General features: G+C 34.0%; 64 protein-coding genes, 9 long non-coding RNA genes and 2 pseudogenes across 118 annotated transcripts; 36 read left to right on the top strand and 39 right to left on the bottom strand.

The window, feature by feature from the left end:
• Positions 1–37,799: 37,799 nt before the first annotated feature.
• LOC145725214 (uncharacterized) lies at positions 37,800–38,602 on the bottom strand. The gene is made up of 2 exons (XR_014177200.1): positions 38,186–38,602; positions 37,800–38,129 (listed from the first exon to the last, which is right to left on the bottom strand). It is a non-coding gene; the product is annotated as an uncharacterized LOC145725214 (long non-coding RNA).
• Positions 38,603–45,457: 6,855 nt separating this feature from the next.
• LOC145725109 (sialin-like) lies at positions 45,458–48,763 on the top strand. Of its 2 annotated transcripts, none has more exons than XM_081973717.1 (7): positions 45,458–45,761; positions 45,814–46,084; positions 46,136–46,311; positions 46,364–46,633; positions 46,684–46,983; positions 47,038–47,303; positions 48,451–48,763. In XM_081973717.1, exons 1-7 carry the CDS (start codon positions 45,530–45,532, stop codon positions 48,568–48,570), a joined length of 1,635 nt encoding a protein of 544 aa, XP_081829843.1. In that variant the 5' UTR covers positions 45,458–45,529; the 3' UTR covers positions 48,571–48,763. The 2 variants fall into 2 exon arrangements, with proteins under 2 accessions (XP_081829843.1, XP_081829842.1); XM_081973716.1 differs by having other exon boundaries at positions 46,133–46,311.
• Positions 48,764–50,655: 1,892 nt separating this feature from the next.
• Positions 50,656–55,750, top strand: LOC145724505 (sialin-like). Of its 7 annotated transcripts, none has more exons than XM_081972825.1 (7): positions 50,656–50,885; positions 50,984–51,227; positions 51,279–51,454; positions 51,507–51,776; positions 51,823–52,128; positions 52,181–52,392; positions 55,586–55,750. In XM_081972825.1, exons 1-7 carry the CDS (start codon positions 50,684–50,686, stop codon positions 55,694–55,696), a joined length of 1,521 nt encoding a protein of 506 aa, XP_081828951.1. In that variant the 5' UTR covers positions 50,656–50,683; the 3' UTR covers positions 55,697–55,750. The 7 variants fall into 7 exon arrangements, with proteins under 7 accessions (XP_081828951.1, XP_081828953.1, XP_081828950.1 ...); XM_081972827.1 differs by having other exon boundaries at positions 50,656–50,909; positions 51,101–51,227; XM_081972824.1 differs by having other exon boundaries at positions 50,656–50,909; positions 50,978–51,227.
• A 12,540-nt stretch (positions 55,751–68,290) lies between these two features.
• Positions 68,291–165,876, bottom strand: LOC145724243 (lachesin-like). 6 transcript variants are annotated; one of them, XM_081972406.1, is made up of 8 exons: positions 165,774–165,876; positions 124,657–124,965; positions 95,375–95,416; positions 93,864–94,063; positions 91,168–91,384; positions 83,462–83,573; positions 77,244–77,419; positions 68,291–68,488 (listed from the first exon to the last, which is right to left on the bottom strand). In XM_081972406.1, exons 2-8 carry the CDS (start codon positions 124,745–124,747, stop codon positions 68,382–68,384), a joined length of 945 nt encoding a protein of 314 aa, XP_081828532.1. In that variant the 5' UTR covers positions 124,748–124,965; positions 165,774–165,876; the 3' UTR covers positions 68,291–68,381. The 6 variants fall into 6 exon arrangements, with proteins under 6 accessions (XP_081828532.1, XP_081828531.1, XP_081828533.1 ...); XM_081972405.1 differs by lacking the exon at positions 165,774–165,876 and adding an exon at positions 134,298–134,607; XM_081972407.1 differs by lacking the exon at positions 165,774–165,876 and adding an exon at positions 125,032–125,141.
• LOC145724245 (uncharacterized) lies at positions 75,509–76,832 on the bottom strand. The gene is made up of 2 exons (XM_081972411.1): positions 76,454–76,832; positions 75,509–76,402 (listed from the first exon to the last, which is right to left on the bottom strand). The coding sequence occupies exons 1-2, from the start codon at positions 76,780–76,782 to the stop codon at positions 76,045–76,047; spliced, it is 687 nt and encodes a 228-aa protein (XP_081828537.1). The 5' UTR covers positions 76,783–76,832; the 3' UTR covers positions 75,509–76,044.
• On the top strand, positions 100,885–101,409 carry LOC145725095 (uncharacterized). Its single transcript, XR_014177167.1, has 3 exons — positions 100,885–101,023; positions 101,143–101,196; positions 101,254–101,409. It is a non-coding gene; the product is annotated as an uncharacterized LOC145725095 (long non-coding RNA).
• On the bottom strand, positions 126,488–127,536 carry LOC145725353 (uncharacterized). The gene is made up of 2 exons (XR_014177242.1): positions 127,421–127,536; positions 126,488–126,657 (listed from the first exon to the last, which is right to left on the bottom strand). It is a non-coding gene; the product is annotated as an uncharacterized LOC145725353 (long non-coding RNA).
• Positions 146,880–148,762, bottom strand: LOC145724122 (uncharacterized). The gene is made up of 2 exons (XR_014176942.1): positions 148,631–148,762; positions 146,880–147,037 (listed from the first exon to the last, which is right to left on the bottom strand). It is a non-coding gene; the product is annotated as an uncharacterized LOC145724122 (long non-coding RNA).
• Positions 165,877–167,645: 1,769 nt separating the features above from the next.
• LOC145724171 (high mobility group protein 20A-like) lies at positions 167,646–169,942 on the top strand. Of its 2 annotated transcripts, none has more exons than XM_081972300.1 (6): positions 167,646–167,951; positions 168,579–168,738; positions 168,796–168,913; positions 168,965–169,104; positions 169,161–169,357; positions 169,472–169,942. In XM_081972300.1, the coding sequence occupies exons 1-6, from the start codon at positions 167,768–167,770 to the stop codon at positions 169,612–169,614; spliced, it is 942 nt and encodes a 313-aa protein (XP_081828426.1). In that variant the 5' UTR covers positions 167,646–167,767; the 3' UTR covers positions 169,615–169,942. The 2 variants fall into 2 exon arrangements, with proteins under 2 accessions (XP_081828426.1, XP_081828428.1); XM_081972302.1 differs by having other exon boundaries at positions 167,647–167,951; positions 168,992–169,104.
• A 1,205-nt stretch (positions 169,943–171,147) lies between these two features.
• H (transcriptional corepressor hairless) lies at positions 171,148–180,579 on the bottom strand. The gene is made up of 8 exons (XM_081972280.1): positions 179,885–180,579; positions 177,400–177,546; positions 176,089–176,365; positions 175,886–176,035; positions 174,318–174,485; positions 174,057–174,255; positions 173,660–173,972; positions 171,148–172,589 (listed from the first exon to the last, which is right to left on the bottom strand). Exons 1-8 carry the CDS (start codon positions 180,051–180,053, stop codon positions 172,555–172,557), a joined length of 1,458 nt encoding a protein of 485 aa, XP_081828406.1. The 5' UTR covers positions 180,054–180,579; the 3' UTR covers positions 171,148–172,554.
• A 211-nt stretch (positions 180,580–180,790) lies between these two features.
• Positions 180,791–182,928, top strand: LOC145724172 (WD repeat domain-containing protein 83). The gene is made up of 5 exons (XM_081972303.1): positions 180,791–181,155; positions 181,702–181,875; positions 181,931–182,227; positions 182,298–182,406; positions 182,457–182,928. Exons 1-5 carry the CDS (start codon positions 181,089–181,091, stop codon positions 182,734–182,736), a joined length of 927 nt encoding a protein of 308 aa, XP_081828429.1. The 5' UTR covers positions 180,791–181,088; the 3' UTR covers positions 182,737–182,928.
• A 79-nt stretch (positions 182,929–183,007) lies between these two features.
• Positions 183,008–185,381, bottom strand: LOC145724176 (uncharacterized). Of its 2 annotated transcripts, none has more exons than XM_081972308.1 (5): positions 185,228–185,381; positions 184,757–184,859; positions 184,075–184,234; positions 183,744–184,018; positions 183,008–183,685 (listed from the first exon to the last, which is right to left on the bottom strand). In XM_081972308.1, exons 2-5 carry the CDS (start codon positions 184,825–184,827, stop codon positions 183,325–183,327), a joined length of 867 nt encoding a protein of 288 aa, XP_081828434.1. In that variant the 5' UTR covers positions 184,828–184,859; positions 185,228–185,381; the 3' UTR covers positions 183,008–183,324. The 2 variants fall into 2 exon arrangements, with proteins under 2 accessions (XP_081828434.1, XP_081828433.1); XM_081972307.1 differs by having other exon boundaries at positions 184,757–184,837.
• A 2,948-nt stretch (positions 185,382–188,329) lies between these two features.
• On the top strand, positions 188,330–196,820 carry JhI-21 (Juvenile hormone Inducible-21). The gene is made up of 9 exons (XM_081972279.1): positions 188,330–188,692; positions 191,826–192,054; positions 192,870–192,985; positions 193,275–193,400; positions 194,914–195,055; positions 195,729–195,852; positions 195,906–196,106; positions 196,160–196,421; positions 196,484–196,820. The coding sequence occupies exons 1-9, from the start codon at positions 188,566–188,568 to the stop codon at positions 196,624–196,626; spliced, it is 1,470 nt and encodes a 489-aa protein (XP_081828405.1). The 5' UTR covers positions 188,330–188,565; the 3' UTR covers positions 196,627–196,820.
• Positions 196,821–196,926: 106 nt separating this feature from the next.
• Positions 196,927–199,160, bottom strand: Ns2 (nucleostemin 2). Its single transcript, XM_081972278.1, has 3 exons — positions 199,002–199,160; positions 198,023–198,941; positions 196,927–197,953 (listed from the first exon to the last, which is right to left on the bottom strand). Exons 2-3 carry the CDS (start codon positions 198,939–198,941, stop codon positions 196,962–196,964), a joined length of 1,911 nt encoding a protein of 636 aa, XP_081828404.1. The 5' UTR covers positions 199,002–199,160; the 3' UTR covers positions 196,927–196,961.
• Positions 199,161–199,527: 367 nt separating this feature from the next.
• On the top strand, positions 199,528–201,072 carry RpS8 (ribosomal protein S8). 2 transcript variants are annotated; one of them, XM_081972324.1, is made up of 4 exons: positions 199,528–199,680; positions 200,019–200,401; positions 200,588–200,717; positions 200,928–201,069. In XM_081972324.1, the coding sequence occupies exons 1-4, from the start codon at positions 199,677–199,679 to the stop codon at positions 201,035–201,037; spliced, it is 627 nt and encodes a 208-aa protein (XP_081828450.1). In that variant the 5' UTR covers positions 199,528–199,676; the 3' UTR covers positions 201,038–201,069. The 2 variants fall into 2 exon arrangements, with proteins under 2 accessions (XP_081828450.1, XP_081828449.1); XM_081972323.1 differs by lacking the exon at positions 199,528–199,680 and adding an exon at positions 199,799–199,817 and having other exon boundaries at positions 200,928–201,072.
• Positions 201,073–201,766: 694 nt separating this feature from the next.
• Positions 201,767–204,515, bottom strand: LOC145724158 (protein phosphatase 1L). Of its 3 annotated transcripts, none has more exons than XM_081972283.1 (2): positions 204,362–204,515; positions 201,767–203,111 (listed from the first exon to the last, which is right to left on the bottom strand). In XM_081972283.1, exons 1-2 carry the CDS (start codon positions 204,384–204,386, stop codon positions 201,916–201,918), a joined length of 1,221 nt encoding a protein of 406 aa, XP_081828409.1. In that variant the 5' UTR covers positions 204,387–204,515; the 3' UTR covers positions 201,767–201,915. The 3 variants fall into 3 exon arrangements, with proteins under 3 accessions (XP_081828409.1, XP_081828408.1, XP_081828407.1); XM_081972282.1 differs by having other exon boundaries at positions 201,767–203,445; positions 204,362–204,385; XM_081972281.1 differs by lacking the exon at positions 204,362–204,515 and adding an exon at positions 203,512–203,794 and having other exon boundaries at positions 201,767–203,445.
• Positions 204,036–226,330, top strand: Ziz (dedicator of cytokinesis protein Ziz). Of its 3 annotated transcripts, none has more exons than XM_081972236.1 (18): positions 204,036–204,285; positions 206,862–206,978; positions 207,030–207,330; positions 207,387–207,553; positions 207,608–207,779; positions 207,836–208,559; positions 211,213–211,403; positions 211,547–211,800; positions 211,858–212,187; positions 214,167–214,733; positions 214,793–214,939; positions 214,993–215,644; positions 217,924–218,430; positions 218,487–218,753; positions 218,807–219,088; positions 219,146–219,354; positions 222,155–222,917; positions 225,000–226,330. In XM_081972236.1, exons 1-18 carry the CDS (start codon positions 204,187–204,189, stop codon positions 225,524–225,526), a joined length of 6,276 nt encoding a protein of 2,091 aa, XP_081828362.1. In that variant the 5' UTR covers positions 204,036–204,186; the 3' UTR covers positions 225,527–226,330. The 3 variants fall into 3 exon arrangements, with proteins under 3 accessions (XP_081828362.1, XP_081828363.1, XP_081828364.1); XM_081972237.1 differs by lacking the exon at positions 204,036–204,285 and adding an exon at positions 206,052–206,310; XM_081972238.1 differs by lacking the exon at positions 204,036–204,285 and adding an exon at positions 206,468–206,486.
• An 8,583-nt stretch (positions 226,331–234,913) lies between these two features.
• On the top strand, positions 234,914–243,267 carry slf (C-type lectin domain-containing protein slf). The gene is given in 6 exon segments (XM_081972318.1): positions 234,914–234,964; positions 234,966–234,983; positions 239,340–239,475; positions 241,430–241,609; positions 242,436–242,660; positions 242,952–243,267. Coding segments are annotated over 6 exon segments (753 nt in total). The 5' UTR covers positions 234,914–234,928; the 3' UTR covers positions 243,110–243,267.
• LOC145724200 (uncharacterized) lies at positions 237,604–239,344 on the bottom strand. Its single transcript, XR_014176950.1, has 2 exons — positions 238,201–239,344; positions 237,604–238,138 (listed from the first exon to the last, which is right to left on the bottom strand). It is a non-coding gene; the product is annotated as an uncharacterized LOC145724200 (long non-coding RNA).
• A 79-nt stretch (positions 243,268–243,346) lies between the features above and the next one.
• On the bottom strand, positions 243,347–245,452 carry CycY (cyclin Y). Its single transcript, XM_081972298.1, has 2 exons — positions 244,400–245,452; positions 243,347–244,339 (listed from the first exon to the last, which is right to left on the bottom strand). Exons 1-2 carry the CDS (start codon positions 245,025–245,027, stop codon positions 243,951–243,953), a joined length of 1,017 nt encoding a protein of 338 aa, XP_081828424.1. The 5' UTR covers positions 245,028–245,452; the 3' UTR covers positions 243,347–243,950.
• Positions 245,453–245,571: 119 nt separating this feature from the next.
• Asx (transcriptional regulator additional sex combs) lies at positions 245,572–256,216 on the bottom strand. Of its 4 annotated transcripts, none has more exons than XM_081972245.1 (7): positions 253,548–256,216; positions 252,235–252,374; positions 251,466–252,012; positions 249,262–249,540; positions 249,034–249,200; positions 248,425–248,969; positions 245,572–246,627 (listed from the first exon to the last, which is right to left on the bottom strand). In XM_081972245.1, the coding sequence occupies exons 1-7, from the start codon at positions 255,919–255,921 to the stop codon at positions 246,600–246,602; spliced, it is 4,080 nt and encodes a 1,359-aa protein (XP_081828371.1). In that variant the 5' UTR covers positions 255,922–256,216; the 3' UTR covers positions 245,572–246,599. The 4 variants fall into 4 exon arrangements, with proteins under 4 accessions (XP_081828371.1, XP_081828372.1, XP_081828373.1 ...); XM_081972246.1 differs by having other exon boundaries at positions 249,262–249,537; XM_081972247.1 differs by having other exon boundaries at positions 251,472–252,012.
• PIG-C (phosphatidylinositol glycan anchor biosynthesis class C) lies at positions 245,899–246,938 on the top strand. The gene is made up of 2 exons (XM_081972305.1): positions 245,899–246,214; positions 246,266–246,938. The coding sequence occupies exons 1-2, from the start codon at positions 245,899–245,901 to the stop codon at positions 246,853–246,855; spliced, it is 906 nt and encodes a 301-aa protein (XP_081828431.1). The 3' UTR covers positions 246,856–246,938.
• Positions 256,217–256,401: 185 nt separating the features above from the next.
• On the top strand, positions 256,402–257,562 carry LOC145724177 (endoribonuclease LACTB2). Of its 2 annotated transcripts, none has more exons than XM_081972311.1 (2): positions 256,402–256,578; positions 256,621–257,562. In XM_081972311.1, exon 2 carries the CDS (start codon positions 256,631–256,633, stop codon positions 257,471–257,473), a length of 843 nt encoding a protein of 280 aa, XP_081828437.1. In that variant the 5' UTR covers positions 256,402–256,578; positions 256,621–256,630; the 3' UTR covers positions 257,474–257,562. The 2 variants fall into 2 exon arrangements, with proteins under 2 accessions (XP_081828437.1, XP_081828436.1); XM_081972310.1 differs by having other exon boundaries at positions 256,403–256,578; positions 256,627–257,562.
• Positions 257,563–257,613: 51 nt separating this feature from the next.
• Nup107 (nuclear pore complex protein Nup107) lies at positions 257,614–262,722 on the bottom strand. The gene is made up of 11 exons (XM_081972262.1): positions 262,122–262,722; positions 261,932–262,063; positions 261,752–261,874; positions 261,561–261,702; positions 261,295–261,510; positions 259,358–259,563; positions 259,042–259,302; positions 258,739–258,985; positions 258,169–258,572; positions 257,886–258,117; positions 257,614–257,779 (listed from the first exon to the last, which is right to left on the bottom strand). Exons 1-11 carry the CDS (start codon positions 262,601–262,603, stop codon positions 257,672–257,674), a joined length of 2,553 nt encoding a protein of 850 aa, XP_081828388.1. The 5' UTR covers positions 262,604–262,722; the 3' UTR covers positions 257,614–257,671.
• Positions 262,723–262,828: 106 nt separating this feature from the next.
• On the top strand, positions 262,829–264,294 carry c12.1 (spliceosome-associated protein CWC15). The gene is made up of 3 exons (XM_081972320.1): positions 262,829–263,100; positions 263,156–263,424; positions 263,812–264,294. The coding sequence occupies exons 1-3, from the start codon at positions 262,970–262,972 to the stop codon at positions 264,069–264,071; spliced, it is 660 nt and encodes a 219-aa protein (XP_081828446.1). The 5' UTR covers positions 262,829–262,969; the 3' UTR covers positions 264,072–264,294.
• On the bottom strand, positions 264,124–276,610 carry sws (patatin like phospholipase domain containing sws). 6 transcript variants are annotated; one of them, XM_081972251.1, is made up of 27 exons: positions 276,174–276,610; positions 275,707–275,788; positions 275,444–275,652; positions 274,407–274,593; positions 274,213–274,355; positions 273,949–274,158; positions 273,787–273,801; positions 273,557–273,683; positions 273,284–273,438; positions 271,944–272,126; positions 271,686–271,891; positions 271,495–271,610; positions 269,937–270,076; positions 269,719–269,875; positions 269,502–269,663; positions 269,219–269,446; positions 268,984–269,168; positions 268,775–268,930; positions 268,466–268,585; positions 267,708–267,894; positions 266,650–266,766; positions 266,034–266,150; positions 265,655–265,866; positions 265,253–265,506; positions 264,830–264,932; positions 264,601–264,713; positions 264,124–264,436 (listed from the first exon to the last, which is right to left on the bottom strand). In XM_081972251.1, the coding sequence occupies exons 1-26, from the start codon at positions 276,279–276,281 to the stop codon at positions 264,618–264,620; spliced, it is 3,975 nt and encodes a 1,324-aa protein (XP_081828377.1). In that variant the 5' UTR covers positions 276,282–276,610; the 3' UTR covers positions 264,124–264,436; positions 264,601–264,617. The 6 variants fall into 6 exon arrangements, with proteins under 6 accessions (XP_081828377.1, XP_081828375.1, XP_081828379.1 ...); XM_081972249.1 differs by lacking the exon at positions 264,601–264,713; XM_081972253.1 differs by lacking the exons at positions 264,601–264,713; positions 266,650–266,766.
• Positions 276,611–277,154: 544 nt separating this feature from the next.
• Positions 277,155–285,572, bottom strand: gbb (TGF-beta family member glass bottom boat). Of its 2 annotated transcripts, none has more exons than XM_081972292.1 (8): positions 285,373–285,572; positions 284,916–285,103; positions 281,542–281,745; positions 279,391–279,574; positions 279,184–279,335; positions 278,089–278,262; positions 277,951–278,024; positions 277,155–277,763 (listed from the first exon to the last, which is right to left on the bottom strand). In XM_081972292.1, exons 2-8 carry the CDS (start codon positions 285,088–285,090, stop codon positions 277,503–277,505), a joined length of 1,224 nt encoding a protein of 407 aa, XP_081828418.1. In that variant the 5' UTR covers positions 285,091–285,103; positions 285,373–285,572; the 3' UTR covers positions 277,155–277,502. The 2 variants fall into 2 exon arrangements, with proteins under 2 accessions (XP_081828418.1, XP_081828417.1); XM_081972291.1 differs by having other exon boundaries at positions 285,385–285,572.
• An 819-nt stretch (positions 285,573–286,391) lies between these two features.
• eca (transmembrane p24 trafficking protein eclair) lies at positions 286,392–287,329 on the top strand. The gene is made up of 3 exons (XM_081972322.1): positions 286,392–286,657; positions 286,714–287,081; positions 287,135–287,329. Exons 1-3 carry the CDS (start codon positions 286,525–286,527, stop codon positions 287,282–287,284), a joined length of 651 nt encoding a protein of 216 aa, XP_081828448.1. The 5' UTR covers positions 286,392–286,524; the 3' UTR covers positions 287,285–287,329.
• A 275-nt stretch (positions 287,330–287,604) lies between these two features.
• CenB1A (Centaurin beta 1A) lies at positions 287,605–294,216 on the bottom strand. Of its 3 annotated transcripts, none has more exons than XM_081972264.1 (14): positions 293,843–294,216; positions 292,295–292,411; positions 292,060–292,233; positions 291,779–292,007; positions 291,631–291,726; positions 291,370–291,578; positions 291,201–291,317; positions 290,943–291,146; positions 289,726–289,832; positions 288,957–289,137; positions 288,511–288,893; positions 288,289–288,452; positions 287,971–288,191; positions 287,605–287,918 (listed from the first exon to the last, which is right to left on the bottom strand). In XM_081972264.1, the coding sequence occupies exons 1-14, from the start codon at positions 293,893–293,895 to the stop codon at positions 287,777–287,779; spliced, it is 2,397 nt and encodes a 798-aa protein (XP_081828390.1). In that variant the 5' UTR covers positions 293,896–294,216; the 3' UTR covers positions 287,605–287,776. The 3 variants fall into 3 exon arrangements, with proteins under 3 accessions (XP_081828390.1, XP_081828392.1, XP_081828391.1); XM_081972266.1 differs by having other exon boundaries at positions 294,074–294,114; XM_081972265.1 differs by lacking the exon at positions 293,843–294,216 and adding an exon at positions 292,783–292,901.
• Positions 294,217–294,681: 465 nt separating this feature from the next.
• Positions 294,682–299,024, top strand: Hel25E (ATP-dependent RNA helicase 25E). Its single transcript, XM_081972290.1, has 8 exons — positions 294,682–294,845; positions 295,117–295,334; positions 295,392–295,796; positions 296,931–297,049; positions 297,870–298,001; positions 298,209–298,355; positions 298,549–298,804; positions 298,870–299,024. Exons 2-8 carry the CDS (start codon positions 295,136–295,138, stop codon positions 298,881–298,883), a joined length of 1,272 nt encoding a protein of 423 aa, XP_081828416.1. The 5' UTR covers positions 294,682–294,845; positions 295,117–295,135; the 3' UTR covers positions 298,884–299,024.
• Positions 299,025–300,403: 1,379 nt separating this feature from the next.
• ND-13A (NADH dehydrogenase (ubiquinone) 13 kDa A subunit) lies at positions 300,404–301,281 on the bottom strand. The gene is made up of 3 exons (XM_081972330.1): positions 301,050–301,281; positions 300,810–300,986; positions 300,404–300,575 (listed from the first exon to the last, which is right to left on the bottom strand). Exons 1-3 carry the CDS (start codon positions 301,176–301,178, stop codon positions 300,507–300,509), a joined length of 375 nt encoding a protein of 124 aa, XP_081828456.1. The 5' UTR covers positions 301,179–301,281; the 3' UTR covers positions 300,404–300,506.
• Positions 301,282–301,333: 52 nt separating this feature from the next.
• Positions 301,334–304,805, top strand: l(2)34Fd (nucleolar protein 10 lethal (2) 34Fd). Its single transcript, XM_081972275.1, has 6 exons — positions 301,334–301,624; positions 301,681–301,941; positions 302,081–302,430; positions 303,218–303,446; positions 303,563–304,449; positions 304,531–304,805. Exons 1-6 carry the CDS (start codon positions 301,559–301,561, stop codon positions 304,739–304,741), a joined length of 2,004 nt encoding a protein of 667 aa, XP_081828401.1. The 5' UTR covers positions 301,334–301,558; the 3' UTR covers positions 304,742–304,805.
• A 147-nt stretch (positions 304,806–304,952) lies between these two features.
• ArgRS (arginine--tRNA ligase-like protein) lies at positions 304,953–309,343 on the top strand. 2 transcript variants are annotated; one of them, XM_081972271.1, is made up of 8 exons: positions 304,953–305,166; positions 305,588–305,737; positions 305,795–306,014; positions 306,191–306,487; positions 306,734–307,000; positions 307,052–307,195; positions 308,352–308,559; positions 308,640–309,343. In XM_081972271.1, the coding sequence occupies exons 1-8, from the start codon at positions 305,065–305,067 to the stop codon at positions 309,313–309,315; spliced, it is 2,064 nt and encodes a 687-aa protein (XP_081828397.1). In that variant the 5' UTR covers positions 304,953–305,064; the 3' UTR covers positions 309,316–309,343. The 2 variants fall into 2 exon arrangements, with proteins under 2 accessions (XP_081828397.1, XP_081828400.1); XM_081972274.1 differs by having other exon boundaries at positions 304,953–305,529.
• A 901-nt stretch (positions 309,344–310,244) lies between these two features.
• Positions 310,245–313,112, top strand: GrlHz (Gustatory receptor-like Holozoa). Its single transcript, XM_081972335.1, has 3 exons — positions 310,245–310,386; positions 310,440–310,564; positions 312,606–313,112. Exons 2-3 carry the CDS (start codon positions 310,547–310,549, stop codon positions 312,852–312,854), a joined length of 267 nt encoding a protein of 88 aa, XP_081828461.1. The 5' UTR covers positions 310,245–310,386; positions 310,440–310,546; the 3' UTR covers positions 312,855–313,112.
• LOC145724203 (uncharacterized) lies at positions 311,513–312,032 on the bottom strand. Its single transcript, XR_014176952.1, has 2 exons — positions 311,664–312,032; positions 311,513–311,626 (listed from the first exon to the last, which is right to left on the bottom strand). It is a non-coding gene; the product is annotated as an uncharacterized LOC145724203 (long non-coding RNA).
• Positions 313,113–313,117: 5 nt separating the features above from the next.
• On the bottom strand, positions 313,118–321,374 carry LOC145724143 (ATP-dependent DNA helicase RecQ-like). Of its 2 annotated transcripts, XM_081972258.1 has the most exons (4): positions 321,222–321,371; positions 320,840–320,913; positions 314,057–318,779; positions 313,118–313,463 (listed from the first exon to the last, which is right to left on the bottom strand). In XM_081972258.1, the coding sequence occupies exon 3, from the start codon at positions 318,736–318,738 to the stop codon at positions 315,712–315,714; it is 3,027 nt and encodes a 1,008-aa protein (XP_081828384.1). In that variant the 5' UTR covers positions 318,739–318,779; positions 320,840–320,913; positions 321,222–321,371; the 3' UTR covers positions 313,118–313,463; positions 314,057–315,711. The 2 variants fall into 2 exon arrangements, 1 of the variants encoding a protein (XP_081828384.1); XR_014176943.1 differs by lacking the exon at positions 314,057–318,779 and having other exon boundaries at positions 321,222–321,374.
• Positions 321,375–321,518: 144 nt separating this feature from the next.
• On the top strand, positions 321,519–323,464 carry BBS5 (Bardet-Biedl syndrome 5 protein). The gene is made up of 7 exons (XM_081972297.1): positions 321,519–322,080; positions 322,135–322,283; positions 322,341–322,390; positions 322,443–322,570; positions 322,632–322,869; positions 322,925–323,161; positions 323,216–323,464. Exons 1-7 carry the CDS (start codon positions 322,031–322,033, stop codon positions 323,387–323,389), a joined length of 1,026 nt encoding a protein of 341 aa, XP_081828423.1. The 5' UTR covers positions 321,519–322,030; the 3' UTR covers positions 323,390–323,464.
• Positions 323,465–323,862: 398 nt separating this feature from the next.
• Fkbp12 (peptidyl-prolyl cis-trans isomerase Fkbp12) lies at positions 323,863–325,532 on the top strand. Of its 2 annotated transcripts, XM_081972332.1 has the most exons (4): positions 323,863–324,016; positions 324,079–324,116; positions 324,763–324,923; positions 325,131–325,532. In XM_081972332.1, the coding sequence occupies exons 2-4, from the start codon at positions 324,080–324,082 to the stop codon at positions 325,257–325,259; spliced, it is 327 nt and encodes a 108-aa protein (XP_081828458.1). In that variant the 5' UTR covers positions 323,863–324,016; position 324,079; the 3' UTR covers positions 325,260–325,532. The 2 variants fall into 2 exon arrangements, with proteins under 2 accessions (XP_081828458.1, XP_081828459.1); XM_081972333.1 differs by having other exon boundaries at positions 323,940–324,116.
• Positions 325,533–325,875: 343 nt separating this feature from the next.
• Positions 325,876–335,452, bottom strand: Ythdf (YTH domain-containing family protein). The gene is made up of 12 exons (XM_081972277.1): positions 335,236–335,452; positions 335,093–335,117; positions 333,645–333,812; positions 333,463–333,585; positions 333,190–333,405; positions 332,925–333,118; positions 332,426–332,722; positions 329,669–329,857; positions 329,409–329,612; positions 328,915–329,043; positions 328,399–328,704; positions 325,876–327,873 (listed from the first exon to the last, which is right to left on the bottom strand). The coding sequence occupies exons 1-12, from the start codon at positions 335,257–335,259 to the stop codon at positions 327,820–327,822; spliced, it is 1,929 nt and encodes a 642-aa protein (XP_081828403.1). The 5' UTR covers positions 335,260–335,452; the 3' UTR covers positions 325,876–327,819.
• Positions 335,453–335,581: 129 nt separating this feature from the next.
• LOC145724191 (oligosaccharyltransferase complex subunit OSTC) lies at positions 335,582–336,334 on the top strand. Its single transcript, XM_081972328.1, has 3 exons — positions 335,582–335,830; positions 335,889–335,962; positions 336,015–336,334. Exons 1-3 carry the CDS (start codon positions 335,692–335,694, stop codon positions 336,249–336,251), a joined length of 450 nt encoding a protein of 149 aa, XP_081828454.1. The 5' UTR covers positions 335,582–335,691; the 3' UTR covers positions 336,252–336,334.
• On the bottom strand, positions 336,330–337,653 carry LOC145724189 (calcium and integrin-binding protein 1-like). Of its 2 annotated transcripts, XM_081972326.1 has the most exons (6): positions 337,481–337,653; positions 337,203–337,399; positions 337,112–337,146; positions 336,810–337,057; positions 336,561–336,759; positions 336,330–336,507 (listed from the first exon to the last, which is right to left on the bottom strand). In XM_081972326.1, the coding sequence occupies exons 2-6, from the start codon at positions 337,251–337,253 to the stop codon at positions 336,486–336,488; spliced, it is 555 nt and encodes a 184-aa protein (XP_081828452.1). In that variant the 5' UTR covers positions 337,254–337,399; positions 337,481–337,653; the 3' UTR covers positions 336,330–336,485. The 2 variants fall into 2 exon arrangements, with proteins under 2 accessions (XP_081828452.1, XP_081828451.1); XM_081972325.1 differs by lacking the exon at positions 337,481–337,653 and having other exon boundaries at positions 337,203–337,470.
• Positions 337,654–338,126: 473 nt separating this feature from the next.
• On the top strand, positions 338,127–345,066 carry stmA (Protein EFR3 homolog stmA). 3 transcript variants are annotated; one of them, XM_081972260.1, is made up of 15 exons: positions 338,127–338,272; positions 338,485–338,649; positions 338,887–339,242; positions 340,986–341,234; positions 341,292–341,440; positions 341,491–341,569; positions 341,622–341,757; positions 341,814–342,073; positions 342,177–342,349; positions 342,409–342,633; positions 343,625–343,871; positions 344,034–344,118; positions 344,174–344,283; positions 344,353–344,511; positions 344,564–345,066. In XM_081972260.1, the coding sequence occupies exons 1-15, from the start codon at positions 338,188–338,190 to the stop codon at positions 344,699–344,701; spliced, it is 2,616 nt and encodes an 871-aa protein (XP_081828386.1). In that variant the 5' UTR covers positions 338,127–338,187; the 3' UTR covers positions 344,702–345,066. The 3 variants fall into 3 exon arrangements, with proteins under 3 accessions (XP_081828386.1, XP_081828385.1, XP_081828387.1); XM_081972259.1 differs by having other exon boundaries at positions 338,129–338,272; positions 344,165–344,283; XM_081972261.1 differs by lacking the exon at positions 338,127–338,272 and having other exon boundaries at positions 338,590–338,731; positions 344,165–344,283.
• Positions 345,067–345,391: 325 nt separating this feature from the next.
• Positions 345,392–346,808, top strand: LOC145724170 (aldo-keto reductase family 1 member B1-like). The gene is made up of 6 exons (XM_081972299.1): positions 345,392–345,551; positions 345,619–345,818; positions 345,872–346,031; positions 346,087–346,334; positions 346,388–346,651; positions 346,708–346,808. The coding sequence occupies exons 1-6, from the start codon at positions 345,483–345,485 to the stop codon at positions 346,760–346,762; spliced, it is 996 nt and encodes a 331-aa protein (XP_081828425.1). The 5' UTR covers positions 345,392–345,482; the 3' UTR covers positions 346,763–346,808.
• A 360-nt stretch (positions 346,809–347,168) lies between these two features.
• RpL23 (ribosomal protein L23) lies at positions 347,169–348,284 on the bottom strand. The gene is made up of 3 exons (XM_081972329.1): positions 348,208–348,284; positions 347,943–348,026; positions 347,169–347,527 (listed from the first exon to the last, which is right to left on the bottom strand). Exons 1-3 carry the CDS (start codon positions 348,218–348,220, stop codon positions 347,202–347,204), a joined length of 423 nt encoding a protein of 140 aa, XP_081828455.1. The 5' UTR covers positions 348,221–348,284; the 3' UTR covers positions 347,169–347,201.
• Positions 348,285–350,415: 2,131 nt separating this feature from the next.
• Positions 350,416–358,931, top strand: Klp3A (kinesin-like protein 3A). Its single transcript, XM_081972257.1, is given in 15 exon segments — positions 350,416–350,829; positions 350,970–351,239; positions 351,968–352,357; positions 352,415–352,624; positions 354,508–355,078; positions 355,080–355,449; positions 355,628–355,994; positions 356,061–356,212; positions 356,525–356,666; positions 356,725–356,858; positions 356,998–357,099; positions 357,190–357,319; positions 357,373–357,536; positions 357,621–357,685; positions 357,870–358,931. Coding segments are annotated over 15 exon segments (3,372 nt in total). The 5' UTR covers positions 350,416–350,597; the 3' UTR covers positions 357,943–358,931.
• Positions 355,941–356,514, bottom strand: LOC145724201 (uncharacterized). Its single transcript, XR_014176951.1, has 2 exons — positions 356,159–356,514; positions 355,941–356,128 (listed from the first exon to the last, which is right to left on the bottom strand). It is a non-coding gene; the product is annotated as an uncharacterized LOC145724201 (long non-coding RNA).
• A 537-nt stretch (positions 358,932–359,468) lies between the features above and the next one.
• LOC145724150 (protein regulator of cytokinesis 1-like) lies at positions 359,469–369,846 on the bottom strand. Of its 3 annotated transcripts, XM_081972269.1 has the most exons (11): positions 369,690–369,846; positions 369,533–369,630; positions 367,878–368,032; positions 367,639–367,828; positions 367,309–367,582; positions 366,984–367,253; positions 364,689–365,168; positions 361,944–362,151; positions 361,314–361,522; positions 361,115–361,160; positions 359,707–359,931 (listed from the first exon to the last, which is right to left on the bottom strand). In XM_081972269.1, the coding sequence occupies exons 2-11, from the start codon at positions 369,616–369,618 to the stop codon at positions 359,915–359,917; spliced, it is 1,935 nt and encodes a 644-aa protein (XP_081828395.1). In that variant the 5' UTR covers positions 369,619–369,630; positions 369,690–369,846; the 3' UTR covers positions 359,707–359,914. The 3 variants fall into 3 exon arrangements, with proteins under 3 accessions (XP_081828394.1, XP_081828395.1, XP_081828396.1); XM_081972268.1 differs by lacking the exon at positions 361,115–361,160 and having other exon boundaries at positions 359,469–359,931; XM_081972270.1 differs by lacking the exons at positions 361,115–361,160; positions 361,314–361,522.
• Positions 369,847–370,185: 339 nt separating this feature from the next.
• Positions 370,186–371,942, top strand: PolI (DNA polymerase iota). Its single transcript, XM_081972288.1, has one exon. The coding sequence runs from the start codon at positions 370,298–370,300 to the stop codon at positions 371,723–371,725; it is 1,428 nt and encodes a 475-aa protein (XP_081828414.1). The 5' UTR covers positions 370,186–370,297; the 3' UTR covers positions 371,726–371,942.
• Positions 371,943–372,078: 136 nt separating this feature from the next.
• On the top strand, positions 372,079–373,816 carry LOC145724182 (transmembrane reductase CYB561D2-like). 2 transcript variants are annotated; one of them, XM_081972316.1, is made up of 4 exons: positions 372,079–372,602; positions 372,692–372,890; positions 373,137–373,400; positions 373,477–373,816. In XM_081972316.1, exons 1-4 carry the CDS (start codon positions 372,402–372,404, stop codon positions 373,578–373,580), a joined length of 768 nt encoding a protein of 255 aa, XP_081828442.1. In that variant the 5' UTR covers positions 372,079–372,401; the 3' UTR covers positions 373,581–373,816. The 2 variants fall into 2 exon arrangements, with proteins under 2 accessions (XP_081828442.1, XP_081828443.1); XM_081972317.1 differs by having other exon boundaries at positions 373,137–373,816.
• On the bottom strand, positions 373,632–458,020 carry LOC145724146 (thrombospondin type-1 domain-containing protein 4-like). The gene is made up of 14 exons (XM_081972263.1): positions 457,688–458,020; positions 428,635–428,728; positions 418,587–418,738; positions 413,662–413,752; positions 413,183–413,285; positions 412,956–413,119; positions 378,426–378,627; positions 378,204–378,373; positions 377,852–378,146; positions 375,793–376,181; positions 375,530–375,737; positions 375,198–375,470; positions 374,908–375,138; positions 373,632–374,632 (listed from the first exon to the last, which is right to left on the bottom strand). Exons 1-14 carry the CDS (start codon positions 457,711–457,713, stop codon positions 374,508–374,510), a joined length of 2,523 nt encoding a protein of 840 aa, XP_081828389.1. The 5' UTR covers positions 457,714–458,020; the 3' UTR covers positions 373,632–374,507.
• LOC145724198 (uncharacterized) lies at positions 376,233–377,627 on the top strand. 2 transcript variants are annotated; one of them, XR_014176948.1, is made up of 2 exons: positions 376,233–376,359; positions 377,144–377,627. It is a non-coding gene; the product is annotated as an uncharacterized LOC145724198 (long non-coding RNA). The 2 variants fall into 2 exon arrangements; XR_014176949.1 differs by lacking the exon at positions 376,233–376,359 and adding an exon at positions 376,486–376,962.
• Positions 390,630–393,134, top strand: LOC145724153 (E3 SUMO-protein ligase ZBED1-like). Its single transcript, XM_081972276.1, has 2 exons — positions 390,630–390,903; positions 390,968–393,134. Exons 1-2 carry the CDS (start codon positions 390,731–390,733, stop codon positions 392,757–392,759), a joined length of 1,965 nt encoding a protein of 654 aa, XP_081828402.1. The 5' UTR covers positions 390,630–390,730; the 3' UTR covers positions 392,760–393,134.
• Positions 421,768–422,765, top strand: LOC145724204 (uncharacterized). The gene is made up of 2 exons (XR_014176953.1): positions 421,768–421,898; positions 421,961–422,765. It is a non-coding gene; the product is annotated as an uncharacterized LOC145724204 (long non-coding RNA).
• LOC145724160 (gustatory and odorant receptor 22-like) lies at positions 423,320–435,216 on the top strand. 2 transcript variants are annotated; one of them, XM_081972286.1, is made up of 6 exons: positions 423,320–423,478; positions 431,567–432,059; positions 432,111–432,459; positions 432,585–432,798; positions 432,852–432,996; positions 435,020–435,216. In XM_081972286.1, the coding sequence occupies exons 1-6, from the start codon at positions 423,384–423,386 to the stop codon at positions 435,152–435,154; spliced, it is 1,431 nt and encodes a 476-aa protein (XP_081828412.1). In that variant the 5' UTR covers positions 423,320–423,383; the 3' UTR covers positions 435,155–435,216. The 2 variants fall into 2 exon arrangements, with proteins under 2 accessions (XP_081828412.1, XP_081828413.1); XM_081972287.1 differs by lacking the exon at positions 423,320–423,478 and adding an exon at positions 425,822–425,948.
• A 440-nt stretch (positions 458,021–458,460) lies between the features above and the next one.
• LOC145724644 (glutathione S-transferase C-terminal domain-containing protein homolog) lies at positions 458,461–459,283 on the bottom strand (the record flags this gene model as incomplete). The annotated part of the gene is given in 3 exon segments (XM_081972999.1): positions 458,461–458,679; positions 458,682–459,143; positions 459,146–459,283. Coding segments are annotated over 3 exon segments (750 nt in total), but the record flags the coding sequence as incomplete, so codon positions are not given.
• Positions 459,284–459,420: 137 nt separating this feature from the next.
• Positions 459,421–460,239, bottom strand: LOC145724181 (glutathione S-transferase C-terminal domain-containing protein homolog). The gene is given in 2 exon segments (XM_081972315.1): positions 459,421–459,810; positions 459,813–460,239. Coding segments are annotated over 2 exon segments (771 nt in total). The 3' UTR covers positions 459,421–459,466.
• JTBR (jumping translocation breakpoint protein JTBR) lies at positions 460,193–460,897 on the bottom strand. Its single transcript, XM_081972327.1, is given in 4 exon segments — positions 460,193–460,540; positions 460,542–460,650; positions 460,708–460,745; positions 460,747–460,897. Coding segments are annotated over 4 exon segments (462 nt in total). The 5' UTR covers positions 460,765–460,897; the 3' UTR covers positions 460,193–460,243.
• A 5,873-nt stretch (positions 460,898–466,770) lies between these two features.
• On the bottom strand, positions 466,771–467,778 carry LOC145724192 (uncharacterized; annotated as a pseudogene). The gene is made up of 4 exons (XR_014176947.1): positions 467,504–467,778; positions 467,259–467,445; positions 466,862–467,203; positions 466,771–466,809 (listed from the first exon to the last, which is right to left on the bottom strand). The product of XR_014176947.1 is annotated as an uncharacterized LOC145724192 (transcript).
• Positions 467,779–473,651: 5,873 nt separating this feature from the next.
• LOC145724178 (uncharacterized) lies at positions 473,652–474,813 on the top strand. Its single transcript, XM_081972312.1, is given in 6 exon segments — positions 473,652–473,880; positions 473,882–473,902; positions 473,955–474,141; positions 474,194–474,358; positions 474,361–474,522; positions 474,576–474,813. Coding segments are annotated over 6 exon segments (798 nt in total). The 5' UTR covers positions 473,652–473,796; the 3' UTR covers positions 474,755–474,813.
• A 222-nt stretch (positions 474,814–475,035) lies between these two features.
• Positions 475,036–476,623, bottom strand: LOC145724180 (brachyurin-like; annotated as a pseudogene). The gene is made up of 6 exons (XR_014176945.1): positions 476,473–476,623; positions 476,348–476,422; positions 476,080–476,177; positions 475,824–475,990; positions 475,482–475,763; positions 475,036–475,213 (listed from the first exon to the last, which is right to left on the bottom strand). The product of XR_014176945.1 is annotated as a brachyurin-like (transcript).
• Positions 476,624–476,766: 143 nt separating this feature from the next.
• On the bottom strand, positions 476,767–478,090 carry LOC145724175 (brachyurin-like). The gene is made up of 5 exons (XM_081972306.1): positions 477,931–478,090; positions 477,720–477,872; positions 477,563–477,660; positions 477,332–477,504; positions 476,767–477,270 (listed from the first exon to the last, which is right to left on the bottom strand). Exons 1-5 carry the CDS (start codon positions 477,997–477,999, stop codon positions 476,885–476,887), a joined length of 879 nt encoding a protein of 292 aa, XP_081828432.1. The 5' UTR covers positions 478,000–478,090; the 3' UTR covers positions 476,767–476,884.
• A 111-nt stretch (positions 478,091–478,201) lies between these two features.
• On the bottom strand, positions 478,202–481,262 carry LOC145725591 (transmembrane protease serine 9-like). The gene is made up of 13 exons (XM_081974389.1): positions 481,108–481,262; positions 480,914–481,054; positions 480,765–480,862; positions 480,540–480,712; positions 480,150–480,421; positions 479,977–480,096; positions 479,794–479,842; positions 479,683–479,708; positions 479,487–479,630; positions 479,337–479,437; positions 479,108–479,286; positions 478,784–479,055; positions 478,202–478,738 (listed from the first exon to the last, which is right to left on the bottom strand). Exons 1-13 carry the CDS (start codon positions 481,171–481,173, stop codon positions 478,229–478,231), a joined length of 2,151 nt encoding a protein of 716 aa, XP_081830515.1. The 5' UTR covers positions 481,174–481,262; the 3' UTR covers positions 478,202–478,228.
• A 282-nt stretch (positions 481,263–481,544) lies between these two features.
• On the top strand, positions 481,545–499,624 carry LOC145724138 (RNA helicase aquarius). Its single transcript, XM_081972244.1, has 19 exons — positions 481,545–481,754; positions 481,813–481,913; positions 482,747–482,900; positions 482,957–483,352; positions 483,411–483,569; positions 491,707–491,820; positions 493,358–493,573; positions 493,631–493,844; positions 494,264–494,312; positions 494,580–494,815; positions 494,873–495,010; positions 495,067–495,226; positions 495,282–495,617; positions 495,951–496,230; positions 496,328–497,082; positions 497,153–497,324; positions 498,036–498,404; positions 498,460–498,636; positions 499,248–499,624. Exons 1-19 carry the CDS (start codon positions 481,677–481,679, stop codon positions 499,566–499,568), a joined length of 4,425 nt encoding a protein of 1,474 aa, XP_081828370.1. The 5' UTR covers positions 481,545–481,676; the 3' UTR covers positions 499,569–499,624.
• mthl5 (G-protein coupled receptor Mth-like 5) lies at positions 485,173–487,594 on the bottom strand. The gene is made up of 6 exons (XM_081972284.1): positions 487,133–487,594; positions 486,867–487,083; positions 486,448–486,818; positions 486,086–486,267; positions 485,891–486,026; positions 485,173–485,838 (listed from the first exon to the last, which is right to left on the bottom strand). Exons 1-6 carry the CDS (start codon positions 487,348–487,350, stop codon positions 485,517–485,519), a joined length of 1,446 nt encoding a protein of 481 aa, XP_081828410.1. The 5' UTR covers positions 487,351–487,594; the 3' UTR covers positions 485,173–485,516.
• On the bottom strand, positions 487,886–490,330 carry LOC145724162 (putative G-protein coupled receptor Mth-like 10). Its single transcript, XM_081972289.1, has 6 exons — positions 489,780–490,330; positions 489,329–489,721; positions 489,109–489,278; positions 488,562–488,697; positions 488,398–488,508; positions 487,886–488,344 (listed from the first exon to the last, which is right to left on the bottom strand). Exons 1-6 carry the CDS (start codon positions 490,040–490,042, stop codon positions 488,104–488,106), a joined length of 1,314 nt encoding a protein of 437 aa, XP_081828415.1. The 5' UTR covers positions 490,043–490,330; the 3' UTR covers positions 487,886–488,103.
• LOC145724185 (splicing regulator SDE2) lies at positions 499,594–501,765 on the bottom strand. Its single transcript, XM_081972319.1, has 2 exons — positions 501,457–501,765; positions 499,594–500,285 (listed from the first exon to the last, which is right to left on the bottom strand). Exons 1-2 carry the CDS (start codon positions 501,556–501,558, stop codon positions 499,635–499,637), a joined length of 753 nt encoding a protein of 250 aa, XP_081828445.1. The 5' UTR covers positions 501,559–501,765; the 3' UTR covers positions 499,594–499,634.
• A 501-nt stretch (positions 501,766–502,266) lies between these two features.
• Positions 502,267–503,803, bottom strand: Tssk (Testis-specific serine/threonine kinase). Its single transcript, XM_081972296.1, has 2 exons — positions 503,318–503,803; positions 502,267–503,133 (listed from the first exon to the last, which is right to left on the bottom strand). The coding sequence occupies exons 1-2, from the start codon at positions 503,620–503,622 to the stop codon at positions 502,392–502,394; spliced, it is 1,047 nt and encodes a 348-aa protein (XP_081828422.1). The 5' UTR covers positions 503,623–503,803; the 3' UTR covers positions 502,267–502,391.
• A 48-nt stretch (positions 503,804–503,851) lies between these two features.
• Positions 503,852–504,443, top strand: LOC145724196 (uncharacterized). Its single transcript, XM_081972334.1, has 2 exons — positions 503,852–504,002; positions 504,085–504,443. Exon 2 carries the CDS (start codon positions 504,093–504,095, stop codon positions 504,408–504,410), a length of 318 nt encoding a protein of 105 aa, XP_081828460.1. The 5' UTR covers positions 503,852–504,002; positions 504,085–504,092; the 3' UTR covers positions 504,411–504,443.
• Positions 504,444–504,542: 99 nt separating this feature from the next.
• LOC145724173 (venom protease-like) lies at positions 504,543–505,924 on the bottom strand. Its single transcript, XM_081972304.1, has 5 exons — positions 505,763–505,924; positions 505,473–505,713; positions 505,230–505,417; positions 504,948–505,166; positions 504,543–504,891 (listed from the first exon to the last, which is right to left on the bottom strand). The coding sequence occupies exons 1-5, from the start codon at positions 505,845–505,847 to the stop codon at positions 504,701–504,703; spliced, it is 924 nt and encodes a 307-aa protein (XP_081828430.1). The 5' UTR covers positions 505,848–505,924; the 3' UTR covers positions 504,543–504,700.
• Positions 505,925–508,068: 2,144 nt separating this feature from the next.
• LOC145724165 (serine protease ea-like) lies at positions 508,069–513,732 on the top strand. Its single transcript, XM_081972294.1, has 7 exons — positions 508,069–508,384; positions 508,437–508,667; positions 511,267–511,401; positions 511,456–511,564; positions 511,623–511,825; positions 513,226–513,359; positions 513,415–513,732. Exons 1-7 carry the CDS (start codon positions 508,333–508,335, stop codon positions 513,700–513,702), a joined length of 1,152 nt encoding a protein of 383 aa, XP_081828420.1. The 5' UTR covers positions 508,069–508,332; the 3' UTR covers positions 513,703–513,732.
• LOC145724199 (odorant receptor 4-like) lies at positions 508,127–511,267 on the bottom strand. The gene is made up of 6 exons (XM_081972336.1): positions 510,579–511,267; positions 510,173–510,473; positions 509,205–509,304; positions 509,048–509,152; positions 508,835–508,990; positions 508,127–508,779 (listed from the first exon to the last, which is right to left on the bottom strand). The coding sequence occupies exons 1-6, from the start codon at positions 510,997–510,999 to the stop codon at positions 508,714–508,716; spliced, it is 1,149 nt and encodes a 382-aa protein (XP_081828462.1). The 5' UTR covers positions 511,000–511,267; the 3' UTR covers positions 508,127–508,713.
• A 3,111-nt stretch (positions 513,733–516,843) lies between the features above and the next one.
• Nox (NADPH oxidase) lies at positions 516,844–551,446 on the top strand. 2 transcript variants are annotated; one of them, XM_081972255.1, is made up of 18 exons: positions 516,844–517,384; positions 545,689–545,783; positions 546,499–546,610; positions 547,314–547,532; positions 547,591–547,741; positions 547,811–548,021; positions 548,078–548,307; positions 548,360–548,548; positions 548,604–548,797; positions 548,850–549,168; positions 549,220–549,573; positions 549,707–549,851; positions 549,903–550,123; positions 550,174–550,310; positions 550,360–550,443; positions 550,570–550,779; positions 550,836–551,039; positions 551,089–551,446. In XM_081972255.1, exons 1-18 carry the CDS (start codon positions 516,893–516,895, stop codon positions 551,284–551,286), a joined length of 3,765 nt encoding a protein of 1,254 aa, XP_081828381.1. In that variant the 5' UTR covers positions 516,844–516,892; the 3' UTR covers positions 551,287–551,446. The 2 variants fall into 2 exon arrangements, with proteins under 2 accessions (XP_081828381.1, XP_081828382.1); XM_081972256.1 differs by lacking the exon at positions 550,360–550,443 and having other exon boundaries at positions 516,845–517,384.
• Positions 551,447–551,599: 153 nt separating this feature from the next.
• IKKepsilon (I-kappaB kinase epsilon) lies at positions 551,600–555,134 on the bottom strand. Its single transcript, XM_081972267.1, has 3 exons — positions 554,693–555,134; positions 553,638–553,873; positions 551,600–553,576 (listed from the first exon to the last, which is right to left on the bottom strand). Exons 1-3 carry the CDS (start codon positions 554,881–554,883, stop codon positions 551,814–551,816), a joined length of 2,190 nt encoding a protein of 729 aa, XP_081828393.1. The 5' UTR covers positions 554,884–555,134; the 3' UTR covers positions 551,600–551,813.
• A 192-nt stretch (positions 555,135–555,326) lies between these two features.
• On the top strand, positions 555,327–556,535 carry MED8 (mediator complex subunit 8). The gene is made up of 3 exons (XM_081972313.1): positions 555,327–555,610; positions 555,667–555,912; positions 555,970–556,535. Exons 1-3 carry the CDS (start codon positions 555,434–555,436, stop codon positions 556,333–556,335), a joined length of 789 nt encoding a protein of 262 aa, XP_081828439.1. The 5' UTR covers positions 555,327–555,433; the 3' UTR covers positions 556,336–556,535.
• Positions 556,536–556,569: 34 nt separating this feature from the next.
• LOC145724166 (MYG1 protein) lies at positions 556,570–558,864 on the top strand. The gene is made up of 6 exons (XM_081972295.1): positions 556,570–556,698; positions 556,877–557,036; positions 557,092–557,237; positions 557,292–557,622; positions 557,686–557,930; positions 558,544–558,864. The coding sequence occupies exons 1-6, from the start codon at positions 556,625–556,627 to the stop codon at positions 558,719–558,721; spliced, it is 1,134 nt and encodes a 377-aa protein (XP_081828421.1). The 5' UTR covers positions 556,570–556,624; the 3' UTR covers positions 558,722–558,864.
• Positions 558,865–559,119: the final 255 nt, after the last annotated feature.

The raw sequence follows: 559,119 nt of genomic DNA, 5'->3' as shown, positions 1-559,119 counted from the left end.
TAAACCTTCCCAGAGTGGTTTTAAATTGTCAGAAGCCTCTAAAACCATTTTGAAAGTGTCAGAGCTCTCTAGATATTACAGCAAACCTTCTAGAAATTTGCCAGAAGCCTATACAAGCATCTTAAACCTTCCCAGAGTGGTTTTAAATTGTCAGAAGCCTCTAAGACCATTTTGAAAGTTCCAGAGATCTCTAGATACTACAGCAAACCTTCTAGAAATTTGCCAGAAGCCTATACAAGCATCTTAAACCTTCCCAGAGTGGTTTTAAATTGTCAGAAGCCTCTAAAACCATTTTGAAAGTGCCAGAGCTCTCTAGATACTACTGCAAACCTTCTAGAAATTTGCCAGAGGCCTCTACAAGCATTTTAAACCTTCCCAGAGTTGTCTTAAATTGTCAGAAGCCTCTAAGACCATTTTGAAAATGTCAGAGCTCTCTAGATACTACTGCAAACCTTCTAGAAATTTGCCAGAGGCTTTCCCAGAGTTGTTTTAAATTGTTAGAAGCTTCTAGAACCATTTTGAAAGTTCCAGAGACCTCTAAATGTTACTGACACTTTCCAAAATCTGCCAAAGTGCTCTGCAAGTATCTTAAACCTTCCCAGAGTTGTTTTAAATTGTCAGAAGCTTCTAAGATCATTTTGAAAGTGCCAGAGCTCTCTAGATACTACTGCAAACCTTCTAGAAATTTGCCAGAGGCTTTCCCAGAGTTGTTTTAAATTGTCAGAAGCTTCTAGAACCATTTTGAAAGTTCCAGAGATCTCTAAATGTTACTGACACTTTCCAAAATCCGCCAAAGTGCTCTGCAAGTATCTTAAACCTTCCCAGAGTTGTTTTAAATTGTCAGAAGCTTCTAAGATCATTTTGAAAGTGCCAGAGCTCTCTAGATACTACTGCAAACCTTCTAGAAATTTGCCAGAGGCTTTCCCAGAGTTGTTTTAAATTGTCAGAAGCTTCTAGAACCATTTTGAAAGTTCCAGAGATCTCTAAATGTTACTGACACTTTCCAAAATCTGCCAAAGTGCTCTGCAAGTATCTTAAATCTTCCCAGAGTTGTTTTAATTTGTCAGAAGCCCCTAAGACCATTTTGAAAGTGCCAGAGCTCTCTAGATACTACTGCAAACCATCTAGAAATTTGTCAGAGGCCTCTACAAGCATTTTAAACATTCCCAGAGATGTTTTAAATTGTCAGAAGCTTCTAAGACCATTTTGAAAGTGCCAGAGCTCTCTAGATACTACTGCAAACCTTCTAGAAATTTGCCAGAGGCCTTCCCAGAGTTGTTTTAAATTGGCAGAAGCTTCTAGAACCATTTTGAAAGTTCCAGAGACCTCTAAATGTTACTGACACTTTCCAAAATCTGCCAAAGTGCTCTGCAAGTATCTTAAACCTTCCCAGAGTTGTTTTAAATTGTCAGAAGCTTCTAAGACCATTTTGAAAGTGCCAGAGCTCTCTAGATACTACTGCAAATTTTCTAGAAATTTGCCAGAGGCCTCTATAAGCATTTTGCTTAAACATGTAGCTCCAAGCTTAAAAAAAAATGTTGTTACAATGTCGATGTTCTTGCTAAAGCGTTTTTTGTATCTCAGTGTTGTAACGTACTTTTACATTTAAAAGTAACCTCTATAGTACGCAATTTTGATTTAACACACTACTTAAATTTAATATTTTTCACGTTACAAAAACTTGGCAATATGTTGCAAAGTTAATATTCGTTAATAAACTATGAAAAACTCAAGTCAGAAAAACATCAAAGACAAACAATGTCAAGAACAACAAAGAAAAATAGAGAAATAAACTTTAAAACATTTCTTATCTATCCGGCAAATGTAATGAAAATCTGTAATTACAAAATATGCCAACAAATAAAAAGTGATTGTTAACAAACTAACAGTCTCAGCTTTATCTAAATATTTAATTACCAAACTGACTTAACAAAAGAATACCTTAATTAGTTTCCCTATAGCAAGCTTTTTAAATCAGGTTAATCTTGTTGCCAAACTCAATAAAAACTAAAAATGACAAAATTGTTTTGTAATTACATGAACCTTAATGAGCTAAAAGCAAAATTACAAAAAGGTTTTTTTTAAATCGTATTTAAACGAGATTTACTAAGTAGCCTTAGGGCATGAAAACCCCAGTGTCGGTAAAAGATTTCCTTTTGTTATTAACTTTATTGTTACCTTAAAAAGCTTTAAACTTTGTATTGTAAGCTGCGCCTTTTACTGCACATACACTCTGCTAATTAAAATTGTATCAGGCGGATTTAGGAAAAGCTTCTTTTTCGGAAAGGCTCGCATCAAATATTTCTCGTACCTTTTCTTTCCCGTGATTCTCTTTGATCTCGAAAGTGCGTGACTGGAAAGGAAATGGATGAAAAGTTCTCCAACTAGCTAGCCTCGGAATTACCACATTTATTACTCAGCCAGTTTAGATCCCATGCATGGTTACTTTCACGTTTCAAATTCGTATCATTAGTGTGCTAATGCAGTTTTATGACTTCTTTGTTTTAATTAAGTTTTTCACTTCATTATTAAAATAAGTTTAACTGATGATTATTTTCTAATGTATTAATTAACATTTAGAGATTATCAACTTCTTAGAGAAGTTCATGACATATTGCAACTTTTCTCTAATCTATTTACTTAAAAAACAGTAAATTGTGATTGTAAGCTAGCAGAACCCTAATAAACTTTCAGATGAATGACAAAATCAAACTATAACTTCAACAGATGAAAATATCTAGAAACATCAAAAATCGTTCGTATTTTTTCTGAATTTTACTGAATTACTCTTTTTGCAATAAATTCTTTGTTGTTTTGTGTCTACTTAGATATTGATTACACAACAGATAACTTGCTCTACAATAATACAATTAACGCCAACAAGGTCTTGCCATGAAATGTTATGTTTCTATTTCAACGAGGAATGGCAGCCGAACAGGCAGACTAAAACGTGTGCTACGATGAAATTTGAATAAATTTAAATACCGAACCCATTACCGGGGCCTAAAAATGACCCTTTCCTTCCCTGTACTGTAATTTTGAATGGTATAATCCTTGAGTCTATGGTCTCGATGTACGAACTTCTAAATAACTATTTGCATGGGAATTGTACGGTTTTCTCCACTTCCTCGATCTCCGACTCTCCAGCTCAAGAAAATGGAGTTTCGTTCTCTTTTTGCTTTCTTTTACAATCCGGAAAAACTCAAAGAATTGATTAGTTTGTTAATTTTGATTTAGCTTGTTGCTGGTTGGTGGAATTAATGCTTCAATCCATTTTAGTCTGAAATATTCATTCTTGCAATATCCATCTAACTCAGTTTTGCTTGTTGAATTTTCCTAACCAGTTATTAAATTCCTTACGTTGCTAAAACTACGGTTAATGCATGTCTTGGAGGAACTTTACGGAATACGCTTAATATTGAAACATTTCAGAGAGACTTAGTTAACTGACCAATTCGGCGGTTATTATCGAGTTTCCTAGCACAAAGAAAACCGTCTTAATTAAAATTAAGCGGTTACCACAACCAGAAATTGGAAAGGCGAAATGCAAACTACTGAATATGCAATCGGCCAGCTGTTTTAAGCGAAATCCATTTCCCATAATCCTCGGAGGTCGCCAAGAACTTTACGTTTAATGAACAAATAGCTCGACCCCGTTGCCCTAATAGTTCCTCCGACCTAACTGACCGCGCAGAACTTTACAAATTTGCCTTCACTGCCAAGCTTAAATGCTAAAACAAAGTAAATATGATTTGAATATTTGGAGAATGCAATTATAGTTGCATGGGTCGGACTGAGGTTAACTTGAATTGTTCAAATTAAAACAAGTAATGTTTCTTAAAGTACACAAAGAAAATAGAAAGTCCGGTTGGAAAAAACAAACGTACCTACATATATTTAATATTTTATTTTGTTGTATTAATTTTAAAATTATTGCTGTATTATTATAACCTTAAGTAAAATAATACTTTACTCTTATAAAATTTTAAATTAAAGCAGCAATTAGAGCAACACACCTAATGTAATATAACTTGCAATAAGCAGTATAACACAATTGGTCTGTCATTTCTAGAAACTACGTGAAATTTTCTTTAAAATGAGATGCAAGTCAATATTTTGACAGAAAATTCAAAATGGCGGCCTGCGATGCCATTTTGTTTGTCATTCCTAGGAACTACGTGAAATTTTCTTTAAAATGAGATGCGAGTCAATATTTTGACAGAAAATTCAAAATGGCGGCCTGGGTCGCCATTTTGTCTGTTATTTCTTGAAACTACGTGAAATTTCCTTTACAATGAGGTGCAAGTCAATATTTTGACAGGAAATTCAAAATGGCGGCCTGCGACTCCATTTTGTCTGTCATTTCTTGAAACTACGTGAAATTTCCTTCAGAATGAGGTACAAGTCAATATTTTGACAGGAAATTCAAAATGGCGGCCGGGGACGCCATTTTGTCTCATTTCTTGAAACTACGTGAAATTTCCTTTAAAATGAGGTGCAAGTCAATATTTTGACAGGAAATTCAAAATGCCGGCCTGCGACGCCATTCTGCCTGTCATTTCTAGAAACTACGTAAAATTTCCTTTAAAATGAAGTGCAAGTCAATATTTTCACGAAAATTCAAAATGGCGGCCTGCCACGCCATTTTGTCTCTCATTTCTTGAAACTACATGAAATCTCCTTCAGAATGAGGTGCAAGTCAATATTTAGACAGAAAATTCAAAATGGCGGCCTGGAACCGTCAAAAAATACAACTTTTTTATTAGTCAAGTTACAGTTGACGTCTCGGTGTCATTTTATGTTAAAATTTCCCGGAAAAGACGCTGGTGCAGTTGGTTTTTTGATATCTCAAAAACTAACAGAGTTAGACTAAAAATTTAACATTTCTGAAACGCCATGTTTTCTCAACCGTTTTCTGTTAAACTGAATAATATTGCCTGACAACTTCCAATTCCTTAAGGAAATCCTGTTCGGGGTTTGTCTAGAAATTCACGATAAATAATTCAGCAGTTCGAGACGATAGCAATTTCCAGCTAAGTTGAATCGAAAGCAAAAGCAATTACACCCACCGTTCTCCTAAATTTAGTGTTAAAAAAATGATACGTATATACTGTGGAAAACTTCGTTTACAAAGTTTTGTTGCTGATTTTGATAGGTTAGGTTGAAACAAATTTTTTCCCAATTTCTTACAAGCTGTTCCCAATGATTTAACTCACTGACGTCCCTTAATTAAGAAATTTAAGTAACTTATCTAATAGAGTTTACACAGCAAGTGTGAAGCAAATATGTGTAATAAGCTACTTATTTACGTTTTGCCAACATTTTTTGATACATATTAAGTAAGTAAGTAAGTATTTATTTAGCATAAATGCTACAAAAGATACATGTTATAAAAAGGTCACTTAACTATAAGAATAAACTAAAAGTTTTGAGTCTTATCTAAATGGGAACACTAATGTCTAAAACTAAACAAGCAATGTAAAAATAAAATAAAACACACACTCACAAATTAAAACTAAATAAAATGAACAAATCCTACAACCTATCTATAATAAATTTTTTTAAAAGCCTCCTGAACTGTGTCAAATTATCGCAGGTTTTAATAATCACAGGTAGTTTATTAAATTCTATTAAGCCCTTATACAGCACAGAGTTGAGCAACTGATTCGTGTTACATCTGTTTGTCAGTATAAAATCTGTACGATTTCTTGTACCATAATTGTGTACATCTTCAAAAACTGTTAACTTATCGCAGATATAGTCAGGTAAAAAACGTTTCTTTAATTTAAAAATAAACAAATAAACACTAAACATAATTTTTTGGTTGACAGACAGCATATTTAGGACACTCAACATAGACTTCACAGGAGTATAATGATTACATTTTAAAATCAGTCTCATTGCTCCGTTTTGGATTATTTCCAATTGATTTATTTTGTATTGGGGTAAATTGAACAGCAATGTTGAGCAGAACTGCAAATGTGGAACCGCAATTAACAGTTAAAATCAAGGAAGAGTTCTTAATAATTTAATATTAAACAATCAATAAACGCAACACAATATTAGCGTATTGTCGAATTATTAAATCAATCCCTCTCATTAGTTAACATCGAAGCGCACTTACCAAATATAAGTTATGACGGTTTTAATGCATTATGCATCAGTGTCAATCGAAAATTCCCGTTTCGCCTACCTTAAGGAATAGAACTTGTCGTTCGATATTAGTGCAAGCAAGACTCCTAAGGGAGCTGTGACCTACATTTAGACCAAAGTGTTCATTGGAGGTATGAAGATGGTTTCGAAGAAGTACTATTTGTATTTTATGGAAAAACCAAAATACATTTTTGCTAAGCTTCTCGGTAATAACAGACCTCGTCCTCAAATATAAAGAGATTGATGATCACCATCAAGTACCCGAGTTAAACTTAATTGGATAAGATATCAAGGGCAGTTACTATTCAAAGCTCGCAATGCACAAATTATGGCAGAGGAGAACATTGTGTGTTTATTACTCGCCCCACCTGTTTTCTGATTACAACCGTCTTAATACCCGACTGTCCGGGTTTCATTGAATTTTCCAGGTAATTAAATACTGAATGCGCCATTTTCCTTTACACCCTGAGACCGCTTTGACTCCGTCACGATTTGATTTACGTGAGGATTATATTAAAAACCATAAATCATCGAGGCAGTCGCACTCCTTCGGACGATCTATACATTTCCGCTCAAATCCGTTCTAAGCCTTAACTTACAGGGATGAGAATGAACTCTTCTCGTCGAGTATGCAAATTTTCCTGGTTTCAAAAGATACACTATTATCCCGGTTTTACAATTATAAATATCTCGGTGAAATTCACGCCTTAGGCTGAAAGGTGATTAATTAACGTTGTACGTTCTGTGAGGTTGGTGTTTTGGCAAAGTTTCTAGTTGAGATAAGAAGACTGAAGGAAGTTGGGTTATCATCATAGTGGTGGATTTTTAATGTAGTTAACCGCTCAATTATAGTTTGTAGTGAACTTCCTGCTGTCTAAAGTCAAAAAAACGTATAAAAAGAGTTGGGGTTAATTAAAAAAGTTTAAAGTTGCTTGAATCAATTAATTAATAAAGAACAAAAGTTAATCCACGTTATACTATTCATAATTTTTGTTCAAACTGTTCACCATTCAGTAAATTATACTAAGCAAAATGATCATAACGTCACAGTTGCATTGTTGCCAAAGTGTCCAAAAAACCAACTGCTTAAACATTTGAATGCCAAAACAAACAACCCTTTGACAAGGACTCTAAACATGCCAGAGGCCTCTAAAATGATGATAATATTGTTCGGTTCTGGAATTATTTTCAAATAAGTCAACACCAGAATCTTGTATTATTGCCACATGGCTTTAAAATCACTTACCAAATGCTAGAAGATTCTAGAAAGGTCTACAATACTAATTAGAATGTTACTAGAGACCTCTCAAAACAGGTAGTCTTACCAGATTCTTCTAGAATAGTCATAAAGCTTCAGACGGCTTAATAATGCCCAGAATTACTGTAAAAAAGCCCTTGAAAGCTTATAAAAACGACAATAACTTTTAATATTTCTTTGAAGATTAAAAATTTGAATATTGCCAGATGTCTTCAAAATTACCGTAGGAATGCCAAAGCAATCTTCCTAGAAACGTTTAATATTTTGCCAGATTTAACTACAAGTAGTAAAATTACCTCTCATCTAGAATGACTTCAAACACTATTTAGCTATACAAACCTGGCAACAGCGCTTATTTTTACCAACCTTAGGACCTTAAAATCAAATTATTTGTTTTATAAATAATCGTATTTTGCGTATTTTTCTTTCGGTTGAATGACTATGACGTTGCTGACTTTTGACCAATAGCTGCACTAACATATTTTTTTTATTATTAATTGGATATTCTTTCTTTCTTAAATGTTGGAACTAACATTATGTAGAAGGCTTTATCTCTAAAAAACATTTTAAGAACATTTTAAGCGTTAAACAAGACAAATCTTGTTTATGTTGATCTTTGATAATTTGTTTATAAAGATAAAGTAAAAATGTATAGATGAATCAAAATTTTGCCTGACAGCTGATAGTGTTTAAGAAAAGTCTTTTTTGAGAACTCAATAGAAAAGCATATAAAATGAAGACAAAATTGATTGAAAGAAATTCTTTATAATAACAGTCATAGAATAGCTATTTATGTAACCAGTTTCGAAAAGATCGATTTTGTGAACACGTGCAACACGTTTCGAAAATAAGACATTTTCGAAACGTGTTGCATACAAAATTTCTTCTAATTTTGACCAAAAAGCTGTGAAAACCATCTTTTAAAGTGATTTAACACAAATATGCACTTTCATAGCACCTTGTATAAACTGTGACAACGACATGTTATGATGGATGTCGCCCATATGTTTCTACGGAAATGCATAAAAACAGGGAGTGATGAAATAAACTTTTTCTAATTATGGCATATAAAGTGACACTTTTCAAAACTGATTAGAGTGACAAAACGTTTTACTTTATGTAACTAGTTACATAAAGTATCACTTTATGTAACTAGTTATGAAATGTTCATTTCATCACTCCCTGTTTTTATGCATTTCCGTAGAAACATATGGGCGACATCCATCATAACATGTCGTTGTCACTGTTTATACAAGGTGCTATGAAAGTGAATATTTGTGTTAAATCACTTTAAAAGATGGTTTTTACCGCTTTTTGGTCAAAATTAGAAAAAATGATGTATGCAACACGTTTCGAAAATGTCTTATTGTGTAACTCATTCAAATTGTAGGACCTCGCTGCGCTCGCCCTACAAACATTCATTCGTTACACAAAATCGATCTTTTCGTAACTGGTTACATAAAGTGATACTTTTCGTAACTAGTTACTAAAAGTAAAACGTTTTGTCACTCTAATCAGTTTTGAAAAGTGTCACTTTTTATGCCAAAATTAGAAAAAAGAATTTTTCTAACCAAAGTTGTAATATGAAAATATAAGTCAGTGTACAGATTTTGTCGCATCCATTTCTAACCACCCTGTATAATAAATAATAAACTGTATGTTGAGGTAATTCGCTGGTCTTTTTTTATTAAAAATCCAATAAACTCATATTTCAGTCTAAAAAATTTTGATTCAAATTTTTAAAAAGGAAGATTTCAGAATTCCATTAAAAAAGTCCAAAAACAACAACTTTTATTTGAATTAGAGATTAATTCACTAATATAGTTGATGTTAGCAGCTTTTTGCGTGCATAACTCTCCGCAGGGCAATTATGTAATGTACTGTTAATTAACGTAATTGATCATTTATTTGCTTTCAATACAAATAAAGCTCTGTTAATAAAATTCACTGATTAATTACAAACAGTTATTGATATAATTCAAGAATTTACGACTAGTAATTCGGTATTGAATGTCTATAATAATAATTATTAAACTAATGCTCGACAAATCAATAAGTTGTAAGTTCGAAAAGGGCTGACGTTTCAACTATTTGCCGCTCAAACCGATAGTTCTGGAACAATTTGTCTAATGGACTTGGTGGATTCAGCTCTTGACATTAACATATTAGTTCCCCAACGATTACGAGGTTCTGTTTTTATTACTTATGTTAACATGCCTCTAATTTGCTATAGTTGTTAACCCAAAATTTACTTGCACCAAAAAGACTAAATTAAGTCTAATTATAAAGGCAATAAACTAGCTGGAAACTGTCACATTCCAGGCCAAAGTTCTCAAGATTTGATGACAGATGTTCTCGCGGGACTGGTATAAGCCATCAATCTAATAAAGTTAATGGTATCTATACTGGGGGATAAAGCCGAAATGGCTTATTCATGCCTTTGGAATTTACAATAAAGCTAATAGCGAGCTGAGGACGTTCTTATGTAAAATTTAAACACTAATCTCGATGTTTTATCGGGAACAATGGCCTAGATATTCGGTGCTTTGATTGTTTAGTTAATGGAATATTTTTTATTTCTACTACTAGAGACTGGGACGAATTTTTTGTTGAGGAAAAAGTGGTAATTCAAAAATGAATACCCAAGCTGAGTAACAATTGTAATTGATATTCTGTCGATAGACAGACGAATTGCTAAAGCCTTTTAGTAGTAGAGCCCCAAGGTTATTCCATCAGCCTGATCCCTGGACGATCATTACCCTTTTCAATTAAGGAGCTTTACAAGAAATGGGATTTCATTTATCTTGCCAACGGTGACCGGACATCGGCTTCACCCAACCAGAAATATGAGAAATCTCCCTTCGAAGAAAGTGAATTTCTGCAAAAGTAAACGGGGAGAAAGAAACACATTAATTTAACCAACTTTTCGACGTTATGACTGCTACACAATCCAGTTAAGGCACTTTTACTAAGAATACACTTAGGAATAGTCAGAATTACGTACAGTTGAAATTTAATTAAAATTCAGGTGAAGCAGTCTCAAACCATGTAAATTTGCTGCCGATCTTATTAGAGTCACGTATAAACTTGGGAATTGAAAGTTTAATCCCTGTAAGTCAACATGTTGAACCAAGTTTGCTATCTCATTACGGCACACAAAACCAAATTGTATGAATGTGCCACGGAATTGGTTGCTTGACATCGATCATGGATCATTCAGTTTAATCCAAACCAGATTTGTCAAACTTTATTTTTATATAATGTTTTATAAATGTTTTAATATCTTTTTAGTGTAAAATAGCTATTTATGTAACCAGTTACACAATAAGACATTTTCGAAACGTGTTGCATACATAATTTTTTCTAATTTTGACCAAAAAGCGGTAAAAACCATCTTTTAAAGTGATTTAACACAAATATTCACTTTCATAGCACCTTGTATAAACAGTGACAACGACATGTTATGATGGATGTCGCCCATATGTTTCTACGGAAATGCATAAAAACAGGTTGTGATGAAATGAACTTTTCATAACTAGTTACATAAAGTGATGTTTTATGTAACTAGTTACATAAAGTAAAACGTTTTGTCACTCTAATCAGTTTTGAAAAGTGTCACTTTATATGCCAAAATTAGAAAAACATACTTTTTCAAAAGTTTTGGTTGTTTGCTGATAAAAATTCAATTTTTGACAACAACTCACTATATTCATCACAACGTTGCCATCTCTAAGAAAAAAATACAGTCTTTCTAAATAACTCTCAAAAATAATTGTGGAAATGCTACAAAAAGTCCTGTTGAACTTAGATAAATACTTATTTGGTCCAAATTTCATGGAAAAGTAACATTTTAGCAAAAGGGCACTATTTTTAATAAAATAGTTTGTCACGTCGGCTTTTTTTTTTTGAGTAAGAATTTGCAAATTTTCTGGCCAAAGTGTTTTCTTAATCATATTTAAGATCTCGCGATCTGTTAGTTTTGCAGGTTCCTCTGGATCAGTTCCTGGGAGGTGGACTGCCAGCTGTCCTTCCATCTCTTAGGTGGTCTTCCGGGTGCTCTTTTCCCTATTGGTTTCACTTCAAGTGCATGCGTGGTCTTCCCTCTTCCATTCTTTTCACCTGAGCGTACCAATATCTTTTTCTTTGTCTCCCCCATCTTACGATGTCTTGCACCCCACATTGTTCCCTAATGTCAGTGTTGTTAATTCGGTCAATTTTTGTTTTTCCCATTATAGTCCTGAGCGTTTTTACTCGAACTATTTTACTCAAAGCATTCTTTTCGTTTTTCTGGTTTCTTCTCTGGTTTTCCCGACATGGCAGACGCCTTGTTGATCTGACTTCTTAGGTCCTTCATTGGGTCGTGATAACTCGACAGATCCATACCTAGATATTGGAATTGTGAAACTTTCCCGGTGATTTTGTCCTGAACTACCAGCTTACATCTTACGGACTTACGGGATCTTTAGCAAAGGTTATGCTTTTCGTTTTTTCTATAGATATGCTCATGTTCATCGCTTGGCTCACCTGGCAGAATTTGTGTAGTTGTCTCTGTAGATCGTCCTCCGTCTCCGCGAAAATAGCTGCATCATCGGCATAGCATACCATGCTGATTCTTTTATTCTGTTCCGCTCGGTATCCCATAGTGATGATACTTCCTCCATAATTCTATCCATTAAAAGATTGAACAGAAATGGTATTCTTGAAACCAGGGAAGGAAATTATCAAGACCTGTAGAATGTGACAAGAACCCGCCATTGTCAACTTCTTCTATCACATTCTATCAACACTTCTCTTGAGAATTTCGTTCCCTATTATTGAAAGCAGGGAACGGAATTCTCAAGAGAAGTGTTGATAGAATGTGACAGAAGAAGCTGACAATGGCGGCTTCCTCTCACACTCTACGGGTCTTTCTCTTGATAATTCCCTTCCCTCGTTTCAAGAATACGCACCTTGGTCAAATCGATGAAGCAGACATATGCTGGTGTATTAAATTCGATTGATTTTTCTTTTAGTTGTTTAATAATGAATATGGCGTCGGTCGTGGATCTGTTTCGTCTGAAGCCTTGTTGTTCTTCTCTGTTTGTTGTATGTCTATTTATTTTAACCCCTAATGGTATTTCCAGAAGTGCAGTATTAACTAGTAACAATTTTAGTTAACTAAGCCAAACTATACAAGTTTTAACTGTTTTTTCACTGTAAAAGTTTTTTAAAAAAAAATTAGGTTAGGTTAGGTTAGATAACCTTTTTAACTTAATTTGGTTATTTCAGGAGTTACGTAAAGAAACCAGAACATTTAGTTGTAAAAACTCCATATTTTAGGTTTAAGTTTGTTTGTTAGAGGGCGCTAAAGTTACAAAATATTTTTGACAGTTTATCTGTGATCTCCAAAACTAGAAGTGCTATTTGCTGTGTACGACTTTCAAAAATATTTTGGTTTATTAACAAATTTCCACAAAACTCTTCGTAGCTGCACATTGAAATTAATTACTCCGAAACTCACATAATATTTGAAATCCTCCCATTTTCACTAGCGACCAAATGAAAATAGTTCATTACCCTGCCTGTTTTAACAGCAATCTGTTATCCACTGGAAATTCGTTAAATGCAAATAATTATAAATGTCGACTAGCGAAACAACGCAAAAACCGTTTGCGTTTCGCAATAGCAATAATCCAACCAAATTAACATAAACTGGTAAACGAACTTCGGGGCAATATTAACGGGTTTTGTTTTAATAAAATTCAAAATGAGGCTACAATAATAATGCTAGATTTTGAATTATTTTTATGCAACTTTATTCAAAGTGATATAATTACAGTGGAATACATTTTAATTTTGAAATTTATGGTGAGCACTTATTCTAAAGTACCTAGCCCATATTTTAATAAAATTTCGGTGGCTGTCGAGAGGAAGTTAATTAGAAAATTTCATTAAAACTCGTGGAAAGTTTAATCACACCAGCTGCAGTTAGAATTTCACTGATAATGACCAGAATATTTGGAAGTCAAGTCGAAACTATTAGAGATAATTTTCTTCTTAAATACTTACATCTTGTAACGTATTAATTGAATTTCTGATTTGATGAAAAATTTGTCATAAAAATGACATTTTGCCGGAATTGGGTAATCTGGTAGTTATGTAATTAGTCTTTGCATCTTCTAATACTAGCTTTAAAAAAAAAACAGAAAAACTTCAAACCACCTTATAGTAAACAATCAGTGGTCCAATCGTATCACGTTACAGAAACCGTTCTTATCTTTAGGTATATATCTCTATCTCACATTTATTATGACATGGCAACATGATGTGGGTCGCGAAAGACGTGAGAGACTTTGAAATAAGATTAGGATTCTGGCGTAAGGGCTTAAGGGATTTACGTAGCTCTAAAGGGAAAAAAATAATGCTTTGTCAAATGTCTGATGCTTTCCTTAAAAACGTGTGACAAAGGTTCGAAACGACGAAATATGGCTCGGATGCTTGTTTTTGCTAAAATTGTTTTCATTAATTGCTTTATATGGGTTGTAGTACTTGGGTAATGAGAGTTTTACTTCAGCAGGAAATTATTATTGTTGGTTTTATAAATATAGTGTATGATGTTAATTTCAGAGGCGAAATTTTAAAAAGTGTCATATCACACTATATGTAAAAGTAGTATTAAACAAATATTGATCAAAAAAAAAATAAATAAATGAACTCTTTCAACACATTTTCTCTTTAGTTTGTGCCTTGTAGAAAGGGCTAAAATTAAATTTAGTAAAATAGATGCGAAATTAAGAGGCTAAAGTAAAACTCAATTTCGTCAGGGTCTTACAGTTTTACGAGCCGGAAAAGCTTTCGTTACTTCCTAACTAACTCGTTCTTGATACTCCATGTATCCTGGAAGTTTTACAACGCAGAATAAGTAAAATAACTTGCAAAAGAGTTGGTACAACCAACGAAAAATTTATTACCGACGAGGATATGTTTTTAAAGTTTCTTTTTTGGTAGCCAACTTTTAGTTTATTAAGTAGTTTTTTTCTTGTAAAACAAAAAATAATACTTTAAAACATGGTAAAGCATTCATTTCTCTCTTTCAGAGTTTAACTCACAAAGATTGTCGTGTAGAAAAAAATAACCTAAATGCCTAAATGCACAACAGATTTGATATATCCCTTTAGGGATTCATGCAACATACCCGCCAGTAAAATTCCATTTCTTTAAAAAGCAAACAAAACTCGATTTATACTTTCCAGAGAACCTTTTAATTAAATAAGTTTTATTTGAGACAAAACTTTTTAATTAACTACGAACATAGAGCTAATTATTAAAATGATGAACTATTTTTTTGTTTGCGAAGGAATGCATTATTTTAATTAATAATATCATCGAGAAGTTAATTTAAGTAGATGGAAACAAAATGTTTGTAATTCTTATATGCGGATGATACAATATTGTACCGAGTGGCCAACTAAGAATGCGAGGTTTTGAAATTAAAAAACTATTATTCGTAGAGAATTGCGCCAAAAAAAATTATACCTAATAACTAGAGTCCGGATTTCTAGAAATTTAGCTTTTTGTAAATAATAAAAGCAACCAACTTTTGACATCTAATGTGAACGATTTATACAAAAACACGTCATTTGACATATTTTGTTCATGCTTTTTTTGCTTTTTTCTTCTTTTTGTGCTTATTTTAGTTTTTTGTGCTTATTTACTGCTATTTTTGTATGGTTTAACTAGTTTTTAACAAGTTTTCAAGTTTTTAAAAATAAACTAATAACTGCTTTGACAGAAAAACGCAGGAGTTTTGACGTAATCTTATTGGTTCTGTAACGTCGCACAGTAGGCCATTGGGCCAAGAGGTAATATTGACTTTTGCTGTATTGAAACGACAAAAACATGCTGCAAAATGTATAAGTATCAATTTACAAATTTAAACTGACCAAAAAATTTCCAAATGCTCCTAAAGTAGTCTAAAAAAATGTAAAAATATTCCAAAACTCTATAGAAGCTCTAAAATGCCTTACAAAAGCTTACAAAACAGACTAGAAGCTTCCAAAAGCTTTTAGAACACTAACAAATGCTTTTCAATTTATCTAAAAGCTCTCAAAATATTTCAAGACAGTCTAAAAGCTTCCGTATACTTCTAGAGCAGTAACAGCTTCAAACGTCTACAAGGCTTCAAATGCCTTAGAACCTTCAAGGATCTTGAAACTGTCCAAACACCTTACAAATGCTCCTAAATTAGTCTAAAAAGGTTTTAAAACACTGGAGAAACTCCAAAATGCTTCTCAAGCAGTCTAAAGCATTCCAAATAGTCTTCAACTAGTCTAGAAGCTCTCAAAAAGTTTCAAGGCAATCTAAAAGCTTCCGCATGCTTCAAGAGCAATTTAAAAGCTTCCAAAAGTTCAAAGTAAAATGTCTTAAAAGCAGTCCAGACTTCAATGCTCCGAAAGTAGTCTAAAAAGATTTCAAAACATTACAGAAACTCCAGAGCATTCGGAAGTCTTTTAAAACAGTCTAGAAGCTTCCAAAAAATCCTAGAACCGTGTAAGAGTTCCCAAATGCCTCTAAAGCCTTCCAGAACCTTCAATATGCTCTTTACCGTTCAAAACAGTTCAAAAACCTTCCAAATTATAATCTTCCGTATGCTTCTAAAGCAGTTTGAAAACTTTTAGAAGTTGAACTCAAAAATAGTAAAAAAAATTGATCATCTCTGAAAGAGTTTTGTGCTTTTTTAAAGCTTTTTTACAGATTTTTATGCATTTTTGGAGGAAAATGATTTTGCTTTTTAAGCGCTTTTTTTCACGATTTTAGTGCTTTTTAATCCGGATTCTACTAATAACACATAAAAAATTTTTGTAATGCCAGCGTTGCCACATCTATATGAAATCCGTAGCAACAACGGATTGTTGTTCGACATCCCTAGTAACGAATTTGCTCCATCAAAAATATTCATACAAATTCTGCTAATTAATAATTTGAACAGTCTAGACAAAGATGAAACATAACTTTATAAGTGACATGTGTCAATGTGTCAACTGTCACATCACCTAAATAATTTTCCTTCCTTCTTTCCTGAATCCCCTATATTTAGGTGACGTGACAGTTGACACATTGACAAATGTCACTTACAATATGACTATATAATCTTAATATATAAAATAATATTCTTGGCAAACATTATTTTTGATCAATTTACTTTTGAAACTACTACACATAACAAAATTAACTATACCATGTTGCCAAATCAACCAATTCCTAAAAACAAACTATACTCACAGTTATGCAACGTTGCCAAACTGATAGTTTACTAACTTTTAGTACCAAATTTTTGCCATGTTGTCAAATCGACCTTTTTCCAGAGACATACTGCTACTCACGTGTTTATTGCCGTGTTGCCAATTTGTCAACAAATTGATCATTCATAGTGTTTTAGTGTAAAGTTTAATAAACCTTTCTGCCACTTCCAAGTTTCTTGCTTAATCAGACATCTATGAAGTTAACAGTCAAAACTGACAAACTTCAAAAAAGTCCAAAATTCTTTCGTAATAGAATAGTGATGTAGTTATTAATACGTAAAATACAAATAAATTAATATTTGCCTAATAGAAAGCAAAATTATATTATTTTGTTCGCATATGAGTGCAGAAAGTTTGTCTTTTCCGCACTAGTGCGAAAAAAACTTTTTTCTGAGTCAGTGCAGTCAGTGATGTTATGAATTTATCATAGTTAATTAACTTGTCCGTGAAACTCATTCATCCTGGCAAATTTTAAAAAAATTTTTTTGAACATTCATTCTTCGAAATTTCTGAGTAACATTGTATATTACCTGTAACAACAAACTGGTTCTGTCACGTGTTTTTATGTTATGTCAATCCAAGTAAACATATCAATTACAAAACATCAGTTTGAATATTATTTGCTTCCAAATTATATTGCAGTCATTGGACTCATCAGATGAAGAACTTGCTGAATTCGTGGTATCAACCGGGTCAATCTCTAAAAGTTAGGATTTATTACTGTCAAAATCAACAGGACGCTACAACAATGTATTGTTTTCAAATTGGGGTAATGAAAACCAAAAAATAATCAAGTTCTGATAATTTAATATCTAACAACGTGAATTAGCTTCTTCAAAAACCGTTACAATACTAGCATTACACTATACATTCATTGTTGAATAAACTGAAAAATAATCCGCCGTCCTAAACAGGAGTAACAACACCAATTACATTTACGTTTTCCACATTTTCCAGCAATACACCCTGAAAAAAAAAACGGAAATAAATTAACTTTTAATTGACCGCTATAAATTGAACTCAACGCGCGTTTTGTAACTCTGAAGCCTCGACCGGTAGGCTAATGAGTAATTTATCCGAATTGTATTAGGAATAAAGATATATTGTTTCGTGGTTTTCCTTTGGGGGTTCGATTTAATTTGGTCGCACTGCTAAATTAATTTCGTTCCAAAAATACTGCGGGATTTGTTCGAACTGGCTCCCGGTTATTTTTCCAGGACTGTCGTTCCAAATTTAAACAAATAAAAATGAAGCAAACGCATATTTTCCCAGTTTTCTCTAACCTTTTTTGCTAGAGATTGGTAATTATACGTTCTTTGAAATATTCGTACAAACATACCGCAAACAACACTGTATTTAAAATAAACGGTTCTGTACAAATTTCAATTGTGGTTATGTCACACCTGTGGGGTAAATTGTTTCGATCCAAAACGCCATTTTGCCAAAGTGAGGTTACATTCCACGCTTCTACCATAATTGTTACCGTACCCGCTAAGAAGTCATCCATTTGGCCTCTAGTTCAGAAACTAAGTTAACTTTGACCGCACACTCGAACTTGATACCGCAAAATTTCCTTTCGCATGAACCCTGTCTTTCAATGAAAATTTACTGCTACAACCCCACGGAAACGTACAATTTGTACAGTAAATATTAATTGTTTTATGATTTTTGTACCCATCAAAACATCTGTGTACGTGACCGCACTCTTTGTGTAACGATTCTTTCCTGCAAATCGATTGTAAAGTCACTGAATAATTAATTAAAAATTACTCGATAGATCTCTTAAGAAGCGAACAAATTGGAAAAAAAACTTTCCCAATGAAAATTACTAACAAGGTCATTACGACACGAGCTTTCCGAAGCAGAAAAATACCATTTCTTCTTTCCCCCGAACTAATTAAAAGTACCGGCCTCGTTTAAACAATCAAAACCGAATTAACTGGAGGGAATTCCAGGGACAATTGCTCGAGTCACGTCTTCAGGCGTCTTTCCAGAAACTTTAGCGAAACGAATGCATAATTAAAAAACACGAAGCACTAAAAACAAGTGTCAGAGCAGAAGTGATTTTTATCTTGTTGTCATCTTTAATAGAATGACTAAAGTGCGCATTTACAACTAAAACATGACGGTAAGTCCACATGTGCAACATTTGCGTTAATAACAGAACTGTTCGTGGTTTGTAATTGGTCAATAATTTAAACTCTGCTTTTTTGACCAATCACATATAGTATAATTTTTATCTTCAAAATTAATAAGCTCGTTGAAAAATATACTGTTTTCTACGACTATCATTCTATGTGATTTTTAAATTGAAGAATCATATGAGTGGGAAAAAATACCAAACATATTTTTTGAGCTTTTGAACAGCTTATGTTAAATTATTACCAACGTGTTTTTGCAATTTTCAGTCAAAGCTACTAAGAAGAAAAGGATTTAAAAATACTATGACGCCAAATGTACTGTTTCCCCATTTGGAAACGTTGATTCATATTTTAACACCGTTTCAAGAAAGAAGATAATAAAATCTCGTTATGCTAAACCAATATTTATGTTTTTTTGGTCAATGTTACCAGGTCTACTGTTAAAACGGTATATCTACCGTTTTTGTGGTTTTTCTCCCGTTCTCCTGTTTTTTTTTTATATAATCTACATTTTTTAACACCATTGCCATTTTATGGATTGTGAAACATTTTATATACTGCGAATTGTCAAATCCACATGTTTTATTTTGCAGTGTTATTTCAAGTTTGACTACATTTTGTACTGTTTTTTTCAAGCAACAGAATAGGAAAATTAATGAGGTGCTTAAAACAATCATTTTCTTACTCCAAGAGAGTTTCTCCAGCGATTTTGTTTCTGACTTTGTTTTGGCAGTTCAAATTTTGACATCGCATTTCTCCCTGACTATACCAAATTTTGTAGTATTTTTTCATGCTACCGAGTAGGAAATTTAATGAGGATTCTAAAAATGTGCTTAAAACAGTAATTTTCTCACTTCAAGTGGGTTTTACAGGCGATTTTGTCCCTGACTATCTTTTCAAACTGTGTTTTGGCAGTTCAAATTTTGACACCATTTTCCGCCCTGACTGTACCACATTTTGTAGTGTTTTTTTAGGTTATTGAATAGGAAATTTAATGAAGATCCCAAAAATGTACTTAAATCAGTAGCTTTCTCACTTCAAGTGGGTTTTACAGGCGATTTTGTCCCTGACTATTTTTTCAAACTGTGTTTTGACAGTTCAAATTTTGGCACCACTTTTCGCCCTGACTGTACCACATTTTGTAGTGTTTTTTTAGGTTATTGAATAGGAAATTTAATGAAGATCCCAAAAATGTACTTAAATCGGTAGCTTTCTCACTCCAAGTGGGTTTTACAGGCGATTTTGTCCCTGACTATCCTTACAAACTGTGTTTTTCGCAGTTCAAACATTGACACCGCTTTTCTCCCTAACTGCATCGAATTTTGTAGTGTTTTTTCAGCCTATCGAGTAGGAAATTTAATGAGGATTTTAAAAATGTGCTTAAATCAGTAATTGTCTCACTCCAAGTGGGTTTTACACACGATTTTTTACCTGACTGTCTCTACAAACTGTGTTTTTGGCAGTTCAAACTTTCACACCACTTTTCTTCCTGACTATACCAAATTTTGTAGTGTTTTTTCAGGCTATCGAGTAGGAAATTTAATCAGAATCAATTAGACAACGTTGTCGAATTGTGATAATCGTTTGCTTTAGACTTATGGTCGATTTGACAACATGATTACAATTTGGTACTAAATTAGCAAAATGATCAATTTGGCAATGTTGCAGAACGGTGATTATTGTTCGTTTTAGGAAAATAGTCAATTTGGCAAAACACGACATTAAATTGATGCTAAATTAGCACAATAGTAGTTTTGACAACGTTGTCAAACTGTGATTATAGTTCGTTTTTCTAAAGTGGTTAACATGGTTACAATTTGGTAGTAAATGAGGAAAATGTTTAGTTTTGCAACGTTGGCAAACTGTGGTAATTGTTTGTTTTAGGATTATATGATATGGCAACAAGCAACAATTTTGTACTAATTGGCAAAATAGTCAGTTTTGAAACTTTGCCGAACTATGAATAACATTTGTGCTTGGTAAATTGTCGATCTGACAACATGACAACAATTTAGTACTAAATTAACAAAACTATCAGTTTGGCTAGGTTGCAAAATTGTAATAATCGTTCTCTATAAAATAATGATCGATTTGCAAAAATTTGGTACTAAAATAGCTAAACGGTTAGTTTGGCAACAATATAATTTTTTTTTTAGTTTGTTTTTTGAAAATGGTCTATTTAGCAACATGGTTAGAATTTGGTACTAAACTAGCAAACGAGACAGTTTGGCAACGTTGTCAAACTGTGATAATCGTAAGTATTAAAATTATGGTTGATTAGGCAACAACGTTGCCAAACTGTAATTACAGTTCATTTTTAGAAAATGGTTGATTTGGCAATATGAGAACAATTTCATACTAAATGAACATATTTGTCATGTTAACGAAAACTGATTATTTCTGAAATTCACTTCTACTAAATCAATTAAAGTAAAAGACCTGAAAAAAAAAATAACTGAACAGGAACCTTAAAAATGTACAGCAATATGACATGAACGAAATAAAACAGAACATCGGTAATACATTTAGACGATGTTCCAGGGCCGGAATAACTTTCGCAAAGTATTCCGTACGTTTTACCGGATTCGTAACAACTTTTTGCCCAATTTGGTCCAACTGTTACGTCTGTTCGGGCCGTTACGATTCCGACAAGGCCGAATATAAAGTCGGGCTTGATAAAAAATTCAACTAAAGGCATTTCCTTGACATACTTTACGATTGGATTAATAGCGGAATGATGCGGCATCAAAAATGAGTCCAGCCCCCTCTTAAAAGCTTTTTCTTATTACCAACTTAAGAGAAAAGTCGGGTCATTTCAAGTAGAGCAATCTATGAAATGCAACAAAGTGAATCCTACAAGATTTAATTAGCACTTGACCAAAAGACATGTAATAAAGTACGAGGTAAGATAAAGGAAAATATTCTGGAAGATTTATTTTGAAGTTCGCTGAAGTGTGAGAAAAGTTGGGTTAACTTTTCTCTTTTGTTTGTCTTTTTGCTCCGCACTACTTTGAGATAACATCGGGAAAGTTAAAGGATTTTTATTAGTTTTGTTCAGGAAGGAAAAGGAAAAGTAATGGAATACAAAACCGACGATATATCCAGCAGCTTAAGGAAGGACGTAGTTACGTTGCACTACTACAAAATCCTCAAACGATTTTCAATGTGCCACAAGTACATAATATATAATATTATGTATATAAGTGAATGTAATTCTGGAGTGTGTTCGTTGCTCAAAAACGTAAAACGCACTTTACTCACCTGCCTCTATCCATAATTCATGTTTTAAAAGCACGTTGTTCCATTGTTCGAATAAGTGCCTATAGTTGTTTCAATTTTTACGGTTACAGAGGCAACAAACGCACAATAGAATATTTTTACTTCATTTACTTTAAAAACATTGCAGGATAGAGTGGTTTAATAATAAAATCTCTATTGCATTATCTGAACAGTAACGTAACATTCTTAAATGTTTAAGGCAGAAAATCTTGATGTAAATTCTTTGTCCAGTGTCTGCACCGAACCAGTTGGAATATCAAATCGATTTAAACGATCTAAATAAGCCTTATATCTGTTTTTATCAAGAAGCTGAAAAGCAACGTTACACTTCCTTTATTAGTATTATTTTTGTGTAAATGGTGCACATTTTTCTGTTTTGCCAAAGTGTTGCAATCCAGAAAATCAGTCAGTCTAGTAGTTCTTGTTTCCCATTTCAAACTATTTTCTAGATGGTTTGATTTTCAGGTTTGAAGTTAGATTCAGATTGAGATTAGAGTCCCAGAACTGGAAGGAAAGTTATTGATCGATAGTTTTGTAGAATTGAGGTTAGAGTTTGATTTGGGTATGGCTACAATCTGTCCCTTTTTTCAAATTTTAGAAAACATTCTGTGCTCCAAACAGCAAATAAAAACATCCACAAGTTTTAGGTAGACAGTTTCGCTTAGATTTCTCACTACCTTCTTTGTGATCTGTCCTAGAATATCTCTTGATTTTAAGGTTATCAGGGAATATTCTAGGACAAAAGTCTGTTTTTTGGAAATCTTTTCTGGAGAAGACTTTTTTTTAAGCTCACCTCCTCTTAAGTAATCTTAATCTTAAAAACGACACCGAAAAGAACTAAGTAAAGAAGGGCATCAAAGACAAATCCAGACTGATTGTGGAGAAGAGTGATAACACAAAAGAACCAATAATGATACTTGCTGAAACAACAATTAATATCAAAGATAAGTAAATAAATTTTGTCATTCATAGAAGACCGGAGAAAACAAAAGAACATACAAAAGGGCATACAGAGGAAAGTTCTAGCGGCTAAAGTTTATTGCAGAAAACCACCAGGAACAAGGAGAATATCATGGCTTAAAAACTTAAGAACATGTGGCTTTACAAAAAGATTCTGAGAATCAATGACCAGCAGGGCAGTGATGAAGAGAATGATGGACTTGGAAGTAATGAACACCATCAAAAGAAGAAAACACTTCGGATATATTATGAGTAGAGTCCGGATTAAAAAGCACTAAAGTCGTGAAAAAAAGCGCTTAAAAAGCCAAATTATTTTCTTCAAAAAAGCATAAAAATCTGTAAAAAAGCACAAAACTCTTTCAGAGATGCAACATTTTTTTGAGTTTAACTTTGCTTTAGAAGCATACGGAAGATTTTAAACGGTTTTGAAAACTTTCAAAAGTTTTTTGAACTACTTGAAATCATTTGGAAAGTTTTTGGATTGTTTAAACAGCATATTGAAGGTTCTGGAATTCTTTAGAGGCATTTGGAATCTCTTAAATGGGTCACAACATTTTTTGGAAGCTTCTAAACTGCTTTAATATCTTCTGGCAGCTTCTAGACTAGTTCAAAAGCGTTTGGAATCTTTTAGACTGTTCTAAATGATTTTGAAAGCTTCTAGACTATTTTGAAAAACTTCCGACTGCTTTAGAAGCATTTTTGAGTTTCTGTAGTGTTTTGAAATCTTTTTAGACTACTTTAGGAGCATTGAAGGTTCTGGACTGCTTTTAAGACATGTGAATTTGAACTTTTGGAAGCTTTTAAACTGCTTTAGAAGCATACGGAAGCTTTTAGATTGCCTTGAAATTTTTTGAGAGCTTTTAGACTAGTTGAAGATTATTTGGAAGCCTTTAGAGTGTTCTAAAAGCTTTTGGAAGCTTCTAGACTGTTTTGGAAGGCTTTAGACTTATTCTGGAGTTTCTGTAGTGTTTTAAAACGTTTTTAGACTACTTTAGGAGCATTTCGAAGGTGTTTAGGCAGTTTAAAGAGCCTTGACGGTTCTGGACTGCCTTTAAGATATTTGAAACCTTGTAGACGGTTTTAGAGACTTTTGGAAGCTGTTAAACTGCTTTAGAAGCATACGGAAGCTTTTGAGAGTTTCTAGATAAATTGAAAAGCATTTGGAAGTTTTTAGACTGTTCTAAAAGCTTTTAGAAGCTTCTAGACTGCTTTGTAAGCTTTACAAGGCATTTTAGAGGTTCTATAGTGTTTTGGAATGTTTTTAAATTTTTTTACTTTACTTACTACTTCAGGAGTATTTGCAATTTTTTTGGTCAGTTTAAATTTGTAAATTGATACTTATACATTTTGCAACATGTTTTTGTTGTTCAGAAGCCTTCAATATAGCAATTTTTTGTCAAAGCAGTTATTAGTTCAGTTTATTTTTGAAAACATGAAGAGCTTGTTTTGTAAAAAACTAGTTAAACCATACAAAAATAGCAGTAAATAAGCACAAAAAACTAAAATAAGCACAAAATGAAGAAAAAAGCAAAAAAAGCATCAACAAAATCTGTCAAATGACGCGTTTTTCCATAAATCGTTCACATTAGATGTCAAAGGTTGGTTGCTTTTATTATTTACAAAAAGCAAAATTTCTAGAAATCCGGACTCTAATTATGAGGAACGGAAATATTACTTTTATTAAGTCCGTTCTCCAAGGAAAAGTTTATTGCAGAAAACCACCAAAAAAAGAAGAATGTCATGGCTTAAAAACTTAAGAACATTGGGCTTTACAAAAAGATTCTGAGAATATCATGGGTGGACAAAATGACCAAAAGGGCATTAATGAAGAGAATGAAGAACTTGGAAGTAATGAACACCATCAAAAGAAGAAAACACCTCCCCCTCTCTTGCTATCCACCTTGCCCTGGGCAACCAACTGTAAAAGTAAAAGGAGAAAACACTTTCAGTTGACAACGGGAGAAACAAGGAGAGGAAGAGGGGGGGAAAACTGACAGGTGTCTAAAAAGATTCCCTTTATCTTTGTCAGACACATTGGAAAACAATTACAGGAAGACAGTAAAGGCAATCCCTGAATATCAAGAACTGTCTCATTTTCTTCCAGCACTACTATCTTTATATTCCGAGGATAGGATACATTTTAATGGAAAATGTTGTGTACTTCCACATTTTACAATTTAATAACTGCATTATGTTAGAATTTGATGCACCGCCACTGGTTCAATTCAATATCATTCCAGCATCCTGCTTTAACAATTCCCGTAGATGAAAATAGGAATTTGAATATGAAACTCTCAAGTATTAAGTTCAAAACGGAGAGCATGTTAATTTAACGAGTTATCGCGAACAGAATATGTCGGCTTCTCTGGCTATTTGCGGAAAGTTCTTAGTTTAGAATAGACAATTAACGTTATGATCTTGGTAATATGCGAACAACGCTCTTGCAGATTAAAGATTCAACTCGATATTTAGAACGAATGTTGAGGCATTTAGCGTATTGTTTCGGTTATTATTCCACTCTTTCATTTGCATGGCAATGTTATCATTGACTGCCAGTGTAGGGGGCTTTAAAACTGAAACAACTGTTTCAGTGAGATACTGTTAAAGTTTATTACTGCAGCCGCTCTAGATCTCTTACGAAACAGATTTTCCCGTCTAGACAGTAACGAAAATTCTAACCAAACTATAAATGGCTTACACATGCCGCTAATTAGAATCCGCAAGGTGTTATTGTTCATTTCGGCCCAACAATTAGCAAAAAGCCGTCTCTATCAGATAAAACCACCATGATTTATAATGAAAGTTTAATTTACGAGCCGCAATTTGCGAAACCTTGATAACGACCTGTGAGCTTCTTTTCGGTTTACCTGTCTGGTATGATTTTAGATAAAGTCTATATAAATTGCTACTAAAACTATCCAGAAAAACGTTGTTGGGATAATTAATCAGAAGACTGGTACACTTAAAATAATCCCAAACGCGTGTGAGACGAATCTCTAATTCGAATAGAAAGCCAAGAATCACGAAGCTCATCGACCTGGTAATGAAGATACCCTCTTGATTTAATTAAATCTGGATTATCCGATTTTATCTCATTTATCTTTCTCGAATCGCAAAACTAAGCTGTCATTTGGGAGATTTTATGAGCTGGAACGACGCAGAAATTGGAATTAATCTTATATTATTTTTGAAGTGCATTGACTTCCAGTTTAAGGAATCGTTCGGGAAGTTAAACTCCCAGAATTCAATAATTCTCCAGTAGTTCTGATAAGTTTTATATTTAAAATTTTCGTTTTTCTATAGTGTGAAGCCATTATGAAAGTTGTATTAAAAATGGTTTGTTTCTGATTACTTACTTCTATAAGATTTTATTTCTTTAGTCTCTACCGTGCAATTAGTTACATTTTTATTTTTGTTTGTTCACCTTGAAAACTTTGTAGCATCTGCACTTATATCTGTCATTTTGACGTTTGGACACTTTCCACAGATCTTGCATGTGTATCGCCGTACTGTTTGGTCAAAAACAGTTGTCACGTAATAAACTTTGAAAGTTTTTGGGTGTTTTTTGTGTCTTTATGCAATTTTTTAAAATTGAGTTAGTAACACAATAGGAGTAATTTAAGACCCTCTCAAAGTTTGAGTTTACATATTTCACTATAGGTAAGTTTTCTACGAAGGCGTAGAAGGGCCACAGACGTTATTTTTCTTAAATTTTTACTTCAAACTCAGAAATTAACTAAATTCCGACTTCGAACTCGGAAATTAGTTAACTTCCGACTTCAAACTCGGAATTTAGTTGCAATGTTGTCAAACTGACAAATTCTACTATTTTGGTTCGAGGAGTGTTTTTGCAATGTTGACAAATTAACAAATTCTACTGATTAAGATCAAAGAGTGTTTGCAATGTTGCCAAACTAACTAATTTTACTAATTTGGTTTGAAGAGTATATGCAATGTTCTCAAACTGACAAATTCTACAATTTTGGTTTGAAGAGTGTTTCCAATCTGTCCAAACTGACAAGTTCAACTAATTTCTTTTAAGTGTGTTTTCTTGCAATGTTGTCAAATTAACAAACTCTCCTAATTTAGATCGAAGACTGTTTGCAATGTTGCCTAACTGACAAAACTTGGTAATTTGGTTGAAAAGTGTTCTTGCAATGTTATCAAACTAACAAATTCTACAATTTTGGTTCGAAGAGTGTTTCTAATGTAACCAAACTGACAGTTCCGACTAATTTCTTTGAAGTGTGTTTCCAATGTAGCCAAAGTTAACAAATTTTACTAATTTGCTTCGAAGAATGTTTGCAATGTTGCCAAACTGAAAAATTTTGTCCAGTTTGGTTTGAAGAGCCTTTGCAACGTAACAATATAAATTCTGAGTTCGAAGTCGGAATTTAACTAAATTCTGAGTTCGAAGTCGGGATTTAATCGAAATTTAACTTAATTCCGAGTTTGAAGTCGGAATTTAACTAAATGCATAACTTGTTTTGTTGTTTAAATTTTCATATGTTAGGCCCCCAGAGAGGTTTAATGTGGTTAAAAGCAACAAAAATGGAACTTTCTTAAAATTTGTTATAATCCTCTAGAGAAGCCAGAAATACTTCAAAATTACAATTGGGTTTGTCACGTGACCAAACCAAACCATGTCACATGATTTATACTCAACTACAACATCAGTAACAAAATATGTTTTTGTTTTAAAAGATAGATAGATAGAAAAGATTTTCTGCTTGGGTACGACACTATAATTGTCAAATACAAATTTTTCAACTATCAATATCTCGAGAAGAGTTGAATGTCGTTATAGGGTAGGTAAGGTAAACGAAAAATACTTCCTGTATATTATTACTGGAAAGTGTATATCTTTAGCAGTACTAGAAAAATCGAAATTTGCTTATACTTTCCGAGATTCCGATGGTGAAGGTTGAATTTGGTTCAATTTTGTTTAGTTTAGCTCTATAGGGTTTGAATACCCTATAGAGCAGAACTAAACAAAATTGAATTTGTACGTAATATGAGCACCAACTTTAACTTTTTTTTTTGAAGATATTTAAGGACAACCCAACCAACAGTCTGGATCGTGCTAATTTGCTTGGAATACACATTACGTCCTCGTAATCTTCATTTTAACTGAAAATTATGAAAATGAACTCAAAATTAAACCAGCGTCTTCCATTCTGCTTCAGTGATAAGTAATTTAAATTCAATTGAATTTTAAGAATTCTATCTTAAATTTCTGAAAAAGAGCCGTGTTATCTAATTGTATTAAAGCAAAATAACAATTTACAAAACAATTGTGTTGATCAATAATGTTTAACATATTAAAAAATAAAAAACGAATAAAATCCACTCTCACAAATACACATGTGTCGTGCTTTGTCACTGTTCGTCTTTTCCATATTTCAAGGAAAAAAGGAGCATGAATAAATATTCGAAAAAGGGAAATGTCTGTCATGTTTTAGGTAGAAGCGGGGAATAGAAATATTTGAACGTTGATAGAAAAAAAATTAAATTTCTTACAATGTCATTGAACTTAGTTCTTTGCATGCCTGAGCTGATTTCGTGACTTGGAGAATTCTAAGGAAACTATTGCGTTAGGAGCCTAATTAAAGTATTTCTTTTAATGAAACACACGATTTTCCTGGAAAATGCATATATTACTTGTAGCAAAGCGAAACAAAGAAACTCAAAATTTCTAAAAGGTACATGAAGGACAAATTTTGAAATGAAATTTTAACAAATTCTATCCCTCTTCTTGACTACCACAATCATAAATCAACAATATTTGATATCATTGGCGTAAGCCAGCAAAATAAAAGCGGACCATCTTGCACCCATAAATTTTATCTGCAAACTAAAAAAAAAAACTGGCGTGCCGAAAAATCGCATTCTAGCGCAATATGGAAGCGATGAATCTTTTTCAAAGTTTAAACCGCTCGTTAACCGACGGGCTCGACCATAAATATTCAAGAATAAATATGCTAGTTTCACACGACCAATTAAAAGTTAATTAGTTTTTGCTTTCCGAAATGTCGCCTATTGGAATTGGACAAACGGAATCAGATTACAAGTTTGAATTTGGATGGACAAATTGAAAAAGCTTTGTTCATTGAATATGGTCTGTAGTGTGTAGTGAGTTTAATTAAATTTAGGATAAACAAATACACGTTATTGGCATTGACCTATAAAGTTCTACAACAATAGATCATTACAGAATATGTGATTTTTGAAGCCACAAAGTTGAAGTTAAAAAAAAAACTATATTTAAGATTACTTTTTGTACAATTTCCATACAGAACTTTCCCTTTTTCAGAATTATGTTTTAACTGACACCTACTATGTATGACAATTAATTGTATTAGACTGTCTGCAACAATATCAATAATGTATTTGTTTCGTGTACTGTCCGTTTCCATTATGATGATCTATTACGTAAATTCAATACAAACATTATTGGTCTATTACTTACTAAACCAATAAGGAAGCATTCGTGTTTAACCTAAACAATCAAGCAGAACAATAATGTCCAAAATTGCCTATTTTCATTTATGAATTATTGTTTTCTCTAATATCACTTATCTTGCATAACAAATTGTTTAGTTGTACTTGAAAGTTTCTGTTGTATAAGTTATAGTCAAATGTGAATAAAATATGATCAATCATATGATATGATAATTCTCTAAAACTGTCTTAAACTTTCACAGAATTCTTTTAAATTGCTAGATTTTGAAAGTCCCATAAACCTCTAAATGCTATTGAGAACCTTCTAAAAAGTGTCGGAGGTCTTTACAACTGTCTAAAACTTTCCCAGAACTGTTTTAGATTGTCAAAGGCCTCCAGAACTATTTTGGATGTACCAAAGACCTCTAAATGGTACTGAAAATTTTCTGAAAAGTTCCAGAGCTCTCTACTATTGTCTTAAACTTTCCAGATCTGTTTTAAATTACCGGAGGCCTCTAGAACCGTTCTGAAAGTTTCATAGACCTCTAAATACTATTGAAGATCTTCTAAAAAGCTCCAAAGCCCTCTACACATGTCTTAAACCTTCCTAGAGCTGTTTTAAAATCCCAGAGGCCTTTAGGACCATTTTGAAAGTTCCACAGAGAGCTAAATGCTCTAAATGCTCTAAATGCTCTTAAGAAAGTGTCAAAGCTTTCTACAACTGTCTTAAACCTTCCCAGAGTTGTTTTAAGATGCCAGGGAGCTCTAGGACTATTTTCAGAGTTCCATAGACCTCTAAATGCTACTGAAAATCTTCTAAGAATGTTTGTTCCCAGAGATGTTTTAAATCATCAGAGGCTCCTAAAAACGACTTAAACGACGACCTAAAAAAAAATTGAAAATTTAGACAAAAATTTTTTTCAATTTTAGAAAGGTTCAAAGTGGTTATTTCACCTAATTTAAGGCCCTTTTGTATAAATATACCTTTTGCTATGCATTGGAACCCTTATAGAGCAAAATTAAAAATTTGCCAAAATTGCACTTTTGACAAAAATTTAATTTTTTGACTTTTTGAAAAATCGTAGCTCTTTTATTTAAATTCGCAGGAAATTCGTTCCTACGCCATTCGAAAAAGCATAAAAATTACTACAAAATGGATTAAAAATGGCCTCTGTAGCTCCTCATGTTACCGAGATATTGAATTTCAAAAAGTACCTAAAAAACCTCTCTAGTACCCCCCCATTCTTTAAATTTTTTTGAAAAGTGAAAAATTTTAATGTGCTTTTTTTGGGGTTATTTCACTTAATTTAAGGTTCTTTTGTATAAATATGCTCTTTGCTGTGCATTGGAACCCTTATAGAGCAAAATAAAAATTTGCCAAAATTGCACTTTTGACAAAAATTGAATTTTTTTACTTTTTGAAAAATCGTAGCTCTTTTATTTAAATTCGCAGGAAATTCGTTCCTACGCCATTCAAAAAAGCATAAAAAATACTACAAAATGGATTAAAAATGGCCTCTGTAGCTCGTCATGTTACCGAGATATTGAATTTCAAAAAGTACCTAAAAAACCTCTCTAGTACCCCCCCATTCTTTAAATTTTTTTGAAAAGTGAAAAATTTTAAAGTGCTTTTTTTGTGCTTCATTTACCTAATTTAAGGTTCTTTTGTATAAATATGCCCTTTGCTGTGCATTGGAACCCTTATAGAGCAAAATAAAATTTTGCCAAAAATGCACTTTTGACAAAAATTGAATTTTTTTACTTTTTGAAAAATCGTAGCTCTTTTATTTAAATTCGCAGGAAATTCGTTCCTACGCCATTCGAAAAAGCATAAAAATTACTACAAAATGGATTAAAAATGGCCTCTGTAGCTCCTCATGTTACCGAGATATTGAATTTCAAAAAGTACCTAAAAAACCTCTCTAGTACCCCCCCATTCTTTAAATTTTTTTGAAAAGTGAAAAATTTTAATGTGCTTTTTTTGGGGTTATTTCACTTAATTTAAGGTTCTTTTGTATAAATATGCTCTTTGCTGTGCATTGGAACCCTTATAGAGCAAAATAAAAATTTGCCAAAATTGCACTTTTGACAAAAATTGAATTTTTTTACTTTTTGAAAAATCGTAGCTCTTTTATTTAAATTTGCAGGAAATTCGTTCCTACGCCATTCAAAAAAGCATAAAAAATACTACAAAATGGATTAAAAATGGCCTCTGTAGCTCGTCATGTTACCGAGATATTGAATTTCAAAAAGTACCTAAAAAACCTCTCTAGTACCCCCCCATTCTTTCAATTTTTTTGAAAAGTGAAAAATTTTAAAGTGCTTTTTTTGTGCTTCATTTACCTAATTTAAGGTTCTTTTGTATAAATATGCCCTTTGCTGTGCATTGGAACCCTTATAGAGCAAAATAAAATTTTGCCAAAAATGCACTTTTGACAAAAATTGAATTTTTTTACTTTTTGAAAAATCGTAGCTCTTTTATTTAAATTCGCAGGAAATTCGTTCCTACGCCATTCAAAAAAGCATAAAAAATACTACAAAATGGATTAAAAATGGCCTCTGTAGCTCGTCATGTTACCGAGATATTGAATTTCAAAAAGTACCTAAAAAACCTCTCTAGTACCCCCCCATTCTTTAAATTTTTTTGAAAAGTGAAAAATTTTAAAGTGCTTTTTTTGGGCTTATTTTACCTAATTTAAGGTTCTTTTGTATAAATATGCCCTTTGCTGTGCATTGGAACCCTTATAGAGCAAAATAAAAATTTGCCAAAAATGCACTTTTGACAAAAATTGAATTTTTTTACTTTTTGAAAAATCGTACCTCTTTTATTTAAATTCGCAGGAAATTCGTTCCTACGCCATTCAAAAAAGCATAAAAAATACTACAAAATGGATTAAAATGGCCTCTGTAGCTCCTCATGTTACCGAGATATTGAATTTTAAAAAGTATCTAAAAAACCTCTCTAGTACCCCCCCATTCTTTAAATTTTTTTGAAAAGTGAAAAATTTTAAAGTGCTTTTTTTGGGTTTATTTCACCTAATTTAAGGTTCTTTTGTATAAATATGCCCTTTGCTGTGCATTGGAACCTTTATAGAGCAAAATAAAAATTTGCCAAAATTGCACTTTTGACAAAAATTGAAATTTTTTTCAATTTTTCAAAGGTTGTAATTTTTTTATTTGAACTCCAATCAATTTCGCTAAATCGCCATTAGAAAAAGGATAAAAAATGCTACAAAATGAGCTAAAACAAGTTTTTATTTTTTGAATTTTGTGACAGAAATCACGTGATACAAATAAAACTTTAAAGCAAAGCGCTATGTCACATTTGTCACAATACTCGCCATAACACTATAAAATTCAGCTTGCAAGAAATCTTGTCAAACATTCATAATCTTTAACAGTGAAAACGTAAATGACAGTAAGCAGGTGACAGAAGAATACTTTTTAAGTTTCTTATTATGAGGCAATGAAATCCAGTCCGTATTTAAAACTGCAAGAACAGAGTTTTAGAAACTTTTATACCTTTATAGTTCATGAGGCCGTTAATGCTCATAAATAGCCAGTTTAATTTCGTTTTGTTAAGTTGGACGCCCTAGGAGACAATTTCATTGCATTTTTTAGTTTGAAAGTGCACAACTTGGCGAACTTTGGATCTTAGAAGTATGTAGAAGGTATTTTTTTTAAATCATTGAGTTTGGTTTCAAAAATCGTCTATAAATTTCCTGCAAAGTTCATTACTTGTGTAACAGAATTTTATATATTTTCTTATAACAAACTACCTCTTTGATGTTAGATCTACAAGAGGATTTTTTTTTACCTATTCTAGTACTGGAAATCCTACCTTCAATTTTGTTTGGTAAAGCTCTGGAAGATTATATTTTATATTTCTGGAACATCTAGTACACTTTTAAATTTGAAACTCTTGGAAAAAGGTTTCCGATGAGCTTATTTATCCAACTAGATGTACCATTTATTTAAAATTTGACTAAAAATTACACAATTCAATTTTTGTCTCTGTTGTGTTTTTCTCTATGACTTGATACAAGGCTGCTAAATTCCTGTGTAAAGTGTTATGTATTAAAACAATAAGACTATTATAAGTATAATTATCTAGTGTAAATAGTGTAATTATACAAATTTGGACACTTTGTAAATAGTCAAAATATTGGTTGACAATTAATTTTCCCGACTATAATACCTAACGCAACAGTGTTTTCCTCTTTAAAGGCAGTAGTACTCCTTTACTAAACCGAAATAAATAACATCTTTTGTCTGTGGAAGTATAAAATCCGATTATTTCTTCCAGATGATGAGTCCAGATGTAATTTCCGAGTGGTTTTATGGCAAAGCCAGCCGCTATTACCCTCCACACCATATTTTTAGAGATAATTCCATAATGGTGAAACTCTTCAATAAAGTTACTTTACGTTTATGGAAGAAGCAGTTTTAATGCTAAACCAAAATAATCCTGGAATAGTATTATTATTAATCACACTGAAATCGGAAAGTTTTGATGAAATTTCGTCGCTGGAAACCTGAAGTTAAATCTTTTATTCCCACTAAAAATCTTAATCCAGAAATAAATGACCTCCAATTTAATGAGGATTACCGTATAAACTTCGGTGGGAATTGTACCAGGGCATCAATAATCGGCTTTAATGCTTATCGAGGCAAGGAATCATATTTGAAGAGGCCCTGTTGATTTAATGGCTTAATAATTCCAAAAAAAAATCTTTGTCGCAGTTTTTTTTTGCTTTGGCAAATATTAGACAATCTGCACTGGAAAGGTCGGTAAAAAGTAAACAAAGGGGCCAATTTCCGCACATTTTTTCGGTTCAGCAAGTCAGAGGGCGTGTTTGAAATAATAAGTTATGGGGAGACCGTATCATTAGAGGTTAATTGCATTCCATTAAAACAGAAGTTTTAATTTGAAAATTAACAAGAATCAATAAGAAAAGTGAAAAAACTAAAGTTAGAGGCCATTTGACACCTTCCATCTGACATTTAATTTACAGCTTTTTTAAAAGTTTAGTTGATTTAATCATATTTAGAACAATTTTAATGTATTATTAAGTATAATATAATTTTCATCTTTTTAAAGATACACGTAAATGGCAAATGATGGGGTGAACTGAGTAAAATTTTGTACACTAATTCCTTGTAATGCCCAGTAACAATACGATTTTCTGAATTACCACAACTGGAGAGTCTAAAAAACTTTTTTTATTCAAAAAAGACAAGCATACAAGGAAATTTGCATGCAACAATTTCATCCGAAGTAGATAACAACTGCTGCTTATTTTAAATGGGACACCCTGTATATTTTTGCATTTTTGGATTTTGAGTCAAATTCTAGACATAATATAATAATAATAAACAATCTTTATTTCATTACGAAATGGGCTATCGACCGAAATGGTCATATTTTGTGTAATATGTCCTATCTGTATTTGTTTCTGAGATATTTACCATTTTATGTGAAACTTGATATTTTCAGTCTCTAAAACAATTTTAAGATACACATATCAGAAAATTTTTCTTGCTTTTTGTATTTGTCTAGGTAAAACAAGGTTTGTTCTAATAATGGGTGCAGAAAGACGTCAAAATATATGATATAGTGGTCAAAAAATGGGCTCAAAAAACCAGTTCTAAAAAAGGACAAACACAACAATTTAAAATAGTGATTTTTTTGACTGGTGGCAGCTCAGACTGTACAGTAACCGTAAACAGAATATGAACTAAATCAGAGGTAAAACAGGACTGTAACAGCCCAAAATGTGCAACCTCGCAGGAAAGAATTTAAAAAACCCTGTCCGGGAACGGCAAATTGACCATAACTTCCATTCTAAACCACTTAGAATAGTGATTTTTTTGACTGCTGGAAGCTCAGACTGTACAGTACCCGTAAACAGAATATGAACTAAATCAGAAGTAAAACAGAGCCGTAATAGCCCAAAATGTGCAACCTCGCAGGAAAGAATTTAAAAAACCCGGTCCGGGAACGGCAAATTTACCAGAACTTTCATTCTAAACTACTTAGAATAGTGATTTTCTTGACTGGTGGTAGCTCAGAAAAGGAAATTTGACTAGGTTTACTCTAGTGGTAGTAGTTTTGTTAGAAAAACTGTTTATTACCTTCATTGAAAATTCGAAAAAAAGTTAAAATAAATCGTTTTTCTAACTTTCCGTTACTGTCGTAATTTTATAAGTATTTCAAGTTGCTGACAGAGATATTCCATGGATTTATTCCATACAGAAAAGTGATTAGAAAGTATTTCTCGACATTACAGCCTTAATTTTCATTACGTGGCTGAAACGTTCCGAATATGATTTCTCCCAGGTATTCGGTAATTTTTTGAACGCCTTTTCCGAGAGCCGTGAACGTGTTTCGAATTCTTCGGGCCACATCGACGCTAGACTTGGTCGTTTAACCGAAATTAAATACGACCGGCCCTGAAGTCTTAATTAAAAATATCGGATTCAGCGCCAGGAATCTAGGATTTACCTTCCACGATCTGATTTCGAGGTGCCCGCTTATTGAAAAATCCCGATTGCCGCATAATGGGGAATTTTAATCTTACTTTTCGTCTTTATTACATCACTATTTTCCTCCAATTCAGTTTTAATCGCGGTTTATTTAACCATTTACGAAAATTCTAGTCTATAATAAAAAATAAAAAAACTGTTTAATCTGAGCCACCTTGTATGAATTCATACATCAATATGTTAACATTTCCATATAATTTACTATACCAGGTGTCCAAGAGCACCCTGGACATAGGAGATTAACATGGGAAAATGGTTTTGAATTTTTTGCGCCTGTACGGTTCAATTAATGGAAAAACGCTTTAGATAAAAGTTGTATAGCACATTTTCGGCTATCAACTCGTAATTTTTTCAATACCGTAGATTTGACCATTAAGACAAAAAACGGATCTAAAATTCGGAAATTTTAACTCTCCCGCCAAGCGGTCGTTAAGGAAAGTTTATATCCGGCCGTGCTACCAACCTTTCAAAATCATAACAAATCGCTGGCAGTCATTCTGTAATCAAAACATTCAAAACACGTTTATTTAGTAATAATTTTGAGCTACTACCCACATACTGCGAAGAAAATACAAATAAATCGTGATAAAAACACTTTATCAGTAGCCACAGTCCAAAAATCTGGTAAGTTGCATTCATAACCTCATTCAATGTCTCTATTAAACTTATTTACTTTGTAGCAAAATTCTTAAAGAAAACACTGGTTTTGCTTGCAAATATTTAATGAGGATGACCGAATCACCTATCTCAAGCCTCTTCATAACACTACCAAACGATTTAAAGTGATGAAAACAGTGGACAATAAAGATCTTTGAAGATAAGTTTCCTACTGTACAGGGACAACAACAAAGGGGCCAAATACTTCCTTCAAAAGTGGTGTGATTTAGTTTCAAACCTCATGGACTATCATCAGCGAGGGTCTTCACCAGTGTTGCAACTAAAACTTAAAATGATTCAGTGTTGATATCTGACTTAAATCTCAAAATTTGATGTGCTTGTGAAATGTGAATAATCTTAAACTGGCTATAAAACCTCTGAGAAACCCCTTCTAAGAAGAGAATATGGACTTACACAGTCAAATTATCAGTCAGGTGACAAAAGTTTTTGTATATGGGTAGGTATTGTCGAAAAACCAACTTTTCAATTGAGCTATCTACATGAGCTGTTCTATTCTAGGTTTAGGTATTAACATTATAATTGTGTTCTTTTTTCCACACACTCAATTGTTCCAAATAAAACTTTGTACACTGAACATTTGTATTTATTATTTATTCACAGTTCAAGGTACAGTATACATTTTCTTCAAGTGAAAAACTTAGGTACAATAGGTGACAAAGAAAACTGGTCTTACCACATAAACAGTGATTGTTCCACAGATTGAGTGAGTGGGTGTACCTTTCACCATACAAGCTATGCTAAAAACAACTTTGTCTTACTAACCTAATGTTTGTTTGGATAATAGTGGAGTTCCAAATTAGCAAAGGTAGGTGAAATGTAGTGATTGAAAGTCTCTAAAGAGAAACAATTTGCTTCTAATTCAATACACCATGTCACAGGACATACCTTTACTAATCAAATGTGAACTCGAGTTACACATTACTTGCAAATAAACTATTTTTGATTAGTAGACATTTTACAAGTATCCTTGTAGGTGAATGATGTTCAAGTTAACTAATGGAGCTAATTAAATATCAGTACTTACCTTACCCTGTAGAGATGGGAAAAAACATTGACAATCAGTTATGAAAAATGCCTTTTTATTAACATCATACAATGTAAAACCACTTAAACACTATGGTGTGTTGATAACACTACAAAACAGAAGGATACAATAAAACTATCAGTCACATAGGTCACTAAATTGCACCACTTTTGAGGGAAGTATTTACTCTCTTTTGTGGTCCCTGTATAGTAAAGCAACTTATCTTCAAACATCTGCAGGCCTTCCTAGTCCATTGTTTTTATCACTTTAAATCGTTTGGTAGTGTTATAAAGAGGCTTGAGATAGGTGATTCGGTCATCTTCATTAAATATTTGCAAGCAAAACCAGTGTTTTCTTAAAGAATTTTACTACAAAGTAAATAAGTTTAGTAGAGACATTGAATGAGGTTATGAACGCAACTTACCAGATTTTTGGACTGTGGCTCCTGATAAAGTGTTTTTATCATGATTTATTTGTATTTTCTTCGCAGTATATGGGTAGTAACTCAAAATTATTACTAAATAAACTTGTTTTGAATGTTTTGATTACAGAATGACTGACAACGATTTGTTATGATTTTGAAAGGTTGGTAGCACGACCGGATATAAACTTTCCTTAACGACCGCTTGGCGGGAGATTTAAAATTTCCGAATTTCAGATCCATTTTTCGTCTTAATGGTCAAATCTACGGTATTGAAAAAATTACAAGTAGATAGCTGAAAATGTGCTCTACAACTTTTATCTAAAGCGTTTTTCCATTAAATGAACCGTACAGGCGCAAAAAAATCAAAACCGTTTTCCCATGTTAATCTCCTATGTCCAGGGTGCTCTTGGACACCTGGTATACAGAGTAATGTGATGGTATACAGGGTTAGCCAATAGCCATCCAAACCGTTCATTAGGATCAAATATTTATAGGAATTTGAAATTGAGATAAATTCGATTCCTGATATTTTAAAAAGGGATATACAAATTGGAATGATCATTAAGACACACTTTTATGTAAAAGCAAATGTTTTTCTTTAATTATCGTACAGTTTCCATTTTTAGTACAATTTTCAAGTGTGACTTGAATAAATAGTGTTTGTATTGCATCATCATTTATTTAATTTATTTTAACTGAAAATAAAAGTTTTATAATCCCTATACACCATATTTTTGTTAATTAGATCATCTTAACTTGCAGTTAAATTTGTAAGTTGTTAATTAATACCAACTTGAACATTTCTTGCTGTGCGGTTATGCACGGATTATAATTCTGAATTAGCAAACTTCTATTCATAAATAAATAAGTTTTAAAAACATTTCATTTCAACTAGACCCTACTTAAAAACGGAAAAACTTAGTCCAAGTACCCTCAAACCAGCGACCGTTCTCAATTTACCACTTTATATTCGCATTTCGAACGCGAACTCTTTAAATTCCTCAAAGCGCATCATAACGCAGTTAAAGGTACTTTTCAACAAAAGATCTCCGAGGAAACAAATTAAATTAGCATTTTAAAATTATTCCCAGTTTCAAAAACGATCTCCTAACTGAAATCCGTCTCAGTGCTACAAGTAGAAACATTTTGTTTTGGATTTAAAGTTTTCCAATTAAAAGTTCCGGCAATAGCCTTTCATAATTGGTTCCGGTAATGAAATAAACTGTTTTGAAGCAATAAAGCATTCATTGTGCTAGATGAATGGTTCGGATTTGAGGGATTACAGGGAACAACGGCCAGATGATAATAGTTTTGTGTCTTTTGTTGGACTTGCATTCATCGCAAACAAAAAATTTGTAGTTTGCTGTCTATATGAATTTTCTTAGGAAATATTGATGTAATACATTTGTCTGAGTTAGTAAGTAGTTTGAACCAATGCAAAACTATTTTATCGAGGGTATTAAGTACGAAATCAGGAAGAAGTAATTTGGTGTACACACTACCTACTTAGTACAGGTAATTCGAGGTATTATGAGGCATTTTTAAGGTATTTATAAGACATTTTATAGAATTTTGAGGCATTAACTTTATATTTCAAAGTATTTTGCAATATTTTCATTGGAATTTTGAGCGAAATAAAGGAAATTTTGAGATATTTTAAGAAATACATTGTAGTAGACCAAGCAGTAGACAATACTGTATCAATATTACTAAATTGTAATTAAATGTAATTATTATGATTAAATTAAATCTTTGTTACATAATATTAAAACAAAATTCATTACAAATTATCAGAATAATTTACCAATTTTTTAACATTTAAACTAATTTTTTAAGGTCACGTGACCGACGTTTTTGACAGGTGTCAACCGGACTTTACAGTGTTGCAAGCTCTAAAATTGCATAATCAAAGCCACGTGATGTGTCTCTTACAATTTCAGGTTTTCCAACTGTCTAAAATAGTCTAAATTTAATTTACCAAGTTTTTAAAGTTTAAACCACACTTTAACGGTCACGTGATTAATTTTGACAGATATCAACTGGCCTTTACAGCGGTGCCAGCTCAGAATTGCATTATCATCGTCACGTCACGTGTATTTTGCAACTTAAGTTTTTACAACTGTCCAAATTTTATTTATCAAATTTCCAAAGTTTATATTGCGTTTTGGAGGTCACGTGACTGTTTTTGACAATGTCAACTGGTCTTTACAATGTTGCAAGCTCAAAAATTGAATTATCAAAGTCACGTGACGTAGTTCTTTGTGACAATTTTATCAAGTACAAAAAATGTTTTTGTTTGTTAGAATTTGAAAAACATGTCACATGACCTTAGAAAATCAAGTTTAAGCTTTCGGCACAATGTCAAACACTTGGAAAAACCTTTACGTTGTCACCTAACCTAACCTAACATAAAAACTGTCACGTGACTTTTAAAAAAATGAATTTTAAGCTTTTGGATCTTCAAAATTTGGAAAAGAAATCAGGTAACCTGAGGAAGTAGTTTTGTCATTTGAAGGCATTCTGAGGCAGTTTATAGTTATTTACGTAACAGGAGGCCGCAATATTTTATCTACAACGATTATTTTAATGATTAATTGAAAAACAATAAAATAAAAAAAAATATAAAAAAAATAAAAATATTTCCAGCAACTTGTTAGGCATGTCAACATCTGGCATTAATTTATCCAATTGCAAAGAGTTTACCATTAATATTTATCCTAAAAATAATTGAGTTTTCATGTAATTGTATGTCATGTTTTTTAATTAAAAAAAATCTAACTAAAAGTTACTTTTAATATTAATATTAACAAGAAGCAAGATAGTGGAGGGAACAGAACTCCCGATGTACAAACAAATTGTTCACCGGTTATTAACGCACTAGTGCGGTAATAAAGGCCATTATGACACTGAAAATAGTGCGAAATTACGATATTATGTAACTGTTGTAGATAAAATAATTTAAAGGCATTTCGAGGTATTTCAAAGTAGTATGAGACATTTTAGACAGTTTTAAGGCATTTTGAGCAATAATAAAGCATTGTGAGGTAATTTAAAGGCATTTCAATGTATTTTGTATGCAAAAAGGCATTTTGGTGGGCAAAAATTATCGGCGGTCTACCCCTCGTATTTTATTTACGTCGACACTGTATTCGCTAGCCAAATCGCCGATTCTAAGCTAAAATATCGCCTAATACTGCGAAGTTATAAATTAAACCTAAATTCAGCTAGTTCGGCAAACTAAGTTAACGAAAACCGCATTCTCATGTTTGGGGTCGCGCAATTCAGGCATAAAGATCGCAGCTTGAGCATTAGGCGTTTGCTTCTCTACTTGGCTACATTTTGCGTTAATTTGTTTTCCATTTCGGTCTCGAATATTAGTCTCTATTAGGGACGCTCCGGGATGCTTCTCTGGATATGAGATTTAGTGGTAAAGAACCAAGTCTCATGCATTTCTCAAAAAGAACGCGTGTGCAAATTGTTTGGAGTTTGACACAGTTTTGAGAGAGCAACCAAACAAAAACACGAGACTGCATAACGCTCTTAAGACAACAGTTCGTCCTTGATAAGTGCGGTTAACTTAGTTAGTTTCCCAACTGGAATAATTTAGTCTGGTTTACGAGATCCGTGCGTTAAACTATAATTCAGCAGACATGCTACATTTTGGCAGACCTAATTTATGACGTTTAGAATTGTTCAACTGCACTTCAGATAATATTCAAGTTCTACCAGACTGTCAACGTGCATTTCCTCTTGTAGTTTACAAATTTCAAATTGTTTCTCAATATATTGTCTTTTGTTGAGGTCACAGTGTCTCGTAATCTAGCACAAAACAAAGCTTAATTGACGGTGATGGTGAATTAGAATCTCTAGACAACGGTTTAGCACTTTTTTTTAAATTTTCAGTTATTCCTAAAGCGAATCCAAACTCTTTGAATTTTTAAATTAAACAGCCAGTAAATTATTTTACATTTTTGTTTGCATCGGGCCTCAAATTGTTTGAGGAAGCAAAAGTTGCACTTATGGAAAATAAATTTAATTATTGAACTAATTTATGCATTGATTTTTGCCTATCTAACCAACTTGTTGATGCTGGTGAAGCTTTGAATATTTACTATCCAGGAAACGTGCACTCCAGTTAAAACTTGATTAGCGAAAATTACCTGAACCTTTGACATTCAGCGACGTTCCCCCGTATCAATAATTCATAAGACGGAGAGAATTAGGCGTTATCTAATAAGTGACATTTCACTGCCAAACTAACAATTCTACACGACTCGTCTACTGATATTATTTGCCAGGTGGATAATTAACCAAATAAACGAGCAGAAAAAAAGTAATAAATTTTTAAAAAGATTTAGACCAGAAATAGTACAGTAACAATTAGGATTACAGAATTTGTTAAAAGTCAAATGCAAAGTAAAATAAGTCGCATTTAATAAATTACGTTCGGTGAATGGCGTTGCTTAAGAACCAATAAAAGGCTGAAACAGTAAATACCAAAAAATGTTGCTGAATAATTAGCAATTTCTGTGGGCTGAACTGATATGAAATTACACACCAATCACAGCTAATACATGTAAAAAAACAGACATTTCTATGAGAAAGGAAGTGATAGAAACTTTCGTTGTGGTGCGATAGAGACATCATAATCACCCATGTGGTACACTATAAAAAATTTGGTAAAATTGTCTTTTCCAATTCATCCAAGTTAAAATACCCATTTCCTCCACAAACATGACGATCATAAATATCAATAACGTCCGAGCTAACAGGGTTTCTTACCAACTGCAATCCGAGCAGTTTTGCATTCCCCAAATTACAAATATAAATTCAACCTCAAGAAAGGGGTGGCACAATAAATTTCTAGCGGCACAAGTTTTAAAAGTTATCCGGGCATTATTCGTGTATTTCGGCGTTGTTGAAATTCCTCACATATGCAAAAGGCTGTTCAAGTTCCTCTCTGAGTGCTAGCGGCCATTTGTTTTGGTTTAGAAAGTCGCAGCAACCAGCAATACGGAAATTGCTTTTGAACGAATGTTTTGTTTTTATTGTCTCTGCTAGGATAAAAAGAACAATTCTTGATTTAGCAATGCTAGTAGTACATGATTTACAAAAGCAACTTAATGTTTGCTACTGTCGTAAAACTAATTACATTGTTGTATTATAGATTATTGTTTTCTAACATGTTTCTAACATTTTTTTAATAGATGATTAGGAAATATGAACAGAGTGTCTCAAATTTGATGGTTTTACGGGTTATTTCTAAAACTAGCAAAAATATGCGGCTGTCCTCATTTCTGAGCTACAGGATGATTTTGAAAATATGACAATTTGGAACCTTCCTCGTATTTTCTTTAATATTGCTCCGCAGAAAAACTACTAGTTTCCTATAGAAAAATTGGAAATCTAAATATTGAATGCGTTTTTTTCCTTAAGCACATCGTTATTGATATTGTCACGTTTAAATTGTAAAGCCCTTTTGGCTCAGTAGGTAAAACGAGACGTGCCTTTATTACTTTAATAAACGCCTTTACCGAGATATTTCAGAGGTAGAATGAAACCACTTGGTAGAAAAATATAATTTAATATCTAAAATAGCAATTAAAACTAAATATCAAAATGATCGGTTTCTCAGTTTAGTAAATCAGAATAAAATAATTTAAATATAATCCCCAAAAGTAACACCTTGAACAATAACTTTTACATGCACAAATTACTACAATAATAAAACCATACTTACATTTGTTAGACTATAAGGACAGTTTTCTGGAGGGGATGGCACTCGCGATTATTATAATTTAGAATAATTTACTATTTCATTAATTTACGAACCCGGTGCTACTTTATGTGGCACGAGACGGAGTCTTCTGACTGTCTTCTACCGTCTGCCTTACTACGCGCCAATATTCTTTGGCTGTGATTGCGATCTCAGATAGATGGGTCAAGCAAGACTACTGCTTTTTACCCTCCCATCGCTGTAGACCAAAAGGATAGGTCTGGAAGAGGAAGTCGCTACAAGTCCAGAAATTGTCTCTTTTCGGAAGTTCGCAGAGTTGCATCCTCTGTGCAGCGAAAAGGATGCCCCCGCTGACAGAGAGGCTCTTCTGGCGCTCCTCTTGTCCTCCATTTCTCCTTCTCTGCTTGACATGGGATACAGCTTTGCTGCCATGTCTTTTAACCTGACGTTGCCTTCTATCCTCATCTTTGGTCTTCTTTTGAAGACTATGGCCTGCGTTTTCTCCGCGTTTAGGTCGATCTTCCATTTGTTGCACCATATCTCCAATGCTGTGGCCTCCTCTTGCAGGTATCGGGTCAGGAGTCGGCCGCTCCTGCTCCGGGCATGATCGCAGTGTCATCTGCGTAGAGTGTTAAGCTGGTTAGTTGAGATCTAGACGGATCTGAAACAAAAATGTTATAGAGAAATGGCGACAGTACTGCACCATGCGGCCCTCCTGCTTCCATTTCCCTATAACTTGAATAGGTGCTGTCGATTTTGACTCGAAAGCGACAAGCTGAAAGAAAAGATCTAATTAGTTTTACCAGGCCGACTGAAAAGCCGGCATCCAGCATCTTCCTCTGTGCCAAGGCCTTAGAGACGTCTAGCAGCACGGCTTCTGCCGCTTCTTTCCTGTTGAACCTTTCCGTGATGTACTCGGTCATCCTCAGGACTTGGAGTTCCGTTGATAGTGTCTTCCGGACCTGCACGTCGTCCCCGACGAGCTATTTCGATTCCGGAAGAAGAACAGTTTTTTGCAACTCAGAAACACCAAAATGTCACCAGCGTCTTTCAAAAACTGTTCTGAGTCTTAAAAGTATTACAAGAGGTTCTCAAACGATTGCTGTAAGTCAGAAACACCAAAATGACATTAGGGGATTCTGATCTTTTAAAATGTCACCAGACTCTTGAAAACTGTTTTCAGTTGCTTAGATTCTCAAGGCTGAGAGAAAAATTGGTTAAGTTTGAAGGACACTAGTGACCAAACAGTTTAACCTTCCAACCACTGTTGTCATATCTTTAGAAACCCCATTTCATTGGCTATCTATTGACATTCACTGTCACTTTCATTCAGTGTTCACATGTGCAGTATTTGCGAAAGATGAAGATGGTTGAATTAGTGTTTAAATTTGCACGTGCTTCTTTTCGAATCTGTTTTTCATCACATTTTTATCTCAAAATTGTCACATTGGGCACATCGCCGAACAGCTGATTTCACTGTGTCGTAATATAACAATTGTCAAATTCGTGAATTCCGACATTTAGGTTCGACATTTAGGTTGACTATTTAACTGTCAAAGTTTTGAAGTTTTTTTGGTTCTAAATTATAACAAAAATGTCATGTAATCATGTTTCCAGTACGGTATTGGATTCTCATTCTCACAATTCTAGGAAACTCCACGCTAACATGCATTATGGGAGCCTTAAAATTTTGCATACCCATGATGGTGCATTCACCTAGTACTTACTGCAATTCCTACAAACCCTGGTGTGACTATTCTAAAGAAGAAAAGTTGTCAAATAGTGTTACTCCCATAGTTTTAAACGTTTCTTGCTCAAACATGTCGTTGGCCGATTTTGGTAATCTCAAACACTATTTCGAAAGATGTATCTTTAGAGTAACATTTTTTAGGACCACGATATAACTGGACAAACGCAGATACTGATTTGTTTTACAATTGCCAATTGGGTGGTAATCTGTTCTCTTCACTTCCTGGTGGTATACTGGCAGAGAATGTTGGTCCTTATTCCATGTTACTGTATACTACCTTGGTATGTGCAGTTCTAAATCTGTTAAGACTGTTTTTTGTCGCCATTGACTGGAGATTACTTGTTGCCATTGAGTTTTTCATTGGTGTTCATCTAGGAATTGCATTTGTTTCGTTACTAGTTTGGACTGCCAGGTATTGACTTATCCATTGTTTATTAGTTCTTATTGTTACTACTTCTAGCAGATGGGCTCCTCCAAATGAAAGAGGAGTGTTCGTGGTTTGCCAAGCTGGGAATCCTTTGATTGGATACTGCTTAAAAATGTTCATCAACCTATTAGCTCCTGCATTGGGTTGGAGAGGAATATTTTATATTTTGTCAGTGGTTTTGCTAGTGTTTTGGGTGGCTTTGTGGATGTTTGGTGAGGTTGAATAGTAATTAAAAGTACGTTATTTATTAAAAGACTTACTAAGGATGTGATAACCCTAACGAACACAAGAAAATTGCATCTTTGGAATTAACCTACATTAAGAATGCCCTAAAGGGCGAAATTACACCTACAAAATGCTTACCACCTTTAACAAGAATACTAATGAGTAAAGCTTTTTGGCTGGTAAATTGCCTGCATTTTGGTTTTATTGGAGGAATCAGATTTCTTACCAACTCAATGGAAGTATTTTCCAATCAATTTATTGGCATCCCTGGCATAAAGTTTACACACATTCAAGCCATATCTAGTACTGGTAAGTTCCTGACTTATTGCATTAGCACGTAAGCTAAATTACTTTTACAGGTTATATTTTAATGGCAGTGTTAATAGCACTGTTAACTGACTTTATTAGAAAAAGAACGTTGTTATGCAACGTTGCCGCCGTTCGCATTCTAGCCGTTTTATCACACTTAATACCAGGTTCATTACTACTTTTTATCGGAGTTGCGCAATGCAACAAATCCATGGTATTAGCTTTGTATTATATGGCCAGCACTGCTATTGGTGCTGGTTTAATCACGTGCTACAAAACTATTATCGACCTATCACCCAATTTTGCTGGAACTGTTTATGGACTAGTTCATCTATTCTCTTCAACTGCAAGTACCGATAACATGAACCTAATTTACGAACAAAGAACACAAAGTTTGATTTCAGTTATACTGGAACTGAATCTACTTGGCAACGTCGTGCAGCCTTCTATTAACCTGGCAGCTTGGACTGTACATTTTTTAATAGGTGGTGGCTGTATAATTGTTCCGGCCGTAGTTTTTATTTTTATGGGTGTGGCAAAAAAACAAAAATGGAATATAAAACCTTCAGATCGGATATTACATCAGCGTGAAGAAAGTAAAGATATAAGAACGATTACAGTGAAACAGAATAAAATGGTTGATGGCAAAAAAGTTTTAAAGAAAAAAAGTGTAAGTAATTTACAAAACTTTATCTAGTTTGTAGCCTTTTTTAGCTTTAGTGCTATACAGTTTTTTTATTTTTTTTTGTTTATATTCCTGACACACACGCTAAATGAAATTTAGAAATTTTGAATTTGCAACCTGTAAAAGCCACTTGACTCCTGTCAAAATTAGTCACATGACTTTTTAAAATGTTAGTTTAAAGGTTGAAATTAAATTTAGTTGCAAAAGTTATTTTTGATACTGTAAAGGCTGTCAAAAACATAAAAAAATCACGCGACAGTTTGTTAGTTATCCGGAATATCGTCGAAGGTAACTTTTCAGAAGAGCAAAATAAATTTGTCCTACAACATATTTGGAATAGCAAACGTGATTTTCAAAATGTAGTTGAAAAATTTAAGAAAATTTGGTAAATCAAATTTAGACAGTTGGGAAAGCTGAAAGCTGAAACCTAACCTAACCTAACCTAACCTAACCTAACCGAGTCATCACGTGACGTTGATAATGCAATATTGAGCTTGCAACACTGTAAAGGTGAATTGACATCTGGCACAATCAGTCACGTGACTTGAGAAAAATCTGTTTGAACCATGTAAATTTGCTAAATCAAAGTTGAACAGGTGTAAAAGATGAAATTGTAAAATACCGATTGACTGAGCTTACAACACTGTAAAGGCCAGCTGACATCTGTCAAAAACAGTCACGTTACTTTGAAAATGTAGATTTAACTTGATAAACTAAATTTAGACAGTTGTAAACACTGAAATTGTAAAGGAGTCACCCCGGGATATTGATAATGCAAATTTCAGCTTGCAGCATTGTAAAGGCCAGTTAACATCTGTCACAAACAGTCACGTGACTTTCAAAATGTATATAATATTAGTCTCAAATATTTCAGTTGTTTTAGTATTCATGAAAAGTAACTAAAAATAACCTCAATAAGTTAGATATTCAAATCAGATTTGATTGAGCAAATAAAATACAGGGCTAATTTTAGTAATCAAAACATGTGTCAAAAATGTTACAAAAAATTGACAATTTGGATATGGAACCCTGTACAAGGTAAACTCAAAACTGTGAATCTGGAAACAATTAAACAAATAGTCGTTTACATAATCATATAACACTGCTAATATTAAGTTTGGTTTGGTTTTAGGGTCGAACCGATATTTCAGCAAAAAAATGCAGAAAATTGTATAGAAAAACCACTAAAGAGAAACAGAAAAACCGACTGAATCTTGCCAAAACTAAGGCGAAACCAACCTTCCAAAAATGATTAAATACACGAACGAAAACTAGATACAACTAACATAAATGTATTTCCATTTGACCCAAACATATGGAAAGATTTTTGCACATTAATGGATTACTACTGATAATGTATCAATGCGATGAGGGTTACGAGTTTGCAAACTATTTAACTTTTAAATTTTTTGCTCTGGCTGGCTAATAAAATGTCCCACCCTTAACAGAGACGTTTTATTAACAATTTGTGCTTATCAAAAGTATAGAAGCAGAGAAAAAATATTAATTACGTGGGCCGAAAAAAACACCGGAGAACTGGGTCGCTTGTGTAGAAAGCAGCACTTCAAATAGCTATCCAGATTGTCTGGAAGTTAATGGCTTTCAGCGTATATTGCTTGAAATCAAGAGGCGATTCAGGTGTCCGTTTCCAATTACCTGAAGCATGTGACAAGCGTTTAATGAAGAGAAAGCCATCAGTCGAGTATTTATTGATATATTCTGCCAGTGGACTTTGTCAATATTGGTAAACGGTCAGGTTTGGTTGGACTATGCATTTTGATAAAATTTAAAACTGTAGATGTTGATCATAACTTACATTATTCGTGTTTAATTATGATCCAGCTGAAAGCAATCAGTCACTTTTTTACAGAAACGAATACGCTTTACATTCAACCTGAATAGCAATTTCGCTTATGACGAGAATGGCAATTGTAGCAAAAAAAAGTCCTGTAGCATCGAGTCGGGTGAGAGAGCGTTCTTTTATAAATTACGGTGCTCATGTTCAATGTTCTTTTGTGTACGAGAAACAAGTCGTATCTGTTCAGCCGATATAACTTTGAAGTTGCATCGCTATTACGTGAAAGTTTTATTGATGTATTGGAAGTTTTATGAGATGACGTCCGGTTTAAATCTTTTTAGTTATATACGCAGATAAAATGTGGAAATTTATCTTAACGTAACTAAACAAAATTTTGTTTATTCTAATTTTTCTTGAAACTTGTTTTTTATATATTTTTGTATTTGCCAATTGGAATAGTAACATCTTACTAGCAAATTGCCTCTATATCTGTCCAAAAATGTTCTAAATAATATTTTCTTTTGCTTTTGATACTTCTACATTCCTTAATCTAACTTAAACACTTTATTTATATCGCCTCTGTAAATTTTCTAATGATTAAAATTTCTCATTTTTCCTAATGAATGTAAGTAAATATATTTTTGGTGTTCCGTTCTATTTAAAAATATTAGGTTAATTGTTATCGTGTTTGAAATAAGTTGATCGAGTGTATCCTGTACAACCGGTTAGAACTTATGGAATATAATCTGAAAATAGGTATTCTTTAGTTATTTATTTGATATTTTATTTACTTCACCCCTATATCGCCTGCTATTACATACACGTGTATCAAAATCAATTATTTTCGTTCTATTACTTATGATGAGAAAAATTTATTAAGTCGTTCCAAAATTAGGTTAAATTGTTGACATATTAATAATACCAATTATGTTATATTATGTTATTCAATCCCTAAAATAATTAGTTTGGTGTTACTCAAAATCTTAAAAAAAGTTGAGTAACCATCAACAACTTTGTCTGATGATGAACTGATTTTTTTTGGATTTTGAGATAATTACAACAACAACTTGTAATTTGATTGTTTTTTAAATTAAACAATGAAAGTTATTACATAAAACACTAATATGTGCAACGTTGTCAAATTTTTTGAATTAAATATTTTTTTTTTTTATATTTATTTTGTTATTAATTAACGTTGTAAAACAAGTCAGTTGATAAACAGAAACTCAATACATTGACGTTTTGCAGTACATTATTGCATCTTTAGTCTGATAGTCATTTTAGTTTTTTCAGTTGACCACATTTACATCGCTTCAACAAGATTGTCAGTTTTTGTCGAGTTAGGTTTACAACTGTCAAATCAACATATTATTTTCATGCAAGAAATGTCCCTCTGATTGTTTCTATTTCATTCTAAAGATAATAAATAATATTGATCAAAATTGAAACAAAATATTTCTGGAGCACTCTGAATGTTTTACCGAACTCAATATGTTTTGGCACCAATTTTTGACGTTTTTGACAAAGCTGTCGAGCTGTCAGCTACTTTCAAAACTGGAAATAAAAAATGAAAAAATGTCGTGTCCCAGTACGAGCCTATATATGGATATTACTGTTTCTTTCACGTTACATATCGCAGCTTATAAGAGTAAACTACCGCTACACCAAGTATTATATGGTTTCCGAAGGTACTACAAGCCGATTGAGAGCCTCTTGTAAAACCACTGAAGCTGAAAGATCTAAAGTACCTCAGTCTACAGTACCATGGCGTAACATGACCATTTTCGATTATGGTAAATTTATATGTTATACTTTTCACGTAGTACTAATATTAATTAAGGTCCCCGATTTCCTTGGACAGTAAGAGAGATGGGGACCATTAACACTCTATTTCACTCAGGATTCATAGCATCTTGCATATCTGCAGGATTTCTTATATACTTTATAGGATCATACACTGTATTGCTGGCTTCAATTTTTATAGGATCGTTTCTTAACTTGTTGCGTGTCGCTATGGCTCATGTAGATTGGAAAGCTTTTGCTTGTGTGGAGTTTTTAATTGGATTCGATTTTGCCCTATCAGTACCAGCTTTGTTCACGTGGATGGCCAAGTAAATTATTGATCTAATGATAATTTATAAAAAAAGAAATTTAATTATTAGATGGGCTCCCAAGAACGAAAGAGGAATATTCGTGTGTGCTTTCATTGGAAATGAAATTGCTGAAGTGGTAATGGGCGCCAACAGGAAATATTTGATACCACTAATTGGATGGCAGAGCAATTACTTTTTTTGCAGTTCACAGGTTATTCCAGTGTTTGTTTTGCATTATTTTTTGGGTAAGCTAACATCTCCTTAACCTTAATTTAATAAACTTTGAGATTGCAACAGGTTCGTCAAGTCCAGAAACTCACCCTTTCATATCAACAGAAGAACTAGACTATATCAAAGGTTCTCAAGAAGGGGAGATTTCTTCTAAAAAAACACTACCACCTTACATGCATATATTGAAATCTGGAGCATTTTGGATTTTGGCTTTACTGAATATTGGGTTTGCATGCGCTCAAATGATGCATTTGGCAATTGTTCCTGAATACTGGTATGAATATGTTGGTCAACCGTACTCGAAATCGACCCAACTGGAATTTATCCCTTATTTGGGTAATAGCAGTTGTTAAAAAGAAAACAAAAAAACACTAAGATTTAGTTGCAGGTTTTAAATTAATGGCAATCATAGGTTGTATAGCTGTAGATAATATCCGCAAAAAACATATTTTACCAAGCACCACAATTGTGAAAATCTACTTGTTTTTTTCCCACTTTATCCCCGCTTGTATAATGCCTTGTTTGCTGTTAGTTGGCTGCGATGCTACCAAAGTGTTATGGATAGTATCAATAACAATGTCGTTCCTCGGTTTTGCCTACATTAGTACCACCATGACATTGATGGAAATTTCACCAAACTTTGTGGGGACTTTGTATGGTATTATTCAGGTTCCAGTTGCAGCAGCAAGTAATGTTTCCAATCATTAAAATTACATCTACCAAGACGTTTTACACTCCAGATCTAGCCCTACATAAATTCAATGAAAGGTTCTGGCATCAACGTATGACTGCAACCGTTTGGTCACCTTTCGTTGTGATTGGTTCTTTGGTGCTATTTTTGCCTGCAACGTTATATCTAAAATACGGAAAAGCGGAATGCCAATCGTGGAATAATAGAGCAGATAAGCCAAATAGAGACCTGAGCAGCACGAGTGCCAGTGTTTCTCATGGGGTAAGGTTTTTCTTAAAACCTATACAGGGTTGTCCAGTTTTAAGTGTCATTAATTCCACCAGTCGATAGTGTATCAAATCTGGTCATCTGTGAGGTTTACGAGTAAATTTGACACTAAAAATAGTAAAAAACGGATTTTTAGATTAATTTTTACTGGCGTTCAATTTTTTAGGCTATAGGTAGTGTAAAACTAATAATTCAAGGCTTGTAAGAGTTTAATAGTCTAAAAACTTGTTATTTACTACTAGAATAGTTTTAAAATTCGTTTTTTCAGACTACAATCTATTGTCGAGTATCTGAAACTGGATTTCAAGCATTAAAAACAGACCCGAAATCAAGACAAAGATGGTTGCGCATAAAACTCATTTTTTTCTACTAAAAATACTCTAAAAGTTAATTTTTAAGGCTGGAAATGACTTTAGTGAAACTAAAGAGAGTCGGAAAGTCTATTTTTCAAGACTAATATTGTAATGTAACATTTTTTACTTTTATTACTGAACAGAACTGAAACTAAACTAATACTATTATAAATAGTTTTAAACTCGATTTTTCAGTCTTAAAGCACAAAAAAAACAGTTCGAATTACTTAGAAATGTCAATTTAATAATGATAAAGCTCGAAATAGCTTTGTCCTACTCGGGTCCGGTAAAGTGCACTTTTCCGCACTCATTAGAGTGCGGGAAGGAGTACCTTTCCACACTAGTGCGGTAAAGGTACTTTTCCGCATTGCAAGATTAATCAAAAATTAATGAATAATAAACCTGCAAGTTTATACAGTGCGTTTTTTTTAACGCGCAACATAGGATTTTACGTGTTAAATTTTTAAGCCCATGTTAGACCATGTTATTTTGGAACTACAAGTATAAAACTTGACGGGTGTGTCTTTAGTACCCTGAAGCTTAAGTACGTCTACCAATTTGGACTAAAAAGTGATTTAAAACTGGAAAAAAATCATTTTTTTTCGAAAAGATTTTATCCTTTCATACTCCCTGTATGCATTGTTGTTTTTGATACTGGCAGGGCAGGTAGCAGGTAAAGTGACTTATTTTGACTGCATCACGACCCGACATCTTTTGAACGTCAAAAGGGCATTTTATGATTGTTTGGAATATACTGTTTGGCTTCAAACGGAGGTCAATTTGAACAATTCACTTATAAAAATACTTCTTTTGTTCTTAACTTTCTTGATATAAAGTTAATGATCACCCTGTTTTACTTTTTACGCCAAATTTTACCTGCTACCTGCCGTGCCAGTATCAAAAACAACAAAGAACAACAATGCATACAGGGAGTATGAAACGATAAAACCTTTTCGAAAAAAGATGATTTTTTGCAAGTTTTTTAACACTTTTTAGGCCGAATTGGTAAATTTACTTAAGCTTCAGGGTACGAAATAGCCACCCGTCAAGTTTTATACTTGTAGTTCCAAAATAACATGGTCTAACATGGGCTTAAAAATTTAACACGTGAAATCCTATGTTGCGAGTTAAAAAAAACGCACTGTATGTGTAGATCAAAAATACTCATTTTTACCAAAATTTGGTTTGGTTTTTTTTTACTATTTTTTTGCGGTAAAATACCACTTTCCGCACTTGATAAATAAATAATTATTTTAAGCTTATGAAAAATGAAGAAGATGGTTTTTTAAGTCTGCTATGTCAAAAATTTGATGAAGATAGACTTGAAACTCAATATTCCAAGCTGAAAGCAGTTTTAAAGCCCTAAAAATAGTTCTTTGTATATACAGTGTAACCCATTTAGAATGGAAACACCCCTATAAAATTTTAGGTTATTAACCGATTTCAATGATTTTTTTTTTAAATAATTAGGAATGAAATGTCTATTACGGGAGAAAATTTTAAATATTTATTTCAGTTTTCAGGTCATATTACGATACTTTTTCTTGATAGAAAATGGAGAATTTTTATTAGCGATTTTTTTATTGAAAAAATTACTACGCCACTGGATCTATAGTGCTTTCAAATAGCTGTGACGTTTTTTTTTTTTTTTTTTTTCATTTTTTTTTAGAAATTAATCAATTAATAATTAATAATAAACAAGTAAATAGTAACACCATTTCTATGGCAACAGTTGATGCAGGGTGTTCTTTTGTGACCGTTAGCTTAGAGGATTTTTGAATTTTAATTTGTCATAACTTTGTTATTAATGAATGGATTTTCATGAAATTTTGGTCACAGCTATTTGAAAGCACTATAGATCCAGTGGCGTAGTAATTTTTTCAATAAAAAAATCGCTAATAAAAATTCTCCATTTTCTATCAAGAAAAAGTATCGTAATATGACCTGAAAACTGAAATAAATATTTAAAATTTTCTCCCGTAATAGACATTTCATTCCTAATTATTTCAAAAAAAATCATTGAAATCGGTTAATATCCTAAAATTTTATAGGGGTGTTTCCATTCTAAATGGGTCACACTGTATATAATAGTAGACTTTAAGTCAATTTTTGTGAATCTAATGTTAATATCCTGTATTTATAATTATTTTCAAGGCTAAAATATTGAAATGTATTTTCAAAATTATGAAAATCTACTTCAAATGCAAGATTTAAGTTTCTGATGTCACTTTTCATCAGTTCAGAGTCACTTTTTGGTGTCCAAGTCAATTTTCAAGGTTTAAATGTGAATTCTAGAGAAGATTTGTAAACTATGACAACTGACTTGACTACAAAGACAGTTTTTAAGCCTCTCAAGTCAATTTTCAAAACTAAAGTCTTTCAATTTGTTTGGAAACTATGAAAACTGGCTACAAAGACATTTTTTAAGCTTTTCAGTTTTGGGTCTTAACGTATTAACTCAATTACCTCGTAAACGAAGTTTCAAATCAGAATTTTATAAGATATATTTTTCAAACAAGAGAAGTAAAAGAAACTCTAATTTTTTAAAAGTATCCAGTGACGTAGAAAATAAAACGAAAAAATAATAACCATCTTTTTGTATCTACGCCACTGGACAGTTTCGACAAACGTCACTAACTATAATTCATTCATTTTACTTAATCTGACAGTTATGACAAGAAACCGATTTTTTTAACTTTGAAGGAGAGTATTTTTCAAGAAAATTACATAATAAATGTCAACTTATTTTTTGATGAGCTATCAAATGGTGAATTATTGACATTTAAAACTGGACCATCCTGTAGTTTAAAAAGTTTAGGTTAATAATGTTGCAGAGATCTAAAGTGCAAAGTAGAACCTCGGTAATAAGCAATAAAAGTGTTAAATCTGTGAGCAGACATTTGGGCAAAATAGATTTGGAAGAAGTCGATCATTTATGGACTTAACACATTTTGTTTGGTTGTTCTAGTTTAAGTAATTTTAATAAACTATAATCTGGTGTGTGTGTCCTATTTTCTTGCTCCAGATGAAAAATAATAATCACAGTGAGTCTTGATTGTTCAAGTAGCTGGGTATATCAGCAAAATGGCACAATAACGTGCGGTTTATGATACAAAATGGCGCATACAGTTCGCATATTGCCCCGAAGAGCCAAGAGATATTAACTCTCGCTGGAACGGGCCTGGTCGTAATAGCATCAAGGCAAATAATAAGGATTTGTCTGAGTATTTGCGGGTGTTTATTAATCATCTTTGTTCCTCAGGGGGTTAGTTGCAGCGAGATTACCGTTAAGGTAGGAAATTTAATTATACTAAAAGTTTGATGCATCGGCGAACTGGCAATATCGATCCCGAATACTTTTATCAAACTTTTTCTTGTACTTTCAAATTAAAATTAAAACTTTCCGGAATAATAAATTCATCAATGGAAAAACAAAAAAGACAACTGGACAATAATTAATAAGTTATGCCTCACCCGACAGACCCGAACCTCACGATACCTGACGCCAAACACAACTTTGACAGAACACTACCAAGACATACATTAACTCTAGATATAAGTACTGTATTATTGAAATTGTACATACATATAGATAGCTTATAAATAGTGTATATTATTAATCTCTAAATGATGTTATTACTATGGGCAGAAAGGCCACTAGGGCCGATAGCCTTTTCTTTTGGAGAATAAAGATTGTATATATATATATATATATATAAATTCATCAAACAACAAACTGTAATAACGAATATTTTCGCGTATTACAAAATGTTACAAAACGTATGTAATTTATGTTGAAATAGCTATTAAAGTTTAATTGGTATTACACAGCATCAAAGACCTTTTGTTTGTGTCATAATTTGATATTCTAAAAAGTGCCACCAGCAGCAAATTATATCTAGTGTTGTTCAATATTACATATTCACAGTTTATAATTTTTGTCTTTATGATATAGAATGACTCGCCTAATATTGAATAATGGCGTTTTTGGTTGTTAAGTTATGATAACTAGTGTATTTGTATACTACTCTATCAAATTGTATTGAAATAGTAAGGCAATACATTATTTTTGCACTAACCATACCCATCGAAAACGCTAAATATGACAGCCACGTCATTTTTATCCTGACCCTTTTGATTTGTTTTTTACTATTTTTTTTTTGTTTGTCTCTTCTGTCAAAATCACGTGATACACGCACACACAATTACTCCATTTTGATCGTTTTTCAGTGAAGTGTCACGTGACTTTTTTTGATCAATACCCAATCATTTCCACGCGTTTTCTAGATCATGTTTGACTGACTGACGTTTTCAAGACACTTTTTGCCAAATGTACGTTTTTTAAAACTTTTCATACACTTTTTTATTCAATCCTAAATAGCTATCTTATTGGACAAATAATGTGTAGACTTTTATATGTCATTGGATAGCCAATGAAATGGGCTTTCCAACGATATAACTACTTTGATTGACAGGTTTAGTCGTTTTCGTCAGGGCGTCAAAGATGACCAATGTTTTTTTTTTCAATGTTTTGATGCATTATTTCACCAACGACTGGTTGGTTGATTTATTACACTAGATTATTGTGCAATGTTTCATTAAATCATAAATAACTCACTTATTTGGTCCACACTTTATAAACTTTTGCTTGTTATTAGAGAGTCAATGAAATGGGCTTTCTAAAGATATGACAACACTAGTTAAGTAGGTTAAACTGTTTGGCCGCTAGAGGGCTTCAGACCAATTTTTCGGTGAAATTTTAAAAGATCAGAATTTCTCTTTTAAGCGTTTGAAAACCTCTTATAATACTTTAAGGACTCAGACGACAGTTTGAAAGACACTGGTCACATTTTGGTGTTTAAAGAATGGTGCTACAGACAATTTTCCATCATAGCAAAAACTAATATTTTTGTAAAAACATTAAAATATTAGAAAAACTATTAGGTCTAGGTATATGATATTATTAACAAAAACAAATTTAAAATTTGATAGAGATTCGAAGAATGTGTTAAAAAAATAGGGGGTTCCGTTTAAAAAACTAATATTTTATCTGTTACGCCTTTATGAACCATCCTGTATATCCAAAAAATTTAATTTTATACCATGCATCTCAATATTCTCTTTTGTATTTCTCGAAACAAATGAGATAATGAAGAGCCAAAAAGGGCTTTCTTGTACCATTTTACCATAATACTCATACAATTAACTTTATTTACTTGAGTGAAAATGGAATAAAATGTCTGAACCGATAAGGAAATAAACTTAATTGGGTGTATCAAGATGGTATGGTCCGTAAATAATGCACCCTTTAACTGAAACCAACCACCCTTACTTAGCACATCTGTTAAACCGAATGTGGAATTCCTGGCAATCTACATATGAAGGCAAATTAATATTAATAGGATACGTACGTCCTTTGGGCACAATAAGTTAGAATTAAGGGGAGACTGTGGCGAAATTTGCATTTTTTAGATCGGATTACAAATGTGACACACGTCCGGAAAGAACTCGCCGCCCTAAAAGCTAATTTTGCATGCAAATATACTTTTCTACGGAACTGTTGTTGACACATCGAGTTAGTATATTAAAACACGGACCGCGGGATTTATTCCGATGCAATTTTCATTTTAAAGCGCTTAATCTGATAAAGAAAAAATATTTTATTATAATTGATCGAGTTCTGGTGGCTGATTCGGTTTCCACACGCGTAGTTGCATGTGAAAATTGAAAAACGCTTTGCGCTAATTCGTCGGTATCAAGTGGAATTTTATGTGAATAGTTGAATGGAAAATCCGGTGTATGTAGTAAAATACCGGCCAGGTAGGCACGTAAATTATTACGATTATAACCAGATTTTAAATTCATTTGGCCAGAGGTTTTCTATGAAAACCGCACGAAAATTAGTTATGAACTTTTTGCCAAACAAAAAATAAAAACTTTTTTTTGTTATTTTGTATTATAATACCCATCAAAAACGCTAAATATGACAGTCATTTTTACAAGTATAATTGCTTTATTCCCACCAGTTTTTTCAAGATTACTGTCCTGGCCTTTTTGATTTGTCTTTTACGATTTTTTTATTTTTCTGTTCTGTCAAAATCACGTGATACACGCACACGCAATTCCGCCATTTTAATCGTTTTTCAGTAAAGTGTCACGTGACTTTTTTTGATCAATACCCAACCATGATTATAACCAGATTTTAAATTCATTTGGCCAAACAAAAAATAAAAACTTACAAATTTTTTTTGTTATTTTGTATTATAATAATAGTGTAAAAATAATTTAAATTACAATCAAAATTTCGTGCATTTATTATTATGTATATTACTCTAGTATGTATAAAAGTAAACTTGTTAGAAGTAAGGTGTACTTGAACTTGTGTGTTAAATTTCATCCTCAAACACACACAAACAGCTCCAGTTTGTTACAGGTAAGTAATATTGAATACCTAAAATTTCAGCTACCTTAATCCCTCCTATTAAATCTTTAAGGACTTTTGCAAACTTTGCTTTTAAGGAAATCCTGTAAATTAACTAAACTTTTCGTGTTTGAAGGTAAAGCAAATGATCTCTTCTGGACACTTTTCCTGTTTTGTAATGCTGATGTCGACAAATAGAGACTGGAAGAAGTAAGCTAGGATTAGTACTGCCAGATGCACTAAAGCTGGATTTATGGCTTGACTTTTTGAATTTAACCAGCCAAAATGGTTTATATAACCAAGGTTAGTGTGTGTAATCACTTATTTATGAATTAAAACATACATTTTCTTCATAAACTTAGCTAGAGCAATTATTAGCAGATTTAAATTATTAGGACAGTGCTGTTTTTGAAAATTAATGTTGTGATTAGTCAATTTCTGGATATTTTGGCCAAAAATCAGAATTAGTATAATTATGTGAAAGCAAAGAAAAATCAAACTTTATCTAATATTTAAACTGCAACAATATTAATTATTTATGTAACTAAATAAAAACAGTTCAATTTTACGTAATAAACACATTTTCAGATGAATGTGAGTTTCATAAAATAGCAGTTTTAAATATGTGTTCCAACCATAATTATCTCAGATTTGTGTGTGGAAATAGTAAAATGGGTTAATAATTTAGAAATTTGATAGTATCACATTAAATCTATCCATCTATTAAATTTTCTGATTGTTTACTCATATTGCTACTTTTATAAGAAGATTAGACAAAATTATGCAAGGAAGAAGTTTGGAAACTTCCATTGTTTTGTTTTTTTGTAACTCTAACCGTTTACGAGATAATCAACATTTTTTTTTTTGAAAACTGTTTTTCTTCGACTATTTTTCTTTTTTTGGTAAATTGAATCAGAATTTTGAAAATTCCGTTTCTCTGCCATTTTAAAGATTTCAGCGAATGTAAAAAGCTCAAAATGTTAATCTTGAACTGCTCTTTTACCTCACGCTAACCACAAGACGATTAAACATAAACAGGGTAATCAAAAAATAAAATGAAATCAAAAAGTAGTAGTCCATATGCCCACAGTGGAGTAGTGAGTGTAAGTAATATTTGTGGAGATCGACTCTGAGTTTTGTTTTCGCTTAAAATGAAATCAGTTACATTTAGAAACGATCTGCCAGTTGTGACCACGTTTACCAGCTTCTAAATGGGTGTAAACCTAGTCCACTGAGTGCCAGAAAGTATTCTGAACTCTAATCGTTTCCTAGATATTTGACTTTTTTACTTTCTTTTGAATGTGGCATCAAAATTTTGAAAAGCTGTATCTCTGCCATTTTTGAGGTGGGTTTCAGCGACTGTAAATCCTCAAAAATTTTCTCTTGAGTTGCTCTTTCACTTCGTGCTAATCACAGCATGATTACAGGGTGTTTAAAAAACAAAAAGAAAAACAGTTACCATCGTTTTGCAGAAATCTGTTTGTTACCTGAAATGAAACTTTTTCTACTTCATTACATAAATAAATAGCGATTTTCTTATTTTTCTTAACCGAATTAGTAGTAATTACAAATTATTAAAATTAATAACAAACCTATAAAAAGTAGTTGCAAGTTCTAATAAATGAGAATGTTAGAAAATTCTTTGTAAAACTATTCAACTACATACAGAGTGATTCTAAAACAAAACTTTTAAGAATTTAGAATTTGCTTTGTTTTGGTAAATTATCCGATTAAACCGCCTTGTTTGTTTTAACCAAAATCAATTACTTTCCTCATTTCCTGCTTAATTAACTTCTTTATCCTGACTTAATATCAAAATTAAAAGTTTTTATTTCAATAAAGTTACCCTTGTTGATGCCTGTCAACGTTCCGGTAACTTTACTTAACTTTTCTTAAACTCCCCTCTTGCACAAAACGCAATTTGTCAACCCCAGAAATCTGATCGAACCCCGCCCGCCACAGACACACATTTAGCGCTTTATTGTGGAACTAATGGTTCAACAAATAGGGTGGTGTAACACAGAAAGACAGGGTTACACCCCCCCGGTGATCGTAAATTTAAATTATTACCGCAAAGAGAGGAGGATGCAACGCTAGTTGCCATTAACTTTTTTTTAGGGGCTGAAATCGGAGACTATGTAGTCGCGATCCACTTTATTTTTAATGCGAATCAACGGAACTGAATGAAGTATTGAAATCCTCTGCTGTACATATTTTAGTGTCATAATTGTTATGGCTTTGATAAAAACAAACATTGAAACAGTTATTTTCCTAAAAGGACAGAAAGTGCTACTTTTCCATTCCCAATTGTCGTTTGCAATTGTGTGGAAACAAACAGTTTCCGCACTGTGTTGAGTGTAGAAAAGTGCTAACTACGCATGGTAATAAGAAAAAATGTGGGCCACCACAACACGTTTACAGAATTTTGTTTAAAAAACACACGCATTAACATGTGTAGTAAGTACAAACGTCAACGATCTAAGCTTTTAACTACCAAAAAATGTTTTAGAAACCGGATTTTCAAACTTAGAAAAAAAGGTATCGAAATTAAAGAATATAATTTTGCGCCCTAAACTGTATTTTGCCAGTTCAGAAATAGTAAGTAAGTAATAAGAGGGATTTATTTAGCATAATAGCTACATATAAAAAAACAATATAAATAACTTAAGTAACAATAACAAAGAACATACAAAATAAAGACAGTTTACAACATTTTTAGACCTTTTAAAACATTTTTAGACATTTTGAACATTTTTGACCTGAACTTGATCCACAATATACCGGGTATAACATTTAACGTGAGACATCTCAATATCTCGAAAAATAAGCACTTTTCGAAAAAATGTTTAGTATCAAAGTTGAATTATTCCGCGGGGGAAATACATTAATGACAAAATTTGTGATCCTCTGCCCCTCCATGTGGGGGGAAGGGGGGTAACTTTGATTTTTTAAATGGCACCCCCAATTTTTTATTGCAGATTCAGATTCTGCCTCTAAAAACACGTGGAATACGCTCCGGTAAATCATTAAAGTCCAGCAATCCTCTATAAAATCATAACCATGCACACTGCTAAACGTCTTGGTCTTATCACATACATAGCCGGGTAAAAGTTTATTCCTAATTTTAAAAATAAAAATAAGAGAATTAAAAACTATTTTTTGTTTTACAGTTAAAAAATTTGTACAAGCCAACATGTTACTGACAGGAGCATATCTGTTACATCCAATAATAATTCGCATTCCTTTATTCTGAATTCGCTGGAATTCATCGATTATAAAATTTGGCATATTAAACAGTAAAGTGCTACAGAATTCCAGATGTGGAGCGGCTAAAGAGTTATATAATATACGTTTGGTGTACATAGACAAATGTTTTCCTACTCTAGCAATAAAGCCTATTTTTCTTTTTTTTTTTCTAAATGAAAGAGAAGAAAAAAAGTTGCTTAGCTTAGAGTACACTTTGCACTAAAATAGATTTCTACCAAAGATAATAAAAGAAGACAAATAATTTAAGGGAAAGAAGAAAGAAAAAGTGGCGCAAGTTACTAAAAAAAATTAGATAAGGTCTATTAACATTAAAATATTCAAAGGATCAAGTCTAAGCTATTATTTTTGTCTATTGTCCTCCGAACAAAATTCATTAAGACACCCAGAATCACATCAACAATCACAGAGTTAAATTTACGAAAATAACATAATCTTTTGTGATGCTAAAATCCTGACTCAAACTTTTCGCAACTTTTCCATTCTTCCCGATTCACAATTAAGGGCAGAATGGAATCCTTTTATTAAAACGGGAAAATTCCGAGGATATTATTAAACGCCTTTAAACCTCGTTGCCTAACAAGATTTGCGATTTTCAACCAGCTAATTTGGAGTAATTTAGCGAATACGGCAATTTCCGGCTATATTGACAATTATAGCCACCGTTTTATGGGGTAATTACAACCCTAATCGCGAATGAACGATGTAAATATGGTTGCTGAAGCTATTTAGGTAGGTTAATAAAAAAAAGTACGGGAATTATCGCGTGATTGGATATAATTGCAAATAAATCTAATGTAATATGCTGAAATAGCACCAGCAAACAGGAAACCGTAATTTTCCTGTAAATTAATTTAGTTCTATCTAAATCTTTTTGACCCCCTGAAGTGTTTCGAATAATATATTTTCTGTTGAGAAGGTTTTGTGAACAGGGTAAAATATATTTGGTATACTTTATGAATAACAGTAATATGTTTACGACAAGTGGGAAAAGTTACATGGCAATAATTTCCTTTCTAGCTTATATTAATTACTGTGTAGTAATTATGTAAGTAGTAAAAAATTAGAAAAATGTCATTATAGGTAAAGATTTTAAATCAAGTTTATACAGTGTAGTACTTCTTGTCTTAAACTGGCAAAATACCATTTTCAACAAATAATGACAAATGTTCAAAATAACAATTTTTGGTGCCAAAGTTGGATTTTCTAATTTTGGCGTTTTTTCTTGCTCTATTCTTCTTTGCTTTCAATTCTTGTCTTTTTTTTAATTTGGTGGTATTTTTCCAGTTCTTTTCTTCTAGCCAATTTAAATAAATTCTTCAACACTCTCCTTTAATATGGTAGAATACAATTTCTGATGTAAAATATATATTTTTGACCACTAAACTTGACTTCTTCTTTCTTTCCTTTTAATTCTCCTTCTTTCAATATGATGGATCACAATTTTTGTCGCAAAAGTCCGCTAATTTTGGTTCATTCATTCAATTCTTCTCTCTTTCCAATTCTTCTTCTTTAATGTGGTAGAAATTCTATTTTTCGACCGACAGTTGTATTGTCTACTTTTGGCAACGTTTTGTCTTCTTTATTTTTCTTTTTTTTTTCAAATCGGTAGCATTTTCTTCTTCATTTTATATTGCGTTTAAAGTCTTCTTGTTTTCCCCTGACAGAAATTTATCTTAAAAATTATATTAAAAGTTTGCAAAACCTGTTTCCAAATCCCTGACTAGTTTCCGACTCAGAAACAGTAAATGTCAAGTTTCATTGGTTGAATGCTCACGTGACTATGGCTTGTGGCCAATGGATGTATCTATTTCTCTGATTACTAGTTGGAGATTCCCTCTGCGAACAGACCTATTGTTTGTTCTTTACTGGCACACAGTGTGAGCGACAAAAATTGATTTTAAAAGAAAACAATTTAAAAAATAGAAATATTGATAAATCTGTAATACAAATGAGTAAGGTCTAATTTTGCTTGTCAGCATTATGCGCTTTTATGGGAAATCTCATTAGAGTAGTAATTTGTTTCAAGCGAATTTCGACCATAATGACATTGATTTTTGGAATTTTTGATATTCTAACTATAACTCGGTTATTTGACGAGTTATGTCAAAAAGTCAAAGAAGGTAAAAGATAGTCCAAACTGTGAGTTCCAAAAATATGGACATGACTCAATAACTTACACCGTTTGGTCGGTAGAGGGCGTCAAAGTTTAGCTTTGCTGAAGAAAATAGTGAGTCTGAATATAAAAATAAAAAAGTGACTTCTGTTGCAAACAAATTTAAAAATGTCTCATAAACTTTAACCAAATGCGAATTGCGAAACTACCGAAAAACCATCAAATTTCATGGAAATTGTCGGACTGAAACTTTGTTAATTTATACGTTCGCTTTTGACCTTCGTCAAAATGTCTGTATTTTCTTTCCACTGGGTCGAAAGTAGTGGGTTTGTCCCGCTATAAAATAAAATACAGCTGTTGCCGTTTTGGGTTCGACCCAACTTACCGTCCATGTTTTAAAATAATGATCACCTCGTTTGTAGTGATAAATAGTATCAGGTTTTTGCCTGTTCCAAACGATAATCTGTTTCATAATTTAGATTCCTAACGTGCGGTTGTGCTCTGCGTTTGCAAGTCGGAGGTTTTTTATTCACTCTGATGCAATTAATTTAAACTTTAACCGTGCTAGTCTTATGTTGACCTACTAAAAATGATTTACTAGGGTAAACTGTTGATTTTAGGGCTGTGTGAGTAAACCACATTTCTTTACTGGAACAGTCCAATCAATAATACAATTTTCTATGTGGTCAACTAAGTATATTAGTTTTTTTACAACTTTTTAATAATTTACTGGTTTTTAATTGATAATAACATCCACTACCTACCCATGAGTAATGAGTCATTACTCCCGGGTTTAGTCCACGCGAACGTTTACTTTTTCATTTGCCAAACTCAAAATATTTACCTTTTTGTGGTGATCTGGATAATCCCGTCTATTACATTACTACATCATCTCCATTTACTTTGATTTTTTGATACCAAACCGACCATTAGTAGGACAGCAGATGATCGTTGTGAATACTAAAACTCGTAGAAAAAGTATAGTATTCTACTCGCATGTAATTTACATTACATGCTCGTTGAATACCATACTACAAAAATTCACTTGTTTCTTACTTTACTCTTCCAGGTTTTCTACAATCATTGTGGTTGTTCAGGGATTTTCAATTTTCCGGTTAATATTTCATTCGGAAAAATACGGGAAGTCCACTTCTGCTTAGAAAGTGGGATTATTAAAATCGATGGGCCCATTATAAAAGCAATTTTCGATCGCAAACCGGGGTACGTAACAAGTTGATATAGCGAAAAGACAAACTAAATTCTCGAAAAGTGGCGAGTCGATGGCCGTTTTGCCGCTGCAAAGTTTCTATTAAAGTTTAACTTTGCCGTTGCGGAGTTCCGAAACTCATTCCGTTATTTTGCGCTCGGAATGTGCTTAATATTAATTGAGGAAACATGTCTGGATGAACGTTACAGCAACAATTGCTTAACTAACGGCAGTCGATCTGCTTTTAGGTAAACAAACAAACGAATAATGTTTATAAAGACTGTTCAGTCAGGGAAGAAGTGAAGAAGAAAAGAGGAAAAGTAAACTTAACCTAATAAAAAGACCAACAAAGTTGGAAGATTAGGAGATTTTTCCCAAAAAATCAAGATTTTTAATTATGCAATGCATTCTCACGTTAGAGCAAACCTCTTAACTGTCATAGAAACCAAGTTAAGAACTGTCAAACTATGGCACCTTATGGTGAAAGTTCAGCTCTGTTGAAGAAAACACTGATTACACTGATAGAACTCGGTTATTTGAAGATTAAATTAACAAAATGGCGGAGTCACGTGACCTTAATTTTTTTTGGATAATTGAACAAAATAGACAAGTCAAAAGTTCAAAAAATTTCAAAATTCCCTAATTCCAAAAAGTCACGTGACGTACAAAACAATTTGAAAAATAGAAATATTGATAATTCTGTAATACAAATGGGTAAGGTCTAATTTTGCTTGTCAGCATTATGCGTTTTTATGGGAAATCTCATTAGAGTAGTAATTTGTTTCAAGCGAATTTCGACCATAATGACATTGATTTTTGGAATTTTTGATATTATACTCCCACCTATACTTACACCAACCTATAACTTATACCTTTTGGTCGGTAGAGGGTGTCAAAGTTTAGCTTTGCTGAAGAAAGTTGTAAGTGCACTTTAGCTTTGACCCGAAATAACTCGGTTATTTGAAAAGTTATGTCAAAAAGTCAGGGAAGATTAAAGATAGTTCAGACTGTGAGGTTTCCAAAAATATGGCTTCATAAGTCAATAACTAATACCGTTTAGGGGCTAATACCGCTAGAGGGCGTCAAAGTTTCGTTTTGTTGAAGAAAACAGTGAGAGTGACACTTTCTCTTCAATCTTCAATAACTTGCTTATTTGAAAAGTTACGTCCAAAATCAGGGAAGATAAAAAATACTTGACTCCTCATATTTCTAGTAGAGTTACACTTTTGTGTTTTATTGGCCGCATTTGTTTTCACGCTCCAGAGCTTTTTTGACGTCACAATGACGTAATTTGTCAATTGGTCAAATTATGGTTTTGCCAAATAACGTCATCGTGACGTCAAAAACGCTCTGCTCGTTCTATTTCAAATATTTCAGTTATTTTGTAATTTTTTAAAAAAAAATGTTACAAACCTTGGTTTAAAGGGTTGAACTAACCTTAGATACACTCCGTTTCCTTGTTTTTGTTGTCAAACTCTGCAAAGTATGGTTAAGTTGATTTTAATTTCCAGTTTGTTACAGGCAAGTAATATTGAATACTTTCTAAAATTTCAGCTAACTTCAACGAATGTTTAATCGCTCCTTTTAAATTTTTAAGGACTTTCAGCTTTTGCAAACTTTGCTTTTAAGGAAATGCTGTAAATTAACTAAAGTTTTCGTGTTTGAAGGTAACGCAAATGATCTCTTCTGGACACTTTTCCTGTTTGGTAATGCTGATGTTGGCAAATAGAGACTGGAAGAGGTAAGCTAGGATTAGTACTGCCAGATTCACTAAAGCTGGATTTATCGCTTGAGTTTTTGAATTTAACCAGCCAAAATGGTTTATAGTGTTACAAAACTATAATCTGAAATTTTAGACTGTTTGAAAAACTAGGACTAGCATATGTGACGTCATCCTAATTTTAAATGTCAAATTTTGAATGTGAACAATGACAGGTGTGTTAATATGTTGTCTATTAAAACAAATTAAAAAAAAATTTTTAACTCAAACTTTTATTTATTGAAAGAGTGTGTGTGTTTAAATTAACCCATTGCGTAAACCATTTTCAACAAAAACTCTTACCATGATTTGATATATTTTATTAAAAAAAAAATCACTGAATAAAACTATTTTTAATTAAAGTACATTGTTGAAAACATAATACGACGATAACATAGTAAAATCGAGAAAAACATAAAATATTCGACCTGTTTCAGTAACGCAATAAAACAACAATAATTGCGGAGTTACTACCCATAAAACACTATATTTTACGCCGTAATGCACGAAAATGTAATATATGATATACGTTTGCTCTAACCTTTAATTTCCCGTTCCAATAACTGTATCACAGTAATAAATGATGCTAGAGGGAATTGTAAAGTTGCGGTTTTCAAAATCTAGGTGGACTTGTCACGTTATTGCGCTCCGTTCACTTTTTATTAATGTTTGTCAACTGGGAAATATTAAAGTATTTTAGAGAGAGTTTGGCACAGAGTAGCTATATAATTGTATGAAATTGGTAAATATCGAACCTAAAAAAAGTATCAGATTAGAACTTTATATATTATATTGCACTTTATTACGAGACATTTTTTTACAAATATTACAATTTACATTCAAACTGCTATATCAACAGTGTTTTATCTTAAAAATGTTGTCCATAAGCCCAAAAGGCAGTAAAACAAACTTTGCTGGTAGACTAATGGATTCTTTGTTCCGTTGTGCATCATGGCAGCAGGATTTTCTTCTGAAAGAAAAAAAAAGTATAAAACTAATATTTTTCCAACGAAACTAGACGACTCGGTCAATTTCCATGGAAATTGGAAAAATTAGGAAGGATTTCAGTATAAAAGACACGAAAGAAGAGTGCAGTTGTTATCATTGATGAAAAATTTTATGACTATTCGTCCAGAATATTGTTTAATTAGTATTAGTTACATATTAGTCTATATTATATTAAAGGGTTTTCTGGCGTTATTCTTAACAAGGAGAAAATCAACAAATGTCACATCTTGTGTATCAAAGTGATAACATAACTTTATTTTTCAGTCGAAATGGAGTTAGTTTAAAAAAGCAGTCTGATGCACCTTTTCAAAACCATTACTATTTTAAAGAATAATGATGTGGAGCACCATAATTTTGTTGAAAGTATAGGTACGTATGTATACGTACGTACTGTGTGTAAACTTTTCATAACTTCTATTTACCTAAATAACTACAGTAAAATGTAAAAAGCTCTGACTTTTGCAACTTTTTCTCTATTATATATCACTTTTTTCGTGTTAGTAATATAGTAAAGCATTTGGGTCATGTTATATACGCTGTCAAAGAATTTCCAACTGGTATATGCAACCTAGCAAACTAGTTTCAAACTGTTTTCTTTACAGCACGTCAGGGTTATAATCAAAATTCCCCTTGACATGTTTCCAAACTTGCCCACGTCGAACTTTACACTTTCAACGTATATGCATTTAAAATGGCTAGCATAAAAAGTGAGTGAAAAGCAATCTTTTCGTACTACCAAGAAAAGAACTATAGAAATATCGTTTTATTACCGCCAATCGAAGGGAGGTTGAATACGTACAAATTCACAAACAATAGCTATTCAAGTCGGTTCTTAATTCAGGAAAGTAATGAAAAGCAACGGCCGAAACCGTTAACGAGAAATACATTAAATCGAATGCATTTTCCCGCCTCGTTCAATTGAAAGCAATTCCTGGATGTTTACGGCCCTGTTTGCTTCGCAGGTTTTCTGTTGGTTCTTTACCGTCATCGTAAAGAAAGTCTGTCTGATCGGATATTTCAATTAGAAAATCGAACTGAATTACGTAGATTTTACCATATATTTTGTCACGTTTAGAGGATAAATGTCAGAAAGGATTTAGTTTCGTTATTTTAGAGGCAGTTCAGGATCATCATCAATTTCTATAGAAACCGTGAAAACAGACGTTACTATTGGTCAATTCCGTCATCTCTGTACAAATTATCCTAAGAATAAACTAGGTGAGAGAGATATAACATTACAAATAACTCCAAAAACTCTGTCAAAACCGTATTTCATTTTGCAATGAAACTTTGGGTTATTGTAAATAAAGGATAGTTTTATTAAACTGAGGGTGCGTAATGACTCATTGGTATACAGGGTCGTCAAAAAAAATCTTAAACTTATACAGTGCGTTTTTTTTAACGCGCAACATAGGATTTTACGTGTTAAATTTTTAAGCCCATGTTAGACCATGTTGTTTTGGAACTACAAGTGTAAAACTTGACGGGTGTGTGTTTAGTACCCTGAAGCTTAAGTAAGTTTACCAATTCGGTCTAAAAAGTGTTTACAAACTAATGAAAAATCATCTTTTTTCGAAAAGATTTTATTTTTCCATGCTCCCTGTATGCATGGTCGGTGCTTTGTTGTTTCTGATACTGGCAGGGCAGGTAGCAGGTTGAGTGACATATTTATTTATAACGTCAAAAGGGCATTTTATAATCGTGTGGGATACTGTTTGGCTTCAAACTGAGGTCACTTTGAACAATCATTTATAAAAATACTTCTTTTGTTCTTAACTTTCTTGATACAAAGTTAATATTAGCATTTTGATCACCCTGTTTTACTTTCTAGGCCAAATTTTACCTGCTACCTGCCGTGCCAGTATCAAAAACAACAAGCACCTACCATGCATACAGGGAGCATGGAAAGATAAAATCTTTTCGAAAAAAAATGATTTTTGGTTAGTTTGTAAACACTTTTTAGACCGATTTGGTAAACTTACTTAAGCTTCAGGGTACTAAACACACACCTGTCAAGTTTTACACTTGTAGTTCCAAAACAACATGATCTAACATGGGCTTAAAAATTTAACACGTAAAATCCTATGTTGCGCGTTAAAAAAAACGCACTGTATTGGAGACCTGCAGGGCATGTTAATAACACTATTTTTGAGTGTTTCAACAACTGCAAATATGCCGTAGCGGTTACGTTATTCAAACCAAGATTACTTAAATCTGTTCATTATTTACGGAGAATGTGATAAAGTTGTGAGTAGAACATGTGAGGTATTTGCCGCTCGTTATCCAGAAAAACCAAAGCCATCACCAAAAGCTGTCAAGCAAATAATTGGAAATTTTAAGAATACGGGATCTGTGAAGAGAAAAGCTATTAAAACAAAACCAATCCTTAATAATGCAAATGTAGAACTTGCAATTTCTGGGCTATTTTGTTGCAAATCCAACTTCGCCAATAAGACAAGTTTCCGTAGAATCAGGCAATCCAAAAGCTCAATTCAAAAACTGAAGAAACATAAATTTCACTCTTTTTCATTTAAATTAGTGCAACACTTAAAAGAGGTTGACTTTCCGAGGAGAGTGGTTTTTAGTGAGTTTTTGCTGACTAGTCACTATGGAGAAGAATTGTTTTTGAATAATATTATTTAGAGCGACGAGGCCAAATTCACTACAAATGGAGTGTTCAATAGACATAATTCACACTACTGGTGTGACATAAATCCACACGTAATTAGAGAGAGAAATTTTCAAGAAATCTGGAGTTTTATGAATAAAAAATGTTTATTCTCAAATAAAACGAAATGGGTTGGATTTAGGTATAGGCAAGTAAATTGAAACGTATAGTAATTTTTAATTCTCAAAATGATTCCGTCATAAAAAATGTGGGTTTCTATTTAAAAAACTTGAAATTTTTCATTTTTTTTAGTGGCAGGTTTATGATTTTTTTTTTGACCATCCTGTATACAAATGAGTCATTACGCACCCTCAGTTTAATAAAACGATCCTTTATTTGCAATAACCCAAAGTTTCATTGCAAAATGAAATACGGTTTTGACAAAGTACAAAAATATGTTAAGCGTTGCAACTGTCACTTTTTTGGAAAAACATCAAATATTTCGAAAACGGCTAGAGATAGGCATAGGGCATTGTACACAAAAGTTGGTCAGAATTTTGTGAGAAATCCAAATATGTAATAAAATATAGGATGTTCTATTTAAAATAAGAAAGTTGTGATCGACTTCCGGGATAAACGGAAGTGCGACCATCTTGAAAATAGTTTTAGTTAGATTGGGCATGCCCACATCAGTATCCTGCCAAATTTTCAAAACTCTCCTATTTATACTTTTTCCAATATCAATCTATGTCTTTCGTTGTGGGACACCCTGTATAATTCAGTAAAACTGAATTTTTGAACAACTCTGTACACACATAAAAATATTACAAAGTTTCTGAAATTCACATTTTATGTAACAAGACCTTCCGCAGTTTAATTCTCATTTTTCCCCCTTGCGTATCTAGGGGGCTGTAATTCAGCAGGAAATTCCACGAAGTCAAGAGCTCTGCGTCCTATTAATCTTTTAAATGTAAAATATTCATGTGAAAGTCATCAAAACTTTTTTTACAACGTTTTAAGCGAGAGATACGTTCGTACTTGTCGAATCCGCACGGATTATATTAAAAACTTTTCCATACAAAGCCGTAACTCACTTTGCGTTTATCGTACATTGCCGAATCTATGAAATACACCAATTTCTCTTCCGCTATGCGTCTTTTTTCCCTTCAAGTAAAAAGATTTGAAATTTCCATTTCCAGTGGAATTAAATCGAATTCGAATTGAATTGAGCTCATCTCGCTAAGCAGGTGATTCCGCTTCGTTCACTATTCGAATTTGCGACATTAACCTTATCCTAAAAGTTCAAAAGTTTGTCAGTACGAGAGCTTTTATCTTTGATTTGCCGTCCCCCACAAGAGACGCTGAAAGTTTTAACAAGATTTTTACGTTTTTTTTTTTCCTTGCTGTAAGCATCAAATTAGTACTCAACCCTTTTTAAGTAAATAAAATAAAGTAACCTTTTAAATGAAGAACTAAACTCCCATTCTCACCTTTTAACCCAGAAAAAACTTTTTTTAGGCCCTTCGGCGTATCTAAAGGTTCGTTAAAAGCTTCTCACGTTCCGATAAGAACGAGAGAGCAAATCAAGGTAAAAAGCATCGAAAATGGATAACCAGGTTTCACAACTATATTAAGTTTTCGATCGTGTTGACAAGAGTTAGTGTCCTAACGAGAACAGAATACGGACTCAAATAGGATTGAAGTTATTAAATCAGATTTATCGCAAGGAAAAAAGGGTTTCAAAAACTCTCTACAACTGCTTCAAATGGTGGTAAGGTAATTTTCAACACCCTGTATCTCTAAAATACTCTTGATTTAAAAAGGTTTCTTTCATTGTTAAAAAATTTCAGAATATTTAAACTGTCAAATGTTAAAGTATACAGGGTGTTCCGTAAAGAATGTGCCAAAAAACAAGGTTAGATTCTAGACGTTAAAATATTAGGATTCCATTATACTATTCCTATAATTATTGTAAATATCATCGTATGTACATGGAAAATATTAATTTTTTTGACATCCTGTATATCGAAGAGAACAATATTTTACTAAAGCATGTTTGGTGGAATCCTAATATTTTGACGTCTAGAATTTCACCTTGCTTTTTAGCGCATTCTTTACGGAACACCCTGTATAAAATGTCAAATTATTGTGTAAAAACTGAAAAAAGTTAATCGCCAACATTTCAAATGACAATAATGTCTAAAGTGGCTAAACACATACATTATCAAATAATCCAAACTGTCAGGTGTGAAGTGTCAAGCTGACCAAAATTTCAAATGTCAAAAGTGTCAAATTATTTGATTTGCTAAACTGACAAAAAATTTATATGAAATGTCAAATTATAAAAAATGTTGAATCTCAAAAAGCGGAAGTGCGAAAATAGGTAACTAACCTGTCAAAATATTTCCAAATTTATACTTATTTATTATTGTAAAATAAAAGATAAAAGAAATTGTGAAAAAAACATGATTTCCCACTGTTTAAATCTAATGATGACATTTTCCGGCTCACACTGTTGTTGACAGATTTCAACTTAACTTTACTATGTTGCCAGCTCCAAAGTTATATTGCCACGATCACGTGACGGTGCTTTTACAATTTCAACTTTTCCAAGTGTTTAAATATAATGTACAGACTTTAAAAGGTTAAAGTTGACTTTTTATGTCATTAAGGGATCGAACGTCACGATGACGTAATTTAACAGCTGGTCAATCTATTGTTTTGTTAAACTACGTCATCGTGATCAAATTTGAAGGTAAAAGATAGTTCAGACCAAAGGCTTTCTAACGGTATAATCAAAAAATGTCATTAATGTGGCGGTTTGCTCGCTAGAGGGCGTCAAAAAAAATTTTTTTTGGTTTGACCGTTTTTGAGATATTTAATAGAAACGAAAATGAAACTTTTCACTTTTTTGACAGTTTTTGGGACACCGATTTGAGACACTCTGTATACTCCTCATGTTAAACTATTTTGACACGACACCTTGAGGAACTCGCTTATTTGACAGTTGACGGCAAAAAGTCATTGAAGCAAAAATATAGTCCGGATTTTAGGCTTTCCAAAATGCACACTGGATTTAGGAGGTTATTTGGTAAAAATTTGCCCGCTTAAGTTAATCGGTTGCACCGTTTGGCCGCTAGAGGGCGTCAAAATCAGGCTTTACAGACCTTTTAAGTAACTTAACCACTTTGGCATTAACCTTTAATAACTCAGTTATTTTGACAGTTACAATCAAAGATCATTGAAGGTAAAAGATAGTCCAGATTGTAAGGTTTTCAACGGTATAATTAGAAAATGTCATTGGTTTGCTAGTTTGGCCGCTAGAAGGCGCCAAAGTTAAAAAACACAATGATTTTGAAATTTTTTTTTTGGTTTGACAGTTTTTGAGACATTTAACAGAAACAAAAATGAAACTACTCATTTTTTTACTGTTTTTGGGACACCCTATATTCACCCACTAATTTGACACACCCTGAACTATATACAATATGATTACTTAAGGTCCTTGCGGTCATGTTAAACTATTTTGACACCTCTCACTCTGACCTTGAATAACTCGCTTATTTGACAGTTGACGGCAAAAAGTCATTGAAACGAAAGGGATAGCCCGGATTGTAAGCTTTCCAAAAATATTCCCACCTAAGTTGATCGGTTGCACCGTTTGGCCGCTAGAGGGTGTCAAAGTTAAGCTTCACTAACCTATAAAGTGCTTTAACCATTTTGGCTTTAACCTTAAATACCTGGGTTATTTGACAGTTGACAGCAAAAAGTCGCTGAAGGTAAAAGATAGTTCAGGCCAAAGGCTTTCCAAGGGTAGAATCAAAAAATATCATTAATATGACAGCTTGACCGCTAGAGGGCGTTAAAGTAAAAAACTACTCAGTGATTTTGACCATTTTTTTTGGTTTGGCAGTTTTTGAGATATTTACCAGAAACGAAATAACTTTTCACTTTTTTTACAGTTTTTGGGACACCCACCAAATTAAAACAATATCAAAATATTAGTTTAGTGCAGCATACATAGCGTGGTGCTGCACCTAACTGTGTGGTTGATGGTACCGTTGATAACGCAAAATATTGTAGTGGTTTTCTTCTTTAAGTGTGTGAGAAGACATGGGCACTAATAAAGAATAAAGTAGAACGCGTAGGGCCTCAGAAACTCTGAAATCAGACGCTGCTATTGGGCAGTTTTGTAATTTCTATGGAAACTATCTTAAGAATAAATTTATCTGGAGGTGAAAGTAGCAGCCCTTATTCAGTTTTAAATGCCTGGACCAACATCACTAAACAATATGGTTTTAACCTGATTTTTGGCATACTGGACGTTCAGTTAAGTGTTTATGATTTAATGGGTGTATTAATAAACAAAACTAATTAACCATCAAAAACAGCAAAATTATAATTGAACTTTATTTTTCCGGATAATTTCTAGACGAAATATAGTTATTTACTGTCCAAGCATAATCCAACTTTCAACCATTGTAAAAATTCTTAACTGTCTTTTAAACAGCTGTTTGCCAAAAAATGATAACTATAGAGAAACACCATTACTACCGGGTTAAACTTGTATGGGTTTTTGAGTTTCCCTGCACACAAAACTTTTATAGTTAAAAGCGCGCTTTAACAGCTGACAATCCCGTTTGATGCAGCTCTCAGCACACACATAAATCATCCCCCTAAATGTAAATATACGATTTCTCGATTTCGTCTTATTTTCATGACACCTAACATACATATTTATGGCGGCCCTTGCACTCGAAAACGCGTTTATGACCTATCTGGGCAAAATTTATTATGCATTGATCGACAGCGAGAAAATACGTCGCGTACATAAAATTTGCAGCAAGTGAATCCAAAGGTGAAAACGGTTCTAAAGATTAATGACAGCGGGCTTTAATACGTTTTTTTCTTCAAGTTTTGCACATGCAATTTTTGTATGGATCCTGGTCGGCACCTTCCCACGTTATTGGATTTACTTTAGATGCTAACATTCTTGGGTGTGTTGGTGGCAGTGGAGAGTAAACCATTTCAGGTCCTAAATCGGTTTGGATTTTGTATGGACGAAGTCGTGGCCATTTTGAAAACAAATATGCTTCTGGTTTCATTTTGGTGTAGTCAGTTTTGACAGTTGACAAAACTGGTCGTCTAGGATCTAATACGTCACAGCCCCATTCTTCCTTCAAGTCATTAGTGAGGTTCAAGCGAGTTGATAAGTTTCCAAAACCATTCAGGTACTCGTCAGTTGGTTCGAATTTTAGCAGTCGAAACCTTTAAATTTCTGGGCATTAGCAAGGAAGACGAGATTTACCATTTAACTACCTCATTTTTCTGTCTAAAGTCCCTGGTATCCATTTAGGGAAATATTGAAAAGATAAATCGTAGATTGTGGAAAAATTATCGTAATAATTGGGAACCTCGTCAGAACCTTTCGATGGTGCCATATTGCCCAGCTCAGCTTTGGTCCGTATATCATCAGCTTCTTTTTTGGGGGCCAAAACTTTTTTTTTATTGTAGTCTTGTGCGTAAATTGTGATATGTCGGTAAGGATTTTTTTGGTATTTACCCACTCTCTGTTCCAACCAATTACCGATCAGAACTCCATTAGAATAATTTTGGGGTTCCCCGGATATTTCCCTTGATGATTTCATATTTTTCTACAAAAAGTTACTTACTTAAAGTGTCGTTGTCAATGCCAAAAAATGACAAACAACTCTCTGAAGCCGGATTCATACAACAGAAATATTTATATGATGTTATGCGTGTGTGCACATGTTTGTGAACATCCTGGACGTTTAATATGAACAGCAACACAAAAAAGCAATTTACCCCCCAACTGGAATATTCTTACGACATTTCCGATCGAACACTATAGAAAATCAGTCAACTAGTAAATAAGAGGAGGGATTTGCAGGAAAGATCCGAATTCCAAGTGCCATTTTTCCCTAAAACCGACGGCGGCGGGTAGATGGATTGTGGAGCAACTAAATTAGGGAACTTTAAGGATTTCGGGATTATGACGTTTCCTTGTTCTGATTGGTTTTTCTACCCCTGCTTCTCAAAACCGAATTATAGTCGGACAAACTTGTCCTCGGGGGATGAATATCCTTACCTTCGGTCGCATTAAGCACGTGAACGTTAACGTAGGCCGGAGTGGCTTTAGATGGACTACACGTGTAATTTCCATTGTAACTGGGATCAACATCGTCGATCCGAAGGACGCTGTTTGTTCGATCTGCCGTTACTGTCACACCAGGGTCATGGTTGATCATACGGTTTTCGTGGTACCTAAAAAGAAATACGAAAAAAAAATTAACATTCCAGAAGTTTTTACTTTATTCAACTATACTGTGTCACATACTGTAATAGTATACCAGTACAGAAATGAGGATTTTGTGTGAGGCGCAGCCGAACACGGGAAGTCATGCAAGAACGGAAAATCCATTTCTGGACGAGTAATGGACGATATTTTTTATTATACTTAGGTACCTGAAATCAACATAAACAAAAAATATCGCAAAAAATTATTAAGAAAATCGGGAATATTTATTTTTATTTTTAAAACAGTAAAAATGTAAATACATACAACTCAAATTAACAAAAAAAAAAACAAGTAGGTAATTCTAAGAAAATTAATTTTGGACAGAACCGTTATTATTAATAGTAATATTTGTTGTACAATTCGTATTATTGTTGAAGCTCAATCCCTTTTGCATTTCTTTTTGTTGAACTAAAGACTCTGCTAAAGATGTTGAAGCGGAGTGTTCGTGTGTGCTTTGGTTCTCTTGATTGACTGTTACAGATGTTGTAGTTTCCAAGTTACAAGGGCTAAACAACTTCCGTGATACTTCGATTTTTCTTTGTATGGACTCTTCTATATATCCTTCTGCTACATTGGAAGAAAGCCATCCTCCGTGTCTTTTCAAAGTGAGCAAATCACCGCCGTTTTCCACCAACATGGTTGCCGAAGAGCGCCTTAGCCCATGTTCGGTATATTCTTCGGAATTTTTAAGTTTTAGGTATTTTGCAACAAGTTTTGGAATACCACTGATAGTATGGCACCCAACATGTTGAGCGTAACATCTTTGGTTTCGGTATGCAACAAATAATCTTCTACTCTCCATATGTTTAGGGCGGAGATCTGCGTATTTACAGTAAATTGTACAGGGATCGAATTTGCAATTTTCATTGGTAATGGTAAAACTTCTTGACCTGTGAGTTTTTCCATCTCGTAAGAACACGACAAGGAAACGCCCATTATCTTCCACATCATCTAAACTCAAACGTATTAAATCATCTCTGCGGCATGCACCGAAGATGCCAAACACTAAAATTACTTTCGCTAGTAGATATTCTCCATCTGAAGCTTCACATAAAAATTTGGTTACTTGTTCTGCTGTAAGAATCTTGGATTTCTTTGGTATATATCATACAGCTTGTCGTTTCAAAAAAGCAATCGTTTTTGGATATTGCTGGTGAGTATTTTCTTTTATTGCCAAACAACTCTTTAACATAGAGAATCGACTCCATAAAGTGGAGGATTTCATAGTGTTGGCTTTTTCAGAAAAATATACTAAAAGAATATCGTCACTCACAATTTTGATTCGTTTCTGAGTCCGCCATTCGGTAAAACTGTTATATTCTTGTTCATATCTCAACCTGGATTTCACTGGTAATAAATCTGCACTCACTTCTGCCGCTCGTTGTAAGATTTTTTCGGGAATATCCCGATTTTCTTCACAATCTGAATTCATTTTTGCAAAATGTAATAAATACATAAATACTTAATTTTCACTGACAGAAAATAAAATTTGTCATTAATAAATAAATCGTTGCTATAGACACATTACTCGTTTTTTTTTTTTTTCTTCGGGTTGCCATAGGATATCTAGTATCATGGATATCTATGTTTATTATTAAGCGCACGGAAAGAGGGATCGGGAAAAAATTTCCGTGCGCTGTTCCGAAAATGTCATATTTACTGTATTTTATAAACAGTTGAAAATGTAGTATTTTCTGTTAAGTATAATAAAAAATAGTTTAACTGTATCAATAAGTGAATAACAAATTATGCTTATACTTATGTGCAGTATTTCCATAAATCACAGCACTGTTTATAGTTTGTGATTGGTTAAGAAAAAGTAGCAAGCTGAAAGCTGTCTTTTTTTCCTTAATCACAAACTACCCACTGTGCTGAGATTTACGCAAATGCTGCACCTGTAACCCTTGTTTTTTTGTTTGAATTAATGTTTGTAATGAAAACAACACTGTGTAATATGCATGGCAAACATAGTTACTCAGTTGTTTTCATTACATTTTCTGCTAGAATATTCTGATTTCGGCCCGCTCTGCAATGTTAAGGGCAGCTGTGTTCTTCGGATCTGTGTGATTAATTGCACGCCCGAAAACCAACAAATTCACGTATGTAAATTACCCAGAAAATATCATAAATTTGTTCCTTCTTGTTTGCTTTAAATGTACAGAGTGTCTCAAAATCGATGGTGTTACGGGGTATCTACAAAACTAGCAAAGATCGAGCAATGCGGTTTTTGCGAATTTGTGCTTGATTTTTGTGAATGGAACGATGGAGCAGTCGTACAGGGTGATTTTGAAAATATGACAATTTGGAACCCCCTTCGACTTCGTTTCCAAACCTTCCAGATCTTTGCAGAATCTTCTATAACTTGCTAAAACATTCTATAACCTTCTGCATCTATTTAAAACCTTCCAGACCTTTGATGAACCTTCTAGAACTAGTCAGAACGTTTTAGAGCTTTTAGCGAGGTTTCCAAACCGTCCAGACCTTTGATGAAACTTCTAGAACTAGTCAGAACTTTCTAGAGCCTTTGGGAAGGTTTCCACACCTTCCAGACCTTTGCAAAAGCTTCTACAACTTGCTAAAACATTCTAGAACCTTCTGCATCAATTTAAAAGCTTCCAGACCTTTGATGAAACTTCTAGAACTAGTCAGAACTTTCTAGAGCCTTTGGGAAGGTTTCCACACCTTCCAGACCTTTGCAAAAGCTTCTACAACTTGCTAAAACATTCTAGAACCTTCTGCATTAATTTAAAATCTTCCAGACCTTTGATAAAGCTTCTAGAACTAGTCAGGACGTTTTAGAGCCCTTGGCAACGTCTCCAAACCTTCCAAACCTTTGCAGAATCATCTACAACTTGCCAAAACATTCTAGACCCTTCTGTATCAATTTAAAAGCTTCCAGACCTTTGATGAAGCTTCTAGAACTAGTCAGAACTTTCTAGAGCCTTTGGGAAGGTTTCCAAACCTCCCAGACCTTTGCAAAAGCTTCTACAACTTGCTAAAACATTCTATATCCTTCTGCAACATTTCAAAACCTTCCAGATATTTGATGAGGCTTCTAGAACTAGTCAGAATGTTCTAGAACCTTTGGCAAGGTTTCCAAACTTTCCAGACCTTTGCAAAAATCTTCTACAACTTGCTAAAACATTGTAGAACCTTCTGCAGCAATTTAAAACCTTCCAGACCTTTGATAAAGCTTCTAGAACTAGTCAGAACGTTCTAGAGTCTTTGGCTAAGTTTCCCAACCTTCCAGATCTTTGCAGAAGCTTCTACAACTTGCTAAAACATTATAGAATCTTCTGTATCAATTTAAAAACCTTTCAGACCTTTGATGAAGCTTTTAGAACTAGTCAGAACGTTTTATAGCCTTTGGCAACGTTTGCAAACCTTCCAGACCTTTGCAGAAGCTTCTAGAACTTGTCAGAACATTCTATATCCTTCTGCGACATTTAAAAACCTTCCAGATTTTTTATGAGGCTTCTAGAACTAGTCAGAATGTTCTAGAGCAACTTGTCAACGTTCCCAAATCTTTCAGACCTTTCCAGACGTTTTCTAGAATTTTTAGAATATTATAGAAGCTTTGACTGACTTTGCAACTATGACAGTTATCACCTGCCTCCATTAAAAACACAGTAATAACATGACAATTGACGAATTTTGGTCCACTAGTTCCAGCACAACAAAACTCGAACATATAAAAAACAATATTTTGATCCTCCACCCAACTAAATTAATTATCTATTGGCATACCTAATAGATCAATCAAATACAGCTCACGCACACGTTATCTGCAATGCGTTAATGTACAATTTGTTACAGTATTGCACCCCACTGGAAAGTAATTTTTACAGCATGTTATACGATAATAGCTCGTGGAAATGATCGATCATTTTATTCCATTTTCGTTATTACGAAGGACAAGCGAAAATAGCATCTTTGGGGAATTTTTGGTTGGACAACCAAGAAGCCTGCAAATTATGGTTTTCTCGAAGTTATAATTAAGAAGTTACAGTTATATTTCTAACCAGCGGCTTAAAAGCTATTATACACTGTATAATAGTAGGCTAACGGTAAATGATGGACCGGTAATTTAAAGGTAATTTGGGTTTAGTTTACAGTGAGAAATGTTTCATCCTGATTTATAGCCACTTGGAAAAATGCACATTTCTCTTGATTACTATGCAATTATAAGTTAATTCGATGCAAATTGCTTTTAATTTGTTTTTAAGGCTAAGAAAGGTAGTATAAGTAAAAAGTTTCATGTGAATAATTAAGCCTTGCTCTTTTACACACACTGTCTATTATACATGAAGAAAGTTTTTTAAACAAATTTAATAATGAATGTAGTCTGTCATTATTTAGTGTTTTTTTTAATTTGTAAGAAAAAAAACGAAGACAAACAATTATGTTTTAACAGATACTCTGACTTAATCTAATACGGATATTTTTATGTTGCCTTTTTATTTAATTTGAAATATCTTGAAACAAATACTTTGTATAAAAAGTATGAAATACAAATAGTTTGATTTTAGATCTGTACAACCCTGTGCGGTAAAAATAATTATTTTGTTCTGTGGGCTACTTCTGACACCTATAATCTCATTTACATTATAAAACATCAAAAAAACATAAGTTTTTACAATGCTTTAACCAATCAATTTTTTAAAATGGTGATTAGGAAGCAACACTTAAAAATAGAAGACTTTTTTGTTATTTTGAGTCTCCTGTTTACGTGCAACATTTAAAACGATTGAGTGTTTAACCCCACTTTGTGTAGAATTAGAATATAAAATTATCTCATAATCTTTATGCATATGATACACACCGATTTTTGCCATGGGTCCATAAAGTTTAAACTTTTTTGTAGCCTAAATTAAAGCCTAGTATCAACGACTAAATAGATATTTTAGCATAGAAAATACTCGATAAGTATCATTAGATGTCTAATAATATTGATTCGCCACTTATATTCAAATTCGTAACACTAATTAGTAAACTGGAGTAAATGAGTAAACTTTTATTCAAAATACAGGCTGACTAATTGTCAATATAATAGGAAACATTGTTATGAAGGTAGGAAACAACTATAAAGGTACACTCTAAATTTGTTGTTACAACTAACAGTTTATATTATTGTATAAATTGAATTCACCATCAGACAGTTTAAGACCACAAAATGAGAGATGAAGAAAGAGAAGAATCTTCATTTTGTGTTGTGAATTTAAGATTTAAAATTTTAAAATTTAAATTAACTTGACTATCAAAATTAACCAACTAGGTAGCCTATACACTTGAATCTACTAACTATCCTAATTAGCATGTGTATACACTCATGTTGTCGTAACATCAAATACAGCTTGAGTACATTGCTGACACGCTGTTGTAATTTGATGTGATATTATTGATTTTCTGCTGTAGTGACTTTAAATTATAATAAAATACTCATTTTAAATCTAAAACCATTAAATCTTGTGAAATTGTATGTATTTACGTGTTATTAAGGTGTCGTGTTTAAGTGGTTATTTTACGGTGACCTAACCGCACTTTAATGGCTACTTCCATTCAATTTATACGGTTTCAGCCTGATTTATTCCGAAGGGAGTGCGTTAATGTTTGTGTACCTTTCATCACTTTGTAAGCAACTGGTAATTAAACGCCGGATTACTATATATATTTGTTTTTGCCTGATTATAAATGCTGATCAGCGGACTTTGGTTGTTCAACCAGTTACGGCGCATATATTAGCATTAGATTGTCTTTGATCCCTTGGTATCGATATTTATTCAGGATAACTTATTATCAGTTTTCAGGTTTACCCTTATATCTTATATGTACATTATTATAAATGGTGCAAATACGTTAGGCATAATTTGCACGAATATTTACGACTGTGTGTGTCTCAAAAATGTCTCTTTGGAGAATTTACCGTGTTATAAAAGCGCGAAGTGAGATTAACTTTTATCGGGAATCCCGTTTGCACAGAACGCGTATAAATATTAAAATTATCTTACCAGAAGACGTATGCAGGCGGTTCGGTGCTGTGACGCAGCTTGCACACTATACGGAGCCGTGATCCTGCTCGAATATGGAGGTCGGGAGCCCCAGAGATTTCCGCTACGGCTTCTGTAACAATGGAACATGACTTGAAGGTCGTTCGGGTTACCGGTTTATTCCTCTCTTATTTCAGAAATGTACGAGTAACTTGTATTGTGGCTTTGTAGTCTAACATTCAAATTAAATAGCTTGACCACCGTAAAATTCCCAGGTGTAAAAGCTCGAAGTATTGTTTTAATTTGTAAGTGGTTTTCTTTACTTATCCAGTGAATAACAGGCCAGGTGAGAATCTTAAAATCAACAAAAAACGCCCTAAGTTATTACTTTAGTTCTTCATTAAATACAGCGATTTAGGAAAAGAGTTTTGAAATTGTTTAAAGTTATATGGCAATTTGCATGTCATGTTTACTCTGAGTTTTGGTATTCTTTACATCATCTGTGCGTTCAAAGACCAAAAAGTGCATTATTTCAAAATGAGACACCCTGTATATTATTAAGTACAGGGTGATTGATTGAATTTTGACCACCCCCTTAACTTCCATAATTTTGATTTTAGCAAAAAACGTTAAATACAAAACTAGAAGATATTTAGGTCTACTTTATTTTTAGATAAACAGTTATTATACAGGGTGTCCCAAATTTGAGTAACAAACCAAACTTATGTTTTTTTAAATAGAATGACCAACTTTTTATCCTTATTTTTACTTGTTATTTTTGGGTAAATTAAAATGTACTCTTTAATAAATTCACGTTTGCCTTGGAAGCTGAAGGTTATTTTTGATCAGTATCTATTAGGAAAAGAAGTGTACAGGGTGAATGTTTATATTTTACTAAATCTCCAGAATCGTATGTGAAAACTTACCAATGTCATTTGAATTAAAACACCCTATATATTTTTAAATCAGTTGGTAAAACTTTTCATTATGTTCTCAATAATGTATAATATTTTGGTTAATACATTTTTGTATTAATTGCATTTAAAAATCGTCATTTGTTATGTGTCTAAGGGGTTATTACACCGTCTTACTTAGATTAGAACTGTGAATTTTGCCCTCGTTCTGTCACATTCAAAACCAAACTCAAATTTGGTTTAAAACACGATGATGCAAATTGGGGTAAATGGCAATTGTTATAAAAAAACACAAATTCTGGTGGTTCTCACACAGTAATGACGGTGATTATATTTGACTTTATATGGTAACATTATATTCAAATTAATCATAAATTAATTACAAATTTTAAATGCAAATAATATGAAAACCCAAGATTTTTTTTTTGATTTTGAAAGCAAAAGAAAATTAGTCTAGTGTTGTATAGGGCGTTCAATTTGAAATAATCATCAATACATGTGTCAAACAATTGACATATGTCATTTTTGCTTCAACTTAGCTAATATAAACAATACTGTTCGAACAAACTTAATGAATTTATCCATTGGTCACCCTGTATGTACATAAGGGAGTTTCGAAAACAACATAATGATGTCAGCATGCCTAATTTAACTAAAATATCATCAAGATTAAAACACTTACGGTTATACGGAATGTTGATTATAAATTATTTTAAATATAACATCTTATACTATTATATTTTCATCATCATGGATCATTCGTCAGTGATCCATTCAAATAGTTATATTACAGGCATATTAAAGCAGGTTTAACAACCAATGTTGAATATTGACAATGTATTAATTATTACTTAATTCTATTATTGTTATTAATCGCTTAGGGACCTATACGTATTTCAAATTTGCTATTTTTCTTTTACCATAAAAAAATCTTCAAATCAAATAAAATAAAAGTAATAGCACAACTTTAATATTATATGTATGTTTACGATAAAAGCTTCTCCGAACATGTTTGTGTAAATATGGCAAATTAACTCATCTGAAGGTTGAGCATAATCATTTTAGCTTTTCCGGAAGCTGCAACAATAACAGTACCCTGAAAAGATTAATTAAAATACAACCCGCTAAAAATAGCTGGAATTAATGGACTTATTTTATCATCTCGGCATTTACTAGTATAAACTGTAAAGTATGTCATAGGAGGTTGTACAATAAACGGTTTTCGAAATGTTCCCACTTTGGCAATTTCCTTAAGGAACCGGATCCTTTATGTAATATACTACAATTCACCGAACATTAGGTTACAATAAAGGAGGGATAACATAAGGCAAACCCTATAATATAGAGAAATTTTCAAGGAAGCCTAGATCTATAAATATTTCACGCACCCTCTACCGAACATATTTATTGTGTGGAAGTTTGCAGGTGGATAGCCGAAAAGGAAAGTTATTAAATTTTTAACCATTTCTTTGTGCACCTTATATAGTTTGCCAATTTTTTGGTTTTCTTCAAAAAACACGCACATGCATAATGTTTTTGTTAGCTGATTACCATCTTGTGGAATAAATTTAATTATGTAACATACTTGCAAATTTTTATCGCTATTTACAACCGTGCATTAGTAATTAGATTACATAATGTAACAACCCATTTCATTTTATGTTTTTCTTTGATGAAAAGTTAATTGAATACCTTCTTTTTAAAAAAAAAATTAGTATTTCTTTCACAATGATACGTGTGCAAGTTAGTTCTACAATATTTGCTGTATTAAGACACTTATCACCATCTCCTATAAATAATTGAGTGAATTTTGGAAGTACGACTGTAATTGTCAAGTGAGATAATCTCAAAAAACTAGAAATTTCATTCATATATGTTAGAACGAAAACAACAGAAAAAAAATCTGAATAAATTCAATGTTCCCCTACAATTATTATGCGGTCGGATTTTTCACGAACAATACAGCCCCAACTTCTATTGTTGTCGCGCTACATCACATAAATATGTATGAAGTTCTGTTATGTCTAACAACCGAGACTTCCAGGCGTTTATGAGTTTGCTATTACGGTTTTGCGCCATAAGGAAATCGTTTTTTCGCTGGAGCCGTAAGAAATTGTGGTTTGTTTTCGAAAATGTCCGAGACGCTAAAAGTGTGTAGGCGTAAGTGCATTTTTGAGATACAGAAAACAAATATTGTGTAAGTGAAACCTGCGATATGGAGAAGAATAAACATTAAAGCGCAACTCCACAACACGCTCCGCTTATGTACACGTGCTCGATATTATTTGCTATTCTAGTTGACATAGGGTTTACAATAATATGCATATGCATATATTCGAGAGACGTAAACATATCGCTGTTATCGCATGAGTGGAGAATATGACAAGATGTTGGTATAAAAAAGTGTCTGTCAATGATTCAGACACTATATTGTCATAAACCAAAAACATCTCTAACTATGGTTTTGTACGATGTCTTGAAATCAAACTTCACAGTAAAGCCAACTTTAGCAAAAATAAACTTTGCGAAACGTTGGCTTTACTGTGAAGTTTGATTTCAAGACATCGTTGATCCTTAACTATGTTTACTTTGTAACGTTTCCAATAGTAATCCCAAAGAATCCAAGTCAGCTAGTTTAATAAAAAGAGATGAATATACTTTTGGGTCACACGACAGCACATTAGAGCAGAAGAATAGTGGACTGAGTGGAGTAGATCATAATATGTTACTTTATAGCCTTTTCCATTGCCTCTTTTTTTATTGCTTCCAAAGTAAATAAACTTGAAGAAAATGAAAATCTTACATTATGAAAAGCACAAACAAAAATCTCTCTTCCACATGTTTTACTTTTCGAAATAGCCTACATTTCATATTTGATTGAGATTGACTAATCGGAATGAATCCGTTTGAGATATTATTTCATGAGCATGTAATGCATCACAAAGATGATATTTCATTCATTTTAAGTCATTAGTCTTCATCAAAAAATAACTAAAGTTTGTTATATAAACTGGGGTCCAAATTTGTTTCAACATCCTGTATATTAAGCAAAAACGATTTTGTCGACTTATTATTGCTTCTAAAGAAATAGTGAAAGTTGTAATTAACAGCAGAAAAACGCAGAATATTTGTTTTTCTAAAAAATCTTTACTTATCCAGTGAATAACAGGCCAGGTGAGAATCTTAAAATCAACAAAAACCTCCTAAGTAATTGCTTTAGTTCTTCATTAAATACAGCGATTTAGGAAAAGAGTTTTGAAATTGTTTAAAGTTATATGGCAATTTTGCATGTCATGTTTACTCTGAGTTTTTGGTATTCTTTACATCATCTGTGCGTTCAAAGACCAAAAAGTGCATTATTTCAAACGAGACACCCTGTATATTATTAATTACAGTTTCAGAGATATAAAGGGTGAAAGTTTCAACAAGACTACAGTGCAAGTTAAGAGTTTGAAAAATTGCATACATGGAAATTGGATTCAAAAATATCGTTAATAGACTAAAATCAAATTTACTTATCCTGGCAATATTTTATCAACAAATTCACTAAAAATAAGTTTGTTATATAAACTGGGGTCCAAATTTGTTTCAACATCCTGTATATTAAGCAAAAACGATTTTGTCGACTTATTATTGCTTCTAAAGAAATAGTGAAAGTTGTAATTAACAGCAGAAAAAACGCAGAATATTTGTTTTTCTAAAATTTCAGCGTTTTGCACATTTTTAACGAACTTTGTAGTTATGCTAGTTTCTGATTTTTTTTTGCATTAAGAATATAGATGATGTTAAAAACCTGCCAGCCAATAGTAATAAAAACCCTCAAAACGTCCTACAATATGTCGCAAAAATATCCTGGATGAAAACAAGTGGAAATATTCTAACTCGACAACTTGAACCGAAAAAAGTAGGGAAAACTCAACACCGGGGACGTTTCTTATTTTTCCAACTTATACGCGTTTCCAATCTTCGTTTTTTCGACTGCAACTTGTAATAGTATATATTTCCAATAAATATACAAATATGGAAATGTCACAATTAGGAAAAAAATAAGAAAAATAAAGAATTCAGGATAATAAGAGAGAACTGTTGCACATCACTGCTCTGGGCAAAGATAGGGGATCTGACATAGATACCATCGGTGATATAAATAAAACTGAAAAAATTCTGGAAATATGGACTTAAATACAGAATCTATAATCAAAGTAAAATTTGGGATGACGTAACAATGAACTAGAAAGGTTAAAGGTTTGAATGTAACATTTTCTTTACCAACTCATTTTAGGGTCAACCCATTTTATTTTCAATTTTGCCATACATGACCATGCAAATTTTATTTTTCATTTCTTCTAGACATGGTATTGAATTTAAGTTGAACCTTAATAAAGACTGAATTATAGCTGAAAGTTTGGTTTATAATAGTATATTACATACTAAGGTGGAAACTGTTTGATCTAACACCCGGGTGGAAAGTGAGTACTTTCCACCCGGGTGGAAAGTAAAAGCAGGTAATTTTTATCTTTCCCCCTGGTTTACACATAAGAAATAGCGTTATTACATACCTGGTTGAAAATAAAAACATTTTATCGAATTATAAATTAACCGAGACACACAGGTACAAATCAAATTTAACTTAAAATAGCTTGCTCTCTCAGTCAATTTTGCCACTCTGACCTTTTGAAATAACATTTTATTTTAGACGATTTAACAGGAAAAATCAAAGCAGTCAATTTAATCAACCGGAATGAATTTTCTGGTCAAAATTGTATTGTGGTTTATCAGAGTGTAAACCCGCACAGTGTTTATTCCATAACTCAATTAGTACTCCACAGTCGTTGTGGAATGATGTAATTTGAAAACTTAGTTCAGCTGTCGCCAGTTGCTGCAAATTGTTTTGGATTTAGTTTAGTATTTAGTAGGATATCCACACTCAGGCTTTTATTATTGCGGTCCAAGAAAGTATAGTAGTTTTCCTATTCAGTGTGCAAAGTTATGTTTTCCCACACGCGAAAGCAGTTAGAGGATAAGCTTCAAGTGCGGGAAAACTACTTTGCACACGTGTTAGGAACAATATTTTTTCTACGAATGAACTATCTATACATTTTGTTTTTAATTTTTATTGATATTAAAAACAACAACTTATAACTATTTATTGTTATTAACAACATTAATGTTAAATGTACAGTTGGTCGCGTTTTTTAAATTGATCGCAGATTGAGCAACTGAAGGTAAAATACTGGTACTTGGAACTGCTTCACTTTCTTTAGGATTGAAGGTCAGAATTTTGTTACTTAATCCTTTTTTATAACTTGTGGATTCATCAATGTATTCTTCAGCTACCGTAGTCGATTTCCAACCCCCCAAGCGTTTTATGTCAGTGATTCCTTCTCCAGAATCGGCCAGGAACGTTGCCGATGATCGACGATAACTGTGCCCTGTGTAGAGTTCTGGATTTGGCAACTTCAAAAAAATAGCTATTTCAGAAGGCATTTTTCCAAAACTGTTTACTCCAACACTTTGCGAAAAACATTTACCCTTTCTGTAAACTAGGAAAAAACGATTGTTTGACTTTTTTGAACGTAGGCCGGTGTATCTTCTGTACAGTTGCAGGTAGGTTCCCTTATGAACTTCTTCTGATATTATAAAGTTTCTTGCTGTATGATTTTTAGAATCCCTAATTTTAACAATTATGAGGTTTCCTTTGTCTTCAATATCTGTAGTGGTTAAATTGGCTAGCTCTTCCCTTCGACATGCACCAGCAAGTCCGAATATAGTGGCAACTTTAATTAACAGGTAAATTTCATCTGGTGCGGAGTTCATAAAACTGAATATTTCTTCTTTTGTAAAAATTTTCGCCTTTTTAGGTTTAAAACCAACATTCTGCTTTTTCAGAAATGCAGTGAGCTTATAAAATTCACCGATATCGATGTCTCTTTTATTTTTATTACATTTTGAGCATTGAATACTTTGACCACATTGTGTTAGGTTTGAATTCTTTGCTTAAAGTAACAAAATACGCTAAAAGTACCTCTTCCTTTAAGGTTTTTATTCCCTTTTGTTCGCACCATTGAGTAAACAACTCGTACTGTTTCTCGTATTTTTCTCGCGATTTGAGAGGCAGCAATTGCAAACTAGCCATGTTGGCGGCTTTTAGAACATCTTCCGGAAGTTCATCTTCAGTGATATCCATTATTAAAATAGTTTTTTTTAACTTAAATAAGTAAGAATAAACACTGTTGTAGACTTTAAATTGAATATAAATGCGTTGTTTGACAATGAGCTTTGGTTTCTAAGGAAACAAGCCTCATTTTCAAAGACAGAGACAAGGTGGTTTATTTACCTAAACTGTACGGAAGAATAATGTGAAAAAAGTCGTGTTTTTTATATGAAACCACTGAATATTATTACATTTTTGAATTCTACGCAAAATTCTAAGCAGATTTTATGTATAATAGTCTATATAAAACCACTGTTGCAAGGTATAATCAGCATTTTAAAAAGTGTGCGGGAAAAAAAAATTTCCCGCATAGTGTGCGGGAAAGTGCCACTTTGCACAGACTTTTACGTATGCAAAGTAGCTTATTTGCAAACATTCGTAGAAAAAATAATTATCAATTTACAAAATTATTTGTATGATAATTAAAAACTGGGTTTTATGTGGTACGTACTAGAAAAGCAAAAATAAGATAACGTTGGTTTCTTCAAATAAACAATGTTTTGAAAAACTTCATTTTCATCATAATAGAGTTGTTGGAACTAACTGAACGTATTTCCAATACAATGGAGTATTATGATAAAATGATCTATAAATCTTACCTATAACTTTCAATTCAATGAATATGCTGGTAGTCGGATGTAGAGAGACTAGACATTCATAAGTTCCTGCGTCCGAAATTTGGACATGTTTAATGACCAAATCCCAATTCTGGAGATGACGGCCGTGTTCCACCAAAAACCGGTCGTCTGCTATATAAGTGCTCACCCCTATCGTCAGTATTGTGGGCCCGACATCATTTTTCCTTATCCAGGAGACCTGAAACAATGTCGGAGTGTTAATGACAATGAATGAATAATGAGGTGCGGAATCTATTTGTCCGTTATTGACGGCGACAAGGTCCTGAACGTTGTCGTTTTTGTCCAGATATAACCTCCAAAAAGCCGTGGAGACTCCAATTTCACTGTCAACCGCTTAATCAGGAAAATGGAGTTTCCATGCTTTGTGTAACTAACTAACAAGATTCATATCGATCAAACAATCCCTGCTCAAGTTGTTATTAATTGAAACAACCATCCGATGGGAATTGGCAAATTGAAAACCAAATTAAAAAAAAATGTTGATACAACTTTAATTTTAATTTAAATCGTCTGTCAGAAGCATACAGAGCTTTCACGTTTTTGTTTCAGTTTTGCAATCAAACGGGAGTGGTTCAAAAACAAAGCCAAGTAGCTAACGATTAGAAAAGTCTCCGGGGCTATGTAAAACCACTCGAATAAATTCAGGAAAAATATATTTTTCCCCAAAGGTACGTCCCTTTTTAGCGAGACATTCGTTCAATCGTTTCCCCACATTTCGAAAACTCGGGAGGACCAAGAAACGTGGGAACGTGCCGGTGACAGTCGATTTCTATGCTAATTTGAGGAATAACATCAGAAGTCTTGGGCGATACCGCCTAATTTATTTATTGATGTCTCGGCCAGTTTGATATAGTTTGATGCTGATAAAATTATAAATAAATTGACGTTTATCGTAAACGAGTATTTAATTGGGTTGCTAGGAGGAGTGCAGAAGAGAGAAAGTTTAAAAGGAAAAATATATGGAAAAACAATAAAATAAAGGAAGAAATAAAGAAAAAGGGGGATGTGAAGACAGACAGAAAGGAAAAAAATATGTGAACATTGGAAAGAAAGAGAAAATATAACTTTTGTAGAATAAGGGCAAAGAAACCTTCTCCAACATTGAACGTCCCTGATGTATCATAAATGTAATGTTTATGGGATGTAATAAATAATATAATAAATATAAAATAAACAATTTCGCTATTAAATTTTTTGAAATTCTAAACAAAAACCGGCCTTAAGGTGTAATCTTCAACAACAAGAGAATTACTCCACAATTATTTTAATATGTACTATTATTTGATATTGTATTTGTAGCCAATATGATTTATTAAAAATAAACACAATAGTGGTCAAACTAATATTATATTTTTTAAAATTAATGATTGGCAACGTTCGTTGCGTGTATTTTGTTTCGGGTTTTGGTCCAATTAAAACAAAAATTCAGAGGGTTTCTGTATTAATGAAAAATTGATTAATCCGTTCACGTCCACGAATAAATATTAAAATCTCGCGGGGTATTTTCGACTTTTGTACGTGATCCAATATAATGGCGATACGTATTGTTTTATATTATTTTTTGGAATAAAATTTAACGATTTGTGATGTCAAAAGGTAATTCTTTTATGTATAAATTACAACGCAGTTTAAAAATTTGTTTAATAGTATATTACGTACTAGTGTTGTAAGAAGCATTGTACGCGTAGCGGCGATGACGATTTGTTCCTTTTCTGTTACATATAAACTGAGAGAAATGAAAATTTGATGTTATTTACCCGAACCAATAAGAATTTATCGTACTGGTTCAAAACTGGCGCAGGGCCGCATTTAGAAATAAGTCCACGTCCGTTTATTGACAATATGTCACCTGATCAACATATAACAAAAGAAAGCAAATGAATGGGGCCATCACGTGACGTAGACCGAATTAGGCTAAGTTGTACCGTTTGGCCGCTAGAGGACATCAAAGTTGATTTTTTTTTCGAATATTTTAAGAATAAGTTAAGAACTAATCTAAGACAGAAGTGAATTTTAATATGATCTCACAGTTAATATCGTCACTGCCACTTCTCCTGGAATAGAGAGTACTATACTTTACCCACGACCAAGTGTAATGTCCTGCTTTCGCAACTCACATAATTCAGAGTAAAAAGAAAACGAAAACCATTTCCACCAGGTTTACCTGACCACCGACCTTAAACTGTGCGTTTTTAAGCAACTGTGCGTAAACACGATCATTACTAACTGAAACGAATTGAAAACAGAAATACTTGCACAAAAAGTCTTACTATACAGTTGACATAACTTTCTTTCTTAATAACTCTATTCTGCAAACATTTAAGGAATCACTCATAAACTCTCAGAGTTAAGACCGTTTGTCTGAAAATGTCATAAAAGAAAAAAAGATCACGTGACAAGTAGTCGGGCAACGTGATCACTTACAAAGCGCGCATTTTAATCAGAAGGAAATGCACAAAGCTAGAAGTGCCGCTTTGTAATATGACTCCAATGTTGGAGGGGTTTTCGTCCTCTTTTAGTTTATTTTTCGGATAAAGTTTAATTGGACAGGGGCTTTGCAAAGACGACTTTTCAGGACTTTCAGGATCACACGCAACTTAACATTTTCTATCAGAGTTAAAAAAGTGCACTTTTCCTCATAAACAGAAAACGCTTACCACTACATTGTTTGATTTCCGCACTTCGCAAGGTAGTCGTGCTGTTCCACCAATTTGAGCTGTCACCCTGGTGGAGTTTTCTGTCAAAAATATGTTTAAGGCCCGACTGGCCTCATTGGCAATAGAATTCTCTGGAAGATGCTCTTTACTTCGGCTCCTGTAACTTCTAATTTTTCTTGATGTGGGGAAGAACGTGATTTCTGAAACAATATTCATAAATTGAGCTAAACAATGTATGACTAGACAAACAAAGTTTCTCGATACAAATGCATAATAATTACAAAAGCTAAAGCTTCGGCCACGTTTCGCGAAAGTTTTATTATTCAACATCGGAGCAGTTTTGATGTATCTCTGTACGTGCGTTAAAAACTATATAGAGGTTCTACTAATGGACTCGGTTTCCAGAAACTGGAGTTTTGTGGCGTAACGACCAGGACGCATTAAACATTAATAGCGGTTGTATTGTACACGATGTCCCAGGTCGAGGAATAGTGGCTGTAAAAATGGCGTTTCTATGTTTTGTAAAGCAGTTCCTGACTTATTATTGCCACTTGCCAACTGAGCTGGAATTCCATTAGGAGAAATGGACAAGATTGTTTGAATACAGTCAGTTGTAGCAGAAACTGTATCAAAAGTCGTTGTTATCCTTATTGCTTAAAATAATACACAATTATCTTACGAAAAGGTGGAAATAACACACCCTCCTTTTGGTATTCACACAACTTTATTAATATAAACTAGGTGTTGAGTGTCGGAAAAAGAAGATTACGCACGGTGCCAAAGTTCGAGCGCAAACTTCCTTTCGGCCCGTGGTACGTAAAACGTTTTCCGCACAAGTGATGTACTTTAAAGTAAAATTCAAATTATTTTTCTACGACTCATGTCACTTTTCCTCTCTAGGGAGTAAAAGTGACACTTTCTTGACAAATTAACGTAGTATTTAACGCTTTTGCTTCATAAATAACATAATATTGGTGGTAGATAAAATTAGATGCGCAACTCTGGAGTAAACTGTTTTTTGCACTCTCAAATTTTTCGCAAGAGCAAAAGTTGCACTTTCCTCCCTAATTGCACAAATAACCATTTTTTACAACCTATATAGAAAATGAAATTTTCTTCATTTGAGTAATAAAAATGAAAATTAGATGCGCAACTCTGGAGTAAACTGCTTTTTGTACTCTTAAACTTTGAATCCGCTTCGTCTCGGGCCTCAAATTGTTTGCGGGAGCAAAAATAGCACTTTTCTTCCTTGTTGCGCAAATAACTATTATTTTAAACTTTGAGGGATTAGGCAATGTGTGGGATAATATAATAGAAAGTTAAGTGTTCTAAATATTGTGTTCTATATTTTTTTAAAATAGCAAAGTCACTGTATCTGACCTTTAAATAATGAATGATGAATGATTGGCAAACCACATGTCTCTTAAATTATCCATCAATTGAACTCCCTCTAGAAAAATATAACAAGTTATTAATGAAATGAATAAAGTTCGAAATTAATCTGAAATTACCTTTTGGCAGAAAGTCGGCTGCAACAAAGATGGATGGAAAGCCTGTAAGAAATAAAAACTTATTACAAAAAAAATATATATTATGAACAATACTTTTTAAACCTACAGATTAAGAAATAAGGGGAATACAAGAGAAACCTACTTACCTATGCTCGTGTAAAGCGAACCTAAGGCTAAAACAGCCCAAAGGGCAAATACAATTTTAACGATGCCAGACATGGTTAACTGAAATGCAAACTGCAAACTGTGATGTGAACTATGCTCACACGGAATTTATAATCCGTATTCACAGTTAAAATTACTGTTGGTACCCTATAATTATTAATAAAAAACCTAATGTTAACAACAATCAGCACCATTTAGTACCAAAAAAAGGAAATATTAAGATTAACGTACCTAATTACACTTAACATTAATTATAATATTGATTTATATATATAAGAAAAAAGTTATCGTAAAATAACCACGTGGTAACACTTTTTCCAACTGATAATTATTGTACTTTCGTTATTTGAACCATTATTACAGAGGCATTATCGTACAATTTAATAATTAAAATTTAAATTTTTTACAGATTATGAAGTAAACATTTTCTTGTAAAAAGTAGTATACTATCATAAATAACAACGTCAAATGTCTTCTAAAATCTAATGGTGTCGTATATTGCTAATATACAGAGTGATTATTAAAATTGTACAAACTTGTAAGCGGTGAATCTGACCTATTTTAAGCAAAAAAGTTTGTATAAACCTATAGCTTCACAAACTCATCAGTTTTTGTCAGTTTTTTTGTATACTTATAGTTCGTACAGTTGTTGAGCTATTAGGCTTAAACTTGGAACACAATTAATTCCCTAGAGCCATTAAGTTAGGTTAGATCAGGAAATTGAAAAATGCATTTAATTACTGTAAAACTAATCCAAAAGGGTTATTTATACTTTATTTGAAAATAACTTAAAAACCATAAGTAATCAAAAGAAATGCAAAATACAGAAAGGAATGTAAAATTTATGGAAATTTTTCCAGAAAATTTTCGGTAATTTTTCGCAAAATTGGAAAATCTGAAAATTCAAAAATAAATCGTTTTTACATTTTTGTACTATTAACTGGAAGATATTCAGGCAGTGTAGATTAATTTCGAAAATAAAAAACTTTCACTTGAAATTTCTTGACAATTCTTGTTTTTAATTTTTCCAGGTCAAACAAACGGTGCATGCTGTCTCTAGTACCCCCCCATTCTTTCAATTTTTTTGAAAAGTGAAAAATTTTAAAGTGTTTTTTTTGTGCTTATTTCACTTAATTTAAGGTTTTTTTGTATAAATATGCCCTTTGCTGTGCATTAGAACCCTTATGGAGCAAAATAAAAATTTGCCAAAATTGCACTTTTGACAAAAATTGAATTTTTTGACTTTTTGAAAAATCGTAGCTCTTTTATTTAGATTCGCAGGAAATTCGTTCCTACGCCATTCGAAAAAGCATAAAAAATACTACAAAATGAGTTAAAAATGGCCTCTCTAGCTCCTCATGTTCCCGAGATATTGAATTTCAAAAAGTACCTAAAAAACCTCTCTAGTACCCCCCCCATTCTTTCAATTTTTTTGAAAAGTGAAAAATTTTAAAATCCTTTTTTTGTATTTATTTTAGTTAATTTAAGGTTTTTAGTTATAAATGTGCCCTTTACTGTGCATTGGAACCCTTATGGAGCAAAAAAAAAATTGAAAATTTTGACAAAAAATGGCATTTTTCGAATTTTTGAAAGGTTCAAAGTGGTTATTTCTCTTAATTTGAGGTCCTTTGGTATAAATATATCCTTTGCTGTGCATTAGAACACTTATGGAGCAAAATAAAAATTTGCCAAAATTGCACTTTTGACAAAAATTGAATTTTTTGACTTTTTGAAAAATCGTAGCTCTTTTATTTAGATTCGCAGGAAATTCGTTCCTACGCTATTCGGAAAAACATAAAAAATACTACAAAATGAGTTAAAAATAGCCTCTCTAGCTCCTCATGTTCCCGAGATTGTAAATTTCAAAAAGTACCTAAAAAACCTCTCTAGTACATATATAGTAGAAATGTCACGCTACCGAAAGATGAAAGCTTTTATACCGGGAATGTGTTGTCCAGAAGGGATAAATTTATAAATAATATTTTAAAAAAATTCATATTATTTTGAAAAGTGTTGAGGTTATTTATACAATACTTTTCAGGTAATTTTCTGGAAAAAATTTGGAAAACCTAAAAATTCAAAAATATGACAAATTTGACAGTTGTTTTCCCTATCAAGAAAAATTTTTATTTAAGCATGAAGTAATTTTCCGGTAAATTTCCAAAAATGGAAATTTTCCGACCCGAAAATTATCGCTTTTACATCTTTGATTGTAGATAAAATATTGTACATTACTCGGGTGGTATGACAAATTTATGGACTCCTGTACTCACTATAACTCGGTGTACGACCTCGTGGAAATATTTCCCACTCGTGACCATAAAAATGCTCATACCACACTAGTAATGCAAATAACTGTTATGTCACTGATATAGTACTGCTACACATTATCGATATAAACGAAAGGTCAATTTTTCTAGGTTATCGTCACATTGACGAGCGGGGCCCAGTCGGCTTTAGATCCGAAATCGTAAAAATAAAAACGAAATTGGAAGTTATACTGCCGGTTTTATAGTGTTTTCCATAAGGAGTAAGCTGGAAAAATTGAAGATGCCTCAAGAGCTCTGACCTGGATCCGGTAATGAAAACGCGACTGGCTTTATTTGTCCAAAAGGATAAAAATGTCGTAATAGAAAAAATTGCCCTTCGGGTGCAGGTGCATCGGTCAGCAACATAATACCATGTTATGACATATTGCAGGATAAAGTTATAGCCTGGATTCTTTTAGTAGAAAATTCCAATAATGGATTAATAAATGCCTGTGAAATTATGTAGGAAGTTTCTAATTAAAGTTACTTGATTCAAGTTTCCTTGTTGGAAAATTTCAAGAATTTCTCAATAGAAAAGTTACTCCTAAAGATGAATCGTAAGCAATTTTAATAATGTACATAATGCCTTAAAGGGAGTTACTTCAAGTAATTCGTTAAGAAGAAAGAAAAATACATGCCTAAAATAAAGACAAATCGGATAATTTAATTCAGCCCAATTTAGCTGTAGGTTTTAATGATTTTCCTTAATCAATTGCTTATTTAAAATAACTTGAGACAAAAATATTTTAACCTAATTTTTTTGCACCGTTTACGAAATTATTTCAGGATTCAGTCTCGCTCATCGGTTGTATCGACGTCAAGATTCCTTTAATCTTTTATGAAGCAGGAATGATATATACTCTTAAAATGATCGACGTCAGCCTACGATCTAACTTTCATATCCCGCCCCCGAGATGTCCTTATTCGATTAAGTGATAGATGCACCCCCAGAAAGAAATTTAATGCATCACCGGAAACCATACTTCTTACTTATCAGATCCAAGCTAATGGATAGGGGCGTTGAGGGGAAAAAGCTCCAATTTCAATAAGTTCGGTTATTTTTCTTTGTTTTTACCATTTAGTATACACAAACTATCTCAATCAAGATAAACTGTCTATCTCACTTACAAGAACGAACAAGTTCAATCATTTTTAGGCATGTTTATTTGAACTTTGAAGCTTTACGGCCATTTTGAATATTTTTAGACGGTTTAGATCATTATTCAAAGCTTTTAGAACAAGCTAAATAATTTTTAGACACGTTTATTTAAACTTTGAAACATCTCAGCTTGTTTAAACCATTTTAGTACATTCTAAATGCTTTAGAAACGTTTTCTAAAGCCTTAGGTTATTACATCAAAAATTATTTCTTGTATTTTTTTAAAAAACCGAAAGTTTTTTAAAATAATGCCATTTTATCAGAAACGACTGATTTTACATAAAGCATAGGAGAAGATTTTGGTAGTTTAGAAGTTTTCTGAAATTTTGTTTTTACTAGAGTTTTACTAGAGCGCATTATATTCTGAAATCAATCACAAGGTAATTGAGCCTAGTGTATCGATAAGTATGCAATGTAAAGCAAAGCGCAATAGTAATCGAATTAATCTGAGAATCAGTGGAATAAATTAAGTTCTTAAATTATGCATAAGCGTCTATAGCTAAGTATTAGATTTTACCTACGACCTCAGTGTAAATAGCTAATTACGCATAGTTTTCCGTTACGTAATGAATAGAGTCCGGATTTCTAGAAATTTTGCTTTTAGTAAATAATAAAAGCAACCAACCTTTGACATCTAATGTGAACGATTTATGCAAAAACGACTTATTTGACAGATTTTGTTGATGCTTTTTTTGCTTTTTTCTTCGTTTGGTGATTATTTTAGTTTTTTATGCTTATTTACTGCTATTTTTGTATCATTTAACTAGTTTTTGACATGTTGCAAAATGTATGTATCAATTTACAAATCTAAACTGACCACAAAATTTCCAAATGCTCCTGAAGTAGTCTAAAAAAATGTAAAAACATTCCAAAACACTATAGAACCTCTAAAATGCCTTCTAAAAGCTTCCAAATGTCCATTCCAATTTATCTAGAAGCTCCCAAAAGCTTCCGTTCTAAAGCAGTTTAACAGTTTCCAAGGTTTCAAATGCCTTAAAGGCAGTCCAGAACCTTTAAGGCTCTTTAAACTGTCGAAACATCTTCCAAATGCTCCTAAAGTACTCTAAAAAGGTTTTAAAACACTACAAAAACTCCAAAATGCTTCTCAAGCAGTCTAAAGCCTTTCAAAAGTTTCTAAAACCGTCTACAAGATTTTTAATTGCCTTAAAGGCAGTCCAGAACCTTCAAGGCTCTTTAAACTGTCCAAACACCTTCCAAATGCTCCTAAAGTAGTCTAAAAAGGTTTTAAAACAGTACAGAAACTCCAAAATGCTTCTCAAGCAGTCTAAAGCTTTTCAAAATAGTCTAGAAGGTTCCAAACGCTTTTAGAACACTCTAAAGGCTTTCAAATAATTTTAAACTAGTCTAGATGCTCTTAAAAAATGTCAAGGCAGTCTAAAAACTTCCATAAGTTTCTAGGGCAGTTTAAAAACTGTCTTAAAAGCAGACCAGACACTTCAATGCTCCTAAAGTAGTCTAAAAAGATTTCAAAACACTAAAAAAACTCCAAAGTACTTCTAAAGCATTCCAGACAAGATTTCAAAACAGTCTAAAATCTTCCGTGCTACAAGTATTTTTAAAAAAAAAATTGCATCTCTGAAAGAGTTTTGTGCTTTTTTTGATGAAAATGATTTTGCTTTTTAAGCTCCTTTTTTCACGTTTTTTGTGCTTTTTAATCCGGACTCTAGTAATGAACCTCTTTACTTTTTTTTCAAATGCATAAAACGTTTGAGTAATGGTAATACCTATGATTTTTTTGATGTTATCTACAATTTTAATTAAGCAGATAAACATAATTAAACTGATTGTTAAACATAACGAGCTCTACAAGCAAAAATTTTTCTAATTAGGTGTACTAATCATCCCTAATTAAATGTGAACAAGTATAAATTCCGCGTGCACATTTGTCATACCACAGTTTTCAGTTTGCATTTCAGTTAACCATGTCCAGCATCATTAAGGTTGTATTTGCCGTTTGGGCTGTTTTAGCCCTTGGTTCGCTTTTTTCCAACATGGGTAAGTTAGATTGCACATTTTAGATGGTAAAACTTCACCCAATTTTTGTTATTAGTACATCAGAATTTGAATTTGATTATTGTTTATGGTTGTGTAGTATCATTTTATTTTGTTACTAGGTTTTCCCTCCGCTTTTGTTGACGCTAGAATATTAATTGATCCACCGGCGCTTGGTAAATTCGACTCGGTTTATCAATCTTCTTTTATAAATAACTCATATTTTTTCATAGATCTGACAAATAGAATCATCGACCCCAAAATTATTGCTCTTCTAGCAAATGGTGGACGTGGACAGTAAATGGAAAACAACCCGACTACAGAATTAGTAATTAATTGGAACCTATTGCTATTTTAATTGGAATATAAGTAATTAAAATTCAAAACAATGGACTTTTTAATACAGGATATAACGTTCATAAATTATTTTCTGTAATATAGCAAATCAACGTTTAAGTTGCTCACTTTCTCATAACTGATTTTTAGTGTTTTTTGATTAGTTTAAAGCGTTTTTCAAAGTCGTACAATCTTTATGTAGCACAGCTGTGCAAGTTATCAAAAACAAGTATCAAAAAAACTAAGGAGAGATTATGCATCTAAAACTATGAGAAACAGTTCCTATAAACTTAATTGTCCCTTCTTTGAGATATGTTGGAAAAAAATTTCTGCAAATACATGCAAAATTCAAAGTAAAATTTTATAAAATATAGTCTATGAATAGTATTATTCCTGCATAGGTGACTCCATTATTGTGTTGCCTAAGTAATTGATTATTATTTCTAATTATAATGTGATTCTCCTTGAAGTATCACCAGCTTGGAATAACTGTGTCGTCGGCATAAAGGAAAGTAAGGGCGATGAGAAAAACCTTTATTCTAGTTTCTTCATAATATAATCTCTCTTTTATGTATGAGTTCTAAATGCTAAATTTCTTTTTAGTGACTTCGTAATTTTGCAGTTTACAACTTGCTATTAAACTCATGAGCATTATCTATTCTTTGAGTATCTTTCAACAAAACACAAACATCTGAAGCACAAAACGTCTTTACGATTAAGATATAGATAGAGCAAAAAAAAAGCAGTTTTATTGAAAAACCATATCTATAAAATGAGTATCAGTGCGTGCTTATGAATCGTATCTCAGAAGTCGTTTGTCCCAACGCATCTGGCCGATACGAGTTGTCCCGATTTTATGTCCCGAAAACGGCATAATCTCGAATACATAAAACCCTAAAAACTGTCTTTATCTGCGATGATGTTGAATGGGAGGACGTGATTCCAGATCGTCAATTTACAGAACGCAACGTGCTTTCTAGTGTCCATCACTGATATTGAAAATACATTTTTGAAGCAAAAAGTGGGTATTTTCCGCTCTTACTTTCGTGTACCTATACTGTTTCTCTAAACGGTTTTTTTGTGTTGCTGTCTGGATTAGTTAAGGGACGAAACAGATTAATAAACAAGCCTTTAAAAGGCAATTTATGCGTATAGAGGTCCGATAAAATCGAGGCGACCTCAGGCCCGTTTTGCATTTAAAGGGGTCCCCCTACTTTAAATCCAATACTCGACAAAGGGTAGCACGATATATCTTGTTTTTTTTCGTCCATGCAAGCTGATCCTTGTCTTTTCCTTTTTACCCATAAATTTATTATGTAGGGAACTTCGACGAACTTAAGTACGGACATGCTCGATTTTGGAAAATAAGGTCAAGATTGTGTAGTGTTAATAAAAAAATATTAGTTTCTTAACTAAATTACCGGTAAAGTAAATATTTTACTTGTATCAAATTTTGTAATGTTTTTTCAGGTTATTGGATAGTAAATTCCAAAAAAAGGATTCCAAAAATGTGCTCAAAACTGTCATTTCGTCACTCAAAGTGGGTTTTACAGGCGATTTTGTCTCTGACTGTTCTTTCAAACTGTGTTTCGGTCAGTTCAAACTTGGACACCGGTTTTTTAGATGACTGTACCAATTTTTCTAGTGTTTTTCAAGTTATTGGATGAGAAATTTAATGAAGATTCCAAAAATGTGCTTAAAACTGTCATTTTCTTACTCCAAATGAGTGTGACAAGCAATTTTGTCCCTGACTGCCAAACTGTGATCAAAAGTTGCAAAAATCAGGGTTTAGAAAAGTTTTTTGCAGTATTCGATACAAAACGAGTTTCTGAGACATGACAGCTATTTTCACAGTGGTCACGTGACTGACTAGCTAAATTGTCCACCAAAAACCACGTGCTATCTGTCACTAATGTTAAAACTGTCAAAATTTGCCTAGAATTTGCAAGAATTACATTTTAACACTGTTTTACAGGTTTCGAAACAAGACGTGTTTCTGAGATTTATGATAGTTATTTTGACAATTATCATTTTGTAAATGTGAATTACAAATTGTTTAAATAATAATCCATCAAAATGAATGAATAATGAATAATCCATCTTCAGGCTAATAATCATTTTGACAATCAGTCAATATAGAATTCACCAGACCAAAACTGCATTAACACTTGTAGCAATAAATTATTCAAAAAAAAACATTCAGAACTGCCATTTATTACTAGTAAAATTCCATTTGTATTCATGAGTGACGTGAGTTTAACATGTTTAATTCAAATTTATGGTAGAAGTTAATTAAATGTAGGGGAAGAGTGTAACGTTGATCGATAGAGTGTGGAATATTTTATGTAATGTACAAGACGAGAATAATTTGTTATTTTTGTCCAGTGCAAAAATATGCATTTTTATTATAAATTTCAGTTATTTTTTGCATATTTTTTCTATAATAACGGTTTGTAAGACATTTAAAACTCGAACAATGACAATAAATGATTGAAGGGTGTCTTAAAATGTGATAAGTGTATAATAGGACGCCGACTCTATATTTGTGGATAATTTTCCATTCAAGTTTTAAAGGGACGTCCTGTCCCGTCACTCCGATTGACTTTATATTAAATGGTTGCCAGAGATAATGGAATCGGTTTACAAAATTTCATTTTGATGGACGTTTCTGCGGCTTAGTACATTATGGAAAATTACGGAAATTGATTACGTTTTATTGCCGGTTTGCGTTTAGTTTCTAGAAGCTTTCACGAAGATTGCTAATAACGAGATAAGAAACTGCCGATGAAATAAAATTGACGTTTTAATTTTTTACCTAAATTAATGGTGGATTGAGGCAGTCGATTCAGTTCGGTAAATTTATAATTTCTTATTCAAAATTTAAAAAAAATTCTTTAAAAATCAGCTCAATTAACTAGTCAAATCGATTTTAAAATAAGTCTTGATTTTGTTTAGCCCAGACAACTAAAAAAACCTTAAAATTGAGGTAAATGAAAGGTAATTATAATATAAATAAAAATAAAAAAAGTAAGGTATTATTAATAAATTAAATCTAAAATTGTGTCTTATATTTTTTTTACAAAACACTCTAAAACGTGGTTAATAATTAACTTTCTAACACCTCGAAAAAATAGTTACAACAACACGTTAGTATTTTCATGTCCCATATCGATTTTGCCAGTATCTATAGCACATTTCACCAGCAAGTAGGTCGTTTAGTTCTAATTACTATTGAACACACATATTATTGACATGTTACATCTGTTGTCGGCTTACAAACTGACAATTTGAAGGTTACAATCACTCAAATTCAGCGTTCCAGCCGCTAGAGATATTAGCATATAGGGTAACGGTTTTCTAATAATTTTGTAATCGACAATCACGTACCAGTAATTATTTATAATAACAACGAGGACGATGCTATTAACTAAATAAATTGGTAATATGTTTGGGTTTGACTGGTCGTTAATTAATGATCAACCTTCAATTAACGCGAGTTGTACAAATAAAAAAAAAAACTCGTTTAATTATTACTGTGATATATTTTTAATGAAACTATCAAAGCGATGAAGGTTATGAATTTTCTAAATTTATTAGGTACATTAAATTTTACAGTTGGCGTACAAAAAAGTATAATTTCTAAATATTACCACTAATTTTAGTTGTGTGTTGCTGCTGAAAGCAGCTTTTGTATTTATCATCAATATACTTGTCCAAAGGCAATTTACGTTAAAAAAAAAACATAACCTAAACCAGTAAAATATCAGAATATCAGCCATAAAGACCAACTTTATCTGGTAGAACCCCACTTGAACTACTGCAAATAAATAAAATATATCTGTAAACACAAACGAGTCGCGTTTTAGCGATTGTCGAATCTCCTCTCTTGCGAACTTTGATCTCCATTTATATTGGAGCTCTTTTGCGAGAAAAATTGCAGCTTTACCAGGTTTTGCACGGTTCGTTTCATGCCGAGCTTTTATTTTGATGTTTATTTCTGCAAATAACACTTGTTTTTCTTTGTCTTGTGCAATTGAACGCCCCAATTTTGTATGGCACATGACAACCGCATTTTGTACTTTTTTAGGTTTGAGCCCTCGCTCACAAAAAACTTGAAATTACCACAATGTTTGTTGAACAAATAGTAGTTAGTGTTAGTTAGGTTTGCTTTTTCTAGCAAATTTTTATTGTAACCATTAGTATAACTAGAGATGGTCCAAGATAATTTTCTCCACTTAAAATTTTACGAAAAACTTTCTTAGTTTAGTTTTGATTGTTCTCAGATTTCTGAGTATTTCTTTTTAATCTCAGTAATTTACCGAAAATATTCTCTTACGCTTCTTTTTATAGTTCCACAATCAAAACATTCGAAACATGATGATTACAGACCGAGAAAATGTCATTTTTCCAGACTCTAAAACACCTTTTCCATGTGGAAAAGCTTAAAAATTACATTCAAATCAACGTTGCTAAGTCAAAACTCTTGATTCAGTCATTTTAGCAAGCCGAAAAGCTTGACCAACTGAAGTAACTATGACGTTTAATAACAGGCTTATTAATAAAATATTAGTCACGTGACGGCTGTCAAAATTGAAAAATGTCAAATAGTCGCGTCTCTGATAAATTACCCCGCACATTCTAATTTGTAATTTTGTGGAGGTAAGTATGGCAGATGTGTCGTTAAATGACAGTTTAAGATGTTAAATTTGACAATTATGACACTTTACAGCGTGGCTTACAGTTGTACCCCAATAGAATCCCAAATTTGACATTTGTAAAGTGACGTTTTAATATTCAGCGCTAAAATTCAATTGGAATACGCAGATTATCTGTATTTCTTTAATAAATTGCATTGCAAGTTGAATTTATAGCTCCATAGAGTTAAATTTTACAGTTGTGACATTAACAGACACTGGGATATGTTTTCTAACGTCACCTGACAGTTGTCAAAAGTCACGCAGCTTTGCCGCAAAATTTAAAAATAGTTTTACCACCCTGTACAGGGTGCTGTTTTTTCGATGGTTTTACGGGGTACAGAGAAAACGGTAATAGATAGAAAAAAAGTAGCATACGTGTTCTGATCTCTTTTTCTGAGCTGAGATGGCTGGCAAAGAGTGGGCTGCGCAAACTTCTTTTGTTTCAAAGATACGGGGGGTTTTTGAAAAATGGTCATTTTGGAACCTCCTCTGTATTTCATTGGCTGTTAAAGTTATCAAAAAAGGAAAAACGGTTTCCGGTAGAACTTTTGACGTAGAATCCAATGGCGTAGTCAGTCTTTTTCTATTACGTTTAGTTTCTGACATATGACACTAAGTTATATTTTTTTAAATGGAACACCCTATATATTTTTAGTTTATTTAATTCTGTTGATTTTTACTTTTTCAATGGTATATTAAAACATATAAGTTTGTAAACGTTAATCTTGGTAATTAAAAAAAAGCGTTTCCTTAACAAAAAAGTGCTAAATAATATGTATAAAAATACCCATAGTCGAAACAAAATTTGGCTATGTTCATATTAACATGTTACATGTCGTTTATAAACAGTTTTTTCAACTTCCACCTTAAAAATAGTAGAAAATAGAAATGGCCACTTTTCTTATTAAAGTGACGGTAGAACTGTTTGTAACTTAGATTTTTTAATAAGATTTATTAAAAACTTTTAATTTTCTGATGTGCTAGTTTATATGATTTCCGATTTTGTTTGGTATTTTAGATAGTAATACACCGTTGAAAAGGTAAAAATCAACAGAATTAAATGACGTATAAATATATAGGATGTTCCATTTAAAAAAATGTAACTTACTGTCATATGTCAGAAACTAAACGGAATAGAAAAAAACTGACTACGCCATTGGATTCTACCTGAAAACTTCTACCGGGAACCGTTCTTCCTTTTTTGATAACTTTAAGAGCAACTGAAATACTCAAGAGGTTCAAAAATTACCAATTTTCGAAAACCCACCGTATCTTTGAAACAAAAGAAGTTTGCGCCGCCCACTTTTCGCCAGTCTCAGCTCAGAAAAAGAGATCAGAACACGTATGCTACTTCTTTTCTATCTATTACCTATAGAAATATACAAAACAAAATATTGTTTTTCAACAGTATGTTTATATGTTCAGGTACAGATAAGGATAAATCAATACTACACACCTTTTTTTGTTGAACCTGAGTGAGTACTTTTTCTGATATACATACTCACTATGAAATATATTAGATGTATTCAAACCAGCAAGAGGGTGGTTTCATTTTGTGCGTTGTACGCTGTATGTCTTCTTTTAAACCCATATTCCAATAGGTTATGGGCCCAGTCGCGCTGGTGTAGTGAGTTAGTGTTGTGAAGTTGAAATGGAGAGTGAAAAGTTGACAAAGCGAAATATTAAACCATTTAATGGTGAAAAGTATGCTGTATGGAAATTTCGAGTGCGTGCCTTCCTAGCAGAAGAAAATGCATTAAATGTTCTCGACGATGAAGAACCTGATGTGCTTACCGAAAAATGGAAGAAATCGGAGCGTATTGCTAAAGGCATTATTATCGAACATTTAAGTGATCAAATGCTTAGTTTTGCGACTGAAAGTGAAACAGCAAAAGCAATAGTTCAAAAATTGGACTCTATCTATGACCGGAAAAGTTTAGCAACACAACTAGCAATGGAAAAGAAGCTACTAACTTTCAAGTATCGTGGAGATACCCCTTTAGCAAATCACTTCATGTTGTTTGATGAAATGATAGTTGAGCTACAAGCAGCTGGAGCTTCGCTAAATGAAATGAGTAAGATAGCGAGACTTTTGTTAACTCTACCAGCATCGTATGACTCAGTGGTCACCGCAATTCAAACAATGTCGGACGAAAACTTAAGCCTAGGTTTCGTTAAAATTCGCTTGCTGGATTATGAAGTAAAACTTAATAACGAACAAATGGATACCAGTGGAAAAGTGCTTCTATCAAGTACAGACTCTACAAAAAGAAATCAAAAACCTGGTGGTAGCAAAGGAAAATGGAAGAAGTTTAAATCAACCCATCAGCAGAAATTTTCAAGAGCCTTTAAAACTCAGTATCAGAGAAGAGGATATGATGGCCATTCAAAATCCATGAAATGTGATCATTGTGGCAGAAGAAACCACGAGAAGAAAAATTGCTATTACTACAAGAAAACGTTACAAGTACCGGATGAATGTCCTCAAAGGGTGGCTCAAAATACCCTATCGGCCGGAACTAGTGGCAGCTTTGTTTTTGGAGCTGCAACTACATTTTCTGAATTCAATAACAGAACTAATTCAAGGGAAGTTACATTTCTATTAGATTCCGGCGCAACGGATCACTTAGTCAATAGTTTAGACTACTTCTCCACTGTTGTAGATTTGCCGGTACCTCTCAAGATTTCAATTGCAAAGAAAAATGAGAGCATTAGTGCTTTGAAACGAGGATCAATTAACGTCATTACCAATCTGGGAGTTTCTGGCACACTGGAAAATGTTTTGTATGTACCTGATATTCCGTACAACTTACTATCTGTTCGACGAATTCAGGAAGCCGGGATGAGTATTCTGTTTAGTGAAAATGGACAAGTAACAGTAAGAAAGGATGGCGCTATTTTACTTACTGGTAAGTCAAAACAAAATCTAATAGTTGTCGATTTCATTATAAATAACATAAGCTGTAACCAAGTTATTAACGACAAAAATGAATTAGATGCAACTTACCAGTTATGGCATGCAAGAATGGGTCATATTGATAAATTAAAATTTCTTGAAATAAAAAGAAATAATTTATTCTTAAATATGGAACCAATTAAACATATTAACCCATCAGATAAACTTTGTGAAGCATGCATTTATGGTAAACAATTTCGATTGCCTTTTTCAAAAACACGAGATAGAAGTCATGTAACAAGACCTTTATTTATTGTTCATACTGATGTATGTGGCCCTATAACACCATCAACCATTGATGAAAAAAATTATTTTGTAACATTTATTGACGAGTTTACGCATTATACTGTTGTTTATTTACTTCAAACCAAAAGTGAAGTCTTTAACACCTTTCAAGATTTTTTGGCAAAGAGTGAAAATCACTTTAATTTAAAATTGGCATATTTATATTGTGACAATGGAAAAGAGTATCTGTCTAACGAGTTTAAATCATTTTGTGGGACAAAAGGCATTCAATACCACTTAACCGTACCATATACGCCTCAACAAAATGCGGTTGCTGAACGCATGAACCGAACCTTAACAGAGAAAGCCCGTGCTATGATACATGGAGCTGAATTAGGTAAGGAGTTATGGGGTGAAGCAGTTTTAACTGCTGCTTATTTACTGAATTTAACACCTACTAAGTCTCTTTCTTCAAATAAAACTCCTTTTGAACTTTGGCACAATAAAAAGCCAAAGCTAGACCATTTAAAAATTTTTGGGTCTACTGTCTATGTTCATGACAAGAACAGAAAGAATAAATTTGACAAGAAGTCATATAAAGGTGTTCTTGTAGGCTATACGCCTAGTGGCTATAAGGTACTAAATGTGGAAACGAACAACTTTGTTATAGTTCGTGACATTATTGTCGATGAAGTAAATTTCAAAACTTCAAGGCCTACCTCACAAAATGATTCTGATCTAAATGATTTAGTTGTCAAAAGACAGAAACAAAATCATATCAATGTCGATGAAAGCAATGATTTAATAGAAGTTGCTAATAAATTTGATGTCTCAAAATCAGATGACATAACTATTAGTACGAACTCTTTTCCGGACACACCCAATTTACGGAGAAGTGCACGACTCAAAGGCAAACCAATTGTCTCTTATAATGAAAATGACAGCATATTAAACAACTGTTATATAAGTGCTCAATCTGTAATTGGCGATGTACCACAATCCTATGCGGAAGTAAAAAACCGCGATGATAGAGATCAGTGGGAGAAAGCGATAAATGATGAATATAAATCGCTAATTGAAAATAATACTTGGACAATAATACCTCGTCCAAATGACAAAAATATTGTCAGTTGTAAGTGGGTGTTTGCAATAAAACGAAATGCTAATTCTGTACGATATAAGGCAAGGCTGGTAGCAAGAGGTTTTAGTCAACAGTATTATTTAGACTACTTTGAAACTTTTGCACCGGTTGCTAGAATTACAACATTTAGAATAATTGTGGCTTTTGCAAATCAGTATAACCTGTTAATACACCAAATGGACGTAAAAACCGCTTTTCTAAATGGCGAACTCCATGAAGAAATTTATATGATGATACCTGAAGGTGTTAAAGCAAAAGAAAACCATGTATGCAAATTAAATAAAGCGCTCTATGGACTAAAGCAAGCAGCCCGTTGTTTGGTTCCAACATTTTGACACTCTAATAAAAGAACTTGGTTTTGAAAGTTCATCTGTCGATAGATGTTTATATATTTTAGATAAAGGAAACATCTCTGAAAATATTTATCTATTGCTTTATGTTGACGATATCATAATTGTGACTTATAAAATTGATATTTTAAACAAATTTAAACATTACTTACAAAAGCAATTTTCAATGACTGACTTGGAAGAGATCAAAATGTTTTTAGGGATAAGAGTCAATAGAATAAACAACATAATTACCTTAGATCAAACTAACTATCTTGAAGGTGTTTTAAGTAAGTTTAATATGACTGAATGTAACCCAATAAATACACCTTTACCAACAAAGTTAGATTATGTAGCATTAAATAAAGATGAGTTTTATGATGCACCATGTAAAAATCTTATAGGTTGCTTGATGTATGCAATGCTGTGTACTCGTCCAGATTTATGTATGGCTGTAAATATTTTAAGTCGTTACCAAACGAAAAACAATAAAGAGCTGTGGCAAAATCTTAAACGAATATTAAGGTATATTAAAGGATCAATAAATTTAAAGCTAGTATATAAAAGAAATGATTTTAAAAATATTTTATATGGATATGTTGATGCTGATTGGGCAAATGATCAGTTAGATCGTAAAAGCACCACTGGCTATATCTTTAAACTGTTTGATCAAAATACAATATGCTGGAATACCAAGCGACAAAACTCAGTAGCAACTTCATCTACTGAAGCTGAGTATATGGCCCTTTATGAGGGAATTAAAGAAGCTTGTTGGTTGAAAAGTCTTTTAAACAGCATAAAGTTGGAAATTTTAAATCCAATAATTATCTTTGAAGATAATAATGGATGCATTGCTATCGCAAATAATCCAACAGATCACAAGAGATCAAAACATATTGATGTAAAATATCATTTCTCTAGGGATAAAATAGCCCAAAAGGAAATAATGCTTAAATATATCTCTACAGATAAACAACTAGCTGATCCATTTACAAAGCCACTTCCTGCAGTACAGTTTCAAAAGTTGAGAAATGAATTCAATTTAATATTATGAATTTAAGATAAACTTTGATATAACTGATTGATTTATGCTTGTTCACATTGTGATTATAGTTTTTGTTTTGTTTATTAAAGTTAAAAAAAATTATATTATTAATTAAGTTAAACAGTTGATTTGAATTGTTAAAACTGTATTATTATGATCTAATTGGGTTTTTCTGAGGTTTCCCCAATTCTTAGCAACAAATGTTGGATCATTGTATTTTTCCTCAGATTAAAAATTATAAAGCTGGTTTAACTATAGATAGTTAATTAGACTAGAATTTTTGTTTTGAGTGGGAGTATAGAAATATACAAAACAAAATATTGTTTTTCAACAGTATGTTTATATGTTCAGGTACAGATAAGGATAAATCAATACTACACACCTTTTTTTGTTGAACCTGAGTGAGTACTTTTTCTGATATACATACTCACTATGAAATATATTAGATGTATTCAAACCAGCAAGAGGGTGGTTTCATTTTGTGCGTTGTACGCTGTATGTCTTCTTTTAAACCCATATTCCAATATTACCGTTTTCTCTGTACCCCGTAAAACCATCGAAAATGCAGCACCCTGTACATGGTATTTATGGTTCTACGAAGCAAAATTTGACAGTTGTCACGTTAAGTAACGAAAGTATCAAAGCGTTTCTTAACTTAAGAACTGACAAATTTGGCTCCATGGAGCTATAAACTTTAAGTAATTTTACAATGGTGAACGGGTTTTGATAGTTAAGATGTCATGTGACGTTAGTAGTATATAAACGTGTTTATTAACGTCAGAACTGTCAAATTAAAAAAAAAATACTTACAGTGTGGTTATAGGGAAATAGTCCGAATTCCATTGCCTGAATTGTTACTTTTGATGTGCAATTATTAGCCTTAAAAATTTTCTATCTCTAAGAAAAACACACAAAATGAATACTTTCTAATTAATGGAACCCGAAATAAATCGGTACTTTTAGCGAGTTTGTAGGCAGAAGTTCCTGATATCCGGAAACTAGTTTAGGTATAATGTCTTGTCGTACATCTTATTTCCTGTCACTGACTTAAGCTTCCTGCCGTAATAATCTGGAGAAAATCCCGGCAAAGTGGAAAGAGAGAAGCGTCGTGGAAAATTTATCTAAAGCAAAAAGTAAACGGCGCGACATAAAGGGGATTTAGTGCAAGTTGGGAAAGACCACGATTTTTCATTGGACAAACAATGGTTAATCGAAATCGTTTTTAAGACTAAAAGGTCATTCACATCCCCAGTTGGTTTATCTCATGGCCTGTCTACTGGAAATAATTATTATAAGTGTGAATTTTTGAATCACTAAAACCCTCATAACCTACAGAAGCTTATTAAATAATAATTCTCAGAGTAACTTCATCATTGTTAACGTTAAAATTGACTAACTTCATTTTGTCTTGGCTTTGGTTGTTCCTTATCTTAAAGAAAGCAAAGTTGCTCTCCCTCGATTATAATTTCCGGTCGAATTATTGAGGTCGGCAAAATTGGAGGTGAAACATAGAGGAAAACCGTTTATCCCGTCGGCCTCGAGCCAGATTCGCACCTCGGGCTAATTTATCAATTAATAATCCAATTTTGGCTGCCGTCGCTGTTTTCAAAGCGTGCACAACCTAACAAAAGAAACGCACCGAGCGCAAAAATTAACCCCCTGACGCCGGTAAAATGTTTAGGAGGTCGGTAAATAGGGATGACTCGAATATAACCAAGTTTAACTTTCATTAACGGTGAACAATTCAGTAACCAGAAATTTACAATATAATAAACAAAAATGTGCTTGTAAATGAAGAAACTTTTATTATAGTTTCAGAGTAAAAGTTTAATCCAGGATTAAAAGAAATTCAAAGTTTTATATTTTTAGTTTAAACTCAAACTTTTAATCTCATGACAGTAAATTGCATATTGATTGATATTATGGCCAATCAAGGTCCAAATCTAGAACTACACAAAAAAAAGTCCAGCGGACTGACCGGTATGTTTTAGATTCAAATCTGTAACAAGGTTTAACGGTCAGTGCTTTTCAATTGTTTGGGCAATTAGCCAACTTAATCATTATAACAGATTCTTCCTCTTGTCTTTACTGACGCTGAGGAAACTTATTTTTTGATTGTTCTTTACAAAATATGTTTGGTTTTAACATCCCACACTAAGTCTTCTTTCTAAATTTTTGGACATTAAATAAGCTCAGTCAACAAACATATTCTTCCTCTCTTGTTTTGATGAGGATTTTAAAAATCTGCTTAAAAGTGTGATCTGGTTACCACCATGGTTTTACGGGGTATAGAGAAAACGGTAATAGATAGAAAAAGTAGCATACGTGTTCTGATCTCTTTTTCTGAGCTGAGATGACTGGCGAAAAGTGGGCGGCGCAAACTTCTTTTGTTTCAAAGATACGGGTTTTCGAAAATTGGTAATTTTTGAACCTCTTCTGTATTTCAGTTGCTCTTAAAGTTATCAAAAAAGGAAGAACGGTTTCCGGTAGAAGTTTTCATGTAGAATCCAATGGCGTAGTCAGTTTTTTTCTATTCCGTTTAGTTTCTGACATATGACAGTAAGTTACATTTTTTTAAATGGAACATCCTATATATTTTTACGTCATTTAATTCTGTTGATTTTTACCTTTTCAACGGTGTATTACAACATATAAGTTTGTAGAGGTTAATCCTGTTATTTTAAAAAAAGACCTTTGCTAAGCTAAAAAATGGCCAATATCTAAAATACCAAACAAAATCGGAAATCATATAAACTAACACATCAGAATATTAAATTTTTTTAATAAATCTTATTAAAATCTAAGTTACAAACAGTTCTACCGTCACTTTAAAAAGAAAAGTGGCTATTTCTATTTTCTACTATTTTTAAGGTAGAAGTTGAAAAAACTGTTTATAAACGACATGTAACATGTTAATATGAACATAGCCAAATTTTATTTCTACTGTGGGTATTTTTATAAATATTATTTAGCACTTTTTTGTTAAGGAAACGCCTTTTTTCTAATTACCAAGATTAACGTTTACAAACTTATATGTTTTAATACACCGTTGAAAAAGTAAAAATCAACAGAATTAAATTAACTAAAAATATATAGGGTGTTCCATTTAAAAAAATATAACTTAGTGTCATATGTCAGAAACTAAACGTAATAGAAAAAGACTACGCCATTGGATTCTACGTCAAAACTTCTACCGGAAACCGTTTTTCCTTTTTTGATAGCTTTAATAGAAAATGAAATACAGAGGAGGTTCCAAAATTACCAATTTTCGAAAACCCCCCGTATCTTTGAAACAAAAAAAGTTTGCGCCGCCCACTTTTCGCCAGTCATCTCAGCTCAGAAAAAGAGATCAGAACACGTATGCTACTTTTTTTCTATCTATTACCGTTTTCTCTGTACCCCGTAAAACCATCGAAAATGCAGCACCCTGTACAGACATTTTTGTCGCAGACTGTCCTTTAAACCGTCATTTTTATAGTTTCAATTTGGGCTTCCTCACGGATTGTACTGAATTTTGTAGTGTTTTTTTTTTGTTTTAGGATAAGAAATTTAATGAAGATTCCAAAAATGTGCTTAAAATCGTGATCCGGCTACTACAACTGAGTTTTACCGATGATTTTGTAGCGGACTGTTCTTTAAACCGTCATTTTTACAGTTCAAACTGACAGTATTCAGATCACTCATTTAAACACGTTCTTCTGCTCTTCTTTTTTGACGCGATTTTTTTTATTTTGGCGTTTCACATCGATCAGTAAATGCTCGATTGCACCGTTAGCCTAAACGTCGATTAAACCCTTACAGTTGGTTAGTGACATGCAAATGTCATAAGGCTAATCAGTGATTACATTATAAACGTTGTTTAGGCGAACGGTGCAAACGGCCATTAGTCTTTTTTTAAATTTGTTTGGCAATTCGCCAGCCCAATTATTTTGACACTCTTCTTTCCCTCTTCTTCTCTGATGCTGCTGGAATACACTTCCAAAAGGCGGAAAGGGTGAAAACCTAGGAGAAGACCACGTGGATGTGACAGTGACGGTTATAGTTTCCATGAGGAATGACTATATCTTTTGCGCGGATCGTGCCTTTAAGCGCTTTTTAGACCTTTTTGTAGCTATCTGGGGCTCTAGCCCGACTATCTGAGCCTTTTATGTTTCGAGCTGGCGAAATACCCTAGTTGGTGGAGCCAAAATATCAGAAACCAAACCAACCAAACATCATGTAAATACCACAAACACTCTTAACCTAACATTTGTTCTTCACAATGTATCAACCAATTACGAAATGTTACAAAAGAAAAGAGTGTCTGGCAAACTGTCCTAAAACCTATTAGACGCCCCTTCATAACCGCAAAAAGAAACGAGGCGAGAAACCAATAGTGATGATTCATAGCCGAAAACATAAGCGGCGCCGTCAAATATTGGACCCAAATGAAATGACTTTCTGTCTGGGACCATATGACATTCGCTCTCCCCCTCGAATTGTAACAAGTGGATTGCGGGTTGAGAGGGGGGGAGAGGGGTAGGTCCTGCAGGCGATTGTAACGCGATAGTGTCAAATTGCGGGCCCCCGGTGGCTTTTTCCGCCCTCATCCCCATCGAAATGAACGCTAAATAATGGCTAATAAATCATGGATGATTACGTATCGAATGAGACTTGGCCCTTTGTTAATGGCAAGCAATACATCAGCACAGAGCCATTCGAAGATTTTCGGATTTGCGCCAATTCGATTAGTTTTTAGGTATGGTATAAATTTGACTGTATCGTTTGATTCGAACAAAACAAGAACGAGGGTGATTAATGGAACAACTGAAATGAAACGAGTGAGTTAAAATTTCAATATAATGGAACATGGAACAGCGCAATCAACTAGACGATGGGTTATTTAGGGTAACCATTTTCTGTTGTTCGCAGCTCAAAGCTTTGATTTGCATTCTTTTTTAAAATTCAGTCCTTTCTGTTGATCATTTCCGTGTTTCGTTCAATATTCAAATTTTAATATACATTTTTCATTCAAGTCTCAAAAGAAGTTTTTAAAGCTCTGAGGAACATTTAAATCGCTTTCTAAAACTCGTTAGTTTAAGCTTAATGAGCACGTACTTCTTTGTCGCAGTTAACGAAAAGTGCTGAATAATGAAAGATAAACTAGACTCGAATTTCTTGGACATTGCCTTTGTTCTCTCTAAAGTCTGGAAAAATACACTAATTTCAAAGTTGAAAACCATGCACCTTTAAAGTTTTCAATTTGGTTTTTTTTATTGCTTTACGAAACGCTGTTCTGTCTGTGAAAAACAATTCTACAGGAAAATTGTCTTTGCATTATTTTTCTGATTGTTAAAAATTCTGGAATATTCAGGCAAGTCCAGAAACTGGTATTCAATGCCAAAAGTTCCAAAAGGTAAGCTATTCAATAAAGTAATGACACTCAAGATCACTACAAAATGTCAAGTTCCAGTTCGAAAAAAACTTAGAAAGTCAAAATGCAAGTTAATTACATTGTAAAATTCAAATTTTTGCCATTTTTTTATCTGCACAGCTTTCAAGGGCAGGTTTTTCCAACACGTAGAGCTTTGACAAGCTTTCCCTCAATAACTAAACGGTCAGATCAGATTTTACTGTCACCAAAAAAAAAAAATCTGTGTTGGAAAAAAATAAACCTCAAAAACAGATAACTAATTTGACAATTATCATGTGACTGCGCTAATTGCACACAAAAGATTGTCATGTGACAATTGTCAACTTTAAGTCTGAACACTGAACCTAATGGTGGGTTTGCAACATGAACGAGAACGTCAACGTTAATAAACTCTTTAACCTAACCTAACCTAATTTATTTGTCCTTTGTTGTCATAATCATTAAACGAATGACAGAGCCACGATGCCACGTTTACCCAAGCATTGTGCACAGTTGTCACATTCGTGTTAAACACTCGTACCTTTTAACAGTCATAGCACTTACTACCCGTCAAAATTACAAAAGTAATCACGTGACCATGGTAACCAAAAACATAGCAAGTCGCTCAAACTCTGCGTTGTCAAATTTGCTCATTGCCTAGCAACGTTGCAATTGAAAGTTTAGAGAAACTTCAATTAGACTAAGCGAAATCAAAAAACTTATTGATTATTAATTTACAAAAAATTGGATTATGGGTGCTGAACTAGTATTTGAAAGATCACGTAACCGTTTCTAAGATTAAAATATCATTCTTAAGGTCACGTGATTATTGTCAAGTTAAAAATATCATTTTTAAACGTCACGTGACTATTTTTAAGCTAAAACGTTGTCGTGTATGTTTACATGCCACGAGACCATTTTTAAAGTGACAATGGAATCGTGATGCTCACGTGACTGTTTTTGATGTTAAATGTACATTCTTAAGGTCACGTGATTATTGTCAAGTTAAAAATATCATTTTTAAACGTCACGTGACTATTTTTAAGCTAAAACGTTGTCGTGTATGTTTACATGTGTGTCAACGTGTTTTTAGCAATCAAATCCAAATATGGCCACGAGACCATTTTTAAAGTGACAATGGAATCGTGATGCTCACGTGACTGTTTTTGATGTTAAATGTACATTCTTGAGGTCACGTGATTATTGTCAAGTTAAAAATATCATTTTTAAGGTCACGTGACTATTTTTAAGCTAAAACGTTGTCGTGTATGTTTACATGTGTGTCAACGTGTTTTTAGCAATCAAATCCAAATATGGCCACGAGACCATTTTTAAAGTGACAATGGAATCGTGAGGGTCACGTGACTGTTTTTGATGTTAAATGTACACTCTTAAGGTCACGTGATTATTGTCAAGTTAAAAATATCATTTTTAAACGTCACGTGACTATTTTTAAACTAAAACGTTGTCGTGTATGTTTACATGTGTGTCAACGTGTTTTTGGCAATCAAATCCAAATATGGCCACGAGACCATTTTTAAAGTGACAATGGAATCGTGATGCTCACGTGACTGTTTTTGATGTTAAATGTACATTCTTGAGGTCACGCGATTATTGTCAAGTTAAAAATATCATTTTTAAACGTCACGTGACTATTTTTAAGCTAAAACGTTGTCGTGTATGTTTACATGTGTGTCAACGTGTTTTTAGCAACCAAATCCAAATATGGCCACGAGACCATTTTTAAAGTGACAATGGAATCGTGATGCTCACGTGACTGTTTTTGATGTTAAATGTACATTCTTAAGGTCACGTGACTATTTTTAAGATAAAAACGTTATCGTGCATGTTACAACGTGCTTTTAGCCATCAAACCCAAATTTCGAAGACCACGAGACCATTTTTAAAGTCACAAAGGAATCGTGAGGGCCACGTGACTGTTTTTAATGTTTAAATTACGTTCTTAAGGTCACGTGACTGTTTTAAATTCAAAATGGCATCTGCGGTTTCAATTATCACGGAACCAGCGACAAGTACTCTGTCAGTAATTTTGACGATTTGCGGGTGGTGCTCAGGTGGGTAAGATTGAGTAACTTTCTCAACTTTGTATTTATTGATCACCTCCATGAAAGTAAAAAATGATATTTTTTTAACAACTTTTTCACTGGTAATTAAAACAACAAATGTTTGTATAAAGTAGAGAGAAGAGATTACAAGTTAGACGTTGGTATAAAGAAATAAATGAAGTTTGACACTTCTTATTTCTTTTTTTGATGTCAGCTGTCACTGCTGTCAACTTGTACTTGTCATATTTGTGCTAGTTGTCCTCAAACTGTAACTATAGTAAGACAAAAGACACGTGGTATGTCTTCATTGGTACAAAACTGTGTACTATCTTGGGTAATATCGAATAATTTGCCTCCACTTATGGACAAAACTATTTTGCACGTAACAACCAAAAAACTCAGGTTAGGTTAGTTTTAGAAGTATGACCAAAGAAAACTGAATAAATTTGATTGATAAACTACCTCTCTATGAATAAAATTTACAATTTGAATATTTCTTTCTGTCCTCATTTGTTTTCACGATCCATGGAGCGAGCAGAGCAAATGTGACGTCACGATGACGTATTTTGGCAATATTACAATTTCACCAACTGTCATATTTCGTCATCGTGATGTCACAATCAGTCTTCTCACTGCAACTAGCAACGTCATTAACACCTGTTCTGTGATATAATTAAAAAAATTAGATTACAAACCGAGTACATCACAGCAGTTTTGTGCGGTACCAATCTGAAATCTTTTGCCCCCTACTGCGAAAAATTATACGAAAAATTGAGCGATGCATATAAACAATAATGAACTTCGACCACGGGTGTCATTAATTACAATGTAAATGACGGGTATAAAGTAAGCCATTAAAATTTTTACGGTTGCCCCCAGTCAAGTACCGATAATTGTGAAGTTTAAAATTTTCATTCTGGTCGAATATTGGCTTCTAAGTGACTTTTAAAACATATTTGCATATTCAAATGCGACTTCAGGCTCTCTTCACCACCTCGGTTTGCATTTTTCGCGATTAGAACTTGACGAGCTTGATGGCAATTATTCGGGACATTTAATTCGAAAGCAATTACTCAACGTTCATTTCTGCATAGTGGCTTTCCCTTAAAAATTATTTAAAAGGAATTTTCCCAGCAGAGATTTTACGGAAAATGGCTGGAAATAAATGACTTTTTTCTGCCAGTTTTGTCTTGAAACGTTCAGATTAACCTTTATTTGAAAATTTTTGTGTGTAATTTGTTTTACAGGAGTATTTCCTTAGCGTGAATTCAAGATGCTCTTGCATACCTGCTTTAATATATTACCTCGACTGAGAGAATTTACGTTATTCGCCAACATGGTAATAACCATAAGACAAAGGGTGTATTAAACAATGCGGTAGTTCGTGTGCTCACATAAATGGTGCAATTATTAATAATGCAACGTTCATGAAGTTGTTAAAACATTTAGGACAGTAAAACCAGTTTGAATAGTTTCCTAATTATTTAAGGGCGTCTGCCAAGTCCAAGCAATTTTCAAAGTGCAAAACTTTTTAATTCGCGAACTGTACAAATCTTGACGTCAGTTTTATTCCTCCAGTAAAAACAGCATATTAGAGGTAACGTTTTTAATATAAATTATTTCCAGAATTTATGTTTTCTCAGTCGACTCCCAACTTTGATGTATTTATTTGTCTGGTATTTATGTACTAAACCATACAGCTCCCAGTGAAAGGAACTCTGAAAAGGGCCTACGGAAAATCCCTATAGAAATGCGTATAAATTGAAAATGATGTAATAGCCTGACAGCGTTATTACGGGTTTGATTGAAATGCTGAGATTCTGTAAGTATTTCTCACAGAAAATTAGTGATTTTGGAGATGTCTTAAATTGCTATTGTGTACGGAATCCATTCATTTATTACGCAAATGAATTGAAAACCATTATTATAATCAGTTATTGTAATGGTAGAGAGATAAATGATGAAAAAATGTTCTTGTTATAAACTGTAATATTCGGGTAACACATCATTGAATTACGATCGTACGGTGACGAAAAAGTTCCTCTGTGGTACAACCTGTAAAACTAAAAAACGTTGGCAACGCTGTAAATTATATATTTTAATAGCTTTAAAAATAGCAACAAAATATTGACATACAAGTACGAAGGCGTAGAAGGGCCACAAACATTTTTTTTCTTCAAACTCGGAATTTAGATAAATTCCGACTTTGAACTCAGAATTTACATTGTCACATTGTAAAAGCTCTTCAAACCAAATTAGACAAAATTTTTCAGTTTGGCAACATTGCAAACATTCTTCGAAACAAATTAGTAAAATTTGTTAACTTTGGCTACATTGCAAACACACTTTAAAGAAATTAGTCGGAATTGTCAGTTTGGTTACATTAGAAACACTCTTCGAACCAAAATTGTAGAATTTGTTAGTTTGATAACATTGCAAGGACACTTTTGAACCAAATTACCAAATTTTGTCAGTTAGGCAACATTGCAAACAGTCTTCGATCTAAATTAGGAGAGTTTGTTAATTTGGCAACATTGCAAGCAAACACACTTCAAAGAAATTAGTTGAACTTGTCAGTTTGGACAGATTGGAAACACTCTTCAAACCAAAATTGTAGAATTTGTCAGTTTGAGAACATTGCATATACTCTTCAAACCAAATTAGTAAAATTAGTCAGTTTGGCAACATTGCAAACACTCTTTGATCTTAATTAGTAGAATTTGTTAATTTGTCAACATTGCAAAAACACTCTTCGAACCAAAATAGTAGAATTTGTCAGTTTGACAACATTACAACTAAATTCCGAGTTTGAAGTCAGAAGTTAACTAATTTCCGAGTTCGAAGTCGGAATTTAATTAATTTCCGAGTTTAAAGTCGAAATTTAGATAATTTCTGAGTTTGAGGTAAAAATTTAAGAAGAATAACGTCTGTGGCCCTTCTACGCATTCGTATACATGTCATCGTAAGAAAGGAGAACTATTGCAAATCAATGCTCTACTAGACAAAGCTGGAGAGAAACTTTATAAGTAACCCACTGACACATGTCACTTGACGTCATTCAATAGTTGGTCTCGTGACTACTCAACAGGAAATCTGATTAAATTCATGTGACCAACTGTCAAAAGACGCCTCCGTTTTGGCACACTGACACACATGTCACTTCACAAAGTTTATCTCTTACTTTGTCTAGAGCATTGATTGACAGTTTTCCGTTCCTGTCCAACTCATAAAGTACGTTCAGTGAAATTCGTACATTTTGATCCACTTTGACGTTTAAAGTATAGCGTAAGTCATTAAGGGCAAATATTTATAATAGTTTTGTTCGAAATATTATAGAGACTTTAGAGAATTGTCAACACAATGTAAATGTAAGATGGGATGGCCTACGTAAACAAACTAACCTCAAATTACTCTTCTAAGGTTAGGTTAGTGGGTTTTGACGCCATTTTTTTTTTTTTTCGTTTTAATTACTGAAAAAATGGCGGCAAAACCCACTATTGCTTAACAGACCATAGTTAATATCGTGTACTAGTACACATGAGTGAGAATGAATCACCATGTATAATCCTAGCGTTTTCTCTTGACAGAACATAAAACTTCCTATCCCTATACAATTTATTAATGTAATAAGTATATATTTCTTAGAAATAAAAATATGTATACTGAAATATGAATAGTATTAGTAACGTATAATTTTCTTAGTAAAGCGACCAATAATTTCCGGAACAAACTTATTCCCAAATGATTTATGTTATTAGAGCAACACTCACGTTGGTGTTATACACCTCAAATGGGACACATTACAATACCTCCCACACGCCATTCGCACTAAACCGCTTTCCAAGAAGAATGTTTGCCTTAAATTATTTTTTAGACAAGGGCGGTTACGTTAGTAAGTAGCAATCCCTACACAACACCCACATATTTGCAGGCAAGGGGGGGACGTAAAATTTCCACGGCGTGTTGTTCTTTGGCAGTCGAAAAACAGAGTGCTTTACGAAGCTATATTCATTAGCATGTAATTATTTAGGAGTGATGACGGTGATGGATTAATCCGTTCTTTGTTCATTAATAAACAAGAAACTTCGGATTTCGCAAGCACTAGGAATATCTCTCCTCGAATACCAATTAATTTTCGTTTTACGTATCGCTTTAATTAAGCATTGAGACTAAATATGAAAGTTTTATCGAAATGGTTAGTTACAGTACTATAATTTAATTTAAATTTAACAAGCGAAAAAAATTACTATACTCCAAAAATGTTTTCTTATTTTATTTTCTAGAATTATTTTTCAACATTTAGTTTGATGTTATTTCCGATCACTCAGTATATTATTAAATTATTAAATTCTGTGAATATCATCATCTTTTAAATGAGAGATAAAAAATAGTAAACATGACTTTGATAAAGCAGGGAAATGTAGAAATTTGGCAAAGGAATCGTAAAATGACAACATCGCAAATTTTGGTCATAAAGTGTAGATTGAAAATTGTAATTTAAACATGACAAAAATGTAAAAACCATGTGTTTCATTTTAGTTTAACCATAAATGGTATATAACTGTCAATTTCCTATAATAATAAATACATAGTAATAATAAACATAAAAAATACTTATTTACATAATTGTATACCATAACTTTAATTGACTTCAAAAAACCAATCTAGTTTTACTGACCAAATTTTTTTGAAATTTTATTTGCATATAAATAAACTTTATTCATAACAAACATTAGAGAGAGAAAATGTATCTGTGTTTTAAATGCAACATGACAAATTCTGGTAATGGAATAAGAAACTGAGTAAAAGTGAATATAGAAAGGTATAATTATACGAAGCTTAAATTTAATTTTTACAGTAACTTCTGTCAAAATTAAACATAAAATGCCAACATTGTGAATTATGATGTTACAACAATAGATGTTTTAAAACTTGACTTGGAGAAGCAGCTTTCAAATGGGCAACATTGCAAGTTTTGACCGAAAAACTAGCAAAATGTCTGAAAAGTGGTTTAAGTTACAATTTTTAAAGTAGAAATCTAGTTTTTAGACCCTTGAATTAAATGATTTATGTGTAAATCAAATCGGCATGTGTTTTCAATGATTTGGTGGAATTTTCCGAATAAAATTTCTGTTCGATAATATATGACTTGATAGTCTTTTAGTGTCTTAGTTCTACATCTAGATACTTTTTGACCAAAGTATTGAAAGTAACTAGTTTAATACTAGAACAATCTTTCAAACATTTAGCTACATTTCCTTATTGTCTTTTACAGCTTTACCTGTATAGTATATCCAGAAAAAAATTATAAATAAATCTAACAACTGGAACCAACAAAATTCGTTGAAAACCTTTTAGCACATACACTAACCCCATTATTGCCAGGTTTTTCTTCATATCGGATATCAAACTCTAATAACTAGTAGGAATTTGATTAATGAATGCTCACCTTTTGTTCGTTTCGTACTATTCGCCAACACACACCAGCTTAGCAAAAAAACGACAATCAATACAAACAATGTACTGGAACGTGTTTCCATGATTTCCAGTTCATTCACTATAAACGCTATTTAAGTTTTACCGTTTTCCACTAATTCATATTGTTGACGCATTTTTTGATTCACTCTAGTAACTCCGGTTATTGTTTGTCACACCCAATTCCAGGCGGAAGTAGTTATTTCCGGTAAATCCCAAGACCGGATTCTGGATAAGGAAACCTGGATGAATTTTCGTTATGACGATCCATTGTAGCGTCACTCTGTAAAAGAAAAATTTCGTTTGTATGGATTTTGCGTAAAAAGTTAGTAAAAAAACGTAAACAAACTTTTTTGTGAACAGTTAGGAAGTAATTTGAAATGTTCCATCCTCAGGGTTAGGTCATTAAGAATGGTTCAAACAAAAACAGGGTTTCACTTTAATTTGTTTTGCCTTTGCATCCCAAATCGTCCAAACTTCGGACCCCGAATAGGACTTTCTCCTCTAAATATAATCAAGAATGTTAATAACTCGGTGCGGTTTGTAGGCCATGTAATTGTGTTAGTTTAAAATATGCGTACAGGGTGGGCCAAATTAGAACAACTACTCGTTTTAAATAGAAGTAGGGAAAAATTAATGTCGATTTCTGAGATCTGTAACTGTTTGGTTCTGCTTGAAGAAATATTATTTTTGTTGTTTTTCCAAAATTTTGCAAAGGTCTTAAGATTTTCTAAAGTAGATTGATTTGTCGAAATTTCTCAATTTCGCTAAGACTTGGTCACGTGACTGATTAAAGCAATAGGCAACTACACTACAGAAAATTACATCTTTAATGTAGGAGGTGTGCTGCAAGACATTTTGGTCAATAACCTACAAACTGTCAAAGTTAGAAAAGTAAAACATGGTCACGTGACCGCTGAGACCAATAGGCAACTTTTACCAAGTTAGACATTTTTTCATTTCAAAAGTTACAGGTTTATGAGATATTGACAAAAAATTACATCTTACAGGGACATTTTAGTTTACAACTCACGAACAGTCAAAGTTAGAAAAGTAAAACTTGGTCACGTGCCTGGTTAAGCCAATAGGCAACTTTTTCCAAGTTGAACATTCAAACAGTTTTGAAAGTGATAGCTGTCAAATGTCCCTTAATAAGTCTTCCTCGCAAGCGGCTTTATGACGTCAAAATCCTGTTGACCTGACTTAAGTACGTAAATGTAAATAATTCATGCAGTAACCTCACAACAATTGACCTTAAAATATCCAGTTTTGTCCAGATTCTATACTTTTAAGACTAATTATCATACACCAAACAATTTGTCACTTTTTCACATTTTTAATCGATTTTTTTTGCGGTGTCTAGACAGAAAACAGACATTATTTGCTCCATAAGTTTATTAGCCTTTAAGAGCTTTTAATTTTCCCGCGGCACTTGTTTGTTTACGAAAAAAAAACAACCGAGATTCGGTCGTGTTTATTACTTACAGAAGGATCCTTTTTAGTTTATTTTGTTTTGCTACATTCTTGAAAGGTTAAGTAAACTCTTTTTAAAGGAAATTTAGACAATAAGACGTTATTAAATAAGCTTTTTAGCTTTTTTCGAGTAGTAACTGAAACATTGTTACAAGGCATTAAATTTATCTTCAGTTAGTTTTTTTTAACGATGTTTTGTGTGAAAAGTTGTATTATATTTCATAAACAATGTTTGTGCACTATTTTTACTCTTTCAAGTATAATACTCAAAAATTATCTCATTTCTATGTTTCTGGAGATGTTATCCGTTTTTACAGTTAATAAAACACAAATTTGTAGAAATAATTTGCATTGTTTTTGACACAAAACATTTCATATTTTATAACATATTTTTTTTGGTTTTTGGTTTATCGTCCTACAAGGGTACCAATTGTTTTGGGGTCGATTCTGGATGAAATTACTGAGTGAAGTGGTGACTTAGCGCCCACAACAGATGGAAAACCTATAAGTAAAAAAAATACTGCACACAAAAAATGGACGTAAAGATAAAAATATACATGTAAAATTACACTTTTCATAATTAAAGTTGTCTAGAAAAGAAAAATTAACTACATACAGAGTGTCTCTAACAGTTCTAATAAGTGGAAAAAAATACCAACTTATCTTTGGATATAATTTTTGGACAGAGATAAAAACGTGATTGATAGAAAGAGATATAATTTTAACTTGGCTCAAGAAAAAGATCAAGTCAGTAAAATGTTAATTTTGAAGTTTGAAAATGAATTTTCAATAAAAGCTACGTTTTTATCTCACCCTGTATATAGGTGAGGAATGTGCACTTTCAAACTTGTCGTATCTAATGGGACGTTTGAAAGCTAAAATAATATTAGAACATTATTGTGTCATTTACTGAGTTTCGTTGGTATTTCAGGACATTTCGCGGTTTTCGAAATTTTTGGTCCAGCAACTGGAGAAAATTTACTGTATTATGAGAATATCGAGGAAATTTTTAAAAGATTAGTCTTTAAAACCTTATTAAGAGCAAAATCAGTGACATCTGCTGATAGTTAATAAAACCTTTTTGTGCAAAACGTAAGATTCAGAAATGTGCTACTTATTCGTAAATTATTCGCTTTACAGAATCCTTGCTATAGTATCTTTAGGAGACACCCTGTAAAATAATTTTTTGTTATTTGAAGAACAACTGAACATGAACAAACTTATTGAAGAAAACAAATACAAAAGGAAAGTTGCACTATATTTACCCATGCTGGAGAAAAGCGAAGCAAAAGCGAAAACAGCCCAAATGGCAAAAACAATCTTAATGATGCTGGACATGGTTAATTGAAATGCAAATTGCAAACTGTAATGTGAGCATTGCTCATACGGAATTTATAGTCCGCATTTACTGTTAATTACAGATAATTATATGATTAGTGAACCTAAAAAATGTCAGTGTCCTGATAAAAATAGCTAAATACACGACAATTTCTATTATATCAAGTAACTTTTAATTATATTGATCTACAAGTAATAAGTAATTTTAGAATAATAAATAACATCATAAATGTGGAAATGTCAATCACGTGTCTAGTTTGAAAACACGGTTTCTAGTTGATAATTAAAGGCTGAAAAACTTGTTTTTTTAATATTCTGGCAACATTGTAAGCCTCATTATGTTTCCAATTCAGTCTATCGCTATTGTCACAATTGTCAAAATTTTACTAGAATTTACATTTTAACACAGTTTTCGAAACACGACGATTTTTTGAGATTTAACAGTTATTTTGACAATGGTCACTTCATGGTCTAGCTAAATAGTCTTCTGAAATCACGTGACAACTGTCAATAATGTCAAAATTATTGTCAAACAATGCTCAAAAGTTGCCAAAAACAGGATTTAGAGACGTTTTCTTGCAGTATTTGATATAAAACGTGTTTCTGAGAATTGTGACAGTTATTTTGACAATTATCAGGTGACGTCTAGCTAAGTAGTATTTTACAATCACGTGACAACTGCCACTAACGTCAAAACTGTCAAATCATGCTCAAAAGTTGCAAAAATCAGGATTTAGAAACGTTTTCTTGCAGTATTTGATATAAAACGTGTTTCTGAGAATTGTGACAGTTATTTTGACAATTATCAGGTGACGTCTAGCTAAAAAGTATTTTACAATCACGTGACAACTGTCACTAACGTCAAAACGGTCAAATCATGCTCAAAAGTTGGAAAAATCAGGATTTAGAAACGTTTACTTGCAGTATTTGATATAAAACGTGTTTCTGGGAATTATGCCAGTTATTTTAACAATTATCACGTGATGTCTAGCTAAATAGTGTTCTACAATCACGTGACAACTGCCACTTACGTCAAAACTGTTAAATCATGCTCAAAAGTTGCAAAAATCAGGATTTAGAAACGTTGCAAAATGTACAATCACGTGAAATCAGGGTTTAGAAATTTTTTTGTTGCAGTATTCGATATAAAAAGTGTTTTTGAGATTTATGATTTTTTGACAATGGTCACGTGACTGCCTAGCTAAATTATCTTTTAAAACCACGTGATATCTGTCAAAAACAATTATTAATGAAAAAATTAAAAAACTTTATTTTTGAAGTACGGTTTTTATAGCAAGAATCAATGATGAAATTTTTGACGACTATTGAGAGACACCCTGTATAATATAGTAAAATTAATGAATTTGTTTTCATCTACCGTTTTTTGACTGATTATTCTACCGCTATTAAATATTTTGAAATGACAACACTGCCTAGACTTGGTGTAACCTGACCACTTTCAAAGCGTTTGTTTTGCGATTCTTTTCCCAAAAAACAGCTTCATCCACCCTTTTTTGGGTAGAACTAAGTTAAATAAACAATCTGAGGATCTCTTATGATATGTAGTTTAGAAACAACTTTTTTAGTTAACATTTCTGGATTGACAGCAATCTACAAAAAGTGAATTGTGACTGAAACACTGTGCAAAATCCTGGATTATCTTAAGAAATAGATCTAATTACACTATAACCTAAAATTGATGCTTTTTAAAAGTTGAGTTTTAACATTATGGAGACAATTTCCATCTGAACTTAAGACGTTTCAGCCTGCTTATTGATATTGAGGTGGAATGAAGATAAACGAGCACCTGTCATGCTCCATTTCACTGAACGCGCACCATCATCGAATTTTCTCAGCATTAATTAAATCAAAATCATTATCAGGCCTACCGTGGCAAAAAATTATCCGTTTTCTCTTATTGACTTGAAAGGGGTTCGTTTTCCTGGCCGAACCTGCTTTTAAACAAATCTTCATCGATTATCGATCGGGCTCCCGCTTGTCTGTTCCCACTTTGATTTAGAGCCTCGATCCGGTAAGAATGCAGCAGAAAACTGTATAAAACGGGTCTGAAATTGTTAATCAGGAATACCTGGAATCCAGAGTGGAAACATTCGTCCCGCTTTATAAGGTAACTTTTCCCCCGGAAGTTATTTATTTTTCAAGTGCGGATCGAACGCAATTACGAATTTAGTACGTTTCGACTGATTCTTAAATTGATTCTTGTTATTAGATCGAATTTTAAACGGTAGACTGAATGCTAGGAACTTTGCTATACACTTTTAAAATAATTTCATTAAATCTTGTTGATCTCTTGAAAAGTCACTGAAATCTTACACAACAGCAGAAAACACATTTTTAATCTATAAGAGAGTAGTATAACTGATTAATTAATTAATTACAACGTAACAACATGATTTGATATTGTTTACTGTTTCATTAATTAACACTAATTAAATAATTTCTGAAGCTTCATATTACTTCATCATATACATCAACTGATTAAATAAGACTATTATCTCTAATTCTTATTAAAATATACAGTAACTTAATACCCCCGGGTTTTCGATAACGAAGATATAAATTCAGCGGTTAATCTGGATAGAAGTTTCGTTTTCGCACCAACGTTCCTGGAACAGAACTTTATTGATCCTGGATGGAGTTTAGGTTTCGTTTTCTCGTCTGATTTCAGATCGTTAATGTGAAGATTTCGCGATAAAGCATCTAAAAGAGTTCGGAGAATGGCTGGGTATTCAGTCTGATAGACGATTTTCATTTTGCAAAGAGTTTCATTAGCGGTTTTGATAGGAAATCATACCCAAACCTGGAATTTGTAGTAGAGCATTATTCATCAGTCAGAATTCAGAAAATAGTATATTATTCAACCAGCATGTAATGATAGTTATTACTCACAAAGTAAATCATTGAGTGAGTAATACTACTTTTACGACTGTGATAAGTATTCACAAAGAAAGAAACAACACCTGCTATGTTACAGAACTGTAAAACTGTCAAAATTCCACTCATAAAATCTTAAAATACTTTTAGTACTATTTATACTAACTTTATGGAGAGGATTTTGATAGTTTGCACATTTAAAAATAGACTTCAATTAAGTCAGAAACAGAAAACCAAATGTTGCAATTGTCAAAATTGCACTGATGAAGGAATAAAATGCATCCAATAAAAGTCAAACTTTTCATGTATGTTTTGTTGTTTTGTACCTCTATGGGATTGAATTTGCCAGTTTTCAGGTTTAGAACAGAACAAAAGACAGAGCTGTAACTGATAGCCAAGTGTCATCTGTCAAATAGTTTGTATCTGTAAGTAAAAATGATAACATTACAACTAAATTACAAGAACTTGTACGCTGGACCATTTTAGTCTCTAAAAATTTACTTCTATTCTTTATTAACTTTATTTCTTTTTACTATTTGTACACACGTAATTGCTTCTTTTTCTTTTCTAGTAAAAATTGTTTTGATTTTTTTATTTTACGTTTTTTTACTCTGAATCAATTGTGCGTCACAAGTGACGCAACTCTTTTCCTCAAAATCGATTTCAAACCAACATTTTTCTTTTAACTAGGAATAATAAAAAAATATAAAATATCGGAAAATAAAATGTAAAAAAGTGAATGCTTACTTTGTTATTATGCAGTGTATTATTTATTAATTATTGTTTATTCCTCTTTCTAAATATTATTAAATACTGAGCCCACATTCTGTAATTGTAGAAAGAAATTAATGGCAAATATCACAATATTATTTAAAAAACGTAATACTTTTTTACAAAAAAAAACCTGTTTTAAAATTGAGGTACACGTTTAGTTCTGTTAACAGTTAGTCAGGCTATTAACTCACTATGTAAAACTATATACAGGGGAAGCCAGTTTATACTAGCAGGACATTGGTCACTTACAGGGTGAGTGAGAACCTTATTGTTCTTATAAGCAGTCAACAGAGCGTTAAAAAATAGTTTTAAGCTGTCAACTGGAGCCTGACCATAAAAAAGCACCACCCTATACATTTTTCGATCATTTTAAGCTGCCGGAATCTGCAGCTTATCAAAGAGGGTCAAAATTTGATTAAACCATTTCAAAAACTGTAAGAGTAGGGTTGAAAGGGTTTGTAGTAAAAAAATCAAAACTCCCATATGATTATAAGAAACTTTCATCTTAAAATAGGGTGTTCTATTCTATTTGAAACAACCTGCAAAAAGTGTTAACACAAAATTCGTAATGTACCAAGTGAATATCTAAAGATGCAGAAGGAAAGACATAATATTTTAAGCGCTTTGACATTCTGGTTTAAAACTTGTTAACGAGTAAAGTCTCTAAGGCTTTCGAAAGGATTGAAAAGTTTAATTGGCAAGTCTCTCCGTCTCCATCTCCATCGTGTGAAGTTTTCACATAAGTAATTAATACTGCACCAGTCATTTCGAGATGGCATTCAACCGTATAATTTACTCTAAAATACACCCTATTTCTAAAGTAAGAATTAAGTTTGTTAAACTGAAAGAGATTGATAAAGTAGAGGGGCAAAAAAAATAAATTTGATTTTTTATTAGAAATGTATCCGGAACAGAAAATTTAAAAAATTCAATAGTAACTAGTACAAAAACATGATGTTTTGAAAAAAAAGATTATTATTTAAATTTGTCTCTTATTTCTACAGGGTGGTCCAGTTTTAAGTGCCAATAATTCACCATTTGATAGCCAATCAAAAAATAAGTTGACTTGCATTATGTCATTTTTCTGAAAAACGTTTCCTAAGGAAGATACAGACCTCCAAATTTCAATTTAAAAACTCGTTTTATAGTTTAAAACTGAACATTCAAGACTTGTGAAAGTCCAAATTTGTACTGAATAGTCTAAAAACTTTTTTACTACTAGGAATGGTCTTATGATTCGCTTTCTCAGACTGCCATCCTGGTTGAGTGTCTGAAACTGGCATTCAAGAACTAAAAAAAGTCCGGAAATCAAGACAAACATTGTATTGTGCATGAAACTCATTTTTTACTACTAAAAATAATATAAAAGTTGACTTTTAATGCTAGAACTGACTTTACTAGGACTAAAGAGAGTCCAAAAGTATATTTTCATGACTTTAATTGGTGTACAACTGAATTTTCGGGACTGGACAACAAGTCTAGAAGTAAATTAAATTTTCGGACTATTTTATTTCTAAAAATTAGTCCTCAAGACTATTATTGTAGCATTTGGTACCAAATTTTTTTACTTTTATTACTGAAGAAACTTGACTTTTTGAAATAGTCTTAAACTCGATTTTTCAGTCTTAAAAAGCACTAAAAACAGTCTGAATTTCTTAGAGGTGCTACAATTTATTGCACCTATGAGTGTAGAAGTCAATTTAATAGTGAAGAAGCTTGAAATAACATTTTCAAGAGTATGGTCAGTGGACAAACTGGCTTTTAGGCCTGATAAGTCAAAAACTTTGTAAAGATAGTCTTGAAACTCGATTTGAGGCACTGAAAACAGCCTTAAAACACTTAAAACAGTCTAGTTTAGTAAGAAATACCCGAATTTTTAGCACTGAGGTGTCTAGAAGCCGATATAATAGTGACAAAGCTTGGAATGCCATTTTAAGTCTATGAAGAATGTAAAAATTGTTTTTTAAGTTTGCTATGTCAATAACTTGGTAAAGATAGTCTTGAAACTCGATTTTCCCATCTGAAAGCAGTTTTGAAGCACTAAAAATAGTCCACAATTCGAAGAAAATGAAAAGCAAAGTAAAAAGCACGAAAAGTTAATTTTTAAGACGATTTTCATGAATCAATGTCAATGTCCTGCATCTAAGACTATTTTCAAGACTAAAATATTGAAACTTGTCTTCAAATTATGAAAACTTACTTCAAATGCAAATTTTAAGCTTCTGGTGTCACTTTTCATTAGTTCAGTCACACTTTGGGGTTCAAGTCAATTTTTAAGGTTTAAATGTATGAATTTGTAGTAACAGATTCTTGAAAAAGTACTTAGTTTTTATGTCTACAAGTCAATTTTCAGTATTAAAGTCTCTCGATTTGCATAAAAAGTCAATTTTCAAAACTAAAGTCTTTCAGTTTGTCTGGAAACTATGAAAACTGGCTACAATAATATTTTTTAAACTTCTTAAGTGAATTTTCTGTTTCCAAGACAATTTTTAAGTTGGGTTAGGTTAGCTTTGGGTCTTTGACCGTAATAACGTGTAATAAAGTGCTTGTTCCAAATTTGATCAATATTTCTCCAACGGTCTGAACGATTTTTTAAACAGAAATTTGGCTGTATTTTCCCTAGGAAGCACTTTTCAGGAAAATGACATAATGAATTTCAACTTATTTTTTAATTGGCTATGGATTGGTGAATTATTGACATTTAAAACTGGACCACCCTGTATAATATTATTAAAAGTTGTTTCATATTATGAGTATTAAAAGGAGTTTATCAAAACTTGATCAGTTACAGGACTGGTAGGTCAGAATTACTACTGACCAGAGACTTATGAAATCTCCCAATTACTTACTTGCAAGTGGCAATATTGCCGAAAATGTATTCTTGAAAGATTATCAGAACTTGTGATTTTGGTAGACAAAAATAAACCCTATAACACAATTTAAATTGATGCAGTAAAAAAATTAATTTGTCATTATTCTGCAACTTTTTGTCTCTATTAGCTAAAAAGTTCATTTCATTCAACTTAAGCTGGGCTTGAAGTTCGACAGTGCAAATGACGGTCAGACTAGTTATTCACTGAAACGTCATTAGTGGATAAGGTTGGACGACAATAAATAAATCAAGCGACATATTACCTTTTCAGGAAAACATTGAGTCAAAGTGGATTCCCAAATCCCTAAAGAGGCCGGCAAAAGAAATGGCAGCAAGGAAAAATATTGTCACGACAATAAGACCCCTCTAACTTACGCGGATCTCATAACTGTCGCGCTTAAGAAAACCGAACCCCCGAATAATCCGGAGGCCGCAAAACCGAAAAACTTCTCGCAACAACTCCACGAAAATTGCTTCCATACGAGACGGGAAAAATAAAATAAAGTTCGTGCCTGAACGCCACGACACCACCGCAATCAACTGACTACGACGGGCGTAAAACTACTAAACTTTCGCCATGACTTCAATGGCTATTTATAGGGTTTTATTCCCCCAATTTGCCGAATTAGGGGCCTGAAAGAAACTGATTAGGGACAAAAAGTTTCCTAATTTTATTTCCTACGTGGTTCCCCTATGACAGACGCGCGACAATGTAAAACACGATCTTTTCAAGTCGGTTGGAGCACAAGACACTTTTAGAGATCTTTTATTTGATGATGACAAATTATAGTTGATGTATTTTGCCTGTACGGCTAATTTGAATGTCGACACTATCAATTTTTTAAGTAATCAAATTTACAGCTTAAAATTTTGTGGGTAATTAACAAATATTCACGCATTTGAATGCAAAACAAAATCATAAACTGAAATCCATATGTCAAGCATAATTTTAATATTTAATTTGTTTCATTATGTTAAAACAACAAATAATAGTATGTTATTAACCTTTAAGACTTATGTCTCGTTGCTTCACTCCTCAGGAGTTAAACTAGCTGTCTAAACCGTGGATAATATAGCGTTTTTTTCACTATTTTCCACTATAACCATATTTTTTATGGTCCTTTTATTGAAAATTAAAAAATTTAGGATAACAACAAAACAAGCACATGAAGAGACAACCTAATTTCTAAATCTATCTCTGTCAAGTCAAGTATATTTCATATGTCATGTGTCTTAATAGACATTGACATTATTATTTACCTAGGGCAACAATGACCATTCTCAAGTTACTAATCGGTCAATAATGATATGTTTATCATGTTGGTAGTGGAAAAAAAAACTTTTTTACTGAAAGTCTAGTGCCAGGTACAATGATTCCACTTAAGTGTGGTTTAGAGTGTGACTTTTTTCACCTGGACTGTCACAGTCTTAATACTATACTGTCCACAAAATGGATGGGTTAATAATTATTTAACCTCAAAATTTTGTCTGAATTTCCCTGTTTTGTAGTTTGTTGATTAGTTGTTCCTTATTATCGGATGACATTTCTAAGTTTCTTACGTACTATACATCTTCTAAATATATTACAGTGTCTTCAGAATGAGTACACCACATTTTACAATTTTCCAGATAATTTTTTAAGTAAAGCCCCTTAAAAAACATCTTTTTTGCTCTCCTCAGATAATCTATAAGGATGACCAAAAAAAACCAAAAGAAAATGCTGTATTAAAATCACAGGACATTTACATTTTTTATGTTTTTTAACGTTTTCGAAACTCTTTTGTTCCTAAAATTTCATCACCCTGTAGCATGGATTTCACTAAGATTTTATGTTATCCAGCTGTAAATTATACTCCTAGTATTGTAGTGAATTACCTCAGATACCTGATGTTTTTTGAAAATTAGTGATTGCTGAGTGTGCACAATGTAGAATCGAGGATTGACAACTTTACAAGTTATTTCTGTTGAATCCTGAATATTTCTTAAGGCTGATTGAAATTCAATAGATGCAAGCTGTGCAAAAAGCAACAACAAAACCTTTACAAAAATAAAGTTAAAAAAATGTTACTCAACTGTTATTTTTCTTCTTATCAAACTATTTTCCAAGGGTCATTGTCGTCAAATAAATAGTCTTATCTCTTTAACTGATTAACTTCATTTTTCAATCAAAGTGATAATGCGCTGTTGTCACGATTTGATAATAATGTAAAGTCCAACCTGACATCCATAACCCACAAAAACATCCTGCGGTGATGTATAGGCTTGTTTTGCGTGACTCTCCGTATTTACATAGTGTTTATTAGCCCTTAGGTTAATCTTCCTAATCGCCCTCAAACCTACTTTAGCTCCATATTAATAGCGTGGAAATGCGATATCTCTATTTTATGTCTCTAATAATAGTAATAATAACAATTAAAATCTTTTTTAAAGAAATAACCGTTCTCACTAATTGTACAGATTATGAAGAGTAAAAATTTCAAAATTGTACTCTCTCTCCCAGAAACAGTGACGACATTTACTGTGGCGTCATATTGAATTTTGATATTTTTTGGTTCCGGATGTGTGTGGATAACTGAATAAATGTCGCCATTTTGATACGTAATAATTGTATTTGTAATATCAAAATTATAAATAAAATTTACAGAAAATAAAAACTAAGTAAATAAATTCAAGTTAGAGCTAGAAAAGTAAGAGAGAATTAATGAAAATCAATGCATCAGACAAAAATGAAGAAAAATGTCGTAATTGACATGCGTCACTTGATCACTATTGATATCTTTATCAATCAGAGTTTCTGATAAACTGGTCATGTGACCTACTCTCGTTTGTCGTGACAGCCTTTTAGACAAACTGGCACATGTCACGAGGTTTATCTCCATCTTTGTCGAGAGTATTGAGTTCCAATGGTTCTCTCTTCTGACAGTTCTAACCGTTCTGTTCCTACGTATAATTTTAAAACTTCTATAAGATAGTTTTTTTGAAATTTGAACTTACTAACTAACCTTGCCTAATCTGTATTAAAACTACATCAACTCTAACTTAATTATTTTCAACAGCTCATAGCCAAATTGACGTAATAGAATTACTCACCATTAGGTGCTCGTCAAGGCAATCGTTAATTCTGCAGGGCAACAAAGACAATCCATTGAAGCCCGTAAAGCGCATTTAAATGAATTCTATAAACGCCGTTGAAAAGGGTTTTTGTGTCTTTGATTGGCCTTTGTGCGGAGCATTACGCCTTTAAAAGGAGCTCGAATCCAGACGTTATTTAGTAGCTTGCACGTTGTTTCCAGTAACACAAAATTGCATTAAAGCTTGATGAATGAGTAATTAATACCGTTAGCAGAAGCGCGTTTTAAATTAATGTGGGAGATTCAATCTATAGACGACATCAAGAAAAGTGGCGGTCACGTCATGGATAGTCATGTTGGTCGAGTTTGAGTTTTTGTCCCTGACTGAAATTTTGTAGTGTTTTTTCCGGGTTTCGGATAGGAAATTCAATGGGGATTGCAAAAATGTGCTTAAAACAGTCATTTTCTTACTCCAAGTGAGTTTGACAGGCGACAAAATCGCCTAACCTAACCTAACCTGACTGTACTTTCAAACTGTGTTTCTGGCAGTTCACACTTTAACATCACTTTTCTTTATGGCTGTAGCAAATTTTGTATTGTTTTTTTAGGTTGTTGGATAGGAAATTTAATGAGGATTCCAAAAATGTACTTAAAACAGTCATTTTCTTACTCCAAGTGGGTTTTTCAGGCGATTTGGTTCCTGACTGTCCTTTCAGGCAGTTCAAATTTTGACGCCGCTTTTCTACCTGACTGTACTAAATTTCGTAGTGTTTTTTTAGGTTGTTGGATAGGAAATTTAATGAGGATTCCAAAAATGTGCTTAAAACTGTCATTCTCTCACTCCAAGTGGGGTTGACAAGCAGTTTTGTCTTTGACTGTCCTTTGAAATTGTGTTTCTGGCAGTTCAAACTTTGACAGCGCTTTTCTCCCTGACTGTATTAAATTTTGTAGTGTTTTTTTGGGTTGTTGGATAGGAAATTTAATGAGGGTTCCAAAAATGTGCTTAAAACAGTCATTTTCTTACTCCAAGTGGGTTTTTCAGGCGATTTGGTTCCTGACTGTCCTTTCAGGCAGTTCAAATTTTGACGCCGCTTTTCTACCTGACTGTACTAAATTTTGTAGTGTTTTTTTAGGTTGTTGGATAGGAAATTTAATGAGGATTCCAAAAATGTGCTTAAAACTGTCATTCTCTCACTCCAAGTGGGTTTGACAAGCAGTTTTGTCTTTGACTGTCCTTCGAAATTGTGTTTCTGGCAGTTCAAACTTTGACAGCGCTTTTCTCCCTGACTGTATTAAATTTTGTAGTGTTTTTTTGGGTTGTTGGATAGGAAATTTAATGAGGATTCCAAAAATGTGCTTAAAACCGTCATTTTCTTACTCCAAGTGGGTTTGACAGGCGACAAAATCGCCTAACCTAACCCGACTGTACTTTCAAACTGTGTATCTGGCAGTTCACACTTTAACATCACTTTTCTTTATGACTGTACCAAATTTTGTGTTGTTTTTTTAGGATGTTGAATAGGAAATTTAATGAGGATTTCAAAACGAGCTTAAAACTGTCATTTTCTTACTCCAAGTGGGTTTTTCAGGCAATTTTGTTCCTGACTGTCCTTTCAGGCAGTTCTAATTTTGACACCGCTTTTCTCCCTGACTGTACTAAGTTTTGTAGTGTTTTTTTAGGTTGTTGGATAGGAAATTTAATGAGGATTCCAAAAATGTGCTTAAAACCGTCATTTTCTCACTCCAAGTGGGTTTGACAAGCAGTTTTGTCTTTGACTGTCCTTTGAAATTGTGTTTCTGGCAGTTCAAACTTTGACAGCGCTTTTCTCCCTGTCTGTATTAAATTTTGTAGTGTTTTTTGGGGTTGTTGGATAGGAAATTTACTGAGGATTCCAAAACACTGTCATTTTCTCACTCCAAGTGGGTTTGACAGCCGATTTTGTCCCTGACTGCACTTTCAAACTGTGTTTCTGACAGTTCACACTTTAACATTACTTTTCTTTATGACTGTACCAAATTTTGCATTGTTTTTTAGGTGGTTTGATAGGGCATTTAATAAAGATTCCAAAATGAGTTTAAAACAGTAATTTTCTTACTTCAAGTGAGTCACGTGACTGCTTAGCTAAATTATCTTTTAAAGCCATGTGATATCTGTCACATATCAAAATTTGCCTAGAATCTGCAAGAATTAAAGATTAACACAGTTTTGAAAACGAGAGGTGTTTTGAGCTGTATGACAGTTATTTTGACAAACTGTCACGTGATCTAGCTAAATAGCGCTCTAAAATCACGTGACAACTGTCACTAACGTCACAACTGTCAAACTGTGCTCAAAAAAGTAAAATTGTCGAAAATGGTCACGTGACCATACGAATTTGATTTTTAGCTTGTAAAACAGCATTACTCTATCACGTGATATTAAAATGATCCACTCCAAAAAAGCCAAAATCCATTTGCGAGGTTTGGAAAAGTGAGAATTGTTAGAAACTGTCACGTGACCGTAAAGTCCGATCTGAAATGAAGAATTGTTAAAATCGGTCACGTGACCACAACAAACAATGTTTTAACATATTCTAACCTTTTTTACGGTAATTTAATAGTTATGCCTGTTTTTCCGATACACAAACACCAAGTTGATTTTAAGTACATCTTAAGCTAAGTTGAGGTTTGAATGTGACAGATCGGGTGTAAAATAACACAGCCTAATCTAATCTGTCCTTAAACCCAACTTAGCCAATGTTGGGACAACGGACATTACGTTTTTAAGATTAGTTTATGCTGATTTTGAATGTGATATCGCATAATATGTTATGTTGGCATGCCTGAACGTAGACTTAGTTTTTAGTTTGACATTTGACACTTGGTTTTTTATACTTGACATTATAATAATTAGGAATCAGGTTGAACTTGACGATGTTCATCAATATTAATTGTTAATTTTACTCTTTTAATAAACCTTGAATGTTAATAAACAGTGTTTTAATAAAAAAAAATTTAAAAAATGTGTAGCTGTTTTATGACGTACCCACCAACTGCTCTGACTTACTTTATATCTTTGGTCTGTATGTACAGAACATTGGAAAAGCATTTGAGTTATTAAATAACTATCATACTTTCAAGATGATGCAGCTTATTTCAAAATTATATTAAATTTCTTTCATTTTTCTTTCTTAGTGACGTGTTTAAAGACGTTCCCTATTTGCATTTGATGAAATATTTCGACTAGGTCATAGACGTTATATTGTTACGTGCATAAAGCTTCGACCTAAAAAGTCGTTTCGAAAATGCGAACTTTGCATCGGTAAATTGGCTGGTAGAGCCAATTTTAATATCGCGATAAAACCATGTTGCAGAAAGTGCAATAAGAAACCGCCGACTAAAAATAAATGGGAATTTAAATAACCGGTCTCGTCTCTAAATATTAAATTTTCAATTTTCATAACTGCTCAACAAACTCGGAAATGGTTTCGAAAGGGCATACACAAGCCTGGACGTTAATAACTTCGGTATTTAAAATGAAAGTTGCTACAGCTGATTTTCGTAGTGCTCCTAAACTTTAATATAAATTTACCATACAGAATGTTACATATTTATTAAAGTTGCCATTTTTTTCTTTTAAAAGTATCCGAGGTTTTGCAACATCTGTTTTTATATCATATCAATGAAAACGCTTCTATTTGTTATAATAATATTAACAAAATTAATCCAAAGTCCGGTAATCAGCCAATTTGTAAAGTAATTTTAACACTACCTGAAATAGCTTCTTATAAACTGCTAACGTAAATTCTTCAAAGGAAAAACTTGGAAGGCGTCCTGGCTAATTTAACAGGAAAGGAACAAGGTATAATGAGGCATAAAATACGTAATAATTGCCCCCCACCAATGATATCGACAAAAATAATTCCAGTAATAATGTGGGTTCTGTTTTGATTTAAAGGATATAGGAGGAAAGGAAATAGGTATAATGTAGGTAAACTGAAAAAATAATACATTTTTTATTTTTACCAGTACAATCATGGCTCTAATTGAAATTTGCTGTCTGTCATTAGTTTGAGAATTCATAAATCTGAATCATCTGAAACTGGTTTGATGCAAAAAATTTTCAAATTAGTTGAAATTGTGGTTTGAAGTTTGAGCACCCTGTAACTCAGTTATTTTTTAGAGTTCAGGGAGGTTAGATCACTCAAATTAACCGTCTTGAGCTCCTCTTTCCAGTGGTAAAAAGCAAAAAATTCTATCTGAAAAATTGCTTACAGGATGACCAAAAAATATAAATCAGTACATTTTGCATGCACCCCCTGCCTAGTAATGGCACTGACGGACTGTGAAACTCCCAGGTATGGATTTAGTAGTACTTTACGGACATGTTTGCTCTCTTTTAAATTTTTCGTAACTTTCACCATTTGAGAGTTGTTAAGCAAAAACTGGTTTGTAGTTGAAATTGTGGTTTGAAGTTTGAGCACCCTGTAACTCGGTTATTTTTGAGAGTTCAGGGAGGTTAGATCACTCAAATTAACCATCTTCAGCTCCTTTTTCCAGTGGTGTTGAGCAAAAAATTCTACCTGAAAAACTGCGTACAGGGTGACCAAAAACAGTCAATCATAATACTATAAGTAAGTCTGTGGTTGAGTTAATGAGTGTTGATTAGTAACATTTTTGGTCTCCTGCAATTTTTTTGAAAATTTCACCGTTTTTCAGTTATTTAGAAAAAAAAAACAAACAAAATCGCCTGTAAAATCTATTTGGAGTAATAAAATGATTATTTTAAGAACACTTTTGGAATCCTTATTAAATTTTCTACCCGATTACCTGAAAAAACCCTACAAAATTTTGTACAGTCATAGAGAAAAGCGATGTCAAAATTTTATCTGCCAGAAACACAGTATTTATGACCAAGATGAAAGATGAAGACTGATTTACTAAAAATCTTTAAAGAACAAACAAATAATTTATTAGCTTGAAAAACACTTTAACCAATATTAAACTAAAATTGCAAAACTGTTCATTTCAATGTGGAAAAATGTTTTCTGTTCCTATTCGATGCAGTTTTCGTCTATAGATAGGAAGAGTCCCCAAGGGCACCAGCTGACTGTCTCCGAACCGATAAGTTATGATAGCTTCAGAGATCTCACCAAACACGACGTAAATAAATAACAAAAAAATAAATTGATATATGGCCGGCTAGACAGGTTGTTTAAGTTTTATCAGCTCAAAATAGAATTTATGACACTTTCAACACTCGAACAGGGCTTTTCAGCAGGACGCTTTTGTTGTTGACTGGCTGGAAAAGGGCCATTAATTATTATTTCAACAAAAGTATACGAGAGTTACAATTTTAATTCGTTATTCAGATTTACGTTTATCGTTTATGTTGTCACGTCTAAGATTAGTAGCCTCCAAGCTATATTCAGATTATTCAATCAATTTATATGAAACTTGATATCTAAAACGTGCTTATTACAATTACTACCGATCAGAGATTTTTTGTGGAACCACTCTCAAATTTTAATATGAAATGATTGTGTTGGCTAGTTGCCTAAAATTTTCAAAAGAAAAATAGTAGAAATGATTAAGTGCCTATATTTTTGAAAAGAGCAGAAAATTTGTTAAAATGATGTTAACTTTTAGAAATGAAAAACCGTTTCTAAAAGGTAACAACTTAATTATTAGAGGTATGAATGTAGCTAATTATATTGCAAGAACAATTTCAATGCACAGTGATAAGCAATTACGTAAAATTCTTTAGAAAAGCGAGGAGGCATTGTTCCAAAACGAGATTTAGCAACGTCAAACTGAGAAAATTTCTCGGAACAAAACGTAATTACATCTTGAGTCGCTTTACCTTTTGTTACTGTAACATTCACTCCTGTTAAATAAGGAAGCAACAAGCAGTAATTAGTTTTTGATTTTGGATTTTTGAATAGACAAAATGATTTAAGTAAAGTGTGTTTCGTGCTCGAAGTTTGCAATGTGATTTTTTTACCAGGCATACTGTACAGTCTAAACTACGTTGAAACCAAAAATCACCGTTCTAGAGCGTTTAGAATGTGAGTTACGGCCATTTTGCCGTTCGCGGACATGGAAACTGTTCTCACTCCACTTTTTCCTTTACTACGGTCCTGAATTCAGTCCGAAGGACTTGATTTTTTTACCAGACATACTGTACAGTCTAAACTACCTCAAAACCAAAAATTACCTTTCTAGAGCGTTTAGAATGTGACTTACGGCCATTTTGCCGTTCGCGGACATGTAAACTGTTCTCACTTCACTTTTTCCTTCACTACGGCCCTGAATTCAGTCCGATAGTCTTGATTTTTTTACCAGGCATACTGTACAGTCTAAACTACCTCGAAACCAAAAATTGATGAGATAGAATGTGAGTTACGACGTTTTTGCCCTTCGCGGACAGTGTTTTTTAGGATTATCAGTTTTTTCTCGGATTTGTCGCACTGTAACGACCGTGCAACCAGTCCGAAGGACTTGATTTTTTTACCAGACATACTGTACAGTCTAAACTACCTCGAAACCAAAAATTACCTTTCTACAACGCTTACAATGTGAGTTACGACGTTTTTGCCCTTCGCGGACAGTGTTTTTTAGGATTATCAGTTTTTTCTCGGATTTGTCGCACTGTAACGACCGTGCAACCAGTCCGAAGGATGATTTTTTTACCAGGCATACTGAACAGTCTAAACTACGTCGAAACCAAAAAGTTACTTTCTAGAGCGTTTAGAATGTGAGTTACGGCCATTTTGCCGTTCGCGGACATGTAAACTGTTCTCACTTCACTTTTTCCTTCACTACGGGCCTGAATTCAGTCCGATAGACTTGATTTTTTTTACCAGGCATACTGAACAGTCTAAACTACCTCGAAACCAAAAATTACCTTTCTACAACGCTTAGAATGTGAGTTACGACGTTTTTGCCCTTCGCGGACAGTGTTTTTTAGGATTATCAGTTTTTTCTCGGATTTGTCGCACTGTAACGACCGTGCAACCAGTCCGAAGGTTGATTTTTTTACCAGGCATACTGAACAGTCTAAACTACGTCGAAACCAAAAAGTTACTTTCTAGAGCGTTTAGAATGTGACTTACGGCCATTTTGCCGTTCGCGGACATGTAAACTGTTCTCACTTCACTTTTTCCTTCACTACGGCCCTGAATTCAGTCCGATAGACCTTTTTTTTACCAGTCATACTGTACAGTCTAAACTACCTCGAAACCAAAAATTACCTTTCTACAACGCTTAGAATGTGAGTTACGACGTTTTTGCCGTTCGTGGACAGTGTTTTTTAGGATTATCAGTTTTTTCTCGGATTTGTCGCACTGTAACGACCGTGCAACCAGTCCGAAGGACTTGATTTTTTTACCAGGCATACTGTACAGTCTAAACTACCTCAAAACCAAAAATTAACTTTCTAGAGCGTTTAGAATGTGAGTTATGACGTTTTTGTCGTTCGCGGACATGGAAACTGTTCTCACTCCACTTTTTCCTTCACTATGGTCCTGAATTCAGTCCGAAGGACTTGATTTTTTTACCAGGCATACTGAACAGTCTAAACTACCTCAAAACCAAAAATTACCTTTCTAGAGCGTTTAGAATGTGACTTACGGCCATTTTGCCGTTCGCGGACATTTAAACTGTTCTCACTTCACTTTTTCCTTCACTACGGCCCTGGATTCAGTCCGATCGACCTTTTTTTTACCAGACATACTGTACAGTCTAAACTACTTCGAAACCAAAAATTACCTTTCTACAACGCTTAGAATGTGAGTTACGACGTTTTTGCCCTTCGCGGACAGTGTTTTTTAGGATTATCAGTTTTTCTCGGATTTGTCGCACTGAAACGACCGTGCAACCAGTCCGAAAGACTTGATTTTTTTACCAGGCATACTGAACAGTCTAAACTACCTCAAAACCAAAAATTACCTTTCTAGAGCGTTTAGAATGTGACTTACGGCCATTTTGCCGTATATACATGTAAACTGTTCTCACTTCACTTTTTCCTTCACTACGGCCCTGAATTCAGTCCGATAGACTTGATTTTTTTACCAGGCATACTGTACAGTCTAAACTACCTCGAAACCAAAAATTACCTTTCTACAACGCTTGGAATGTGAGTTACGACGTTTTTGCCGTTCGCGGACAGTGCTTTTTAGGATTATCAGTTTTTTCTCGGATTTGTCGCACTGTAACGACCGTGCAACCAGTCCGAAGGACTTGATTTTTTTACCAGGCATACTGAACAGTCTAAACTACCTTGAAACCAAAAATCAACGTTCTAAAACGTTTAGAATCTGAGTTACGGCCATTTTGCCGTTCGCGGACATGTAAACTGTTCTTACTCCACTTTTTCCTGCACTACGGCCCTGAATTCAGTCCGAAAGACTTGATTTTTTTCCCAGGCATACTGTACAGTCTAAACTAGGAGTTATGACAGTTTTCACCAAATCACCAAATTAACCAAGTAAACAAGAAGTAGTTGTTGATTATTACAATTTTTTACTTCCTTTGTCCGAAATGAATGTAAATTTCAATGTCCGTTTATAATATGATAATTGACTATAAATTGTGTTGCCAGATGAACGTAATTTAGAAGCCGATCTGGAAACTAATATTCAAGTTTTGTCCTATATTTCGAATTGAAACTCGAGTTTCAAATTCAGTGGAATTAATGCGGAATAATTTGTATTGTATACAAACCTCGTTTGTCAGACATTAAGGACGTATCGTCGACATGTTTACCGCATCCGTTTAATACTTAATTTATACATCTCGTCTGTTTTTGGTCCATTCCTCTGACATATATGAAATATTGAAATGTGGTCGTGTACCACGTTATATTCAACGAGTGATTGTGGCATTTACTCAAACTGACCGATTCTCTGGTTTTTGAGCATTTAACTTAGTCACGTTCATGCACCTCTATAATTTTGAGCGGAAATGTGTGTTTACAATTGACCCTGTAAAGTGTTTTGGAATAATCTTGTGTATTTTATGAAATTGTTTTTAAACCTGTAAATGATACACGAGACGATAAATCATAAAAGTGGGAATCTTTGCCGCCTCACCGTTTACTTAAGTTTATCTTTACCATATTTATAACGCCAAAAAGAATTACTAGTAGCACGTGCCAAATAGCCTGGTAAGAAGCCAACCCAGAGTTTTGTAATTTATTAGCATTTGAGGATGCTGTAAATACTTCTTTTGAGATTGTTTGCCTTTTAGTTGCTTTCAAATCCAAGTTGAGTTTAATTATGTATGTTTTGATAAGTTGTGCAGTAAGAAGTTATACAACTGCTTTGAAAGCCACTAGCCCAGTTTTGTTTAGATTGCGTTTTGGTAACTGTGTGGTAAAATTTAATTATCGCACTGTTTTGCTTGTGCGAATTACCGAATTGTAGGGACAATGGTTTGTCCCAATTTATAGAACGTAAACAAATAAATTCAATAACCATTCAATGTTGTGTTAATCCACGGATTTCGTTTCTTTCTAAGTTTCAGTATTTGATTTTAATTCCCATTAACGTTATTTTGCAATTTATTAACCAAAGTATCTGGTTTTGGTAACCCTGGCATTTACCAGAGGCTTATAAGTAGAGTCTGGATTTCTAGGAATTTTGCTTTTCGTAAATAATAAAAGCAGCCAACTTTGACATCATTTGACAGGTTTTTTCATGCTTTTTTCTTCTTTTTGTGCTTAATTTAGTTTTTTATGTTTATTTGCTGCTTTTTTTGTGTGTGCAATTGAGATATTGTAGGCTTCTGAGAGACAAAACATACCAATTATCTGTTGGAAAATGGGTAAGTATTAATTTACAAATTTAAACTCACCAAATAATTTCCAAATGCTTCAAAGTAGTCTAAAAAAATGTAAAAACATTCCAAAACACTATAAAAGCTCCAAAATGTCTTGCAAAAGCTTCCAAAAGCTTTCAGAACAATCTAAAAGCTTCCATATGTTTTTCAACATCTATAGAACCTCTCAAAAGATTTGAAGACAGTCTAGAAGCCTACGTATGCTTCTAGAGCAGTTTAGCAGCATCCAAAAGTTTCTAGAACCGTCTACAAGGTTTCAAATGCCTTAAGAGAACACAAATCTGGTGTCTGTTTTGCTGTAACTGCCGCCATTTTGTCACTGACTTTGAAATTTGGACATTTTTTACATTTTTCAAGACATGGCACCCTTAAAAATTATATTTTGACAAATGACACTTTACGTTACATTAACTTTAACTAACTAAGGCAGTTAAAGACCATTTTCAAAATTCAAAAATTTTCAAAAAAAATGTATAGTGTTACCCGCTTTAAATATGTCAAAAATCTAGTTTTTTATTTCATAAACATTTTAAATATAATGAAAGTTGCGTCTCTTTGAGGGGCATACATGAAAAAAATTTTACACTGCTAACTCAAACCGTTTTCGAGACATTTGGGAAAATGTCCGAAAAAAGGTAATCAAATATGACGCCCTCTAGTGGCCAGACGGGGCAAGTTAGCGGTGCCCGCTCAACGTCACGTGATAGCTCCAACCATTAGCTACTTACGATCATTTAATGTGTCTATACGGAACGTTTTAAATAACCAAGTTATTTGCGATTTTTTGGCAAAATGCACCGAAATTTTGTCCAAGTGAAGGTTATTCCTGGCCTGCTATACTGACCGCCGCCTAAATTAAAGCGTAATATTTCGAAAACGGTTAGATTTACATAAAAACTACAAGAGTGCAAAATTGTTTCTAATGGACCACTAAACCAAACTGCGTAACGTTTGAACTTCAATACAGTTGCCTGTAAACAGGGTGTGCACGAAATTGTTAATAGGTCATTATTTTTGCTCACCCTGTACACAATTTTTTAGACAGAATTTTTTGCTTTACACCACTGAAAAGAGAAGTTCAAGACGTTTCTTTTGAGCGGTTAAACCTCCCTGGACTCCCAAAAATAATCAAGGTACAGGGTGTTCAATTTTGAACTAGGTTTTAAACTCATTTCCGGTAAAAAGTGCATCAAAGTAGTTTTTGGAAAGAATCTCTAAAACGATTAGATTTACAAAAAAAACACTGCATATACTCCAAAATGTTTCTCAAGCAGTCGAAAGCCTTCCAAAAGCTTTTAGAACTCTCTAAAGGCTTCCAAATCATCTTCAACTATTCTAAAAGCTCTCAAAAAATTTAAAGGCTGTTTAAAAGCTTCCATAAGTTTCTAGAACAATCCATAAGTTTTCAAATGCTTTAAAAGCAGTCGAAAAATCTTGAATGCTTTTTAAACTCTCTAGAAACTTTCCAAATGGTCCTAAAGTAGTCTAAAAAGATTTAAAAATACTACAGAAATAACCCCAAAATACTTCTAAAGCAGTCGAAAGCCTTCCAAAAGCTTTTAGAGCAGTCTAGAAGGTTCCAAAAGTTTCTAGAACCTTCTACAAGATTTCAAATGCCTCTAAATCATTCCAGAACCTTCAATATGCTCTAAAACCTTCCTCCTCAAGTAGTTAAAACAAATTTTGAGAACAGAAATTTTCAAAACAGTCTAAAATCTTCTGTATGCTTCTAAAGCAGTTTAAAAGCTTGAATGCTAGAACTTGAATTCAAAAAAAAGGAAAAAAAAATGCTTCTCTGAAATAGTGCTTTTTAAAAGCTTTTTTACACATTTTTATGCTTTTTTGTGAAAAATAAATTTAATTGAAAAAAAATAAAAAAGCAAGCTCCTAGCTGATTTTTTGTGTGTTGAAATTGACGTAAATTCTACCATGTGAACTTACCATTAAAATTTGTTGCTTGTAACAAACATTTGCTTAAAAAAAACAATTTCTTGTTGCTGTTTTAATTATAAAAAGTTAGCTGCGTAAATTATTCCCATTCGTTCGTCTAATTAATGAACAAAATGTTCTTTGCCGTTCCATATTTAAATTCAAAACTCGCCTGGACACAAATACACGCTCCCTCGATAGAGCAGACGAGCTCTGCAGCTTCGTTACTCAAACTTAATTATAAATATGACGAGCTTAGTAAATAAAGATGTTGAAGCTGTAAGTACAAGCACTAGCTTCAATTTCCATCTGTTGGAAACTTTTAAGGGAATTCCGCAAAAGGGAGTAATTTACTTTCCGTATGTAAGTTAAAATGTGTTACTTTCAACTTGACATAACTGTGTAAATTAGAAGTTGGGGTTTCAAATCGAAAATTACCTAACAGCACTTACACCTCAAAGTGTAATAAAAGTTTTTCTTTAAATCAGGTTATGGAGAAAACATTTATTTTATTCATGGGTTTAATTATGAATATTTCAAATGACATAAATTTGATATTCTGGATATGTGTTAATTAAAAATGTCGACTTGAGTATTTAAACTGCATTCCTAATATAGGCATAACAAAATACCAACGTAGCGTCCTTTTAAAAACTGGCAAAAAATAGAACTCGCCATTATCCTGTCAATAATATCAAAGTGTATGTAACACCCTGTATATTATTAAATTTTTGAATACTTTAACAAATTTCAGATATTTTTCATGTATCTTGACGTTTAAAAAAATTTGACATTTTGATGTATAAAAGACATTTATGACATTATAATAAGATACTTAATAAAGACTCTCCTAAATTCAATTTTATTAAGTTAAAAAAGTCTCAAGAAAATCTTGGAAAATCTGCATTAATTTAGTAGAAGATCTAAAAGCAACACGTTGAATCCATTTTCCTTTATGACCAATTAAACGTCACAAACCACATCATTAGGATTATATTTAGGACGTCCCGTACGGTCTAATACAGCGTCCGCAATATTAAAAGAGCGATTTATAACACTCTTATCGCCCAATTTAGTTTAGGAAAAACACGCAATAAATTGCCACATTTACTAATGGACATGTTTTTAATCCTCATCAAAGAGCGGGGGCTAATGATTAAAAAGGCCACAAATCAAAGCGGTCGTCGTTCGTGTTTCGGGATCAAAAGGAACTTTAATCTGATGGATTACGGTTCTCGCACCTATTGGGGGAGCCGTGTATGTCCCCACTTTTCGATTTAATGAAATGTTTGTCCGGAAGCTTCAGGAATTCCAAGCGGTGCCGTGGAATGATGAAAAGCCTCTTTATGGCCAATTTACCGTATGCATGACGTATCGAGACGCAGAACCGCCTTTCATGGTCGTTGTAACATAAAATCATATTGATGGGCCAAATTCAAATCTCATAATAAACGTTCTAGACAGATTGGTGCTGCTTTTGTTCTATTCAACGATTCTCAATCGGTTTCAAATTGATTAGAAGGCTCTAACGACATATCTATTTGAGTGCACTGCAATGCATTGTCTATTCAAAAATTAAATATTTTGTTTTCAGAATAATAATTATTAAAAATTACCACAACAATATTCAGGCCTAACATATTTTTACTAAGGGACAATAAGAATTGAAAAATAACACCCATTTGCTATTATACTTCAAAAATACAGTTTTTCTTTTGTTTTCTTCTAAGTTTTAACATTCGTGACAGATGTCACGTGGTGTAGAGGATAATTTAGCTGGACAGCCACGTGATAACTGTTAAAATAAGTGTCAAAAATCTCAGAAACACGTTTTATATCAAATACTACAAGAAAACTTTTTTACATCCTTATTTTTGCAACTATTGAACACAATTTGACAGTTTTGACGTTAGTGACAGTTATCACGTGGTCGTAGAACACTGTTTAGCAAAACGGTCCCGTGACTACTGTCAAAATAACTGTCATAAATCTCAGAAACACGTTTAATATCGAATAATGCAAGAAAACTTTCCTAAACCCTCATTTTTGCCACTTTTTTGTTCAGTTTGACAGTTCCGATGTTAGAGATAGCTGTCACGTGGTCCTAGAACATTATTTAGCTAGAAGGTCACGTGATTACTGTCAAAATAACTATAATAAATATTAGAAACACGTCTCGTTCAGAAAACTGTGTTTAACCGTAATTTATGTAGATTCTAGGCAAATTTTGACATTACTGACAGTTGCCACGTAATTCTAGAACATTATTTCGCTAGACGGTCACGTGACTACTGTCAAAATAACTGTCATAAATCTCAGGAACACGTTTAATATCGAATAATGCAAGAACACTTTTCTAAACCCTCATTTTTGTAACTTTTTTGTTCAATTTGACAGATCCGATGTTAGAGACAGCTGTCACGTGGTCCTAGAACATTATTTAGCTAGAAGGTCACGTGATTACTGTCAAAATAACTATCATAAATATTAGAAACACGACTCGTTAAGAAAACTGTGTTAAACCGTAATTTCTGCAGATTCTAGGCAAATTTTGACATTACTGACAGTTGCCACGTAATTCTAGAACATTATTTCGCTAGACGGTCACGTGACTACTGTCAAAATAACTGTCATAAATCTCATAAACACGTTTAATATCGAATAATGCAAGGAAACTTTTCTAAACCCTGATTTTTGTAACTTTTTTGTTCAATTTGACAGATCCGATGTTAGAGACAGCTGTCACGTGGTCCTAGAACATTATTTAGCTAGAAGGTCACGTGATTACTGTCAAAATAACTATAATAAATATTAGAAACACGTCTCGTTCAGAAAACTGTGTTTAACCGTAATTTATGTAGATTCTAGGCAAATTTTGACATTACTGACAGTTGCCACGTAATTCTAGAACATTATTTCGCTAGACGGTCACGTGACTACTGTCAAAATAACTGTCATAAATCTCAGAAACACGTTTAATATCGAATAATGCAAGAACACTTTTCTAAACCCTCATTTTTGTAACTTTTTTGTTCAATTTGACAGTTCTGATGTGAGAGACAGTTGTCACGTGGTCCTAGAACATTATTTAGCTAGAAGGTCACGTGACTACTGTCAAAATAACTGTAATAAATATTAGAAACACGACTCGTTCAGAAAACTGTGTTAAACCGTAATTTCTGCAGATTCTAGGCAAATTTTAACTTTACTGACAGTTGCCACGTGTTTTTAGAATACTATTTCGCTAGACGGTCACGTGACTACTGTCAAAATAACTGTCATAAATCGCAGAAACACGTTTTATATCGAATACCGGAAGAAAACTTTTCTAAACACCGATTTTTGCAACTTTTGAGTAGAGTTTGTCAGATTACACGTTAGTGATAGTTGTCACCTGATTTCAGAACACTATTTAGCTAGACGGTCACGTGACTACTGTCAAAATAACTGTCATAAATCTCAGAAACATGTCTTGTTTCGAAAACCGTATTAAATTTAAATTCTTGCAAATTTTGACATTAGTGACAAATATCACGTGGTTTTTGGAGAATAATTTACCTAGGCAGTCACGTGACCATTGTCAAAATAATAACTGTCATAAACTTCCGAAACACGTCTTGTATCGAATTTTGCTAGAGAACCCTGATTTGTGCAACTTTTGAGCACAGTTGGACAGTTAGGGACAAAATCGTCCGTAAAACCCACTTAGAGTAAGAACATGACTGTTTTAACCACATTTTTGGAATCGTCATTAAATTTCCTATTCAATAACCTGAAAAAACACTACAAAATTTGATACAGTCAGATAGAAAAGCGGTGTCAAACTTGTAAGCTTAAAGCGTTTGACACATGCAAAAAATCATAATTTTACTAAAAAAAACCTTTTTAAAAACTTTTTGGAGAACATATTTGGTACATCTGAAACCTTTTTACCACGATATGAAATAAACCAAAACATGTAAAACTGACAAAAATATGAAATAAGCCAAAATTTTACAAAAAGTCTATTTCAAAAGGATATTGGACCAGAACTTTGTATGTACGGACAGTCTTATGCTAAAATCCATCTGAAATACTTTAAAGATGTTAAGCAGACTTAACTCGAAAATTAACATATTATTATTATATTAATTATTTTGCACTCTGTAGGAAGTGCTTTGACACACTTTGCTACTATGAATAATGAGTCATTATGTTTTTTTACTATTTTTACCAAATCTCTTCTAATCCCCACATCTTCGAAATACCTGCATCTCACCTTCATTTAATAACAGTCATCCATATAACTAACACTTAACAAGAGCCCTGCTCGAGATGTGCGAACGAGGATTTACCCCATCCTATATTTCCTCGTATTTGCCGGGCATTTTTTATCATCCATTTTCTTTCATCCCCCTGCCGGCATCCAGACCGTTCATCTTAATTTTAAGTTCTCGCGTTGGTTGCTGGTTAATCAATAAGAAGTGGCAGGTGGATGTAATAAATGATTGTGTATACCTGCGTTGAGGAAAACTACATAAATTCCGACGTTTCATATCACAGGCATGACATTTCGATTTAATGTTTTTGTATGCCTTTGGGAGAGATGGAAGAATATTTTGCTATTCTTCTTAAATCAACTTTCATCTTCCTGTTTTTTCTTCACCAATCACAAACCACAAACGATGCTGTGATTTACATTGCTGGACTGGAAATCTCAGTAAAGTGTGATTGGTCAAAAAAGCATACAAATAATGTTGTAATTTACCCAAATTCTGCACATGTGGACTATGCCACTAGAATAACGTTGAACGATTCTGTCTTAAACATTCAAAATATCTGCTCTACACCAAAAATTTGAAAATAATTCATATTCTAATGGATAGTAAGAAATAAATACAAAAAATAAAAGTGAATTTTCTGGTATCCGTTGACAATGCTCTCTGTTCGAAAATATCCTGTTTGATATGGGTTAAAATCCATAAATACAGTAGTTGTTGACGTTCCATTAAAAGCTTTTTTATCGGTAAACGGATAAAAAGGATCAAAAGCGTTCGGCTCGGTGTTTCCCTCCAAAACAGATATAGGATCGAATGTCACGAGATATTAGAGACCACGATCAAGTCAGTTTTTCCACTGTATGCAAATGATTTTATAATGGATCAGGAGTGATATTAAATTTCCGTCTGTCAGACTTAAATAAATCCATAAATCTACCAGAAAAATATCTGCTTATGCGCTATAATCGAAGAAGCTAGCGGAGAACTAGCAATCCTAAATGCAAAACTCGAGAAACAAAAAGTTGTGGTTGGTAAAGCCACAGCAGAATGTGAAGCAATGTTAGCTGAAATCGAATCAGGAACTAAAATTGCAACAGACAAAAAAGATATTGCTTCATTAAAAAGCACAGAAATTGAAGAACAAGCTAAGTTAATTAGTATTGAAAGAGTTGACGCTGAAGAAGCACTTTTCGCCGCACTTCCAGCCTTAGAAACTGCTCGACTAACTTTAAGCGACCTGGACAAAGCTGACATTACAGAAATAAGATCCTTTGCCACTCCACCTGAACCTGTACAAACCATCTGCGAATGTATAGTCATATTAAGAGGATATAAAGAGGTTAGTTGGAAAACTGCTAAAGGTATGATGGCCGAAGCCAACTTTTTACGAACCTTACAAGAAATGAATTGCGATGCAATCACTCAAGCTCAACAAAGAGCTAGCAAAGCCCACATGAAAAAATCGTCCAAAATGGACGAAATGGCATCCATCGGCAAGGCTGGATATGGTTTGTACAAATTTGTTCAAGCAGTCTTGGGTTATTGTGCCGTGTTCCGGGAAGTAAAACCGAAAAAAGAACGTGTGGAACAGTTGGAGACTGAATTCAACAACGCTAAGCGAAACTTGGAGAAGCTTTACAGTGAAATATCAAAACTGGAAGAAGACTTGAATAAATTGAATCAAAAGTACGCTGATGCGATGAAAAGACGCCAAGAGTTGCAGGAAGAAACGTATCTGATGATGCGTCGTTTGGAGGCTGCAGACAAACTTAAATCTGGTTTGAGTTCGGAGAAAATCAGATGGACTGAAGACCTCCGTCAACTGCACATAGAAAAAGAACGTTTAGTGGATAATTGTTTATTGTGCTCAGTCTTTTTAGCCTACTGTGGACCGTTCACTTTTGAATTCAGAAGAGACATGGTTTACGTGAATTGGCAGAACAACATACAAGATCGACAAATACCTTTAAGCGTACCCTTTAGATTAGAAAAAAATTTGACAACTGACGTTGAGTCAGTGGGTTTCGAAGTCACTCCCTCCTGATGAGCTTAGTATTCAAAACGGTATTCTTACTATACGTGGTTCACGGTTTCCGTTATGCATCGATCCACAACAGCAAGCCTTAAACTGGGTTAAAAAGCGTGAAGAAAAAAACAAAATGAAAGTACTCAGTTTTACCGACAGTGATTTCTTGAAACATTTGGACATGTCCATCAAATACGGTGCTCCAGTTCTGTTCCAAGATGTGGACGACTACATTGATCCAGTAGTAGAAAACGTTATTCAGAAGAACGTAAAGTTGTTGGGAGGACGCGTTTTTGTTATTCTTGGAGATAAAGAAGTGGACTGGGATCCTAATTTCCGGTTATACATGACCACCAAGTTTGCTAATCCAGTTTTTAATCCTTCAGTCTATGCTTCTGCTGTGGTTATCAATTATACGGTAACTCTATCCGGGCTGGAAGATCAGTTGCTGGGCGTTGTGGTGAAGAATGAAAGACCGGACTTGGAAGAACAAAGAGAAAATTTAATCACTGAAACCAGCGAAAAAGTTATTGCAAGTGCTGGAAGATGCGCTGCTTCGTGAGTTATCAACCAGTACAGGTAATATGCTGGATAATGTAGAACTTGGCTTCGTACTTGGAGATGTTTGCTTACTCTCTCAGGAAAGCTTAGCCACATACGGTGCTGGAACGTCGATTACATCTACCAGAAAAATATCTGCTTGATAAACCTTGCAATTATAAAACGTGTAATTACGTGAGCGTAGAAATGGCATTCGAGAAAGCGGTCCCGAAATTTATTTGTATCACGCACTTCGTCTTCGCTTATGGCCCTTTTTTATGTTTGAAAATAATAATTTTTTCGTGGATTTCGGGTGGAAAACGTTGCGTTTCGCAGTAAACAAGAAAAATAATACCGAAACCTACGTCCTTTATTCATTTCCAGCGACGCCCTAAATCTTTATTATACTCTCGAGGTTTTGTTTTATTACGTGTCGGTTTGGACTCAAGAAGCCGGAGCACTGATTTTTTTCTGGTTTATGGTTTTCTGCAATTTTTTTAGTTGACACTCTGGACCTGGAGCAATTTAGAATCACCCCATGTAGTCCCAAATAGTCAGAAGACACACCTAAAAAAGATTGTGATTTCACTTTACTTGCTCACGTAAGTTTCATCAATCCACTGGCAAAAGGTCAGTTAACGAGTTAAAAACTTGGATTTAAGAAGCAAACCCACGGGATCCCGTATAAACAAAACTGGAACAAGTTACTTTGGCTTTATTGTTCGCACAGGCCCGAGAACTTCTTGAGATATATCGAGAAGTTAGTTGCAAATGAGAAAACCCTGTCAAAAACATTTACGGTTTGTAACTTGGGCTCGATTTTATGGTAGACGAACTTTAAGGCCCTCGACCTTTCCCTAAAAAAAGTTAGAGTGTTATTTATATGCGGTTGAAAAACTTTAGACGTTGTTAGATTTATATTTTTTAAGAGAATTAAAAATTTTTAAAATCGACTAATAATGAACATGGGAATGTAACTCACTAGGTGATGCTAGAGACAATACTCTACTGTTATTATAAGGTTGATTTCAGAAAATCAAGCAAAAACAGCTGATATTCAAAGGTTTTAGAGTACTACTTAATATGGTTTTAAGAGCCAAAAATACATACGAGCAAAAGTTTGAAAGCGCCCTAATAAAATTTCACTCACACAGTCCCTATTTGCTATGCATGAAACTAAAAACCACTTTAATATTTTCTAATTTTTTTTCATCTGCGACGAGTGTCGTTCCATTTGTGCAAAACCATCACCGTACACATTTCCTATTTATTCCATTCTTTTCAGTTTCTGCGGCTTTAAACGGATAGCTTAACAGCGAGCTCCAAGACTGAAAACTGTTTTCCCCCAACTCCCCACCCAGAAAACGACGAATCTCGTGCATTTTTAACTAAGGGATGCCCGTTTGCGGTTTCAAAATAAATTCAAACAAAACGGGACTTTCCGCAATCTCGAAGGAATTTATCGGGTTTCCGGCAAGCTTGGAAGGATGTTATGCAATTCGTTGTAACTTCATCAGACGGAGAGTCAATTAGTTATTTCGGTTGAAAGTTTGAGTTACGAGTTTATTTGCAAGTTAATTTTGCTGTATTAGTAAACGTTTTTAGAGAGATTATTTGATTTGAAAGCGGATAAAAGATGCAAATGCTAAAGTTTAAAACATTTTTTAAATAAAAAAAAGAGGAATATAAGAAAGAGGATAAAAAATACTACAAAATGAGTCAAAACTGGCCCCTCTAGCTCTTCATGTTACCGAAATATCGAATTTCAAAAAGTAGTAAAAAATCAACCCCTAATACCCCTTGCTGTGCATTAGAATCGTCCTGGAGCAAAATAAAAATTGCCAAAATTGCACTTTTTGTAAAAATAGCATATTTTTTGACCCACGTTGCTTTGACCCTAAATTACTCCCTTACCTGACAAGCTACGTCAAAATGTCATAGAAAACAAAAGATAGATCAGATTTCAGGGTTTCCAAAAATATCCCCACATGAGTTGATTGATAACACCGTTTGGCCGCTAGAGGGCGTCAAATTTCCTTTACCATAATATCACATATTATATTGTAAATATTTTTTAGTCAGATTTTATGTATCTCTTAATCCAGCCAAGTTCCTGGCAAAGAAATGGTTAAAATGTTAAATTTTAAGTCTAACTCTGTTAGTTTTTGAGTTATCTTAAAATCGACTGCACCAGCGTCTTTTCCGGGAAATTTTAACATGAAATGACACCGAGACGTCAACTGTAACTTGACAAATAAATTAGTTGTATTTTTTGACGGTTCCAGGCCGCCATCTTGAATTTTCTGTCAAAATATTGGCTTGCACCTCATTCTGAAAGAAATTTGACGTAGTTTCAAGAAATAAGAGACAAAATGGCGTTCCAGGCCTCCATTTTAATTTACTGCCATAATATTGATTTGCGTCTCATTTTAAAGAAAAGTTCACGTAGTTTCTAGAAATGACAGACAAAATGGCGTCGCAGGCCGCCATTTTGAATTTTCTGTCAAAATATTGACTTGCACCTCATTGTAAAGAAAATTTCACATAGTTTCTAGAAATGACAGACAAAATGGCGTCGCCGGCCGCCATTTTGAGTTTCCTGTCAAAATATTGACTTGCACCTCATTGTAAAGGAAATTTCACGTAGTTTCAAGAAATGACAGACAAAATGGCGTTCCAGGCCGCCATTTTGAATTTTCTGCCAAAATATTGACTTGCATCTCATTTTAAAGAAAATCTCACGTAATTTCTAGAAATGACAGACAAAATGGCGTCGCAGGCCGCCATTTTGAATTTTCTTTCAAAATATTGACTTGCATCTCATTTTAAAGAAAATCTTAGATAGTTTCTAGAAATGACAGACAAAATGGCGTCGTAGGCCGCCATTTTGAATTTTCTGTCAAAATATTGACTTGCACCTCATTGTAAAGCAAATTTCACGTAGTTTCAAGAAATGACAGACAAAATGGCGTTCCAGGCCGCCATTTTGAATTTTCTGTCAAAATATTGACTTGCATCTCATTTTAAAGAAAATTTCACGTAGTTTCTAGAAATGACAGACAAAATGGCGTCGCAGGGCGCCATTTTGAATTTTCTGTCAAAATATTGACTTGCACCTCATTGTAAAGGAAATTTTACGTAGTTTCAAGAAATGACAAACAAAATGGCGTCGCAGGCCGCCATACTTAAAAAACGAATCTTTAAGGGTAAAACAGAAATGTATTCACTTCGTTTTCCACCAGAAAATATTCCATCAACTCAAAAATGGGCTCAATACTGGACATAGGAGATTCCATGTCATTATTGACAAGTAATGTGTTGCATTCATATAACTATTTAGCTATTACATACATAATGATTTCTAACTACTACTTAGCAATTAATAAGTTATTTTCCAATGCAAGTTGTGATTAAATCCTTTTCTTATTCGTTTTAAAGGTAAAGTAACATTGAAAGTGCTTAGGAGTATTAAACATTGCAACACTTAAGATAACCAGTTGGTTGTTAATAATGATGCGCAAAACTGAAATGTTGTGAGATTTAAAAAAATATATGGTGACCAACCTATACTGCTGAATAATTTGCTACAAAAAACCCAGATTTCCGAAGGTTATTAAAAAGAAAAAAATATTTAAAAAACACCCTGACACCCTGTATTTTGATGACTAAACATTTCAATGCAGATGAGTTTATATGCCTAATTTTTTCTACTAAAAATTGTATACTAAATTATTAATACTCTAACTGCATCATATTCGTAGATTCTGTTACGATTCTGACCAGCGTAATGTAAAAACTATATCAAACTATACTTCTCTCTTGTGATAATCACAACTTTAGTTTAAGAAGTTGCAAAAGCAATTAACTAAAGAAATACCGAGACTTCGCAATTATTTTGAAAACAACGCAGGTTGCTTCATTTACGCTCAGCGTGTTGCCTCGTTCAATGGAGCCCCCCCTGTCAATAGAAAAACTCCGACAACCCCTTGAGTTTTGCTGAAAACACGATAAATGATGTGTTTACTTTGAGCACGGGGGTGGAAATAATCGACCCTTATCTTGTCCATGTCAAGCGCTACCGTTCCGTTCACGTACGTCGTATAATTTTAGAACAAAAGTTTAATTACAATGTAATGTTTGTAATTTATTTAACTGGTTAGTGATGGTTACGGTTGAAAAGAGTATTTACCCATTTATAAGAAGATTATTTCACGTCCAAACATCAACAGGTTTAAATATTATTTTAAATGCAAAAGAAAACAGTTGTTTTTTAAATCAACATCAAATAAACTGTTCGTCAAAAAGAATGGGATAGTAAGAATTTTGGTCATTTTTGAGCGGCTTCACTCGATTTTAATAATTTTTTTGAGGATTGAAGAGGGTATTTTCTTTCTCTTTCTGAGGACCTAAATAATCTTATTAAAAGTTTTCACGGATCCGAGTATACAGGGTGTGACTGAGGTGTAGTTAAAAAATGAAAAATTCAGTCTAACGCCATTTCTCGCAAAAACATTTTTATTTTTCATAATAGTCTTAATTTAGCCTTATGGTGGTGATTAAGGGCCGTTTACAAATTTTATTGCAAAATTTAAAAAATGGGGTTATTTTTACTTTTCTTGTTTTTAATTTAAGCATTTTTTAAAATCTTTTGTGGGAGAAGAAAAGATTAGCAAGGTTACACTTAAAACTACCCAATTTAAGTAAAAAGTTTAATCTGCGTTATACAGGGTGACCCAAATAAAACTTTGAAAACAAAATCATATTTTTGTTTTTGATTCAATTTTGTTTTTTTGGCAATTAAGAGCCGTTTATAAAATTTTTAGTAGATTTCTTTCACTCACTACTCCACTGTGGACTACTTCTTTTCAATTAAACTGGGTAGTTTTAAGTGTAATTTTACTTATCCCGTATTTTTTCAGCAAAAAATCTAAAGAAACTGTTAAATTTGAATAAGGAGATGTAAAAATCAACAAATTTTTTAAATTTACCTTTTATAAACGGCCCTTAATCGCCAAACTGGTGAAAACGTCTAGATATATCAATTGGATCATTAAACAAATAGTGTGCTCCTTTATCCAATATCATTATTTTCCATTAAAATCCCTGAACATGCCAAGATTTATGATAAAAATATAATTTTGTTTTTAAAGATTTATTTGGGTCACCCTGTATAACGCAGATTAAGCTTTTTACTTGAATTGAGTAGTTTTAAGTGTAACCTTGCCAATCCCTTTCTTTGCCCACGAAATATTTAAAGAAATGGTTAAATTAAAAACAAGAAAAGTAAAAATAACCTCAAATATCATGCAACATCTGGTGACATCTGTACTCAACTCTATGAGCTAGAAAGTACAGTTCTGGCATCCAGTTGACTATACTGGAATGAAGGTTTTGTTCTTTGCTCAATGTTGCCACGTCTACCGTTTTTGTAGTTGTTCTACCGTTCTCCTGTTTTTTGTTTATAATCTACCGTTTTTAATTACGTTATTGCCATTATGTTGGTTGTAAAACTTTTCATATACTTTTTCAGTTTATTGAATAGGAAATTAAATAAGGATTCAAAAAATGCGCTTAAAATAGTCATTTTTTTACTCCAAATTATTCTCTAAAACTACGTGATGTCTGTCACTATTGTCAGAATTGTGAAAATTTTACTAGAATTTGCAAAAGAATTACATTTTAACATAGTTTTCGAAACAAGACGATTTCCTGAGATTTAACAGATATTTTAACAATTGTCATTTCATAGTCTAGCTAAATAGTCTTCTGAAATCACGTGACAACTGTCAATAACGTCAAAACTGTCAAACCGTGCTGTAAAGTTGCAAAAATCAGGGTTTAGGAAGGTTTTCTTCAGTATTTGATATAGAACATTTTTCTGAGATTTATGAGAGTTATTTGGAAAAGTGTCATGTGACCGTCTAACTAAATAGTGTTCTACAATCACGTGACAATTGTTAGTAACGTCAAAACTGTCAAGCCATGCTCAAAAGTTGCAATAATCAGGATTTAAAAACGTTTTCTTGCAGTACTTGATATAAAACGTGTTTCTGAGATTTATGACAGGTATTTTTCCGATTGTCACGTGACCGTCTAGCTAAATAGTGTTCTACAATCACGTGACAACGGTCACTAACGTCAAAACTGAAAAAAAAAATAAATAATTTCAAATCTCCTATTCAATGAAATGAAAAAAACAGTACAAAATTTAGTACAGTCAAGGAGAAAAGTGATGTCAAAATTTGATCTGCAAGGAGCACAGTTTGAAAGGACAGTCAGGGACAAAATCGTCTGTAAAACCCACTTGGAGTAAGAAAATGTTTGTTTTAAACACATTTTTGAAATCTTTATTAAATTTCCTATCCAATGAAATGAAAAAAACACTACAAAATTTAGTACAGTCACGGAGAAAAGTGATGTCAAAATTTGAACTGCAAGGACCACAGTTTGAAAGGACGGTCAGGGACAAAATCGCTTGTAAAACCCACTTGGAGTAAGAAAATGTTTGTTTTAAGCACATTTTTGGAATCCTCATTAAATTTTCTATCCGATAACATAAAAAAACACTACAAAATTTGGTACAGTCAGGGAGAAAAGCAGTGTCGTCAAAATTTCACCTGCCAGAAACACAGTATTGTATTTCTTGTAATATGATGATGTAACCCAACTTAAGCCAAAAGAGGATGATGTCAGAGATACAGAGTGTCGAAAGTACAATTTATATTTTATGGCTCTAAATAAAACCTAAAATATAAAACAATAGTCAATATGAGACTTTAAAAATAAAAACTTTATTTAATTTAAAAAAATGTAATTAACACAAATTGAGGTAGTTTCGAATATTGCATAACTACATTGAGTGTGAAATCCCTTTTTTTGTTGTCTAAAATAATCCAGGTTCGTATTAAAAAAAAAGTTGCCAGCAAATTGCGGCAAAAGTCCAATTACAGCAACTTTTTCCTTATTTCACCGAACTAGTATCTGTTTTACCGTTTGTGGAATAACATTACTGGTGTAATGGTACTTTAGGCAATAATTTGTCATCCGCCATTTTTGTCTAGCTCATTGATTATCTTATGGTTTTTTCTTTACATAAAATTTTTTTAAAAAGTTTTATACCTGCATTGAATATGCCGTTTTTGATCAGAGAAAGTCAGGCTTTTGGCAATTTGAAATTGATTCTAGAAGCATCTGGCAAAACTTAATTGTATTTTTTTAACGTTTTAAACGGGTTCGGGGAATTTTATAATAATTTTTAAAGGCGTCTGGTATTTTTTAAAGTTAATCTAGTTCCAGAAGGATCTGGCAATTTTAAAATCATTGAAATTGATTGAAACGAATGACTTTCGAGATCTTTAGCAACTTAAAAGGCAAAAGTTAAGTTATATGGAAGGTGAAAGGTTTGGTTCTGGCAAAAAATGTTTGGTGCTAATTGCAAAATAGTTTTAAGTTTTTTTCAACTTTAACAACAATGCAAATTTATTGAAACATTTTAAATCTTGGTGTCTTCTGTCTTTCTTATCTTACCATTTTTGACCAATAAATTTGAAACATGCTCTATAAGAGTGTAGCTACTTTATGTGAATCTAACGATTTGAACAGAATAGAAAAAGCACTGTACAAATTAGGAAATAAATCGGGCTCTGAAGTATCGTTGCTGTAACAAAGAAAAATCCTTTTGTGATACCACAATAAGCAAAAATCCATACCCATTTGAGATTTCTTCTCGTTTACGACAATCGTTAATTAAAAAAGTCAATTAATTTTGGCGACAAAGAAGTTGACTACAAAGACCGCTAGAGGGTATCCATTCAAGGCATTGTACGCATCAGATTACAGAATCTTGTAACTGACTAAAACAAAAAAAAAACACTACTCTTTAATCCCGTCCCAATAATTTGATGAATAGATTTTCAGAAAACGCGAAAATCCACTTTGAAAGTTACTAATAATTTCAAAATGACTTAAAAGTGCACCAAAACGATTTCTCTTCCAAAACGTTTGTGTATTTGTTTTAATTTTATTGTGATCATTCTAACTTAAAGTTTAATGGAATCCTTGGTGGGATTTATCTTTTATGACGTTGATATTAATAGACGAAACGTTGAAATTGCAGTAGCGTAGCAGGAACTGCAATAACTCCTAATAAAATTAAAGGCACGAGCTGCTAAAGGAAATAAATTCTCCTATATTATCTGAGAAACACATGCAGTGAAGTAAAATTAAACAAGCCTGAACTAAAATGTAAATTAAAAAACATTATACAAATAAGTTGAATTTACGTTATTTATTTTACATCCAAGTTGTTGAGTAGGGTCTATATTAAGACTGTTATTAAATCATTCTGTATTTCTTTAGACAGGGAGCGATTAGTAAACTTTACGAGACTCAATAAAAGTGCAGCTAAATGCAATAAATTGTTGGTGAAAATAAAAAGAAACACACGGTCTGTTCAGCATCTAAAGCATCAGGTGCGTTTGCATTTCAGCTTTTAAGTTCTAAAATATCCGATGTTTAAGTAAAACGTTCGGTTAATTGACATTCCTACTTCACTTTGCGACGTTTTTGCCATTTGCCCGTTCCTATTTAAATAAAGAGTTTAATCTGCTGTGAAAGATGGTTTTCATTTTGGGAGATCCAAGCAGCAGCATAACTTTCCGGATCAGCAATGTGTTTTACGTCTTTTTCAAAACGTTAAAGTAATTGCACGTTTCTCAGTGGTGTTTAATGAAAATTGAGTGTTTAGTGCACTCAATGCCTTCTTTAGTAAGTTTATGTTCTTTCTTTTTCAAGGCGTTATACCAGTTTGTAAGTTTCTTTGATGAATTCTTATTTAATATTTTTCCGATGATGTTTTCAGAAGATTTCTACATTCTTCATGAAATTTTCTGTACTCCAAACCCTCTTATTCTTCTAAATACTGAAAGACTTCTTACGAAGACTTTTTAGTATATTGATCAATCTCTTTTGTCGTGGGACACTCTGTATAACAAAGTACTTTGATGTTTTCTATTACAAATCTGCCATTTCAAGTTTGCAAATACCCGATTTTTACTATTTCCCTATTAACTTTAAACTAAACTGCTCGTCAAAAAGAATGGAACAAATTATTGGTCATTTTTGATATTTTTTTAACGATTCAAGGTATTTTTTTTAACCAAGAGCCAAGAACTCTGTTGGGCTAACTATAGCTCAAACAGTGTGGTTGGGTGTGTAAATAAATCACCAAAATGAGAAGACTTTTATGTGACAATATAGTATTATATTTCCTAAAATGGTTTCAAATATACCACACACAAATAAAAATCCAAGCGTTATAATCAAAAATGTTGCATTAAAATTGTCAGATTATTGTTATAGCGGGTGTTATACCACAAAACAATTCTGATTTCGCATAAAAAGCTCGCTTTTTCTAACCGGGGAAACAAATTTTCATGAACGGCTAAATAATTGAAACTGGTGAGCTAAATACCCCCCCATCCTCCATTGTGCGTGGTGGAAACAACTATTATTCTGCAATGGTGCCGTTCGCGAGGGTTTTATTTTATGACGTGATATGACAGTGGTTAATTGTGTTGTTATCTGGACCGCCCATTTATGTTCAACCAGCAGTGAGGAAGCGTTGTTTAAAAATGAAATATAATCCCGGTTTCGCGAATCGCGAAATATCTCAAAGCCCAGGTCCACTAAGAGTTTATTTATTGTTTGCATTTTTCTTTCTTCATTTACTCGGGCGACTTTATTACCGAGCTATTATGTCAGATTTATTGTTGATTAAGAGGTTCACGTTACGGTTTCTTTACGGTCGCTCGGGAATTATTATTGGAAACTCCCGAACATAAAACGAAACTGAATTAGAGGGAGTAACAATATTGTTAAAGTCTAAGTGGGTTCGTAAAATTTTGATGGTTTCGAGGGTAAATTTATCTCCATTCTAGTTGAAAATTGTCGTTAATTTAGCTGGTCGTTAAGTTTATTCATATAGCTTTATATTCTGTTCCCTTCTCTCAAAGGGTGTCCCTTGTAGAGGTGATCAAAATTATTGTATTAAAAATTAAATTTATTAATTATTTTATTAAAAAAATGTTTACTTACCGAGAGAAGCGTAGTAATATTAAGGGAAAATAGTGAAAGTAGTTTCCGTTTGGTAATTTCAAAAGACCGGCGGAAAAATTGGAACAGGCAACCCGCACGAGAGTAAAATCCTAACTAAAGGGAGGTATACAACGATTGGCCTCTCTCTTGCCTCCACGGGATGCGCATTAAGCTCTCTCTATTGGTTCAACCCTATTTAAAACTAAGCATACAAGTGAATTTAACTGATTAATTATTAACTTATTTTTACCTGTCAGAGTGTAATTTTTGAAATATTTAAAGTTTTTTTTTTAATACTTATCAGAAAACACAAAAATTATTTTAACTTAATTTCAGTAATTTGTAAGAGATGTGACAGTAGTCAAGTAAAGTTTTATATTCATAACTATTTTTATTTTTTATTTGTTTTTTCTATGTTTATAATTCAAATTTAGAGTTTTCCTGGACATTCTGTATATTTCCTAGAACTTTGATGATTCTGGTTAATTTTAAAAGCTACCAAACAAACTAGTGTAGTGACCAGGAATGTAAAATTTCCAGAAAATTAAATTTATGGAAATTTTTCCGGAAAAATTGGAAAATCTGAAAAATAATTTGTTTTTTATATTTTTGCACTATTAACTTGAAGGTATTTAGTCAGTTGAGGTTAATTTTGAAAATAAAAAATTTGCACTTGAAATTTCTTGACAATTCTAGTGGCACCCTTGCAAAATAACATTTTGACAAATGACACTTTACGTCATTTTTGTACTATTAACCTAAAGCTATTTAAGCAGTTGAGGTTAATGTTAAAAATCAAAAAATGTCTGGAAAAAATCAGAAGGTAAAAATTCTTGACAATTCTAGTTTTTAAGTTTTCTAGGTAAAACGGTGCATGGTACCAAAAAATTGCATCCCATCGAGAAGCAATTGTGGTAAAAATGTCAGACCTCTAACCTAAAATGCTCCTGAGATATTGAGCAAAAACTGCAAAAAAACTAGAGTCAACTTTGACTCCCTCTAGCGGCTAAACGGGGCAACTTAGTCGTGCCCACTCAATGTCACGTGATAGCCCCGTTCATTAGCTTTCTTTTGCTATACGGTGGTTTTATACAGGGTGTTTTAATCGCCCATAAGCGAGTCGTGGACGATTTTCTGGAAAAGTACACAAAAATTTCGCTCAGATTGGGAATTTCTGATTTCGAGGAGGGTGATCAAACTAGAGCAAAAACAATTGAATATCGATACAAACATTTTACATCAAGTAGGCCTAGAATTTGAGGTAGATTCCAAAAATCGAATAAAAAATTTTAAGTGAGGTTTGTTGCTCAAATTTGGGACACTCTGTATACTGATTATCTAGGAATAAAATATATGCAAATATCTACAAGATTCTTAGTCGGTATTTTTTTTTATAAAATGAAAATTAAACAATTTATAAGGATGTTAAAAATTCATTGAATTACCCTGTAAACTACTCCAATGTATTGTCAATAACTCGGTTATTTTGACAATTATAGGGTGGTTCAATATACCAATTTGTAGCACTTGGAATTCTCTTTTGACCACCCTGTATAGCGTTTTTACCTAAAACGTCGAATAACTGAGTTATTTACTGTTAAAACTGGTTGTTTGACAATGACAAATTTGACGGTTGCTTTCCCTATCGAGGAAAATTTTCATTTAAGCTTGAAGTAATTTTCCGGTAAATTTCCAAAAATAGAAATTTTCCGACCCGAAAATTTCTATTCTCTGGTAGTGACACCTAACGGTGAAGTGAATTGGAGAGCCTATAGATTATATCGTTTTCTCTTTTTGTGTACCAATTGACATACACTAGAAAAAGAAAAAACATTAGCTGATTTTTGAGATTTGTGGAAAGACATACGTCACTCGTAACGTCAAATGTCAAAGATCCCAAAATCTGTTTTGATTTTGTCCTTTGTTTATTTGTGGAAAAATAGAAATTTTGTGAAAATTCCTCATTTTGCTGTAACCTGCTGTAACTTTAAACGATGGAAAAGCCGCCAGAAACTACGGATAGTGTTTCGATAAGCCCCGGCAAAACCAAAATAAAATCTAGTCAAAACGACAACAAAGATGAAGAGATCTCAGCTGATAGTATAAAACCAAAAACTCCAAAAGCAAAAAAACGCAAGAAGCCTAAAGACACTACTGCTCCCAGGCAGCCCTTAACAGGTATGTGACTTTAGTTGTTCTTCAAAAGGTTTCAATAACCTCATGGATCCCCGACTCAACACATTAGGGCTCATGTTGGCCCCCAACAGTATTTGTTCAATGTGTGGACTGACAAAATCGCGTTGGGGCCAATATTCCCCCCAATGTTTTTGTTGCTCCATGTTCCTAACCTGCCTGACATAATTTTATCTCATAAAGGAGGTTCTGGGACACCCAACTCTCTAAAAAGTTAATTTGAATATACTTATTAAATAGTGTGGGATGTATTGAAGTGTAGCAATTTTTTTAATAAACAAATAGTCCATTTGCTACAAAGCTGCTGACTCTCAGTCTATTTATCATACATTGTTAAACTGTATCTAATTAAGTTTAAGTAATTTAAGGAAGAAATCTTGTTAGACCAGACTGCATCCCCATAGTAGCAAGAGTTGGTAATTATTTTATTACCAATAGCCTGGTTTAATTTCATGTTTCTCCATGAATTAGAGCTGTTTTAAGACCCTAATGAATTAGAATTTATAATACCATACTTTGATCGTATTGGCATTTTTTGGGATATGATCTGATACCTATTTGTTTTTAAAAAACAAAAACATGTCTGATGTGTGTTGTTTTTTTTCTTGGTAGGCTACATTAGATATCTGAATGACAGAAGGGAAGCAGTGAGAACAGCAAATCCAGCATTGTCTTTTGCTGAAATCACAAAAATCCTGGCTAATGAATGGAGCAATTTGCCAGTGGATAAGAAACAACAATATTTAGATGCTGCTGAACAAGACAGAGAAAGGTAAAATTTTAAAAATTATTGTGTGTCTGAACAAACTCAGATTACAGTACTTTTTAGGTACACAAAAGAGTATGAAGCTTACAAACAAACTGAGGCTTATAAACAATTTAATCAACAACAATCTGAGAAAAAAGTGAAAGAAAAGGAAAGTGACAGTAAGTCTTCAATAACTAGTGTAAGTATATTTGATTTGAAGTAAATAGAGTGTGCTTCAACTCATTCTTAGGTGGTAAATAAATTAACACATTTACAGTATCACCTACCTTCTTGCAAAGAACCTCAAGAGATGGACTTTGGAAACTTTGATATTCCAATTTTCACTGAAGAATTCTTGGATCATAATAAAGTTAGAGATTCTGAACTCAGGTAAATCATCAGAACAAACTAAAAGATCTGTTAATTTATTCAACTTTGTTATAAAGGCAACTAAGAAAAATCAACACAGATTATGAGCAACAAAATGCAATTCTAACAAAACACATTGAAAACATGAAGACAGCTATAGGAAAATTGGAAACTGAGATTATGCAACAAGATAAAACTAACGCTTCCTTGCAACAGCATTTAGATCATTTAAGAAGCACTTTGTCTAAAGCATTTGGGGGAGTGAAGTTGCCAGGTAAGTTTCAGCATTTTTATCAAACTCTAATTAGCATGTTTTTTTTGTCAAAATAATTCTTCAAATTGTAAAATTGAGATGTGAGAATGCCCAAATGAGTATAATTTTTTTCAGGTATTAAAGACGTGGCAACGTTGCAAAACATCGACAATTACATGACCAATTTACACACCATCTTATTAGAAAACAGCAGCCAGGATACAAAATTGCTAAATACGGTCAGAGAAGTGGTGGCAAAACTGGAATTTAACGGATGACTAACAGTCATGTCGTCATTACCTGCAAGAGTCTCAAAACGAAAAAGAAAAGTTAAGAAGTTTTTTTAATTGTGTTGTTCCATTAGTGTGTGGGTGTTTTATTGTGATTTTTTTACTTTGTTAGTCACTTAACAGGGTTTAGTCAACATTCTATAGTGTTCTTGTATCTGAGTAATTATAGTTCTTTGATATAGTATGGCCTCTTAAATAAAAAGCGTACATTTTATGCTTCATTTTTAAAATATATGTTTAAAGGTAACTGCCTTTGTAAATTTACTGCCAATAGGCTTTGTAATTTTGAAAAATAAAATAAAATCTCTAAATACAACACTGTTCTTTTATTATACTTCATTGTGATCATAATGTCAGATAGAAGCGTGAAAGTGTCCTAAAGTTTATCAGGGTTACTAGGAAGAATATTTTTTGAGGAAAAAACACTGTGGCTACACTGCACACTAGAACTCATAGATATATCTCGATTTCTCAAAATAATAAAAAATCTCATAATACAGAACAATTGGTTTTCTGTGATTATTTTTCAATAAACCTATAATACAGGGTGTCCCATAACTATATGACAATCTCTCGGGAGCATACAGGGGTCAAAATAATACGGTTTGTTCATATAAAAATTTTTCCCAAAGTCACTCCTAAGGGAGATATTGAGCCCCAAAGAACTGCCTTCCAATTAATGTTTTTTGCCGTAACTTTTAAACCACTTTGTATATTGTAATGATTTTTGGGTTTAATGTTTTATCGAAAGAGACCTTCTATTTGACATCAAAACCAGGTATCTCCTCTTAGCAGAAAAACAGGAACTAACTGGCAAGTACCTAAGACACAATTTGCTTAAACCTTGATAGCTGTCATTATTTTCAGCTGTAAACGCCATTAATGGATACTCTTGACATTTTTAACGAAAAATCTTCTTTTATTTCGATAAAATGAACGGTTTTCGAGATAAATCGATTTTTCATTGAACTGCTTAAACCACAATGTTATTAAAAATATTCGTTAAACTAGTTTTTTTAGGTAAATTAGTAATAATTCAAAAAAATGGATTTTGACTTATGTTTTGAGGCAATGAAAAAGTCGTTCAAGTTTCAGTTAGTGTTCAATTAAAAAATAAATACATCTACTTTATTATATGAGAAAGCAAATGATACAAACTTACAATTTACAATGAATCAAATCCATTCAACACCTCAATCTAAAATAAGTAATCAGCTGTCAATCCGGGACTAAATTCGGAAACGTTTCAAACAAACATTGAGTGTTTATTTGTGTGAAATTTGGTAAGTAATTCCCATTAGTCGTAAAAAAGATAGCCTGTACAACTCAGGCGAATTGTCCATATCGCCGTCATCTGATTGATGAACTCTCGTCCTTGTGCGATAGGGACATCATATTCATCCTTGTTGTACAATATACTATTGTAATCACGTTTGTACCTACTACACTAGTCCTCAGATGTCGCCAGTCTTGCGTTGATGTCACACACAAAATTGTAGGAAGAACAAAAACCCAACTGCATACTGTTATACTTTAAAAATGTATTCACTGTACATAATACAAATAGAAGTAGAAATGTAAAATTGAAAATTGGATTTTTGTTACAAAAATATTATTTAGTCGTATCACAATAGGGCCAATATGAAGATTTAAATAGGAAATGATTCTACACGTTGTCGCGGGCCATCCATAAATAAAAAGTACTAACCAATACAGTTCACTTACAGTGTCATATACACACGAAAATATAAACAATATTATAAATTATTAATACGTACATTAAACCATTGGGACTCTAAATGGGAGTTAAAAAAAGTGAGATTCGGTTTTCTTCCGTTTCATTTTGACGTCGTAATGTAGCGAATAATGGCACAATATAGAAAATAACAAAAAAATGACAAAATAAAACGTTCTCCTATAACATATATTATTAATGGACCAGTTCTTGTTACGGTTTAAGGTTGCACTTTTGTAAGTTGACCATTTTGCAAAGAAACACAATTTTCACCTTGTTAACACTTGAAATCCTACAAAAGTGGAAGCCAACCTCAAAACCGAACGAAAAATAATTAGTAATTATTATATTAAACCTATCTATTGTCTTTTTTTGTAGATTACACAATTTACCATAAGAAAATAGACTGTACACTGGACTGTTTTTTTTTCGCAAAGTTATCTACACAAACATATAAGTCTTAAATTCGCTTGCAGCAAATTTATACGCGCATATTCACCGGTTCTTCCAAACAAAGAATTAAATAAATTAACACTGATATGTCAGCCATGTTATATACACGAATACCGTTCATAACCACTCACTAATTATTTATATACAATTTATCATTCCGCGCACATTTTTAGTTTCGACTATTTTAACGTTTATACACATTTTAGTTGATTATTTAAGAAAAAGGTAGTTAACTTAGTACTTAGAGTCGACTTTATACTGCATTAAACGGGACTCGATATTTTTATTTTTTACACAGGTATATGTTACATTTTTTTGATGTTAATGAACTTACTAATTGCACGTTAGCCATTGCCGCTCCTATTTGCAGTATTGCAATGCGTAGTAATTAAAACAACACTTTGGGGCAAATCAATATTGCAGATTTAGTTTTATAAAGCTTAGCGAAGCGTATCTAGCAACCATTTAAACTATACAGAGTGTTGTCAAATGAGCAAGTTATGTCAGTCAAGTGGTTAAAGCTGAATACTAGGTAAGTGTCACCAATAAGAATCAATTAAACTTTTGATGATTCTATGAAATGTAAAACTCCAAAATTACGATTTTACACCTTGAATAAAATTTTCAGAGACACAGTAGAATGGGAGCGATCGAGTTTGATTGAAAAAAAAATTAAAATACAATAAGTAGTCTTAGTCAGCCGGTGGACTGTTATAATGATTACCATGCATGTTTCTGTCTCATCCAGAGTGTTTCGAAAGATTGAGTGGCATATCTGAAAAAAATTAAAACAAGACTCAGTAAAAATAAAACAGTTATTTTTTTTGGTCAAAACAAATTACTTTTGGATGACATAAAGTTGGGAAACAGTTATTTTCTTAAAAAGAAAAAAAACTAACTGAGAGTATATAATCTGTTCAGTGACTTCTGACTGTTGCGTCACAATTACCAGCAAAAAACGTATGTCGGTGATTAAAAATGTGATACGGATTGATTTTAGGTTAGGTTAGGTAACTTAAGGCAGGGGATACAGTAAATTATATAGTAAATGATCAACAAATGTTTTTTACGAGATACCAACAATCAAACAATTTTTAGAAAGTTTACAACACTTGTACAGGGCTCTGCCACGTTTAAAAGGTTTTCAATAGCATTTAGAGGTCTCCGACATTTCCAAAATAGTTCTAGAGACCTCTGGTAATTTAATACAGTTACGGGAAGGATTAAGACACTTGTAGAGGGCACTTTTTAACAGGTTCTCAGTAGCATTTAGAAGTATTTGACACTTTCAAAACACTTGTAGAGGCTACTAAAATGTTTTCAATAATTTATGGAACTCTCAAAATGGTCCTAGAGGTCTCTGGCTTTATTACAGATTAAAACAGTTATGGGAAAGTTTAAGACACTATTGTAGAGGGCTCTGGCACTTTTAAGAAGGTTCTCGGTGGAATTTAGAGGGACTGGCACATTCAAAATGATCCTAGAAGCTTCTGGCAAATTAAAACAATTCTAGGAAGATTTAAAACATTACTTGTATAACCCTCTTCTTGCAAGAGCCAGCCACTTTCAAAATGGCCCTAGAGGATTTTGGCAATTTGAATCAATCCTATTTTTACTCTTGAAAGTCTATGAGAACGAAAACATCCTGACATTTATTGAACCGTCAAACTGACAATAACTGGTACTATCATGTTATAAAACTTTTGATTGGATCTTTGTCTAGTGAAATGAGATAAAGGATTAGTGACGTCTGACGCAAACGTCACTGAACAGAGCTTATTAATAAATTACCTTGTCTGAGTATTCAAGGGGTAATAGCCATTATAAAAAAATTAAAAAAATTACCTGCAATACTTTCGTCCCTCACTTCGACTGGTTCTCTGCCAACATTCTCGCGTACCCAACTTGGTCTTGGCATGTCTCTTTGAACTGGCACCAGTTGCGCTACTGGATGAACGGGATGATGTCCAGAATGAGAGTGGACCGCATTGTGGTGATGGAAAACTGGTTGGGGGACCACGTATCCCGCCCGTCCGTACAGTCCCGCGCCAGCGTAGTACGGTGACAGGGAAGGAAATGAATACATATAGGGTGAGGGACCGATGTAGTGCTGAGGTGGTGTCGGATAAGTTTGGGGATAACCGCACTTTTCCGCTTGCTGTACAACAAAAAAGCATAATTAGTCCACTTTTCTGTGTTAATTTTTTAACTTACTTAACTCGAGCAAGTTTGTAGTACTTACCGACAGCTCTATTGACCGTAACCTATCGACATTTTCTGAGTACATTCGTTCCTCTGAAGAGATCGGAGAACAGTACCGAACTCCAGAGGTCGCTATCGGTCCCACTTGCGACACCACTGGAGAAAATCGACTAGGCGAATGATTAGGTGAATTTTTTAAATTGCTTTTATGATGGTCTTCGGCGAGCAATGAGGTAATACTAGATAAACATTCAAAACTCTTAGAAATCCAAACAACTCAGATTACGACTTACTAGCTTACCTATAGCTACTATTCTTCGAAGACTTTACATTATTTACAAGCGTCTCTTCAACGCCATTGGTTTTGATTGAAGGGTGATGCGACAGTGGCGTGACGCAGTCCGATTTTGATACGGGACAAGGAGGCGTCCTTGGAGTTGGAGGACCCGTTTGAGGCCTGACTCTACTTCTAAAAAAAAAAACAATCTTATCAATGTCTAGAAAAATTAATTCCACATTAGCAAAAATGATAAGGAAGCAAATATAGGCAATTTGGTCCAAAAACGAAACAATGGTGTGCTTGAAGTTTGTCTTACGCTGCTAAATTATAAAAACAACCAGCAGCAGTTTTCAGAAGGATTTCTAAAAAAAAATCGATAAAATATGCGGTTTAACTATTTTGGTAAACAGTTTATTTTTTTGCACCGTTGTATATGACTTTGAAGTTTGAAGTAGCGTCTTGTTTAAAAAACACTACTAACTTATCAAGATTGCGTTTTTATGCTGCTACATAACCGGATCTGCGAGAGGTTTTTCGGAAAAGTCATTATAGAAACGATTTTTAGGAAATATGGTATTAAACAATTTAAAAAAAGTTAATAATAAACTAGAATAGTATGTTTATGCAAAATGCTTCTGGATAAATTTTGCTTGTCAGACAAATTAAAATTATTATTGGTGATTGAGAGCCCTCCTGATAGCAAAGAAATATTTCAAATTCTTACAAATTTACCTAATAAGTACAGCTCAGGACTTGATGGGGTGCCTATTAACATACTCAAAGCAGTTACCGAATACATTTCGATAACTAACTTCATTTTCGAAGGTAGCTAAACTTGTGCTAATTTTCAAAAATGGCTACCAATTTCGTTGCTCTCAGCGTTCCCAAAGGTATTTGAGAAAGCTATCTACAGCAGAATTGTACATTTTTTGGATGCACACTCTATATTTTCTGAAACCCAGTTTGGTTGGTCAACATGGACATGTATGACAACAATCTTACTTTAGTCACAAGAACAAGGGGAGATTTGAGAATACCCCAACATCAATCAACCTTTTTTCGAAAGGGGCCACATTACAAAGCAATCAAAGCATATCAACTGCTTCCTAGCTCAACTGCTTACCTTAAGTCAATTGAAAATATAACATTTTTTTGAAAATCTGTGATAAGCTTCCTGTTGGAAAAGTGTCTGTACACATTTGAGTTTAATGCAGCTTTTACTGTGTCAATTATTAACCAATGGGCAATGGGTACTCTTTTGTTGTACCTGGAATTGTATTTTGTGACGTTGCTTGTGTTACTTTGTAATTGTGCTAGCAATAAAGAGTTTATTATTATTAAAATTATGATACATTCACTAAGAATTTAATACCTTTATTACTATTAAATTCATCATTTTTAAAGTCTCAACAGCACTGTTTTAAGTAAAAACAAAGAAACACATCATTTCAAATAATTACAAGCGTAAAGTGGGAAACGTTAACCATAAAATTAAATAAAGACGCTAAAAAACAGGGACTTGTGATTGACCTCTAATCATTCACACTGCTGTGTTTAACTTCAAAATTAGAAAAGAACTAAATAGGTACCTTTTTTGTGCGGAATTTGAAGAGCCATCGTCGCTTGAACCAGGCCGATCAGAAGTTGGACTACTGGAAGCCGAGGGCGTTCTCTCCCTTTCCATTTCCCTCAAAAATCGCTTCCTAGGTGACACTACTGTTTCAGGACGTGGCGGCGTACTAAAATAAAAATATTTTAAAACCAACTTCAATTGTAAATAATTGACAATTACCTAGTCCTCAAACTTCTATCAATCAATCTTTGTATAACTGCGAGCAGCGAACACCTTTTCCGCTTTTCTTTGTAAACCACTTCCGTTTCCTCAACGTCGGCCGTGGACAGGGGACGGCGCCTTTTAACGCCGCGCCCTCTACAAGAACGACGCTTTCGCTTCGATCTCCAGTAAAACAGCGCCATCTCTTGGGAAATGTTTTTCTTGGGGCTGTTCTGCTTCCAGGAATGGTCACGTTGCCAGGGAGAAGACTGGACCGAACTGTTGTCATCTGAAACTGTTAATCAAGAGTGTATTTTCATTTTGCCAACAGATTTATTTAGTAGTAGGTAAGCCTTAAAAACAGCATAATTTTTTTTCTCTAAAATGCCAATAACTTGTTTTAACTTCTTAATTTAAGGCGTTTTAACTTCTTAATTTAAGGCGTTTTGTTATCATTCAACCACTAGAATTTCCGATGCTAAACGTCTTGGAGTGCAACCTAAAAATACTATAACAAACGGCTTCATACTTAACAATCAAAAAAATAACTGCTAAAACAAATGTATGTTACATTAAATATTAATAACGCAGTTGTAACCGTTAATAATTTGTAGAGAGTTTTATATTCTGATTTACCTTAAAGATTAGACTAAAGCTACTATTAAAATTAAAGGTTTTTATATTGAAAAGTCTTCCTAATGCTTTCAAGAATAGCATATTTTAAATTACCTTAAAAGTTAAGTTGTCTATGGCTTGGTACATGGATCTCATGTTGAAAAAAAAAAAGATAATTGGTTTTGCCTTTTTAACATTAAAATCATATAGGTACTTGTCTCTGTATTGTTAAATGACTGTGGAATGAATCATATTGTATTTCCTATAGTGCTACTAGAGAAAAGATCAGATATTATTATTGCTTGCTATAACAGTACCTTTCAACAATTAGGGTAAAAGGCAACTTAAGTACCATTCAAAAAAAGTTAATTACCTACGCTAATTACCGTCCGATTCGCAATAAAATAAGAAATTTTCTATTTAACTGCTGGAGACAAGCATGGCTTAGCATGGCCTAAAAAGCACTCCATGTATTAAAAACGTTCTGTTCTACATATCACCTTATGCTAAAACAATAGGACCATTTTCATTTGCGCAGTGATCCGAGTGCTACAGCTTTTTATTAGAAGCGTGCCGCATTTTGCTCTTGCTGATGGAAGCACCGTCGAAAGACCAGTTAGATTTTCTAATTATTATGTAAAAAAAACGTTGCCTTTAGTTCCGTCAGAAGTTTTTCGCGAATAATCAATTAGCCACAACTTTATTAACGCTTACCGCTAAGTGACGCACTGCTTTCCTGTCTGTAGGCTGGTGTGCACGTTGCGGTACCTGGTGGTGGCCAAAACGTTTTTCGAGGTACCGACACCCACGACACCCTTTCACCTTCTCGGGCCCTTTCCAATTCCAGGATGAATTTTCCATCTGCAATATAAATAACATAGTATCACATTGTAATTCATTTTGTTGATGCAATATAACAAAGAAGGTTATAAAACTAGCATCAGCATAAAATTTGCCTTATCTTGAACACCCAAACCAGCATAATCAAAATTCACAAGTGAGGTCTGATACTGTTTAGGTATTTGTTAGTCCAGAAAGTAATTATAATAAGATTTATTGTTCAAGGTGTCAACTTACATTTTTCACACAATGTAACAAAATGAAACTCAGTCTGGCTCATAAAAATTAAATAATACAGTGTAGTTAGACCTTTATAGGCAACTATTGTACAAGGTTTGTTAAAAAAATGTATTACAACAATTTCATTGCAAATATTGTTTAAGTAAAAATTGCATTCCTCCAAATATCTAATCTGTCTACTTATAAATCCTCAAGATACGTAAAAAAATTGTTATGTGACTGTGCCTTCTTAAAGATCGCTAATAATATCAACAACTGTTTATTAAAACCATTACACAATAATGGGTAATACATTAAATCAATTTTTTTAAATGTGTTAATTTGTTAAATCAACTTAAAAAGACGTTATCTCTTGAACGTTGTTTTCTGGATTTTGTCACGTTTCACATTATAATCGTCTTGTGTTTGCTTAAGATCTCGTGAATGTCTCATGAAAGATTAAAACCTATAACAAAATATACAGTGGGTTTCTCTCCCCGTTTTAATGCATAAAAATAGTATTTAATGCATGTTGTTCCTTTTTATGTAGAGAAAACTTTTAGTTCTTCATTCTGTAGGCGTTGTTTTGACTAAGTGACTATTGTGACATACAGAATTAGCCATCTCATCTACTCTGATACTGAAAACATAGTAGGAAAGCACTAAATTAAATAAATCCCTTCTTAGACCCACTTTGGAGAAAAACACATCATGAGTTATGTCAATACAGATAAACAAAAGTGGGAAAAAAATAACAAAAATGTATCACGCGATATTTGTTGCCACGTCTCGTGAATATCTCGTGAATAATTTTAATAAGAGGAGTATTATTTCAAATTATTTCGGATATTGACTTTAGATAAAAGTTTGTTTGCATTTTGCGTATAATTACTTTAATTACCGTTTAATATAAATATGAACTTTGCTGGGGAAATTATGGTAAACTTTTGAATGAATGTTATTTCAAACCACTTAGGTCAGTTAAAGACAGGTGTTATGTTTTCTCAGAAAAATTAGTTACAAAAGAAATTTAATTAAGCAAAACATGTTGATATAATCAAAAGATAATAAAGGGTAAATAGTACCATTGTACATTTCTATGGGAATGTTCGAATTTTTGTTATTTCTTGATATGAACTGAAGGTTGTTATTTGACAGTTTTATTTGTGAAAGATATAATAGGTCACATCCAGGTATCCAAAACAATTTTTCAGCATGGAAACCAAATAAAATTTTCACCTCTGTCCAGAACACATTTTTAGGGAAACATAACATCTGTATTTAAAGGGTCCATCAACATTTTTTGACCCTTTTCCAAACATGGGCAAATTTTCTTCAAAGATGATCAATATGTGGTATTAGTTCTATGAAAACCTCATCAAAAATGCTTGGATCTTAGGTTAAGCATAAAATAGTGGCTACATAATGATTTGAGGTAGTTGTTAACATTAAATCTGTGCTTTTTACTTGGCTTTTTCTATTTTATCTGTGCTTAATAAAGGGTGATTAGAATACTGCCCAAAAATATAATTAAAAATACTGTATCCTATTTAATAAAACTCCCATTTCAATGAAGCCATATTTGTGCCTTTTAGCACTTAATTACTTTCAGTGAATCTGTTCCTAATATAGGTCTATTGCTAATACTGTGTGCAAGGCTTGGTTGAAGGTTGATTTATGGCTAACTAGGTACATAAACTGCTAATTTCTTCAGCTGTAAGGTTTACTTGAAATCAAATCAAAAATTGAGGCTTTGCCCCATACTTTTGCTACAGACCTTCATTAACATTAGTTTGAATATAAATACTCTTTGTGGTAGGCATGTAAGTAGGCCTGAATCAAAATAACTACATTTTACCTGTTTTAAGTGTGTTGCAGGCACCCTTGCAGTGAAAATTTGAAACATTTTTTGGTGTTCATATTTATTTTTCCTTTGCTAGTCAATGGTGTTCTTTTAAAACTATAGAGCATAATCTAGACAAATTAATGTAGTGTAATACTTTAAAACCATCCTGACAAATTAATAAGGTTAGGAGAAGGACATTAAAAACTGCTGTTGATAATCAACTGAATTTGTTAACCAAAACTAATCCAACCAAGTTGGTACACAACTAGACAAGTAAAAAACAGTGTAAATTACCTTTAAAGAATTTGAGACGACCTCCCTGTCCATAATTAGACTTGTGGCACTCCTTTGAATTTTTGTCAACATTTCCATTCATCCCATGTCTTCTGTGGTTCTCCTCTGTCATTTTGGCACATTTTGTCAGGATGTTATTGGGGGGTGGCTGCGGATCTGATATATGCATTTCATAGTGTTGGTTCACCACTATAAGTCCATTTCCTCGAACAAATCATCGCCGAAAACTTTCTGTAATCCGTTTTCAATTCATTCCACCTGCTGGCACGAATACGACTGGCCGCAGTAATATCGCTTTCTCTGCACACACGAGCGATGGAATCGCATTACTACTCAAATAAGACCCGAGCATTGTTTAAACATTATCAAAACTTCCTCGGTTTTGTTTATTTTATCGAAATCTTAGCGAATTGGTCGGCTCCCCACGAATCCCGTGCTTAAAAATTTGATGATGTCGACGGCTGGGTCGGCCTCACAAAAAGTTCATTCACTTTTACTTTCCGAGTTTTTTTTTACTATTTCGGTCGGAAAACAACGTTTTTGCCGTTGCTAGCGTGGACTGAACCCTCCAGGACGCTTTGGAAATTGTATTCTAGTGAAACAGAAGCCAAATTATGGGCGGTCAGAAAATAAATAAAATAAAAAACATAAAAATTAAATTTATCCGCCTCGTTGAGCCCATTTACGACATTTACCGTTTTTTATTTGGTCGATAAAACAGAAAATTAACGTTAAATGTCACTCAACGGACTCGCCCACCGTGTTTCAATCACCTGTCTATCTTTTTCTTGCATTAGAAACTAAATTGAATGGTCTTTGTTCAATGACAGTTACAGATCAGGTATTAAAACTAAAATGAATTGACGTTTGTCAACATGCCTCACTGACACTGACTATAAGTTATTTCAAAAACAGCTAATCACTCAATTAAATAAAACTCCAAAAGCACCAAAATGTTATAAAAAACAAGTCAAAAATGTAATTTAAATACAAAAATCACGAATTAAAAAATTAGAAACAACAAATTTGTAAAACATCTTTGTTGACCATAACCTTAAAATTATGACATTTGACAAGACTGACAAGTAAAAAGTTTATCATTTGTTTATAAACACAAACTTAACCTCACTTTTTAAACTTTTATAAACACCTAAACAGCAATTTCTAATTTCGGTGATTTTTACTTAATAGTGATGTTCAGAAAATGAATTTGGAGTGCTTAAACACTATTGACTGTAATCAAGGTGCAATTAGAGCTGTTCGATTCAATGGTAAGTTTACATTCTTTTTATCTATTATCCATTTGACTTGATTCAGTTATTTTTTAATTAATTAAATCATCAAAGTGGGTGATGTTGGAAATTATATAGGCTTTGTTTAATTATCTCTACACAAATTGCAGAAGAAGCAATATTTAATCTAAAATTTTGTCTTTAGGGTTCAATTTGAAATTAAAACTTGCAGTTTGAGTGTTTTACATACTTTTGGGTTTTTTACATACTGTACTGAAAGTATTAGTACCTACATTAAGGAACAATTGACCCTAAACCTGAAACATACCTACATTGTCTTGAAATTTTTAAAGACTGTGGAAATGGTTTATATTTTAAATGTTTCATTCCAAAAATTTCATATATTTCAGTAATAAATGTATTGATAATGAGTTTTGCTAATTGTCAGAAATTTGGTTTTCTGATCAGTTACATAGTTTAGGTAATTCAAGGACAAATTTAAATTTAGAATTGTGAATCTGTCTTGTCTTGTGTTTCTAACTAAACAATATGAAGATCTTAATTAAATAATCTTGAACATTTCAGTTGATGGTTGTTACTGCCTCACCTGTGGCTCAGACAAAAAACTAAAACTCTGGAACCCCTACAGGAAACTATTGCTTAAAACTTATGGTGGTCATGGCAATGAAGTGTTGGATGCTTGTGGTTCTTGTGATAGCAGTCAGATAGTATCCTGCTCTTCAGACAAGTCAGTTATTGGCAAGTTTTTTTTTTGTGAAAATTTCCAGGCAGTTTAATTAGGATATAAATTTAGTGTGGGATGTGTCCACTGGGCAACCCCTACGACGGTTCAGAGGACACGCAGCGGCAGTGACCTGTGTTAAATTCAATGAAGAATCATCAGTGGCCATTTCTGGTAGTCTTGACAACACGGTGATGTGTTGGGATCTTCGGTCCAGAGCTCAAGGACCTTTTCAAACCCTGAAGGAGGCTAGAGATTGTATATCTTCAATTAGAGTCACTGATCATGAAATTTTGACTGGTTCAGTTGACTGTTCAGTGAGACGGTACGATTTGAAAAATGGTAGATGTGATGCTGACTTTGTTGGTGGTGAGTTTTTGTTATTTTTCTTCTTTAACCCTGAAGAGACTTTATGATTAGTATTTTATATGATAATTAGCTGCAGTGACTTCTGCCACATTTACCAGAGACGGTCAATGCATTGTAGTAGGGTCGGCAGACAATGTGGTGCGATTGCTTGATAAAAATGGTGGGGAGCTTCTTGGAGAGTAAGTATGAACACTGTCTTTTTTGGCTTAAAACACGAACTTCATTTCAGGTATACAGGACATAAAATTGGAGGCTTAAACATAGAGAGTGACATTACGGCTAGTGACAACTGGGTTCTAAGTGGCTCAATGAGCGGTGATTTGTGGTGTTGGGACCTGGTCACAGGGGAAGTTAAACTAAAGTTAACTCATACAAGAAACAAAGCTTTAAACTCAATTAGTGTTCACCCCAGAAAGGATATAATCCTCACAGCTTGTGTTACAACAGTAAAACTATGGGGAGATCCTAGTGAGGTTGTTGAACAAGAGGAGCAGGATGTTAATGAGTAATTGTGTTTTAACAATAATAATTATTATGGTAAGAACTTGACAATGTAGACCATAATTCATTCTTCAATGTTTTCAAAAGGATTTTTTTTTTTCTATTTACAATATGCCTATAAGGAGTAATTTGAATTGAAGTTGTGGTAAGAATAAATATTATTTTTGTTTTTTTGAAACCAAAACAAAATTTTTAGAAAATGTGTTACACTATAAACAAACTTTAGGAAAAACTGAAAACGAAATCACAGAAAGAAAAAAATAGATTGAAACGACGCAGGACATAAAGAAGAGTTTCTCACTTAGTTTATTATTGTTCTAACATTCATTGAGCAATTTTTTCCTTACTGACACTATAAAAATGCTGGTTAACAAAATTCTTTAATGTATTATAATTATTATTTTCTTGGTAAAGAAAGTATACTCATCAAACACTAAACTGAGGCCGCCAAAAGTCCAAAAACCGGTAAAATACTACTCAGATTATTTTCTAAAGATCACCATTAGCATTATTTTTACCACGTTCTAGGTCCTGCGGTCCGTATGAATGACATTTGAGAGTATACATATCACTGTTCAACTACAAAGAAAACATAATTAAATATGTTGTCGACTAGAATTAGCTAAGCAAGTAAGAGCCTCGGCTGCATCTAACTCTTCTCGCCCATGTACTCCAAAAAGATCACTTTCAGCTTTAGAGGGTTTTTTCTTTTGAGGTTTACTCAGCGTCCATTCAATGTTGTAGTTGCCCTCGTTCGGTCTGAAGCGTTCGGCACTCTGCAACCATTTGGCAATCATAGAATTCTTATCTGCCTCGATAGATTCGGAAGTCTGACAGTCACGCATATATTTTTCCATTATGTGGTTCTTGTATTTGTTGGCGGATTGAGCAAACGGGTTGTCTTGATCGGTTTCCGTTGTAGAACTGACGAAGTAGCATTGATTTTGAAAGTCAGTGCTGTAAAGAAAGATATGATCTGTTTACCATAAATTAGAATTATTCTACAGTAATTTACCTGTTATTGTTATTATTATTGGTGCTATACAATTGTCCGTAACTGTGATCTATTTGACTTCTAGCGTATTGTTCCTCAAACTTCTGTAGTTCAGCATTATCGTAAGTACACTCTGGCTCCTCCCAAATGCTATCCTCGGAACAAATACTGAAATGCTCCACATTGCCTTGCACCTGACTGTTGTACGTTTTGATTAGATCACCCCACGTTTTTCTTTGTGGATTTCTTCCAGCGTTTTTCAGTTTTCTTCGCCAGTTTGCGAACCAATTGCATACCTAAATAATATTGTTTTTTAATAAGCATATTTTTACTGTTATCGTGGAAAATTAACCTGAATGTAAGTCAGTCCGGTTTGCACTGCCAGAATTTTCTTCTCATCTCTATTGGGGTAGGGATTCTCTCTTCGTCGTATCAGCCAGTCTTTAAGGAATCGTTTAATTTCTGGTGTGAATAACCGTTTAGGTGGACGTCTTTCTTCACCATACGTTCTCCTTAAAGTATTGTTGTATTTATTAAAGATAAACGTTAAAAATGCATGCTAAAATTGTTCAAGCAAAAAAAAAACAAATGCAATGTATTTGTGTCCGTAACAGGAATACCATGCAAAACTTTTTTTTGATGAAAGAATATTCCAGGAAAACCGTAGTGTGTACAGTGTATTTTTGATGAAAATAATATTAAACATGTTCCACAAAAACATACTATAATGCAGTATTGTATAGCTTTAGTATAAAATACTTTACAACTTTCGTTAGAAGTTGGCATTTTAAGAGGTAAAACTAAACTTGGAGATTCGCGATACAACATCAGTTTAATTCAAATTAATTGTAAAAGTATTTAATGAAACCCCAGTAAAAATTAAACAGAAAAATGTAATGCTGTTTTTATACAACCTTGTTAAGTTTATAGTAAATTTTACCAACATAACAATCAAAAAATAAATTAATTAAAGGGCACACATTAGAATCATTTAAAAATCAAAACAAGGCCACACAAAAGAAAAACCATCAAACCTGTTAATTTTCTTATTTCGAACGGGACGTTTTGCCTTGTCCTTCGCGCATTCGCCCATCCTCGAGTCCATTTTCTGTTTTCTTTTTTAGAAATAGAGAATTTCTAAGTTGAGAAACATGTCACAAACGTATAGTAAAAATAGACTGGGTTGGATAAAGTTCAAAAACAAGATTCCCGCAGCCATTTTTGCGATGTACATGCGTTACATGTAAGCCATGTTTTTGTCCCTGACTGCCCAAAATTTCATTGGTTTCTCCTTTTAAATCTGTTTGCAGGGTGGTTTTGGAGGGTTTGAAGGCGAGTTGCAAGCAAATTGAACCAACCCTGCGCGTTTACTTGCCAAAACAAGTCGAAAATCCGACTGAACGAAAAACATGAATAATTCCGACTGCGTGTTCTCTTGTTTTAGACGGTTCAAAGCGGTTTTTATTAAAAATAAGGGTTGAAACGTATCGCGGGGTGGTACTTACCAGCTTTCCAGTTCACGACCACTTAATTATCACATAAAAATCGTTGAACTTAGGAAATTATGTGTATAAACACCATAAAAGATTGTGTGAAACTGAACTTACACAATCGGGAGACATTTAGATGCTGTTTTATTTTCAGATCTTTCAGTCTCCCGCGACGTTGTTTTTATAATTTGATCTCTGTATTTCGTTTCGGTGGACGATTTTCGTTTTGACATTTATTTAGGGTAGTTTTAGTAATAAAAATGTTCAAAAGTATTTCTTTAATATCTGCACTATGATTGGTTTCATGTCAAACTGGGAAAAAATGGATTAAATGACCAAATTGTGCTGATTTATACTGGGTGAAAATGACAGAGAACATCCACATCAGAATCACATAACATACAGGGTGGTCCTCTGGGAATTGCATCGATAGATTATGGAAAAACAGTAGGTAGTAACCATAACTCTGAAATTTTGGTACTACCAAAGTAATAATTTTCAAAATGCATATACCAATATATCAACTAGCTTATTTTAAATGTAATACCTTTTATATTGTTTCTTTTTTGGATTCTACGACAAATTCTAGACATATTTCATATGTAGGTATAATGTAATATACCTATCTGTATTCGTTTCTGAGTATTTGCATTAAAGTACCTAGAACAACTGTAATTTTTTGCATATAAAATCGTTTTTCTTGGTTTCTGTGTTTTGTCGTGTTAAACAAGATTGGTTCTAAGAGTGGGTGCAGAAATTAGTCTCAAAAATTAATTTAAAAAAAATTCATAAAGTCAAGTTTTTCAAATGAAACACCTCCATTTTTATAATTTTATCTTGTTGTCCGTCTAAAATTAGGGTCAGTTTTATTAACTTACATTTTTAAAATAAGTAACATTTACAAACTCTCTGATGTCAGTTTTTGACCACCCGCACCAACCTTGTTTAATACGAAAAAACCCCAAGAAAACTAAATCAAGAAAAATCTATCATAAAATGGTAAATATCTCAGAACCGGATGCAGACATGACATTATACACGAAATATAGTATGTATAAAATTTGTCGTAGAACCCAAAAAAGGAACAATATACAGAGTGTTTCATTTAAAATAAGCTATATATGAGTTGGTATCTATTTTCGCTATAACCAACATTTTGAAAAACTCTGTCCCCATGAAGTCTTATATTGACATCTGAGTGTCCAATATAACGTAATGTATAACACTATTTAGTATGCACAATCACCAGTCTAAAAGTCAAAATAAAGCAAAACGTTGTTTAATTTTTTATTTCTAAAGAACCAAAAATTGTATGGTGAGAAAAGGTAGCCTTTTTGACTACTTTTTAAGAGAATATTGAAATTATTTCTTTTCAGGACATTGGTGTCCTACCTATTATCAAGGACGAGTTAAACACTGCAAACTCAGAATATTAGTCCACACCACATCAGTTTTGAGTTGGTGAGCATCAGAAATTGGCGAATGATACCAGACAACAACTTCATAAATTGGCGGACTTTTTCTGCGATTTTCGCGCATATGGTAGAGTTAATCATATTTTTTTCCATTGTCCCATATAATTGACGGAATGGGTTTGGATTTTTTTATGCTGAGTTGTTGAAAGTTGCGACCCTTAGGCCACCAAGAACAATATTTAAAGGTTTCCAACATTTTAATTAATTTTATATACAATGCAATATCTTTATTTTTTTTGTTTTGTCCATTCACAGATCAGATGTGCTGTTTCTCCCTCATGTACTATCTTACTGTCATCATTGAAATCAGTTGGTGTCAAATTGTCCAGAAGTGGACAGAAAGCGATGACCTCCCCTTGGAAGAGGGGATATCCAGGGAGAAGGGTATTGAAACTGGTTTGCACAAACTTTTACAATTTTGTGACGTTTCCCTACTTAGTTGGGTTTTTCGTACTGCATACGGATGTGGTTTGCATGCACGTGCAAGACCGCATACGTGTTTATAGAATTAATTAAAATATGAATCACCAGCCAGTGTGAAACTGGTAAAACTTTAATTCTAGTACAGTTGCTTTTGCACACATAGCAGTATATTGCGTTCACCATTTTTCAAAATTGTCGATTCAACGCAACAGATAAGTACAATTGGTTTAGTTTTAAGGCATCCTACTTGCTGACACGCAGACGCATTTTCATTCAATCCACGTGGGCTTCAATTTATTATGGTAGTTTATCTGCCCAAAAATGTCCTGTTTACCGTACATTTTACAATGGGTTCGTATACCATAGTGGAAGTTCAAAATTTAAATACAGTTTATGCCTTACCATGTGCTATTGTCTTGCTTTTTAATATTAAATCGCCAGTATTTTTATACAACTTAAATAAAATGTTGAGCCTGGCACGATCCCCCGTGACGTAATTAGAGACTCTTCAATTCCGTAACGTAGGTGGAAGGTGCATCAGTGCATTGTTTGTTGTATCAATCAACTAATTTTTGTTAATTTGGGTATGATCTGTTGGAGCAGTCCTAAAAATGTAAGAAGCTGAAAAAATATTGTTTTAATGTGTCTGGGTTTAAACTAAATTAGTGAAACACTGAAACCAAAAAACAAACATTCTGAAGATTTTAAAACTGAATATGGAAATCTGTTATCTGCAAAGACATTAAAATGTGATTCAGTGTCATTCACTGAATCGCAAATTAAATGGAATCTGTTAACACTACTTTAAAAGTTGAAACTTTGACATTTGGTAAAAACTTATATAAGAAAAATATGTCCATACATATTTTTTGAGACTTTTTCGTATATGGTGTATTAAGTGTGGTTTTCACAATGGTGGTTCTGATTCTCTTCAAGAGGTTCTATATGAATTACCAAAAAAAAAATAAATTTTGTGTATACGGCTCCTAAGAAAATAATCTTTTCATTTTTGACATACTTCGTCAGTTCTTACTATTTTTCTATGCTTGGTGGTGGATGGTGATGGTACAGTCATACAGTGGTGCAAATTCGATTAACGCTGTGTAGGTGTCGTTATATTCTCTAAACCGCTGTCCTTTCATTTCAAAATGTACTATTCTCAGTACTGATAAAAACAGGTGTACGTACAATTATTTGGATACCGTAATCAGTAACGGAAAACAGAAAGTGAAGGCTGGCCTCAAAACGTGGAAACGCGAAAACGGCCAGCCAAACAACTCTACTCGAAACTAGGGAACACGCCGTATCAAATATCGACCGCGAAAACCGCATGGCCGATAATTTCGCGTTATAAATCGCGTTTGTAATTGAAAATGTGTACAATGTAAATCGTCTCGAGTGATTATAAAAAAAAAATATATAAAAGGGCCGTAAAAGTCGCTTTTCCACATTTTGATGGATCCACCGGTCCTAAATGGTCACGACCGTCAGGACGAAAAATTTCCCGATGATTCATCCAACAAATTAAAAAGAAAAATCACCCTGCTGAATGGTGTTGGACTGATTGTGGGCACTATTGTCGGTATGTTTAATTTACTAACCGAGAATACTATTTTTAAATTTATACCAATTTCGAAAAATTATTTGGCGCCAAAAAATTTCATCATAACTAAAAAATTTTTTTTTATTAGTAATCAAAAAATTGATTGGAATACTTACATTATTGTTATCATATAATACATACTAAAGTACTACATTACATCAAAATCTCTTACCTTGATATATTATGTATTTAGTATATGGGATGATGCAACAGAGTTTAAATTTTGAAAATTTCGTTTACTGCATCAAACAAACCGGTTTTCAGATTTACAGCGCGTTTTATTGCTTCTTTGCTTTAAACGCTATCTTATTATATTATTCTCAAGTGTTGATCGTCCCAAAAATTAGCATATTATGTTTGCTAGAGGTTGTTTTTGAAATTTGCAATACAGATTTCTATTTGAAAATACGAATCTGCGTATTCTCATTACACGTACAAGTTTTATTGTCCTTGTTTGTTTAAGTCCACAAAATCTAATTTTTAATTAAAAATATAAATAAGTGAATAATTTTTCCACTTTTTTGCGCATTTAAAATGATGATTGTGGGATTGACCTCCAGGAGCACTCAGTGCATTACAATTTTACATATTTATAGACTAGATAGACAATTTAAAACAATAAACTCACTGTACCACAGGTTTTTGCTGTTCTGTTCGAGGCAACAAAATGCAATTCTAAACAAAAATTGTGTAACATAAAAAAATAAAATATTGTTGCCACTAAAAAAGGAAAAAATATTTTGTTTGGTGCAATATTTTTTTTTGATTACGATGATTAAACATAACAGCTCAATTATTCTCTGTTAAGTCAATTGACACTTGTTTACGTGACATGATTGCCATTTTCAAACCGATTAGAATGTGACACTGTCAAATTACGTCACAGAGTCCCTTCTAAGTTACTTGATATAACTCAAATAAATGACATTCCAGCGTGTCACTCTTCCTCCTCTAAAAAAGTTTCAGATTTTGGCAACCATCATCAGCTTTTAGGTTTTTGTTTTGGGGTCGCCATATTAGATTTCTACTGATGATACGTCAACAATTAACTAAGTTAGAGCGCGTTCATTTCATCATGTGACAACTGTCATTCTTTTTTGTTATTATTACGAAAATAAGAAAATCAACAGTTGATGATGGTAACTTAAAAACGAAACGTTGGATATCAAAAAATGTGATGCTTCCACATTGTAGAGGCGAAAATGAGGCCAAACTGTTATTCATTTATCTCATCAGACAAATTGGCAAAAAAATAAATTTTGAAAACTTTAAAAACAAAAACAGAAAATTGATTGGTTTTACTTTTGTTTTAGTGGCCCTTCTACGCCTTCGTATATTGTCCCATTCTGGTTAATTTTGTTTTTTTTTCCTGCAATATTTGTTTTGGTCATCTCTATCATGTCACACACTAATATGAATTTATTGTTTTATTTGTCACGCTAATATATGAATAATATAATAAACGCTATTAGTTTATCAACTTTTGCCTAGACCTGAATATATGCAATATTGTAGGTAAAGTTAAAATGGTTTTCTGGGTCACCTAAATAACTTTTTTTCAAATTTGAAGTTATTTTGGCGACTACATTGCGCATTTAAACTTTGTTATTTTCTCCACGTGTGAACGGGTTTTGCTGAGATTGTGTATTATATTTATAGACAGAAGTCCTCAACAAAGAAATTACATTTACTACGCTGTAGTATTTTTTTATTTTATTATACAGGGTTGTCCAAATCTTAATTGTAGTACCTAAAGAAATAAATGTCAAAATGTCATATAACGTATAGTTGAGAAGTGTCTTCTAGAGGTGTTAGTAGGCCCTAAATATGTCCCTCAATAAAACCGTTTTTTATTTTAAATTCTAAACAAAAAAAAAACTTATAATTATTATGTAATTTGGTATGCTTGTTTTATTGTGATCAATACAATGTTTTACTTGGAAATTGTTTCACATTTTTCAAATAATCTGGACAGGTACAATTTGTTTTCATCATAAATTATTGTTGCGAACAAATCTGTTTTTTATAGTGCTAAATACGGAACGCTCCTGTGTGTGTCGTTTTATTTCGGAACGCGCTGCTCGCGAAAAGAGACATTGCGTTTTTAACCTAACCTAACTTGTTTTTTTGGTTATTATTGATCTTTGCACGGCCAGTGTGGTCTAACTTATTTTTTTCTCCCTTTTGTTATTTTTTTCAACAATAAAGTTGTTTTAGATGTTATTTTTCGTGAAATTTTTAGAATCTACACACCCGTACATTACAATTATGTATGCAAAATGAGTATAGCAAGCAAAAATGTTCAACAATCTCTGGAATTTCTGACAAATGTATAAATTTCAAAAAATATGACAACCTGAAATTTTTATTAACAAACTCTGGAGCTGTCATTTTTTACAGGTAAAAGTCACTAGGCCGGAAACTGTTTGACAGATGATATTTCTCAAATACATGACAACTGCATAATGAAAATGTCCAGACAAAATTTTCTAAAGCTGTGTCTGTTTATCTGTCTAGATTATTTTCAAAAATTGAAAAAAATTATGACAACTTAAAAATAGCGAATATGCATGTCAAATTTCATTTGGCTAACTTTCTTCCTGTAGGAATTACAATTAAAATAATGGTTTTTGTGTATCACTTATATGATGTTCTAGTCTACCAGTTTTGTAGCTTTATGGAAAGAATTTTGACAGTTTTCACATTCATACTTCACCAAATTAAGTCAAAAACCGGCAGCCATACGTCACAACTGTCAAAACTGCACTCATGAAACTATAAAATGCATTCAACCTAACTCCAACTGATTTGACACTTTTTCATGTAAATTCTACTTTTATAGCTTTGTGAAGAAAATTTTGACAGTTGTCACATTCATACTGAACCAAATTAAGTCAAAAACCGGCAGCCATACGTCACAACTGTCAAAATTGCACTCATGAAACTATAAAATACATTCAACCTAACTCAAACTGACTTGGCTATTTTTCATGCATGATTTCTACATCACTAGTTTTATAGCTTTATGGAGAGTATTTTGACAGTTATATTCTTCTTATCACTAGCTCCGTTAGAGGGCACTTATCGACTACACTTTTTTAATTTTTTTCAGGTAGTGGGATTTTTGTCAGTCCAACTGGAGTGTACAAGGCCAGTCAGTCGGTGGGCGTGTCCATATTGATATGGAGTTTGTCCGGCATTTTTTCCATGCTCGGCGCACTTTGCTACGCCGAGCTTGGCACTTCGGTCACCCGTTCAGGGGGCGATTACGCTTACATTTATGTTGCATTTGGGCCATTGGCCGCTTTTCTTAGATTATGGATGGCTATCTTAATTATAAGGTAATTTACTTTTATCTTGGCTAGAATTTTGGTGTAAATGGTGTAGCTGAAATAGGAAATTTAAGAGAATGATTGCGCACAGCAACAACTCTTTCTGTTAACTCATTTGACCCATCCACACGTGACATTATTGTCAGTTTTACACCAAGGATCATGTGACAGTGACACACTGACTCTTTAAACGATTTTGCATAATTTCATTGCACAAAAATTAAAAAATAATAATTAAGTAATCTTCAGAAGGTTTTACATGTTCCAAAGTGATCCTGGACCTCTTAAAAAGTAAAATAATTAAGTTGCAATTATTGCCTTCTTCTTGTAAAGGTAAAAAATGTCCGGAAGAGTGTTCTCCAGGTTTTTTCAACATTTTCTATAAATTTTTTTAAAAATTGCAAATTCTCCAAGTAAATATCTCCAGAAATTTTCAAACAATAAAAGTATTAATAGCTGGGGTAAGATTATTTTCGAAAGGCTTTTTTCATGTAATATACTTATTTAAGGTTTCGAATATCCAATTTTTCAAAAAATCCAAATTTTGCCTTATTTCAGCTAAAATTCTTAGTCAAGGGAAACTTTGATAAATATTTCATATTTTTTAACATATTATACAGTGGATCTAAGACTTTTTGTCACATTTTCAAGAAAAGATGATGAAAAGTCCCCAAAATATGCAGTTCAAAAAGATTTTTACGAATTTTGTCATGATTAAGTCAAAGTATTTAAGTAAATCTCAATATCTTTTTTAATTATCTTAACCAAGCTTGTTAACCCAAGGTTTTACCACTACACAATGGTTTTATTTGTTTATTTTATAGACCAACAACACAAGCTATTGTTGCTATAACATTTGCGGAATACGCTGCCAAGCCATTTTTTCCGGAATGCAAACCTCCTGATAGCGCCATAAGGCTATTGGCCGCAGTATGTTTATGTAAGTAACTTTCTCCAAAGGTCATTTTGATTTCAGTATTTTCTTTTAAAATCTGATTGCTTTCGTACTATCCAGAACTGTCTGACCCTGTTATTAAATTCGGTCTCGTTTATAATTCAATTTTGAGAGGCTATTCAGTTTCAAGACGGGCCCAATTAAGTTTGAATAGAGACTGGATGAAAGCTCTCTTGTACCCTTTAATTGTCCAACATTCGCTCTATTATTATGCCCTAATAATTGATGAATTTGTTTATAAGCTTTATTATTATCTATTTTAATTCCAATATAGGTATCCTAACTGCAATCAACTGTTTGAGTACAAGACTGTCAATGAAAATCCAAGACATTTTTACGTTTGCCAAAGTGTTTGCCCTAATTGCCATCATAATAACTGGACTCTACTATTTACTAACGGGTAAGTTTCATGTTACAAAATATATTAGATTTCAAAGTTGAAAAACATAAACATAAAAAATATGTAATTCAATATAATAATAATATAGTGGAGATCAAATCTTCCAATGATGTAATTGTTTGTTCAAGTTTCTCAGAAGGGTAATCCAAAACGGAATTATAGGATAATAGTGTCAGTTAACCCGTTTTTTAATTTAATCTGATTAGATGTATGTTTATTTACAGACAATATCAACAAATATTGATGTCCTGTGTTTGTTGCACAAATAAAAAAAAAAGAAATTAATGAATGTATGATAAATGATAAACTTTCTCTCAGCCTCATTTCGTACACGACCGTGAAAGTATAATATTTCCTGGCAAAAAGTGAAGAGAACGGAATAGCCATCCGGGTCTCCCGATTTTGTGCCATGTGAGTTCTTTTTACAAGCAATCAAAATAAAAAATCGAAAAAAACTGGAAAATTTTGAAATAATCAACACTCTGCATATCCTACAAGGTGTTTGAAAAACAGGATGTATTTTTTATTTTTTTTGTTGGTGTTATTTCATGCCAGACACCGTTTGACAAAAATTTAATTTTTGCTTGGAAATTAGTTTTAGACGCACCTAAACTGTTAATGGTTTGAAATCAAAATGTAACAGTCAAATTTCATATCCATCTGACTATAACCGTTATTTTAAGTTTTGAATGGACGCAGTTAAAATTCCTAGGGCAGCAAACAATTACAGCACAATTATAATAATAATAATAATTATAATTACTGTTGATAAAGTAACTGCTTGTGTTACTAATAAAAATTCCGTTCGCTTTGTCATTGCACGTGAAAGTTCCAATTTAAACCTTTATTTGACCAGCCTATTATACAGGGTGGTGTAACATAATGCTTTTTGTATGTAGATTCTAAAATTTATGTTAAAATGCATATTATAAAAGTTGATAATTTTATATTGATTTCAATAGAAAATTTACTTTATTACTTATTCTGTCAGTAACGTTCGGTGGAATTACCAGTGTGGAATTTCCTGTATAACCTGCATTTTTGAGACATCTGAACATTAATTTATAATAAAATGCAGTAATAGTTAATAACCAATCAATGCATAATTTATTGAGAAATTAGAATAAATGCATTAATTTATTTTACTTCGATAAGACCATATGTTATTATATGGTAGTGTAATACTTTTATATGGTCCTAAAGAGTATTGCATTTGATTTTTTCGAGATATCTAAGATGAAAGTGCAATTTTTGAAAAAACTCCCTCTATCCAAAAGGCCGAAAACTAAATGGAACATTGTTTTGGGACACTCTACAGGACAGAAAATGCTTTTTAAAATGCCGCAAAAACAAAGTCTCTACCATTAGCCGTTTTCGAGATATTTCTCTCTCTTGTCCACATTCATATTACCAGCCATACTACGATGAACAGCCGCGTGCACAGCTTATTGGGACACCCTGTACATTAAATCTCCTCTTTTCTTCTACATACTATAACAATAATTGTTTTTAGGTCATACCGAAAATTTCTCCAATGCATTTGAAGGAAACTATGACGTAACCAGTATCGCTTTGAGTTTCTATTCCGGTTTGTTTGCATTTGGAGGATGGAATTATCTAAATTTTGTCACTGAAGAGCTTCAAGACCCTTACAGGTAAGCGCCAATTGATTAACGTGAAAATATATTTAATTACTGTACAAAGTGGGACAAAGTGTCTATAAAACATCTCGAACGCAACAGATTTTATTGATAAAAGCTTGAAAAGGAAACAAATTGGATCTATTTAAGAGAAAGCACGTTTCCAATATCGAACCGGTATTAACAGCAAAATCCTTTCCACCGTTCCTCTCTGGCTTTTTTCCATTATTTGCTTTTATCTCCACTTGAGCTTTATCTTTTATTCAAACCTTCCGCAAAGTGTATTAAATGCATCAGGCATTTAAGGAATGAGAAGTATCTATTTCAAGCACCGAAGCAAAGATATCGTTGTTTTGTTCTAATTACTTTAATAACATTACATAAACAGTAGCTAGAGAGATATGATTTTTTTGTTATTTAATAAAACAAATATGCTACTCTAGGAGAATTCCGTATAAAATGACCCAATAAAGCGGTAAGAATGTCAATAACGTTTCCATTAAAGGTAATAATCGTAATCTAGAAGAGTAATTATTTTTGTAGTTAAAGTTATGACCTTTTATATGTTGATGGTTGTAATCTGTGAAAGACCTCTCAAGGTAATAGCATATTTGCCATTCTAAACTTTACCTCTAGTTTATAACTGCAAAACAATTGTAATCTAATTATTATAACATATTTTCATTAGAAACCTACCCAGAGCCATATGGATTGCATTGCCATTAGTGACCATTATCTATGTATTGGCCAACATCGCATATTTTGCTGTCTTATCCGGAGTGGAAATGGAAAGTTCTTACGCTGTTGCTCTCGTAAGTTCAACTTAATAAATGTTATACTAGTAATAATTTGTACTAATTTTCAGTCATTTGGTATGAAAATATTCGGTAGTTTCACATGGTTAGTACCCATATTTGTGGCTTTGTCGTGTTTCGGCGGTGTAAATGGAATCTTGTTCACTTCATCCAGATTGTTCCTAACTGGAGCCCAAGAACGTCACCTTCCTGAAATCTTCGCTTACATTCACATCAAAAAAGGCACTCCAATTCCAAGCCTAATATTCTCGGTAGTTTAATACACTTAGAAGATTTAAAAATAAAATTAAAATACTTCTTCTAGTGTTTGACGTCGCTGGCGATGTTGTTTGTAAGAGATGTACTCGTGTTGATCAACTACTACGGGCAAATACTGTGGTTTTCTGTAGCGGCCAGTATTGCAGGTATGATGATTCTGAGATATCGACAGCCGGACGCACCCCGTCCTATCAGGGTTAATACGGCGATTCCCGTCTTGTTTTTGAGCGCCTGCGTGTTCCTGGTGTTGTTCCCGATTCCGTCCCAACCGTGGAACACCATAATTGGAGCAGCCATCACTTTATCAGGTAAAAAATCTCCTCTGTCAGCCCTCTTAAGATTTAAACATAATTCTCCTAATAATTTTTAGGTATTCCAGTGTATTATTTATTCATCAAATGGGAGAATAAGTCGGAGAAATACAATGCATTTACAACAAAGACCACCAGATTCCTGCAACAACTAATGGAACTTACTTCACCCGAAGCCACTCAACTACTCTCGCAATCGTAAATCACTATATTATATACAAATATTTATTGATAAAATATACATTTTTAAATCTTTTTTTTTGAGTCTCGCATACTGTAGGTAGTTTTCTTTTTTTTAAGAATTAACGACCAAATTTCGAAACAGCTTACATGTATACAAAAAATGTACAAATATATTATATTGTATTTACTGAATAAAACTGAAGATCAAAAGGAGGTGTCACATTTTAATTTACTCAAAAATCAGTTGTAATGTAAGCAAAAAAACCCTTTGTATATCAAACAGTGGATTAGTGGAATGATTATATTACAAAGAAAATACTTTCTCAGTTTAACAAACTTTAATAACGACAAAGTTTACTTTTTACGTTTATTAGTGTTGATGTCTAAGACTTTCTTCTTATTTCTATTTCTGTTCTTAACATTGGTCACCTCATAGAAGTTGCTGCCGATCTTCTTCCTCTTTTGCGCTCTTTCCAGAGCTCTCTTTTGTTTGCTTTTCAATTTTGATCCTTTACCTTTCTCAACCATTTCTTCCACATGGAAATCTCCACTAGTTGTCACGGCATACTGTTCAGTATCTTCCATATCTGAATAGAAACTAATATCGGAAGAACCGTCTGAATCTTCGTTAGTTTCACTGATTACTGATTGGTTCTCTGAAGTCTGAGACGTATTTTCTTCTGTTTCGCCACCGTCTTTGAATTCTTCCACAGCTTTTTCAACATTTTCTATCGGCTCCAAGTCCCTGACATCTTCGCCTTCATAAGATAGACCAACTTTGATTTTTCTAAAATCTTGCACAACAGTAATGTTGCTGTCGTCGCTGTTTGGCTCATTTTTGGAAAGTCCAATTTCGAATCCGGGCGGGCAGACAAAGAACGGCAACTTTCCCCTTTGCCAGTCATTCAGCATCATTTTAGCCACACTGGATATATCAGGCTCTCCACCTTTAAGCAACCTCCCCGATCTTTGTGCCAGTTTCTCCAAAAAGTCCACATGGTCCTTCCAATCTTCAATCTTGTAAGTTTTGATCATGTACTCTTTCTTGACGCGTTCAAGAAGTGGGGCTATATAATCTTCAGGATTGCTAACCAGCTCAACGCGGACGACGCCTTTAAGCACTTTCTCAGTGTCAGTTTCAGCAGATGGATAAACCACACCAGGACAATCAATTAAGTAGATGCGTCGCATCAAAGTAATGTACTGCCACACTTTAGTTTCTCCAGCTATGGGGGCAACTTTACACACTTTTTTGCTTCTCAAAGTGTTGATTATTGATGATTTGCCTACGTTTGGGTAGCCGATAAAACCGACAGAAATTTGTTTTTTGTCAATGTGCAGCTTTGCTGAAATGATAAATTAAGAAAAATTATTGTTTAATGTTTTTTAAAATATCATGACTTGATGTAACTTACCCAACTGTCTTAATAAATTGATTAAAGAGCCTTTTCCAAATGGGTGGGTCATACTGGCATGGAATGCAATGGTGGGATATTCCTTACTTAAAATTGCTACCCATCTCTGGGTAACCCAAGTGGGCACCAGATCCACTTTATTCAAAACAAAAATCAAGTGCTTGTGTGGTTTTTCTTTTTTAAGAAACTTTTCCAAATAAGAGGATCTGGTTCCCATAGGATCTCTGGCATCTAAAGTTTGTAGCAGCACATCAGAACTATCAATCACTTTGTGCAACTCACTCCATATTCTTCTTGACTGTCCAGCAGCCATTACCCAATCCCTTTGTATGTCCTTAACTCCTCCATTGTCCCTGACAATATTAGAGTCTGTTTCATCACTGTATTCCTGTTGTTTTTTCTCGGCCCGTTCAGTTAATTCTTCAATTCCTCTAACTGCTATGTTGGGGCGTTTTCTGCTTTTTTTAGGACCAAAAACACTCTGAAAACTTTCAGTATCCAATAAATGCACACGGGCGTTTTTTGCTTTCTCATTCAACAGCGTTATGGGCAGAGTAGTTGGTTTCATAACCACTTGATAAGGATTTTTAACTGCAGCCCCCAACTCATCTTGAAACTTTTGCAAAGCATTTTGTGATATTACCCTGCTGTTGCCAAACCATTTTTGACTTGGTTCCACTCTCGCCTGAACTCCAGACGGCAGCCAGCCTTGAAACGGTGCTGGAGTAAGAATGTTACCTTTACTGTCTCGCTTTGCTTTAAAATTCCTGTACATTTGCAGTCGCTTTATTGTTCCCTTAGTTCGAGGTTTGGCAACGCCTTTTAGACCATCTTTAGATCTTTCCGGGTTCATCGAGTGGCCCGAACGATTGAAGCCCTGTTTACGGGGGGCGCCCCCAGATGAACTCACTTTCGGCATCTAAAAATTAATAAACATGAAAGTTTCCAAATTAAAAGTTGTAAAGTGTTTAAAGCTCACCTTAATACACTTAAAATAAAAGCCTAAAACGCAAAATAAAGTATATTTTACAAAATCAAAACATTAGACACGTTCAACATTTGAGGTTATGTTGATTTTTTGATTTTGTACGTCTTTCCTGCATTCCTGCCAGACATGAAGTAGAATTATGTTACATAGTTGCCAAAATTATCGATTTATTTAGAAAAATGGAAATACCATGCTGTTTCGTGTAGTAATATGGTAATATTGGTAAATAAATAAATAATTTGTCTGTGTAACTTACACTTGTTTCACGGTAAAGGTAAAGGACCGTTTATCAATGTACTGGTAAATTTTTCAAGATGGGATTTCCATAATATACTAAATAGGTAATTAGATTTATTTTTTAAAGCATTGGTAAAATAAGCAAATAGCATAATATCTGGAAACGTGTAACTACTTCATACCAAGAATATGGTTGCTTGAATTATTTTATTTGTATGAATATTGTCTATATATTCAAGTTAGCATATTTTTCTGTCATCGATTATGGTACGGTTGGTACGTAATACTCTGGCAACGCTGAATTGATGTTTTGGGAAGTAGTTGTCAGCCGTCACTGCTGTCAGTTCGACGTTCGACGTAATGTAAACGCCATTCTGTATTTTCGTGTCTCTTTTCCCGTTTGTCTCTCTTTACGAGTGAAGTTACAAAATGGGTAGGTAGTGTTAAAGTTTTAAGTAAAATATCTTTGTAAATCTTTGATTATTTAAATAATCTTGGTTTTCCTTCAATTGGAGTTAAAAGAATTTTCAATTTCCTTTCAGTTAATACTAATATTTCACTTTGAAATGGGTAATAACAATCAAAATACTGTTCTAACCTTGTTTTCCATTTGTCTCTTGTGTCTTTTTAAATGATGATACTTTTGTTTAAATAGTCCGATGTGTGTGCTGACGACTCAAAAACATCCCACAGCGATCTGATTTGAAAAAAACTATCCAAAACATGTGTTTATTTACCGTACAGGAGTTAAATAACTTTGTTTAATTTTAGGTATCAGCCGAGACCATTGGCATAAAAGACGTGCCACCGGTGGCAAAAGGAAGCCTCTCCGTAAGAAGAGGAAGTTTGAGTTAGGACGTCCGGCCGCCAATACTAAATTGGGAGCACGCAGAGTTCACTATGTCCGTACTAGAGGTGGTAATTTGAAGTACAGAGCTTTGAGGCTGGACACTGGAAACTTTGCCTGGGGCAGCGAAGGCACCGCACGTAAAACCCGTATTATTGATGTTGTTTACAATGCCAGCAACAATGAATTGGTCAGAACCAAAACTTTGGTTAAAAATGCCATTGTTGTTGTTGATGCCACACCATTCAGGCAATGGTACGAAAGTCATTACATTCTGGCTTTGGGACGTAAAAAGGGGGCTAAACTGGTAAGTTTACTGTAGTTAAGTAGTTTTGTGGCTTGTAAGTCTTAAAAATGATGTTTCCATGCGTGTCATCTGATTTATTAGATGATTAGAGTGGCAGTACCTTCTGATTAGTTTAGGCAATCATAGTGTGAAATTTACAAACTGCATTAAGAGGGAGTGATGTTAAAGTGAGTTTTTTGTCCTTAGACACCTGAAGAAGAAGCTCTCCTAAGCAAAAAAAGGAGCAAGAAAGTTGCAAAAAAATATGAGAACAGGCAGAAACTGGCTAAGGTGGAACCTGCTGTAGAAGAACAGTTTACCACTGGTCGGTTACTAGGTGAGTTTACCTCTATTTTTTGATTACCATTTAGTTAACTACATGATGAACACATTTTAGCGAGGGCACACTAAAGTGAGTAGTCTGTTTTAGGCTCTCACTGTGCTCCCATGACTTGCTTGTCATAGTTACTCTGATTTTTTTTATTAGAAAAATAACTTTTTCCTTGACTAAACTACCACATGCTTACAGTCATTTCATTTGTTTTAGCATGCTTGTCTTCTCGTCCTGGACAGTGTGGTAGATCAGATGGATACATTTTGGAAGGCAAAGAATTAGAGTTTTACATGAGGAAGATTAAGTCTAAGAAGGCTAAATAAGTTGTAAATAAGTACAAATACATGTTTGTACCTTATGTGTGGTTTTATTTTTTTTTAAATAAATATGATTTAGAAGAATTGGTTTTAAAAGGTTTTTACTAGACAATTTTGAAGGTTTAAATTTGTCCCATACAGGTGTGGTAAATCCAAAACCGACCATAGGAAAACCGTGTAACTGACAGAAACGTAGATAATTGCATGCGTGGGACAAAGACAGAAAACGAAAAAATAGCAAGTAGGCCATATTTTCAGTACGCTGTTGCCAAAATCCAATACCGTCGACAAAATGTATTGGATTTTGGCAGCCTAAATCTGGCCTACTTGGTATTTTTTTCGTTTTCTGTCTTTGTCCCACGCATGCAATTATCTACGTTTCTCTGTCAGTTACACGGTTTTCCTATGGTGGGTTTTGGATTTACCACACCTGTATAAGGGGTGTTCAATAATTGTTATGGTCAGGTTACCTATGGTTGGCAATTATCACAAAAAGTGTATGTCTTAGGTAACGTTGCAAACAATTATTATATGACAGCTGTCAATCCGCCGGTTTGATTTCAAACCATATACGAACTTATCAACGGCCCTACGTTCATGCTAGAACGAGAGAACCACATCCAACTAGGACCATAACAATTATTTGAACACCCGTTATTAATCACACTGTAAAGTGTCTTGTATTTTAGTCCTCTGGTTACAGGATAATGGTCCAATAACTGTGATTCAAACAAATCTGACTTTTTGACTTTATTCTTTATAAAACGGTTTCAAAATACAGTAATTATTAAGGCAAGAAAAATAATTGCAACCACGTTTTGCAAAAAGTGTTTAAATTCACACACAGAGTAACAATTACAAATATCACACCACTAAAAAAAACGTTACTTCTGGTTACTAGTGTAGCTTCCAAAAGAATTGTCCTTAAAATTTATTACAATAACACTGATATTATCCATGCTACCTCTATAATAAGATTGTAATGTTATACTTTTAGCACCATAATCAGGTTCATTCAACCTCTCTTTAATGAAGTTTACTGCATCCTCATTGGTGAATATATCCCACAAACCGTCAGAGGCAAGAATGATAAACTGGGGTTTGTGATCTTTCAAGTCGAAACTCAACACGTCCGGATCGGCGATGACGAGCTTTTTATCTTTAAGGGGGTAGTCTCCCAGAGCTCTAGAAGTAGCTAAAATGCCCGCAACCCGCCATACTCCATTAAAAGTTACAAAACCACCTGCTTCTTTGATTCTTTTCTTTTCTCTCATTTGTTGTGGCTTGTGATCAAAAGATAAGGGTATTGGATTGCCTTTACTATCGCACATTACCCCTCGGGAATCTCCCACATTGGCTACAATTAGTTTGTTACCTTCCAGAAGGGCTATTAGGGCCGTAGTGCCGGCAACATCTAAGGATTTTTTGGCCACTTCCACCAACTTTTCATCAGCAAATAAAACCTCATCAGTGATAAGTTTTTCGTAGTTTACAGATCCAGTTTTGTCAAAGTAACTGGTAATGGGTACTCTCTTCATACTGGGAGTTAGTTTTAAAGGTCTGGAGCCCCTTGTGATAGGTTTCATTGTGTCCAACTTAGTCAGGATCTCTGCATCAGTGACTTCTTTAACTTCTTTGAAACACTCATCAGTTGTGGAACTAGTTCTTCTAAAACTCTTTCTTCTTTCTGGAGCTAAGGTGACTGAAGCCACAGGTGGTTCAACATCAGGTTTATCATTACTAATATCACAGCTAGCTTCTTTATCTATAGGTTTCCCAGCTATCAAATCTTTGATTTGTACTATTTTGTGGGATAAATTGTGCACCAACTTCTCTTTGGCATACTCTGCAGCAAACTCTCCTCCATGACCATCAAACACGGCAAACATAGCTACTCCAGTGTTGTTAATATTATCATTAATCACAAAACGGTCTTCCATTTTGGGGCGCCTTCCTTGAATAGCATAAGCTGCCACTGGTCCCACCTTCATTTGCCAGCAGTTCTTTTCTATGTCTCCAGGTCCAAATAAACTGAGCTTGTCTACTCTGCTTCTGGGCTTAATGGTGTACTGGAGTCTCCCTAATAAATTACGACTCCATAAATCCAGACCTTGAATATAGAAAACAAGAAGAAACAGCATTGCTCCACAGATGATCAACTCAGGCTTTAAAAGGTAAGTTCGAAGCATCCTCCACAGGTAGGACAAATAAGATGTGTTAGATTGGGTGATGTTGGACAGCTTCAACGGCACACTCCATGCAATTCGGGATATAAGTTTAACGTGGGATACATAAGTTTGGTAGATAATTCGGTCATCTAGTTCGTCTTCCATTATGTTCAATAAGTCGCGGCGGTGTGTGGCGCGTATTTAAAAGACGGCATTTAAGTACTTTTGTTGATGCACATCGCGGTTCTACAAAAATAAGAGCCAAAATGCTATTAATAGAGCCCTAAATTAAAATAGATTGAAATTACTAACCTCCTTTGATTGCGATGAGAGCAAAGAACGAAATGAAAGCAAACAAAAGCTGGTGGACCTAACTTCCTTTTGGCATTGCGTCGGGAAATTAAAAATAGTTAGTCGATTATTTTTTTCACTGATTTCTCTTGCATTTAAAAGCGAAAAATTTTAAATCATAATAAAAAATAAAAATACTCAAATACACATCTTATGAAACACTTGCGTTGCTGGTTGCCGAACCTCCCGCATTATCCACATTGACATTGACTTTGGACCAACCACAACCGTAAAAGCAAAAAATAAAAATTGTAACAAACAAATCTAAATGATACAAAAACACTTTAAAACTTACTATAAATTGTATTAATCTGAATATATACTAATATTTCTTCAAATCTATAGTATTTTACTTTTGTTTTTGTTGAGACAGAGTGGTTTTAACTTCGTGTAAAAGGTTAACTCCATCAATACCATAACCACGCCCTTGTTTACATAAATCGCGTGACAGCTGTCAAGAACTATAGGAGGCGGATCATGTCTTTTTAAAAAAATACATCAAATAGATTAGAGAATAATAAAAAACAATATTTTTTCGGTTTTTTTCATACAAGTACATTACTGAATGTCGACATGGGAATTGACGATGCTTTTCCTCTAAAAATACGTCGTTCGGGCACCGTAAACCATTAAAACATGACCGAAAGAAAATTTGCCAAGGGGCTAGGAAAACCAGGAACGGCGGCACAATTAAGGGAAACAATTTCCCAAGTAGTTAAAGAAAACACCGTAAACGTGAGTTAAATGTTGAGTTATTTGGGTTAATTCGCTGCTAGAATGGTTAATGGTAGTTTTTTTCAAAGGTACATACATTTAAAACTTATGCAGGCCATCATTCCATCAATTCTAATTGTGCAGTTGATACTAGGGTCTATTTTAATTCCAATTATTTTTTATTGTTCGGTACAGAAATAACTAAAGGTGTTACTTGCCAATAAGTTTATTTTTACTGCAATAGTTTTAATTCATTGAATTTGTGGTACAGTTGATGCTGATTTATGCTATGACTGAGGGGTGTCAAGTGTACCAGGAGGAAATAGAGTAACCTACCAAGTAAAAAGGCTATTTTTGCTTGAATCTATTGACAATGTATTGTTGAATCCTTTTATTTCATATTTTTGGGAATTATTTTCGTTCTTCTGGTTTTTATGATCACTTTAGTGTCCAGCAGCAGTATACCTACATTACCATAAAATATTTATGCTCTACTGCTATAGGGTGACTCTAAAAGGCTCTAACAACTAGCACAGCTAGATGGAACCAAAATAAGTCAACTTAGCCAAATTTTAAGGACAAAAAAAATTGTAATACAAATTATGTAAATTGAATGTAAAATTGTATTATTTATAAAAGAAACTTGGACGTAACACCTAGCAAAGCACTTCCAGCTTAAAATCAAACACAGAAAGGTTAAAAATAATATTAATTTAAATCAGGTAGTAATCAGTTATCTAGCTAGCAAACAGACTGTTAATTAGCACTCATTACTTCAATTGGTGGGAAAATATGATGTTCAATTCAAAACACACATACCTACATCATAAGAGTAAAAACTATGACAGAACTAAGAAATGACATGACTAAAAACAGAATTAAACAAGGATTTAGAACTGTAAATTGCGCCCTCTATGAAGTACATAAAAATAGTCAGATTTGAATTTTGCCTATTTAAAAATCCCCATCCCATAAACAAAACTTCATGCATTTCCAATTCACCCTTGAAATAATACCAATTATAATTAATTAAGGACCCTTATTAACTAAGCTAACTGTGGCTGAATTGACTTCCTTTGGTACCATCTACTTGTGCTTTAGAGACACCTGTATATGGTCACTTTGACAATTGGGGTAAACCCCATTTTGTTTGATTTTTGCAATACATTGTATCTGTACTGTCTATTCTGAAATGTTTTCTAAGATTATTGTCAATCCAGCAAATTGGATTTTACTGTTTGCTCAAAAAATTGTCAAAAATTAATTTAATAATGTGATGATATAAAACAAGCCAGTCTAGTTAACTGTTTCATCATTGTATGCACTGCTATATTGAATATTTCTCATTTTGAGTTGTCTTGTTAATTTCTGTTTTTTTACAAATGCTTCACATTGTTCAGTTATTTACAATTACTTTATATTTTAAGCAGTTGTCAAATACTTTTTATTTAAAATGAAATAAATAACAGGTAGTTTGCATTATTAGATAAAAACCTGTGTGTGTGCATGTTAATGTTACATTGCTGGCGGCATTGTTATTTGAATGACCAAACTAGTTGGTAATTAAGAATTTAGTATTCAATTATGCAACAAGGTATTGTATGTGATGATGCAATGTATAGGTACAAAACACACCAACAATTCTAGTGGATATTTTTCAACATTTTTGTAATAATCTAATACTGTTTCCTCTATGACACTCTCTGTAAATACTGATAACTGATATGAGTAATTCAGACCATTATCATGACAGTTGCACCCTGCAACCCGAATATTGGTACTAAAGCTAATTTATATACAGTGTAAGGTGCTTCTTTGCAGTACTTGGCAGGAATTTTAATTAGTGATTATTATAGTAATTCATTGCCCCAGACATTTAGTGTACTTAGCAAGTAATAGACCCAACTGGTTGAACAATTAAAGCCATTCAAGTGACTTTATTTTAATGCTTTTAACAGTATTTTCATCTGTGTTTTATGTTAGTTTACTAATGGTTTTTGTGAGTATTGTGAAAGTTATCAGAACGGCTCAATGGGAGTAGCTCAGGCAAGCAGTTATTTCTTGATATGACCCTACCCACATCCTGTAATATATGTGCATATGTAGTTTAATTTATCTTTTAGTGATAAGTGTACATGGAATGGCGGTTATTGATTTCTCAAGTCAGTCCCTGAAAATTATTGTATCCCAATGTTAACAAAGTAGGAGAATAATTTAATATGGTTAGTAACTGGAATTGTTAATTACAAAGTGTTGAGTGGCTGCAGAGGGTAATCAATAACTTATTACGTCCTTGAATCTTAGTTAAGAAGTTTAGATAAAGATAATATTCTTGAGGTGAATTTTAATTTCTTAAAAATCATGCTTTTACTTTAAAAATTCTGTTTAGCCAGTTTTTGTGTTTTTTCTTGTGAATGTCATTTACCAGAAGGTGAAATACCTTGAACACCTTGTTATTTAAAAAGTCTATTAGTCTTGCAACAAAATTTAAATAATTAGAGAACAAACCAGTTTAATTATTATAATTAACAACATAACATATTTTGTCCTGCTTTAGGTATACTAAAATTGACAGACAAAAACCATTTTTATTTCAGAGTAAACCCATTTTCGTTGATCCCCTAGACTTCGAACAATTTTTAATCAAGCACAAAACAGTCCTTCAAAATGACCCTCAAAGAGAGTTGTTGCTGTACCCTCCCGATGACATTTCCGTAAGTGTAGTTGCGTAAATTTGAGACGTTTTTGACTTGAAAACATTGCAGCAAGTGGTTTTACCTCGACGTTCTCGAACTCTATCACCCGCCTTACCGTCGGACAGTGAAATAGAACACTGCAATTTGTTCACCAAACAATGCGTGAAAAGTTATTCCTCGAATTGGCAGGTGGTTCATTTTCGCTACTCTCAGTATTCAGGCGGTTACCAGGAACTCCCGAATCTCCCTAGTTGTGATAGTTTTAGTGAGGAATTATACGAAGTCGACATTGACGAAGATTCTGGTGATATTAAGTCTAGATCTGATAATATAACTAAGGAAGGATGGTTGATGAAGGGACCTGAGATTGGTTTGTGTTCAATGTTGTTTGTTACTCTGCGATAGTGGTTTTTATTTATGTTACAGGCTCTGAGAGGGGATTTGTAAATATGGGATCTAAAAGCTTTAAGAAACGCTACTGCTATTTACGGCAAGAGGTGGACGGCACTTACATACTGGAAATGTACAAGGATGAGAAAAAGGGTGAAGCTAAAATGACCATTGTCATGGATTTTTGTACTGATGTAGTTAAAGTGAGTTGAGTGTCTCTGTTTGTTAAATTCACACCACGTCAGTTGATATTCCAGAACCCAAAAAGAGGTAGATATTGTTTTGAGCTAAGAATGACCGCCGGTCATAAATCATACCTATTAGCAGCTGAGAATGAAGTGGATTTTAAAGATTGGCTGGGTAAATTAGTTTCGGTGTTGCAGCAGTATAAAATACAAGAAGAAAAGCGGGCTGCGTCACTAGAGAGAGGTATATAGTGTCTATGGGAAATCCAATTTTTGGTGTTCAAAACAGTCAAATTGTAGAAAAAAGCACACCACCTCCTTCCCCCCAAACGCAATTCTTTGGGACTCTAAAAGGCTTAGAGCAGAGCATGAACCCTCAACTAATAAAATATGCTCGCGAAACCGACATCAGCATAGCTCTGTCTAGAAAAGAGTCGCGACCAAAACTTTTCGTTTTATTTCCCCCCTTAGCGATGAACCTAAAATCGCCAAATGCTAGTCAAGACCAAGTCGAACCGTTCAAGGAAGTATTCGGTCACAGGGTGTTTTTAAAGTGCGAAAGCATCAAAATGAAGTTACAAGTAGTGGACGACAAAGACAATCTCTGTCAAGTGGAGCCATACTACACCACTTTGTGTCTTTACGACGCGAAGAACGGCAGGAAACTGACCGAACACTTCCATTTTGACGTGAACAGTGATAGTATTCGCACAACTCTAGTCACTAATCAACATTCCGCGACCAGCAGCCCTAAACTGGACATTCTAGATAAAGTCTCGTCCGAATGGCTGTCGTATCCTAGAAATGGGCTGTGCAGCATAGCCAATCCCCACCCCGATATTTTTTTGTTTGTTAGAATAGAAAAAGTACTCCAGGGCGGCATTAGCCAAAGTTCCGATCCTTACGTGAAGGCCAATAAGGATCCGAGGATCGGGATCAAGTGTTACAAAAATATTGCCGCCTGTTGCCAAAGACTGGGAAAATACCGGATGCCTTTTGCTTGGACTGCCAGACCTCTTTACAGGTGAGAGTCACATTCAGATGACATAATGTAGAAGGCTCATCAAGAAATGTAGAAATTATCACTTGTGACGTTTTACTAGTTTGTTTTGAGTGTGAATGATTCTTCTACCTAATAGTTTTATGTAGCTGTTAGAAGAATAGATTGTACATTTTTTAACCTATTTGTGGTTGTTTATAATTTAAGAGCAATCAGACAAAAGTCAATAAACTCACAATATAAGTCAGGATAGTCATAAAACAAGTTACAAAAATCTCAATTTCTTACATCAATACAAATACCAGGTCCAGTTTCAAATGTCAATAATTCACCAATCCATAGCCAATTAAAAAATAAGTTGACATGCATTATGTCATTTTCCTGAAAAAAGGAAAATACAATCCTTCAAATTTCTGTTTTAAAAATCAGTTTTTTGTCATAACTGTCAGACCGTTGGAGCAATTTTAAATTATCTCTTATAGTAAAATTCTGATTTAAAACTTCGTTTATGAGATAATTCAGTTATTACGTTCAAAGACCCACAACTAACTCAACCCAACTTAAAAATTGCCTTGAAAACGGAAAATTGACTTAGAAAAACTTTAAAAAAATTATTTTAGCCAGTTTTCATAGTTTCCAGACAAACTGAAAGACTTTAGTTTTGAAAATTGACTTAAGATAAAAATTGATTTCAGAAGCTTAAAAATTGCGTTTGTAACCAGTTTTCATGCAAATCAGGAGACTTTAATATTAAAAATTGACTTGTAGACATAAATAATAGAATTTTTTACTACAAATCTATACATTTAAACCTTAAAAATTTACTTGAACACCAAAAAGTGACTTTGAATTAATGAAATGTGACATCATAAGCTTAAAATTTGCATTCGAAGTAAGTTTTTGAAATTTGAAGACAAATTTCCATATTTTGACATTAGATTCATGAAAATTGTCTTAAAAACTAACTTTTTGTGCTTTTACTTTGCTTTTCATTTTCTTAGAATTCTGGACTATTTTTAGTGCTTCAAAACTGCTTTCAGCTTGGAGTTTCAAGACATCTTCACCAAGTTATTGACATAGCAAACTTAAAAAACAATATTACATTCTTCATAGACTTAAAATGGCATTTCAAACTTCGTCACTATTAAATCGACTTCTAGACACCTCAGTGCTAAAAATTCGAATATTTCTTAAAAATCTAGACTGTTTTTAGTGCTTTAGGGCTGTTTTCAGTGCCTCAAATCGATTCAAGACTATCTTTACAAAGTTTTTGACTTATCAGGCCTAAAAGCCAGTTTGTACATTGTCCATAGTCTTGAAAATGTCATTTCAAGCTTCTTCACCATTAAATTAACTTCTACACTCATAGGTGCAATAAATTGTAGCATCTCTCAGAAAATCAGACTGTTTTTAGTGCTTTTTAAGACTGAAAAATCGAATTTAAGACTATTTCCAAAAGTTAAGTTTCTTCAGTAATAAAAATAAAAAATTTTGGTACCAAATTCTCTTGAGAACTAATTTTTAGAAATGAAATAGTCCGAAAATGTAATTTACTTCTAGACTTGTTACACTACATCAATTAAAGTCCTGAAAATAGACTTTGGGAGTCTTTTTAGTCCTAGTAAAGTGAGTTCTAGCCGTAAAAGTCAAGTTTTAGATTATTTTTAGTAGTAAAAAATAAGTTTCACGCACCAGACCCCGCACCCAGACTGTTTGTAGTTCTTGAAATCCAGTTTCAGACACTCGAATGGCTCACCAGGATGGCAGACTGAGAAAACAAATTATAAGACTATTCCTAGTAGTAAATAGCAAGTTTTTAGACTATTCAGTACAAATTTGGACTCTCACAAGTCTTGAATGTTAAGTACTACACTATAGAACGATTTTTTAAATTGAAATTTAGACTGTATCTTCCTTAGGAAACGTTTTTCAGAAAAATGACATAATGCAAGTCAACTTATTTTTTGATTGGCTATCGAATGGTGAATTATTGACACTGAAAACTGGACCACCCTGTATATGACTAATTGTTTTAAATTGCTAGAAGCTTTTAGAATCAGTTTGTTAATATCAGAGACCTTTAAATGCTACTGAGAACCTTCTAAAAAGAGCCAAAATACTCTGCAAGTGTCTTAAACCCAAGCTTAAACCTAACCTTCACAGTTTTAAATTTCCAGATGCTTCTAGGACCATTCCACAGACCTCTCAATGCTATTGAAAACCTTTTAAAAAGTGTTGGTATACGTATAAACATTGATTGGTTTTTCATAAATACTACATAATTATTTGTATCGCCTGCCTGCCTAAGTTATAGCTTAAAACTATCTTATCATTTTGACTTATTTACTTTGGCAAATAGTACCTTCCTCAGTGATGTTATTGCTGCTTCACTGTCATTTTTTTGACTCCGGAAATTACCTACATCCACCCAGTATTAACTCCGTTTTGGTTCAAATGAAACAATTCTAATTTTTGCTGGATTTATTCACTTTAGCTGAATTATTTTAGATCCAAATAGATTATGTTGGATAGAATGGGTTTACCTCACGAAATTGAACAAAAATAGATACTATGCAATTTGTAAAAACATTATTTACTTTGATTGCTTTTCAATTGTGTAATTTTGAGACGTTTACACAACTAATAGGCCAATAATAATGTAATTTGGTATTTTCAGGTTGTATAGTAATGAATTAGACACTGTGTCCGACTTTCATGCCATTTATCGACAGGAAAGTAACAAAATGTCGGACGAGGAAGTAATCAAGATACTATCCGATTATCGGAAGCCAGATAAGTTTAACAAATTTACTGTGATCCCTGGATCTTTAGAGATAAAGATTTCGACATTTAGTGAATTACCACCCAGTGAGTGATATTATTTTATTTATGACAAAAATGTTGACTTTGAAAATATTATTGTATTTTACTGAGCAGTTTTCAGTCAAAGCTTAAATTTATTTAACTTGAAAGTCAAAATGCTCGAAAATTTACTAGATTTATTACTGCAGATTGCCTGACTACCTCTCTAGTTCCATTGAAGCCGTTCCCATTACCACCGACAAACGAGCCAACATTTGAAATACTCGAGTTTGAGAGTCTGTCCGAAAAAGAAGTGCACCCCTATACCACCTTTTTGAATCATTTATACGTTTACCCTCTTAGTTTAAATTTTGATACGCAAAAAGTTTTTACAAGGGCTCGGAATATCGCTTGCGTTGTCGAGTTAAGAGACAGCGACAATGACGAGGCCAAAGGAATTCCGGTAAGTCACCATTAAGCTTGTAGGAATTTCACAAATGAGTCGAATGCGGAATTTTAGTGTATCTATGGACGTCCAGGACAACCGCTTTTAGTGTCCAGCGTGTCTTGCGCAGTGTTGCACCACAACACGACACCGACGTGGAACGAAGAAATCAAAATTCGACTTCCCGCCAATATACTGTATTCGCACCATTTATTGTTCACGTTCTACCATATTTCCTGTGATATGACCAAAAAGCGGGACAGCGCTGTCGAGACTTGCGTTGGATATGCGTGGTTGCCGCTTTTAGTGAAAGGAAAATTGAACGTGGACTCTCAAAGTATTCCGGTGGCGGCTAATTTACCACCAGGCTATTTAGCCATTCATCCTTTCGGATTAGGAAAAGGAGTAAGTATATTTAGTGTCACCTAGAAGTTTCATTGTAGTACCGGGTGAAAGTTACATTCACTTTATATTTGACTATTAAACGTGATATTTTTAAAAAATTTATAAAATAGGCAATAGGTATCAAAGTTAAATATATATATATAGGCCGGTTTTTCGACGTCTTTCGACGTTGTCCGACACCTAATTTCCAGCCTCTTCGGTCTTCACAATCTTCAGGTGTTAGATTTCTCTCACTCATGCATTTATGCATGGTTGTCTGCCACTCCTGTTTTGGCCTTCCTCGTTTTCTTCTGCCTGTTGGTTGCCAATGAAGTACTCTTTTAGGCCATCGGGTATTTGACATTCTTTCCACGTGTCCGTACCACGTAAGTTGCTTGTTTTCGATATCCTGTGTTATTGCGTCTTCTATTCCCATCCGTTGTTTTATGATGTCGTTTCTTATTCTTTCTCTTCGTGAAATGCGCATCGACCTCCTAATTGCATCCATTTCAACTGCCTCAACTCTTTTCTTGTGTCTATCTGAAATTCTCCAGGTTTCTGATCCATATAGGAGGGTGCTTTTTACCATTGCCTCATAGATATTAAATTTCCGCTTCTTGGTTATTTCTTTGCTCCATAGGATTCCATTCAGAGCTCCGATTACTTTTTTGGCTTTGACTATTCGCTTTCCGATTTCTTTTACATCTGTTCCTGTGTTGTCGAATGTAATGCCCAGATATTCATATTCCTGACACTGAAGGATTTCTTGGCCATTGTCCAGTTCCAAATTTCCGTCCTGAGTTCCCACACATAGATACTTTGTCTTGGCTATGTTGACTGTTAAGCCCCATTCTCTGTATTCCTCTATTAGCTTTCGCATCATGTACTGCACATCCTCTTTATCATTGGCTACTATGACTTGGTCGTCTGCGAACTGTAGGGTAAACAAGCAACCATCATCAATTTCTATTCCCATTCCCTGGACCTTTCTTTTCCAGTTTTTTAGTGCCATCGCTATGTATATTTTAAAAAGAGTGGGAGAGACACAGCATCCTTGACGCAATCCTTTATTCACCATAAGATCTTCAGTGACACATTTGCCTACCCTAATTCTTGATTTTGATTCCCTATATAGTTCTTTAAGGGCTGTTATGTAGGTGTGATTAATGTTGGATTGCTCTAAGACCCTCCATAGTTTTGATACTGGGACTGTATCGTAGGCTTTTTGTAGGTCAACAAATGCTAGGTGCGTTTCCAAGTTTCTAGCACTTCTCTTCTCTATACTTGTTTTAGAGTAAACACGTTGTCTGTACATGATCTTCCTGCTCTGAAACCGCATTGTTCTTCATCTTCTTTTCCTTTATAATCCTCTTCAATGAGATCACATAAAATTCTACCATATAGTCTGCTTAATGTGCTTGTAACCGAGATGCCCCGATAGTTATTGCAGTCCAGTTTATTTCCTTTTTTGTGAATGGAGGAGATGAGAGCCATTTTCCATTCCTTAGGGACGGAATGTCCGTTCAAGCATTTATTGATAATAACTGTTAAATTTCTAAACAGCTTTCGAGTTCCATATTTTAACATTTCGGAATATATTCCTTCTGGACCGCTAGATTTACCTGGTTTAAGGTTCATAACAGCTTTTCTCACTGTTTCCTCAGATACCTCAACTTCCTCTCCTTGTACATTGAAGTGTCTTGGAGACTCAGTTAAATATTCTTGTCTAGATTCCTGAAGTAGGTCTTTGTAGTGTTTTAACCATTCTTCGGCTTTAATCACTTGAATGTTCGCCCCGTCTTTTCAGAGTTAAATTCACAAGTTAAATTCAGTGTATTATTTTGATGTTTTGTAAATAAATTAAGTCATTTATGAGTAAGTAGACAATTGTGGTTTTTAAATTAATTTCTACCAAAGTAATAACAGATTGGGTGGTATTTTTTTTCTCAAAAAGAAAATGAAATGTTACATTTTTACCTGAGGATCATGAATTGTTTTAGAATGCCGGACCGGAAATAAACTGGGTAGACGGACAAAAACCAATATTCACACTAGGTTTCAACCTGGTTTCGACAATAAACACAAAAGACCAACACTTAAACAACCTGTTTATGCATGCCGAAAAATTACTGGACGCCAAACCAGGAGCAATACCGTCCGAGTCGGAGACGTGCAAAATCCTGAAAGCTTTACACGCCATCCACCTGACCACTTTAATCACTTTCATGCCTACCCTATTCAGCCAATTGTTCACTCTGCTGGTGGCTACCCACAGCGCCGAAGTGGGCTTAAACGTAATCAGATTGCTGATCAATTTAGTGAACATGTTGTGCGACTCGAATCGCAAGGACATTCTTAATTCCTACGTGAAGTACAGTTTTGTGTCGCCAGTTAGTAAACGGGGCGCCACTGTTCACGAAGAAATCAGCAAGTATTTGCCGCCCATTTTGGATCCGAATAATCCAGATTTTTTGGTTATCAATAAGTTTATGCATCATTCGGATTTCTTTTTTGAGATCATGATCAAAAGTATGACCCAACATTTATTGTCTACCGGCAGGATTAAGGTGAGTTCTTTCTGCTTGAAATTTATATACAAATACTTTTATTAACAAGAATGTTTTAGATGCAACGGCATGAACGATTTCCCGCAGACTACCTCACCAAACTGGAAAGCCTCAGCCAAGAACTAATCACGTACATAATAAAAAAGTATAAAGAAACCCCTTTAGAGACTAAGGAGTTAAACAAAAACTTAGCGAATTTCTTTAAGGTGATTTTCTATTACATTCTTTTGGCGTATTTTAGAAATTTTAAATTACACAGCGTTGCATCTCCCTAATCGATCGTGGATTCATCTTCAAGCTAATCAAATGGTACATGGACAAATTCAACCCTGGCGATCCGCGACTACTACAAGAAATCAAGTTTGCCTTCTTGGAGATCGTGTGCAACCACGAACACTACGTGGCCTTCAATTTGCCTATACAACAATCGAAACTAAGCCCTAGAAACCGATCGCCAGATCCTATGGATGAACTGTCGTTATCCGAAAACTTTTGCAAGCACCATTTCATTGTTGCGCTGCTACTCGAAGAGGTCAAAATGTCGCTAAACGAAATGACGTACGTACGTAGAATTGGGCTGAATACTTTGCGAAATCTAGTGGCCAAACACGAGTTTGACGATCGTTACCAGAACAAAGGACAACTGGCGCGAGTTGCATTGATCTATCTGCCCTGGGTGTCCATTGCCATCGAGAATATTAACAGGATTTCCTTGGAGGAAGCTGATGACGAAGGCGGTGGTGGGGACAGCGTGGTCAATCGAATGTCATCCGCCAGCTCGTTTCTGTTTGGGAAAAGTTCAGCAAGCGAATATACCCCCAAGAATCATAGGTTCACTTTGCACTTGGATAGGACGGACAGTCCGATGCATTTAAGAAATTCGGCCCTTTTCGATGCCATAGCTGGACAGTGTAAGTTTTGTGATATTCTTTACATATAGTATCTCAAAAAAAATTAACATTGTTTATATTTAATTTTCTCTATATTTCAATATTATAATATACACATAGTTTACTAAAGTTCGTCCCAGGGTTAGTGGCAGTGTCGTACCTTTTCTATTACTTGTCAACTGAGGGAGATAAAAATTGACGTATGCAATTTTAGGAATCTTTAAATTCGTCAATGTTTATAATAATTTAATATAAAATAATTTAATTTTTTGACCTTTGTCGTCAGTTTTCTCGTATTGTTTCCAGTTGTAATTTTAATTTATTGATTTAGTTTATATTTTATCCGATAAGGAAAAGGTCAAAGTTTCAATCAAAATCCGCAAAGTGACGTTCGATGTAAAGTAGTAGTAAAAGTTCCATAGACCTCTAAATGCTATTGAGAACCTTCTAAAAAGTGCCAGAAGCCGCTACAGGTGTCTTAAACATTCCCAGAGTTGTTTTAAAATGTCAGAGGTCTCTACAAGCGTTTTGAATATGTCGAAGACCTCTAAATGCTACTGAAAACTTTCTGAAAAATTTCAAATCGCTCTACAACTGTCTTAAACTTTCCCAGTACTGTTTTAAATTTGCCAAAGGCTTCTAGGATCAACTTTTGAATACAGTTTGACAGTTTTGATACTAATGACAGTTGTCACGTGATTTTGGAATACTACTTAGCTAGACGGTCACGTGACAATTGTAGAAATAACTGTCATAAATCTCAGAAACACCTTAGATATCAAATACTGCAAGAAGACGTTTTTAAATCGTGATTTTTGCAACTTTTGAGCATGATTTGACAGTTTTGACGTTAGTGACAGTTGTCACGTGATTGTAGAACACTATTTAGTTAGACGGTCATGTGACATTTGGCAAAATAACTGTCATAAATCTCAGAAATGCGTTTTATATCAAATACTACAAGAAAACGTTTTTAAATCCTGATTTTTGCAACTTTTGAATACAGTTTGACAGTTTTGATACTAATGACAGTTGTCACGTGGTTTGGAATACTATTTAGCTAGACGGTCACGTGAAAATTGTCAAAATAACTGTCATAAATCTCAAAAACACGTTTTATGTCAAATGCTGCCAGAAAACGTTTTAAATCCTGTTTTTTGCAACTTTGGAGCATGATTTGACAGTTTTGACGTTAATGACAGTTGTCACGTGATTGTAGAACACTATTTAGTTAGAAGGTCACGTGACAATTGTCAAAATAACTGTCATAAATCTCAGAAACACGTTTTATATCAAATACTGCAAGAAAACGTTTTAAAATCCTGATTTTTGCAATTTTTGAACACAGTTTGACAGTTTTGATACTAATGACAGTTGTCACGTGATTGTGAAACAGTATTTAGCTAGACGGTCACGTGACAATTATCGAAATAACTGTCATAAATCTCAGAAACAAGTTTCATATCAAATACTGCAAGAAAGCGTTTTAAATCCTGATTTTTGCAACTTTAGAGCATGGTTTGACAGTTTTGACGTTAGTTACAGTTGTCACGTGATTGTAGAACACTATTTAGCTAGACACGTAGTCAACTGTCAAAATAACTGTCATAATTCTTAGAAACACGTTTTAAATCCTGAGTTTTGCAATTATTATTAATATTGACTTTGCCCCTACATTTTAGGGAATTGCCGACCATTTCTGCTAATTCATTCAACTTTTCAAATCAAAATTACTGAACGCGAAGATTTACGATAAAACATACGATATTTTGTTTTCAAAGTTTTTTTGAATCACCCTGTTCTCCCATGTCCCATTCTTTTTTGACGAGCAGTTTAGTTCTATTTTTGCGTGACGTCTTCTCTCCTAAATGATTTAAAAGTTCCATAAACCCCTAAATGCTATTGAGAACCTTCTAAAAAGTGCCAGAATCCGCATCTTCCCAGAGTTGTTTTAAATTGTCAAAAGCTTCTAGACCCATTAAGAAAATAGCAGAGGCACACAAGGCTACAAGTCTAGTTATGGAGAGTATTATTTAACCTTACAAATATATTGATAAATTGATGTTGCTTAATCTGTGGGTGCAAAAAAAATAGTGTTTTAAATCTGCACTCTAACAATATGTCTAATTCAACAAAAACTTTTTTAATCAGCGGAGAATCAATCTAAGACATGAGTGAATTTCAATAGGACATCATAATTAATGTCGTCACTGCCACTTTTTCTTAGAACAGGGAGTAACTAACTAACCATAATGATTCTTTATTAAAAAATTCTGAAAAACACTTTATACTAATTTCAGCTTTAGTAAATGGTCATTCTTTGAGCATTGACTCGGACATTTCCGCATTATCGGGCGATGATAAATCCAGCCTCTCTCAGGACACTACAATAGTTCGTGAGGACGCCGTTAATAATGGCGGCGTCGAGATCAGAGCGCACGAACGCACCGCTTCCGCTCACATGCCACGTTACGACAAACTTCATCCGCACGAAATCAAAGACATGCTTTTGATTTATCTGTTCGTAGTGAAGTACGTTAGCGAGGAACACCTGGTGACTTGGTGGCAGTCCTTCTCTGAAACCGACGTAGTCAGCTTCTTCGGCATGCTAGAGGTCAGTCTGCGCTTCTTTAAGTACGCAGGACTGCGGAATGTGACGGTGGTGCGGACGCCTGATGCGGAAAGTGCGAAGCCGAAGCCCAAGAAGGCTCATACACTTCCGGCTAGAATTAACCCGTCCGAGATTACTCACGAGAATACTGGCACTCTGGTGATACACACTAATAGAGAAAATCTTATTGACAGCGGTAAGTGCTTGTTTATGGTGTGTAATCAATTATCATATCAATTTCAATTTCCTCAGAAAATGAAGTTCACAAAAAGCAACAGGCCATTCTCGAGCAGCATTTGGCTACTGAAGTGGGCCTCATTACCTTAGATTGCATCGGGCTTTACTCCCTTCATTTCAAGAAAAAACTGGTGGCCACTGGAAGTGATAATGAAGTGATGAAGAAGATTTTCTCCATCTTCCTCACTATGATTCAAATCGGTCAGAGCGAGACTCTGTTCAAACATGTTTTTGCTGCGCTTCGTGCTTTTATCAACAACTATTCAGCCGTATTCTTTCAAGGTAAAATATAGTGATTTTTGTTTTTTTTTTGCGGTGCCAAGTCTAGTTTTTAGGTAACGCTTTGTTGTGCGGTAAGTTGTGCTACGAGTTGCTGAAATGTTGCAACAGCCGCGTGCCGTCTATCCGACAAGAATCCTGTGCTCTTCTCTATTTATTGATGCGGAGCAATTTTGAATTTACCAACCGCAAAGGATTGACGAGAGTACACTTGCAAGTGATCATTTCAGTGTCACAAATGTTGGGCAACGTTATCGGTTTAAATAACGCTAGGTTCCAGGAGAGTTTGTCTCTGATCAACAGCTACGCTTCTAGTGATAAGGCGATGAAAGGAACAGGTCGGTGGTTAATGTTGTAGAAATTGCAGGCAAGAAAACTGTGTGGGTTTTTTGTAGGGTTTCCTGGTGAAGTCAAAGATTTAACCAAAAGAATTAGGACAGTTTTAATGGCCACAGTTCAGATGAGGGAGCATCATCAGGATCCAGAAATGTTAGTGGATTTACAGCATAGTTTGGCCAATTCTTATGCTTCAACGCCGGAATTGAGACATACATGGCTGGAAACTATGACTAGGAATCATGTTAAAGATGGCAATTATTCAGAGGTAAGTTTCATGAAAATGTCTGTTAATGTTCTCGCGGAGTGAGTTTACCCGTGCGTCACGAAGGCTACGTCATTTATAATCATATGAATCAAATCAAGTTTTCGTCAACAAACCTGTTGTGTTCATATTATAGAAAAGAGCGTGTCTAAAGCATCGTCACGTTTAAAATTTTGCGTGTATTGTCAGTCAGAAAGTAGAGATCTTTGGCTGCAAATTTGCACTAAAACAACCTTATAACACTTCATTCAATAAGTTCCGGGACCAACTAAGAAAAACCATTATTTTTCATGAAATTCGTCTTTATTTATCAATATAGTTCCCTTCTAGAGTGATACAATCATTCCAACGATTTTCCAACTTTTCTATACCATGTTTATAGAACGATTTTTCCTTGGCCTCAAAATACGCTTCAGTTTCAGCGGTGACTTCCTCATTTGATTGATATTTCTTTCCCTGGAGCATTTTTTTGAGGTCTGAAAACAGCCAGTAGTCGCTGGGGGCCAGGTCTGGACTATACGGTGGGTGGGGAAGCAATTCGAAACCCAATTCGTTGAATTTGACCTTCTTTTTTATGGACTTGTGACACGGTGCATTGTCTTGATGAAAGAGAATCTTTTTCTTCTTCATATGGGGCCGTTTTAGTGCGATTTCATCCTTCAATCGGTCCAATAATGCACAATAATAGTCGCTGTTGATTGTTTTTCCCTTTTCCAAATAGTCAATGAACAATATACCGTGTGTATCCCAGAATACAGAGGCCATAACCTTGCCAGCCGATTGTTGCGTTTTTGGTCGCTTTGGACGGCTTTCGCCGGGTCCAGTCCACTCAGATGACTGGCGTTTTGATTCAGGTGTGTAGTGGTGGATCCAGGTTTCGTCCATGGTCACATATCGATGCAAAAAATCCTTTTTATTACGGTTAAACAGCTCCAAACAGCGCTCTGAATCATCAATTCGTTGTTCTTTTTGGTCAATAGTGAGCACTCGCGGCACCCATTTCGAAAGCAGCTTTCGCATACCCAAATGTTCATGCAAAATTGTTAACACACTACCTTCTGATATCTTTGAGGCCTCAGCTATCTCACTCACTTTCAGTTTACGATCAGACAATATCATTTTGTGGATTTTTTTTATGTTTTCTGGAACAACAGCCGAATTTGGGCGTCCAGACCGTTCAGCGTCATTTGTGTCTGTACGACCGCGTTTAAAATCAGCAAACCACCTACAAATCGTTGTTTTCGATGGAGAAGAGTCCCCGTAACATTTTTTAAGACATTGTTCTGTTTGGACGGTGTTTTTTCCCATCAGGAAACAGTGTTTAATCAGCACACGAAAATCACTTTTTTCCATGTTTTAAAAAAACTCAAAAGTTGTTCACTTTAAAAAATTCTCACAAACAAAATATTGGAGGGAATGAGCTCAGGATTTGACAGCTGTCGTTTGAAAGATGGTACTTCAAGGGAAAAATATAAAAATGCGATTTGTAGTGCCACCTGTGGGTTAGTCCCGGGACTTATTGAATGATGTGTTACCAAAGCAAATCAAAAATATCTTGACCAAAATAACATTTTTTATTTATGAGAAGTCTCCGTTTGGATCATAGAATTACGTCTAAATTTGAAACCTAATTTATTTACAAAAATTCGCAGAGATGTATCACCAATGTGTAGTATTTCTTTAACTTTAAGCTCTTGATTTAGGTTCTGGATGGTTACATGTTTCTCTAAAATAAATACAACAAATTAAAAATTCAATAAGACATTCTGAGTGATGCTGTAGTATCTCATATCTCATTTTCAGGTTGCAATCCACTTATTTTATTTTTTCTATGACTTTATTATTAATATGTTTGAAGAAATTTTCATGAAAAATCTATAATACATCAAAAAATCTCAGTCTCTGGAAACAATGAAATGTTAATAGATGATTCTTACAAAAGTAGATATATTTTACTATTATTAACATACTATCGTTGTACATATCATATAATGTATTTCGAACATCCATTTTAATGCTTTTTTAGATAAATCAGTGGTCTTGACCCGTCGATAACATCTAGATTTACGTTTTCTAGGTGAGGAAATTATAAGATTACTTGCTTGCTTTTTCCGAATCGAATAAACAGTTTTGCGGGAAATTTTCAAAGCAGCTACAACCTTCTAGTATCAAAAAAAATACATCAGTAAGAATATGTAAGGTCTGCTGCTGGGCTTGTCTGTGGAGAATTTTTCCAGGCATTTTCTAAAAAAATACTGTAATAGTAAGTAATTTCGAATTTAGGAAAAACCAAATGGCTAAATAAAAACCATAATAGACACTCCCACTTTTTTTTCAAAACAGGTTAGTAATTGTGCCAATTTTGGTTAGATCGTGACAGCCGACATAAAAAAATAAAAATATTAATAATAATATTATGACAGTACTTACAGAATTTTAAAAGCGTAGAAACAATAGCTCTTAAAAGAACTGTGGTGGTGTGGTAAATAGAAAACTTTATAAATGATTAACAACACAAAGAAACGGAAAAGAATGAATAGTAAACAAAACAAATTTCGATGCTTTTCAAACTGACAATGACTGAAATAGAAGCGCTAATCAGTAAATGTTTATTTTGGAAGACATTCACTTAGATATTTACCCTTTCTGAAAGTGAACAATAGACAAGGATGAAGTCAATATTGCATGTCTACTTCTAAATCACAGGGGTATGACGCACGGGTAAACTCAGTCCGCGAGAACAGTATGTAAGTCTGTAAGCTCCCTTTTTGAGTCCAAATCAATGTATATTTTTATGATTTAGGCGGCTTGTTGCCAATTACACATCGCAGCTTTAATGGCCCAATACTTGAAATTGAAAAATGTTCAAAAGTGGGGCGCCGAGGCATTTGGAAATATCTCAGCCAACATTCCTAAAGATGAAAAAGGCCTGAAACTAGACAGTGGCGTTCAAGATATCCAATACACTGAATTCACCTTGTTGGAGCAGCTGGAAACCTGTGCCGACTACCTGGACAAAGCGGAACGTTATGAAGTGATGGGGGAGTTGTTTAAATTGGTCATTCCCATTTATGAAAAGAAGAGAAACTACGAACAGTTGAGAAAGTGTTATCACAGTTTGGCGTCCAACTACGACAAAGTGATCGAAGTAAACCGATCAGGAAAACGGCTACTAGGACGGTACTACCGGGTCGGATTCTATGGCAGCGCCTATTTCGAGGACGAGAGCGGCAAAGAGTACGTGTACAAGGAGCCTAAGGTCACGTCCTTGAGCGAGATTTCCGAACGGCTGGAACGTCAATATACTGAGAAGTTCGGCCAGGATACGGTGAAAATGATCCAGGACTCGACGCCGGTGGTGCAAAGTAGCCTGGACCCGAAGTTGGCGTATATACAGGTCACCCACGTGGTTCCGTACTTTGACAAGGATGAGTCGGAGGAACGACAGACTGAGTTTGAGCAGAACCACAACGTGATGACTTTTATGTACGAGACGCCGTTTACGAAGGATGGACGAGCCAGGGGCAATCCAGAAGAGCAATGGAAACGTAGGACTATACTGAAAAGTAAGTTTATCTTTGATTTGTTTTGTAGTATTCATTACTTAAATAAGAGGAAACTGACATTATACAGAGTTATAACATTACAATCAACCAACAAACTATTTATAGTCTGTTCAGTGACTTTTGACTGTTTGTCGGTGATTGAAAATTTGATTGTCAAAATGATTATAGTTTTAGGTTATAACTTAAGGCATCAATGTTTATACAGGTGTGGTAAATCCAAAACGGACCATAGGAAAACCGTGTAACTGACAGAGAAACGTAGATAATTGCATGCGTGGGACAAAGACAGTAAACGAAAAAAATACCAAGTAGGCCATATTTTCAGTACGCTGTTGCCAAAATCCAATACCGTCGACCGTCGAATTAATTTTGTCGACGGTATTGGATTCTGGCAACAGCGTACTGAAAATATGGCCTACTTGGTATTTTTTTCGTTTACTGTCTTTGTCACACGCATGCAATTATCTACGTTTCTCTGTTCGATTTTTAGAAGGTTTAGAATACTTGTGGAGGTCTCTAAAGCAGGTTTTACACCGCGCTTTGATGTCAAAGAAATTCATGAGTTTACTCATGAAGCTGCTTCAAGGACAAATTTTACCAGTGTAAAACAAAATTTTATGTCAAATTTACCTTCAAATAATTTTACTTCAAATTTTTCACCAAATAGGACAGGTTCTATTTTCATCCAACTTATTTGATCAAACTTGCCGTTTTGCGTAATGTCAACTGCCAACAGATAAAAACGAAAAATAAAGTGAGGTTAAAATCAGAGACTGACTATTAGTATTCAGTTGAAGCTGCAGAATTCAATACATAAATACAGTATTCAAGGCGATTATGAGATTTCAAAATATTCAAAAAACCAGAAAAATAAGAAAACAAAGTAGGAATAATCTTCTTGGTTGGCCAAACTCTTTTCATTGACAGCTTTGACATAAAAGTTTGATAGGTGTAAAACGAAATCACATTATGCTTCAAGAAATTCATGAATTTATTTGATGCATAAAATTTGATCAAATAAATGTGTCCAATATCTTTGAAGTAAAACTTTTGGTGTAAAACCTGATTAACACTTTTTAAAAAGTTTTCGCATTAGAGTAGAACAGTCTAAAAGCTTCCGTACGCTTCTAGAGCAGTTTAACAACTTCTAAAGGTTTCTAGAACTGTTTACAAAGTTTCAAATGCCGTAAAAGCAGTCCAGAATACTTTGTTCAAACACTTTCCAAATGCTTTGATAGTAGTCTAAAAAGATTTCAAAACACTACAGGAACTCCAAAATGCTTCTCAAGCAGTCGAGTCCAAAACAGTCTAGAAGCTTTCAAAAGCTTTTAGAACACTCTAAAAGCTTCCAAATGATCTTCAACTAGTCTAGAAGTTCTCAAAAAATTTCAAGGCAGACTGAAAGCTTCCGTATGCTTCTAAAGCAGTTTAAAAGGTTGTAGAACCGTCCATAAGGCTTTAAAAGCAGTCCAAAACCTTCAATGCTTTTCAAACTCTCCAGAAACCTAGTCTCAAGTCTAAAAAGATTTCAAAATACTACAGAAACTCAAAAATGCCTCTAAAACAGTCGGAAACCTTTCAAAACAATCTAGAACCTTCCAAAAGCTTTCAGAACAGTCTAAAAGACTCCAAATGCTCTTCAACTAGTTTAGAAGCTCCCAAAAGATATCAAAACAGTACTTCTAACAAATTTTAGAACCGTCTAAGAATTTTCAAATGCCTCTAAAACATTCCAGAACGTTCAATATGCTTTTTAAACTGTCCAAATACCTCCCAAACGCTCCTCAAGTAGTTTAAAAGCTTCAAAAAATTTCTAGAACTTGAATTCAAAAAAAGTACAAAATGTCGCATCTCTGCTTTCAATCACGTATTTTTACAGATTTTCATGCTTTTTTGAGGAAAATAATTTTGCTTTTTAAGCGCTTTTTTCACGATTTTAGTGCTTTTTAATCCGGTCTCTAGTTATAAAACACATATTCTTATTCGATGTTTGTTTAGTGAAATGAGATAAGGGCGTTACAGTCAAAAGTCACTGAACAAAGCTAAACGACATTCAGGCAATACATAAGTCTTAATTTGCAGCAACATACGCTTTTCCCTACGTCAAAAAGAAAATTCCTATTGAGTCGCGGAAAATAATCGAACTGAAACCGATCGAAGTGGCTATTGACGAGATGCAAACAAGAGTGGCTGAACTAGAAGACGTGGTTTTCACCCAACCAACTGACGCGAAAAAACTCCAACTGCGACTACAAGGAAGCGTGTGCGTTCAAGTGAACGCCGGCCCTTTGGCCTACGCGAGCGTTTTCTTGGACCCGTCCTTGTCCAACATGTATCCGGACGACAAAGTGGAAGAGCTGAAGGACATCTACAGGGAGTTCGTGAAAATTTGCTACTCGGCGTTACAGATCAACGCCAAATTGATAGCGCACGACCAGCAAGAGTACCAGGAGGTGTTGAGGCAGAACTACAAAAAGATGTGCTCGTCGTTGTCGGCGCTTTTTGGGGAAGCCCTTTGGCCCCACGACGAAACTGGCAGTTTTAAGAGGAACAGCATGGCGTTATTCAGTCCTGTTAGTGGGGCCGCTCAAAACTCCAGTACGGCGTAAGTGGTGGCTTTAGGACAACTTTTAAATGGAACTATCAGGTGAATGTCCACGCACGAGGCTAAATAAGAAGTCAATTAAACTCGAATCTGAGATGGTGTAAGAGGCTGGTAGGATTAAAACCTCTTTGAGTTTTCAGTTTTAATTCTAGTAAATCATACGCATAGTTGTACATACAGGATGATTTATAACAGAAACATCATTTGAAACTACTTTCACAAATCACCCTGTACTGAATGTAAGTCAATGCAAAATAATCAATAATTAATCCTCTCCTCACTTGTATAATGTAAAACATTCAATGTTGATTTGTTTAGGAAATGTTTTAGTCGTTTTTGCCATTTACACTGGTTTAAATTTTTGTTTGTCCATATTTTTATTGGTGTTATTTAATTTAGTAAATTCGTTGGCGCCTCGTCCGATTTGTTTCTAGTGATATATTTTCTACTTCTTGTCAAAGACAACTAATTTATTTTCAGTTTGAATGTTTAGATATAATTTGATAGAAAAATGGCCAGAAGTAACTGTATTTTTTTACGTAAGTGTTTCGCTTTATTGACAGTACAAAAAACTGAAAAAAAACTCCTGTTAGAGTGATGTCTTTTTGTAATGTTTTATTCTTAAATAGTTAATTAACCGCGAGCGATGTAAACCAATTATTTTCCATTTCTGAAATAGCCATTTATATGTATTTTACTCAGGAACTTAGTTGATTAAGGAATGTCTTTGAATATTCCGGATATCTAAGATAACCATGACACTAAGCGGAATTTGCTGTAATAAATCAGTAACAAGTATGTAATAAAAGTTTGTTTGAAATAATCCTTTAACACTGATAATGTTGAACTGAAGAAAGTTGGTTAGGAATTGGGTCTCTAACCAGCTTTAAGTTTTGTGAGAATGCATTTGGGATCAGTATTTGGAAAACTAATTTACTACTCAGTGATTAGCATCCAATCAACCAAGGATTTGGTGTTAAATATAGTTGTAATTTCATACTTTAAATTCATATACAAATTTTCTGAATTTGAATTTAATGTAATAAAAAAAAAGGAATGTCGTACTGCTACCTGTTATTTAGTAATCATCATAACATGCGGATTGCGCAAACTTTTTTCATTCAAACTCGTGATCGCACACAGACATTCCACTACAGCTGAATATCACACAATAAGATGAGCGTATCAGCGAGTCCTTGGCTGATTTAACCCGATAATTTAAGCGGTTTTAATGTAAAACTGAAATTATAATGGTCAAACGCATTAAACTTGACCGCATTTTATTGGTCGAGGATGACGCCTTATTAGACGAAGATGTTGCTGCCGATTAGCAGAAGATTCTTCTCTGTTGTCGGTTTTAATTGATATTTGTACAGCTGGCTGCTTCATTATCTTTATTTATTATATGGTAATGCGGGTACTGCAGGCATTTATCCAAAAAAAGTACCCACGTTTAATTTAATTATCTATTTAGTGTCAGAAAAAAAAATTACAGAAAAAGGTCAAAGTTGATTAATCTGGGGCCTACTTCACAAAGATCCAAGTTCGTTTTTAGATGCTTACAAGTTGCACAGGATTGCAGTCGTTAATTACGGCATTCAAATGTCAGCAAAGTTTGAAATACGACGATAGTTTGAAACTGTAAAATAAACTTGTATATTTTTGTTTTTTTGTTAGAAATTTATCTCTGTTTTTGTTTGTTGGTAGAATGAAGAAGTCAATCGAATTCGCTGATAAGAGTAATTAAAAGGTCTGTTCGCAGAGAGAATCTTCAACTAATAATCAGAGAAAATAGATACATCAATTGGCCACAAGTCATAGTCACGTGAGCATTCAACCAATGAAACTTGACATTTACTGTTTCTGAGTTGGAAACCAGTCAGTGATTGCCTCTGCGAACAGACCTAATTACTGCTCAAAGCATCTATCTGATTCTGTCTTTTTTACAGGTATAAAAGTCTCAAAATTACACATATAATCCCGTTATAAGAAGAGAGAACTATTGCATATAAATGCTTGAAACAAAGATGAAGTATAACTTTATAAGTGACATGTGTCAGTGTGCCAAAATAGATTCAACAGTTGGTCACGTGACTTCTGTGGGATTATTATTTATCATATGATTTTTAGATCATAACGCCTTTGGATCCCAAATCACAGTTTGAATGGAAACGCCTCATGGAGCGTGAAAACGAATGCGGCCCAAGTGATCAACTGTCAAATGACGTCACATCCGTTTTGGCACACTGACATATGTCACTTACAAAGTTCCATCTTTGTTGAGTTGAGCCGCTCTGTATCGCTCTCAGGTGTCATTTCTGAGATTCCCCAAAATTTCATAATTTACCAATTTTATAGGAAAATAATCGCAATTCCTTGACACAAATTTCATTAATTTACAACTTATCGTAAGCCGACAGGCTCAGTATTTGCGTAATCACATCACTATTCATAGTTTGTGATTGGTCAAAAAAACATCAAGCTACCCACTGTGTTCTGTGATTTACACAGATGTTGCTGTAGACTTGTTATTAATATTAAACTAAATATAGTTTTGTTTTAGCGGCAACGTTGGACAAGACCACTATTCTTGTTTAATTTGTTTACCAAAGATGACATTTTTTGGTCTTCATACTCAACTTCAACACAACCAGTGTATTACCATACTGTTTCAATGACATTTGATAAAGCAGGATACAGATACATTAGATTTCCAGTAAATCTGCCATTAGAATTTACTTATTAATTACAAAAACTGCAGTATAAGCATGAAACGGAACTGACGACATTGACCATCACTTTCAGGAAAAAGTCAACATAATTCATTCAATTCTCTTGTAGGTGATATATGGAAATCATATCTATTTTTGGACAGTGGAGAATTTTTTCTTACCTTTCTGAAAACATCGGGTTTCCCTGAACGGGTAAATGAATAACGCTAACACATCTAAACAAAGCTATTAGTGCTATGTGTATCACATACAGATTAATTTACAACCAAAATCAAGGTAACGACGAGAACATCATGACGGATATAGACTAACAATTGAGTAGGATTGATTATACAGCGTGACCTCACTCTTTAAAAACTCGTTTAATAACAATTTTTCTATTGCTATGCAGCAGCAAATGGTTATTATCAAAAACTATCAATTATCGCGAACAAGGAAGTAAAATTATATGTCTCGAAGATGAGAAGGAGTGCAATCGGACAGAATAAAATAGACAATGCTGCAGCATGATCTGAAATTGTTTCTCGAGAAGGTTATTTATGCTGCCAGGTAGTACATTTACGCATCTGCTCGAATATTTAAATACCAGTGTCAATGGGCAGGCTTAATTAGAACCATTTTAGGATAGTCCCGTTTCAGTCATCTTTATATGGTTCACCAATTTGACCTCGGAGAGATGGTCACATTAAATGTTAAATTCGTAATTATTCTGTCTTTTTGCTTGATATAGGTATGGGAGGACAATTTGCAACTTTTAAATATCGAGTGGGTGCTCCAGAGGTCAGCGTGTAGAAGTCTACGATACAGGGTGTCCAATTTTTACTTGAACAATGCTGCTATATACCCCTTATTCTTGAAATTTTTTTTTATTATACTTAACAGAAAATACTACATTTTCAACTGTTTATAAAATACAGTAAATATGACATTTTCGGAACAGCGCACGGAATTTTTTTCCCGATCCCTCTTTCCGTGCGCTTAATAATAAACATAGATATCCATGATACTAGATATCCTATGGCAACCCGAAGAAAAAAAAGAAACGAGTAATGTGTCTATAGCAACGATTTATTTATTAATGACAAATTTTATTTTCTGTCAGTGAAAATTAAGTATTTATGTATTTATTACATTTTGCAAAAATGAATTCAGATTGTGAAGAAAATCGGGATATTCCCGAAAATATCTTACAACGAGCGGCAGAAGTGAGTGCAGATTTATTACCAGTGAAATCCAGGTTGAGATATGAACAAGAATATAACAGTTTTACCGAATGGCGGACTCAGAAACGAATCAAAATTGTGAGTGACGATATTCTTTTAGTACATTTTTCTGAAAAAGCCAACACTATGAAATCCTCCACTTTATGGAGTCGATTCTCTATGTTAAAGAGTTAGAATAAAAGAAAATACTCACCATCAATATCCAAAAACGATTGCTTTTTTGAAACGACAAGCTGTAGGATATATACCAAAGAAATCCAAAATTCTTACAGCAGAACAAGTAACCAAATTTTTATGTGAAGCTTCAGATGGAGAATATCTACTAGCAAAAGTAATTTTAGTGTTTGGCATCTTCGGTGCATGCCGCAGAGATGATTTAATACGTTTGAATTTAGATGATGTGGAAGATAATGGGCGTTTCCTTGTCGTGTTCTTACGAGATGGAAAAACTCACAGGTCAAGAAATTTTACCATTACCAATGAAAATTGCAAATTCGATACCTGTACAATTTACCGTAAATACGCAGATCTCCGTCCTAAACATATGGAGAGTAGAAGATTATTTGTTGCATACCGAAACCAAAGATGTTACGCTCAACATGTTGGGTGCCATACTATCAGTGGTATTCCAAAACTTGTGGCAAAATACCTAAAACTAAAAAATCCCGAAGAATATACCGAACATGGGCTAAGGCGCTCTTCGGCAACCATGTTGGTGGAAAACGGCGGTGATTTGCTCACTTTGAAAAGACACGGAGGATGGCTTTCTTCCAATGTAGCAGAAGGATATATAGAAGAGTCCATACAAAGAAAAATTGAAGTATCACGGAAGTTGTTTAGCCCTTGTAACTTGGAAACTACAACATCTGTAACAGTCAATCAAGAGAACCAAAGCACACACGAACACTCCGCTTCAACATCTTTAGCAGAGTCTTTAGTTCAACAAAAAGAAATGCAAAAGGGATTGAGCTTCAACAATAATACGAATTGTACAATAAATATTACTATTAATAATAACGGTTCTGTCCAAAATTAATTTTCTTAGAATTACCTACTTGTATTTTTTTGTTAATTTGAGTTGTATGTACTTACATTTTTACTGTTTTAAAAATAAAAATAAATATTCCCGATTTTCTTAATAATTTTTTGCGATATTTTTTGTTTATGTTGATTTCAGGTACCTAAGTATAATAAAAAATATCGTTCATTACTCGTCCAGAAATGGATTTTCCGTTCTTGCATGACTTCCCGTGTTCGGCTGCGCCTCACACGAGAATTTGTCACGCGCGCACGGAAAAATCCTCATTTCTGTACTGGTACAATATGAAATATACTATTTAAGTACTTTTTTTGTGCTTATTTTACCTAATTTAAGGTCCTTTGGTATGCCTTTTGCTGTGCATTGGTATGCAAAATGTTTATATTTTTAAGTCACTAGCTTCGTCAATCAAAATGTATGTATACGGTGTCTCAAAGTACAATCTACTGTCATGTAAAATGCAGATTACAAAACAAACGTTTATTCGCTACATTTTACAGTAATTAAATTAACAATGCAGTGTAAAGCAATGCTCTGATGGTCATTTATTGTTAGTAAACATCCGTAGACACTCGTTTAAAAGTAAAAGTAACACCTCTACGGTTTTTTTCTAAGTGACGAAGGTCTGCGACTAGAACATATTTTTATTTAAAGAGACCAATCGCAGTAGTGGGTAATTTCGATCACGATTCAATCAAATCAATTGAATTGGGACCAAGATCAGCGAAAACATGATCGGCTCCTCCCGAACTTACCCTGATAAACGTTCGACATCAGTAAATAAAGAGATCACGAAAAAGCGAGCTAAAAATCGAAATGTCGGCGGCTATTAGTCGATTAACCTTTCGTGTTCTATGAAATATTGATGAGCCATCCCTTCGATCGTCCTGGCATTGACTCGAATTACATTGGCGAAAGTCGACCAGATCTGCAAGGTCGCCATTCTACTTCTTATCACGATATCTTTTACCTCATCAGTGGAGATTATCAAACTGAGATAATTGTATGGATATCTTAATGTAACCCCAATACATACTTATGCACTTATTTGTTTAAAGTTAATGGTCAGATATGATGATGACATCAATGTGTTCAATTGATGATAAAAGTACAAATAGGTCGCTATATAGCTTTCAAACATAAACAATTGAAGCATATATCTAGAAAATTTCACCTGTTTGTACAGGATGTCCAAATAATATAAAAGTGGCTCTCGCCTTTTTTGACTAAACGGTTAGTCCTAGAGCTTCGGGAAAAAAATTGTTATAAAGAAATGACCACTAGAAAGTATTTTCAATTTTGGAAACTTGCAAAAAAAGTACCTACATATCTCCAAATTTTAAATACAATGGCACTTTGAAAATCTTTTCAAAAGTGCCTTAAAAAAAACTGCGATAACTTCCAAACCTTTTGTCGTAGAGCATTGAATTTGACACTATTAAAAAGAGCAGATTTTTTTCTATCGAATACATTATAAATGATTGTTAAAACGTTATTTCTACAATTCAACCCCTAGTGTTGGTTAATGACAAAATAAAGACGGCATAATTTAAGGGCACCTTAGACTAGGTTTTAATTTGACTATGACATTTTGCACATGATCTGTCACAGTCAAATCACAACTTAGCCTAGGTGAACCTTATAGGAACCCTTAATATCCCATCAAACAGTGAAAACCGCAACTTTCTAGTTTTTCATACGCCCTCTTGTGGACATTTCCTAAAACTGAAAATATGTTAAAAAGAAAATATGAAAAAAACAGCTGTTAATACAACAGTTATGGAGTTTCCTCTAAATCACAGTAAAAACTATTATTGAATAAAAAAGGTTGTTTTTAAAAATCACATTGGCCAAGTATAATTAAAGGTACTCTGAACGTTATCATTATTTGACGTCACAATGACGTAATTTAACCAAATAACACATTGGTCAACTGTCAAATTACGTCATCGTTACGCAAGGCCGCTCCTGTTCACTCAACAAAGCGGCCAAAAGTGTGGTTAAATTTATCATTTGACGTCACGATACACCGCCCTCTGGTTTTCGTTTTATACACAAGCGTATGCAGATGTACTAAGAAATATGTTTTTTTATTATTTTGTGTAGTTGATTGCAAGTTGTGAGTGAAAAATCAAAGAAAGGTTCATTCTTGATCCAGATATGTATAAATAGAGCTTTTTATACAGAGTCAAGTCCAGCCTAAACAAATTGGTTAGAACATTTTTCCTGGAAAGTACAACACACAGCAAACTAGCTTAAACACTGTTCAATACAAGAAAATCTGTAAATCCTTGAAACTAGGTAAGCAAAACTGGTAAATGGTTCTTATGTTATTACCAAGAACATTCATTCAAAATTATTTTTGTTGCTCTCACAATGAAGGATGCTCTAAAATAAAACTCACTTACCTGCGCATGTAACAAGTACCTAATAAGTTTACTGTACTAGAAAGCACTTGTACCTACCATTGAGTATAGTGTTGGAGTAAAATCATCCCACTTCAAAGTGTTCAACCACTGTTGAGTTAGATCCGGTTTTTTGTAAAGTAAAAAACTGACACGATTGGGCTTTTTCCTGAATTGCTGTTACAATGTGGCTTGAAAACTTATGAACGGCAGCAAACAAAAATAACTTACACAAATAACCTCAAGTTTTGATTTTAAACCGTAAAAATTCATCTAATCCTCAAAAAACTCAATTTCCACAATACAAACAAACGCAAACTGTCACCGCCATATTGGAATTTTTGACAAGCACCTTCTAGACTTTCTAGTATAGTAGGCGGTGCACGATAACGTAAAATTGAACAAAACAATATATCAACCAACTGTCAAATTACGTCATTGTGACGTCAAATATGTTCAGTCTCTTTGATTATTCATGGCAACTGTGGTTTCGAAAACCAATAATTTTAGAATTTTTACTTTCTATTAACTCGAAAAAATTGTTAAACTAAAAAATGTTATATACAGGGTGTTTCACGATAAATGCGTCAATATATTGTTTACCTACTACAGATATTTTTATAAAGCTTTGTAGGTGTCAACTATAATAACGATAAAGCAAGTTTTGCAGAACTGTTATGATTAACCTTAAAAATCGTCACGTGACTCTCTGAAATTTGTGTTTGTTTCTTGAAAATAGTCACGTTACATATGCACGATCACAAATTGAAAACAGTCACGTGACCTTTAGAATATTCGTTTAAAACCCTTTTAAATACCATTTTTTCTTGGAATGTAATTTTAACAAAATCAAGTCACTTTCAGGATTCCATTTGAACCTCCTAAGGTCATGTGATCTTAGGAATGTCATTTTATCCTTAAAAACAGTCGCGTGACATTTAGTATTCCATTAGTGACCTTAAAAATGGTCAGGTAACCGTAAGTATGTCATTTTAATCTTAAAAATGATCACGTGACCTTTAAAAGCGGATTTGATGATTGAAAACGGTCACGTGGTTTTAGGAATGTCATTTTAACCTCAAATAGTCTTTCTTTGTCGGCTCCGCTGCTTTCGCGCAATCTGCCACGTGACTACGTCAAATATAGTCCTGTAATCTTTGTGATTTGAATTTGATCATTGAAAACACGTCACGTGACACGCAGGAAAATAATGGTCACGTGACTTTTTAAATGCTTATTTCACTATTAAAAATAGTCACGTGACATTCAGAATATCATGTTAAACTTGAATTCCAAAATGTTATCGAGAAGGCACGTTTTGCAGTGGAAAGAGTGTTGGTCAGTTTTACCAGTGGCGGTGCATTTTATGGAAAAACAGTGGCGTACCCATTTTTTTGCAAACATATTCAGTGACTTGTTCGATTGGACGCCACTGGCAAAATTGAAAAATATCTTTTTCTACGAGCGTGCACGAATGATAACATTTCCGCACTATTTTTGTTCTCAAAATGTAACCTTTCCTGCACTAGGGTGGAAAAATTAAATTATATTAATTTATGGATTATATTCAAAATTATTATTCCATATAATAAAGTGTTCATTTATTATTATTTTTAATGTGCTATTATATTTTAGTAACATATACAAAATATGAATTTGAATAAAAGAATAATATTGACTATTATTAAAAATTTGTTTTTAAATTTTAATTTATCATTCAATTATTGGAAAACTTGATATTCCTATAACATGCGGAAAGTGTCTTTTGGTACAAAAAATAGCAATTTTACACTAAATGCTCTCATTCTACAAAGCAAGAGAATTCTTGTTTTTCCTGGCATTAGTGAGACAAGAACTGGACATGAAACTATAAAGGGTGATCAGTTTAAGCTAAAACAAAAATTGAGCAAACTAAATGGGCGAATAAACGTTACGAGTGCACGGCACCGCAACGTTACGCCGTTCCCCCAAAAGTTACGAAAAACATCTTACCACTAAGGTATAAAGATGACTCTCACTCTCGCTCGAGGATTTTGTGTGTTTCGTGCTACCATCTAACAAGGTAAGGATTACACCGAGTGTGTGATACTTTTTACACGTTTGTAAGTGGGTGTGTTAATACTTTCTATATTTCTTGTACCCGTTTTGGATTTAAGTGCGGTAAGTTTTTTTTTTGCGACTGTTATCTGCCCTAGTCAAATATCCATCAGACTAGTTAGGTAATCCATTCACTATGTTTGTTATTTTGTTCTCAATTTTTTTTCTGGCGAATGACGTTCGTTTACACAACTTTGGACGGATTTGAGAAGAGGTCAACGGTAATTACCATAAAAAACTGACAGAAGTTTTAACTTAATTTGTCTGAACTTTAAAACATGATATTTTAAAAATTATACGCTTACCAGTAAGTTTTAATATTGCAAAACCAAACAAATATTACTTAGTCAAATTTGTAATATAGCTAGTCTGTTAATGATCATGTTACCAGAACCTTATTTAAAGTAATATCTCAAAACCTTCTACAACTACAAATATATGCAGGGTGTTTAAAAAATGAATATTGAGAGTCATACTTTTCAATACTCTTATTAGATGCAAAAAAAAATAAATTAAAATTCACTTGTTCGAGCGTTTTTTACTCAGTTGCTTCGTTTACCTGAAAAAGGTACGGTTTTCGTCACTGTTTAAATTTATTTGTAACGCCCTGTATAGTATCTACAGGGTGTCTCTAAAAGGTGTACAAAATTCAATGAAAAAAAAAGTTTAAGGATGGAAAATTCTCAGAAATTTGGTTTTGAAGAAAATACGTAGAGAATATAAGTAATTTTAGGATAATTCAAGAGAATGACGAAAAAAAGTCTAGTAAGTGCACATCAAAAGCAACAATTGGGGCTTTAGAATTTGGAAAATACAAAAAGTCAAGTAGATGTGTTTCTTGGAGGAACAACACTGTAAAAGTAGGTTCTACAGCTCCATGGCACCAAATTTGACAGTTCTGACGTTAAGAAACATATTTACACTTTTTTTGCGTCACGTGACAGCTGTCATAACTATCAAAACTCACTCACCAACGACCTAAAAATATAAAATGACAAATATATGTGTTTCTATGAGGAAATGCACTGTAAGTTGTGTTTACAGCTTAAAGTGTACCATGGAACCAAACGAAGCCATAAACATCAAAATTGTCATATTTTACTCTATACAGAGTGTCTCTAAAAGGTCTGTACAAAATTCTATGACATATTCCTGACATCAATAATTAGCCGATTTAAGGCAACTTACCTCTCTGTGTCCAAATTCGGTTCCTCTGGCTACGAGATTGGAAAGTAATATTCTACAAAATGTACAATAAATTTAAAAAAAATATAGATTTTTATTTTTTAACTTTACCACCCTGTATCTCGAAAACGGACCAATTTTGGACTAAGGTAAGTTGCTTTAAATCGGCTTATTTTGATGTCAGGAATATGTCATAGGATTTTGTTAGAGACCCTGTAAAACCCATAATATTCATTATTGTCATTCCTATAGAACGTTTTACTGTAACTTTCTAAACAAATTATAATTTTAACATTACAGGGTGTTTTAAATTTCCGTATAGACATAGTCCAAAATTCAATTTGGCAACATTATTTCTATAATATCAGTTGGTTCTCAAACTTTGCAGTTTTTCTCTAATTTAATCAACCTTGTTCAACTGTTGTATATCAACAAAGAATTGCGTGTGAGACTTCTATTAAAAAAAACAATTATTTCGATCTTAACATTGGCCGACCTTTACAGCTAAATATTTAGCAAAAAAAAATTATAAATTATCATGACCAAACCGTGACTGAGCCTTCATTGATGATTTGGGCAAAACAATTCACGAGATGATGCCAAAATGATCAATGTTATTGTCAATATATGAGATGTGACTTCATGGACATCTAAACTACTGCTTGTAGTAATGAAACTTTTGTGCATGTGCAGTAAATGAAGGAAAATCACGATTTTGTTTATTATGCATCAGTCGTACATTATTACTTAATTTCTATACCGATGATCTGTTCAGTGTGTGTCTTTGAATTGCACAATACGAGAAACAGTATTATTTGTTAATAATGATCTGATGTGGAATTCTACACACACCGGATGACCCTGACGATACTGTCAATCATTCATCAGCACATGAAAACCTATATTTTATTATTAATTATATATTTTTTTAATTTGATTATTATACTATATGCAGCTAAGTAGTAGCTTGGATTGGATGCAAACTATAGAATGTATTCTATCCTATTTGTCTAACTAATCTACACAGTAATTCCGTTATCCACACTAATGAAGTGTCACGTGACCGTTAGATGACGTCACATCCGTTTGAGCACACTGACATATGTCACTTAAAAAGTTATGTTTCATCTTTGCCAATGAATAAAAAAAATATAGCAGGAAAGAGCAACATTGTACAAGAAATCACAAGTGTTTCTTTTTGGTGTTTATACAGTCGCACAACATATAATTTTTAACCAATGAAAAGAGTTTATGACAACTGGTGATAAATGTCATTGCAATGTAAAATGTTATTTTTCACTGTCACTTGCCATTTGTCAATCATGTCAAGCACAGATAAGGAGGATAAGGCAAAAAAGGTGTGCTTGCTGTTGTAACGTTGGAAAAGGGGAAAAAAAGCATTTTTAATAACAACAATATATTAGAATTCTCCATATTTAGAAAGCCAACACAAACCGACCATGCCATCCCTGATGATTCCAACCACCACTCGCAACACAAGATGGCAGCGTTCAGGTGTTATTATTCCATGCTATTTCCTGCATAGAATAACCTTCTGATAAATAACTGAAAAACAGAACTGGCAATACTACACATTTTTATTTGGAATTGAGAATATACTTACTGCAGAGTGAGGGCAAGACATTGTTTTGGGCTAATTGGATTTTTTGTCTTGTCTTTCTGCAGGAATGGCCCCACAAGAGCTAATAACTTATGGAACATTCTGGAGTCATACGCGTATATTTGAAAAACTGCTCTGTATCATGTTTTTCTGCAAACTGAACTATTTTTTCAAAAACACTATGTTCATTGCGTTTTCTATTCATAGGTCGCCTTTTTGAACATCCGTATTCTCCTTTTCTTGACATCTAAGCTTAATGCTGTAGCTGCAGCACCCATCAAGAGTAGAAGCCCCAATTGTTGCCAAGGTTCCATCTGCAATTGTTTAATAAATTCTTGATGTAAAGAGAAACTAATTAGCTCTAGATAATTTTTACCACTAAACTCTGTTTTTCCGTAAACACTTCAATTGTTTTTATTGCACTAAATGACCAAAAAATCACAAATACAAAATCAACAACAAACCACAATTCTTGAACAATTCAAATCCACAATTCATAAGCAAAACAATAACACAATGCAATGACGGACGGCGGATGTCAAAATATGACATTACAAAATTTTGCTCACGCGTACAGGTGTTTTCGCATAAGAATTGCATAGAAAGTTAAAAATTATGAACTTTTTATGCGGTATTGTGCGCTGTATAAACGACAGTAGGCATTACTGTAAAGCCAACTTTCTATGTTATGCATTGTGCGCTGTATAAACCCAGCTTAACAGTTAGACACGTGACAATAGCTGTCATTTGTGTACCGCCATCACGTGGTAAACAGTCCAGTTTCATTACGTCGCACAACGAATCGAATCTTTGAAATCAAACATGGTCTGGGTCTTAACATTTCTTTCTGGGCTAAATTTGTTTGCAAAGTCCTCAAGTAATAATAATAATAATAATCAAAAAAATGTGGGCAGACATTTGACACCAGTTACAAAATGTCACGTGTGACTATTCAACCAATGAGTGCCGACATATTTCTCCGATTTTCAGTTGTTACTTTTTTTGAAACTAAGTTCAGTAATTCTAATTGTCAAATTTAAGTTCGTCTGGTCTAGCGAGAAATAACCGAACTAAAAGAAAACATTCAACTTTATTTCTTAACATAACTCCGTTTAAGTGGAACCTTGTACCGTGTGCATCATTAACATTTTTTTTTCTAGAAATTTTATTTACAAAATTACTCAATGACCTAAAACCAAAAGTTAATGTGCCGCTTTGCTGGTAACAAAAAAGCGTGTCAAACACTCGAAATAACCATATTTCGATTGTTTAAAGGCACGAACGCTTCATCTCGTTAACATTTCTCCATCTTAAACTAACGACGCAACGTGTACCTGCGTAATTTAAAATGATCTTTAAAGGTATACGCGTCGAGTCAAATAATAATAAGTTGTAGGATTTATGTTTGATTTGATGCAATCGGTGGAATTACTTCATGTCTTCATATTCTTGTCTCATCCATCATTTTCGTTCCTACCAATTAACCAAATTTTCAATGATTTTTTGGTATTTTAGATGAAGGTGGCTTGTTTGGTGCTGATGGGCGCCTGCTTAATTGCACTGGCCACTCCGGCTCGTGCTCAAACCAGACCAGTGTCCAACAGGCCTGGAAGGTTTTTGTCACTGCCCAATCCACAAAAATGTGCCAACCGTAAGTAATTTATATTTTAAATAGTAAAACTAACTTAAACTAAATAAGTATGTATAATGGTTCACATGTGCATCAAAATTTGTGCGTAAAGTTTGTCTAAAATTTTCATAAATCTCTCTCCCAAAATATGGATGTCACACAGCTTCAACCAAGTGACTGCACCAAAACAAAGTTAATAAAATGAACGGAAACTTTGAAAATTCATCACAAATTCAGTTTTTACGTTATTTTTGCAGAGAGTAACGCAAATGCTGCACATGTAGACTTTTAGCATTAGAATCTCTTTTAATTTTTGATGATTATGGTTGGAAACACTACTTGACCAAAACCAAAACAAATAACTATTATTAATTAACTGGCAGATGTCTTTCTGACTAACCTACTTTTCCTCCTCAATTCATATTCAACTTCCCATTGAATGGTTGTACTATAATAATGGTGGGTTGAATTCCAACCGTACTACGGATTTAAAATCCGATTAAGACGTTAACCCAGAATACATAATATCATTGAATCACCGCAAGAATTTCTAAAAAAAAACTACATCTCCTAGGTATGAAATAATATTTAACAAATCGGGTTTTTTTCCTCTCTATTGTTATTATAGTACAATAAAGGCTATTGCACTTTTAAGGATGTAGCAACAACATTGAGATAACATAATATACGTTACCTTGAAACCAGCGTCCTTGTTAGGAAAAATTAAGATGCTCGAATGTTTAATAATTGCATTTAGACGGATCTCGGATAATTATTAACATATTGGGTACCATCGAGACGGAACTAATGAATTATGGCAGTATAGGAGTAGTACGAACAGGCTGTTTTGTATGTTAATCAGTTTTTAAAGAGTGGTACCAAGTTAAAATACTATTAAATAGTTGTAAAACCTGGCGGGTACCAAAAAGGAGAATAACGTGGCGACGACTTTCTATATTATGGCGATTTGGCAATCGTCGACGGGTTCTTCAGAGACCGCAAATCGACTTTAAAATGCACGCGTGGGAAATTGTTTATTCGGCAATTGATGCACATCGGTAATTAACGAATTATCACCCTGACATGGGTTCTCCATATTGATTGCCTAATTCAATTAAGAAAAACAAGAATTTTTCAAATTTTAGGAACCTTATCAAAAATCCTGATAACATTCTTGACATGCCATCGAGTTGTGTAACTCTGGCCCAATTTGCGTCGACCATGTATCAGATGTGTGTCTTGCAAAATTTCGCATTATGCAAACTATCTGATTAACTTTTAGTTTCATTATTACCAACCAACACAGAAAAAGGCAGCTGAACTGGACTAATTTTACCAATTGTGTGGGAAAAAGCCTAATAATGCCACAATTATAGTAATCAGTACATAAAACATCCCTCGAATATACTACATAAAGTCTTTGCCAAAAATGTCTTAAAAAGAAGAAAAATTATGTTATTTGACGGTCTTGTTTAATTAACTCCACAGAAAGCTAAATCGAGTACATCCAAATGAAACTATCCGTTTTGGCTTATTTTGTCACTTACTAATTCAAATGAAGCTTTCATATACAATTTCTTATACTGACTCATGGAGTCGTTTGAGTTTGCAATTTGTACCTGATTAAAGCATTTTTAGTCTGTTTGCACATTTACACTTCGGTGTTAATATTTTTCTTCCAAAGATCCAATCAACAAAAGCCAAAACTTTCACCTGGTTCACCGTTGTATTGACGTGACAAACATTTATAATTGTCACAAATTGTATCAGTCTCTCTCTTCCCCTGTTAAAATTGAAATTATGTAACCCATCCATTTGTTAAAAATCCAAAATTTAAAATCTTAAGCTGAGGTTTAGCAACATTTTTCCTATACCTTCTAGAGGTGAAGGTGATCAAGTTACCTTACAACACTCAGTAGTAAATAATTGAATTATTACATAAAATCTGATAATAAAATAATGTAATTATTTTCAGGACCAAAACAGTTCTTCTTCAGAGGACACAATTACTTTTTCACCGGTCACGTGCCCCAATATGCCAACCGTAAAGTCGATTGGTTGGATGGCAGAAACCTGTGCAGAGAGTATTGCATGGACCTCGTTTCCATTGAAACTCAAGAAGAAAACAATATGATTTTCAGACTAATTCAACAGAGTAAGTAACAAAAGTATGACAACCAAATATAGAGTTTATAGTACATCCAAATGATGATTTTTCGAATAGAACTTGCTTCAATTTTTTGATTTCAAAGTATCTTCATTCGTAATATGACCTTATCTTAATGCAGCAGGATTCAATACAGTTCTTCTGATTACTTATTTTGATTTCATAAACACAATTCAACCAGGATACATGATTCGATTAAGGATAGAAAAAATAAAATTTTACATAACTTGAATATTTTTCTGAACTACAAGGCCGTCAACTGTACACTCTTGAAATGCGGTGTTAAAAGTTGGATATCATCCTTTGTTTATTTAAAAATAACTCTATCGAGTATTAGCAATTTTAATCACCGATCTCTGGGAAGGTCAATAAATGGTTAATTGTGTATGGTAACCCGCTGATTTACAATATACAGTCCAAGTGTCGCATTTAATTTACTGAAGTAGTGAAATATTAAGGATGAACTGAAAATTGTGCATTTAAATAAGGTGTGAGATAAAGCTGTTGTAATTAAATAAAATTAAGCGCCTGACCTTCGCAAAACGTGTAAAATTGAAAGAATGTGAAGCAATTCGGAGGCATTGTAAAACTAAAAATAATGGCGAGAAATAGAAAAATATCTATGAGAAGGCTAGGTAGATGAGAAGTTCTCACGAATGTGGGTCGTAATGCACGGTTCATATACTTGCGATTATTGCAAGTTGCAACACTAAATTTACTATTGTGGGTTGTTTTTCTTCAGCGGTTTTGTTTGCAATCGTAGAAGATGCACCAAAATGTTTCTTCATTTGTAATCTAACTTAAATTGTTCTAGATGACGTACCGTACATCTGGACTTCGGGTCGTCTCTGCGACTTCAAAGGCTGCGAAAACCGTTCCGACTTGGAACCCAAAAACATCTTTGGTTGGTTCTGGTCCGCCAACAGGGAAAAGATGTCGCCCACTAACCAAGTACCGCCTGGTTTCAGTTACAACCCATGGTCTTCCACCGGACACAAAAAACAAAGACAACCGGACAATGCTGAATTCGACATTAACGGTAAAACCAATTATACTAAAAAACAACTTGTTTTACTAGGTTTGTTTTGTTCAAAATATCAATTAAAATAGGTACCTTTATGTCATAGTTTCAGTTGACTGAAAGCTTGCTTTGGGTTGAGCTGTAAAAGAAAAAGTTCTTAGTTGTTGTACCTACGTTACTTGTGAATTAAGACATACAAACCTTCAACCCTTTTCTCTTGAAAGCATTTTTAAATAACCTTCTTTGTTGCAACCTGCACATACTTACCTACTTTATATAAACATTTAAACTAATTACACATCTATGCAGGGACCACCGAATCTTGTTTGGCAATCCTTAACAACGTATACAACGACGGAATCGCATGGCACGACGTGGCCTGCTACCACGAGAAACCTGTCGTCTGCGAAGATTCGGATGAACTTCTCAACTACGTCCGATCCACAAATCCAAACCTTCGGCTGTAAAAAACTAATTTTTACGTAGAAACGGCTCGAAAATGAGCCGAGCCCCATGTATTTGTAATATACAACACAAAAATCCCCCACTTTCTTTGTACATTGATTCTCTGTTAGATGTGTTCAAGTTATACCAGTAAATGTTTATAATAAATCATTTTTTGTAATTGTGGCTATAATTATTTATTACCATTGTTAAGGTTGTCACTATAGGAGAAAGCTGTGTGAAATCTCAATCAATTCACATACAATAGAAGTGTAAAATATATTTTCTAATCAAATAAAGCAAGTGTAAATATTTACATACAATAATTAGATAATACAGATTGAGATTAAAAAACAGTAAGAAGTCCTATAAAAAATTACTTTGGTAAAAACCTACTTAACTTTAATCAGTAAAGGAGTGGCAAAATTTTTTGGGAAGACAGTTTGAATGAATTGGAGCTGCACTAATTTCAATGTTGTGCGTGATTTTTATATTAACCAGAGAAAATCGTCCCCCTGATTACAGGGGAGTTCAAGATTCTTAAAGAGAGAGATTTTTAGATTATTACACTGCTTTCCAGCTTAATAATCTCAAGATAGACAGATGATTTGATTGGCCAACTTTCATCTAAACCCAGTTAATCCTGACTGACAATAGATAAGAAACATTATTCCAAAACAACAAGAATTTTAATAGAGAATTCAAGGTAAAAACATAGAAAGTATTCAATTTTAAATACCCAGAAAAAAAGTTGTTTTGTAAGTGATACTTCCATTATCACCACTAATTAACCACAGTTACAGCCAATTATCCATTCAAACTGCCCCATAATCACAAAAATCTTACTCTCTATGATCATTATACTTAAGACAATATTGCTACACTTCTACGCGCTCCCACTCCACCATTTGAAATATTGTCCAAACTAGACCATTTTTTTAAGCCATTTTTAATCGCCTCCGCCGTGTACTTGTCCTCCATCACTCTGGACATGGCCTCCAATTTCTGTGCTCTCTCCTTACTCAAAGGCTCGCTGGGGAATGTTAAATCATTGGCTTCGGCCAATGTGCGCAAATCAAAGTAGTACTTAGCATAAACACTAGATGGAACATTAATATTAAATTGCAATAGTTCAAGAAATTGCCGCTCCAGTTCATTCATGTCTTCAACTGTTATGTCTTTCAGGATTTGACAGTAGTCAACATTCCACACTGCCTGGTCATCCCATACTTTGGAGGCCAGCAAAATAGCACCTAGTATAAGTAGAAAAACAGATTAGGTTTACCCACAACTTTAAGATAACAGCAACTTACCTAAGACTATTCTTTTCCAGTTTGAAGGTTGAATATCAAGCTCTGAATAAGTCAACAGTCTTTCTAAATACACTAAAGTGATAATGGCACATTCTGCAGTCAACTGAGCTGCATTAAATAAAGTCCTTACAAACTTATAGATTTGCCTATGCTCTGGATTATGTTTGTCATAATCACCACTAACTCCTTCCCTTGTCAATGGATGAAGCTTCTCATCAAATATGTCAATTTCTCTTTGAGATGTGCGATTTTTAATATGATAGTACATGGCTAAGGCAACACATTTAACTGTATTTTTTAAATTAGGCTGTGATACTGTGCTATCATCTAAGTAAATAGTTGAACAAGAACTACTTTTTTTAAGTGGTCTAAGATCAGCAATCTGATGCTGACTTCTCCTACGGATCATACCATTTTCAATGGCAGTTTTGGATCTCTCAATGAATATGGTTTTAGCCATAGGATCCTGCGACGGGTCCGCTTCTCCATCATCCAATTCCCGCTCACTAATATGTTGCAAATTTGTAACACTGACTTCTCCTTCATTTAAAGTCTCCTCAATTGGTGGGATCCCTCTATGAGGGGGCTGTGGACTGGAGTATGAGCAGCAACTGGCTTTGTTGCCCATATTATCAGTTTAAATCACTGAAACCAGCTCCCTGAGAAAACATCAGCTTTTGTTGACTTTCCTAGCATGAACCAAGATGGAATTGATAACTTCATTGATGATTATGTAAATAGAATTTCATTATCTTATCTAGGCTGAGAGATTACCACTAGAATCAATGTGAAACGGAGACACACACAAAGATTAAATTAAGCTGAGAAAACACTGCACACCCACAACAAAATTAGGGTATTGGTCCAACTCCCTAGCATCAATAGGCGGCTAGGAACATAATAAACTTGGCTTAGCGTGAACTTCTTATAACCCAATCATTAATACACATTTTAGTAATGTTTAAACTAATAAAGGCTTCTGTTTTTTTTCTTTTTGCAAGAACAAACACACCGTAATGCAAATAAATGAAAAATTGAGAAGGAAAAGGGAATGCCGTAGAATTTTACCGATTGTCACTGTCAACAGTGTCAACTCTCTCCTGGTTATCAAAGACACACGAACATAGGAGCTTAATTCAAAAAGGAAGAAAAACCAAAGACGTAAACGCCAGTGATGCCAATTCTACTGAATTATCCCTTTAGTTTAATACTTTATATAGAGGCAAATGACATAATCAGCTTTTATACTGAACCCTGGAGTGACCTAGAGATAACGAGGTAATTTACATATTTACCACACTTTAAGAATTTTGGTTAAAATTTAAAAATCCCAAAAAATTTCCTACATATTCTAAAGTGTTTTGAGTTTGAACAGTAGCTACTTGGCAACGCTCACTAATCGTAAATCTAACCTAAAAAAACCTGACATTCCTAACCTAACCACTTCAGAAACAACAAATAACAAAACATCCATAAACAATAAAATAAAATAAAATAACATGTCTAAGAAAAAATCAGTACCCTGGAAAAAAGTACTGTACGAAAAACAACCTTATCCAGACAATTACATTGTTCATGAAAAATTTCTACAAGATTTAAAGAAAAACTTACATTTAAAGGAAGTCACTTTTTCAGAAGCATTTTTAGGAGCTAACTACCTGCTTCAGGAGTTCTGTACAGTGGTGCTATTTGTTAATATCTACTTTTACATAATTAACCAAAAAGTGGAAGGGCGAAAGGTCCTATACCTAACCAGTTGCATTAACTTCTTAGGGTTCATTTATTACAGGCTGTGGTGTTCAAAGGTTCCAGCTGGTATGTTCTGATGCAAAGCTATATAAGTTTAGTGTAAAGTTTCATTTTTAGCATTCTCCAAGCAACTTTATCTGGGTTACGATATGCGCACTGTGTTAACTTTTATTGCATTTGGACAGTTGTTTTCTCCAGTGTTGCATACACTGACAGACACGATCAGCACAGATACTATCTATACTATGACATTTTTGATGTTACTGATACACTTGATATTTTATGATTATGGAGTTCCTGCGGCAGTTGTCAGTAAAAGCCTCTCAACTAGTGCTGCTGTGTTTGCTTCAATTTGTTTAGCCTCTAGACTCTCTTCTGCTTTTGATGCTTTTGTTTTACTGACTGTGGCAACTCAACTGTTTGTTTTGTCTCCAATTTTGCGCAGAGAGCTTCAAAGTCCTCTGGTGTTAAGCTTCATCCTGTTAATGTTGAATTTGTATTTAACTTACAGTATTTCTTTTATTGTAATTGGATTGTTTGTCAGTGGGGTGGTTCTTATTAATGTTTTGTGTCCCTTTCTTTTTGTACAGTACCAAAAGTACAAAGACAACATTTATGGACCTTGGGATGAGGCTGTAGTGAAGGATATTGATAAAATGGCTTTCTTGATGGAAAATACAAATAGAAAAAATGTTTCACATTCATAATGTATTTCTTAAATAAATGCAGAATACCGCTATTTATGTACAAACATATAAACGAAAATTAAATAACCTAAATAGTAAAAAAACTGTACATGAAACCTTAACAGCTACTGAGATTTATGAAAAATAAATATACACACCTTAGGTCCTAGAAGCTAAGAAATATGTAGGGACCAAACGCTAAACAGTGTTTTCCACATTGAACGAGTGACAATAAGAGATCGATATTAGCGTTGTGACAATTATTGCACAGTATTTTTTTCTTATTTTGAGTTGCCGCTTTTTTGAGGTAGAATAAAAACTACAACAAACGATAAAAACTATAAAACGCTTCTTTTTTGTAAGTAATAGGGACGTTTGGAAGACCTCTAACTCTATATAAATCTACAACTACATAAAAACAGAAGAGTATTAACGACTCCTGTTATATTTTGTTTTCATTACAGTAGTTTATAGGTATATAGGTTTTGGGCCAAATAAATGGGAACATGTTTGAATTTAGCAAGCTTTTATACACACTAGTGTTAAGTAATTTTCATATTAATTATAGAACTACACCGTGGCGTTTGAAACACCAATTATCGAGTTTCTTTGTCAATATATTTGTTTTCTCTGAAAGTATTAGATTGAAATACTGACTGACCAGGTGTTTGTTAAAACCTAGAAAATAAATAAATAAAATTGGCACCATATCGGCGCTAAAATAATTTGTAATCTTACCGCCTTATGGCGATTTACTAGTTCATTTGGAAAGAACTAGACCAAGCTACGTTTACGCTGTCATTAAACAGCATTTTTTTAACGTAAACCTATTTCAAAAAAGAAAAACCACTAAACCAAAGTCTTACATTTACTTAGTAATACATAATTACAAGTGTATACCACAGCTTTAAAGGTTTTGTTTGTCGACGTGCATGTTCAAAATCTACATCTATCAATTATACATTTTTAGGAGCTTTTTAAATTGAATAAATCTTCTGTTAACTAACAAGACTACTGATACCTGTTGTCAGTTTACTAAGGCCCAATGTTTTAGCAAAAAATGTTCTTTGAACTGGTTGGTAAGCTCATATTAGCTCAATCACATAAAGTTCCTTGCAGATTCTCCACTATTCATTTAAATATATTTTTACTTCACCGTCATGGTTTTCTCCATTTTAAGGATTTTGATTAGAACAAAAGTCTACAGTTGTTATGATGCAAATCAAGTACTTGTTGAAATGATGTAATAATAAAAATTATTTTAATCGTTCAACCACTTGTTTGTCTTGAAATGTATATTAATGTCATTTAGAAGAGCACAATATAATTTGTATAGTATTTTATCCAATAAATATTCTATTTGAATGGTTTACAGCATCTAAAATACAAATCCCGTTCAGAAAGGCCTTGTTAAAAATTTTTGAGCAAAAAGTTGGAGTAGAAACTTACCCAATTAGTACATTTTTGTAGGTATATCTTTTATGTCAGGAGAAAAAGGACTTTAAACAAGTTTTTACACACTGTTTCTTTCGAGACTTGAATAACCCGACAAACGCGTCAACGAACAAAACCGTTTAATTCCTAACCTACCTTATGAAGCAAGTCCTGCAAATTTTGTTCGGTCCTATGCAGTCGTCGTGACAGAACGCTCCGCATTTCTTGCACACCACCATCGCCTTCAAACTGCACGCGCAAGAGTCGTTTTTGGGCTGTTGCAATGCCATTTGATGGTTTTGCATGACGGCGGCAGCCGGATGGTCTGCCGTTAACATATTATCGCCAATGACCGTGTAATTGTTGGGGTGATTCTCGATGCTGACGTCACCGTAAGCCATGCCCGTCGGTAGTCGTTGACGGCGCGTGACTGCCTGCGTTCCTGGATTTGGACATTGCACCACGAAATCGTTTGGCTGATTCTGATGCAGGGCTGGATGATCGGCTTCCACACTAGCCGGACGCCCTCTGCCGGCAATTATCTGGGACATGCCCACAGTGTTGATGGCGCTCCCTACCGGCGGTTGTTGTCCAGGAGGTGCAGATGATGAACGTGGCACGTTGTGTTGGTCTACGACGCCTGTCCGTTGCACCAAGATGTACTGCCCTACTGTACCCATCTGATTTTGACCATCTACAATCTAAAGTAAGCCACACCACAGTAGAATCACAGTATTTTTCAAGTGAATTTAAAAACAAACTTACCTCCGGACTTAACGCTGATCCTTGCGGAAGAACGGCCATAGTTACGGGAATTCCCTGACCGGAAGTAGTAAAAACATGACGCACTACAACGGGAGGACTAGCCTGCCGCTGTTGGAACGGCAAACCGGAACGCACTTTCTGTCCCATCGCTTTGATCCCGTTGTTGTCTAAGTGCACCACACCCAATCAGTAAGTACCACAAAGCTGTCACCCTACAAAAACACTTACTCGGATTTGGAAAACTACCAGGTGCGGGTAATGGAGGTGTAAACGTTTTGCTGCCCCTAGATGACGTGACCGAACTGTACTGCGTCTGGCGGTTGTCGATCTTCTTGGGATTATTGCCGGTCGCGGCTGCCAACAAACTTGGCGGTGGTTTCAGCTGAGCTTTGAGCTGCTCTCGGTTGGGACTGTTTTGTATCACTGCCTGACAGATTTGGTAGCTGCGCTCCAGGTTGACCGCACCCGGGGGCGGTTTGTTGCTATTGGCACGGTTGCGATTACCTGCTGATGATCATTATTACTGTGATATATGGTTTTCTAAAAAGTCATTCTGTTGAACAATAAAAAGATAAAACCAAATTAGAGCAGTTTGGTCAGAATTAAGCAATAGAATAAAACTTTTTCAAAAATTAGCCGCAAGTTAATGTGTCACATGTAGAAAATTGGATTTTATGGCAGCTTCCTTTTTCCAACCCATCCAAATTTGAAAAAAAAAACTTGTCTAATAAAAGATATGGTATATCAGAAAATTACCCTGTAAACCTTTATTTATGCTAAAGTGAATGTAATGTTTCTATTGTTATTATCTGTATACTCTCTATAGTACTCTACTAAACTAGTTACTCTATTTAAAAACTAGGAAGAACGATTATGAATTAGCTGGGCAATAGTGTGTCGAATTAGCCAGTTGGCGGTATGATTTACAGTGCAGAAAGCATAAATAAATAAGGATTTCAAAAAACACCGGCGGGCCAGCATTTGAGTTTTCAGGTTAATTTACTGCCAATCTGTTTCTTTAGCATTCTAATGTTTCTTGTTGAATCAGAGTCGTTTTAACACATTTTCACCGTTCACAAGACCCGGATGCAAAATCCGTATATACCTATTGTGTCAAAAATAAGGGGGTGTTTATGTTTGTGTAAAACTTTGCAAGTATTGCTAAATCTACGGAGTGATGGCGTATTTTAAAGGAATACAAGACGTCAGGAGCTGTTGTACAATAATATAGCATTTTTCACAATTTTTCTAAGGTACTTTCCTGTAGACGACCTTTGAAGATATTTTTTGATCCTGTCCGCAGACTTTTGAAGATACCATGGACCCGAAGAATAACAAATAAAAATGTTTTAAGAATGATGGGAACAGACAGGGAACTTTTACAACATGTGAAACAGCGCAAAACTGGTTATCTGGGACATGTATACAGAGGAGAAAAATATCAACTTTTGAGACTGCTTATGGAAGGAAAGATAGAAGGCTGAAGAGGACTCGGAAGACGAAAATGCTCATGGCTTAAAAATATAAGGGAGTGGACAGGATTAGACACATGCACCCTATTGAGAGCAGCAAGAAATAGAGAGAAGTTTGCTGGTATTGTCGCCGACCTTCAGTAATGAAGAAGGCACTTGAAGAAGAAGACTTTCCTGTACGGAAAGTCTACTGTTTCCGAAATATTCAGCGTCAAATTAAATACTTGATCAGTGTTAAACAGCACCGTTTTCTATTTAAGGTTCAATATTTAGTGTTTTTTTTTAAATGGTACAAATTGTAAATTTTTACCTTACGACATTCTGCTTTCCTTGGGGTACAATCTAACGCAAAATTTCCTGTATAGAAAATCCACAATTTCCGAGGTATTCAGCGTCAAATTAAGTACTTGATCACTGTTAATCAGTACAAAAAAAGTGGTATAAAACATTCGTTTAAACTCCATGAAAACTGGATGTATTGGGGCTTTATGGATATTTTTTCGGTTACTAGAAAGGCATTAGCATTGCAATAATAAAATGGGGTAGTGTGAAGCTTGAGTTTAGCTTCAACCTTCAATAAAAGTTTAAATTAATGTGTTCTTATTTTTAAATACAAGAAGTGTCTGTTAAAACTGGAAAATACCCGCAAAAATCATTAATTTTATGCTCAGACTGTGAAGGCTTTTGCAGACAGTAAAAATGGATTTTTGTTGATTTTCCAGTTTTATAAGTACCGAAATTCATTAAAAATCAGATTAAGATGAGTTCCTACATTGCATATAGCGAAACTAGTGTATAAACCGGCACTAAAGAAATTTATATCAAATGTCAGGAAAACTGTTAGTAACTTCTGCTTGTGTAAGTCAGGCTTCTTCAATCGCTTCTCCTAATTTTTAAATAGTGAGAGGTATAATCAAAACAGCAGAGCAAAACAATAAAAAAACAACATACGACCATTACCTTTACCTATGTTATTATTCTTTGGTTTGTTCTTGCTATGCGCCGATACGGCCCTGATCGGTTGACTGGTGCTCAGCGCCAAATACGGTAGAGCGCTGGAACTTTGTACCAATCCGGGCCTGCTAATCTGCGGCGCGCATTGGGCTCCTTCGTTCACGGCCGGTATTTGCATCGGGGCGGTACTAACTACTGATGGCAGACACACAATCGTGGTGGGCGGTATTACCGTGGTGACCGTTTTGGCGGTGGACGAGCTAACTGTTAGGTTGGTGTCGTTGTTGGACGTCACCGTGCTGGTGATCAACGTGTCAGAGCTGGCGATTTCTGGCGTTAGCGTCACTTCCAATTCCAATTTTACTTGGTTTCCTTGAGCGTACTCCGCGTAGGGTGGATGATCTTTGTTTTCCACTTTGTCCTCGTTTTGGGTGGGACACAACGAGGCTTCTACCATTTCCGAATTCATTTTGACGTCGTAAGGCCAATCACCCGGTACAGAAAAAGTCCCTTGTTTCAGTCGGACCTCCAATTCCTCTTGCATGGGAATGACCTAACATGTAAACAACAAGCTTTAAAAAAACTGGTCACTTAGACTGAGCTATCATCAAAATACACGTCGTGTTACAACAACTTTTTATCAGTTTATCAATTGAATAATAATGAACAATTGCACACAAATCAGCTAAACAAGAAACTAATGATTGTTTAATATCAATGTGGAGATTTATTATTCATTCACGTGGACAAATTCACATCTTCTTAAAATAATTACCTGAACATTTTCAGTGGCACTAATTTCATTAGAAACACTGACTGTAGGTCCAACTGAAGCCTCCAAACTGTGCAAGGGCGGTACTTGCAGTAAATTTTCGGTGCTCGAATCCACCAAGCCCCAGCAGCATTCTTCGGCAACTGGAAAAAAAATGTAAGACTATTTAAGAAACAAAAACATCAATAAAGACGAGCGTTTGCTCGGCAATACGGCTCGCCGTGTTTATGAAATTTAATACAGGTAAAGCCAATCAAATAAGCAACGTCTGGGTGATACCACAGACAAACCCAGACACTGATTTTATGTTAAATTTTTGCAAGTACTAGTGTTTGTTCCGACACTTTGGGTACCACAGTGCGCAAGAGCAAAGACAAAATATCAAGACATAATTAAAGTAAGTGACTGTAACAGTTTACTTTTGTAGTGAACTTTAACTGTTGGTAGATGTCTCTATGTTTACAGTCTGTAGTATCTGAATAGTCATAAATTTTAATTACTAAATATATTTTGATTACTATGCTGGACAGTTTTTTTTCCAACTTGTTTAAGAGTGTTTCTTAATTTTGGTGCTCTACTGCTCCCTTTTGCTAGAAGATTTCAATTAGGTATGAAATTTGTTTTGGGTAAATATAATTGAGCTACAAAGCCAGCAGTGGATGTTAAAACACTAAAATTACATGTACAACATGTCTCACTGTAAATAGTAACTACTTCCTAAAGCAGTGTCAGAAAATACAACCAACCAACTAAAAAATCACATTGGATAATATGAAATAGTTTTAAATTTTCTTTTTCTTCAAATGAGTTATTTTTTTAGTTCTAAATTACACTAACTTATTGTTTACAAAATTCGGCAAAATTCCAATGATGCAGTCCTTACAGCAACACCCTGTATGAACAACAATGAAAACAAACAAGAAAAGGACAATATTCTTCCTGAGCTAAATTCAATTTAAATACAGGGTGTTGCTGTAAGGACTGCATCATTGGAATTTTGTAAACATAAGTTAGTGTAATTTAGAACTAATGTTTTGTTAAAAAAATTTGTTTGGAAATTACAGTGATTATTGATAGGTACACACAACTGATCTGTTTTGACAAAATAATATTTTTTTCTGTTAGTAAGACACAAAACACAAAATTAACAGAATGAGAATTATGGAATTTGCTATTGCTGGTTTTTTGCTTCTATTCTGACAAAATTTTAGTCCTTTGCTGTGGTATGCTTTATATCAATTATCAATTTATTGAGTCAAAATTGATGAACTTGACAGAATTAAACCATCTAAATTAAAACACAATTTAGCACTTACCAGTGGTTACATTCTCTCCAAATAAAGCAGCATGAATGTCTCCCTCACACTTTTTCTCTGCAGTCTCAGTGGTTGACACCGAAATCTGGCCAGACTCCAGAACATAGTTTTCTGCATCAATAAATCGGTCCTCTCCATCATCATCCTGGATAATTTTACCGCTATGAAAAAGTTGAGGAACCAGATCGGCTTCTTCAACAGTTTCTTCCAACCTCTCTGCAGTGACTGCTGTAATGTTATCCTCCACGTTCTGGAGTACCAGAGATTCCTGCTGAATTATCAGAGTGTTGGGTAACATCTGAAAGGGTTCTTCTTCAATCTTCATGTCAGTGTCATTTATTTGTTGCTGGGAGTCATATGCACTTGGTTCTTCTATGATGTGTTCTGATGTGGTGTCCTGGACTGTATCTAGAGTGCTCTCAGTGGAATGTTCATCAATTATTTCTGGGATGATTTGGTAGCTTGTCTGAGGTTCTGCTTCTAAAATTGTCTCTTGCTGATTCATAACTATATCAGTTTCTATAGTGTTTAGAATAAGTTGGCCAGAATCTACCATTTCAGCTGTTTGGCTCTTCTCATCTAAACTTGAAGAACTGCTGCTTTCTGGCATACTCATTGCTGATTCTGATATATCTGGAATTGATGTCATAGTTTCATCTTGATCTTGAGTCATTTCAGATTCCTGTTCAGACTTCACATCAGTGTTGGTGCTGGTTGCTGATGTTGTAGATGATGTTTCATCCACAGGACAGACATCTTCATAGTTCATATGCAGCTGTAATGAGTCTACAGTCTCAATAGCTCCACTACTAGATATTTCATCCATATTCTGAACAGGCATGCTGCATGAGCTGCTGCTGTTTTCATCAATAATTCTCTCCTTTTCATACAAATCATCAATAGCTTCTATGCTTTCTGATGTGTGATCACTAATTTTGTCATCATCACTAGCCACTTCAGAGGTGAGGTCCAAAGGATCCTTTAGCTCAGACCCATGCAAACTTTCTCCTGTTTCCACAGATAAAGCTAAAGGACTCATAGATTTACTACGTTTAGGTGAATTCTCATATACTCCTGAACTAGCAGATCGCGGCCGTTTATCGGTTTCAACTGCTGTTTCATCTCTACATATGATGATTGTCTCTTGATTATTCTCTAAAATTGCGTCGCTTATATTAACTATACAATTATCATGTATTTCTACAGTGGGACTATCACTACTTGGCTGCTTCAATTCTTCAGCTGCTAAAACTTCATCAGACTTTTGAAGGTTCTCCTCGATTTGTACTATAGGTTTAATTTGTTTTATAGGTAGTAGATCGGGGATAGGAGACTTATTTTCACTGGGCTTTGATATTTCTTCCTTCAAAATTGTACAGGACCTGGTCATTGCTCCAACTGTTCTTAGCCGCTTTATGGGAGGGGGTGGAGGTGCTTTGGTTTTAGTAGCTGAAGTAGTGGAAGGTCTTAATTTAATGGTGGTTTTTATAGGAGGTCTACTAGATGCTGTTGTAGCTTTACAGGTGTTAATTAAATCTGTAGCATCTGTTGTACTCCTGTCTCCCCAAATGGGTTCAAAATGCTTCAATTTCCATGGATCCAATTTGCTTCTCTCCTTGTCAGCTTCCAGTTTTAGTTTCTGCTGATTCTCTGGTGTAAACTCTCCTTCTGCTAGTCTATATTGCCACTCTACACATGCTCGAGCAAAAAATTCATTATTCAATCCAGAACTGATTTCTATACAATTGGGGTCAGTAGAATTGTTTACTAATTGTCTATCAACAAGGGGCAGAAGCTGTGCTAATTTATTCTGATACAGAAGTGGCAAAGAAGCAAAAGTACCTCTATTCAGCAATAACCTTAAATTGGTGTTAACCAATATAGAGTCAGGTGTTTCCAAATCTATGCAACCAGCTTTAGTTTGTTCAAGCTGAGCTGCAGTTGAAAGTTTCTTGTTGGTTCTTTTCCGGGTTTTCATATTAAATCCTGGAATTGATGCTAGTATTTCCTTCATTGTTAAAGTTCTAGATGAGGTTTGCTGAAGAAGTTGGTTGGTGTCATCATTACCAACCTCAGGTGGAACACTTTTTACCACAATTCTTGGCACTGTACCTGACAAATCATTTGCAACTAATGTGTTTTTCCTTTTACGCTTAGCTTGGTGTCGTAATGCATGTCTAATATTTTTCTTTGAGCTACTACTAGCAGGGTGACTATCCTTATTGTCTACAAAACTAACTGAACTAGCAGTACCAGCATCAGTTGAACTGACACTGTGGTCAACAGCACAGCTTGATACATTTTCTTCTTCAACATGACAGGAAGCTTCTGAGTTTACCAACAAATTACCATCAGGAGTAACGTCTATTTCCATTACGTAGCCACTTCAGAAGCATTAAATTCCGTATATTCTTTGTTGGGTATCCAGTAATTATAATACAATGATTTTTCTGCACAAAAGCATTCACCCCATATTAAGGACTGATTCCGAGACCAACGAAGACGTCATGGATAGAATTTCTCCGTCAGGCTACCGATCCGGGAAACTAATTTGGCATAATTATTCATATAGTTTCCAAATGGGCACCGTTTAAAGGGGTTTTTTAACAACAAATATCCGCCATTTCATAATCGAACCGAATCTGATATAAACAGGGCATATTTTTGTGTATTTGATTGATCAAAATGTCAAAGTCATATTTGACAGCAACCAATGATAGGTCAAATAACACATTAGACTCTACAGACAGCCAGTTGAAATATCACGTGATTATGTATACAGTCCGCTTTTAGCAGGTCACATGATTGACTTGTCATTTAAGCATTGTCGTCTGTCAAAGAATATTTGTTTGTTTATTACCATTTTTCAAATTCACTGTTTTCCATGTTATTTAAAATAATCTGTACCATCATTAATACTATGTGATTTAACAAAACAAGTTCTTATCAACGCCTAATTATCTTATTTGACAATTTTTCTAAGAATTTGGTGTGTTTACTAAACTTTTATCAGTAAAGAGGCACTTAAAAGGTACTGTAACAAGACTGTTCATACATTGAATTATGTGTATAGTTCCAGAACTATGGCTGCAGTAATACCAGCAGTAACAAAAATATCACCAAGAGTAATCCGGATACTAGGCTGCAACCCAAGTCCTATGACACTGCAAGGCACCAACACTTACATAGTAGGCAGTGGTAAAAGAAGGATCTTAATAGATACTGGAGAAGCAGATACCCCCCAGTACATTAATCATTTAAGAAACACATTACAAAATGAAAACATTGATTTGGCCCATGTTTTCCTAACTCATTGGCATCATGACCATGTTGGAGGACTCAGTGACATTTTAGCTGAACTATCTGACTTTACTAGCCACTGTGAGATTTGGAAATACCCCCACCAGATTGATCCTGACATTCACAAAGAGTTAAACATTTTAAAAGATGGTGATGAGTTTTCTGTAGAAGGTGCTACACTTCGATTATTACACACCCCTGGACACACCACTGACCATGTGATATTTCATTTAATTGAAGATAATGCAATTTTCAGTGGAGACTGTATTTTAGGGGAAGGAACTGCAGTGTTTGAAGATTTGCATGATTACATCAAGTCTTTGCAGTTAATACTAGACCAAAAGCCTAGTGTAATTTATCCAGGACATGGCAATATAATTAATGACCCTGTGGATAAAATTCATTATTATATTAACCACAGATTGCAAAGAGAGCAACAGATTTTGGATGTTTTAAATCAGGCCAAAGGGGAGCTTTTCAGTGAAGGTCAAATTGTTGGCAAGATTTATAGTGGTTTGTCTGAAAGATTAGTCAAAGCTGCTGAAGTTAATGTTTTGCATCATTTAGAAAAGTTGTTAAAGGATGGGAAAGTTAGGAAAGTCAATGAGAAATGGCAGTGTTTCTGAAAGTTTTCAGTTATTTACAGTTGTTGGGTTTTTTTGAAAAATTATATTCCTGTTAAAATGTTAAGTAATAAAAGATTTTTTAAGTGTTAGCAGTATTTTTTAACTTATGAGGGTGATTAGTAGATGTTTAGATAAAGATATTTTCAGATAAAAAATTATTTTTAATAATAAAAAATACAATAAAAAGTAATCTTACAATTATGCCTCTAGATCATAACCCCAGGGATCTTTCTTTATGTCAGTTAAGGCCAAAGCTGCCTCCGCAATTTTAGCCAAAAAGTCGCTAAGTTGATCTTTTGAGAATTCCTAAAACAATATAAACATTCATAGACAAATGTTTAATTTAGTAATATTATATGACAAGTAAAACAAGACTCTGTTTAAGAATAAGCAGTGTAAATCAGCAACTTACCTTATACAAACAGTGTTGTTCTGAGGCAATTATATCGGCTAATTCAACGCATTTTTCGTACATTTCGCTCTCGCACAAAATTGAACACAACAGAAAAGTGACTTCAGGTAAAACAATCTTCCGCAAATCACTATCGCTCCTGGCACCTACCAACCAGCCATCCGGAAACAGCAAAACATTGTACAGCAACGTTTTCGCTGTATTGGCCAAATGTGACGTTGTTAGCTTCCACCTAAATTCCCATTTAAAAAAAAATCTAAAAAAACAGCTTCATATTGCCCACCTATCGAGTTCAGCTTTATATTGGGACACTCTGTGCTGGTGAGCAACTTTCTCCGGAAACTGGGCGTTATCTGACAATTCGGCCGGCGGTGAGGGTTTGTTCTTAGCTTGCGTAAACCATTCGTTAAACGCCTCGTAAGCGTCCAGGTACGCTTTGTAGCTGAGGTGTTCCTTGATAATTGCGTTGACTTCTTCGTTGCTGTCGCCCAATTCGGCGGTAAGGTCAGCCACCGTCTCGTTAGGAACTTTGTTGAAAGCCAATTGAGCCGCGTCTGGTTTGCCCAGCACCAGGAAATCGAAGATTAAGCCATTTGATTGGGTTAGGATTTCGACACGTTGCGATTCGTAAAATACCAACCAATCGAGAGCTGAGATTTTCAATTTATCAGTTTCGGTTAAGTGTTTCTGAAAGATTTATTAGTTTCTTCATACACTGAATTGTTTAATTTATATGTTATATTAAAGAACATACATACTTAGTTGTGAATGGTTTTCATGATTAATTGAAATGGCAAATCACATTTTAAGTCATTTTTTTACAATGTATAACTCGCATCATATAAAAACTGACCTGCAAATTTCCCGCCGCATCAACTTCCTCAGGTTTGCGCCTCACATTTTCCACTATTCTTTTCGTAATGGATAAAACGTCCATACCGCACCGTTCGGCATAATCCAAAGCAGCTCGGCGCTCGTTGTCTTCCATGATTTTCTCCAAATGCTGAGCGTAAAAATAAACCTGACTAGTTACGTTCAGTTTGCTCACGTAATAGGCGACCAGTTGGGTTTCGTTCATTTGCATCAAACTCTTAATGTATCTGTCAGAGTTGTGACACTTTCAGTAAGGGGAAAAAGTTTTAGAAAAATAACTTACGCTTCAAGCACTCGTTCCACGCTTTCGCGGTTATTGGCTCGTCCTACCTGATCTAAAAACAACACCAAATGGGCGGAAAACCGCAAAAAGTGGGTGGTCACGTTAGCTCCTTCCGCCCATTCTTGTAGATCTTGCACCAGTATGTTAATGTCATCCAAAATGATATGTTTCTGAATGAGATGTTGAGGTTCTTTAGCTTCCTCGCGTACTGATTTGCTTTTTGACGATTCCAGGCTGGTAAACACTTCGTTTAATGACATACTAAAATTGAGACATTTAAATGAAGCGACCGTAAAGTAAGACATTGTTTTATCACCGCTGTAACCAATATTCATCAGGCAAAGGAACGTAGCCGTTGTCTTTAGTGCAACAATCGCGAATTTCAGACTCCACACGGATATCTACGACCGTTTTCATATAGGCCCACAAGTGATCTTCCCAAGACACACAAATTGGAATTATCGCATTTAAGTATCCGCAAAAAGTGCCGATTGAGGCCTTCTCGTATTGACCGATCCAGTCCTAACAAAAGTTTTACACCCTTGTAAAGCCCAAAAAAAGTTTTTTCCCTGTTCAGTGACTTCTGAGTGTTGGGACACAATCACCAGCAAAAAACGTATGTCGGTGATTAACTATGATATGGATTGATTGCTAAAATGATTATAGTTTTAGGTTTTAACTTAAGGTGTCCCGAAGTTACACCGACAAGGTTCTAGGGCAGCTTCCTCTCATCAAAACAAGAAAAAAAGTTCCCATGGACATGGGTCCGAAAACGGTGTAATTTTGGGACACCTTGTATAGTAATATGACCAACCAATCATAGTTTATATACCAAAACTTAAACAATTCTTATAAGGTTTAGAACACTTGTATAAGAGGCCCCTGGCAGTTTCTAGAAGGTTTGCAATAGTGTCTAGCTAGAGAGCTCTGGTACGTTAAAAATAGTCCTCTGACACTTTTTAGAAGGTAGTCAGTAGCATTTAGAAAGTTTTGGTACTTTTAAAATGGCTCCAGAGGCTTCTGGCAATTTCTAGAAGGTTTGCAATAGTATCTAGAGCTCTGGCACTTTAAAAATGCTTTTAGAGGCCTCTGGCAGTTTTTAGAAGGTTGTCAGTAGCATTCAAAGAACTATGAAACTTTAAAAATTGCCCTAGAGACCTGGGGCAACTTAAAACAATTCTAGGAAAATTTAAAACACTCCTAGAAGGCTACTGGCACTTTTTAGAATATTGTCAAGGCAATTGGAGGCATTTGGTACTTTCAAAATGGCTCTAGAGGCTTCTGGCAATTGAAAACAATTCAGGGGAGGTTTAAAACACTTGTAGAGGCCTCTGGAACTTTTTAGAATTTTGTCAGTGGCATTTAGAGACCTTCGGCACTTTCAAAATGGCTCTAGAGGCTTCTGGCAATTTAAAACAATTCTTGAAAGGTTTAAGACACTTGTGGAGGCATCTGGCAAATTTCTAGAAGGTTTGCAGTAGTATCTAGAGAGCACTGGCACTTTCAAAACGCTCCTAGAGGACCCTGGAAGTTTTTAGCGGATTGTTTGTAGCATTTAAAGAACTATGAAACTTTAAAAATGGCCCTAGAGGCCTCTGTCAATTTAAAACAATTATGGGAATGTTTAAAACACTCCTAGAAAACCACTGGCACTTTTCAGAATATAGTCAGGGCATTTAGAGGCTTTTGGTACTTTCAAAATGGCTCTAGAGGCTTCTGGCAATATAAAACAATTCTTGAAAGGTTTAAGATACTTGTAGAGGCCTCTGGCACTTTCAAAATGATCCTAGAGGCCTCTGACAGTTTTTAGAGGATTGTCAGTAGCACTTAAAGAACTATGAAACTTTCAAAATGGCTCTAGAGGCCTCTGGCAATTTAAAATAATTCTGGGAAGGTTTAAAACACTCATAGAAGCCACTGGCACTTTTTAGAATATTGTCAGGGCATTTAGAGACTTTTGGTAATTTAAAACAACTCTGGGAAAGTTTAACCATCAAACATCATGTTATAAAACACACATATTCTTATTTGTTCTTTGCCTAATGAAATGAAATAAGGGATGTGACTCAACAGTCAGAAGTCACTGAACAGAACTAATTACTAGTTAAGAAAATATTTTCAATTTATGTTTGTTAGTCAGTAACAGCCATAAAACAAATAATCTAAATTTTATTAACACATACTTTGTATGCATATTGTTTGAAAAAATTCACAAACATTTATAAATCAAAACAAAGCAAATCAAACACTTACCTGCTTAGAATACCTCAAAGCCATAATTTTCCAAATATCTCTATTACAATTTCCTTCAATGTCCTTCAATTCATTAGAGTCCATTTCTTCATAACCATCATCAACATCAGACTCCCTTTCCATCTCAACATTATCTTCTTTAATATTAGCATTGTGATACAAATGCCAACCCTCAAAAATAGCAGCTTTCCAGGAATGACCACATTGACGACCCAACTAAAAATTTCAATATTAAATCTGCTTTCATCATTCATCAGTCACTAAACCTTCTGGGCCTCCTCCAATTTTCCACATCTGATTTCTTTGAAAATGCTTTTAGCTAAACGTTTGTCATCTTCTGAATCCAAATCATGTAGAGATTTTTTTTGGTAGTGGGGGGCATCTGGGTCAACAGAATCCACAATAGGCCTGTGTAAAAATAACCTTAAAACCAGTAGGTACAAACTAAAGAACAAACCTAGAACTTTTAAAAGCTATAGAATCTGAGGACTCCAACTGATGTAAAGTGTTCTCCCAACCAGCTGCAGCATCAGAAAAATGTACAGACTGTTCATCTTTTTCACATGCCTGTACTTCCAACCTACAATTTTTTACTTATTTTTTTTACAAAAAACTTTCATTAAACATAAAGTCTTACCAGTCAATGACCAATTGGCATTCACGAATTAGATTGTCACATTTAAATAGGTTTTCCACACAACTTTTCTCAGATTTTCCAAAATATTGTATCATTTCAATATCTTCTTCACTAGCACCTTGGATAAGCAACCTGAATAACAAACAAACTCTCAATTATAATTTACTTACTCAATGTAGTTTATATCAACCTGTCTTGAAATAAAATAAAAATCAATCTCCAGGTATCCCTCTCCTTCTCTAGCCATTTTTCTTCTTGTTCACTATTAGTGGCTACTTTAGATTTTAAACCTCTAACCACTTTCAAAGCATCAGCACAAGATCTAGCAAGTTCAGAGACAATCTCCAGAGAATCTTGACTTCCAGTTTGTCCTTGCATTATCTCAAAGAACTCAACAAACAAACTGTCGACTGTAGATTTCCAAGGGAATTCCTTTTGAATGATGCCTCCAGGTATAGTTTTATCAAGGCTCAATAAGTCATTCATTGTAGTTTCATAGAAAGCTGAAGGATGATTTTGCAGGGCATCAATCTCACCAGGACACAATGTTATGCCTAAATCGGGTACGGTATTTTTCTTTTGACTCGTTATGGGAGTCCTAAATAGGCCTCTGGCTGGTGTGGACAGGGCATCCTCCAAGAAGCGCACTGAACGGTTCAGGTCGTTATCCATTAATTCAATTTTACGTTTCGTGTTTAATAGCAGCTAATAATAAACAATACACTTAAAAAAGGGGTTCCCGCTCTTTAAAAAAATCCCTAACCAAAAAGGACCAAAACTTTTAGGTTATGTTTAGATTTAAGTCTTCTAGGCTCTTCTTTTTTAATAAAAAAGTCAAAATTGAACTTTAGTTTAGACAGAATTGACGTTAGTTAGCGTTAGGTGCGAGACATTTGACATATTGTATTGTGTCCATGTCCCATGGCCCATGTTTATTTTAGGCCAGAAGCCCTTTAGACATCATTTTTGTGGTTCAAATCAAGTTTGCAACTTTGTGCCTACATAAACCTTAGGTAAGAAGCGAAATTTTGTGTAAAAATGACAACTGCAGCAAGACCCACATTCGAACCAGCCCGAGGGGGCTCCGGAAAGAATGAAAAAGACCTGAGCGCCATTTCTCGACAATACTCGAGTCGAGATCTGCCCGGACACACTAAACTGAAATACAGGTAAGCTGAACCACAAAAGCCCATTTGCACAAACATTATTGGAAGTTGTTTTCAGGGAACATGGTCAAGGTACTCAGGATGAAGTCCGCACTAGAGATTTCCGCCGTGAGTTGGAAGAGAGGGAAAACCAAAAGCGTGTAGGTGGATCTCGCCCTGCTGAACATGCATCTGCAAAAAGGTTAAAACTGGACCAGGTACCTGCAGCTAGTCTTGATGCTGACGATCCAGTTGATCCTGAAGAAGACTCAGATTCTAGTGAAGATGAAGATGATACTGAGGCTTTACTAGCAGAATTAAACAAAATCAAAAAGGAGAGAGCTATAGGTAAAAATATAATGTAATTTGACAGATTTAGGCCATGTGCTGTTTTCTAATAAGGTTACCCAGTTGGTTCAGTTGGTAAAAACATATAAAATATGTCTATCAGTTTACTGGAAAATCTGACATTCATGGAACAAAATTTGATGGGATATTTGTTGGGCATGGGGTACTTTAAGCCAAGCTTAAGTTAAGTATAATTCAAACTGAGTTTTTTTCAGTTGCTTTGTCACATTTTCAAGACCAAACTCAGCTTAGGTGCAAAAGCAAAACAAATGGCCAGTAACTTTGGCAATACTTTTGACATACTCTTTTCAGGAACTGTGTTAACCAAGATTGGAAACAGTGCACAGCTTTAGGTATCCAGCTCTTTAACAATCAAATTACTTTCAGAACAAACCAAAAAAGAAATTGAAAGACGACAAGAAGAAGAAAGGATCAGAATGGAGAATATCCTGAGTGGAAATCCACTTTTGACACACTACAGTTCAGGAGGAAGTAAAGTTGACCATAAGGTTAAACGGAGATGGGATGATGATGTAATTTTCAAGAACTGTGCTAAGTCTGAACCTGAAAAAAAAATGAATGTATTTATTAATGACTCCCTGAGATCAGAATTTCATAAAAAGTTTATGGATAAGTACATTAAATAATGTTGTTAAATAGTAACTAGTGTAAGAGTTTGTGTTGTTAAAAAACCATGTATATCTATAAACATTTTTATTACCTAAAATGTGCTAGAATTTATATTTAGTTATAATTTTTTTGACAACTAATGCAAAATTAACTAGAAATAACACCACAATGTGATTGAATTAAGGTTACTTGAATTTAAAGCTTGTTCCCCTTTTTGGTAATATAATGACTTAAAATCGACATTTGGTAGTGATTGAACATAAAACTAGGAAAAATTCGGGACAGACTTAATATCAAAATCCACATCCGATTCCATTTCGTTTTCGGATAGCGACAGAGAGCCTCCAGCCCGTCGAAATCCCCTGAGATCGTCTTTTGGTACCTGAGAAAGGTTACATTAACATTAAAGAATCAGTATGATTATTAATTATAGAGAAAAAAGCGTTTTGGAACTGGTTTAATATGTCAGACGGGTCAGATATAGTAAGGATGATGAATAATGACAATCACGGAATGATAAGCCCAAAACAAAATAATAATAGTTACCAAACAATACTAAAATACTAAGGTGCAGTGTTAGAGAGCGAGACAGAGGCAAAGTATAATACGTCTTCTGATGCGTCTTTAGTGTTTCCGTGCCAGCTCATTTGGCGTTGGTGCTAGAGAGTGTTAAAGTTATTACGTAAAAACGACACGCTCACGTCATATTTTCACTTGTTAATCGATTTAGTTATATGTACAACAAGTATAGTTTTGTTTTGCAAAGTTGACTTACGTTCGAAAATCCTCCAGTTGGTTCAGAAGCATAACCACCCCTACCTTCATCCTCATCATCAGATTCTGAAGAACTACTGCTAGATGATTCATCTTCGTAAGGTCTACAATAAAATAAACAGTAAGCTTTCAAAAACTGATTTTTTTTTTGCTACTTTAACACAGAGCTGTCAATATTTTAATTGAAAAATATAATTCAGTTGTAGCTAATTTAATTCTCAATAGTACCTAATTTAATTCTCTTAAAGACACATTTTGTCCTTAAGGGCTTCAGAAGGGAGATATTTATCGATTCGTGAGTAGTTCAAAATTTTATTGTAAATCAGAAACTTTTTCCAGTAATTGCGACAGCTCTGCTTTAACACTATAATTTCTGACAATATTTGATTGATTTACCCACTTTTATCAGCTACAAAACACTCACCTCGAAACTTTACAAACCATTTGTGCTAAATCGGTGAAAGTGTACTGAGACAGGTGCTCGTCGCCCTGTTGTGACTTGGTGCTTTCCAACGATCTGAAAGTGGGTAAATTTCCAGCCCTACTCTGTCCCTCAAAGTAGGCTTTGCCGTGAAGGTACCCCACTTCTTTGATTTCATCGAAACTGCCGAACTGCAACGTTTTATATTTGTCTATGGGTGGACGGATGTATTCGCAGTAGTCGCTACTTTTCACTTCCTGTAAGATAAAATTATTCTATTCCTTCCTGTGCAGTTTTTACTGCAACGGTTACTTGGCTATAAGTATTTAGAAAAGTATCACATTACTTGTGGATATTGGAACAGTAACAGAGCTTAATATTCCAGTTTTGCTAATAAAGACATACCTCCAATTGTCTGACACAACTAACATATGCCAACCTTGACTGAATATCAGGTAAATTTGGCACTTTGACTGGCTTGGTAAATGGATTCCATCTCTTCCACAACAACCACCAACCAGAAAGCACATCTCCATAATTGGTTAGGTCTTGATCGTCTACAGACCCTACATCTATGGCTAAGATATGGTCCGCACCCAAACTTCTCATTACGTCGGCTTAACAAAATAACACATAACAAAAAAATAATACTAATGAAAAGCCTATAATAGTGAAATAGTTGTGATTGAAAATTTATATAAAATATGATTCATGAGAGGAGCTGTCCTGTATTTTAACTCCACCCATAAAACATAATATGTGCTAAAATTAGACAGACAGTTACCTGGAACGTTATTTATATAACACCCGTCGACCAACATATGACCGTCCCTAGGGTCGCAAAGGGGAGGAAAAATCCCCACTATCGACATGGAAGCCCTTACGTACCGCCAAAGTGAACCTGAACAAGTTTACGGTGTTTAGTAGACGGAAGTTTTGCGTATTAAGACTTGACATTTCGTGCCTCAGAATGATATAAACCGAAACGCCCGAGCGCGAATTGTGATTGGTTCACCAACAAATTAACTCCACATGCGTTCCCAAAAAAAAAAACCAGACGTCATTTTCATTTCAAAACAAACTAAGGCAGCCAAGCTTTCTAGGTAATTCTATGTTGGAAAACAAGTCTTACCTTCCAGCTTTAATCGGTCCAAGCGGTCGGAAAAATCATTTCAATATTATGATGTTAGTAATACATGAAACGTGAATCGGAAAATTTGTTAAGTCGTAAAAGCAACCCTGAACCCAATGAACCGTACCCTTTTTGTAAAAAAAAAGTCAAAATACTGTGTATCTGGATACCTGGAGCGGTCACATGTTGATCGGCAGCTTTCTATATATGTGAAATTGTACAATAAAACATGTGGAAATGCTAATTCCGTGCAGTTACTCTACCCTACCTGGAAGGTTATTGGTGTATCCTCCGTCCAATAACAGATGTCCGTCCAGTGGGTCGCATAATGGAGGCATGTAGCCGGACAAAGACATTGAGGCGCGCACGTAGCGCCACAGAGATCCTACGGCAAGTCAAGCAACTACAGATAAGTAACTCGACTATTATTCTTTCGACGTTGAATACTGATTAATAACTACACAGAAATTGAGGAAAAAACATGTTTTTTTATTCATCGAGGGATTGTGAATATTAAATCTGAAATAGCAACATTATTATACATAAGTCCAATTAATTAGAGACATTTTAACTGTTATAAAAAATTAGAACATATTTACAAAAACAACGCATCACACTACCTCTTATAACTACCAAGATGCAAAGAAACAGGATAGAACAAACACAAGAATGTACAAGTAAACCAATCACAATTACTACACTGTCATTCACGGCGGACAGTTTCGCAGAAAAAAAAACTAGTAAAGCTACTTGGCATACAGAGTGTCCTAAAAATGAAGTTAAAGTGCTGATTTGAACAGCATTACTGTTCGGAGAATGTCAGATCAATAAATATGACCAAAGTGATGTAAGTGTGATGTAAAGACAATTAATGAATATTAATTTTTTGACTAGATTTTTTACTGACGTAATGTTTCAATGAAAGAGAGCTAGTTTTGCTCTAAACCAAAATTCCATTTTCTCAACAAACATCTTTGATGCCGAAAAATGTGTCACGCACGTCTTAACCAAGTAATATAAAACATTTTTCCTTCCAGTAGTAAACTGGCCTTTGCCTGACCTCCAAAAAATGAGTTAATTTTTAAAACACCCTGTATAAATGTATGTGAAAAAATTGGAACATAATATTTAGCAAAGAATATAACCTGAATAATGGCATATTAGAAATTTTGTACTAAAATTATTAAAACGTTTTTTGAGTTAATTTCTGTAGACGGTCTAATCCAAATCAGTGGTGTATTTTATCGATTTGGAAAATTTGCTATATAATTAAAACAAAAACGGTTACATGCTCAGACAAACCAAATATTGTAACAACGATCTTACCGTGAGTGTGGATGCGCATGCAGGACGACGTAATGTCCGTAGTGACCGTGAAATAGGGCAGCCACAGGTCTTCGATGTATGTGTCCCCTAAAGTGCCTTTTAGGGTCTGGTTGAAATCCCTGCCACTGAACATTGACGTCATCGGATAGGTTAAATCAAGAATTTGGCGCCACCACTGAGTCATTTTCTGAAAGTGGTTAATTTTTTAAATTTCAAGCGCCTTGACAGGGAGAATCAGTAGAATTCCTTATAGGAAATTGACATATTTGACTATAACAATTTATAATGCGCATTCAAAATCTGTGAAAGTAAATAAAAGTAGTATTTGACATAATTAACAAAATTAGTATAGTCAGACATCTTTCGATTCATTATTAAAAGTCATCCTGAACATTGTCAGATGTAAGTAAATTATAGTCCTTGTCCTAACGACAAAAATTATTCTAGTGAGACTTCCTAGTTAATATACATTATTTGACTCCGAAAAGGAAATGCAATTAACACCTAACCAACCACATTAACCATAATCAAGTTCCAACATAATTAAAAAGCTAGCTGAACAAATGATTTTGGAAGAACGTGGACTCGAAGTTCTTAGAAGCTTCCTCCATACCATTACCAATGAAACCCAATTAAAATAGCATTGATTCTGCTTCAGAGGTTTATATATACATATATAATGTCAAAATTCCATTGATAAGGTATATCCAAAAAAAATCGTGAAGAGACTTTATCAAATAGTACGACATTGTTCTTACCATGGACCATTCCCTCGCCTTTTGGGTTACAGTAGTAATATTACGTTCTTTACACCATAAAGCGCCCATAAAGGCTCCGATCGATACCCCGCCGACCATATCGATAGGAATTCCAGCCTCCTACAAAACACACTCAATTGGCTGGATAAAACCGGTTAGTAAATGTAAAAAATAAGCTTCAGCTTATGTATAATCTTTGAAATCATTCTAACCCAAAAAGGTCAACAAAATAAATGATACAAATAACATCCAAATAAATAAAATCTTGATTTCACACTTTTTGACCATTCTTCAAAATATTTAGCTAACCTGAATGGCTTTAATCATGCCAATATGAGATGATCCTCTGGCGCCGCCGCCCCCTAAAACTAAACCGACCGATTTTCCAGTCAACCATCGAGCCAACCTGGAGAAATCCGAATGAATGTTCGGATCGGAAGTACACACTTTCGAATATAGCTCGTTCTAAAAATTACTTAATTTTGAGATAAAAAGAAAGACCAAATTGGAGCGCATACAATCCTATACTGGCTTTTCCTGGCAAACACCCTATTGGGACAGACTATATGGTGGTGCGAGGACACCCACGATCTAATGTTAAGCCAGCCGATGGTGTTGGCCGGTTTTCCTCCTTCTTTATGCAGCAAAACTAGTTCTTTCTGCGTCCTGATCGCTAGACGTTCGAGTTCTTTTTCAACTTTACCTAAAAACTAACTTGTGAGTATGTACAACATTAGAAATTTAGAAACTTACCTAGCGAAGGGTGATTGTCACCTAATCCGATTATCAATATACAATCCGCCTGCCTGATACATCGTTGCGTCCAAGCCGAGACAGTTAAATCGCATTGGTATAGCGATATTTTATGTTGGTCCTCTTGCTGAGCCAACCACGAGGACAGCCTGTATTCGTTGTTAGGGTCCATTATGGTGGCTCCTAGGGTCTTTTTTATTACATCTGACGTTAGTCTCAATGTAGATCCTAAAAAAAAACTATATTTAATAAGCACGAATTAACGTAGTTATTATCCAGCTACCGATAGCTGTTAGACAGTGGTACAACTCGTACGTAAACGCTGTTAACGGCACATCGTCTGAAGCGGCAACAATGGCAACAGTGGAAAAATTTATTTGCGACGGCCGACTATCTAACGTTGAACTGCGAGTATGACCGGTTATAGTTGGTTTTTTCCATGATCCTACAAAACAACCCTTGTAAATATCAGGAAGCTCAGTAGAAACATAGTTGTGCACCTAATATTCTATGCCCCAATAAATTAATCAGTCTTGTAACTACAATAGGAAACCTGAGTTTGATCACATTAAACAATCCCTCAGGTAACTTAGCTAGTTCCGAGTCTCGAACCGCTATCACCGTTGTGCTTCTTTTAGTTTGAGTAACCATTTCAACCTAAAATTTTGGTTAAGGTTTGAAAAAGCTTCCGTTAAAAACACTACACTGCCCAACGTACCACCCCAATTAGATCACCTTTACCGTATTCGCCGACAAGTTCTTTTTTGCCGTTTTTGTCCGTAATAACTGAACGCAAACGGCCTGATAACACAATGTAGGTGGAGTCGCTCTCGTCGTCTTGCCTATAAACGGCTCTACCTGTAATAACAAAAATGTTTGTTAACAATCAAGACTGTTCTAAGAATGTAACACTTCATTCAATAAGTCCCGGGACCAACTAAGAAAAACAATTATTTTTCATGAAATTCGTCTTTATTCATCAATATAGTTCCCTTCTAGAGTGATACAATCATTCCAACGATTTTCCAACTTTTCTATACCATGTTTATAGAACGATTTTTCCTTGGCCTCAAAATACGCTTCAGTTTCAGCGGTGACTTCCTCATTTGATTGATATTTCTTTCCCTGGAGCATTTTTTGTGAGGTCTGAAAACAGCCAGTAGTCGCTGGGGGCCAGGTCTGGACTATACGGTGGGTGGGGAAGCAATTCGAAATCCAATTCGTTGAATTTGACCTTCGTTTTTATGGACTTGTGACACGGTGCATTGTCTTGATGAAAGAGAATCTTTTTCTTCTTCATATGGGGCCGTTTTAGTGCGATTTCATCCTTCAATCGGTCCAATAATGCAGAATAATAGTCGCTGTTGATTGTTTTTCCCTTTTCCAAATAGTCAATGAACAATATACCGTGTGTATCCCAGAATACAGAGGCCATAACCTTGCCAGCCGATTGTTGCGTTTTTGGTCGCTTTGGACGGCTTTCGCCGGGTCCAGTCCACTCAGATGACTGCCGTTTTGATTCAGGTGTGTAGTGGTGGATCCAGGTTTCGTCCATGGTCACATATCGACGCAAAAAATCCTTTTTATTACGGTTAAACAGCTCCAAACAGCGCTCTGAATCATCAATTCGTTGTTGTTTTTGGTCAATAGTGAGCACTCGCGGCACCCATTTCGAAAGCAGCTTTCGCATACCCAAATGTTCATGCAAAATTGTTAACACACTACCTTCTGATATCTTTGAGGCCTCAGTTATCTCACTCACTTTCAGTTTACGATCAGACAATATCATTTTGTGGATTTTTTTTATGTTTTCTAGAACAACAGCCGAATTTGGGCGTCCAGACCGTTCAGCGTCATTTGTGTCTGTACGACCGCGTTTAAAATCAGCAAACCACCTACAAATCGTTGTTTTCGATGGAGAAGAGTCCCCGTAACATTTTTCAAGAAATTGTTCTGTTTGGACGGTGTTTTTTCCCATCAGGAAACAGTGTTTAATCAGCACACGAAAATCACTTTTTTCCATGTTTTAAAAAAACTCAAAAGTTGTTCACTTTAAAAAATTCTCACAAACAAAATATTGGAGGGAATGAGCTCAGGATTTGACAGCTGTCGTTTGAAAGATGGTACTTCAAGGGAAAAATATAAAAATGCGATTTGTAGTGCCACCTGTGGGTTAGTCCCAGGACTTATTGAATGATGTGTTAGGAGGACTTAACCAATATTAATCTAATTTATTGTAAGCAATGGTTTGCAAGGTTCTCACATACTAAACTTACCTGATTCCAAAAATAACCAGTCTAAAGCAAAATCCACTTGCCGAACGAAGGGCGACAGCCTTTTTACCACCATATTAGCAATGTACAATACTACCTTAGGTCTCTCTTTCATTATACTGGAAAACGAGTATAAGAGTAATCATATTTTATTAAAGTATAATGTTTTGACTATAACAGTGATATTTACTTACTTGTAAAAAGTGTTTTTAGACATAAGAGCAATCCGTGTGAGATGTTTGGCTTTAATGGTGAAAAAACTTGGCTCGCCCGTTATAACTGCCAAACCGCCGACAATATCGCCAGGATACGACGTATACATGTGAATCTCGTTTGGGGAATCGGGTACCTTTTGCGATACTACCAAAGCTCCAGAAAGTACATAAACCAGTGCTACGTCCTAATCCGATAAAATTGTAGTTAATATATTTTTCTTAGACTTGTTTTCAAACCTTGTGCGAGTCTTCTTTCATCAAATATGTGCCTGCAGATACTTCTCGGATTTCCAGGTTGAGTTGGATCTCTTCATCTTCACCGCTTAATCCCAACTCGGTTACAAACACCTCGTGAGCTATTCGGATTAGGTCTTCTTCGGTCGCGTCGTCTGGTATAGACTGCCGCTTTTTGGTGGTTTCCTTCAAATTTATTAGAAATAAAATAAACAAGTTACAAGAAGAAAAATATGTTTTAAAAATTTATAGGAACATTTTTTTCACAAAATTTAGTTTTTTTGTCCTTGATCTGCCGTTAGCAACAACCAATACTGCAAAGTTATTTTCCTTCTTGATAAGGGTTTCCCAAGCCCACGAAATAGGGTTTTCCAGCCGTTTTAATTCGGCTTAAAGTTAAAATTATGTATTAGTTTAGTTAAATTAGTCCTTTTTTCTTTTTCTCCAGGATAAGTTTATTTCGCCTTTTAAGAAATGTTTCATTAAAATACTACATGCAACGGGTCACGCTGTCTATCACTGCGTAGAAAGACAATTCTGTTAAGTAACGCTTAAAAGCTGCTGATGGATGCCAGAAACTAGTCGATAACGCCCTTTACATTAGAGGGATATAATAAAGTTATAATAGAGAAAGACTGTGTTATTATACACCCTGTATTCTTATCCACTGCAAGAAAATGGACTTCTATTTCGAATATATTAAAACTTAGTTTCAAGTCGGAGTAGCCCTATCTTAATGAACTGATGTGACCAGTGTTGTAGACATAAATTTACAGAAAAAGTATAAATTTACAAGTGTAATTTTTGGCAATTTTTAAGGAACTGTATTATCCAAAATGCTTATACAGGATAAAGAAATTTTTCAATTTCTTGAATTTCAACCCAGTTTATTTGATAGTTGGGATAATTTTAGATTTTTATAAATTACCCTGTATCTCAAGTAATTACCACCACTAATTTTAAGGAGATAAATCAACACTAACTGTTTATTGGTTGTAAAATCAGTAACGTAGAACGGAAATTAAAACAAAATTTTTACTGTTGAGCAAAAGGGGTAAAATTTAAAGGAGTTATAGGACAATAATTACCAAAAGTTTATACATTCTTGTTACCCTGTACTGCAGGAATACTACATTTAGTAAATTTATTAAAAATATATTTAAAATTGCCTTGAAAATTAAACTAGGGGCATAGGCTGTTGATTAATAAAAGCATTTCTGCTGTAGGTAAACACCCCATAATTCCTTTTGTAGACCAAAATCTCAGCTATCAAATGCGATTGGGTGGAAATTTAAGAAATTTGCAGCACATTTTTCTTTACCTTGTATTTTGTCTTTACATACCTCGCTATACTTGTTGCCTTCTACATCCGCTACCATATCAGGGGCATTGTTCAAGCCTGGCAAAGATTTAGCATCAAAACTCGACCTGGTTCTTCTATGTCCATGGGAGTTGTTGGAAGAAGTTGGATGACTGGTGCCATTCGCGTCAACTGGTACTGTAATAGCGGATATTATCCATAAATAATTTATCATAAACCGTATTAGAAAAAATAATTTTTATTATTCAATCACAACAAATAAATCATTAATTACAGCCAAACTACTTATACTTACTTAACTGACTTTCTCGAGGAGCGTATGGCAAAGCCGATTCTCTAGATATTGGCTGTCCACCTCCAGATGGATCGTCTCTCTTTCGTTTTAGAGGGGAAGAGTACATGGGCCCTCTAGGCTTTACATTCTGTAGAGCAAAAAGACCAGTATGTATGTTAATATGTACTAAAATATTTTAAGATTCATATAGTTTGGTTCACATTGAATAATATACCATGCTAGTCACTTACCTTGGCCAAGATTATCTGTATAAAAAAGAATTTGCTATTAGAACCAACCTTAGCAGTATTAATTTTTTTCTGGTTTCACTAACCCTAGTAGCAATACAATTTATAGCTCAAAACACCCTTGGTGGTGTCATAAAAATAAAAATCACAATTATGAACACTTACCTGCCTTACTAATTCAGCGCTCAAACCCAAATACTGATGAAGGGCCGTAAAAGTAACCCTCTGCAACCTGACCATAATGACCTGCATTACTCTAATAAAAATATCCGGATATTCCTGGAATATGTCTTGAAACGCTGTCATTGGCAACTTCACCACTGTAGAGTCTTCCATAGCTTTGGCGGAGATGGTTTTATAAGGATTAGGATGTCCCTAATCAAAACATCCACTAACGACTAAATTAAATAGCATTACTACTCTACTTACGGTTAAAACATCGGTGAAACTCAGAAGAGAAGTGACGCTTTCGCCAGGTTTGACAATTTTCAAGGACGTAGTCCCTTCGTTGCTGCTGAGCAACACGTTCAGTCGACCGCTCTGTAGAATGTAAAAATTCTCGTCAGGATCGCCTGTAAACAAATTCTGTGACCGGAAGGGTTTTGGTATTAATTCCATCTCACCAATTTTAAATAAATAGGTACCAGCCGAAACATTAACGATTTCAGTGTGTTTGCATAGTTTTAGAAATACGGGTTTTTCGAAATGACCGAAAACCCTTATACTCTGTAGCATGTAGAGAACATCGGGTGGCATACGATCGTCGTTCAGTGTGTCTTCTTGCAAGTATTCAGCTGGAGGCTCGAGTACCTTAAATGAGAATATTTGTTCTGTAAAAATTGTTCTAACAAAATGTAGCAAAAATATGAAGTGAAAATATTATATGTTCAAGACCTCATTAATTGGATTATTTAGATAAAATGCTTTAAAAAAATAAGGTAGTGCAATTGTTTTTATTTAAAAGAAATTTCAAGTTGTTAATAACCTTTCAATTATTCTTGATGATTTTGTTCCACTTTAAAACACCAACACAATGCATTGTAAATGATAGTAACCTTTAAAATCCAATTATCCATTTGTATTGTTAATACCTTTCCTGGGGAACTTGAGTAAATTAAGTAAAACATAAGCATCACTTTGCAAGGTTTAATGACACCAGTTAAGATTTAACAAAGGTAATCTGTTGTGATCCAGACAAAAGCAATGTTTTTTTTTAAATGCTAAATGTGTGAAAAGTTTTTATGACTATTTGTGTTCCTGATTAAAATAAATTACCTCCAAAATCAAAAATCGCCTCATATCACAAATAACCCCGTCATAAACTACACATAATTTTAAAAAACTTGTTGATAAACAATTCCAGTAGCAACACACTTTAAAGGCTAACTTTCAAATTCCTTAATGCAAAAAGGAAATATTTGCATTGAATCAGTGATATTCATTGCTACTCTAGACATGATTATAGGATATGAGGTCTCCAGCACAGACAACCTCGCGTAAGTTTATTAGATAACAAAATGGAAATTGATATAAATTGGCCAGTTATTGTTATGGCTTCACACATGTTCTAAACAGTTAGACCTTGCGCATAATGTGCTTGGCCCAGGATATCTTTGTCATGACAAACAAAGATAAAACACTGACTGTGTCATTCACTAACCTTCAACTGTTCTTGTTCATCCTTCTTCATGGCCAGCAATCTTCTGGCAAACTTCATAACCATTTTCCGCTTCCTGCCCTGACCAGAATTCCTCACTTGACCGGAAATATTCTTCACTTTTCTCATCATCTTTCTGCCGTAAAAAAGCGCTTTGTCGCGCTTTCGAAACCTCCCTCCATCCTGATTTAGAATCACTTGGGATGAGAACACTGAAATATACCATAACATTGTAGTAACTAGGAGTCACTAAAGGTATAAGTTACCTTTTTGGTTGAACCTTTTAATGCAGATCACAGTTATAGTGGTGGTTAAAACAACTATGACAAAGACCACAAGATAAAGAATCTAAAAGAAAAAATAAATATTGACATTACTCAATTAAGAGAGCCAGGTTAATCCATAAGTTAGAAAAAACTTCAAAGTGAAGGTCATTCAATTGAAATTATACCATGAGTGTCCAGTTCCCTTATTTCCTGTCTGTTTTATTAATTTTTCAATTTAATAACTTTGGTCAAGGGCATAAATGAGATAAAGATAAATGAAATCTAATAAATCTCTTTATATCAAAACCGATCAAAACCTTATTTTTAACTGTGTGGAATTAAATTTGCATAAACTAACATGACAGAAATTATAATTAAAATAAACTTTTTTTTTCTTTCTGTGAACAGTTTGTAATATTACTAATAGTAAACAACTTGTTTATCATCATAATTTGCATGTCACTTACCTTATAACTTTCTTGTAACTGAACAATGATACTTCCAAGTAAAGTATTTTTGGACAAGGTTCCAAATTCCAATGTAGCAATGTTGGTAACAAGATTCCAAATATCCATTCTTGCTCTTCACATTGCTTAAATTAAATTACAGAACCTTCAAGACACTGCCAAATGACTGGTTCCAACACAATTCTTTCTTGTTTATTTTATCCACTATTTAAAGTTTTACGCAATTTGTTATCTTTTGTATCAATAGAAAAACACGTTAACTAATGAGAGCTTACAGGTGATGACCGTAATGACGCGACAATTAAATTATGCTACTAATCGTGTTTCGCTAGTCGTGTTTTAAAACGTAAATATTACAAATAAACATGTTATTTCCTTTCTGTTTAAATAATTTTTTTTAAACCAACCTCCTAAACAAAAGGAATACTTTGATGACAGCTGTCAGACGAATGAATAATAAATCAGCTGAGTACGTCACTTTGCTTGGCGAGGGTGCCAAGTTTATTACTTTTGAATGGACAAAATACATTAAAAATCAAACCTTGGAATATTATTTATTATAAATTTACATTGGTATGTTTAAATTAAAATGCGTGTCTACACTTTTACCTTTTACTTTTGTTAGCTCAATGTGTTATGTTATCGGAGCCAGTTGTGGGAGGAGTATGTGTTGCGTGTTGCCTAAAACCGTGGGAGATTGCTGCGACAAGGCGCAGTGTTGCCAACGTCAAACTTTTGATGATAATATAAGGGGCAATACGGGGTGTTGAAATAATTTTAGTTAGAAAAATTAAACACAGAAAGTATGTAATAAGAGAAAAAGACAACTAAATACAACAAGAACACATAATAAGTGTTCCAAAAGCAGGAAAACATAGAAAACCTTTCCAAATAGATTATTGAGAGTATTCGTTTCCTGAGTATTGTGACCAAGCTTAAAAAATCTGCAACTTTTTAAAAGTAATAAATAATTCAGAAATATAATATTTACAGTACATATATTACAATAGGACACTATGTAAAATTTGCTGCTTAAAAATTATAAGACAATCTATTTATAAGTAAAAATACAATTTGATAACACGTACACAGTTAATAACGTACATAAAAAGGTCGATCAGACCCTCTGAAATTATTTCGTTTGGAATATCATCTCCAAATATACGTATTAAACACAAACTACAGTTAAAACGTTTCTCTGTATGTACAAATTTTCATTTGGAATATCATATCGGTTGTTGCCGCACAGTTCTTATAACAAAGAAAACCTAATCAAATCAGTCTAGGAATCACATATAAAAACATCATTTTTCCTTAACAATCTAATATTTAGCGACACCCGCAGGTTTTGACCACCATTTGCTTGAATTTCTTCAATACCACATTGTGATCGTCCAAGAAGTACAAAACGGAAATTGGTGAGAGTTTGGTGGGTGCGCAACACGATTTTGGGTATTTGGTTGGATACATCAAGTGAACCAGAGTTTGGACAATGGCGTGGTTTGAGGCGTTCATATGGGCGTTGAGGGGGAAGTTGCACTCTCCGTGACAAAAGTAGGCAGCGTAACCGTCAGGGGCAATAATCCAATCCTAAACATGTAAAGTTAGAGTTAGTTTTAAAGTCGTTTTAAAAGCCTGCTCAAAAGCAATAAAGATACTGTGTCCCAACGGTTTGACGTTACAATGACGTAGGTTAAAGAAACAGTATTCTGGTCAACTGTCAAACTACGTCATTGTGACGTCAAAGTCGCGCTGTACAACGCCGAGTATGTATTACCTGCCACTCCAAATCCTTGAAACTAATGTAGAGCGTATTTATTTGGCAGGTGCTTCTGGCTTCCGGTTCGTAACCTAAACGTTGAAATAGTTCCTATATTCAGTACTGTCAATAATTAACTGAATGGGGTAAAAGTACCTCTAGGGCCAAATATGTTAGACATATCAGATTTTTTTACTCTGCTTCGGATTTCTCTCGTGTGTCGTGGTTTAATCGATGTCGATGCTTTTAGGAAAGCAACCATAAAAGGATGGGTGGCATCGTCTCCTCTCACAGTTATAAGTCCAATATCTTCAGGACGTACTTCATGTGCTAAAAAAAACAGAAATATGAAAATCAATGCGCTAGACAAAGATAGAGATACAATTTGTAAGTGACAAGTGTGGGTGTGTCATTTGACAGTTGGTCACAAGTTTTAAAGCAAATTCTGCGCATGTGGAGTGTGAACTTAGTTTTAATCAGACTTTCTGGTAAAGTATATAGTTTGTGACCAACGCTTAATGACGTCACAATCGTTTTGACACACTGATGTCACTTACAAAGTTATGCTTCATTTTTGTTGTCTGACAGTAGCTTTCAGGGTAAACCCTAAAAAAGTTTATGCAAATTCATATAATGAAATGATAAAAAAAGCACTATAATTTTTGTTTATTTAAACTTTTCTTGTAAAAATTGTTATTCTACCTGAAACCTGCTACACAATAATGGTAAAATGATGACAAAATATTAAAACTATTTTAAGGTAAACACTTGCTAACAGACAGTTTAGCACGTGGTTTAAACCGTATAATATTAACATTATTAATTGCACAGTCTAACACCTGGACCTGAAACCCCAAGAGTAAATAATAGAGTCCCGGTGTTTTAACGATTAATATATTCTAATAAGGATGATAAACATAAAAGAATTGAATAACGGCTATTTAACAAGTGACCGAGTGCTTATTTCCATAAAAAATCGATATTACTTTGTTTATACCAAGTGCACATGCAAATAAATCGACGGTGGCTATTTTTACTCTGGACGTACTATTTGTTTAAAGTAAACTTGAAACTGAATAGTGAGGAGAATTCGATTAAGTTTGCTTTTAGTGTTACCAGATGGGATTCGTTTAGGTTTAGTTTTAGGAATTTGCGTTGTTTTTGGGGGTCAACATAATGCGCACACACTGTATATTTTTTCAAATAAAATTATGATCTTTGGCCATGAGTAAAAACGTTAGGGTGACTTACTTTTATCGTGAGGTCGTACAGATAGGTAAATGCCTTTGTTGGACTCTGGGAAGGCCACCCAACTAGCTAAGCATTTAGTAACGTTGATTCCAATCCAGCCGGAAAAATCACCGCTTGTAACAACTTCTGACATGTATTCTAACTGACTTTCTCTGAAATAGATTTATTTATTAAGATACTTTCCACTTTGCAGACTTACCAACTTACCCTTCATCATTATCAATCAGCTGATAGGCTGTAACTATGTAATTACGATTGCGATGCTTCGAAAGACTGTCATTTTGGTATATCTTCAATTCCACGCCCACAATATCTTCAGCCACCGGCAACTCAGACACGTCAAACCACAATCTTTTGCCTCTTTCATGCCTCACACTGTCCACGTGATGATCTGAAGCAAATTCGGTTTGTGCAATAATCATTGTTGAAGAGATTTTTTAAGAAAATGATTTCTATCTGAACTATAGTTCTCAATTGGTCAATACTATAATAGTTTTTGTATTAGAGAAAAATCACAGTAAACTCCAATGACATCACAGCAGTCCTATAAGAAATATGTGACGTCATCCTAAGTTTAGTTTGATTTTCCATATGTACAGGGTTGTTGAGGAAAACCTGTTAACACAAAAGTTGTAGGACTTATCATCCAGTCCTAAATCACCAGAAAATAATATTAAATAAAATAGCAAAAGTGAAAAAAAAAAATACAAATTTGATACCGTTTTCGAGTTAATGGAAAGTAAAAATTGTTATTGTTTTTCAAAATCACAGTTGCCATAAATAATCAAAGAGAGACTGTCATTTGAAGTCATAAAGACGTAATTCGACAACGACAATTGAGTAATTTATAGTTTTGTTGTAAAATCATAATAAAACCATACATTTGGCCGTCCCAAGCGTGTCGATCGAGCTTTACGTCACAATGACGTAATTTGACAGTTGTTTAATTTATTAAATTACGTCATCGTGACGTTTAACGACCTCGCTCCAGTGCATGGCAACTGTCATTTTGAAAAACAGGCAAATTACAATTTTTACATTTTATTAACAATTTCAGCTTTTACAACTGTCTAAACTTGATGTAGCAAATTTTTACAGTTTAAACTATTTTTTTCTGGTCACGTCACTGTTTTGACAGGTGTCAACTGGCCATTGCAGTGTTGCAAGCTCACAAAAATTGGATTATCAAAATGTGGTGTAGAGGCATCTTACAATTGAGTTTTTGAAACTGTCTAAATTTAATTCACCAAGTTTTGAACGTTTCTACTACATATTGAAGGTCACCTGACTGTTTTTGACTGGCTTTTACAGTGTATGCAGGTTTAAAATTGCATAATTAACGTCAAAAGTGACGTGTATGTTATAATTTCAGCTTTAACAACTGTCTAAATTTGGGGTGAAGCAAATATTCACAGTTTTAATGGTCAGGTGAGTGCTTTGACAGGTGTCAGCTGACATTAACAGTGTTGCAAGCTTAAAAATTGCATTATATAAGTCACGTGATAGGTTTCTTACAAATTCAGCCTTTGCAACTGTCTAAATTTAATTTACGAGGTTTTCAACGTTTATGCTACATTTTGAAGGTCACGTGACTGTTTTTGACTGGCTTTTACAGTGTTGCAGGTTTAAAATTGCATAATTAACGCCAAGAAACGTGTATGTTATAATTTCAGCTTTTACAACTGTCTAAATTTGGTGTAGCAAATTTTCACAGTTTTAATGGTCAGGTGACTGTTTCGACAGGTGTCAGCTGGCTTTAACAGTGTTGCAAGCTTAAAAATTACATTATATAAGTCACGTGACGAGTTTCTTACAATTTCAGCCTTTGCAACTGTCAAAATTTGATTTACCAAGTTTTCAACGTTTAAACTAAATTTTGAAGGTCACGTGACTGTTAGGTGTCAGCAATAAGTGTCAACTGGCCTTTACAGTGTTGCGAGTTGTGTGTCTCTTACAATTTCAACTGTTGCAACTGGTTTAATTTAATTTATTACCAGATTTTGTTTGATTTTTGATTTAGAAAGCTGAGTTTAATTTCTGGCCATATTTATTAAAATAATTTTTTCCCGTTGCGCGTACGTTTTATTAGGACACCCTGTACAAATCGGTTAATATAATTAGGCCTAAAGACTTAATTGAAATCAACCTTACTACATGAATGACTTCAATGGTAACAGAGAAAATAGCTAAACTAAAAACGAAAAAAAAAAGAATTATCAATAAAACAAAAAATATACAGGGTGAAACATGTTTTTCCTATCTGTCAAAAATAAAATTGTCACAAGCTGTCTAAATATACGGACCAATCCTGTACTTTTTTCAACTTAATATGGTTCTTATGTTGCTATAGACACTTACTGATACTCTCAAACGTAATAATGACGTCACTCTGATCGATCTTCTTTTGTTCTTCGCCGCTCAAATTTAAGTCTGCTTCCCTTTTTATTCGTCTATTGCCTTCGTCATCTTCGTCCAACAATGATTTATAAATGTCCATTAGGAATTTTGGTGCAGATTTAGTGACTCTCGCTTTACTGAGCTTTTTAGGACGATTCGGTAATCCTGAAAAAAAATTGTTTATACAGATCATTTTCTTCAAATCAACAGGGTGATTTTTGACTCTGACTTTACTTTGAATTAACATCGAATGCAAAGTCGTTTATTAATGAGTCCCATTAATGCATGATCTTATCAGGCAATCAAATACGCTCATAGTACAGTTCTATCCTTTTTTATTTGTATGAAACAGAGAGAAATAGACACACATTCTTTAGTTGACGTTCACCACCGACAAAACTAACTGTCATTGTCATTGTCAAGGCTGCCTGTGACTTCGGTTTGCAGTGTCGCGCATACAACTGACAATTAGTTTTTTTCAAACTTTGTAGGATTATAAACTACAGTTGACGGAAAATGTTGTAACCAACTTTTATATTAATAAGCGATTAATATTCTCAATTTTATTAATCGCTTTCATTAATAGACTCGTTGGCTAAATGTCTATTATTATTTTAAGACAGATTTTAACATTCCTTCAGGTGATTTGAAATGTTTCGAAAAGGTGGTTTTTTTGCCACAAACAAGATAAAATTTCAGTATTACAAAGTCTACAGAGAATAGTAAGTGTACAAAGAACCGCTAATAAAATGTTATAAAAATAACCATTAGCCAATAATCAAATCCCAAATATTTAAATTAATTTTTATTTGCACAGTTCTTATAGGAGTTTTGCGTGCATAGTAAAAAGGTTTGGTATTTAATGTGATTGAAATTTATTTCATTTTATGGAAATTTACCCATAAACTATTCATACTGGTAGAGACGTCTATATTAAATTTTCTATATTTCTTCAATGCAGTAATATTTTCTACCTCTTGATGACAAAACATATTGTTTTGTAATGAACTCATTAATTATAGAAAACTGAATTTTTCCGGGGTTAGGAGTTCATTAAAATTTTTTTTTATAATTTGTAAGAAGTCATCCCTTATTAAAAAAATACCATAATTTGACACCGACAAAAAACTTCTTACGTTTGATTTCCAAAAATGATAAATCAACCATTTGGTACATTTCAATAATATAGTTTAAAAGCCGAAACTCAGCGTATTTTCCACTAATTTCACCTTTTCTACTGAAAAGTTTATTTGCTTTAAAAATTCTTCATAGAGTGTGTGTGTGTGTAGCTATTAGCTGGAAAGTTTGAACAAATAAACTTGAAAGTGCTTTGATACTAAACAGAATAGAGTATAGCCATCACATTGTATATGTGATTAAGTAATATTATTTTTTCTATGTTTATAGGATAAAAGCTGACCCAAACTTAAGTGACAAAATTTTACCAGTTCAAGCATCAGTCAGCACTGTTTTCTTAAATTACGCACAGTGTTTTGATATTTCTAAAACTAATTTACAAACTTTTAACGCATTCATTCATTAGTCTGTTCCGTGAAATCGCATGACGGTAGGTCACGTGACACCGGTTGGTTTTTTAAATACGTTGATCAGATGACAGTGAAGACACATTGTCAAATTACGGACGCCCTACGCCACCGCCCTCTATACAAGAAAGCCTAAAATACCACTTTTAATGGCGGCGTTCGTTTTATACACAAACGTACGCAGATGCAGTAAGAAATATGTATTTTTTTAATTGTTTCGTCTAGTTGATTGCAAGAGTGAGAAATCAAAAAAAAGGTTCATTTCTGATCCAGATATGTATAGATAGAGCTTTTTTATACACAATCAAGTCCAGCCTAAACAAATTGGTTAGAACATTTGTCCTGGAAAGTACAACACACAGCAAACTAGTTTAAACACTGTTCAATGTAAGAAAATCTGTAAATCCTTGAAACTAGGTAAGCAAAACTGGTAAATGGTTCTTATGTTATTACCAAGAACATTCATTCAAAATTATTTTTGTTGCTCTCACAATGAAGGATGCTTTAAAATGAAACTCACATACCTGTGCATGTAACAAGTACCTAATAAGTTTACTGTACTAGAAAGCACTTGTACCTACCATTGAGTATAGTGTTGGAGTAAAATCATCCCACTTCAAAGTGTTCAACCACTGTTGAGTTAGATCCGGTTCTTTGTAAAGTAAAAAACTGACAAGGTTGGACTTTTTCCTGAATTTCTATTACAATGTGGCTTGAAAAACTTATGAACGGCAGCAAACAAAAATAACTTACGCAAATAACCTCAAGTTTTGATTTTAAACCGTAAAAATTCATCTAATCCTCAAAAAAACTCTCGATTTCCACAATACAAACAAACGCAAACTGTCACCACTATTTCCGCCATATTGGAATTTTTGACAAGCACCTTCTAGGCTTTCTACTATAGTAGGCGGTGCCTACGCCTGTGCCATCTAGCTACCCGGCCACTACAAAAAAGTGCGATTTAAAAACATTTTTTAATTTGAGATTTTCTTTATACTTAATAGCATTTTAATGGGATTTGCCGTTATAATAATCTTTATAATCATGACAATTGTATATATTTGATAAATCAACGCTATATATTTAATAAAACGTAGTTTTTCCTGCTAAAAGTGTAAGTTTGAAAATGGCATAAAACAAACTGATATCTTAATGGAATTTACCGTTACAATTAAAATATAGATGGTAGGCGAATTTAATCCTAATTTACAGGAATTTGTTTTGATCAAAAATATTGAACCGTCGGTATCTCAGAAATTATATAAAATATATTTCATATTAAACTTCAATTAAATTATTAGTTTTTAACGGGTGTTCAATAATTGTTATGGTCTTAGTTGGCTGTGGTTCTCTCGTTCTAGCATGAACGTAGGGCCGTTGATAAGTTCGTATATGGTTTGAAATCAAACCGGCGTGGCGGATTGACAGCTGTCATATAATAATTGTTTACAACGTTATCTAAGACATACGCTTTTTGTGACAATTGCTGTCCATAGGCGACCTGACACTGATGATAATACAAAACAAAAACATTGTGAAACTGTTGGTTGTATAAGAAAGATCACATTTTTTTATTTATCCATGACACCCCAAGTGGCAAAAACTTATTTTGAACACATTTTCTACTGCACTGGTTATAAATTGGTTATAATTATTTACGAATTAACAATAACAAAAACCAATGTAATGACTTTTAAGACAACAACCAAAAGGTATACAAAAACGTTCACTAGACAATAATAGTTTAAAAATTGGGAGTAATAAAAGCGCTAATTAAAAGTGCCTCACCTAATAAATTAAGAAACTCCATTTCCATTTCCCGTTTTTCAGCCTTTGACATGAGTTTTTCCATGGCACTTTGTCCACGGCCATTGTCGACGTACAACCCTGCCCTTGGAGTGGCCGAAACTGCGTGAAAAGCGAGAAAAACCGCGACGAAAACCACCGGAATCGCTGGCTGCATTTCGGTACTAAAGCTGAAACGAGGGAAAAGTGTTCGGTACTAGCAACACTTCGTCGCTGGTAAATAAGGAGCTAACGCCCACGGCTATTTTAATTACAAAATAACTTTGCGCGACCGGCTGCATATAAGCATGGACCTGGTGGAAAAGCAACACGACAGGTACCATCGACGAACAGGTTGAAGATATTGAAACAAGTTCTTGAAACGCTGGTCCCCACCATCCTCTCGGTTTGATTAAATATTTAGCCGCCAATAAACAGTTGCCGTCCTGATTTCGGTTACCTGAAGTTATACCTGGCTTTAGTGGTTAAGAAGATAACTGTGGGGTACGTCGGGTGGGTTCTGGGTTCTAGGAAGATACGTTCTTCTATTCTATGCGAATTTTTCAGTTGGCGCCAGAAGCTTTTGCTTAGCGGAAGGTCAGTTGAAAAATGGGTTTACAATTTAGAAGAAATAAACCTCTCACATCTTATTGTTTCCAAAGAACCCACCAGTCTTCAAGTATCAGGCTATTTTTAGTTAGTAGCAACTCTAGTTTTGTTGACTTTTTCAGTTATTCTGACATGTAAACAAAAAAATCCATAAACACAATAAATATGTCAAAAGAAAAAGAATCCTTTTGCAGCCTAAACAAAAAAATGGCAACGTTGCACTTTTGAGAACAAAATGAACAGAAACTCGTCTCTCCTGAGATATTCAATCAATGGAAGATATCTCAGAAATGTTTTAATTCATGAGTCTAAAATTTTGACCCAAAATTTATCTAGACAAGACGCAACGTTTTTCATGTGTACGCTTTTTTCAAAAAAAACACCGTTTTTTTTTGTAAAAAAATAAAAAGAAAAAGTTTAAAAATGTACAAAGGAGTACCCTTGCAAGTTGAGAAAAGTTTTTAATTTTTAAATTTGTTTCTGTGCAAATACCTTTAGATCGATGGTGGAAATTTGATGTAGTGACATTTTGGCTTTAATAAAGGGGCTACACTGTGAAAAAAGTTTGTGTGTGTGTCACAAGACAAAAACGCCTGTAAAACCCGCTTGGAGTGAGAAAATGACAGTTTTAAGCACATTTTTGAAATCCTCATTAAATTTCCTATCCAATAAACTGGAAAAACACTACAAAATTTAGTACCTGTAATTATATTATTATATTTTTTCTTTTTAACGGTAGATGAAAGATGAAAACCTGGCAACATTGTATGAATTTGTTCCAAATTTCAATATTAAGCGCTGTATAAATGGTAGACTAGCAAAAAAGTGGGAGTTAGGTTAATGCGTGACAGCCAACTGTCAAGAAGAGTGTCAACTACTGTCAAAATTTTTCTCAATCTACACAGTGGCTACGTGTATTTTGGTATTTTCTCTTTTTTCCTAATTTTTTTAATTAAAGTAAGATCTAACTTTTATTAAAAGTGACTCCTTACAAAAAGACACAATGATCAAAGTACTTTGTCCAATTTTCGGGCTTTTTCTCTTAGCAAACCTTTCCACCGCTTTGTATTTCCACATAGCTGAAACCGAAAGAAAATGTTTCATTGAGGAAATACCAGATGAAACTAATGTAGTTGGTACGTAACATTGCTATTTTTACTTAAAAAACCACCTACAACTGAATACATTTCAGTAAACTACAAGGTGCAACTGTATGATCCAAGAACTGGAGGTTTTATGCCCTCTTCCCCTGGCATTGGAATGCACGTCGATATTCGAGACCCGGACGATAAAACTATCCTATCCAGAGTGTATTCCTCAGAGGGCAAAATCTCATTCACCTCCCATGTACCTGGAGAGCATGTTATTTGCATGTACTCCAACAGTTCAGCCTGGTTTGGTGGCTCACAGCTGAGAGTCCATTTAGACATACAAGTGGGCGAACATGCTATAAACTATGGAGAAGTTGTCCAGAAGGAGAAATTATCTGAATTGCAGCTTCGAATTCGACAGTTACTGGATCAGGTTGAGCAGATCACCAAAGAGCAAAACTACCAAAGGGTAAGCTTGTGGGTTGTCAAACGGAATATGAATTGATAATTATTTATTTCTAGTACCGAGAGGACCGATTTAGACAAACTAGTGAAAGCACTAACTCTAGAGTACTATGGTGGGCTATTGTTCAAACTGTTGTACTTGTCGGAATGGGTGCTTGGCAAATGAGGCATTTGAGGAAGTTCTTTGAAGCCAAGAAACTTGTATAAATTGTTGAATGTGTGATTGATTTGTAATAAAACTTTTTCAGAATATATTTTTTATTTATAAGTTAATTTTTTGTTGTTTAGTGACAGATAAATTAATTGCTGTATATTAAATTTAAGGCTGATATGTAAACAAAAATTTTTTGTTGATCCAAGATTGATTTTTATAAATATTATAAAATTCTTCAGTTTTAACTGTCATTTTGACTACCTGTTTAGTGGGTCAAGTATAGCAGTTCTGATCAATGTCCCAAATCAGAAAAAACCTGCCTGCATATTGGATTTAAATTATAATTTTTGAAGAAGGAAAATTGTTTTATGAGTATTGTAGAAAAAATTTATTAATAGGCTTTAAAACTATATTGCGTAACAATTAATGGTAGAATAAAAAAACACAATTAATCACATATCTATAAGGCTTAGTAAACAATATACAACGTATAAGTTACTTATTTTCGTTGTATAAAATATAACACTATTCATAATACTAACATATTATTCGCTATTTTTATGTGGCAGTTCAGTATTGGAAAAAGACAGCCTGGAAAAATCCCTGACCACATCATAAAACATGTCATCTCCCGTAATCCCCGACTCTGTATCTTTCATCTCTTCGTTTAGTCTTTCCAACCGTAATCTGATCAACATTACCATTAGTAACACAGTTTTTAAAAGTTATTAACACTTACAGTGTGACTATATCAGCGTGTTCTTTCTGTTCGGCCATCGACAATGGCACTTTGCCCTCTTCATCCTCAATATGCTGGTTCGCTCTGTACTTTAAAAACAAACACACTTGCGTTGTGTGTCCTTCCTTTGTTGCCAAGTGTAATGGTGTCCTGCCGTTTTGATCTTGGACGTTCACTTTGGCGCCATTTAATAAAAGATAAGCGCAAGGTATTACTGAACCCTAATAACAGGATAATTTGTTTATAAGATTTTGTTAGATAAATGTAACACCATCAAAGCTAAGTAATTTAAAACTCACACTGTAAAAAAATACTTACTGTAAGGACGGCAGCATGTAACGGATGTCGGTTTCGATCATCTGGGTTTGGCCAATTTTTATCTGCTCCCAAAGCCATAGCTTGACACATTACAGGTAGATTATCAGCTGCTGAGGCAATATACAGTAAAAGGTTGGAATGTAAATTCGCCAGATCTTGTTCACCTGGATAAAGTTTTGTTATTCAAGTCATTAGTATAATTTGCTGCAAAAGTTGACTTACCAACATTGCTGGCATCTTCTCCTCCACTCTCTTCCGTACTAGCTGCGGCTGCGCCTTTACCAGGTTTCACTGTTAAATCGCTTCCAAACACCCAAACTCGACTTGTGGGAACGTCACTAGAAACATCTTCTTCAGAGGTCGAGTCTTCCTGTATACTCAACGAGTCGCCGCTATCATCTGCTAGTTTACTGCTGTCCGAGATATTTGATCGGTGCGAGGACGTTCGCTTTACTTTTTTTACAGTCCACTTTCGAATTCGGGTTGGTACGTTTATATCAGAGAAATTTGCGGCACCATCCAGCAATTCCCTTTTAATGTCCGGTAGTTTTCTGATAAACTTTTTTTCCACGTATTTTGATCTGATCCATTCTTCTCTAACTGTCCTGTGTTTATTAGAGAAAAAGTTTTTTAGTTAAGTAGGTTAGACAAGGGATGTATTTATTTACCCCGTACAATATTCGGAAGCTCTTCGAGCTTCCTTAGGCACGTCGTACTCGTAGATTTGATTGACAGTGTCGTTTCCCAGTTCTGCCATAACTTTAATTACTTCCGGTTCCCAGTCGTCCAAAGTTAGAGATCGTACCTTGCTGTAATGCACTCCTAAACTTCGGTGTACGCCAGAACATTCTGGAAAAAAGCGTAATAATTAGAATTTAAAAAGAGAAAATAAAGCAGAAAGAGGATAAAGAATAACCGAGCCAGCAGAAAGGATAACCGAGCCAACCACACGTTTTGTTTATTGGCTTCACCAGAAACGCATCAGTCAGAAACTTTAAAACAAACTATCATAAACGTATGTGTCATTGCTGTATTTCTGTCAAACTTGACAAACTTGAAAAAAAATTCTTGAAAGGTTTAAGAACTAGATTTGTGGAAAAGTTCTAATGGTAATCAAACGACTACAGAGTATTCTAAATAAATCCTCTGACATCTCCAAAACAATTTTAGAGATTTTTGTCAATCATAAAAGATTTTTGGGAGATTTTTGAAGTTTTGAGGGGTCACTGAATAAGGATCTAATTAGAAAAAGTCTTAATTTTTTTGCAGTTTGGTAACCTTGCCAATTTTTGCAGCTGAAACTTTTCATAATTTTGTTTGATTTTCGGCGTTTGTTGCTGATAAAGTCACCAACCACATTTTCCTATTTACAATATCCGCGCTAAACTGTTTTTGTTGCCCTTTAACCTAGAAACCTTAATAAATCAGTTTGCTTACCAATGCACAGTAAGATACCGAGATTTATGCTGGCCCAATGCGGATTCGGGCTTTTACAGTCAGCGCAACAGTTGTTACCTGGCTGCCTGAGGATTTTTTCCAACATTCTAAAAACAAAATGTAATAAATAATAGTTAAAGAGGTAGTATCAGAAACAAAACATAAGCGTTTTACTGGAGTCACTTATTATCACTAAGTTGGCAGCATTAATCAAATAACAACCTATTTGACAACTAATGTCACTGGACAAATAAGCACACAAATCTCATTCTGTCTCACTAAGTGACTTTTGACTGTTGCATCCCAGTCCCTAGCAAAATACGCATGTCGGTGATTTACTGTGATATGGATTGATTGCCAAAATGATTATAGTTTTAGGTTATAACTTTGGCAGAAGCTACAATAAATTATATAGTACATGACAAACCAATCAATATTTATATACCAACAATTAAACAATTCTTAGAAGGTTTACAACACTTCTATAGGCCTCAGGCAACTTTTAGACGGTTTTTAGTTGTATTTAGGAGCCTCTGGCAATGTTAAACTATCCTTACAAGGTTTAGAACACTAGTAGAGCCCCCTGGCAATTTCTAGAAGGTTTTCAGTAGTATCTAGAGCTCTGGCACTTGGTCCTAGAGGTCTCTGGCACTTTTTAAAAGATTTTCCGTAGCGTTTTAAGAACTATGAGACTTTCAAAATGATCCTAAAGGCCTCTGGCAATTTAAAACATACATGAGAAGGTGTAAGGCACTTGTAGAGGACTCTGGCACTTTTTAGAAGGTTTTCAGTAGCACTTATAGATCACTGGCACTTTCAAAATGGTCCAAGAGGCCTCTGACACTTTTTAGAAGGTTGTCAGTAGCATTTTAAGAACTATGATACTTTCAAAATAATTATAGAGGCCTCTGGCAACTTAAAACAGTTCTAGGAAGGTTTAAGACACTTTTTTAGAGGCTTCTCAGTAGCATTTAGAAGCCTTTCAAAATGGACCCAGAGGAAAGTTTTTAAAGCTACTTTTTACTTCTGGAAATAGTCTATAAAAAGTCTTGATATAAGAATTTAGGACATAAAACAGAAAAAACCAAGATAGCCATTCCTTAGCTAAAATGTTTGTGTTTCTCAAAGCAAATACACAAATTCAAACTATTAGAAAGTTGAATTACCAAATGAAAAAACCTCTGCATTTCGCAAAATTAACATCAACCAAGACTCACTTTTTTTTCTGTGACTTATTTTTGTTGTCCACCCTGGATAAATGAGAATTCTCAACAGCGCGAAAACAACTATTTTGGTTATCGGTACTTCCGCTTTGATCCGAGGTGCCCTGCACCGTTTGTATTGCATTCCCGATAGCCTTCTGAAGCGCCTCAATCCAAACCTGGTACATTTCCTCTGAATCTGCTTGTAATATGTGACTTCTAAAAAAAATCACTCAATCCATATTACCATTAACTTCCAACAATATTACTTACTTTGAAGGTGACACAATTTCAAAACAAAATCGACGCTCTCCTTCAGTGACCGGTTTTATAGTGCAAATTCTCAAGTCGTCTTCCATTACCGTTTCAGATTCATCTCCGGATCTTCTTCTATACAATCAACTTGGAGAAAACATGACACTTTCAGTTTTCTTCCACTTACCTGTATACCAATTTGTTGTCGTACAAATAAAACCAACGGCGATTCCAAGTTTTAAAAGCGTTGGAAGTGCGTTTAAAAAGATAACCTTCCAGTTTAGGAGACGCATTATCCTGATTGGTTGTTATACTAAATTCTGAATTAGAAACTAGCTTATGAGAGTCTTCAACTTTTTTTTCGATTCTGCGAGTCTCATCTCGCATATTAGCTATCTATAACAATGTCCCTCAGAAACTCTGCTTCAAAAATTAATTAACAACAAACCTCATTTGCTAAAGACTTAAAGAAAGGTTGCAAGTCATGGCATAAATCCTCCCCTTGATGGTAGTAAGCTGTACAGGCATGCATGTAAGATAAAAGCTGAAAGGTTTACTTTAATTCCGTTTTTTGTAAGTGGAAAAGGTACACTTACTGTGCTTAATACTTCATGTCTTTTTTTACTTTGCAGCACATAAATACTATTGACATAGTTTAAAGTTTGATGCCCAAAACAAGACTTTATAGCAACCAAAATGTTTTGCACCTCCTCCACCTCTAAAGGTTTACTTCGAGGCACTTGTGAGTTCCTCACTAAAACATTATCATACTCCTTTGATATATCTTCAAAATGAGTTTTAAAGTCCCTTACTGCCTTTATGTCTCTGAAAAAAGTTATGATAGTGCACATTGCTTTGGAAACACACAATAATTTACTTTTTAATAAATGAGGAAATATTTTTTAAAAATATTCTAGAAACTTGATCTAACAAAGTGGTGTGAAACTTGTTCATCTCTTGCAGGCTGTGTATTAGCTTGTTTAAAGCACTTAGCACTTCGGGGTCTTCTCTAAAAGAAGCACTTAGGTCCCAAAGACTATTGGCAAACAAACTGTAATTGGAAAAATTCATTTCAAAGACAAACTAACTTTTCATAAAGAGGTTTTTCAAACCTTTGCTGCCCAACATAGGTTTTCCCAGTTTCAATCATGCTAGTGCATATTTTTAAGATTTTTTCTAGCTTTTGCTCCAACTGGTCAATGCTTTGCTCTTCCTGCTCCAGCATAAGCCTGCAAACAAAATACATTTTGATAAGTTTGCAGTGTATTAAGAATGTGCAAGTATTCATCAAATTAAATATTGACACTGAACAGTTATAAAGCCCTGTAAATTGTAGTGCATTGTGTGTTGTATATTACTGTAATTACCCTGTAGACACTATCACCTGGTGATGGTTTTACTTATCAAAATCCAATGCAGTTCAAACAATTTCCAAATTAATCTAAAGAATTTAGTTCATGGATTAAACACACATGTTTGTTGTGTGTTTAAAGTGTCCTAAACTTGGATGCAGCAAAATATAAAATAAAACATCTTGGTTTTTTGTTCAAAAGAAGGTTGTCAAACTTCAATCAATCACCCTGTACACATAATTACTTACTTCAGTGTTTTATGCATAACCACCCATATAAACTACTACACTCTCATATACAGCAAAGTTTGTTAAATCTGGAATCTGTTCCACCTATCTAATCACACAAATACAATGATATTGAGTCATGTAATTATTAAAATGCCAGTTGATTATCACTAACTGGTGGGATGTGCAAACAAAAGTTTTATTCATTACTAATGTGGAGTTTGCAATTGTTATCTAAGGAACTACTTTGTAATGGGGCATTTAAAAAAATATGCATCCTCAAAATGATTCTCTATTTTATTTAGAGACAATATTATTGTAGAAATACTCATGTTTATGGTGCATTCAAAAATTTAATTGAATGGCAATGGCTGCAAGGAAAGTGGAGTGGGGTCTTGTGAACAATAACTAACCATGAATTTACTACGACGAGATGCTTTGTCCGCTGTTGCCATCTAAGTGATCAGTCACTTGGTTAGCATAGGTTCACCTAAGCATTTTTTTTTAATAATATTTAAAAAATAACCATTACAGCATAACCATGTTTTTGATTACTCTATGTGATCGGCCACTAGGTTAGCATAGGTTCACATATTCTCATATTCATTCTTTTTTCAAAACACTTCTACAATTTTTAAGAATGATGTAATATTTGATTTCAGACTACGCGTGCGATTTGGCAACAGCGCAGACGAACTTTCCAAATCAGCTGATCAAATTCCACAAAATGCTTGTAAAATCATGGATTTTTTGAACGATTTTGTGACAAAAATTGTGGATCGTTCGCATTTTTTCTTTTTTATCTGTACTATATAGGACGTAACCCAACCCAAAAAAAAAAAATTGACTCAAAATTCGTGGTTAGCTATTCTTCACAAGACCCGTGGAGTGATCTATTTAAGTATAAGGTGAGTAAATTACCTTGCCAATTTGTTTATTTAACTTAATAATGAAATAGTTGTTCTTTAAAATGATCACATGTGAATTAAATCATGTATTTAGTAGGAAAGCCCCACAAAACTATTGAAAAAAATCTTTCTAAATCCTGTTCTGACATAAAAATAGTTTAAAAAACTCTTACCTAAACTTGGGTGAGTCTCGAAGACAATCTTGCAATTCAATTTTAACAACCATTGTAACTTCTAAATCAAATTAATTTCCTGGATAAATACAAACACGAAAATATCAATTAATATGGAGTCAACATTCTCATGCTATCTGACCAATTTCACTTCAGTTAAATTAAAATTAACTAACAAATAAACACTTTGTTAATGGAACACAAACATTGGTAAAGACTCGTAAATCTTACATGAACTGATACATTCAGTTGAACTTTTAATGTAACGGTGCTGGAATTAATTAGTTCAATAAATTAGTCATAATCATAATACTAGACTGGTACTATTATTCCTGATTATTCATAATCAAATAATAAAAATCAACATTTGAAGAAAATACAAACGTGACAGTGACAAGACACGACACAATCAGTAAAACGTCAAATAGCTCAACAAGTGTCATTTGTTAATGTCAATTTTGTCATTCGGTTGTGTCAAGTCAAAAAAGAAGCCTTCCTTGAGCAGCTTTTTTTTTTTGATTTTTTGACCAATCAAGAAATTTGCTAGGCGTTGCTGGTGGAATGCCGTGGGCCGTGGTCATGTGATGGTATGTATCTATGGTCATGGCGTTTCAAGTTAAGATCGTAGCGCCATTTGGAACTAAACTCGGGCAACACGTTCCCAGTTCCTATCCTAACTCGTTTTTCACGCAATCCGCGATTCACCATTCTCATATTAATACAAAGATGTTCATACGGGCTCCTAAAAATACGGCCCTCGTTCTCTCATAGGTCATAGGTTCCCGCGTTTTGATCCTTGCCTCATTCCCTCGTAGGTCTCTGTCAAATATCATTTTTTAGTCAGTACTCATCGACCAAACTGTCTCTGTCATGTCAATGTCATTCATTTCTGTGTGTTCGGTGTGTTTTTTTATTTTACACACTTACACAGTTTGTCGGTTTGTCGTGTTGTGTACAGTACAGGTCATTTAATTTGTGATTCCAGTTTTGCTGTCCCCTAAAAGTGAGTAATTACTGTTTTTATTTTTGTAATCCTTAGGTGTTCAATTAGTTACAATTATTTGTGTGATTAAATGGCAAGAGTTAAACATGTTTGCGGTTATATTTTCGGCTTTACCTTAAAAAAAAATGTCCAAAAGTTTCTAACGCCGTGGCCGTGGCCGCCATCTTATGACGCTTGCCGCCTAATCGGCCTAATCAGTGAAAATTTGAACAGCGCTAATTTTTTCCTAATTATCCATGTAAATCAAATTATTTATATTAACTAATTTCAGTTAATTAGTACACGTAAACATGGCCGACGCGGAAGATCTTTTAGACTACGAAGATGACGAACAAACTGAGCAGACTGCAAATGAGGCCGGAACCGATGCCAAAAAAGCCGTTAAGGGTACCTATGTATCAATCCACAGCTCCGGTTTTAGGGACTTCCTTCTTAAACCAGAAATTTTAAGAGCTATTGTTGATTGCGGTTTTGAGCATCCATCAGAAGGTAAAATAAACCGGCAAGACACCACGTGCTAAACTAACATACTCCTGAATTTCTTAGTCCAACACGAATGCATTCCACAAGCAGTGCTTGGCATGGACATCCTGTGTCAAGCCAAATCTGGTATGGGCAAAACGGCCGTGTTTGTACTGGCCACTTTGCAACAACTGGATCCCACTGAAAATGTTGTTTATGTATTGGTCATGTGTCACACTAGAGAACTCGCCTTTCAAATCAGCAAAGAGTACGAACGGTTCAGCAAATATATGCCAAACATCAAGGTTGGGGTGTTTTTTGGCGGCTTGCCTATCCAAAAAGATGAGGAGGTGCTGAAGAACAATTGTCCACATATTGTTGTTGGGACACCTGGTCGTATATTAGCATTGGTCAAATCAAAGAAGTTAAATTTGAAGCATCTGAAACATTTTGTTTTGGATGAGTGTGACAAAATGTTGGAATTATTAGGTAAGTTCAAATAGCATAATTATCATTTATTTTTGTTTGGATACAGGTAAGATTCTACAGATTTTATGGCAGCAAATTTTGTCAAGGTTTCAAGGGTATTGTAAACTCTTTATGTAGGTATTCTAGCTCTTTGCTTATGAGTAGTACAAAAGGTACTATTTTCCTGACAAATTTACTATAAAAATTAAAAATATGCAGGCTTGCCATATTAGGAGAGTATTTTCAGTGTTGAATTGTTGAGTGTCTAAAATTGTTGCCCAACAGAACTCACACTGCATAGTTTTAATCAGTTTTGTAACTAAACAGTGTGAGTCATCTTAAATAGAGCAATTTTGTATCCAAAATGCCATTTAGGTATAGTGAAAAGGAACAAAAAATTGTTTGAAGTTGCCACAGGTCTCTAGGACCATTTTGACTGAGCCAGAGCTCTCTACAAGTGTCTTAAACCTTCCCATAACTGTTTTAAATTGCCAGAGGCATCTAGAACCATTTTCAAACTGTCAGAGACTTCTGAATGTTCCTGAGAACCTTCTAAAGAGTGCCCAAATCTTCTATAAGTGTCTTAAACCTTTCCATAACTGTTTAAAATTTCCAGAGGTCTCTAGGACCATTTTGAAAGTTCCATAAACTTCTAAATGCTATTAAAATCTTTTTAAAAATTGCCGCCAGAGACTTTTACAGTTGTTTTAAACCTTCTAAAAATTGTTAATTGTTTTGTTATATATGATTGGTTGGTCATGCCCCTGCCTTCAGTTATAACCTAAAAGTATAATCATATTGACAATCAATCTAACTCACATTTTTAATCACATACGTTTTTTTGCTGGTGATTGTGAGGCAACAGTCAAGTCACTGAACAGATTACAGTCTAAATTCTGTGCAATCTGTAAATATAACAAACATTAAATTATACAAGTAGTTTCCTGCATCAATTTCTCTGACCTGCCTACTCAAATTTAAAAATATATTATACTTAATCTACCGAAATACATGATGATAAGAACGTAGGGACATATGATATAAACATATGTGATTATTTACGTAGATGGGAATCTCTCTGATAATTACTTTGCTTAAAGTTAAGAAATTACAATAGTTTGTCTTTGCTAAGACAAAGATATTTTTTGATTGCAGACATGAGGCGTGACGTGCAGGAAATTTACAGAAACACACCACACGGCAAACAAGTAATGATGTTCAGCGCCACACTGAGTAAAGACATCCGGCCAGTCTGCAAGAAGTTCATGCAAGATGTAATTGACCATTATTATTTTCCTGTATTGAGGGACCAGTTGTCGTCAAATAAAATCCAAGGAGGGAGGGGGATAGGTTAGTGTACTGTAGCCCAACGAGTAGGTTCTTGAATTGGGAGGTTAAACAATCACTTGGGGAGTAACTGATGTATTTCGGGACTTTTTGGCCGTGCTACAGTACAACAAAATTGTGTCGTTATGTGGGTGGTTGGGGGGTTGTATTGGGACGCATTATGAACGTTTTCGGCCGCGCTACAGTACATCAAAATTAAAGTTACGTCATGGAGGTTAGAGTACTGTAGCCCAACGAGTAGGGTTATGCCAAACATTAAAAAAACAAAGAAGATGGAGAGCTTTTTTGGAGGGAGCGAAGCTGTGTCTATATGAGCTACCACACTGAGATATTTTGTAAAGTAATACCAGATGGAACTCTCAGTGACAAGCATTAGATGTGGAGCTGAGAATGGACTTCACTTGAATGCTCGGTTTCTGTTGGTATCACAGCGTTCTCTTATTTTTTTTAAATTCTCCCTTGTTCTTTAAACTTTAAAGGCGTTTAAGGTCTGTGTTCAATGTATGATGCCAGACTTCAGTTACAATCACTTTGAGGGACCTTTAACGTCTTTTTCGTGGTCCTGGATTTTGCCTTGACTTGAAAATCTAACACTTTAAGGTTTTTTTTTTGATAATTCAGAAAAAAAAAAAAAAATTCATCTTTGCAACTACTAATGTGTTAAATTTTCAAGATTGACTAAGCTACAACTAATCAGCAATTTGCTTAATGTTCTGTAGTGGGGTCAGGTTTTAATATAATTTTTAGCCAATGGAAGTGTATGTGGATGATGAGGCCAAATTGACGTTGCACGGATTGCAGCAGCATTACGTTAAACTGAAGGAAAATGAGAAAAACAAAAAATTGTTTGAACTCTTGGATGTTTTGGAATTCAATCAGGTTAGTGTATGATGGTTGTAAGTTATTGATAGAATTTTCGACTTTGTGAATGATAAACAAGATAAATTACACAAAAACATGATGAAACAATGCTATGATTTTTATGATTATATATCATTTTGAACTCTCTCACTGACTTTTCTTCTTACAGCTTTATGATGTAGATGCGCGTGATTGTGATAATTACCATAGATTTATGCTTTTTAGGTGGTAATTTTTGTTAAATCTATACAACGGTGCGTCGCTTTGGCACAACTTCTAACTGAGCAAAACTTCCCGGCTATTGGCATTCACAGAGGTATGGACCAGAAAGAAAGACTGTCCAGATACGAACAATTTAAGGACTTCCAAAAGGTGGGTATCAGTCACTTTTTAGTGATTGCGTTTATGGTGTTTTTTTTTTAATGATGACAAGAACGTAGGGACATATGATATAAGCATATGTGATTATTTACGTAGATGGGAATCTCTCTGATTTAATAACTAATTCCAGCTTGTCACTTTCAAGTCAAAGACCTTTGGTAAAAGTACTGTTTTTTGGTTACAGAGAATTTTGGTCGCGACTAATTTGTTTGGACGTGGAATGGACATTGAACGTGTCAATATTGTATTTAATTACGACATGCCTGACGATTCGGACACTTATTTGCACAGGGTGGCTCGAGCTGGACGGTTTGGTACTAAAGGTCTGGCTATCACGTTTGTGTCTGAGGAAAGTGACGCCAAAATCCTGAATGAGGTTCAGGACCGATTTGACGTAAATATCACTGAATTACCGGACGAAATCGATCTCAGTTCTTACAGTAAGTGTTTCCCCTTTACATTAGTAACTTTTGGTATTAACACTAGTTTTTTTGTTTATTTACAGTTGAAGGACGATGAAACATGAAACCTTTACAGTATAGAAAAAAGAATGACACTTTTTTTAAATTAGTGTATTTTGTTTAATTCGTTTTTTTTATTGCATTTTTGTGAATAGTGAGTAAGTTAACTTTTAAGAAATACACACTTTCTTGATTAGGATTATAGTCTTTATACTCCTTGGACCCATTTGTCTGAAAGTTACATAATTTTGAATTCTTGATCTACATGGAGCTTCAACTCAAATGGGGCTACAGTAGTCATAGTTAAGGATTTTGTTTTAGTTGAAAGTTGTTATGTCCTAAAATTAAAAATCTGATAGAACCCATAGAAAACATAAATCTGAATCTCTATCATAAATATGAGGAAAATAAGAAAATTTGACATTTGATCAAAAGCTATTTCGATAGAAATCGCCGCCGGAGAGAACAAATTAATTTTTTTCTAAAAATCACGTGACCCCCTGATTACAAAATTGTACGCAAGCCACGTGACCTTTGGATCATATCGCGTTTAGATCCAAAAGAAAACGACTAATTGTCATTGTTGTTGTCACAATGACATCTATTTTAAATTTAAAATTTGAATATCGTTCATTAAGGTGCTAAAAGGATAAATAAATATAAAAGTTAAAGTTGCATATTTGTGTTTTTTGTGAGTGATATGAGGGTGTCACATTATGAACCAAGAGCAGCTACAGGTTTCCTAATCCCGAAAAATACCCCAACTTATTTAAAGCTTATGAAAACCTTGTTGGAAATTAGACCTAGTTTTTAAAACCCATGAAAATATTTATCAAGTGCGTATTGTTGAATTACTTTTTTGTTGATTACTACTGTTGAAACTCATTACCTATACAGTATAAAATAGCATCACAAATAGTATGTTGTGGTCTTATCTATAGTATTATTGAATTTGTGATGGTAAAAGCATTATGGTACGACTTATTACTTATTTACTATAGTACACACCTTTTTTTATCAAAACCTGATTATTAACAAATAGAAATAGTGAAACATTTATAGTGAAGGAACTTTGACGCCCTCTAGTGGCCAAACCACAGTCTAAAAATCTTCTGTGGCCAAACCGTGTGATTAATCAATTCATGTGGGGAGGTTTTTGAATAGCTTGAAATCTGATCTATCCTTTGTTTTCTATAATATTTTGACGTAACTTGTCAAATAAGGGAGTAAACTATTCTAGAGTTTTTTTTTATTGTTTTATGTAAACCAATTATAATCGGCTTAGCAAAACATATCTAGTGTGCCATGCAAAACGCCGTATCGCGGAGTAATTATCATATTGGCCGGATTCGTTTTCAAGCTCCATGTAGCGAGCAGAGCGTTTTTGACGTCACAATGACGTAATTTAACAAAACTATAATTTGAGCAACTGTCAAATTACGTCATTGTGACGTCAAAAAAGCTCTGCTGGCTCCATGGAGCGTGAAAACGAATGTAGCCAATAGCTATGTCTATCAAAACGTGACTTCAAATAGTTCCATTGACATGTAAATTAGATTTATAATGTTTTCTATGATAGAACCTTCAACAAAATTTTATTAAATAAATAATTAGACCAACCATCAAGTTTTTCTAATTAATAATTACTACTTTTACTTTTATACACAATAGAACAACAAATTTAATGGTGATGGTCTTCCTTGTAGAATCTCAACCCACAATAACCACAGGAATGATTGCCTGGGGGATCCTGAAAAGATAATTTTTTTAGTTGTTAAATATAGGAGAGGCTTAACAAGTAAGACACTTTCCACCCCAACATGTAATATTAAGTGTTTATGTAAAAGTTTCTTCATGATTCTTGTTATTAAACAAGTCCCTAAACTACCTGTTTTGGGCAGCTTTCTACAAGTTAATCTTTAATCAAAAGATAACCTCTTGCAATGGTCACCATGAATTTTGACTTAACAAAAACTAGACTTACCAGATTGATATAAACTCTAGGGTGGCCTTCAGGGCCACTACCGCCGTCGCACCACACCACACGATCTTTGCAAGCTTTGGGTGGCACTTCAGCAATTAGATTTATGGAAAAATTAGGATTGACATGCTTGGGACGTCCTACAAATCTGGATAATCTGTAATCGTTCACAGGCCATTTCTGGAAGAGAGAGTCAAGGTTTTTACTATTGATTTTTAACTGAACCTATGCCCTGCAATTCACCTGTCCTGTGTGGGTTTCCTTCTCTTGGGGCACCCAGTTGGAGGATGTTGATCTAGCCACCGAAACCAATGTTTTGATTGGGCTCAACGGAGCTTTACTAGGTAATTTCGATAAAGCTATTCTTGACATTATTTTTTTATGATGTAACAATTTTCTTTTGATTTTACTTTAGTTTATTTTCATTCAAATTCAACTTTTTTGGTTAAAGTTGATACTGATAGCTGTCAGCTGACACTCTGACACATTGCAGGGCCGCCAACATTGTCATGTTGACCAATAAAGTTGTGTTGGCAACATGGCAACACTGGCGAACGGACAATATTAACCTAACCTAACCTTACTTTAGAATTTTCCTTCAAAACAAACGTGAAAACAAAAACGAAGGTTTGTGCTTGTTTTTAAACGTGGTCACAATTTTATTAACTTGGCTGCTTTATGGTACTATGGTACAGTACCACCGATTTGTTGTATATGTATAGTAAACATTAAGTCTTTCTTTTGGCTCAAATATGCAAGTGGCAGAACCAAACGACGTAAAAATCTACAATTTAAGTGCGGGAAGGTCTTTACCGGAGGTTAGTCTTAAATTTATATATTTTTTTTTGATTTTATTCTAATTGTTATTTCTCAGTGGTTGTCTGAAAGAAAACGGCGTGCACTGCTAAAGAAAAATGTGGACATTAAAAGGAGAATTGAGCTTATTCAGGACTTTGATATGCCAGCTCTTAGTACCACCATACGAGTGTCCAATGATGGGAACTACATAATGGCAACTGGAATCTACAAACCACGCATCAAATGTTTTGATGTGAACAATTTATCTTTAAAATTTGATAGGTGCTTTGATTCAGAAGCTGTTACCTTTGAAATACTTAGTGATGATTATAGTAAAGTAAGTATATTGTTATAATTAAATTAGAATAACTCACACAAGAACAAGATTATGAAAGAAATCTAAAACAACTTTTATAACAAAAATTACAATCTAGAAGTTACACTTAAAGGCTTTAATAAATATTTTTTTGTTTTAGTTGGTATTTTTACAATGCGATCGATATATTGAGTTTCACGCAGCCTACGGCAGATACTTTAGGCTGCGCGTTCCGAAATTCGGTCGAGACATGAAATATCACCCTCCTAGTTGTGATTTATTTGTTGTGGGGACATCCTCAGACATTTACAGATTGAATTTAGAACGCGGCCAATTCATGACACCCTACACTAGTCAGGCCTCAGCAATCAACAAGTGTGAAGTCAATCCTATACATCACCTATTATTCTGTGGAACACAAGAGGGCCGGATTGAGGCTTGGGACCCCAGAGTAAAAGAGCGTGTAGGCATTCTGGATTGCGCATTCGCCTGTGTTAATGAGAACAAAGAGTAAGTCTGCTTGATTTATTTTAGCACTAAGATTGTTTGTTTTATTAACTTGGACTTAAAGTGTTTTTTTGGTTTTTATAATGTCTTTTTAATAAGATGTTTGGCAATTATACCAGATGGTAAATTCCTAGATCTAACTAGAGATTTAGGTTAATCAAATTATGTAAAATGTATTTTTTTAAAAGTAGCTTTGAAAATGAGTTAGGAGTGAACTATAGTAGGTCACACTAATGGCGTTTTCAATTGGCATGTTTAGTGCAAAACCAGTGTATTGCCACACTGTTTCAATGACATTTGATTAGAACAGGATACAGATACATTAGTTTTGCACTAAACTTGCCAATCAAAAACCCCAACAAATGAAATGCAACCGTATTGTACATATCAGGGAGTTTGACGTTTTTAAAATGCATTCCTTTTGCTAAGTGATTAGTTGCGGGTTATGGCGCTCTCTGTCTCACCCGCAAGTCTTTAATCGACGCAGATCTGATACAAATGTGACCTTCTTAATCTCGATTTTTAATGAGTTGCATACCTTTTTGCCAATGTCCAGTTTTTGTTGATTTTTTAGCAATTTTTCACAGGTTTAGCAAAAAGTCAATATTGACTGATATTGTTGTTAAAAACACTGTTAAAAAAATGTGACAACTGTAAGAAATAGAAAACAGTGCACTATACAGTCTTGTCAAAATAACTTTTAAATGTTTGTAGAGTAAAAAATGTCAAACATGTATACATATACTACTGATAACATTTTTTTAAATTATATTATTTGAATTATTGTCAGGTTGCAAAATTTCCCATCAATAACTGCTCTTAAATGCAATGGTGCCGTACATATGGGTGTGGGCACAGCAACAGGTCAAGTTCTCCTCTATGATATTAGATCAGATAAACCATTCACTATCAAAGATCACATGACTGGTTTACCAATAAAAAACGTGGAATTTCACTATCAGCAGGATCTCGTTTATTCACTTGACAGTTCAGTGCTGAAAATTTGGGAACAAAATAACGTAAGTTTCCCCTTCAAAAACATCAATCAAAATAAAGTAGGATGACTTAACGGTTAAGTTTGCATATGTAGTTTGATTGACTCTTCGGATGTGGTTTGATATCGTGTAATTTTCAGGGCAAACTATACACTTCCATAGATGGTTCTACAGAATTTAATGATCTTTGTCTAGTCCCGAAAACTGGCTTATTTTTCCTAGCTAATGAGAGCCCAAAAATTCAAACATATTTCATACCAAGCATGGGCCCAGCCCCAAAATGGGCTAGTTTTCTTGACTCTCTCACTGAGGAGCTTGAGGAATCGAATGCGGAGACTGTATATGATGATTACAAATTTGTGACCGCTCAAGAACTAGAAGCGTTAGGCTTGGATCATCTGATTGGTACTAAACTAATACGAGCTTACATGCACGGATATTTCTTAGACGTGCGGCTTTATAAGAAGGCCAAAACAGTGGCTGATCCATTTGAATTCGACGAGTACCGCAAACGGAAAATCAGAGAAACAATCGAGCGTGACAGAGAGGCGAGGGTACAACTAAACAAGCTACCTAAAGTCAATAAGGACTTAGCCCTTAAACTAATGGACAATCAGTCCAGCAAGAACAAAAACACTTTACTCAAAGACTCTCGTTTTGCTAAGCTTTTCGAGAATCCTGACTTTGAAGTAGATAAGAACGCCGAAGAGTTTCGGCTGATCAATCCGGTGTTGTCACGTGTGGACAAATCAAAGCTGAAGCAAACAATATCCCCAGCATTTGAACCAATAGGTGAGTTGGAGGGCAGGAACAGCTCAGAAGAGTCAGAGGACGATGAAGTGGAAGAGGAAAGCTCAGATGATGAGCACACATGGACTAAGGAGGTTAAGAAGCAGCACAGGGCTATTCAAAGGGAGCAACGAGAACGGGAAAGGGCTGAAGAAAGGGAGAAGGAACAGGCCGTCACCCAACCTAAAATGTATGAACTAAAAGATGGAGTGAACTCTTTGACCGGAAAAATCAGCAGGTATAGCTAATTAGTTTTAATATACTAAAGATGGTGTCCGATACTTACAGCAATGTTATTGAAAACAAAAATATTTTTTAGAGCTGCACTAGGAGATCGTGTCAAGAAAGAAGATCATTCAGTTAAATACCTCTCAATGGGAAGCAGAGAAATGACGTTTTCATTACGGGCCAAGAAGCACGAAAACAGAATGGCGGAAAAGAATAAGAAACATCGGGAAGAAAGGAAGAAACTGATCCGACCAGGCTTTGGTCTCAAGTCCAAAGTAAAAACACGGTTTACCAAAAAATAAAACACTTTATATTTTTTGTTGATTGGGATAAAATAATTATTTTGCTTTTTTGTGCAAAAAGTAGTTTTGTACGTTTTTTAATAAGCTATTTACCACTCCACTCAGTGGATAAAAGTGACTTGAGATAAATTGTCGCTAGAGGTTATCATATTTACGTTCCCACAATGCATAAACAACCTCCAAAAAGCAGCACACATTTCAATAAATGCATCCTTGTTAACAGGTTTTTCGATGATGATTTATTTCTTAGTGGTTGGCAAGTTGTTTGTTTACTTTTTTAATTATTTAACGTTCGGAAATTGTCAAAATAGATTAAGGTAAACATGCAAGACATAAAAGAAAATGGTAAAAGTCAACTTGATGAACTGCCCAACGAAATGGATTATGGAAGTTCCGAACATTTGGTATCTTCAACCACGGCAGATGTAAGTGTTTTTTGATTATTGTATTTAAACGTTACTACTAATGTAAGTACCATCTAGTTTACACGTAATTACTTCATTAAAAATAATTGCTTTGCCAATAAACCGTGACAAAACCACAACCGGAATGGTGCTTTGTTTGTCCTCCACGAGGTTTGTTTACATTCATTACCCTCTTTAAATTCCTCGATTCTAACCTAACCCAACTTTTGCTTGTTGATTTTTGTAAAATTGCACTGCACGTTGCATAAGTTAAATGTTGTATCGCCGGAACAACAAAGTTTTTGCTTTTAATTTAAAGTAAAATTATTATTTATTATGGAAGTCGGTGTTATCGAAAAGTATACTAAAGAAGCCGAGAAAGCGGTAAGACAAATATACTTTTGTAAATATATTTTTAAATATTATCTGGGTTCTTTTCAAGGAAAATCAAATCAAAAGCTTATCTAAAGAGCTGGAAAACTTGAAATCAGTTATTAAAGACGGCACCGTGGACTCTAGTGTCGATCCTGAAGTTACTAAACTTGCAACCGAAAACACCAAGCTTAAGCACCGCCTAGCAGTATTGAATCGAGTAATGTTAAGTGCTTTAAATTCCAGTTCTGCAAACTCAATTTTAAAATGTTTTTAGGCAATTATGGCAGAGTCTTCAAAAAACTCTGGCACTCAAACTGGAGCCCCCAACAGCATTCTAAAAACACTGTATGACATTTTTTCTACTGCCATATGTTTAGCATGTCCTGATGTGGCTGATCCTCCAATTGATATAGCATTATCAGGAGCAAACCCAAAATTTGGAGATTATCAGTGTAATTCTGCAATGCCTATAGCTAATTTGTACAAACAACTTGGTAAGTAATCATTTTGATGAATTGCATCAGTTGTGTTTTTTTTTTATATCTGACATACTTGAAATTGTTAATACACTTTAAAACTTTAAATTGCATGTTGGTTGTATGTAATTTTTCTGATTTTATCTTTTTTTCAATTTGGAGGGAGTGGTTAATTAAGTTTCATTTTCTAACAGGCAAAAAGATTCCACCAAGAGACATAAGTAACAAAATAATTGAAAATATCCAACCTCATAAGTTAATATCAAAACTTGAGGTGGCCGGACCTGGATTTATCAACATTTATTTGAACAAGGAATATGTTTTGGAGGCTCTGTCTAAAATCTTTACTGAAGGCTTCAAGCCCCTTTCTGTGAAAAAACTTAAGATTTTAGTTGACTTTTCTTCACCAAATATTGCCAAGGAAATGCATGTTGGTCATTTACGATCAACAATCATTGGCGACAGTATTTGTCGACTATTAGAATATTTAGGTAAAGTTATTAATTTTGCCAATATAGTTAAATGGAAAACCAAATTAAATTAGGATGGCCACACAAATTTAATCAGTTGGTAGGGACATAAACAAGGAGAAAGAAACTTTTATTGCATAAAAATCAAGTTAAAGTTAGTTCTAGAAGGGAGTGAATTGTTTGGGGATGAGTGGTATTCTAGTTTACTTTGACTTTCCATTTGGATCCATTTTAACTCCTGAATGTGTCTTAATGGTGATCACGTAGGTCATGACGTTTTGCGTATTAACCATGTGGGTGATTGGGGCACCCAATTTGGAATGTTAATCACTCACCTGCAAGATAAATTCCCTGATTACCTGGTAAAGTCTCCTCCAATTAGTGACCTGCAATCCTTTTACAAGGAATCAAAAAAACGCTTTGACGAGGATGAGGAGTTTAAAAAGAGGGCCTACGCTAGCGTGGTTAAGTTGCAGTCGTTTGATGCTGACCATGTCAAGGCCTGGAAGTTGATATGTGATGTGTCTAGGCAAGGTATAATTTCTAGAGTGGTTGCGACTGGCTAGTTAATTTAGGGGGGTGTAGAATTCCAGAAAATCTACGATCGGCTTGATATAAAGCTAACTGAAAAAGGAGAGTCATTTTATCAAACCCGCATGGAGAAAATTGTGGAAGATTTGCAGAATGCCGGGTATCTCGAGCTGGATGATGGCAGGAAAATTATGTGGGGTAAGTTATCAATTTTAGTATATACTGTTCAGTGACTTTTTGTTGGGTCACAATCAGAAGCAAAAAACGTATGATGGTGCTTAAAATGACCAATCAATCAATGTTTGTACTATAACAACAATTAAACTATTGTTAGAAGGTTTAGAACACTTGTAGAGCTCTCCAACTTTTTCAAAATAGTTCTAGAGATCTTATTGGCAATTTAAAACAATTCTAGGAATGTTTAAAACACTTGTAGAACCCTCTGGCCGTTTTAAGAAAGTTCTCAGTAGCATTCAGAGATCTCTGGGACTTTCAACATGGTTCTAGAGAGGCCTCTGGCAATTTAAAACAGTTACAGGAAGGTTTAAGACACTTGTAGAGGACTGGAAGGTCTCGTGACGCTTTCAAAAGTGTTCTAGAGGCCTTTGGCAATTTAAAACAATTCTAGGAAGGTTTAAAACACTTATAAAGGCTTTCTCAGTAGCATTTAGAGATCAATGGCACTTTCAACATGGTTCTATAGGCCTCTGGCAATTTAAAACAGTTATGGGAAGATTTAAGATACTAAACTTGTAGAGGGCTTTGGCACTTTCTAGAAAAAAGTCTCTGGCACATTAAAAATGGTCCTAGATGCCTTAAAACACTTGTAGAATCCTCTGGCCGTTTTAAGAAAGTTTTCAGTAGCATTTAGAGGTCCCTGGCACTTTCAACATGGCCATAGAGGAATCTGGCAATTTCAAACAGTTACATGAAAGTTTAAGACACTTGTAGAGGGCTCTGGCACTTTTTAGCAGGTTCTGTAGTATTTAGAGGTCTCTGACACTTTCAAAACTGTTCTAGAGGCCTTTGGCAATTTAAAACAATTCTAGGAAGGTTTAAAACACTTGTAAAGGCCTTCTCAGTAGCATTTAGAGATCAATGGCACTTTCAACATGGTTCTATAGGCCTCTGGCAATTTAAAACAGTTATGGGAAGGTTTAAGACACTTGTAAAACCCTCTGGCACTTTTAAGAAAGTTCTCTCAGTAGCATTTAGAGGTCAATGGGACTTTCAAAATGACTCTAGAGGATTGTGACAATTTGAACTTTTTTCTGACGCAACACTCAGAAGTTACTGAACAGAACTTATCTGATTTTGACATTTTACAATAAGGTTATAACAACTTCTTACCTAGGTGACACTGGTACTATTCCTCTTACAATAGTGAAATCAGACGGTGGTTTTACTTATGATACATCTGATATGGCTGCCATTAAGTATCGCATTAATGAGGAAAAAGCTGATTGGATTATTTACGTGACCGATTTGGGCCAAGCAACTCATTTCCAGACGATATTTGCTTGCGCCCGCAAAGCGGGAATTTTGAATCCTAAAATACACAGGTACTTAGTGTAACTGCTTCTGCCAATCATTTTATAAGAAAAAGTTTGATAATTTTATAACTACCGATAATTTCTTCTAGGGTGGATCACGTGGGTTTTGGAGTGGTTCTAGGTGAGGACAAGAAGAAATTTAAAACCAGGTCGGGTGACACGGTAAGGCTGTTGGACCTTCTCGATGAAGGTCTGAATCGTTGCCTGGACAAACTGAAAGAAAAAGAACGCGACAAAGTGTTGAGCCCGGACGAACTGAAACAGGCGCAAGAATCAGTGGCGTACGGCTGCATAAAGTACGCCGACCTCTCCCACAATCGCAATCACGAATACGTCTTCTCCTTCGATAAAATGTTGGAGGATAAAGGCAACACTGCCGTATACCTGTTGTACGCTTTCACCAGAATTAAATCGATTGCGAGGAATGCTAATTTTACTCCTGAAAAAATTCGGGAATTGGCAGCTACCAATCCAGTATCTTTGGATCATGAAAAGGAGTGGAAGTTGGGTAAAGTGTTGCTGCGATTTCCGGACGTTCTGCTTAAAATCACTGACGATCTTTGTATGCATCACTTGTGCGAGTACGTCTACGAGATTGCCACTACGTTTACGGAATTTTATGATTCTTGTTACTGTATCGAGAGGAATTCATCTGGGGACGTCATTAAAGTTAATATCGGGAGAATTCTTCTAGCTGAGGCAGCCGCTCTGATTATGGAACGATGTTTTAATATTTTAGGTCTTAAACCTGTGTCTAAAATGTAATATAATATAGAAATTTTTAACAGGAAAATTTGGACAGTTATTAGCCACAATTGTTTACAAACAGAATGTTGATCAATTTTATATAATACTCATTTTTCAGGGAGAGGATAACAATGTTGTTATAGTAGAAGAGTCATCAGATCCGCACAGCATTGCTGGAATTTTGTATTTGTGCAAACGCAAATTGTTGAGACCGTATGTGCGTTTTTTAAGCCTTGTGGGGCTGCGCCCTATAATTGGAGATTCAATTGAGCCACGTTTTATTATCAAATGTTTAAATACTATTTATATCATTAATGTAAGTAGTCGTTACATTTCTTAAAGTGTGGGCTTATCAACAAACTTTTAGGTGGTATTCTTTCTGGTTCTGGGCTATTTTTTGCAGTACATTTCGTGTTTTCGAAGGGATAAGGGGTTTGGAAGCGTAACGTCCAATCGGGGTAAAACAGTTCGACTAATGAAAGCTATTTACGACCAATCGTGTAACGGCTCTCTAGTTTCCGCTTTTGTTATTCCCAATTTGTTGCATTTTGTCGGTTACATTTATGCCTTAATCATATGGAGGAGAAGCGATGATAATCAATTACTAATTTTGATTGAAAGGGTTAGTGATTTTATAATAACTTAAAAATCAAAGTAAAACTACTTTAAAATTAAACAAACAACAGGTCTTTATAGCATTGAGCCATGTACCGAATATGCAAACGAATCAACGTAAAATCGTAAAAACACTCTGGCTGTTTGTTATAGGCAGTTTTGTTTGGATGCTTTGTTCAATAACTCTGGTCAGTTACATGATGGCCGAAGGTAATATTGCCTTTCGATGGTTCGATCACAGGTATAATCTACAAAAAATCTAATAACTTAGAAATATTATTCAATGATTTTAGTCCTCCTAACATTCGTACAGTCCTTAAATGCTTTTTGGTGATCGGCATTATTTGGCAAGACATTGTGCAGGCCAGCGTTATATCCAGTTACTGTCTACAAGTCCAGCTACTTAAAAAGTATGTGGAGTTTATTAGGCAAAGGTTATTACTGCAGCCTGTGAGAGCTTTAGACTGGATAAGAGTAAGAGTTTGTAATATTTTGATTGTGGCAGTTAAAAAATATGTTTACTACAGGACATTGAGGAATTTCGTAAACTGTTGATTTACTTGAATGGTCAAGTGGCTCCTGTCGTCTGCATTTTTACTGTGATCAACTGGACTTATGCGATTTCTGGCACTTTATGGCTACTGGCGAATCGGTATGAAATAACCAACGACAGCGTCCCGTTATATGCTACCGTTAATATTTTGAATGTTGTTCTTTGGTGGTTTATAGCTGCTGTGCCGTTTGTACAGGTAAGTATTCTCTGTGCCAGGCAGTGACGTCATGTTGAAATTCACTTGTGTCTTAAACTAGTTTTCAAGATTTTCTTCAAAATCAAAATTAGAACTGTAAAAATCACCCAAGTTATGAGTTTACAAAGTGTCATTCTCCATGCAATAGCTTCCTAACTGTAGACATTTATTGAAACATTTTATTAGGGCATTTAAAGGGCTACACAGTGATCAAAACTAGAACTGTCAAAATCACTGCTGTCAAAGTGCTGATACGGCTAATTTTACATCAGTTTCATGTTCTTCATGCAATAGCTCCCTAACCGTTGACATTTATAGAAACATGTCTGTCAAAATCACCAAGTTACGAGCTGTCAAATTGTTTTAAAAAAATTAGCTTCAAGAGTGCAATTCGACAACTTAAAGGCAGTAATAATGCTTGCTGCTCTCAGTAAAAGGCTTCCAAATAGCTTCTTGTGTTGATGACAGTTTAAAGACTCCGAAGAGCCTTCAGGCTTTTATTTGCCAATCCACAGACAGCCTTCAGTTTGGCAGATTTAGTTTGACAAACTGAGGATTGTACTGAACTTCCTCTGTCTTTAGTAAAAGACGTTATTTTGACAATCTGTAGACGTTTAAAGTGCTGATTTGACAATTTAAAAAACAGTAAAGAATTGCTGATTTTGAGTACCGAAAGACAATAAATAACGTCTTTTGGACCTACTTGACAAGTACAGGCACAGTGTAAGAAGCTTCCTGCGTTCAATGACAGGTTTTTTATCTTCAATTTGACAATCTCACCTTTAAAAATGCTTAGTGTTAATATGACAACTCAGAGTCTTCCAGGCAGTACTTTTGACTATTCAAAGAAAGAAGCATTCTGGTTTTAATTTTACTACTGGAAGACAGTAATAAGAAGCTTTATATCTTCAATCTAAGGCTTTCTAACAACAATTTCTATAATGCTTACAGTTTTAATATGACAACTCTTTGAGGAAGGCTTCCAGGGGGTCAATTTTTGACGTCATACGTTAATTTACGTATACGTTCATACAGGTGTGGTAAATCCAAAAGCGACCATAGGAAAACCGTGCAACGGACAGAAAAACGTAGGTAATTGCATGCGCGGGAGAAAGACAGAAAACGAAAAAAATATCAAGTAGGCCATATTTTTAGCGCGCTGTTGCCAAACGCCGTAAGTAAGTTTGTCGAGGGTATTGAATACTTACGGCGTTTGGCAACAGCGCGCTAAAAATATGGCCTACTTGATATTTTTTTCGTTTTCTGTCTTCCTCCCGCGCATGCAATTACCTACGTTTCTCTGTCCGTTACACGGTTTTCCTATGGTCGCTTTTGGATTTACCACACCTGTATGTAAATATACATAGATATAATAATGCGTGTTCTAAAAGCTTCTTCGCAAGTTTGTTTATAATTTTCATACGTTTCTAAAGTCGTATAGTCAACATTAGACCCCCAAGCACAATGACGTAATTTGACAGTTGGTTCAACCATGGTTTGGTTAAATTAACAAACATTGTCAAACTCGCTCCATAGAGCGTCAAAACTAATGCGGTCAGTGGAAAATTATAGCGTTTTCGATTGACATGTTTAGTGCAAAACCAATGTATTGCCACCCTGTTTCAATGACATTTGATAGAGCAGGATACAGATACATTAGTTTTGCACTAAACTTGCCAATCCAATAATCCATTAGAATCACAACTGAGAAAATTTGCAATGTTGCCAAAGTGTATTTTCAGTCTTGAACTAAGCCTAGATTTATTTTGTCCTATTTTAGTTTCAGAAGTGTGTTAAGTGAAGCCTTAAAATCTTAAATCCTTTCAGTATAAAGGGTTTCTGTACTTTTCTGAAACTCAAACAAGAACAAATTAATTCCAGATTTGAAAATAGACATTAAACTATAAACTATTCGCTTGATTTTTAATGCATTACGTAATACAGGCAGCCAGACTAACTATTGCCTGCAACAACGCCAAAACTGTGGGACAGGAGGTGCGCACAAGACCGTTCGCGCATCAGGACACTCCACTTCAAGAGCTCAACTCCATTCTAATCTACACTGCCAGCCTAAAAATCAACGCCAAACTCTTTAATTTACCTATAGACGGAAAATACACTGGAATAGCTTTTGCCGTCCTCATAATATGTTTCTTAGTGTTAGCGCAGAACAACTTTCTTCCTGTTAACTAATTACATATTAGATTATCTTTTTACCTGCCAGAAAAGCAAAATGTTACCACCATATTTAATACAAGAATTTTCTTTCTGAGCGGTTAATAAACCCAAACGAAGATTTAACTTAAAGTAAAAGTCATGTAATATGGAATTAGGTTATTAACCATTAAATCGAGAGATCTTCTGCATAGGATGTTGGTTTATCGCGAATTTGTTACTTGCCCCCAATTCACCTTTCAAACTTATAAATAAATCATAAATCGATAATAAAAACTCTGTTTTGAATTTACTAATAGTTTAATAAAGCGTCCCCATTCATCCCGCTTAAATTTATAGTAAAAATATATTTGAATCTATACCGTTTGTAAGCAAAAATTGCAATTTGTTTTCGACTGCGCATCGTTCTAATTCTACTAAATTTAAATTAATTAAAGGGACTAAACTTAACGGGTCATTCTAAAATGAATAACTCTAGGTCAAAACATTGCTGATCTATGTCCGTTGTTTCGCCATCAACATTAACTGTTTGAGACTGAAGGACGAGACTCCGACACCGAGACTAGCTAGTAGGAAAGCGGCAGGCAAGACAAACCGATCCGCTGTAGTCCTCGTTACATGGACATTCTATAAAAAAAAAGAAAATGCTGTTATTCAAGTTTGTTTTTAGGAAAAATAATGTTTTTTTTTTCAATCACATGTTTTGAACAAATTGAGTAAGAAGTGTCCCTAACTAGGGGAAGTAGTTACTTTCTGTCCTTTCATCTGGCGCCTGGCTTTGAGAGGACAGTAATCCATAACTTTCTAAATTACTAGTGACTGAAAATAACTAAAATATAAATAAAATTAAAGTACCTGCATCGCAGTTGAAATCAATGGGATATTTTTAGTAATTGGATCGTTGCCACTTATAGCATAATTAAGGCGATTATTCTAAATTTTTGGAGATGATTTTTACAGTATGAGTTAACATAAGAGTCAGTTATAAATGGTGATAATCCACAGGATTTTTTTACAGCAAGTTAGAATAGTTTTTTTAGGTGTGATTTTTTTATCAGGAAAGCTTCATCAGTTAGCAGCACCCTATATGCTTTAGGAATTTTTCACAAATAAGAAATTACAACCACATTTTCAGAGTCAAATACAGAACAATCACAATTTGTGGCCACTTTTTAGCTAAAACTTTATGAACAAACTGAAATAGTGTGTACTTTACTTACAAGAACGGGTGTCACTGGCCTAGAAGGATACATTACTAAACGGAACTGCGATCTGACACAAATGCAGTGTATTTGAATCCATAATATACTTTCGCGATTGGCAGTTTTGGCGTCATAACTGACAAATGCAAACAATAATATTATCGAATTGTTGATCTACTAAATATTTTGGCGATAATTCAACAATTTTTAACGCTTTGAATACTACAAGATGTGGACCACCTTGACCTATACAAGTTTAGTTCAAATTAGAAAAATTGAAAAAGTTTGATAAGACAGCTCAAAGGTTCTTATTATTGTTCTAAAAACTTTTTTAAAAGTATAGTAAATATCACAATATCAAAATAAGCATTTTTTAATCATTGTCAATACACTTGTTGACTTGAAAAATACACGACACATTTTGAGGAAGTTCCGGATAGTACACAAATGTCAAAAATAGCCTGTTGTACGCTTTCTAAACTTGGCACAAGAAAATATTTGCTACAAGTCGTCATTGTTACAGTTTAAAGGCGCCGAAATTCTAGAGCAAATCACATGGACGATCCCGTGAGCTGTCGTATAATAAATTTTGCCAAGCTTTTATGAAAAAAGTTAATTTAAAAAACGTGGATAGTCCTGTACTGTCACCTTTGACATTTAAAAACATAGCACACATAGAGCGAGTGTGGCGTCACAATGACGTAATTTGACAGTTGGTCTATAGAGATGTAACATTCGCTCCATCAAGTGTGAAAATGTTGTATTGTTCATCAGAACTATCTAAATGACTCCTCCAGAGTGTTTTGGTGTTCAATTTTTTTAAATTAATTATTCAAAAATGTTTTTTGGCAAGGTAGTGAACCTTGAAAACATACTCTATAAATAAACGTCCTTGCTTCTTCTCTAATTACGTGTATTTTTAACTGTATGCGGGAGACGAATCAAAATTAAACAGTGACTAGACCTAAAGTTCTTTTTACAAGTTCTACTGCCGAAATGAGAAATAAAAATGACTAAAGACATGCGATAAGAGCACAAGCTAAACCAATTTAGATACAGGTGTGGTAAATCCAAAAGCGACCATAGGAAAACCGTGTAACGGACAGAGAAACGTAGGTAATTGCATGTGCGCGAGAAAGACAGAAAAAGAAAAAAATATCAAGTAGGCCATATTTTTAGCGCGCTGTTGCCAAACGCTGTAAGTAAGTTTGTCGAGGGTATTGAATATTTACGGCGTTTGGCAATAGCGCGCTAAAAATATGGCCTACTTGATATTTTTTTCGTTTTCTGTCTTTCTCCCGCGCATGCAATTACCTACGTTTCTCTGTCCGTTACACGGTTTTCCTATGGTCGCTTTTGGATTTACCACACCTGTATAACTGATCTGTTCAGGTCCAAAAATAACAATCATGACTAAAACAAACTAATTTATTTCAAAACATTATAAAAACACGTGATACAAAAAAACTAATAATTAATAATCTTGATTTTAGATTGGAATGACATTTTTAGAATAAATAAATCAACGGTCTGTGTGCCTATTGCATAATGGACTTTCTTTTTAGATTTCTGAATAACATTTTGCAAATAGCCCACATAAGGAAACAGACCGTAATAATTAAGCACTGAACAAAACATATAAACATACAATCAACAGTTTAATAACAATAATTTTAGAATTTTTTAGTCTTACACAGCCATCTAGGTGTTTTGTTTTTAGGAACTTGGCCACTGGTGGTGGCTGTACTAACTTGCGTCAAAGCAGCTCTTGGAGGTGAATCTAGAAAACCATTGGGTAATTCAGTTCTATCTGACTTCTCGCCTTGCTCATTATCCACTGCTGTTCCTCTTGGTGGCGAGTCCAACAGATTATTAATCTTTTGCTTTTTTGACGGGTATTCAAACTTTTGAGTAGCATCTATGTCTTCTTCATCCTCTGTGCCAAGCCTTTTTGACGGGAATTCTATTAACTGAGTAGCATCCAAGTCATCCAGCAGATCTTTATTGTCGTGTTCGTTTGAAGGATATTGGAATATCTGAGTGGCATCTAAATCATCCAGGATGTCCTGCTTCTGATCGTTCTCTACCACTTGTTCCATTTCGTCACACAAAGCCAACAGCATTTCGTCACTATAACCATCATCCACCATATCGCGGTCCACGATTTCTTGATTGTTATCAACTTCATCTTCAATGACCTGGTCGAACTCTTCATAAGACAGTTTTAAGTCGTTCAAATGTTTCCTGACTGTTAAATAAGTGCATATTGCTTCAATCTGATTGTAAGTAACCCACTCGGGGCAAGCAGCTTTTATAGGCGTCAACAGAGAATAATCACCTTCTAAAGTCTTAATGGCTTGTAGAATGCTAGTTTGGGCTTTGGGAGTCACACCCAAATCCACTAATTTCACCTGGTAACCGTGTTTCATCAATGAGATTAAATGACCAAAAACTGTTGTTTGTGTTAAACCTCTCTTAGTCGCTACCTGTTCCACTGATTTTAACTTCAACCATTGATCGTAAGTGGCTTTGGCTGTGGTTGAAACTGGTTCCTTTGAGATTGGATAACGCGAAAGAACTTCTTGAATAGTGGGTTTGGTAGATTCGGAGTGGGTGTTGTTTTTCACTACATCCAGTAATGGTTGACTGAACTTTTCCACTTTTGCTTCGTTAAAACCTTCAATCTGCAGGTGTAAAAGTGCATCAACCGTACGGGGCTTGTGCTTGGAGATCTCCATTAAAACATAATCGGATGCTACCATATATGGCATGCAATTACTGGTCGATGCAAGTTGAGTACGACAAATTTTCAGTAATCTGTAAAGCCTTAAGCGTTCTTGTAACTGCTCTGGGGTTTCGCCGTTTACGATTTGACTGTTTTGAGATTGATTACTATCAGAATCTTCCTGTTGTGGACGAGAAACTGTACTGCTTGGTCGGGAGTCACGGGAAGAGACCCACCCAGTGGATGGTTGAGCTCTTCTCCGGAAAAGTTTGAGTAAATCAGCAGACGGAGGTGCAATCAGTTTTTGTGACTGGTTTAGAAATAGTTGACCGGATTGAGTTAGTTTGACTACACTGTAAGCATAACCTCCGCCACTCTGTGCTATGCTTTCTAAATATAAGTTATTTTGTAAAAAGTTTCCAATGGCTTTCCACCATTCCTCTGATTTATCCCTACCAAGGCCATAACCTGGTAATCCCTGCATTGCAGGTTTTATTTTGGCACTTCTAGATCCTTTGAGAAACAAACCATACACTCCGTGTCCATAGCGTCCTTTTAGGGAGTTTACAGCTAACAAATATTTCATAGCATCCTCTGAAAAGTCGTAATTTCCATTCTGATCTAGTCCTTCATAAGAAATGTTAGATGTACTTTCCAGGCGTCTAGAACAGTTGTCACAGCAATCTGGTTTCACAACATCTTGCGGCTTTCGACCTTCAAAGTACGACAAAATAAATTCTCTTCTGCATTTCATTAGATTGATATAAGTTTTCATCATGCTTAGTAGATCGTTCCGTCTCTTATTGTTGCCGGTTTTTTCAATCAAAAACTGGTGCATATCAAAGTCTTTTAAGTAGTAGAAAGTGGCGCATTTTGCCGGGAGGCCGTCTCTTCCAGCTCGGCCTACTTCTTGATAATAGCTTTCTAATGAACCGGAAGGTCCATAATGAATTACGTTTCTAATGTCCGGCTTGTCAATTCCCATTCCGAAAGCTATAGTGGCCACCACTACTGGAATTTGATCTCTGACAAATCTCTCATGGGTGTCTTTACGCACGGGTAAGGTTAATCCAGCGTGGTACGGTAAGGCTGGAATCTGACACTGGTTCAACTCCTTACTGATGAGTTCCGTTTCTACTCGTCGAATAACGTAAATGATAGTGGGACCGTTAAAAACCCACTGGTCGTTTTCGCGTACCATAAAAGGTCTCAAATCGGCCATAAGACTGAGGCCTTTAGACTTCACCGAAAAATAAAGGTTAGGTCGATCAAACCCGGAACACGTCATCAGGGGATCATTTAAATGTAAAACGGAACTAATATCTTGCCTCACTCTTACAGTAGCAGTAGCAGTTACAGCCAATATTGGTGTATTGGGAAAGATATGTCTGATCACTCCTAGTTTTCTGTAAGCATGGCGAAAGTCGTGACCCCAGCTACTGACACAATGCGCTTCATCAACGGCAATCAACGTGATATCCAGTGTCGCGTTCATTTTTCGCATTAACTCCAAACCAAAGTCCCCAGTGCAGAATTCCGGAGTTAAGTAGATGATCGAGTATTGTTTCTCAAAAATCCCCTCTAACACTTTCGCAGGCTGGGTCTGAGCTGTTCCTAGCAAACAAGAGGGGATATTGGCCACCGTGAGCGCCAGCACTTGGTCTTCCATTAAAGAAATCAAAGGCGAAACCACCAAACTGATCCCACCGGAATACACCGCTGGAAATTGGTAACAGAGCGATTTTCCGTATCCGGTAGCCATGATAGCACAATTGTCGCGTTTTTCATTCAGAATCGAATTGATGATTTGCCATTGTGATGTTCTAAATTCGCGATGTCCAAATTTGTCTACCAACACCTGAAGATGTCTTATGGATGGCTGGCTACATGGTAAATCAGTTTCATTGGAGAGTGCATCCATTACGGAATTCTCCCATTCGTCAGCTTGACTTAATCTCTCTTCCGAAAATTCCATTTTTTTCTTTAGAACCCTTGAGGTGTGGATCACGTTTATTCCTAAAAAAAATGGAATTTTCTCAGAGATCTAGATCAGATTCAAGATTGAATTTAATGCCTCAAATACCGACTTAATAGTAAGAAACACAAAATGCAGCCCAAAACTTTAAAATTACCAGAATTGATTGATTGATATGGGACTATTTATCCTGTGAGTTTCTGTTTCATTGAAAATACTGTTTACAAAGTTATATAAACTGTGTTAATAAATTATTGCTTTAGAAACATGGGCTTTTTAAGTCTGAATCTAACCTTCACTAATACCATAGTGTGGTACCTACAGGGTGTATGAGGAGGTGCAAAAATGGCAATATACAGGTTGTCCCAGATAAAAGGGTATACATGGGGATTTCGGAAACGGTAAGAGATACAGTTTCGGTTAAATGTCATATGGTGCATTAAAATTAAAAATATCTACAAGGGTATTAAAATATCAGCCAAAAACTAAAAATCGTATTTTTCGAAAAATATCAGCCCCATCTTTTAAGCGAATTTAATACAATTTGGTAGATTTGTATTAATGTAAAAAAAATATAAATCTAAGTTGGCGGCTATAAGAAATAACAAAGTTGGCGCTGGTTGCGCAAAAACTAGAAGGCATAGAAACAAATCGTTTACGCCATTCGATTGGCCGTAGCACCGCCTACTATACTAAAAAGCCTAGAAGGTGCTTGTCAAAAATTCCAATATGGCGGAAATGGTGGCGACAGTTTGTGTTTGTTTCTATTGTCGAAATTGAATTTTTTGAGGATTAGATGAATTTTTACGGTTTAAAGTCAAGACTTGAGGTTATTTGCGTAAGTTATTTTTGTTTGCTGCCGTTCGTAAGTTTTTCAAGCCACATTGTAACAGCAATTCAGGAAAAAGCCCAACCGTGTCAGTTTTTTTACTTTACAAAAAACCGGATCTAACTCAACACTTTGAAGTGGGATGATTTTACTCCAACACTATACTCAATGGTAGGTACAAGTGCTTTCTAGTACAGTAAACTTATTAGGTACTTGTTACATGCACAGGTATGTGAGTTTCATTTTAAAGCATCCTTCATTGTGAGAGCATGAATGTTCTTGGTAATAACATAAGAACCATTTACCAGTTGTGCTTACCTAGTTTCAAGGATTTACAGATTTTCGTACATTGAACAGTGTTTAAACTAGTTTGCTGTGTGTTGTACTTTCCAGGACAAATGTTCTAACCAATTTGTTTAGGCTGGACTTGATTGTATATAAAAAGCTCTATCTATACATATCTGGATCAGGAATGAACCTTTCTTTGATTTTTCACTCACAACTTGTAATCTACTACACGAAATAATAAAAAAAAAACACATTTCATACTACATCTGCATACGTTTGTGTATAAAAGGAAAACCGCTAACGCCCCCATTAAAAATGACATTTTAGACTTTCTAGTATAGAGGGCGGTGGCCGTAGTCATTAAAACAAATCTACAAAATTGTATTAAATTTGTTTAAAAGATGGCGCTGATATTTCAGTTTTCATTTTAAAAACTCTGTATATATTTTTAATTTTAATGCACCATATGACTACCAAAACTGTATCTCTTACCGTTTCCGAAATCCCCATGTATACCCTTTTATCTGGGACACCCTGTATAAAGGTGAATTTATAAATAAACATACTTAATGATAGTTGAATAATATACAGTTCTTCTTATTTCAAACTACTAAGGTGGGTTCACACTTTCCATTACACACATGGTGCTTCAAGATAAATCTGTCATATTTCAGGACTTTTAATATGCACTAAAGAATAATCTTAATTTTTCATATAAGCACGATTTACAGAAAACTGTAGAACATTTCTTAGTACGTATTTGTTTTGAGTAATTTAATTACTGGCTTAGGCACTAAGAAAATCAGAAAACCTGTAAGTATTAGTAAAAATGTTAAGCACAAAAACTGGGTAGGCCTAATTGTTAGAATAAACAATGATTTAAGTCACTTGTTGTATAAATAACTATTTTATAGTGTTATTTTTCTTGAGCACTTGATCATACAAAATAGGGTTGAATTACAAAAAAAAATCAAAAATTGTTACCTGTGCAATAGATGTAATCCTTAAAGACAGTAAGGCAGCTACTGAGAGTTTCATTATCTCACTGACCAAAAGATCTGGAATCAATTATAAAAACTGTTTACAAATATGTTCTGATATCATTCAAATTCAAAGTAAATACAACTTTTAACAGTATAAATGACCAGGTTGTATTGTCCTTGAAGTTAAGGTAAATTGGTGAAGGGCAGAGGCAACTTAATCTAGATTTAAAGCAATACATGGCAAGTACTGCTAATCCTTGGATTTTGCCAATATATTTTCCAAAGTCCGAAATATTATGTAAGTTGAAAAACATACAAAACGTTTAGTAGAGCTCTTGGTTCTTGAATAGGTATACTTAGTAGGGCTAAAATGCTGTACTTACGTAACGATTTGGACGAGGAAAGTTTATAGCCGGTAAATTGCACAGAACCCCTTGAAAATCCGAGCAAACACGTCGGGTTCACAACCAAAAGTGAAAAGGATTAGGCGATTAGGATTGGAAAGTAAAGAAAGCCAAAAAAATCAGAAAATGAAACAAAACACAAAAATGACATATACGTCAAACCTCAAACAAAATGAAGCTTGTAATTCTTCTTCTTTTTTTATTTAGTAGTTTAGGGGCAAGGACGGTAAACAGTACAGGATTGCTCGATCGGCCGATTTTGTTTCCCGGCGGCGAATGAATTCTGACGTCACAGTGGGCCTTCGGGCGCACAATACGCTAAATATTCGCCCGAGACGCTATGTACGAGATTGTCAAGGGTGCCTGTGATTTCGGTTTACTCCGACCCCATGGTGACGTAAAAATCGTCACCGGCCCGAGCCGATACCGGCAAGATTGCGCTTATGGGATTAAGCACTCCTGTACTGTTTACAATCCTTGGTTTAGGGGCGTTAGCCCAACCTCAATTTACACATTAGATATGTAACCCCCCATACACCTATAAGCTGGGAAAACAGTAGTAATTTTTTGATAAGAATTTTTACAGCGATACTCTCAGAAACAACCTGGTACTATGTCACAGTAATTTTGATAAATATTTCCCTCATGTGTATTCTTTATTGTTTGTATTCTCTTATTGCGAACATAGTAACGCACAAAAATCAATAAACCCTATCCATACACTCATTTTCCTGAGATTTACATGCAAATTAAATTTTACCTTTTCAACTCTTTTAAAACTAAGCAAAATGATTTTATCTTGGGAAGACAAGGAAGTTAGCTTCGACGTTCCATACTCGTAAGTTTTTACATAAATTAGTCGGCTATAACAAACTAAATTGAATTTTCCTAGGGAGATGCGTTTAAAATTAGGTGAAACCATCATAGACAAACTGGATAGTATCGAAGATACTAAAGGCAACGCAGGAGATCGTGGACGTATTATAATAACAAATATAAGAATTTTATGGCATTCTTTAGCCAGTCCAAGAATAAATCTCTGTGAGTACTTAAAGGCTTCACCATACTGAAATAGTTATAATATAAACATTTTTATAGCTATTGGGTTTAACTGTATTGTGTCTATCAACACAAAAGTGGTCAATTCGGTAAGTTTACTTTTATGTATTTTGTATTAACATTTGTTAATAAATTTTTCAGAAAATTAGAGGTACAACTCATGCTCTACATTTGCTTACAATTTCTGAAGGAACCAGATACGAATTTGTTTTTACTAGTTTGGTTCAAGGCAACATGCGTCTTTTTACTTCTGTTGTTGGTGTCCATAAGTACAACGCGTTTTCTTATATTTTAATAAAGATGATGAATTAAGATTTTATATGTTTTTAGGGCATATGTAACTTCAAAATTTTATCGTGAACTAAGGCTCAGAGCGGGTGTGGTGTACAATAAAAAATTGAAAATTCTCCCTTTGGAACAAGTTATTTCTAATACGCATGGAGTATGGAATCTTTCCAGCGACCAAGGCAGTTTGGGTACTTTTATTGTCACAAACATTAGGTTTGTTTGGTTCGCTGATATCAATGAAGGATTTAACATTTCCTTGCCTTATCTACAAATTCAAAGTGTATGTGATCACAGTTCAGTCCGAATTGGAGGAAAAAATTATCAAACTATTCCAGATTCGCATTAGAGACTCCAAGTTCGGCAAGGCGTTGGTGGTAGAAAGCACGGAGCGTAGCGGCAACTTTATTTTAGGATTTAAGGTGGATCCCGAAGAAAAATTGCTGACTATTTACAAAGAACTAACATCACTACGTACAGTGTTTCTCAACAATCCCATATACGGAGTGGAGTATAAATGGAAATCCAACACTAAGATGGAGGAACAGAAAGAGGATATTTTGGATGACTTGGAGGTTGCCAAATATCAACCAATTCGAACCGTTGTAATGAATTGATTTATAAAACAGGTGATTGAAGATCCTAAGAACGAAATTGGCAACACTCTGTCTGCTTATTTAGCTGATGAAGGGCACAAAATGGATAGACATCCTGTGTATTCTAGCGAATTGGGTTTAGCTGTTGAAGCTGTTAAAGATGGATATTCTCTGAAAAAGCTATGGGAAGTTATACCTTCAAACTGATAATTTTTATTATTCAGTATTGTTTAATGTATAATACAATTTTTAAAGTACATAAATGAGGAAATTGTCCATACATACATTTGAAGTGCAACTCACCCTACCCGCCGATCGTATTCCACAGTTTTTCTGAACCAAATTTACAAAATAATAACTTTTTTGCTTTCTAAAAAAACTCTTTAGAGAATCAATTATCTTTTTTGGAAAAAAATCAACTGTTAAAGGAAAAAAAACGTAGCTGACGCCATTTTAAGTTTAGAGATTGACAGTAATGACAGTTAAACCAGTAGACACAGGATATTTGACAATCGACAGGACCGAGCAAAAAAAGCTATATTGTCAAGTCTACCGTTAAAACTAAACGGTATAATCTAGAGTTTTTGTGCTCTTATTACCGTTCTTCTGTTTTATTTTTTTGTATTTGTCTGGCCTGACATTGAATTTTCCATTATTTATTTTTTGATCTACCGTTTTTTGACCGATTATTCCACCGCCATTAAATATTTTGACTTGGCAACACTGTAAACAAGATTAACAAGAAAGGTGTGAAGTGAAGTGACGTAAGGCGTTGCTTTATCGGCAGTGGAGTTTTTCAAGTTGGGTTTTATTATTTTGTAAATACATTTTCAGGTAATTATTCTTGAAATTACCTCATAAAATCGTGGTCAATAAGTTTCAACTCTTTTCTACAGCATGGGCGTGCAAGTTCAGACTATTTCCCCTGGGGACGGTAAGTTCATGTTTCACCTCATACCTACACGCGGTTCCAGCATTTTCATTCAGTTTTCTAGTAATTTTGGAACAAATTTATACGATTTAGATATTAAAACGTTACGAAACTTTGGTCGAAACGATAATTGCGGTTACATCAGTGCTGTAAAGCACATTCTTGATAAAGGCTAGTTAAGAAAATCAATAAAATTTTCCTGAACATTACCAGGGAAAGCCGGCTTACGACCTTGAAGCTTTGTGTACATCAAGTTCTAGTAGTAATTTGATCTGTTGTTAAGCTTAATTTAAGGTTTTTTCCGTAATTTTGTTGTTGTGCTTTATATGGTTAGGGTGAGTTAACTTAAGGGATGATCTTGCATTGCCATATTTGGTCTGCCATGAAAATGTCCCATACCAACTTAATTTTGTTTAATTCATTCATTTATAGACACTGGAATATTACCAAATTAAATGTGCCCTGTGTTTCAGCCATAGGAGAGCAACTGTGAGGTTATGATAATGTAGTTTGACAATTGATCAAATTATGGCTTTTGTCACAGTTGGTCTGCTCACTCCAGAGAGTGTCAACTCCAGCGCACCCAAAAAAACATAATATTTTACAAGAAAGCTATATTTTTATTTACTTTTTCTTTCCTTACTATCAGGTTCCACCTTTCCCAAAACTGGACAAACGGTTGTGGTTCACTACACGGGTACTTTACAAAATGGAACCAAATTCGATTCATCCCGCGACCGAGGTACGCCTTTTAAATTCCGTATCGGTAAAGGTGAAGTCATCAAAGGATGGGATGAGGGAGTTGCCCAGGTATGATTAAAACTTCCTTTTTGTCTTCTTTTCTTTAAAATTTAAATGATGAATACTTATCCTTGCGTACTTAATGTAGCAACTAAAATACCTACATAAGTTGTGCAATATGTCGACAATAGTGGCTCTTTCTGAAATATTATTCATTCAAAACTTTAATATTACAGCTAACACACACAGGTAATTAAATTTTGAACTTTTTTCCAGTTGAGTGTTGGTCAAAGAGCTAAGCTCACTTGTTCACCTGATTATGCTTATGGATCAAGAGGACATCCAGGCATCATTCCACCAAACTCTACTCTCATTTTTGATGTAGAACTACTGGAAATCAAATGAGCAGCATTATGTAGTTTCTAAAAAGTTTCAATTTAATCAAAGTTCAATACTAAAATAATTATTGCTAAACTAGAGAATGTAATTTGTTTTTTTTTACTGGGTTTTTACAAGTACTAACATAGAAAACTTATTGTCTTCATCAATCAATAACATTTGGTTTGGTAATGTGGTTGTATAATTTACTGTAGCAACAGTTTCAAACTGGTATATCTGTGTTGTATTAAAAAAAAGAGTAGTTCAACTACAATAAAGATGAGTCAGTAGGTAGTACAAGTGTGTTTGATTGTCATAACCCTGATGATAATTTTTACTACTTGCTGTTCAGGTCAATTAAGCTATTTTTCAGTAGCTCCCAAGCGGGATTAATTTGAAACGTTTTTGACGCAACACGAAAAAGTGTGTTTTTGAATTATTTATTACTTTTTCAACAGGTAACCTCACAATTATTTTCATGTTCCAAATTACGTAAACGTCTACTTTAGAATCTCCACATCAATTTGACAGTTGGAATTCTTGATTGACAAACTGTCAATTTACGACACATTTGCTGGTGGTCCGGTATGACTCCTTATCTCTCACCTCTTGTAGAATAAACAAAAATTAGACAATAAAACAATAATAGGTATATCATTTAATTGTTGCTATCAACATTATGCCCACTGTTCGGATCAATTAAAACAATTGGTTTTTTTGATATGGCTCCCACGAGAAGAGCATCGATCAGTCTAAAAATGTTTAGGCACAGTGTAAAACAGACATCAAACTACCGACGGGCTACGCGCCTTCATTAAAGGAAAACAATAACATGTGACCTCTCATGCTTAATATTAATTAACAATCATTTAAAAAAAATAATCGTAGGCGCACTCTATTAGGACAATGATAGCAGTCAAGATTACGTATTACCACAGTATTGGCGTTTCAAGATAAGAGATACTCCCTCTGGTGATCAGTTTTGAAAAAAGTTTCCGGCATTCCAGCTGTCATTTCTCTCCGTTTGTTTACGTTGATTTTTGTTAGGAACTGAGCACTGGTTTCATAAATATGAAATGACAGTGTCATATTATTTATAATGTTAGGTTAGGAATGCAATCTTAATTTGAAACGCCGACAGCATTTGCTATACTGTGGTATAACCCAGGGCGAACAATTTTCAACGTGTAAAACTGCTATAAATATAAATTACCATACTTTCCTTCTACTAGTGAAAAAAATACAATATTAGAAAGGACACGCCCGGGTATATTAAATAAATCTTCAAATCTCTGGAGTATTAGGTATTGTTCATTTTCACTAAACAATTTCGAGTTTGGTGTACAGGCTATTGTCTAACTGCCTGTCAGCAATGTTGCCAGATTATCCGGATATGCTCACCGCCATATTTTGAAAAATTACTCATTGTGGTTGGTTTTTTTTAATAGCATAAGCTATGGGCAAATCCGGATATCTTGTACAGAGTTGGTTCGTATATTTAGGAAGCTTTTAGCGCATTCTATTATTACAAGAAGAAAAAAATTCTAATCCAATCTCCAAGAGATTGTTATTGAAAAAAATACAAGTTGAACCAACAGTAAGCTACCTAAATATACCGAATCCTAAACGTGACAAATTACTAAAAACGCACCAAAGCAAAACATAATATTTACATAATATGTACATAACTGGTGGCAACTTGTTTATTAGCCAACATGAGGCCAAAATTATACAAAACCACAATAAAAATTGTCTAAAAAGGCTGATTGGACTACGATTATTCAGTAGGACGTAGCCACGCCGGTGTCGCAGTCATATTTACGTTAAACTTTCTAATCAACCAACAATATAAAAAAAATGCGCGTAACCTTAATACACTTACAGTTAGAAAGTACGAAATAAATATGTAAAACACTTTACTACCTTACGTTCGTTTTTTTCCCGTTAAGAAGAAAACGAAACCAATTTGTTAAAGAGTTCACGTTGACGGATCCGATTTAGGGGCACGCGCGATGTTGCCACTCACACACAGTCCTTTTTTTTGCGCGCCGCACTACCGAATCGTAAACGACAAAAACGTCCGGAAAATACATAAACAGTTCTTGGCTTCGGTGTTTCCATTTTCTTTTTTTTTTTCAGATAAATTGAACAGTTTTTTTAATTTATATTTACGACAATTTTTATGAACAAGTTCGTCCACTCTGGCGAAACACAAGCACTGCACTTTCTTTATATTTTTTCTTGTTAATAATACAATCCCGATCCGAAAAGTGAGCCACTAAGTTTGTTAATTTTTGTTTTAACTACCTTACTATAAAATCCATATACCAATCAATCTTCTGTGTTTATCTTATCCAGTTTTTTTTTTTTGAATACCGTACATCTCTCTATCTCCAAGGACCAGCGTCGGTGAGAAACTCTAAATCATTAAATGAAAAATTAACGGAAGTTGATCCGTTCAATCCATATCTACGAGCAGCAATTAGTAAATTAAGAGTTCCATGTAAAACTGTATGAAGCGACAAGGGAAATGAAAAAAAAAACACTAATAAACTCGCGCAACCCGTGACCGATCACATGAACGAGTCTAATTTCTGCCATTGCCGCCACCTCTGCCTCCCCTACCACGACTATCACGGTCCTGCAAAAAAAAATAATTGTTTACTTTAAGTCAAAATTATTTAACGTAAATAATGTGGGAGATGGCAAATAAGTACAGGAATATCAAGCAAAGAAAAGTGAATAATTCTTTGTCAAATAACTGTTAGGAATATCAAATAACAGCTCAGCTTGTTCTTTTTGGTGTGCCGTATTCTCTAAGGACGTTTACCCATCTAACTTTATCCACCTACAATGGGGTCGTAAACCATAGTGGAAGTTTTAAATAGTTTTGAAAATGAATGCACTAAAACCAGTTATAACATCTTCTGTTTCCATATTACAGCGATTGTAATTTTATAAAAAGCTTAAAAGAAAGGTTAAATGGGCCGGGTAGGGTTCCCTGTGACTTTTCCATTTTAGAACGTACAGGGAAGTCCAAAGTCAGGACACAAATTACTCATTCCACAGGGTTATTGAGACAGTAGAAGTTTTTCCTATGAGCGGTTGTAAATTATACCTTTTCAACTTAACAACTTATTAAACAAATTAATCTTGTATGACTTACTCTATTGTGACCCCCACCACCTCCACCACGATGATCGTCCCGATCTCCGCCCCTATGGCCGCCACCGCCTCCACCTCGATGACGATCGTTGTCGCGATGATCACGCTCGTTGTTCCGTCCACCCACACCACCTCCACGAGGATGGTGATGGTGGTGGTCAGAACGGCCTCGTCCTTCACCGCCGCCGCCTTCGTGGTGATGAATCGGCACCTTTCTACTGTCTTCTTCCTCCTGGCGTTTCTCATAGTGAACAAAATCGTCAAAGATTGATGTCGAGTGTCGATACGAATGCATGATACGTAGAACCTAGAATGTTAGAAAATAATTCCTAAAGGGATGTGCAATATAATGTGAAATTATTGCAAATTCAGGATTAAAGTTTTGGAATGTTCTCAAAGAGGTTTAAGGACGCAAGTCTTCTTGGGAACAAAAAAAACACGTTGAAACAGTCAAAATCAAAATTCGTAGTTAAGCTAATAAACACTTTTAATAGATATACAGAATTCATCGACTCACCTGTAAACCACGGGCGTGAGGGACTTCCTGAGCATCCCTCGAATTGGTCACTGGCTTGTTGTCATTGTTCTCTAAACGGATATGTCGCAGCTGCACATTGGGAACGTCTTTGACGTAAATCCATCTAACCTGAAAGCCAACAAAACAACGACTAGGGCATGAAATCAAATATACAGGTGTGATAAATCCAAAACCGACCATAGGAAAACCGCGTAACGGACAGAGAAACGTACATTATTGCATGGGCGGGACTAAGACAGAAAACAAAAAAAATATCAAGTAGGCCATATTTTCAGCGCGCTGTTGCCAAAGGCCAAGTTATTTTGTCGACGGTATTTGAGTGATACCTGGCGTTTGGCAAAATATGGCCTACTTGATATTTTTTTCGTTTTCTGTCTTAGTCCCACGCATGCAATTATCTACGTTTCTCTGTCAGTTACACGGTTTTCCTATGGTCGGTTTTGGATTTACCACACCTGTATACAAGCCTTTACCTTAAATTGGCCTTTCCACTTGTCCTGAGACCATACTGAACTGTTGGAATTATAGTCTACGGCCGATATCATCTGAGCCATTCCACAGAAATGCCCAGATCCATTGACGGAAAATAACAAGTAAACGCAACCGTTACCCTCGCGTTCACGATACGCCTGGTCCAAGCGCTTGTTTCCGTGTTCCGTACTGCACCAAATTTCATACTAAAGCCAGTTTTTTTTTAAACTATCAGTTATTTCCGTGATTTTGAAGGATTTACCTTGATGCTGCGATGAATGTCGTCTTCCGAGTAGGATTTAATAACAAAAAAACGAGCATTGGGAGCTGACAGATCAAACTCAGTTGGGTTATAGTTATTCTTTCCCTTTAACTGATCGAGGACGGGGTGAGTGATGAGTTGCTGATTTTGGGAATTTACGTCAAACTCCTTGGCCGCTGGTATCCATCTCTAAATTAACAACAAACAAATGCAATAATTCAATCTTATTTATTTGTTTTCCAGCAAAAAAATCATCAATTTCTACGTCGTTTTTTGGTAACATTAAGTTAGTTGATGTTATTGGCTTTCTTTACTAGATTTGCATGAGAAATAGAATGGAATGGAATAACAAAATGTTGTACTAGAAAAATTGGTAAAATTTGATTGGTTGGTTGGTCTTGTTGTTGGCTCTGCTACGCAAGGGCAATTCGCCAGCTACCCACTGTAGAAACCGCGGTGTTGTCTGGCTCTAAACCATATCGTGGCTCTTACTTTAAAACAAAAAAGTCTAAAAAAACGCTTAAAGGCACGATCCCAGTAAAAGATATAGTCATTCCTCGTGGAAACTATAACCGTCACTGTCACATCCACGTGGTCTTCTCCTAGGTTTTCACCCTTTCCGCCTCTTGGAAGTGCACCGCTCAAGACAATTCCCCGTAGACTTTTAGGAATCGACGTTAACTCGACCGGCTGCGAAATTCGGTCGTCAACTTCAAATTTCCCTGAACACCGTTTGAAGAAACGTGGTTTCTTAGTGGCAAAAAATGGCACCCACGAAACTACGTTCCAAGTGGAAAACCGAACTCCACCACCTGAGACCTAAATTGACTAGGCCCAAAGCAAATATGACACAAGCTGACGTTTCTGCTTTCAATTTTATTTTTAACATTTCAACATTCAACAAGCCATAACCAATTATTGTTTTTGTTTGTATATTTTTTGTCTTCATTGAATTTAGTGCTGTGTACACGCTTTCCTGTTGTATTGTGTCTACAGTAGAGTGAAAACTGGGGTGATAATCCGTTGGAGTGGTATTTTTTTTTAGACTTGAACGCAGGAAGCATAAAATTGCAACTCCTGTTGGAAGAATTATTAATTTAAAGTATATGTGAGTAATCAAAACTAACCAAATGTTAATATATGAAAGTGTGTCATATAATGTTAAATCTACATGTGCAGCACTTGCATAAATCTCCACACAGTGGGTAGTTGTGATTGGTCAAAACAGTAGCTTTAAGGTTGCTGCTTTTCTTGACACAAACTATAAACAATGTGATTTACACAAATACATGTAGACTTATTCGCTATTTAACTATTTAAAGTGCTTGATTTACGTGTAGTTGCAGAATTTCGAAAATGATAGATTTGATGATAAATTACACTAACCGTAATTTTTGGAGTTACCCAACATTGCCATATATTCAATATTTTAAATACGTTTAGTTTTTCCCCAAAAAAAAAGGTATGCAAACCAACCAATTTTAATTCTCTATTTGAAAATAAATTTAAAAAAACATGGGACTCCATTAAATAAATAAATAAATAAAATGCCTTTATTTCAACAACAATAAGTTAACAGAAATGTGTTGAAATACGTCAAATGGTTGCGTCAAAACGTCAAAACTGACACAAAGAACATTTACAGTACAATTATTACTTAAAATAAACTTAGATAGATGCAGAATAATGAAAACAAATACATATAAAACTAACACAAGACAGACAGCATAAGCGTGCACTGCTAGACCGAAAGTACCTCTTTCATTTTTATTATTATTTTTTATTTTCTAAATTATTTTCCATCAGAGTCCAGAAACTCCTGCAGTGAATACGGTTCAACATCACATAGGTACTTCTTTAAAGAGTTTTTGAAAGCCTGAATCGAGTTAATCTCCTTTATCCTTGCAGGCAGTTTATTGTATATGCTTATCATTGAGTACATGCAGTTGGTTTCAGTCAATGTTAATCGATGTTTAGGACAATTGTACAAGCGGTATTTATTGCGAGTACCATGTTCATGTGTGATGGCTGATAAAGAAAAACATCTAGGATGCTTCTTGAGGAACATTAGGCACTCGAGCACATATATGGCTGGAACAGTCAAAAACCCGTTCTGTCGAAAAACCCCCCTACATGATTGTTTAAATGCCAGATTTAAAATTATTCTCAACGCTTTCTTTTGGATAACAAAAGGTTGCTCCAAGTTGCTGGCATTACCCCAAAACACAATTCCATATCGAAGCATCGAAATGAAATTGCCATAGTACACCACCACCGATGCTTCATAGTCAAGAAATCTTACCACAGTTCTCAGAGCATAACATGCAGTATTCAATTTTTTACAGAGATTGCGCACGTGAAATTTCCATTTAAGCGAATAATCTATCTGGACACCAAGAAGTCTGGCCTCCTCAACCACAGCCAGCACATCGTCACCGAACCTCACCTCAGATGGAACGTGCATTTTATTTTGTTGGGTTCTATACACAATACAAAGTGATTTTTCAGCGTTTAGAATTAGCTTGTTTTTGGAAAACCATGACTTTAAAGAATAGTAATATTCTTCAGCCCGCGTTACAAGTTCTGCCAAGCCTCCACCACTTATTACAAGATTAGTGTCATCTGCGTAATTTGCCAGACAAGCGGAAGGGCAAGCCTGCCAGAGGTCATTTAAGTAGATAATAAATAAATAAATATTGATTTCGTTTTGACAATTGCTCCAAATTCCATTGTGTGTTATAATTGGAATTTACTTACCACTGTAACTTGCGGTAGGTTATCTAACGGAGCTGGAGATATTTGAGTCGGAGGCATCATGGGCGGTTGCTGGAAGGCCGATGCGGGGGCTGGTAAGTGGGGCTGAGCGCCTCTAGGCGGCTGCGTCACTTGTTGAGGCTGTCGCGCCGTCTGCGGTGGCATAGGACCTGACCAACCAGGTCTGATGGAGGCTGGAGGACCTCCCATTATTTGAGGCACCGTCACTTTGGGCTCAGGAGGCAAAGGAGCAGGAGCCGCTGCTAATACAGGGGGCAACGGTGCCTGCGGCGGAGTACTCTGTGCAACAAATTTGTTTTTATTTCCCGATAAAGTTAATTAGAGAATAACTATATCTATAAGTTTTAGATTCTTTAACTGGTGCATGCCTCATCATACAATAAAAAAATTCAAAAGGTCATTCAAAAGAAAAAATATATGAGAGTTATTAAAACATAATTGCCACATATAAACAAGAAAATAAAAAAAATAACAAAGCAACCTTATTGGTTTCCCAAGTGCCAATGTCAATATTGTGTTTTCCAGGAACAATAGGACCAGGAGGCATGCCAGGTCCCTTTTTCTTCAAGCTCTGGCTCTGAATGTTCATTTGAGGTTTGGCAGGCTGGCTGGCAATGCTAGCCCATGTTGTTTTTTTCTGTCCCAAGTCTTTACTATCATTAGACGATTTAAGTTCTGCCATTGGATGGAAAAAATCAACGAAAATTATTATGCAACACTCACAGTCTAATCAATGATGTTCAAACCTAAGTTTTGCATTGCATGCTCAACACTCTTGAGTGAATTGTCTGGTATCGCTTGAGCATACATGTTTTGTGGATCGCGATAGTAATCGTCGTACTTTCGCTGTCCGCTCAACTGGTTGCCCCAGCTGCTGTAGTCGCCGTTGTTTGGAAAATAATTGAAAGAGGAAGGCTGGCCTTGGAAAGTGGGGGTGGAAAATGTCGTCGACTGTCCGAACACTTTAAGACAGCACACATTACAGCAAATTGTCAAACCACTTAATATACTTTAGCTACCGTCCATGGAATAGGAATCGTGGGCATAGCCTCCTAAAAATGCCATGTCTGTCCCGTTGGACCATGTCCCATCTCCTACTCCGTAAGTTTGGTACGGATACGTTCCTGCGCTGCCGTAATACCCTTGATCACGAAAAAAATCAATAACTCTGACTTTTTGCCACACAGTTAATGCTAAATACCTGCTGAACCCATGTTGTAAATATCCGTCGCATTGGAAATCGGTACTGACGCTCCGTAACCCGTATGAGCAGCTGAGTTTTGTTGTTGTCCCCGCCATGGTTCAAATTCTTCAGATGCAGTAGCTCCTTCTGTCGTTTGTCCTATCTGCTCTTTAGACCCATTGGAAACTAAACAAAACTTATTCTTACTGGCCTGTCCTTTTAAAATTGTGATTCCTAGTTGATCCTTTATACAGCTATTTAAAATTGTTGTAACACACAAAAACATTCTTGATTGTTTGTTGATTGATTTAATGATTAACTCTATAATATGCCATGTCCTTGATATAGGGCAATAAAAATACTGCAAAGCATTGTTTGTACTTTATTGTTAAATAGGTATACTAATTAAAATTAAAGAATAGAAAGTAATTAAAAACTTCTTAAATTTTCTTTTTCCTGAAGATTAATTAAGTCTACCTCATTTACCTACCAGAAAAAGTCCAAGTAAATTTTACATTTAAATTATTTCTCACTGAAAAATTATGAATTAAAGCCTGTAAGTCACATTTAATACAAAACATACATGAAAAAGAAGGTGTTTTAAAAAAATATTTTTTTTTCTGTTTAATGACTAATAGTAATAAAACAATATGGTGCAATGGTGTCAGTGTTGTCACTGAAATTCTTCACTCTTCATAAACATGAGCATTGTTGTACAAAAGTTGTACACTATTACAAATCTTAGTACATTGTTAGGGTTGTCTTTAAATTCTTCAGACATGACAACTATCAACAAAATTAGCCAAAGCCATCTTTTTTTATGGAATGTTGGGTACATTTGTCTGTCCTGTTTGTGCTTTTTGTCTCAAGTTGTTTGACCCTTGTTTCACAAAGAATTGGGCATGACATTTGCCAAATTAAACATTGAAATTGCCTAACATTTGTAAAAAAAATATTTACATACATAAAATTTAAATTTAACCAAATACAAAAGATTATACCCCTAATTGGAAGCTTCAGGGAGTCATCTTTATGAGCAAACCTTACTTTCCTGTGAGCAACAGTTACATCAAATTCACTTCCCTCACTGAACTTTAAGTCAAAAATCAGTAATGTAACCTACTAGTAAAATTAAATAGCAGAAGGACAAAATCCCACATTGTCTTCATTATCTTGACATATCATGTTACCCCAAAAAGAATAGTTTTCAAGTTATAGTACTTACAAGATAAAGTATTGGTACAAAGTAAACAAATGACCTATAGGCCTACTAAAAATTACCTTAATGGCAGAAGTGGGTTCTTTACTAGGGTTTCAGCTTAGAAAATCACATCTACTCTCTATACACTGTAAACTCTTCAGTTAAATTGAGTTCAAATGTGTATTTCTGTTATTTTAAAGAAAAAACACTGGATTTTCCAGTTTTACTAATCTATCTACCATCAAGAAGCTGTGCTCATACACACCTTGATTTCCTTGCCCTTTCATCCGCTGTAAAAAAAAATTGTGTTAAATACTGTCTGATTGTACAAAGGAGGGCATTGCCGTTACCGGCATCATAATAAACAACGTATTTTTAAATAATTATGTCCATGAATGGCTGTTTTACCTGGTCCGACACGCCTGCTGACATTGACTAAAATTTTAAAATGTTACTACTAAAAAAGGAGTTATCCGGGAAGCACTTTCACTTATATTGCACTATCGACTACCGTTTTCACTACACTACCCTCTACACTTCTCTAATCACTGTTTATCCAGTTTATTTAGTTTAATTAACAGATTACAGTTCTACCTGTCCATAATTCACTTCCACACAACCACAATGGAGGGGCCAAAGCGCGGCTGTCGCTAGTGTCAGTGGCTGTCATTCGCACAACCAGTGTTGCCGGTTGCCACACAACTTGTTTTTAAGAAAGTAAATTACATTGCCTTTCCAGGTACTGTATAAAAATTGCTGCTCAGTGGTAGTAAACATAAGGTTACCGACCCGGCAGGTCCAAAAAAATAAAAATACTCCAAAACTTCTATTTACTAATTTGAAAAAGTACTATAACAAAACAAAATGGAACAGTTTTTTACTCTGCCTTTTGCTGTGCTTGAGGTTCCTCACATAAAATTGAAGAGGCCTACATGGCTGAAACAGCCCTCTCCTATGGTAGTTTTCTCCCTTGTACTGTTCTCATACTTTCTAGTTACTGGAGGTTTGTACAACTTGTTTAGCACCCAAAAACATTACTTTAAACATTTTGCACATTTAAGGTATAATCTATGATGTCATTGTTGAACCACCTAGTGTTGGTTCAACTACAGATGAGCATGGACATTCAAGACCTGTAAGTTGAAGATGTTATTAAAATTTGTAGTTATAATAAATACAACCTTTAGGTGGCTTTTATGCCTTACCGAGTAAATGGCCAGTACATAATGGAAGGACTGGCTTCCAGCTTTTTGTTTACTATTGGAGGTTTGGGATTTGTAATTTTGGATAATGTGCACAGCCCCACAATGCCCAAGCTCAATCGCTTCCTAATGACTGCTATTGGGTTTATTTGTGTTTTAGTTTCATTCCTCACAACTTGGGTCTTTATGAAAATGAAACTTCCTGGATATCTCCAAAATTAGTTATGAATCTCCTGGTAATCAACAGTATTTTTTATTTTATATAAAATAATTTGCGCGCAAAAATAAAACATATGCAACCAGTCTTTGGCATTACTTTATTTGACAAAAGTCATGAGATTCATATGTTTACATACTTCAAAATGTCATACCAGTATAAATAAATAATACAATTTGTTCAAATGCTGTAGAGACTCACAGGCAGTTACTAAAAATGATCAGTCAAGTATTGTATGCTTACAATCTTATTTGGAATGAGCTGAAAATAACCAAAATTTAGATTCAAGTAAGAGTAATAAACATAAAGCTTACTTTAAAAAGTCTGAAGATCTGTCAATAATATGCTCAAATTCTGCAAATGACAATGCTCCATCATCATCAAGATCAGCCTCATCTAAAATATTTTGAACTAAAATATTCATTTCTCCTTCACTCAGCTTGTTCTCTCCAGTTAGTTTACTGATAACTTGCTTCAAATCAGAACTTCCCAACATGTCATCACCATCATAATCTACAAAATTGTGGATAAGTCAGTGCAAGTTTTCACTTTAATCAGCCCACCAAAAATTCTGAATGCATGCTCTGCTTTAACAGATTTAGGGGCAGCTTCAGAGAATACTGACATCATATCAAGAAAGTCTTCAAAGGTACAGTCCCCATCTTGACTAGAGCTAAAAACTTTACAAATTCTTTCAGCAAATGGGTTGACACTCAACTCTGGATAGAGTAAAATTTTAGCCATTGGTAACTTGGCATTTTTGTTGTGACCCACTTTTTCTGGTGCCAAAGACTTAAATTTCTGATGAACGCTAAAGTTTACATTTAATTTAGAAAAAAATATTATAGTTGCAAAGTTTACTTACAATAGTACCTCCTTTTTAGTAAAATATGTGAGGTCCTAAAAAAAACGGTAAGGAAAAAATTACTTTCAATTGTAATAATTTTAAAATTTACCTGGTAATCTTGGAGCTCTTCTTGGGACAATTGGCTTTTAGCCTGTCCCATTTTGGACAGTTTTCACAATGGAAGACTAGCACTTTTTTTAAATTAAGATAACATAATACTATCCGATGCTCCTTTGTAATTTCGCTATTTATTTTAAGTGTAAAGCTAGAGTTAAATATCACAGACAAGCTGCCCCAAATTTGATTCTAAAATTACTTTTCAACTTCCAGTACAAACAAATACAAGTCTGTTGCCAAAATCAGCTGATCAGACTTAACCTAACTTACCTGCGCCAGCGTTGCCAAATATCCATATTATATTTTTATAAGTCGATTAATGGTAAAAATCATTGCAACATTTTGTCTTTTAACAATATTCATTCCAATATTTTCAGTGTATAATTTATTAATCGATCTGTAATGATTTATAAATGTTTATGGCTGTCTTCTACGCTTCTTCTTTTATTGTCTAACGCGCCACCTGGTGGCCAGTATAAGTAATATAAACAGTAATTCATTTTTTCAACATTTGAAAGTGCGGAAAAGCCTTTTTTGTTGTAGGATGATAATTTTGATAATAAACTTGTTTTATTATTAACAAACATATTATTTATACATAGAGTATATCAAATAATGTACCTGTCTTTTCAAATGTTAATTTTTAGAATTTGACCGGATAGAAGTACACATTTTAATTAATGTGGAAATACTATACTAATCTATATACCTACTTAGATAACTGCGTTTTAAGCGGACTTTGCTAAATAAGCTTTTAATTCAATAAGGAAAAAAACTTTCAAATGTACAACAGCCATTAATTAAATATTTTTTGTAGAACGTTTTCAGAGTAGTCATTTACATAAATTATATAGAACATAGAAAATCATTTGAAATTCCCAACAAATAATTTAAGTATGTTTTTCTTTTCTGTGTGATGTATGGTAAATACGAAAATTGTTCACAAACTGTGAAGCTAAAACGACTAAAGGAATAAAATGGCTTTGTCTAGGTTTTGCTTTGACCCTAGTGAATTAGCAAAGATATTGGAGAATATATTCGTATTTTGGACAGACCCCAGATGTAAGTACTGTACTAATTAATTAGAATTTTATTTTTAAATCTAAATTTCTTAATACCTTTTCTATAAGAAAACTGTGGCACAACAAAGTTGTATTAGTTTTAAAAAAAGTTTTAAATTAAATTGAAATTAATTTAATAAAACTGGATAAGACATTATTAAAACTTTAATTAAGATTTTTTATAGTAAAAAAAATTTAAATGAATTTTTTTAGCAAGATATATGTTAGAAGGACCGAAGAAAAGAAGAGGCACTCGAGTAACTAACCTACAACTGACACACGTCACTTTAAAGTCTGTCAAATCTTCTCGGTCTCCTGTCAGAGTCCTAATAATTTTGTTTACGTCGTCGACGTCGATATTCCTCAAAATAAAAAGTGGTATTTTAAGTTTAATTGTTACTAACTTTGGCACAATTTTTAAGATTAAAAGATTAGCAGAATTAAAGCAAAATGTGTAACGGTAACGTATATACTCATAGATAACCAAATTGTCTCTTATATAAGTGTTAAGCCACTGAGATTACAGTGTAGTAGTACTTAATATCAGAGTCCAAAATAATTAAGCATGTACTATAATCGCTATGGCTTTGAATCGTTTATTGAATTGTATTTTAGGTTGTTGTGGGTGCTGCAGCGCGTTTAGACCAAGATATAAGAGATTAGTCGATAATATATTCCCTGTCTATCCTCAAGATGGTTTGGTCAAAAGTAACATGGAAAAACTTACCTTTTATTCACTTAGTTCTCCGGAAAAGTTGGATCGAATTGGGGAGTATTTGTACCAAAGAGCGGCACGGGACATTTACAGAAGAAGAAATGGTTTTGTTATTATTGCAATGGAGGCAATGGATCAGTTGCTGCTAGCTTGTCATGCACCCACATTGAATTTGTTTGTTGAGAGTTTTCTAAAAATGGTGCAAAAGCTGCTGGAGTCCACTGATCCAGAATTGCAGATATTGGCAACACAATCTGTAAGAAAATTGTTTATGTAACTAAATTAATGTTTGTAAGGAGCAACTAACAAGAAACATCATTCTTTACATGACTGTTACTGGGTTTCCAATTAGTAACAAACTATTAACTTACAAAAAATACATTTTTACACAGAGCTAAATTTTGATAGGTCAGTTAGGATAGTTAAGAGGGAGGGGTAAACTGCTGAGTAAAATTTTGTACTTTAATTCCTAAGGTCTAGTTTTTCAAATGGAACATTCCCTATTTTTATAATTTAATCTGATTCTTTGTTCAAAATTAAAGTATTTTTGTATCAGGTATCACTCACCTAAAAAAAATACTTTTTTGGTGGACCATGTAATTAACAACATTTTTTAATAATTTTTCATTAATGAGTCCCATTAATGCATGACTTTTCAACTGTTTTACTTTAATGCATGATCTTATCAGGCAACCAAATAGTTCATAGTATAGCTCTATCCTTTTTTATTTGTATGAAATAGACACACATTCTTTAGCTGACATCTACCATTATCGACAGAACTAACTGTCATTGTCAAGGATGCCTGTGATTTCGGTTTGCCGTGTCACCTATCAACTGGCAATTATTTTTGTTCATACTTTGTAGGATTATAAACTATATAGTTGAGGAAAAAATGTTGTAACCATTTTGAGTATTTACCACTTTCATTAATATACTCCTTGGTTAAATAACTATAAATTGATACTAAACCACCCTGTAGCTGTCAAAACTGTCTTTATTGTCAGTAAATCCGTTATTTGACATTTTTCACCAGCAGACATGGTGTAGGGTGGTCAAGTGAGTGGTTCAAGACCTTTAAATGTAATATTATGTATATCGTCATACCTTGCCACTCCTTGTAAATAACTCGTTTATTTGGAACACTTAGTATAGACTTTTATATGTCAATGGATAGCCAATAAAATGGGCTATCTAAAAATATGATCCCTTAGGTTGATAGATTGCTTTGTTTAGCCGTCAGAGGGCTCCAAAATTGACTGAATGTTTTCCTATACTGCTGTCACAATAATTTCTTTGAGGGATTTTTTTTTTAATTGGGCAAGTACGGCTCTAATATTTGGCACACACCTAGCCTAGTGGTTGGCAAATGTAGGCAAAATTGTACAAAAAAAATCATTAAGGGTGATTTTCGCTTACACAAAGTGGCCAAGCTAATTCAAAACCCATTAGGATAGTGACAGTGTGTCAGACAAATTTGCCCTTACAAAAATTAGCATTTGAAAACAGTTTTTCAAGAAATTTCCAACCATTACGTTGTTGTAGGCCTTGTAGGTCACATAATCGTGAATTTTCCAATTTCCCAGGCTAAAATTAGCCCTTAACCAGTCAAAAAGTGATTCTGGAGCACCCTGTCACTAAAACATAAATAACATTCTTATTTGCAGCACTTTGTATAAACTTTTATATGTCAATGGATGGCCAGTAAAATGAGCTTTCTAATGACCTATAAAAGTTGAGTAGTTAGAGTTATAAAATACTAATTTAATGCCCAGTTTTATGCCTACTGATTACCTCTCGGTTAAGAGCAATCTGATGATGAATGATACATTTTCTTGTCTTATAGTTAAAACTTCTCATTTCAAATTCTTTTATTTCTAATCATTTTACACACAAATAGAACATATCAAAAATAAAAAAAGCAAATTAAATCTGTAATTGTGCTTACACTACCATTTAGTCTACACTCAACTTATCTACACTTACTTATTGTATCCAGTTTGTAAAATTTGCCAACATTGAAGAGGACACTCCATCCTACCACAGACGATACGATTTTTTTGTCAGTAAATTTTCCGCAATGTGCCATAGTGGCGACAGCAAAGAAGTGAGAGATAAAATCCGAACGGCTGGAATCAAGGGACTTCAAGCTGTTGTGAGAAAAACTGTGTCAGACGATTTAGTCGAAAACATTTGGGAACCAGTCCACATGGATAAAATTGTTCCAAGTTTATTATTTAACATGCAAGTATGGTGGGTTTCTAGATTTTACCGGTGGTGATATAATTGGTTGACGCTTTTTAAGGAGTCTAGTTTTCATAAAGAAACCCCCAACACCGACGCAATACCAGAGGATAATGTTGATCCGCCTATGTTGGCTGAAACTTGCTTGAGAGAACTTGTAGGTCGAGCATCTTTTGGGCACATTAGAGCAGTATTGAAACCTGTATTGAGGTGATTTTGACCATTCTTTGTCTTTCACTTAATGCGACTTGACTGTTTAGGCATTTTGATCTTCATAAGTTGTGGGTTCCAAACGAGTTTGCTATCCACACATTCAGAATTATTATGTTTTCAATACAGGTATTAAAGCATGCAATTAATCGAGAAAAAAATCAAAATCTGAATTTTACAGGCTCAATACTCCTACACAGTGGTTGAGACTCTAATGGCACATCTGGATGAGAATGCAAAGTCTAGTCCCACTATAAGAACAAGCATTGCAGAGGTTCTATCTAAAATCATTGCTATTGCTGCAGGAGAAAGTGTTGGTATGTGTTTTGTGACCTTTTGTTGGGTTATGTGATTATTATATGTTGTTATACAGGTCCCTCTGTTTTGGAGATAATTAATTCCTTACTAAATCACTTGAGGGATTCAGTGAAAAATGGCACAAGCCAAGCTGAAGAGAAACAATATCAAGAATCTTTAATAAATGCTTTGGGAGAGTTTGCCAATCATTTACCTGATTACCAAAAGATTGAAATCATGATGTTTATTATGAGCAAAATTCCATTTCCTCTGGTTGACACTCAAACTCCAGCTGATAATATGTTACAGAGCATTTTATTGAAGAGTTTATTAAAAGTAAGTAGCAATTTTGTATATAACTATATTAATAAAATAAAAAGTAATACACCCTGTGTGTTTTGTTTTTTGTTCAGATTTTTGAATTTCTGCATTTTTACAGGTTGGTACTAAGTACCAAACAATTCACTTGAACACAACGTTCCCGGTATCATTTTTGGAACCTTTACTTCGCATGTCTCTAGCTCCCGATCCGGAAATGAGACTTTTAGTCCAAAAAATCTTCCACACCCTTATGGACAGGCACGGCAACTTGGAGAAACTTAACAAACCCAGGTGGTTTGCCATATTTAAAACTAAAATCAACCATATTACAAGTTGTGTTAATTTTACAGTCTGAACGTAATAGATCTGGACTTAAACATCGAAAAATCGTCACGACCTGACCTAATCTTTATAAATAAACATGGTCCCTTAATATACGACGCCCTCTACACTAGTCTTCAAATGGACTCCAATTCGCCTGACAACATCGAGGCTGTTTACACCACTTTGGCTTTGTTGTGCGTCGAATTGGCCGCCACTGAAACAGCCATAGACTTGCTACAGTTATTATTAGGGTGAGTATTTGTTTTATCAAGTCAAAAAATCTTTATGGTATGATTTGTTATAACGTACCAATACCTCAACTGTGTTTTTTTTATGGGGGAAAAATTTAGGGAGTTACCCCTAACACCCTGTATATTTTCTGATGAGCTGATAGATCTTTTTCTTCTGATTCCAAAAATATATAATAAGTTGACATTTGGTTCAGTAGTTTTTGAATTACTGACATTTAAAAATTGCAATTTTTTTTTCAAAATCATAGTGGTCAGGACAATTTTTAAATGCCAATAATTTGAACACAACTTAACTAAAAGTCAACTTAATATTTTTGGAATCAGAAGAAAAAGATCTATCATCAGAAAATATATGGGCTTTTATCAACTTTGAAATTTTTTCATTTTTGCCATGGTCTATTATTTTATTCATTACCATTTTTTTCTGATTTAGAACACGTTCTATAACAATACAGGGTTTGTCAAAAATGTGAAAGTCTCAAAATTTACACAAATTACAAATTTTCTGTCTTACATTTTGAGACTTTGACTTTTTGACAAACCCTGTATTGTTAGCTGAGTCTGTTTGAGCAATGGACTATTTCTATGAAGTTCTATAACTTTTTTATTAACAATTTTTTCCTATGTGCAAAAATAAAGTCGCCACAAGCTGTTTAAATATACTGACCAACCCTGTATACGTAGAATACAATGGAAAGTCCGGATTATCGGAGTTGCATTGTACTACGTTTCTTTACGTTCTACGTTAATTTATAAATTTTAGAGAAAAGCTAGAGGCTCTTAGAATTATTTTGGAAATCTAGAGCCCTCTAAATACTGCTAAAAACCTCCCAAAAATTGCCACAGGTTTTCGCAAATGTGGTACACTGTCAAAGAATATTTTTTAAATTGTCATATAGTTCTCTAGAATTATTTTGAAAATGTCAAAAGCCGCTAAAAGCAAAGTCTGATTAAAATCTTGTTATTATTGACATAATATTTTACATTGTAGCATTCAAAATTTGGCCATCACCTCCACTAACTTGTCCAACAGCCAAAAATACAACTTGCACGTCTTGGTGATCAGTCTCTTAGTGTTGATTGCCGACGTGGTCAATATTCAACAATTGTCCGATTATGCAGTGCGATTAATCGAGGCCAGAAGAGAGGAGGCGGCTCACTGTTTGCCTGAAATGTTGTCACATTATCCACCCGAGTGCGAACCGATCAATAAAATGCCGCATTTGTTGGTCGACCAGGTATTATTTTAATTATTTATTCAAACAAACACACATTCTCGAAATTAACGGTTTTTTTTTTGTTTATAAGACGAATATTTATTTAAATTCGGGTGTGTATAAGGCGCATTAAATGTTTATAAATGGTATTATAATAATAACAGCTGTGTTAATTTGTGGCAGATGGCTGTTTGCGACTACCTTAAAGCATCTGGCATAGACGCTTCTCGTCTGTCACAGACTTCACCTTATGGAGCTGGAGGACCTGGTAAATTTTATTCTAATTTTTCTCAATGTTATTATTGGTTTTAAAGGTATTCTAGCTGGTAGTCACCGACATAGCTGGATGGAAGCTGGAGCCAGAGGCAGTATCATGGAGATTCCTTCCGTCCATGAAGTGGACAGTGCTGCCAGTTCACCTGGTGTTACTAGAGTAAGTGCCTTTTTATAAACGTAATAATTAAGTGACCATGCATTAGTAAAATGGTAAAATTATCATTAGAAACTTCCTGAAGAAGATCTGACATTTGAAAGTATGAAAAAAGTATTGACGGAACCGCCAGAAATCCGTAGAGAAGCCGAAGCGGAAAGACGAAAGCAGATAAGCCATACTTTCAGGACGGCAACGTTTTCAGAGTTGGTTAGACGAACTCAACCAAAAGTAAGTCACTTATTGCTTGTAAGCACCTATTTTCACAATTTACATTTTCTAGCATGACATCTTACAGAATAAATTGAACGAAATTTTTAAGTCTCTCAGCAACACTGAAACTAACACGCACATTTTGGACGAGTCGAAAAAGGAAGTGCCAACCTACGAACAAAACTTTCCGGAATTGTTCTATTATTAAAACTCTATAGAAAAGCTAAAAAGTAGATAGTGTGAGTTTCTAATGGCTTCCCCCTTTCTTTAACATGTTCGTAATACTGGTAAAAAGTAGATAGTTAACCAAATATGGTGGTTGTTGGTTTGGAAACTCAATTGTTAGGAGCTACATGTTATTTACGTATTTGTTGAAAGCAATTCCTTGTGATAACTTTATTGCCTAAGTTTTTGGTGTCTTTTTTTTTATATTGTGTAAACTATTTATTTTTTAGTATGTATAAGCAGTTTAAAATGGTTCTATATCTTAACTTTTACTAGTGGTTAGACATTCAAAAGTTTATCTCCCAACATTTATGACAAAAATGCAGAATTATATTACAGTTAATATGATAGTGGTGGTTTTAGTTTTTGGTTCCTCAGTTAACACACATAATACGACACTTCTACAGACATGATTCCATGTGCTCCGATCAGTGAAAAACTGTCAGGATATGTTAGGTTGTAGAAAAGTTAAAATTTTCCACATTTTCCTCCTTTTTATTTTGATATAATTCCTTACAAACAACCTGTATACTGTTACCAAGCCACTAGTATCTAAAGAGTGAACAGAATTTAAGTAAATATTACATAGGCACTCACATTACAATTTATTTAATTAAACACTTAAAGTTATCAAAACGTAATTCCAATCGTTAAATAAGTGTTTTTGTGCAAGTTAGATTAGATTACTTTTGTAAATATATCAGAGTGTCTACCAGTGATTAAGCTGTTACATTTTGTACTCTTGGTGAATAAAGAGTGAGAACATGGCAGCTCCTCACGTAAATTTGCTAAATGGTGCCCAATTTCCTTTAGTCGGTTTGGGAACTTTTACGGTAAGCATAAGTTTAAATAGCCCATAACAAATTTTTGGTTAACGAGATGAAAAATGTTTAATCAAAGGTTACAGAAGAAAAAGAGTTAGAGGTATCTCTAAACACTGCGCTTGCAGTTGGTTACAGACACATAGACACGGCTAGTGCATACAATAACGAACATATCATCGGTAAAATTCTGCAAGAATGGTTTAAATCAGGAAAACTAACTCGTCAAGAGCTTTTTATAACAACTAAATTGGCGTCTTCTGGGGTCCATCCAGACAGGTGAAATTATCTTAAAACGTGTGATACATATAATTTATTGGATGGCATTGTAGAGTGGAAGAAAGTTTGGTCAAATCGTTACAACAGCTTCAATTAGATTATGTTGATTTGTACCTGATTCACTTCCCTATTTGTGTACAAGCAGGTTCAACTTCTTCCAAAGACCCTTCAGCTTCCGAACCTCAACCTACGGATCATCTCGCAGTTTGGAAGGTTTGTACTCATTATTATGTGACAAATATCACTCACTTCCTAACGTATAAACTAGAAACTGGAAGAGCAAGTAGACAAAGGCAGGACAAAAGCAATCGGTGTATCCAACTTCAACTTGCGACAAGTCAAAAACGTATACGAGCACAGCAGAATTAAACCTGCGGCTAATCAGATTGAGTTACACGTTTATCTACAACAACCTGAACTAGTGAACTACATGCAAAGCAAAGGAATTGTCCCTATTTCCTATTTTTCACTTGGAAATCCTGGTATTAACAATTTCTTGAAAAAACAAGGACGCCCGTAAGTGTGAACAAAAAATCCTGTACACACAAAAGAACCAAAACGCTTTTTAGACCGCGCAAACATGGAAGTGAACTTCTAGAAGATCCTGTTGTTAAACAAATAGCAGCTAAACATGGAAAAACTTCAGGGCAAATACTGCTGAAATTCCTGGTTACAAAGTCTATTCCGGTGATTCCTAAGAGCGTGACACCCAGTAGAATTAAAGAAAATATTCAATTGTTCGATTTTACTTTGGATGCTGAGGATATTAAGGCTTTAGAAGGATTGGACAAAGGAGAACAGGGCAGAAGGTCCGACATGGCTTTTAATCAAGCGTGAGTAGTAATGTGTTTTATCAAAGAATCAGAAGTATATTTTGTTATTTTTTTAGGGTGGTTGATCATCCGGAGTATCCCTTTGAACGAATTAACCGGAATAAAAAGTAAACCAATACGGGTTTAACGAATAAACGTATCATTTATTCAACAAAAACTCAGCTTTTGTATTTCCCTCAAATTTAGAACAAACGTTTACTTATTGAGTTATAACTCACACTGCTCTAATACAAAATTGTCCACTTCAGAAACCACAATCATTCTATTAATCTGTACCAAAAAGCACTAACCTTATGTTAGATAAAATTGCATAATATCAAGAATTTTCAGCCTTCAGAGGCAAAATATTAAATATGTGACCACAGACTAAATAAGGATAGATCAAAGACACACACATTTGTCCCATTTACACATTCATGGAAATACTAATTGCTGCATTAAATGCTGGAAAAAGGAAACACAGCCTCATAGGACAACCAGGATGGCAAGATAATGGTTGAAAAAAAATAATTTGGTCTTTTTCTTTTTTTTTTATTAATAAGTTTAAAACTTAAGCAATGCTGCTGGCATTTGAAGCTATCCTAGGCCAAAGATCAGCACATTCCTTTGCCACAGGTCCTGTGATTGCTGAACCTTTCATTTCACCTTTGTTGTTAACTATGACGCCAGCATTGTCCTCAAAATAGATGAAAACGCCGTCCTTCCTGCGGAACGGTTTGCGCTGCCTGATAACCACTGCTGGCATGACTTTTTTACGAAGTTCCGGTTTTCCCTTTTTGACAGTGGCAACCAACATGTCACCGGACCCGGCAGCGGGCAGGCGGTTCAACCGCCCGCCAATACCTTGTACAGCGATTACATATAAGTTCTTTGCCCCTGAAAACAAAAGTAAATAATTGAAAAACTGTAGTCTAATATCTCAAAAAATGTGTGAGTTTACAAAACAAATATTGAATACAGATTCACATTAGTTAAAATTCTACTAAAAACACTATGTAACTGTGGTATTATTTGCTAAATAGTTGCCAAGCTAGAAATACAGTTTGCTCAACAGTTTGTAGTCTAAACACTACATGGAAAATTAGGTTATGTGTAATTATATTAATGCAGTCTTAAGAATTTAACTTGTATTTATAGGTAGGCTACGACGTAAATAATGAAAATATTTAGGAGTCAGTGGAATCACTAAAAGCAGCTTAGCATAACATAACCTAAATTTCTAGTTACTGTCAGTACTCAACTCCAAAAAAGATCTAGGAGACCAGAACTACAATAAATAAAATCGACTTACCGGTATTATCGGCACAGTTGATTACTGCACCAACTGGCAGACCCAGGGAAATCCTGAATTTGGCTCCGGCGGAACCACCACGTCCTGAAACCCAAACATTTCCACATCAAAACAATACTCAATCGGAAAGTGAAGGAAATGCGAAAATACGACCAAATTCCCACAAATCTTACACTTTGAAACGTTTAGCAGTTATTAAAATTTGTAACAATCACAAGATTAGCGGAAAATTTGAGGATTATTTTAAAATATTTAGAAAACATACCTCTCTTGGACATTTTTACTTGGCGAAAGAACTGTGAAGACTTTACTTTTTACTGTTTGACTTTGACGTTGCGTTGACTGTTGATAGTGTTGATTATGACTGACAGTAGTGACAGTTGATATTTCAACCCTCCCACCAGTTAGAGATGCGTTTATAGGAATGTTTTGTTTTGTCTGATCGATTAGGACGATTAGGTAAATGTCAATACAAAGAATTCAAGATTAAAGTATTTAAACTGCAGTCGATGCTATGGACAAAATGAACATTTATTAGACAAGTTTAAAAACAAGAACTTGTCTCTGGTTTAAGTTTAAGTAATTCTTTTTCGATTAGTAATCGATCTATTTCATTGTCATCAGAAGAAAATGAATACGCTCATTGATATTGGGCCACGTGACTTAACTTCAAATTTTTGATAGTCAAGTCATGTGACCCAGGTTTGGTCCAGCAAAGCTTTTAAACTGAAAATTGAAAATAACAGTTGACTTGACGTGTTAGGTAAATGTCATTTTTTATTTTAAGTTTCTTTGAAGATATTGCAACGCACAGATCACCTTTCAACGGTTTTATTTGTTGCAGAGGATTTTGCTATTTCTCCTCTTGAAAATTTGAAAGAAAACCATAACTGTCGAAAATAAGTTTTAATAATTTGTTAGTTTTCCTTTTGGATGTTTTTCATTTAATTGTTCGTTATTATTTTATTTAATTTTAATGGTTTGTAATCGTCTTTAAATTGGTGTACTACCTACCTTCATCAGAAAGTGGTTTTGGTAAAAAAAGCAAATAGGTAAGTTTTTTCTAGTAATTTTTTATTATCAACTTGAAACTTGGTGGATGTAGGTTCTAGACTTCTTTAGCTTTTCATACATAGTAATCATTGTTGTGTGTTTAGTTTAGACTAAGGGTAGGGACATAACGGGGACCCTCGCTTAGGACCATCGCTCCGACCAAAGCATGGTACTGTCGACCCTTGCTTTGAGCCTCGCTCAAGAGTGGTCATAACGAAGCTTCGACCTTCGCTAATTATTTGCGCCATTGCGCCTGTTAAACAGTAAGGAGGCTGAGATAAACATGGATTATCCTCTTTGTCAGATGAGGAAGACATTTTATGAAACCCAAGTGCTAAAATGTGGTACCTGTATAATCCATCACAATAAAGAACAGTACATCCATCTCAACATCTCAACAAAAAACGTTTCTTTATGTTATGGAGAATTTTATCATCTATATCAGGACTTAAGAAAAGATTTGGACCGTTTTTTTGAATATATGAGATTGAAGATGTCTGCTTTCGATTACCTTTTAAACAAACTAAATGAGCATGCCCCTTGGTCCAAGGTCTAAAAAATACTAAGCTCGGTTTGATGGTGCCAGGCTTTGGTTTCGTCCTATGCGCGGAGCGCTGCTTCGCGCTCCGTTATGACCATATACATTTAAAACTATGCGTTTATTATTTTTTGTGAACGATGCTAAAAACAAAATTTAGATCAAACAAGACACTAAAATAATAAATAATATGGCATTTAGTTCTATGCAGTGCTTCTGAACTCTCTTTGAAAGCTGACATGTTTGTCACCTAAGTTATTAAATGAAATTTATATAATATGCCATAAGGGAGAAACATTTGTGAAACAGTTAATAAACATACAGAATAGAAATAAATAGCTTGTCCAAAATAGAAATAAACATTTTAAATATCACTATTCACTAATAAGTAAAAATAGAAAATTATTAATTAGTCCTGTACCACTTTGAGGGATATGTGATTGTTCTGCAAAGAAAATGACAAGAGAGTCTCTAATATGATACCATTTGTGTTTAATGCCCTGAGGAAGCCAAAAAACTGGTGAAACTCAGCAAGTTTAGTACTCAGTTCTAAACCTAGATCCAATTCACATTAAAAAACACCAATTCTTGACCTACACTGGATCTAAGCTGTTTATGATTTTGGTTTGTAGGGAATATTACTTAAGTAGTAGGAGAAAGTATTTTTCACTCACATAGATAATTACATATCAGAAAGGGAAGATGAAGAGGTAGCTACAATATCAAACATTAAAGAAGTCTGTATTTTAGTTATTTTTTGTTTTAAATTTTGGTAATAATGGTAGATTGGGATAACTTATGGATTTCAATGACTGACAATATTGTTTTTAGACATTTGCAGAATTTAAAAGGAGAGCAGTGGCAGTGCACTAAGAAGACTGTTGATTAGTTTTTATTATTTTTATTATAGATTACTTTTGCATGATTTTTAAGAAAAAAAGTTTGTTGATTGAAAAGTTGAAAATTTCCTCACATTTACTAACTATCAGAATAACAATATTAATATGATCTGTGTTTCAGATTGTTGGGTTGAAAATACTGGAATTTAACATTTAGAAGACAATATGACTGATCCTTGTGCAGTAAAAGTGGCGGTCCGAGTTAGGCCTCTAATATCCCATGAGGTTGAAAGAGGTTGCAAGGGAATTGTGGAAGTAATCTCACAAAATGATCAAGTAGTGCTCAAGACCTTAGATAATAAAGGCTTTACATTTAATTATGTCTTGGGCGCTGACACACCACAGGATGAGTTGTACAACAGATGTGTGGCTCCCCTGCTAAAAAACTTATTTGAAGGTATAATCAGATTAAAATTAGTTGAATTGAAGATGAAAAACACCGCGACATGATTCTCAATATGAAGTTTTATCAGCAACAGTTCATCATCAGTTTGCCATCCATCCAATACAACTGTTCATTTTGTGATTGTTTTTTAGGACTAAATGTTACTATTTTTGCCTATGGGCAAACTGGGTCAGGCAAAACCCATACAATGGGTACCTCATATGATGGTGGTGACAGTAACTATATGGGGGTGATACCTAGGGCAATCAATGAAATTTTTAAACAAGTGAATGACAACTTCTCTGTAGATTTTACAATTACGGTGTCGTTTACCGAATTGTACAGGGAAGTTTTGTATGATTTGTTAGCAAATAAACCGAGGGATCAATGCACATTGGAAATCCGCGAAGACACGTCAAAAGGTAGTTAATTGCATTGAAAACCTGGAAAACTTTGTGAATCATCTCAATACAGATTTTTTTACTTTGACAGAAGAAAATACTTGTTCAAGTATCGAAGTTTTTCTTAACCCTTATAACTGGTATACTAGTTGCAAGAAACTGTAAATTTTCAAAGATATTTTGAAAATTAGAACTTTTTATGTTTCCTGCCACTATTCAGTCATAATCATTAAACTGATTGATTTTAATTTAATCTCAGTGAACTAAAACAAAACAAACGTTCTTCTGAGAAGTTTACAAGAGTTCAAAAACAAATAAAACAATTTCTGAACACTCCTAACTGAAATATCAATTATAGTTTTATAAATTATGAAAAAAAACAACAAAGCCATATGTAACAACATAAGATCGTTATCAGTCTCATCAAAGTCACTTAGACACTCTTGAAGGTCTTCTATGTCACTGAGATTATCATCAATTTATTCCAGCTCACTTTGGGCTAGAAGAAATTGTTTATGGCCTCACTGATAGTGAGGAAACAAATGGGAAAATACCAATGTGACTGCTACACTGGGGTGAAACTTTTAAGGGTTAAATTTGGTTAGTCAGTAAATTAAAAATGGTTTTCCACTTAATAACATTACAATTTTAAAGATTATAAAAAAAACTAACATGTTGATCACAAAGTTTTTCAATTTAGCAACTACATGGGGCATTACTGATTTCCAGATTATTACCTTTTTTTCTAGGGATTGTAATTCCCAATTTAACAGAAGTAGCAGTTGAAAGTGCTGAACATGTGTTAAGCATTCTTCGAAAAGGTTCCTTGGGCAGGGCAACAGCCTCTACTAATATGAATAAACAGAGTTCTCGAAGCCATTCAATATTCACAGTAAATCTAGCTATGCAACATCGAAATAACTCAAATGAAAACAAAATGGCAAAACTGCATTTAGTAGATCTTGCCGGCTCAGAGCGTCCGAAAAAAACCGGGGCTCAAGGAACAACTTTCAAGGAGGGCGTTGATATCAATAAAGGCCTGTTTACACTCGGGAACGTCATCAGCGCTTTGGGTGACGAAAAAACCCAGAATGGATTTATCTGTTATAGAGATAGTAATTTGACCAGGCTTTTAAAAGGTTTTCTCCTTCGACCATACTAAAATCAATCTCTTATACAGATTTAAACTGTTACAGATTCTTTAGGCGGTAATAGTGTGACCTTAATGATTGCCTGTATAAGTCCTGCAGATTACAACTTGGAGGAGACTGTATCGACCCTTCGATATGCGGACAGGGCGAGAAAAATCAAGAACAAACCAATTGTCAATCAGGATCCCAAAGTAGCTGAAATCAACACTTTAAAGAAACAAATCAAACAGTTGCAACTGCAAATTGTTGGACAAGGTATGTTTATAGGGTTATATAGTCAAGAAAACTATTAAAAAGTGTGGTCCATTTTTACATAGTGCAGTTGTACAGGGTGTTTGAATAAGGCTCTCGGCTTTTTTGACTAAAGGGCTAATCGTAGAGCTTTAGAAAAATAAATTGTTATAAAAAGTGTTAAGACAATCACTTTCGGAACTGGGTGGTTCCAAGGATTTCCTTTCTTGAACCTTTGGATGACTTGATTTGTCTAATAGCAATATTATGTCATCGAAACTCTCTCAAGAGTGATTATCTTGATTAATATTCATTCTTTCAAATAAAAACTACAAAAAAAATAGATCCCAGAGATGCCAAGTTATTTTATAAATGGAAAAATAACTAAACCTAAAACAAAACTGACTTAACTACCTTACTACAGTAACTCTTCTATTCAGACACTAACATGGGAATTGTTTGGCGCTCAATGTTTACATACATGACACTACATGACTACCACTACTACTAAATGAATAGATACTGTCTATATTAGCCTAATTACTTACTGTCTCTGACACCATTAGCCTAATTACTGTGTGTTGCACTCCTACTTCAGGTTTTCTGGAATTCGCTCACAACATAATCGGGGTATCAGTATCGTTATTAACAGCAGCAATCAGCTCAGTCTCTAGCTTTTCAAAGATGAAATCTGTTAGACAGCTTTGCAGTGTTCCCAGCTAGTTTGCTTAAGCAGCAACAAATGCTTCCAATTGGTACCTGACTGGAACTGCCCAATGCAGATTACACCCTCTTTAGCTTTAGTTCTCGAACATCAAACGACGGGGCGAAAATTATCGTACTTCCGGTCAGCCCTTTATGCAAGGTGTATTAACTGTTTGGAGCTTTCTACAAGCTATTCTTCCATAAGTCCGCAGCTTTAGCTTCGCAAGAAAATTCGATATATATGTCTGAAAATTCTATAAAATTCTTATCAAAAAATTGACATCTCTACCTCTACCTGAATATCCCTGGCATCCCTTATAAATTTTAATTTGCGCAAAAAGAGAAAACAAATAAATCAATCTTAAAAAGAATAGATATTTTTAAGACAAAAGGAGTTCAAAGAATCGTTAGAATATATTTTCAGTTTCAGAAAATGTCCACAAGAGAAAGTACTAACAAGTTTAATTTTAAAAAAGTGGTATTTCTCCAATATTACAAATATGGGAAATACCTACAAGAGAAAGCTACGTGTACTAATAACAACTTAGATTTAGTTTTTTTCTGTAATTTTTGAAATACACTATGGGGGTAACTCAAAATTTGCTTAAAAGAAACTATGATAACTTTGAAACACTTTGTTGTAGAGCATTGAGTTTGGCATCATTGAAAAGAGCACTTTAAACAATTGTTTCCATTCTTAGACAGGTAGCGCTTTTTACAAAGCATTGTTTAATGTCAAAATAAAAAGAACTAAATACTATCTATCTTTACTTTATTTCAAGTTACGAAAAAAGTGTCATTGCATTTGAAATTTTGGAAATATACCACTTTTTTGAATTAAACTTTTAGAATTAGACATTTTCTGAAACTGAAAATATGTTGTACATTAAATGTTTCTACCTTAAAAGATTAAACCTTCATGAATTATTTTGTAATGTTTTCCCCCAAAAAATGATTATGAAATCGTAACCCCAATTTTTGTCTCCTTGTATAGAATGGCAGTCTGATAATGTGCCATTCTTAGTAGCCCCTGAAGATGAATTGCTACTGAGTTCCAAACATCTAGGGCAATTTGTGTTTTCAAGGTTTTCTAAAAACCAAATAAATCCGTTGTGGATAGGACTGTTTCTGTTACAACAAATTATATCGTTTTGATGTTCTGAAATGTATATTTAAGTTACAACTTTTTTTTTTTTATTTAGGTGGCCCTATCGTATCAGCGTGTGAAATTGAAAAGTTCCAAAAAGAAAACGACGTGCTGAACTTCAAAATCCGCGAACTGAAAGTTCAACTATCAGCCACCCTACTGGAAAAAACAAGTTTACAAGAAAAGTTACAGATACTCGAGAATGCCAATACTGCACTAAGTAATAAACTAACCGAACTAAGATCCCAGTGCGATAACACTTTCCACCAAATCAGCCTGAGCGTGGAAAATAACGACCTGCAAAGTGTCAAAGCAAACTTAGATAAACTACAAGAGATCCAAACGTGTTTCAACGGTCTGAGAGAAGAACAAGTCAAAGTGGCCAGTCAAATGCAAAACCACGAAGAAACCTTCGGCGCTTTGATTAGTACGGCCAGAAATTCCACGGGTTCATCGAGCGAGGCGGAAAACAGGGCTGCATGCCACACAGATAGGCAAATGAAGCTGAATTCTGAATATCATCAGGTCACCAAACAGCTGGCTGTTAAAGAACAATTAGCCGCTCAATTAGCTGCCAATACTCAGCGAATGATTGACTCGCAAATCGCCCTTGAAACGAAAAAAAACCATCGAAGCATTGGAAAAAGAAAAAGATGAACTCATGCAACAACTGCGTACGATGAAATCGCAAGAAAACTCAACCAAATTGGCCGAGCAACGGAGAAAACGCGTGCAAGAATTGGAAGACCAGTTGAAGGATTGGAAGAAAAAAGCGTTGGATCAGTCGAAATTGTTGAAACTCCGAGAGAAGGACGAGTTAAAGATGAAACAGTTGTATTCGGAGATTAGCAACATGAAATCGATTAAAGTTAGATTAGTAAAACAGATGCGGGAGGAAAGCGAAAAGTACAGGGCGTGGAAACAAGTGCACGATCGGGAATTGGCCAAGGTGAAACAACAGGATCGGAAAAAAGAGACTGAAATTGCTAAAATGAAGGTAATGTTTTGTAGCCGTTTAACTTCAAAAGTGTGAAAAAAATAAATTAAAGTAACTAATCGTTAATTATTGTAACATGCAGTAAAACTGTCTACAAAAGGTGTTACACTGGAATTCTTGGTTGTTTTCTTTGTTGTTAGACAACTTGGTTGCCTTGTTCTAAAATCAATTTTTCCAGCTGACATACGAAAAACAGAAGAACGTGCTGAAACGAAAGTTTGAAGAAGCCGCCGCACTCAACAAACGTCTTCAGGCCAATATGATGAAACGAAAACAGGCGCAGGAAACCCGTTTCGTTGGCAAAGCCGAAAAAGTCGCCGCTTGGCTAAAAGAGGAGATGGAAGTGTTCGTCAATTTAATGGAGGCCGAGTCGACTTTGACTGATCTGCTCGAAGATCGAGCCACTTTGCAACACCAACTGGACGAGCTGAAGGCAAATCCTGAAACGGCTGAGTGTCCTGAAATTAAAAGTTTAGAGGAAGACATAGAACTACGATCCGTACAGATTCAGGATCTACAGCAGAAAGTGTTGGATTCAGATGAAGGTTAGTAAATTTGACTCAATAAACTTCAATTATGACCACTCTACAAGAATTTTATATTACATTTAGAAAATAAGTCAAAAACAAGGTTTGACACTGTTCAAACAATGGTAGAAGCCAAGTTTGCCCTTCGTGGTCTATTTGAACAAGCCGCTCAGTATCATCGCAATTATGTGCAGGCGCAAAAAGCGTTAACTGAAGTCCAGGAAAGTAACAAAGAGGTAAGTAACGGTTTAATGTAACACTATTTCAGTAAAAGATTGTGTTAATTTATATTTATGTGGTTAAGCATCACATTTTACTTACAATAGCTGTGTTGTCGTCGTAAGGCTCTAGTTCTTGTTGCTATTTAGTGATCTCATCCTAATTTGCTTCGATTTCCCGTGTAATTGAATTTTCCTAGTTTATTTGTTGTTAAGCGTTTTATCATCATTTCAATGGACCTATTGTCTCTTCAGAATAAGTTAAGTTAATCCTCCACAGCCATTTTAGGCAAGTTGTTGATAAAAGATAACCAGTAATTGTCTATCTAGCTGCTGGATAAAGTGGAAAAACAAAATACGGAAATAGAGACAATACAAACTAAGCACGCAGATCAGTTGGAACGAGAACAAAACACGTATCAGGAAAAGGTCGGAATTCTGCTAAAACAAATTAGCAGTAATGAAACAGGATGTAAGTTATTGTATTAATTCACAATTGAATTTGCTTTACTTTGGTTTACATTCCACAGTGGAAAATGCGGACGATAAACTGCTCGACAGATGCAAAATTCAAAACGAGAAGATAGAGCATCAAGAAAAAGTTATTGAAGAACAAAACGCGAAAATTGCAGACCTTGAAAAGAAGCTGAAAGACATTTATGACGTAAGTACAAGAAACAGTCTTGTTTTGACTGTGAATTGGTTTCTATTACAAAGTTTGTTGAATTTCTTTTGCACTATATAAAGTTTTATAAAATTGATTATACAGACACAAAATGTTAATTTTATAAAAATCGGTTTAGGTGTCCCAGAAAGCCCAAACACCAATCGGGAAAAAATTGAGGAATCGCGACAGAACAACATTTGCTGTCAACACTTATGTTCATCAAAAACCTGCCGCAGATGTAAGTTTACGGTCAATTTTATTTTTATAACAATTCACATTAGCATACATTAGTCAAGCTAAACTTAAGCGCATTACTTTCTGTTTTAAGCTTGATGTGACTTTCGATACCCCGGACAACATCGAAACTGATCCGGACTGGAGAAATACGCCGCTGGTGAAGCAAATGGCAATGTTCAAAAACAGCTCTAAAGTTCTGATGGCCGCCCAAAACCTCAGAGGTAATTAAATCCGGTGATAAGTGAAATAATAATAATTATAATGTGTTTTGTAGAACCAAATGGGACCAAGCGATCTTTCGAAGGTGGATGTGCTTGCAAAAAATGCAATACTCAACGTTGTAAATGTAAAAAGTTGGGCAACCCTTGCACTAATTCGTGTAAATGTTCAAGTGAATGCTGTAACAAGGAAACTTCTAATGACACCTCATCAGAACTGGTAAGTAAATTGTAAAAATATAACTAAATTGTTAAGTTTTCTGTTTTTAACATTACAATAATTAATATTTCCATTTTATTACAGAAATTTACGTCGGCTACTAGCTCTGTGGACTCAATAGATGAATCTAATGAGTCCAAAAGATCGAAGTAAGTATTTTCTTCATTCCATTCTAATAACGCTGCGTAATTCTGAAAATACTTGAAATTTTAGAGAAAACTCCTGTTTGTCCCTAACCCGTAGAATTCTCCGTGCTAAGAAGTCCTTTTCCTCCAGCTTTCAGTAAAACTTTACCAAACCTGAAAAGTTAATTGATTGCAAAATTTTTTTTAGATTGGAAACCAATAAACCGCCGACTCAAAAAACGCTGCCTCCCGCTAAAAAATTAGATTTTTTGGAATATTAATAATTATAGTTTGTAAATATTTGGATTTTGCACACACCCAACTGTGATAAAATGTATTTGTTGTTTACTGACTGATGAAGTGACATATTTAATGTTGTAAGTGTTATTATTAAATGAAGGGTGCACGGGAAAAACAAACTAAGTCAATTTTTGGCCAAATTAAGAAAACAGCTTCACCCGATAGACAACAGCGATGCTATACAGGGTCCAAACTTAGTCAGAAGAAAAACGAGCTATGTCGTCTAATAGAACATATTTTAGGAAAGGCGTACACGGGAATGACCTACTTACCTTTCATTCTTTTTAGTAACTAATTAGTTTAATAATTTTTTATCAACAAAAAAAAACAAGGTTTTAACTAATTATTTTTTGATATACATTTTAATTTATGAATTACCTTGTTTGCTACTTAAGTTTGACGAATTTAATATTTATAATATAAATCTGGTGAAAAACAGGCTAAGTCAAGACCTATTTTTGTATCTTCTTCAACAACAACCTTGGAATTATTATATTAAATAAAAAAGCATGCTGCTTTATATATAAAAAAATATTTATGTTTCTAATGCCTATAGGTGACCAGTTAACAATGATTTTAGAGATAAAACTGCTGTACTCAAAAACTTCAAAATTTGACTTAGCTTGTTTTTCCCGTGCACCCTTCAAATGTAAAGCTCATTGGTGCAAAAAACCCACTAGCTTTTTTGAAAATTTAGTAGTTTGATGCTTTTTCTTTAATTTAGTTGTTCATAAAATTGCAAAAGTCAGTGCTCATAAGGCCCTAATATTTTTAAGTACATCATACAATTTATTTTTATTACCATAGTTATGATATTATTGCAATTATTTTACAAGACTGACACAACGCAACACAAATCTTTGAACTAATTAAAGTATTTTCTTAGGATGATACTATTTGTTATTCGGTACGTAATACCGCTTTTTTGGTTTATGACACTCATTGTGGTTGAGGTTTAGATTATACTGTATGTAATTGAATAAATTTTTTTAAATATATTTAATAACAGACAGACTTATACAACTACAGAACAAATGGAAGAATAATCCAAACAACTGGACAATAATAAACCCACTGTGCATAACAAGACCAACCAGACAATCCCGTTACCTCTTTCCCACTGCCACCCTACTAGAGCACTTTAACTAAGACTACTTTTTTTTTTGTAAATAAATTGTAAATAATTAGAATAAGTTAACATGTATGATAAAACTATAAAAAAAATCCCACTGTAAACATAGGCAGAAAGACCAAGTGGTCGATAGCCTTTTTTCTGTTGAAAATAAAGATTATTTATATATATATATATATATTTTTTTTTAAGAAATGAAACATCGTTTTTTTTAATCTTTAAAGATAAAAAGTTTGCGACATTTCAAAAAATAACAGTGTTATACAAAATGCATTTGAGTTGTCGGCTTCTGTACTTTATAGAATATTAATGGTTTAATAATACCACCAGTTAAAAACGTAATCTTGATCAAGCATAAATTACAAAATAAAACTCTTTATTGCACAACGTTTATTAATCATCGGGCACAAGGAATTTGCATAAATATAAACAAGGATACCACTTAAAAGAGTTATTGGGCAGTATCAGCCAGCGCAAAAACCCTTAAAATACTTTCAACCAATAAAATAATAATAATAAAAGTTAATACTTAAAACCAGGGCGTATAAAATACCTTTCTGGTTGCTAGTAAAATTATATTAAACATTAAGGTCAATAAACTAAAATTACAAAGAAACAGGTAAAACTAACGACAAAAATACAGTTAAAACAGCAGTTTGGTAGTACTTCGGCAAACGGCCAATTTGGTCGTATCACCCGCTCTGGGAGTCCCGTTGGGCGTTCTTAACTGTCTGGGAGTCCGGACGGGGGTTTTCGGTAGCGGAGTTTTTCTTGGAGTGGTTTTCAGCGTGCGCACGAACGTGCTGTTAGGGCATTCCTCCTTATTCGATAGCTCGTTCTGCAAAATGCAACTTACAATAAGATTTTTGACATTTGATCGTACTATGAATAACACAACTAATATTTTTTCCTTTTTTAAAATGATGTAGCACAATCTAAAGATGTTATACAGTGTGTCCCAAATTGGTTCTACATGAGTCGGTTAAATGGGGAAAGTTTTAGAGAATTTTGTTTGAAACTTATTTCCGGTCTCCAAATTAAATTATCTTTCTCCGTTTTCCGGAAAATTGGGAAAACGTTAGAGGCTGCATTTAAAACACTCTTTAACAAAGCCAATCATCATTGGTTTCCAAGATATGGAGGACGTCATCTTGAAGGCGGCCATAAGAATTTACAAAGTTATCATCCATATCTCAGAAACCAACGACGATAGATTTTTTCTAATTACTTTATCGAGTTCTACGTAAAAAAGTGCCTTAGTAATGTCTAGTTTCAAAACTTTCTTTGGCTTTATCAAAGAGTGTTTAAAATCTGACGTTTTCCCAATTTTCCGGAAAACGGAGAAAGATAATTTAATTTGGAAACCGGAAATAAGTTTTACATAAAATTCTCTAAAACTTTCCCTATTTAACCGACACTGTAGCTCTTACCGTTTTCGAGATCCCAATTCATGTAAAACCAATTTGGGACACACTGTATTTCTGATACTGTGGATGGTCATTATTCAGTTTGACTTGTTAGTTCTTTGTTGTTGCTTCAGCAGAAACTGTGTTAGTTCTTCAAGTGCAAAGAGCTTTAAATATTCAGTACAATTCAAAAACACACCAATCAACTCATTTGCACGAACAATAAACAACTTTATGAGTAAACTTGCTTGTGACCAAATGTCAAATTACGTCACTACACTACATTAAATGACAGAGTGTGACAAACTGCTCAAAAAAGCCTGTTAGTTGCAATAGTTTAGATTTTGACATGTAGTTTTTCATTTCATTGCTTCATAGGAGAAATAAATCCCGATGTCGCAATTCTGTAGTTCACGATGTTTAAAAGGGGAGAATTTAAGTTGTTCAATGGTTAGGTGATAACAAGCCTTTTACACTAATTGAAGCATTAATAAATTCGATTAAAAAATGTACCACAGAATTAATATATTTTTAGACATGCCAGCAAGAGTTAGACAAAGTAAAACCCACAAAAATAATTACACACATACAAAGGTAAGGAAAATGCTTACTAACCCTCGACGATTGGCGAACAAAAAGAGCTAATTGCCACCGGACTTTTCTGGAAACAATTAACACATTTAATGCCACCATACCATTTTTTACAAACTAGACAAACTTTCAGTTAAACAAACTACGGTAAAGTTAGCATTGATGTAGTCAGTCAAGTAAGGACGCAACATAACGAAATGTTATCAAAAAGAAAATCACTCACCTCAAACAGGGAATAGGTGGTCTCGCGGTCATTATCCTCGGCATCTAATTGTTTCTTAGATTTATTTCCGGCAGATACCATACGCCCTGAATGCCGGCGTTTACTTTTCTCAATCGATTTGAGCGAACGCCGTTTAGGGCCCACGAGCATTGTCGCCTTGGTAATTGTGATTTTCGGGATCACTCGTGGTGTTACTCGTTTTGTTAGACCTATAATCCAGAACTATCTTTCATAACCTTGCCCGAAAGAGAAAAAAGGAATAATTTATTTTGATTTGAAACATTGGAAAAATTGAAGTTTGCGTATTAAAACTTGAAATAACAGAATAACAGAAAAATAAGCACTACATAAGATTTAAAACATCATGCATAGGCTAAAAATTAGTGATTTTCTCTTAAGTTCACAATTTACCAGTAGATTGGGTTCTCGCCCTCTTAAAACAACGTGACATACAGATCATTTACATACTCTATCTGATGAAACTAATTTCCTTCAAATATTTCAAGCTCAATTGAGCGAGCGAAGTGTTTTTGACGTGACGATGTCGTAATTTGACAAAACCATAAATTGAGCAACTGTCAAATTAAGTCATTGCATAGCAAAATAAATTATGATCCTGTCTGAACTTACCTGGTGTCACCCGTTTTGGCGTTTCACCTCGATGCCTTTTAGAATTTTCCGTCAGTGGCGTACCCAAAATTTTTCGCTTGACAGTACCCGAGCACGACGGCGTTACTTTGCTAGTTGACGCGAACAATCCCACGGGAGTTTTCGGCATTGGAGTTTTGTCGTCGTTGCCGCGTTGCTGTTTACGCGCACTCAGTTTTTCTTTACGTTTCTGTAAAATTTCAGTCAATACAGTTTAAATACCAAAAAGTCTGGATTATTGGAAATATTTCAAAAACTACTGGTTTTATTTTTCCCAAAGTTGGCATATTCTTATGCAGGGTGGTCCAGTTTTAAGTGTCAATAATTCACCATTTGACAGCTAATCAAAAAATAAGTTGACTTGCATTATGTCATTTTTCTGAAAAACGTTTCCTAAGGAAGATACAGTCCTCCAAATTTCAATTTAAAAAATCGTTTTATAGTTTAAAACTGAACATCCAAGACTTGTGAAAGTCCAAATTTGTACTGAATAGTCTAAAAACTTTTTTACTACTAGGAATGGTCTTATGATTCGCTTTCTCAGACTGCCATCCTGGTTGAGTGTCTGAAACTGGCATTCAAGAACTAAAAAAAGTCCGGAAATCAAGACAAAGATTGTATTGTGCATGAAACTCATTTTTTCCTACTAAAAATAGTATAAAAGTTGACTTTTAATGCTAGAACGGACCTTACTAGGACTAAAGAGAGTTCAAAAGTATATTTTCAAGACTTTAATTGGTGTACAACTAAATTTTCTGGACTGGACAACAAGTCTAGAAGTAAATTAAATTTTCGGACTATTTTATTTCTAAAAATTAGTTCTCAAGACTATTATTGTAGCATTTGGTACCAAATTTTTTTACTTTTATTACTGAAGAAACTTGACTTTTGGAAATAGTCTTAAACTCAATTTTTCAGTCTAAAAAAGCATTAAAAACAGTCTGAATTTCTTAGAGGTGCTACAATTTATTGCACCTATGAGTGTAGAAGTGAATTTAATAGTGAAGAAGCTTGAAATAACATTTTCAAGACTATGGTCAGTGGACACAGTGGCTTTTAGGCCTGATAAGTCAAAAACTTTGTAAAGATAGTCTTGAAACTCGATTTGAGGCACTGAAAACAGCCTTAAAACACTAAAAACAGTCTAGTTTATTAAGAAATACCCGAATTTTTAGCACTGAGGTGTCTAGAAGTCGATTTAATAGTGACAAAGCTTGGAATGCTATTTTAAGTCTATGAAGAATGTAAAAATTGTTTTTTAAGTTTGCTATGTCAATAACTTGGTGAAGATAGTCTTGAAACTCGATTTTCCAAGCTGAAAGCAGTTTTGAAGCACTAAAAATAGTCCAGAATTCGAAGAAAATGAAAAGCAAAGTAAAAAGCACGAAAAATTCGTTTTCAAGACAATTTTCACGAATCTAATGTCAATGTCCTGCATCTAAGACTATTTTCAAGACTAAAATATTGAAATTTGTCTTAAAATTATGTATATAACTTACTTCAAATGCAAATTTTAAGCTTCTGATGTCACTTTTCATTAGTTCAGTCACATTTTGGGGTTCAAGTCAATTTTTAAGGTTTAAATGTATGAATTTGTTGTAACAAATTCTTGAAAAAGTAGTTTTTATGTCTACAAGTCAATTTTCAGTATTAAAGTCTCTCGATTTGCATGAAAACTGGTTACAAACACAATTTTTAAGCTTCTGAAATTTTTATCTTTTCTAAGTCAATTTTCAAAACTAAAGTCTTTCAGTTTGTCTGGAAACTATGAAAACTGGCTACAATAATATTTTTTAAACTTCTTAACTGAATTTTCCGTTTCCAAGACAATTTTTAAGTTGGGTTGGGTTAGTTTTGGGTCTTTGACCGTAATAACGTGTAATAAAGTGCTTGTTCCAAATTTGATCAATATTGCTCCAACGGTCAGTTATGACAAAAAAAAAACGATTTTTTAAACAGAAATTTGAAGAACTGTATTTTCTTTAGGAAGCACTTTTCAGGAAAATGACATAATGAATGTCAACTTATTTTTTAATTGGCTATGAATTATTGACATTTAAAACTGGACCACCCTGTAGAATAAAAGAGCGCGTAACGTGAAGGTAAAACGAGGTTTGCAAATATACAGGATCAGTCACAAAGTATACCAACTTTCTTAATTCAAACCTAACACTATGTATATTACTTCAGATTTTAAGAGTACCTACTCATAAAGACCAATTCAAGAATATACGATTTTATAACTTCATTTGAGGAAATGATATGAAAAAAATTCCATTAAGTAAGTTCCCATGTACCTATTTAATTAAAACTTGTTTTTGAAAGGTTACCCACCTAAAACAATAGTGTTATAGGTTAAATAAAATGTTAAATTGTTATCAATTTTTTCTCTGTCCTAAAGTTAATCAAATTTTCGTACTAAAATGGTGTTTTTGACTCTGAAAAAAGGTTGTAAAAGTGGTTGGTCTTTATGAGTACTTAAAATCTGACGTAAGTAATATACAGACGGTTAGGTTTGAAAGAAGAAAATGGATCTGCTTTGTGACTGACTCGTTTCACCCACACGTCATGCACAAAAATAAAATCAGAACTTTTCGAGATATTTGCAATACTCCAGACCTTTCGGACACCTTGTATAGAAAAAATTAAACTTATATTCTATGTATAATAAACCTAATCTGAAAACACAAATCATTAAACATAAAACTGCGTGGTAATTTTACTTACAATTTCGCGGTCTTCGTGCAATTCTTCCAAATATTGTTTTACAGTTCGCCCGGAGTAAACACCCGGCAACAAGTTCGAACAAAATCTGAAAGGTCCACTATCTCTTTGTTCCAAATATAACTGAGCCAATTCCGTGATTTGTTCCTCGGTCTTTGGGATCAACTTTTGCAGCTTATTGCGCTCTTTTTCTTCTTGTAGTAATTTACCGCCCCGATTTTGGTAGCGATTGCTACTAGCAGCGCTGTTGTCCAATGACTGGACTTTCCGCCACAATTCTTCATGTCTTTTTATTGCGGTTAACAGATCTTGATTGTGGCGGTAAAAGCTCTCCCACTTTTCAATTTCTAGTTCGTGCAAGTCGAGCAGATCTTCAGTGTAGCAATCGTCTTCAAAGTATTTGAACGACTGTTTGGCCTGTTCAGTACAATAGCACTGTTTCCAAAGTTCCGATAATTTTGTACGAAGTTTGGTCACAAAAGTCTGAAACAAAGAAATGATGAATATTCAAGGATGTCCCCTATGAATAATTAAATATCAGATCATCATTCTAAAACTGAAGGTTTTGATCAATACAATGGAAGATTAAAGAGAAGTTTCAGAAATTATATAATTTTACAATACTTTGAGCTCACAAAATGTCATAATATACATAAAATGTAAAATAGCTGCTTTAGTAGGTAAATTTTGTTATATCAATGTACTAAACTCATGTAAACTACACTACTCTTTGTAATTTACATGAACGATCTGAATTCTATAGCAAAAGAAAATGAAAAAATCGTCAACTTTGCAGATGACACAAATTTACTTGTAGGTCAAGAGGAAATCAGCACTTTAATTCAGTCTGGAAAAGATCTGTTTATTAGGACCTCTGAGTGGTTTAAAAAAAATAAATTAGCTTTAAATATGGAAAAAACAAGTGTGATTATTTTTTCAACAAAACAAGGTACATTTGAGAAACCTAATGAAATACACCTTCTCACTGACAGGAGCCAATTACTAGCCAAGAACACAAAATTTTTGGGAGTGCAGATTGATGAATTTCTAGATTGGTCTGATCACATAAATGTTCTGCTAGGCAGGTTAAACTCAATTTGCTATGGAATTCGAATTGTCTCCGGGTATCTGCACTTGGCGGCCCTTAAAATATTGTACTTTGCCAACTTTGAATCGATTATGAAGTATGCAATTATGTTTTGGGGTAGAAATACTTCAATACAGAATGTATTTGTAATTCAAAAAAGGGCAATTAGATTAATGTTCAAAATGAAATACAAAGATTCATGTAGATCCATCCTTAAAAAAAATAAAATAATGACCGTTTATGCAATTTATATGAGTGTCTCATCTTTCTTAAAAAGAACCAAAACCTGTTTAACATCAAAGTCAATCATACATACAACACAAGACAAAAAGATGTAAACTGTCCAAAACATAGATTAACACTCACTGAGAAGAATGCAAAATATATGTGTATTCGCCTATTTAACAACCTACCAGACAGGCTGAAAACATTGACGGGCAAAAGTTTCAAAAAAGAAGTAAAAAATTTACTAATTGAATTAGAACCCTACATTATAGAGGATTATTTTGTTAAATAAATATTGCTTATTCTCTGAAATCTGTATTTAGGGAAAAATTGCTGAAAATGTATATAAGTATCTTTAAGTACTACATAGTTCATAGTTTACCATGACGCTATTTCCTTTGTATTAGTTGATAATGTACATTGTACTCTATCCTAATCACAATTCGAAGACTGTTATTATTATTATTAAAGCATCATTCACATAAACTTTATGGCTATTGCAACGGTAAGGTATGTGTACTGCTAAAGGTTAGATACATTATAAACTACGGTACTGTTCATACTTGTATACTGTGGAATTAATAACTTAATAGTAGTGCAAAACCTATCTAGCTTTTAGCTTTTACTCTTAAGTTTTGCCACCTTAATACAAGCAACCAATAAGGAGAGCCATTTCAGACGTTTGACACATGCATATTTTTGTTGTTAATTAACTTTTCAAAATTCGAAAGAATGCTTTCTTGTATTTATTTATGAATGTCTGTTTAGTGTGTACCTAATTATCTTTTTTGAAACCAATAGTCGAAGTCTAGACGATTATTAGTATGACGTTTATGTCTTGTGTTTCTGAAATTCTAACCTGATTCCTATTTTCTAATTTTAATTTTGAGTTTATTGTGAATGATGTCATTTGTCTACTTCACACAAATGCACTGCATGTTATGTGAATATTACTTAACTACTGTGAACACTGAAGACCCTCTTACCTTGATATTAGTTTTCTTAATTTCTCGGCATCGATTAACTTCTTCGCGTAAGGCTTCTAAAGTTGACATAGAATTATTTGAGTAAGAAGTCCTTAACTCATCTTGCTCTTTCAAATCAATGTCCAATAAGTTCCACAACTCCTCAACCTGTGTCCTCAACTGGTTTATTTCCTCAATTGTTGACTCCCTGGTTTGCTTTATTTCCTTGGCAAACAGTTCGAGTTTTTCCATGTTTGCTGTGGTAACTTGAAACTGATCCGACTGGACGACCTGAAAATAATTATCTTACACTAAAGCTTGAACAGTTAAAGTACAAATTAAGTACCATTTTTTCGAAATTCGTACTGGGTTTATAGTTTATTTCGTTTACATATTTAAGAATCTCTTCTTTCAAAATGTAAAACTGCTCTTCCCGTTCAAATTTAAGCGCTTCCAATGTTTCCAAATGTTTATGGAACGCTTCCAGCTGTTCTGAGGCGGGCAACGGAGGATAACTCAATTGAAACATTGATATATCACCTAACTCTTTGCAGTATTTGTTTTGTTTTTGCTGTAACTTTTCCAGTTCAGTCTTACGGGCATTGATGATTACTTCGCACCTGTCGTTAATTAAATGTTGCAGTTTAATTTATTATTAAAGCACTTAGCAACTTACTCCTCAATCCTTTTTTGTAGATCAAATTGTTGGTCTAGAAAACATCGGCCGTTTTCTCCGATATTTTGGGGAAACGGTTTACCAACTTCCTTGCAAACTATGGACAATTTTTCCAACAAGTTATTAATTTTCTGACAGGTTTCGTTGCTAAACCTGCACATGTCGAAGACCATTATACCAAGAGTTTCATCTTAAATCGGAAAAGTTAACGGTGGCTAAAATCATAAGCAAATACTTACCGATTTGGTTTAAGAATGACTTTTTCCAGGATTTGACGCGGTCTTCTTCAGTACCCGCCACTGGTTTTACAATCGTACACCAATTGTAATAACCTTTACGTACATGTGCTTCGATCTCTTCTAAAAATACGGGTGCCCATGGCATATCGGCCATACTGAAAAAATTATGAGAATTTAAAATAGTTATTTATGTACCTTGCCTAATGACACTGGCCAAATCATGAGGTTTAAAAGACAGTTCAAATTGGGGCTTTAGATAAGGTGCAGTATACCTCGATCTTGATTGTAATTAAAACCATCCACCCTGATTAATTTGAGTACTGCCATGTTTGAATCTTTGGACTCATGTCATTCAGCTCAACACTATTCAGGTAATAAAACTCAATTTACATATTTATTTAGTTAACCTTTTAAATTACTGACCCTTAACAGCCATACAATAATATAAGCTCTACCTTTTAACACCTTTTTCACAAAAAGTTTGAGGATTAATTTATCTGTAATTAAAATGAATTATATACCTACCTGTTCTTCTAAACAGCTAAGTAAACAAATATTTAACAATTTGAAAATTAAAGAATGTCACCAGATGCAATCAATCTGTGGTAGAGCATTTACCTAAATTACAGCACAGTGTGTTAGCTACTGAGATGCTTCTAAAAAGTGCCAGAGGCTTCTACAAGTGTATTAAACTTTCCCAGAGTTGTTTTAGATTGTCATAGGTCTCTAAGACCATTTTGAATGTGTCAAAGACCTTTCAAATCTACTGGAAAGTGTCAGAGCCCTCTAAACCTTTCCATAACTATTTTAAATTGCCAGAGGCCTCTAAAACTATTTTGAAACTGTCAGAGATCTCTAAATGCTACTGAGAATTTTCTGAACAGTTCCATAACCTTCTCCAACTGTCTTAAACTTTACCAGAACTGTTTCAAGTTATCAGAGGCGTCTAGGACAGTGTTGAAAATTCCATGGACGTTTAAATGCTATTGGGAACCTTCTAAAAACTGCCAGAGCCTTCTATGTGTCTTAAACCTTCCCATAACTGTTTTAAATTGCCAGGAGCCTCTATAACTATAATTTTGAAAGTTCTATAGACCTCTAAATGCTATTGAAAACTTTTTAAAAAGCCTCTACAAATGTTTTCAACATTCCTAGAATTGTTTTAAATTGCCAAGGGCCTCTAGGATCATTTTGAATGTGCCAGATGCTATAAATTCTACTGAGAACCTTTTAAAAAGTGGCAAAGGCCTTAAGTGTCTTAAACCTTCCCGTAACTATTAAAAATGTCCAGGGGTCTGTACAAGTATTCTAAACCTTCTAAGCATTGTTTAATTGTTGGTTAATTATAAAATTTGGTTGGTCATATACTATAATACAATCTTGTAGCCCCTGCCTTAAGTTATAATCTAAAACTATAATAATTTTCAAAGTAAGCCAAGAAAATGCTGTAGTAAGAAATGTATTGTAAGAAAAAACGTAAAAACTTTGCCTCATCTTGAATAGGTTTGAGCAAACAATTCAGACAAAAAAACAGTGGTTAACAATTTCAGACATGCCTCAAGAATACAAATAATTCAACACATTGTTCCCAAGTATTAAAGCAAAAAAATTGTAAAGTTTTTTGTTATAACACTTCCAAATATTAACCGACTTACCAATCAGGCCCAAGGTCTTCCATACATTCCAAATTTGCTCTGGAATCATCTGCAGAGTCAATTATGCTGTCGTATTGAGTTTCCATTTCTAACTTTTACTGAAAATGAGGGCAAAGATGTGACTTTAAGAATGCTGCTAACAAAATAGAATACAAACCCGAATATTCACCACTTATCTGCCGAAAACTGTTAACTGCTTGTCTTGAGTATTCTGTTAACCAACTGAACAAGTTTTAAAATTTTGAACAGGTCAAATGTCTACCGTCAAGTGTCAATGTTTGTGAAAGGTGTCAAGCTTACTAACGGCCACAGGTGCTGCATTGCCAAATTAATCTTCAATTGGTTTTTTAATGATATTATTGATTTGGACGGCATTTTTAATGGCGCGAATTGTTTTAAATATTTTAATAAAAAAAAATATTTTTATAAACTTGAGTTGCAATCGAAACCGCCAGCTGTTGGCGAAACTGTAAAACATTAAAATTGTAATGTAAAAGTAAAACTGGCAACATAACAGCTATTAAATTTATTGAATATTAAATTTAGGCACGTGATCAATATCACAAAACTGCATTTATGAGCACATGATCTTTTTTCATTCAAATGTCAAAAGCCAAAATCACCTGTAACCTGTAGCTTGTCTGTATATTTTTAAATAATAATGGCGGGAGCGGGTTAGAAGATTTTTACTAAATTTTCATCATCATTCAGTATTGTATTAGATACTACACGATCAAGTACTAGATTTGACTTACATTTTGTATTATGGAGGATCATAGCAGGACCATAATCCACATCGATATTGACTGCTTTTATGCCCAAGTTGAAATGGTCAAACAGCCCAATTTAAGGCAAGTACCCCTTGGAATTCAACAGAAAAATATTGTGGTAACAAGTAATTATGTCGCCCGAGAATACGGGATTCAGAAATGTATGCGTATTTCTGAGGCAAAGAAATTATGCCCCAATTTGGTTCTAGTTAGAGGAGAGGATCTGTATGATTACCGACAAGTTTCACAGAAGGTTTTTGAGCTGCTACATGGTTATTCAGTTTTAGTGGAAAAGTTGGGTTTGGATGAGAATTTTATTGATGTGAGTGAGCTGGTTAGTAAACGTTTAGGAAATTGTGATTTAAAACCAATTGGGTATGTGTATGGGGATATAAGTAGTCTGGAATGTGATTGTGGTTGTCACCAGAGACTGATCATAGGTTCTCACATTGCACAGGAAATTAGAAATGAAATTCTGAACAAGTTAGGTTTGACTACATGTGCAGGAATTGCTTGTAATAAACTGTTAGCTAAAGTGGTTGGTTCACAGAACAAACCTAATAAACAAACATTGTTGTTTCCTAATAGTGCATCAGAGTTGTTGATTCAATTGGACAATGTTAGGAAAATTCCTTGGTTGGGTCAAAGTACTGCAGAACTTCTAGCCACCCACAACATAAACTCTGTAGTTGATCTGCAGAACTGTACTTTCCATCAACTGCAAAACTGGTTTGGAGGGGAAAAAGCACAACATTTAGTTAATATAAGTCAGGGTGTAGATAACTCACCAGTGAAACCAACTGGGAAACCTTTGAGCATTGGATTAGAAGATTCAAGCAGACCTATGACCACTGAAACAGAAATTGAAGAAAAGTATAATGAACTGCTGAAACGACTTTTGGTATTAGTTAAAGAAGATGGGAGAGTGCCTAAGCTAGTAAGAATCTCACTGCGTAGATACAACTCTAACCAGCCTTTGGGAGGTGTAAAAGAATCAAGGCAATGCAGTTTTGATACCTCACTAAACAATGAATCTCAGATTCTAAACATAGTGATGAGCTTATTCAGAAAGGCAGTGGGCAAGGGTGGTGGCTTCAAAATAAATTGTTTGGGTCTGTCTTTTTCTAAATTTGTGGATAAACCCAGTGCTAACAATACTTTGACTGGATTTCTGACCAGAAAATGTGAGGAAGAGCCTTTGCCTAAAAGGTGTAAAGTACAGGAAGAAACTAATACTCCATCAACTTTTTGCCCTCCTGGTGTTGATGAGGAGGTGTTTAAAGAGTTGCCTGTGGAGGTTCAAGAAGAGTTGTGGGAGGATTATAGAAGAAGAAAAGATAGGGGAAAGACAATAAGTAATAGTGCCACCAAGACTAAAAATAGTACTTTGCTTAATTTTGTAGTTAGAGAAAAGCAAAAGTAGATTTATAAGGTTACTAATTATTTTTTTTGCAATATTTTATGGTTTAAAAAAAATGGAGTATACTGGATGTTGACTTAGTTTAATATACAGTGCAAAGTTTATTCTGATCTATTTTTGTTAATTATTATGGTTTGATAAGGGTTTACTAGCAATTCACTGGCTAGATTGCTGATTATCTCAATGAATTAATCCTTAATAAAAAATCATAATTATATAATCTGTTTTTTGGGGTAATGAGGAAATTGTTTGATGGTTTATTTCCTACTGTCCAATTTGTTTAAATCTCTTTATAAACGTTTCTCTTAAAATGTAGTTCTGGCCAATACTTTTACAGGATTTAAGTCGTTTTTTTAATTTTCATTAAAACATCAAATGAGTATTTCAAACCACTTTTAATTGAATGGAGAAAACGCACGTATTTAGATAAGATTGCTGACCTTCAATATTTTGTTATTTCCTATCAATAAAGTAATTGTTATACATTGATAGTATAAGTTTGCAGCGTCCATTATAAACGCCTGTATTAAAAATCTTATTCTTAGTAATTTTGTGATGGGAATTCCCCTAGAGGTGTAATTAATTCTGCTTGGCATGACGATATCTTAGTCCCTACTTGGAAAATTTATTATTGACTGCTTTCTTACTCTCAAACCACACCATTATTTGATCCCAAAATATGGACATTACAGAACCTGGTCGACGGACGAACACTTCAAATTCTAATACTACTTTAGGCAATTTTGGTGTAAACGTTGTTCGGTTTTGTTTCAATTATCAAACAAGATGTGCCATTGCTGGTATTTTAGTGTATGTGTCTTGGATTGCATTAGTTAACTACAGTTGGTTTACATGGCATGTAATCCTGTGCACTCTCGGGGTAAGTTTTAGATAGTGTTTGTTAAAACATTTTGCGGTCGATAAAGTCGGTTTATTAATTTAATTGTTATTAAATAACACTATTTTTAGTATATTCCGTTAATGGCAGAATCTGTAATGCTGTTTACTGGAGATGATTTATGGACTAGACAGTTATCAAGAACAGCAAAGTATACAGTACACGGAGTTATAGTAACTGTTGCCACTATTATTATTATAGTTGGGGACGCTTTGGTATTTCATTACCTTGAACCAGGTTACCACCTTTACACTGCTCACGGTATTACTGGCAAGTTTTCTTATTCTATAAGGGGAAAATTATTCATACAAAATTAATAGTTAGGATAGAACATTACAAAACCAATGCTGATGTGTGTCAACCAGATATAAAAGCTTTCTGATAAAGTTGACCAAAAACTTTTGTCAAGAACATTGGTTTGTAATGGTTCTCTTTACTCACCATTGTTTTGGTATGGATAATTTAGATTTTCCATTCCTGTTGACTTTTACAAAAATTCCACTTTTGTCTCGTCAGGTTTGGTTTCGTTAATCCTAATTTTGCTGTCCGTTCCTGCTGGCCTAATAATTAAATATCATCGCGAAGTTAGTCCTCATCTACCAATTGGTGTCATCTGGTTCAAAGCGCTACACAACCTGCTTGGCATAGCAGGTTACCTGGTGGGAATTATAAGTTTGGGTTTTGCCTTCTACACGAATTGGTTCGTTTTTTACACCGAGTGGCAATCTAGACTTGCCGCTTTGATTTTTACTATAACAGTGGCTGTATGGACTTTAAATGGTGCGGTGGTTTCTTTGTATCATCAGTTTAAGACACTTATTAGCCGTTAAGTAGTAATTTACATTTATTTATCCAGAAAACCACACTACTACTCTATTTGACATCTTTATTACAAAACTTGAGAGTGCAATGAAAAAAGATTTTAGGGGCTACAAACTGACGTATTCGATCTTCCTGTAACTGGTACAATACTTTCTGTACAAACCCAACAAGAAATAAATAATACACTGATTAAATGATGATGGTGTAAAAGTTGTTTATTTTAAGTTGAATTATTGATATGAAGCCTATACTTACACATAATACTTTTTATTATTTCCTATAAAATTTGTCAGTTACATAATCATAGACAATAAATAATAATAGTTTAATTAATCTTATATTCGACGTTTGGCAATACAAAACGCTTCACTAACTTTTTGGATTTACTCTTTTCTCCCGGAAAAATAACCTAATTTGGCAGTGCGTCAATTTAAACTTTTTTATTTTTTCAGTTTTTTAATTTTCAGGTGCAATACTGAGTTCAGTCAAAGCAACCGAGTCAAACTTACTGTTATTATAGTTATAAAATTAAAACAATCACAGACAACTAATTTTAATCATTCAGAGTATTCTTAACCCAACCTGTACAAGGTCGTGTAAGCTGTTTTAAAAAGTAAAAAAAAAACATACACTCAACTCGTACATTCATTATAAACACTCACTCGAAATTTAATTACGGCAACGCTACTTTGAAATGTTCTAAGTTGACAAGAATATATTAATAAATAGTACATTTCTTTAGTCGTTTAATAATGTTGTCATAGGATTACACAGTTTAGATAGTTTTTTTGTTCAGTAACTAAGCGTTGATTCTTGTGAATGTGATGATGGCTCATTGTCCACAATACTTCATTTATGACATCACAATTCGAATTGGTTAAAACTACTATCTGTCATTTAAAAATCCCTCTCCTTCGCCTTTAAAGACAACACATTAAGCGATTTATTTATAGAATATTTCTCTGCCTTAGAAGGGTAAATTTGTTAGTAAACCTATCAGTTCCTCATCTTCAGTCAAGCCGAGTCGATCCTAAATTAAACACTAATAAGTGTATGCGAAATAAATTATTCTGCAACGTCTTGGCGTGCTCTTCTGCAAGATTCGCAACAGTTCTTGGTGTAGAACGGGTAACTGCAAAGGCGCGCTTGAACTGCCAGTCTGCATTTCTGGATTCTATCTACGCAGGAACCTAGAGAATAAAATGTATTAAAAACATGTTGACTCAATCACAAAAAAAGTATTGGTCATAAAATCTACAAACAATTCAGATTGATGAAGAATAGGAACTTTCAAACATTGTATCACATTTACTTGAGAACTTTTCTCTGACGGGATATTTTTTTGAACGATTTTTGTGTATCATATTTGTAGCTCCTTTAAGAAGTTGTTACAGGATGTTGAAGTTATCATAATGCATGCAACAATGTGCATCAAGCAACAAAACAAGTCTCAGTTACTACTTACGATCCACCGGCTCATCATGGGGTAAATGTAAAGTGAAGCTATCGCGATTCTCCCTATGTGAAGGTTCGCAAACGCACGCGCGCTTGCCTGGAGGAACTTGGTCTTCTGGACACGAGTTGGACGGTCGTTTATCCAAGTCCAGACATCGAACTTCCCTACGTTGAACTCCAGTGGGACAATTTCCTTCGCATTTACCCCAATCACCCGTAAACCATTGAGGTGGGCAGACTCCTGCAGAATGGTGACATCAATATTTTCAGCTCAATTACACAAACCTAAGAGGGTAATACCAAAGCATGACTGCTCCTCGTAGGGTTTAGTGGCGACTGGACAAACAATGTCGTTGGTGACGTGTGGGACACCTCTAATTTTGGCAATACACAATACTTCCCTCTTCTGTTTTGCCGGACCTGTACAAGAATCGGAACATTCACCCCACGAACCAACAAACCATTGACCATCGCATTGTTTCTCGCTGGAACAAGCTCTGGAAAGTTCCGGTCTCGACTCTGGATTGCAATGTTCTTCTTCGCAAAGTGCGAATCGGGTCTGGTTTCCTAGACCTGCCAAAATAATACAAATGGATACTTGGACTTGAGTGTGGTCGTATTTGACGTCTCACCACAATGAGCAGAACATTGGGACCACTCTGTTACCAACCAAGATTGACTAGCAGACACTGTTGTTCTACTTGACTGTGATGGAGCTGAATCCAAACAAGGACCAGGATGACAATACTCAACATGCGGAGGCCTGTTGGCTGCGTCGCATTGTCCAGAAGGACAACTAACGTGTCTCGTTTTGTGTCCGTTACCGCAAGTCACTGTACACTAATTCCCCTCCTCTTATAACCCCGCCCTCGTTGTTTCATAACCAATCACTCACGTGAGACCACCCTCCTACGGTCCATTCCCTCTTCGGCTGCTCCACCTCATTGTCAGTCAAGCCCTTAAAAGGACTACACTCTCGTTCTCGGCACGCCCTCGTTTGCGGTATGGGTTTGTTTTCATGGCCGCATTGAGCGTCACTCACCACAATCAGTTTGCCGCCCACTTCTTTTTTGCACAGTGGCAGGTATTGCTGTAGGCCTTCTCCACAGGACACGGAACATTGGCCCCAAGCTCCGTCCCAAAAGGCTGTGACGCACGGTTCCACGTTGCATGGGACTGGTGTGAAGGCGGGTGGATCGAGATGGGCGCAACGTTTCTCATGGGTGGGAATGTGATGGGTGGGGCTTATGACTCGAACGCAAACTCTCGTGTAAGTTTGAATTCCTGATAAAAACAACAAAAAATTACATTTTTTTTACTTTCTTTTAGGCGCGTTCTTTCGACGCATGATTTAGGATTCTACAAATCACATGACACCACGGTTACAAAATCACACGGACGACGATGTAACTTTTGGATCATGATGCGTTTGGATCAGAAATCACAAACCGAAAGAAAACCGGTACTAATATACTGTCTTGAAAATAAGGATTTTTTTCAAGAAAATAAAGAAAATTTATTTATTTAATTTATAGAAAAGGTACATTTTTGTAGGGATGTCAAGTGTTTGCTATTATAGTTAGTTTTAGTAGGATTGTATGTAGTTATTAAGAAAATTAACAGTATTACTTGATGAACTTCAAAGGAGGTGAAAAAGGTGGTACGTGGAGGTAGAAGGTGGGAAAAAAGGTTTTTTTGTTTTTGGTTTGTCAAGAGAGACTATTAATGAGAGCTGGAAAGTCAGTTTTCTAAAAAGTTCGAGCAAAAATCAGACTATTGAAGATCAGGTGATCTTAGAAAGCTGTTTCCTTCCAGAACTGAAGTTACTGAGTGTAATACCGAGTGCTACCAGCAATTGTACCATCTAGTCCACGTTATGACATGGAGCAGATTGTGATAGGGGACCTATTCCAGAAGTGGTTAAATCGATAACCGAGGAGGCCTCCCGGCTGTTACCGAGATACAGCCTTTGCAGTTAAAAATCCACCTCAACGGAAAAGAAGAAGATTGATCAACTGACGGTTTATTTTGGACAATTTGGACTCTTTGACGAAGAGTATTAGTTGTAAGTAGTTTGTAATTTTTTGTGTTAAAGATATTTGTAGTTTCAATGATATATTTAGAAGCAGGATTTTCAGGTAGAAATAAGTTAGATAGGTTTAGTTATTTACCTTAAAAATAACTTGGCATCCCTATAATAGAATTTTGATTCAAGCTTATTTATTTAAATTTTCTTTCTTTACTAGAATATTAGAATGAATGGTCAGGGTGAATCTGATGCCAGATATGACGATATTATCATGCAACTAGGAGGTGAGGGAGATTTGAGTAAATCTCATCTTCAAGATGATAATAATCTTGACAATACCTAAACTAATGAGACCTAAATTGACACTTATTGACAGCTGCGTTATATTGGTACCAAGCCCAGTTTAAAATCGACAAAGTACAGGGTGAGTCTGGATTTTAAGCATAAAGTTGTGTCCGAAAATGCGTTGTTACCGAGATACAGGGTGATAAAGTTTCAGTAATTTTGATTTGCGACTAATGGCCTTTCCCACAATTTTTTTTTATTTCATAACTACAAAGACGGATTGAAAATATTATACCCGTATTTTTTTTGTTTTCAAAAATATCAAGTCTAAATAGAAAAAAAATGATGATTTAAAACGCCCGCCGCTGGTGACGTATTACACTATCAACCAATCAACGACAAGAAGTGAAACAGATGCCGTGCAACAGCCAATAAAATCGCCCAGAATTATGTACGTCACATGCGCGCCAAAACAGATCTTTTAAATTGAATGGACAAATTCAAACTAATGTAGGAATGTTTACGACCATAATTTTTTCTTCAAGAATATGAAAAATTAGTTTTTTGATCCTATTCTTTCGATTCCAGTCATTAAAACAAAAATTTATGATATGTGGGATAGGCCCATTCAGAAACTCACCACCACCGCAACTTTTTGAACACGGCGTGGTCCCAGTGATTTTCCAATGAAAATTCCGTCTCCTACGTCCAGCTTTTTTAGATCCCGCATAAACTATCGGTTTGGGATCGTCCCTTTGATTATTATAAGGTGCTGTAGTAGCCGGATTCGAATCCAGTCTTCGCGCGTCTGAATGAGACGCCTCTGAAGGTGACGGTTTCTTGAGGAGTGGTGGTGCAATAATCCCCAGAGGTTCATCTTCTGGTGGGTAGGAGTATCTGTATTTTACGCCAGGATTGGCCTGGAAACTGACAATCTACAATAAAAATTGTGGTTTTTTAACCATTGCATTGTTTTTTAAGGTAAAAATTACCATAACATCTAAAGGAACAGTTAAGGGACCTAAGGCTTGAATAGACTCCAGAGAGTTAGGGTCCTGTTTGACGTAGGTGATTTTAGTTCCAGCCGCATCTTGCGACCTACTAGGACCAAAATTCCAGTCTCCATTGAGGAGGTACGATGAGTTTCCGCTAATTTTCAAAGCTAAATTGGATAGTCAGTACTTCTTGTAACTCTAAAACGATAAGAAACTCACCTAAAATATTTCTGGTGTGCTTAAGTTGTTGCACGTGAAGACCGCATGCGCCTTTGGGGATTTGAGCTACCAGGGAGTAACCGGGGGGTAAATCGGGGCGCATGTAGATGCCGTTAGTTGTACGACAAGCTCCTCTAAGACAGGGTTGACACTGATGGTCGTTGTCATCGTTGCCGCCTACTACTCCTTGGGCGTTTACACTCTGTAAAGATACAAATAATTTTGTTTTGGGTAATTTTATACTGCATGGTTTATTTTTCAATTTTTTTAATTTTTTCAATTTTTTGTTTTGTTATAGGCTTAATATTTATGAGAAAAAATTTCTCGATTTTTATAGAAATTGGGGTTTTAAATTTATTAGGGGTTTCTATTGAAGGAGTTTTTTATTTTGACTGCAAAACTTTTTTATTCATAAGTTTTGTTTTTTTCGTTTCATCAATAATTTTAAATTATAGTTCAGAATATATAGTTGGGGATAAGTTTTTAAAACGTTTTATTTTTTTAATAGTTATATTTGTTTGTTCAATAATAATACTTATTTTAAATCTAAATTTAGTTTCTATTTTAATTGGTTGAGATGGCTTAGGTTTAGGTTCTTACGCTTTAGTTGTTTATTATCAAAATGTTAAATCAAATAGAGCGGGGATATTAACTGCTTTATCTAATCGAATTAGTGATGCTGCAATTATCTTAGCTATTTCTTTTGGAGTTCATTTCGGTTCATTTAATTTTATTTTTTATTTAAGATGAGCTCAAAGTGGAGGAGGCACAGAAAATTTAATTTAATTTAAATTTAAAAGGAGATATATAAACGCTTTTTAATATTCTTTTGTCTGTCAGATCGAGGCTTAAATTACCTATCAGTTCTGAAATGAAACGAATCCGCATAAATATCGATTATGACCACAGTCTTAAGATTTTGTTTAGGTATGTGGTGTGAAACTGTGTAACAACCGCCTGTTTGTACCAGTTACATTTTGTCAGATTGAATGACATCCGGTATATTATGTGGACTTTTAAAGAAATCGGGCAGCATAATGAAACGTTAGAAACCGCAATTATCAGCTTGTACAAAGAAACCGCCATAAATCCATTCGTATGTCATTAATCGGTATAAATATTAATAGCGGGACACATCAAAAACGAGAGCTTTCTGAACAAATACTTATCAGTGTGCTTGTCGATAGTTTCCTATTAGCGTATAAATCATGCAAATTTTGCAGCGCGTTTTTCAGATATTTGCAGACTGGTTCGTCAGTAGCGTCCGTATCGGCGCCAGCCATATTAAAAGTTATTGCACTAAAATGTACATAACGCAATTTACGAGCTCGATTTAGATAAATCAACCGTTTTTTCGGCCATGTGTTTGCATGTCGGCTCTTCAACAGAGAGGTGTGAGAATCCACTCTTGGCACGCAATCCTTTGCGTGTGTTTTTGTCAGTGAATTTTATGTAACCAAACCAGTGAGAAAAAGTTTGTTTTTAGTCATGCTGCAAAATAAATGAGTTGCAATAAAATAGTAATTACCGAATATTTATCTAAATAATTCATAGTGTAAAGATTTTTAAATTTGCACTGTAACCTTTTTCAAAGAATTTAAAATTTCATTCTTCATTGTTGACACTTGGAAGACAAAAGAAACCCTCTGACAATGAAAGGAAAGACACTATGACGGTATAGATTCTTCGATCTTGAAAGTTGTTGGCATCTATTGGAGAAAATCACAAAAAAGAGATCTTCTAGATATTCACTTTCAATGACGTTGGGGGAAGTAAAGACTGTACAGGTTGTCTCAAATTCGATGGTTTTAAAAATGCGCTTTTTACAATCCTATGCTCGATTTTTGTAAACTTGGAAGATCCTGCAGAAACCTACACTATGTCAAAAATTATATTTCTGCCTTTGCAAGCTATTTTGTGACAACTGACGATAAAATAATCCATGAAGAAGGTGTCCTAATGATCAGGAAACGAAAGAAGAACCTGATCTGACAAGAGAAGATCCTGTGAATTGGAGTCCTTTAGTGGAACGAGAAGAAATGTTTTGACCACCAAAATGCCTTTTTGCATACAAAATACCTTGAAATGCCTTTATAATACCTCACAATGCTTCATTATTGCCCAAAATGCCTTAAAACTGCCTAAAATGCCTCATATTACCTTGAAATACCTCGAATTTTTTTTTTTGGTCACGTGGCAGTTTTTAGGTCAGATTAATTAAGTAGCATGTCTGCTTTTACACTTTGTATATTTGTATGATTCAAAAAAATTACTTCCTTACGTTACCTGATTGCTTTTCCAAATTTTGAAGACCCAAAAGCTTAAAAATTAATATTTTTAAAAGTCACGTGACAGTTTTTAGGTTAGGTTAGGTTAGGACAACGTAAAGGTTTTTCCAAATTTTTGACTCTTGATTTGACCGTGTTCCGAAAGCTTAAAATTGATTTTCTAAGATCAGGTGACTGTTTTTTCAAATTCTAACAAACAAAAATATTTTTTGTACGGTTGTCTGGAATTACAGATTATATTTTGACGTTTAAACGAATCTTGTAACTGTCATAGTAAACAAATTAGCACGTGCCAAATAAAGATGCCTATCATTTAAGAGAAACAGTTGAAAAATTAAATATATAGGAAGTAAAGATAGTTGACATTGTCAAAAACAGTCACGTGACCTTCAAAACGCAATTTAAACTTTGGAAAATTGATAAATAAAATTTAGACAGTTGTAAAAGCTGAAATTGTAAAAGACACATCACGTGATTTTGATTATGCAATTTTAGAGCTTGCAACACTGTAGAGTCCAGTTGACACCTGACAAAAATAGTCACGTGACCTTAAACATGTAGTTTAAATGTAGAAAAATTGTTAATTCTTATAATAATTTGTAATGAATATTGTTTCAACTTAATATCATGTAACAAATGTTTTACCATAATAATTACATGTGCGGTTCAATTTTCAAAGTATACTTTTTTTTAATGATTTTTAGTGTAAAAAGGTTTATCTTTTTTGCACTGTGATATTTTTGCTGTGCTTTTATCATCAAACAAGTTGATTTTATAAAGAAATGTTGGATGAAACTCATGCAAAAAGTCCGTTTGTGCACTTACGTGTTGTTAAACTAAACAACTTTAACTTGCGTGCAAAAAATATGTACTTTTTGCATTGTTGCATAAATAACAATTTTTTTGACTTGACGCTAATAAAGTAGCTTTTGTTCTGCAAAAAAATCTCATTGTATTTCAAAGTTTACTTTTTGGATAAATTAACTATTTTGATTGTTGCTTAATTGACTGATCCATAAACATTTTTTTCCAAATAAGCATTTTGCTATAACAATTTTAATTTCCAGGTCAATTGTGTCAACATTTGAAATTCTTAAATATTACACCTTACTTGGTGTAAATTGCTTTAGGATAAACACTAAAAGAATTCTTGATGTTGAGACAGTATGTTCGAAAGTGACGAGAGAGACGAGCCATCATACTTTATTTGTTTACACTTTTTTCTTATTTGATATTAACTCACCTGTTATTCTTTTCTTATATTTAAATTATAGGTGTACCATTTGCCCTAAATACCGGACGCGGTAATTATTATTTTTTCACATTTTGTCAAAAGAAACCGAAACCGTGGAAGATGAAAATGTTATTGTTTTTTTGAAGATCGTTTCATTTGTTTATTTTTAAATAAAAATGTAGTAAAAAAAATGTCAAAAAATTGAATGATTACATACAATACTAGCACATACTTTGGGATTGGATTTTTAGAAAACAATTTTTTCCTACGCTACTGTCCATTAAGTAAATTTGCTTCCTACCAAGTAAATTAACGGACGATTTTGTAAATTTAAAACATTTTGACCTTCGCTGTTAACACTGGTTCTCAAGCCAGTTAAATTGAAAAACAAATATATTCACGGATTACCATCAGCCCACCCCATATTCATGACATTGGAAGAAACCCTATAAAACCAAACGGCTTATCGATTAAGCAGCTCATTTACTACTGATTCCCTGATCTGTATCGATAATAAAATTTCGAGCGTGGGACTAGATGGGCAACAGAAAAAAAAACTAATTGGCTCGTTAAATCTTCTGAAGACTGAAGAGGTCAAGACGGAAAGTGAAGACACGCACGCGAGGTCGAAGTATGAAAAAAGTAAATTACAACGTAATTTCCGCCGTTAAAAATGTAATATGAAATACGATAATTTGAGGGCGGCCGTTTGTACGGATCGATTTGGGCGAGATTAAGATCGGGGGGGTAATTCAATCGAAGCCGACACGATATTAATGTTTTTATCGGGAAATAATGAAAGGACCGATTTACCAAAAGTAATTGCAACTCGAGAGACCAGCATTAAAAGAACAAAAGAGCGTCAGTCATGCTATGGAAATTGTAATTGATTTTAAAAAGTTTTACTCTGCTTAAGGCCAGAATTTTTTAGCTCAAAAATTACGTTATTTTAAGTGGAACATCTTGTATGTTATTTTGTTAGTAGGTCTGTTCGCACAGGCAATCCCAAACTGGTTTCAAACTGAAAATCGGAAAATGTTGGCTTTTATTGGTTGAATAAACAGGTGACATTGACATTTTCTGATTAATGACCAATGGCTGTACATATTTCTCTGATTATTAGTTGTGGATTCTTTGCGCGAACAGACCTAGTAAATTCTGCTTGTGAAGGCGTACTATGTGATTTTCGAAAAATGTCAAGGTGTCTCAAATTCGATTTTTACGGGGTATCTCCAAAAGTAACAAAGGTGCAGTCGTACCTTCGTCCTGTCGTACGTACACTGTACCTTCGTGATTTTGAAAATATGACAATTTTGAACTCCCCTCGTTTATTTCTTTATTATTAGCGACGCAGAAAAGTTACAAATGGCTTCTCATTTTTTCTGGAACACATCGTTTTAAAGATTTAAACCATCACATACTTTCATTTAAATGGGACGTCCTTTATACTTTTGCAGATTTCGAATAAGCAAAAAATTAGCTTTTCAAAAATATATATCACTATGGGGTTAAATTGAAAAACAACGTAAAAATTTCCCTTTTACATTTTTTTGATATTTTTCCAAATAACCGATGAGTTCAGCTTGGTTGAACTTGTTTAGGGTCTTTTACAGCACTTTTTAGTGCTTTGACACAGTTTTTAGGAAACTCTTCATTGTCAATTCTGCATGTTCTTGCAACACTGTAAAGGCCAGTTGACACAGTTGTCAATATTAGTCACGTGACCTTTAAAATGTGGTTGAAAATTTAAAAATTTGGTAAATTAAATTTAGACATTTGTAAAAGCTGAAATTGCAAGAGACACATCACGTGACTTTGATTATGTAATTTTAGAGCTTGCAAAACTGTAAAAGCCAGTTGACACCTGTCAAAAACAGTCACGTTACTTTAAAATATAATTTAAACGTTGATCATTTGGTAAATTAAATTTAGACAGTTGTAAAAGCTTAAATAATTGTAAAATACACGTTACGTGACGTTAATAATACAATTTTCAGCTTGCAACACTGTAAAAGCCAGTTGACACCTGTCAAAAACCGTCAGTGACATTAAAAATGTAGTATAAACGTTGAAAAATTGGTAAATTATTATAATAATTTGTAATGAATATTGTTTCAACTCAATATCATGTAACAAAGATATCATAATAATTACATGTGCCTAGACTGTTCTGTTCAATTTTCAGTCAATTTTGGTATATTGATACACTGTATTGTCCACTGCAATGTATTCCTTAAAATATCACAAAATTTCCTAAAAAGAGGCTTTATTTTGCTCAAAATTTCAATGAAAATACCACAAACCATTTTGAAATATACAGACAATGCCCTTAAAATACTCTCAAATGCCTTAAAAATTCCTCGAATTACGTACAGTGTGTACACCAAAATACCTGGGCGATTTGCCCCTCGCATGGCTGTCATTAATTTCGTTAAAGTAATCTTTGGTCAATATTTGTCAAAATAAAATACTGAATAAATGATTATGAATGATTTTTGTACCAAATAAGTAACAATCTTATAGCTTTCTTATGAAAAAGTAGCCTTTTCTACTTTAAAATCTCTTTACGGGGGAAAAGTGTCCTAATGCAATTTTGTGGAGGATTATTGAATTTCCTACAACTTTCTAGTCGTACACTTTTTCGATATTTTTTCAAATAACCGTAAACGTTAGAGTTGAATTTGGTTAGTCTTCCTGAGAAGGCCTTTGAGGGCAAAAGTATTGCAATCTAATGAAGGGTTAGTCCCTATAATTTTCCCCTTTTTCTCATATTTATTAGGAATCATCAAAAAAAAAGATTTAATGTTCAACTCGTTTTTTGCAATGGTTATGACTTGATATGTTTTAATCGTTTTATTGCAACCAGGTTTTCCAAAATCACGTGATGATTTTTTCGGTTGATAAGCGTTTTACTCTTTTTTTTACCCACGTACACACATCCGTCATTTTGACCGTTTTTTGGTTAAATGTCACGTGACTTTTGGCAGCTGTTTTTAACGTTTTTTGTTCGTTTAAAATGAGAAAAAACTACTTCACTTTTTTCACGATTACCCCACCAATTTTTTTACGTGTTTTCTAGATTTTGATTTAGATTTTCACACTCTGTGTAGACTTTTATACATCAATGGAAAGCTAAAGAAATGGCTTTCCCAATGGATATGGCAACACTGAGCCATTAAAATGCAATTTCTAAAGATATGACAAGACTTGTTGGTAGGTTAAACCACTAAAAGGTATCAAACAATTGATTTTCTCTCAACCTTAAGAATCTAAACAACTGTTTTCAAATTTCTGGTGACATTTTAAAGGATCAGAATCCAAATTGGGACACTTTGTATGTTTTAGTTTGTTACTAAATTGTGTTTGTCAAGACTATTTACGGTCAAATTTGTTTATTATTGTCAACAGAGAATTGTATTAAACTTGTTTTTGGTTTCAAAGGCTAAAAAGTGCACTATTTCAAATGGGACATCCTGTATATTTTACGTTACTTGATGCTGCTTGTCAATGCTCACTATGTGATTTTTAAAAAGTGTACAGTTTTTGAGATATGCAGAGTCAAAGATACTCTAGACTCTCTAATAGATTGCACAAAATCTGTTATCATCATATTCAAAGGCCTGATACTGCACTTTTTAAACATGGGACGCCCTGTATGTTATTACGTCATTTAATCCAGCTTGTCAAGATTTACATAATGTACGTACAGGGTAAAATATGAATTATTTAAATATTCGTAATAAAATGTATTAAAATAATAATTTTTTTAAATTACACTCAAAGAACCAAATTTTTTTTTCAGTAACATGCTTGGCAATTGGATAATAATTTGGCCAATTATGATAATCCAACTATCCAACTAATAACAACAACCATCCTACACATTTTTCAATAAAATTTTAGTTTTTTAAATTATCGTAATTAAGTAAATGCACGTACATGAATTTTTAGGCTAAAAACCTAAGTGTGACCCCCTTTTTCCCACGACAAAATTATTACAAAGATAAGCGCCACCTATAAACAAAAAGAAAAAGATTGCAAACATGCTCCTCACATGCAGGTTAATAAATTTGAATTGTTTGACTGTAAATAGGCTTAGATAATTCGATTACGCCATCTTATTTACACCAATCTATTTCTTTCCGTCTCCCGGCCTAGACTATTTTATTCATTAAGCCTGGTTTATAATCTGAAAACCGTTTGCGAGTTGTGCTTCTCAGGAATTAACCACCTGGGTTACTCAACTAGAGTCGGTCTAAAGTCGGTTAGGCCTAATCCTCTTTTGGGTTGCTTAATAACACCAAAAACTAGCATCCCCATTCTAATAATGGCCGCCACTGGATTTCAATAGGTCCGATTGTTTGAAGATGAACAAAAGCGTTTTTGAAAAATTATTTTTTACAGACATCGTAATTTTCCACATCAATCACGAAGGCGTTAATTGCAAGGAGGAACACACCTTCGTTGTCTTTGACTGATTCGATTTGCGCTTAATGTAAAAACCCAGGGGCGTAACAAAATCGAAACGAGAACGGCGCCACTGGCTCATGGAACCAATTAAATAATTGCAATATTCCAGATATGTTATTATCGTCATTATCTGTCGCTTAATTAGGTTTGAAAGGCGAACAGTTACGACTGGTGGCGTTTCGGTTTTAAACGCCACTTTAGCTCTGGTAATTGCTCTATTTGTAATTGATTAAATAGAGAGAACGGTTAGAAGCGAAAGTTTTTGCTTAATAAATATTATTTTGTTAACTTACCAGAAATCCAGTCAATACTAAGTAAGTCACGTAGAACATTTTGGTGTTACGCACTGCAAAGGTCACGAAAACTCTCTCGATTGTTCTTACATGGTACTACACTGACTAAACGGTTAATTTGGTCTTTAAAAAAATATTAAGATGCTCAAACTAGTCACTGGCCTATTAAGACAACACAACATATGGTTTACTTAATAACAAAACCATTTTTACGATTTCCTTCTTTGGACTAATCTTTAAGACAATTAACACAAAAAAAAAACAGTAGACTATAGTTAAATGGGCAAATTAGACCTAAACCTGTTTTTTAAATATTGCGACAGAACGTTTTTGACAAAGTTATACTCATTTGTTAAGTCTAAATAACCTGTCAAATATACAGGATAAATACAGGCAATAAGCCTCTAATAATAGTTTTAGAAAAAAGTTTGAATTAAGAGTCCTCAGATTTGTATAATTAACTTAACATTCTTATTATGACAATACAAGTTAAACAAATTATAATTTTTTTATTAAGTTTAAAAAAAAAAAACCCAATATTTATCTGGCAACTCTGACCGAAAAAATGTATTTTAACTTTGAAACTGGGAAAACCAAAATTTTTGCAAAACACCTAACTTAAAAACTAAACATTCTTTGGAACATCCGGTTGTAAGCATTCTTAATGTAGAACTTGCAAGACATTACCAAAATTTACAGGGTGAGTTTTTAAAGTTTTCTCAAAAATGGTGTTTTCGTAAAACTACCAAATTGAAGCACACATAAATTGTACAAAGTTTCGTTTAAAAACGTCATTTTCAGCTAGGATTCCACGTAGTTATTGGAAACCACAGTGATTTGACAATATTTTGTTATTAAAAGTCAATAAATGAAAAAATTACGATTTTAAGTTTGAAATTTGGAATAATAATCAATAATTGCCAAATTCGAACAGTAAATCCATAGATTTTAGACTTTGATAGCCTGAAAATACTTTTTTAAAACAGTGCGACGTTGCCAAAATGCTACTAATGATGATGTAAGATAAAAATGCAAATTTTGACAAAATAGGTTTGAAGTGGCAAAGTCGAATTGAAAAGTTATGCGATGTTGCCATACTTTCGTTGTTTCAGGCAAGCAGTTACTGTTTTTGACAAAAGTAAGAAGGTTTAAACTAAGAAAGGTTAAAAATGTTAAAATAAGTATAGTAACAGTTTTTTGATAAAAAAATATACTTAAATAAAACAGTACTTAATAATTTAGTAATTTGACGGACTTGTCACAATTTAGAACAGCAATAGTGTATCCGTTTCTGAGATATTTACCATTTTATGTAAAACTTGACATTTGCAATACCAAAAACAGTTGTAATTTTCGCATACCAAAAAACGTTTTTTTTCTGGGTTTTTGTGTTTTTTCGTGTTTAAATGATACAAAGTGGTAGAAAATTGGATTCAAAAAATAAATTTTAGTGTAAGTGTGTGTAGTAAGTGTAAAATACTAGTTTTTTTAAACAATTTGTGATTTTGATGATTTTTTAATTTTGTTTTATTTAGCAGCTGAAAATATACCTTTTTATTTTTTTGTCATTATTTTTTAAATCGCTTTGTTTTTGCAGAAAAAAAACTGTGGCTAAGTAAACTTTTCTCGTTGATGCGGTTTTGTATTTATTTTTTATTCTTCATGGCAGTTTAATTTTACATTTAAATGTTTTAGTCGGAAAAATGCACTTACATACTTTTGTGGCAAATATTTATAGGAAATATCTGTCGAGAAACGACGATTATGCATATAAACTATACAAATAACCTTAATAAACTTGATGATTAACTCTAAAAAGTGAAAGTAGAAAACAAATTCCATTTAATCATCAGTTGTGGCAGACAGACAGTGGTTTTGGCAAAATTAGTATAAACGTTTATCTCTGAGCCTTCAAACAGCCCAAACCCGAACCTGTGTGTTTGGTACCAAACCAGGAAATTACAGAAATCTTTAATGCTGCAGTAAATGTAGAAATGTTGTTTAATTGTTCATCCTAGAAATTTTAACTAGGTCAGTAAAATGAAAATTGTTTGAAAACTAATATTTTTCCACACCTCTACAGTAAAGATTAACAGATATATTAGCCTGTGCTGTATTTTTTAGGTCAAGTGCACATTTAAACCACTTTTTTCAAGAAACCTTATAAAACTTTCTATTTTTCATACACTATGTGTGTATCAGTGAAAAGTGAGACTTTTACCTTAAAAACCACAATTATTACAATAGCAAATTTACAAAAATTGCATAATTAATTTAACTGTGATGGTAATCCTTTAGATTAGTTTTAAAACTTTTATCAGTTTTGAAATCTGCAGTAATGATGTTATGACAGGTCGAGGTTGATTAATCGACAATTGATGGGATTATCTAGAAAATGTGCAATGTCCTTGATGGAGGTGCCTAGCCCAGTTATATGATGTTTATCGTGGAAAATTAGGACAAATACAAAGTTGTAATTATAGATGTGTTATTTGTTCAGAAATAAAGCATTTAGCAAAGTTATTGTTTAGCAATATACAAGTTGGTACATTTAATTTTTATGTTTTTAATAGAAAATTTTAAATTCAGAATTTGTTTGTAAACTGTACCCACAGTGAAAAATCAAAGTTTCAAATTTACAGTTTCACCACTAACCCAAACATGTAAAACATCTAAAATTTGAGGTCATTATTGACGAATTTCATTGAGTTTATTTAATTTATGACAATGGCTATAATTAGACAATCCTATCGATAATTTAAAGAAAAAAAAATGGTGATAATTTAATTTTGGACACTCCTGTTTAACGACATGCTCCGGCATTACTATCAAGTGATTTACGGCTCGTTAAATCGTATTATTCAAATTAGTTAAATAAATATGTCGTTTGGTTGTTATTTTCAGCAATAAAGCCGATTTTATGGGTCATTATCGACCGCTTTGCCAATAGAAAATTAAGGCGTTAAAACCGCTGAAAAACTCTTCAATGTAATCAAGATTTTGTGTATATTTTAAATGGTTTTAATTTGGTTTAAAAGCGCCAAAAACAACAGTGATGTCAACAAACACAATTAATTACCTTTATGACGATAATTAATTTTCTTGTCCTGTAACAAAAACGTAAATAATGCAAAAACGTTTTCAACACGAACATACATTTTCATGAATATTTTTAAATGAGATTTCTTGCGGTATTTTTTTTTTCGTGTAGGGCTATAAATGGCAACGCCGCACTTGCAATGAAAAACAGAATTCAATTTAGTCCGATCTATAAAACGAGGTGATTTGCAATTTAATCCACAAAGGAGATTCTTTGGTCGTCCACATCCCGGTTAATACTCAACATACTGCCACAAAGAACGTTTAAAATTAGGTTGGAAAGCCACTGATACGAATCAGATTAATAACGTAAACATCACTTTGATTGATAGGTTTTCATCTAAGTTTTAAACGGTTAAAATCATAGTTTTTTTTACCACCATGTTGAAATTTACGCACATGCTGCTTCGGTAAGAGTTAAAACAGAATGGTAATTCCAATTAGTGATGGGCGATTCTGAATCGATTCAATACTATATCGATTAACTACATTCTATGTATCGAAAAAGATGTATCGATTAATTTATACGCGATTATTTTGAGAATCGATTAGTGCATTCCGATTATTTGAAGCGATTCCTATGAATGTATGTGTGTTAAATTTAAATAGAATATTATGATGATATGACATTATGACCGGCTGTAAACAGGTTTGAGGCAGAGCCCTGAAATGTGAATTCAATTGAAACATTTGCATTTAGTTAGTAAATGCAGAGAAGAAAAAGATGAACGAAAAAGAAGAATTAGGGTTAAGTTTGTTTCAGGAGTGACAGGTTTGACAGTATTGACATTCAATTTAACTTGTGGTTGGCAGGTTGACTTTGATTTGATTTTTGTTGACTTCTTAATATTTACTTTGTTTTCTAATTTTCTACACCACGTACACCTTTTTTGAATTAAGTTTTAATTCAAATAATGAATAATGTCTCCACCAAAAACGAGCACTGTATGGAAATTTTTCATTAAAGAAGAGAGAGACATAGTAAGGTGTAAAATTTGCCATTTGTCTCTAAAGTTTTCTGGTAACACCACCAACTTAAGGAATCATTTGAGCAGAAAACATAAAAACGCAGGCCACTCAGATGTGGAAACAATGTAAGTAGTGTAATTTATTTTTAGATATCATATGCTTTGATTTTCGAATTTTTGTTTATTGCAGTCCTATGGAAGCATCAAACTTTGACACTGCTGAGCAATCTCCAAACAGAAGTACCCCATGTTCTAGTATGAGTTTTATTAGTTCACTATCTGCTGAAGCCAGTACTAGCTCAGTATCTGAACCGACCACTGTAAAGAAACTGAAGATTTTACCCATAGATGATGCTTTCAATTCAGTTAGCTCATTCAGTAGGAAGGGCAGTAAATCTAAACAAATTACTGAATCACTTTTGTTTATGATCGCCAAAGATGCTCTACCTTATTCTCTAGTAGAAAATGAAGGATTTAAACATTTTATTAAATGTGCTGTACCACTTTATAAAGTGCCCAGTCGGCGTACTATCACCAAAATGATTGACAGCAAGTATGACCAGTTAAGGGAGATTGTGAAATCCAACTTTAAGTCCGCCACCAACTTAGTCCTTACTACAGACATTTGGACTGAAACTGGAAATACAGTGAGTTATTTAGGATTAACTGTACATTATTTGAAACCAAAAACAGAATTGAAAACAGTACTTGTAGGAGTTTTTCCATTAAGTAATAGCCATACAGCGTCTTATATAAAAGATAATATGATAAGTGTATGTGACCAGTGGGCGATTGATTTAGAGAAGGTTGTTTGTGTTGTAACGGACAATGGTGCCAATATGGTAAGAGCTGTAAATGACACATTTGGACCTAACAAGCACATTCCTTGTTTTGCTCATACATTAAATCTAGTTGCAATCAAATCCATCGAGTTATCAGATGTGGCCATAAAAAATTTAATATTAAAAGTTAAAAGTATTGTTACTTTTACAAAGCAGACTGTGAGTGCATCTGATGAGATTAGGCGTCTCCAACTGAATGAAGGCAAAACAGAAGGCAGCATTTTGAAGTTAATTCAAGAAGTTCCTACGCGGTGGAACTCCACATATCATATGTTGGAGCGTTTTATTTTATTATCCGATGTTGTTAGTGTAATGCTGTTGAAGTTTCCAAAATCACCTCCTATGTTAACTGCAACTGAACTAGAAATGGCAAAAGAAATTAAAAAAATTTTGCAACCCATTGAATTTATTACAGTTGAGCTTTGTGGAAGTGATTATGTTACATGCAGTAGTGTAATACCATTAGAAAAATGCATGTCACATGCTATTGAAAGCTGTACTACTTTAAATTCCGATGCAGTATTAGACTTGAAGTCAAACATTTTGAAACAAATTGACAAAAGGTTTAAAAGTGTGGAATTGGTGAATATTCTGGCTGTGTCTACACTATTAGATCCACGTTACAAAAAACTTCACTTCAAAAACCCTCTTGCTCTTAGTTCAGCAATTCAGTTTATCTCTAATATTCTTAAAAAAAGCTGCATAATGACTGATTCTGAAAAGCAACAATCAGTGTCAGAGCCAGTTGAGCAAACACATAATGATGATGACTTGTGGTCTTACCACGAATTTTTAATGACCAAAGAGTCAACCAAGACTCAGATGGATACGTCATCAAATGAGTTGCATGTTGAATTAAGGCACTACCTTCAACAACCTCTGATTAACAGAAAAGATGATCCCATTAAATATTGGGTTGAGATGGAAAATATTTTTCCTATGTTGTCAAAATTAGCTCTGAAATATTTGATTGTTACTGCAACATCCGTTCCTTCCGAAAGATTATTTTCAAAGGCGGGGAATATAATGACGGAAAAAAGAAATCGACTATCCTCTAAAAGACTTGCTGCCTTACTTTTTCTGGGGTCTTTGAATAAGGATGATTGGCCAGAAACAATAACAATAAGTGATTTTGAATAGGCGTTTTAGTTACTTTTTTTATTACTTGACTGTTCTATGTGATATTTTATGATGTTGTACCTGACAAAACTCTAGTGTAGGTTAAGTTTTTGATGTAACTTAAGTTATGTTGATGATAAGAAACAAACCAGTTCCTTTAGTTCCTATTACTAACATATAAAATGCACTGTTTGAACATGTTTTTATGTTTTAAATAATTGCTGAATTACACTTGCACCACAGGCGTTAGGGAGAGTATAATGACCATTGGCCCGAACTTCAGGTCATTATGTTCTCTCTAATGTCCTTGGTACATAAAAAGCTACCAGCACATAGCACGTAAGTAGAATTAAAATGCAACTTTTGGAAACAATGCAAACTTATTTTTGTTGAATACGTAGGTATGTAGTATTTTTTGTAATATTGTTTAAATAAAATTTATTTTTGTATGAAGTAATAATTGATTTATTGGCTTTCGTTGAACATACAGTGCAGTGTGTAGTGCACTAATTTGTTTGGTCCTACCTCCCACATTAATGATAACTGAATTGAATTCGATTCGATGCATCAAAAAAAAAGTGCGTGATAAGTAATCGAATCAAATTATCACCATTAGATCTGAATCGATTCAGCTAAATCGAATTCTTCATACAACTTGCCCATCACTAATTCCAATTGTGCGTAAATTACAGCACTATTCGTAGTTTGTGATTGGTCAAGAAGTCACGTGACTCTCTATCTAAATTATCTTCAAAAACCACATGATACCTGTTATGAATGTTAAAATTTTTTAAATATGATTTATGTATATAACAAATTGGCATTTGTTGATGTAGAATCAATTATTAGAATTTTTTGCAATTATTTAAAAAAAACATTCTGTATAATAATTGTTTATTTTTTTAAATAGCGTTTTTTGGCCGATTTATTCCATCGCCATTAAATATTTTGACTTGGCAACACTGTCTCTGCTTATTGTCTTATATCTTCAAAAACAGACATTGGAACTACTATACTCATTTAAAAGCCGCCATTAACAGTTAAATGGAAATTTTAACAAAATTGAACAAACTAAAAGCTTCGCAAAAATGCCATTCAAATGTTTTAGATTGTACTTGAATTGAAAATGACGATTTAGTAGCCTCATAGTAGAAACAGGCGCCTAATAAAACGAGTTTTATCGTCTTTTTATTGCCCGCTCGCTAAAATTTATGCAATATCAATAAAATGTTTATTTTTAATTCTAATAAGCCATTTCGCTATGGCCTCTGAGAGTTTACATGCGGTTTTTCAAAGTCATTCAAACTGTGTATTTTTAAGTTAATAACTTAGTTATGAAATAATTATTTAGACAGTGGGAGAATGAAAACACGATGGCCAGCGTAAACATTCAAAAGAATATTAGATTTAGACAAGTAATAAATTTTCTAGTACAATTTAAATTTGTAAACAAGTTCATTAAAAGATCCTGAATTATTACGTGTCTGATTTGAAACGAAGATAAATTAATGTAATTCGTTCTGGTTGAATCTGCAAAATGGACTAGGATTTGTCGAATGAATTATGTTTTCATTATTTAACTCTCACTCAAAACTTTTAAAACATCTTTTAGAATTTTCTGAGGGCCACTAAGAATTTTTCTTTAAATTGTCAGACTAAAATCATTTTGGGAATGCTAGAGGCCTCTAAATACTACTGAAAATCACTATAAATACAGGGTGTTTCACTATAAACAAACATAAGCTACATATTTTGAAGAAAAACTAATAGCTATAACTACTGTGATGCCTTAATTGCCACACCCTGTAAAATGTCACTGGCATACGTGACTGACTGCTTTGATTAAAGAAATTAAAACTACTTATTAAGAGCCCTATTGCTAGTGATCTAGTTTTAATTAATAGTTAATAATATGCAAATTACTAAATAAATCAATAGGAAGCCCCTATTTCTTCAAATTTAAATTAGCTTTAACTGTATGCAAATGCAGAGCGACACAAGGCAAAATAAACCCATTTTTGGGTTTTGTCTAAGTGCAGAAATCATAAAATAGTAATTAAAAAAAAAAATGAAATTAATAATACGTAAAACGTGACAATGATAAAATTACTTAATTTTATATTATTTAAAATGTGAACACGTGATTTCAATAATTACACAATACTCCACTAAACTGAGTTTTCACTAAAAAAACTTGATAAATCTTCGAAATTTGTTTGGTACAAAACTAATATGGTGGCGTTAAACCTGTCATAAAAAAAACTTGAACTTTAAACAAGACACCCTGTATAATATGGTATTGAATTGACTTAAATCGTTTGAGTTAGCTGTGATTTGGCATTTTCGGTGAAACTATTTTCCAGACATACTTATTCCCTACTCCCCTACGGTAAAGTGCACTTTCCGCACTTAAGTGTACTAGAGAGTACTTCTACCACTCAAACCTGTTGATCAAAAACAATAATAACTAAAATTTTGTTCAATATTCAGATGATGTTTAAAATGTCGATGAATTTAATCGACTTAAAGGTTTAATCACATATTTTGGCTTACATAAGTAAATGTTTCCTGCAATAGATTTTTCAGGAAGAAAAATTTCAGTTTCCAGACGCACCAAACAACTTTTAAGGTTACTGAGTGAGAATTTAAAAAAAAAAGACCAAATTAACCGAAATAAAAAGGAAAACACAACTCACAAAAATGGCACCGATTTTTCAACTATTTGAGCGTTTTGGTACGACCGAAATTACCGAGAAGTGCTACGGTACTATACTCGGAGCGCGTGCCGTACCACCCGTGTTATAGTTCGAGAAACACAACTTTTATTTGATGTGCGCGTCCGCAATAATGCCGATGCTGGGTGTATTCCCTCTAATTCACGACTAACATTTCGATAGCGGATAGATTTTTGAATTCAGATTCCGCGGTACCACCGATGACGATGCACCAGGTACCCGTCACCGTTTCGCTACGAGAAAAGAGAGTAATCGAGGCGCCTGATCACTAGAGACCACCCTAGTTTACGGCGAATTGATACCACTAATAGAGACACTAAATGACAAGCTTGAATATGGTTAATCTGAAATTGATGATTCTGTTTATCTCACTCCGTTGATACGATACAGCTTTCTTATTTTAAAACTCAGGAAAAAAAGTGTTTTTACTTTTCAATAATTTCAAAGTTTGTGATTAACACATTGTGTCTGCACAAAACTATCACATCCCTGATAATCAAAACATAATGATCAGTTTATTTTGATTCTGTGGTACTACCTCGGACTTAAAATTTTGTGGGACCACGCCCACTTAACCTAACCTAAAAAATTTTCATGAGAAGGGTCAAAGAATTTGTTAAAATGATTGAGCAGGCTAGAGCCTAAAATTTTCAAAAAAAGAGCTAAAGAATGTGTTAAAAAGATTGAGCTGGCTAATTGCACAACATTTTTACGAGAAGAGTAGAAGAATGCGTAGAAATATTGTGTTAGCTAATTGCCTATAATTTTGTGTTGAAATGATTAACTCACTCATTGCCAACAAATAAAAAAAACTTATAAAAGAAGAGAGGAAGAATGTGTTGAAATGATTGAGCTTGCTTTAACACAACAAAGGCATACATTTTTTAAGAGAAGAGAAGAGATCAAGGCTATACTACAGAAAACCGGACACTCTGTATAATTTAAATTCATTTTAACGCTACTTCATATCTAGCATCCTAGTATGGCAGCTACAAAAACTTAAAGCTTAGTGTAGTATTTTAGAGACTAATTATTATAGAAGAAACAACTATTTTAAAAGATGGTAATTTCACATATTTTTTAAGAACAGTTTTTGAGATTATTTTAAAAATCAAAAGAACATAGGTCTTATGTTCCCGAAATTGGTCTTTATGCAACTAATTAATTTAAAATAGTTTTATTGTTTGTTTAGGAATTAAATCGGCAATTTGCATTTTGCGAATGTCACACTTTTATGGTCGACCATAAGAGCTATACCGTGTGTCTTTTTTTTCTGCGGTAGGAGATGAATAAGTTTCTTCGCAATGTGGCGATATTTCTCAACCGCAATAATGGGTGACATTTCGATTTCGCGTTATTTATAAACATTACCGCTTTGTGCTAATGCAAATAGACGTTTGCATATTGAAGCGATTTAAGTTTAAATTAACCACAATATACAGGGTGATTCCAAAGTTGGGGCTTTCCTTTCACCTGCGAATAGGGCTTCAAAAAATAGGGTTTTTTTTCGTTTGACGCTTTTTTGAAATATGAACAATAACGAAGATACAAGGTGTATACTATCGACATTTTATAGCATTTTTTATCATCTTTTCAACAATATATAGAAAATCTAGATTGGAGAACAAATTACAGCGTCACAAGGCTTCAAACCTGGCAACAACGCTGCAAACTCACAAAAAGTGACACAATTTTCGAATTAAAATTTCTCAAAAACTGAAAAAGTTAGAAAATTCGCTCAACCGACATTTTTTAACATTTTTCATCCTTTTTCTAATGATATATAAAAAATCTAGATTGGAGTGCAAATTACAGCTTTACAAGGCTTCAAACTTAGCAACAACGCTGCAAACTCACAGAAAGTGACACAATTTTCGAATTGAAATTTCTCAAAAACTGAAAAAGTTAGAAAATTTGCTCAACCGACATTTTTTAACATTTTTCATCCTCTTTCCAATGATATATAAAAAATCTAGATTGGAGTGCAAATTACAGCTTCACAAGGCTTCAAACTTAGCAACAACGCTGCAAACTCACAAAAAGTGACACAATTTTCGAATTAAAATTTATCAAAAACTGAAAAAGTTAGAAAATTTGCTCAACCGACATTTTTTAACATTTTTCATCCTCTTTCCAATGATATATAAAAAATCTAGATTGGAGTGCAAATTACAGCTTCACAAGGCTTCAAACTTAGCAACAACGCTGCAAACTCACAAAAAGTTACACAATTTTCGAATTAAAATTTCTCAAAAACTGAAAAAGTTAGAAAATTCGCTCAACCGACATTTTTTAACATTTTTCATCCTCTTTCCAATGATATATAAAAAATCTAGATTGGAGTGCAAATTACAGCTTCACAACGCTTCAAACTTAGCAACAACGCTGCAAACTCACAAAAAGTGACACAATTTTCGAATTAAAATTTCTCAAAAACTGAAAAAGTTAGAAAATTCGCTCAACCGACATTTTTCAACATTTTTCATCCTCTTTCTAATGATATATAAAAAATCTAGATTGGAGTGCAAATTACAGCTTCACAAGGCTTCAAACTTAGCAACAAAGCTGCAAACTCACAAAAAGTGACACAATTTTCGAATTGAAATTTCTCAAAAACTGAAAAAGTTAGAAAATTCGCTCAACCGACATTTTGTACCATTTTTCATCCTTTTTCTAATGATATATAAAAAATCTAGATTGGAGTGCAAATTACAGCTTCACAAGGCTTCAAACTTAGCAACAACGCTGCAAACTCACAAAAAGTGACACAATTTTCGAATTGAAATTTCTCAAAAACTGAAAAAGTTAGAAAATTCGCTCAACCGACATTTTTTAACATTTTTCATCCTCTTTCTAATGATATATAAAAAATCTAGATTGGAGTGCAAATTACAGCTTCACAAGGCTTCAAACTTAGCAACAACGCTGCAAACTCATAAAAAGCTCACAAAAAGTGACACAATTTTTGAAATGAAATTTCTCAAAAACTAAAAAAGTTAGAAAAAAAAAATGTTGATAAGAAATAACCTTGCCAGTTAGTTAAAATTAAGTCAAAGTTATTTTTTATTTTCGTTTTTTCAGTAAAACTTTGACACCCTGTATCTTCGTTATTGTTCACATTTCGAAAAAATTTTATTTAACCTTGAACCTCATTTTTTGAAGCCCTATTCGCAGGTGAAAGGAAAGCCCCAACTTTGGAATCACCCTGTATAATAATATTAAGCCGGTTCAAGGTTTTCTATATGAGCTAGTTTGGAATTATTTCTGTGTTAATTAAGCTATAAAATCATCTAAAACTTTATTATCCTTAAACAAACCACTCATTGTAATTTTGCTTGAAATAATTTGTCGAATAGTATTTATTAGTTTAAGCACATGTATTGTCCCCAGTTATATTAGTTTGTTGATAATATGCACATTAAAGAAAGGTTAATGGGTTAACCTTAGGCTAAACCGGGTATACTCAAACAGCGCATTTTTAAATGTATAATAAATAGTTCAAAATAATCGATAATAATAAAAACAATTTTTAATATAAAGCAAATTAAGATTCAGATTAATTTAGAGGATAGGTTTGTATAATTTGTTTCTGTTTGAAATGTGGGTTAAAACCTTCAAAATTTTGCTTTAAAGTGTATTTGAAGATTCAAAGTTTGGCCTAACCTAACCTAATTAGATACAAAAAAAGCCTCAGAAAATGTTGACAAGCAGGAGAAGATGCACATTTGAATTATTTTTTATTCTTATCTTATAATACTCAAATCTGGTGGATTGTCTGAAGAACTAAAAACTATTTTTTCTATGATTGTTGTTTAATAATAATCTGTCACTTACTAGTTTTGAATTTATTCACTTGTGACTTCTGACATAAAAAAAACTTTGTTGACTTTTTCGATTTCCTGGATAGTCAACATTTTATTGCGCGAATGAAGATGCAGACAATTTATACGACATTAAATAGCAAAATAGTAGGCTTGTAAGCCTATAATTCTTCTGAACTGGATTGGTAATGGTCCCCAACACGGGTTCGCAAATAACGAGGCAAGAAGTGGATTTCTCTCGGGAGCCGCCATATTTCAGCAAATAACGGCCCATTATGTTAACTCGTATTGCCCCGACCCTGTATTTAAACCAGGGACGTAGGCGTGGGACCAGAAGCCGCTTTTAATAAATCTTATTTTCCTTACATTTTACTACGCTGTATACACTAAGGAGTATTTAATTAAGTTGTATTTTTAGTAGTTTATTATTAAGTTTTGACGTCTTAATAAATCACGTTTTTTTTTGGTGCCGGATTAAGTAGCCCGAGCCATATTTTATCTCTAATTTATTTTGGAGTTTTACAAACGGCCTTGTTCGAGATAGGAAATCGGAAAAAATGCAAACAACGATGAGAATTTTCGGTTTTTAACTTATTTAAATTGGACTCAACCGTGATTTATAGGTTATAACAGATAACGGGTTTATCTGTTTTTAATAGATGCCATACAAATTAAGACTGAGTGGATTTATTTCACGCTATTAAGAAACGCTTTTGTTGATTTTATTCCGAGAGCCATCCGGTTTAATATCTCAAAAACAACACTAATACAGAAATAAAAGTGAATTCCCTCGTCGACACACGGAAATAGCACAGTCGTACATCAATTTAATATGATACCATACACATGTTTAACTGATCGTTGCTACGCTAATAAAAACAATATATCTTAAAGCCGTTGAAAGCCGTTTGCTATTTTGCACTGAATGGAGAAAAACGCATACCTTTCGATTATTTACGGAATGTTTCATTGAAAGTGCACTTGATTTATGTATAATTACCACATTACCTGTTTTTTAGTTTTTATAAACACTACCTGCTTGAAACTATCTACAACTATCTAAAACTATCAACTTTGACGACCTCTAGCGACCAAATGGTACAAGAAACTTAGCCCTGCCCGTTAGAATGTTTCAAATTAACGACTTAAAGACAATTTTTTAAATTATTATAAATTTTTATTTTTTTAATTATAAATTTGGGATTTTTGGGCCTACTATACCAACAACAGCCATATTGAAATTTGCTCATTCAAAGTGATCGTTTTTTACTAATTTTAAACTGGAGAATACGAATCTGACTTTCTGCTGATTTTGCTCTAACTGGCTCGGTTTCGGATATGATCTTAAACTTATGACAATTTTTGACAAAGTTTTAGGGTGTGGAACGCTTAAAGAATGACATTCTGACAAATGATACTCCACTTCACCTGTTTACCGTTAACCTAAGGCTATCTAGCCAGTCAAAGATTATTTAAAAAAAATAAAAAATTGTTAAAATCCATGAGGTAAGTCAAACGGTACACTCTACAGAAAAATGTCATATACAGGGTGGTTCAAATTGATTGTAGGATACTTGAAAGGTAGAAAGTACATACAAAATAAACGCCAAAGTGTGATATACCCAAAAGTTGAAAAGTGCCCCCTTTCGGAGCTAGTGGGCCCTAAGTATATGCACCAAGAATAAAAAATTTTCTAAATTAATAAACTAAAATAAAACTCATATGAAATTTGGCATGCTTGTTCATCATTTCATCATTGAAGTATTTGGTTTTTTTTTTCCAATTTTTTAAAATAATCTGGACAGGTACTATTGTTTTTCATTATGGATTAGCGTATAAAAATGACGGTATCAGAAAAACTATGCAAAATAAAAAGAAATGTTCAAACAAACCTTTCTTAGAAAAAAGTATGGGCTATCACATGTGCCCCATCAGAATGATCTAAAATTACAGTTTAAAGAAATTTAAAGCTGTCAAACTTTTTGAACAGCCCCCGTATTTGTCCAGATTATTTTGAAAAACTGAAAAAATTCTAAATGATTACTTCAAAATGGTGAACACGCATGGCAAATTTAATTTCAAGAATCTTTTTCGTCTGGGAATAAAAAATAAAAAAATGGTTTTAGTGGCTCACCTTTAAGGTGCTCTAACTCCGCTAGGGGGCACTTTTCGACTACAGTTTATATGACAATTTGGAGTTTATTTTTAATGTACTTTCCACTCTTGAATGATCGTACAATTAATTTGAACCACCTTGTATAGTAATAGTAATTTATTTTTTCACCGGGGTGTCAATTTTGATGGCCTCTAGCGGCCAAACGGACAACTTGGCCTGATCTAGTCAACGTCACGTGACAGCCCCATTCATTAGCTTTCTTTTGTCATGGTGCTGTCTTGAAATTTTTTTCCAAAATTGCACTAAAATTTAGCTTAAAATGAGTTTTACTGAGACAGTCTGCAATGGATTTAAAAAAAAATTCAAAACAGTCACGTGACCCTATAATGATCAAAGTGTAGAAATTGTAAATTTTCTAGGACATCAAATTAAATCTGCCAAAGTTCAAATTGAGTTAAATTTAAAGTGACAAAGCTTAAATTCAGCGAAACAGTCTAACAGAATTAAATTTGAAACTATCAAAGTGAAAATCAAGTTCAAATGTTACAGAATAAAACAAATTGTGTTTAAAAAAGTTAAAATACTAGTCACTGAGATGCTGACTCAATCAATGATATTTAAAAACCTCCTTATTATTAACAATTGACAACTGACAGAGAATCAGATTTTCAAGAGTTTCAACTGATTTAAATTATTTTCTAATAATTATTATTATCCACTGAAATAAAGTAAAACAAATTATCAATTTTCCCTTACATTTAGAGGTATCGATGGGGCTGCAACTAATCAACATCCGGAAGAAGCTCGATTTCATTTCTAAATTCCTCGACGTCTATAATTATTATCGATAAACGATCAGTGTCTCCGGGACAATTGAAAATGAAGCAATTCTATTGAAAGCCGTCTTCGATGGTACCGCCCGATAAACCGGGTACTACCTGTTGGTACCATTGTTCTCTTAGAAAGTAAAAAATTGTTATCTGCGTTCGTATACGCAGTTTGATTGTGTGGCAAACCTGCGTTTTGCTGGATAAGCCTATTATTTTATTGTGCGTTTATTTTATATGGAAGCTGTATAGCTACTAGTTCATATTTTTTATAATGTCTTTATTTTGCATGACATAAAATATAACAATATGTCAGAGAGACGTTGAGACTTGCCGGCATATTTGCTGGAGGGTAAACAATGTAATTTTTGTTCATATCCATTATTTAAGCTTTATAGGTATTTTGTTTCCAGGAAAAGCAATTACTTCTCTATCATTCATTTAAATGGAAGAACAAACCAACAGTAAACATTCTTCAAAGAGTCAGGCAAGGTTGTATCCTGTTCACTCATATTTAATCTCTACTTTCTACTCGTAGGAAATCTTTAAAGAAATCCTCGAAAATACCGACTTACAGGAATTTGGCTGAATGGAGAACGAATGAACAACATCCGGTAGGCAGATGATACAGTGGTTTTCACAGACAAAATGAACGACTTACAAGAAGTAATGAACAAAATAAAAGACCTCATCAGTAAACATAACTTGAAGAAATTGACATTAGTAAAACCAAATTCATTCAGTAGAGAAACTGGTGGAAGATACGGCTTAACGATCAACAATACACCAATAGAGAGAGTCTTACAGGAGATCAGTAGTATAGAATAGACCAGCAAAATAACTAAATAGTTTAAAAATCATAACCTCAACATCGACATCAAAATCAGACTCTCTTTTCTGTGGGACCAAAGAAAACTCGAAACCTTCGAAAGGTAGCTTGGAAAATGCTGAGAATATCATGGGTGGACAGATTGACCAACAGGGCAGTGATGGAGAGAATGAAGAAAGATTTGGAAGTAATGAACACCAACAAGAGAAGAAAGCTTGTGTACCTCAGACATATCATGAGGAACGAAAGCAAATATCACCTTTTAAAGTCAGTTCTTCCAGGAAAAGTTTATAGCAAAAGACCACCAGGGAGAAGGAGAATATCATGTCTTCAAAACTTAAGAACATGGTTCTAAAAAACTACTACCAAACTATTAAAAGCAGCCGTGAACAAAGTCATCATATCTAGGATGATCATCAATATTCGGAACGAATAAACACTTGAAGAAGCAGAAGAAGAAGTTTTTGTTTTCTGGTCCATTTGAACTGTCTATTCCTCTGCCCTTTACCTTAAAAGAACCTCTTTTTTATAGATTTTCAGTCAAAAGACGTTACAAATGAGCTAACGTTGTTCCAAAAATGGAATTGATTAGACAACCTAAACAAAATGGTTGATTTGTGTAGCCCTTGGGGGAATCATGCGGCGCAAACGATCACTTCCAACTTAAGGCCGCATCTCTTTTACGCCACGTTAGGTTTATACAGTGTGTAACGTGTAGTTACGACCGCTGTCGTCTTAGATAATGTAACGGTTAGATAAATTGCATATTAAACGCCAGTCCGGGCACGTGACGCCATACGTTTTTGAATCGTGGAAATCGAGATTTATGGTTGGTAACGTACAGGGTCCGGCTTTCAAAAATTTCGACGAAATACTTAACACCGAAAAGGTGGATTGTTGCCGCATGTTTTTCCACTTGTTCAGTGGTTGATTTACTTTTGTATTAGCGGAAAAAGCAGACGACAGGTGGTCTGATTACCTGGAACAATACGCGAAATGTTTTACAGTGACAGGTATGCAAGAAGTGAAACAGCTGGCTGCGATGGTGGTTTGATTACTCGACTTTGTGCAGAAATGTTAAGCTGATGAAACTGGATACGCAATCAATGAAAACGAACCACCCGTAGTGAATAATTTATTAACTGCTACTTGGACGAATCCAGTGGCGTAACTACCCTTTCGAAGTTATTATATCTGTAAAATGATGTACTGAGTGAAGAACATTATTATAAAAATTGACATTTGTGAGTTAGAAATATGCTGAAGAGAAGAACAGAAACAAAAGCAGTAAGCTGCAAAAACTTTCCAAAAAACAGCATAGATAATAATGATATACCTACTTGAGCAGTAATTTCAAAATTATTAGTTCAACCGAACTAAATGTACTGATTATGATTGTATGAAGCTTGGCAACCATTTTTAATTGATAACAAAACACGATTTAGTACATCCAAAGGCTTTCAGTAGTATTTAGAGGACATAGAGGCAGATTTGTCCTGGACAGCCTTTGGCAGACTAGGATTTATTTATTTGGACTAGAAACAATGGCAATTACCCGCAAATTTGCCAATAAACTGCAAACCACCCAACGAGCAATGGAGAGGGCTATGATAGGAATCACTCTAAGGGATAGAATCCGCAACGAGGAAATTCGTAGAAGAACTAAAGTGACAGATGTTCCAAGGCTTGTGGCACAACTGAAATGGAGATGGGCTGGTCATGTGGTAATGCACATAGTATACTAGTTTGGCGCCCAAGAGAGACCAAATGGAGCATTGCTAGGCCCTAGAGACGATGGCGAGACGATATCCAGAATGTTGCAGGAAGGAATTGGACCCGGACTGCTAGAAATAGAAAGACGTGGAGGGATTTCGAAGAGGCCTACATCCAGGAGTGAATAAATACTGGCCGAGAAGAAGAAGAGGCAGATTTTGGAAAATCTCTTGTAGAAACTCTGACATATTTTTCAAAAAAATTTAATTCAGAAAAATAACTTTTAGTTTAGGACTATGTAGAACTTTGTGGCTATTTTTTGGGATGTTTTTAGTGGCAATTAGAGGCCGCTGGTCAATTATAAAAATCTTGAAATGTTTAGGACACACGTAAAGGCATATGGCAATTTTTGAGTCGTTGACAGAAGAATATGGAGGCTGCTGACAATTTAAAAAAATAATTTTTGAATAATCAACTCAACATTTTTATAAAATTCTCCGACACTGGACAAATCGCAGGTGCGAATATTAAAACGTTCTTTTCATCTCGAGGCGTCGATCCCATAATTAACACTTCAAATTATACAAACGGTGTTTAAAATTTAAATGAAGAAGGATGTTTGTTGTTGTGCGGGCTGATTAGAAATTTAAACCGAAACCGATCGCAGTAAATCTTTCGAATTTGACTTGTAATGGATAAGTTATGCGTTTAGGTACCTGAGCAGCAGCACAAATCAAATCATTATGTATTTGTTGTGTTAAACAGCTCATCGCCCAAACGGTCATATATCAAAACGCAACAGCATTACGTAAATCAATAGAATATCGATTAATTTTCTCAGGAAGTGTTGATAATTTTTGTAATAATATTTATCGATGGTTGGTATGAAACCACGTCAAAAATCAGTATTTGCGTATGTTTTTGCCGAGGAACTTTCCCAAATTAAATGCCAAAACCAAACTCAATTCAGTGGATCGTAAAACTTGACACTGAAATTCCGATCGGAAAACTTTTCTGGATTAACTCCAGATTGTCTAATATTGCATAGATTATCGTCAAGTGCATAAAATTGGGTCAAACTAACGTGTGTTTGTTAAACATGATTTTATTAACAAAGTAATTTTTAAAATCATCAGTTATGCAACTGTACTTTACAAAGCAAAAATACACTAAATGACAATTAGTATTGAAGTATGTTGAAAACTGGTACAAGGTTTGTTTTATCTTACACAAATTTTTCTAATGAATGATTTGTGCAGTTTTTAAAAAGCAACTTATTTCGTTGAATCAGGTAATCATTGAATGATTTCCAAAAAAATTATACGAACACTTATTGAACGTCAATTATTCTGGGAGGTGTGTATGTTGCAGCAATCTATTTTGCCAAGAAATCCAAAAAAATCGAAGGCTGAACGTTGCGCATTTTTGCTATAAATAATCCAGCTGGATAGTAAAGTCGTTAGCGGTTGATTGTTGGAATGTTGTCAATTTGATTGCCAATAATTGGAACTGTTGAAATTTGCTTCCTCCGGTAAATATTTTATACAGGGTGTCTCAGATACAGCAATTATTTGTCTCTGTTATTTTTGCTGTACGTCTCAAAAAAGATGGTAAAAGAAAAAGAAAATTTAACGTTAGTTAAATTAAACACAAATTTTGATACATTTATATTTTCTCACATAGGAATTCACTTTCTTTTAGTCGAGATGAAAATTTGATTTTGACCAGTTTTAAGGGCCGATTACACCGACATATTCAAGGGCACAATAGACTAGGTTTTAATTTGACTATGACATTTTGCTCATGATCTGTCACAGTTAAATCACAACTTAGCCTAGGTGAACCTTAGGGTGCCCTTAATTACCTCGGTGCAATCCGCCATAGTACACAAGAGGAATTTTTACAGGTCAAAAAATGTATAATGTATGCAAATCTTCTGTATTAGAAAATGAAATTATAAAAGTCATTAAAAAGCCCCATTCAACCACATAAAAAATATCGTGACAATCGAAATCCAATTTAGATTATATTTTTTTATTACGTTATTATTAACCATAAAGGTGAGAAAAGTAGACTTTTTGTTATGGAACTAGACTTAGATTTGACTGTAAAGTTTAATTAAGTTAAAGACTATAAAATATCTTTATCAAATGTTGTTTTTAAATCTGAGTCAATACAATTTTAAAGCAAAAACTTGGAAAAAAAGCACTTTTAAATGATAAAGCTTAGAAAGCCGAAGGGCATATGTCAAGAATAATTGTAGCTAGAAATAATAGCAGGTATAATTTCTGACTTTAACAACTTTAACATTTTATTTTATTTATTAGTTATACACCGCAGTGCGTTCTTGAACGAGCTTTGGAAATTTATTACTGTTTCTATGTTCTTGGGGTTCACGGATTTTGTAAATATACGACGTTAAACTTTAATGTTTTGTGCGTAGAATTGAATATTAGTTGATTTCAGGGTAACTGGAATTAAGTAAAATTGCTGCGTTTTCTCGTTTGTCATTCCCTAGAAGACTTTGGATATGAAGTTATTCACCTCATAGAAAAAGGTTTTGTACTGTTTAAGTGAGTCTTCTTTTTCTTCTGTTGCGTGTCCATTAATGGATGTTTGCGATCACATTTGTCCACTCTTCCTTATTACGTATGGTATGCATTAGTTCTTGCATTGTCCTCAGTCCTGTCCACTGCCTAACATTGCGGAGCCATGACATCTTTTTCCTGCCAATTCCACTCTTTCCCTCAATTATCAATTGCAGGAATTGGTACCTCTCATTGCGTATTACATGGCCCAGGTATGCTGTTTTTCGACGTTTAATGGTGTCTAACAGTTCGCGGTATTTATTGATTATTCTCAAGACCTCATCGTCATCGTTGGTTCTTCTTGTAGTCCATGGAATCCTCAGTACACGCCTATAGACCCACATCTCGAATACTTCCAGCTTGTTCATAGTTCTCACCTTAGTGTCCATCCCTCCATGCCATAAAGCAACACTGTCCAGACATAGAATTTGGCAAATATAATTCTCAAACCAAGATCGAAATCAGTATTGGTGACACTTTTTTGAATTTCATGAACGCCCTGCGGAATTTTCAATCCCAGCATCTGATTCCCAGTTTTCCCATAGCCACCATCCTAGATATTTAAATTTATTTACTCGCTCTATTGGATGATTCTCATATGTTAGGCTTGAGTTGTGAAATTCTTGTGGCTTTCGAGTAATTATTATGAATTTAGTCTTCTTGGTGTTGATATTGAGGTTCGTGTTCCTACTGCATTCCCCGACAGTCCCAAGCATATCCCGCAAATCCTCCATGTTATCTGCAATTAGAACTGTGTCGTCCGCATAACGAATATTGTTGTCGCATACACCATTCACCTTAACACCCACGTTGCGTTCTTCTAGGGCATATTGAAAGATGGCTTTAGAATATAAATTGAAAAAAAGTGGCGAGAGAGAACACACCCTTGTCTGACCCCTCTACAAATTGGTCTTGCTTCTGTGAGATCCTTACCAACTCTGACTTCAGCTATTTGGTTCCAGTATAGGGATGTCTTTTTGGTCTATGTCCAATCTATTTAGGATTTGGACCAGTTTATGATGTTGGACTCTGTCTAACGCCTTTTCATAATCGATGAAACACAGCATTATGTCCTTTCTCTGATCGTTGCAGTTTTGAAACAAATTGTGTGGATCCGATGTTTCTATCGCACTTTATTGATATTCTGTAGTGGATAATCTTAAGGAATATCTTCAGTGTGTGACTCATGAGGCTGATTAGTCTTTAAACTTTTTGTACCAAATAAAAATCACAAAAGCAAATATTGTATGTGTACAACAAACAGTCATATAGTTGGTATTCAATTTTAAATTGCTTTTGCTACTTTGGCTGATTTCACTTCACATACAAATCAGCTTGTAGGCGGTTTATCTAACGAGATTTCGAAAAGTTATTTGTGTGAAGAAAATTAGTCAATTTGCACTTATGACATGTTTGGCTGATTATAATATGATATAGTTTTCGAGATATTAACTTGCCAGAGCTAACGCTAAGTCTGATCGATGATCAAAAAATCGACTATTACGAGGTTTGCTTTAGTATGGAAGGACTTCTTTGATCATCCGCAACTTTGTACTTTTCCTAATAATAATCCCATGATGATGTGGATTGGTGAGAAAGAAAACGTCTGCAAATGATACAGGACTTAAGTGCGGTTGTCGGCGGCATTTCAAGTGTGCTTGGCACCGCGCTCGTCGGTTTATTAATGGCACATCAACCGATGATTATACCAGATGCGCTTTTTTTCACTTTTTGCCTCGGATGCAGTAGCTTAATGCAATTAGCCTGGGCGATTTCGAAACGACCTTATACAACTCAATTATAAACCTTCTTATTGGATTGAATTAGGATTCGTAAAGATAACGGACAAGCTCCATTATATTCTTGACACGTGAAGTGAAATTGTACAAAATTCACTCTATTTGCAATTATTTCCTTTAACTGATCAAATACGTTATGATGGCAAACACTCGTATGGTTACGCAGACGTTAATTGGCGAAAGAGCGGTTTAACATTGGAAAGAGGCACATTACGATCCATTAACCGTTCATACGCGTTAAACTAATTGCATCTCTCTTCTATTGTCGGCAGTAAATTAATATCGAACTAGGATAGCGTAATAGGGATAATGGATTCGCAATTGAACTTGTCAAACGTAAATTACGCGAGTATAAAGTTGTATTGCGCCGCCAAGACGGTTGTTTGCATTGCACCAGAACACGCTCGTTCAGCCCCAGGCCTAGATGCGGAAATGTTTACTTTCCACGCCCATGTATTTATGCACTGGGAAATGCTATATTTCACTAGCGTCCCAATGATAATTTACCTTTTTTTGGTTTTTCTAAATTTAGTAGATGGTTTGGAAATCCCCTACCGTTGTTTACGGTTACATGCCAATAAACACAATTCAAATGAAGTCATGTTAGCTATACATTTTACAATTTTAATGCATCTGGACAACCACCAGCAGCAACAACAGAAAAAGTTGAAAAAATAAACCAATCTTAAAAATGTTGCAATGTTTTTCTGACTGTAAAAAGCCGAAAAAAGGAAGTCAATTTAGAAGGTTCTGAAATGGAGAGTAGATTTACATGAAATTTCAAGAGTGACACAAAAAATGTTTTGACCAATGATAATAAAATGAGGAACGGAAGAACCAAGACGTCAAAAACCACCAGAAACCCATTTTACTTTTCTGACTCAGGAACTGCAGGATTAATTATTTTTACCTACGACCTCAGTGTAAATAGCTAATTACGCAAAGTTTTCCGTTACGTAATGACCCTCTTTACGCATAGTTGTTGTTTGCCATTGAATTTAATGAAAATTGATACTCGTAGGCAAAAATGTTGCACCTAGCACATGTGGAAACCCAATAAACGTTGAAAAAATGTCGCTTGAATTAACTTGCAACAACAACGTTGGTTTGCAAACGTAATTCAACGTTTGCAAGAAATATTTATTAATGCTTATTTAACGTTATTACCCTATAAAAACAACTACATCAAAGAAACGTTGTACTGAAACGTAACCTAACGTTATAGATTGGGAAAAGTTAAAATATCGTAAAAATGCTTCTTGAATTAATTTGCAACAGCAACGTTGATTTGCAAATGTTATAAAACGTTATTATATTCTCGTTTAAGAGTAACAAATGTACAAATTGACGTTGAATTTCAGAGTAATATAAACGTGTTATAAAAACGATAAATGTGTAACGTTGAGTCAACTTTAAGAAACGTTGCAGTCACGTAGAATTTGACATGTAAGTAACTGTTGAATTTTAGTTTTTGAGAAACAAGTTATTTAAAATAAGGTTGTTTTGTAACGTTGTTTTGACGTTATATGGTACCGGTTTTCTTATCAACGTAAAATCAAATAAAAATAAACGAGAAACGTTGAAACAACGGTCAGAACGTTGCTCAACGTAAAATGAAAGTGTATCTGTTTTTTGGAAAACGTCTTTCCCGCCCTTTAACTGCATGCCCAAACTACGCTTTGCAATTTTTTTGCGGAAAAGTACCACTTTATGCATTTGTTAGGTAAATAATAGTTATTTACATTACTGGTGTGGTATGAGCATTTTTATAGTGCTATAAAACTAAAATAGTGGATAAAAATTGACAATTCAAAGCAGTTGCCAAACGAGATGGTAAAACTGACTGTTTTGAACACAAGAACAAATCACTTTGGACTAACCACTAAATGGAAAAGGCAAATTACAGAGTGGAAAGGTTATGCAATCGCTTTCGTTCTAATCGAATTTACAGTTCGAGTTATTATTAGATAGTAAATTATTCGAACAAGTACAAAGGGGACATTGAAGGAGGTGTGAACCGCCCATTGTAACGTGTACGAATTCTTACGCAGGAAAACAACACTCAGCATTCATTTAAGGGGAGCATTTGCATACGAAAATACTCCCGTAACGAGATTGGCGTTTCGATGATCTTGGCCTTATACCGCCCACAAACGCGTTTGTTCGAAATTATCACTACAACCCAATTTTTTCCTAATGGGCACCACTGACATGTATTTAGTTATTAAAACATGGTTTCTATTAAAGCAAAAGTGCTGGCGCCTGCCGACCTACTGCCAGGTAATACGTGGTTTTTCTTTATTGTTCAACATATTTAAACAATAATTTATCATAATTATATAAACAAAGAAGTTGTCAGGTAAATACCAGCAAAACTGCATAATATATTATTGATTTATTCAAAGTGCAACTAACAAGCGAATTGGAGGTCTTTGCAAGAAATTAACAAATGTCAGATAGTGATAATTTACTAAAGGAATGAATTTATTTCAATTCGAGCTATTATGACGGATGGCAGTTAATTTCATTAGATTACCCCTATTTGCATCATTTAAGTTGCAATGACATGCATTTTAATTTAACAGTAGCGACTCGTTATCCAAAGTTAATTTTGTTTGTTAAATTTGACTAAAATTTATTGATAAATTTCAAAAATGCGTTTATTTTTACATTTCTTTCAAATTCAACACTTTCTTTAGCTTTTTTGCTGAAGAAATACGGGATAAGCAAAATTACACTTAAAACTACCCAGTTTAATAAAAAAGTAGACCATAGTTCCACAAAATTTATTAAAAAACTGTTATATGCTATCTGCCCTGAAAAAAATCTACTAAAATTGTTGAATTTGAATAAACAGACGTAAAAATAAACCCATTTTTGAAATTTACCAATAAATTTTATAAATATGATTTTGTTTTTCATGACAAGTTTTTTTGGGTCACCCTGTTTAAGTTTTTTACTTAAATTAGGTAGTTTTACGTGTAACCCAATCTAAAGAAATTGTTGAATTTGAAACAAGGGAATTAAAATAAACCATATTTTAAAAATTTTGCAATAAATTTTGTAAACTGTCCTTAATCGCCAAACTGGCGAAAACGTGTAAAGATATTGACATGATTTTTTGACTACACCTCAGTCACACCCTGTATACTCGGATCTGGGGCAACTTTCAAAAATATCATTTAGGTCATCAGAAAAAGAAAGAAAATACTTCTTAATCCTCAAAAGATTATTAAAATCGAGTGAAGCAATTTGAAGATACAGCCGCCCAAAAAAGACCAAAAATTTTACTGTCCCATTCTTTTTGACGAGCAGTTTAGTTTAAATAGATTGTAGAGGGTGGAAAGAAACTCTCCACCATTAATTAAATTATAATTTTCTAGTGAAGTCGTAAATAATTAATTCAAAGTCACAATGAATACAGGGTGAACATTAAAACTTCATGACAACATTGTCCAACAAATTCATCGCTTTAGAAATACAAGCAATCATGCAAGATAGAACGTCTGCTCTTATTTTACCAAAAATGATAGAGCTACATTACAGTGGCATACATTTTGGGGTTGAGAGGGATTATTTCGCCACTAGAAAAATTAGATTTAATTAATTTAAGACTCTTTAAAGAATTACTCATCAGGAATTAAAAACAGGCGTGCGCCTTCGCCAACTCGTCTACCAACCTCTCAAAAATCCAACACACTGAGTCATTTAATTACTTCTACGGTAACAATGAGGGTCACCATTGAATAAAAATGATTAAGTTTAGCTTGAAAGCAAATAAACACTTACCTTGCAATATCCGTCGATGCACACGCCCTTCGTGCCCTTAGGGGCCGCTTTTCCCGTCGATGTAACCGGACGGTAACAGGGTGTCCCATCGATCACAGTCTTATTGAGGGTGGCATAGAATTGATGCCCTTTGGGCCGGCAATTAAGCACGCACTCCGCATTAGCTGCACAACAAAAATTGGCAAGTTAATTACAATCGGTTTGTCAGTTTTTCAGATATTAAATACCTTGATAAAACGGTTCCCATTCGTAGTATTTGGTACCTTTAAAGGGCCGTCGATTAAATGCCGCACATTGTTCGTAGCGAAAATCTCTTCGCTCGGGGCAATCCTGCGGTGAGGTAAACGTTATAGTTAATGAATCGTCGAGATTAATCGATTTAAATACGAGAAACGTTTGTTATAGTGTTCCGAATGTCTGATTCAATTAACCAATCTCTTCCAACCTATCCTTTTTTTTTCTGGGTCGTAAAACCGTACGAGGATTGGATTATGAGGTTTTCAACCGTAATTAGTTCCAGTTTAGGAGCATTAAACAGTTTGATGTCTTCGTAAATCGGGTGTATATCACTGAATTTAATCTAAAGGACAGTGCAATGTAGACATTCCTTTGAATTAAATATGCAAAGTGTGTGGGAGAAGAAATACAAATAAATACGAGTGAATTACGATATGGATGTTTAGGATGGTTTTTATAATGCTTTTACCTGTGTATTACAGAGATGGATTCGTTTGTACAGGCCGACGCATTCATTACCGGGTTTCCAGTCTTTTCTACGTCTCTGTCGCTTTACAAACCTGGAATAATAATTATAAAATAATCTGGTATACATGTATAACCATATATCAAGTAAATCAAATATAATGCGCTCACATACATTATAATCTCCAAAATAACATTCAAAATTAGACACAAAATTAATTTCATGTTTACGTAGGAGTCAGTCAAAGCTGTCTTCACAGTTACAAATCTCCATAATTTTAAATGGATCACCCTGTATATTTTAAGGGCTTTCGATTGTATTCAGGGTATCTACTATTTGCTTTATAAAAAGTGTAGAGTTTCTGAGATATTTAGAGTCAAAATGGTACCTGTCTTCAACTTTTTTGTTGGTCAGTAAAAATGTCAAATATCACTTTAACCATCTAGAACTTGGTTATTTTTATAGTTATAGGGTGGCTCAATATATCCATTTATAAAACCTGAAAACTACTTTTGACTACCCAGTTTAGTGCATATAGTGAAAGTGTCTATTAAATAAGTTATGTAAGAATAAAGATGGAACTTCAAAATTCTGTTTTCTGACGTTTTTTGATAAATACGGATAGTTACCATATCTAATAATAATATAGAAATTATTATACTAATAAATTTTTTTATAAACTCAGGAAAGTATAAAACAGTCTCAAATGCAAAGAGTTCTTGTAAATGAACTGTTTAAAAATTAACAGCTATAGCATTTCTTATTAGAAACTTTTTGTTAAAAAGACTATCTCTCAGTGTTATTTTAGCAGCAATTTTAGAATGGCCTGCTAGAAGACCAGATGTGAATCCAATTGAGCGGTAAAAAGTTTTCAACGACACTAGAAGAAAAAGTTGCATTATTAGAGGAATGAGCTAGTATTTTACGCAAAACATAATTAATTTAATTGTCAAATGCCATATACTAACTACCTTTTACTTTTCTTTGTTGTTAAGCTGTTGTCAAGTGTGTTCTTGTCTCGAATTAGGTGTGCTCTTTTGGAACTGGGTATAAAGTGAATGGTGAATGTTTTCTTAGTTCTTTTAGGTTTTAAGATGTCACATACAGCATTCGTTTTCACGCTGGATGGAGCGAGCAGATCGAATATAACATCACAATGATGTAATTTGACAGCTTTCAAAGCAAATTACGTCAGGGCCACAGCTTCAGTCACCACTCTGGTGACACAAAAGTAGCAGATAATTTTTAACTTTTCATAGAAAGAGTTAGGTAAAAACAGGTTATGGCCATTCCAGAACGCTTTGTCAACTTCAATTCCAGGGGTTATTCATGTGATCTGTATGGGATACGACTATAGCTATAGTACCACTTTCAAAGCCTTAATAAACACCATCAACTGACTAGAAGAAATCTATCACCATCATTGATAAGGTTGCTTTGAAACAAATTGGTTCTAAGTGCGTCACTTTAACAAAGCAGTTGTTCGAGAGGTTCCTCCTCATCATCTCCACAGAATCTACAATCTTTCTAGGCCTACAGTGTTCTGAAAGGAAACCTGATGTTTAACTCAATACTACAATTCTTTTGTTATAGCCTCTAAAAAATTTTTTGGCTGCTCCAAAACCTGTATCGTTCTTTGTAAGAACCATTTATGCCTTGATGGAACTCAGACTTCTCTTGCTTCTAGTTCAATGAGACGTTCTCAAAACATTTTAGAGTTGATATACAATCCACTAAGCCCAGTTGTACAACATTGGTTCAACCTTGTCGCAGTTCAACTGAACTAGTCTTTGAAATGTGTGATTGTACAACCGGACCTAACTCTGTAAAACTGTCAAATTCATCACTAGAACTTTAACCTTTCATATATTGATAAAACAAACTTTTTGTATATAATCTGATTGTTCTCACAATTTACGGTAATAATTAATTATTTTGTTTCTTGGTTGTCGATAGTTATCTGTCTCTACTAAGTGCGACTCGTAAACCATCCGAGTTGCAATTTCTGCCCACCAATCTGATTTAGACGTCGCCTCGACCCAAACGGCATTCTACCTGATAATTACACGTAAACGCGGTGTAATAACATTGTACCGTCGTGATTTATAGTTTTATCTTCTATGGGTACGTATACGCATTTGTTAGGCCAAAGTAGACGATATAAGGCCATAGATTTAAGCAAATAATACACTCTCTATCCCAGCCTTTCTACTTTTGCTCACCTGTCTACAACCAGATCTAAAGTACTGATCTAGAATCGATCGGGCGCCTATTAGGAGGCATTTTTAAAGATGACATAGTGCGAATTAAATGGGATAAAGGCTGTTTCGACAGTCCTGATTTAGTGCCCATTGTTCCGGTGCAACCAACTGCTAGTTGGGCGTGAGAGGCTGTCGTTTCCGCTTTAATGTGCGCTTATTTAGATTTTAGGTCAGGGTTTGGGTTTGATAGTTACTCGGGCAGTGACAAAATGGTGAAAGAACCGTGTTACACTATTTTCAAACCAAGAAGTGGTAATAAAACAAACAAAAAATGTAATAAAGTACCAGCTGGGTGCTTCAAAACTGCACCGAAAAAAACTGGCCACGCATTTATCTTGTCGAAAATCCCCGTTTCGAGTGGGTACCCCATCAGAAAAATTAAAATTTAATATCGTCGGACCGGTAATTTAACAAAATTTATTGGTTCCTCCAAAAAAACAACCAGAAGACAGTGATCAACATTTTAAACACGTCAAAGTTGCGACAAATTGCGATAAGGAATTCTTTTTAGTGCGTGCCTGGCGCCTCTGCTTCCTAAATCGAGCACGCGCAACCCATTTTTGTTTGGTACTTTTTAGTTTTATGAGTTACGTGACACGGGTACTGTGTGCTCGTTGGTACTAAATCTACACCGACTCACGACAACAAAGAAGAGTTCATTAATTGCTGTTAGTCCTATAGTTGTGTACAGGGTAATCCAAATTCGACTCTCACTGAACCAAATGCTGTTACAAATTTCGATTTACTGAGTACTTTTTTGGAAAATTTGATTTTTTGTTTTTATTTATCTCTAAACTTATTTGCAGATCTAACTTGCTATAACAAGTCAAAATACTTGCAAAATAGCAATCTGGACGCTTCTAAGACACTCTATAAGCTTAAGTCATTTTGTTGAAACTGTCATCGTATATAGCTGATAAAATGTGACAATCTGGGTCAAATTTGAATTATTCAGTATTTGAGAACATAATGATTGAAAAAGATGATTTTTAAGACACTTGATCTCCTGGTGAGTGACGGTGGCAGTAAGTAAAGTTACCAGCATCTCTTTTACATCCTTCGAATAGAAGAAGATATCCCCCGAGGTGGAATTCCCGCTGTGGTAACAAAACACCAAACAAAATAATAATATGGCTAGAACAGCCACGGATAATTTCGGGGGGTGCTGATGTTTGTTTAATTAACTGTGATTGATCGTCAGCTCGAGAAACGTATAGTTGTTTTCATTAGGACCGTTTCAGTATTGTTCTTCTGAGAGCCATAAATCAGCTTACAAGACCGGTTCATAAAGAAAATTCGAGACGTCCTTGGTAAATTAAGTTTAGAAAAACGGAGACCATCTGTTTCAGAAACTTTTTAAAAGCTCTTTCAACTGCCCGTTAAATATAATGCGATTTACCAAACTTCAAAGGCCGATGATCAGCTGATTACTTTGCTCTCATCGATATTCGACAGTTTTTCTTTTATAGCAAGGCTGGGTTATTTTTTCTAAACTAGATTTGGAGTTACTGAAGTAATAAAACATTAAATCATCAAATCAGTCAATATCTATGACCCCCGTGATGGTATATTGTAATATTAAGTTTTCTACTATTTCTTTCTAGCAGGGTATTGTTGTACCCCATCTTCTTCTGCTATCTCAAGGTTTCCTTGTTCATAGCAGCCCCTCAAGATTTAGTTCCTTTAGGAATTTCAAGATCTTGAATGGATCTGTTCGAGGTATTTGTTCCACAGCCAGCTGGGGTAATCCCAGTGTTTTTAATCTTCTGTGGCGTACAGCATAACACTCCAGCAAGTTGTGGTGGGGTGTTTCTGGTTCTTCTCCGCAAAACCTGCAGGTACTGTCCTCTTCTAGGCCTAGCTTCGTTAGGTGTTCTCTGAGTCGACAATAACCCATTAGAAACCCCGTTAATGCCTTGACACTAATTTTGCTGAGGTTAATCAGTTTCTGTTGTTGTTCGTTACCCTCTACTCCGACGTGCCCCGGAACCCAGAGGACGGTTACCTTGTTGCTCCTTCCTAGGTCATTGAGCTTTCCTAGGCACTCCAGAACCATCATCGACTTGATGTTAGATGAGCTCAACGCTTTGATGGGCGCTTGGCTCTCGGAAAGGATCGCATTTTCCTTGTTTCGGTATTTCCTGTCGAGGTTAAACTGAATACACCTTTCTATGGCGTAAATTTCCGCCTGAAAAATGCTAGGAAACTGGCAAATGGGTTCGGAGTATTTCGTGCCAGTGGTTCCAGTCCCCTCGGGAGTTTTTGATCCGTTCGTATACCATATTATGGTATTTTTTCCCAATGTTTGAATGGATTCTCTGCTCCAGGTGTTCTGGTGCTCAGTTCCGTTCGAAACTAAACTGTCGATTCAGAAAATTGTTTATATCTTTCAATTTTTAAGCTTACTTTTGCTAAATAACTCACTTTAAACCAACTATTACTAATCACTGACCTCTCATTCATATTTCTTTATTACCCTTCCTGTATTTTTTATGTGCACTACATCGTCCCGGTTATTATTCGCACCTGACAAATGATTATTAAGGCCCCATAAATATGCAAAGCACCTGTTTACAGGCAAGCCTATTAATCTGTCGCATAAATCAAACTGTTGCTGTTCTACATATCAGATTATGAATGAATTCTTGTGCGTTAACTGAAACTCACCTAGAATCTGCCGGTCTATTAATGCAGTGACGAACTTGTTGAGTAATACCTCCTCCGCAGGTGCGGGAACACGTGCTCCAAGGGCTCCAAGGCGACCATTCTCCAATAAGTTTTGGCTTTTTTTCCGCTTGGTTTTGGTAAATGTCATATACCTGAAAAATGCCAATTTAATATGTAAATTTATGCAACCAGAGTCAAAAATGGAAAATGGTATTTCCTGCACGAAACTGCAGTTAATCGGCGAAAAAAATTCTTTCTGCATGTGTTAGGTAGAAGATTTTTTTCTCAGAGAATCAATTTTTATAAACTTGAATGAAAAAGTTACTAAAATAAAAGATTTGGTTTGCAAAGATGTTTTTAAAAAATATACAAGTAAAATTAATGCATGGAGAGAGTAGATCAGAGGGCAAAAGTCCAGAAGAGGGCAGCACAATGGGAATAGAAGGGAAGAAAAGAAAAGGCGTTAGAAGTTCAAAGAATTGAAGAATGAAGACAAAGCGTGGTTTACCTTCTATTGGTTATATGTATGTGTTTTAATGGCTGATAAGCATCCGCTTATTTGTGATATTAGAATATGAAAAGTAAAGTCATATGTAAAACCTTTTTTACTAATCCAACACACTAAATCAATTTCCAAACATTTTATTGACTTCCGCTTTCAATCAGAATCTAAACTCTACACGCAGAGTGATATTTTTAGAAGATAAAAGTATTCGTTCTACATTGCTTTTGAAAGTGAAAAACGTGCCGTTTCGCTGCTTGTTTTTATTGACTGCGAAAGCGCCAGAGTGCCGAAAGTTTATTTTTCCGACCGCTTTTATTACGGTCGAAAATCAATTGTGACAGCTACTAAAAGTGCAATAACAATCACAAGCCACCGGTTTGTTGTTATTTCGCCGATTTATATCGTTCGGCCATAACGCAATCTTGGTTGGGACCTTAATTTCCGCCCCGGAATTTAATTAGGCGCCTGCCGATCCATTGATTTCGGGCACTCGCCTCTGCTTACGTTTAATCTCGATCGTAATTCTATTAATCGAATGATCGTGTTGATAAGATTAAGCTACGTGTAGTTTATTCGTGGCTTTGGATTATTTAAAGCGTTCGCCTCAAACTAAGAGGATTTGCGTCAATTTATCTCAGAGCCGCGGTACAAAGATGGACAGGGTTGCGCGCAATGTTATTGGATTAGAATAACAGATCGTTCTGGACGCTTTATTGTAGAACCATTCAAGAAAAAGGAAAAAATGTTGAAACTTCTCTTTCTTATCTCGTTGCGAGATCTCGGTTGCTTGTAGTAGTGAATGCTGTAACGTGTAATCATGTCAATTATTGTAATAGTTGTCTGTTGCGAATTAATTTCAGAATCCATCATTCTTGACTTTGCCTTATCTGGTAGTATTTAATAATGTTTGCATTTCTAGACATTTCTGGATGCAATATTTACCTGAACCTAATGGACAATCAGACTTTTGCAGCCTTAAGTGAAATGTATTAAAAGTGTCCTTTAAGTGTCACTTTTATATACTGACCTATCACCACCAAAAGGACATGACATAACAACATCCCAGACAAAGAAGTAATCGTCTTTTTCGGTTTGTTTTTGTGTTGTCTTTTGTCTCCAAGTTAAATTATTACTTACTCAATATGTTGAATGAAAAAAATAGTAAACTATACTGTATAATAATGTTTATCTTGACGCTGCGATCAAAATGGTTTTCTCTACAATAATCTAACCTTTTTGTTGAGTATTGTAATACACTACTATACAAGATACAAATCAATGATTTTGATGACTTGTCAAAAGTGACATATTTGAAGAAATTATTATTTATCTCATTTCATCAAATATAAATACAGTTCTTACTTAAAACCATCAAACTGTTTTTTAATTGATTTTTTGATACAATGCTGAATATAATTTCAGAATAACAAAAGTATACAGCTAAAATCTCGCTTAAAACACCTGTAATAATAGAAAACTTTTCAAATTTTTCGTCGTTTTAAACTTGAAAACAATCTGTAAAAATAAAAATCTTATTAAAATAGCGTTTTCATTGTGAACCCTTCAGACTGACCTGCAATACTAAAAACTCTTTGAGAGACCAAAAAACACGTAAAAGAATAATGTTAGCACTAACTTGTTTTAAAAAATGCTTTTTTTTTCAAGCGGTCTAAAATAAGCCTATTGTGTACCTGTACTGCCGGCGTAGAAAGGCTATTTCATATCCTAGGAGGTAAAAAAATAATGTCCAGAACTTGATTCAGACTAAAAGCGTTGCATTTAGAAAAAAGCAGATGAAATTAATGCAACACTTACTTTGCTTTGATTGGCTTGTCAGGCTTGGCTCTGCAATACAATCCTTTCATGTTCTTATTCTGAAATACAGTTTTCCTGAAGGTGTCAGGGCTAAATTTGTGATCAAATTCAAAATCACCATAAACAAACGGACTGACACAAAAAGACAAAAACTGATTGACACAACACGGCTAATACCATAACATGATAAAAATACGAAACTATTTCCAAAGTTGTCTAACAGAGGGCGTATCATGGCTGTCTAGCGTCATCTGTCGATTACGGTTACGCGCTCCGAATTTACACGGAACGCGGTTCTTGAAAATAGGCTTTCAAAAATTTTATCGCCCATTTGCTCTGGTTTTCTGGCTTCAAATCTCCGTTGTTCTATGAGAATGATTATTTTTCATGGACCGTTATATATGTATTTACCAGTCCGAATTAATCTGTTAACCTGGCTAGGAAACGATACACATCCTATGTTTACCTTATTACGCTTTCACTGTGTCATCTGTCAAAAATCGTGATGTCCATGGCACACTAATTCAAAATTCTAATTGCGTTGTTGTATTGTCAAATAAAGTTTCAGTGAAGCCGTAAAGCGACCTAAATCGCCGAAATGAGTGATAGTGATAAAATAAGTTGTACACCACCTGTTTTAGCAGCAATAGCGTCAAATACGCTAAATAATTTAATTCCTGGCAGCTCCCGCGAAATTTATGAACGAGCGTACAATAAATTCACCACTTGGGCCAGAGAACACCAAGCGGTCAATTTTACCGAAAATGTTGTATTGGCCTATTTTGCCCATTTAAGTAAATCATTGAAGAGTTCGACAATGTGGGCGCAATATTCCATGCTTAAAGCTGAGCTAAATATTATAGACAGTATAAATATTCTATCGTATAAAAAGGTGCAAGCATTTTTAAAGCGAAAAAGTGAAAACTATGCAGCTAAACCAAGTAGACACTTTTTTAACAGAAGCACCTGACAAAAAGTATTTAGCCATGAAGGTAAGATCCGAAACAAAAATGAATTTATGTTTTTTTTTAATACCTATATTCAACATTTTTAGGTTGTTTTAATATACGGCATATCATGGGCATGTCGATGTAATGAACTGGTAAACTTGAGAATTGAACATATTGAATAGGTACATGGAAAAATTAATTCTGGTTAAAATTACAAGCCCAGAACATTTACAATTATTGGAGAATTTTACATAAATATTTGTAAAAGATACTTGTCTCTTCGTCCAGATGTTATTGATACAGATCATTTTTTCATTAAATATCAAAATGGAGTTTGCCACAGAGTTGTAATGGGTATTCACAAAATCTCAAGTATTCCCAAGGAAATAGCGTTGTTTTTGAAATTGGCTGATGTCAAAGAATATACTGGTCACTGTCTTCGCCGAACCTCTGCAACTCTTCTTGTAGATAATGGTGGAGACATTTGCTCATTGAAAAGACACGGTGGTTGGAGGTTTACAACTGTAGCAGAAGGCTACATTGACGATTCTTTAAGAAATAAAAATGACACAGCAATGAAAATTCTGGATGTAAATGATTGTAATTTAATACCAATGGAGAAGAATACCACAGATGATATCAGAGAACCAGTAATTTCAACAAACCCACCACAACAACCTACTTTAAATGTAGACCATGAAGTAAAGGGGCAGGAATTTCATTTATGGCAGAATTGTAAATTTGAAAATTGCTCATTTAAACTGACGGTTCATAGTTCGAATACCGACAAAGAAAATGTGTAGATTATTAGTTACATTTTTCTATTAATTGATATTTTAATTTATGTTAATTGTGTTGTGAATATAAAAAGTTTGTAATGCAAGGAATAAAGCAAACAAACATGAAAAATCAGTGGTTTATTATGCCTAATGAAAAAGTTGAATTTATAAGATTGTGTTAAAATGATTGACCAAATTATGTATGCTAGTATTATCCTAACTAGCCAACAAATTGGGTTTTCCGGTCAAAACATCTTAAATCCATACACCCTGTATACATGCCGCTTGAAAAAAAAATAGTATACGTTACACGGACGTAGAAAGCGATTATTGTGCTTCACTCAATTCCAAACTCAGCACAATAATCGCCTCTTTTTACGCCTAATAACATAATATACTTTATACATACTAATAATTTATATAACATGTTAAATCTTTGTCGGCTCTATCCACGCCTCTCTTTATTATTAACAGTTTCTCGCTGTCGACTAGTTAATTATTGGTTTTCCATATAAATTGGGCAAATAACGAAGCTTTGCGTGGATCTCAATTTCTCAGACTGTTTGTTTTAATTACCTGCTGTTTATAATTAAACCGTTTAATCATCCGAGGAATTTTTGCTTTTAAAGAAACGCGCAATTTTTTCGGTCGGATTTACGCATGCACGCCGCTCACGTTCTCCGGTTTGATGAATAGAAAACGACTCTGAGCAACGATAACAATTCATCGCACAAAGGGTCCATTATTTATGCCTAACGAGTCCGGTATAAACTGTATTATCTGTCATAATATCGATGTCGGCTGGTTCTCTTTTCTACCGTACCCCGTCGAGGTTCCGATACCGTAAGTGAATTCGTAATTCGGTACCGCCTTGTATATTATGAATGTATACAATTGTTTGTTCACCAGAAATAAGTAGAACAGTGTCATTTTTTCAATTTACAAATGATTGTATTTTAATTTAATGAACTTGCACGAGTTGTAGTGTGCTTCAACCTATTGAGTATATCCACTGACAGCTTCTTCAATCATTAACCTTAAATGCTACGAATAATAAATAGTCTGCATTACTGAAAATTCAAGTTACCTCCAAAAGCAAAGGTATATAGATCAATGCGATTTTTGCTAACTTGTGCTCGATTTTTGTGACAGGAACCTTCCACAGCTGTCTTCGTTTCTTAACTACAGGGTGATTTTGAAAATATGACAATTTGAAACCCCCCTCGTATTTCCTTTATTATTAGAAACGCAGAAAAGCTACAAATGTAGAATTTAAATATTTAATTCGTTTTTTTTCTGGAGTACCTACATCGTTTTAAAGAGATGGACCAACCGTGTATTAAACTTGGATAGAGTCTTTTCAAGCACTTTTTGTGTGTTAAACATATTTTTAAAATCACTGTGTAGCTCACACCATCATTATTATTTCTTTCTCTAGGCTCTCAGGCATTTGATTATGATCTCCTACTTTGAACCATTTGATCAAATTTACTAGGATATAGGATCCCACTATTTTTCCACACATTGAAAACCGTTATCCTACAGCAACAGTGCACGTTAAAGTTAAAGCTCAAAAGCGATTCGAACTCGACAAAATTCCTAATTTTCCGCGCAGTTGATTCCGTTAATTCGACAATGAGTTGCGTCATCGGCAAAAAGGATCGCCCGGTATGTCGGCTCGCGTTGTTTGATAAATGATTCCGTTTTCCTTTCCTTTTCTTCTTCGCTTTTTGGTTTCTTTTTCCCATTTCGTCCTGTGGTCTGCTGCAATTATTTTAAATGGCTCGGGCACAATGTATAGGAAGTGTTGTGGTTAAGGCTCCCAAACCCGGATTGTGTCAGCGCTGATGGTTGATTTACCGGCATATTTTAAATTACTTTCTCGCTCAGACTATAAATAGAGCAATTAATGCGATCTATGTGATGCCGTGACACTGGATTTTTGTGAAGCTCAATAATTAAATTCGCGTACGCTTATGCGGTCGATAACCTTTTACGGTTAAAGACCCTTAAATTTTGTTGTTTATTTTTTTCACACACATAAACTTTGTAGACCTAGTTTTGCGAATCAAACGACCGTTAATAGTCGTATTTGTTTTCATTTGAAATTACCAGCACCGCGGTTTAATTTATACGTACACACTCTAGGGAATAATCAAATTACAAAATACTGGACGTTCATTCGTATTACATATTTTGCATATACAATGATGTATTAAAGTACGCTTTAAATATTCTCAGAAAATTTGTCTTTTATACTTTTGTGATTTATAACTTAACTTATATCATATAACGTTCTTCTGGTTAAAGTACTAAATTATTCAATTTTCTGTAATGGGTAGCTTTTAGAATAAATTTACATAAGTTGCCATAAATTGACCCGATCTATCTCCGAAGAACTTATAAGTATGTATAACTGTGGTATAACTTTGCAATTTGTGTAATTTTTAAACTGAATAACCAATATTTCATCCACTACGTAATATATACAGTATGTCCTAAATTGGTGCCACACAAATTGCAATCTCGGTAACATAAATAGAGTCGGTTTAATGGGGAAAGTTTTAGAGATTTTTAAGCTCCAGTTATTCTGGAATTATGGAAAATTGGAAAAAGGCCATATAGTGCATTTTTAATATTTGTTTACAGATTCTTAACAAAAAAAGTTAAACATTATGAAAGACCGTTTTTACGTAGAAAACCATCGTGTTTAGATCTGTGTGTATCTTAGTTGGCTTTGGAAAAATTGGCCGCCATTCCGAAAAACAAGAGATAATCATTGTCAAACTGTCAAAATGTGCCAAAGCACCGCCCTCTATACGACGTTGTTCGTCGGGTTTTCGTTTTATACACAAACGTATGCAGATGTAGTAAGAAATATGTTTTTTTTTTAAATTATTTCGTGTAGTTGATTGCAAGTTGTGAGTGAAAAATCAAAGAAAGGTTTATTCCTGATCGAGATATGTATTGGCGTTTCAAGATAAGAGATACTCCCTCTGGTGATCAGTTTTGAAAACAGTTTCGGGCATTCCAGCTGTCATTTCTTCGTTTGTTTACGTTGATTTTGGTTAGGAATTTAGCACTGGTTTCATAAATCTGAAGTGACAGTGTCGTATTATTTAAAATGTTAGGTTAGGAACGGGTTGCCCAATTTTAGTTTAACTGGCGCTGCAATCTTAACTTTTTATACACAATCAAGTCCAGCCTAAAAATTGAAAAATTGGTTAGAACATTTGTCCTGGAAAGTACAACACACAGCAAACTAGTTTAAACACTGTTCAATACAAGAAAATCGGTAAATCCTTGAAACTAGGTAAGTAAAACTGGTAAATGGTTCTTATGTTATTACCAAGAACATTCATTCAAAATTATTTTTGTTGCTCTCACAATGAAGGATGCTTTAAAATAAACCTCACGTATCTGCGCATGTAACAAGTACCTAATAAGTCTACTGTACTAGAAAGCACTTGTACCTACCATTGAGTATGTTGGAGTAAAATCGTCCCACTTCAAAGTGTTCAACCACTGTTGAGTTAGATCCGGTTTTTTGTAAAGTAAAAAACTGACACGATTGGGCTTTTTCCTGAATTGCTGTGACAATGTGGCTTGAAAAACTTATAAACGGCAGCAAACAAAAATAACTTACGCAAATAACCTCAAGTCTTGATTTTAAACCGTAAAAATTCATCTAATCCTCACAAAACTCAATTTCCACAATACAAACAAACTGTCACCACTATTTCCGCCATATTGGAATTTTTGACAAGCACCTTCTAGGCTTTCTCGTATAGTAGGCGGTGGCCAAAGGCAAAGGGATGGGGGATTCAATTGTCAAAGGAGGAGATTTTTAAATGTCATTTGTTTCTCAAAGGGTAGGAATGGGATTGTGAAAACACCTGGTGCATATTAACTATTTTTTAACATCATTTGTTTTACCTTGTTAACATTTGAAGTTTGACAGTTGCAAATAAAACTTTTTTTTGGTGTCACGTGACTGCTTTAACTAAATTTTTTCAATTTGAACTTTGACAGTTTCAAATTTATTTTTTCAGGCTCTTTTACTGAATTTACACTTTGAAAGTTTTAATCTGACTTTTCGCAACATTTTAACGTACAAAATTGTATTTATTAAGGTCACGTGACTGTTTTAATCATTTTTAAACTCAATTTCTTTATCAATGTGAACTTTGAGAGATTTATGTTGATGTCCTAGAAAATGTTGAATTTCAAAACTGTGTTCATTAAGGTCACGTGACTGTTTTTTTTATTTGCACATATTTTTAAAGACATTTTCTTGTCTTAATTCAAATTGTGCTCATTAGGAAATAAAATTTGCTTTAGTCATTTACTTTTTCCATAATTCATTTTGTATCTAGGAAGCTGATCTGATGTACTAGACTTGTGCAGTTAATATGATAACATTTATAAGATACCATTCTCCGGTTCATAAAAATTGATATATCTAGTCCGTCCCTGCCAAGCCACTCATTACATCATACTGGTATTTGATCTGGAATGACCTTATAAATTCTCCAGACCCAACAATTCCTGTTCAGCATGGACATACATAATTTAATCGGAACAAATTCGAGTTGGACTCGGCTAGTTAAAGGCGACGCAATTCTAGGAAACCATGTGAGGTCTGTTTAATGTCATCGAAACATCGTCCATATGATTTACAATACGAAATTCCACGGTACGATATAGTTTTTCGGTTACGCGATACTGTTTTCCGTAAATTAATCGGCCTCAATTAAAAGTACGTCGGCTCAAAACGAGGCGGACGATAATATTCGGCTTCAACGAGAAGATTTTGTAAAGGAAGACGGATCGTTGCTTGTTATCTTATCTTCCGATTTCTTTAAGGTGGTAATTGGTTAATTTCGGTCGTAAATCTTCTCTTACAACGTGTGAAGCTTTGTTAATGTTGCCAGAGCAAACACGCCGCAAAGAGTTGAAGAAATGTTCCTGGTCGTAAATATGTCAGATTGAAAAATAGAGCAATCAGATACGTTGTTGTCACAATGCTGTATAAACTCTATTTAAATATGAATCTGGCCAGAAGTTGCCAAAATTTGTTTTTATTCTCTCTATTTGCACTTTTTCACAGTTGAAATAATTTTACTTTTTTTTACAATATCTCAAGTTTCATTTTAACGTAACTGGTTCTTTCCAACCACTTATTGCAGGAAAGTTGTATTGTTGTGTATTGTTATTCTCTTCTTGCAATGATAAATATGTACCATTTCATAGTCTTTCTTATATCTTCTCTTTTCTACTTTCAATTCTTCTTCTTTCAATCTAGTAGAAATATTATCTTTGACAAGAATATTGTCCACTTTTGACGCCTTTTTTTCTTTATTTTGAGTTCTCCTTCTTTTTTAATCTGGTAGAAAGATCTGCTACATTTTCGGCTATGTAGTACTACTACAAAAGTACTACCACGCATTATGTGTTCAAAAGAGTAAACATTGTTTTTGAACCACCTTTTATATGCACCCTTTTTTCACTATCTCTTATTAATTATTGCCTGAGTCGGCAAGTTGTATACTTAAGAGCAAAATGACTGGATTATCAAACAATTCAGGATTAAAAAATTTGCTAAGATATTATATCACTATATTCTAAAAAAAAATCGTTCATTCAAACTAACTCTTTTCATAGTTTCTTACTCTTGACTCTCAACACTCTACAGAATAGAGTCTTATATTCTTCTCTATGTAATTTTTACTGACCAATTGGTCTTATTTTGGTTTCTGTACTCTCAATATGTTGGACATCCTTTGGATAATAAATAATTTGTAGTACTTGACTTAATTTGTTCTCCTTCTTCCTGATTTTCTGATTTGTCAAAAGTTTTCAACTTATTCATAGAACTTCTAAAAGTGGGAAAAACACAGACAAAAAACAATATAAAAAAACAATATATTTATGGCCAAAAACCAAAATTAAATTTTTGGCTTTTATTTAAAAAGTCTAAGCAATATAAAATAACTTACCTTTGGAGGATATTTGGAGTATTTCTTGTCTTTTTTGGGAGTATCGGCTTTTTGGGCCACACACAGATCAATGAAGGCGACCAATGTCGTGGCCCTGCAACAAAATAAATACAAATTATTGTTTACATCGTTGTTTCCTGTTAATAAAACGTCGATATAAATCTCCACCATACGCCCACAGTACAATAATATGGGACATCCGATATGTACTCGCCAATTAAAAATAATTGAAGAGCATCGAACAAAAAGGTGCTTTTATAGAACGCTTTGTATTTTACCAGGCAATTAGGCTCAATAGGTACTGACTTATTAATATCAGATGGGCAGTTCCATATTGGGATGATTGATCGTTGGAGCTATTAAAATTGCTCAAATAATTAATCTGCATTTCTCGCCTGACACCACCAGTGACGTACGTCGATTTGCTGCATTCGAGCTGTCTTAGCAAATTGACGTGGCAACGCCAATGATCTACGAGATCTTTACGTATTCATAAAGCGCAACGAAAATTATTTCCAAGAAAGAAAATGAAGACTTATTCACGTTTCTTCGGCTAAATGCGGTGGCTGATCAAGATTGATCATTTCTAATAAACGGATGACTAGTTTTAATTAATCTCAGCGGGCCGAGACAAAGGTGAGATTACGGTAAGTTTACCGCACTCGTGCGTGTATAAGAATGGTGTTCTTATCTTTGGCAAGCATCGGGAACGTTGTACTAATCGATCATCTCTGCTTTGACAACGTGTGTTTTTGATTATGATCGTTTGCAATTCGAGATTTTAACTTGTTTATGTAAATGTCTGTCCGTTAAGGTTGTCAAAGTTACGTGTCTTGATTAAGATAATAATAATTTGCGATTGAAACAGGTTATTTGTCTTTAGGTATAACAAAATATTACGTAACGTATAATAAACTGGGTAACTGATGTCAAGACTATACAGGGTGGTCCAGTTTAAATGTCAATAATTTACCATTCGATAGCCCATCAAAAAAAATAAGTATACATACACTATGTCATTTTCCTGAAAAATGCTTCTCAAGGAAAATCGGTTTCTTGTCATAACTGTCATACCGCTGGAGCAATAATGGTTTTCATTTTTCTGCCTTATTCTCTACGTCACTCGATATTTTGCAAAAATTTCAGTTTTTTTTTACTTTACTTGTTCAATTTGACAAATAAACTATCTCTTATAAAATTCTGATTTGAAACTTCGTTTACGGGATAATTGAGTTATTACGTTCAAAGGCCCAAAACCAACTCAACCCAACTTAAAAATTGTCTTGAAAATGATGAAAATTTACTTAAGAAGCTTAAAAAATGTCTTTGTAGCCAGTTTTCATAGTTTCCAGACAAATTGAAATGCTTTAGTTTTGAAAATTGACTTAGAAACCAGTAAATTTACTTTGAAACGGTGAAAATTGACTTGAGAGGCTTAAAAATTGTATTTGTAACCAGTTTTCAGACAAATTGAAAGACTTTAGCCTTGACAATTGACTTGGAAACTATGAAAATTGACTTGAGAGGCTTAAAAACTCTCTTTCAGTTGGTCGTTATAGTTTTCAGATAAGTTAAAAACTTTAGTAGTGAAAATTGACTTGTAGCCATGAAAAACTACTTTATCGAGAATTTTTGACTACAAATTCACACATTTCAACATTGAAAATTCTTGAACATCAAAAAGTGACTCTGAACCAATGAAAAGTGACATCAAAAGCTTAAAATTTGGATTTGAAGTAAGTTTTCATAATTTGAAAATACATTTCAATATTTTAGTCTTGAAAATAGTCTTAAATACAGGATATTGACATTAGATTTATGAAAATTGACTTGAAGACTAACTTTTCAAGTTTTTTACTTTGCTTTTAAATATTTTCCATAGGCTTAAACATGCCATTTCACGCCTTGTCAGTATTAAATTGACTGCTAGACGCTTCACTGTACTTTAAGACTGAAAAATCGAATTTTAAACAATTTTTTATAGTAAAAGTTAAGTTTCAGACACTTCATTTATGAAAGTAAACAATTTTGGCATTAAATGCTACGTCTTGAACACTAATTTTTAGAATTAAAATAGTTCGAAAATTCGGACTGTTACCAGAGTTTAAATGAATAAAAAAAAAATTTGATTGAATGATCAGTTTTACACTACTTATAGTCTAAAAAATTGAACGCCAGTAAACATTAGTCCAAAAATCCTGTTTTTTGACTATTTTCAGTGTCAAAAATTAACTCGTTAACCTCACAGATGACCAGATTTGAATCCTTTTGAACCATTTTAAAGTAAATAATACAATAACCCAAGTAGACATTTTTGTCAATTTTGAATAATATCCAGTGAGCGTAGAAAATAAAGACTATCCCCCTATATCGACGCATCTAAACAATTTTGAAGAATGTCATTTACATCTAAAACTAGACCAAACGTCTGGCAACGTGGCATATTTAACGTCAAATGACCATGTTCACATCGTCTAAAACTCGATCCGATTTTTCCATCGGATGAAAATAACCTTGATTCAATCTTGTCTATCCTCTTTACTTTAAATTAGGTTAGAAAAGCATAAGAACTAATCTAAAGATGGTCACATTTAACCCGTAGGCTACTAATATTATTTAAAAATGAAGAAAACTGGTAAAACGCATATTGTTGTAGATTTAACCAAATTGATCTATTTACTACTGTGGTGGTCACATGTCATTGTTGTCATTTCAATCCGGATTGGTTTTGAAACCTGTACACATCGCTAAAAACATAGTTCAATCCACTTTAAGGACAATATTGAACTGAATTACTCTATCGGATCAAAATTTCAATCTGTGTACGTGTATACATGAACGTTTTTGAAGTAATTTTCTACCTTTGACACAGAAAAAAATACTATCATTTTTATAGATCATTCTTTATCCATTTGTGTTCAATTTGTTCTAGATATTTGATCATGGATCTAAATCCACAATACCTTCATCCTTATATTCCTCCTCTTGAAGTTTCGAGACGTAAAAGTGACAACATCAGGATCGTGACGCCCACAAGTTTTCGGCCTGAACACGAACCTGACGACGAGCTTTTGGAGAAACTGGATCGGTACGACAGTTTCTACGACACCACCAAAAGTTTGCTGGTACTTTTCCAAGTAATGGGTGTCATGCCCATTGAGCGACAGCAAGGAAAAACCATCTTCAGGTGGTTCTCGGCGGTGACCTGTTGGGCGTACTTCATTTACATTGTAGAAACCATTTTTGTGAGCATTGTGTTCAAAGAAAGGTTACTTTTAATCGTTAAACCGGGAAAACGATTCGACGAGTATATCTACGGGGTGATTTTCCTAAGTATTTTAATTCCACATTTTTTGCTACCATTAGGAGCGTGGAGAAATGGACACCAAGTGGCTAAATTCAAAAACATGTGGACCAAATTTCAGGTAGGTTTATTTAATATAGTATTTCTCCAGTGTTGATAACTGTTATTCTAGTTAAAGTACTACAAAATGACTGGTATTCCCATAATATTCCACAATCTGACGTTAATCACCTATTCGCTGTGTATCTTCTCTTGGGTTGTGGGGATTCTGGTGATGTTGGCCCAGTACTATCTGCAACCGGACATGCTCTTGTGGCACACATTTGGGTACTACCATATCTTAGCTATGCTGAACTGCCTGTGTTCCTTGTGGTACATCAATTGTACCGCAAAAGGACGGGCTGCAGGGTGGATAGCAGAAAACTTGTCTCTTGCTTTGGAGTCTAAAGAGGATGCCGCTAAGAAATTGAATGATTACAGGGAGTTGTGGGTGGATTTGTCTCATATGATGCAACAACTAGGTAAATTTATAATCTGATTTTTTTATACCAACAAAGCAAGTGTCAAATATAAGATTAATGGTCAAGATTGGCCTGACAGAGATACTTGGTTTGGCCAGCTGTATTACATGGTAGTGCAATTTCAGGTACGGCTTATAGTGGCATGTACGCCTTGTACTGTCTGCTGGTACTGCTCACGACCATAGTAGCGACTTATGGGTGTTTAACAGAAATCCTCGATCACGGGCTGTCGTTCAAAGAAGCGGGCCTGTTCCTTATTGCCTTTTACTGCGTCACGTTGTTATGCATCATTTGCAACGAAGCCCATGCCGCCTCCAGGAAAATGGGGCCGGAATTTCGGTAAATGCTCGCACAGATGACATTTTTTATGAAAAAAAAATTGATTTGTTTAGGGAAAGACTTCTCAATGTCAATTTATCATCGGTGGATGTGCGCACCAGGCAGGAAGTACACATGTTCTTAACCGCCATTGAGAAAAATCCACCAGTTATGAATCTGAACGGTTACGCCAATATTAATAGGAAACTAATATCTTCAGTAAGTAGGTTGAGAGCAAAAATATTTTTTTGCCTTCCCTGTAGTTTTAATAGTCAAAATAATGTTGATTTATACTGACAATCAAGGAAAGTTAGAATGACGTCACATGTAGCTGAAGTTTTTGATAATTTATTGCCACTGTCAAATACCATCTTGTTTTTCAATTTGTTATACTGTTGGAGAATTTGGATCTTTTTGCATTTTGAATCTTTAAAAACTAAATAAAATTAAGCGAGAGAGAATAGTTTACAAAAAAGTTATTTTTGTCAACTGTCAAAAAAGTCAATCCAAAACGTTGAAAGTACTCGCAACCCTAAAAAGTACCTTTCAATCTGAAACTTTAGAGAAAAAAATGTACAAATTTAAATTCTAAGCTTGCATAATACAATTTTGAGTCCGGAAAATCGCGATTCCAAAATGCCTGACAAAAACAAAGAAATTTTGAAAATTTTAATTCAATTGCGTTTCTTCTGATGACGAAAAATTCTTAATACGTAATTAAGGTATCCTGTATTAAGGGCCGATTGCACTGACGTATTTAATGGCAACCTAAGCCAAGTTTTGATTTGACTGTAACATTTTGCAACTGAATTGTCACAGTCAAACTATATCTTAACTTAGGTAGAGCATCTTTAAATACGTTAGTACAACCTGCCATATAAGGCAAGATAGGAAATTTTCACTTATTTCTTATACTTTAACTTTTTCCAAGATAGCAATAGTAAATGGTATATTTTAGACACCCTATATACAGCACATACAGGTGTGGTAAATCCAAAACCGACCATAGGTAAACCGCGTAACGGACAGAGAAACGTACATTATTGTATGCGCGGGACTAAGACAGAAAACGAAAAAAATATCAAGTAGGCCATATTTTCAGCGCGCTGTTGCCAAACGCCAAGTTATTTTGTCGACGGTATTTGAGTGATACTTGGCGTTTGGCAACAGCGCGCTGAAAATATGGCCTACTTGATATTTTTTTCGTTTTCTGTCTTAGTCCCGCGCATACAATAATGTACGTTTCTCTGTCCGTTACGCGGTTTTCCTATGGTCGGTTTTGGATTTACCACACCTGTATATTTTGACCATTTAAATATAGGTATTATTTGATATTTTCCATATTTTTATATACGTATGATTAACATAAAAAAAGCCAGCAATAGTGCCAACATTTTGTCTCACTTAAATTACACAAACACAGAAGAAACGCATGTAATGACGCACAATTTGCCTTGATTTGAGGCATATCATTTTCATGAAAAGACAATACAAATTTTGTGGATGAACATTATTTAGAAAAATACCACATCACTACTAACATAAAACATCTTCTGGTAAGTAAAAATTAATTTGGGTACCGCCCAATACGTGTAAAACAATATTGGTACCAATCCTTTAAACTGGGGGCGCACCTACACGTATCGTTCGCAATAAAAACTTAAACGTATTGACTTTATTAAGTTGATTCTTCAAAATTTTCGAGTAATGGAAATTATCGGGGCGCATCAGAATGAATGGAACATGAGCGACCTAGAAGTACCATGAATTATTTATGGATTGATGTCCGAGTTCATTTACATTTGAAAATCAATTCCCCAATTTTACATTTTTCTATTATATTATGCACTATGAAATGTATTTTGTCTGGGTCTAGACTGGGAGTTCAGGGAAAATGGTAATAAATTATGGAACAATTGTTGACTTTAACAGAGAGTCGTTTCTTGGGACACTCTATACAAGAAATGTGCTTCAACCGGAAGTAAACTCTTCTTGTTTACGCATACAGTAGTCCGCGACCACCTAGAAGGGAAGATATCTCAATTTTTTCCTGCTCTTGTAATTGTAAACTACACGCGAAACCTTTTAATTCGAAACGTCACGACACCCAGTAATTACTTGTTGCAATCGCGGGGGGGGCGCAACGATCAATTACTGGAGGAATCGAGTTGATTTTTTTCTGAATTAATTTCTTCTCTCTCTATATAGGGAAATTATTACGTCAACATGTATTTTCTTGCAGACAGTTACTTCAGCGGCCACCTATTTGGTTATGTTGATGCAGTTCCGCTTGACTTTGATGAGAAACGCCGCCATCGCCAATCGGAAGGGTAATGCTACTATGATTGGTCATCAAAATGCTTCGTTTGGATTTTAAGCCATTTTGACTGCACCCTTTAGTGATGTTAAATTGTTTTACGAATAAAAAGTAGAAATATGTTTATTTGTTGCAAGAAAATCAAAAAATCAAACTAGCACAGTATGAAAAAATCCTTTACAATTTTGAAACTATATTGTAGAAAAACAAAAAAAGGGTTGTTCTATATGTTTGTTGAGACGAGTTACTCATTTTTTCTTTGTTTATTGGGTCTTCTGTCTCACACAAAAAAAGGTTTGTTGGGAAAATGGAATTTCGCACTATTTTCAACTAAGTTGAAAATAACATTAACCTAGTCGTTCCAACACAAGACCACTGACTTAGACTCGGTCTTGTTACCTAAAAACGCCGACGTTTCAGTGGAAAATCTACCACCGTCTTCAGAGAATCTAAAAAAGAAAGAACACAACGGCAGAACACAGAAAACAACAACTTAATAAATATTAAACCTGATAATGTTCAATTTGGAACTCTGAGAAGGGTTTTGTCAATAAAAATTGACATAAATTTTGACTTTTGTCATTCCAATAGGAAAGGTTATCTATTGTTGTAGTGAAAGCTGGGTTTTATAATGAAAACAAAATTACAAGAAATTTCAGTTTTGTTTGATATGACCAATTGTTATCTCCTCCTCTAGAATATTTAACAAAGTTTGGTCAATATTAATAGAGCATGTAGCAACACAGGAGTCATGGTTTAATCTAATATATGCACTTTCTTTTATTTTACGTCTTTTTGAAAAAGTTTTTTTGTCTATGATACTACATTCATTCCATTTGACTCTATGATCATTATCAAACGCGTGTTGGCATATATTAGATTTGTGACAGTCTCCAGTTCTTAAATAATTTTGGTGCTCTTTAATACGTTTTTTTAAAGGTCTGGAGGTTTCACCAATATAAAATTGATTGCATTCGCAAGGAATTTTATATACCAGGTGTCCAAGAGCACCCTGGACATAGGAGATTAACATGGGAAAACGGTTTTGATTTTTTTGCGCCTGTACGGTTTATTTGATTGAAAAATCGTATTAATGAAAGTTGTAGTACCTATCACGGACTAGTTTTCTGTATTTTTTTCAGATCTCTAACTTGAGCCCTTTCGTCGTAAAACACGAACAAAAATGAGAAAATTTAAACTTTTGGCCTGCACTGTATAGGCGGTTGTCGGGCAACGGGTAAACAGATCATTGTTGCTGGTACGGTTGCTCGACAACCGCCTATACAGTGCAGGTAAAAAGTTAAAATGTTCTCATTTTTGTTCGTGTTTTACGACGAAAGGGCTCAAGTTAGAGATCTGAAAAAAATACAGAAAACTAGTCCGTGATAGGTACTACAAGTTTCATTAATACGATTTTTCAATCAAATCAACCATACAGGCGCAAAAAAATCAAAACCGTTTTCCCATGTTAATCTCCTATGTCCAGGGTGCTCTTGGACACCTGGTATAACGTTTCTTGTAGATTCATTTTCATTGTGAGGTTTTGTTTTAGTTAAGTGTGATCTTAATGTGTTTTGAGTTCTAAATATTGTTCTGATGTTATATTTTTTAGCTATTCGTTTGATTTTGTCAGAAATACCTGGAAAATAACGAATAAAAAGGTTAGTAAAAGGTAAAATTTGATTTTGATTTCCAGATTGTTTTGGATGTTCTAAATCCCTAAAACATTTATTAATAAATGTTTCAGGATAGTCATTTTCTTTTAGAACATTTTGAATGAATAATTTTTCTTTATTAAATTGTTCATTTTTGCAAATAATTTTGGCTCTATCAAAGAAACTTTTTACAATACATACCTTTTTTTACCATTATTGGATAGTTGGATTTGTAGTTTAAATATCTATTTGTGTGGGTTGGTTTTCTGTATACTTTTGTTTCAAATTTGTTTATGTCTTTTTTGATTAGAATGTCTAAGAAAGTTCGTTATTTTGTTCAGTTTCTGTTGTAAATTTGATTGTGGGTTGTATTGAGTTTATGTGAGTTAGAAATTGTTTGAGATGATCATTACCGAATGGATATATTGAGAAAACACCATCAATATATCTCCACCAGATTGTTGGTTTATAATTGAAATTATTAATGTTATTTTCTTCGAAATGTTCCATAAAAAGATTACTTAATATTGGAGACAATGGAGAACCCATTGCCATTCCAGAATTTTGTAAGCCATTGAAAAGGGTAATTTTGAAAAACTGTTTATCCAAAATATCTCAAAAACTATTGCCCCTTTAAAAGGTTAAAAGTTTTATCTACTAAGTTTAAGTTCTATCTGTTATGTTTTACCATATCACTCTAAAGTAATAAAATGTGTATAGTTTTAAATTTGTTACCATATTCAAATTCAAACTGCATTTGTACGAGTCATGTGTGTTTTGAGAAATTTTAGCATTTACCTTAAAATTGTACAAAACTTTTAAAATCAAAACTCGATTTTTTATTGGTCACGTGACAACTTTAGATTTAGATGCACATGGCAATCAGAAAATATGGTCTTCAGGTGACTTTTATATTAATAAGCAAATAGTTATACTTTTTAAAAAAGGAGCCTCACTCACTAACAAATATTTTCTAAATATTACTTAGAACATACTTTTCTCCAAAACCATTGATAAAATATAAAATGTATTAAAGTTACTAGATTATCTGTAAATTCGGTAACATTTTTCACTTTTGTAATGCAGCAAAATGAAGACCGATTACCGAAGACCATTCTTTCCTTAGGGATTGTCAAATTTAGTAGGCATTAATTTGCCAAAAAAATCCTTTGTTTAAAATAACAATAACTTTGTATGAAATAGTACATAAACCATGCAATTTTTCGCTTCACTAAAGTATTAAACACACAAAATATAAGGAAGACGTTTTCAAGAACCTGTCAAATTTAGTATGCGTGGTTGCATAACATTAAGTAAACAGAAAGTTGTATTGGGGATTTTAAGAAACTGTCATTATCAGCTGTTTTCTTAGACACTCCAGCAAATCAACTGTTTTTTGAAGGACAAAGAAAATTCTAACTTTTATATGGGAAATCACTTTTATATTACGTTTTTTTCCTTTATTTACCGGTATGATAAAGTAAAATTAAGTGTGACCAGAAAACTCGAAAACACTTGCTTACATCTTTAAAAAAATAGAAAATAGAATGTTCAGACAAAATCTATGTAACACACACATGTGGCTAATATTTATTAGTAAACCTTCCTTTTCAGTCAAAACTATTCAGGAAGGTCAACATTCATGAGAAACGATGACATCATTGACGTAAACCTAAACGGGAGTTGGCTATATCGAATTAACGTTTGCTGAAAGATATATTAAACGAGCGCAATAATTATTTTTGTAATGGCGTACCACCAATGTTTATTAACGATTTTTAATCAGTATAGTAATTACTAGTCACAGTTATTTAAAAGAATACCACTGACCAGTACTATTTTTAGCTGGGTGGTATTCAAGCACGCGAAACATGAGAACATTCATGACTGAAACGTGCCCATTGAACCGCTTAGTTATGGGTGCTCCCTTGTGAGGATTCCATACTGCCTGATATAATTTAGAGTAAAATCGGAAAAATGGCAGGTTCGTGACAAGTCTTATTGATTCTTCAGCATCCGAAGATGCTGGAAGCTATCAAGGAGGTACTGCGAGATTTAATTTAACGGCGTCTTTCGATTACAATCTCGACACGAATAGCCTTTGTAATTTTCGAACGTTCCGTTTCAGTTTGTCGTCTTCCTCGTTGTGAACGTAGAAATTGAAAGTGGAATTCGTCAAGCTTAAAGTGACGTTAAAGATAAAACAACGCCTAAAACAAATCTAATTTGCTTGTTAAGCTCCAGTTGCGACATCGATGTTCAGTTAGGCACATGTGTAAATGCTCGAGCGAAAGAGCACTTAAACGTCACTTTGATACGTGAATTAACAGTTCGCAGCGATAAAATCGAGGATTTTTTCTGTCCTGTCAGAAGGATGACGCTCTTGGAAGTATATTGGTGTTTTTTTATAGCTTTTAGAGTTGATTGGAATTCTTGATATGAATCAAAAATTGGAACATTTCAAGGATTTCGTAGTTCAAGTGCTTAATTTAAGCAATGCACTTTTCTGGAAATATTTATGTAAGTTTGACCAATCTTTAAGAGAAAATATTGGAAATTTCAAATTAAGAAGGTGGTCAAAATTCAATAAATCCTTGTATACAGGGTAATTCAAATTCGAATTCAAATCTCAGAAAGCATAAGAGATACGAGAAAGTTTAATTTGGGGTAAAGTTGCGTAATTTAAAGCTCAACCAAATGCTGTTTTAAAAATTCCGAAATATTTTTAACCTTATTTGAAGACATATCCCAAAACTAAAAGCATCTTTTCATTGCCACTTTTCCCCAGCTTTTGGATAATGGATTCAAATTTACCCCACAACGTTTCGTTTTTTGGCACTCAACTTTCTTTTTTCTTATGGGCGCTATATTGGATTTTTAGCCCACCAAATAATACGTTTTATTCTGATATTAGTGATACATAATAACTTATAATTTGCTTCATAAATGAGAAAATAATTCAATAAAAACTAATTTTACTTTAGTTGGCTTTGAGTTGAAAAACATATGAAAAGTTATTTTTTGTTGATGAGTTTTACTAAACCCAAGTAGACAAATTATACTATCTACCAATGTTGTGCCTTCATAGTGCTCTAATCCAATCAATCAGGAATACATGCTTTTGAAAATACAGGTTGTTCAAAAAATAATAGTATTTAATGAAATATGTGCTCATAAAATGTCTGTGATCTACAGATAGTTTGCAAATATTTATTTTAAATCCCCAGAAGTCAAAAATCAGAGACATTCTATTAATCGAAGATGATTTTTTAAACTTCAAAGTCTAAAATGTAAATTAAACTTTATAAAAATCCATAAAACTTACTGGAATAAACCAAAAAACACAGTTTAAGTGTGGTTATATTGACATTTTTAAGACTATGGACAGTGGTTTTCAGCCCTAATAAGTCAAAAACATTGTAAAGATCGTAAAGGGCCTTAAAACTCGATTTTCCAAGTTGAAAACAGCCTTAAAGCACTAAAAACAGTCTAGATTTTTAAGAAATGCTCGAATTTTTGAAAACTGAAGTGTCTAGAGGTCTATTTAATAGTGAAGAAGCTTGAACTGACATTTTTAAGACAATGGACAGTGGCTTTCAGCCCTAATAAGTCAAAAACATTGTAAAGATCGTAAAAAGCCTTAAAACTCGCTTTTTCAGGCTGAAAACAGCATTAAAGCACTAAAAACAGTCTAGATTTTTAAGAAATGCTCGAATTTTTGAAAACTGAAGTGTCTAGAAGTCTATTTAATAGTGAAGAAGCTTGAACTGACATTTTTAAGACAATGGACAGTGGCTTTCAGCCCTAATAAGTCAAAAACATTGTAAAGATCGTAAAAAGCCTTAAAACTCGATTTTTCAGGCTGAAAACAGGCCTTAAAGGGCTTCGAGCTTAAGAAATGCTCGAATTTTTGAAAACTGCAGCGTCTGGAAGTCAATTTAACAGTGAAGAAGCTTGAAATGACATTTCAAGCAAATACTTATTTTAAATCCCCATAAGTCAAAAATCAGAGACATTCTATTTATCGAAAATGATTTTTTAAACTTCAAAGTCTAAAATGTAAATCAAACTTTATCAAACGAATCAACGAAAAAAAAGGGGAAGTATGGTTATATTGACTTTAAATAAAATAAAAGCATAATTGAAATTTTTGAAAGAAACAATTCGATCATGCAGGATTTTTATCTACCAAGGGAACTCTACTAACTATTTTTTAACATTGACTTTCATCACTCATTTCAGAATCGCCTGATTGCCCTCTGAAGATTGTAGGGAAAAATGAGTTTCTTGAAGATAACCCTTATTAATTAGAACAAGGACATTTATAATTCACCATAATTTTTGAACTATTGAAAAATATATTTAAAATAAATAATAACCTTACCCGAAGAATGACTTAAATCCTGAAGAGTTTGCGACTTATTAAACCGTAATATTTGGTTGAACTTTAAATTGAGCAACTTTGCCCCAATTTAAACTTTTTCGTACATTCAATCCGAAATGGTAGGGGTCAAATTTGAAATACCCTGTATACAAGGTGAGTTTTTTCGACGTTTAGAGAAGGTATTTCGGAAACTAGCAGAGCTACGAACTCGGTTAAATGGGGAAAGAATTGTAGTTTTAGAAGACGAGAATTCAAAACAGTTTTTCCTTTTTTTTTTTTAAATAATGGGTCACCAGATATTTAGCAAAAACCAAGGCAAGAATTTTTTTGTATTTTGCTGTGAATTGAGGGTTTCTAATTCTTGCAGGTGTTTTTCCATAGGTTGCCTTTATGTATTTTTCCTCTTTTCTTAATTGCCTATACTCTTCTTCGCCTTGTCTGGTTCCCCTGTTTGGATGGTTTTTTTGTGACATACAGTACACATGTTGTCAGACCCTTAATTGGAAAACTCTTTGATGCAGGTTTTCGGGATCAAGGCAGAGAACTTTTTACTGACTGCTCTTGAAGATTGAAAACTTAAAAGAGTCTATGGAAAACTTTTAGAGACTAACCATAGAAAACTATAAAAATGATGAGTGAGCTGAAATTCAAACACGTTTGCTCTATAAAAACTTTTGACTGACCAACTGCAATAAAATTGATTATGATGGACAGTGCTTCGTGTTTTTAGGTCCTTACCCCTTTATTTCTTTGATTTGATTGAATTTAGTTCCTTTTTCCAAAATGTACACATCTACTTATCAACATCTGTTGGCAACCCAAGGAAACTACTTTGAAGGGGACAATATTAATATTCGCAAAGTTTGCAAAATCTTGTTACCTTGCCCACACATCTTGTAAATGTTCGTTTGTCATGTATTTCAAATGAGTTTAACTTAATAATAATTATTGTGCAATAGTAATAAACATAAAATGGTGACAGACAGCTATAAAAAAAGCTGATATACTTTGTTACGTTTGCATATAAATTGAGTCGTTATTTGGAAAGTTGAATGACCTAATTGACCTATCAATAGTCAATAAAACTAGCCTCCGGTGACAGAAGCTGCATGTAATGTTGTCGGGCACAAGGCTCGGCTTCCTGTTTGGCATTTCAGAATGCGGTGCCCTGGCACTTATTAAATTCGCGACCTTTCAAACACCGGAACACCGCGGAATTGCTCGTTTTCAATACGGCGCTTCATTATTTGATATATTTATCCAGAGGGAAAAAAAGACGTTTCGATTGGATCCCGATATGGCCGTACCGCCGGTACTAATCGGTTTTCCTTGTTTCGCGTTGTTATACACGCTCAATTGAGCATTTATAAGAGCGTCATTAGGATGAGGGCGTCAGTTAAATGGAGACTAAATTGCGAGCCCCGGCTTCGGAATTATATTGCGGCTAATTGATTCGTGAGCGGTCAGATTTAATCGGGCTCGTTACACACAAATCCACAGAAAACATTATTTATTAAAACTATATTAATTTTATATTACATAAAATCGATTAAGCCGGAATTAAAAACAACCACAGCGGCGCGTTATCTAAAATAGAAAAATTCTTTACAACTTTACATAAATCAATCTTCGAATTAATTGAACGACGATAACCCTCTTGAATAAGAAAATGTGACATTTTGTCGGTGACCCAGTTTTGCTTCTTAAACATCTAGGGTCTTATGAATGGACACAATAATATGTTTACATTTATTAATAGTCGATAAACCGCAGTTTTACGGTATGGAGTAAACACAGACGATAAAAATAGCAGTGATGTGTATAGTAGAAAAACATTTTTTTTATGTACTAAAAAATTCCTAAAATTTTTTCACTGCTTTAATATAGGTCAGCCATATTTTTAGACTACAAGCCGTACTGAAATAACCTTATAAAGCATAAAGAGCTGACTTGACTGACTTTGCAATCTGAAACAGTTTAAACAAACCTAACGCTTGTTTAAGCCATTCATATTTTGGCTTAAGAAAACACATTTTTTTTCAACAACCCTTGAAGAACAAATGCAAGACCAAAAACTACAAAATATTGTCTTTAATGCCATTTCTTTTAGTTTATCGGAAAACTGACAGTTTGGCAAGGCCTTTCTAGGTACTCTAATGCCTTAATTTAGACTTTTTCAATGGAAAGTAACACAAATTGCACCAAGTTAACTTTCTTTCCATTACAAAGGTTTTCTAAACAATTAATTAACTTTTTATTTTGACACTTAATAACTAGATTATTTGGAGTTGCATCCAAAATCTATTACCGGATATTCAAGCTTTCCAAAGAAATTTGTTTTAAGGTTATAAATAAGCTTTCACCTTTTGACTACTAAAGAGTGCTAAAATCGGAGTGACACTCAATTTTACTGCAAAACTTCCTCATCTTATTTTATCAGACTGAGTGTTAAAATGAGAGAGGCATCGTAAACTCTCTAGTAAACTCTGACGCCAAATTACGTCTTTTGTATTTTGCAATTTTTCAAAAACAAACGAGTTAAGAGGGGACACAGATGAGAAAGTGTGAGAATTATTTATTGCAAATTTACGATACACTTAGCTAAGCCTAAATCTGTACAGTAAACTATACAGAGTGTTACAAGGAAGCAAGCGTTTTATTATACAGGGTTTTTCAATGAAAAGTAGCCACCATGAATATCTTCCAAAATAATTTCTCTGTTAAAAAATGCTAAGACACGTCAACAAAGATTGCAAGGGGGACATCTTTTTACGTAGGATTTGAATTTCTGCCATCAGCCCCTTTACCGAGATAGCCACCCCCACTAAGTTTTCAAATGGCACCATACCCTGTGTGGCACATCGTTGGAAAGGGTATTTCATAAGGAATTAATTGCACTATTTTATTTGTACATTTGCTTTGAATTGAGACCAAAAAAAATATTTTAATATTTTTTTGTTATTTTGGTCAAACTGCTGATAACACTACCGAATACCTGTTTTCCATTTCATGTTTTTGCCTCAGTCGGTCAACTTGTAAGTTCGTTTTGAAAGAACATTGTCAATATGGTTTACATGACTGCCGAAAGAATAGAAATTGTATATTTTTCATCCAGATAAATTAATTGGTCATCAGTATGTCTTAAAGTTGATGCAAAAATTCATGGAAACTGGTTCAGTGACAAACAAAAAACATCAACCTGAAAGACAAATTATTGTTGCTGTTTTGGGACACGTTGCAATGGATAATAATCAGTCTTTAAATCAAATTTCCCATGCATCGGGTGTTTCGACAAGCAGTGTATGGAGAATTTAAAAAAAACCCATTTTCCATCATATAAGGTAAAATTGGTTCAGGAATTAAACGAAGATGACTATGACAGAAGACTACAATTTTGTGAAATTATGTCTACTAATCTGACAAACAACGTGAACTTGTTGTACAATATTTGCTTCAGTGATGAGTGTATGTTTTTTTGGATTGGAGAAGTGAACAGGCATAATTGTAGGTATTGGTCAGACACGAATCCACATTGGTTTAGGGAAACCCATACCCAATATCCAGAAAAACTTAATGTTTGGACAGGTATTTTAGGAGACCACATCGTTGGTCCATTTTTGGTTGACGGTAATTTGAATGGCGCTACTTATCTTGAGCTTCTTGACACCACTGTTGATCCGACCATAACAGAGCTACTAGAAAATAATGAAAATTTATTTGAAAATCAACTAATTTTCCAACACACACCTCCACACTATTCACTTCCCGTTCGAGAATATCTGAACAATTTCCTGGAAGATGGATTGGTAGAGGTGGTCCCATGGAATGGCCTGCGAGATCACCCGACCTCACTCCGTTGGACTTTTTTCTATGGGGGCATTTTCAAATCCTACGTAAAAAGATGTCCCCCTTTCAATCTTTGTTGACGTGTCTTAGCATTTTTTAACAGAGAAATTATTTTGGAAGATACTCAGGGTGGCTACTTTTCATTGAAAAACTTTGTATTTTAAACTATTGAGCCACAGAGTTCTTGGTGAAATTCTTTGGCAGTGTTCACAGACACAAATGTGATGAACCTCTCCTTTACAAATTGTGATCGACTTCTGAACTTACAATACCAACTAAATTCAATACCGTTTCGGGAACGCCCTTTACTCCCTGAAAAGGCCTAATCAATCGTTCACATTTGAACCTGCAGTAGAAATTTGAGTGACGCCTAGGTAAACAGGCGGATTATTAAGTAAATCAGAGGCCTTTGTGTCCGCATCAAGGAATATATTTATACTTTTGACGCGTATTTAGTTCAGGCGGACGCAAACCGTCTGTTGGACACGGTTTTGCCATTCTTAAGCGCGGCCGGACGTCTTTGTCCCGTCCAACCGGGCGGACGTTTAAAAGGGCGGTTTATTAATAAAATCATAAATCAAACCGGCGCGGATGGCTACCACTGATTTTGAATTATCGAACGTCGATGTTCTATAGGGAAGTGATTGAATATACAAATTTAATGGTGGCCCGAGGAATTCCATCCACAAGTATTTTTTTCCACGGTATCCTAAACAGCGGGATTAAACGGGCAATGGCAATAATATACGCTACGTAACATAATGGTTTATGAATATTTAAACTTATTCTCGATAAGTGCACATACCAGTAACTATTAGCTGTGTAACTGTTAGATTCAACGCGCTATTCGTCGTGAATAAAAATTTCGGCTTCCTTCTGATGTTGTTAATGATAACATTCAATTAAAATAGTTTGGTAATTTGCGTGCAAATCACGAATTTCAATTGAAAATCGTTCAAGACTGCGTGGTTGTTAGTATGCGCAAAAGTTCTGAAACTCTTGACATTTTTAGCATCAGATACGGATTTTTATAATAGATCAGACAGATACAGAGTGTCCCATGAAGACATTTATCTAAACAGTAAAAGATGATATGTTCGTTGTTTCGTTCTCATAAGTTTGTTTTTTTTGACAAACGTCATCATTTTCTTACAAATCTATTTGCTTTTTTTTTGTGTAATCAGTTATTTTAAATAATCTGTTACCCACCTAATATACCGAAGAATTAAAAATACTTTTCTTTATGCGTTTTGGTTTATTAATACCAAATTGTCCTTAAAAATAAGCTTAATTATGAATTATGTATTTTAGGCAACATTGCCTGAAATGACATTTATCAGTTCACTGTCAAGATTACGGGATTAATTTGGATGTGGTTTGCCTGTGATATTTTCGAGGGGTACCGATAATTTTTTGTACACTAAAATGCCTTTTTGCATACAAAATACCTTGAAATGCCTCAGTATTGCTCAAAATGCCTCAAAACTGCCTAAAATGCCATATTACCTTGAAATACCTCGAAATGCCTTTAAATTGTTTAAACTGCCTCAGAATGCCTTCAAATGTACACATTTGTGGCATTCTTAAATTTAGTTATAAGGCCCCTGGTATTGGGACATTGATAAAGCTTGATGAAATACGCCTTTAAAATTTTTTTTTGGTCACGTGGCAGTTTTTACGTCAGATTAATTAAGTAGCACGTCTACTTTTACAATTTATACATGACATTTTGCCCCTTGTCAAAATGTCATAAGGATTAATGATTTTTCTCAGATTACCTGATTGCTTTTCCAAATTTTGAAGAACCAAAAGCTTAAAATTCATTTTTTTAGGTTAGGTTAGGTTAGGTGACACTGTAAAGGTTTTTTTCAAATTTTTGACACTTGATTTGACCTTGTGCCGAAAGCTTAAACTTGATTTTCTAAGCTCAGGTGACTGTTTGTTCAAATTCTAACAAACAAAAATATTTTTTGTACGGTTGTCTGAAATTACAGGTTATATTTTGACGTTTAAACGAATCTTTTAACTGTCATAGTAACCAAGTTAGCACGTGTCAAATAAAGACACCTATCATTTAAACGAAACAGTTGAAAAATTAAATATATAGTATTTTAAATTTAGACAGTGGTAAAATTGTAACAACTACGTCACGTGACTTTGATAATTCAATTTTTGAGCTTGCAACACTGTAAAGACCAGTTGACATTGTCAAAAACAGTCACGTGACGTTCAAAACGCAGTTTAAACTTTGGAAAATTGATACATAAAATTTAAACAGTTTTAAAAACATAATTGCAAAATACACGTCACGTGACTTGGATAATTCAATTTTTGAGCTTGCAACACTGTAAACCCCAGTTGACATTGTCAAAAACAGTCACGTGACGTTCAAAACGCAGTTTAAACTTTGGAAAATTGATACATAAAATTTAAACAGTTTTAAAAACATAATTGCAAAATACACGTCACGTGACTTGGATAATTCAATTTTTGAGCTTGCAACACTGTAAACCCCAGTTGACATTGTCAAAAACAGTCACGTGACGTTCAAAACGCAGTTTAAACTTTGGAAAATTGATACATAAAATTTAGTTGTAAAAACTTACAAAGTACACGTCACTTGACGTTGATAATGCAATTCTGAGCTTGCACCACTGTAAAGGCCAGTTGATACCTGTTAAAATTAATCACGTGACCGTTAAAATGTGGTTTCAACTTTAAAAACTTGGTAAATTAAATTTAAACTATTTTAAACAGTTGTAAAAGCTGAAATTGTAAGCGACACATCACGCGACTTTGATTATGCAATTTTAGAGCTTGCAACACTGTAAGTCCAGTTGACAAATGTCAAAAACAGTCGTGACCTTAAAAATGTAGTTTAAATGTTGAAAAATTGGTAAATTATTATAATAATTTGTAATAAATATTGTTCCAACTTAATATCATGTAACAAAGATTTTACCATAATAATTACATGTGCGGTCAATTTTTTTATATTGATACAATATATTGTCTACTGCTTGGTCTACTACAATGTATTCCTTAAAATATCGCAAAACATTTTGAAATATACAGTTAATGCCTCAAAATACTCTGCAATGCCTTATAAATACGTTAAAAATACCTCAAAATGCCTCGTAATTCCCGAATTATTTGTCACATTCAAATGTCAATTTAATTAGAACCTCGGCCTGTAACTTTTAAACTGACTGTTTTTTGACAGCAATGCTAGAGAGATAATAGAGTTCAAACACCAGTTGTAGTTTGAGTAAACTAGTCTTTAAACTACATTTATGCAATCGGGCTTTAGTGAGTGTCACAAAACGGGCATTAGAAGATTTTTTGGAAAATATCTTTTTAGACGAGCAAAATGATTACTGTCTCTTTCCTTCTTGTTGATATAGAGAATTAAATCTTACCACGTGCCTTATCTCTGTTTAACTTTATAGATAAAGACACTAATTCAAAAATCTTAGTCAGTTACAGAACAACAAACATTAAAATTGATTTGTACCATTTACTACTACTGTAAATTTAATTTTACACAAACAACACATAAAAATGCTAAACACAACAAAGCAGTCTAATAAAGTAATAAACCAAATGAGAGAGATAATTAATTTCTGAGCCGTCGACCGATGTCTGTAGAAGACTCTTAACACCTACCAGAAATTAATAAATCTGAGGTCTGTTTGCGCACTTGAAATCCGTAATTATAACCATCAGCCAAACTGGTTAATGTCAATGCTCCACAATTCCATGAGAAGATTTATTACCGAAACCACTATCTTGGATAAAACAATAATGCAATCCAGAACTCCAAAATGCAGCAAAAACTCAAAACCAGGAAATATTATTGCGTGTCGAAAATAAATAGTAGTCGACGGGCAACCACACAGCACGCCTTTCTGTATATTGAATTAAGTGAGCCGTTTGGGCAAAGCACAAATATATCCTATTTCAGATAAAGCGATTTAATTGCGTCAACTGGTAATAATAACAATTAGAGCACTTAAAAGGCCAAAAAATGTGAGAGCCTTTTAACGTTGTTGAACTGGGAAACGCCTTTTAGAATTTGAAATCTGTCAGGCCCATTATTCAGTCGTAAATTAATAAACTCTACGCTTGGAAGCAATTTATTTCAGTTTATCTATGAAGACGAAAAAATTCTTTCCTAACAGATTTTTGCACAGCACAGGATAATGATTTAGTAGCTGTGCGTTTTGTTGGGAATTTGGCAACAGTGGAATTGAAAGTCATAAATATCAGTTAGGTCGCCTATGTTTCCAACGATACACTAGAAGGCCTAGAAAAAGTACCTCAAAAGTTCCAATATGGCCGCTACTAATGTCAAAATGGGGTCTTTTCTTTTTTCTCGGAAAAATATGGGACACATGGTTTTTCTTTTTTCAGTGTCAAACTGTCATTCACTGAATCACATTCTAATATCGTTGCAGGTGGCAGGTTCACTTTAAAATACAGAATGTTTGTTTTTTAATTTACCTAATTATTTTATAAATTTTTTTAATGTTATTATTCAACTTCAGTAAAAAAATTACGTCATACTACTAGAAAAGTGCCAAGAAACAAATATTACCATATCTATGTCCAGAAAGTTGTAGTAAATTTAACTACCTGATTTAGGTATAAAATAGAACACAACAAACTAATAAAGCGGTAATGTCAAAGGATTTCTTTAGAGTTACAGATTACGCGATTGCTTCAAGATTTAAGCAATCGGATAAAGTTACTCAAGCATTTCCTTGCCTTAGAAGAAGCATTCAAAAGTAATTTATTAGTTGATAAGTGTAATACAAATATTTTTAAGGTGTCAAGGTATCAAGTTGTTTTAGTAAACGCATAAAAGGATATCTAAGCCTAAGCTAACGTGAATTATTGCGTACATTAAGTACACCTTCGGATCTTCAATCTACAAGATTAATTGCATTGCTAATGGACGTTTATTACTTTTGATACATTTATAATTATTTCCTAAAAATAAATGGGAATTCATGAATGAAATATACTTACTTATCTGTACAATATACAATGTGTTCGAAATAAGCAAAAAATTGTCCGTAATTAGTAAGGTGGATAAAATGTTGATAATCTAATGCTTAGGATTTTTCTTAATTGAATACTCCATTTGCGAAATAACATGAATATTTTGAGACACACGGTTTAAACTATGTTTCATTTTCAACTGTCTACATTCTTTTGTATATGTTATCTTTCATCATGAGCAACACATGTCTATTAAGTAAATAAGCAAACGCTGATTTTTTACAATTTACAACTTTGCAGAGCTTTGTATGTTTTATCAAATATTGGCACATGAATGACTTGGTAACAATAAAGTACAAAGTGATTTATGGCTAGTTTTATATTTAATTATGTATATTACGAATAAATTAGGGTTAGGTAAGGTTTTTTTTAACTCTTAACATTACGAGATAACTTAGTTACTATGGCGGCTAGAAAGTTCGTTCAAACGTCGAAATGCAGCTCGGAATTTTGGCTTTGATTACAAGCCTGTAAGATTACAAATATAAAATAGAACAATGCAACAATTGCAACTGTGACAATTACGAGGTTTGTTCAAATGTCAAAATGTAGCGTAGTGTATTTTTTTTACCTAAATACTATAACTTTCCTTCAAAAATTCCAAATAGTCGAGATACTTAACATGAAATACGACAGTGTAACTGTACTAGACAAATATTGACCAAAATGTTGACCAGGAAATAAAACATGCAATTAAACAAGTTTTAATGAAAATGTCATAATTTGAACAGTTCCTAATTTGATCCCTGTAACAGCGAGGAAGTTCAGCTGTTCTCTCAGAAAAACTTCTGCCTTCTTTTGTCAAGACAGAGTTTTTATGGTAGAAACACTATAATAACTGAAAAAACTGGCCTAGAACACTGTTGTGAAAAATATCCCCAAAGAAAAGAAAATTCCCTATTTTTTGGGACAAATCCCCTAATCTGGCAACCCTTTTTGAAGTCAATCTAAATCTAGAAAACAATGCTCAAAATGAAAAAAAAAATAGTTTGAAGGTTCACAGATGTCCTCCAGCCGTCATTTTGACTAGTAGACCTTTATCCCGATCCATTAAAAATAATGCAAAATACGAGCACTTCTAGCTTGGAATAGTTGTGACTTTATTGTTTTTAGGTGAACAGCTAAGAAAAAAGTTTAGTACTTAAACCTGCTTTTTTTAGTTGAAAATTTAAAAAAATCACTATTTACGGACGGTTTCGTTTTGGGGCAGGCATCATCATGAAATTGACAATCTTGTAAATTCTTACCTACAATTTTTAACTTACAATACAAAATCTTGTATTATATACAAAACGAATCATTTTTAAAAGGCCAGAGTCGTATTATTTGAACCAATTCGACTTTGTCACTATTTGCAAGATACCTAGTAGGAATTACCGGGTGTCTTATTAGTTATTAATGTCCTAAAATCCAGGTATACAAGTCAGTCTTCTCTGCATGTTTTGAAAGTATCACAGTCCCTCTCTATTGATTGGACACTCGGTACAATGATGACGATAACCAACAGTAATCCCTTTACAAATCAACCCCGTCTGAAACTATAATTAATAGCCACCCCCTGTAGCCGAATATAATAACCGCCACAAAATAGAAAGTGTTACTAAATACTGGGCGATTATTGTAATGGGAGCAATTGTGGGATTATAAACCAGCTGCCGTTGATTTCATTCAGCAAATCGGTCTGCCTACCTACGGACACGTTTTCAAGAATGAAATGCGGTATAGATTTACTTTCAGGCGCACAGGGTCGTCCTACACACGTACTAGTTGGTTGTTTTAGTTTGATCTAAACCAGACAGGTGTGAAACCGTATTAGGTAACGATATTATACAATTTGCATACCTGTATTAGTAAATATTGCAAAAATGATAAAAATGAAGGAAAGTTAGAGATACAATTAACGGCACTGAAAACTGCTATGTAACTCGAGTCTCTAGTACCCCCCCATTCTTTCAATTTTTTTTAAAAGTGAAAAATTTTAAAGTGTTTTTTTTGTGCTTATTTCACTTAATTTAAGGTTTTTTTTGTATAAATATGCCCTTTGCTGTGCATTAGAACCCTTATGGAGCAAAATAAAAATTTGCCAAAATTGCACTTTTGACAAAAATTGAATTTTTTGACTTTTTGAAAAATCGTAGCTCTTTTATTTAGATTCGCAGGAAATTCGTTCCTACGCCATTCGAAAAAGCATAAAAAATACTACAAAATGAGTTAAAAATGGCCTCTCTAGCTCCTCATGTTCCCGAGATATTGAATTTCAAAAAGTACCTAAAAAACCTCTCTGGTACCCCCCCATTCTTTCAATTTTTTTTGAAAAGTGAAAAATTTTAAAATCCTTTTTTTGTGTTTATTTTAGTTAATTTAAGGTTTTTAGTTATAAATGTGCCCTTTACTGTGCATTGGAACCCTTATGGAGCAAAAAAAAAATTGAAAATTTTGACAAAAAATGGCATTTTTCGAATTTTTGAAAGGTTCAAAGTGGTTATTTCCCTTAATTTGAGGTCCTTTGGTATAAATATATCCGTTGCTGTGCATTAGAACCCTTATGGAGCAAATAAAAATTTGCCAAAATTGCACTTTTGACAAATATTGAATTTTTTTACTTTTCGAAAAATCGTAGCTCTTTTATTTAGATTCGCAGGAAATTCGTTCCTACGCCATTCGAAAAAGCATAAAAAAGACTACAAAATGAGTTGAAAATGGCCTCTCTAGCTCCTCATGTTCCCGAGATATTGAATTTCAAAAGTACCTAAAAACCTCTCTAGTACCCCCCCATTCTTTCAATTTTTTTGAAAAGTGAAAAATTTTAAAATCCTTTTTTTTGTGTTTATTTTAGTTAATTTAAGGTTTTTAGTTATAAATGTGCCCTTTACTGTGCATTGGAACCCTTATGGAGCAAAAAAAAAAATTGAAAATTTTGACAAAAATGGCATTTTTCGAATTTTTGAAAGGTTCAAAGTGGTTATTTCCCTTAATTTGAGGTCCTTTGGTATAAATATATCCGTTGCTGTGCATTAGAACCCTTATGGAGCAAAATAAAAATTTGCCAAAATTGCACTTTTGACAAATATTGCATTTTATGACTTTTTGAAAAATCGTAGCTCTTTTATTTAGATTCGCAGGAAATTTGTTCCTACGCCATTCGAAAAAGCATAAAAAATACTACAAAATGAGTTAAAAATGGCCTCTCTAGCTCCTCACGTTCCCGAGATATTAAATTTCAAAAAGTACCTAAAAAACCTCTCTAGTACCCCCCCATTCTTTTAATTTTGTTGAAAAGTGAAAAATTTTAAAGTGCTTTTTTTGTGCTTATTTCACTTAATTTAAGGTTTTTTTGTATAAATATGCCCTTTGCTGTGCATTGGAACCCTTATGGAGCAAAAAAAAAAATTGAAAATTTTGACAAAAAATGGCATTTTTCGAATTTTTGAAAGGTTCAAAGTGGTTATTTCCCTTAATTTGAGGTCCTTTGGTATAAATATATCCGTTGCTGTGCATTAGAACCCTTATGGAGCAAAATAAAAATTTGCCAAAATTGCACTTTTGACAAAAATTTAATTTTTTGACTTTTTGAAAAATCTTAGCTCTTTTATTTAGATTCGCAGGAAATTCGTTCCTACGCCATTCGAAAAAGCATAAAAAATACTACAAAATGAGTTAAAAATGGCCTCTCTAGCTCCTCATGTTCCCGAGATATTGAATTTCAAAAAGTACCTAAAAAACCTCTCTAGTACCCCCCCATTCTTTCAATTTTTTTGAAAAGTGAAAAATTTTAAAATCCTTTTTTTGTGTTTATTTTAGTTAATTTAAGGTTTTTAGTTATAAATGTGCCCAATACTGTGCATTGGAACCCTTATGGAGCAAAAATAAAAATTGAAAATTTTGACAAAAAATGGCATTTTTCGAATTTTTGAAAGGTTCAAAGTGGTTATTTCCCTTAATTTGAGGTCCTTTGGTATAAATATATCCTTTGCTATGCATTAGAACCCTTATGGAGCAAAATAAAAATTTGCCAAAATTGCACTTTTGACAAAAATTGAATTTTTTGACTTTTTGAAAAATCGTAGCTCTTTTATTTAGATTCGCAGGAAATTCGTTCCTACGCCATTCGAAAAAGCATAAAAAATACTACAAAATGAGTTAAAAATGGCCTCTCTAGCTCCTCATGTTCCCGAGATATTGAATTTCAAAAAGTACCTAAAAACCTCTCTAGTCGATGTAACTAGTAAATTGACCTTAAAATCCAGAGATGAACGGTTTGGTTTTTACTTTACTGAAATTGTGACCATTACCATTAAAAATGTGCGAAATTTCAGTCAGTATTCTCGAAATCTGAGGGTTACTCTCTTGAAATTTGCTGTGTAGCCAGTAAATTGATCTTAAAATCCAGGGAAATCAAAAAAGACTGTCAGTTAAAACGTAATAAAACCCAATTTCAGTCAGTATTTTCAAAATCTGGGGGGTTACTACCGACATGGCCAATCTACACAAAATGGAAATAAGTCTTTCGGTATCTTGTATATTTTTCAAAATATCAGTTCTAGAAAGTCGCGGTTAGTCGGGTGGCATCTGTCAGGTTTACAGACATTTAAGAGCGGATATCTCAAAAACTATAAATGATATCGAAAAACTTGTAGCAAATTTAACCAGAGTTACGCTTTTACCATTTTGTGAGGCAAATCGTAAGCGGTAAATAACATAAAGACAATTTTTTCTAGGAAGAAATTCATTAACACTTCTTCCTTATCTAAAGTCATAAACCTACCTCTCGAAGAATGTGGTAACTTTCAAAGCGTAAGCCTAAAAATTCATTAATCACTTCGCCGCCAACCTGTTAAAATGCATTAACATCCTCGGTGGATATGTTTCAATTTTATAAATCATTATAATAAGGCGCTCGGGTCGTTCATAATGGCTAAGGCTGATTTATTCGCCAATTGTTACAATCGCTTTATTGGCAGTACTTGGCACCGAGCTTTCCGCTTAAGTATCTATAAATTACGGCCTTAGATGCTCAATATTGATCAGAGCCGATAGTTAACCAGTCCAGAGACTTGCTCCATGCTTATTCGTCATTATGATAAATTGACGCAACCAAAAAACAGCCCATAAACAATAAAACGTAAATCAGTTATTCAAACAAGTTTGTTTGGTTTCGAGTGGAGAATAGCGCCCGTCGTAAAATTATTGAAAAACAAATTGCTTCACAAAAAGCGAAACTAATCCAATCGCAAACGGGTTTTCAGTTAAGCCTTACTTAAATAAGCTTTAAAGCTTAGGCCAGATAAAGCGAGAAATTAAGTTCATTAACAACTGTTAAAAATGTTTCATGTAGTAATAAAATTCTTTACATTATAGATGGAAGTGACGTCTAGTTTTTCTGCGAATTAACCAATAAGCAATAAAATAACCCAAATACAATTTAAATTGTTAAATTCGCATTTGTGAGTTGTATCCCAGATAAAACTTTACCAATGATAATAACGAGTGAAGCTTTAGTAGAAATAGCAAAAATGAGAAGTTTAAATAAGAAAGAGAAGACGAAATAAAAGACAAGGATTTCACAAAGGATTTTTGCTGTATTGTGCATAATTACTTATAAAACCTTTATTCCAACAATATCTTGAACTGAATACTGACATAGTTAGACATACTATGTGTACAGGAAAAACTGACCTCAGTAATGAGTTAAAATAGAAATTTACAATTTCTTGACACTTCCTGGAAATATCCATTATTATTGTTATATTCAAGTGTAGAAATGCAAGTTATTGTATAGCAACTAAAGAATAATGAAAAGAAGTAGTCCATCTTCACACAGTGGAGTTGTAGCAAAGGTGTGTAAATAGCTAAAAGCTGCCCAACATGTTTTGAGTGTATAACGACTCATCCTCAGGGGCTACAAAATATACAGTGTGTTAAAATAAAATAAAACCGCCGAGACATCTGTCACATGTCCGTTGGTTGTCATTCTAAAAGGAGGACAGCGTAATCCAGGTTGCAAAAATTAACTGTTTTTGGTAAGGTAATGGTTTTTTAATTTTACAAACAGGAAAAAAAACTTTGCTCAAAAAACCCAGAGTTGGTATGATGGAGTACAATGTAATGGTTTTTATTTTAACCCACTGTATATTTTGTAGCTCCTGAGGATGAGTCGTTTATACACTCGAAACATGTTGGGCAGCTTTTAGCTACTAAATAAAGATTTTGTGGAGATTGACTTTGTGTTAAACTAAAGAATAGTAATGGTGCTATAATTTCTCCAAAATCTTGACCTCTAATTATTTGAGAGAAAGCATAAGAATCAATTATTGTTGTCTTTTTTACTACATTTTGATAGCATTTTTAAGTGAAAATACACGACTTGAAAATTATATAAAATAGGAAATTTTCTATAGTAAAAACTATCTAAAAACACCTGAAGAGATCAAATCGAGCAGCACTTCATATGCATAATTCATTTACTGTCAAATCTGAAACCGATTTCCGTTACAATTTAATTTTTATCAGCGCGATGCTTTCTGAATAGAATTTTTTTATTTACTTAGCTTATCAAAGATTTAAGCATCATTAAACAACTGGTTTGTATTCTACAAAATGTTTTATATGAGTGTATTATTGTTTGAAGAAAGTCTGTCAGTACATGGTTTTAGTGTGAAATGGTAACAATTAGTAAACACAATTCTTACCAAAATTGAGTAAGTAAGTAAGACGAGACTATATTTAAGATTTTTTCTTAGACCCATGGTTAATGAGACACAGGATATTGTAACACCCTGTATCTCGTTAACCAAAAAAATCTTAAATGGTCTTCTACATGCCCTTATTGCTTGCTCTGTGTCCATTAGGTTGTGAATCACCCTGTATACAAAAACCGCTTTATGGCGAATATTCATTATAGAAAGTGCATCGGATATTAATTAATTCAGTTTCTCAATGTTTGATTGTTTTAATTTTTCAACAACTCTGTGTCGGCTTGTCACTCATAAAGTAGAACAACTTGACTAAGACAGGACTTGCACTATTAATTAAAATAATTCAGAAGCACGCTGTGAAAGCTAAAAGCATTTTAAAAGCTTTCCCAGTCGTCAATTTTGCAATCAAATGGAACTTTTCTGAAGTGGTAATGCGAGTCGTTTTTTATGTGCTGTTAACATCCCAGAATCAAAATTTCGAGGACTCTGGTTGATGACCATGAAACTTTCAAACATTAAATAGACCAGTAGATTAAACCGAAAATGTTGCTAGCAAAAACTGACTCACCGTGAATAAATTAGCATATTACTGCAATTATTAGTGAATTTGAATTGGTTGTAACTTTTATAATAATACTTATAAACTGTTAAAGAAAAGAAGGAAAATATAATGAGAGAAGAATATATGAGAAAATATAAAATAATATGCAATATTTTTGTCTGAGATCATCATCATTTAAAAATCTTCAGTTAGGTACCTCTTTGGTAAATTTTATGAAATCTGCAAATAAATCTAAATATGTTTTTTAAACTTAATAAGTAATTTACTTAATTAATTTTAAATAGGGAAAAACAAATGGATGCATGTTTTCCTATTAATCGAAAAAGCACTATAAAGTTGGTAAGAAAAACATATTCTTGACAGAACATTTTTACCTAAAAAACTTACCTTACAAAAAAATGTCCGAACAACATTATGTAAACTCAGGACGCTTTTAAGTCCAATCACTAAGAATAATCACACTTTTTTTCATTTTCACCATGCTTATTATGCATGGCAATCAACCCTTGAAGACGCTCACACCAAGACTTCCTCAACAGTGATCGGTCACTAGCTGAGTGGCATTAGCCATCCTGTCTTTTAGTCACTATACCGTCATTCCCAGCGTTTAGAAAGGAAAACTTTTTTCTTTAGAAGCGAAAATTTCGTAAGTTGCGCGCCTTTTCCTACTGGAAGGTTTTGATCCAAGCTCGTCGAATAACAGCAGGCGACTAAACAAGCCGGTATATAGGCAGTTTTGTTTTTAGGCGCAAGCCGCGCTGCTCCAATAGAAAAAATTCGGCATAGACCACAGATAAGCGATCGAATTTTACTATTTATGATAACCCTTTGTAAATATAGCTTCAATTGTATTATTATCTAGTTTGACTCATTTTCCCACATTACGTTTTATTAAAAAGATTTTCAAAACGTGTCTCGGCCAGCTATAAAGTATTGTCAAAGGGATTGTTTTTGATCCTCGATGTAAAACGGCTTTTTGCTTTGATTGATGATTTTCCTACAGGACCCCATTTCATGCTTCAGAACTATTTATATGCAATCAGTTACCAAAAACCGTTTTTTTTTAATAAATGTTCTTCAGAACAATTATATAAGCAAAAGTTACAAGAAACAGAGTTGGGTTAGGTATATGCGTAAAATTTGCAACAAAAACATACTACTAGGTAAAATCATTTATATTACTACTTTGATAAAAAAATCTTTAACAAAGCTGCAAACTAAAGGTACACTTAACAAATTTCACCCCCATAAATCCCTACTAAAAGATTATTTTTATTGGTGCATGTGACAGGTTGTAATTTGCCCAAATGCACCTGATAACCGCAATCTTCTGCATAGCATTTCCGATCGCTGTCCACACTATCCATACAAAAATAACCTGTTGAGTCTTGGCGTTGCCTTCACCATGAGTCTGGTCAGCTGCATGCGCTAAATTAAAATAGTGAGCCTCATCTTGCCCATGGAAAACCTCCTGGAATTTTTTGCTTCTTGGATAAGACACTTTATGGCAATTTTTCACTCCGCCATAGCAACAAGGACAGACAATGAAATCTGCTTTGTTTTTTATGCACATTTGAAGTACCAAGTCTGTAGCCACACCACAAGCGTGTAGGGCTATACCCAAATCAAAATCGCCAGTAAAGTAGTCCAAGTTTGATTGCACTACTGTTATATTGGGTAGTGCAAGGTGTTTGATAGTTTTCAGAGCCCTAGCAAGTGATTTTTCTTTGTTTTCTACTAAAATCACCTCACAGTGTGGTAGAACAATTGCTATAAGGATGCCTAGATGGCCACTACCACTGCAAAAATCCACAATGACATATTTTTTGGAGCCTACTACTTGTAAACAGCTTTTAAAATGTTTTCTAATTGTTCACATTTTTGGGCTGCCCTACTAGCAGGCAAAGCTCCACCTTGAGGGTTTGCCAGTATTGGGATTGTTTGCCAAGTGAAAGGGACTTTAAACCCACAGGAATAATGCTGTTATTTATGTCCGTTTTATTTTTTTCTATTAAATCAATGCAGATTCAATTTTATATTGCTTTGTGTGTTTAGTGGAGTTTTCATTTGCTGGGTCAGATTTATAGAGGCTGATATTGCTTACTTCAGATATTGAAACCTTCAACTCAGACTTCAATTTCATTGAACTCAAATTTAAAGTACATTTTAGTAAGGTTTGAAATTTTTCTTGACTCTTTTAAACCACAAGTAAGTCAGGGGTGTATAATTTTCTATTGGTAAATTAAGGAAATTTTCAAAGTATAGGAACATAACCTCAAAACTGGAAAGCAAAATAAAGTCAGCTAAAGTAACAAAAGGTCCCTCAGCATAGTGATGACACACTGCCAACTTCTCTCTAGGGGTAGAACTGCTCAAACTTGGGTCTTTTTGAGTATTTCTGGCCAACTTATATATATTATGTATTCTTACTGGCTGTGATAAATGATTTTCATACCTGAGCACATCTTTTGGTAAGGTAAACACACTTTGAGCAAGGCAACCACCACTTAAAACTCATTAATAGTTTGAATAATATCAATTTCACAAAACTTAGTCCAAACTGAGGTCTCAGCACAAGAAACCAGACAAGCTTCACGAAATCCTAATAAATTTTTTACATCCTCTTTACTGCTAAATTTACAAATTTGCCTAGCTACTGAGCACAACCCTGACACTACATACTTGTCTAGTAAAATGGCAGGAGAAGTGCACAGCTTACTCAAAGCTGGAGGCTGTGTTATAACCTCAAACTTTATGTTATCTAGTGTAAGTTTTAGCAGTTGATTGCCTTGAAGCTTTGAAGGTGTTAGTACAACTTTAAGCTCTAAATTGCAAGGTTCAGCTAATCTGAACAATGCTACTACAATAAAAGTTTTCAAGTCTACTTGGTACACTCCCTCACACTCCTGCACAGCATTAACAATAACTAAATTATTCATGTTTCTAAACACAGTTTGCTAGTTGTCTTTGTACTCTTTGAATCATTCGCTTACTCAAAACCCGCTTTCTAGCCGTCACAAACGCAGTAAAAACCGCACTCATCCCTAACATAAAACCCTCAAACCTCCAGAAAGCTTGCTCATCATAGTAAGCAGCTTTGTCACAACTTCGGGTAACAATTTCTCCATTTGAACACTTGAGGACTTCCTTATATTGAGTGTGTATGCATACACCCAAAGACTTACTGCGTAACTCAAACGGGGTGCACGGCTCGCAGTCTTTCACCACTTCATATGGTTCCCTTCTCAAAGCATGTGGAGTTTTGTTCCACAATAAAGTTGTTCTTCTTGCTAGTCCTGTGGTTGCTGTCCGTCCAGTGGGATTCTACGATTAATACTACCATAGTTAATCTAAAACATGTGTAAATGGGGTGTTGGAGAAAAGGGTGGTGGTGTGATAGTACTTACATTCCTAGGAAGGTTATTCCTAAGAGCATTCGTTTTTTTCGGACACGATTCAATCATTGTTTTCTTCACTTTAGAAACACGTTATAGAGTAATTCGCGTTGAATTAATGTAGCAAAAACCATGTAGTTTTTTTTAAATGTTGCAAAATATAAAACAATTCTAAAATCAATTTCTTAACCTCACTTAATTACAATAAAAGAATGTCATATGTCATTTATGTCTGGCGACTGTCGTAAAATGCACAACGAAGCAGTGTTGCCAAGTGGCTGATGTACCAAAATATCTAGATCAAGAAAGTTCTTCCTAGAATAGAAATTCATATTTTTTCTTTTGATAAAACGATACTAAACAAAAAATATAAATTATATGTTTTTACAGAATTAGCGAGGTTTGAGCTAGTAAAATAAAAACTTTAAGCTTTAAGGAGTTCAGTAGATACATGACATTATTCTATTGTGTATAATGGTAAATGGACAATGGTACAGAGTGGTAAAAAAATGATTGGAAAGTCTATTAAAATCCTATGATGGGCCAATCTGTCTTTGTAACAGTCAAAATGATCTAAAATAATAATAACAATACCTAACTAACGTTATAATAAATTTATCATTAAGGTCAGTTAAGGTATCCATTTTTTTTATTGTAACAACAATTTTTGAAACATTTTTCTTAACTATACATATTTTTTGAGTCCCTCAAAAAATTTTACTTAAAAGGTAGAGCTCGAATCAGATGAGAAAAGGCCACCGCATCATCAATGACGCAGTTTTTGAAACTATTTCTCTCTCCTTCTACAGTTGCCGTCGCATTAGATATAATCAGAGGCGTCCTATTAAGATATTCCCGAAAATAAATTGTTAAGCGGTCAAAAAGCCACTTGGCAACGTAGTACGGTTTTTACTTGGACACAATTAAAACAGATGCGGCAGCGGCCAGGGACAGATGGACCTTTTTATATGCTTTTACCACATTTTACTAGCCGGCACTCTAAACGGTGTTGCCAAGTTTAAAAAAATGTAGTGGCGGTCAGGGAGACTTAGGGGGTTAGGTTAGGTTCCGTTTTAGTCGGGTGTTTTTGTTGTATTGTTGATGGTCGCAGTTGAAGTTCACACAGTGTTATGAATGAAAAACGTTATTTTGTCATAATGTCTTCCAAAAAGGTTGGAAAGAAAGGTGTTATCATACACAGCCAAGGCCGTGAAATCGTCAGTAACGTCTTACAATTTATGAAGAAAGAAGCAGTAGGAGTTTCCATTGCTTTGAAAAACTTTTTGTCTTTTATTTTCTTTATTAAAAACGACGAAACGTTTCATTTTACTGATAAAATAATAGCACGCCACTGACTGGCTGCAACAACTTGGAAAGTAACGAGAGCAGCAATATTTAAAGCGAGACGTACAGAGATTGTGACATCATCGTTTGATGACGCCTGTGGCCTTTTCTTAGCTGATTCGAGCTCTATATGTCTAGATTGTTCTGTTGTTGTTGTTGTCTCTGTCTAGTAAAAAATAAAAAAATTACTTTGCTTTTAAAATAACGAGAATTCAGTGAAAAGTGGCATCGCTGCGGCCTAGAAATTTCTTGGAGGACAAACAATGCATTTATACGCACGTTATGCAACATCTTATTCATATCTTCTTGCATTTGATTGGTGGTTTTACAACATTGCTTCTGGAAATTTTATTTTAACTGTATTGTAATGTTGCAATTATTTGGATATTTCCCTGATGGCTTAATCAAATAACCAAAAAACCCAGAAAAGTGCTCTTTTGCATTTGGTGTATAATTATTATAAAAAACAAATTTTTACTTTTTTTCAGAAAATAAAAAATATTCACTTCTTCAAACTTAATAATAGAATTAAAAAAATGTGTACGGTTTTGGTCAAATATGTTATTTATTGTAACTAGAACAATAGTATAAATAAATAAATAAGTTAATCGTAAAAAACTGATGGTTCAACATTTCTTTAATAGAATAGTCACAAAATCACATTTACAGCTGATGAGATCGGCCGGTTAGTCTTCTCTCTCCTATTGTTCCACCACGTCTCTAAAGTCTACCCAAAACATCTCCTAGAGGAAATTCTGATGGGATTTGCATAGACCGTTTCTTCCTCTCGTTCACTTGGTAAATCGAGTCCACCAACTCTTCTGAGACTCCATCAAAATCGTACACTGCAGACACATCTCTTTTGGATATCTTCTCATTGGCCGGTAATTCAATTTCTGCATCCCTCACCAATCCCAAGCTTTTGGACTTTGCAAGTTTACAAGAACTAACAGCACAAAGAGGACTACTATTTCACCGATGCACTTCATGTTTTCTGTTTATGAGTTAATTCACTGGTTGATCACGACTGAAAAACGTCTGAACTTTGCTTCGTTTGTTTCAAATCTGGATGGCAGATTGAAATCGTGGCGCTTTTATAGTAACCGACCGTCGTACATGCTAGAACTCGATCTGATTGACGCACTTGGGTATACTCTAATTAATTCGGTACATAAAGTTAAGAAAAGAAATTGAGCAAACTCGACGTCCAATTAATTATTACCAGTTTAAGCTATTCATTTTTGTTTGGTATACTGATGGCCTTTTACGCACACGCTTTACCTAATGTTTTCACTTCTGATTAGCGCTTTGCTTGTTTTCTTATTACCAATTATGGTCACATTTTCTACTGGTTAAATTTAGGACTTTGTTGTTTATTTACTCTTAAATAACCTGTTTCGATAAAAATTTGTTCTAATTTAGTCATATTGCGCTCTAAAGATTCTAAAGACAACATGCTGTTTCATTAGCTAGTGCTTGCACTATAAACAAAAGCAGAATCTATTTTGTACTGATAATTACTGACCTAATAACTACACCAAAATGTGACAAATTGAAGTAGAAAATAACATCTGATTTGAATATCAGATGTTCATGTAATTTATGTCAGGAAAACCCATTTGCGGCATTATAAAATACACAAAGTAGGTCCGGTATTTCTAATGCATTTTTAATGTAAAAAAGTTATGATTCAACATTTTCTAGAGCTTTCTATACCTACGAACGGATAATTTTTTAATTAGTGACCTAAATAAAGTAATTGTTGGATTTACCTTGCCTATATTATTTGATGATCATTAAGTTCCAGTGTTTATACCTGAGTCATCCGTTCGAAATACTACTTGGTTTATTTACATCGTCAATTTTAGCAAGATTTTAGTTTCGAGGAATTTTTTGGAATTTAAATTTTTGCGGTCAGGTACCTAACTGATATTTTTAGAAGTTTGTTTCTTCCGTTTTGGATTAGTCATCAAAACTGCCTTAAACGTTTATATTAAAATCTATTGTAGGCAAAGTCTTGCAGCTGCAATTCCCAGTTGATCGGATGTTTGATTAAGTTAATTTTATTTTTTGAAACAAAATAATGAAAGTGTTGCTCTGGTATTGGATGTCACAAAATATACTTTGATATTCCAATAATTCTTATTTTCAATCACGACATTGGACAGACGCTTTAAGGATACAGAGTCGGTTAAATGGGAAAAGTATTAGAGAATTTTACAACAATCTCATACCCGGTTTGCAACGTTGATTATCTTTTTCCGTTTTCTAAAAAAAATAAGAAACTTATATGTGAATGTCAAGAATCATAATAAATTAGAAATAATTTTTGCAATTTAATAATACTGTTTTGTTTGATAAAAACTTGTTTTTTTACCTTTACAGTGTGAAATTCATATGTTTCTTTGTATTCTATTAGAAAACTGTTCAAAACCTACTTAAAAAATACAAACTAATTTTTTTGCGTTAGGAACGTGTGGATGGTATCAATCAACAAATCGTTGGTCTTAGCAGAAGTAAACAACAATCTAGTCGAAGATAAGTCATCTTTGGAAGTTTTTTCTCTTTTTTTTCATACTCTTTTTCGTTTTTGGAATTCCATTGGTCATATTACCCCACTTTACTCTAATTTTGGTTAGCACGTGATTTTGAGATTTTAATTTTTTTCATTTTTATTTTATATTAAAATTTGATTAGAAATATACAGGGTGGTCCAGTTTTAAGAGTCAATAATTCACCGTTTGATAGCTAATCAAAAATAAGTTGACTTGCATTATGTAATTTTTCTGAAAAACGTTTCCTAAGGAAGATACAGTCCTCCAAATTTCAATTTAAAAAATCGTTTTGTAGTTTAAAACTGAACATCCAAGACTTGTGAAAGTCCAAATTTGCACTGAATAGTCTAAAAACTTTTTTACTACTAGGAATGGTCTTCTGATTCGCTGTTCTCAGACTGCCATCCTGGTTGCGTGTCTGAAACTGGCATTCAAGAACTAAAGTCAAGATTGTATTGTGCATGAAACTCATTTTTTTACTACTAAAATAATATAAAGTTGACTTTTAATGCTAGAACTGACTTACTAGGACTAAAGAGTCCAAAAGTATATTTTCAGGACTTTAATTGAGGTACAACTCAATTTTCTGTTCTGGACAACAAGTAAATTAAATTTTCGGACATTTTATTTCTAAACATTAGTCTCAAGACTATTATTGTCGCATTTGGTACCAAAATTTTTACTTTTATTACTGAAGAAACTTGACTTTTGGAATAGTCTTAACTGAATTTTTCAGTCTTAAAAGCATTAAAAACAGTCTGCATTTCTTAGCGATGCTACAATTTCTATAGTGAAGAAGCTTGAAATATCATTTTCAAGACTATGGCCAGTGGACACACTGGCTTTTAGGCCTGATAAGTCAAAAACTTTGTAAAGATAGTCTTGAAACTTTGAGGCACTGAAAACAGCCTTAAAACACTAAAAACAGTCTAGTTATTAAGAAATACCCGAATTTAAAGATCGAGAAGTCGATTTAATAGTGACAAAGCTTGGAATGCCATTTTAAGTCTATGAAGAATGTAAAAATTGTTTTTTAAGTTTGCTATATCAATAACTTGGTGAAGATAGTCTTGAAACTCGATTTTCCAAGCTGAAGCAGTTTTGAAGCACTAAAAATAGTCCAGAATTCAAAAGAAAATGAAAAGCAAAGTAAAAAGCACGAAAAGTTAGTTTTTAAGACAATTTTCATGAATCTAATGTCAATGTCCTGCATCTAAGACTATTTTCAAGACTAAAATATTGAAATTTGTCTTTAAAATTATGAAACTTACTTCAAATGCAAATTTTAAGCTTCTGATGTCACTTTTCATTAGTTCAGTCACATTTTGGGGTTCAAGTCAATTTTTAAGGTTTAAATGTATGAATTTGTTGTAACAAATTCTTGAAAAAGTACTTAGTTATATGTCTACAAGTCAATTTTTAGTATTAAAGTCTCTCGATTTGCATGAAAACTGGTTACCAACTCAACTTTTAAGCTTCTGAATTTTTATCTTTTCTAATTCAATTTTCAAAACTAAAGTCTTTTAGTTTGTCTGGAAACTATGAAAACTGGCAACAATAATATTTTTTAAACTTCTTAAGTGAATTTTCCGTTTCCAAGACAATTTTTAAGTTGGGTTGGGTTAATTTTGGGTCTTTGACCGTAATAACGTGTATAAAGTGCTTGTTCCAAATTTGATCAATATTGTTCCAACGGTCTATGACAAAAAACCGATTTTTTTAAACAGAAATTTGAAGGACTGTATTTTCCTTAGGAAGCACTTTTCAGGAAAATGACATCATGAATGTCAACTTATTTTTTAATTGGCTATGGATTGGTGAATTATTGACATTTTAAAACTGGACCACCCTGTAGTATACGTTTGTATCTACCACTTTCGTATCAGAGTTTTCTTTAAAGTAATATAAAGCTAGTAATGGGGGTGGTCAATATTCAATCAATAAAATTTCCACATTCTTTTGCTTAGATGGAAATTTCAAATAAATAAGAAACGTCGAGTTTTTTTGAAAACTTGTACTAATGCTCGGACAAATCACAAATGAATTTAGTTTAGATAGTTTTGTTGTAGTAGGTATTTTCCCTGGACCTGCACCCTGGTGAGCTATCTTCCTGCTTAATGTTGCACAAGCAGTCAGGATTGACACAATCCGCTTCATCGTCGTGGCGATTTTTCTCCAAATGGTTTGTGATGAATGTCAGGTTTTGTCACGTGTTCTAAAAATGATAATTATATAATCCTGTCTTAAAAAATTTTGATCAAACTCACCCTGATCCGGTCTTTTATTCTCAGATGATTATTGGAGAGTTATAACCCTTCCATCGGTTAATGAGGTGTCACTGTGACCCCAACCTGACCAATTCCTCTTCTTCTATACCGCTCCTGCTTTTGCGTCCCTGTTCGTCGTCCTTTACGTCGTCTCTGCTTTTGTCCATTGGTTCTGGTGTTCCTGCAACACCTACATCACTGTCCGTGTGTTTCGTTCCGGTCTTCTGCTTCAGTTGAAAGTCTTCTTCTACGACCTCGACCTCGTCTTTTGCTTCGACGTCGACGGCGTGATCCGGCGTCGTCCTCTTCTGCACGGCCCGTCTCTTTTACAGGCATTACAGTCTAGAAGTTGTCAATAGTGATGATATTGATTAAAGTATGGTATATTGGTTTTAACCTGAATAAGGGTCTGTGACTTAGTAAACCTCTTAAAATGGCATAGTCGCGTTTGTTCCAAACCCAAACAGTATTTCCCGCGCCTATGCTTTAATCAACCGGATTTAAGACCGTGTTCTAAAGCTCTGTTGAACTTGCATCTTGACATTTTTTGTTTTATCACCAGGTGCAGTAACTATTTGCGCAATCTACCATAGAAATCTTATTCACTATTTGCCTACAGTAAGCAAAAATAACAATACTTACATGCTCCACGATCTGTTTTTGACTGGATCCGTTTTTCTCCTTTAAACGGGCTATTGCCTCCATGACGTTCGGCAATAGCCGGGGCTCTTTTCCCACCCTCTTCATCATGGCCTCAGAGGTGCTCGAGGCACTCAGATCGTCAAACAGCCGGAATGTGGACTTACCAAACCGTTTTCACATAAATTTTTCATTTAACATAAAAATCAACCGAGATTTTGATGTTTTCTGTCAGTATTTTCAATAAATTTTGTTTTTTCCGTAGCAACCACGACCACTGCCATTATACTGATTTCAGTTTAATACTGGTCTCATTGTTGCTGTACGTGGTGTCTCAAGAATGAAAATCAATGTTTTTTAAATTATATTTTAAATTTCTGATTAAGTTTTGCTTCATTTAAACACTTTTTGTAAATAACATACACAACACAACACTAGAAGGAAAGCTACGAAATAGAAAACATTTATTAGTGATGGTTGAAGAAAAAAATTAAACTCACGTTTAAGTATGTTGACTGGAATTTTGTCCATCTCCACAGATGATGCAGTTTTGATTTCTTCACTGTTAGTTGAAGAATAGTAATATATAGTATTTGGTTGAAGTAAAAAATATGATTGTAATGTTACTGTTTGAACAATAGTGATTACAACCTTTAGATTGTAGAGAAAATAACATATTCAGAAGAGTTTGAGTCATTGACCATCCTGAAGCAGTTATCAGAGCAATATCTATCATTTTCCTCTTATTATTCAATTATAGAGCAGCCTTTCTTTGAGTTAAACATTTACGGGTTCACGTCTTCCCTATCTTCCCTATCCTATCATTGGTATTATTTTATGCACAACAGGGGCCACTAAATAGTCCATAATCCTGGGGTGTTGGGCTCCACCCAGGCTAAGTTGTGATTTGACTATTATTGGTCACGTGCAAAACGTCACAGTCCAATTGCAAGGGTGTCCTTAAATATGGGCGGGCAACCCGCCAGAAGGGTCATAAAATGTTTATCTCTTTTCAATTTCAAGGATTAGCAGCATCCTCAACTCATTATCAAGAATTTGCCAAACCTATCAATATTAGCATGAGTAAAAAACCGTTTTTTCCACTACTAATATGATAAACATATCATTATTGCCCGATTAGTAACTTGAGAAATTCGTTTTCTCTACCTCAATGGTCATTGTTGACCATAGGTCAAAATAGAGTTTAATCTCTAGTTCTAGTCTGGCACAAACAACAAAAAAGGAAATATTATTGACCTAGGTAAATAATAATGTCATTGTCTATTAAGCCATATGAAATTACTTGACAAGAGACAGATAAATTAGGTTGACTTTTCATGTTGTTTGACTTGTATCTGTATGTAAGTTTTTAAATTTTCAATAAAAGGGCCATCAAAAATATGATTAATAGTGGAAAAAATAATAATATACTATTTTTACTAAATGTTAGTGATTGATTAATAATATAGTACTTGTACTTGCGTAATTGTAACGGCGTTTTCTTGTTTTTTATAAAACTCACCGTTTTTGAGTAAACAATATAAAAGTTATGTTCATGCACTTGGTAATCAATGAACATTGAGAAATCAAAATCAAGTAATAAACAGTGTTAGTAATTCGACTTTTTTGGTCAAAGTTGAAAACTAAAGAAACTTTTTCCAAGTTAACAAAGAAAAAAATTCTAATGAAAAGTTATAAAAGTTATAACAAAACACAAAATTTACTTTGTATAAAGTTAAAAAAAAAAATATCTATATAATAAAATGTTTTATTTGTTAAATCTAAACTAAAATAACTTTTTATTTTAGTTTACACAACAACACTAGTGTCTTAAAACAAATTGAATTTTTATTGCGTTTGTAGAAAAACACTATTAAGACTGTGCTATTACTAAATTGTTAAATACAAAAATTAATTATAATTTAATATGATCTTAAACTATCTACGATTTATTTTCTAAAATTCTCTTATATTCTTAGAAAAACGGAAAAAGATAAACAAAATCCATAAGCGGCCTCACGCGATCAGTATTACTGACAGTATTTCAAAATTCCTGCTAATGGTTGTTTGAGGTCAAATTGTTACATTCTCAGTATACTGACAAATCAGTATTTAACAATCTGCTTAATACTGATAAACTCACTTCAATAATGGCCGTTTTAGGACAATTTCGATAACTGTGAAATACTGGCAATATTCAATACTGATCACGTGAGGGCCACTATACGTGTAGCACCAATGTGACCACCCTGTATATACAGAGTGTTTATTAAGTATTTGTTCCCAGATTAAAGAGTTAACTTTATACCAATTTGAAGCAAAACAGTTCGTATAAATATTAAACCGCAAACACATCATTTCGGAGGTATCGGAGAGCCTACATGGATAGGCCTATTAACTGATGTTTGTGTATTTTCTGACACCCTGTATCTCCAAATTGAAGCGTTTCGGGACTACTTTAAACGAACGTTCTCCCTAAACCGTTTATATACAGAGTGAGCCAAATTGGTGATGCATGTATGGGGGTTTTGTTTTAACTTTATCTTTTGTCTATCAAGAGTTTAAAGCTAAAGGATATATGGACTTATATGGATTATATGAAAAAAATTAAACTGGTGTATCAATCTTGTACGGCCATTAAAGATAGCATCGAATCGTTTCCATTAATCATGGCGTTTTCTTTGATCTCCTTGTATTTTGTTGAAGGATAAAATCTCTGGTTGCTTTTTTCCAACAAACGAAACAAATCAAACCAGAAAAGCGCAGTGATCGTTACGATATCGATCATCTGACACTTGAACACTACCATTGCGCATCCAGTTTTGACAATTACAGTCAAAATTGTCATAGCCTTGAATACATTTTTGGTGACGCAGACGTAAGGACTAGTGAAGAAAGGAACGCTTATTATTTGATTCTCCTAAACTCATTATTCTAGGTTTCATTCATTAACATTATTATTATTTGACTTACATGTAAAGGTAGAATAAGAGGCCTTCTACTAGCATCATTAAAGATATAACTATCCAAGTGACATATGCGTAGAAAGGACGTGCGTCCTTATCTTGGTGAAAAATGGCCCAAAAATCGAAGAATTGTACCAGCAAAATTATCAAATACATTATCACATATACTAAATATGCGAAAATTTTTAGAGCCTGTAAGAAAAATTACTAACTTTCTGGTAGGTTCTTATTTGTTATGTTATTACCTTTTAAGATTCTTAATGAGGATTGCAAACTCATGTTGATGACCAATCTAAGTTCTTCAGGCATGACGTCGTAGAATGGTTTGGTACTTGAAAATAATCACAAGGATTTATTATTATGTTACCTACTTAGAAAGGGATTCAGAAAGTGGGTGGATAATCAAAACAATTCCGCAAAAAAGGGTAAAGCAGAAATGACAAGGATGATAACTCGGCGACACGTGTTTCTGCTTTTTGGCTTCATCAGGCATGTAACTCCATCTGTATGAAAGGAGGTTTAAAAATCAACTGACATACACATAGTGAAACATATACGGTGTAACCTGGAAAAGGATGGACAAAAACAAACATGGATATCACAAACGGCCAGGAGTGATTTCCGGAAGAAGATTCACAATTCGGTTGACATATCTCCAATCGATGCGAGTGATCCTACCCAAGGAAGTGTAAAACATGGAAGAGTGTTTACGCGGATTAATAAATTACAGGAAGGAGTTTATTGGGTAAATCCGTAAAAAAAGGTGAATCAGAAAGGAATGAAATTATGAAGCCAAAAAGCAAAAACACATGTCGCCGGGTTATCATTCTTGTGTAAACTATTTAACTAACTAGTGGCACAAGGCATCAAAACTTTAGGGCGTTTTCGTTAATAATTTATGAATCATAACTTACTTGTAGTAAAGATGCGAAGATCTACTTTATGCAGCGGCGTCACTAATTAGCTACTAATAATCAGTAAAAATCATTTAATATGGCGGCCGTAATCAGTGACGATAATCGATCTGCTGTTGTCCACTATTCACAAATTCACTCGTCAATAATAACTCAACTAATTTAAGTTTGCAAAAATTAACTTTTAACGGACCGAAAAGCAAAAAAAACAAAAACAACAATCTTTGCTCTTTTTAGTTTCTTCACATACCACAAAATATGAACAAAACTATTTTATGACTAACTTCAAAGAAAAGCAAATGTGCAGTAGCAAGAGCGTCGCCAGCCTATGACCAATGGGGAGGCATGTTGATATGGATTGGAAAATGGGAAAATGGTATTTTATTTAAAGTTGCAAGAAACTGTTCAGTGAGACCTATTTCCTGATTATCAATCAATTGAAACATAATCTCCTTTGGTTTTTCGTACATTTTCATTGATATTACTTTTTTGAATTTCTAAGGGTGGGCAGCTGCCCCTACCTGCTCCCCTTGGCGACGCCCTTGCGCAGTAGGCAAATGCGCAATCGATGTTCACAAAAATGGCGACTTCTGTTTTTGTTGCACAATTCAAACATTTTCAGTTTATAGGTGGAATTAGCTAGTAGGGCTAGGACGGTAAAAACAATTATGGTTGTTGTTTTGTTTATTGTTATAATGAAAAATATTCATGTAATTATTGACGTTGACTGAAGAGAATCAACCTGCTTTTGTGATTAATTACATATGACGTCACAATGTAACTGACGTATTACGTTCCATGGAATGGAACTAAAAATAGTGAATGTCGGTCAACTCAATGTCAATGTAAATTGACATTAAATTTTCATAGAAAAGTATTATTAAACTTTTTTTTTTGCCACCTAATTTTCTAAATGTATCTGTAACAAAATATATTATCTAAGTACTTACCTTGACCGAATTTTCCCTACATTGACAAATAACTACGTCCTCACTTCACTTTACAGTTTAGACATAAAGTTATATCCATGAATGAGTAAAAAACACATAGTTTGTTACACCTAACAAACGTTTTTAAGTAGAAGAATCTGCACCATTTTAACAGCACTTTTAAAGTTCTTCACTAAATAATTTTTATGAACGTTATTCAATTCATTCAATTCTTGACTAAGCATACGAGTAGAATTTCAAAACTAAAGTTTCCAAAGTTTATCAGTATATTTTTTTAAAAATATACAATGCATAGATATAAGATTGCGTTTTAATCATTGTACGTCATTTAATAACTTAAACCGCATATTATAAGTCACAGTAAATAACTATAGTTTGCTATAACTAAACTATGTTCCAAAATTGCTATGTTAAAGAAATACAGAGTGTTAAAGATTTTTTTTTTAGTTTTAGCACCCCAAGAAAGAAGAAATATCAAAATTATACATAAGAATTTAAAAACTACTGCAAATCAATGATTTAAGACAAAGATGAAGCATAACTTTGAAAGTGACATGTGGTGCCAAAATGGATGTCATTTAACTGTTGGGATTGTTCTGAAAAGATTATTGAAATGTTGGACATACAACGGCATTAGAATGAAAGTTAAGAGGGCTTTATTCAAGATTGAACACTGTTATATCCATTTTTGGGGTTAATTGCCCAAAAAAAAATTAAAAATTTACAAAGCGACTATAACTTTGATTTTTTTTACAGACTTTTTCTCTGGAAAACATGTGTAATCTTATCTGTCATGGAGTTGTTTTTTTTATAATGTAACCGACAATACCTGACTTAGTAGATATAAAGCTGCTATCAAGCTAATTTAAGGTTGAGTAGATATTGCAACGTTGCATTTTTCGAATAAACCAAAATTTCTAAATTGGGAAACGTCTAAAAACATCCCGAGATATTTGTGGGGTTGGTTATTGGGGACTATTTGAAAACTTAACTTTTCTTGTCCATGCTGTAAAATACAGCTATAATAAAATAAAGTTAAAGTTTTTCCTGTCAGTCAAACAGTAGACACAATAGCCAATTAAAAAAGCAATTTTAGTTATTCTAAGTAATCGTACTTAGTAAAAAAATGTTTTTTTTTTTGCAAAAAGAAAGACTTAAAACTCAAAATCTCAAATTTTTAGCAATGTTCACGTTACATCATCACTACTGCATTCATATTTAATAAACTAAAATAAATTTAACAACCAAAGTTTACTTTTCGTACCCCTGTAAACAACAATTGAACTGACCTAAAATGAGCGTTACCCCGAAAACACAAAATTTATTTATATATTGACAGTAAATTCAGACACATTTTTTCCTACAGTCAAAATTTTGAAAATGTATTATGAATCATAATTGTGCAAATTTAGTGAGGTCGAAGTTTTCGTGTTAAACCCGGTGTAAGTCCTGACAGTGCATTGGGTATGAAGAAGGTAGCCAAGGAACCGCGGCTTTTGCCTAACGTAATGGAGGCCATCGCAAACCTAAAAGAAAGGAACGGTTCAACCCCAACAGCAGATCATCGATCAGGTATTTGCTGCCAATTTATCATAAATCAAAATAAATTACCATCTAACTACAGATTACCCGCAGTTTGAAAACCCAGGGAACTAGGTCCATAAATGTGAAAATACAAGTGCGTAGAGCTTTAGAACACGGCCTTCATTCCGGTTTAATCAAACAAAGAAGTGGAAAGTTTCGTTTGGGACTGGGAAAACGAAACTATGAAGTTTTTAAAAAACTTACGCGTCTTTACCACCCCACTTACGGTAAGCCATACATCAAACCATGATTATACATTCAAGGAAGAAATTTCTTTAGAAAGCAAAAGAAGAGGTTCACGTTCGAAAAGAAGACGCAGACCAAGACGTGGCAGGAGACGTAGCAAAAGCCGCAGAAGACGCTACTCCACCGATGAAGAAGATGAAACGGAAGGCAATACTGACACGGACAGAAGTTTCACCAAGTCACCAGAACCTCAGGATAAAGCAGAAAAAGGCGTAAGTCACGACGAAAAGGACGCAGAGCCAGACGAAGGTATAGGCGTAGAGGAGCCGATTCTGATGAAGTTGATAGTGACCGATCATCTCCTACCAACCAAGGCAGATCAGGTCCACCCGAAGAGAAAAGATCCGATCAGGATAAATTAAGTGCGTTTTGCTGTCCCTTGAAAAATAATTGTTTAAGTAACCATTCTTGACAGATTATCAATCAAAGTCAGGGAGCAGCCAAATGCAGCATGACCAAAACCAACAAGAACAACCGCAGGAAGAAGACGATGACTGCGGAAATCCTGATTGTCTGTGTAATATCAAGCAGGAAGATGGACCTTCACGAAACTCGACCAGAGACAATTACTTTCATCAAAGTTACTTAAACTGATAACATCAGCATTCATTTTGTCAGAAGCATTTAGTAATAAAAACATTGTTTGTTTGTGATGTATGGAAAATTTAATTATTGAAAGTAATTTTTTATATCTGTTTACCGGTATTCTTGTTAACCATGATATTTAAAAAATCTAATTTTTTCTACAACACAATCTAGAATGCGTGGAGGTTTGCTTTAATAACGTTTTTGATTTACCATTTTTGGACTGCTCGAAAAGTCACCATTATGGCGTCACTCATCAACTATAACAACTATAAGTAAAGTGATTTAAATTACTATTCAAACTTTTCTTTAATAATTCATATTCTATAGAGGAATAATTATTTAATTATTTATTAACAATTACACCACATGCTCAGCTAACCAAAAATAGTAGTTTGTTAGCCTAGTATGAACACCAGGCGCACCAACAGAACATCCAAAGTCGCTTCCGTGAGACACAATACCAACCTAAAAAAATTATTGGTTATTGTCATCAGCCATGAAAAAATAAAACTATTTATCTAATTTTGTCATTTTAAAGAGTAAGGTTGAAACCAGAGCAAATGGTAGTTACGTCATCGTAATAATTCGCCACTATTAGAAAAATGTTACAAAAAAAATTGAGTTTATGCCAAAATCTTGGTATTTCATAATGTTTACTGGTATAATTAATTGATGGACATGAATAAATATTGGAAAAGTAACAAGAATCATTAAAATTCACTATTTGACTTACTTGAGTGCCATTAACCCACTAAAGGACTTCCACTATCCCCCAAACAAACATTTTTGCCTTCCTGCAGACCAGTGGTGCAAATCTGTGACATTTGCACCGTAAACAGATAAGACAGAGCGCAACTTAAATAGGGAATTATGGTAACTTCGATTTTTCGTGGTACTGTCGAATATTCTGCTGAAGTGTCATTGATTTTTCCCCATCCTACTAACATCCCTAAATCATCTGCGTAGGTATTCAAAATATCCACCAGAGGTGGTGTTGATATTGTGGCTACTGCACCTGAAAATGGATGGAATGAAATTTTTGCTTAACTGCCTCAATTCTGAAAGATGAACTTACTTGAAAGAGTCACATTCTCAGGTAAATGAACTATGGCTATATCATTGAGGCGGGTATCAGAATCGTAATCTTCGTGTATGGTGAAATTGGATGAAGTTACTTTAATTTGGAATTCATCAGGATTTTCCAAGTCATGTGCACCGAGCTTTATGGTTAAATCTTCAGCCCTAATGAAGTATACAATAATTATAGTTAGAAGAATTTATTTTATGTAATTTGATTAACGATATTTTTTAAAATTTATATTACATATTACCCATAAACGCAGGTTGCAGCTGTAAGGACTAAATCGGCTCTTATTAAAGATCCTCCGCATTTCACCACTCTTCCATTTATATTAGTTTCCAAAGCGGCCTAGTTCAAAAACATTTAAAATATGGAAAAACAAACTAAATTAAATTAACACCACTAACTTCAAAAATTGATACCAAGATAAAGATCAAGCTTATTCGAAAACAAAAATGAAGAACTTCTGTGACGTCATTTTAGCGTGCTTTGATTTTCCTATACAAAAAATGACTTACTAAATATGGCAACGAATGTGGGGTTATTTCATCTCCATTTACAATTTTGAGAGATGGCTCACTGCGTGTAAGATGCTAAAAGTACAATTAGAGAATTATGGTTTAAAAAAAGCTAAGTATCTTACCAACACCACCAGAATGACAAAATGGGTTATTTGCAACTTATGAGACATATTTACGTGGGTTTACACTGGGAACTAAGTCAATTAAATGATAACAAACTTCAAGTGTTTTCAGGTGCTTATTACAAGCTATGAACAGACCGATTTTTTGATAAAATGCACCTTGTCATCAGCGTTTTTGATTAAGGCATATTTGATCAAAAAAACTGGCAAGTAAATCTCGGAGAACTTGTTCCGTCATCAAGTGTAGCAAGTATAAAATAACTAGTTATTACCACGCATAGTAGTTACATGGGATGATGATTTTAAATTTTTATTTTATTACGTACTATCCAACTACCTAAAATTAATTAACATATTAAAGCCATAAACATAATTTAAACAAACATTCTTAAAAATTGCTTTATAAGTTTTATTATACTGGTGCGGCATTTGCGGCAATCCAATCCAAATAGTATGACACTCTAGCAAAACATGAAGGCCACCCTTGTTCGCAACCCCAACTGCTTCCAAACGACACCACCCCTATTTGAACACCATTAATAACTAAGGGTCCACCCGAGTCTCCGTTACAGGTGCCCCTGCCCCTCGATCCAGAAATGCATATGTGACTATCCTCAACAATTCCCAAATAAGCCATTCGAGAGGCAAAATTGCTGATGACGAATGAAGTTACTTCTCGCAGCACCGGGGAAATGCTGTTCACACTGTCTGAAGGTCTACCCCAACCACTTACCAGGGTTGTATTACCTAGATAGTCATGATCATTGTTTCGTGGTAGTAAAACCGGTCGGATAAAGGCTGTAAAGATTATAAAATTGCTATATTAGACGACGTTTTGAAATATTGATCATAAATTTACCGCTTATTGGTACTGGATCATGGAAACGGACGATAGCAATGTCATGCAACAGGACGGACCTAGTCCAATTTGGATGAATTACCACATCTCCAGAAGACACTGCTATAGCGTGGGGATCGTTAGTAGCTGGAAAATTGTGTCCTCCTAGTGTAATCGTCACATTTCCAACCCGGCTACAATTTCCAGGCTTTTACATAATCAAACTTTACGAAACTTTTGGATATCATATACTTATCAACACAGTGGGCGGCTGTTAGAGCTGTACGAGCGTTTATCAATGATGCACCACAAAACGAATTTCCTGCTCCTACCGGAACTAGCATCGCGCCCTAACAAAATACACAACAATTACAAACTCTAAAATCAAAAAACACAGTGATCCACCTACTTGATAAGGCCTTGAGTTGGGAACAGCTTCATCACCGCCAACAATATGAGGCTCTGCTGCACTGGATGGACCTGGAATATTAGGAAATAGTCTTCTAATTTCCGGATCATACTCCAAATGACCCGGAGTATAATTTAAGTAATCTTCTGCTGTCTAAAACCACCATAAATATAGTTAGTTAAACTGAATGGTAAGAAGGTGTGATACCTACCAGCTCTCTAGAACTGACCGCAATAATAAACAGGGTGACCACCCATAATGTGACGACCCTCTTCATCATGAGAATTTTGTATAAAAACACCAAAAATTGTATTTTTATTGCCGTTATATAGGCAGCACTAATCCAGTTTAAGATGATCTTTATCAAGAGGAACAGAATCCGCTTTATTTACAAGGAGCTTGAATGATTTACGAGACAAAGCTTCATAAATACTGTTTGTGATAAAATAAGTTCTCTAATTATTATCGGGTTAATTAATACGTTTATAAATTAAATAATGTTTATTAGGTTAGTTTTTATTTAGGGTGATCGCTTCTCTCTTGATCCTTAGTAAACTGTCAGAAGCTGCGGTTGATGATGGAATAGTAATGGTATCTGCAGAAGCTGATACTGTAGTTCTTGGAACGGTAATAGTTTCAGCTACAGGAGATACAGTAGAGTCAGTTATAGTTGTGTCTTCATCTTCGTCTTCCTCTTCGTCCTCGTCAATAGGAGTGGTACTCCACGGTACGGTAATTGTTTCCACTGAAGGAGATATTGTAGTGTGATTTACTGTTGTGATTTCACCAATAGGAGTGGTAATCTGTGGTATTGTAACTGTTTCGATTGATGGTGATATGATGGTACTTCCAGAAGTCGTTGTGGTTGTGGTGGTTGCTTCGGTAGTTGTCGTGGTTGTTGTAGTAGGAATTGGAGCAAGATTTTCATTAATCCAATCCAAATATGAGGTCACCCGGGTAAATACGGATGGGTAACCTTGGGCGCAACCCCAACCACTACCAAAAGACACTATTCCAACCTAAAAAATCGCTTGAACTAAACATCAGATAATATGGTAACTAACCTGAACGCCATTAACTGCCAATGGTCCACCAGAATCTCCGCTACATGTAGCACGGCCAACGTAGCTGGACATGCAAATATTGGTGTCTTCCACATAACCCAAATAAGCTAATCGACAAGCATAGTTACTCATAATATGCGAACTCAATTCGTTTAGTACGCTTGAAATCCCTGGAGTAAATTCTTCAGGTCTACCCCATCCGGTTACTAAAGAGGTGTTTCCTAGATAGTCTTGACTGTCGTCTTGTGGCAATAATATTCTGTTTATTGTGGCTAAAATATTAGAAATTATTTATATACTTATCCACAATATTATTGTACTTGCCTGAGAATTGAACTGGTTCTTGAAGTCGAATTATAGCAATATCATTTCGTATAGTGCTAGGCTCCCATTCTGGATGAACCACTACGTCATAAGCTATTACAGCTACTGCATTATCTTCAACAGTTGGAGGTATGTTGTGTGTTCCTAAGTAGGCTATTAAGCCCCAATTAGTATCCAAACTGAAACATACAGTTTTACACTATGCTAGTTAGGGATAACTATTACTCACACATCGACGCAATGAGCAGCTGTTAGCAAATTCATTTCGTTGATAATGGACGCACCACAAAAATAACTTGATCCTGAAGTGGTTGGTACCGATATTCCAACCTGTGAACATCCAAGTAAGAGAAAAACAAAACAGAAAATAGTAGCGTACCTGGTAAGGACGAGAGTGTGGAATCGACTCTATTCCACCCACAATACGTGTATCCACATCTGGTTCTAAATATTCAAAATGATGACGGTATTCTGGTAGCAGTTCCAGATGGGCGGGAACTGAATTCCGTATGTCATGTCTATCCTAAACCCATTCATTAAAATTTCAGTTCAACTTAAAGGCATACACTACTTACAATTTCTCTAGAATAGGCACTTACAACTAGTAATGAAAGTATTCTTAAACACATTTTGAGGAAATTATAGTGAAAATGAACTAATTTTATAAACGCGGATTTGTTTTATACTCCAATAATGGACAAAGCGTTGTAAAACTGAATCTTCACTTAATTCCACCTAGTTTTAATAAACAATGTATATTTTTATTGACTCGAAAGAATCCCGTTGACGCTTCACCTGGTCATAAACTTTTATTGTCCTACTCATAAGTAAAAGTCCAGTATTGTGTAATCAAAATTTATTTATATTACTGTACTGTTTACAGGATACATATTAGCATCAATCCACTCTAAATACGGACTGACCCGGGTAAATACCGACGGAAATCCCTGGGCGCAGCCCCAACTGCTACCAAAAGACACTATTCCCACCTGAAATCAGTTGCTTTGATTCAGTGTACCAATAATTTGGTATTATCACTCACTTGAACGCCATCGACTACTAAAGCACCACCAGAATCTCCACTGCATGTTGCTTTTCCCACATAACTAGCCATGCAAATGTTCGTATCTTCCACATATCCAAAATAAGCCAAACGACAAGCATAATTGCTCATTATGTGCGAAGATAACTCATTGAGGACCTCCGAAATTGAATTAGCATTTTCGGAAGTTAGGCCCCAACCAGAAACCCAGGAAGTTTCCCCCAGATAGTCATTGCTATCATCTTCAGGTAAGGCAATGTTGTTTATGGTATCTAGACACACACACAATAAGTATTTAGAGGAGAGAAAGATACTATTCGTAGACTAATTACGCAGCGCTGGATCACCCTGTATACTTTCTTGAGTAACAAAAATGGGATAAATACATACCTGTAAACTGTATAGGTTCGGCTAAACGTACCAAAGCAATGTCATTCCTCAAGTTGGCACTATTCCAATCGGGATGTATTACAATATCGTTGGTTTCTAGAATCAACACGTCTTCTGAAGCTGTTGGAGGCAATGTATGGGCCCCAAGGTAAGCTGACAGAGAGCCAGTAAGACTGTGCATTATTTATTAGTTATCGAATTTCAAATAGAATGTACTAAACTTACGCATCAACGCAATGAGCCGCAGTGAGAATGTTGGCTTCGTTAATAAGTGACGCTCCGCAAAAATACTGACCTCCGCTTACAGGGATTATTAAAGCCACCTAAGTACAAAAACCACACGTATTTTTGAAAAAATAACAGATAATACAGACCTGATAAGGACGCGAATGTGGAGTCACTTCTTCACCACCAATTATTCGGGTGTCATTGGTTTTTTCCGCATTACGAGGTGGTAGTATTGCATCAAATTGCGGCTTTAATTTCAAATGTGCAGGGATCGCTTTGTCAAATATCTATTAAGAGTTATTATAGAGCCATTCCAGGAAATTGTTTAAAATAAACTTACAGAATCTGCACAGAAAGCAAAAGAACAATACAGATAGGCTAATAACAAAGTCTGTTTTAAAAACATTTTGACAAATTTCGCTGATAAATTAAAAACTGCTTTATATATACTTTAATATAGGATTATTGCGGAGTAATAAACTGATATCTTTTCAATCGTTTTATGATGAAGAAAACTCTATTACGGTCGTAAAAGTTATCAAGTTATCCCCGAGTTCAAAATTTTAGATACAAGCTAATATAAAAGCATTGCAGAGAGAGCGAGCCCCTTACTAGTACTGCTAGCACATCTCTACTACGTTAACTAGCGTTATGGGTGCTGTCAATTGTCAAGCGGGTGAATAAGGGTAACTCACGTTTTACTCTACTTATGAATACATATCTCTTTTTAGCACATGCAGTTAAAAAGAAACAGAATATAAGCCTCATTGCCGGTCGTGGTCTTGAAAAATCTAACCTCAAACTTTGTTTAGTTTTGTTATAGTGCTTCAAAACATTTTTGTTATTTTCAGTAAATCGCTTATGATTAGTTTGTAAGGCTTACTAATATAGTTGAAAAGGGTGTAAAAAATGTCTGAAGAGGATGTTGGTGTTAAGGGTATTGCAGCCCCTACAGTGCTGCAAATTCAAACTGACCGAATAACTCAGGTAACAATTGTTTATTTATGCTTTCCAGGGTAGTGTACTTATATCCTTTACATTTTAGCTGGCTGAGAAGTACTGGGCACCACATACGGTCGAGCACCACTTACCGTTTGATGCAGAAGTTGTGGAGGATATCTATATGCAAGATATACGAGGCAGCAAGTAAGTACAATTTATTTTTAGTAGTAAGTAGATGCTACATTAGATGAGTTTTGTTCAACCGTATTTAGCGTACTCTACTTTTTTATGACAATACTGAACTGATTATTATTTATGTGTATCAGTTTGTTGAAAAATGGGGTTGGCTGGAGTATTGGTATTGCTGTGTGCAGTATGAAGAAAGGTTTAAACGAAACAACCATATTCTGGTGGACCAGTTTTGGTCTCATAGGCAATTATCATCACTTTAGATAACCTAAAAGTAGAAGCCAATATTAGTATAGTGGTGTTGCTATTGGAATCAAAGTTTTAAAATACAAATTTGCAAATTGCTACATATCTACTTCATTCTCCATTGTTTGTAGCCAGCTTTATTGATACTATATTTTTTGGATTTGCTTACATTTTACTTAAATTTTGAAATAACTAAGTAAAGTGTAGTAAACAATAATTATGCATTGTTTTTTTTGTGTTTTTGAGTCAGTTTTTTGTCATCTATTTTAGAATTTTTCCTTACTGTTCAGAATTGTTTTTATTTAATGCAAGACCTTACAAAAAACATCCAAACCATAGTGTGATAAAGTAAATAGAAAAATAATGAATAACTGTTATTGATTGTTGCCATGATAATTAATAATAGATGGCTCCTGATTGAATGTAAACTAATTTCTGCTAAATAACATGCTGCCACATTGTAAGTGGTAAAGCCCAATTGAACCTAAATTTGTTTTAAAATTTAACTGTATTGAAACGGTCCAAAACATTTTCATGTTCCTACATGTTTTGTTGCTTTTACAGTTAAAAAAAGACAGTCAAATGTTTGATTTCTATTTTAGTTACTCCATAAGACGAATAATGGTGTTAGAATTCAGCCAGTATTTAGAAAAATACTTGTGGCCAAACTACAAACCAGATTCCTCAATTGCTCATATTATGTCTATTGTAATAATGGTGAATGAGAAGTTTAGAGAACGAGTTCAAGTGTGGCAAGTAAGACCTGTTTTCTTTGCATCATTTTACCCTCCTTATATTACACACAATTTTAGGCGTTCCGCAAAGATAACGACAAGTTTCCCCATTTCTTCCAAAGAGTATTGGAATCCTGCTTAGAAGATGAACTACTCGTCAACATTCAGGAGCAAACCGCGTTACTTGTTTTCCTAAACCACTGCTTCAACAGCATGGAAGAGGGAATTTGCCGTGATCAAGTCAAGCGACTAGTATCACTTTCCATGTGGGTTGCTTTACAACCGCAACGTAGAGAATACGAGTTTAAATTGAACCCAAAATGGAAAAAATTTTGGAGAGCTATTCATCGCAAAGACAAGCCCGAAATGCTGGAAAAATTGACGTGGGAGAGAACTTTTCTGCATAAACTTATGTTGAAGTTTCTTCTAATTTTGGAGAGTATCAGCCCGACTGGAATTTGTCCAAATCATAAAGTAGGATAGTTGGGATTAATGTATGTACAGGGTTTGTAAATTTTAAACTTGATTTTAGGTGCATTATTGTGAGAGGTTTTTGGAATTGATGATTGACTTGGAAGCTCTGTTGCCTACTAGAAGATTTTTCAACACAGTGTTAGATGACTGTCACCTAGTGGTTCGGTGTTGGTTGTCTGGATTGAATCAGAGGCCTGAAGGACACTTGTTTAGTCAGGTAAGTACCAGTTTGAATTGAAATCTATTCAATCCTTTAGTGTTAGAGTGACTTTAACTATTATTGGTTTATTAGTAGCTGATTGCAGCAATGTATTTTTAAGCTTGCTAGGTTTGATTTTGCAATCCACTGACTTATTAAAAATAGTTTGATGCAGTTAGTCATAAGTAGAGTCCGGATTTCTAGAAATTTTGCTTTTTGCAAATAATAAAACCTTTGACATCTAATGTGAACGATTTATGCAAAAACGCGTCATTTGACAGATTTTGTTGATGCTTTTTTTGCTATTTTCTTCGTTTTGTGCTTATTTTAGTTTTTTGTGCTTCTGAATGACAAAAACATGTTGCAAAATGTATAATTATCAATTTACAAATTTAAACTGACCAAAAAAATTCCAAATACTTTTGAAGAGGTCTAAAACAATGTAAAAACATTCCAACACACTATAAAACCTCTAAAATGCATTGCAAAGCTTACAAAGCAGCTTAGAAGCTTCTAAAAGCTTTTAGAACAGTCTAAAAGCTTCCAAATGCTTTTCAATTTATCTAGAAACTCTCAAAAGCTTCCGTATGCTTCTAAAGCAGTTTAACAGCTTCCAAACGTTTCTAAAACCGTCTACAAGGTTTCAAATGTCTTAAAGGCAGTCCAGAACCTTCAAGGCTCTTTATACTGCCCAAACACCTTCCAAATGCTTCTAAAGTAGTCTAAAAAGGTTTTAAAACACTACAGAAACTCCAAAATATGTTTAAAGCCTTCCAAAACAGTCTAGAAGCTTCCAAAAGCTTTTAGAACCCTCTAAAGGCTTCTAAATAATCTTTAACTAGTCTAGAAGCTCTCAAAAAATTTCAAGGCAGTCTAAAAGCTTCCGTATGTTTCTAAAGCAGTTTAAAAGCTTCAATGCTCCTAAAGCAGTCAAAAATATTTCAAAACACTACAGAAACTCCAAAATGCTTCTAAAGCAGTCAAAGGTCTTTCAAAACAGTCTAGAAGCTTTCAAAATTATTTAGAACAGTCTAAAAGATTCCAAACGCTTTTCAACTAGTCTAGAAGCTCCCAGAAGAAATTGAAGCAGTTTAGAAGCTTCCAAAAAAATTTGTGAACCGAGTAAGAGATTCCAAATGCCTCTAAAGCATTCCAGAACCTTCAATATGCTGTTTAAACAGTCCAAAAGCTCTCAAGTAGTTCAAAAGACTTTTGAAAGTTTTCAAAACAGTATAAAATCTTCCGTATGCTTCAAAATCAATTTGAAATCAAAGTTAAACCCAAAAAAATGTTGCATCTCTGAAAAAGTCTTGTGCTTTTTAAGCGCTCTTTTCCACGACTTTAGTGATTTTTAATCCGGACTCTAGTTATAAGTGTCCAGTTTGGTAAAATACTCAAGTCACATTTAAAACATTTACCTGTCTATTACGTTGTTAATACCTAAATCCGGTAGTACACCAAGTTTGAGAATTCTATGAAAATGTTGAGAATTAAATTAGGAGTTTCAATTTCCAGTAAAAAAATGAAATTTTAGAAAAACATTATTATTTTGTTTGAAGCTTAAGAGATAATTCAAAGTGATTGAACTGATAATTTTTTTTAAGCAAAAAAGAAACAACAATAAATTATAATATTTATTTAGTGCATCAGTTAAGTACAAAAGCCAAAAAGTAAATTATAACTAGATGTAGTGTAAGCCCTTATTGGATTTCCAACACCACAATACTGGACACTAATAATTGTATAAAGTGGTCATAAATAGTATAATAAGAATATAAAAATAAGTGTTAGTGGTTAGTGTGTAAATCTCCCTAAAAAAATACAAAAAAGTTAGCTGCATAAGTATCACATCAATTTGTATATGAGTAGTCAACATTTTTTAAAAAAAAATGGTTTAAACTTGCGATTTTGAGCATTATAAACGCATATAAACATAGAGATTCGTCAATAACTCCACTCAGATCTCTAGTTTGGTGTATACTTAAATACTGTGGGTTCCCTGTAATAATTATTGTAATCCGTATTCATCGCAGTCATTTCGTCACCCCATTCGTTGTCAGGCTCTGGACGGCAACAGGGACAAATACAGTTTTCATAACAACACGTTTTTTTCAACATGTAGGAAACGTGTTTTTGATTAATCACACAAATATAAAATAGGAATGGTCCCAGGAATGTATTGACTATTATGTGGCTGTTTATCAAACCTTCATATTTAGAAAATGAAGATAAGAAAAATAGCCAGCATAGTGTCATCGTCAGTAGTAATAGAATAAACATTCGAAAGCTGAAAATATTTCAAACTTAACATTAAAAATATTATGAAACAATCAACTTACCTGTGACGTAATTTGTGATGAATCCTGCCATAAGTGTGCATTCTATTAATTTTCTTAAGAGTGGTTGCAAAGAAAAATACATCAGCCAGTATGGTAAATGCCACTGGTACAAAGAATATTATCATACCAAGGGAACCTGTAATGTCATGATTCTGATTAGAAACACAATAATTATTAATTTAAAATAATACAAACCAATTTGCTCTCTGGGTTTCTCAATGTTGTTTTTAATCATAGATAAGGACAAATCAGGGTAGTCCATGGTAAAGTGGGCAAACATCGCCAAACTTCCTAGAGTTATGGTGCACAACCAAGCATAGACTCCATAATAACAGTACTTTTTACCATCTGTAATCCTTAGGAATACATTTCTAGATCTAAAACATTGGTAATTATCTAGTGACTTTACTTTTTGCATAATTTGGGTGCATATGCAAATTTACACTTGTGTATGTAAATTTTCTTTATGAATAACATTAACCTGTCAGGCAAAATCTCTCTTTAATAATATTCATTCACTTAGAATGACTTTACTTAGAGTAAAATGTATTACTTACTTAAATGTCTTCCAAATATAATATCCCAAACTATTCAACCAGAAAAATGCTCCCAAAAGACTAATATAACAAATGGTTTCGGCAATAAGTAGACTAATATGACTCTTAAATACAGTCAAAAGCCTGACTAGGTCAGCAGTTTGGCTCACAATAAGGCACATACAAATGGTGGTTATTATATTTCCAGCCAAATCCCTTAGTGTAGGCATCACAAAGTAAATAATTGCTATAGTTAATAAACACACAATAGTCACCCCATGGGTTATTGGATTGACTATATTGTGCATCAAAAACTCATTTGTTTGCCATTCCTGATTGTGATCTGGTGCACACACCCAGGCAAACTCACTCTCCACAATACCATCAATTCTCTGCAAATTCCATATAAATACTCATATAACTTTGGTGATTTAGTATACCTTATCCAAACAATACTTGCTCAATGGATAGTCAAAAAATAACTTGTTTTCTTCAATGTTGTATTCATTTTCTAGCTCAAACTCATTAGGACTTTGGTTGTCAAAATAATGGCGTAAAACCCCATTAGGCAATAGTCTTAACTTGTCTGCTGAAGACTTGTAATGGTATATTGGCCAAAGTTGCATGTGGCCACAATTTGGTGTCCCAATCGACAACCTAATAGTTGTTAAGTCATATAAATCATCTTTAAATTAACTTGTCTTACCTGTAGTCTATTTGCAAATTAGTTTGGCCATTCTCAGAAGAAAATAAGGGATGCCACAAAGTTCCATTGACTTCAGTGCAGTACTTTCCTATGAAAATTTGATCGGGGTTACAACACTTTTGTACTATTACAGGATACAAGTTTTCGGCATTTTGCATGGAAATTTCAAGCGAATTAAGGCACAACAATAGGAAGACGGAATTAAATTTTAGTAACATTTTTGTTGCTGACTTTGTTGTTTGGGGTTATGTCAATGTTTCACGCCCTTGAATACTTGAGGTCTCTATTTTGTTATCTCCTGGTACAGAATACGTCATTTGGGTCCTTCACCTTCCTACTTTGCCTTTAAAATTCTTGAAATACTTTATGTTGCTATTTTAATTCAAATTTCTATTTTTTTAAGGTCACTTTAGTATTTTTTTTTTGTATTATTTACTAACTAAATTGACAACTGACAACACATTCCTTTGACACTCTTGACAGTCAACCATGCGTAGTAAGCTAGCTGATCGTGATGCTTGGAGGACAAACAACCTAGGTATTTCATAAACAACACAACATTTTTTCACTTTGTGTTTGGTTCAATTTGTTTAAATACTTATGTATTTGTTGTTATTATTTTGTGTGTGCATTTTATTAAATAATTACATTTGTTCACTCTACAGTTACGTGACTGTTTTATTAAGGGACTGAGCAGAGTTATTCCGAAATTTTATTTGGTTGGTTAGGTCTAATAAAAAAAAAAACAATATATTAAATAAAGTTATGGCACATTTTTTTGATTAATTTTTTAAAAGTACTAATAAACTATTAAAATTAAACGATTTATGTAATTTCTACATGCATTTAGGTAAATTATAAAGTCACCCGTAAACAATTATTTTGATTAATACTATCGCTCAAGCATAATACATATTTTCGGAACAATATTATACTTTGGTTAAAACATTGCAATCCATTTGAGAACGGATTTAGTTGTTGAGTAGTACGTCTTCTTGTACATCTTCGTTTTTTTCGTAGGTTATTATAGTCCTGTTAGCCGTTTCTTCCGCACTTTCCATTTCCTCGTCTTCTAAATACCTCCACGAATTAGGAAATCGCATATTGCAAATGCTTTTTGTAGCCAAACTTCGACGTACTCTTTTACGGAAAACGACCAGCACAAGGAAAATCAAAACACCTTGTAACGCGTTGAGTAAGTCGACCATAAATCTGGAGCAAAAGGGTCTAGTAGGTTGATTTTTTAGTTTCAATTAGTTACTTACGTTAAAATTTTACTGGTTAATGATCCTGCAGGATTCTCTAGTGCGAATGTAATGACTTCAAAACACCACGTAATACCCATAATGATGCAAAGGCGTAGGCAAAGTTTGAAGCTGAAATCAGTTTGATTTACTAATTTGAAGTTTTAAGAAAATGTGTGTTTTACCAGTAATTTAATTTTTTGTTTTTGACTGAATCAACGTTATTCCAGGTATAGGTTAGAGTCCACACGTAGAAGAATACATTGATTGCTAAGATAATTGTCAAAGGACCATAAAAATAAATCCATTGCACCCGCCTTGCTGAAAAGATTGCTTTTTAGCTATACAATATTGTCACAATGTGATTTACTTTTTATGAAAAAGTCAGTGGCAAATATTCAGTAACATGTTGGTATGAACGCACCCAAGAATTGAAAAATACTTAAGATTATTACAGTACACCGTTGGCAACAGCGCTAAATGGGCAATAAATGCATATATTGGCATAAATGGTTATGCGGGGGTCCCATATGGTGCATATTTCATTGTATGCAAATGATAAGTTATTATTGTCGTTTTGCGTCTTAGGAACAACGTTTATTTAAGAAGTAAAAAGAATCGTTCAAAGGAAAAACTAATATATGCAACAAAAAAATTGCCGCCAATATATCAAGGATTACGTTTTTTTCAAAGTGTAGTATATAATAATTGTATTGATCATCGGTTACTTACAAATGAACCAACACGTAGCTATTCCAAATCCAGGTTGTATATCGTTCCATATGAACCATGGAGCCTGATGAGCAGCTACAATAACCATTAAAGCTGTTACAGCTCCCCCTATTCCAACTATATGATATACAATGGGCCATGCTACAGTTTTCTCAGCGAATTTGGGTTTGCTGTAAAATATTTTTAAGTACAAATGGATACGGAGTTGTTGCTTACGTACACCGTAATTCTCCAGATGTGAAAGCTTAGTGTAGTCAACCAAAAAAACATGTAGAAAAAACTGAAGTACATTAGATAGGGTAGAGTTTTGCATAGCTCATCATTCATCTTATCGCCGTAAAGGGTGATGGTTCCGAGGAGTATGTAACTACCGGCAAGACCTGCAAGGTAGTGCATGGTGCATTTTCCTTGCAGATCTAACAAATTCGGTAATACACTATACACTAACATTGTAAGAATTACGAATGCAGCAGAAATGTAGACCAAAACTGTTTGCAAATCTATTATTTGAAACTCGAAACTTTGTTCTGTTTTGGATACGTCGTAGCACAATAATATTTGAGAATTGGTTGTCATTCCATCGACAGATTCTTCTCGGTTTAGGCGACAGTATCTATAACAATTTATATGGGTTTTACTTAAAGTTTGTTTCAAAATATCCGTAAACTTACTCAACCCGAGCAGGTTTAGTGGCATTTGAAGTGTCAATTAAGGTGCCGTTATCTAAAATTGAAAAAAAGGGAGGCAATTCGTTTTCATCCATGAATATCGCATTTTCTTTTTCATTGCACGTCAACTTTATGCTGGAGTTATCCAAACACAACCTGTTACTGTTAATATAATTGTAACTGTTTATACTCGAACAACATTCGTACATCGCCTCAGTTTTATGCACAAAAATCACAATTAACGTTGCAAAAAAGATTTTCATCATGTTGGTCACTTTGTTTTCGTTTTACATAAACAACACTATTATTAATGACCGTAAGTATGGCAACTATCACAGTAAACACACGTACAATTGCATCCAAGCCAGTAACATGTCGCGTCGATCTTGGTTACTGCAAGTATAATAGGAGGCACAAAGTTGGATCGCTAAAAATACACCAGGCCGGCCTGTATTTTCTTTACATCGTCTAAATGAACTCACAAAGTTCATGTGTGTGAAAAATTTAACAAATTGTTGACACGATCGACATGAACTTGGCCCCCCTTTTCGTTTTTCAAATACTAACAATAACAGCATTTGAAAACATTGATTTGCTCGTGTGAAAATAACGTAATTTTAGTATTTGTCCCCACCTGTGTCAATAGTAATGAGATTTTTATGGTGTAGCTAAATGCATGTGTAGTAGTATGTAACTAGAGTTTCCCGTGAAAAAAGATGAATAATTGCTGAATATCTACAGGAAGTTTGTTCAGAAGTTTCTAAATCCTTTAGAAAACTATTAAAATGAATTAAAATATATTTTTCTTTTATCCGAAGTGTCAAACCAAATGAAACTTAAATTGACACATACACTGTGTCCGTAAAGTCACGCATAAATTCTATTGAAAATGAGAGATTTGTTTTCTGGGAAAACGCTGGGACAGGCCAATATTTATTTTTGATTACGATTTTTTTAATGATAAATTAATGTATATAGGGTGACCCAAAAATAAGTTAAAATAACTCAATTAATATTTAGATTAAGTTAGGTTATACTTGGAATTCGATGCAGAATCCAAAAATTGTGACAACTGTATACATGAATTTATTATCAAAAAAATCGCAATGAAAAATAAATATTGACGTGTCCGAGCGTTTTTCCAGAAAACAAATCCCTGATTCAGTACATTCAATGAAATAATATGTATCATTATGTTTCATCTTTTTTTGTGGAAGTTGACTATTATATTTGCTTAATAATTCTATTTTGTGCAGGTTCTTTCCTTTTAATCCAGTTTCAGGGTTAGATTCCCTCAATCGTAATAAGCGTACAGTATTTAAAAATAAAAACTTGAAATATCACTCGGCATATAACCTGAATATTTCGCGGTAACTTCTTAACACGTTTTTTCAATCGTGTTTTTATGCTTTTCGGACGTAAAACTGTTAAACAAATAATATTTACATACATCCTGATTGACATCAGTAATTGCACCATTCAACGAAACTATACTTAAGTGAATAACAAAAACGAGCCATATGTTTTGTCTGAAGTAAATATTTAAGACGTCAGTTATTTATGGAAATCTGGTGACTAAAAAATCAACAATCAGTTGCAGTTATCTCAAGTATTCGCATATTTGAGACGCCAGACAGCTATTAAGCAATTCAAAGTCGATTAACAGTTCCTAATAGTTTTCAATTAATAATTCAGGATTCTTATATTTACACTATTTACAGAGTAAAACTGCACCTAACAAACTACATATAAGAACTTTAGATGCTAATTAGCACGTTTTTAGCACTTCAGTACGCAAATAGAAAGCGTGTTGCAATGCATTATTGCTTTTTCTTGAGCAGATCCTTAATTAACAATTTAACCCTATCTTATTTTGATCAAATTTGAATAATATACGCTTTTTCAGTACTAAAATTTGTTGTATTTCCAGCTCCTGGAGATGCTGAAGTTTTACACGAGATTCGAAATTAACGACGAAACTGGAGATCCTCTAAGCGATCATGACATGACCCAGATCCACTACGACAAAATTACTTCTCTGCAGGTAGGATAACATGTTTCGTTTGTCATCTTCTGAAGAATTGTTTGGTGATGAGTAATAATGCTTGTAGTAGTAGTAATAATGCCTAAAAGGTCCGGCGAGTAAGCCTTAAGGCCCTTTTCGCCGTTTCCCCTCAAACCTTACCACCCTTGACTCAAGGATATTAAACAGTACAGGATTGCTCGATCGGCCGATTTTGTTTCCCGGCGGCGAATGAATTCTGACGTCACAGTGGGCCTTCGGGTGCACAATACGCTAAATATTCGCCCGAGATGCTATGTACGAGATCATGTTCGTGAATGATCGACTGCAATCGCGCAAACGCGAGAGACCCATGGTGACGTAAAAATCGTCACCGGCCCGAGCCGATACCGGCAAGATTGCGCTTATGGGATTAAGCACTCCTGTACTGTTTACCGTCCTTGCCCTTGACTTACGCTACCCAGACGTCCCCAGGGCAAGGATCCGTCCCCACTCCAAGGAAGACAGTGTGGACCCAAGAAAGCGCCTCCTGATAGACGACCAGTGATGGCAGATTCCTCCCTCCAGGGTGATATGATGTTTCCTTCACCGTTCCACATTGTGAACAAACTATCACCAATTCCTAGTAGATGCAAATGTCAAATGGCCTGTCAGAACCGCAACCAGTGTTTTTAAGGCCCAGCGACTCCTTGACATCAACCATTTGGATTTTGCCTTGGCGTCGCTTGGGATTCCAATGAATTCCTTGACTTGTCTGCACCCTTCCGCCTTTCTCCACGTCGTGTATAACCACCTCACAACATGTGGTTTTAGGCGCCAGTTTTTTCCCAGGGCCCGGCGCAAATGCCACATAGGGACAGTGGTCTTTTGTGTGACTTGAATAATAATGCTAACCGTTGTATAGGATCTCATGTGTTATTCATTATTTGAGCTTCAAAGTCGCATATTGGTTTTTGACGTAAAAAAAGGGGCATAGTAAAGAACGATCGAAAACAACTGGCATTGACGCAATAGTACTGAGAAGATACGCTCAAGCTTGCGACTAATTGTATAATAATCTTGAACATGAGTAATTTTACTATAATTCTTTCTCCTAGAAGAAAACTCCAAACGAAATTTGTAAAACAATTAAGAAACAATATTTAACCCTAATTATGGGTCACTTCAATAGTTAAATTTTTATTAGATACAATACTAAGTCATAGTGCCATAATATCAGATCAAGTGATACTCTGGACGTCGTACATGTGTTGGCATAACAGATACAAAAATTCTAGAACCAAAAAGTTATAAACCACAGATGGCTAGCAGATTATTTTTAAAAATTTTGCTGTATTGTTTTTGGCAAGAATCAAAAAAAACAACTCCATTTTCATTCAACAACCGAATTATGTAAGTCGTTCAGTAAACTTCCTATGTAAATAATTTACGACCGCAAAAAAATGCGAAACGTGCATGCCAAAGCCACATGTGTTCGCCTTTAACCTATTTTAATATCATCTGGGTCGCATAAACTATTCCAGGTTCAGGGCAGGATTTGACTATATTTTTCTTACAGAAAGCCGCATTTTCCAAATTTCCTGAGCTAAGGGCTTTCTCGTTGGCCAACGTTGCCAGCGTGGACACAAGAAAAGCTTTGGAAAAACACTTTGGCCCTTTGAGTCGCGACCAATTACGTGCGATTGCCACTTATCTGTGTCTCGTTCCTTCTTCTGGAGATGAAGAGAACTTCAAATGGTGTAGAATGGATCAGGAGTTCCTTAGAGAGCTTCTGGTTAGTAGTTATTGAATTTTTACTATAACCTGTTCTTGACTTGAAACGTTATTTTAGGTGTCCCGTCATGAAAAACGAGTGTCTCAACTAGTAGCCCTAAATGAGATGCCCTTATACCCTACTGAGGCAATAATCTGGGATGAAAACGTAGTTCCTACGGCTTATTTTTCTGGAGAAGGCTGCCTGGCTTTGCCCAAATTAAACTTACAATTTCTCACATTACACGATTACTTGCTGAGGAATTTTAATTTGTTCCGGCTGGAATCTACTTGTAAGTTGAAAAATAAACCAATCCAGCTGCATAAAACCGTTTCAAGGAAATATGGCAAAAATAACATTACTAGGAAAAAGCGTCAGAATCTTTTTGCCTGATTAAATTATAATGGGTGTTGTCGAATCATGTTTCATTTTTACTGCTGTATATATTTTACACTGGTTGGTTTCAATATGTTAAAACAGTAATTTTGTTCGGCGCAACGATTAATTTTAGTATAGTAGTTTTTTACACTCTATATTTCACTGGGGAAAAACAGTAATAAAGTTAAATGCTATTTTGGTTCAAGGTTTTGGATTGTAAACCTTTGGTTTTGATATTTAATGTAAATCTTAATTTTTTGTTATACTTAAAGCTGCCAATATTAAAGCTACTAATTTGTTTTTTGTTGCTAAAAATATCTTTATTATTTATAGATGAAATAAGACAGGACATTGAAGATGCAGTTAGTCGACTATGCCCATGGTAAGTGAAAAATATAATACTGTATGTATTTAAGATAAGCATGTTAGCAACTATTTCCGGAATAATAAAACGTTTTCTACGCATACTTTGCTATCTACAGAGTGGGCCAAGTTTATGTAGGGACTTCGCCTATCTATAAAACTACCTGATGACACTTTTAAATGAGTTAATCTCAAAAATTGCAAATGTGAAATATTGTAAATTTATTGAACAGAATTCATTCTATGAAATTAACGGTTTTAATTAACGCACTGCGTTTAATTCTAGGAAATCTGAAGATGGCAGCACTTATTTTGGCGGCTGGGCTCGTATGGCTCATCCCATCGAACATTTTGCGGTGGTGGAAGTGGCCAAACCGAACATTGGTGAAACTCGACCGAGTCGAGTTAGGGCTGACGTCACCGTTAACTTGTCTGTCAAATATGACGTGAAAGCCGAATGGGAAAACTTGAGAAAACACGACGTTTGCTTTCTTGTCACTGTGAAACCTCCCAATTCAATTGGTAATTGATTTTTTTTTATAAATAATTATCCAAGTATTACTGATGTGAAATTTTCAGGTACTAGATACAACTATAAAGAGCCATTCATACCCCAAGTGGGGCTTAAGTATATTCGTGGATGTGAAATTGAAGGGATGCTCGACAGCAACGGAAGGGTGATAGAGGATGGTCCCGATCCGAAACCTTCTCTACCTGGTATATGAATTAGTTCCACATTTTGACAATTATTGGAGTTATAATGTCATTTTTAGGCGACCGTCGTACATTTAGAGTATGGCTAGATTGCAATCAATACCGTGAAGATATGAGTGAGGTCAACAAAGGAAAAGAAGACGTGTACGAAGGTTTCAACATCCTCATCAGGCGTAAGCCTAAGGAGAATAATTTTAAAGCTGTTTTGGAAACTATAAGGTGAACTTTATTAGTTAATCTTTATAAGCAGTTTAAAAATATTTTCTTATTATAGAGAGTTAATGAACACAGAGTGTGTGGTACCAGAATGGTTGCACGACATTATTTTGGGTTACGGTGATCCCAGTGCGGCTCACTACGAAAAAATGGAGAGTCAAAAAGCCACCCTTGATTACAACGACACTTTTATCGATGTTGAACATTTGCGGTCCTGTTTTCCAGACTACCAGATTAAATTCAAAACTGACGATCCTCGGAAGTTAGTACGACCATTTCGGCTCACTTTCGAAGATTTAGATTTAGATGAGGGGGAGGAGAAGAAGAAAGTGATTGTAGTAGAACCGCATAAAATACCGAAACGGGGACCTTATCATTTCAATGAACCGAAAAAGTGAGTTTTTATTTGAAAATTTATAATTCAGGTTTAAATTTCATGCTTGAACTTGCTCATTTGAATTCTGACGAACTAATAGACAAAACAAGACTACCCAGCGAAATAAGATACTTAGAAATTGTAGCTCTTGGTAATAAAGTGTATGTGTTTAATTTATTTAACTGAAACAGTAATCTTTAGAAGCTTTTTCGCGCTAATCAAGGCGTTTTTCACGACTTAAAAATTCCTAAACAAAACGTGTTAAACGTAAACTATTTTTTTTATATTTGTAATACAAACTGAAACTTTAACCGTAGCTTTAACCTTTAACTTATAAAAATCTCCAACTAGGAATATGATTCCGTTTACACCAACACAAGTGGAAGCTATCAAATCAGGGATGCAGCCGGGACTCACCTTGGTTGTTGGCCCTCCTGGAACTGGCAAAACAGACGTTGCCGTGCAAATAATCTCTAACTTATACCACAATTTCCCCAACCAGAGGACGCTAATAGTGACCCACTCCAATCAGGCTCTAAATCAGCTTTTCGACAAAATCGTTAGTCTGGACATTGACGAACGTCACTTGTTACGTCTAGGACATGGCGAGGAAGCGTTGGAAACTGAAAAGGTATATTTATTTTGCTCAGTTTTGGTGTCAATTAATAATTGGACATCACACATCAGCATCACGCTAATTCATTAATTTTGTTCTTTCTTCTAAACAGGATTTTAGCAGATATGGCAGAGTAAACTACGTCCTAGCCAAACGAATTGAACTGTTGCAAGAAGTTCAAAAGCTCCAGGACTCTTTGGAAGTTGAAGGTGATCAGGCCTACACCTGCGAAACCGCCGGTTACTTCTACTTGTACCAAATCCTATCTAGATGGGAGCATTTCCTTAGTATCGTAAAACCCAAGAACAACAAACCAGTCCCAATTGAAACAATCTCTAAGGAATTCCCCTTTCATAAATTCTTCGATAACGCTCCGCAGCCCTTATTCAAGGGCGTGTCCTTCGAAGATGACTTGGAAGTAGCTGAAAGTTGTTTCCGATACATCGAGCACATCTTCAAGGAACTGGAGGAGTTCAGGGCTTTTGAGTTGTTGCGTTCTGGACTGGACCGTTCAAAATATTTACTGGTCAAGGAAGCCAAGATCATCGCCATGACCTGTACGCATGCAGCGTTGAAACGCAAAGAACTGGTGGAAATCGGGTTTAAGTACGATAACATAATGATGGAGGAGTCTGCGCAAATTTTGGAGATTGAAACGTTCATTCCGTTGCTGCTGCAAAACCCACAGGACGGTTACAACAGGTTGAAGAGGTGGATTATGATTGGAGACCATCACCAGCTGCCGCCTGTCATAAAAAATATGGCTTTCCAGAAGTATTCGAATATGGAACAGAGTTTGTTTACTCGATTGGTACGACTTGGGGTACCTACGGTTGATTTGGATGGACAAGGTCGAGCTAGAGCTAGGTAAGTTGGTTATTACGCTTTTCTATCGTATTAGTATGAAGAGAAATTCTAAAGTGCTAAAAATTTTTAGTATTTGCAATTTATACAAATGGCGTTATAAAAAGTTAGGCAATCTGACCCACGTGGAAAACTGGCCCGAGTATAAAAGAGCAAACGCCGGATTTGCGTACGATTTTCAGCTAATTGACGTAGGAGACTTTAATGGAGTGGGTGAATCGGAACCTAATCCATATTTCTATCAAGTAAGTGAGTTTTTTGTTGCGGATTTTTGTACAAAGTTTCCAGAACTCAACAATCCAGAATGACTTTTTTGAGATATAGATAAATATTTTTAGTACACGTTACACTTAAAGAAAATGATTAATAATAATAATAATAATAATAATAATAATAACTTTATTTCGAATTGTGATTAGGATAGAGTACAATGTACATTATCAACTAATACAAAGGAAATAGCGTCATGGTAAACTATGAACTATGTAGTACTTAAAGATACTTATATACATTTTCAGCGATTTTTCCCTAAATACAGAGAACAAGCAATCTTTATTTAACAAAATAATCCTCTATAGTGTAGGGTTCTAATTCAATTAGTAAATTTTTTACTTCTTTTTTGAAACTTTTGTCCGTCAATGTTTTCAGCCTGTCTGGTAGGTTGTTAAATAGGCGAATACACATATATTTTGCATTTTTCTCAGTGAGTGTTAATCTATGTTTTGGACAGTTTACATCTTTTTGTCTTGTGTTGTATGTATGATTGACTTTGATGTTAAATAGGGTTGGTTGTTTTTTTAACTGTCATTATTTTATTTTTTTTAAGGATGGATCTACATGAATTTTTGTATTTCATTTTGAACATTAATCTAATTGCCCTTTTTTGAATTCTACCCCAAAACATAATTGCATACTTCATAATCGATTATTACTTATTCTTAAAATTTCTTGTATAGAATTTGGCAGAAGCCGAATACTGCGTTGCTGTATTTATGTATATGAGACTGATTGGTTACCCGGCTAGTAAAATTACCATCCTAACCACATACAACGGACAAAAGCACTTAATAAGAGACGTGGTGAATGCCAGATGCGCCAACAATCCTTTGATAGGACGACCGCATAAGGTCACCACTGTGGACAAGTACCAAGGACAACAAAACGACTACATTCTCTTGTCGTTGGTTAAAACGAAAGCGGTGGGACATTTGAGGGATGTGCGACGTTTAGTTGTTGCTATGTCTCGTGCCCGGCTTGGACTATATATTTTTGCTAGAGTTGGTTTGTTCCAAAACTGTTTCGAGCTTACTCCAGCTTTTGAACAGGTTAGTATAAGACAAGAAAAAGTTTTGGTTCATTTTATTATAACTGTTTTTACAGCTAACTAGAAGACCGACAAAACTTCATATACTACTGAATGAACTATATCCGTCTCAGAGGTTCAATAATGATAAACCCAGCACCCAGCATATGGTGGTGGAAGATATGCCACACATGGCTAATTTCGTGTACCAATACTACATGGATCGAGTTAAGGCGTTAAAAATGCAGTATGAAGTAAGTTTTTAGTATCTAAACGTAAACTTAGCCTGTCGATTTTTCAATTATTCAAAAAAATATCTTTTCTAATTTTGGCATATAAAGTGACACTTTTCAAAACTGATTAGAGTGACAAAACGTTTTACTTTATGTAACTAGTTACATAAAGTATCACTTTATGTAAGTGTGAAAAGTTCATTTCATCACTCCCTGTTTTTATGCATTTCCGTAGAAACATATGGGCGACATCCATCATAACATGTCGTTGTCACTGTTTATACAAGGTGCTATGAAAGTGAATATTTGTGTTAAATCACTTTAAAAGATGGTTTTTACCGCTTTTTGGTCAAAATTAGAAAAAATTATGTATGCAACACGTTTCGAAAATGTGTTATTGTGTAACTCATTCAAATTGTAGGACCTCGCTGCGCTCGCCCTACAAACATTCATTCGTTACACAAAATCGATCTTTTCGTAACTGGTTACATAAATAGCTATTTATGCACTTTAGGGATTAAAAGTGCACTTTTAATCCCACTTTTTTTTTTTGCATTGGGCTACAAACCTTTCGCCGCGGGATTAAAAGAACCACTTTAGTCCCTAGGTTTATAATATACTATTTTTTATAGGAAACTCAAAAGACATGGGAAAAGCCTGGTGACTTAAAGAAAAAATCCCACGAGGGCTTAATAGCATCGCACCCTGGTGAAGATCGCGATACTGATAGCGAGGACGAAAAAGACGAACCTGCCAAAGGGCAACTTCCGGTTCCAATTCAGGACGAACCGGTAGAGGCAACACCTGCTGCAGTTCCGGAAGAAACTGTCGTAGAAAGTTCAGAAGATGTACCGGTGATTGAAGAACAAGATGAGGAAATGATGGATGCGGATGAACCAGCTGATTCTCGTAGTGAAGTTATGGACACTGGAGAAGTTGCTAATGATGAGTAGGCTAAGGATTAAGGAAACTAAATAATTGTAATTCAAAATGAAAAACTTTTTATTCAGATGTTTACATTATTTATTAACTTCTGCATGTTTGTCCTCTTCTGAGTCATTTTTTGGCGAGTTTTCACTTGAATCATCTTTTGCTTGGGAGTTTGAGCTTTGACTAGTTGATGCCTTATTGTCTTCACCTTCACTGTCACTACTTGTACCGTCAGAACTCAACTCATCTAATTCGCTATCCACCCACAGTTTTCGCTTCTTTTTGACAGGTTTCTTACCAACTTCTTCACTTTTCCGTTTAATGCCGCTACAGGAAGCTTCCAAACCTTGCAAAACTGCATCTTCAATTTTTTCAGGCAAAGTGCTTCTCTCTTTGTCATACTCTTCATCTTTGAACACGTGCTTCGGCTCCTCTAGCATTTTTTCGAGTTTTTTCTTTCGTCGCTCCTTTTCCTCTTTCTCCCGCTCCGCTTGTTGCGCCACCCATTTTTTTAGACGTTGCTCTTCGTTGATATCTCTAAGTCGTCGTCCGCTAAGATCTCTACACGCTTCTCTGTTGGTAGTTTTTTCGATTTGGGCTCCGATCGCTCTTAGCATTGAACCGAAGCCGCCTTTACCACCCAAAGTTCGTGGAATAACGTGAATTGATGATGTAGGGGTACCATTTGATGTGAAGCGTTTTCCATTTGAAATCAGGTAGTATTGATCAGGTAAAATACCCTGAAAATAAAGTTGTATTATGTATGCAAATATGCTTCAGTTGGATGAAATAAAGCTTTGCTGGATCTTTAAGTGTACCAACATATTTTGGATAAAAACTATAGTCTATTTAAAAACTAAGAGAAGCGAATGAAGAAGCCTGACATACACAAGGAAAAATTACCAAAAAATTCCCCAGATTTTATTTAGGGTTTTATTGGGTTAATGTTTTATTGAAAGTTTGACTAACATAAACATAAAAATTGAATGCTAAGTTTGAATTTCCAATCTCTCTTCTTCTTATTTTGGATACAATAGTCTTCATCTGATATTTGTTTTAACATATTCACTTTAAAATGCTTTTCTGCAGGATACAAACAGATTGAGAAATACAGAACTAGTTTAGGTAGTTCCTACCAGTACTTAAAAATTAAGACCAAACCAATCAAGATGAGGTTTTTTTGGTCATGTGATGTGATTTTGAGTATTATTATTATCATTTATTTAGCAATGAGAAAGTGTCCACTATCACTTTAATAATCTCAACATCACCAACATAAACGACAATTTTACAACACAGTTCAATTCAAAGTTTTAAATGTTTTTACCCCTTGACAAATTGTGGCACATGTGTAATATCATCAAGCTCTGGAAATGCTGTGTTTTTAGTTAAAAGTTAGTTCACTTAAAGGTCATTATCATAAATGCTGGGACCAGTACTTTCACCTCTAGATAAATTTATTGTTAGGAGAATTTCTATAGAAATGACAGAAAACCAAGAAAAATTATCCTTAGTTTTGAATTATCCTGAACTGAAAGTACTGGCCCTTTGGTGTTAGTTAAACCCATCTATAATCAGAAATCTGCTAATTCCCACTATTCCCAGTGGTTTTACAATTTAGGCACCAGTTTAGTTGATCTGATACTAGTGATTAAAATTTTACCAAGCTTAAATGATAACTAAGTTAAAGATTGTAAAATGCCCTTATGTTGACAATTTAAAACATAACCAATTTACTGGAAAACAAGAAGCACATCAGAGCAATGTAAAAAATAGTTCTACTACTTCTTCTAATGCTTAGTTGTTGTGTTTTTTGAATCTAAATATCATTTTTGATTTTTCAAATTCTTCTAGAAACATGTTTATTTGAGTATTTATACGTTAATGAAAAATGTGTTAATAATTACTTACCAAATAATCTTGTATTAATGTATTTAATTCCTCAAAAGAAAGGCTGTTGGGCACTATATTCAGAGGGCTGCCACCAAAAATTACTTGACAATAGGGCTTCATTATTTTTTTAGGTTAAAATTCCTAGTTGCGCTTAAGATGAGATGACTATGACTATTTAATGTCCTTATTACCGCAAACAGGAAAACAGTTTAGCTAAACTTTTCGTAAAACTTTAGAAATCTAGTTTGAAACAAATGTTTAATACAAATAAACGCAAATAAATACCAAAACAATCCATATGACAAACTAGAAAATGAACGTATTTGACATTTGACATTACCACAAGACATTGACGTTGACGTTATGTAGAGAGTTTGTGTTTTGTGTTGCCAATGTAAACGTTATCTGTTTTTATTAATTGATTTAATTGTCAATAAACTGTTATAAAATATTTGTTATAAAATACTTCCACAACGCTTTTATATTATTTCATAATTTTTTTTTTAGAAAAATTTACAAATCTGTTATTTTAAAGGCGCCGTTTTCCTTTACAAATGTCAAAATGTATTGTGTGTAACTTTTGACAGCAGACACATACCATTGACCACATAACCACTAGAGTGTTGACTAGAGATGGATAAATAATAATATCGGCCAGTAGACAGGAAAATCAAGAACTAAAAAACCGCAAATTAATTAAAAATTGATATGAGATCTTTAGGTTGATTAGACCCTTATTAACGAACTCTATTAAAAAGTGGCGTAGGGGACAAAGTGGTTTTTGTCAAAAATTATTTCAAATTTTTCCAAATTATTACATAGACCACCACAAGTTAAAAATACGTATATTTCACATTGGCATAAGTAGGAAAATTACTCAAAATTTAAAGGAAAAATCCTAGAAATAATATAGGTAACCGTCGTCCACAACCCTCCCCCCCCCAAAAAAAAAATCAAGGAGTATTCTCATTCACGCTTATCATCATTTGACTTTTTTTGATATCAGGATTTTTAAAGTCGCCAGGCATATTTTCAGCGTCCGCCCTATATTCCCCCGTCATAACCCCCGACTGTCCAGCCGTTTGTCCATGCGGAGCCGAATGCACTAATCTCCCTATCAAAGACGAAGGACGGTCCTTTCTGATTCTCAACCATTCATGTTGAATCACCCTGTCCAATGTTAACCTTAAGGTCAAATCTGGTTCAAGCAGATGGCGCACCAAACTTTTTGCGCTGGAAGAGATGGTTTCTCTCACCCTGGATCGAAACACCCAGTTTTTGGTCATCTGATCTTTAAGTAGCTTCCTCAAGTTCGAGTCATCGAAAGGCATTGAAGCGTTCAACATTATAAAAAGAATAATACCCAAAGACCACACGTCGGATAGTTTAGGGTTGTACGGGGTTCCGTTGACCACTTCGGGGGCGGCGTAGGCCGCGGAACCGCAATAAGTCTGACTGAGGATTCTACGATTGTCGCTGTCCACGCAGAACCTGGCAAAGCCAAAATCTGCGATTTTTACATTGAATTTGCGACTTAGAAGGATGTTTTCGCATTTTAGGTCGCGATGGGCAATATTTTTGCCGTGCAAGTAGTGCAGGCCGCTGGCCATTTGTCTAAACCAGATTTTTGCTTGTTGTTCCGGTACTACCCCATTTCTTTTTATAAAGTCAAGAAGGTCTCCATTATCGGCGTACCTAAAAGTTAAAAAATGTGTTAATCATTTAAAAAAACAGCTCAAACAAACGAACTGTAACACTAACAGGGAGAACTATAGCTCCCAATAACATTTTTTTTAATGGAACATGATATGGATATGGAAGAATCTTGAAATTTAAACAGTTACTAAAACTTAGCAAGACTCTAAGTGAACTCATTTACCTCATAAAAATAAAAACTCTAGGCCCTCTTTGTAGAATACTATGCACTTGGATGATATGAGGATTCTCGATTTTCGTTAGAATCTCCAACTCTCTGGGGAAAAACTTGTCCAGGAAGTCTTTGGGCGCTTTTTCCTTGTCGAAGATCTTGCACGCGAGGCGCATTTTCTTCGGCCCGGTACTGTCCACATAATCGGCCAGATGTACAGTGGCGTACGATCCCTGGCCGATTTTCTTCCCAATCAAATAACCTCGCTGTTCCAAAGCGTTCACTTCCGAATTTCGTGGACTTATTCGGGCAGCCATATGTGAATTTAAAGTACTTTTACGTTGCTTTGACTCTCAATTTGTTTTCTCCACCCATTCAGATCGCCGTTTCCCCGTTTTGGATCGAACGTTTACATGGAATTTCTAGCTAGTGGATGTTTTCGTTTGCCGTCATGTTCACTGTACAAAAATTTGGGTTTAATTATTTGGCGTTTTGATTTGACAGGATCAAATTTTGACCCGCCAGTGTCACCTTGTTTTTTACCTTTTATCGTTTGAAAGTATTTCATTTGTTGGGCCTCAAACAAAATTGAAATGACATTATCGTCCCTTTATTTCCTTTAACTGTTGCATATGGCCTCAGTGGTTAAACCACTCTCTTACCATTTTTGAGTTTTTTACCTACACACAAATTTGAGGTAATTTTAAACTGAACCTCAAAATTGACTACCAAAACAGATTAGTCAAGCTGACAATATTAAACCAAAATTTCATTTCAAGTACTTAAAATGGCGGATGAATCTGAGCAAGAACTCTCCAACCAGGAGCAAACTGAGGAAAAAAGTGAAAACCACAGTAGTGATCAGGATAAACAACCTGGAGGACCATCTACAACCGAGTCGCTGACGGAGTCCAGAACAGAAAGCACTAAGTCCTTCACCAATCTCTGCACGGATTTCCTCACATCCATTTACCAAACAGAATACTACCGGAAAATCGTTAAAAGTGTGTTAGTTTTTCTGTTGGCTTTGAAAATGGCCCAGGAAAGCAAGATGATGGTGATTCCTTTGAAAGAGTATGAACCTTTTGGTAGGGGACGGATTTGATTTGGTACAATATACAAAGTTTTGATCGAATAAGTAGTTTTGTTATGGTACAACAGTCAATGGTCATAACTGTGTTTGGTACATGGTCTACGACATTCAGGAAGCAAGTTTTGGTTTAAGAAAAAAAATATGTTAATATCCAATGTAAGATTTATTGAATCGTTTGATGATGATTGGAAAAAAACATTCAATCGATTTATTGTTATTTTCATTTGTTCTATCCCAGATGATTCTATTGAAGTATTATAGATTATAATGAATATAATCGATAAATTTGACGTTACAACTAATTATTCTAGATTATCAAGAATCCAAGGCATATAATCGGTAACATTAGTGTAAACAGCAGCGGCTACTCCACACCATTTCATTCCATAAGAAACCAGTCCAAACAGAAAATACCTCGGTGGTAAACCATCAACAGCCACTGGTGCCATCAACGGTCCTCCTGAATCTCCCACACAGGAATCTTTACCCTTACCTGCAATGTTGAAAATTTCTCGGTAAAAATAACTTAAAACTTTAAAAATCACCGACCAACTCCCACACAAATATGCGATTGATTAATGAAGTTTTCGGAAAAAGTTTTCTGACAGATTTTCAGATCCACCAAAGGCATTTTAACGTACATCAACCTGGTGGGTAGCCGATTTGTTTTGGGCGAAATCGAGCCCCAGCCTGCCACTTCCATGGGATCACCGATTTTTAGAGATTGAGCAAGATTGCCTTTAGGCAAACAAATGGGGACAGCAAAATCTAAAACCCAAATTTTTTAATGTTTTATAACTTCTATCTGCATTTGTATCAACAGGTCCTAACCGTGAAACTTTATCGGTGTGGCTAATCGTATTAAGGCAATGTCGCCCTGAGTCATCAAGGAAACATCAGCAGTTTCACCAAATTGTATTAATTTTTTGATTAAAATGTCTTGCACTTGAGGAGCACAGACATTGTGGTCACAATCTGGATTTTTATTCAAAAAGTTCTCCCCCACTCTCACTTGTTTTCTGCAATGTCCAGTCTAAATTTCATATTAGTTCTGGCCATATTGTTGCAACTTACATGGACTCAACCATTCCATAACGAAGACAGTGATTGGCGGTTAGAACGTACCAGCGACTAATCACAGAACCTCCGCATAAGTAATATATTGTTGGTCTTGGCCTCATCAATTGATAACCCAACTGGGCCATCCATGGAAATTGTCCTAAAGCAGCCGTTTTACCACCGATTATTCTGTCAGACAATGCCCCAAATCCGCACTCTTCTCCTTTAGGGAGCAAATCCCAGTTTGGGTGCTCATCTATCAAAACAACCCTCACTAAGATATCAACTAGTTAATTATAACTTACCAATACTCAAGCAGTTGCACTGACTAAAATAACTGAAGGAAACTGAGAAGAAAAACATGCATAATAACTTGTGGCACTTTGTCATTTTCAAGCAACAAACTGCCTCAGCCACTTTGTTGAAAGTCGTTTATTTTTTCTAATTTCATGGCTGATATAATAATATTAATAATAAAAGTCATAAAAATGTGACGCATAAATTTTTATTGGTTTAATACAGCATATTGTAAAATAACAATAATTATTGCGAACTAACATAGGAAGTTATATTAATCAAGTAAGTTTAAACGATAACACAAAATAATTAAAAATTGTTGGTGCAAAGCAGATTTATACTGTTTTGATTGCATTGAACCAAGATAAGGCAACCTAGAAAAGTAGAACACAATTTCTTGAAGAAATGGTTTTCATACTTACGTAACTAAAATTTTGAAATTTCGTCGTAAGCGAATTTGGAAAAGTTGTTTAATTTTCAATCTCATTTTTTAATTAAAGCTTTTAGATCACTATAATACAGGGTAGTTCACCACGAACTATTCGAATCAATAAAAGAAATGTTAAAAGTCCAGTTTTTTCAATTGGAACACTCCTATTTTAATAATTTTATCTTGTTCCTCATACGAAATTAGAGCAAGAAAATGTCAAGTAACTGACTTATTTAGCTTTAAATAGTGAACAGGTAACATCAGTTATTTTGATGTTACAGGGTGGTTTAATATACAATCCCTAAACAACGTCTAAACTGAAAAGGTCAAATAGCTGAGGTATTTACGTCCTAGTGGACTGAGTTTAGCTGTAATTTTGACAGTTACAAGGTGGTTCGATATATTAAATTGTAGGTCTTGAAATCTTTACTGTAATGTGTGTACTGAAAATGTCAAATAACTGAGTTATTTAATCATAAATACTGAGTGAACTAAATTCGACACTCTCTATTTTAACATCCTGTAAATCGGTTACTTTGGCAATTACAAGGTGGTTCAATATACCAATTTGTAGGTCTTGAAATCTTTACTTATCTACCCATTATAGTGTCTGTAGTGAAAATGTCAAATAACTACTGAGTCATTTAATAATAAATACAGAGTGAACTGAATTTGACACTTTCCTATTAAAAATCTTGTAACATGGGTTCTTTTAATAGTTACAGAGTTCAATCCAATTCGTAGGTGCTGAAACCTTTTTTTGATCACCTTATAGTGTTTGTAAGTTATCTAATCATACATACAGACTGGAAATTTGATACTCTCCACTTCAACACCCTGTACACTGTAATTTGGTTATTTTAACTATTACAGAGTGGTTCAATATACCAAAGTGTAAAAATGTTAAATACCTGAAAAAATTCAGAGTCAACTAAATTTGCAGCATTTTTGTATTTTTTGAAGTATATACTTTCCTTGATTAATGAATTATGATTATTTTAAAAAGTATAAATTTTCCAAATAAGTACCATATCACAAACTTACCCTAATTTTATACGGGGAACAAGATAAAATTATAAAACTAGGGATGTTTTGTTTGAAAAACTTGACTTTTTATACTTTATTTATTATGTCCGACAGGGCTCTTATTTCATCAATAATGACACCTATTAATGTCAATTATCTAAGAAATAATCCCCTCAAGTGAGGGCATTATTTTTTATAATGCCCTCGGACCATTTTTAAATAAAATTGTTTAAATCTCGAATTTTTATTTTCAAAGAAAATAAAAAATTAAAAAAAAGTCGGACATTGAAAATTGACACCACAGGAATTATAGGAAATAATGCCCTCGGTGGAAGTAGACCCCTCGGTATTTATTGTCTTATAATAAATCTTAAATAAATATAAAATCTTAAATTGTCCTTATATTGACTTGGTATCTTAATTACTATAAAATTCATTTTTCGCTGCCAATTTTTGGCCACCCTGTATAATTATATCGACTTAGGTTTACCACATTTTTAGAATTTCAGTCATTACGGTTTTTCCATATTGGATCGCGGCGGTTTATGGTGGTCCACCCTGTATTCAATAGAGATTTATTTTAAAAACCGTAATAAATCAAATAACACTTTAGAAATATGTGTTAAAATAATAGAGAACCAGACTAAGTAAATCGTGGTTTAAACGCAAATAAATTCCTGGTAAGACAATCCTTTCCCATCAAGCAATACACTTCCGTTCAACATCAAGACTGTGCGTTTCTGAAAACCCGATTTGCAAAAAAAAAAACAAACAACTCAATGCTAAACAAGTACAAAGGCAATTGATTCACATAAAAAGTAGGGGAACTTAGAGTAATCTGACCTCATTGATGCATACCCACCATTAGCATGGAATTAAGATTATCTGGTCAAGTTCCCAATGACCGGCCTGGGAATTTTCAAGGTTGTTAAACAGTACCACTAATACCCTAACAACCGTTTGGTGTCTTTGCTATCAAGCTCATTACGGGTCATCGCTAACAACAAAACTACGAACCGGATTGGAAGGCAAGAAGTAAACAATTTGTCGTTTTGTAGAGTAACAATGTGCTGATGTGCAGAAACCGATAGTGACGTGTTTAAAAATACCCCAAACAGTGCCATGTTTAGTGTTTTTGTGTTTGTTCTTTTAGCAATAAGTCACTGTTATGCACGTAAGTCTTTAAGATGCGGTACTTGACTTGTACTGCAAGTAATCCTTTACAGAACTTGGAGATTACTGCAGAACCCCGTTATCACAACCAGGGGAATGCATTTCGCTGCTAGACTGCGAGCAGTTGTATAACATTTTGAAAAAACGACCCATTAGTTCGAGTAATGCAGATTTGTTAAGGAGATCACAATGTGGATTTGTGGGTACCACACCCAAAGTTTGTTGTCCTACTGGAATATCAAGTTCTAGCAGTACTACAACTACTGAAGCAACTAGAATTGAAGGTAACTGCTTTTTTATTGCTTTAGCAAATGGTAGAAAATAAGGTGGTTAATTCAGTTTATCCTTAGAGTAGTTCTTCAATAAGGTGAAGTAGGAGTAGGACCACTTTAAAATCTGCAACAACCTTGACTTAATCGAAAAACCTCAAGTTAATTAATATCTAACATACTGTAATCAGGGTGTCAAAATTTAAAGTAACAAACTTCAATCCCTGTATCTTCAAAGGTCTTTTGACTCTTTCCATTAACATGAACAACGTCCTTCTCACTGCAGTACCTCGTTTGTCCCAATCTGACAAGTAACAGGACGTCATTATTTCCAAACTCTACATCATTTAAACGCACTTATACTCATTTTAATCACTCTCATTAAAAGTTATTACCTCTACGTAAACAAAATTACCGAACCAGCAGTACATGGTAAGTTGAGCGAACATAGTCACCATGTATAACATCAAAGAAAGGGCTTCAACAGAGAAAGGGTCAACCTGAAAGTGTGCTACTTTTAATTGGAAAATATCCAAAATTGTGTTAACTTACTGTAATAACCAACATTCCAGCGTTGCAAATTGCTATAATACTGGTACCCAACTGGACAAACACAATCACAGAGAAAACTTTAAAAATCTGGTTCGTATACCTAAAAAACGTTTGTGTTCATAAATCAGTTTAATTAGAAAAATAGTATAGTATTCTACTCGCATATACTGGCTATTACTCACTGGATGATAATAACTTCATCTTCGTAAGTAACTGGTAATAGCTATCATTACATAGTCGTTGAATAATATACTTCTATACTAAATATGCGTATAAAATGCTTATTCTAAATATTAGTAAAAATCATTAAAGTAGACTGTGCTAGCATTAACATCAATTAGGAAAATATTTGACATAACAAGTGGTTGCCAAATTTTTTGATTTCTATTTCTTATGGTTTTTATGACAATTTAGCATTTCATAAAAAAATGATTCAAAACGAAAATATGGAAATGCAAAAAAAATAGTTATTTGCGCAACTAGGGAGAAAAGTGCAACTTTTGCTCCCGCGAACAATTCAGATGTGGAAATTATACATGGGAATTGAATCATAATAAAAAGTCTGATTAAATTCTTATGACCAATTTTCAAAAGACGTCACATCCATTTCGACATTTTGACATAATTATGTCACTTAGAAAATTTATCTCCATCTTTGTCTAGAGCACTGATTTGCAATGGTTTTCTCTCCTTTTCATTCGGTTTCTACTGGATGTTACAACCCCTCTTAGCAAAAGCACAACAAAAGGCTATGTATGAATGGATTTGTCAAGTATTTGAAGTCTATATTATGTGTAATGGTGACGTGTGTGACAGTAGTCACGTGATCCTATTTTAGCAAAGAAATTTTAAAAACACTTCAGTAGAATCTTGTTTTATCTCTCTTTGGCTTACATGATTTACTTTGATCTGGACAAAGTAAAGGCTTGGAACAAAAAATGTGAAAGCATCAATCTGATAATACATACTTTTCAATATCGCAGTAATGCTGGCAGCATTCTTCCACATATCTCAAAACATCATTCTCCATATTTGCTTCCATAAAACCTGGACTATTCCGTACATTTTGTTCAGTATCAATCAATTTCTTGTTCAAAATCCTCAACTGCACCACTATCAGCGAAATTGCACTCACTGTTACTAAATCCACCGCCATGTTATCGTAGGCGCTTATGTAGAGGGAAAGTACCTCAAAAGCGTAGAAAGGATAGTGATACTTTCCTTCGTTAAAGTGTGGAAAGTCGAAAGGTAGACTTTCCTCTTCCACAACTGTAATTATAGTCAGTAGGTTATTTAAGTCTTTTGGCAAAATGGGGGTTCCATCTGTGGAGTTCCTTTATGCTTTATTTTTGGCTTTAGGGTTACTATACTTACTAGGGAACAAAGACAAAAACAGAATAGTCGAATTGACTTGCACCCAATAAACATTTTCAACCATTTTCAGGAAACGTCTAAATTGAGTCACCACATCACTGTACTGTGCAGAATATTTGGTAAAACTTGGCGTTTCCATCATGGTCACCAAATCCATAAAATTCTGTCCATTGCTAGACAACATCACCACTTTAAGTAGAGTGTTCACTATAGAAATCAGCATGTACAAGCTTTCGGACAGTTTGACGAAACTGTTGAGATGGTATGCAGCATTGTATGTCAGGCATATCATTAGCAGAAAAATAGTGCCCAATATGAATAACGTACGTAGATTATATGAAAATGACGGCTTTTTTTCGGGCCAAATTGCTGAAAGTTTGAGAATTTTCTTTGGATACGCTACAAAGTCTTGCATCGACATTTTTATGATTTTCTGAATAGTCCAAATAGGGACATCAAGGTGTTGTTATTATCAGTAATTAAACAGGTTCACATCCTAATAATTAAGTTCTGTAACGCTGGGAAATAGTTTGAATAGGGTGTAATTAAAAAATCAATTGTCAGAGTGATAATAATAGGATGAATTAGCAAATAATACATAATTAGTAACATGGGTGTGACAATAATATCCAATAAGATGTGGTTTTCAAAATTTTTTTGAAAAAATATTGATCAAGTAAACTTTTAGCTGGTGGAGCCATACAATCCAATTTACTACCTACTACCGATGTTTGTGGTACCTCAACAAGTGACAGAATTTACGGTGGTGAAAAAGCTCAACTAGACGAATTTCCTTGGATGACTTTGGTCGAATATGAACGACGTAAGTTTACTAAAAATTACGTTGAAATTGAAATATTAGAGGAAAGAATTGTAGCTAACAGACAACGAGGTTTCTATTGCGGTGGTGTCTTAATCAACAGTCGCTACATCCTAACAGCAGCTCATTGCTTGAAGGGTAAAGATTTACCGCCATCATGGAAAATGTACGTATATTATTATTAATGCTGTACAAAACAATAAACAGTGGAAAATTAATTATAGTGTTAGCGTTCGATTGGGTGAATACAACACTGACACCGAGGAGGATTGCCTTGAAACTGGCAAAGGCCAAAAACAGTGTGCTCCACCTGCTGTTGATGTAGCAGTAGAAGAAACCATCGCCCATGAAGATTATAACCCTTACGATACAAATCAGTACCATGACGTTGCGCTGCTCAGGCTCATTAGAGATGTGCAATTTTCAGGTATTTACTAACTTTTATAACAATCAACAATTTTATGATGATCCAAATATAACCAAGATTGTCAGATCCGTCGACTCAATATTCCCAAAACATATTTTTAAAGATTCTAAATTGTTATTCCTGAATTTTAATACAATTGCCACTGTTCTTCTGTATATTGAAAAATGACAGGTGTTTTTACTTATGATTTTCTATATGATTCGTTCAAACGTCAAAATATAACCGGTAATTTTGACATCCTTTTAATTAAACACAATTTCCTTTGAAAAATTAGAAATAACCGAGATATTTGATCGGAACTAGAGCAGTGCAAGTGAACATGATTTTTATAGATGTCACAATTTGACAGCTTCTCACTTAAATGGAACTTTAAGTGAAAATTAAAATAACAGATAACAAACGAAAGACAGTCCACAATATTCAGACAGGCTTTAGTTTAAAATTCTCTAATTACTCCCTAGGTAGTGAAAGTGATATTTTCATCTCTCAAATGAGGGAGAAAACTTTTATTTTCTATAGAGGTCGTAGAAAATAGTTATTTGCGCATAGTTAAAAGCAGCAGTTAAATATTATGTTAATACCAGGTTGAAGAAGGTGTTGTTACTAAAGATATGTTTGTCAATTTGTCAAGAAAGTGACAAACTGTCTTTAGACAGCAAGACTTTTACGGGTGGCACTTTTCCTCCCTAGGGAGAAAAAGTTTTAAATTAAACATCCTGTTTCTATTCTTTTTTTTTTATTATTCGCAAGAAGGCTAGTAATTATTCTTAATACTTCCCTATACCTATTTTGCACCGTTTCCTAGATGTTCCATAAAAATGGTGGCTTTGTCAGCAAAACGGTAGTCTAAACATTAATTAAATTCTCTGGAACTCTTTAAGGAGCAAGCAGAGCGTTTCTGACATCACGATGACGTAATTTGACAAAACCATAATTTGACCAAATGTCAAATGACATTATTGTGACGTCAAAAAAGTTTCATTCGTTCCATGGAGAGTGAAACCGAATCGTCACTTAAGAAATTCGTTCTAACGTCAAAATGTAGCCCAAAACTTCTGCTTTCCTTTGTCAAGACAGACTTTTTATGAAAAATCACTTATATCTGTGGTTTCGAATAGTGTCACACCTACAACTCCCAGTAATTTCCGTGGTTAATATTTTCCTCAAGGAGGAATCCCCTGAAAAAAATTTCCCTATTTTTCGGAGAAAATTTCCTAATTTGGCAACTTTGAAGTTGCTTTTGATCTCTACTGTCCTCGTTTTCTTAGCCAATGTTAATAAAGTTCACTTTTGATGTTGAAAAAACAATGTTTCTTTCCTACTATATGGAAAAGACCAAATTTAATATAACCTCAAACCAAAACAGTTATAGTTTAGGTAAACTGAACTGATAATTTCAGATTTTGTAAGGCCAATCTGCCTGCCCAAGATACCGACTCTCTTAACGAAATCCTACGTGAACAAGAATCTGGTTGTGGCTGGATGGGGCAAAACAGAAAACAGTTCAGAAAGCAACATCAAGCTGAAACTTGAGGTAAATAAATTGAACAGTTTCAACATCCTGTGTGGAATTTGTAATATTGTTTTAGGTTCCAGTAAATCCAGAGGAAACTTGCCAGAGAACTTACTCTCAAGCCAGCGTTCGTTTGGGGAATGGTCAATTATGCGCGGGGGGTAAAAAAGGACGCGACTCTTGCAGAGGAGATAGTGGTGGACCTTTGATGGGGCTGGACGTTACTCCCGAAGGGGAGGCCAACTGGTATTCCATAGGGGTAGTCTCGTTTGGGCCCTCCCCTTGCGGTATGCAAAACTGGCCGGGGGTGTACACAAGAGTGGCCAATTACATGCCTTGGCTTGTTGGAAAATTAAAACCATAATTATTTTAATAAATTAGTTCAGATGTAGGATACTGTGGTTTTATTACATATACTAATGGTTTTTGAGATGTAAAATAGTTATTTATGTAACCAGTTATGAATGTTTGTAGGGCGAGCGCAGCGAGGTCCCACAATTTGAATCAGTTACACAATAAGACATTTTCGAAACGTGTTGCATACATAATTTTTTCTAATTTTGACCAAAAAGCTGTGAAAACCATCTTTTAAAGTGATTTAACACAAATATTCACTTTCATAGCACCTTGTATAAACTATGACAACGACATGTTATGATGGATGTCGCCCATATGTTTCTACGGAAATGCATAAAAACAGGAAGTGATGAACTAGTTACATAAACTGATACTTTCGTAACTAGTTACGAAAAGTAAAAAGTTTTGTCACATCTAGTCAGTTTTGAAAAGTGTCACTTTATATGCCAAAATTAGAAAAAGATATTTTCATAAGGAAGCTGCATCAGGTTCACCTGCCTACTAATGCCAATTGAACCATAAAAAAAACAATATTAATATCTTATTAAAAAAATAACGATTACTCCAATCAATCAGGTGAATAAATAGGTAGGATTCCTTGGGCTATAATTTATGGTTAAAACCAGTGACGACTCGTGAGATCCTAGAATGAGATCACAATTGGAATTGGCTGATGCTTTAAAGTCTTCTGTACCTCGCCACTGATCAAAGCCCAGTTAAACATACTGCAAAGTCATATTAGAAAATGAAATATTTAATTACCCACCAGCCATAAACGGAAGGTAAGGAGCGATAAATTGGCTTAGATGCCTCATTAAGTGTGATTTTGAAGAATCATCGACGTACTAATTGATTGGATGTTTGAGGGTATGAGGCACTTAAGTATCGACAAATTTACTAATGTTAAAATTTGTTAAACAACGTTTTAGCGCCACACTTATTAAGATGTACTGACGAATATGAAGAAAAAGTTGATCAGCAGTTTGGAACATTAAAGTCTTGTTGGTAAAGCTGGTGTGAAAAAACAGTAGGTAGTTTTGTAATACAACTTGCTATTTACAGAATAAAGTTAAGATCTATATGAAATTCTGTTACATTTAAAACTTGGAATAGATAACTGAAAGTGTCGTAAAATTCAAGCAAGAAGTTATTATACATTCTTTGGTGTGTGTTTGAAATGTGATTAAAGTAGCTTGTGTTCACTTTCTGAACATAAATAGAGTGACAACACAAAGCTATTATATTCCCTGTTCTAAAATTCAAGGATTTCCCACTTATTTATAGCTTTTGTTATTGTAATTATAATTAAAACCGTAATCAAAATTGTGCTGATATAAACGTTCTCAAATTCTTCTCCGTATTATACGTATTTTTGGCTCTGCAGTTCTGATTAAAGTATCCAACAAGATATATTATTACTACGTGTCGGTTTGCGTGCAGAAATTCTGAGATTTTGCCTAAAGTGAAAATAAACCCAGTATTATTAAGAAATAATTTTGCAAATAGATTGACATTAGCGTAGACGACTTTTATATCCTTTACAAAAAAGAAATTTGTTGTTATAAATAACTGAACGTTCAAAAAAAATTTAAGTTATGGTAATTGAAAATTTTATATTTTATATAGGGAAACACATCAAGTACATCTAAAAACATAATGTAATATAATAAATAAACTCTGTCAGATAATTTAAACCAATCAGAATTGCAATTTACTATGTTCTGTCTGAAAAAAAATATTATTGATGGTTTTCCATTTTAGCTATCTTTGGACACCTTGCTGTAGCAAAACAGTAATTTTCGCTATTAAGAATTCCAACTATACTTCTTCGTGTCCTTCTTAAACATGGAATGACAGTTAAATATGCTGATTTACTACTATTATAGAGACGTTTATGTTTAGTATACATACACACGTACGATTTTTAAACACTATAAATTTTGTTATCAGTGACATTTTTAGTGTTACCGCCTTCTTTTTCCTTCGATTTTTTTTATGGGTAATTCAATATTACTATAAAAGTCTTCAGAGAAACTGTGGGTGAAAAAAGCGGCACGTTACCATATTTGTGTTTTTTTGTGGTTTAAGAACAATCCACAATTTTTTTTCAACCTTCAAATACTTTAATTTATAGTTTTGGTCAAAAAAGAAAAAAACATTGTGTTTTATAGAAAACCAATTTACACAATTTTTATTATAAAATGTTGAATAAAAATAAATAGTAATAAAAACAACTTATTTTTCTATGTTTTCTAAAGGACAAAGAGGAGAAAACCCCAAAAAGCCTCAAGTTTACACCAATATAAAAACTTCATAACATTTGATAGACGTAAAACCAAAAAAAAAAAAAAAAAAAAAGAAAAAAAACCATATGATTTTCACTCTACAGCCACGCCCCATTAATCTCTGACAGTACCAAACGGAAATTTTCGGCCACCATATGCAACAACCACTTTTGTCCCCTGTTTTGATTCTTTGGCTCTTATCTATATTCATTTTTTTTATTCATTATGAACACGAAACGCTGTTTCTATTTTTTTGTAGCAAATATCTGAAAAACAGTGAATTAACAAATAGAATAAGTTCACTATTTTCTTCAACTTTGCTCATCTTTTGGAGAGCTGGGAAGATTGACCTGCGTTTCACAGGATTTTCATGCTTTTTGTACAGACAGGTGAAGAATTTAGGTATGATAATTTGATGGTGTTCTTGATGAAGTAAATCACTTCATAACAGAGTAAGTTTATTAATATAAAGTATCTCAATTGAACAGAAACTAATCTAAAACAAAACATCCATTAAGGCACAAACGTGATTGCACAATATCACGAATTATAATTTACAATCACCCTCCGGTGCGTTATTGACCTAAATAATCCAAGGGGAAGACAATTTATGGCACTTTTAGAAAAAAAAATCCAAAAACGCCCCCTATTAACCAGCGCAGCCATTCCGAATCGACGCCTCCCCAAAACCGCAAACCACTTTCGATTTTTCAAACGAGGGCAACAAATCGGTCCACTTTTCCGAAACCGCCCGACCTTGGAACCACCACGAAGAGCGCCGTCCCACCCCCGAGTGAACGGCGGTACCACGTCTCTTTGAGTACCACCATTGCCGCCTACCGTACGCACAGTTCGCCGCGAATCCCAGTGACACACTGTATAATAATATACCAAACTACGTGGGGGCCCTATATGAATGAAAAAGTCGCGAAAATGTCTACGTCAGAGTGCGGGGGGGAGGAGGTGCGCGTCTCTTGCCTCGAGGGCGTCCATGAAAATGGAAATGTCATCATCAACTTGGTGCTTCCTTCGAGGGAGGCGAACCATAGCGTCCAATCCTGTACAATTGAGTCTCGAACGGAACCTGATCCGGAAAATCGAAATGTTCCCACTCTGGATCTAATTAAAGATTCGCAAAAGAAACCAAACGGTCAGTCGACGCGGTCCATTGGCGTCGGGACGTGTGGTGACGATTTGGAGACGCCTTCGTGCAGTACTTTAGGTGGAAAAGTGGTTGATGAAGACACGATTATCAGAAGAAGGTCCTTAGTGCCTATGAGCAGTATGGAGGAAGAGAATTTGAGGGAGAGACTGCGATTGGCTCATTTAAAGTTGGCTAGTGAGATCGTTAATAAAGAGCAAAAGTATACTAGGGAGGGTTTTAGGAAGTTGCTTCAGTCTAAGGTACGTCAAATAAAAATAAAATACTTTCACTTTTTGAATTTGGAAAGGAAATGAAATTTGTTTGAACATTTTGACTCTAAATGTTAGGGACAATAAAGGTGTTCTTGATTAAAATTTAAAAAAAAAATTTGACGAATTAGTCATGTCATAACATTGGATGTACTTTGTATAACAAATCAATATCTATAGGAGTTCCGCAACTTCACTGAGGGAAATTTCCGAAATTTTAAATTTAGACACTCAGTATATCTTATTGTAATAGCATCTTTATTTAACGTCTTACTAAAGCAAGAGAGTAAAGCAATTTCAGGTAACAAGTAGAACATTTAGCATTTGTGATTTTGTTATCATCTAAAGTAACGTGTGATCAACTAAAGCAGGAATTTGTATTTCGAAAACTAATAAGAAAATAATATTTTTTGAAAATGACTATTCTGATGTTTTTTGATTAACATTTTGAACATTAAATTGTATACAGTTTATTTGTGTTCAGTTATTTATAAATAGAATAATTCATTAATTTGGTCATAACTGTGCTGCTCACATCAAAGTTAAAACATATTAAAAGATCTCTTAAAACCGTACTTCCAAAAATGTTATTATGTAGTTTCAAAACTAGTCTCTATTTATTTATTTTTAAAACTTAATCAAAAACGATAATTATATTATTGAATATACTTTAATTGCTTTTGATATTGCCATTTTTCTTACTACACAAATTAACCCATAAAACAGACCCATGACAGACATCTCTTCGTCAATAAGATTACAATCTCATTGCAAATCAATTTTGGCAAATAGCTTTACACCGCTAAAACTAACAATATATTAATGAACTATTTTTTATAGTCTTTCTAATTATTTTAATTAACATAAACTTGTAAGTAGATTGTAATTGGTGTTTAATATATTTACAAACAAATTTAATTTATCATTCTGGCACGTGTCCTAAAACAAGAAAAAATAGGTAGCAATATCATTCATGCGTGCAATAACATTGTTCATGTAGATCATTGGCTGAACGGTTTTTATCAGTTCATTCATTACTAAAAGTATATTAATTGACAGGCAATTATAGTCAATTGAATAGCTTGAGAATCGGCCATGATTTACAACCCATTGAACACCTTTAGAGGTTGTAGGTGTAAAGATATGTTCACCCTGTATAAAGTATAATTTTCACGGGCCTTTTAGGGGTGAGGCAAAAAAATTTATGACTCTGCTAATGAAACAAATTAGGCACTAAAACAACGATACTTGGTTTGGCTGACTTGTGTGAAACCTGTCGGACTTGTTCGCTAACCATTCGAAAGAAAAAAAATATGATTTTAATTGATTGAAGATTTAATGAGACCGCAGGCCTTATGGTAAAAACTTGCTATATCCGGTGTTTGGTTCTTTAATTGGCACTACGAAGATTGTACCCTTAATGGTCACTTAATAGAATTTTAATTAACAAAAGTTCAAAGGATAAAAACGGTATGTTGTTTTGTAACCTAAAATATGATTAAAAAAATCATTTCCACTGACATTTTTCAATAAATTGTCTTTTTACTTCTTATTTTTACTCTTTTATGGACCAGGTATTAAAAAGTTCGGTTGTAAATTAAATAACTTAGTTCTTTGTGCCAATATTTTTTAAAACTTTATATTTAAGTATCAATGATTGAACTTTCTTAACTAAAAAAAAGCCTGAAATTTTTTTCTTATACCTTCAAGAATTTCTATATTCAATATTCAAATACTTCAGTAGGCAACAATATGTATTTTGGGAAACATAGAATTAACGACTAGTATTAATCAATGATCACTCATTACAATGAGTGATTTAATCTAAAATAGTGTGTTTTAACAAATACAAATGTACATTGAAAACACTAAAAACATGTTTTAGTCCCTAATTCATAAAGAGATGAAGGAGGTGAGTTACCACTTTACTAATGATAAAAGGTTTTTTCTTCCCCTAAAAAAAGATTTTTTCTGGTCTGGATTGAATTGGTTTTGCAAGAAATTTTTGGTTTATAGAAAAATATATACAAAAATGAGCTTTAGGAGATACTAAAAGACGAAATAACTTAAAAAATACGTAGTTTTGTAATGAAAAAGTAACTTAGAACAAATTAAATAAGTCAAATGTAATCACCACGTTCAAAAGAAGTATTAATCAAGAATTAGGATTCGGATAATTCGTTTCATAATATCACTCAAATCTAATTAAGTTTTTTAATTAATTATTTTTTTCTTGTTGTCTTATAAAAAAATGTGTAATTAATTCACGAAAACTTGCAAAACCAGCCGAAAAACCTTTACGTTTCTCATAAACAACATTATTTGCATATGTTAATACAAGGTAGCATGGCAAGTTCTTCTGCATTCATTAAAAATAATAATTTCCTGCGTATTAAAAATGTTAATTAAATTTTATTATTAAACGCATGATTAAATTTGTGTAAAAAAATCTTAAAATCTACTTCAGTAAACGTTTCTAATTAAGTTGAAATCAAGAAGCTCATCATTTTGACATTAACTCCCAGTTTGAAACTTTAATGACAACTTTCTGGTGCCCCTAGAGAAATCAACTTCAGCAATTTACTCGATTCCCGGTAAAACGACTTCCAAGTACCTCCAATAATAGCGATACGGATTCCTTACTCGTTTTTTTTCTGTCACAAATGTGTCGTTAATCTATAAGGACCGCATTGCAGCTAATTCTAGACCGTAAACTTGGCAAAGCAATTAAAAAATATTCCTCAAGGAATTCGCTTCAGCAGGAATTTCCGTCTAAAAACGGCATCCGACACAGAATGGGCAGTTAACGAAAACAATCGTTGCGATTCCAGCTAGTGCAAAACCATTTTCGGAATCGATTCCACGATGGATTCGTCACGTGCTTGTAAAAACGGCCACCATTATCCCGAACTCCTGGTGAGTTAACACGAAATTACTTTTCAATAGGATCGAAGATTGATCGATTAAAGGACCGGATCCGTTTGACAGGAGAATTCGGAATTATCTCGGTCGCTGATACCGGGGCCCCATTCCGATGGTTATCTCCGTATGGGGCAACCGGTGGCACCTTAATCGCGCAAAGGAGCCCGGTCCTTGTACGCTTTTTAATTCGGTCCGGATGAAAGGGATCTGGTCAGATAATTAATCATAACGATTACCAGACGATAAGATTATGCGCTTCGGCTTGAACATTCTTGTTTCTTATCGCTAGACAAGTTTTTGTTCTTAAGGTGAAGTAGATTTTCTTCTGGAAGTTCTTTATATGACTGCCAATAAGAATTGCATGTTAGACTCAATCTGATTAGAGCATGTTGATTCTCGAAGAGTGTTCACGGAAGTGAACTATTTGTGTTAAAAGCCTTACATGACGTAAATTTATTACAGCACTACACTATACTTATCTGTAGTTGCTGGAAGATGATCTAACTAGGGATATTAACAATTTCTTTGCATCTTCTAGGAAAACTTTCTTAAGTATTGGCACTCTAGTAGTATTTGGAAAATGTGTCACATATCTCTTTATTCTGACATTCAAAACATACTATACAAAGTGACCGAAGGTGTATAATAGGTTAGACTTTTACTATGAACGGTATATAGCGTTTGGTGGTATTAAAGTATGTAAAATACACATTTTATGGAAAAATACACTTCATTCACTGTCATTCCGTTATCAGAAATTTATTTGAAATGAATATTCTCTCATTACTTATGAATGAATTTAATAATTGGATTGACTTTGTTAATGGATGAGTTAATGACATTATACTCTGAAATTCTAATACAGAATGTTTTAATATTTAAGACACTTGGCTTCAAACATAAAACAAAATCTTACGGATATTGATAAAGTACTATAGTTTTTGATATTTTAGAACAATTAGCGGCAAAGGTTCTGAAAATATGAAATTTTTCGTAAAATAGTTGCGAGAATCGAGAACGTCCAAACTTGTCTTTTAGAAACACGTCAAAAGTCGTGTTTCTGTCTGTAATAACACTCTAAGTTTTCCTAGATTTTTGGAAAAACATATTTCTTTAATTTTTTTTATAAATCCCCTTGTATACAGGGTGGTCCAGTTTTAAATGTCAATAATTCACCAATGGATAGCCAATCAAAAAATAAGTTGACATGCATTATGTCATTTTCCTGAAGAACGCTTCCTAAGGAAGACACAGACATTCAAAATTGTTTAAATGCGTCGATATAGGGGGATAGTCTTTATTTTCTACGCTCACTGGATATTATTCAAAATTGACAAAAATGTCTACTTGGGTTATTGTATTTTTTACTTTAAAATGGTTCAAAAGGATTCAAATCTGGTCATCTGTGAGGTTTACGAGTTAACTTTTGACACTGAAAATAGTCAAAAATCAGGATTTTATTTATTTTTTTTTATTCAATTAAACACTGGTAACAGTCCAAATTTTTGGACTAATTTAATTCTAAAAATTAGTGTTTAAGACTAATATCGTAGCATTTAATGCCAAAATTGTTTACTATCATCAATGAAGAGTCTGAAACTTAACTTTTACTAGAAAAATTTGTTTAAAATTCGATTTTTCAGTCTTAAAGCAAACTGAAGCGTCTAGAAGTCAATTTAATACTGACAAAGCGTGAAATGGCATGTTTAAGCCTATGGAAAATGTAAAAATAGTTTTTTAACTCTGCTATGTCAAAAACTTGGTGAAGATAACTCTAAAATTGGATTTTCCTAGCTGAAAGCAGTTTTAAAGCCCTAAAGATAGTCCAGAGTTCTAAGAAAATCAAAAGCAAAGGAAACAAACCTGAAAAGTTAGTCTTCAAGTAAATTTTTATCAATCTAATGTCAATATCCTAAGACTATTTTCAAGACTAAAATATTGAAATGTATTTTTAATCTATGAAAACTTACTTCAAATGGAAATTTTAAGCTTTTGATCTCACTTTTCATTGATTTAGAGTTACTTTTTGGTGTCCAAGTCAATTTTTAAGACTGAAATGTGTGAATTTGTAGTAAAAAATTGTAGATAAAGCAGTTTTTCATGACTACAACCTAATTTTCAATACTAAAGTTATTCAACTTATCTGAAAACTATAACGACTGATTACAAAGACAGTTTTTAAGCCTTTCAAGACAATTTTTACAGTTTCCAAGTCAACTGCCAAGGCTAAAATCTTTCAATTTGTGAAAACTGGTCAAAAGACAATTTTTAAGCCTCTCAAGTTAATTTTCACCGTTTCAAAGTAAATTTACTCGTTTCTAAGTCAATTTTCAAAACTAAGTCTTCCAATTTGTCTGGAAACTATGAAAACTGGCTACAAAAACATTTTTTATGCTTCTTAAGTAAATTTTCACTGTTTTCAAGACAATTTTTAAGTTAAGTTGGGTTGATTTTGGGTCTTTGAACCTAATAACTCAATTATCTCGTAAACAAAGCTTCAAATCATAAGAGGTACTTATTTTGTCAAATTGGACAAGTAAAGTAAAAAAAATTTTTTAAAATTATCCAGAGAATCAGGCAGAAACATGAAAACCATCTTCCTGTATCTACGCTACTGGAGAATTTTGGCAAACGTCATTCATAATAAGTATTAATTTCATAAGTGCTTGTTCCAAATTTATTTATTTATGACAAAAAACCGATTTTTTAAATTGAAATTTGAAGGACTGTATTTTTCTTAGGAAGCATTTTTCAGGAAAATAACATAATGCATGTCAACTTATTTTTTAATGGGCTATGGATTGGTGAATTATTGACATTTAAAATTGGACCACCCTGTATACACGCTTTAGAGATATTTTGCAAACTGACATATCTAAAATAGATAAATGCCCATAATCGGTATCTTTCAAAATATGGTGGTAAATTTAACTGAAAAATTCTGACGGTTTGTTTTAAAAGATATTGTACTACAAAAATAAGCTTTCTATGTTTTATTCTTCGCAATGATTTTTTATGTATAGAATGCATACAACCTAATGTAAAAATAATAAATTATCCTTTCCAACAATAGGTCATTGTTAATATCGAACAACAGACAGCGAACTAGTTTTTTTTTTATATAAACTAATGACCGCTCTTTAACGATACAATATTAATACAAACGAAAGTAATTACCTTTAAAATGCCTTGTTATCGTTTTGTATCTATACACATCAGCGTGGGTCCACCCTGAATGACTCGACCATATTTCGTAAAGGAGAATGATTTGTATCTCTCGCCTAGATTGCATATAGACTGTAACAAACAGTGGAGTATCTCCCCGTGCCTCAATTGACCCTTAATTTGGCAGTTCTCCTTGAAATTGTCAATTCTCTTTCCCAATAATAATTAGTCTTGTGTACAAATACGGTGGCTTCATTAGTTTTTTTCAGAAAAAGTTACTGACCGGTGCAATTTGCGAGTTACACTTTCCCACGTAATTAAACTGTAATTATCTCCTTAATTTCAACGTGGAATAATGTTTGTCGAGTAATTAACCCCATGGGTGGTAGATGGTTTTTAGGGGATCAGCTTTCAACATCGTTTCAAGCTTTATTAGTCAGAAAAATAGGGTCAACGAAAGACAAACTTGATGTTAAGCAAAGTTGTTTAGTTACTGCAAAAGGAAAGTGATTTGGATTAATTATGAGGTTATGTTTAACGTACATAAATGTAGTTAAAAAGTTTTGGATAGTAATAATCGTCCAAATTCAGTGTCCAACTAAAATCTGATCTTCTGCAATCTTCAAACATGCAGTGATTAAGTACCAATTGTAACAATGATTTTCATTCAAATTTTGGGAAACTTGTTTTGCAATCTTATTGGGCTGATTATTATTTTTTTACTCTTCTATTTATTTAATTCTGCTCTTTTAATTATTTCTGTAGGATTTTTACTATAAACTAAACTAAACTATTAATTTAACACATAATGATACAACTACCTAATTTGTTCATATCACACAACCTACCCACATCACAAATACCTACAGAATCAGATACCTCTTCAGATTTCAGTTTTATAGTTTTGCAAGAGAAACACAGGAGGTAAAATGTCAAAAAAATCGTGAATAGACTTTATGGTTTTCTTTTATGGAGACAATGTAGTTTGACAATTTGAATGATAATAAACTGAACACTGAAAAAATTAATTGCAACCTATAAAAGTGAACATTAGACGTTTGATCGTTGACGAATCTAAAGGCGATTTTCCACAAAAAGTGGTCTCAATTAATAAACGACTTTTCGCTCATAAATTAGACGTTGGCACGGCATGAGCCGAGAGCAAGTATTTTTATGGTCGACATAAAATATCGGTTTCAATTCTATCTTATCCCACGTCTGTCGGACGTGGAATTATTGCCGATGTGTATATTCTAACACCAACTTTCAGAACAAATTTATCGGTACCTATGAATTATTATCATTGCCCATGAAGCCAAGAAACCGCTAGTTAGGTCCTTGATAGGTAACCTTTCAAATATTTCAGTCAACAAGTTGCGGCGATGTGAAGAATGGACTTCATACTGGTTCAGTAGGCGCTTATTATTCTCATTTTGTTTACGCCTTCTTCAAGCTTAATTGTTTATCACTTAAGAGGATTTAAAGGCTCCGTAACATCTTAAGAAATTGTTTTAATTTAGTCGCAAGAACCGGAAATAATAAGGTAAAACGGGGGAAGTGTTTAATTAGTATTAAAACTCGAGAATGAAGCTTTTTCAGAGTCTTAACAAAAGATAAAACATGAACCTAATTTGTGTCAGTATCAGTCCAAAAATATAAGTAACCAAATAGACAAAAAACACTAATTTGTGAAGTTTTAAGTGCACTTCAATGTGCACAGTTTAAAACAACAAATGACTCTAAATTGTCATTTTAAATAACTAGAGAAAATACTTAATTATGAGCAAGAAAATGTTTTTAATATTTTATGACACAGAGTCATTTTTTCCATGTTTTATCTTTATTTCTAGTCTGAAGTACATTTTACCTAATTAGACTTATTTACTTTTTAATTTATCGAACCTAAAACCGCTTTTCAATGTATAATGCCTCTTTCACACTGAACGATAACATAACATAAGAAACACATAAACATAAACGCAAAGTTAACTTTTTTTAAACTCTCTCCTTAAGGAAAAGTGGCATTTTAACAATTCCAACTAATCAAAACAGAAATAAAGTTTACGTTTATGTTTACGTTTACGTTTCTTATGCCTCTTTCACAATGGACGTTAACATAAGAAACAAGTAAAATTTTTCAAACTTGTTATGATTAGTTATTCATATTCAGTTAGTTATTCATAAGACAAAGGGGCAATTCTATGTGAAATGTTTTGTGTGTGTTTCTTAAGGTTTCAAAAGTTAGAATTTATGTTTATGTGTTTCTTATGTTAACGTTTATTGTAAAAAAGGCATACACCGTTGATTTCTACTTAACCTGTTATGACTTACCTGTCCATAAAGTAAGTCTGAGGTAAACATAATCTGACCTTAACAGAAATATAATCCGGTGATTCCAACTTGAATATTGAGTTTTACATAACGAAGTTTACAACGATAGGTTTCTATTTCTAATATTTTCAAGTGCTTTAAGTTTGTTTTTGCTCTAATTATAAAGTTGCAAGGTTAAGATCTAATTCTACAAGTTTCTTAAAACTCAATGAAAATGATGATGAAAAGATAGTAAGTCTAATGTCTATGTTTAAATAATTAAAATAAGCTTTTTTAAAAACAGATTGACTTTGGGAGTTATTGAGAATGATTACCACCAAAACCGATTTTTTTGTATCTATACAATTAATTATTTCTTTGATTAATTGTTTTTGACTGAGCTACCTGAAATAATAAATTAAATTTAATAAACCGCCTACTAAAGTAATAAATAACCATGATGTTATTATCGAATTACTTTTACGATATCAAATGTTTACTTATGATTAATATTCTTTCTTGTAAGAATCTAAGATTCTCAGCTATGATAAGTTCTTATTGGATCGTCTGTAAATTCAATGAACAGCCTTTGTAACAACTAAAAAATTCTGAAATTACTTTCAACACTTTCTAGTCAAATAAATCTGAACTTAACAGATACAGATAAAAGGAATAGTTAGTAATTTTTTTTTTGTTTATTTTTGTACAAGGATGATAATGACCATAATATTGATTTACAAAAAACAATAAATTGTTAGTTTTCAATAAATAACTAGGTTAGGTTGAGTATGAAAATACCATGTTATTCATACAATGTAGTTCCAATATGAACTACTATTTTGTCAAAACGAATATAAGAAGAATTTTTATTAGATACTGTACCTAATTTTGGAGTTTTGGTTTATCAAAACTGGATCTGGGGAACGTCCATTGCTCCTGACTGTCCGTTACTGCTTAAATGTTAATCAAACATGTATTTCTTAATAACAAAATATTGATATTTAATGTCACGTGACGTGAAGCTTTAACGATGAAACCAGACATCACAATCATTAATAATTCCAAGTAACCTGTCAAAAATAATTCTCTAAAAAAATCTGATTACCATATAATAATAAATAATAACATGACATTTTTTAATAGTATGATTATTGATTAATAGTGAATAACTCTGGGAGTTAACTTTTTTGTTATAACAACACAAGACTAGATAACTTATTTATGCTAAACACACACCCAGTATATGTCAAAAAGCAATAATGCTCCATTTGATTGTATTCATTAGATGTAAAAACATGAAAATCAAATCGGAGTTGAAACTGTAATACATTATTGAGATTAAAACGACATCAAGAGCGATTCTGGTGCACGTAAGCACCAGACACATAAATCAGAAGTTACCCTGATTTACCGTATGCTGTTACCATAAACCAGATTTTGGCCACACAAATTTTAAAGGACGAATCTACTTTCGTTGCTCGCATTGGACGCCCTCTCCAAGTAACCAGTACCACTACCCGACATTAAACGCGATATTTATACCACAAATCGGGGTACTGTTAAAACATAATTGGTTGTACTATGGTCGTTATTTTGCTTTCGTATAAAGCACTCTACACTTGGCATTTTATCGCTCCAACTATGCTAATGTAACGTCGGTACTACCTACCTAGAAGAATCAAATCACAGGTGAATGTATGATGAATAATGTATGTGTTGCCATAAAGGCATTTTACACGCCCATTTATTTAATTACACGTTTAGACCCACACATTTAAAACGCATTTCTGAGTGGTACCATAAAAATACCATTAAAACAGTTTGGTGGTTATTTGTCCTCTATAGAGTCCATAATCGTTAATAAAAAGAGCAAGGTGAGCATCCGTTCTAATGGTTCCGATTTGCTCGCAGTTTCATAAAGTTGCATTATAGGAAGGTTGTTAATTGTTAAAATGGAATAAATACACTGGTATGGCGTTTCTATGTACATAATAATATATACTGGTTCATTGATTTGTATTGACGGGACCCCAACCACTATGGCCGTGCAATGACGTATTTAAAAGTACTTAAGTGGTGATTTCACTGTAACAGGTCATATGCAAAATGTCACAGTCAAATTGAATTGAAATCTCACTTAAGCACTCAATTTAAGTTTGGCTTAAAAGAGACACTCTAAGATTGAAAAATACAACTTTTGTAAAAATATTTATGTTTGGTCTACCAAGACTAAGATGTATAATTTTGATTTGTTTGATGCTGAAACTTGACAGCCATATTGTTTTCAACACGGATATATTTATAAAGGCTTTAAAATTTCTGGAGGTTTGCCTATTCGCCAAGTTTATCAATCCAGTTTTGTATGCCTGGTTGCATAACTAAAGTTGTATAGTGTCATTCATACTGACGTCACTGTAATATTTGACAGAATAATGGTAATTTCAGTACTGCATATAAAAATAAAATGCTACGTTACTGCTTTTTTCTTAACTTTTTATGCTTATCTTTAATTTGTGTTTTGCTCTTTATTATCAATTTTGTCCTCTTTTGATTGAGATATCTGTTTGATTGTCTTAGCTTTCTTTGCAACCGTTTACCGCTCACCATTGATAATTAACTCCACCTTGTACCCTACCTTGTATAAAACTTTAAAGTATTCAGTTCGATGGTGGTACCAGAAAATTTTCGGCGATTTAATTAAGAACGACAGTGGCGAGTCCCTTCGGTCGTAAAGTACCGAAGGCCGTAACGTCAATTAGCGGAAGCGACCTTCTCCTCGAACTGGTTCCCGGGTACCATCAATTTGACAAAAAAAAAGACGAACGAAGAATTGAATTAAACGCTACGTTTCTACCTGAACCTTCTTCATCACGTTTACTGCAAACAGTGAGGAAAACAACTTTTCTGTAAGAAAAAAAAAACGTTTAAACGTAAATCAGTCCGCAAGTGCATAGATCTGGACTGATTGACGTCTACGACGGCTTTTATCCGTTTTGTAGACTCAAATATTGTTTACGGCACATTTATAGTGACATAGTAAATGGATGTTGTTGTGTTTTAGTGTTCCGTTACGCACATAAATTGTGATTTCATCACGTAGGCGGAAATCGTACCATTAACTGGTACCGCTTGAGTGTTAACTGTCAAAAAACAATGTAGATAGAAAATAGTACCACTTATAAGTCACCAGTTGAATAATAACGTAAGTTTTAGTTTGTTGATTCACAAATGTGAATGCCTAAATTTAAACTTTTATAAAATTTTTAAGCTGGCCTAACCTAGCCTAAGAAGATTTAGTTCAAATTAGTCCAAAAAATGGCTTTCATATACAAAAAAATATAATAGAAGGTCACAGAAGAGATTCTTGTTTGTAGGCCTTTGAGAAATACGTCATTTACAAAAAACTGTTAAGAATTTGAACTGTTCTAACTTATTAAAATTAGATTATTAAATTAATGGTTTATAATAAACGTGAGTATTGAGCTTAGAGTTAATTATATTCTAAAACACAGTTAAAAGATGACAAAGGATTGAAAAGGGGGAAGGACTTTTTGTCCTTTTTAAAGGACTATAATTTGACATATCATTTCAGACTGTATTCTAGTAAAATATTTTGGCACTGGCAACATTGTAATTGGTTTCCATTGTCCTAAAAATATAAAAAAATATTCTCTAGGGCCAGTTTTTTAAAATACAAAATGTTAAAAGATTTTTAAGCAAAAGAACGATATTTATTGTTGTCTTGACAATTAACATTTAAGTGTGTATAAACAAATTATTTAAAAAAATGTACCTTAATATTATTCAAATGATGAAAATTTTGTTTGTTGAAAGAGTTAAAACTCTAGAATATGTTAATAAGAAATTTGGTTACCTTTTTTCAGAAAAATGTCACATTCTTTTCTAAAACTCAGTAATAAAATAACTCCAATTGAGTTTGCTCTGCATTCTGTAACATTTTAAAAAAGTGACTGTGAAAGGCTCTAAACTGATTATTTTGCTTAGTCCTATCCTGTGTTTGGTTATTATATTAAACTCAGAAACACGTCTTGTTTCGAAAACTGTGTTAAACTCTACACCATTTACATATGTAATTTAGAAAGCATCAATTGAATTTTAGAAACCATGTGATGGATTTTAGAAATATCACTTGTATTTCGGAAACGGTACATTCAATATTAGAATAATAACTTTGATTTTAGAAATTGCATTTCAGAAAAGATCAGTCGGATTTTTGACACGGTTATTTATAATTTGGAAAATTAAAATTGTATATCAGAAATCTTCATACTAACATTTGTGAAAGGTAATTGTGCTGTCATTGTTACAAATAAGTTATTAAAAGTTTTAGCAAATGAAGATATGCCAGTTTGGATGTAAATTTTGTATTCATTGACAAAGTTATTCTTGTTGGCGTTTTGTAACTCGTAATTGTTACTACATATAGAACAATTCGCTGATATTAAATTAAAAAAATGGACTAATAAACACACAGAAACATAATAAAATTCTGAAATTGAAATAACTTTTTTCAAAATACACGTGACAAATTCTGAAATTAAAATAAGTATTCTAATATCCAACAGACCTTTTCTGAAATACAAGAGACTAATCTGAAATCCAACTCACGCTTTCTAAAATCAAATTTACGATACTGAAATACAATGAGGATAATTTAGCTAGACAGTCACATGACCAATGTCAAAATAACTGTCATAAATCTCAGAAACACGTTTTGTATCGAATGGTGCAAAAAAACTTTTCTAAATCGTGATTTTTGCAACTTTTGAGCATAGTTTGACAGTCAGAGACAAAATTGCTTGTCAAACCCACTTGGAGTAAGAAAATGACTGTTTTAAGCACAATTTCGGAATCCTCATTAAATTTCCTATCCAATAACCTGAAAAAACACTACAAAATTTGGTCCAGTCAGGGAGAAAAGCTGAAAAATGTATTCCGTCACTTTGGATGGAGAAGGTAATTTACCCATCACCAGATAAATTCAAAACTTTATAGTATTTTTAACCAAAACCTTCAATTTAATGAATCAAAGAAAATATTACTGTTCAATTTGCAAAGCATTCGAAATTGTCTCTATTTTTCTATGACCACTAATCCTTTGATGTATACAGGATGTTTATTAAAAGTACTTGTACACAGTTTTTGGGGTAAATCTTTGAGCAATTTCAAGCAGAAACAAATTTTGTACATGACAGGAAACGCATCATGTCGAAGATACAGGGAGTCAAAATTAAATATTTTTTCTAGTTTTTAAGTTATTGAGATCAAATTTGGAACACAATTAACTCTTTAAAGCTGACATTTCTAAGCATATTAACTGAGGTTATTTTAGTATCTCTAAAATGTTGCGTTTGCTTGATGATTATACGAGCTTTTTATTTATAAAAACACCCAACACAATACACACACAACAAATAAGTACTTAATAAACACCCTGTATAGAAAGTTATGATTCGTTTGTGTTTTAAATTGTTTTTTTATTTTGCTAATTTGCACTTACATTTTCCTAATTTAGTTTAAGATATTCTTAACTTACTATTTTACTAACGTTACTCTACCGAGTAGGTTTAATGATCTTTTAAGTTAAGTTGTCTTTTCTTACCAATTGACAGCTTTCATCACGTATTAGTAATGTAAAGTATGTTCAAGATGATGGTAAGATTGATGGCAACTGTTTTTTAAAACATGTGTCAGAAAATAAATGATTTAATTTTTTACTTTAGATTAGGTCAGTAGGTTTGTTCCTAGAGAGGATCACCAACTATAGTAATCAGGAAAATATTATACACCAGTTATTGGCCAGAAATCGGACATCATCGTCACGTGAGAATTTGACCAACTAAACCAGCAATTTCTACAATTTTCTGTTGAAAACCTGTTGAAAATTGTCTCTGCAAACATACCTATCATATCTATTCTTTTTTAAGACATAATAGATAGCTACTTTACAAGTTAATTGTTTAGTTGGTTAAAAAGATTGTACTAAGTAACGATTTGAGAACTTTCTCTTCTATTTCAACTTGCATATTGCATAATGAATGAGCCTCCTACAAAACTGGATGATAGCCGGAAATTACCAGCCAATGCAAACGTTCCCGTTTCCACGACTGATAAACTATCCTTACTTTTTCAACCACGTAGAAGGCAGCAATGTTAATTAAATTGGTAATTACTGACTATCTGAAAGAGGAATCTCTGATGCAACGGCTCCCTATACCCGATCAAAGAAACACTTTTGCCTTAACGCTATGTTAAACATTCCTTTCTAAAGTAGTAGATATCGTTACTCTCATCTAATTAACACGGCTGCTGTAATACGTTGTTCTCTAACACATTTGAATATTATTTGATAAGAAATATTCCGCCTTGATTTGTTGATCGACTTTTCAAAATGAATGATTATACGGATCTAGTGCGACCTTCACCAAAATGACGCCTCCACACAATTAAATATCGGTCAGAACTAGATATCCATTTTAGGCTTATTGGCTTTGACACGGTGAATAATAGTCCGTTGCATTTTATCTTGTTTGTTGTTAATTGGCCGACAGCTTCGACTGTCAACGGTCGATTTTTTTGCTTGTCCTTATCCATTTTCCTTATCTCGAAACTTGGTAATTGGCTTGACCGTAAACCGACGAAATTACACCTTAATTTGGTTCATACGCACACCATCGCTCATGTCGAGGCAGATCTCAACAAATACCTGTTTACGAGACACCCGGTACAGTACCGTCAGGTGCTTCGAACCTATAAAACGAAAACTATCGTAAATAGCAAACGCATTCAGACGTTAATGGGACCGTACCAAGTTATAGGCTGGTTTATGCCTATTTTCAGGCGGTTGCTCTTAAAGGCCGCCACACGGAGTCACGTACGACTCAAAAACTCTGATATTATCAAGCTGGACAATAAATCTTTTTTCTTTTGGTTTATTGTATTCGTTTCCAATTCGGTTACATTGTTTATTGTTTTACAGGACCCAAACAATGAAAATCTGGTTGGATTGTTATATTTCAACTATTTTGAAAGTAAACGTGACACGTGTTTTTCAATATAATCGTATTTTTTTATTTGTTTTCGTAACAGTTAATTTCCAACAGTTGGTCAAACTTTTAACGATCCGAAAGGCGAGTGTGATTCTTCGAGTGAGTAATAGTCTTTATTACATGCCAGTAGAATACCATGCTTTTTCTATGACTTTCTTTATAGACCAGGTGTTCCATACAATAACACGCTGTCACGCACACATTTTAATTGCATCAGCTGTCAAGACGACAACAACTTTTTTCACCAATCACAAACTACTATACTGCTTGCTTGTTACGCTAAATTGACTCTGCTACTCACAGCAGAACCAATTAGCGTAACAACCAAGCTGTCACACTTATGACTGTCACATGATGTAAGAATAGTATATTAAGTGTCAAGTAAGAATTATACTAAATTGAAGTAAGGTTTGTAGTTACATTCATTTTATGCAGCACTAAATTAACAGCTAAGAAAAAATACGCATGCGCCTTACGGAGTTATTTTGTTCACGGCGTTGTCAAATTGTGTTTTTCGTACTTCAATTGTTAAAATAAATCGCTTCATGTATTTGTTCAGAAAAAATCCTAACAAAATTGTCCTTACCGTGTCCTAAGATCTCGAAAATGGTTTTTTGAGGCATTTTGTTTAGCTAAAACAACATTCAAACTACGCATCTTGTTTCAGCATGTCTCTTTATGGACATCAACAAAGCATTTGACAGCGTATGGCACAAAGGACTACTATACAAACTACATAAACTGAATACTCCAAAATACCTAATCCACATTAGTAGAAACTTACTGGAAAACAGACAATTAGAAATACGTATAGACAACACCCTTTCCTTTCCTTTTATTCCTGAACAAGGACTACCACAAGGATCGCCTTTATCACCCTTCCTCTACAATATCTACTGTCATGACATATACAACCACAATCTACTTGACAAAAACTACATAAGCAAACATGACTACATTCTACAATATGCTGACGATACAGCACTCATAGTTCATGCCAAAACTACGGCAAAAGCTGTAGAGGAGCTTCAGACATTAACAGACCACACGACGGCATGGTTCTACAAATGGAGATTAACACCAAACCCCACGAAAAACCAACTATTCTTACCAAATCACAAAATAAAAGACAACTCTCCTACAATAACAGCAGACGGTAATGTAACTACACCAAGCCCAGAAATAAAATACTTAGGGATAACACTTGACCAAAAACTCAAATTTACAAAACATGCACAAAATGTGAGAACTGAAATTATTAAACGAACTAAACATTTCAGAGCCCTGACGTACAAGAACAGAGGTATAAGCACAAAAACTGCAACTAAAATATACAAATCTATTTGCAGACCTCTGTTCGACTACGCACATACTAAGAGTTAATGCGACCAGCAAAAACAAATTGCACTTAGACTAGTAACCAAGATTAGACATCCTCAAAACCCGCTACATAACCCAACCAACGAATTACTCTATGAACGGACACAAATGACAAAAATAACAGAACGATTAACGAAACTAGAGGCAAAATGGAAAGGCAACCCCCACAACTGGACAATTATAAACCCCATCTTCCTCACAAGACCAAATAGACAATCTCGCTACGCCTTTCCTCAATATACTCTGTTGGAACATTTTACCTAAAAAAACGGACTAACTATTAATTTTAACCTTTTCTTTGTAAAACATTATTTATTTATTTTTTTTTCACAAATATTTATGTGGGTACGTTAAGCTTTGTTTCTGTAACATTGGCAGAAAGACCGGTAGGTCGATATCCTTTTTCCTCGGAAATAAAGATTGTTTATGTATGTATGTATGTTTAGCTAAATTGTTTTTATAAATCCGATGATTTTTTGAATATAAATGTAGGTACTGTTTAACAAGCTAATCAGCTGTAATCATCTATTTGGGAGTTGATTTTATATATTGGTATATACTACTTTTGTTGTACTAGTTTGCACTAATTTGTTTTCACAGATTTTGTGTTTTGTGATTTGCCCAAATCAGACCCACAGGGCCTTTTGGCGGAAAAATCTGACAAAGAAAGAAAACGTCAATCAAGATAACTGTAATTGACATTTGTCATTTGTCCAAAGCCTATTTCTGCCATGCGCGATAAGCATTAAATTTATATTAAGTTAAGAAAGTTAAAAGTTGCTCAACTTCTTAATTTAACTTAACTAAACTTAATAGAAAATTTGGTTGCATAAATGTCCACATGCCATTACCCATGTTGATGTTTCGATGATGTTGATGTTTGATGTTCATGTAACTTCGTGCATAAATCCACCTTTACTTACTCTAATTTGTCTGAGATCAGTAAAGCTGTTACTGTTCGTAATGCTTACATGATGAACTGTCAAATTTGGTTTGATGGAGCTGTAAAGACTACTTACAGAATGATTGCTCCTCCAGTTTTGGAGTCTCTGGTGATATTTTAGTTTTTCTGAGCAACAAAATCCGGTTTAAAAACTACTGGTTGATTTTCTGAGGTGATGAGATGAAACTGAACCACTAAAAACGGTCTTGTAGTAACATTTTCGACGCTCAGAAGACACTTTGAAAGTTTAAAAAATGATTTTAAAATTTTTGGTGACATTTTGATGCAAAAACCGTTTGAAAACAGTGAGTAAACACGGTGACACTTTTGAGGCTAAGAACACAGTTTGAGAAGCTTTGGCAACATTTCTACTTGGAACAACACACAAGACATTACAAGAAACACTTCTACTTGGCATTTTATTAGGTCTGTTCGCAGAGGCAATCGCTGACTGGTTTTCAACTCAGAAATGGTAAATGTCAAGTTTCATTGGTTGAATGCTCACGTGTGACTATGACGTTTTCTGACATGTGGCCAGTGGATGTATTTATTTCTCTGATTACTAGTTGGAGATGATTCTCTCTGCAAACAGACCTATAGTTTACAAAAAACCCAAATTACATAGCCTGAATTGTTTTGCTTGGCCTTTTCCTCATCATTCTCCTAAAATACTTTAAATTATCTTAACATTTTTTCCAAAAATAAATATCTTAGAATCTTTCATCTGTACATCTGATGTTTAAAAACTCTTGACAAACAATGTGATATTTTGATTTTCCGTACAATTTTTCATTTCGGTGGTCAGTCGATTTTAGTTTCGCAAAAAACGAATCGTGACGCTCTTTAGCCCAGTTCACTGATCACGAATGACAGGTGAATACATCAAATTAAGCCCGGATTGGGTCGTGCAAACAGCCGATGGGCAATTAAGTAAAATAAAGAGATTTTAATGACGGGTTTCAGCGGCAGTTACTAACAGTTACTTTTTCTCTTACGTTGTCTGGGTTTTTGGTTGATGGATCGCACTTCAGATCGTTGGTACCGCTCACTTTTTGGGTACTTACATTTAATAAACCCACTTTTAAGGAGATATTAACGCACGTTTTTGTTTTGCCGAATGGAAAAAAACGATAATAATTTAGGCACTGGATACTGGTAATTTCGGGCCATAAATCGATGCCGAGATCGGTACTGTCAGATTACTTTCAGGTTCATAATTTAAACATTTAACCCGAGAGCATGAATTATGATGGGTAATCGATTAAAATATTGGACCATGCATGATATATAACATCATTAAACTGTATAATAGGTCTTTGGGGTGTCATTATTAAAATCCATGCAAAATACTGACCCAAAAACAAATTTTCTCGTACTTTTTTGTTGCTACCACATTTATAAGAAAATACATTTATGTATCATAATAAGTAATAGAGTATGCAATTCCCACTTTTTGAATGTTGTTTATAGTAAATAATTCTACGTGCATTAATACATTCTGGTGGTCAGAACATAAACTAAGGTATCCAGATACGTAGGTACATAAAGAATGTTAAATTAGAAATTTAAAAATTACCACAAAAATTGGAAAGTATCGGGTTTTTTACTTGTGAAATGTTTATTTAGATCCTTAAACAACAAAAATATAGAATCATATTTTAATTGCAAAATAACTCATAAAGTTCTTCGATAATAATAGTACTTTTTAAGTAAGCTATAAACATTCTCCTAAACTGTTCCAAAACATAATTTGCACCTTTTATGAGTGGAATTAAAGCAAAATCACCTCTCCTGGTAGGTTTCCTTAAAAAGGTGGCGTTTCAACGTTTATTTCGAACAAAATGCCATATTAAAGTCCTCAAATGACGCAATAACATGCAGGAATGCCATTTCGTTATGGATAAGTAAGCAGTAACCGAATAACATTGAAGTAAAAAAAGATTTCAAGTATAATATAATCAAACCTTGAGTAATTTAAAACTGAGACTGGAAATTTAAAATTCAAATTGGATTTAGTTTTTTTTTTTTTGATCGGATGATCCGAAGTCTTTTTGCCGCAGGTTCGATTGGATATTGACTAAATTACGAGTTCTCGCAGTTCGTCTCGATTGATTTGCAGATTACGAGCTCTATAATGATTATTTGTCATAAATTTCATAGCTAATCCGCTTGATTTTTATGAACATATCACTAATCTGGTCAGAACCAATTAATTGTGGTAATATCAATTATATTGGCTAGCGTCCATATATGGAGTCGATCTCAATATTTATTGAGAGGTTCGATTCGACATGGTTCGATCAAGGTCGACACACTGACAACAATGTTTAATTAAAATCAAAGATCATCTTTATGTCCATAATAGATTATGTGACTAATTTGGTATGTTATGCCCTACCTACAAGGTAAAGTATTATGTTTTTGTTACCACCTACTTATTAACTTCAGCAACATGATGAAAAACAGTTATTTCAACATTGGAATTCTATATAATACTTTCTGGTTTTCACTAAATGTTTTTACAATTAAATCTTACCTTAACTATTAAAATTTGCATACAAATAGCATATTATAAACTTCACAGAATGTACACTAGCTTAGGACTTATACAGTAAATAACTTAATTATACAGCATCACAGTTTATTTGCATAAATACTCGTTGAGTATACAAATTTATTGAAAACACGGGTAATAAGTCAATGTCCATAAATTTGCCATTATTAGTACTTCCTTTAGATATCTGTTAATGCATACATTACGTTGCATCTTCTTAAAAAATGCGTTGCATCACTGCTTCGTCGAAAGACAGGGATTTATTTTATTGCTTCTTTTTTGAGAAGAATCGTTACCATAAGAGTATAAATTACACCAGTTCACCGGTTTTTTTATACCGCGACTTGTTATACAGGATGCTTAAGTTTATCTTGGAAGGAAGATTATTTACCTCGACTTTGAATTAAAAGTTGTAAATAGATAGTGATGTGTATAAAAAATGTGTGTAATCTTCTTAAATCTTCAATAAGTATTTGCTTGGATGGAAACTGAAGACTTTAAGCATCCACCTGACTAAGACTACCGTTGATGTAGACAAGGAGAGATTTAAAATTTGTATAAGGTGTAGATTGTAGATGATATCTGACGGATTAAGTGAATGTTCAGTCACTAAATCATGTTTAATACATTTCTAGTGGATTTTTCAGGTGGATGGAAATGATGTTACCTCCAAAAGTAAGTTAAGTAGAATCCAAAAGTCTTATAGTTAAGTAGAATTCAGATATTTTGCTTTAGTCCTGAAAAATGTACAAAACGTTTGGAATCTAATATTCTGTTAAATGAGATTCTAAAAAATTTGTCTTCTCCAGGTAAATCACCACTATTTGTGTCTTCCCTTGGTTCCACATATTCTTTAGAAAATCTAAATATCATGTTTAACCTTGCAACTCAAGATAAAGCATCTCCAAAATTATAAGTTTTTAGATATTTTTGACATTTTTATGGGAATTCTAATATTGAAATCTAATAAATAATTAGGATACATGAAGATAGCGCAAAGTCGTTATGTTCTAAACTGCTTTTCTTCAGTACTTATCTTTATTTAGCACATTTTGTTCAATTTTGAAGTACTGCAGTCAGATTCAAAACGTTTGACCAGTATTCAACATCCTGTTAAGGATCCTCAGGTCTTCTTGATGATAAGGGACACACTGTATTGCAAACAACTGTACTGTTTTTATATTAAAATCGACCAAATTTCATAGCTCTGTAAGGTATTCTGAAAAAATCATATTGTTTAATTACATTTTTTCAATTCATGCGGAAATAGTGAAAACACTGCAAAACACGTTTTCTTCTTCATTCTTGAAAGATATGTTGTCAGATCTACAAAGAACATTTGTAGATATCAAAGCAAAATAATTCATCATTCCAGAGAATCTGCTGATTTTTTTTCTCCTGAAATTTACAAAAACTTGGAAATGTGAAAATGTGAATGAAAAATGTGAAATGAATGAAAAACTGAAAAAAGTGGAAATGTGTTTCAACTAATAAACTTGAAAATGTTTTGATAGTTTGACTAGTCGATTTCCTCAAATTGACGTTTTTGCTTGTGGTTCCTTTACAGTAATTGGATAGAAACATAAATAAAACCTTTGGAAACGACCCAAGCAGAAGATTAACCTAAAAAAACAAAATTGATGTAGATCATCACGTTCTGGAGACGTTTTGCAGGTTCTGGTATTTTCCTGCACATTATGTGAAAGGTCAATGATAATTGACACCCAATCAAAATATTTAAAACGTTGATTAAAACAGTGATTATCAGCCTCAGATCCACTCAATATTTCTGCTATAATTTCAGTAGTGGAATTTAAATTGGAGCTTGGTATTTGATTGGTTCATCAATCTTCAACAGCATCAAACTGTGATTTTTTCAATTAAACCAGCTTCCGTTCAGACCAGTTAAGTTTCTTTTTACAAGCAGAAGATTAAACTTTGCTCCATATCACCCTGTATAATTCTAATTCGATCTGAAGAAATCCGTAAAGGTTATTCTTAAGCGTATTCGAACGGTTACAAATCTGAATGTGGTTTTTTTATGGTCACCAATTAAGTAGCTTGTTTAGGCAGTATAGCCACCTGTGATTTGTTTTTAAAATCGATTACAACATTGTGTTGTATCAGACGGCTACAAAGTCGACTGGTTCGTTCCTAAGTGGTGCAATTAAAGAAGCTGCACAAATAGAAGAGGATAACTGTATTTGTCGTGCTGTTTGTTGGTCATTGGGGACTATAGAGCCTTTATGGCATTGTAATGTTAATTTGATTAAGGCCCATTTACGGTATTCTACCTGGGATTGCAATGGGGGACGTCAGAAACTCATTAGCGTGCTGAATTAAACGTTTTCGCGCTATTAGTTTGTCAATTAAGTTGCAGTAAATTACGGAGATCGCTATGCTGAATAAGGATTAAAATTGAAAAGGATTTTAGTTGAAACACGAAGGTTTTAGTCTAGTTCTTGTGTTAAATCTGTTTTCTTGGACGACATTCTAAATTTGATAATAAAGAAAGTAATCCCATCAAATCAAATACCACGATCAAAATTACCTTGTTATTTAGTAATACGACAACACTTTTTTGCGGCAAACCCATATTCAAATGTCGTTAAGACCAAGGCTATTACAGATCTAACATTATATTGTTAAAAAAAGTAACTAAATGTGAGCAGTACGACACTAACTGAGCGAAAAAAGTAGATTTAATTTGCATAACCGACCTTGTCTAAAACATAATGATAACCGACATTAAAAAACCAGAAGTATTCAACAATTAAGTAAAACTGTATAAAATGAGGTACAATAATATTAAATACAGAAACATTAGTTGAAGTAAAATAGTAAGAATGAAAAGTGTTTTAATAGACGGTAAAAAGTTATATAAGGTAGACCAAAAATGATTTTAGAGGAATCCAACAAAAAGTTCAACAGTTTTTCCATACTTTTATTTGAACCTGAATTGTTCATGATTCTGAATCTTTCAGGAACTGTTCTCGAACTGATTTGGACCATCTGCATGGATGGGATAAGTATTGTTGTGTACTGATTACAGGATTTTATACAAATTATCGTGCAAATGGTCCAAACCCATATTCGAAACAGTTCAGAATCAATAACCCAAACAAAGCTGTAGAAATATGATTTCTGACGTTTTGATATCCAACCAACCTGTTGACGCAAAGCGGAGTTCGGGCAACTGCAGTCTCGTGCAGGAAAGTACCACTTTCTGCACTTGTTAGGTAAATAACTATTGTAGTGTTGTGGTGAAGCAGCAAAAATGCTTTAAAACGCCACTCTATTGAGCTGATTTTTTTAATAAAAACTGATACAACTCTGATTTTTTTCTAAACATTAAACTTATTTTTTTCTCACTTAATGTAGAAAAAAAATGTCTATTTCACTATTTTTAGTGCAAAACTACTCTTTAAGGACAAGTAAAACCTTTGGAAATACATTTTTATTTTGTTCTAAGCTTATTTCGGGAAATAATTCAAAATACAACTTGACTTTTTATCGTCTACCATATGGTACATTAGGTAATAAGTATGAAAATATGGTATTAATAACAGTATAAGATTTAAAAAAACTATTAGATTATATGACACATTAAGAATATAATAATAAATATTTACAAAGTGGGGTAAATTTAAAACATTTTTAGTCAGGTTTGTTACCAACATACAGAAAAAATACTAGAAACTTTTTAATTTAACAATATTTTTCCCTTTTTTTTTAAGCAATTTGGCTGATTAGCTTTATCGTTGGGACACCCAGTTGTTTTTTGTTTATAAATCAGATTGTAACTTTTAATATTGACATTCAACAAACACCATTAGTAAAACTTTTTTTCAGACAGCAAACTGATGAAAAGCGGTAAAGCGACTTTACAACCAGCTACTTTATTACCGGTAGCCGGCTATGCGCGTAAACGACCAATTACAACACTCGTGACAGTTTTACGACACCCGCAGAACCGAAACTGAAATTTTTAATTGGCGTAACGGCTTAATTTAACCCGTAATAAACACTACAACACTAATTTACAACATTACAAGGTTGTAAAGTATAATCTTGATGGTGAGGAGTTACGGATACCACCAACTGTTTTTTTTCACATTTGGCTAATGAAGGAAGTGCTCCTAGATTGGAATGCTGTTTAATAACTCAATGAAAACTGGTGTTTGCATCAGATATTTGTTTATAATGTAAACATTGCTGGGTAGTAAATCCTTGTACGTTCACCTCTAATTAATATATACAACGTGTTCAAAAAAACAACACACCAAAAGCGTCTGCATACACTGATGTTTATAATAATTGAATTGTGCATCCAGAACAATAATTACTGCAATGGTAAGTCGCCTTATGTTGTTTACATTAAATAGTTGCAAAAGTGATGGTAATTTCGTAATTCTGTTGCTCTGACATCGCTGTAAGACATGATATATCAATACATGCATGCCTAGATAATGTTACGTCTAATTTCAAACTTTTTGTTTTCCGTGCGACCGTCATAAATCAAAAACATTAATAACACCTGGAACTGTTAAGGTATTAACGACCGCCAGCTAAACGCTCATTAGTCAGAAGACTTGAGAGTAATTTCATTTAAATTGAAATAGCCTTAAGATGATGTTAGATTAGGTTTTTGACTGAAAGGTAGGCATTTTAATGTCTAGAGAAATGACTGGGCTTGATTAAGTATCCGAAAATTAAACAAAATAAGTATGACGTTACAGACGCAATTTGCGTTGTTGTCAAAATGTAACTTTTTAACAGACATTTTTTTAAACCATTACGTTTGACAGAAAAATGTTTGTCTCCTTAATTGTAATACGTTATAATATGGCAAAGACGAAAGTAAAATGTAATGTAATTTTTACTTATGAACGATTTGTGTTTACTTGAATTTGCCTGGTTTTAACACACATTTACGAAGGGTAAACCGCTGAGTAAAATATTATACACTAATTTCCAATATGCCAGAAATGCCCACTAATTTTGTGTAATGCCCAGTAATTCCTAATAATTAACCTAACCTAACAATACCCCCTAACTTCCTGAATTATCACAACTGGAGAGGCTAAAAAACCTTTTTTAATAAAAAAAGTAAAAATAAGAAAATATGTGTGCAACGAATTAACCGGAATGGGATACTCTGTATATTTTTTAGTTTTTGTATTCCACGCCAAATTCTAGACATATTTCGTGTATCCGTTTCTGAGATATTTACTATTTTATGTGAAATTTGATATTTTTGGTCTTCAAAACATTTTTAATTTATACATATCAGGAAAGGTTTTTTTCTTGATTTTTGTGTTTTGTCAGGTTAGACAAGGTTTGTTCTAGGAATGGGTGCAGAAAGACGTCAAAATATATAATACAGTGTGGTCAAAAAATCAGTTCTAAAAAAGGACAGAAAGTCTAGTTTTTCAAACGGAACACATTCTTATAAATCTGTCTGATTCTCTGTTCACAATTAAAGCAGTTTGTATTACGCCACTTATTTAAAAAAAATCACTATTTAAATTGATACATTGAACCACCCTGTAACTGTCAAAATAACCGAATTAATGAAGGCTAAAGTAGTAGTTGTCAAATTTAGTCAAAACTGTCTTTATTGTCACACACAACACTTTGTATAGACTTTCATATGTCAATGGATAGAAAATAAAGTGGGCTTTCAAAAAAATATGGCCGCTTGTGTTGATAGGTTGCTTCAGTTGGCCGCCAGAGGGCTCCAAAGCTAAATGTTTTCCTTGACTCTTACCGCTCTAATATCTTTAAAGGATTTTTTTTTAAATCGGGCAGATACGGTACTAATATTTGGCACAAACCTAGCACAATGATTGCCAAATCCAGGGTAGTAGCAAAATTAAAGAAATACAATCATTAAGGTCGATTTTCGCTTGCACTAACTGGCAAAGCTGACGCGCAAAACCCATTAGGATAGTGGCGGTGTTTCAGGCAAATTTGACCCTTACGAAAATTGTCATTTGCAATAAAAGTTTTTAAAAAAATTTTCAAGCATTACGTGGTGGTAGACTAAGTAAGTCACGTGACCGTGTTTTCCTAATTTTCAAATTAGCCAATCAAAACATGTTTGTGGTGCATCCTGTCACTAAACAGTAAATAACAGTAAGGTTTATATGTCGATGGACAGCCAATGAAATGAGCTTTCCATTGACGTATAAAAATCGATTGGTTAGCCGTTTGCCCGCTAGAAGGCGTCAACGTTTGCCAATTTTTTTGGGGTATCTTTTTGTTTAATCCTTAAAAACTCGCTTAATTACACTACTTTTAGTAGAGTTTTACAAATGTCAGAATTCGCTTCACTAAACAATTATTATTACTTTAGAACGAGCGTGTTTTAATAAATTGTCTCATCATTAGTAAAGCTTACATTCTTCTAAATTATGTTTATAGTCATTTTAATTGAAACTCACTCATTCTTGGAACATTCAAAAAATGAGGGTAATATATTTTTAATTGCTTATATTGCTGAGTTTACCACACACCATCTTTATGACCGGCTATTTTTGTCATCGTAAATTGCAAAAACTTGAATTAGTTACGGAAAAACATGAATGCAAAAGTTAAATTGACCTCCACGCTGCACAGATTTAAGCCTAATTGAAATAGCCAGAGAATTTTGATCAAAGCCGTTTTTGTCATCATAATTTGGATCAGGTAGTAAGTATCCAAGTAAAAGTAATTACTCGAATAGTTTCATTTACGAATAGAGATAATTTAAAAATGTGTCTTGTAATTAGAAAATCACACTCTAATTAATCTTCAATTTGACTTAAATTAACATAAATGTTTGCTACAATCTCTGCATTTTTATGAAATAAGTATAAAAAACTTACGTTTTAGCTAGCTCAATCATTTCATATTTTTCTTCTGCTCTTCTTTTCTTATGCTGAGAAAATACAATTCTTCTTTAATCTATGTTGACTTTTGAAATCGACCAGTTTCTTTAAAATATTCTGAGCAATTAGCCAGCTCAGCCATTTTGAACACATTCTTGCGGTCTTCTTTTCTCACACTGGGAGAATATAAATCTTCTTTAATATATGTTGGCTTTGGCACTAAAACAGTTCTTTTGAAAAATTTGTTAACAAATAGCCAGCTCAATCATTTCAACACACTTTTGCAATTGATATTACAAGATGTATGGTAATAATCAACTATTTGTTTTATCTAATTATTAATAAATAAAATACTAGAAAAATACCATCATTATAATTGTTTATGTACTATTCAACTCTTTTGAAAAACAATCTAAAAATTGGCATGTTCTGCATGTAATATGAGTAATCTCTCCTTTAATTATTATTGCCAAATCACAGCTTCGCATTAATTTATTTAAGTGAAAAGAACTGAAAACATTTATGGTTTTTCAGTTTTAATTGAATCAATAATGATTATGCAGAGTATAAACATCAAAAAGTAGATTTCAAGCAAAACCGCATTAGCCTTTTAAAACGGTACTAAAATATCCATTTGTGCATATTCCTCTTAAACCTAACTTGAATATTGCACTGGAAATTTGGAGAAACTTGATTCAAAACGAATTTAGTATAAAGCGCTAGCCAAAAGAAATGAAACAACCCTATAACATTCAGAAAGAATCATTAAGTTTCAAACTGTCAACCACTTCACAAGATGTTGAATTGAATCAACCAAGATAGTTTTGACTCTACGTGAAACTGCTCCCACAAGTGAATAAATTCTTTACAATTACACTTTTTTTGATAACCAGTTTATTTGTAATCTATAAAACCACTTTTACTCGCCTTTCCCCTGGTCTATATATAAATATACAAGTACTGTAAGTAATGGCCATCAAGATGCAAAACATAGCATTCGTGAGCAAAAAGGCCATGTTTACAATGTGTCACGTTCCCATTGCAATAAACGAATAATCAAAATAACGTTCTCGTTTCAGGACCTTTTGGAGCAGTTATTCAAGTTATTCGACCAGGAAAGGGTGCAGTCCCTGGCACAAGAAAATTGGATTGAATTCCTCAAGGAACGACTCATGTAAGTAGTCCATTAAAACCGCAAATATGGTGCTGATAATGCTATCATCTATTCTGAAACATCTCGGCTATTACTAATATTTGCACATAATAGAAGAGCCTGACAAATTACCGGAATATATTACAAGTTGTCAGGGTTGGCCGGTTATGTCTCAACTATCATTGCCGAGGATAATAAATGTTGGTGCGGATTTCTTTGGGAATTATGCTAATTTATGCGATATTTGATTGGATTTTTGAATTATGCAAAACACACTGGGTGTGATGAATTAATCTTCTTTAAGGTTATCAACAAAGTGAAAGTTTCTCTTTAAACAAAGAGGATAAATCATCTAGCTAGGTGTTTTTATTAATTTCGACAAGAAAAAAACTTGAAAATCCAATTTTAATGCAGAAGCTTGGCTATCAAAGAATTGATAGCCAAGTTGTTTAAAGGACTTATTTCAACAAAAGTCCTACAACCACATTAATTAATTATTTTAATAATAAATAGGTACTAAATAAGTAACAATTTAAAATTTCCTCAAGGTTTGATGGCTAGAACAGAATTTTTTTATGAAAATAGTCTTTGAGCTTTTAAAAATTCTTCCAGAAACTTTTGAGATCATTTACACAGTGCACCAACTTACTGAAATGTTTTGTTGGTCTTATGTCAAACTTTTTGAAGTCTTATACACGGTGTCCCAGGTGTTAATATAAGTCTAGTTTAATTTCAGGAATGAAAAACAAATTGACTTTGCTGAGCAGTTGGAGAGTGTGGCTTATTGCCTATGTGGGGAGGAACCAATCAAATCACACCAATTTTACCAGATCTTCAATGCCAAAGGGGTAATGTAATCATTGTGTTTTTCTAAATTTAGGTATTAGCATCATTTACGAATGAATCCAAAAAATAAATGATTTTTTAAATGCTGTCCTACTTATACTGTATTTTTTTCAAGGTTTTTATAAAAGGCTTCCAAGTGTAATTATGATCTGCTGATTAACCACTTGGGTTGTTGACAGAATTACTTTTTAACGACTTGTTTGTATACGCCGCAAGAAGCGTTAATTGCGGTTCGTTAACGCTAACTTGTTGGTTGGTGGAAATGAAAAAGTTTAATAAGCAAGGCAAGATAATTTTTGTTTAATAATTGGATAGTATAGACAGATTTTGGAAGAAACAATTATTTACAAGAGAAAAGTAAAAATGTAAAATATAAAAACAAATTTAGAAATAATATCTTCTGTGTTGTCGCAGTTGCCTACATCAAGTCCGTCCCAATGCCCTGACATAATTAGTGCTTTTGAGTAATTGTCCTTCGTAGGGTACATTTTTCCAGCATTATCCTTCTCAAACAAAGGAAGTATTATTGATTGAATATTGTATTAATTTTACCTGAAGCTAAATTATAATAACACTTTATATCATGTAAAACGTAGGTACTCATATCCTATGCTCAATATGAAGATCAAAAATGGTCTTCTCTTTATTTTAAGTTCTTTGATATCCAAACATCAAACCTTATTATAAATTATCGAATTTTTTTAGATCGGTGAGAAGCTATTTAGACTCTTAGACGAAGAAAACTGCGGTACAGTTACCTCAGAACGGATCATGGACTTCCTGGCAACGATCACAAACTCCAGACCTAGAACGGGTATCGACCAAGCGAACCTGGACCGACTGGAACAGCTTTTTAGACAAACCGTGGGCAATGAAAAAGAGATCCGCAGGGCGGATTTCCAGAAAATCGTCATGTCCAAAAACGTAAGTATTTGAAAAACGTGCCAGGCAACTCAAACTATCTCGCCGTTTTTCATTTAAGCCCTTTTTTACCGAAAGGGTGTTCCAAATCTTCGACAAAGACAATTCCGGCTCGATATCCTTACAAGAGTTTCTGGACGCTATGCATCAGTTTGCGGGACAGACACCGGAAGATAAGATTCGGTTCTTGTTTAAAGTCTACGACATCGATGGTAAGTCTAAAAGCAAATCTACAATGTTGAAGAGTTAAAAACACAACCAATCAATTTAATTATCCATAGGGGATGGTCTGATTCAACACAAAGAATTGCAGCACGTAATGAGAGCTTGTATGGATGAAAATGGAATGCAATTCAGTGAAGAACAGATTGAAGATCTGACGGTGGCCATGTTTGAAGATGCCGACACCAATAATCGTGGGGCTATAACGTACGAAGCTTTAAAAAGTCAGTTGGAAAAACATGGAGGTTTGCTGGAAAACCTTTCCATCAGGTTTGAGCCTCTTCTTCAACTTGACTAACTGGTTATTTACCAATTTTTCTCAACAGTATTGACAGGTGGTTGGTACCTCCTCCTGTTGTCAATCCAAAGTGTAAATCTCTGTTAGGAAAAATCTGCTCCTATAAACCTTACTATTTTTCCATGCCTTACTGCAAAAACAATATGGTTTATCTAACGTTTTTATTGGGTTTTGTGTTTGTCAATGCGGTGTTGTTCATATCCAGGGCAATTCAGTATAGGGAGTCTAATTGGTATACAATTTTTGCCAGAGCCTGTGGTAAGTACTTCAGTAAAGTAGTGAAAACCAACAATTATTGCAAATTTATTAGGACAGTGTTTAAATTTCAACTGTGCCTTCATTTTGGTGCTAATGCTGCGCAGGTGCATTACCTTTCTGCGCACAAGAGGATATGGTAGTATCTTGCCGTTGGATCAGCACATTTACTTCCATAAAATTGCTGGCTGGTTGATTTTTGGATACAGTTTTTGGCACTCCCTGATGCACACTTTCAATTTTTGTAAGTTGTTTTTCTGGTGAACTGAATGATGCTGAACAGTGATTGTGTTGAATAGCTTTGGTCGTGGTTAATGATCCAGTGATAAACAAAAACAATTTTACTATCTCGGAATGGTTGTTCACCACTAAACCAGGACTGTTTGGTCTTGTAGGAGGCTGGGCAAACCCTACTGGAGTTGCGTTGTTTCTAATTTTGTTAGTGATGTTCATTTGTTCACAGTCTTTTGTTCGACGTGGTGGTTGTTTTGAGGTACTGTATCACTTTCCTAGTTCAGTTTTCCACTATAACAAACTCTCTAAAGGTGTTCTACTGGACTCACTTAATGTACGTTCCTTTCTGGATATTGCTAATTCTTCACGGACCTAACTTCTGGAAATGGTTTCTTATCCCGGGTTTGGCCTATTTGGTGGAAAGGGTGTCACGTATGGATACCATGTCGAGTAAAGGCAAAACATACATAAGTTCTGGATTGTTGCTACCATCCAAAGTCACTCACTTAGTGATTAAAAGACCTGCCCAATTTGATTTCCATCCGGGTGACTACGTTTTTGTTAACATCCCTGCCATTGCCAAGTACGAGTGGCATCCGTTTACTATCAGTAGTTGTCCAGAACAAGAAGGTAAACATGATTTACATCACCGTGATAAAATGCAAACCGTATTTTGTTTAGACTATATGTGGTTACATATCCGTGGTGTGGGCCAGTGGACAAACAGGCTCTACGAATACTTCGAAAAAGAACAGGAAAAGTTACATCACGGTGATTTAAAATCAGCACCGCAAGCGTGTTCTTCCCGGAAACAAGATAGCGGTGTAAATCAAATCAATTCGCCAGAAGATCAGAGCGCGTTCACACAAATCAAGGCAAAAATCACCAGAACACTCTCAAGGGAAAAGGACCAAGATGTTAAAAAAACAGGGGTGCAATTGGTAGGATTTTCTAATGAATGTTTTGAAACTAGTGAAGAGTGCAAATCGCCTCAAAGCGACACTAGTTTTGGAGTTAAGAGTCTTAATAACGCTGGTAAGATATAATTCTCATATTTTTCTCTTAACAACACTGTTCAACTGAAACTCATCCTGTATAAATAATAAGCTAACAAAGATGGTGGTTAGGTCAGAAGATAATCAACAATAAGCATTCTTATTTTTAACAGAATTACCAACCAGGACTAGAGTAAGCAGATTGTCACCTGAAAGCCGTCTTCAACGTCTTGTATTCGCTAAAAGAGCTCCCCTAGAAAAATCCTTATCACTTCCGGACGTGCAAACCAACGTAAAGAAAAGAGAAAGACTTCTAGCGTCAGTATTTAATTTTACAACATTACACACAATGAAATAAACTTACTACAGATTGCGTGAGTACATGAGATCCGAATCCGAGAAGAGCTTCGACCAATGTCAGATGAGGAAGGCGCGGATGAAATCCCTTGGTTTGGCATACTTGAGCCCTCAAAATAAGAGTTTAGCGCAGAGCTTCCGGTATATGAGGAACAAACCCACTATAATCGCTTTTAAGACCCCAAGTTTGGAAAATTGTGACCAGAGCGAGGCTGATGGAGACAATATTCCAGGTACACAACTACTTAATAACACGCAAAAATAATTATACAGATTTAAACAGGGAAGCAAACAGATCCCTTCCAGTGCTATAGTCCGGAAAGAAGAATGGAAGAAGGGCAAGGTTTCCGATTGCACGATATGACAGCAGCTGACCCGAAATTGAAGCAAATCAATTATCCCATTGGGAAACCTCTGGAAGTAAGTTTCTAGTCAATATTTGACATTTTTACAAACTATTGGATTTCAGTGTTTTTCTGAAGGTGTTGGTAGTATTCTAACGAAGAGTAAAAAGCAATTAAAAGTTAAATTCTCTGATAAACTGGGAACTGAGGTGAATATCACTGTGTGCTTTTGATAATAACATCCAACTAGTTGCTGTTTAATTTATTGTCTAAAAACTAATACCAATAATTGGCAGTCAAGTTAAAATTAGAAATCTTTGAATTACAACTTTCAGATTTACCTAGATGGTCCTTACGGTGCTCCATCCAGTCACATATTCAGAGCACAACATGCAGTACTAATAGCAACCGGAATTGGAGTAACTCCTTTTGCCTCCATTCTCCAATCGATCATGCATCGATACTGGAAAGCACGTCATACGTGCCCCAAGTGCAAGTTCTCTTGGGCTTGCGATATCCCCGCCACCGTAATGAATTTAAGAAAGGTTTTCGTCAACTTCTCCTCAAAAGAACCATTTTAATTACTTAATGTATGATTCAGGTGGACTTTTTCTGGATTAACCGTAATCAAAGATCGTTCGAGTGGTTCGTCAACCTGTTGTCGCAGCTGGAGATTGAGCAAGCTGAATTAGGGGGCGCCATGGAGCGCTTCCTGGAAATGCACATGTACATCACCAGTGCTTTGCAAAAAACTGACATGAAGGCTGTCGGACTGCAATTAGCTTTGGATTTACTGCACGAAAAAGTATAATCTTCATGTATTGTTTTCAGCTGTGATCATCATCTTTTTGCAGGAAAAGAGGGATTTGATTACTGGTCTGAAAACGCGTACAAACGCCGGACGTCCAAATTGGGACAAAGTCTTTAAACAGATCTCCGATCAAAAGAAAGGGAAAGTCACCGTCTTTTATTGTGGCCCACCTCAACTTGGCAGGATTTTAAGAGTTAAATGTAATCAGTACGGTTACATTTTCAGAAAAGAAAGTTTTTGAAGTATACTCTTGTTGATTAAGTTTCAATGTAAATAAGCCATTATATTGGTTTTTTAATTTATTTCTGTTTTATAGTGCACATATGTTCTCGTATATTAAGATGTACGTTTAGTGTAAATTGTTCTTGTAAATAGAAAAAATATAAGTGCCAATGCAGACATCACATTTTTTACATTGTTTGCATCTACTTATCAAAACTCTAGTGTTTAAAGGGTTACTAGTATTTAGTTTTGGGACAATAATAAAAGATATTTGTTTACTTAAATTCTCAAGGGAAAATATTTAGTTGACAAATTCAATAATTGCGCTGTAATTGACAATAACCATTTATTTACAAAATAATTTATTTCTTACAAATTACACTTCAGTAAGTAGAAAAACGACGTGACATTGGTAATAACAACTCAAATGTAACAAACTGATGTACAAACTGTAAATAATTTTAAAAAACTATTTAGGAATCATTAATAACAAAAAACAATACGGAAAATAAGATTTTTGAAACTTAAATAATACATACTTCACAATCACTCCTCATCACAAATCTTCTGTAGTTCCATGGCTGACGTTATCAATTCGTTCATCAGCTTAGAATTCGTTTCCATAATTCTATTAATATCCCCAGACTCTTTGTGACAAGCCATTAAATTATTTTTCAGTCTTTGATTTTGTAGAATCCTAGTCCCTTTTGGGCCTCCGCTCTTCTTCGAATTCTCATTCTGTTTCAAGTAGTCCATGTATTCCATATTGTCTTCAGTCAATTTTTCTTCAAATTCTTTCAGTTTAGAGTCGTATTTACTAACGTCATTAGCTAGAATTTCAGTTTTTAAATGAGCATTCTGAGCCATTTTATACCAGTCTCCAAAATTTTCTGACAAAGCCTCGTACTGTGCAAACACCTCGTTCTCGAGGAGTTTTTTCAAACGGTGAATGGTTTGGGTGATTTTAATTCGTTCGAGGATGTGAAACTGTTCGTCGTTGTATGACAGCGTCCGCGTAGCTCGATCACGGACTAAATGTTGCCAAGAATCACGCAGGTGTTCCACTTGAGTTTTGGCTCTAGCAGGGGCCAAAGCCTTGAACGGACATTTCAAGTCTCTGCTCATAGTGTCCCAGTGTAGTTTCAAGTTATCTTCCACGCAATTTTGCTTGTAAAGACTATAGACTCCAACTACCACAGAAGTGGTAAAGTCTTTACTGATACTCTCCAGTTCACTGCTAGTGTTAGTTTTCAAATTATAGTTGCTGGCTTTCTGAGAAGCTTCAAATATGTTGGCGGTTTTCTTGAAAATGCCAGTTTTGTCCAGCAAGTGCTGTGCCTCTTTGTTTAAATCTCCTAAGTTATAATTAACATACTTAGCAAAATTTTCTACAGTATCACGGATTAGCTTGCTATGCAACGAGTATCGTTCCACTTGACGCTTGGCTTGGTGCCCAATACTGCAGGCAAACTTCGCATGACTGGCGTCATTCTCAACCGAAATTACAGTGGAAAAATCATTGAAATTGGGCAACTCTTGAAACGGTGGAATGTTAACATTATTGTTTTCTTTGCAGAACAAAAATAACGGATCGTGTTCGGTAGTCTGTGGGAAACCACTTGCAGTTACGTAGTCAGCTACCAAATTTTTCAACAATGACGTTTTGTACAACAAAATTTGATTTTCAGGTGTTATATCAGTCTGTTCGTTAATGTACTCCTGCAATTGCTGATAACTTTCGCCAGGATCTATGTAAACTTTAATTAGCACTGACCGATTGACGTGGAAAATGTTGATGGCTTTCCTGCTTAACACGGCTTCAACCTCCTTAAAAAACCTATCAAAACTCCACATACGTTTTGGATCCGCTTCTAACAAACCTGCTAGTAGTGGAGTTATTATCTTTTTAAGTCCCATACTTAATTGACAGTTGACTGGTAACTCTTTTTTCCACTCAATAGGACCGCTTTCTTTAGTTTGTATTCCTGATATTACACCACTTTCCTTTGTAGTGGTAATATGATGCATAGTTTCCCTATTTTTGCGTCCTCCATAAGGTCTAAATGGCAAATTACCAGTAGCTACATGGTACATAGTCACTCCTATGGACCACAAATCTATAGTGGCTCCAAACGTTTTATTTGCGTTTTTACGCAGTACAGCTCTAGCATACATATCCGGATGAAGGTACTCTTCAGTACCATAAAGCGAAACAAAATGCTGACCGTCAGATAGTTCGCGAGCAGCTCCAAAATCCGTCAACTTATAAACAGTAGTACCGTCGTCTTTGATAAACTTCATAATATTGCCTTTAGAAATGTATTTTTGCCGTAACAAACAATATTAGGAGGATAATAAAAAGAGACTCACCAGGTTTGAGATCGCGATGCACCAAGTCATTCTCCCGGAGATGTTTTATGCCAGCATACAAATGAGCCAAAACCAATAAGAATTCGGATTCTTCTAAACCATAAGTGTTTTCCGGATCGTCAAGTATATTAAACAGGCTTCCACCTGTGCACAACTCCATGACAATCACCTTTCCTTTGTTATCTTGTTCTTCCTCAATTGCCAGTAGTTTAACAATGTTTTCATGGTTTACTTTTCTGCAAAGGAAAGGTGGCTAATATTGTTTAACAATCAATATGACTGAATTCAGTGAGTTATATATTTTCAGAAATGTAATTTTTGTAGCAATTATTTGAATAACATATTTTTTTAAGTATTTATTTTGACACTTCATTCTTGGTACCTAGAAGAAAGGAAAATAAAAGACCTAGTCACTTCTCTTATATTTACCATCATGTTTACTCTATTCACATAATTTAAATCCCCATATCTAAGAAATTTATTGTTGGGGGTAAAGTGAATTGTCAATAAAATCACCTAAGTTATGAAACACAAGAAAAAGTTACCTGGATGATAATAAACCACTATAAACTATAAACTTTTTGGAATACTACTTTTTTCTGTTTTATTTTAATAACCCACTTTTATTTATAAACCCACATTAAGTCTCATGACATTGTGCTTAAATGTGATTTTAAAAAAATCAAACCATTTTTTTTCATCCTCGTTTTCATCACTTAAGCATTCTCAAAACAAAACTTTTACAAAAATTGCAAAACTGAATCTTGATGTGAAACATTCAAGGTGGTCATAAAATCATAATGAATATGTGTCATATCATAATGAAGATGTTTTAAGTAAAAGGTAAATAAATTTCCCAGTAATTTTTTAAAACATTAAACTGGCAGGTTCTTGAACTTAAGATTGCCCAACATTTTCCTAATAAAAAACAAGCTTGACAACCATAATATGATCACTGGAATAACTGTGGGAACACTAAAACTGTAAAAGTTACACACTTACCTAGTAAATTACAGAAACATATAGGTTACATTTATAATAAATAGTACACTTACCTCAAAACCTCAAACTCCCTTAATTGAACCTCATGGGGGCGTAAAGTAGAGATGTGATTAAATGTTTTAACAGCAACTGGTTCACCATTAACTTTGTTAACTCCTTGGTGAACTGTTGCAGTGGCCCCTTTCCCAAGTATGCTGGTTGTTGACCACACATAGTTGGCGGAGCCCCGCAAATATGACGACATTATATATTAATTTTCAAGTACTACTCTCTAGACTATTCTCTAGATATAGTTTTTCATCAAATGGAAAATTGGTTCAACAAGATTTTACAAACAGCTTTGATTGGTACTTTCACTTTGATGTTAACTTGTTTTAACTTCTTTAAAAGTTTAGAGTTTGAAACTGCTAAAACACAATAACGAATTAATACTAAACACACAATGAAACCTTTTATTTTGATTTTTACAAAATGTAAATAATAATAATAATGACAAAAAAAATATAAATGACAAGATTGACAAGACTGTTATATAAATAATAAAAAATTATATTATAAGAGTAACATAGACTAGTGAATCACGTGGACTAGGTTACAGAAATCTATAAGATGTCACATGACTAAGTTCCAAACGACTTGACCTTTTACGTGAAGGTATTTGAAGACAGACAGATGACAAACTTCAATCAATAGCAAATTATAAAAAAATTGCACATTGTTTACTGTTTACTTGTGTATTTGTGCTTGCAGTTTATGTTAAATTCAAATCTTTCTACAGTATAACTGCAATTAAAATGAGTACTATGCAGCAAAGAGAAGAGAAACAACTAGAATCCTCTTTGGAGTCAATTATTCAAAGGGTAAATGATTTGAAGCAGTCACTGGCTGCTATGATATTTAAAATAGAAACTGAGTATGAAACATTAAATTGGCCCAAGTTTCTTGATAACTACGCCCTAATTTCCGGCCAGGTAAGTAAGAAAACGAAACCTCATTGGGAACAATGATCAAAATGGTAATTTTTCAGTTAATTTCCTTATCAAAAGTTCTCAGTCAAGAGAAATGTCCAAACCTCCGAAATCTAACTGTGTTGCCCCTAATGCTGTCCCCAGAAAGAGATGAACAACTTGTTCAAGCTACAGAAGGTCGTGTAACTACATTTTCACATGACTTGGTCCCTGACTATTTAAGAACTAAATTGGAACCTTTGGCTGAGCAGAAAATGTTGCAACTAGAACTTAAAGCACAAAATTTACAGTATGAAAATGCTCAGGTAACTTTCAGCCAACATATTGTTAATTTTACATTAATATTTCCTTTAAATCAACAGAAACAAATAGCAGCTTATCAAAAAGTTGTATCACATGTCTGGGACATTGTTAGTAAAGCCAGGGAGGAATGGGAAGTTGAAGCCTCTTCCAGAGGGAGTACACAGCAAAATTCCAGTGTGGCTGATACTCATTTGTTGGTAGCTGCAGTAGGGATGGGAAAAGGACTGAAAATGGGGGCCAATCCTAATGGCCAGCCTAATCCTAGTTCAGGGGGCATAATGGTGGCACCACCTGGAAGGCCAGGAGGCCCTCCAGGTCAAACTCCATTGCCTCCAAGTACACAAGCAATGAGTATGAGTAAGGCTCCCTCTGCTATAAAAACCAATATTAAGAGTGCAAACCAAATGCATCCTTATGGTCGATAGATATGTTAGTTTTGTTTTTTTTATGTTTTATGTTACTAGTTATAATGAGAATAATTGTGTACAGTTCACTACCCTAGTAAAGTATGTACGGGCTATCAATCTTTTGCTACAAAGACTATTTCAACTATTTATATGTAGATGTTAAGAGATAGAGAAAATAGATTAATAATATAATTTAAAAAATGCAGAAGTTACTACATCATTATCTATTGTACATTATTTTTGACATCAGACATCCCTCAATCACACGTCAATGTCAAAAACTTTTTAAAAAGTGAGGTTAGAAAAAATGGAGAATTTTGTCAAATTTAGCCGCGACTTTTTGAAGCCACCTGCTAACGTATTGCATTGTGTTTGGAAAGGGTAAATACTGCTCCATATTTACTATTTAAATACTTTCTCTTTTTCTTTATTAAGCTTACACAATTATTAATTTTTTTTTGATTAAGTAATGATCTAATTGTAACCTCAAAGTATAAGTTCAAATCTTACAATAAACAGTCTGGTTTTAAGCAAAATTCCAGGTTGTGTTCGATTGTAGTTTTCAAGATATGGCTTCAGACACCAAATGCCTTAAATTTACTAAAAAAATTGGGACCCACAATGGTATGTTTCACTGTGACGAGGCTTTGGCTTGTTTTATGCTCAAACTACTCCCTGAATATAAAGATGCTGAGATAATAAGAAGCAGGGATTCTAAGGTATTATTTAACAACTCAATGGTATTTATTTGATGTATTGTGGGGCTTTTGTCAGGTTTTAGACGAATGTGACATTGTAGTAGATGTAGGGGCTACATATGACCCTAAAAAACATAGATATGACCACCACCAAAGAGGGTTTAATGATACTTTAAACTCTGTGAGACCTGATTTGGTTCTGCACAAGTTCAACACAATAAGGTAATGCCTAATGTCTTCACTACTTTCAAAATTTAAATTAAAAGTGCTTTATAGATTGTCTTCTGCTGGATTAATTTATGCTCATTTTGGTCTGGAAGTTCTAGCAGAAGTCTTAAAAACTAAACAACAAGCTGCAACAACTGACTGTTTGAAAGCACTGTATGTGCATATTTATGAAGGTTTTGTGGAAGAATTAGATGCCATCGATAATGGCATTCCAATGTACCCAGAAGGAAAACCATTATACAAAATTAACACCCATTTAGGGGCTAGAGTACATAGATTGAATCCAGCATGGAATGCTGTCAATCCTGAAAGTGATGATGTACTGTTTGTTAAAGCTATGAAACTTGTAGGAACTGAATTTGTTGACATAGTAGTAGAGGTAAATGAGTTCTTTCAGGAACAGTTTATCATTTAGTTTCCTAGTTTTACCAGATTATTGTAGGCTTACAATTCTTGGTGGCCAGCCAGGGAAATAGTGAAGAAGAGTATAGAAAATAGGAAGGAGAGTCATGAGTCTGGTGAAATTATGGTGCTAAATGATAGGTGTTCTTGGAAGGATCATCTTTACTCTATAGAGGAAGAGTTAAAAATTGAGGGACAGATCAAGTTTTGTATATTCCACGATAGAACTGGGGATAGTTGGAGAGTACAAGGAATTCCAGTGCAACCAGATAGTTTTATTTGCAGGTATGGAAGTTGACTTTTTAATTTAGAGTTAAAGATTTGGCACTTTTGGTAAAAAATGTGTGATTGTGGTATTTCAAAAGTAAAGTAAAAAGACTTGAACTAATTACTTTTTTGTCCTAAATGTTTGACACCCTTAAAAGCTGTCTTAGTTTGACTATCTCAAAAACTAATTAAATGTCAATTTGAATGCAGAGTTAAAGTACAGAAAATAAATAGATTAAACTTAATTTTTGACATATGGCAAAGTGAGTTGATTTGTCAAAATGAAAAGGATCATAGATTTATTAAAAATGACTTCCTCCAGTTAGGTGTCTGTTTTTCCAAATTTTAAGTTGACATTAATTTACTTAATTTGACTTATTAACTTATTTAAGTTGAATTTTAGTTGACATGTCATACATCCATTCATAGTTTTAGTTACAGAAAACTAAGACTGGATGTTTACTGTTAATTTTTACCTCATACCGTTACAGAACTCTGAATCGGCCTCTAAGGGGACCACTTTTGTATGTTTTTAAGTCTTTGAAATATTGCTCAGATTTTTCGTATTCCTTGTCAGCAATTATTCATTCAATATCTGCAGAAATATAACATTGTTATTCTTGAATTTTAGAGTTTTTCTTCATAAAGATTGGAGAGGCGTCCGAGACGAAGAACTAAACAGCATAGCAAAAATTGAAGGTTGTATCTTCTGCCATGCCTCTGGTTTTATTGGGGGAAATAAGACTAGAGAAGGCGCCATTGAAATGGCTTTAAGGAGTTTACAAGCTGCTCAAATAGATAAAGATTAGTATTAATTTAGAACATTAATTACTGTAAGTGTTCTTTTTGCGAATTAGGAAATACGGAGTGAAATAATATTATTTTCTTTTTTTTACAACGCCATTTTATTGTGCATACAGGTATATTTACATATACACTTTCTTAAAACATATATTTGGAAATTTTCTTGGACAGAATTTAACAACAAATACTCATCAATAGAGAGAGAGGTCAACAAAAACAATTATACCTAAAAAAAAACAACAAAAAAATAGTTTGGGAAAACCATAGCTTAAATACTAATATAAAAACAACTAGATAAATGAGATTAAGGTTAATTCACGTTGTTATTGCATTTATAATGATTATCGTTAAATGATTTGTTTGTGTTGTTGATCTTCCATGAAATGCAATCTGCCTTCATTTT

Source organism: Ips typographus, linkage group LG2 (genome assembly GCF_016097725.1).
Source record: "Ips typographus isolate SLU linkage group LG2, UJ_Ityp_2.0, whole genome shotgun sequence".
NCBI classification, from domain to species: domain Eukaryota; kingdom Metazoa; phylum Arthropoda; class Insecta; order Coleoptera; family Curculionidae; genus Ips; species Ips typographus.
Note: the sequence above shows the minus strand (reverse complement) of the source record. Positions and strands in the feature narration are given on the sequence as shown.

What these genes read in the sequence shown, in the direction of transcription:
- LOC145725109 (XM_081973716.1), top strand. Translation starts at nt 45,530, where the DNA reads ATGTTTCCAGTACGGTATTGGATTCTCATTCTCACAATTCTAGGAAAC. An exon ending in CATGTCGTTGGCCGATTTTG is followed by an intron (nt 45,762 to 45,813) that starts GTAATCTCAAAC and finishes AACATTTTTTAG; the next exon opens with GACCACGATATAACTGGACA. An exon ending in AAGTTTTAAAGAAAAAAAGT is followed by an intron (nt 47,304 to 48,450) that starts GTAAGTAATTTA and finishes GTTTGGTTTTAG; the next exon opens with GGTCGAACCGATATTTCAGC.
- LOC145724505 (XM_081972821.1), top strand. Translation starts at nt 50,684, where the DNA reads ATGAAAAAATGTCGTGTCCCAGTACGAGCCTATATATGGATATTACTG. An exon ending in TGTTTTGCATTATTTTTTGG is followed by an intron (nt 51,455 to 51,506) that starts GTAAGCTAACAT and finishes AGATTGCAACAG; the next exon opens with GTTCGTCAAGTCCAGAAACT. An exon ending in GGAATTTATCCCTTATTTGG is followed by an intron (nt 51,777 to 51,822) that starts GTAATAGCAGTT and finishes ACTAAGATTTAG; the next exon opens with TTGCAGGTTTTAAATTAATG.
- LOC145724245 (XM_081972411.1), bottom strand. Translation starts at nt 76,782, where the DNA reads ATGAAATCATCAAGGGAAATATCCGGGGAACCCCAAAATTATTCTAAT. An exon ending in ACTTTAGACAGAAAAATGAG is followed by an intron (nt 76,403 to 76,453) that starts GTAGTTAAATGG and finishes AGAAATTTAAAG; the next exon opens with GTTTCGACTGCTAAAATTCG.
- LOC145724243 (XM_081972406.1), bottom strand. Translation starts at nt 124,747, where the DNA reads ATGGAAACACGTTCCAGTACATTGTTTGTATTGATTGTCGTTTTTTTG. An exon ending in CATTGAATTGAAAGTTATAG is followed by an intron (nt 83,574 to 91,167) that starts GTAAGATTTATA and finishes CCATTGTTACAG; the next exon opens with AAGCCGTAGCGGAAATCTCT. An exon ending in CCGCCTGCATACGTCTTCTG is followed by an intron (nt 77,420 to 83,461) that starts GTAAGATAATTT and finishes ATTTCTTTTTAG; the next exon opens with GTACCACGAAAACCGTATGA.
- LOC145724171 (XM_081972300.1), top strand. Translation starts at nt 167,768, where the DNA reads ATGGAAAAGCCGCCAGAAACTACGGATAGTGTTTCGATAAGCCCCGGC. An exon ending in GTAAGTCTTCAATAACTAGT is followed by an intron (nt 168,914 to 168,964) that starts GTAAGTATATTT and finishes ACTCATTCTTAG; the next exon opens with GTGGTAAATAAATTAACACA. An exon ending in TGGGGGAGTGAAGTTGCCAG is followed by an intron (nt 169,358 to 169,471) that starts GTAAGTTTCAGC and finishes AATTTTTTTCAG; the next exon opens with GTATTAAAGACGTGGCAACG.
- H (XM_081972280.1), bottom strand. Translation starts at nt 180,053, where the DNA reads ATGCATATATCAGATCCGCAGCCACCCCCCAATAACATCCTGACAAAA. An exon ending in TCGAAGAATAGTAGCTATAG is followed by an intron (nt 174,256 to 174,317) that starts GTAAGCTAGTAA and finishes ATGTTTATCTAG; the next exon opens with TATTACCTCATTGCTCGCCG. An exon ending in GAGGGACGAAAGTATTGCAG is followed by an intron (nt 172,590 to 173,659) that starts GTAATTTTTTTA and finishes AATTTTTTTCAG; the next exon opens with ATATGCCACTCAATCTTTCG.
- LOC145724172 (XM_081972303.1), top strand. Translation starts at nt 181,089, where the DNA reads ATGAATTTGGAGTGCTTAAACACTATTGACTGTAATCAAGGTGCAATT. An exon ending in TTCAGACAAGTCAGTTATTG is followed by an intron (nt 181,876 to 181,930) that starts GCAAGTTTTTTT and finishes ATATAAATTTAG; the next exon opens with TGTGGGATGTGTCCACTGGG. An exon ending in TGATGCTGACTTTGTTGGTG is followed by an intron (nt 182,228 to 182,297) that starts GTGAGTTTTTGT and finishes TATGATAATTAG; the next exon opens with CTGCAGTGACTTCTGCCACA.
- LOC145724176 (XM_081972308.1), bottom strand. Translation starts at nt 184,827, where the DNA reads ATGGACTCGAGGATGGGCGAATGCGCGAAGGACAAGGCAAAACGTCCC. An exon ending in CCGGACTGACTTACATTCAG is followed by an intron (nt 184,019 to 184,074) that starts GTTAATTTTCCA and finishes AATATTATTTAG; the next exon opens with GTATGCAATTGGTTCGCAAA. An exon ending in AATAATAATAACAATAACAG is followed by an intron (nt 183,686 to 183,743) that starts GTAAATTACTGT and finishes CTTTCTTTACAG; the next exon opens with CACTGACTTTCAAAATCAAT.
- JhI-21 (XM_081972279.1), top strand. Translation starts at nt 188,566, where the DNA reads ATGGATCCACCGGTCCTAAATGGTCACGACCGTCAGGACGAAAAATTT. An exon ending in ATTGGCCGCAGTATGTTTAT is followed by an intron (nt 192,986 to 193,274) that starts GTAAGTAACTTT and finishes ATTCCAATATAG; the next exon opens with GTATCCTAACTGCAATCAAC. An exon ending in TTCCAAGCCTAATATTCTCG is followed by an intron (nt 196,107 to 196,159) that starts GTAGTTTAATAC and finishes TACTTCTTCTAG; the next exon opens with TGTTTGACGTCGCTGGCGAT.
- Ns2 (XM_081972278.1), bottom strand. Translation starts at nt 198,941, where the DNA reads ATGCCGAAAGTGAGTTCATCTGGGGGCGCCCCCCGTAAACAGGGCTTC. An exon ending in CAATTTATTAAGACAGTTGG is followed by an intron (nt 197,954 to 198,022) that starts GTAAGTTACATC and finishes TTATCATTTCAG; the next exon opens with CAAAGCTGCACATTGACAAA.
- RpS8 (XM_081972323.1), top strand. An exon ending in GTAAAAAGGGGGCTAAACTG is followed by an intron (nt 200,402 to 200,587) that starts GTAAGTTTACTG and finishes TTTTGTCCTTAG; the next exon opens with ACACCTGAAGAAGAAGCTCT. An exon ending in TACCACTGGTCGGTTACTAG is followed by an intron (nt 200,718 to 200,927) that starts GTGAGTTTACCT and finishes CATTTGTTTTAG; the next exon opens with CATGCTTGTCTTCTCGTCCT.
- LOC145724158 (XM_081972282.1), bottom strand. Translation starts at nt 203,364, where the DNA reads ATGGAAGACGAACTAGATGACCGAATTATCTACCAAACTTATGTATCC.
- Ziz (XM_081972236.1), top strand. Translation starts at nt 204,187, where the DNA reads ATGACCGAAAGAAAATTTGCCAAGGGGCTAGGAAAACCAGGAACGGCG. An exon ending in AAGATGGCAATTATTCAGAG is followed by an intron (nt 219,355 to 222,154) that starts GTAAGTTTCATG and finishes TTTATGATTTAG; the next exon opens with GCGGCTTGTTGCCAATTACA. An exon ending in ACGTAGGACTATACTGAAAA is followed by an intron (nt 222,918 to 224,999) that starts GTAAGTTTATCT and finishes CTTAATTTGCAG; the next exon opens with CAACATACGCTTTTCCCTAC.
- CycY (XM_081972298.1), bottom strand. Translation starts at nt 245,027, where the DNA reads ATGGGCAACAAAGCCAGTTGCTGCTCATACTCCAGTCCACAGCCCCCT. An exon ending in CTGGAAAAGAATAGTCTTAG is followed by an intron (nt 244,340 to 244,399) that starts GTAAGTTGCTGT and finishes TACTTATACTAG; the next exon opens with GTGCTATTTTGCTGGCCTCC.
- PIG-C (XM_081972305.1), top strand. Translation starts at nt 245,899, where the DNA reads ATGTCTAAGAAAAAATCAGTACCCTGGAAAAAAGTACTGTACGAAAAA. An exon ending in GTGTTCAAAGGTTCCAGCTG is followed by an intron (nt 246,215 to 246,265) that starts GTATGTTCTGAT and finishes TTTCATTTTTAG; the next exon opens with CATTCTCCAAGCAACTTTAT.
- Asx (XM_081972245.1), bottom strand. Translation starts at nt 255,921, where the DNA reads ATGGAAATAGACGTTACTCCTGATGGTAATTTGTTGGTAAACTCAGAA. An exon ending in TGGAGAGAATGTAACCACTG is followed by an intron (nt 252,375 to 253,547) that starts GTAAGTGCTAAA and finishes TTTTTTTTCCAG; the next exon opens with TTGCCGAAGAATGCTGCTGG. An exon ending in GAATAATAACATAGGTAAAG is followed by an intron (nt 249,541 to 251,465) that starts GTAATGGTCGTA and finishes AATGATCATCAG; the next exon opens with CAGGTAATCGCAACCGTGCC.
- LOC145724177 (XM_081972311.1), top strand. Translation starts at nt 256,631, where the DNA reads ATGGCTGCAGTAATACCAGCAGTAACAAAAATATCACCAAGAGTAATC.
- Nup107 (XM_081972262.1), bottom strand. Translation starts at nt 262,603, where the DNA reads ATGGATAACGACCTGAACCGTTCAGTGCGCTTCTTGGAGGATGCCCTG. An exon ending in TGCCAATTGGTCATTGACTG is followed by an intron (nt 261,875 to 261,931) that starts GTAAGACTTTAT and finishes AAAAAATTGTAG; the next exon opens with GTTGGAAGTACAGGCATGTG. An exon ending in ATGCGGCGGGAAATTTGCAG is followed by an intron (nt 258,573 to 258,738) that starts GTCAGTTTTTAT and finishes TAAATCTTTCAG; the next exon opens with AAACACTTAACCGAAACTGA.
- c12.1 (XM_081972320.1), top strand. Translation starts at nt 262,970, where the DNA reads ATGACAACTGCAGCAAGACCCACATTCGAACCAGCCCGAGGGGGCTCC. An exon ending in CACACTAAACTGAAATACAG is followed by an intron (nt 263,101 to 263,155) that starts GTAAGCTGAACC and finishes AGTTGTTTTCAG; the next exon opens with GGAACATGGTCAAGGTACTC. An exon ending in CAAAAAGGAGAGAGCTATAG is followed by an intron (nt 263,425 to 263,811) that starts GTAAAAATATAA and finishes AATTACTTTCAG; the next exon opens with AACAAACCAAAAAAGAAATT.
- sws (XM_081972249.1), bottom strand. Translation starts at nt 276,281, where the DNA reads ATGGATATTTGGAATCTTGTTACCAACATTGCTACATTGGAATTTGGA. An exon ending in TAAAAGGTTCAACCAAAAAG is followed by an intron (nt 275,653 to 275,706) that starts GTAACTTATACC and finishes GGTATATTTCAG; the next exon opens with TGTTCTCATCCCAAGTGATT. An exon ending in AGGCGAGGGAATGGTCCATG is followed by an intron (nt 267,895 to 268,465) that starts GTAAGAACAATG and finishes AACCACTTTCAG; the next exon opens with AAAATGACTCAGTGGTGGCG.
- gbb (XM_081972292.1), bottom strand. Translation starts at nt 285,090, where the DNA reads ATGCAGCCAGCGATTCCGGTGGTTTTCGTCGCGGTTTTTCTCGCTTTT. An exon ending in CTGATTGATAATGATGAAGG is followed by an intron (nt 279,336 to 279,390) that starts GTAAGTTGGTAA and finishes AATCTATTTCAG; the next exon opens with AGAAAGTCAGTTAGAATACA. An exon ending in TCAAGGATTTGGAGTGGCAG is followed by an intron (nt 277,764 to 277,950) that starts GTAATACATACT and finishes TTACATGTTTAG; the next exon opens with GATTGGATTATTGCCCCTGA.
- eca (XM_081972322.1), top strand. Translation starts at nt 286,525, where the DNA reads ATGATCAAAGTACTTTGTCCAATTTTCGGGCTTTTTCTCTTAGCAAAC. An exon ending in AGATGAAACTAATGTAGTTG is followed by an intron (nt 286,658 to 286,713) that starts GTACGTAACATT and finishes AATACATTTCAG; the next exon opens with TAAACTACAAGGTGCAACTG. An exon ending in AAGAGCAAAACTACCAAAGG is followed by an intron (nt 287,082 to 287,134) that starts GTAAGCTTGTGG and finishes ATTTATTTCTAG; the next exon opens with TACCGAGAGGACCGATTTAG.
- CenB1A (XM_081972264.1), bottom strand. Translation starts at nt 293,895, where the DNA reads ATGGTTGTTAAAATTGAATTGCAAGATTGTCTTCGAGACTCACCCAAG. An exon ending in ACCTATGTTGGGCAGCAAAG is followed by an intron (nt 292,234 to 292,294) that starts GTTTGAAAAACC and finishes TTCCAATTACAG; the next exon opens with TTTGTTTGCCAATAGTCTTT. An exon ending in CACGCTGATATAGTCACACT is followed by an intron (nt 287,919 to 287,970) that starts GTAAGTGTTAAT and finishes AATGTTGATCAG; the next exon opens with ATTACGGTTGGAAAGACTAA.
- Hel25E (XM_081972290.1), top strand. Translation starts at nt 295,136, where the DNA reads ATGGCCGACGCGGAAGATCTTTTAGACTACGAAGATGACGAACAAACT. An exon ending in GCAAGAAGTTCATGCAAGAT is followed by an intron (nt 297,050 to 297,869) that starts GTAATTGACCAT and finishes TATAATTTTTAG; the next exon opens with CCAATGGAAGTGTATGTGGA. An exon ending in AATTTAAGGACTTCCAAAAG is followed by an intron (nt 298,356 to 298,548) that starts GTGGGTATCAGT and finishes TTTTGGTTACAG; the next exon opens with AGAATTTTGGTCGCGACTAA.
- ND-13A (XM_081972330.1), bottom strand. Translation starts at nt 301,178, where the DNA reads ATGTCAAGAATAGCTTTATCGAAATTACCTAGTAAAGCTCCGTTGAGC. An exon ending in AGGAAACCCACACAGGACAG is followed by an intron (nt 300,987 to 301,049) that starts GTGAATTGCAGG and finishes TCTCTCTTCCAG; the next exon opens with AAATGGCCTGTGAACGATTA. An exon ending in CTAGAGTTTATATCAATCTG is followed by an intron (nt 300,576 to 300,809) that starts GTAAGTCTAGTT and finishes TTATCTTTTCAG; the next exon opens with GATCCCCCAGGCAATCATTC.
- ArgRS (XM_081972271.1), top strand. Translation starts at nt 305,065, where the DNA reads ATGCAAGACATAAAAGAAAATGGTAAAAGTCAACTTGATGAACTGCCC. An exon ending in GCCTAGCAGTATTGAATCGA is followed by an intron (nt 305,738 to 305,794) that starts GTAATGTTAAGT and finishes AAATGTTTTTAG; the next exon opens with GCAATTATGGCAGAGTCTTC. An exon ending in TAATTTGTACAAACAACTTG is followed by an intron (nt 306,015 to 306,190) that starts GTAAGTAATCAT and finishes ATTTTCTAACAG; the next exon opens with GCAAAAAGATTCCACCAAGA.
- LOC145724143 (XM_081972258.1), bottom strand. Translation starts at nt 318,738, where the DNA reads ATGGAATTTTCGGAAGAGAGATTAAGTCAAGCTGACGAATGGGAGAAT.
- BBS5 (XM_081972297.1), top strand. Translation starts at nt 322,031, where the DNA reads ATGATTTTATCTTGGGAAGACAAGGAAGTTAGCTTCGACGTTCCATAC. An exon ending in CAGTCCAAGAATAAATCTCT is followed by an intron (nt 322,284 to 322,340) that starts GTGAGTACTTAA and finishes ACATTTTTATAG; the next exon opens with CTATTGGGTTTAACTGTATT. An exon ending in CTTATCTACAAATTCAAAGT is followed by an intron (nt 322,870 to 322,924) that starts GTATGTGATCAC and finishes AAACTATTCCAG; the next exon opens with ATTCGCATTAGAGACTCCAA.
- Fkbp12 (XM_081972332.1), top strand. Translation starts at nt 324,080, where the DNA reads ATGGGCGTGCAAGTTCAGACTATTTCCCCTGGGGACG. An exon ending in GACTATTTCCCCTGGGGACG is followed by an intron (nt 324,117 to 324,762) that starts GTAAGTTCATGT and finishes CCTTACTATCAG; the next exon opens with GTTCCACCTTTCCCAAAACT. An exon ending in GGGATGAGGGAGTTGCCCAG is followed by an intron (nt 324,924 to 325,130) that starts GTATGATTAAAA and finishes ACTTTTTTCCAG; the next exon opens with TTGAGTGTTGGTCAAAGAGC.
- Ythdf (XM_081972277.1), bottom strand. Translation starts at nt 335,259, where the DNA reads ATGTCAGCAGGCGTGTCGGACCAG. An exon ending in CAGCAGGCGTGTCGGACCAG is followed by an intron (nt 335,118 to 335,235) that starts GTAAAACAGCCA and finishes TTTTTTTTACAG; the next exon opens with CGGATGAAAGGGCAAGGAAA. An exon ending in GAAAGGGCAAGGAAATCAAG is followed by an intron (nt 333,813 to 335,092) that starts GTGTGTATGAGC and finishes AGTTTTGTTTAG; the next exon opens with TTTCCAATGGGTCTAAAGAG.
- LOC145724191 (XM_081972328.1), top strand. Translation starts at nt 335,692, where the DNA reads ATGGAACAGTTTTTTACTCTGCCTTTTGCTGTGCTTGAGGTTCCTCAC. An exon ending in ATACTTTCTAGTTACTGGAG is followed by an intron (nt 335,831 to 335,888) that starts GTTTGTACAACT and finishes TGCACATTTAAG; the next exon opens with GTATAATCTATGATGTCATT. An exon ending in AGCATGGACATTCAAGACCT is followed by an intron (nt 335,963 to 336,014) that starts GTAAGTTGAAGA and finishes TACAACCTTTAG; the next exon opens with GTGGCTTTTATGCCTTACCG.
- LOC145724189 (XM_081972326.1), bottom strand. Translation starts at nt 337,253, where the DNA reads ATGGGACAGGCTAAAAGCCAATTGTCCCAAGAAGAGCTCCAAGATTAC. An exon ending in AAGAGCTCCAAGATTACCAG is followed by an intron (nt 337,147 to 337,202) that starts GTAAATTTTAAA and finishes CGTTTTTTTTAG; the next exon opens with GACCTCACATATTTTACTAA. An exon ending in GCATGCATTCAGAATTTTTG is followed by an intron (nt 336,760 to 336,809) that starts GTGGGCTGATTA and finishes ACAATTTTGTAG; the next exon opens with ATTATGATGGTGATGACATG.
- stmA (XM_081972259.1), top strand. Translation starts at nt 338,188, where the DNA reads ATGGCTTTGTCTAGGTTTTGCTTTGACCCTAGTGAATTAGCAAAGATA. An exon ending in ATTCCTCAAAATAAAAAGTG is followed by an intron (nt 338,650 to 338,886) that starts GTATTTTAAGTT and finishes ATTGTATTTTAG; the next exon opens with GTTGTTGTGGGTGCTGCAGC. An exon ending in TATTGAAGAGTTTATTAAAA is followed by an intron (nt 342,074 to 342,176) that starts GTAAGTAGCAAT and finishes GCATTTTTACAG; the next exon opens with GTTGGTACTAAGTACCAAAC.
- LOC145724170 (XM_081972299.1), top strand. Translation starts at nt 345,483, where the DNA reads ATGGCAGCTCCTCACGTAAATTTGCTAAATGGTGCCCAATTTCCTTTA. An exon ending in TTGAAAAAACAAGGACGCCC is followed by an intron (nt 346,335 to 346,387) that starts GTAAGTGTGAAC and finishes AACGCTTTTTAG; the next exon opens with ACCGCGCAAACATGGAAGTG. An exon ending in GACATGGCTTTTAATCAAGC is followed by an intron (nt 346,652 to 346,707) that starts GTGAGTAGTAAT and finishes TTATTTTTTTAG; the next exon opens with GGTGGTTGATCATCCGGAGT.
- RpL23 (XM_081972329.1), bottom strand. An exon ending in CAACTGTGCCGATAATACCG is followed by an intron (nt 347,528 to 347,942) that starts GTAAGTCGATTT and finishes TTTTGTTTTCAG; the next exon opens with GGGCAAAGAACTTATATGTA.
- LOC145724150 (XM_081972268.1), bottom strand. Translation starts at nt 369,618, where the DNA reads ATGGAAACTCAATACGACAGCATAATTGACTCTGCAGATGATTCCAGA. An exon ending in GTCATTCTTAAACCAAATCG is followed by an intron (nt 367,829 to 367,877) that starts GTAAGTATTTGC and finishes TTCCGATTTAAG; the next exon opens with ATGAAACTCTTGGTATAATG. An exon ending in CTACAAAAAAGGATTGAGGA is followed by an intron (nt 367,583 to 367,638) that starts GTAAGTTGCTAA and finishes AATTAACGACAG; the next exon opens with GTGCGAAGTAATCATCAATG.
- PolI (XM_081972288.1), top strand. Translation starts at nt 370,298, where the DNA reads ATGGAGGATCATAGCAGGACCATAATCCACATCGATATTGACTGCTTT.
- LOC145724182 (XM_081972316.1), top strand. Translation starts at nt 372,402, where the DNA reads ATGGACATTACAGAACCTGGTCGACGGACGAACACTTCAAATTCTAAT. An exon ending in CACTGCTCACGGTATTACTG is followed by an intron (nt 372,891 to 373,136) that starts GCAAGTTTTCTT and finishes TTGTCTCGTCAG; the next exon opens with GTTTGGTTTCGTTAATCCTA. An exon ending in GGCTGTATGGACTTTAAATG is followed by an intron (nt 373,401 to 373,476) that starts GTGCGGTGGTTT and finishes TTATTTATCCAG; the next exon opens with AAAACCACACTACTACTCTA.
- LOC145724153 (XM_081972276.1), top strand. Translation starts at nt 390,731, where the DNA reads ATGTCTCCACCAAAAACGAGCACTGTATGGAAATTTTTCATTAAAGAA. An exon ending in CACTCAGATGTGGAAACAAT is followed by an intron (nt 390,904 to 390,967) that starts GTAAGTAGTGTA and finishes TGTTTATTGCAG; the next exon opens with TCCTATGGAAGCATCAAACT.
- LOC145724160 (XM_081972286.1), top strand. Translation starts at nt 423,384, where the DNA reads ATGCCTAACGAGTCCGGTATAAACTGTATTATCTGTCATAATATCGAT. An exon ending in CCCGTCGAGGTTCCGATACC is followed by an intron (nt 423,479 to 431,566) that starts GTAAGTGAATTC and finishes AATTTGTTCTAG; the next exon opens with ATATTTGATCATGGATCTAA. An exon ending in AAAATGGGGCCGGAATTTCG is followed by an intron (nt 432,799 to 432,851) that starts GTAAATGCTCGC and finishes TGATTTGTTTAG; the next exon opens with GGAAAGACTTCTCAATGTCA.
- LOC145724146 (XM_081972263.1), bottom strand. Translation starts at nt 457,713, where the DNA reads ATGTTGTTCGGACATTTTTTTGTAAG. An exon ending in GCATCGACGGATATTGCAAG is followed by an intron (nt 378,628 to 412,955) that starts GTAAGTGTTTAT and finishes GTATCTTTACAG; the next exon opens with AGTGTAAACGCCCAAGGAGT. An exon ending in GCACACCAGAAATATTTTAG is followed by an intron (nt 378,374 to 378,425) that starts GTGAGTTTCTTA and finishes TATCCAATTTAG; the next exon opens with CTTTGAAAATTAGCGGAAAC.
- LOC145724175 (XM_081972306.1), bottom strand. Translation starts at nt 477,999, where the DNA reads ATGATGAAGAGGGTCGTCACATTATGGGTGGTCACCCTGTTTATTATT. An exon ending in CGGTCAGTTCTAGAGAGCTG is followed by an intron (nt 477,873 to 477,930) that starts GTAGGTATCACA and finishes TGGTGGTTTTAG; the next exon opens with ACAGCAGAAGATTACTTAAA. An exon ending in TGATCCAGTACCAATAAGCG is followed by an intron (nt 477,271 to 477,331) that starts GTAAATTTATGA and finishes TAATCTTTACAG; the next exon opens with CCTTTATCCGACCGGTTTTA.
- LOC145725591 (XM_081974389.1), bottom strand. Translation starts at nt 481,173, where the DNA reads ATGTTTTTAAAACAGACTTTGTTATTAGCCTATCTGTATTGTTCTTTT. An exon ending in TAGTAGTCGATGGCGTTCAA is followed by an intron (nt 480,097 to 480,149) that starts GTGAGTGATAAT and finishes AACTGATTTCAG; the next exon opens with GTGGGAATAGTGTCTTTTGG. An exon ending in TGGCAGTTAATGGCGTTCAG is followed by an intron (nt 478,739 to 478,783) that starts GTTAGTTACCAT and finishes GCGATTTTTTAG; the next exon opens with GTTGGAATAGTGTCTTTTGG.
- LOC145724138 (XM_081972244.1), top strand. Translation starts at nt 481,677, where the DNA reads ATGTCTGAAGAGGATGTTGGTGTTAAGGGTATTGCAGCCCCTACAGTG. An exon ending in CTAATCCATATTTCTATCAA is followed by an intron (nt 497,325 to 498,035) that starts GTAAGTGAGTTT and finishes TTTCTTGTATAG; the next exon opens with AATTTGGCAGAAGCCGAATA. An exon ending in CGTTAAAAATGCAGTATGAA is followed by an intron (nt 498,637 to 499,247) that starts GTAAGTTTTTAG and finishes TATTTTTTATAG; the next exon opens with GAAACTCAAAAGACATGGGA.
- mthl5 (XM_081972284.1), bottom strand. Translation starts at nt 487,350, where the DNA reads ATGTTACTAAAATTTAATTCCGTCTTCCTATTGTTGTGCCTTAATTCG. An exon ending in AATTTGCAAATAGACTACAG is followed by an intron (nt 487,084 to 487,132) that starts GTAAGACAAGTT and finishes AACAACTATTAG; the next exon opens with GTTGTCGATTGGGACACCAA. An exon ending in GAAACCCAGAGAGCAAATTG is followed by an intron (nt 486,027 to 486,085) that starts GTTTGTATTATT and finishes ATGACATTACAG; the next exon opens with GTTCCCTTGGTATGATAATA.
- LOC145724162 (XM_081972289.1), bottom strand. Translation starts at nt 490,042, where the DNA reads ATGATGAAAATCTTTTTTGCAACGTTAATTGTGATTTTTGTGCATAAA. An exon ending in AGCTACGTGTTGGTTCATTT is followed by an intron (nt 488,698 to 489,108) that starts GTAAGTAACCGA and finishes CAATCTTTTCAG; the next exon opens with CAAGGCGGGTGCAATGGATT. An exon ending in TTAACCAGTAAAATTTTAAC is followed by an intron (nt 488,345 to 488,397) that starts GTAAGTAACTAA and finishes CTTTTGCTCCAG; the next exon opens with ATTTATGGTCGACTTACTCA.
- LOC145724185 (XM_081972319.1), bottom strand. Translation starts at nt 501,558, where the DNA reads ATGAAGCCCTATTGTCAAGTAATTTTTGGTGGCAGCCCTCTGAATATA. An exon ending in CATTAATACAAGATTATTTG is followed by an intron (nt 500,286 to 501,456) that starts GTAAGTAATTAT and finishes CTTTATTTTCAG; the next exon opens with GGTATTTTACCTGATCAATA.
- Tssk (XM_081972296.1), bottom strand. Translation starts at nt 503,622, where the DNA reads ATGGCTGCCCGAATAAGTCCACGAAATTCGGAAGTGAACGCTTTGGAA. An exon ending in AGAGTTTTTATTTTTATGAG is followed by an intron (nt 503,134 to 503,317) that starts GTAAATGAGTTC and finishes TTTAACTTTTAG; the next exon opens with GTACGCCGATAATGGAGACC.
- LOC145724196 (XM_081972334.1), top strand. Translation starts at nt 504,093, where the DNA reads ATGGCGGATGAATCTGAGCAAGAACTCTCCAACCAGGAGCAAACTGAG.
- LOC145724173 (XM_081972304.1), bottom strand. Translation starts at nt 505,847, where the DNA reads ATGACAAAGTGCCACAAGTTATTATGCATGTTTTTCTTCTCAGTTTCC. An exon ending in GTGCAACTGCTTGAGTATTG is followed by an intron (nt 505,714 to 505,762) that starts GTAAGTTATAAT and finishes TTGTTTTGATAG; the next exon opens with ATGAGCACCCAAACTGGGAT. An exon ending in CACACCGATAAAGTTTCACG is followed by an intron (nt 505,167 to 505,229) that starts GTTAGGACCTGT and finishes TTTGGGTTTTAG; the next exon opens with ATTTTGCTGTCCCCATTTGT.
- LOC145724165 (XM_081972294.1), top strand. Translation starts at nt 508,333, where the DNA reads ATGTTTAGTGTTTTTGTGTTTGTTCTTTTAGCAATAAGTCACTGTTAT. An exon ending in AATAAGTCACTGTTATGCAC is followed by an intron (nt 508,385 to 508,436) that starts GTAAGTCTTTAA and finishes AATCCTTTACAG; the next exon opens with AACTTGGAGATTACTGCAGA. An exon ending in TGAAGCAACTAGAATTGAAG is followed by an intron (nt 508,668 to 511,266) that starts GTAACTGCTTTT and finishes GTAAACTTTTAG; the next exon opens with CTGGTGGAGCCATACAATCC.
- LOC145724199 (XM_081972336.1), bottom strand. Translation starts at nt 510,999, where the DNA reads ATGTCGATGCAAGACTTTGTAGCGTATCCAAAGAAAATTCTCAAACTT. An exon ending in GTAATTTTGTTTACGTAGAG is followed by an intron (nt 508,991 to 509,047) that starts GTAATAACTTTT and finishes TAAATGATGTAG; the next exon opens with AGTTTGGAAATAATGACGTC. An exon ending in ATTTTGACACCCTGATTACA is followed by an intron (nt 508,780 to 508,834) that starts GTATGTTAGATA and finishes AGGTTGTTGCAG; the next exon opens with ATTTTAAAGTGGTCCTACTC.
- Nox (XM_081972255.1), top strand. Translation starts at nt 516,893, where the DNA reads ATGAATGAAAAAGTCGCGAAAATGTCTACGTCAGAGTGCGGGGGGGAG. An exon ending in GGAAGTTGCTTCAGTCTAAG is followed by an intron (nt 517,385 to 545,688) that starts GTACGTCAAATA and finishes TTCTCGTTTCAG; the next exon opens with GACCTTTTGGAGCAGTTATT. An exon ending in TAAGAGTCTTAATAACGCTG is followed by an intron (nt 549,574 to 549,706) that starts GTAAGATATAAT and finishes TATTTTTAACAG; the next exon opens with AATTACCAACCAGGACTAGA.
- IKKepsilon (XM_081972267.1), bottom strand. Translation starts at nt 554,883, where the DNA reads ATGTCGTCATATTTGCGGGGCTCCGCCAACTATGTGTGGTCAACAACC. An exon ending in AGGGAGTTTGAGGTTTTGAG is followed by an intron (nt 553,874 to 554,692) that starts GTAAGTGTACTA and finishes TTTCCTTTGCAG; the next exon opens with AAAAGTAAACCATGAAAACA. An exon ending in GCATCGCGATCTCAAACCTG is followed by an intron (nt 553,577 to 553,637) that starts GTGAGTCTCTTT and finishes ACATTTCTAAAG; the next exon opens with GCAATATTATGAAGTTTATC.
- MED8 (XM_081972313.1), top strand. Translation starts at nt 555,434, where the DNA reads ATGAGTACTATGCAGCAAAGAGAAGAGAAACAACTAGAATCCTCTTTG. An exon ending in ACGCCCTAATTTCCGGCCAG is followed by an intron (nt 555,611 to 555,666) that starts GTAAGTAAGAAA and finishes GTAATTTTTCAG; the next exon opens with TTAATTTCCTTATCAAAAGT. An exon ending in TACAGTATGAAAATGCTCAG is followed by an intron (nt 555,913 to 555,969) that starts GTAACTTTCAGC and finishes TTAAATCAACAG; the next exon opens with AAACAAATAGCAGCTTATCA.
- LOC145724166 (XM_081972295.1), top strand. Translation starts at nt 556,625, where the DNA reads ATGGAGAATTTTGTCAAATTTAGCCGCGACTTTTTGAAGCCACCTGCT. An exon ending in CACAAGTTCAACACAATAAG is followed by an intron (nt 557,238 to 557,291) that starts GTAATGCCTAAT and finishes AGTGCTTTATAG; the next exon opens with ATTGTCTTCTGCTGGATTAA. An exon ending in TTGTTGACATAGTAGTAGAG is followed by an intron (nt 557,623 to 557,685) that starts GTAAATGAGTTC and finishes AGATTATTGTAG; the next exon opens with GCTTACAATTCTTGGTGGCC.